Raw genomic sequence first — 576,716 nt, 5'->3', positions numbered from 1 at the left:
TAAGACCTTTTAAACCATGAGGTCAGTTTTTTTTTGCAGAAGAGGACAGTCAGCCCACACAGACTGACAGCTTGTCTAACCCAACCCCTCTTCCCCACCCTATCCTCACACATTTATCTGGGTTAATTCACCTAACCCGCATATCTTTGGCCATTAAGTGACAATTTAGCACAGCTAGTCCACCCAACAGGCAAATCTTTGGACTTGGGATGAAACCAGAGCACCCAGGTGAAACCCACACAGAGAATGTGCAAACTCCACAGTCACCTGAGGCCGGAATTGAACCTAAGTCCCTAGTGCTGTGAGGTAGTAGTGCTAACCACTGTGCTGCCCCAATTTCCAGCATGATTTAATAGCTATGCTTTTTTAATATTGAAAAGCAATGGATATCTGGTGAAATGTCATTACCCTAAAATATTTGTCTAAAAGATGCTGTCTGACCTTCTGAGTAGTTACAGGATTTTATTTCCAATTTATAAATTATTTTGATCTGATCCATGACAAAGTATTAGTCAATGGGAAAGAACAAGATAAGTTAACACAGGTTCTATAGGCACATGCTGGTTCAGCCCTTTTGACGTCAACATCGCTAAAGTTGCTTGCAGCAGTTGATCCAATGACAATGTTCCTCATCGAGGAGAGCGAGATGATCTGGGGTTATGAACTTTGCTCCCAATGATCAGCTGACAGAAGGTGTAACTCAAAGCAAAGAGGATCAGCAAGCTATCCCTCACACACCACATTAATTACACAATACATTAAGGTAGGCAGGCCTGACCCAGGTTTAGTAAGCCAAGTTCCTGTATCTTCATGGGATATGTGCACTGCTGGCAAGGTCACCAATTGTTGCCCACCCCAGATCACCTTCACTTGAGGGTTAGCATCCAAAGATCATAGAATCCTTAGTGCAGAAGGAGGCCATTCAGCCCATCAACAACAATCCCACCCAGGCCCCATCACCGTAACCCCATATGTTTATCTGCTAATCCGTCTAACCTACACATCCCAGGACACTAAGGGTTTATTTATCATGGCCGATGCACCTAACCTGCAAATCTTTGGAGTGTGGGAGGAGACCCATGAAGACACAAAGAGGATGTGCAAACTCCACACAGTGACCTGAGCCAGGAATCGAACCCAGGTCTCTGGAAGAGGCAGCAGTCGTAACCACTGTGTGTAAGTTAGGTGGATTGGCCATAGTAAATTACCCCTCAGTGTCCAAAAATGTGTAGGTTAGGTGGATTGGCCTTGCTAAATAGACCCTTAAATGTTCAAAAATGTGTAGGCTAGATGAATTACCATTTGAAATGTGTGGGGTTATAGGGATAAGGCACAAAGAGGGCCTGGGTTAGATACTCTGTCAGAGTCAGTGCTGACTCAATGAGCTGAATGGCCTCTTCCGCCATTGACCTTAAGGACCAAATGATCTTATTTCCCAGGTCACTATTGGTAGAATTGAATATGTCACTCACTAGGAAGACATCATGTTACTTCAAAAAGTTTACTTTCTGTAAAACACTTGTACTAATTCTTGCAGAGGGAGACCCATCCTGAGGTGAACTGAATGGGATCGCGGGACCCAGACCTAAAACAGAGAGCTGAAACTACAATATATGTGGTTCATTATCAGTGTTATTGAAATTGTTTGGCACATGCTGTTTTGGTCTGCCTAAACAATCCTTGCACTGTGGCCATGAAAAGCTGCCTTTTGAGTCTTAAAATGTGGTCATGTTAGCTTTAGTCAAGTTAGTTAATCCCTGCAGTCTAGCATTTAAATGCAACAGCATAGGCAGAAAGATATGATACAAAAGTCTGAGGTGATGTACTAACCGATTCAAGAACAGCTTCTTCCCTGCTGCTGTCAGACTTCTGAATGGACCTACCTTGCAATGACTTGCTCTTTCTCTACACCCCAACCATGATTAACACTACATTCTGCACACACTCCTTTCCTTCTCTATAAACGGTATGCTTTGTATAGCATGCAAGAAGCAATACTTTTCACTAAGTTAACATGTGACAATAATAAATCAAAATCAAATCTTAAAATGAAATGAAGTCTTTGCATAAATTAAGCAAACTATACAGGTGCTCAACAGTCTGAAGAGTCAAAGAACAACTGCAATTGAGTTACAGACCTTTATTTGATCACAAATGTTTTAAAAGGACATTTGCATGGAATTATTTTTTTAAACAATAAAAAGCTAACACCATACATTCCATCAGAAAACTTGTTAAGCGAATGAGCATCCCATTTACATTTGTGAAATCAAAAAAAATTACACCAGCTCACTGATATGATTTCAAAATAAAAATACTCAAATTATAAAGGTAAGTCCTGTAAACCAAGAGCTCTGAAGCTAAAGGGTGACAATCTCTAAATTGACACTGTACTCATCCTGCCCAGTTTTGTCCTAATTACATGCACCCATTCTCTGTTGGTAGTAAAGTACCTGTTATATGCCAAACTAACCTGGAGGGAAAAAGAGAGGTCTTTATCAATAATTCAAAACAGGAATTTCGTAGCCACAGCTTCTGTCTTATTTGTTCTATCTAACACTTCAACAGGAATTACAATCACTGCAAGTTACAAAGTCAGCTGGATCTGCAGCAGCCATTCTGGAGGGCACTGGCACTTCCAACTAGAGGCCTCCACCAAGAGGCCAAATCTCAGGTCTCAGCCAACATTCACACACTTGTAGCTTCCTTTGGTTCATCCACTTGGGAGAAGGGCAAAGAAAGCGACACAGCCCAACGAAGACACCACTGAACCTGTCCACAGAGAATCACGTTTACCCAAAAAGGGAAAGTTGCTTTTTTTGGGGGGTTGGGGGGGGGGGGGGGGGGGAGGGAAGTGGAGGGTGAAGTGGTAAGAGAAGAAAAAAGCTTCCCAAAATAATTAAAGGTTTTAACTTTTGCAAGTACAGGAGGGAAATCATTCTATTGACAGAATACCAATTGGAAGTGGCGATCCAAGCAGTTTTTTTTTTGGTCCTCTTGTTGAAATTTAGTTTGACAATGGAGTAAAACAGAAAAAACCCACCTAACTGAAAGTTGGGGGATGACTGGATACCCCAGTTACAAGAAACAAAATTGACAAAAGGATTATTAGATCAAAAGGGTACCACCTAAATGATGAGTTGAAAGAAGACAATTATTTTTCCCCAAATCAACTAAAAACTGGGTCAACATCTTGGAGCATTAACACGTGCCTTTCCCCCCCCCCCCCCCCCCCCACTTTCCACAGATGCCACCTTACTTGCTGGGTCTTTTCAGCATTTTTACTTTTCTTTCAGAGTTCCAACATCTGTGGTAGTTTTATTTTGATTCAGGCACATGATTCGAGGTGAATAATTAAATCTGAGCAATTAAATCCTGCAGCAAATACTCTCCTAATCGTACCCATATCCCTCCCAATACTTCACATATAATTTAAAAAGGTGGGGGGTGGGGTAGAGATGGTTCTTAAAAAAGAGCATTAATATTCCACAACAAACATTAAGCAATGGCTTTGATGAAAGACTAAAATCAGCTGAAAGCACAGCTTTAAATACCCAGAAAGAAAGCAACAAAAGAACAGAAAATCTACAGCTGCAGGTCAATCAAACGCAGCAAGAAAATACTGGAAACATTCACAGGTCATTTGTGAATAACAGATCGTTCAATTTTTTTTTTAAAAATGTGGTCAGAGCTGGAGAAGAAATTACAGGAACATAATGAATGGAAGGAAAAAGAGGGAGTATTGTGTGCATTTGCATTGTCAACTATTATATCCAAAATATTAATATGTTATATCCGTAGATGCTGCCCAACTTATTAGAATATTCTCCCTTTAAATACCCAGTTGTTTTTAAATAGCCCAACGTTGGAGAGAATTTATGATTAAGAAACTAATTGACAAGAGGCAAACTCAAGCGAGGAACTTGAAGCTTTTACCCCTGAATTGTCAGGGTGCAGCCAGGTTTCTGTGATGTAACTTCTACCCCAGTGTAAATATAGAGGAAGTAAAACCCACTAAGACTGGCCACCATAACAAAAACTAACCACGCTCAGCATAACCCCCACTCAGTTAACCAGACTCATGTAAAGCTACAGAATGACAGATGACCAGCCATGGCATACACCGTCATAGTGTTGAACAATACTTAAGGTGCCATTAAAACTCACTGTGCTTAATGTATTATCGCAGACGCTCATTAAAGTATGGAGGCTTCAAAAAGACTTAACTTGATACTTTACTCTCTTCTGCAAACGTACCGCCCTAATAGTCCAATGCACTGACCAATGATTCTTCATAAAACAAGAAAATATCAAACACAAACTGTCAAGCAGTTGGCTTTCTAAGTAGAAAATGCAGCGATATTATCAAACCATCCGTGTGAAACCCTTTCATTAAAGCCAAGTATATCCTTCCCCTTTTTTTATATAAAAAAGGTAGACACACAAAATACACATTTTTGTCCAATGAAAGTGCATCTTTATAAAGAACGTACAAAGAGGAAAAGTTTTGAAAGCAGTAATTTCCAATATTTAGTTTCCTTGGAAGGTGCTTTGCGTAGCAGCAGATGCAGCGGTGGCTGCAGCACTCCGCACCGCGGTGTTGGAGAAAACCCCATGGGAAAATTCTTCCTGTGCTCTCTGAAAACTGGCGCCTGTGCTGCGGAATATCGAATGTACCTGGAAGAGAAAACATAATTAGGATGTGTCACGGCATTTCTTGTTCATCCCCATTTTAAATCAACAGCACGGTGGCTAGCATTGCTGCCTCGCAGTGTCAGGGATCTGGGTTTGATTTGCGGCTTGGGCCACTGCCTGTGCGGAGTCCTCCCCACATCTGCGTGGGTTTTCTCCGGGAGCTCCGACTTCCTCCCACAGTCTGAGAGACGTGCCGATTAGGTGCATTGGCTGTGCTAAATTCTCCCCCAGTGTACCTGAACAGGCGCCAGTGTGTGGCAACTGAGGGATTTTCACAGCAACTTCCTCGCGGTGTTAATGTAAGCCTATTTTGTGGCATGGATAAATAAATGATTTATAGAAAAAACACTGCATTTATACAGCATTGTTTCACATAGAGAAACATCTGCTTCTGAGGCACAAGGTAAAAACTGATGTTAGAGTCAAAAAGAAAAAGCAATTGGAGGCAGTTTAGTGACCACAAGCTTTGTTAAGAGGGGAGTTTTTAAAAAGGAGTGTCTTGACAGTACGGAGTTTTAGGGATTCAATTCCAGTTCAGTGAAGGTGCAGTTTCAAATCAGGGCAGGATGCACAAAAGCACCTCATACGAATGAGGCACGGAGGAGCAGGAGGAATCCATTCTAGCTCAGAGTTTGTTCGCTCAATGGGAGCACTAGATGACTGGCATCTTAACTTCATATTATTTAATGCCCTCACTAACAAGAACCTATCAATTTCAGAATTAAGATTAATTGAGCTCACATCGACTGCTTCCTGTGGAGGAGTTCCACACTCCGACCCTAACTTGCATGAATAGTTCTTTCCCAATTTCTCTCTGAAACAGGCTCCGATTTCATAGAATCCTGAGTGCAGGAGGCCCGCCATTCGCCCCATCTAGTATGCACTGACTCTCCATCAGAGCACCCCACACAGGCCCTATCCCCATAACCCCACCCATTTACCCTGCTAATCCCCACAATATACATACCTTGGGACACTGAGGGGCAATTTAGCATGGCCAATCCACGAAATCTGCACATTTTTGGACTGTGGGAGGAAACCACAGCACACGGAGGAAATCCACGCAGATGCAGGGAGAACGTGCAAACTGCATACACAGTGACCCAAGCTGGGAACTGAACCTGGATCCCTGGCACTGTGAAGCAGCAAGGCTAACCATTGTGCCACTGTGCTGCCCTAAACTCTGCTATCAGTGGAGCGAGTTTTCATCTACTCTACAAATTCCTTACAGTACCCTCAGAATTTCAATCAAGTCAATGTGTAACCTTCTATATTCCAGCGAATACAAGCCTCAATTTAACCCTTAGGAGTTCCATTAACATTCTGGTGAATCTGTATTGCACTCCACTAGACACCAATAAATCCTTTCTAAGCTGCTGTGCTCACAACTGTTCACACAGTACTCCTGATGTATCTAACTCTGGTATTGCTGTTGTAAACCTTCCCCCCCCCCCCCCCCCCCTTTATAATGCAGCTCTTCAGATGTAAAAGGCTAATATTTGATTTGCCTTTGACCCTACACTGGATGGGCTGGAGGTTAGAGAGAGAAGGGATAGGGAGTGGCAAGATCATAAAAGGATTAAATACCAGATAAAAAAAGTTTAATTTGAGGGGCTGGGGGGGGGGGGGGGGGGGAGAAAATAGGAGCCAATATAGGCCAACAAGATAAAAGCAAATTACTGTGGATGCTGGAATCTTAAACCTAAAGAGAAAATGCTGGAAAATCTCTGCAGCTCTGGCAGCATTTGTAAGAACATAAGAACTAGGAGTAGGCCATCCGGCCCCTCAAGCCTGCTCCACCATTCAATAAGATCATGGCTGATCTGTTTGTGAATTCAGCTCCACTTGCCTGCCCGCTCACCATAACCCTTAATTCCTTTACTGTTCAAAAATCTAACTATCCTTGCCTTAAAAAACATTCAATGAGGTAGCCTCAACAGCTTCATTGGGCAGGGAATTCCACAGATTCACAACCTTTTGTGTTAAGCAGTCCTAAATATGCTCCCCCTTATTTTGAAGCTATGCTCCCTAGTTTTAGTTTCACCCGCTGGAAGTTCAACTTCCCTGTTTCTATCTTATCCATTCCCTTCATAATTTTGTGTTTCTATAAGATCTTCCCTCATTCTTCTGAATTCCACTGAGTATAGCCCCAGTCTACTTAGTCTCTCCTCACATGCCAACCCTCTCAACTCCAGAATCAACCTAGTGAATCTCCTCTGCACCCCTTCCAGTGCCAGTATACCCTTTCTCAAGGAGGTCAAAACTGTACACAGTACTCCAGGTGTGGCCTCAGCAGCACCTTATACAGCTGCAACATAACCTCACTGTTTTTAAACTCCGTCCCTCTAGCAATGAGGGACAAAATTCCATTTGCCTTCTTAATTACCTGCTGCACCTGCAAACCAACTCCTTGAGATTCCTGCACAAGGACACCCAGGTCCCTCTGCACAGCAGCATGCTGCAATTTTTCATCATTTAAATAATAGCCCATTTTGCTGTTATTCCTACCAAAATGGATGACCTCACATTTACTAACATTGTATTCCATCTGCCAGACCCTCGCCCACTCAGATTATCTATATCCCTTTGCAGACTTTCAGCGTCCTCCGCACACTTTGCTCTTCCACCCATTTTGGTGTCATCTGCAAATTTTGACACTACACTTGGTCCCCAACTCCAAATCATCTATGTAAATCGTAAACAATTGCAGTCCGAACACTGATCCGAGGCACACCATTAGTCACTGATCGCCAACCAGAAAAACACCCTTTTACCTCCACTGTTTGCTTTCTGTTGGTTAACAATCCTCCATCCACGCTAATACATTGCCCGTAACACCATGCATCTTTATCTTATGTAGCAGTCTTTGGTGTGGCATCTTGTCAAACACCTTCTGGAAATCCAGATAAACCACATCCACAGGTTCCCCATTGTCCACTGCACATGTTCTCAAAGAATTCCACCAAATTAGTCAAACATGACCTGCCCTTCATGAACCCATGCTGCGTCTTACCAAAGGGACAATTTATATCCAGGTGTCTTGCTATTTCATTCTTGATGATAGGTTCAAGCATTTTCCCTACTACAAAAGTTAAGCGAACCGGCCTATAGTTCCCTGCCTTTTGTTTACCTACTTTTTTAAATAGTGGAATCACATTTACCACTCTTTCAAACGTCAGAAAGGAGCTGATGTTTCATGTCAGCTTTGACAAAGGGTCATCTGGAATCGAAATGTCAACTTTTTTCTCTCCTTACAGATGGTGCCAGATCTGCTTCTCTTTTGGTTTTAGGTCAGCAAGGGTAAGAGGTAAGTGAGATAGAACAAAGGAAAGTACAGCATCAGAACAGTCCCTTCAGCCCTCCAAGCTCGTGCCAATTTGATGCCCTAGATAAACTAAAAAACCTTCTGCCCTTACTCGGTCTGTATTGATCTCTTCCCTCCCTATTCATGTACCCATCCAGATGGATACAAACAGCAAGTTTCTGGATTAGTTTTGATTTGATTTATTATTGTCACATGTATTAGCATACAGTGAAAAGTATTGTTTCTCATGTGCTATACAAAGCATACCATTCATAGGAGAAGGAGAGTGTGCAGAATGTAGTGTTCCAGTCACAGCTAGGATGTAGCGAAAGATCAGCTTAATGAAGAAATTGAATTAAAGCATTGTCAGAGAGTTTAAAAGAGTTAGAATTAAGTTTTAGAAGCAGAACAAGGTAAAAAAACTAGAAGGTATGCTAGGCACAAGAAGAAGTCACTTCCCTCCAGTGCCATCTTGAAAATCTTTTCATGGCTGAAGTTTACAGAAGGTAGGGGATGGAGCGCCAGCGCAGCAGCAGAATTATTAAACCAGAAGCAGCAAAGGCAAGGATGAGAGTTTCAGTAGAAGATGAGTAATGTTACAAAGAGCAAATTAGGCATTCTTACCCTCTGTATCAGCAACAAAGACAGGACTGCACACACTGTGAAGAATACTGATACCACCATCATGACCACTCCCACAGCGAGGTTTTTACCTATCCAACTCACAGCTGCAATCCAACCACTGAAACGAGAGAGGCAAATGCGTCAGGTTTGTTGCATGGTGTGAGCACGATTTTATATAATTCAAGGACCATTGTTAAAACCCAGGAGGCACCCATTCCGGTAGGGGAATCAACTAAAAAAATGCAAAACCACGGTACTTCATAAACATAATAAAAACTTGAAGGAAGGGCCTTGGAGAAATTACTGCAGTTCTACGTAACTTACAGAAGGCAAGGCAAACGGCAAGTCCTTGTCAACTGTGTAGGTCAGAGGGAAGGTGAAGGAGATTCACAGTGAGATCTTCTGAATTTGGAGCTGCCAGAGATATCTTGAGTTCCATGTGTCATCTGCTCCCTAAGCAATCTGGTCACTGTTTTTTGCCTCTCCCCCGCGGTGTGTATCCCTAGAGCAGTCAGTCAGTCCCAGGAGAGCATTTAAACTTGTGTTCTGTGTCATATATACTTGTGTACATCCCGTCAATCTCAGAGGATGGACTGAAGATGTGATGTTCTGTGCAATTTGTAAGCTGTTTTATTCCAAAATAGATACTACACCAGGGACAGAATTGGTTTAACTTCAGTTTGTATACCATTAAAAGGATGCGCATATGCAAACCAGCCCAATGGACCCTTTAACGTGAAAGGACCAGCTCACCCTAACCAGAGCCAAAATTCTCCTTTTGTAGCCTGGTGCTGCCCGTATTATTGGCATTGGCTTGAATTTTAAGGGTGGCATCATGGCTCAGTGCTTAGCACTGTTGCCTCAGTGCCAGGGCGCCGGGTTCAATTCCGGCCTTGGGTCACCGCGTGTGGAGTTTGCATATTCTCTCCGTGTCTGTGTGGGATTCCTCCGGGTGCTGTGGTTTCCTCCAACAGGAAACTGACAAAAAAAAAAGCATAGCATGGCCTTGCAGTACCGATCTCCCTCCCAAAATGCCAGGTTTACCAAAGGCCCGCTTATATCTGTTAGTGATATTCTCCCTCAACGTATGTGAACAGGTGCCGAAGCCAAGGGATTTTTCACAGTAATTTCACTGCAGTGTTAATGTAAGCCTACTTGTAACACTGATAAACAAATACACTTAAAATCGGACAATGCTAGGAAAGGTTTGTGATGTCAGAGATGCATGAAATTCAATTGTAGCATCATCTTATGCCAATGCAGAAGAATATCTGCAGTGAATCTGATCAACAAGCAATACAGCAACTGTAAGAAATGTGCTACAAGTGGGCGACAAATCACAAAGGGATCAGCCAAAGCAAGTTTGTTTTGCGATGCTTGAGCCTCGATCTTACAGAGCAGAGAACACAGATTAAGAAAATGGAGAGGTTTTTAAAAAAGCGCGCACACACAGCAAGCAATAGGAGTGGGAAAGAATTGCTCAGTATAAGAAATACGTGCCTCTCCAGTAGCTAGCATAGTCAGTAGGGAACAAGGCTTATCGGCTGCCTATACAGACTACTGGAACCTGTTGAAGAAAGGGTATAGAGAAATATGCAGAAAGCCACAGACGGTTCACAGAAGACACTAAACTCACGCTGAAGAATTAATGTTTCTTTCACTTATCACAGAACAGAGTCCTTACCTGACCCCCCAGTTGGGAATGCCAACTGCCTGAATGATATAGAGAACAATTTGACAAAAGAACACAAAGAAGAAGAAAAAGAAGTTGAATGAACTGTCGGTCCTGAAAAACAAGTTTGAGAATAAAAATCAGTAAAAACACATTTGCGTTAGGCATTTAACCACTCCCACAATTCATTCTAAAAGCAGTCCCTTCACACTTCTCGTTACATAGGGCAACCACTTCTGAAATCAATCTCCGTCCCCCAAAATAAATTATACTATTGTTGTTACACCACGTTGTCATGTGTCGTGAAGGCTGCCTTGGAGAATGCTTACCCGAAGATCAGAGGTTGAATGCCCTTGACTGCTGAAGTGTTCCCCAACAGCAAGGGAACACTCCTGCCTGGTGATTGTCGAGCTGTGTCCATTCATCCATTGTCGTAGCGTCTGTATGGTCTCCCTAATGCATCATGCCTCGGGACATCCTTTCCTGCAGGATCTCTGATCTTCAGGCAAGTGTTCTCCACTCACCTGATGAAGGAGCAGCACTCAAAGCTCATGCTACCAAATAAACTGTCGATCTTTAATCTGTTGAGAGATTTCTTATTATGCCTACCCCAGTCCAATGCCGGGGGGGATTAGCAGGGTAAATACAGGGGTTATAGGAATTGGATCTCGGTGGGATTGTGGTCAGTGGAGACTCGATGGGCTGAATGGCCTCCTTCTGTATTGTAGGGATCCTATGATAAGCACTGAAGAGGAAGCAAGTAAATATGAGACAGAAAGGAATACAAGGAAATATTGATGGGATTAGATGAAGTACATTAGAATGAGGCTTCAGCACTGACATTGAGCAGCTGGGCGAGTCACATTTTTGTTTTGTAAATTCTGTGCAATGTAAAAGGGACGTTTACCCATTTGAATTTCTAGCATCTTCTTCAAACATTATGCATTACTGATGCAGTGTTGATTTAGTCCTATAAATCATTGAGGTTATTTAAGTACCCCTATCATTCTGCAAATAAGAGCAGACTACTGTGACCCTACAAAGCCATTAGCAGTTTGACCATTGAATTGGCCCATAATATGCTGAAGAATAGCCCTAATTTTTTAAAAAATTCATTCATGGGATGTGGTGTGACTGGCTGGGCCAGCATTTAATATCAACCCCTAAATTGCCTTTGAGTGGCTTGCGAGCACCATTTCAGAGAGGAGTTGAGAGTCAACCACATTGCTGTGACTCTGGAGTCACATGTAGGCTCCAGAAGGATGGTAGATTTCCTTCCCTAAAGGGACATTAGTGAACCAGATGGGTTTTTCCAACAACTGACAATGGTTTCACAGTCATCAGTAAATTCTTAATTCCAGTTTTGTTTTTATTAATTCAAATTCCACATCTGCCATGATGGGATTCGAACCTGGGTACCCAGAAGATTAGCTGAGTCAGTAGGTTAATAATCTAGTGATAATAACACCAGGCCAGCACCTCCCCATTCAACCGTTCCTCAGATTCAGTAGCAAGAGGATGGTTCAACCCCAGTGTGAACTAAACAAAAGCCTAAAGATAATGTACTTTTCCAAGGTATCACTATCCAGTTCTTCTGATACAAGCACCTTTATATCTATCACATTAAAAATGCTATGTACGTACTTCAAAATTCCTTTGACCATATTTAAAATGGAAGCCACCTAAATAAACATGTCACACTAGTTATTCTTCTCCAGCAGAGGTAATACCAAGATGATAGCAGGATGTTTACAGGTTGTGTCTTAAATTTAATGATCTTTGGAGTCGCCTGAAGACTGGACATTTTTGTTTTAATTGTGGTGCGGAGATGCCGGTGTTGGACTGGGGTGGGTACAGTAAGAAGTCTCACAACACCAGGTTAAAGTACAGCAGGTTAATTTAGAATCATGAGCTTTCAGAGCGCTGCTGCTTCATCAGGTTGGACTTTAACCTGGTGTTGTGAGCCTTCTTGCCATGCTCAATTTTAATTGTTATTAAATTAGTAAAACAGATCAACAGAACAGTTTAGTGGTGGCGTGCCAGATTAGTTACTGGTTTTGCAGTCCAGGAACTCTTGACTCCCCACCCAACCTGCATAAAAAGCAATTTCTTTAATTTGATTTCATACATCCACTATTCAATTAAGATTCCACTGTTTTTCCTCGAGACACCGGAAGGTCTAAAATTTGGCACTGACGAAACTTGGCACTGATTCAGTCCACAGACTGCACCTTTGATGCACAGTAACCATATGACCAATTTATACAGGGAGTTTCTATAATAAAACAGACTTTAGTCCTTGATTTCTGTTTGGCTCTGATTCTGATTACCCTTTACATCAATTACATCCATGTGTGCAGATCTAATTCTGTCCTAAAATCAAAACAGTTTTTATTAGAATATTGTAGAAATGTTATCGGCAGCACAGTGGCAAGCACTGCTGCCTCAATTCCAGGGACCTGGGTTCAAATCTCAGCCTTGGGTCACTGTCTGTGTTCTCCCCGTGACTGCGTGGGTTTCCTCCGGGTGCTCCAGTTTCCTCCCAAAGTCCAAAGGTGTGCAAGTTAGGTGGATTGGCCATACTAAATTGCCCCTTAGTGTCAGGGGGACTAGATAGGATAAATGCATGGGGTTATGGGGATAGGGCCTGGGTGGGATTGTGGTGGGTGCAGACTCGATGGGCCGAATGGCCTCCTTCTGCATTGTAGGGATTCTACAATTCTATAAATCAGACTTTAGTCCTTGGTTTCTGTTTGGCTCTGATTATCTTTCACATTAAAATTACACCTGTGCATGCAGATCTTATATTATCCCAAAATCAAAATAGCTTTAGTCAGAATGTTGTAGGAATGCCGAGTTTGTTTTGGTGTATTTGCCATCAGAAGCATTCTGTAAAGGCGAGTTCCAAAAGTTCTGCTGCCAGAGCTCAGAAGCATTTTGACACCATCTCATTTATTAGCTGGGGATGCAAAGTGAAATGAAAATCACCATCGAGCCAAACTGCACTTTACCTGAAAGCCTTGTAAATTGGCCGATACCAACAGAGGAAGGCACAGGGAGTGAAGAGTAAAAACCACAAGATCGCCAAGCCAAAATCCACTCCATGACTAGCGTCAACAATAAACTCAGCTAGACAAGCCAGGAGGTTCAGGAATAGTGTGACTGCGTGAACTGTTGGAAGAAGAAACAGGATTTCAGTGATTTACATGGGCACACGTGACAAGACAATCACTCAAAAAGTACCTTTGGAACCACAGAATTTTACACCTCCATTTGAACTTCCACAGGGGTGGTGGCACAGTGGTTATTAGTACTGCTGCTTCACAGCACCAGGGTCCCAGGTTCAATTCCTGCTTGGATCACTGCCTATGCGTAGCTTGCACATTCTTCCTGTGTCTGTGTGGGTTCCCTCAGGGTGCTCCAGTTTTCTCCCACATTCTGAAAGATGTGCTGGTTAGGTGCAGGGACCCTAACAGGCGCTGGGCTGTGGCGACTAGGAGAATTTTCACAGTAACTTCATTGCAATTGTGGCCAAATGGGCCATCTAAAATGGCATTTTGTAAAGCACTCTGGGACAATTGGGCAAGAAACTAAACCGTCAAGCTGCAGTTTAAAGACAGAGACAGAGACAAACAGGCTGCAGCCCTGACAAGTGAATAAACAGGATATGGGTCAGCTCCAGGACGAAAGAAACGTTATAGTCACACTGGCTTGTTTCATCTCCAGGACAAAAAGAGACTTTCTCGTCACAGTGGGTTGCGTACCAGACATAAGGGCACCGTGACTCCCTATTTAGGAGGGAGGTATGTGACCTATGTGCCTCCAGCACCTACAGACATGGCTGTTGGGGACACACCCAGAGATCGATGTGGCAGCACCTGATTGGACTCTTATCGATCAGAGTGATCAAGTCCTGATCAATTGATTGCCAATGGCCTAAAGGGGGCCTGAAACTAAACGGGGTATAAAGGGTGCTGCACAACCAGGAATCTCTCTCTCTGACCTCATGAACGAACTACAACAATGGTGAACATTGCCTGCGACAACCAGCACGAGGAGAGCCACCACACCCAAGGAAGGAAGGAAGATCAGAGCCAGAGTGCCACATCAGACCAAAGGATCAGACTTTGCAGACGACTACCAAGACCAGTGCACAAATAAAGGCCAATATCTGTTTGGGTACTCGCCAGTCACGCAAAGTCAAGGTCTCGTATTGAACTTGAACACTAGTATTTTCTGTAAGCTAACTTATTGTTGGTCAGGTGGGTGATTATTGATTGTATAGGATTGAATAAATATTGGTTGTACTAAGACATGTACCTTGAAGTTATTTGTCTACCGCATAAGGGTTAAAACAGACTGTGCGGCAGGCAACAGTGTTACTGTAAGCCTTACTTATGACAACTAAATAAACTTCACTTATTTCTGTGAAACCTCCAAACAGCAAGAACACAACCAGAGACCCTGATCATCTGTATAATTCACTCTTGCCTTGTACAACTGAGGCATCACAAGAACTTCTAGTTATGCTGCACCTTGATTTAGTAGCTTACATCAGTGATATTATTTCCAATGTGCTCTCTATGCTGTGAATTTGCACAGTAGTTATAAAAGGTGCAAGCCGCTGAAACTGTTACCCGTAATGCTGAGCCTGTGTAAATTAGTGCAGCTGCACTGTGCACTAAAATGCACAACAAAGAAAACACTGAGGAATTATTGGTTGTAACTTACACATCCACAGGTAGTACAGCATTTTTACTGTCTTCTGGAAGCCTGATGGGATCTCAGCTGCAAAATCCTGGTAGAAGCATGGTTTGATAGGGCAGAATGGAGGGAGAGGGGGCCAATTATTCCTTTTTGCTGTTGTGAAAGAAGAAACATAAGTTTTCAGGTTTGTTAAAGGAGAAGGCATATTCTAAAACACCAGATAATTCGGAAGAGAAAGGCAATAAATTCATACTTTCAGCTGACCAGCTTTGCGAACTGTAATTCTTATTGCAGCTTAGGGACAGATGCATGACAGGGAATTCTGCTCTCTGGGGCAGCACAGTGACACACTGGTTAGGATTACTGCCTCGCAGCACTAGGGACCCAGGTTCAATTCCCAGCCTTGGGTCACTGTGTGTGCAGGCTGCACATTCTCCCTGTGCCTGCGTGGGTTTCCTCCAGGTGCTCTAGTTTCCTCCCACAGTCTGAAAGATGTGCTGGTTAGGTACACAGGCGCCAGAGTGTGGCAACTAGGGGAATTTCACAGTAACTTCGTTGCTTTGTTAATATAAGCCTTACTTGTAACTAATAAATAAACTTTAATTAATTAGTGATTCGGGACAACTGCTTCCATCATGCAACAGTTCTTCAAGGGCTCCAATCATTAATAATGTTGCAACATGAAAAATTGCAACCGACCAGGTTTCGATTCCAGCCTCGGGTCATTGTCTGTATGGAGTTTGCACATGTTCCCATGTCTGCGTGGGTTTCCTTCAGGTGCTCTGGTTTCCTCCCATAGTCCGAAAGATGCGCGGGTTAGGTGGATTGGTCATGCTAAATTGCTCCTTGGTGTCAGGGGGACTAGCTAGGGTAAGTGCATGGGGAAATACAGCCTGGGTGGGATTGTGGTCAGTGCAGACTTGATAGGCTGAATGGCCTGCTTCTGCACTATAGGATTCTATGATTAAACCACTTCTGGAAATTATCACAGTTCAAGGAGTTAAGTGTGTTTCCAGTCTTTTCTCAATGCTTTTTGCAGCAATTTACATTTATTCTTGTAATCCTTACCCAAGATTCCATAATGCTGTGCACATAACACTTCAACTGGTTGCTTTTCTTCATTAAGCCTTAATGGTTATAAGTAACTTTAATTTACATAGCAGCTTTAACATGACAAAACCAGCTTTCCTAAGTGCTGTACCAGGGCAGCAATAATAAAGGAATTAGAGTAAATATACAAAGAGATAAGCAAGCTTTTGAAGATGGTGAAAGCGGTAAACAAGGGTATGGTGGAAGAATTCCACAATATAAAAAGGCAAGTTAGGTTTTTGGGATTGGACAGAGAGAGGACATGTCCTCTTTTCTATGGCTCACGTCCAACCTTGTTGCCCGGTGATGCCTTGTCCTTATATTGTGGTTTGTTGTCATGCCTTCTGGGCCTCTTCCATTTTTTAAAATATGTTCTTACTCTTGTTAGTTTTCTCTCGTGCAGGGTGTTGATTGAGGATTGTACAATCAAGGCAGGGAAGAAAATGGACAGGAGACGAGAGGCTGAAAGGCAGAAGACTTGAGCAGGAGCGTTTGGTTAGAGGAGGTTACACAGGTAGAGAAAAAAAACAGGATGAGGATGGAGGTGTGTAGATAAGGATGCAAATTTTTAAGATAATATACTGGGGAGCAGGGAGTTAAGAGATCAGTGTGGAAAGGAGTGATAGGCAGTGAGGATTTATAAACCTGTTAGCAAATACTTACAGGGATAACTTTCATTCTTCAGTTCTTGCTCTTTACGGTCTAGTTCAGCAGCTTTCTTTTCTAGCTCTTCCTGTTGTCGAAGTAATGCCAGCTGCGCAGCTGTAGCAGTGGTCTGAATAGTATGCAAACAAAATTTAAGCAAGGGCGAAAAACCAGGAGTTTTGTAGAAAAATTGCTTGTCACTAATTTTCCAATTCCCCAGAAACTTTTCACTCTGCCAAAGCAAGTGACAACACAACTAGCAGAGACTGGCAGGGCTGCCATATTCAGCTAGCTAGCTGCTATATCATCCTAATACTGGGCTGGTCCTGCTCATTTTCAGTTCCTTCCTTCCCACCTTGAATCAAACAATACAATGTTAGAACTGGAAGTTGTGCACTGCTTTCCCCTCGCCAAACTTTGGCTTCGGCACTCAGGTCTGGTACTCAAGTCCAAATCTAACCAATGTGTTAGAAAATTTGCTCCATTTCTGCTAATGCAAAGTGCCCAATATGAAATGATAGACACTAATGCAACCCAGTACTTGGTGGATACGAACGCACAGCAAAAACAGTCAATAATTGTGTGAAATAAAGAATATTTGTGCATTAGGAGATGTTCTTCCAAGACTGGAATTGGGCTGCATCCTTAAGCCCAAGTAAGGGATGTTTTATATAGAAGGATATATTGGCCTTGGAGGGAGTGCAGAGGAGGTTCACTAGGCTGACACTGGAGATGAGGGGGTTGGACTATGAAGAGAGACTAAATAGACTGGGTCTGTACTCGGAGTTTAGAAGGATGAGGGGGGAATCTTGGAGAGACGTATAAGATAATGAAGGAGATGGATAGGGTAGAGGTAGAAAGAGGTCATTAAGGAGGAAATTGCAAAGCATCTTGAAGGGAATTGCTTGATAGAGCAGACGCAACACGGTTTCATTAAAGGGAAGTCGTGTCTGACAAATTTACTGGAGTTCTATGAGGATGTGTCTAGGGCAGTGGATAGAGGAGAGCCGGTGGATGTGGTCTTTCTGGATTTTCAGAAGGCGTTTGACAAAGTACCTCATAAGAGGTTATTGCAGAAGGTCGGGGGACATGGAGTTGGGGGTAGGGTGTTAGCGTGGATAGAGGATTAGTTGTCAAATAGGAGGCAGAGAGTGGGGGTCAACGGGTGCTATTCGGATTGGCGGATGGTGACTAGTGGAGTGCCCCAGGGGTTGGTGCTGGGGCCTCAGCTTTTTACCATTTATATAGATGATCTGGAGGAGGGAACCGAGTGTATGGTGTCGAAATTTGCTGATGACACCAAGATTGGGGGAAACGGCAAATTGTGCGGAGGGTGTGGAGAGTCTGCAGAAGGATCTAGATAGGCTGGGCGAATGGGCCAGGAAATGGCAAATGGAATTTAATGTTGGCAAGTGTGAGGTGGTCCACTTGGTAGGAAGAATGGTAGGAAGGACTATTACTTACGTGGCGAAAACTGCAGCAGGCGACGGTGCAGAGGGACCTCGGGGTCCTTGTGCACGAGTCGCAAAAACCCACCTTGCAGGTGCAGCAGGTGGTCAGGAAGGCGAATGGGATGCTGGCCTTCATAGCGAGGGGGATTGAATATAAAAGTAGGGAGGTCTTGCTGCAGCTGTATAGGGCATTGGTGAAGCCGCAGCTGGAGTACTGTGTGTAGTTTTGGGCGCCGCACCTGCGCAAAGATATGTTGGCCTTGGAGGGAGTGCAGAGGAGGTTTACTAGGCTGATACCGGAGTTGAGGGGGTTGAGCTATGAGGAGAGGCTGAATAAACTAGGCTTGTACTCGTTAGAGTTTAGAAGAATGAGGGGAGATCTCATTGAGACGTATAAGATGATGAATGGGATGGATAGGATAGAGGTGGAGAGACTCTTCCCGCTCAAAAAAGACAGTAGGACTAGGGGGCACAGCCTCAAGATAAAGAGGGGGGGGGGGGGGTTTAGAACGGAGTTCAGGAGGAACTTCTTCACTCAAAGGGTGGTAAATCTCTGGAATTCTCTGCCCGTTGAAGTGGTGGAGGCTGCCTCGCTAAATATTTTTAAGACGCGGGTTGATGGGTTTTTGATAAGAGAGGGGATTAAGGGTTATGGGGAGAGGGCGGGAAAGTGGAACTGAGCCACGACAGATCAGCCATGATCTTGTTGAATGGCGGGGCAGGCTCGAAGGGCTGGATGGCCTACTCCTGCTCCTATTTCTTATGTTCTTATGTAAGATTCTTCCTGCTTAGAAAGGATAGCAGGACTAGAGGGCACAGTCTCAAGATAAGGTGGGACAGTTTAGATCAGAGTTGAGGAGGAACTTCTTCACTCAAAGGGTGGTGAATCTCTGGAATTCTCTGCCTGTTGAAGTGGTGGAGGCTATCTTACTAAATATATTTAAGTCACAGGTAGATTGGTTTTTGATAGACAAGGGAATTAAGGGTTATGGGGAGAAAGCGGGAAAGTGGAACTGATCCACTTCAGATCAGCCATGATCTTATTGAATAGCAGGGCAGGCTCGAAGGGCTAGATGGCCTACTCCTGCTCGTATGTTTTTTATGTTTTATGTTTATATTCTTTACTTAGCATTCCATGACGTGAGAACCACTTTCAGTGCAAAATCATCACCAAAACAAAAAAACGGGTTTTTAAAAAAAATTCATTCGTGGGACAAGGGTGTCACTGGCTGGCCAGCATTTATTGCCCATTCCTATTTGTTTGGGGGCAGGTCTGATGGCAAAGGACTTGAAATGTTAACTCTGCTTTCCCGCAATGCTACTAGACCTGCTGAACTTTTTCAGCATTCTCTACTCTTGTATCAACACTTTATAAACCTCCCTTCGGCCCACGTTCTGCTCATCTCCCCCTCAAGATGAATTTACAGTTAACACTTCTGTCGTGAGGCACTTTTTTTTATTCATTCACAAAATGGGAGCCTCATTGGCTGGGCCAGCATAAATAACCCATCCCTAACCACTCTGCGTTTCAGAGGACTTTTGTGTGCAGTTTTGGGCGCTGTACTTACGCAAGGATATTTTGGCCTTGGAGGGAGTGCAGAGGAGGTTTACTAGGCTGATACTGGAGTTGAGGGGGTTGAGCTATGAGGAGAGGCTGAATAAACTAGGCTTGTACTTGTTAGAGTTTAGAAGAATGAGGGGAGATCTCATTGAGACGTATAAGATGATGAATGGGATGGATAGGATAGAGGTGGAGAGACTCTTCCCGCTCAGAAAGGATAGTAGGACTAGGGGGCACAGCCTCAAGATAAAAAGGGGGGCGGTTTAGAACGGAGTTGAGGAGGAACTTCTTCACTCAAAGGGTGGTGAATCTCTGGAATTCTCTGCCCGTTGAAGTGTACCTCGCTAAATATTTTTAAGACGCGGGTTGATGGGTTTTTGATGAGAGGGGATTAAGGGTTATGGGGAGAGGGCGGGAATGTGGAACTGAGCCACGACAGATCAGCCATGATCTTATTGAATGGCGGGGCAGGCTCGAAGGGCTAGATGGCCTACTCCTGCTCCTATTTCTTATGTTATGTTCTTATATTGCTGTGGCTCTGGAGTCACATGTCGGCCAGAGCAGGTCAAGATGGCAGATTTCCTTCCCTGAAGGATATTAGTGACCCAGATGGGTTTTTCCAACAATTGAAAATGGTTCCATGGTCAGAAGATTGTTAATTTCAGATTTTTTTTTGACTGAATTCAAATTCCACCAGCTGGCATGGTGGGATTTGAACCCAGGTCCCCAGAACATTAGCTGAGTTTCTGGATCAACAGTCTTGTGACAATCCCACTAGGCCATCAGCTCCCCCATTGGAGTCATTTTCAGATGTTTGAAATTTTAATAATCTTTCGTGAGATGGCTATTAGTGAAACAGAATGATAACCATTCTCCCATATAGGGAATCTGACATGATGTCGACAACAAATGAAAGTAACAGACTTTTCAATTCGAGAACGACGCAGTATGCACAAGAATGGGTTGGCTTATGAAGGGGCAATACCTTAGTGGTTCCTCATCTCCAGTACGTATGACCACTTGTTTAGCTGTACATATAGGATCATGAAACCAATGAAGCAGTTGGATTACATTCTCGGACTGGGATTTGAACTTGGGATTTCTGTCTTTGATACTAAGATATTTATTTTGTGCAAACCAGGTTGAAAGAGAAATGTATCTTTTTCAGCATTCTCTACTCTTGTATCAACACTTAAAAATACACAATAGTTCAATTCACACATTTCAAAATCTATCTTTCTTCAAGAAGCGTACCTGATCCTATCTTCCTTCTCACCTGGTCTTTACATTCGAAAAGATTTCCCCCTAACAACCTGCAGGTCTCTGAGTACTTGTCATTGTTAATTGGAGTAGACAATGGGCTGGATAAGGTAGTCAGAAACTTCCTGGCCTGCTGAAAGAGTAGTACCTGCAACACAAGCTAGACAATCTAACTCCATGATCGTCAATCGGTGAAAGGGCCCATCTCAAAAGTTCTCACTCAAACTGAAGTGTGCAGTCGCTGTCACAAGTTACAATCACAAAAAGTTAGTGCTGCACATTGTAAGTGCTCCAAATAGAAAAAAAAATCAGAATAATTGCTCAAAATTAAGAAAAAAAAAATCACAAGGGCCTTAATCACAGAATCCATACAATGAAAGAGGAGGCCATTTGGCTCATCGAGTCTGCACTGACCACAATCCCAGCCAGGCCCTGACCCTTACATTTATCCTAGCTAGTACCCCTGACACCAAGGGCAATTTAACATGGCCAATCCACCTAACCCACACATCTTTGGAGTATGTGAAGAAACCAGAGCACCTGGATGAAACCCACGCGGACTCCACATAGACAGTGACCTGAACTTGGGTCCCTGGCACTGTGAGGTGGCAGTGTTAAGCACCCTGCCACTGTGCTGCCCTAAATATTCCATCCCAAGTTGTGGTTAGTGGCCAATATTAAAAAAACAAATCCTCAAAAATAAGTTACAGCTGAAAGGAAGGATTCTTAAAAAAAAAGGATAATAGGTAAATAAAGCAAATCAAACCAAATATTTTAAGACACTAGTAGGTTTAAATTTGCCTAAAAATGCAAAATACACTATTTCAGGATAATCTGTCATATGGAGGTTTAAAAGGATCATAACCCTTAAAAATCAATGAAACTTTATATAAATAAGAGCATAACAACTTTTGAGACTGACTCTTGTTTTACTATCATAAATATTGATCACTGGTATTAAAAGTAACTGTAATTCTTAAATACACTTGAATAATTCTGAAATTAAACTCGACTAAATACTAACTTAAGATATAGGAATTTATTAAGTTCAGTTCAGCTGTGAAATAATTCACTATTGACGCTCAAGTGGTTTATAAATGTCACTAGATATTTCTCGATTGACTCTGTCTCTTAACGCACCCTTGCTGCTTGTTAACTGTCTGTGAAAGTTAAATTCAGAGAGTGATAATGCCCCATGCTTCTTAATTATAGGTTCAGGGGCAGGAAGTGGGTTGCAAGTTAACAAGTAAACTTCAGTATGAAAATGCAGGGATATGCAGAACTACAAAATAGGGCAAAGTTGGAAGGACCTTGTAAGACACGTTGACCAAGTAGCATTTGTGTCAGGAAGAATATTGCAATATCAGCGCTATAGATGAATCTTGCTCAACACAAAGCCAAAAGCAGAAATTCAAGTATATGCCTGCTTGGGATTAACTGGCAGCATTCCACAACCTGCGTTTCAAATTCAGTGCCTAATCCACTTCAAGGCACTAAACAGGCATGGGTTTGACACTACAATAAAATCTCAGCCATAGTAATTATCATAGAATCCCTACAGTGCAGAAGGAGGCCATTCAGCCCAATGAGCCTGCATTATGTAGAGTTTCTACATTTCCCAAATTCCTGGTTATATATGGACATCAACTAACTCAATGGTCCCAGCTTTAAAGTAAATGGCAAAGCACATCACTCGCGGCTGACCTTAGGAAGCTGCCCACAAAAGATCTAGCAATCTTAGTGACAGGACTTTTTTTATAATTTCCTGGCAGTTTACATTAGGCGCCAATGCAAGGGAATATAATCAACGTGCAGCAGTCATATTAGCACGTTGGTAAACACAGAAGCACTCACACATAGCAAACCATGAATATAACACACACACACACACTATTCTACTCCAGACAGTGAAGTGATTGGATTCAAATACAAGCCAAAACAATGAACGAAGTTGTGATTTTTTTTAAAATGTGGAGTTTATTATGGAACCACTTAACATTCCAGTCATATAAAATTAGCTTTTCAGGGTCAGTGAGACTGTTCAATAATTATCATAAAATCCCTACAGGTGGCATTCAGCCCATTGAGCCTGCACTGACAACAATCCCATCCAGGCCCTATCCCCGTAATCCTATGTAATTAACCTGCTTGTCACCCTTAGACTAAGAGGCAATTTAGCATGGGCAATCAACCTAACCTGCACATCTTTGGACTGTGGGAGGAAACCACAGTACCCGGAGAAAACCCATGCACACACAGGGAGAATGTGCAGGCTCCATACAAACAGTGACCCAATGCTGGAATTGAACTTGGGTCCCTGGCGCAGTGAGGCAACAGCACTAACCACAATATCACCATGCTGCTTGCGACAGTGGCACACCATTAAAACCCATTTGCTCCTCATTCAGGAAGGTGCAATCTTCAAGAGCTTTTACAGCAAGACTAACGGCGTTAAAGTGGAAACTCTCATTTCAGAAGGTTCCCATCGAATATAATCTGAAGTGGGAAAGTGGGAACAGCATGTCCTCTGGACAAATGTAGAATCACCACAAGCAATTTCCAAATTTCCATGTTATGTACATTTGTGCAGACTCCAGAAATGATCAGTTTCAGTGGAGTAATAAGGAGAAAAAAAAAGTTTATTTATTTGTCATAAGTAAGGCTTACATTAACATTGCAATGAAGTTACTGTGAAAAGTCCCTAGTCATCACACTCTGGCGCCTGTTTGGGTACACTGAGGGAGAATTTAGCGAGGCCAATGCACCTAATCAGCACCTGGAGGAAACCCACGTATTATATATTAAATGGAAAAAGGACCTATGAAATTGTCCCAAATCTACTCAAATATTACTTCATGGAATCTCAAATGAAAAACCTAGAATAATGAATGCAAAGTGTCTCCACAAAGTGGGTCAAGACCAAGTAATTGCACATGCAGGACAACAATGTTGCTGCAATATGCTGCATCATGAAGTGGTCAGTTAACTTGAAGGACTGTTTTCCTGCAAAGATAACATTATTGTTCTCCTTGGAGGAAGTGTCCAAGTTACAACAGACTGTTGCTACAAAGAAGTTTCTAATTATAGCTAGTCACGGGCAAAGGCATGAAAACAACTTGCCAACCCAGCCACTGGGAAATTGCAATGGCGGGCCCAGGATTAAACTATATTACTCTGAAAATTCTACACAAAATATAAAACATTGACTTCAGCAACAGTTAGTTTCCAGATTATATCAACTATGTTACGAAAATACGGTGAGGAGGGAAGGTCAAAAGTTAATCATATTTTAAATGCTTTTATTCTCTCTCTACAAAGACAATTAGAACAACATTGCACTCCTGTAGCATCATCACATCCTCAGGACATTTCACAGCATTACAATAACTAAGCTACAAACAAAACAACCAATTTGCTCACAGGAACATCCCACAAATAAGTTAACCAACAACACCAAAACCAGGTTAAGGAAGGAACATTGGATAAAAGCAAATTACTGCACACACTGGCACCTGAAACCAAAACAGCAAACACTGGAAAATCTCAGCAGGTCTGGCAGCATCTGTAAGGAGAGAAAACAGTTGATGTTTCAAGTTCAGATGGATGCGAATCCTTGCAGATGCTACCAGACAGATTTTCCAGCATCTTCTCTTTTGGTAAGGAATGAACATAGAGTTGAATCCAACTCTCAGTTCTTTAAACATGGGATCTTTCACATACATTCAGACAGACAAAAACCTTGACATATCTACCTGAAAGATGACTTGAGTGATAATACAGCATTCAACTGTCAGCCTTGGATTTTGTTCTCAAGTGACTTGAACACACAACCTACAGATGGGAGCGCTACCAATTGAATTAAGTTGAACTCTACAAGGTTTTGCATTTATTGTATTATTCCGCAGTGCTAACTGCTTACTGGATTTCTATAACTTCGATTCATCACTCCATACCTGAGGACTGGGTTCTACTGTAGTCTGCAATATTGCTGGCTGGGAAGGAGTAGTCTTCTGTCCAGCTGGCACTTTGGTGTCTGAACTAGGTGGTGTCTAAAAAAAGGCCAAGCATTAAATTGCAAATTTTGAATTAAGCAGCTACAAACATTCCCCACTTGCATGCACCAAGAATCAAACACACAAACTTATAAAACTTGCTTTTATACAATTCCTTATTATAGCTCCATATAATGAATTACTTTTAAAGCAATTACTGTTTATAATGAAATACAGTAGGCAATCTTTAATTGGCAACCCTTTACAAGCAGCTTCTGAGGCAATAACCAACGAATAAGTATTTTTATTGCTGTTAGCTAAGGGAGGAATGTTGGCTGAGGCAGCAAGCTAACATTGTTGCTGCCATGGTATGGAATGTCTAGCTGGATGAAAGGAGGAGACAGAGCCTTTACCTAATATCTCATTCAAGGTAGCATAGTATTGAAATAGGTTTGAATTCTGAATGCATTGCTGCATAAATCTGCAAACTAAATGTCAATTTCATTGCTAATTTCATTCCTGTTCATTTATTCTTAAAGAATGAGTTTATCTTTTTCTTAATTCAGATACCAGAAATGTTGGCAAATGAAAGATTTAATGCGAGGAAAGAACTAAAGGAGATCAATGTTAGTAGAGAAATGGTGCTGGGAAAATTGATGGTGGATAAATCCCGAGGGCCTGATAATCTACATCCTAGAGTACTTAAGGAAGTGGCTCCAGAAATTGTGGATGCAGTGGTGGTCATCTTCCAGGATTCTATAGACTCTGGAACAGTCCCTGCAGATTGGAGGGTAGCAAATGTCACTCCAATATTCACAAAGGGAAGTAGAGAGAAAACAGGGAATTACAGATCAGTAAGCCTAATATTGGTATTGGGGGTAATTCTCAAATCCATTATCAAGGACTTGATAGCGAAGCATTTAGAAAGCAGTGGCAGAATCAGTCAGAGTCAGCATACATTTACGAAGGGGAAAATCATGCTTGACAATCCTTTGAAGATGTAACTAGTAGAATTAACAAGGAGGAGCCAGTTGATGTGATGCATTTGGACTTTGAGAAAGCATTTAACAAAGTCCTGCATTAAAGATTACCGTGCAAGATTAAAGCACATGGGATTAGGGGAAGTGTACGAAAATGGATAGAAAACTGGTTGGCAGAGAGGAAACAGAGTAGGAACTAATGGGTGCTTTTCAAATTGGCAGGCAGAAACTAGTGGGGTGCCATAGGGTTTGGTGATGGGACCCCAGCTATTCATAATATATATTAGTGATTTAGATGAGGGAACAAAATGTAACATCTCAAAGTTTGCAGATGATACCAAATTGGGTGGGAGGGTGAACTGTGACAAGATGCAGAGATCCTTCAGCATGATCTGGACAGGTTGGATGGGTGGACAAATCAATGGCAGTTGTAGTATAATTTGGATAAATGTGAGGTTATTCACTTTGGAAGCCAAAACAAGGCAGCAGATTACTACCTGAATGGCTGCAAATTGGGAAAGGGGAGTGTGCAGCAGGACCTGGTGTTCTTGTGCACCAGTCACCGAAGGCAAGCAGGCAGTAAAGGCAGCAAATGGTATGTTGGCCCTCACTGAGAGGTTTCGAGTACAGGAGCAGGGATGTGTTGTTGCAATTATACAGGGCCTTGGTGAGGTCACATCTAGTCTATTGTGTGCAGTTTTGGTCTCCTTTTCTGAGGAAGGATGTTCTTGCTCTCCAGGGAGTGCAGCAAAGGTTTACCAGGCTGATTCTGGGGATGGCAGGATTGAGGTTGAGGAGAGATTGACTAGGTTAGGATTGTTTTCTGGGGTTCAGACAAATGAGAGGGGAACCTTATAAAATTCTAACAGCACTAGACAGGGTAAGTGCAGGGAGGATGTGCCTGATGGTGGGGGAGTCCAGAATCAGGGGTCACAGTCTGAGGATTTGGGGTCAACCATTTAGGACAGAGGTGGGGAGACTTTTCTTCACCCAAAGAGTGGTGAACCTGTGGAATTCATTATCACAAGAAGCAGTTGACGGTAAAACATTGAATGTATTCAAGAGGCAGCTGGATATAGCACTTGGGGCAAATGGGATCAAAGGTTATGGGTAGAAAGTAGGATTAGGCTATTGAATTGGACGATCAGCTATGATTGTAATGAATGGCAGAGCATTTTTGATGGGCAAAATGGCCTCCTCCTGCTCCTATATTTCTAAAGAACAAGCTGAAAGTGTTTTGGTTGTATTACTGGATCCATGATTTTTAGGTTGGTTTCAGAACAATTTTCTAACATTGTTTAATTTGGGTCAGAAATATAGCCTCATAACATTGAAGTTATCCACATATTCTTGGAATTATAGCATGCACTCAACAAAAGAAGCTCTTTTGAAGTTGTGTCGCATGGCAATTCTTCTAATTTTAAGTTTACAGTGTACCGAGTTCACCACTCTCAAACCAGAGGGATGACAAAATGCCTCAGTATCCTGAGTTAGGAAAGGAAAACGAATACATTCATTCCTGATCCTGATCCAGATACTTCCCATAGGCATTACTGGATACTAGGCAGTGACTGTGTCAGACTTAGTTGTGCTTGCTCCCCCACCTTCACGGTTATGCCTACTTAGGTGAGGTCAATGGGCGCTCATCTGTAAGCTAAGCTTGGTTCCCAGCTAATTTACAAAATCCACTTCAGCTATTTCAAAGGTATATTTTGCAACATTTCCATTATAGTATTAGACCAAACTAGACATTTAAAATGAAACTGCCCAAATCTCAGTCAAAAACAGTTGGGTGGCACGGTGGCAGTGGTTAGCACTACTGCCTCAGTGTCAGGGACTTGGGTTCAATTCCAGCCTTGGGTGACCGTGCAGACTCTGCACGGACATTCTCCCTATGTCTGTGTGGGTTTCTTCCGGGTGCCCCGGTTTCCTACCACAGTTCAAAAGATGTACAGGTTAGGTTGATTGGCCTTGCTAAATTATCCCTTTGGTGTCAGGGAAACTAGTAGGTTACTGCATGGGTTTATGGGGTTAAGGCCCCAGGTGGGATTGTTGTCCGTGCAGGCTTGATGGGCCGAATGGCCTCCTTCTGCACTGTAGGGATTCTATGATTACACAGTAACCTGTATCTTACCAACAAAATGCACAAAGTTGAATCAAAAATTTTGACATGTTAATAATTTGAACACAAAACCTTTTTATTAAAAAAAAAGGAACTTTCGGTGGATTAAGCAACCTATGCAATTTACACAACTTTGGAACAAGTACTTCCGGCTCCAATTGCCTGCTGTGTCGTGTTCAATGTCACCTCAGTTACTCATCACCCAACCACCTTGATGATGAAATGCCGTAACTTTTCTGAGTCTCTTTTGTCTACCCTGCTAAGATTGAAATCTCAATAGCATGCAGCAAAAAAAACTTACGCAGAAAACACAATCACTTTCTTCCCCAGGTTTCTGTCCACATACATCTTTGCACTACAGCCATATTAGAAATAAGGAGCACACTAAAGCACAAAAATCACAACATACAAATCAAACTTACCAATCTGGAGTTCTCAGTGAATGGGTTAAAGTCATCAATACCTTGCTGGTTGGCATTAGTCAGCTGAGTTACTGATGGATCCTGAGAAAAACAAACAATTGTGGCTGTGAGTACCAGTATTTTGCTGTATTAAAATAAGGTTCAATCTTCCACCTCCCTTGTGAGGAAGTGCAAATGAAGCTGGATTGATTAATGGGTAACTAACTTAATTCAGAGCAGGATAAGTGCCTTTGCTAAATTGTGTTCACAAGTGTTGTGATATGTTACGCACGCACTCAAAAAGGGGAGCTCTATTTAAAGTCAGATAGTGGGATATATTAACTTTGCTCCATTTCTCAGTCTGTTCCTCTGATTCCAATTTAGAGCACAGTAAGAAGTCTCACACCATCAGGTTAAAGTCCAACAGGTTTATTTGGTAGCACAAGCTTTCAGAGTGTCACTCCTTCCTCAGGTGGGTCACTCACTTCTTCAGGACTGACACTCCGAAAGCTTGTGCTGCCAAATAAACCTATTGGACTTTAACCTGGTGTTGTGAGACTTCTTAGTCCAGTCCAACGCCAGCATCTCCACATCTATTTAGAGCACAGAGGGAGCAGATATGAGAATAAAGTGCATCCACTCCAATCCCCCCACCTGTGCAGTACCAACTCACTGATATACTGATCCTTTCCTGCTGGGGCTCTTCCAGAACTTGACCCAAGGAGGCATTTTTCGTGCCAGCCTAGATAGAGATAGCAACAAATTGTTGAGGGCAGAGGGCACAATAGCGATCCAGATTTTCAGAAGGTTATTGGGGGAGTAGATGGAAATGTAGAATTTGAAATAGAGGCTGTTGTAAGGACATTTAATAGGATCTCCTGAAGACACAACACACTATTATAACAAGTATTTCATTTTTTTTTAGCCAAAATTCATGTAAATACAATTTCAGCAAACAACACTGGATAACTATCGTGAGGAGCTTGATTAAACTAATTCAATTTTAGCTCTGTCCATTTGCACTCAGATTGCCAAACTCAATCACAAGACAAATGTCTTATTCTTCTTCAACATCAGCATGCTGGTTGAACAAAGATCTTTCAGTATTCAACTGTGTATCACAAACACCAGCAGTAATTATACCCTCATTGACAAGCTGTTTGAGTCTCACAAAATGCATTAACAGCTGGCACATACAGCACTGTTGGAATGATTAAAAATAACACTAATGTTAAATTGGATCATTACTGTAAATACCAGGGAGGGAATTTTACTTTCTAACCCAAGATCAAATTAGCTCGTGATTTCAATTAATATTCTAAATAAGATTACTAATTCGATCACTGCACATTGTAAATTGAGAGAGATGGATACTCTGAGATCTTGCTGTCTTCATGCATCAGTTGCTGAAAGTAAGTGCGCAGGTAGAGCAGGCAGCAAAGAAGGCCTTCATAACAAGAGGATTTAAGTAGAGTGATAGGCATGTTTTGCTGCAATTGTTTAGGGTGTTGGTGAGGCTACACCTGGATATTGTGTGCAATCTTGATGTCCTTATTCGAGGTAGGGTAATCTTGCTATAGAGGGAGTACAGTGAAGGTTTACCAGGCTGATGATCATATGAGGAGAGACAAAGTCAGTAAGGATTGTATTCACTTGAGTCTAGAAGAGTGAGAGGGGATCTCATAGAAACTTATAAAATTCTAACAGGATTAGACTGGCTACTTTTAGAAAGAATGTTCCCAAATGGAGAAGGAGTCCAGAACTTGGGGTCATAATTTGAGAATAAAGGGTAAACCTTTTAGAATGGAAGCAAGGAGAAATTTCTTCACCCAGAAAGTGGTGAATGTGTGGAATTCACTACTACAGAAAGTAGTTGAGGATAAAATGTGAGATTTCAAGAAGAAATTACATTTAGTTCAAGGGATATGGGAAGTGGGGAGGAGGTGAGGGGGAGGCGAGATTAGGGTATTGAATTTGACGATCAGCCGTGATCAAAATGAATGGCAGAGCAGGCTCAAAAGGGCCAAATGGTATCCTCCAGCTTCTAGCTTCTAAGCTTTTATGCACTCAGTATCTGCAGTTTTAAACTTCAACATACATCTGGTGAAAAGATGTATAAGCAGGCGATCAACAGTTCAGATGAAAAAGCAGAGAACGATAGCCAGACCATATTATCTTGTAATACAAAACTAAACGATTGCAAATTGCTGATCACCCCTCTACAACCTTCCTTACTATTGGTTAGTAACTGCTTCTAACAGAACATGCTTCTGATTATTAAAGTTAGATGCATTGGAAAGTTTAACAGGTTTAGTGCAGTTCGGAGATAAGTAAATCCCAATATTCTGAATTAATTCTCTTAGCTGTTAATTGAGATCCTTCAATTTCATCTTCTCCACAACCTCTGACTAGGGCTTCAAAAAGGTAAAGCAATCGACTATGCACAAAAGAAATTAAGAAGTGAATCCCAGAAACACAGATTGAAAAGGCTGCTTGCATTATCTTGGGGTATTCATCCAGAAAGACCAGTCAACCCAACACAGCATCCATTTATATACTTTTAAATTTAATTCCTTTCCCTCTTATTCATCTCCAATTTGTGCTTGCAAATTGATCATTGTTTGTGTGAACTCCCTGAAAAGTGACCTAAATTCATCTTTCACATTCATGTTTTGGCTATCTTTAAATGCTTAGATGTACCTTTACCCGTTCCATTCACTACTTAGAATCACAGAATCCCTACAGCACAGAGAAAGGCCATTCAGCCCATTGAGTCTGCACTGACTGCAATCCCACCCAGGCCCTATTCCTGTAACCCTACATATTTACCCTGCTAATCCCCTTGACACTAGGGTCAATTTAGCATGGTCAATCAACTTAACCTGCATAGCTTTGGGCTATGGGAGGAAACTGGAGCACCCGGAGGAAATCTACACAGACACAGAAAGAATGTGCAAACTCCAAACAGACAGTGACACAAGCCAGGAATTGAACCAGGGCCTCTGGCACTGCAAGGCATCAGTGCTAATGTGCCACCCATGGTCACCCCTCAGTTGCCTCTGAGGCTGAAAGACCAGGCTCCTGCCGTCTTTTTCACACTCAATTCTTCATTATTTGGGATAAATGCCTCATGGTTTGAATACCTTTTCAGCTTATCGATTGGAATTGGACACAGTAATCAAGGTATAGTTTTACCACAGCATGATATAAAGCATTGTTTGTGAAATATAGTTAGGCATCCAATTTGCTTTACTGACTGTGCTGTGCTACAGTTCAGAGTCTCTTCCCCTTATATTATGGTACTTTGATTGCTTCAGGGACCCAGGTTCAATTCCAGCCTTGGGCGACTGTCTGTGTGGAGTTTGAATATTCTCCCTGTGTCTGTGTCAGTTTCCTTCATGTGCTCTGGTTTCCTCCCACAGCCCAAAAAACGTGCAGGTTAGGTGGATTAGCCATGCCAAATTGCCCCAAAGATGTGTAGGTTAAAGTTTACTTATTAGTATTGCAAGTAGGCTTATATTAACACTGCAGTGAAGGCACTGCAAAATCCCCTAGTTGCCATACTCTGGCACCTGTTTGGGTACACTGAGGGAGAATTTAGCAAGGTCAATGCACCTAACCAGCATGTCTTTCAGACTGTGGGACGATTCCAGAGCATTTGGCGAGAACATGCAGCCTCCACATAGACAGTGGCCCAAACCAGAAATCAAACTTGGGTCCCTGGCATTGAGGCAGCAGTGCTAACCACTGTGCCACCCTAGATGGAGTCCTGGTAAATAAGCAGAATTACAGGGATAGGGCCAGGGTCTTTGTAAAATACTCTGTCAGAGAGTCAATGCAGACTGGAGAGATCGAATGGCCTCTTTTGCACTGTAGCAAATTCTATAATTATTGGTTCTGAAATTCCTTTCTGAATGCTTAAATGGATCAAATTTTTAAAATGGACTTCAATTAATTTTTAAAACTTTTGCAGCAGTGTCAAGCTGAAGCAACAAGGCCACAAAGACATTAGGTTCAATCAGAGCCTATCCTGAGACAAAGAAATGGCCTCGGTATAACGAAAAGTCACATCAATCCAGAATGAGGAGAGGGGAAAAAAATGCAACCAAGATTCTATGAGCACACCCACAGAAAACATGCACATCAATGCTAGATGAGCACACGATCAGGTTCAACTGTAGTGTCCTCACACAGCCTTTACGTTTAAATAATCTGAAATTCAAATCATGTCTCAAATGAAACCCTCCAGCTGAAAATAATCAGGTAGTGACTTTTGAGGGACGATGACACAGTGGTTAACATTGCTCCAGGGACCTAGGTTCAATTCCAGGCTCATGTTACTGTCTGCGTAGAGTTTGCACATTCTCCTGTGTCTGCGTGGGCTTCCCCCGGGTGCTCCGGTTTCCTCCCACAGTCCAAAGATGTGTGGGTTGGGTTGATTGGCCATGCTAAATTGCCCCTTAGTGTTCCAGGATGTGTAGGTTAGAGGCATTAATGGGGTAAATATGCAGGGTTATGGGAATAGGGCCTGGGATTACTGGTTGGTGCAGACTCAATAGACCGAATGGCCTCCTTCTGCATTGTAGGGATTCAACAATTCTATGAACTACGTGGGAGCAAGAAAAATTAAGGATACATTCTCTCGCAACATAAAAACTTTCAATACCGCAGAAAGATTAAGTGAACTACTCCAATCCCTAACAGTGCAACGGTACTTCCCTTGTGTACAACGGAACACTCACATGCCCGCCACTGTACTTTGTAGATAGAAGTAACTGTTAGCTTTTGGCAGCCTGGAAGGAAGGTTTGTGAACTGCTTTACTATGAAGTGAACAACTTAAAAAAATTGTTAAAATTACTTAAAATCAAAGTGCAATATTAGCAAGAGATGTGGCAGTCAGGTTTTGTTCACCACCATCTCAGCACTGTGTGGAATCTTAATTAAAGTTCAAAGCAGGATCAAAACTATTGCATTTTTGTGATGATCCACCAATCAGAAATGATGCATAAATTTATCTCCAAATTATGTTCCATGCTTGGTGTTTTTTTTTTAAAAATGGTGGTGTAGGCATTGGTGAGTAATACTGATCCATAAGACCATTTGACCATTCAATCATGGCTGATGTGATTCTTATCCCCATTCTCCTGCCTTCTCCCTGTAACCCTTATCCCCTTATTGATCATGAACCTATCTACCTCTGTCTTTAAGAGGCTCGATGACCTGGCCTCCATAGCCTTCTGCAGCAAGGACTTCTGCAGATTCACCACTCTCTGGCTGAAGAAATTCCTCTTCATGTTAGTTTTAAAGGATCATCCTTCACTCGTGGAAACATCCTCTGCACGTGCACTCTGAGTCTCTCAGCATTCTGCAAGTTTTAATTCGATCCTTCCTCATCCTTCTAAACTCCAAGTAAAGAGCCAGACTCCTCAAATGACAAACCCTTCATTCCTGGGATCATTCTGTGAACTAACTTTGGACTTCCTCCAAGGCCAGCACATCCTTCCAACTATCCAAATGATAGTTTAAAGAAAAATGCAGTAAAGTACCAGTTGTGAATTGACAAATCCTTCAGGTTGTTTGATGTTTTTTGCCTGCTGGACTAAACAACTTGTGCTTCCTTTGCAACTCCATTTCCCAGCAATCTTTTGACAAATCCTTTTGGTCCAGAGAAGGTTGACAAGCATGATCCCAGGAATGAAGAACTTGTCATATAAGAAGCAATTGAAGAGTCTGGCTTTATACTCAATGGTTCGATGGTGTTTAGATGGATGGGGAGGGGGGGGATGTAATTGAAACTTACAGAATACTAAGAGGCCCATTTAATATTATCTTTTTACAATTTCATTGAAAAAGTTATTTTCAAATGTAAATATGTTGAGGATCCTATTGCAATATTTTGGCCCTACACTTTGGGATACTTGGCTGAAACATCCAAAGACAAGTCACACTCAAAGCAGCATTTTCATGTACAGAAAATTAGAGTCATAGAGGTTTACAGCATGGAAACAGGCCCTTTGGCCCAAGTTGTCCATACCACCCAATTGCCCACATTTGGCCCATATCCCTCTGGCCCATCTTAACCATGTAACTGTATAAATACTTATTAAAAGGACAAAATTATACCCGTCCCTACTACAACCTCTGGCACCTTGTTCCAGATACTCACCGCCCTCTGAAAAAAATTGGCCCTCTGGACTATTTTGTATCTCTCCCCTCTCACGTTAAACCTATGCCCTCTAGTTTTAGACTCCCCTACTTCTGAGAAAAGATGTTGTCTATTTACTTATCAAGTTAAGTTATAAAACAGAAGTAAGATGCTGGCAAATTAAATATACAGAAAAATAACAATAAGAGCCAGCAGAATCCCCTTTTCAGAGGGGGTTTGAGAACTACTTTCAACAAAAAGTTAATTATTGGTCCATTAAAAAAAACTTCAAAAAAATCATAAAATCATAGAACCCTACAGTGCAAAAAGAGGCCCTTTCGCCCATCGAGTCCGCACCGAATACAATCCCACCCAGGCCATACCCCGATATTATACCCACTAATCTCTCTAACCTACGCATCTCTAGACACTAAGGGGCAATTTCTTAGCATGGTCAATCAACCTAACCCACACATCTTTGGACTGTGGGATGAAACCGGAGTACCCGGAGGAAACCCACACAGACACAAGGAGAATGTGCAAACTCCACAGGCAGTGACCCGAGCCAGCAATCAAAACCTGGAGCTGTGAAGCAGCAGTGCTAACCACTGTGCTACCATGCTGCCCTTTAAGCAAGATGCCAATACCAGGGCTGAAACAAACAGTGCAATTCAGTTGGTTATTTGGACACGCATACTAGCTGCACAAAGTGACATATGTCAAGTGCAGATGGATCTCTCTCTACCAAGTATTGTAAACGTGTAATAAATGTGCTTTTTAAACTTAACTATTGATTCCCCTGCAGGCAACATTTTAAATCTTGCTTTTGAGTACATATGCATTCCAATTGCTGTTCGAGTCAGAAAGAAAAACTGATGTAAGTAAATTGGGAGGTAAAAGTGGATCAATAAAATGGAATAACTAACCGTATAAGTATCATAAATGATTTGCTTGTGTATTCAATACAATATTTTTACAACGTGGTATTATTTGTAGTGATATGATGACAAAAGTCAGTTTGAATTAAAGAGGACTCACTGTCCAATAACAACGGCATTTGAAAATTTTGCCTGAGAACAAAGTTAGCAAGGATAAGTCATCTTGCCTCCGAGGACATACTTGCAGACAGGCACATTCCAAAATTCAAGACTGCGTATTGAGGGACGCACAAAAGGTTGGGGCAGCTGCTGCAGAGGTTCAGTGAGGAAAGGTCACTGTTTAAGGTCCTTCTGAAATAGCACAGTAGACGGCATGGTGGCACAGCGGTTAGCACTGCTGCCTCACAGCACCACGAACCTGGGATCGATCCTAGCCTCAGGCCACTGTCTGTGTGGCGTTTGCACATCCTTCATGGGTTTCTTCCAGGTGCTCCAGTTTCCTCCCACAGTCCAAAGATGTGCGGGTTAAGTTGATTGACCATGCTAGATTGATCCTAGTGTCAGGAGGACTAGTAGCATAAATGTGTGGTGAAACGGGAATAGGGCTTGGGTGGGATCGTGGTTGGTTCAGACTCAATGGGCCGAATGGCCTCCTTCTGTAAATGGGATTGAGGGGAGATCTCATTGAGACGTATAAGATGATGAATGGGATGGATAGGATAGAGGTGGAGAGACTCTTCCTGCTCAGAAAGGACAGTAGGACTAGGGGGCACAGCCCCAAGATAAGGGGGGGCAGTTTAGAACAGAGTTGAGGAGGAACTTCTTCACTCAAAGGGTGGTGAATCTCTGCCCGTTGAGGTGGTGGAGGCTGCCTCGCTAAATATTTTTAAGACACAGGTTGATGGGTTTTTGATAAGCGAGGGGATTAAGGGTTATGGGGAGAGGGCGGGAATGTGGAACTGAGACACGACAGATCAGCCATGATCTTATTGAATGGCGGGGCAGGCTCAAAGGGCTGGATGGCCTACTCCTGCTCCTATTTCTTATGTTCTTATGATTCTATGATTCTAAGCATACCAAGTAAAACCACACAGGCTGTAGCAAAGAATGTTTGATGTACAACGTATAAATAAAAACCTTGTAAATATAATCTGCATTAGCAAGCATGGTGAAGCACCTTATGTACTGTATTGAGAGAAACTGATTGGAATTATGACATACTTATACAAATTTAATGAGTAATATTTTTGAAAAAAGACATTTGCTTCTCCTCATCTCCACCTTAACATACTATCTTTGAACCCAGACAGGGAAGCTCCTTAACGAAGATTTACTTGTGAATAAAAGGAGGTAGTTGTAAGTGCAAATAAAATGCCCAGTAGGGTACAATTCATGACAAAGTACTGTGTTTACTTGTTCAGTTTATTTAGGAGTCATGGCTCAGTGAGGAAATGCATCACATGGTCTGGTACGGAATCACACAACTCGAAAGGTGATAGCCTAATTTGATTCAGAACCTATCTGAGCTGGAGGCTTTATTGGGCCTGTCGGGTGTGGGAAAAGTGGGAGGAAGGAAAAGACAATAAGGAACAGAAACTTTGAACAAAAGAAATCATTAAACTTCAAGCAGTGGCAACTGGTTATCAGCAATTATCAGGCAAGAATGAAACTAGCCCTGATTAAATAGGTCACCACAATTCTCTGATTCACATGATGAATAGTCAAAAACAACATTAGTGATGCAGGAACGTAGCAGTGCTGTGATAAAAATCACACTGACAGTCTGCCCAAACAGTGTCGGCAACTAAATACTTGCTTCAGTTCTGCAGAGATTATCTTACACTGGGGCACTGCCACTAAAACTGAAAGCATATCCCAGCAGCTGGGTTCAGGTCTCCCTCCAGAATCAGAGTGCACACAAAGAAAATTTAAGGCCAACAACTCCAGTACTTTGAGACATCTGTGGTTGTGAAAACTCCAAATAAATACATGTCTTTCTTTTCCTTACATAACTGTTAGAAAAGGTAAAAAAAAGTAGAGGAAGGAATGAACACAAGCATAAAAATTAAAAATGCAAGTAGCATCACATTAAAGGTGAATCTGGTGCTAAACTAATTTCACGGAGTCACATTTTGATTATTGTTCTTTTGTAAATAATGACGCAGAACAGGATGTTCACTACAGGGGCTGAAAAGGAACCACCCATTAAAGTGGACCTAAGGTGTATGAGCGTCACTCGAGAATTTCTGAACAAAAAAGCTATCTATGCAGATTGCAACAGAGAGGGAAGGTACCAACCCTAGAACCAGTTGTGACTGTGGAATTTAACCAGTCAAACTTGTATTCTGACTAACTTGCTTGGAAAGTCAGATCGTATTACGTATTTAAAAAAGAAAACGAAATTAAGGGAAGCAAAGTTTAACAAAGCTGCCGTGGAAGAGATTGGAATTGAGAAAGGAAATAATATTCTGACTTTAAGAGTTATTCAAAATCGCTGTATTTTCACTTATTTTGTGCATTGTCAGAAATTGTCATAAATGCACACACACCTTTATGAGTTCTACATGCACTAAAGGTTAAGCAAATATACAACTAAATCCAAAAGAATTCCGTGCTCAGAATGCACAAAGAGAAGTTGACAATTTAAAAACTGCATCCATTAACATTGTTTTAGTGGGGGATCTGATTCCACAAGGATAACTTTCTAATCTGTCGCCCACCCATTTTCATTCTTGGCTGGACTATCTTTCCATTTCACTTTTGCATAACAAACCACTCAAATTCAAGTAAGTTGCCATCAACACTATCACATGTCACACCAGCCCAAGCCAGTAGTGTCAAATTGCAATTCATCACACTGCCTGGCTGACTCCCATTTACACATTTCAGCAAATTTAATTCAACCAAAACTCTGCTGCTTGTATTTTAACCTGCACCAAGTCCAGCTCAACCCTGTTCTTGCTGATCTATATTAACTCCCAGTCCAGCAACATCTTAATTTTAGAATTCCCATCCTGGTTTCCTCACCCATTTGCCTCTCCTCCAGCCCGAGAACTCTCCAAAATCTTTATGCTCCCCCCACTTTTGCCTCTTTCACATCTCTTGCCCCAACACTGGCAGCTATGCCTTCAGCTGCCGGGCTGCAGACTTGTATTCCCTTCCTAATCTCCTCCACATCTTTACCTCTCGCTTCTTCCCTTTTTTGATGGCCCTTAATGCGCAGCTCCAAGGTCCTTGAAACTGTTGATTCTGTCATACAGGTCAACCAGAACAGGGAAGTGTATTTTTTTAAAAAAGCAAACATAATCCTTGTTCAAAACAAATTTAAAATCATGCTGAAAATCAGTTTGTGGACCTTCCACATTCCAAGTGACTTCAGGGTAGGAAGCGGCCATTTGGCTCATCAAATTTACACTGACTCTCCAACGGAGCATCTTATCTAGGCCCACCCGTTCTGCTATCCCCATAACCCACACATTTACCCCGCTAATTCCCCTAACCCACACATCTTGGGATACTAAAGAGGCAATTAGCATGGCCAACTTACCGAACCTACACATCTTTGGCGTGTGGGAGGAAACTGGAGCAGCTGATGGAAACCCACACAGACACAGGGAGGACATGCAAACACTGCAGAGACAGTCACCCGAGGCTGGAATTGAACCTGGGTGCCTGGTACTGTGAGAAGCAGTGTTAATTACTGTGTCACTGTACCATCACCTGACACAGCTTTCATTTATAAAAATGCATTAATAACTTTATAATTTGACCCTCCCATGTTGAATTAGTCAATTGCCAGCAGCTCACGGTGGCTCACTCCCACCTTCTCAAGGGCAATTAGGGGTGGGAAATAAATGCTGGCCTTGCCAGCAAAATCTACACCTCATGAAAGAGTTTAAAAATTATACACAATATTTAGTTTTTTAAAAACACTGCCGGTGTTTTTCTCCAAAGCCCTAGATTTTAAACTCCGCCGACTTGAGCATGCTAGCTCCAAAGACACTTCAGGTCAATCCCTATTTCCAATCTCCACCATGCAAAACTGCACCAAACCATTCTTTCCACAAACATTATGGTGCAACAATACAGCACGATAACTTTCACACAGATCACCTATTGCTGAAAATCAGGTGGTAAATTCTTTCAATTCTGCAGGACTGAGCCAGATATTTTAGTTGATGAAAGTCAAGGAATCTGAAACGTTAACTATTTCATGTTGTGCAGATACTGCCTGACCTCCTGAGCATTTGCCTTCGATGCAAGTTTATCTTTCTCAAAGCCAAATAGAAATAATCATGGAAAAATAACTAAGAATCGCTGGCCAGAATATTCCAGGATGGATCCTTGAATTAACTGGAGACTTCAGTTACAATGTGTATCAATCTACAGCACACATCATCAATTAACCAGGTTTCCACCATATCCTATCCAAACAGGGCAATTGCTTACTTAGATGCTCAAAAGCTCAAAGCATTCAAAAGTACTTTCATAGAATCCCGACAGAAGGAAGCCATTTGGCCCACAGACTGTGCTGACAACAATCCTACCCTATTCCCGTAATCCTATGTATTACCATGCTAACCCCCTTGACATAAAGGGTCAATTTAGCATGGCTGATCAACCTAACCCACACATCTTTGGGAGGAAACTGGAGCACCAGGAGCAAACCCATACAGACATGGGGAGAACGGGCAAATTCTGTACAGACAGTGACCCAAGGCTGGAATTGAACCTGCATCCCTGGCGCTGAGAGGCAACAGTGCTAACGACTGTTCCACCATGCCATTCCAAAAAGAATACACAGCTTCAAATCACACTGGCTGCAATTAGGGTTCAAACCTGCGTTGAGAAGCCCCATTGGATGCCAAGTCTAACACCTTAACTACAAAGCCATTGCAGCTCCACCTTTTGGGAAGAAATATTGCTCCATGGCTTGACTGAACTCAAGATGTGAAGAGATCATAGAAATGAGCTCACTAATGCACAATATGAAGTGGTTGGGGGTCCACACTGTACTAAAATGTAACCTTGTCACCTTCCTATAACAGTGCCCCCAAAACGAGATTTCCATCACAACAATAATCTTCCAGTTCCCTCTGTAGTACAAATATAAGTATCAACATATTCAATTTAGAGGAGCAAAGGGATCTGGAAGTACAGTCGCCATGATTAAAATAACAATGCCATTAATGAACACAAACTAACTGGGTTCAGTTCTCAAATATCAGTGTTGAGAAGCAGGGAGGTCGTGTTAAACTCGTATGAAACCTTGGTTAGACCAAACTTAGTATCACAAACTATCCCTATATCCGTATTACAACAAGGATTTGGTGGTACTGAAGATGATGTAAAAATGATGGACAAGGATGATCATTTTAATACTGCAGTTATGTCATCAGCAAAATCTTAAACCAGACTGGGGCTCTTTTCTCCAGGAGTGACCCAATAGTCTTTAAGACTATAGCTTTGACAGGGTGGACAGAGATGTTTCACTTGGAGACAAGTCTGGAACTGGAGGCCATAAAAATGTGACTGAAAAATCCAACAAGGAATTCAGCAGAAATTTCTTTACTCAGTGTCAGGAAGGAACCCACTACCAATTGATGTGTCTAAGGCAAATGAGATAGATCAATTTCAGGGAAAGCCAGATATGCAAATAATGGAAAAAGAATGGATGGGCTCCAGACAAAGCAACATGCTTCATCAGTACCCCAAACACTAGCTGAAATATTCACTCCCTCGATCACAGGGGCACAGTGACAGTGGTGTGTACCATCTACAGAGCGCACTCAGCAACTCACCAATGCACCTTCGGAAATTCAGCACGGCGCTACGACTCAGTTTTACAGCTGCACCATAGAAAGCATCCTTTCTGGTTGTATTACAACTTGGTATGGCTCCTGCTCTGACCAAGACCACAAGAAACTGCAAAAGGTCACAAATGTAGCCCAGCCATCTCGCAAATCAATCTCCCATCCATTGGCTGTCTACACCTCCGGCTGCCTCAGAAAAGCAGCCAGCATAATTAAGGAACCCACGCCTCCCGGACACACGCTCTTCCATCTTCTTCCGTTGGGAAAAAGATACAAAAGTCTGAGATCACGTACCAACCGACACAAGAATAACTTGTTTCCTACGGCCGGCAGACTTTTGAATGGACCCACCTTATATTAAATTGATCTTTCTCTACGCCCTAGCTATGACTGTAACTCTACATTCTGCACTCTCTCATTTCCTCCTTCTCTATGTACTCTATAAACAGCATGCTTTGTAAGTATAGTATGCAAGAAACAATACTTTTCATGAATCTCAATACAGCTAATAAATCAAAAGCAACGTCCAAACCCAATGACCCCCACCATCTGGAAGGACAACAGCAGCCAAGGCACAGGTACCCCCAAGCCATACATCAGGACTTTTTTGATTTGACTTATTACTGTCACATGTATCAATTTACAGAGAAAAGCATTGTTTCTTGCGCACTATACAGACAAAGCATCCTGTTCACAGAAGGAAAGGAGAGAGCGCAGGACTCGCAATTATATCATTGTTCCAGGAAGCCAATCAGCCTGCACAAGCCTGGAACATCCTCCCTAATAGCAGTGCAAGTGCACCTATATAGATTTAAGGTGGCAGCTCACCACCTGCTCAAGAACAATTAGAGATGGGCAATAAATGCTGGTCTTGCCAGTGATACTCACAAGAACAAATAGGAAAAAAAATGATATGCTGATAAGGTTAGCTGATTAGCAGTGGGACTACCATCCCAGTGAAACCCTGGTTTCTGTTTCAGTGCTGTAAAACCCATTCATCTCCAACATGAACAAAAACTAAAGCAAGACTGGAGAAGCAAATGTGACAAATGACGTTTTTAAAATTTTACACTGGCTGGATTTAAAGTAGCAATCAAACCGCGATAACAATTATGAGCTGGGTGTGGGCAAATAGCTTGTGATGTGATGACCTTTGCTAAGGGAAGAGCTGCACCTGCCTCCAGCAGAACCCTGTACCCAACCCTGCCAGGAAAAGTCACCTGCAAAACTTGCAAATACATATTGCCTAAGTAAATAATTTAAGGGGGGGGGGGGGAAGAGAAAACGGGGGACTTTCAAACAATTATTTTCTAAAGTTTAAGCTTATTAGTGTCACAAGTAACTTCATTGCAGTGTTAATGTAATATGAAAATCCCCTTGTTGCCACACTCCTGCACCTGTTTGGGTCCAGCGAGGGAGAATTTAGCACGGCCCATCCACCTAACCAGTCTTTCAGACTGCTGGAGGAAACCTATACATACACAGGGACAACTCGCACGGGGCGGGGGGATGAATGACCCAAGCCAGGAATCAAACCTGGGTCTCTGGCGCTGCGAGGCAGTAATAATTTAAGTGGGGGAAAGTTTCAAGCAAATTATTTTCTAAATAATTTAAGTGGGGGAGAAATTTCAAACAAATACTTTCTAAATAATAAATTGCCCCCCTTAAATTATTATTTAGAAAGTATTTGTTTGAAATTTCCCCCTTAAATTATTGAGAAAGTACTTGTTTGAATTTAAAGGGGGGAATTTCAAACAAATACTTTCTAAATAATAGTTGGGGGGGGGGGGGGCAATTTCGAACAAATATTTTCTAAGTAATAGTTTAAGTGGGGAAATTTCAAACAAGTACTTTCCAGGTACTAATAATTTAAGTGTGAGGTAAGGAAAAGTGTCTCAAGTTGCTGTTGCTACATTTGACACCGACTTTCCTGACACCACTTAAGGGCGAGTAGCCTGTGCACCTGCAGCGCAACTTGATGAAACCTTCGCTTCAATCCCGCCTCCTGCTGGGCGCTGACTGGCAGAGAAGGGACGCCGCCGGCTCTCCGATTGGCGGAGCGACACGTCAATCAAGCGGCCCCAGCAAGTTCGGTTGTCTAAGGAATGCGCCTGGGCCTTGGGTGGGGGCGCAGCCAAGAAATATTTGTTTACTCTTACCCCACCCTCAACATTGTAAGGTGTTCTTTCCACTGACCTGAAAAGGATTGATATCCACCGGATCCGCGAAAGGGTTAGCGTCAAATTCCGACATACTTTTTCTCTATCTATCTTTAAATTAAAGTTTTACCAACGGCTCCCCTCACAGCCGCCCCGCCTCCTCCTCCTCCCGTCGCTTGCTCGCGCTCACTTCCTTCTGCCAACCGACCGGGAAGGTGGGTGGAAGTGCGCACGCGCGAATAACAGCTCGCCGTTGCCAGACAACCGCCCTTTGTGGCGTCATGGGAGGTGTGGAGGGGCGGGGCCGGCGTCGGCGGCACGTGCCAAGCGTGGTTGCGTCACAGCAGCTAACCTCAGAACTTGTTAGGTGGCGCAGTGGGTTAGCGCTGTTGTTCCATATCCTGAGGGTTCTGGGTTCGATCCCTAGCTTGGGGTGTGTGTGTGACTGTCTGTGCGGAGTGAGCAGAGAGTGGGTTAGTGCCTATGTGGGAGAGGGAGGTGAATGTGTGAGAGGAGTGTATGAGAGAGGTAAATGTGCATCTGTAAGAGAGTGGGGGTGTTTGAGAGGGGAGTGTGTGTGTGAGAGAGGTAATGCTCCAGTTTCCTCCCATAGTCCAAATGACGTACTGGCTAGAGGTATTGGCCATGCCAACTTCTTCCTCAGTGGACCCGACTAGGGGATTTTCACAAAAACTTCATTGATTTGTAAGCCTATTTGATTTATTATTGTCGCATGTATTAGTTTATGGTGAAAAATATTGTTTTTTGCTTGCTGGACAGACGGTTCATAGAGAAGGAAATGAGAGAGTGCGGAATGTAGTGTTATAATCATAGCTAGAGAAAGATCAACTTAATATGAGCTAGGTCCATTCAAAAGCCTAACAGCAACAGGGAAGAAGCTGTTCTTGAGTCGGTTGGTACGTGACCTCAGACCTCGGTATCTTTTTCCCGAAGAAAGAAGGAAGAGAGAATGTCCGGGGTGTGTGGGGTCCTTGGTTATGCCGGCTGCTTTGCCGAGGCAGCGGGAAGTGTAGACAGAGTCAATAAATGGGAGGCTGGTTTGCTTGATGGATTGGGCTACATTCACGACCCTTTGTAGTTTTGTTATGATACTAAGGAATAAAGCTTTTTTTGCTTTTTCTTCCAGGTTTCTTAAGATCATAAGATATAGGAGTAGAATTAGACCATTCAACCCATCAAGTCTGCTCCGCCATTCAATCATGGCTGATAAGTTTCTCAATCCCATTCTCCCATTTTTTTTCCCTTGATCCCTTTACCAATTAAAAACCTTGCACCAGCAAACTTTGAAAAAGTTTGGCGGAAAGTTTGTTGTGCCTCTCTTGATCTTCTGCTTTGTCTGTGTCAGCATCACAGACTGAGAGAGCTGTGTAGGTTAGGTGGATTGGCCATGCTAAGTTGTCCCTTAATGTCCAAAGATGTGCAGGTCAGGTGGATAACCTGCTGGACTTTAACCTGGTGTTGTGAGACTACCTACTGTCCAAAGACGTGCAGGTTGGGTGGATTGGCCATGCGAAGTTGTCCCTTAGTGTCCAAAGGTGTGCAGGTCAGTTAGATTGGCCATACTAAACTGTCCCTTGGTGTTCAAAGATGGGAGCTCTGACGAAGGATCATCCAGACTCTTTATTCTCTCTCAGCAAGAAGTCTCACAACACCAAAACCACTAGCTTTTGGAGCGCTGCTCCTTCGTCAGGTAAGTGGGAGTTATGTTCACAAATAGGGCATATAAAGACACAAAATCAATTTACAAAATAATGGTTGGAATCCAAGTCTTTACAAGTAATCAAGTCTTAAAGGTACAGACAATATGAGTGGAGAGAGGGTTAAACACAAGTCAAAGAGATGTGTATTATCTCCAGCCAGTACAGTTAGTGAGATTTTGCAAGCCCAGGAAGTTGTGGGGGTTACACATAGTGTGACATGAACCTAAGATCCTGGTTGAGGCTGTCCTCATGTTTGCGGAACTTGGCTATTAGTCTCTGCTCAATGACTCTGCGTTGTCGTGAAGGCCGCCTTAGACAACGCTTACCCGAAGATCGGAGGCCGAATGCCCACTGAAGTGTTCTCTCTCCACAGATGCTGTCAGACCTGCTGAGATTTTTCCAGCATTTTCTGTTTTTGTTTCAAGATTCCGCTATCTGCCGTATTTTGCTTTTGTCTGAAATTGGGGAGCAACAAATGCTGGCCATGCCAGTGACAGTCATCTCATTAAAAACAAAAGTTAACACTTTAGGTTGATGGTCTTTCCTCCAGATACCCATCTGGGAAGCTGGAAATGAGCTGTCTGCTTGATCATCTGCAATCTACCTACTTGCTGTCAGACTGGCTGAGAAGTTCCAACATTATCTTTTTATTATTTCAAGTGTCTAACGTCTGTAGCATTTTGCTTTTGGCTGAGGTATGGGTTGAGTTTTATTTTTGAGACATTCTACATATATCACATATAGCGTTAGCAAGGGCTGACACACGTAGCCTTATTTCTCAGCTGTGCAGATGTTTGTGGGGGACAGGCTACACTGCAGCACATAAGCATAACATAAGCACGTAACTCTCAGAAATGGCCGAGCGAGACACTCAGTTCAAGGGGTGATTAGAGATGGGTAGCATATGCCGGCGCAGCCAGTGATGCCCACATCCCATGAAAGAATAAAGAAAAAAAAAGGTGGATACAAAAACTACTAATCAGAGAAAAAAAATCGAATGTTCCAGCCAATATTTCTTCCGAGAAAAGCCTGTGGTTTCATATTTGTGGTACTTTAAGGTGCCTAGCTTGAGTATCATGTTTGCCTACCCAACAAATGTGGCAGTTCATAATTAGGTCATTGGAAGTGCAAGATGCGTTGCAAATTCACCAAAGACCTTGAGACAGCACCTTCCAAACCCTCAACCATTTCCATCTAGAAGGACAAAGGACAGCAGATACATTGGAACAACAACACTTGCAAGTTCCTCCCCAAGCCACTCAACATCTTGACTTGGAAATATTTTGCTGTTCCTTTGCAGTTGCTGGGTCAAAATCCTGCAGCACGTGGACTGCAAGGTTTCAAGAAGGCAGCTTACTGCCATCTTCTCGTGGGCAATTAATGCTGGCCAGCCAGCAACATCCATGTCCCAACTGTGTATCACTCCAGAGATAGCATCAATAGCCCCATGTATCAATTCAAAGTGCAATGACACCCTGAGCAGCAAGCCAGCACAGTGGTTAGCACTGCTGCCTCACAGCGTCAGAGATCCCAGTAAAATTCCTAGCTTGAGCCACGTCTGTGCGGAGTCTGCATGTTCTCCCTGTGTCTGCATGGGTTTTCTCCGGGTGCTCTGGTTTCCTCCCAGTCTGAAAGATCTGCTGGTTAGGGTGCATTGGCCATGCTAAATTCTCTCTCAGAGTACCCGAACAGGTGTCGGAGTGTGGCGACTCGGGGATTTTCACAGAAACTTCATTGCAGTGTTAATGTAAGCCTACTTGTAATGCTAATAAACTAACTTTATAAAAAACTAAACTTTCCTCCTCTTGAGCCTGTGCCTTCTTGTAACTGACACTGCCACTCTGGGCAAAAGCTGCTGACTATCCACTCTGCCTATGCCTCTGATAATTTTGTAGAGCTCAACCGAAATATATAAAAAATCAGGACTATCACTCCAGAGAATCTAACATAACAGCACCAACTGCCCCACATATCAGTTCAAACAGCAATGTCCACCCAAAACCAGTCCCACTTTGGATCTGGGAACTACAACTCCCGGCAGGCACCGCGGGGACGCGCACCACGTGGGGGAGACGTGTGTGGCGTTGATGACGTTTCACGTAGGGGCCGTGAGTGGCGGTAGTGATGACGCGTCGCGCAGGCGCCGTGAGTAGTAGTGGAGACGATGATGACGCGTCGCGCAGGCGCGGTGAGAGATGATGAAGACGCGTCACGCTGGCGCCCTGTCTGGTGGTGGTGATGACGCGTCGCGCAGGCGCAGAGCCAGCGGAGCGGTGGTAATGGCGGCTGGGGTGGCAGTGGAAGGTGAGGGGTGAATGTTGAATTGGATTCAAGCCGCGGGCGGTGATGACTCCCCTCCTTCCCACTCCCCCCCCACCTACTCCCTCTCATGTGGAGGTAGCCACAGGCGATGGCGGTTTATTCGGGAGGAGGGTGTGTGCTGACCTTGTACTGGTCACACTTGCCCTAGTCCAGAAGCAGCTGTAGCCCTTCGCTGTTGCAGACATGCACTCTCTGTCCTATTCACCTCTCCAGCACAGAGATTCACAAAGCACAGTATAACTAACTGGCAACTTGGGCTGAAATCTCGACTCAAGAACAGCTTCTTCCCTGCTGCTGTCAGGCCTTTTTTTTGATTTGATTTATTATTGTCACATCTATTAGTATAGAGTGAAACGTATTGTTTCTTGCAGTGTAGCTAAGGTGTAAAGAAAGATCAACTTAGTGCGAAGTACACCCATTCAAAAGTCTGACAGCAATAGGGAAGAAGCTGTTTTTGAGTTGGCTGGTACGTCTCCTCAGACTTTTGTATCTTTCTCCCGTTGGAAGAAGGTGGAAGAGAGAATGGATGGCACGATAGTACAGTGGTTAGCACTGCTGCTTCACAGCTCCAGGGACCTGGGTTTGATTCCTGGCTTGGGTCACTGTCTGTGTGGAGTTTGCACATTTTCTTAGTATCTGCATGAGTTTCCTCTGGGTGCCCCGGTTTCCTCCCACAGTCCAAAGGTGTGCGGGTTAGGTTGATTGGCCATGCTAAAAAGTTGCCCCTTAGTGCTCTGAGATGCATAGATTAGAGGGATTAGTGGGTAAATATGTAGAGATGTGGGGGTAGGACCTGGGTGGGATTGTGGTTGGTGCAGACTCAATGGGCCAAATGGCCTCTTTCTGCACTGTGGGATTTCTATGAATGTCTGGGGTGCGTGGGGCCCTTAATTATACTGAATGGACCTACCTTGTTTTAAGTTGCTCTTTCTCTACACTCTAGCTATGACTGTAACACTACATTCTGCACCCCCACCTTTCCTTCTCTATGAACGGTATGTTTTGGCTGTATAGTGTGCAGGAAACAATATTTTTCATTATGCTTATACATGTGACAATAATAAATCAGATCAAAATCCAGAGACTTGGGCACCATCTAGGCTGGCATCCTGAGTGCAGTACATCTCCATATAATCCCTCCAGTGCAGAAAGAGGTCATCTGGCCCATCAAGTCTGCATCGACTTTCCAGAAGAGCATCCCACCTAGGCCCTGCCCTCTGATATTGTTGTTTAACATCACTGCTGCTTCACAGCACCAGGGACCTGTGTTCAGTTCTGGCCTCGGGTCACTGTCTGTGTTGAGTTTGAGCATTCTTCTCGTGCTTGTGTGGGATTCCTCTGCGTGCTTCAGTTTCCTCTCACAGTCCAAAGACTGTGCGGGTTAGGTTGATTGGCCATGTTAAATTGATCTTAGTGTCAGAGAATTAACAGGGTAAATAGGTGGGGTCGTGGGAATAAGGTCCAGGTGGGATTGTGTTTGGTTCAGACTTGGTGGGCTGAATGGCCTCCTTCTGCACTGTAAGGATTTTATGCTCAATATGATACCTGGTCTGTTAGGATTTTCCTGCAGTGAAGAGGTGACCAAGATAATTAATGAGGGAAGGGCTGTGGATGTAGTTTGTATGGACTTTCGTAAGGTGTTTGACAAGGTTGCACGTGGTAGATTTCTGCAAAAACTAAAATCACATGGGATTTGGGATGGGCTGGCCAGAACTGGTTTGGCGTAGAAGACAGAATAGCGGTGTAAAGGTGTTTTTCAGAATAGAGATCTGTAGTTTGCGGTGTTCTGCAGAAATCAGTGATGGGACCTCTGTTGTTTGTAGCATGTATAAATGATCTGGAGGAAAATGTGCGTGGTCTGATTAGGAAATTTTTTGGTGACGTGAAGATTTTCAGAGTTGTTGATAGTGCTGAAAATTGTCGGAGGATGCAACAGGATATAAATAGGTTGGAGACTTTGGCACAGAAATGGCAGATGGAGTTTAATCTGGACATATGCAAGGTGATGCATTTTAGAGGATCAAATTTAGGTGTGAATCATACTGTAAATGATAGTAGGAACATTAACATATAAACATATCTGGGTGAATTAGTCCACAGTTCCCTAAAAGTGGCAATGCAGGTAGCTGAGGTTATTAAGAAGCATATGGCATGCTTGCCTTCATTGGCTGGGGTATTGAATACAAAAGTTGGCAAATCAAATTACAGCTATATATAAAACCTTGGTTAGGATGGATTTCGAGTCTTGCATGTAGTTCTATTTGCCACACTACCTGAAAGACCTGGAAGCTTTGGAGAGTGCAAAGAGGGTTCACCAGGACTGGTCTCGCAAGTGTTGACTATGAGGAGAGGTTGAATATACTAGGATTATTTTCATTGGAAAGGAAGAGGCTGAGGGGAGACCTGATAGAGGTCAACAAAATTATGAAAGGCATAGCCAGGGTAGATAGTCAGAGGCATTTTCCCAGGGTGAAAATGTCAGTTACAAGAGGACACATGCTGAAGGTGAAAAGTTTTTCACGCAGAGAATGATGGGTGCTTGGAACACACTGCCAGAGGAGGTGGTGGAAGCAGGCACATTAGTAACATTTAAGAGGAACTTGGATAAGTACATGAATGGGGAGGGAATAGAGGAATATAGTCCAATTAAAGGCAAAGGATTTTTCTTAGTTTAATTAGGGCATCATGATCGGCACAGGCTTGGAGGGCCGAAGGGTCTGTTCCTCTATACTTTTCTTTGTTCTGTCTTTGAAATTTGAGCTGGCTGGATAAAACTCGGCCATTCAATAAGATCACGGCTGATCTTTTCGTGGATTCAGCTCCACTTACCCGCCTGCTCACCATAACCCTTAATTCCTTTACTGTTTAAAAATTTATCTACCCTTGCCTTAAAAACACTCAGTGAGGTAGCCCCAACTATTTCACTGGGCAGGGAATTCCACAGATTCACAACCCTTTGGGTGAAAAAGTTCCCCCTCAACTCAGTCCTAAGTCTGCTCCCCCTTATTTTGAGGCCATGTCCCTAGTTCTAGTTTCACCCGCCAGTGGAAACAACCTCCCTGCTTCCATCTTATCTATTCCCTTCATAATCTTATACATTTCTATAAGATCTCCCCTCATTCTTCTGAATTCCAGTGAGTATTGCCCCAGTCTACTCAGTCTCTCCTCATAAGCGAACCCTCTCAACTCTGGAATCAACCTAGTGAATCTCCTCTGCACCCCCTCCAATGTCAGTATAAAAGGAACCAAAACAAAATTCAGGACTATGAAACGTTTTAAGTATTATGTCCATCATGGACAATCCTGTTGACACAGGCTGAGATACTGTTTGGAAGGTGCTCGGTTTATAATAGACTTGCTCATCAATATGAAACAATGCAGATGAATCATATTGTAGACACATGAATGAGAAAGTTGGGATTGATTCCATGAAGGTAGTCTAGCAACGGAGCTCAGATCAGATTGTTAAGTTGATATGTAACTTGGTCCAATTTCAGGTTGATAATGTGAGTGAAGGGGTCAGTTCATACCTGAACATGCAGTAAGGCTGAATAGCTTGTATTTGTTGCGACAGGAATTGGTTACCTTGTGTTCGACTGGAAATTGGATAATCTGGCCTGTAAAAGTTCGAAAAGGCGTGGGTGGCACAGTGGTTAGCACTGCTGCCTCACAGCGCCTGGGGTTAGGGTTCGATTCTGGCCTTGGATGACTGTGTGGAGTTTGCACGTTCTCCTTGTGTCTTGTGGGTTTCCTCCGGGTGCTCCAGTTTCCTCCCACACTCCGAAGATGTGCGGGTTAGGTTGATTGGCCATACTAAATTGCCCCTTGGTGTCAGGGGATTAGGAGGGTAAATATATGAGGATAAGGGCTGGTTGGGATTGTGGTCGGTGCTGGCTTGATGGGCTGAATGGCCTCCTGCATTGTAGATTCTATATGGTTTGAGAAACAAGAGGGGGGCTTGGGGGTCACCTGATTGTGGTCCTTGAAATCAAGGTGCTGATTTCTTGTGTGGGCCCAATATTAATCAGCTCCCAAAGGTACCACAGTTGAATTTGATTTGTGCCGTTGCCCGTCAGTGTGTAGTGAGTATTTGAGTAGTAACCGTGCACAAGCTCAAACATAGTGGCCCCAGTTGCTGCTTCTTCCACTAACATCAGAGGGTTCAAATTCGCTCTTGTTGATGGATCCCTGTGGGATTGTTCTCTGTGCAAGTTTGATGGGCTGAATGGCCTCATTCTGCATTGTAGGGTTCTATATTCTATGAAATTCAACCTCGCTGGTGTGACTGCAGTAACCCACTGTTCAGCTATTTGGTTTTTGATGGTGGCCTGTGACTCACAGGTAAGATTGCACTTCTGTAATCATTGCAGGGCGTGTGTCCACTTTAATTATGTTTTTGTGGCTAGTAGGGTTAATGTTACTAATATGCTTAGTGACAGATAAAGACTAATAATTGTAACAGCATTGCTGCAAAGTTCCAGCCCTAAATAATTCATAGTTTCTCACCAGGAAATTTTTTTCACCCTGTATACATTACATCGGGTCACAAGGATTGATCAAGTCACGAAGTAGTCTTCTATTTCCTGGGATTCCAGGGTTTTTACTGTTGTTTGGGGAAAGCAATGCAAACGTGTTCTCAAAAGCCTTGCAGAAAACACTCATTACCTGACCACAACCCTTCCTGCTGTTATAGAACCTAGAAGTAGGAGGAGGCCATTTGGCCCTTTTGAGCCTTCTGCCATTCATTTTAATCACGGCTGATCATTAAATTCAATATCTTGATTTCCACCTTCCCCTCCATATCCCTTTAGGCCCAAGAGCTATACCTAATTTCTTCTTGAAATCATACAATGTTTTAGCGAATTACTTTCTGTGGGAGTGAATTCCACACATTCACCACCCTCTGGATGAAGAAATTTCTCCTCGCCTCAGTTCTAAAAGGTTTGAGGATAAGGGGCAAACTATGACCCCTAGTTCTGGACTCCCCTGTCATCGGGAGTATTCTTTGAGTCTACCCTGTCTAACCCTGTTAGAATGTTATAAGTTTCTGAGATCCCCTCTCGCTCTTCTAAACTCCAATGAATATTATGCTAACTGACTTAGTTTCTCATATGACAGACCGGCCACCCCAGGATTCATAAGAACATAAGAAATAGGAGCAGGAGTAGGCCATCTAGCCCCTCGAGCCTGCCCCGCCATTCAATAAAATCATGGCTGATCTGAAGTGGCTCAGTTCCACTTTCCCGCTATCTCCCCATAACCCTTAATTCCCTTGCCTACCAAAAACATATCTACCCTCATCTTAAATATATTTAGTGAGGTAGCCTCCACCATTTCAATGGGCAGAGAATTCCAGAGATTCACCACCCTTTGAGTGAAGAAGTTCCTCCTCAACTCTAAACTGTCCCCCCGCCTTATCTTGAGGCTGTGCCCTCTAGTCCTGCTGTCCTTTCTGACCAGGAAGAACCTCTCCACCTCTACCCTATCCATCCCCTTTATCATCTTATACATCTCAATAAGATCCCCCCTCATCCTTCTAAACTCCAACGAGTACAAGCCCAGTCTATTCAGCCTCTCTTCATAGCTCAACCCCCTCAACTCCGGTATCAGCCTAGTGAACCTCCTGTGCACTACCTCCAAGGCCAAAATATCCTTGCGCAAGTGCGGCGACCAAAACTGCACGCAGTACTCCAGCTGCGGCCTCACCAGTGCCCTGTACAGTTGCATTCAGCCAGTAAATCTTAGCTGTACTGCATTTATAGCAAAATTTCAGGCAACATTTGTGTCAAGTCTGACTTTGTAAATGACTTTTAATGTTTCCCATGCAAATGAGCTTTTGCGGCAAGGCTTTAGTCATTAGGGAGCTCTGTGTCATGCATTTCTAAGACCTCTTGCCTGCCATCAACACAACCCTGGACTCTTTCAGAACATGTACTTATCGATTAAGCATGGCAGTGTTACTGGCACTTTCCTTGTGCAAGAACATTAGGATGAGAAGTGTTCTGCCCCTCTGTTAGTGCAGTCTCAGGAAGCTTCCTGATGGTTTGTCTAATGCAAATATGAACCTGGAGACTTGACAGATTAGACATAAGCGGGTGGGGCAAACTAAAATATCCTGTTTGACTTGTAAAACAATTCAAAATATGCTTTGTTATTGTTCTGTGTAGGTTTGCAGCTTTCTAATTGCATATTTGGTTGGAAAGTTAAGACTGAGTCTATACCTTTCTGCTATATGTTCCAATCCAAGTTGAAGTTACTACAGGGCAGTCTGGCTCGATAGATCATAACTTTTATTTTTTCGTTTAGAGACTTGGGTGAGCCTTGGATCAGTGTTGGGACTGCAGTTGTTTACGATTTACTTATATGATTTGGAGTTGGGGACCAAATGTAGTGTGTCACAATTCACAGATGACACGAAGATGAGTGGCAGAGCAAAGTGTGCAGAGGATGCTGAAAGTCTGCAAAGGGATAAGATAGTCTTAGTGAGTGGGCAAGGGTTTGGCAGATGGAGTACAACGTTGGTAAATGTGAAGCCATCCATTTTGGTAGGACTAACAGCAAAATGGACTATTACTTAAATGGTAAAAAATCACAGCATGCTGCTGTGCAGAGAGACTTGGATATCCTTGTGCAGGAGTTCGTTTGCAGATGCAGCAGGTAATTAAGAAGGCAAATGAAATTTTGTCCTTCATTGCTATAGGGATGGAGTTTAGAAACAGCGAGGTTATGTTGCAGCTGTATAAGGTGCTGGTGAGGCCACACCTGGAGTACTGTGTACAGTTTTGGTCTCCTTACTTAAGAAAGAATATACTGACCCTGGAGGGGGTGCAGAAGAGGTTCATTAGGTTGATTTTGGAATTGAGGGTTGGCTTATGAGAAGAGACTAAGTAGACTGGGGCTACACTCATTAGAATTCAGAAGAATGAGGGGAATCTAATAGAAACATATAAAGTTATAAAGGAAATAGATAAGGTAGAAACAGGGAAGTTGTTTCCACTGGCAGGTTAAACTAGAACTAGGGGGCATGGCCTCAAAATAAGGGGAAGCAGATTTAGGACTGAGTTGAGGAGGAACTTCTTCACACAAAGGGTTGTGAATCTGTGGAATTCCCTGCCCAGTGAAGCAGTTGAGGCTACCTCATTGAATATTTTTAAGGCAAGGATAGATAAATGTTTGAACAGTAAATGAATTGAGGATTATGGTGAGTGGGCGGTTAAGTGGAGCTGAGTCCACAAAAAGATCAGCCATGATCTTTTTGAATGGTGAAGCAGCTTGAGGGGCCAGATGGCCTACTCCTGCTCCTAGTTCTTATGGTCTTAAATTCTTATGAACAGAGTTTTCGGACTGCTAGTTAATTAAATGGAAGGATAAAACATTTATCAAACAGGAAAATATTATCTATAGTGCGATATTCCTTCTCTCCAGATTTGTCATGGTAGCACAAGTTGCAGAATAGATCGTGCGCTCTAATGTTCTCAATATGTACAGAGAGGCAAAATGTGGTCCTACGCACTATACTCTGAAAACCAAGTGACGTACCACTCAGTTCAACTTCTGTGGATTTCCATTCGATTCCCCCCAGGTGCTTGTCACACTGAGCCAACTGGTCTCATTGGATCTCTGACTTCCACGTGAGTATTTGAGAAGAACATGCTTGGAATCTTCCCCCGAACAATGCTTTCTCTCAGATGCTTTTGCCAAGAACCCGCCTCCAGGATTTCAGTCTTACCTTTTAGTATTCCCCTTCCTAGGGATTGTCATGTGATTAAAGTTTCCACACTACTGCCCAGCGATGCCAGAAGACTGCTTCATAGGCTGCATTAAGATGTCACTAAACTTCTGCTTTACCTTGGAGAACAGGCTTCTCATCATTTAAAAAAAATGTTTCAAATGTTTCTTTAACGCAAAGCCTTATTCTCCTGAACAGGACCTTGTTCAGCTTCTTGTTCTTTGTTCCTTCAACTTAACTGTCTTCCTGAAACATTCTTTTTGTCCCCACTTCCTGGTTTTTGAGACTTCTTTCGATTTTTTTTTGAGAAGTCCGCTTTCTGCAGCTCCCGAGTCCTGTCCAGCTTTTCCTAGCTCTAGCTTACAACGAATTCTGTCCTAGGGTGGCCCCTTGTTGCTAAGCAACAGCCTGGTTTTTCCTTTAAGCCCTGTTTTCTTCCATGTTGTAAAGCTCATTACAATGCATGAATCCAAACCAAATATGGAAATGCAAAATTAAACTTACTTAAAAGCTATATGCCATTTCTAATATCCACGATTATAACTTATTTAAAGCCATCTATGTTTCTGGACATAACCTGATATTTGGTGATCAAGTATCTTTAGTGCTGTGCTATTATTTGGAGACCGACCGAGATCTTCACTCTTTTGTTTCCCTAGTGTTCCCGCTAAAGTGTGTTGTGCAGCATTATGCCTGGGGGAAGATTGGCCAGGACAGCGAGGTGGCAAAACTTATTTTAGGTGATGATCCCGCCATAGCCATCGAGCAAGACAAACCCTACGCCGAGGTATTTCTATTCACTTTGCTTTACACAGACAGAATCCAGGGTGGTTGTTTTGATGGTCGGCCCACCTTTTCCTTTGACCTGGTCTCTATCCAGATCGGGAAATAAATTGATCAGAGGCTTGGAGATGTACATTAATGTGAGCCTGCTTCCCCACTCCCTCGTGATGCTGTGCTTGTAACTACCCTTACAATTATTGAGCAGTTAAAGAGCATTCGAAATAGCATCATCTGAACAGCATTTGTAGCTGTCAGAAATTTGTTTTGAGGAGTTGAGTACATAACCTAGTTTGGCACTTCAGTGTTTTTTAAGTTTATTGGCGTCACAAATAAGTTTACGTTAACACTGGTGTGGAGGTGCCGATGTTGGACTGGGGTCAGCATACTAAGAAGTCTCACAACACCAGGTTAAAGTCCAACGGGTTTATCTGGTAACACGAGCTTTCGGAATGTCGCCCCTTCAGGCGTGTGAAGAGTTGTGTTCACAAACAGGGCATCAGGGCTTGCGATCCAGCTGCCCTGACTGCTCTCGCAATGCCCGGAAGATTATGGTGCAAAGCTGTGTTTATTGGCTGTAAACGAGGCCTTCGAAACCAAAGAGAGCGCACTGTTCCCCTCAAGATTGAGGGTGTTTATTGCTGCAAAGAAACAGAATTTTACCTGGGCAAGAGATGTGCTTACGTCTACAAAGCAAGGAGCAATACTGTCACTCCTGGTGGTAAACCAAACAAGACTCGTGTCATTTGGGGTAAAGTGACCCATGCTCATGGAAACTGTGGCATGGTGCTGCCAAGTTCAGCAGTAATCTGCCCACTAAGGCTATTGGGCACAGGATTCGTGTGATGCTGTATCAATCAAGGATTTAAAGCACAGATGTACATAAATTGACAATAAATAATAAAATGATCTATAAAAAAACAGGGCATAAGTAGACACAAATTCAATTTACAAGATAATGGTTGGAATACGAGACTTTACAGGTAATCAAGTCTTTACAGGTACAGACAATGTGATTGGAGAGAGGGTTAAGCTTAGGTTAAAGAAGTACCTAACTGTCTTGGCTTGAGACAATTCACACCTCTTGAATCTGTGATTCTCCCTCTCTTCACTTGCATTTTCTGTACTTGTAAAGACCTGATTACCTGTAAAGACTTGCATTCCAACCATTATCCTGTAAATTGAGTCTGTGTCTATGTATGCCCTGTTTGTGAACACAACTGTTCACTCACTTGAAGAAGGGGCAACACTCTGAAAGCTCATGCTACCAAATAAACCTGTGGACTTTAACCTGGTCTTGTGAGATTTCTTACTGTACATTAACATTGCAAGGGGGTTACTGGGAAAATCCCCAAGTCATCTGTTCAGGTACACTGAAGGTAAAGTTAGCATGGCCAGTGCACCTAACCAGCATGTCTTTCGGACTGTGGGAGGAAACTGGAGCACCCGGAGGGAACCCACGCAGACGCGGAGAGAATGTGCAGACTCCGCACAGACAGTGGCCCAAGCCGGGATTGAACCTGGGTCCCTGGCACTGTGAGGCAGCAGCACTAATCACTGTCACCATGCGTATAGAAGGAGTACTATGCCATCTGATGTGTCTTTTGGATAAGATGTTAAACAGGCCTGTTCAAGTGGTTGTAACCTATGGATGTTCTGCTCTTCCTTATCCATATTTCTCCATGCAGCCCAAGCTAATTCTCCCTCAACTCAGAAAAGCCTAAGGTTCCCCGCAAAATACCAGCATTCCTGACATTTTTAGAGTAATCTTGCTCAGAACGAGAGCAATTGCAGGTTCCGATATTTGGCATATGTGCTTGGTTGAGGAGTCAATGGTGTGAAGCCTCCATCTGTGGGATTATGACCAAAATGTTTCTAAATCAGAATCCCACCTAAAAGGCTCTCACTTCTGAGAGCCCTGAAGATTTGTCTAATGCTAGTTCACTTAAAGTTTATTTATTGGTGTCACAAGTAGGGTTACGTTAACACTGCAATGAGGTTACAGTGAAAATCCCCTAGTCGTCACACTCCAGCGCCTGTTTGGGTGCACTGAGGGAGCATTTAGCATGGCCAATGCACCTAACCAGCACGTCGTTCGGACTGTGGGAGGAAACTGGAGACCCAGAGGAAACCCACGCAGACGTAGGGAGAACGTGCAAACTCCACACCAACAGTGACCCAAGCTGGGAATCGAACCCGGGTCTCCAGTGCTGTGAGGCAGCAGTGCTTACCACTGTGCCGCCTTATCGACAGGTACAGAAAAGCACTGAAATAAAAACAGAGTGAATGAAAAACTCATCAGGATTAGGAAAGATAAATTAAAAAGAAAATTTAAAACTCCAATAAAGAGGCATATTGGACTCAATGTTTGCTCTGTATCTCCCTCCACGGATGATGTCAACTTTATTACAGAAAACTGGAAGTTTCCAGGTTCAGCTCCCACTTCCGGCCTCAATGATCCTGGAAGGAGCATTTCATAGCGTGGAATGTCTCATTAACGGGTTGTTAATCGACCTGTTAAACCTTCCAGTGTGCCTGATGGTAGGCAGTAAGAGCAAGCAAGCTTCCTGGTCAGCTGCTGAAGGCAGAGGCAAAGCATTTGGCCAAGCATAATCATGGACCAGTCTAATGGAAAGCCATGGTTAACAATGTCTTCTTAGGGCATAGTGCCTGAAGGAGAGGTAGCTTGGAATTCCTACAGTGCCGAGGGAGGCCATTTGGCCCATTGAGTCTGCTCCAATCTACCTTTATAATCTAACCCAGGTGATATCCCCATAAAACCATGTATTTATCCCGCTAACCCACACATCTTTGTGACTGTGGGAGGAAACCCATGCAGACGTGGGGAGAATATGTAAACTGCAAACAGACAGTCACCCAAAGGGCGGCATGATGGCACAGTGGTTAGCACTGCTGCCACATAGCGCATGGATCCTGGGTTTGATTTTCGGCTTGGGTCGCTGTTTGTGTGCAGTCTGCCCATTCTCCTCGTACCTGTCTGGGTTTCTTTGGGTGCTCAGGTTTTCTCCTACAGTCCAAAGATGTGCAGGTTAGGTGGATTGGCTGTGCTAAATTGCTCCTTAGTATCAAGGGAACTAGCTACAGTAAATGTGCGGGGTTATGGGGATAGGGACTGGGTGGGAATGTGGTCGGTGCAGACTCAACAAGCCAAGTGGCCTCCTGCTGCATTTAGGATTGTATGGATCTCGCTGGAATTGAACCTGGTCCCTGGTGCTGTGAGGCAGCAGTGCTAAACACTGCCACTATGATGCCCTAAAGGAAGGGATAGAAAATAAATGACCCACTTTCTGAAACGTCAGTTGTTCATTACAGTATTCTGATGACCATTGGATAAACCACAAATAAATTGGTATTTTGGTAAATCTTATCCCTCTGCTCTGGACAGCATCGGCTCCCTTACAGTCCTGTTATGGGAGTGTTGATAAATTCAGATGGCAGCTTGGGAAAAAAAAGACTCAGAACGTACAAAATTATTTGTAACATATTGCAGTTTTAGTGGTGTTACCCGGTTAATGAGCAGCGCTGTAACACGAAAATGTGCAAAATAATTAAGGAAAACATGTTTTACAATTTGGTGACATGCAGAAGTGATTAGTTTGTTTGAGAGGTGACGCTATTCTGTTGTAATTTTCTATTAGTTATGGATGGGGGCTCATCCCAAAGGCGACGCTGCCATCTGCGACAACAGAATCCCCCAGGAGACTCTTGGGGCATGGATTGCTGAGCATCCCAACTCTTTGGGGTCAAAGGTGAAATGTACTTTCCAAGGGCAGCTACCTTTTCTATTCAAGGTGCTCTCGGTTAACATCTCGTTATCTATTCAAGCCCATCCAAACAAAGTAAGTGAAGAAATGGTCAATAACAATTTTAAAATTTTCTCGTTAACTGGAACATGTTTATGTTTACTTAGAACCTACACTTTGGCTTTGGACGTGGTTTTTTTTGTATACCCGGAATCTTACACTCTGAACAAATTCATGTTTCTAAGAGAGGGGAACTTTAGCCTGGACCTTAAATGTAATTTCAAAATGCTTTGTTCTGAAATATTTCACGTGCAAAAGCAAAACTTGTTATCCTTGACAGTGTTTTCCACATCCGACAGCAAGTTTAATTTATTAATTAACATCACAAGTAGGCTTACATTAACAATACAATAAAGTTACTGTGAAAATAACCTAGTTGCCACACTCCAGTGCCTGTTCGGGTACACTGAGGGAGAATTTAGCTTGACCAATGCATTGTTGACATACCTCAGATGCCCATGTCCTGTCTTAAAGATTGGAGCAGTTGCCCACAAGAAAATAGCTCTGTTTTTCAGAATAATATCTCACTGATGGCCGGCAGTGTAAAGAATGTGTTAGTAAGTTAATATAGAATTATCAAAACATCGTGCATTTCTGCTTAAGACAGTCTATCTGACTCCAAACTGACAGAGTTGCGGAATCATAGAATCCCTACAGTGCAGAAGAGGGCATTTAACCCATTGAGTCCGCACTGGCTCTCTGACAATGATTATCTTATCCAGGCCCTCTCCCCGCCTTATCCCCATAATGCCACATATTTACTCTGCTAATCCATCTAATCTACACATATTTGGGCACTAAGGGGCAATTTAGCATGGCCAATCCACCTAACATGCACATTTTTGGACTGTGGGAGGAAACTGGAGCCCCCGGAGGAAACCCACGCAGGCGTGGAGAATGCGCATACTCCATACAGACAAGTTTATTTATTAGTGCCACAAGTAAGCTTACATTAAAACTGCAGTGGAGTTGCGTTCAGCAGGTCAGCAATTGGGGTGTGGGGGGTTGAGACTGGCCAGTGATTGGGAGGCCAGCAGTGCAGGGTTACTGTGAGTGTGCCGATGTCCGTTCTGACAGGTTGGCGAATGCGCAGTGGCCAGCTTGGCGCTATGCTGCTGGCCTCTCCAGCGTGAGTAGGCCCTGGCCTAGATTGTCAGTGTGAATCTCGCTAGGGCATTCTGCACTGCTCACAGTGTGGGAGATTCATTTCGAAAATCCCATTTTAAAAAAAACAGAAATTACTCCAGTCTTTTTGCGAATTTGGCTCTTAGAATTTTTTGGGAGAATCCTGGCCGTTATTTCTGAAAATGCTGAAACAGTGAAAATGTACCAGTTTATCTATAGACCATGAGATATAGGAGCAGAATTAGGCCATTCAGCCCATTGCGTCTGCTGCACCATATGACAATGGCTAATACGTTTCTTAACCCCATTCTCCCACCTTTTCCCTGTAACCTTTGATCTCCTTACTAATCAAGAACCTATCTATCTCTGTTTTAAATACACTCAATGACCTCGTCTCCACAGCAACCTGTGGCAATGAATTCCACAGATTCACCACCCTTTGGCTGAAGAAATTCCTCCTCATCTCGGTTCCAAAGGTTCATCCCTTTACTCTGAGGCTGTGCCTCGGATCCGCGTCCCTCCAACTGATAGAAACATCTTCCCCACGTCCACTCTGTCCAGGCCTTTCTATATTTTGTAAGTTTCAGTGAAATCCCTCCTCTACTGATTGTAGACCCTGAGTCCTCAATTGCTCCTCTTACATCAAGCTTCTCATTCCAGGGATCATTCTTGTGAACCTCCTCTGAACCCTCTCCCAGGCCAGCACATCCTTCCTTAGATACGGGGCCCAAAATCGCTTTCAAATGTGATCGGACCAGAGCCTTATAAAGCCTTAGCAGTACATCCCTGCTTTTGTACTCTATGGTCCACATTTGTGCATTGATGCTGACTGAGTGGTGTAGAGGGTTTCCATGCCTTACAGTCACCACTGGTGCTTTTAATTCAAGCTGAAGCTGATTAGTCTTGATTGTCTTCTCCCCCTCTGTCAATTACAAGGGCTCTAAATAAACACAAGAAATAGCAGGAGTGGGCCACCAGGCCCTTCAAGGCTGCCCTGCCATTCAATACCATCATGGCTGATCTATGCCAGCCTCTGCCCACTTTCTGTGCTATTTCTTCATAGTCCTTTATTCCTCAATTTATCATATATTTATCCACCTCCACTTTAAATCCTTCTAAGGATCCATTCTCCACCATCCTTTGGGGCAGAAAATTCCAGAAATTCATCACCCTCTGCAAGAAGACAATTCTATGCACCTCAGTCTTAAATGACCAGCCCTTTATCATGCAGCTATGTCCCCTTTGTTCAAGACTCTGCAGTGAAAACATCTCACCATCTACTCTGTCAAGCCCCATTTGAATAAGGTCACCCCTCACTCTTGTCATAGAGTCCACAGTGCAGAAGGAGGCCATTCAGCCCTTCGAGCCTACACCGACCTTAATCCCACCCAGACCCTATCCCCTTAACCCCATGTATTTACCTCGCTAATCACCCTGACACTAAGGGACAAGTTAACATGGCCAATCAACCTAATCTGCACATCTTTGGAGTGTGGGAGGAAACCCACGCAGACACGGGGGGAATGTGCAAACTCCACACAGACAGTCACCCAAGGAAAGTGACTATGGGGGGAAACCAGAGCACCCGGAGGAAACTCACGCAGACACAGGGAGAATGCGTAGACTCCACGCAGGCAGTGACCCAAACTGGGAATCAAACCCAGGTCCCTGGTGCTGTGAGACAGCAGTGCTAACCACTGTGCTGCCCTGCCGCTATACTGTATTGTTATAAAACTTGTATGGTCTTTTTTCTGAATCGGTTAGAGATTAGTCAGTGCTGTGTTCCTCATGGTTTTACAAAGTTTGTCTTTTCCAGGAACTAGCTGAAAAACTTCACACTCAGTATCCAGATCGCTACCCAGATAAAAATCACAAACCAGAAATGGCCATTGCACTGACTCCATTTGAAGGGCTGTGTGGATTTAGACCAGTTAACGAAATTATTGGATTTTTGAAAAGTAAGAGAATTTCTAATGTATTGGTAAGAATGCAAGTGAATCTTGACTGTAGATTTATAAAGTTGGAAGTTTATTTCTTATTAGTCACAAATAAGGCTTACATTAACACTGTAATGAAGTTACTGTGAAATTCCCCTAGTCACCACACTCCAGCACCCGTTTGGGTCAATGCACCATAACCAGCACGTTGTTGTCGGAGGAAATCGGAGCACTTGGAGGAAACCCATGCAGACACGGGGAGAATGTACAGACTCCGCAGACAGTGATCCAAACTGGGAATCGAACCTGGGTCCCTGGCGCTGTGAAGCAGCAGCGCTAACCACTGTGCCACAATGATTCGAATGCAGAATATCTGCAGAGCTCTTACACGGGAACTCTGAAACTACCCATCATCCCAAATCAATTATAACTTGTGTTCTCGGAGGCATCGGGCTCTCTCTGATGCTATTTATGGACGTTGCACCCTGCCATAAAGAAAGAACCTAACCCGATGATTCAGACCAGTCCTGGACATCGATTACAAAAGCAGAGAGGTCCTGATGGATTTGTATAGGACTTTGGTGAGGCCACAGCTGGAGTACAGTGTGCAGTTCTGGTTGCCACATTTTCAGAAGGATGTGATTGCACTGGAGGGGGTGCAGAGGAGATTCACCAGGATGCTGCCTGGGATGGAACATTTTAAGTTATAAAGAGAGGTTGGATAGGCTTGGGTTGTTTTCTCTGATGCAGAGAAAACCGAGGGGTGACCTTATCGAGGTGTTCAAGATTGAGAGGAATGGATAGAGCGGCTAGGGAGCAGCTGTTCCCCTTAGTTGAAGAGTCAGTCTCGGGACATAGGTTCAAGATGAGGGGCAGGAGATATAGCGGGTATGAGGGGGGAAAACATTTTTACCCAGAGGGTGGTGACAGTCTGGAACGCGCTGCCACTTTATAAATAAAAGTGTGCTTTTTTTCCTTATTCTGATGTTAAGAACACAGTGAACGCTGGATAATCCCAAATACCAGAAGGAAATCTTGGAACAGTGGTCCTCAACTTGCAATTGATGTAATGCGAGAAAAAGTTTGAAATCTAGAGAATGGTATAGCAAGCGTTTTTGTGATTATTTTAAATAAAATAAATGTTTATTAAGCAAAAGAATAAACAGCAATACAGTAAATTAGAAGGGCAGTGCATTGGTTAGCACCGTTGCCTCACCATGACAGGTTCAATTCCTGGCCTTGGGTCACTGTCTATGCAGAGTCTGCATGTTCCCCCTGTATCTGCGTGGGTTTCCTCTGGGTGTTCTGATTCCTCCCACAGCCCATAAGATGTGCTGGTTAGGTGCATTGGCCATGATAAATTGACCGTTAGTGTTGAGGGACTAGCTAGGGTAAAAACATGAGGTTACGGGGATAGAGCCTGGGTGGAATTGTTGCCAGTGTAGGCTCAATGGGCTGAATGGCCTCCTTCTAGAATCCTTTAGTGCAGAAGGAGCTCATTTCACCCATCGACTCTGCACCAGCTACTATCCCACCCAGACTTATCCCCTTAACCCCATGTATTTACTCTAGTCCCCCTGACAATATAAGGAGCAATTTAGCATGGCCAATCAACCTAACTTGCACGTTTTTGGACTAGCCATACTAAATCCTCCCTCTGTACCGGAACAGGCACCGGAGTGTAGCGACTAGGTGATTTTCACAGTAACTTCATTGTAGTGTTAATGTAAGTCTACTTGTGACACTAATAAATAAATAAACTTAAACTTGACTAAGGTGATGACTATCCCAGTTCCAAATACCTTTATTTCACTCCATCCAGAGCTAATTCTCCCCAAGTGTTCCACAACATCTTATACTAAAATAAAAATCCAATAACAGTTGCCACCCCATGCAGTTAGATCACATTTGGGTTTGCTACTGAGGTAAAACAAACAATTGGCTTCTCAAGGCAGGCTTTCTTAACAGACCTGGCTTGTTAAGTGTTGACAGCTGTTCCTGTTGTGGCCGAGGTTGGAAGCAGCTACCCTTTGGTTCAACCATCTGATGTTCAATATTCCTCTTCTGATCTCCACTCATCTAAACTAATGCCTTCAGAAACTTAATCACCATTTCATGAGTCCATCTTTCTGAGCGTAAGTGCAAAGTTCACACCTTGTCTCTGCCTTTTGAATTTCTAACATCTCATTGATGCCCATTATGTTCTCTTCCCCATTGCTACCAGCTTACCTGAGGTAAACATCTCTTTGCAGTGTTGCTAGGCTCATAGAAACATAGAAAATAGGATCAGGAGGAGGCCATTCGGCCCTTTGAGCTGTTTATCACAATCATGGCTGATTGTCCAACTCAATAGCCTAATCCTTCTTTTGGAACCATAGAATCCTACGATGCAAAAGGAGGCCATTCAGCCCATTGAGTCAGCACCAACCACAATCCCACCCAGGCCCTATCCCCATAACCCAATGTATCTACTCTAGCTAGTCCCCCTGACACTAAGGGGCAATGACCAATTCACTTAATCCGCACATCTTTGGACTGTAGGAGGAAACCAGAGTACCCAGGGGGGCATCCCATTCAGACACGGGGTGAACGTGCAGACTCCACACAGACAGCGCCCCAAGCCGGGAATCGAACCCGGGTCCCTGGCGCTGTGAGGCAGCAGTGCGAACCACTGTACCACCATGCTGCCCCATCACCGGCTCATCAATATGTCAAAAGCACTAGTTCCATTAGCATAACCACATTGCCCCTGCCTTAAGCAGGTTACATTTTCCAATTTTTTTAAAGAAAATAGCCTGCAGAGAACAATCCAATTTATTGAATTCCCCCGACTATAAATATACTGTTACATTATATCTTGGAAACTTTGGAGCAGTTTCATTCCTGTTAATATCAGTATGCGTGATGTCTGAGCAATCAGTGATCAGATGGGTTCATTGACAGCTTTAGAACTGAGGCACACGTCTGGGTTAACACTTTGGCGCAGTATTCAGGGATGATTGCATTGTTAGATGTATCCCCCATTTGCCCGCTCAGGCAGCCATAAAAGCACCATATACCTCTGAATAAAAGCAAGGAGTGCTCCTGGTATCCCGGCCAATTTTCTCCAACCAATTCCAACACAATGGTGTTATCTGGGCATTCAGTTATATGCTGTGTGTCAGATATTGCTGTGTGCAATAAAAACATAAATTGCTGGATAAACTCAGCAAGTTTGGCAGCATCTGTGGAGAGAGAAACAGAGTTAATATTTCGCATGTCCATATGACTTCTCCTCCAGAATTCTTCCCAAGAATAATCATAAAGTTTATTTATTAGGGTCACAAGTAGGCTAATATTAACACTGCATTGAAGTTACTGTGAAAATTCCCTAGTCGCCATACTCTGGCGCCTGTTCGGGTACACTGAAGGAGAATTTAGCATTGCCAATCCACCTAACCTGCATGTATTTGGAGTGTGGGAAGAAACCCACACAGACATGGGGAGAACGTGCAAACTCCATACCGACAGTCACCCAAGCCAGGAATTGAACTTGGGCCTGTGGTGCTGTGAAGCAGTAGTGCTGGCCTCCATGCCACCCTGGGGACTTGAAACATTATGTTGGGGAGAATATACAGAGTCGAGGAGAATTTCTTTTGTCTTGACTGGTGTGAGTCTTTGGAACTCTCTTCTCCAGGGAGCAGTAGAGACTGTGTCATTGAATATTTCTAAGGCAGAGATAGACAGACTCCTTACTGGTGAGGGTCAGGTTGGAATTTTGATTTGAGGCCACAATCAGATTTTGATTTGATTAATTGTCATGTATTAGCGTACAGTGAAAACGATTGTTTCTTGCATGTGCTATACAGGCAAAGCATACTGTTCATGGTGAAGGAAACGAGAGTGCAGAATGTGGTGTTACAGTCATAGCTAAGGTGTAGAAAAAGATCAGCTTAATGTGAGGTAGGTCCATTCAAACGTCTGATGATAGCAGGGAAGAAGCTGTTCTTGAGTCAGTTGGTACGTGACCTCAGACTTTTGTATCTGTTTCCTGATGGAAGAAGATGGAAGAGAGAATGTCCAGGGTGCTTAATTATGCTGACCGCTTTGCTGAGGCAGCGGGAAGTGTAAACAGAGTCATTGGATGGGAGGCTGGTTTGCGTGATGGATTGGGCTACACTCATGACCTTTTGTTGTTTCTCGCAGTCTTGGGCCGAGCAGGAGCCCATACCAAGCTGTGATACAGCCAGAACTCTATTCAACAGTGGAGCAGGCTCAAGGGGCCACATAGTCTACTCCTCCTAGTCTATTTGTTTGTATTCGAATACTTTAAAGTGTTGCACACAAAGCATTAACCTGCCTCTCTCTCTCTCTGTCAGAGAGAAACTAGTTTCCAGCATTTAGCGAATGTCTGATTTGCACCTCTAATCCCTGAGACATGTCCACTTTGTTACAGATGTCCCAGAGTTCCATGCAGTGATTGGCAATGAGGCTGCTGAAATGCTTGAAAACAGCACAGGTGACCCACACCAGGTATCTGCAGCTTTGAAACAGTGCTTTACCAGAATGATGAACTGTGAGAAGAAAACCTTTGTTGATCAGCTGAACATGTTGGTGAAGAGAGTGTCGCAAGAAGGTTTGTGACATTAACAGTCAGACTGACAAACATTGTTAAACTCAAATGTAAAATAGTTTGTGTTCACTGAACGAATGTCTGTCGTGAATTGTTTAAATGAGTAAGTGTGTTGACTCATGGAGTTATTTAGTATTTCCATTTAACTAGTAAATCACAACTGTCAGAAATGTAAGTGTACAGTTCTTGTTGTGCAATATGTGTCACGGCTGTTTTACTTATGTTAAGATCTTCCCAGCTAGAGTAAGATTTTTTGTTTATTTGTTCATGGGATGTGGGCATCACTGGCAGGGCCAGCATTTGTTGCCCTTCCCTACCTACCCTTGAACTGAGTGGCTTGCTAAGCCATTTCAGAGGGCATTTAAGAAACAAACACATTGCTGTGGGTCTGGAGTCACGAGGGCCAGACCAGGTAAAGGATTTAGTGACCAAATGGGTTTTTATGACAATTGATAATGGTTTAATAGTCATCAATAGATTTTTAATGTCAGATTTTTTTTTTGCTGTGGATCTGGAGTCACATGTAGGCCAGAGCAAGTATGGCTGGTAGTTTTTTTTTTAAAGTTTAAAAGTTTGTTTATTAGTGTCATGTGTAAGGCTTACATTAACATTGCAATGATGTCACTATGAAAATCCCCTAATCGCCACACCCCAGTGCCTGTTAGGGTACACTGAGGGAGAATTTAACATGGCCAGTGTGCCTAACCGGCACGTCTTTCGGACTGTGGGAGGAAACTGGAGCACCTGGAGGAAACCCACGCAGACATGGGGAGAATGTGCAGACTCGCCCAAACAGTGACTCATTTTTAAACCGCCCCCCCCCCCGGCCTCGCTAGTGGGAAGACCTGCCTGGTTTTGATTTAAATCAATTAAATTCAATTAAATCTCCCTTTTAACCTTCTCTGCTCCAAGCAGACCAAGTCTCTGTTTCAGGTGTGGCCCCTCATTGGAGCTAATAAATGCAGCCAGCTGAAAGGGGTCTCAATTCCCCACCAATGCAAAGCCCCATTTTGGAATGGTGGTTAGCACTGCAGCCACCCCCCCCTGCCAAAGACGTGCTGGTTAGGGTGCATTGATCATGCTAATTTCTCCCTCAGTGTACCCGAATAGGTGCCAGAGTGTGGGATTTTCACATTGGAATATTAATGTAAATCTATTTGTGGCACTGATATATAAACCTACTGTCTATATGCTTGTGCCATTTTTACATTTTGGTATTTGCCTTTTCAATTTTTTTTCACTTGCTGTGGTACATTTTTACACAGCGCATGCTGCAGTTTGGAACTAACAGGTAATGTCCCATGTTCTGTAGCTGCTGCGGGAGAGGACACCACCGGAAGTAACGGTGAGCTCTTGCTACGGTTACACTGCCAGTTTCCGGGTGACGTTGGATGTTTCGTCATTTACTTTCTGAACCTGGTGCAGCTGCAGCCTGGGCAAGCCATGTTTCTGGGCGCGAATGAACCTCACGCATATCTTTACGGAGGTGAGATTTGAAGAGATAACAAGACAGCAATGGCATGTGGTACCATTAACTCAATGAAATGTAATGGTATAGCTGCTTAATGTTTGGCATTGTTACATTATAGGGTCCCCACCGCCCCACTCCTATCACTCATTTTGACAACAGTATAATTGTGATTATTTGTGTTTAAATTTAAGTTCATTTATTAGTGTCAGAAGTAAGCTTACATTAACACTGCAAAGAAGTTACTGTGAAAATTCCTCAGTCACCACACTCCCAGCAATAGAGTTTAAACTTGCATTCCCATTAATTCACTTGTATTTCAGCTTGCCTGAGCTCGCAGAGTTTGGGGTCCTGAGGTTCTGTTTATCTGCCACTAGTGAAAGTTCAAAGTTTACTTATTAATGTCATAAATAGGCTTACATTAACACTGTAATGAAGTTACTGTGAAAATCCCCTAGTCCCCACACTCCGGTGCCTGTCCGGGTACATTGAGGGAGAATTTAGCACGGCCAATGCACCCCAACCAGCACATCTTTCAGACTGTGGGAGGAAACTGGAGCACCCGGAGGAAACCCACACAGACACGGGGAGAACGTGCAGACTCCGCACAGACAGCGACTGAAGCTGGGAATTGAACCCAGGTCCCTGGCACTGCGAGGCAGCAGACCATTCTAATGGCTCTCATTCAAATGGAAAAACTGCGAAGAATAATTTTCAAAATTGTCCTTCCATGTTTGGGCCAAGTCTGGAGAGTTATTATGACTGACTTGTGTTTGAGCAATGGGAGGAATTTGAAGTAGAATTAAACATTGCACAACTTTCATGCACGTTAACTCCCATGAAATATATTTCCTGTGCTGTGTTCATATCATTGTTGGTTTAGCAATCAACAGTGCTAAATGTTGACACAAAAGCATGACCAATAATGGTGACAGCAGCAAATAATGTTTGTCGGTGATCAATTTTTAATAACCTGTACTGTTTAATATAGTTACATCTATTTCTTTATTTTCCCCTTAAATCATGTTTTAAAATGCACAGTGATAGCAGTGTGTACTGTCTATGTGATGCACTGCAGGAACTCACCAACCCTGCTTCGACAGTATCATCCAATCCCACAACCTCTACTGTCTCGAAGAGATGGCACAGTGGTTAGCACTGCTGCCTCACAGCACCAATGATCCAGGTTCGATTCCGGCTTGGATCACTGTCTGTGTGGAGTTTGCATGTTCTCCCTGTATCTGCGTGGGTTTCCTCTAGGTGCTCTGGTTTCCTCCCGCAGCCCAAAGATGTGCAGGTTAGGTTGACTGGCTGTGCTAAAGTAACCCTAGTGTCCGGGGGATTTGCAGCGTAAATATGTGGGGTTACGGGAATAGGGCTTGGATGGGATTGTGGTCGGTGCTGACTCAATGGGCCAAATGGCTTCCTGCTCTGTAGGATTCTATGAGGTGGAGATGCTGGCGTTGGGAGGATTCTATGAGCAGCAGAAGCAAACCAGTCACCATCCTGATTGGGAAATGTATCATCGTTCCTTCTCTGTCACTGGGTCAAAATTCTGGAATGCTCTCCCTAACAGCACTGAGGGTTTACCTACACCACATGGACGGCAGCAACTGGAGAGTTTGGCTCCACCACCATCTCAAGGGCAATGAGGGATGGGCAATAAATGACAGCCTTACCAGAGACACCCACATCGCTTGAAAGAATATAATAAAGAACAGGCTAGTTGGCCAAATCATGCTATAAAAATCCGCTCTTTTATTCTGGAATGGGATCCTGGTGTAACTCTGAAATGGTGTGATGTGCATCCCCAGTGGGCCGTATTGCTCCGGTGTAGTTTTAAACTGGATTTAAAGGCACTCAGGAGGTCCTTTGCACTTTTAGAAGCTTACCCAGATTTTCCTGTAATTGCTTTGAGTTTGATCCCTGCCCTGACCTCTGCCCTGATCTCTCTTACCTGTGAGTAAACGCATTTATAGAGCTGTCACCTGCGTCGCTAATGTTTGTAAGTGAGATGGCAGGAAGCCGTTTGGCCCATCGAATCTGCACCAACCGCAATCCCATCCAAGCCCTATTCCCGAAACCCCACATATTTACGCTGCGAATCCCCCAGACACTAGGGTCAATTTGGCATGGCCAATTCATCGAAACTAGAAGCAGGAATAGGCCATTCAGCCCTTTGAGCCTGCTCCACCCTTCATTTTGACCAGGGTTGATCATTGTTTTCAATATCCTGATCTCCCTCTCCTGCCAACTTCCTCCAAAATCCCTTGACCCCTTTAGCTCCAAGAGCTATATCTAATTTTTTGAAATCAGACAATATTTTGGCTTTAACTACATTCAATGTAAATCCCACACGTTCACTACCCTCTGGTTGAAGAAATTTCTCCTCATCTCAGTTTTAAAAGGTTTACCCCTTATCCTCAAACTATGACCCCTAGTTCTGGACTCCCCCCACCATCGGGAACATTCTTTCTGAATCTACCCTGTCTAACCCTGTTAGAATCCTATTAGTTTCTATTCATTTTATAGCTATCGATCTAAGGAGTTGGCTTAAACCGTAGTAACCATGTTTCATTGACGTTCATTCCACATAGGGTGGCACAGTGGTTAGCACTGCTGCCGTGCAGTGCCAGGGATCCAGGTTCAATTCTGGCCTCGAGTGATTGTCTGTATGGAGTCTGACCATTCTCCCCGTATCTGCATCGGTTTCCTCCCACATTGCAAAGATCATAGAACCATAGAACCCTACAGTGCAGAAAGATGCCCTTTGGCCCATCGAGTCTGCACCAAACACAATCCCATCCAGGTCCTACCCCCATATCCCTACATATTATACCCACTAATCCCTCTAACCTACGCATCCCTGGACACTAAGGGCCAATTTCTTAGCATGGCCAATCAACCTAACCCACACATCTTTGGACTGTGGGAGGAAACCGGAGTACCTGGAGGAAACCCACGCAGACACGAAAGATGGGTAGGTTAGGTGGATTGACCGTGCTAAGTTTACCATTGGAACATAAGAACTAGGAGCAGGAGTAAGCCATCTGGCCCCTCGAACCTGCTCCACCATTCAATAAGATCATGGCTGATCTTTTTGTGGACTCAGCTCCATTTACCCGCCCACTCACCATAATCCTTAATTCCTTTACTGTTCAAAAATCTACCCTTGCCTTAAAAACATTCAATGAAGTAGCCTCAACTGCTTCACTGGGCAGGGAATTCCACAGATTCACAACCCTTTGTGTAAAGAAGTTCCTCCTCAACTCAGTCCTAAGTGTCAGAGGGATTAGCAGGGTAAATATGTGGGGTTACAGGGATAGGGCCTGGGTGGGATTGCTGTTGTTGCAGGCTCGATGGGTTGAATAGCCTCCTTCTGCACTGTAGGGATTCTGTCCGTATGTATGGAGGGATATCTGTTTAGCCTCGTGGAGTTCATGCAAGTTTTGCAACAAACCTTTTGTTCCACCAACAAATAAATAAGCTATTTAGATTGTGGAGATATTTAAGAGATTACAGGTAATTACGAGCTTGTGCTGATTAACTTTCTTCCTTTTATCTTTTCCAGATTGTATTGAATGTATGGCATGTTCTGATAACACTGTGCGAGCTGGGCTCACTCCAAAATTCATTGATGTTCAGACTCTGTGTGAAATGCTCAATTATGTACCGGCACCAGCATGTTTGAAGATCTTCCCGTCCGTCCGAGATTCCAGTGATCCGTTCGTTTTCCTGTATGATCCCCCAGTGTCTGATTTTACAGTGATGCGGATAGAGGTATGGCACAAGATATTGGTTGGGAATTGCCGCCGCACTACTGCTGAATACTTGATCTTGTGTGGCCCTTGGCTGGGTGACCTTTGGGTGTCTCTGCGTTGCAGTGAAGCTGTTTCTGTTTCGCCGTGACACCAAAGTTCATTTGCAAAGAGATATTGTTATGAGTGACCCTGGAGAGCAGGCTGCACTGTCAAAGCTGTGGTGGAACCTTGAGCTGGTAACTTTGCACGCAAACCACACGTTGCAAACGCAGTGGTTAGCACTGCTGTCTCAGCGCCAGGGACCTCGGTTCGATTCCTGCCCTGGGTCACCGTCTGTGCAGAATCTGCACGTTCTCCCCGTGTCTGTGTGCGTTTCCTCCGGGTGCTCCAGTTTCCTCCCACAGTCCAAAAAATGTGCGGGTTAGTGCATTGGTCGTGCTAAATTCTCCCTCAGTGTACCTGAACAGGCGCTGGAGTGTGACAACTAGGAGCTTTTCACAGTAGCTTCATTGCAGTGTTAATGTAAGCCTACTTGTGACTAAATAAATTTTACTTTTACTAAATGCAGCGCACACTTCTGATGTTGGATTAGGGAAGGATTTTGTGTAACAACGGGATGATGGTGATGTGATTGTATTATCACTGAACGTGTAAACCAGAAGCCCATGATCCTAACTCTGGGGACACAGGTTCAAATCCCACCACAGCAGCTGGCGAAATTTAAATTCAATTTATTGAATTTGATTGGTGCAAAATTTTGATTGGCATGGCATGGTGGCACAGTGGTTAGCGCTGCTGCCTCACAAGGCCAGGGACCCAGATTCGATTCCCGGCTTGGGTCACTCTGTGCGGAGTCTGCACGTTCTCCCTGTGTCTGCATATGTTTCCTCTGGGGGTTCTAGTTTTCTCTCATAGTCTGAAAGACGTGCTGGTTAGGTGCATTAGCCATGCTAAATTCTCCCTTTCAGAGCATTGCTCCTTCATCAGATGAATCTCATTAAGTTTTTACTCTGAAAGCTTGTGATTCCAAGTAAAGCTGTTGGACTTTAACCTGATGTTGTGAGACTTCTTACTGTGTTAATGTAAGGCTACTTGTGACACTAATAAATAAGGTTTAAATATTAACTTTAGTTGAGCGCCTTTTCTGGTATCATCCTAGTAATTTGTAATTGCACTTTCTCCAGTACTTCTGTATTCTTTGTGCAATATGGAGATCATTAGAATGATACCAGAAGTGAAGGGTCTTAACTAAAGTTAAAGTTTATACTTTATTTATTAGTGGCACAAGTTAGCTTACATTAACACAGTAAAAAGTCTCTCAACACCAGGTTAAAGTCCAGCAGGTTTATTTGGAATCACTTTTGGAGCACAGCATAAACTGGACGAGGTCTTGTATAAGATATACAGTTGCACTGATCAGTATGCACAGAGGAAAGGACCGAATCTGTTAACTTTTGTATCATCCGGTAACGTCACGATGAAACATTACATTCTGCATTCTCCTTCCTACTCTATGAACGGTGTGCTTTGTATAGCACGCAAGAAACAATACTTTTCGCTGTATGTTAATACATGTGACAATAATAAATCAAATCAAACACAAAAATCTCTTCAACCTCAGGTTCCAAGTTCGGTGAAACGGTACACGGTTTCCTCCATCGATTCGGCAAGTATCCTGCTGGTTATTCGGGGTGAGGCCAGAGGAATCGCTCCCCCATCTGAGGTCAACGTTCGGCGAGGGTCTGTGCTGTTCATTGCCGCCGACAAGGCTGTTGACTTGTGTATTAGCTCAGTGGATGGGATGCTGCTGTTCCGGGCATGCTGCTTATTGTAACTTTTCTCGACTTCCATTCCGTATCCTTGTGATTGAATAATTCATGACACTATAGTACTGTAGGCAGCTTGTACTGGGACAATCCTATGGAAGAGATTAACCCGTAATGCATTTGTGACAGGATTCAAAGTTTACACTGTTAAAATATTTTGTCTGCTAATCCCTTTTTCCTGTTGATCTTGCTTTATTTCAGTCGAGATAACCCAGTATCTTTTGGTTCTTTGCACTGGAACAGCACTTCTGTCTTTTTGAATTGTCCAGTTCCACATCCTCCCACTCCTCTTATCCATGAATTCATGGTACGATCTAGCTGTTTGACTAAACTTTCGCCGTGACGCTCTGGAGGCTGTTTCACTTATTGATGCGCCTTGATGTCCAGCTCTTGGTGGCACAGTGGCTTGGGTCACTGTCTGTGGAATCTGCACGTTCTCCGTGTCTGTGTGCATTTGAGTGCTCTGGTTTCCTCCCACAGTCCGAAAGACATCCTGTTTAGGTGGATTGGCCATGCTAAATTGCCCCTTAGTGTCCGAAGACATGCAAGTTAGGTGAATTGGCCATGCTAAATTGTACCTTAATGTCCAAAGATTTGTACATTAGGTGGATTGACCATGCTAAATTGCCCCTTGATGTCCAAAGACATGCAGGTTAGGTGTGTTGGCCATGCTTTATTGCCCCTTAGTGTTCAAAGATGTGTAGGTTAGGGGGATCGGCCATGCTAAATTGCCCTTTACTGATCCAAGATGTGCTGGTTAGGTGCATTGACTAGGCTAAATTCTCTCTGTGTACTCGAACAGTGTGTGCTGACTAGGGGATTTTCCACAGTAACTTCATTGCAGTGTTAACATAAGCTGACTTGTAATTAATAAATGAGTAAACTGTTGATCAGAGATTGAGCACACTTTTAAACGGTGAAAGGAAATATCCAACTTGGGAGTCAGAGCCAAAGTTGTTGTAATACTGACAGTAATGACCAACGGTCTACCCTCCTGATATTGAATATCTTATTTCTGTTACACTAACTCTGTGGTTGTGTAAGGGTGGCAGCTGCCGTAAATCCTGAGGCATCCTTTCAATAGAACAGGGCATTAAGAGTCTAATGGTAAAAGTTTTAATGTGCTGGTGAGCCTTTAGATTTTGATGTTTTATGTTTAATTTATCTTTGTTTTTGTTTTGGATGGTCCCATCTTTAAGGGGCTTGTTTTATCCCTCGATCTGTTTGATTTAGTTTACTTGATTTGCCAGAAAGAAGAGTGTTCAGTGAGGATTCCTTCCCCTGTCCAGGATGGTGCACCAGATTCCTTTCAACTTTCAGAAACTCACATCTTTTGTTTCGACTCCCTATTCTCGTCTCTGACGACGTTGTTACAAATGCTCCAGGATTGACCTTTCAAACAATCCTTCAAGACGATTTCCAAATAATTCCCGAAATTTTTTTATAGTTTGTATATTTATTAGTCACAATTAAGGCTTACGTTAACACTGTAATGAAGTTAGTGAATTCCCTTTCTCGCCACACTCCAGCGCCTATCGGCTCAACTCGCCTAACCAGCACGCCTTTCAGAATGTGGGAGGAAACTGAAGCACCCAGTGGAAACCCACGCAGACGTGGGGAGAACGTGCAGTCTCAACACAGTTAGTGACCCAAGCCGGGAATCAAACCCGGGTCCCTGATGCTGTGAGGCAGCAGTGCTAACCAGTGTGCCATTGGGACTATGATTTGGAGGGCTTGTTCAAATACTTTGGACACTTGCAATTCAGAAGAAATATTGTTTTTGTTTTTAAAACTGCTGCACAAATGAGGCTATGCAAACTTTCATGTTTTTCTCTGAAGTATTATGGCAGAAACCCCTCTCTGCCAGTTGCTTTAGGAATGGGCAGTTCTTGTCAGCAGGCTTCTGGCTTGAGTTACCCACCGACCATTTACACTCCAGAAGAAAATACCTCCAGCTCTGCAACACTTCAGGCTGTGCAGTGCATGTGGGGATTGAACGCTGGCCAGTGGAGGGGCATCACAGCAAGGAGGAAGTATACCCACTCAGGTTGCAACCAGGTACTAGAATCATCTACAGAATTTCTAACCCTGTCGGGCAGGTGACTTGCCCCCAGTGTTTAAAAAAAAATTTAACTAGCATTGCTAGCTCCACACTGTGTCCGACCAGTATCCACGGATTAGCAGCAGTGCTGACATTCTATCCTTGAGAGATTGCTGCAGACACAGCTAAGCAGATGATATCAAGGCATGCTATATTGTACTACATTTGGTTATTTTAATTACACAGTGAAAGTTTACCTTAAGATCTTAAACGTTTGCTGCTGTGAATTGAAGCTCATTGTGTATTTTAGAAGCTCAGAGGAAGGGAAAACTAATATTTTAAAGAATATAGTTAGACGAGATTTTATTTATAAAGTTGAGTGAATGGCATTAAATCTTAAATTGTTGCAGGAGGTAATAAAAATTGAGACCAAAAGAGAAAATGCTGGAAAGTCTCAGCAGGTCTGGCAGCCTCTGTAAGGAAGGAAAAGAGCTGATGTTTCGAGTCCAGGCATCCCTTTGTCCAGCATTTTCTCTTTTGGTTTCAGATTCCAGCATCCACAGTAATTTGCTTTTATTAGCAAGAATACAGGGTGTGAATGACCAAACGGCAGAGAAGCTGAAATCACTGATCAATGTCAAATCAACGTCAGCTCTTTTCTCTCCTTACAGATGCTGCCAGACCTGCTGAGATTTTCCAGCATTTTCTCTTTTGGTTTCAAATTCCAGCATCTGCAGTAATTTGCTTTTATTTAATAAAAATTGAGAACGATGTCAACAGTTTGGCTGCTTCAAGAAATGATGCTGATGTTTCGCAAAGCCGAGGGGAAATGTAAATTAATCATCTGTCTTCCATGAAACAATTTGAAATGTGAAACTGTGTATTTTTTAAAATATTGGGCATAATTTAACATTAAAATGTCGTGACCTGATCTGAAGTAGTTACTGGGCAGCACAGTGGTTAGCACTGCTGCCTCTCAGCACCAGGGGTTCAATTCTTGGCTCAGATCACTGTCTGTGTGGAGTCTTCACGTTCTCCCCGTGTCTGCATGGGCTTCCTCTGGGTGCTCTGGTTTCCTCCCGTAACCCAAAAATGGGTGGGTTAGATGGCTTGGCCATGGTAAATTGACCTTAGTGTTTGGAGGTTTGGCAGGTTAAATATGAGGTGTTATGGGAATAAGGTCTGGGTGGGATTATGGTTGGCGCAGACCCGATGGGCCAAATGGCCGCCTCCTGCGCTTTAAGGATTCAATGATTCAATGAATTAGTAATATTAAGATAGGTGGGATTGTGGGTGGCACAGTGGTTGGCACTGTTGCCTCACAGCGCCAAGGACCCGGTTCAATTCCTAGCTTGGGTCACTGTCTTTGTGGAGCTTGCACGTTTTTCCCGTGGCTGCATGTTTCCCCCAGGTGCTCTGGTTTCCTCCCGCTCTGCAAAGATGTGCAGGTTAGGTTAATTGGCCATGCTAAATTGACCCTTAGTGTCAAGGGGATTAGCTGGTTACAGTGTTAGGGTCCAGATGGGATCATTGTCACTGCAGACTCGATCGGCCTCCTTCTGCACCAAAGGGATTCTATGATTACTAGAAAATAAGATAAAGAAAGATGAGGGAGTAAAGCAAAGTTGAATATTAGGTACAAGGTATGGCAAGGCGGGGAGACTCTCTGCAGAACAGACCCAGCCTAGATGCTCTAATGCAAGCCAGTGATCGAGACGTGTTGTCCTCCTCAGTTAGAGGCTGTATTTTGGGCTGCCCTCAACTGTGGTCTTGCTGAGATGCTGACATGGGGCTGGGAGATGTAATCTGCTCCCTTGTGTGTCTGCAGTTGGAGGGCAGATTATTGATATGTAAGCATCTTTTAAGGTTCAGCTGCCAGCCCACTTTTGGGGTTTACAGTTGACCCATGGCTGCTATTCACAGCTCGAGATGGTGAAAATCAAAAGGGATTTTGACTCCTAAAAAAGGGCTGGAATTTTGTACATTCATATTTGCTGTTGGAAGTACATATGAATAGGGAGGGATAGAGATCAGATTGTCTCACCATCAAGGCAGGAGGAAGTTAAGGGTTACGTGGCCTATGAACTGAGTTGCACAGAAGCAAGAAATAGTGTTACCTCGAACACAGTATTTAGACCATAAGACATAGGAGCAGAATTAGGCCATTCGGCCCATCGAGTCTACTCCGCTATTCAATCATGGCTGATACTTGCAGCATTGAAAGAGACCATACGTGTTGGCAGCACAGTGGTTAGCACTGCTGCCTCACAGCTCCAGGGACCTGGGTTCGATTCCCGGCCTCAGGTCACTGTCTGTGTGGAGTTTGCATTTTCTCCCCCGGTCTGCGTGGGTTTCCTCTGGGTGCTCCGGTTTCTTCCCACAGTGCGGGTTAGGTTGATTGGCTGTGCTAAATTCTCCCTCGGTGGCCCGGGATGCATAGTTTAGAGGGAATAGCGGGGCAAATATGTGGGATTACGGGGATGGGGAGCTGGGAGGGATTGTTGCCTGTGTAGATTCAATGGGCCGAATGGCCTCCTTTTGCACTGTAGTTATTCTATGATCCTATCTATGACTCACCTGGTCTCTGGTGTTTGTGTTCCATTTGAGCAGCTTTGCACACTTCTTCAATTCCCTCGACTCTGTTCTTCCCTTATCCATTTATGTTTAAATGCATCTGTGGTATTTGCATGTATCTTCCTTGCAGTATCGAGTTCACATTCTAAAGTTTAAAGTTTATTAGTCACAAGTAAGAGTTACATTAACATTTCAATGAAGTTACTGTGAAAATCCCCTTGTCACCGTATTCCAGCACCCGTACGTCTTTCAGACTGTGGGAGGAAACCGGAGGAAACCCACGCAGACACAGGAAGAACGTGCAAGTTCCACGCAGACAGTAACCCAAGCCAGGAATCAAACCCGGGTCCCTGGTGCTGTGAGGCAGCAGTGCTAACCATTGTCCACCCGGCTGCTCTCTAACCACTCTCTGGGACAAGATCATACAATTCCTGCAGTGCAGAAGAAGGCCATTGAGTCTACACCAACCTACCTTTTTATTTTGCCCAGGCCCTATCCCTGTAATCCCACGCATTCACCCCGCCAGTCCCCCTTAGTATCCAAAGACGTGCTGGTTAGGGTGCATTGGCTGTGCTAAATTCTCCCTCAGCGTACCCGAACAGGTGCCAGAGTGTGGCAACTAGCGGATCTTCACAGTAACTTCACTGCAGTGTTAATGTAAGCTGATTTTTAACAATAATAAATATACTTTATGACTTTAAACTTTAGTTTGTGTGATTCCAGACTCACCAGTGACTAGAAAAATACTTGGATGTAAACCACCCCACAGCAAATAGGGATGGGCAATAAATTCTGGTCTTGCCAAGGACTCTGTCACCCTGACAATGGATTAAAAAATAAAGCTTGACATCTTGAGAATGGAAGGAATGTGAGTGGGAGCAGCCATTTCTGAGGTATGCAAGCCTGTTTATCATAATAAAATCCCCAAATCTAGCCACCCAGCATGAATCGAGGCTGGTTATAAATAAATTTCCACTTTTTTAATTTACTAATGTCACAAGTAGGCTTATATTAACATTGCAATGAATCATAGAATTATACAGTGCAGCATGAGGCCATTTGGCCCATCGAGTCTGCACCAACCACAATCCCACCAGGCCCTATCCCCATAACCCTATGCATTTACCCTAGCTAGTCCCCCTAACACCAAGGGGCAATTTAGCTTGGCCACACTAACCCACACATCTTTGGACTGTGGGAGGAAACTGGAGCACCCAGAAGAAGCCCACACAGACACGGGGAGAACGTGCAAACTCCACACATACAGTGACCCAAGCCAGGTCCCTGGTGCTGCAGGCAGCAGTGCTAACCACTGTGTCACTGTGCTGCCTAAATTATTGTGAAAATCCCCATATCACCACACTCCGGTGCCTGTTTGGGTACAGTGAGGGAGAAGTTAGCATAGCCAATACACCTAACCTGCACATCTTTGGAGTGTGGGAAGAAACTGGAGCACCTGGAGGAAACCCATGCAGACATGGGGAGAATGTGCAGACTCCTCATAGACAGTGACTCAACCTGGGAATCGAACCTGGGTCCATGGTGCTATGAAGCAGGGTGCTGCCCTATACTTCATGCATGGTGTTTAAAGGGTTTAGTAAAAATGGAGAGAAGGGAACAAGATCAATATCAGAAAGACCATGGATGATGGATGGCTCACTAATTGCATCAGAAAGAATCACTTTTCCATTCAGACAAACCTTTGGTTTTATGCAAAATTTAGTGATCAACACAGTGGTATTAAATGAGTAAGAGTAGACAATGCAAAATATGTTCATTTATTTACCTGTGTTCTTAGCTGAAAATTGGGGTGAATGTTGGTGTTAGTGATCAGCATTCCTTTCACCCTGTGTTCAATGTACATGTGCAGTTTGAAATAAAATATGGGATGACTTTCTGGTGTGTCAAGAATCCACCCTTTCCTTTTTGCAATGTGAATTCTCTTGTTAACTGAATGCGTGGAATCTGAAGTGCAAACAGAAAATGTTGGAAAGGTACAAAGTCCATCAGCACTTGAAGGAGAAAAGATGATTCTGTGTAAGGGCCCTCATAAGTTTTATATTGTTTTTATTCATTTGTGAGATACGGGCATCGCTGGCTGGGCCAGCATTTATTGACCATCCTGACTTGCCCTTGAACTGAGTGGCTTACTTGGCCATTTCAGAGGGGAGTTGTATGACTCTGGAGTTCAGACCATGTAAGGCTGGCAGCTTTCTTTCCCTAAAGGATCCAAACTGGATTCCTAGTGCAGTGAGGCAGCAGTGCTAACCACTGCACCATTGTCAATGGTGGGCAGAGTTTAGAATCATAGAATCCTACAGTGCAGAAAGAGGCCCTTCGGCTCATCGAGTCTGCACCTAGAAGAAACCCACGCAGACACAAGGAGAATGTCCAAACTCCACACAAACAGTGACCCGAGCCGGGAATCGAACCCAAGTCCCTGCAGCTGTGACACAGCAGTGCCAACCACCTTGCTACCGTGCCGCCCACAGGTTTAGGGAGTCGTTCGGACCCAAATAAATAAATAAATTTTAAACTTGAGTTCTTGCAAAGAGCCAGGCCAAGCACAATGGCCTGAATGGTTGCTGGGTGTTGGTCGGGTGGGGGGGCGGCTGGGAGGTCTGATGAGTCCTCCCAGGCCCCAACTGGGGCGGGAGGTGTGATGAGTCCTCCCAGGCTCCAGGTGGGTGGGAGGTGTGATGAGTCCTCCCAGGCTCCAGGTGGGTGGGAGGTGTGGTGAGTCCTCCCAGTCTCGAGGTGGGTGGGAGGTGTGGTGAGTCCTCCCAGGCTCCAGGTGGGTGGGAGGTGTGATGAGTCCTCCCAGGCTCCAGATGGCTGGTCTAATGAGTCCTCCCAGTCTCCAAGTTGGGTGGGGGTGGGAGGTGTGGTGAGTCCTGCGAGACGCAATGGGGGAGGGAGGTCTGATGATCTACATCATGATCTTCCCAAGCACAGTAAGAATTCTCACAACACCAGGTTGTGAGAACCATTAATCCCGCCCCCCCCCAATAAATATGCCCCAAGCCCCCAACCCCAGAGCATCCCCTGGTCCTCCCGAGCTCCGGTTGGGGTGGGAGGTCTGATGAGTCCTCCCAGGCTCCAGGGGGACGCTGTCGGGATTTGAGCCGGAGGCCGAGTGCGGTGCTGCTCTTGGCGCGGCTCGCTGCTCCTCGGCAGCGCCACGGTGACCGCGGCGGCGGAGGTCACAATGGCTGAGAAGCGGGAGGGAGAGAAACCGAGCGTGGCCCGGGAGCCCGGGCGGAGGGAAGCGGGCTGAGGCAGAGGGAGGGAGAAGCCGGCCTGGGCAGCATGAGCTACCAGCCGCTACCCGACAGCGAGGAGAATGAATGGAGCGGGGAGCAGAGCGACAGCCCCTGCTGCAGAGACCCCCCAGCCGGTAAGGGGGAGTGGGGGCTGGGGGGACAGGAGGCGGGGAAGGGGTTAGGGGGGGAGAAAGGAGGAGTGGGAGGCTGGGGGCACGGTGGGAGGAGGTTATTCAGGGGTATTTGTGGGGGTGCCAGTGGGGGTCAGGGGCTGAGCTGGGGGGGGGGGTGCGTCAGAGGGCTTCAGGATGAAGGTCAGGTGTATCCAGAGATGGGTGTGGGGAGGTATCTTTGGCGGGGGGGGGTGACTGTGGAGGTTCAGGGGATGCCCTGGGGCATGTTTATTGTGGGGGGGGGAATTAATGGTTGTCAGTGGGGGTGTCACTGATGTTCAGGGGGTGATTTGGGGTGTGGATCAGTCAGGTGGTTATCCTGAGGGGGTTTTCAAGGGGGGGGGTGGGTATTGTGCAGGTATCTGTGGGGGTCAGAGGGTGAGTTAGGGATTAGAGGATTTCAGGGTGAAGATGAGGGGCGTATCCAGGGGTGGGTGTGGGGGAGGGTATTTCCAGAGTTTAGTATCCAGGGGTGGGTGCGTGGTGTCTATGGAGAGTCAGGGAGTTGTCTGGGTGTTGGGGGGGGCTGGGGCATGTCTGTGGAGGTCGGGGTCAAGGAGCAGTAATGGGTATTAGTGCTGTTCAGGGGCTGATTGGCCTGAGGCACAGAGGTGATTATGCTGGTGGTGGGAGGGGAGGGTTTCAGGGGTATTTGGGAAGGTGTTTATGTCAGGTTGGGGATGTCCTAGGGGCAGTGAGGGAGAGGGGAGTATCTGGGAGTCAGGAGATCATTGGAATGAGGGTCAGTGGGTGTCCTGAGGGATTCAGATTCTATCTCTGCGAGTGTCTATGACAGGTTGGGGGGTGAGGGGGCAGTCAGCGGGATTCAGGGGTATCTTTGGAGGGTGTCATTGATTTGATTTGACTTGTTATTGTCACATGTATTAAGATATAGTGAAAAGTATTGTTTCTTGCATGCTATACAGACAAAGCATCCCGTTCATAGAGAAGGAAAGAGAGAGTGTAGAATGTAGCGTTACAATCAGCTAGGGTGTAGAGAAAGATCAACTTAGTGCGCGGTAGGTCCATTCAAAAACGTGATGGCAGCAGGGAAGAAGCTGTTCTTGAATTGGTTGGTACACGTTCTCAGACATTTGTATCTTTTTCCCGCTGGAAGAAGGTGGAAGAGAGTATGTCCGGAGCGCGTGAGGTCTTTGTTTAAGCTGGCTGCTTTTCCAAGGCAGCAGGAAGGTGATCTAGGTGAGGGTTGTGGGATTGGGATGATCTGAGAGGGGCACGCGATAGGGCTGGATCTGAAGTTTTGGGGGGGTGGTGGGGAAGATCCAGGAGGTCATGGGAGGGGAGATTATGGTTTGGGCAGACCCTGAAGGGATCTGGGGAGAGTCAAGGTGCAGGGCTGGTGGTGGGATTCAAAGAGAGAGTCAAGAACCAGGGGTGTCTGGAGATTTTAATCGGCGGGGGGGTGGAATGGGGGGAGAGGTTGGTGTGATCAAGGAAGAGGGGGGGAGGGTTTAATGGTGACTGCAGAGCAATGGTTAGAATATTCCTCATTTAATAATGAAATGATAATGCATTTTATCATGGGCGGCACAGTGGTTAGCACTGTTGCATCACAGCACCAGGGACCTGGGTTCGATTCCTACCTCGGGTCACTGTCTGTGTGGAGTTTGCTTGTTCTCCCCATGCCTGCATGTGTTTGTTGCGGTTTCCTCCCACACACCAAAGATGTGCGGGTTGGATAGATTGGGCATGATAAATTGCCCCATTATGTCAGGGGGACTAGCTAGGGTAAATACGTAAGATTACAGGAATGGGGCCTGGGTGGGATTGTGGTGGGTGCAGACTCGATGGGCCAAATGGCCACCACCTGCACTGTAGGGGTTCTATATATAAGATTTTTAAATAAATATTTAAGAATAATTTTTCATTAACATTGAGACAGTTTAAAAACAGACAAATGTTATTTTATAATTTTTTAACACATTATTTAGTTTTATAAAGTTAAAAATCTGAACTGTGACCTAGCAAGAAAGAGTTGGTGCTTCAAACAGTGAGGTAAAACGGGCACTTTTGTACTCTGAAGTTAATTTCTTGTTCTTCTTGAATGGATCGTATATGGAATGTATGAAATTTGCTCCCCAGGTCTCCTATTGCAAGTGAGCGCTCTGTACCAGAACATGACATCTTAATTCATCTTAATTTTTCTGTTGCTCAGACCCGGAATGAGCTGGAGAAATAGTCAAACTTACTTTCTATACCGTTTACCAAGGTTGTAAATCTGAGTGTAAGGTGCCAAAATTGTGCTTTGTTTATGGAATCGCAGTGAGTCGTTGCCATTACTGATGAGTCTCACTTGACTTCTACACCTGAGCCACATCACCCACACTTGGGCATGTGATGTTTTTATGCTTTCAGTCAAGCTGCTCTGTTCTGCAAACCCATGTAGACTATTTACTTGCCTGTATTGTTGCTTTGGAGAAAGATAGTCTGTTTGTTGCAAGGTGAGGTTAATTCACCGGTGAAGAAGGAGAGTTGGCAAGTTGATCTCTCCAGTGCACAATGCAGGAATTGATGGCGCTTTTTAAGACTCAGCATGTTCACGATGGGCTGAATTTCCTGTGCTGTATCATTCTACGAAGGTACCTGAGGATTGCAATTTCAACATGCATTACAAGCTCTTGAGTAGAATTTGCAGCTCAACAACAGTGTTTTTGGCCCTTGTGCTAGTGTTTATGCTGCACATCAACCTTAAGTTAAAGTTTATTTATTAGTGTCACAAGTAGGCTTACATTAACACTGCAGTGAATTTACTGTGAAAATCCCCTAGTTGCCACACTCTGGCGTCTGTTTGGGTACACTGAGGGAAAATTTAGCATGGCCAATGCACCTAACCAGCACGTCTTTCAGACTGTGGGAGGAAACCGGAGCATACACGGAGAGAATGTGCAAACTCCACACAGACAGTGATCCAAACTGGGAATCAAACCCAGATCCCTGGCGCCAAAAGGCGTCAGTGCTAACCATTGTGCCACCGTGCCTTGTGGTTAATGCAAGAATCTCACTCGTAGACAAATATCCATGCCTCCAAATGAGCTGAGACCTTGACGTAATCCTTGACCTTTCATGATCACAGAATATTCCAAAGCAGTCTATAGCCAATGGAGTACTGTCTGGTCAGTGCTGCAGTATAAGAAGCCAGGTTACACACAGGGAACCCGTAAGCAGCAGCAGCTCTCATTTTGTGTTATTGATTGAGGCATAGATATTGGCCAGGACACTGGGGAGAACTTTCCAACTCTTCAAAGTAGTGCTGTGGGATCTTTTGTGTAAACTGAAAGGAGACGAGACCCTGCTTTCCTCATCCAAAAATGGCAGCTCCAACAATGCAATACTATTCTGGATTGTCAGCCTTGATCTTTGTGCTCAAGTCCTGGGGTCAGACTTGAACCCACAACCCTGTGTCTCATAGGTAAGGGTGCTATTAACTAAGCCATAGCTGACACAACATCAAGGATGGTATTGCACCCTTCAACAGAAAAAATATATGATTCATTTAGCATACATAGAATCCCTACAGTGCAGGAGGAGGCCATTCGGCCCATCGAGCCTGCACTGACAACAATCCAAACGTGGTCCTATCCCCATAACCCCACAAATTTACCCCGCTAATCCCTCTAACCTATGTATCCCGGGACACTAAGGGGCAATTTAGCATGGCCAATACACCTAATCCGCACATCTTTGGACTGTGGGAGGAAACAGGAGCACCCGGAGGACACCCATGCAGACATGTGCAGACTGCACAGTCCCTGACCTGAGCTGGCAATTAAACCCAGGTCCCTGGAGCTGTGAGGCAGCAGTACTAACCACTATGCCACTGTGCCACCCACTGCTACAGATCAGCTTTTTCCCTAACAGCCGCAAAACAGCCTTTCACCAGCATAAGTATCTCTGGCTAAGATGATGTGGAGGTGCTGGCATTGGACTTGGGTGGGCACAGTAAGAAGTCTCACAATACCAGGTTAAAGTCCAACAGGTTTATTTAGAATCATGAGCTTTCGGAGTCAATAAATGTACTGATGAAGGAGCAGCGCTCCGAAAGCTCGTGATTCCAAATGAACCTGTTGGACTTTAATCTGGTGTTGCAAGACTACTTACCAGGATAAGATGAACTAAGTAATTTATTGCCAAAGTGTATGATTGTATGGAAGCAGTAAAAATCAAATTTTAAACAGTTCTTGACAATAACAATTATTTTAAAACCCCTTAAACCAAACAGTTTTGTTGTCATGGGATACAGAGCAAAAGGCAGGAAAATAACATTGAGGTACAGATCAACTATGATCTAATTGAACAAAAACAGACTCAAGGGGCTGAAAGGCCTACTCCTGCTCCTATGTGAATAAGCAAAATAATTCCAGTAATTAGAGTAAGCACCCTAACTTTACAATCAAGTTCTTCAAACGATGTTGATGGTCTTGATTCAATAGTTCGATATGTGTTTTGTAAGTTGCAATGAAAATAACCTGTCGCTGCCTATCTTATCTTGCTTGATAAGTCTAAATCTGCTCGCCTTTTTTAAAAAATCAATTGCCTTTCCTCTTTCAGACAGTACTCGGGGCTGTTCAGAGTTGTTATGCAGTTGGATTCTGATCGTCCTTGCCTCTCTGTTGGTGGTCGTCACTTTTCCAATCACGGGATGGTTTGTTCTAAAGGTACGGAATCCAGAGTGGCAAACCTGACTTGTACTCTCTCCTTTTTCACATTGTGGCCCCTTCAGTGTGGAGATCCCGGTGTTGGACTGGGGTAAACACAGTTAGAAGTCTCTCAACACCAGGTTAAAGTCCAACAAGTTTATTTGGTAGCACAAGCCATTAGCTTTCGGAGTGCTGCCCCTTCCATCAGGTAGGTGCCACCGTGCCCCCACTGCTACAGATCAGCTCTTTCCCTAACAGCCTCCAAACAGCCTTTCACCAGGGAATGTAGCTCAGGCTAAGGTGATGTGGAGGTTACCTGATGGACCCACTTACCTGATGAAGGGACAGCGCTCTGAAAGCTAGTGGCTTGTGCTGCCGAATAAACCTGTTGGACTTTAATCTGGTGTTGTCAGGCCTCTTTGGTGGCAGAATCGGGAGTGTAGGAAGTCCTAGCTTACCAGTGAATTGGGCTAGATTTGGAAAAAATTCCGAGTGCTGACTCCTTTGACACCACGTAAGTGCACCATCAGGTTTGCCTATGCTACTGAAATTCTCATTAGCAGAGAAGAGTTTTCTTGAAATAGAATTATAAACGAGATAGATTCTCGATAAGCAAGGGGTGAACGGTTATTGGGGGCAGGCAGGTATGTGGCATTGAGGTTAAAATCAGATCAATCGGGATGTCGTTGAACAGTGGAGTAGGATGGAGGGGCTGAGTGGCCTACTTGTACTCCAAATGTTTTAACGTACAAGCTTGAGCACACTGCACTCAGTATGATCCCACAAACGGAACTGAAGCTTAATAAATCCTATACTGTTGGTTGCGGGAGGAATATTACTTTAGCCACTAGTGGAACTCCCTGCTCTTCGTTAATACTATGGGATCTTTTAACTTTGGCCACAACCGTTGAGTTGGGGGAGAAGGGGCTTAGCTGTAGGGATTTTTTGAGTAGTAGTGCAACATATCGCTCAAGTGCTGCAACTGGAGGGTCAGACTACATTTGAGGTCTGAAATGGGGCTTGAATGTAAACTGGAAGGCAACACTGACACTGGTAAAGTCAGCCACATGGTAGAGCCAGTCTGCCTGCCCTCCAGACAACTTTCAAAGAACAAAGAACAACACAGCACACAAAACGGGCCCTACAAGCCCGCACCACCCACTTTAACACTCAGAGTGCCTCATTCCAATCCTCCTCCTACCTCTTTTTCCTCTGCTCCAGTAACTCACCCGGCCACGTCTTCAGGAATTTGAATAACACCGGGAACTCTGGCGGCCCTTGTGACATTTTAGCTTGCAGCACGGTGGCACAGTGGTTAGCACTGCAGTCTCACAGCGCCAGGGACCCAGTTTCGATTCCGGTCTCGGGTCACCGTCTGTGCGGAGTTTGCACCTTCTCCCCGTGTCTCCGTGGGTTTCCTCCGGGTGCTCCAGTTTCCTCCTACAGTCCAAAGATGTGCAGGTTAGGTGGATTGGCCGTGCTAAATTGACACTAGTGTCGGGGGGAGGGGGTGGAAATTCCCAGGGAATAGGGCCTGGGTGGGATTGTGGCCGGTGCAGATTCATTGGGCCGAATGGCCTCCTCCTGCATTGTAGGGACTGTATGGTAGGGCCAGTCTTCCACCCTGCCTTCCTCCAGACAGCTTCCCTGTGCTCCGATAACCCACCCGGCCACATCTTCGGGTATTTAAATAACACCAGGAACTCCAGTGGCTGTTGTGACATTAGCTTGCAGAGTCTGTTGTTAATGCATTTAATTCTGCTTTGATTACGCGATAGTCCTGGGATTGAATATTGGACCCTGTGGAGCACTGCTCCACTTCCCCATGGAAAGCTCACCTCAGTGATTGAGGAAGAGTTTGAGTTGTAGGGGCTTTGCGGTGTGGGACGGAGGGGCCTGGTTCTCACTAACAGCTCACTGTTTCTGTTTGCAGTCGGTGCCCAAGTACGAGCGATTAGTCGTGTTCCGTTTAGGAAGGATCATTGGCAGCAAAGGCCCCGGAATGATCCTCTTGTTGCCTTTTGTTGATCAGTGGCAGAAGGTTGACCTCCGACCTAAAACTGTCACTACCGCACCGTTTGAGGTATGTGACCGCTTTAGCCCCGATTTCTAGAAGGTAAATCTGAGGCGTTAAGTTACGGTGGTGGCCTTAGGAAGCCACATGCCAAACATTTACTTCTGCTGGGAGTTGGGTAGAAAGAGGCCCATTGAACCTGCACCAATTACAATCCCATCCAGACCCTTTCCCCTGTAACTCCACATATTTACCCTGTTAACCCTCGCATCTTTGGACACTACGGGGCAATTTAGCATGGCCAATCCACCTAACCTGCTCATCGTTGAACTGGGAGGAAACCATGCATCTTACCCAGGCCCTCTCCTGGAACCCCACATATTTAAGCCGCTAATCTCCCTGACACTGAGGGGCAATTTAGCATGGCCAATCCACCTAACCCGCCCATCTTTGGAAGGTGGGAGGAAATTGGAGCACTCGGAGGAAACCCACGCAGGTATGGGGAGAATGTGCAGACTCCACATAGACAGTGACCCAAGCCAGGAATCGAACCTGGGTCCCTGTGAAAATAAATTGCAGAACTTTATTTTACTTGCACATTTCCACAATGGATGAAAATAAATTGCAGAACTTTATGTTGAGGCAGCAGTGCTAACAATTGTGTCACTGTGCGGAAGCTAAAATGAGGCTTTGAGTGATGCCCAAGGCTGTCTCTTGTTCTTAGGCAAGGAACTGCAGCGTGAGACATTTTTTAAAATGTGGAATTTAGCCCATTGTCCTTGTTCCCAGTGTCTTAATTTGTTTTTCTGTTGCGTGTGTGGTAAAGTTCTCTTCATTTTCTGGGTGTTTTCTTGGTGCATAGGATCAACTCTCTGGCTCTCGCCATGCTCCCACAATCTTGACCTGTGGCGACCTTGATACGAGGGTCTTGCTGCCTTACGCTGTTGTCCCTTTTTGGCTGAGGTCTGAGTGTCAGTAAGTTTGACTGCCGATGGTGCTCCTGGTGAACTGCCCAGGAGAATGGTAATCCTTGAACAAGAGTAGGATTGGCTGTGTTTTAATGCTTGGCACTGCTGAGCAGTTCCAGCTTAGAAACGCTACAATACAGAAAGAGGCCATTCAGCCCATTGAGTCTCTGCACCGTCCACAATCCCACCCAAGCCCTACCCCCATATCCACACATATTTTACCCACTAATCCTCTAACCTATGCATCTATGGTCAATTTAGCATGGCCAATCAACCTAACCCGCACATCGTTGGACTGTGGGAGGAAACTGGAGCTCACGGACAAAACCCATGCAGACATGAGGAGAATGTGCAAACTCCACACAAACAGTGACCCAAGTTGGGAATCGAACCCAGGTCCCTGGAGCTGTGAAGCAGTAGTGCTAGCTACTGTGCCGCCCTTCTAGGTGAACTTTTCATTGCTCAGTTCTTTATCAGAAACCAGCATTTTCCTGCACTGCCTCTACAACTCGGGCGATGGCATAGTGGTTAGCACTGCTGCCTCAAAGCACCAGGGGCCCGGGTTCAGTTCCCAGCTTGGGTCACTGTCTTTGTGGAGTCTGCACGTTATCCCTGTGTCTGCGTGGGTTTCCTCTGGGTGCTCCGCTTTCTTCCCGTAGTCCAAAAGAAGTGCTGGTTAGAGTGCATTGACCCGAACAGAAGTGTGGCGACTAGGGGAATTTCACAGTTACTTCACCGCAGTGTTAATGTTAGCCTTACTTGTGACTGATAAATAAATGAATAAATAATAGAGCCAATGTTTTGATCTGGATGAAAGCATCTCTCTCCACAGTTGCTGTCAGACCCACTGAGAGTTTCCAGCATTTTCTATTTTTGTTTCAGATTCCAGTATCCTCAATATTTTACTTCTGCTATAAGTAGACTTTTTGTTTTCTGTGTGCAGTTAATTATGTTCGTCACGTGTGCCTAGTTCAGATCGTATGCAAACAAGTAGCCTGGTGTGTGATAAACACCTGAACAGCAGCCCAGATATAAGTTCCCAAAGAGAGAATGCTGGAAAATCTCAGCAGGCCAGGAGAGAAAAGAGCTGACGTTTCGAGTCCAGATGACCCTTTGTCAAAGCTTTGTCAGATTTAAATTGTTTAATTTAATTTAGTTGGTCCTAACCCCACTTATTTACCCTGCTAATCTGCCTGACGCTAAGGGGCAATTTTACTATGGCCAATCAACCTAATCTTTGGACTGTGGGAGGAAACTGGAGCACCTGGAGGAAACCCATGCAGACACGGGGAGAACATGCAAACTCCACACGACAGTGATCTGAGGCCAGTATGGAACCCGGTCCCTGGTACTATGAGGGAGCAGTGCTAACCACAGTGCCACTCCAAGGAGGAGTCTTTACTCCTCTTCTGGCAGCATTGACTCATCGCCTGGGATCACAGTTTCTCGGGGACCTGGAGTGACTAAGCGTATCTTCTATGGCATTGCTGATGATAAGTCAGAGACTAAACTATTTTATAAGGAGTGAAGCATTCTAACCATCTTACAGACCGTGTTGAGAATGCCATAGAACGCTGGAAAAACTCAGCAAATCTGACAGCATTTGTAGGCAGAGAACACTTGGAGTTCATTTAACTTTCCAATGGAATTTTGCTTTAGTACTGATGCTTTTTTTGCTGTTTGATCTGTCTCTTTAAGGCCGCAAAGTTCTGTATCTCTCAGATTAATTGCAGGCACAAGGCTTCCTGAACTCAATAACAGATTGTTTGTAAACCCTTGCAGCCTTGTCCCCGAGGCCTAAAGACACCCCAAGGAAATGACTTGCTTTTTATAGAATCCCTGCAGGGCAGAAGGGGGCTGTTCCTTCTGGGTGGCACAGTGGTTAGCACTGCTGCCTCACAGTGTCAGGGAACCGGGTTCAATTCCTGGCTTGGGTTACTGTCTGTGTGGAGTCTGCATGTTTTCCCTGTGTCTGCATGGGTTTCTTCTGGGTGCTCTGGTTTCCTCCCACAGCCTGAAAGACATGCTGGTTAGGGTGCATTGGCTAAATTCTCCCTCAGTGTACCCGTGTGAAGTGCCAGAGTGTGGTGAACAGGGGATTTTCACAGTGACTTCATCGCAGCATTAATGTAAGCCTACTTGTAACACTAATAAATAAACTTTAAAACTTTAAAAACTATTTAGCCTATCAAGACTGCACCGACCACAGTCTTACCCAGGCCCCATCACAGCAACTCCATGCATTTGCCCTGTTAGTCCTCCTGACATGGGCAATTTAGCATGACCAGTCCATCTAACTTGCTCTTCTTTGGGTATGTGCGGCCTGCAATGTTGTGTTCAAGGCAAAGTGTGATAATTGGGTCAAATATTTTGCTTATGTATTGGGATGTTGCCAAATATTACTTGATATTACTTGTTATTGTTCTGTATGAAAAGGCCCATAAAACACAGCATTATTCTTCTGTCAGACTGAAGGTGTACAGCCCTTAAAGCCTCCATAGTCTAATTGCTGTTAACTAAACATAACAAATGAAATAGGAGCCAACGTGGGTGTGTGGAGTTTGCATGTTCCCCCTGTGTCTGCGTGAGTTTCCTCCGGGTGCTCGGGTTTCCGCCCACACTCCAAAAGATATGCAAGTTACGTGGATTGGCCATGCTAAATTCCCCCATAGTGTCGGGGGATTAGTGAGGTAACTAGGTGGGGTTACGGGGATATGGCCTGGGTAAAATGTTCTGTCAGAGAGTTGATGCCGCCTCGGAGGGCCGAATGGCCTCCTCCTGCACTGTAGAGATTCTATGATTCAAAGAAGACAACAGAGCCTTGTAAGCCTGCTCCACCATCCAATAAAACCATTCTTTAAATCTTTTAACTCGAGTCCAAAAATCAGCCAACTTCAGCCTTGAGTATGCTGAATGATTAGACTTCCACAGCTCTCCTGCGTGAAGACTTCCACAGCTCTCCTGGGTGAAGACTTCCACAAGCTTCCAACCAAAGAGCTTCTCCTCGCTTCTGTCCAAAATGGCTCACCTCTTACCCTTGGTCTGTGACTCCCTCATCCTGGGCAATTGAGCCAGAGGGAAACAACCTTTTAGCATTGACCCTGTCTCAACATTCTGAGAATTTTGGATGTTCAAGAGTCAACAAGTTTTGCTGTAACCCTCAGCACCATTTGCTGGAAAGTGAGATAAAAACGAGAGGCTGGTGCAGACCACGGGTGCATGGCCTTTTTCCGCACTGTAACTTTTCTATGGCAAGCACTCCTCGTTCTCCTAAATTCACGTGTTTGTGGGGCTGTTCTATTCAATCTGTTGTTAAATTAATCAATTAAAACGCTGCAAGTAGCGAATTCCTTGATAACTGCTCTTTCAAATCATAGAACCCCACAAAAGGTCGTGAACGGAGCCCAGCCCATCACACAAACCAGCCTCCCATCCATTGACTCTGTCTGCACTTCCCGCTACCTTGGAAAAACAGCCAGCATAATTAAGGACCTGCACACCCCAGACATTCTCTCTTCCATCAGAGAAAAGATACACAAATCTGAGGTCACGTACCAACCGACTTGAGAACAGTTTCTTCCCTGCTGCCATCAGACTTTTGAATGGACCTACCTTGCATTAAGTTGATCTTTCTCTACACCCTCGCTATGACTGTAACACTACATTCTTCACTCTCTCATTTCCTTACCTATGAACGGTATGCTTTGCCTGTATGGCGTGCAAGAAACAATACTTTTCACTGTATACTAATACATGTGACAATAATAAATCAAATAAAGTGCAGAAGTAGGCCATCTGGCCCATCAAGTCTGCCCTGAGCACAATCCCACTCAGGCCCCATCCCCACATCCTTACCCTATCAGCCCCTCTGACACTAAGGGGCAATTTAGCATGGCCAATCCAACTAACCCGCACATCTTTGACTGTGGGAGGAAACTGGAGCACCTGGAGGAAACCATGCAGGCATGGGGAGAATGTGCAAACTCCACGCAGACAGTGACCTGAGTCTGGAATCGAATCCGGGTCCCAGGCGCTGTGAGGCAGCAGTGCTTATCACTCTGCCAGTGGAATATGCCATTTTGAAATGTAGCAGAAATGCGTACCAGGAGAAAATTGTGTACCAGGTGAACCTTTCATTTTAATAACAAAATAGATATGGAATTGCAAATTTTTCTCATCGCTCCATAATTAGAAATAAAACCATCCAATGTCACAGTACATCTCGCGTAAGGAACGTTAAACTTTCATCTTGTTCGTACAGGCAGCAAGTAAAGATGGAGCGTTGATTGCGATGAATGCAGAGATCCGCTACCAAATCTGGAACCCGGTCCGATCTGTGGCAGTAATGGAGGATACAGACAGTGCCACAGCATTCACTGCCCAGAATATCTTGGTATACTTGCTGCAGAAGAAATCACTGGCCAAAATCCAGACAGACAAGAGTAAAATTGAACAGCAGGTCGTGGTGAGTATGGTGTCCCTTTTCGTTTAGCTGTTGTGCCAACCACTGATAACAGGGCCACCTAGGTTGCGGTCCTGCCGGTTTGCAGCTCATTCTATCACTCTGTCTACATTGTTAGAAAGTTTAAAGTTTATTTAGTGTCACAAGTAGGCTTACGTTAACACTGCAGTGAAGTTGCTGTGAAAATCCCCTAGTCGCCACACTCTAGCGCCTGTTCGGGTACGCTGAGGGAGAATTTAGCATGGCCTATGCACCTAACCAGCATGTCTTTCGGACTGTGGGAGGAAACTGGAGCACCAGGAGGAAACCCATACAGACACAAGGGAGAGCGTGCAGATCCCACATAGTCACCCAAGCCAGGAATTGGCATGATGGCACAGTGGTTAGCACTGTTGCCTCACAGTGCCAGGGACCTAGGTGTTCAGTTCCTGCCTTGGGTCACTGTCTGTGTGGAGTTCTCCCCTTCTTGCATGGGTTTTCTTCAGGTACTCTGGTTTCCTCCCACAGTCCGAAGATGTTAGGTGGATTAGCCATGCTAAAATGCCCCTTAGTGTCAGGATGATGTAACTAGGGTAAATACATGGGGTTACGGGGATAGGGCCTGGCTGGAATTGTGGTTGGTGCAGACTCGATGTGTCTAGTGGTCTCCTTCTGCACTGTATGATTCTATGAACCCCCGTCCCTTGTGCTCTGAGGCAGCAGTACTAACCATTGTGCCATGAAATGGTGATCTTTATATCCAAACAGCACAGTGGCAAAGCAATGTAAATTATAGAGCACAAAATGAGGCCCTTCAGCCCATCGTATCTGCATCTGACATCAAGCACCTATCTGATCTGATCCCATTTTCCAGCCCTTGCTTCGTAGACTTGTATGCTGTGGTGTTACAAGTGCTTGTCTTTCCCCCTCCATACCACCCTTTCAGGCAGAGTGTTCTGGCGAAATCTAAGAAATTTGAATTGGAGGAGTGTTGTGACCCTGGTGGGTTATAGGGCTGAAGGAGATTAGGGAATGCCAGCTTTAATGTACAGAACTGGGTGAACCGTCAGTTAACACAGGGTGTCATAGAATCTCTAAGATGCAGAGGGAGGCCATTCGGACCATCGAGCCTACGCTGACTCCACAGCAAAGCATCTGACTCAGGCCATATCGCCATATCACCATAACCCCATGTATTTATTTCTCTAATCTACCTAACCTGCACATCTTTGGACACTGAGGGGCAATTTAGCATGCCCAATCCACCTAACCCACACATCTTTGGATCGCGGGAAGAAACTGAAGCATGTGAAGGAAACTCAGGCAGAATGTGCAGTCTCCGCACAGACAGTGGCCTGTGACTGGAATTGAATCTGGGTCCCTGGCTGTGAGGCAGCAGTGCTAACCACTGTGCCACAAAATTGTGCTGAGGAAGATAGGAAGCGAAGGAGAAGGTAACTTAATATGGACGTGTGTTTATTGTGAGAGTCTATAAATCATGAACACCCGGGGTTTTGAATGCTGTAAGTTGATTTTGGTTTGACTCATTTTCCCGTGCAGCCTGAGGTTAACCGCAAGACCAGACACTGGGGTCTGGAAGTACAGCAGATTGACCTGATGATGCACAAGGTAATAAAACAACCAGAGAATGTTCTTCAAGTGGAATCTCCCTCTGGCAATCGGTTGAACAAGCTTCCTGCCCCGTTACGGAAGTTAGCCGCACAAATTCTGCAAAACAAAAGCCCTCAGCAACTGGACCAGCCTTCTATGCACTCTAGTGATAGTGAAGGTGAGCCAGAGTTCCGATTGGAAGTGTGTGCTTAATGCAGCTTCTCACACACACACACACACACACACACCCCACCGAGGCGTCGTGGAGCCCTGCCCAAGCTTTTGGCCTGTGCAGGCACTCCAGTAGCCAGCTACAGAATTTAAACCTCCATTCCCATTCCTTCATTTGTATTTCAGTTTGCCTGAGCTCGCAGAGTTTGGTGTCCTCATGTACTATTTACTCACCTGATGAAGGGGCAGCGCTCCGAAAGCTAGTGGCTTGTGCTACCAAATAAACCTGTTGGACTTTGATCTGGTGTTGAGACTTCTTACTGTACTATTTATCCACCAGTGACTGAAAGTTCAAACTGTATTAGTGTCACAAGCAGGCTTACATTAACACTGCAATGAAGTTACTGTGAAAATTCCCTAGTCACCACACTTCAGCGCCTGTTTGGGTATACTACGAGAGAATTTAGCACGGCCAATGCATCTAACCAGCATGTCTTTCGGACCGGGAGGAAACCCACACAGACACAGGGGAAAATGTGCAGACTCCATACAGAGTGTGACCCAAGCTGGGAACCGAACCCGGGTCCCTGGCACTGTGAGGCAGCAGTGCTAACCCACTGTGCTGCCATGCCACGCCACGATATGCAGCCCTGTCCAAGACACTACAGTTACTGAGCTCAAACAGGACAGGACAGAGAACAGTAGATGTAAGCACAAATCCTGGGCCACAGACACAAGGGTTCTAATTTAAACAAGGATATTTAAACCCCCAAAGACAATGTCCAGCCAGTGTTTCTGAGATATGGGACTGCTTCCAGCCTTGGCTAGTAAACAGGAATATAAACCTCGAACAAGTTTGCCTTTCCTGACCACTGAGGCCAGTCTTATTACCATGTCTGGCTCCTTGACTGTGGGATTTTTATTCATTCATTCATTCATTCATTCATTCATTCGTGGGACAAGGACGTCGTTGGCTGGGCCAACACCCCTAGTTGCCCCTTGAGGAGGTGGTGGTGAGCTGCCTTCTTGAATTGCTGCAGTCCATATGCTGTGGATTGACCCACAATGCCGTTAGGGAGGGACTTTCAGGGTTTTGACCCAGCAACTGCGAAGGAACGGCCGATATATTTTCACATCAGGGTGGTGGGTGGCTTGGAGGGGACCTTGTGGGTGGTGGTGTTCCCATGTGTCTGCTGCCCTTGTCCTTCTAGGTGGAAGTAGTTGTGAGTTTGGATGGTGTTGTCCAAGAAGCTTGGGATTAATTACATGGGACTAGTGCCTGTGACACCAACAGCTCTTAATTACACAGCACCTTCAGTGTAGCAGAGATTCACGGGACTGTTGATAGACAAAACATGGCAACTCATAAACCACACCAGGAGATATTGGGACTGCTGACCAGAAGCCGAGATTAGTTTTAAGAAGTGATTGAAAGGAGGTGAGAGAGGTTGAGGGAGGGAATTTTAGAGCTTGGGCTTAAGTATCTGAAAGAAAATAGTCATACAGTGCAGAAAAGGTCCTTCAGCCCATTGAGTCTGCACCGACAAGATCTATCACCTAAAGCCGTGCTAGTCTCATTTTCCTTCACTTATACCATAATCCTTGAATGTTATATTTCAAGTGCTCATACAAATTTTTATTTAAAGGTTGTAAGGTTTCTGGCTCCACTACCTTCCCAGGCAGCGTGTTCCAGATTTCCACCATCCTCTGGGTGAAAAAGTTGTTTTCTCAAATCCCCTCTGAACTTTTTGCCCCTTACCCTAAAACAAGTCCCTACTCATCCTGTCCATATCCCTCATAATCTTATCCACCTCAATCATGTCACCCCCCTCAGCCCTCTCTGCTGTAGAGAAAACAATCCAAGCCTAGCCAGTCTCTCCTTATAGATCAAATGGTCCATCCCAGGAAACATCCTGGTGAATCTCCTCTAGTGCTATTGCTAGTGAGCTGACCAGAACCCCACACAGTACTCCAGCTGTGGTCCAACCTGACCTCCTTGCTTTTAAACTCTTTTAAAGCTTTAAAGTTTATTTATTAGTGTCACAAGTAGGCTTACATTAACAGGGCAATGAAGTTACTGTGAGAATCCCCCAGTCGCCACACTCCGGTGCCTGTTCAGGTACACTGAGGGAGAGTTTAGCACGGCCAATTCACCCTAACCAGCACGCCTTTCGGGCTGTGGGAGGAAACCAAATCACCTGCAGGAAACCCACACAGACACGGGGAGAATGTGCAGACTCCACACAGACAGTGACTCAAGCCAGGAGTTGAACCCGGATCCTTGGCGCTGAGAGACAGCAGTGCTAACCGCTGTGCCACCGTAAGTTCGTAAACTCAGTGCCGCGACTGATGAAAGCAAGTGTCCCACATACTTCTTTCTATTTATTTGTGGGACATGGGTGTCGCTGGCTGACCAGCAGTTATTGCCCATTCCCTAGTTGCCCGAGGCTAGTTGAGAGTCAACCACGTTGCTGTAGCTCTGGAATCACACGTAGGCCAGACCAGGTAAGGTCGGCAGATTTCCTTCCCTAAAGGACATTAGTGAATATATTTCCTCAGCAAAGCTCCAAGAATATTGAGGATGCAGAGACCTTGGATGGGTAGGGAGCTGGGGGAGGCCCTGTGTGTGTGTCCGTGTCCGGGGGGGTGGGCACGGAGAGAATTGAACAGAAGAATTTTAAGTTGAGGCATTGCTGGACTAAAAGCCTATGTAGATCAATGAGTGAGTTCAGGGGTGAACAGGGCTTCAGAGTTAGGCTTAGGACAGCAGAGATTTGTAAATTAAATTCTCCCTTCACCAGACGGGCAATCTCTCTGAAATGCTATTGGATTTCCTTACAGATAGCAGTCAGACCTCGTCTGGGGAGACTGTGTCTGACCAGTCTGACAGCGACCATGCCAATCCAGACTGGATACTTTCCAAAGTCAGGGCCTTCCTTTCGGAGGACCTTGTGAAGCAGATTGGAGCCTGTTACCTTTTCACCGTTAACCAGAAGAATGGAGCTCAGAATTTATATTATCTGGACCTCAGCAGCGGTGAGCCCAATGTTTCTTCGTTTGTGTTGTTTAATGCGGTTTTGTGTGAAGATAATACTGTAATTGCTTTGTATTGAAAGAATGAGATTGTGTTTGTATGCACCGGTGTAATTGGAGTCACTGGTTGGAACACACCAGTAACTGCAGCTCTGCCTCTGGTTAAACTGTTAATCAGTCACTTGACAAAGTTTACATTTATTTATTAGTGCTGCAAGTCAGCTTACATTAACGCTGCAATGAAGTTACTGTGGAAATCTCCCAGTCGCCACACTCTGGTGCCTGTTTGGGTACGCTGAGGGAGAATTTAGCACCACCAATGCACCTAACCAGCACACCTTTCGGACTGTGGGAGGAAATTGGAGCACCCAGAGGAGACCCAGGTAGACACAGGAAGAACGTGCAGACTCCACACAGCTGGTGACCCAAGCCGGGAATCGAACCCGGGTCCCTGGCACTGTGAGGCAGCAGTGCTCATCACTGTGCCACAGTACCCTCCGTAACAAGCTGAATTCAGAAATGCATTCCCTTCCCTCCTGTGCTGTTGCTGTTGGGCTGCAGCTTTCTGACGACAGAATAGCTACTGTATAAAGCCTGGGATCTCAGGCCTTGTATCATATTAATTTGCATTAAATGTTTTGTCGCGAGGTGTTGCTGTAAGAAGAGATGCACTGTTGATTTTGTTTGGCACCCATCTAGACAGATACGAATCGCCGTTCACAATAGGCAGAGTCCTGACCTTACTCAACCTGCAAAACCCAGAGCATAATGTCTAACATTAGGTGAGATTTCACAGAGCCTACTCCTGCTCCTAGTTCTTACTATAGAATCCCTACAGTGCAGCAGGAGGCCATTTGGCCCTTTGAGTCTGCACCGGCCACAATCCCAACCTGGCCCTAATGCCATGCATTTACTCTTGTTAGTCCACCTGACACTAAAGATCAATTTATCATGGTCAGTCCACCTATCCTGCACATCTTTGGACTATGGGAGGAAACCCTCTCGGAAAATGTGCAGACTCCAGACAGACAGTGACCCAAGCCGGGAATCGAACCCGGGTTCCTGGCGCTGTGAGGCAGCAGTGCTAACCACTGTGCCGGCCTATCACAAGTGTTACACTAACAACCAATTTCAGTTGATCAGTCAGGCTCGCAGTGTGGTTCAGTTACCCTTGCTAGAAGCTACGTGCATCTTCCTATGCAGGGACGTGTTCTCTGCAGACGAAAGGAGCATGTCTGGTTATTGTGAATTGCTAACATTTAAAGCAGAGCGGCACTAGTTCCTGGCTGTGCTCTCCATGGCAAAGCTTGGTCCAGTCAGCATGAGGCATGAATTTGAAATTTGGTATTCTTGCATCTGTCCTGATGAGTCCCAGATTAAAAGCTTCGACAGCATATCTCAAGAATTTTGTGCTGAATTTTAGGATACGATTGTGAAGTGGTACCAATTCAGGAAGACCCACGATCAATGCTGTCGTCACCACCTGAGTTTACCTAGGGTTTTCAGCAAAAAGTAGGACCATTGCTAGATTAATCACATCCTGAAAACCATTTAAATAAAAATACAGACAATAACGTGAAACTAAACACTTTTTTGTAAGATAATTAGATTTCGGGGAACATATGACAACATGCTAGAGGATCAACTACAAGTTGAGTTAGACTTCCTTCTGAAGATTGGATCTCAGTCTGGCCTTTATATGTGAAACAGAAAGAAATCCCACAACAGCAGGTTTATTTATAGCAAAAGCTGAGAGTTCTCAGCCACCAGACAAAGGGACAGCCTATCCAGAAAGCTTGTGGGTTTTGCTACAAATAAACTTGTTTGGACTTTAAGCTGGTGTTGTGGGATTTCTTTCTGTTTTACCCCAGTCCAATGCTGGCATCTCTACATCGTGACTTTATATGTGACCAGAGGATGCCTGATACTTCCTGCTGGTCGGTGATGGCGTAGTGGTATTATCGCTAGACTATTAATCCAGAAACTCAGCTAATGTTCTGGGGACCCGGGTTCAAATCCCGCCATGGCAGGTGGTGGAATTTGAATTTGATAAAAAAAATCTGGAATTAGGAATCCAGTGATGACCATGAAACCAATGTCGATTGTTGGGAAAACCCACCTGGTTAAGTGGTTAGCACTGCTGCCTCTTCTCAGCAGGTACCTGGGTTCAATTCCCAGCTTGGGTCACTGTGGTGTGGGTCTGCACGTTCTCCCTGTGTCTGCATGGGTTTCCTCCGGGTGCTCCAGTTTCCTCCCACAGTCCGAAAGATGTGCTGGTTAGGGTGCATTGGCTGTGCTAAATTCTCCTCAGTGTACCCAAACAGGTGCCGGAGTGTGGCAACTAGGGGATTTTCACAGTAACTTCACTGCAGTGTTAATGTAAGCCTACTTGTGAGACTAGTAAATAAATTTTAAACTAACGTCCTTAAGGGAAAGAAATCTGCCGTCCTTACCTGGTCTGGCCTACATGTGACTCCAGAGTCACAGCAATGTGGTTGACTCTCAACTGCCCTCTGAAATGGCCTAGCAAACCACCTTCTCACAGACAACTACATTCAAGATAAGAGCAGGAGGAGGCCATTTGGCCCTTCGAGCCTGCTGTGCCATTCATTATGATCATGACTGATGGTCCAACTCAATCCTAATCCTGCTTTCTCCCCATAACCTTTGATCCCATTCACCCCAATGCTATATCCAGCGATCTATTGAATACATTCAATGTTTTTTCATAGACTACTTCTTGTGGTAATGAATCCTAACCTAGTCAATCTCTGCTCATACATCAGTCCCGTCATCTCCAGGATCAGCCTGGTAAACCTTTGCTACACCCCCTCAAGAGCAAGAACATCCTTCCTCAGAAAAGGAGACCAAAACTGCACACAATACTCTAGGTGGCCTCATCAAGGCCCTGTGTAATTGGGGCAACAAATGCCAGCTTAGCCAATGACAAATGAATTTTAAAATAATTCTCCAGTTTAAAGAAAAACTTTACGAAGCAAGTTGTTGAGGTTGGTTATTGGCTATGTATAATCACCTCTCGTTAACTTTCAGGTTCTGGTCAGGCAGGCTATGGGATGCCTAAACGAGACCCCGATGTCACCCTGGAGGTATCCGAAGACACCATGCAGGCCCTGTTCTCGGGGTACCTGAAACCCTTCTCTGCCTACATGAGTGGACGGATCCGCGTACAGGGCGACTTGAAACTTGCGATGAAGCTGGAGGATCTTATCAAGAAACTGAATCCATGATGCAACGGAAATGTGATCACACTCTCGCCTCAGTCACAGACCTCAGTTCCTCGTTCTGTGTTTTATTTATTTTTATTCTGTTATTTTCTCAAAGGTGCTATATTAACTTATTGTTTATAGTTTTTAATGGATTAATAATGTAGTCCTTGAAAGGGGGGAGGGTAAAAAATAATAAATTTGTAATACTAGACCACAGTGCTTTAATTCTGACTCTCAGGTACTAGACTCCAGTTAGCTTTACTGTTCTGTCCTCTGTCTCTCTCCTGTGCTTGTTATGTAGTGTTGGAAGAGTGTTGGAGGCAGGTAACTTTCAAAGGAATTGGACCTGCACTAAGAGAAGATTGGCAGGGGAGCATGGTGGGACCCATTGAATAGCTATTTGAGAGAGAGCTGACATTGGCGTGAATTGTAGTGCAATACATCAGTGTTGCAACTGGAAGTTCAGACTACGCTGTGTTTGAGAGCTGAAATGGGGCTTGAATGTAAGCCAGAAGGCCACGTGGTAGGGCCAGTTTTCCACCCTGCCTGCTCCCCAGACAGCTTCCCTGTGCTCCAATAACCCACCGGGTCACATCGTCAGGAATTTGAGTAACACCAGGAACTCCGGTGGCTGTTGTGACATTTTAGCTTGCAGCACGGTGGTTAGCACTGCTGCTTCACAGCGCCAGGGACCCAGGTTCTCCAATCAGATAGCTCTTTGAGAGAGAAAGAGAGAGCTGGCATTGGCGTGATGGGCCGAATGGCCATTTGCTGTGCTGCGTGATGCTGCTGTTCCGGCTCTAGCTATGTGTGTTGACTGTGCCGTGGGTTCGTGAATCTGGCCACTGGCTAAAGGAGCAGGTTGCAGCCTTTAAGTGCAGGGCAGCTGAGGAAGACCAGCCTGACCAGTGCAGACACAAGGTCTAATTCCCCGCTGCCCATGAAAGTGTGCACGGGCAGTGACTCAAATTTGAGGCAGGCTCGGATGAGTTGGCAGGAGAGTTTTAGTCCCTTTATTTAAAATAAGTGGGAAAATATTTTTATTGGAACAATTGTTGCCGTCGCGATACCAATGGTGGAGATGAACCAGCACCTCGAACAGATGAATATTGTCATTGCTGTTTGCCGGGGTCACCCCAATTCCTACCTTAACAGTGATTACACTTCAGAAGTAATTCATTGACTGTAAAGTGCTTTGGGATGATCGGAGGCCATTAAAGGCGCTATATAAATATAAGAAATAATCTCTTTTTAAGGCAGAAGGTTGGAATACAAGAATTTAGATTGGTGTGGGCATGCTTGGTAACTTCTAATGTTTTGAACAAGATCAGAATCTATTTAGAATTGAAGCAATGGATAGAAGGGAGTGGAATTTAGATTGAGATTGTTGTAAAAATGTAATCAAGGCTTAATTGTGATTCCTTTCTTAATTTATTTGCTGCACTTTGAACCTCCAAGATAGAAAATTTCTGTACTGAGATCAAAATAAATTGTCTCTGTTTGTATTTTGGAGTCTGTGCTGTTGTAATTAGTTCCACGCTTTCCGAATATCCAGTCTATCTTCAATATCATGGTGGCCCAGTGGTTAGCGCTGCTGCCTCACAGCGCCAGGGACCCGGGTTCGATTCCCGGCTTGGGTCACTGTCTGTGCAGAGTCTGCACCTTCTCCCCGTGCCTGCGTGGGTTTCCTTCGGGTGCTCCGGTTTCCTTCCACACCCCAAAGATGTGCAGGTTAGGTTGATTGGTCATGATAAATTGTCCCTTAGTGTCAGGGGGATTAGAAGGGTAAATATGTGAGGTTACTGGGATGGGACCTGGGTGGGATTGTTGCTGATGCAGACGCAATGGACCAAATGGCCTCCTTCTGCAATGATCACACCCATTTCCTATATTGGCCGCATTTTTTTTTCTCATTTATTATTTCATGGGATGTGGGTGCGTCAACATTTATTGACCATCCCTAAGTGCCCTGAATTGAGTGGTTTGCTAGGCTGTTACAGAGGGAAGCCAAGAGTTGACCACATCAGTCCCATGTTGTTCAGACCAGGATGGCAAATATCCTTCCCTAAAGGATGGGGTTTTATGACCAACTGAAGATACAGCGGGAGAATTTGGAGCATGTCTCCTGGGAATTAATAACATGTCTAAAAGGGGACTCAGAATCTTGGACCCTCAGCATCAAAAGTCAAACTTTCTGTTATCCAGACTCCATGATGGTTATCAATTACTTTTATTTCCACATGAATTAATAGAATGCAACAGTAGGATTTGAACCCACGTCCCCAGAGCCTTGGCCTCTGGATTACTAGTCTAATGACATTACCGCTGCATCATGATCTTAGAATCATAGAATCCCTACATTTGGCCCATCGAGCCTGCACCACCCCAATCCCACCCAGGCCCTATCCTGTATCCCCTTACATTTATCCTATTTAGTACCCCTGACACTAAGGGGCAATTTAGCATGGCCAATCCATCTAATTTACGCACCTTTGGGCACTGAGGGACAATTGAGCATAGCCAATCCACCCAGCCTCCACATTGTTGGACACTAAGGGGCAATTTTTAGCATAGCCAATCAACCTAACCCGCACATCTTTGGGCTGTGGGACGAAACTGGAGGACCCAGAGGAAACCCACGCAGACACAGGGGGAACATGCAAACTCCACACAGACAGTGACCCAAGGCAGGAATTGAACCTGGGTACCTGGCACTGTGAGGCAGCAATGCTAACCACTGTGCCACCCCAGGTCTGCCCATGTCTCTGTGGGTTCCTTCCAGGTGCTCTGGTTTCTTCCCACAGTCTAAAGATGCACTGCTTAGGTGGATTGGCCATGCTAAATTGTCCCTTAGTGTCCCAAGATGTGCAGGTAGGGTGGATTGGCCGTGCTAAATTGCCCCTGAATGTCCCAAAATGTGCAGATTAGGTGGATTGGTGATGCTAAATGCCCCTTTGTGTCCCAAGAGGTAGGGGGATTGGTGGGGTAAATGTTTGGAGTTAGGGTGAGGGAGGTGGACCTGGGTAAGCTGCTTTGTGGGGGGGTCAGTACAGACTCGATGGGCCGAATGGTCTCCTTCTGCACTGTCGGAGGTCTATGAACTCCCCTGTGAGTTAGTAGTGTGACTTGTCTCCGAGGCTGATTATGAATTGCAGTTGTGTTTTATGACACCAGATGGTGCCGTGTTGCTGGGAATTACAGAGCTGGCTGACAATGGGCAATAATTAAGTAAGGAATTGGACAGAGAACAAACCTTCAGCTTTGTAAAGAGGGTGCACTTTATTCCAACCACGGGCGCGGTGCAAAATGGATTGTCAATCGTTGTGCAAGACAACAGCTGGCCCCGGAACGTGTTTGTTACAATAATTACAGGGTCAGTATTTCATTCTGGAATAATCCTGCAATCACCCAGGGTAAATAATCCCGATTTTCAAATCAATTCTGCCGACGTGACGGTGTTTAAAACATGCTTTAATCAGACACACGATTTGCGCTTCCCAGCTGCTGCTGCCAGCCTGGCTCCGTGACCCACCCCCAGGCTGAAGCTTGTGGCTTCTCGTCCCACTTTGGGCTTCAGAGGGGAGTGTGGGGGGCTACTTTTCTGCCCCCTTCATCTCAATGTGAAAGATCCAACTCCCTGCCTCCCCCATCCCTCACCCAACAGTTCACCTGTTGCTGCCTGGAATACAGGACCAGGAATGTGTTTCTGTGCAGACAGTGACCCAAGCCGGGAATCGAACCCAGATCCCTGGCACTGTGAGGCAGCAGTGCTAACCCACCGTGCTGGCCATTACTTAAACGCCACAGCAGTTACCAGCTGGCAGATGAGGATAGTTTTTAGGCAAAAAGCAATGTTAAGTATTGATTTTTCTCCTACCTGCAATCGTACAGAATATGCATAGAATCCCTACAGTGCAGGAGAAGGCCATTCAGCCCATCGAGTCTGCATCAGTCCCTCCCAGGCACTATCCCCATAGTTTATTCATCACAAGTAAGGCTTGTATTAACACTGTAATGAAGTTACTGTAAAAATCCCCTAGTCGCTGCTCTCTGGCACCTGTTAGGGTCCACTGAGGGAGAATTTAGCACGGCCAATGCACCTAACCAGCATGTCTTTCGGACTGTGGGGGGAAACCGGAGCACCCAGAGGAAACCCATGCAGACACAGGGAGAACATGCAGTGACCTGCACCAGGAAGCGAACCCAGGTCCCTGGCGCTGTGAAGCAGCAGTGCTAACCACTGTGCCACCTCACCATGTTCAAATTATTCGGCAGTAGGCGAGATAGAATGGGTATTCAGGGGAGGGGAGAATTCCTTATACATTTGTGTTTGGATGTTAGTATTTTCAGAATTATAGAATGGATTGAAATCTGGCTTGAGACAGTTTATTGTGTTTAAATCATTGATTGCTATTCAAGATGAGAATCTTTTTTCTCAGAAGCATGTCAATACTCTGAAGGTGGTGATGGAGAAGCAATGACAATGAGACCCACTATCGTTCAAGCAGACAGCAAATTGGGTTTGTGATGAACAGGCTGTTCTTTGGAGAACAGCACACTGATTACTTCAATCCTGGCTGATAGATCTGGTTAATTGGATGGTCGGTAATCGGGGGAGAAAAAGCCACAGCTGGGGTCAAACATATGCAGGAGAGAGAAAAAAAATCATTTATATCTCACACTCGCACAATATTATACTATGGGTGGTACAGTGGCACAGTGATTAGTGCTGCTCCTTCACAGCGTCAGGGACCCGGGTTCGATTCCCGGCTTGGGTCACTCTCTTTGTGGAGTCCACATGTTCTCCCCATGTTTGTGTGCGTTTCCTCTGCCTGTGTGGGGTTACAGGGATAGGGCAGACATCTGGGCTTTGGGAGGGATTCTCTTTCAGAGAGTTGGTGCAGACTGGAGGGGCTGAGTGGTCTCCTTCTGCCCTGTAGGAATGGAAAGAATTCCAACGTGGTTAACTCTCAACTGCCCTCTGAAATGGCCTAGCAAACCACCTTCTCACGGACAACTAGGGATAGCTACATTGAAGATAGGAGCAGGAGGAGGCCATTTGGCCCCTCGAGCCTGCTTCGCCATTCATTACAATCATGACAGATGGTTCAACTCAATCCTAATCCTTCTTTCTCCCCATAACCTTTGATTCCCATTCGCCCCAAGTGCTATATCCAGCTGCCTCTTGAATACATTCAATGTTTTGGCATCAACTACTTCCTGTGGTAATGAATTCCACAGGCTCATCACTCTCTGGGTGAAGAAATGTCTCCTCATCGCCGTCCTAAATGGCCTATCCTGAATCCTCAGACTGTGACTCCTGGTTCTGGACTCCCTCCACCATCGGACAGGAAGGAATTCCATTCCTACAGTGCAGAGGAGGCCATTCAGCCCATCATATCTGCACCAACAAGGACAGGTTGTTGGTGATCTGTATACCTAAAAACTTGAAGCTCTCAACCCTTTCTACTTCGTCCCCACTGATGTAGCCAGGAGCATGTTCTCCTTTATGCTTCCTGAAGTTGATGATGATCTCCTTCGGTTTGTTGACATTGAGGGAGAGATTATTGTTGCCGCACCAGTTCACCAGATTCTGTATATCATTCCTGTACTGTGTCTCGTCATTGTTTGAGATCTGACCCGCTGTGTTGGTGTCGGATTCTATCAGTTGTATGAGTTATATGAACAATCGGAGAGCTGTTTTGAAGAGCTAGTATGGAAGTGATGGGCTGAATAGTCTCCTGTTGTGCTGGCTGATTCAATACAGTCCATTCTTAGAGACAATGAATCTGCAGTGGTAAAGTTGCCAGGCTAGTAACGTTTCAGTGTAAAGTGTGTTTGGAATTTGATCAGCTTGTTAGCATTGAGTCTAGTGGCTGTGTTATCAGAATTTTTTCATCCAATATGATTGTGTATAAGGACATTTCCTTATGGAGCTAATGGCAGAATTACTGCAGCTCTGGCTAAATGAGGAGAGATTGCATCCACTGGCAGGAGGTTCGTGACCCGGACGGTAAAGTTTAAAGTTTATTTATTAGTGTCACAAGCAGGTTTACATTAACACTGCAGTGAAGTTACTGTGAAAATTCCCTCGTCGCCACCTGTTCAGATACACTAAGGGAGAATTTAGCACCTAACCAGCACATCATTCCAACTGTGGGAGGAAACCGGAGCACCCATAGGAAACCCACGCAGGCACGGGGAGAATGTGCAGACTCTGCACAGACAGAGACCTGAGCCAGGAATCGAACCCTGGTCCCTAGTGCTGTGAGGCAGCAGTGCTAACCACTGTGCAGATAAACAAGGAACCATGGATGATATGAGGATTTGTTAATGCAGCTAGTCATTGTGAATGCACTGCCTGAAACTGTGACGGGAGCAGATGTGGGTGGCACAGTGGTTAGCACTGCTGCCTCACAACGCTAGGGACCTCGGTTCAATTCCTGACTTGGGTCACTGTCTGTGTGGAGTTTGTACATTCTCCCCGTGTCTGTGTGGGTTTCCTCCAGACGCTCCTGTTTCCTCCCACAGTCCAAAGGTGTGCGGGTTAGGTGGATTGGTCATGTTAAAGTGTGGGGTTATGGGGATAGGGCAGGGGAGAGGTACGGGGTAAGATGCCCTGTCGGAGAGTTGGTGCAGACTCGATGGGCTGAATAGCCTCCTTCTGCACTGTAAGGATTCTATGATAACCTTCAAAAGGGAATTGGATAAATAACTGGAGGGCAGTGGGCAAAAAACAGGGGCATGGGTCTAATTGGAAAGCTCTTTCAAAGAGCTGGCACAGGCATGATGGGCCGAATAACCTCGTTCTGTGCCGAAAGATTCCAGGAAAAGAGGAAGAAGGGAACAGTCGGTATGTGTGTATGTGTGTGTGTGTGTTTACAGCTGTGGTGTACATGTGGGTGCGGGTGGGGAGAGGGAGAGAGAGAGCGGAGGAGGTGTAGGGAGTGGGGGTGGGAGAGGTGGGAGAGGTAGGGGGAGGTAGGGGGAGGTGGGGGGGCAGTGGGGGTTGGTGGGAGTGGGAGTTTGAAGGGGGTGGGGGGAGTGGGGGTGTGAAGGGGGTGGGGGGTGGGGGGAGTAGGGGAAGTTCGGGGAGTGGGGAGGTGGGGGTGGGAGTGGGAGAAGTTGGAGGAGTGGAGGAGATGGAGAGGAGGGGGGGTTGGGGAGTGGTGGGAGTGGGAGTGTGAAGGGGGTGGGGGGAGTAGGAGAACATGGGGGGAGTGGGGCAAGTGGGGAGGGGGAGAGGGGGAGAGGGGGGGAGGGACAATTGATGAGGAACCGGTCAATCCCTGAGTAAGCGATGGGGCAGTTTGCCCTTTAGAAGATGGAATGGAGTAAATTCCATATTATGAATTCAGATAAAGTTATTTACATCCTTGAAGGATATCAGTATCACACGGATTACAGAGACAGCGTGCCCAGCTCTTGCCGATAGGTCTGGACAGTGAGGTCTTGCACGAAAGCCCCAGGATTTCCATCCCTGTGAAGTGAGGGAGCCTGGAGCAGAATGCTGCCAAGGTTTAGGAGCCAGTGACACTGACAGGAGCTGAACTGCGGGAGCTGGGCCAGTCGGTTCATTTGTACTTTGACTCTCTGTCAGCCTCCATCCAGCCTGCAACAGGGCGGGCTGCATTTGGACATAATTTAATCAATTGCATTTTTCACTTTAATCTGTCACAACAGAGTCAGTTTGTGTTAAAGATGCACTTGATGATTCCCAGGAAGTGGCAATTATGACAATTGAGTCAGAGTTAGTTTGTTACCTGCTCTCTGACGGACCCTTGTTAGCGGATTGTCACGGTTGTTGGCCATTCACTGAGACCCCCAACAGTGGGGGCTGGAGGGCAGCACCGTGCCATCTGATTCACTGTCCCACCCCCCCCCCCCCAGCCCTGGACTAGTACCCGACTGCAGCTCACCCTCTGGGACCCCAACCATGTCCCCATATCAGTAATCACGAGTACAAGAATTAAATCTCACACCGAGAGAGTGCTGCCCTGCCAGAGCAGCTGTCTTTCGGGTGAGACCCTCAAACAATGCTCCCACCTGCCCTCTCAGTCCTGTGGGTGCCCCAGTTTCCTGCCTCACAGCGCCAGGGATCTGGGTTCGATTCCTGCCTTGTATTGCTGTCTGTGTGGAGTCTGCATGTTCTCCCCATGTCTGCGTGGGTTTCCTCTGGGTGCTCCAATTTTCTCCCACAGTCTGGAAGACGTGATGGTTAGAGTGCATTGGCCGTGCTAAATTCTCCCTCACTGAGCCCGAACAGGCTCTAGAGTGTGGCAATTAGGGGATTTTCACTGTAACTTCATTGCAATGTTAGAACATAAGAACTAGGAGCAGGAGTGGGCCATCTGGCCCCTCGAGTCTGCTCCGCCATTCAGTAAGATCATGGCTGATCTTTTCGTGGACTCAGCTCCACTTACCCACCCGCTCACCATAAACCTTAATTCCTTTACTGCTCAAAAATCTATCTATCCTTGCCTTAAAAACATTCAATGAGGTAGCCTCAACTGCTTCACTGGGATTCCACAGATGTTGTGTTAATGTAAGCCAACTTGTGATGGCACTAATAAATAAACTTTAAACTTCGAGGTGGAGGTAAGGTAACTCATGGCACTATTTGGAAAGAGTTTGAGGTTGTTATTCCCTGGTGTTCTGTCCAATAATTACCCATCAATCCACGTTAGTGATCTGGCCAATACCATATCTCTGTTTGTGGGATCTTGCTGTGCACAAATTGAATGCAATTTCCTCCATGACACCAATGAACGCAGGTCGGGTAAGTACACATAGTTTACCCAGCAGTTCTGTTGGATGGTCTGGAGCTGGGAAAGGGGATATTGTCATTTCCAATCCTTCTTCAGCTGTGGGGCTTTCACATATTTGTCTCAAAGAAATGGACCCATTGAAATGACCACAGCACAGGCCCACCCAGCGTTCCCACCCACTCACCCCCACCCCCCCAACTCACCACTAACCCCCCCACTCACCCCCAAATCCACCCCATCCAGCGTTCCCACCCATTCACCCCCACTCCCCACTCACCCTCACCCCCCCACTCACCCTCCAAACCCACCCCACCCAGTGTTCCCACCCACTCACCGCACCCCCCCCACTCACCCTTACTGCCACTCACCCCCACCCCCCCATTCAACCTCTGCTTCCCCCTCACTCCCCAAACCCACTCCACCCAGTGTTCCCTCCCACTCACTCCCATCCACTCACTCCCAACTATCACTCATCCTCCAACCCCCTCCACCCAGTGTTCCCCCCACTCACCCTAACTCCCCACTCACCCCCACCCCCAACTCATTCACCTCCAACTTCCCCATTCATCCTACTCCAAACTCACTCCCCCACTCACCCTCAACTCCCCCACTCATCCCCAACTCCCCCACTCACCCTCCACTCATCCCCACCTCCCCACACACCCCCTACTCCCCCACTCACTCTCAACTTCCCCACTCACCCCCAACCCCCACACCCACCTCCAATTCCCACACCCACCTCCAACTCCCTCATTCACTATCCCTCCCAACTCCCCCACTCATTCACCCAACTCCCCCGCCAGCCCATCAATTTACTTTCTAAACCCCAGGGCTGGTGCGGATGTGCCCACACTGACACCTGGTTTCTTACTTATTATCCATGCACCAAGATAGAGTATCAGTGGGATATTCAACCATGAGAGCTATCACAGTTGAATACCAGGTCTACAGTGTATTTTCCTACGGGGGGACATTGAGTCGCAGTCACAGCAATATTGGCTGATTTCTTTCGTCATTACCCCGACCACTGAAGACTGTTAGTAACTCCCTAATTATTGCCCAAGGGGAGATTAGCTAACTCAGCGTTGAGGTGTTACTGATCCAGCGCCTGTGCTGAGACATTAGTGGGGCAAAGGTATACTTTTAAAGTGTTATGTTTTAACTGAATGATATTTATTCGGAGTCTTATTGCCGTGAAGAGGTTTGCACATTATCCCCGCCCCCTTGGCATTACAACCAAACGCAAAACTCCTATTAATGAACAAGTTATGTGTTTGGAAAACTTCACCCTGTGTCTCATAACATCAGTGAGTTCTTCATCAGCCCAGTTACTCTGGAGTCTTATAATTCAACAGTTCTTTCAACTCGTAAGAGCTGCTAGAATTCAGGATGGTCAGCGTCAATTAACCCTTTAACTCCTCACTCCCAAGCTCTGCAATGATATCCTTAAAAGTTTATTTATTAGTCACAAATAAGGCTTACATTAACACTGCAAAGAAGTTACTGTGAAATTCCCTTGTCGCCACATTCCGGCTCCTGTTCGGGTCAATGCGCCCTAACCAGCATGTCTTGAAGACTGTGGGAAGAAACCCACGCAGACACGGGGAGAACGTGCAGTCACCACACAGACAGTGACCCGAGGCCGGGATTCAAACCCGGGTCCCTGGCACTGTGAGGCAGCAGTGCTCACCAGTGTGCTGATTTCCTTCCCAGAATGACATTAGTGAAACAGATGGATTTTTTATGATGATTGACTATGGTTTGATGGTCATCAGTAGACTTTTAATTCCAGATTTTATTGAATTCAGATTCTACCATCTGCCGCAGTGGGATTTGAACCCAGGTCCTCAGAGCAGTACACTGGGTTGTTGGATTATTACCATGTGGACACGGGGAGAACATGTGAACCTCACAAAGACAATGACCCAAGCCGGGAATTGAACCCAGGTCCTTGGTACGGTGAGGCAGCAGTGTTAACCTCTGTGCCACTCTGCCACCCCGACAAGTCCTGAGGTCCAAATCCCACTCCAGGGCTTGAGTGCTCAAGGCTGGCACTCCAGTGCAGTATTGAGGGGCAGCTGGTGACCTCTGAATGAAATGTTAAGCTAAAGCCCCCCATCTTGAGCCACTCAGTTCAAGGGCATTTAGGGATGGGCAACAAATGCTGGCCTTGCCACATGAATGGGTGGCACGGTGATACAGAGGTTAGCACTGCTGCCTCACAGCTCCAGGGATCCAGGTTTGATTCCCATCTTGGGTCACAGTTAAGCTGAAGCCCCCTGTCTTGCCTCTCGGGTGGGATATGAAGGATCTCATGGCAGTATTATGAAGAAGAGCGGCCCCACATCACCACAAACAGAATTAAAGCAATGCAACTGGTTACGTTGGTAATTAGCTAATGGAGGCTCCATTAACATCTCCCTCCATTAGTGAGAGACAATTGATTTTAAAGCTTGAAAGGCACCTCTTCACACCAAGGCATAGAGTTGGTACAGGAATCAAACCCGTGATGCTGGCACCATCTTTAAAAAAAATCATTGAAACACTACAGTGCAGAAGGAGGCCATTCAGCCCATCGCATCTGCACTGAAAACTATCCCACCCAGGCCTCACAACACCAGGGACCTGGGTTCGACTCCTAGTTTGGGTCACTGTCTGTGTGGAGTCTGCACGTTCTCCTTGTGTCTGCGTGGGTTTCCTACAGGTGCTCTGATTTCCTCCCACAGTCCAAAGACATGCCGGTTAGGGTGCATTGACCATGCTAAATTTCCCCTCAGTATACCCAAACAGGTGCTGGAGTGTGGTGACTTGGGGATTTTCACAGTAACTTCACTGCAGTGTTAATGTAAGTCTTATCTGTGACTAATAAGTAAACTTTAAAAACTGATCATGGGGATGTCTCACGATGCTGACCAGATCTGATTCTGACCGATTTGCAATAACACTCTTGGTTTGTCCTGGGGATGTGGGTGCTGATGACTAGACTACATTTAATTGTCCACTTTTAGTTAAACTGAGAAACTTGTAGCAAAGGTCCTTCTTGATTTTTGCAATGATTATCTTACAGCTGAGGCAGTAAGTGCAGTGGGACTGGAGTTACATTATCATAGGATCATACCGTGCAGAAGGAGTCCATTTGGCCTATCGAGTCTGTACCGACCACAACCCCATCCAGGGCCCATCACCATAACCCTACCCTCCCTAGTCCCCCTGACACTAAGGGGCAATTTAGCATGGCCAATCCACCTAACCTACACATCTTTGGGGCGGTACGGTGGCACCGTGGTTAGCACTGGTGCTTCACAGCTCCAGGGACCCAGGTTCGATTCCCGGCTCGGGTCACTGTCTGTGTGGAATTTGCACATTCTCATTGTGTCTGCATGGGTTTCCTCCCACAGTCCGAAGATGTGTGGGCTAGGTTGGTTGGCCATGCTAAAATTGTCCCTTAGTGTCGTGAGATGTGTAGGTTAGAGGGATTAGTGGGTGAAGTATGTGGGGGTGGAGCCTGGGTGGGATTGTGGGTCGGTGCAGACTCGATGGGCCGAAGGGCCTCTTTCTGTACTGTGGGGATTCTATGATTTTGATTTGACCTTCAGACTGTGGGAGGAAACATGGGGGGAACATGCAGACTCCTTACAGAGAGTGACCCAAGCCAGGAATGGAACCCAGGTCCCTGGCGATGTGAGGCAGCAGTGCTAAGCCACTGTGCCACCCTCCGTTCCTGTACTGTAACAAACAGGGGTGCTGACATCTCACATTGCATTATGTGTAGATCATTGAATCACATTGCTCACTCTGCACCGACGGATTGAACCCAGTCCCCTCTCATCTTAATCTCACCCTGACCTCAAAGGCAGTGTATCTACTTCCCGCCTCCTCCCATAATGTGTGCCTGAGCGATGTTATTGGGGCAGGGACAAGAGGGAGCTTCATATCATTCCCAACCTGGGGAGTGATTCATTGCAGACTCTGCTTGGCTGCACTCAAGATCCTCACATTTGATCAGGGATGGAGGAGGGAAAGGAAACAAAATGCCTTCAGAATAAATCAAAGAAACGGCAGATTAAACATGAGGATGCACTGATGGCCTTCTGTTTTTTTTAGCAGATCACGACAGGCCTGTTCTGAAGGTTGATGAAGATTGAGAACATTTAAAAAAAAAATCTCGCTGGCAGACAAGCCTACAAGAGATGAAAGATGGAATAGCTTTATCTGAAATAGAGAGGCAGAAATGAGTAAAAACCCATTGCAACAGGAGTGTATGACAGTAATTGGAGGCCAGCACCGCATGTCTGAAGCTCGAAAGCGTGTAAACATAATTTCATTTTGTGTGTGTGTGACAGCAAGTTCAAAGTCTGTAGCCGACAGCAGGAAGAGACAAAACCCGCGACAAACCTCCTCCTCTGTTCTTCAGTTGTTTAAACCTTCCTCCTGTCTCTTTGCGTATTTCATTTGCAGGAGAGAAGTGGGACTTGTTTTGGAAGAGCTGGCAGGTGAGCTGGCATCCTTGTATATCCTCTGCAAATCTGGCGGCTAATGCGGCTGAAATTAAACTTACATTTCATTTCACCCCCCACCAACGCGGAGCAAAATAAAGCCTTTGAAAAGATGTCCCAGTGAAAGGGTGCTTCTTGTCCAGGGCAAGTTAGCAACTGAAACTCGTCGGGATCGAGGTCTGAATTACAAAATTTGTCATCACGCCGGTTCCCCACCGAGGGGAAATAATGATTCGGGCAACCGACTTATCATGAGAAGTCAAAACGAAAAATCAAATCATTTTATCGAAATGAGACAGAAGGGAATGGTGATTGAGAATTGCAAAGACCATTTTGGCTCACACTTCTCTGTCCCTTTTTTTATACAGAAAAGCAGACACAGAAAAGGCGCAGAAATTTCCCCCTTTGTCCGCCTTAGGAATTACTGTGGAACTGGTTGGGATTTTGTTTTTTTGCTGCGGTTTTTTCCCTCTCTCCCTCCCAGTTTGTTTAATGGTTGGGGTTTGAGAACACATCTTTAGCTCCCCCGCCCCCACCTCCCCGTCCCTCCCAAAGGGTCTGGGGAGCGTCCCCCTTTTACCAAATCTTCATTTTAACACGGTCCTTTCAAGCGGGCTGATTTGACACCCAGTTACAAATAAAACACAAAGAGATTTCACTGGCCACTGGCGGGGAAGCGGTTGTTGATGGTAGGAAATGTTTAGATGACTTTTTTTTGACTGGTCCCATCACACATTAAGCGGATCTTTCTCTTCGCTCTATCTGTAACTGTAACACTGTTCTGTGCCGTCTCCTTCTCCCTTATGTGCTCTATGAACGGTATGTTTTGTCTCTATAGCTCGCAAGAAATTATACTTTTCACTGTATCCCAATACATGTGACAATAATAAATCAAATCAAATAGTGTAAGCCTACTTGTGATACTAATAAATAAATTTAACTTGTTGATCTTTCTCTACACCCTATCTGTAACTGTAACACCACATTCTGCACTGCTTTCCTACTCCATGAACGGTATGCTTTTTGTCTGTACAGCGCTCAAGGAACAATACTTTTTACTGTATCCCAATAAGTGCGGCAATTAAAATCAAATCAAATAACGGAAGTCTACTTGTGATTCTAATAAATAAACTTAAATTGTTAATCTTTCTCTACACCCTAGCTATGACTGTAACATTACATTCTGCACTCCTTTTCTTCCTTATACGGTATACTTTGTATAGTGCAAGAAACAATACTTTTCATTGTATCCCAGTACATGTGACAATAATAAATCAAATAATGGAAGTCTACACTGATAAATAAATTTAAACTATTGATCTTTCTCTACACCCTAGCTATAACTGTAACACAACATTTTACATCTCTCTTTCCTTCTCCATGAACGGTATGCTGTGTCTGTATAGCGCCCAAGAAACAATACTTTCCACTGTATCCCAATATATGATAATACATCAAATCAAACAGTGTAAGCCTACTTGCGGCACTAATAAATAAAGTTAATCTTTCCCTACTATGACTAACACTACATTCTGCAGTCTCTCCTTTCCTTCTCTATCAACGGTATGCTTTGTCTGTATAGCGCACAAGAAACAATACTTTTCACTGTATCCCAATACATGTGATAATAATAAATCAAATCAAATCAAAGCACATTCCTCCCTTGCTGGCTGAGATACTCAGGTTAGTGTTAATTCCAAAAGGAAAATATTGCGGGTGCTGGAATCGGAAACGAAAACAGAAAATGCTGGAAAATCTCGGCGGGTCTGACAGCATCTGTGGAGAGAGAATAGAGCCAATGCGTGGAGTCTGGCGTTCAGATTCGAAAGGTCGGCTCTATTCTCTCTCCACGAAGGCTGTCAGACCCGCCGAGATTTTCCAGCATTTTGCACCAGTATCTGTAGAGCTAATGCAGCTACAGATCTGTGGAGCATCTGTGGAGAGAGAATAGAGCTAATGTTTCGAATGTGATTTTCCAGCATTCTCCGTTTCCGTTGTAGCTTTAACTTTAAACGGGTTCGCGGTTAAAACAGCGGACAGAGGAATCTCAAAAGTGGGCTAAATAATATCACACAATACAAGCCTTTGTGCTGTTTAATCTCCATTTCACACCTGGTACCGCCAATGCGTTTTTTTTATATACATAAAAGAACTGTTTTGCTTCCTAGGATAAAGTTTAATTTACACTGCATTTTCTTTCCATCATTTTCCTCTTGAAGGTGTTGACACAAGGGCGGACCAGATCATCATTAATCCGAGCCAGAAATTGAGAGTCACATTTCTCGCAGCGAATCGTTCTAATAATTTTAACCGGAGCTTCGATTTTAGTGTCTTGGGGGGTCATTAGAATTCGGGACAATATCTGTAACAGGAATCATGGAAAACATGCTGAATGCTTAAAGGAGAACTTTGTGCCCTTGTGGTCGGACAGATTTTCGACGCTGTTCCCCGTGAACTATGAAGAAATATCTCCAAACGCTGCCAGCCAAGGGGGTCCCGCTACCAGTTCGTTCAGAACTCGAAGGGGTTTCAATCCCCCAGTACAGTAAAACATCAAAATATATATATCCGAACACAAAACATCTGTAAACAAATTACTGTGTCAGTGTAATAAAATCTATCATTTCCGTTCGAGAATTTTCGATTTATCTCAACAAAGATAAAATGCATATAATACATTTATAAATAAAGATAAAATTTACAAAATTATAGAATTTCCCAATACTGACACAATGAACTGCACTCAGGATATCTCGCCCCTTGTGTGTGGCAATGTTAAAAGGTTCTATAAATAAAAATGTTTTTTTTTCTCTCTGGTAGGATTTAATTCTATACAACTCTGAAGAAAAGCCTGCAAAGATTTTGGGAGGTATTGGCGGAAGGAGAGGACAGATAGATAGATAGATAGATAGATAGATAGATAGATAGATGGATAGATGGACAGACAGATAGACAGGATCGACAGACAGGCAGACAGACAGGATAGACAGACAGACAGACTGGATAGACAGACAGACGGACAGACTGGATAGACAGATAGACGACACAGACAGACAGATAGGTAGGTCGGAAGGTAGATAGATAGAGAGAGAGAGATAGAGATAGATTGATAAATTGAGAGACGGAGAGACAGATAAAGAGACAGGGAGAGACTTCAGATAGACCTCAGTTAGGGTGTGGCCCGGTCTATAAAGGAACACACAGCTCCAGGTGAGACAGAGACACTGGGCTGCAGTCTGTACAAGCGCCTGTTCCACAAGCGGGGACAGTCTGTCAGGGCTACTCCCGGGCGCTATCCCCTGCACTGTGGAGTGGGCAGCAATGGCATTGTGAGGAGAGGGAGAGGCAGCAGAATTCCTGCAGGCAATTCCTGGAGGGAGTTGGGAAAAGGGGATATTGGAATCTATTATTTAGTTCCATTAAGCTGAATTTGAATTATGTCCCCTCCAATCTTAAAACATTTCGATCTGATATATGACAACATTATACTGTATGTACACACCTACATAACGGATAATAAAGGTTCTATAACATATATATTTCTATCAATGCATACATCCTTTAGGCATCTGTCTGCCTGTCTCTCTATTTGTCTATCTTTCTGTCTGTCTGTCTCTCTCTCACTATTTGTCTATCTGTTTCTCTGTCTCTCTATCTCTCTCCATTTGTCTTTCTGCCTCTCAATTTGTCTATCTATCTATCTGTCTGTCTATCTAACTGTTTGCCTGTCTATCTGTCTGTCTATCTAACTGTTTGCCTATCTATCTCTCTATCTCTGTAACACGATGCGGATTATCTATCCCATACATACCAGGTGCGGTCCCGTTCCCCTGCCTTGCTGGGTCGGTGTTTCTCGGGGTTGCCTCAGTCGCTCTCCCCAGTCCAAAGCAGGGCTGTCTATCCTTCTAGCCCCCAATCCTGGCTCCCAGTCCTGGGGCTGTCCCTCCCGCAAGCTCCTTTTTATGCCTGCAACAAGAACAACAACATGTTACTAATGGCTGTTACAAATTGTGCTTTTGATGCCGAAGGGACAGATGAGAGAAAGTGCGCAGAGCACCGCTGTCTCTGTCTAGAATTCAGAGTGGGATTTCTGTGAATCTATCCCAGGGATTGTGGTTCGGTTCACTCAGCCCCTCTCCCTCTCTCCCTCTCTCTCTCTCACATTCCCCCCCTTTCTCACACACACATACTGCTCTCACTCTCTCACACACGCTGTATCTCTCCCTTCATCTCGCACTCTTCTCTCCATCTCTCATTCTCCCTCACACTCAAACAAGCACTTGTGTTTCTCCCTCTCCCTCACTCGCTCTCTCACTCACACACACACTCTGCCCCCCCACACTTTCCCTCAGTCTTTCTCACTTTCTCTCCCTCAATAACACACTTTTATCTCTCCACAGCGCTCTCTCACATTCTCTCACAGTCTCTCTCCCTCTCACGCTTTCTCACACATACTCTTACTCTCCCACACACTCTCTCACACACTCACTCTCTCTCTCACACACACACATTCTCTCTCACACACTCACTCTTACACGCACACTCTTTCTCTCACACACACTCTTTCTCACTCCCTGCCACATACTTTCTCTCCCTCTCTCACACACACTCTCTCATACATAGACACACTTTCACACTGTCTAACGCACTCTCACATTGCCTCTCTCCCACACATTCTCACTCACACTCTCCCTCTCACTCATACACAAACACACTCTCTCACACTCATACACAAACACACTCTCACACTCATACACAAACACACTCTCTCACACTCATACACAAACACTCTCACACTCATACACAAACACACTCTCACACTCATACACAAACACACTCACACTCATACACAAACACACTCTCTCACACTCATACACAAACACTCTCTCACACTCATACACAAACACACTCTCTCACACATACACAAACACACTCTCACTCTCTCTCATATTCACACACTCTCTCACACTCTCTCCCACGCACTCACATTCTCTCCCACACACCCACACACTCTCTCTCACACCACATACACACTCTCTCTCACACACACTCTCACTCTCTCCCTCTCTCTCTGTCACACACACACACACACACACACACATCCTCTCTCTCTCACACACTCTCTCTCACATTCTCTCCCATACACCCACACGTTCTCTCTCTCGCTTTCTGTCTCAGACACATACACTCTCTCACTCTCTCCCTCTCTCTCTTTCTGTCTGTCTGTCTGTCTCTGTCTCTCACACACACACACACACTCTCTCTTCCTCTCTCTCTCTCCCTCTCTCTCTCACACTCCCTCCTTTCATCCTCCAGACTGTCATTGCAAAGGGGAGGTTCGGTACCTGGGAGAGGCTGCGCGCTCCCGGGGCTGGCGGGAGCGCGCCTTGGAGATCCCAGCCAAAACTGACAGCTCAGGCAAAGGGTGTGTGTGTGTGTGTGTGTGTGTGTCCCCTACCCCCTCGTCCGGCCACCCACCCCTTATACACACAACACCCTCTCCCCAAAACAGCCACGCTGCAGTGTGGAATTCCTGCTATAATCCAGCCTCCCCCAGGAAGATCCCAGCCCGGAGACTGAACAAGTTGCGCTGGGTGGGAGCCGCCGCTTCGCCGCTTTTACCCCGAACTGGGTAAGTGACTGGGGTGGGGTGGGGGCTCGCATTCCGACGGGCGTGTTTCTACACCGAGAGAAGCCATCAAAACTCTTGCTCCAGACGGTAAAGAGAGGTGAAATCTAACCCCCTGATCCCACCTTCCTTAATTCCAGACATCCAGATGAAACAGAAAATTTCGATAACCTTGGAGTTAAAATCGAGTTTGTGACGCGGGGAATGTGCCTGCAACAATGTCCACGGACCAGAAACATAGTACAAAGGTAAAACAAAACAAGTAGGAAGTCGGGCATCAGTAATATAACAATTTAATCGCTTTTTTTCCCCCAACCTACATGTGGTCTAATATCAAAATTCAATTTATTAGGAATCAAATAGTCTTCAAATTGGTCCAAAATTCTCTGTGATGCGTCTGAGAAAGAGAAAGAGAGACACACATACACGCTGATTATCCCCGAATTAATATTTAATTACATATATAACACCCACCCACCCTCCAAAATGAAGAATAAAGTAGCCCAGGAACGAATTCTGGGGATTGTGACCGAGAATTGGTTTAAACCCAGTGCTTAACGATTGAGAAATGATCCTGTATTATTAAGCACAATTTTTCGATTGCAATCATCTCCCCCCCCCCACACCCCACCACCTAAACAAGAAGCCTTTGATTTGCCGATAGGTTTTATAATTTGATACAGTGTCAATCTCACCCTGATAACACTCCTGCGCTCCCAGCCACCGGCGCGATTGTTAGAAATCTTGTCGCTAATTAGTAACCAAAAACAAAACTAGCTAATTCCCAAATTCTGAATTAGAGGTTAGGGGAAAAAGAATGAGCACAAAAGCTGGGATATTTGGAATTAGTCGCAATAATGCGCTGTATGCTCAGACAATTGTCCATCGCGGCAGAATTATTCAGGAGCTTCTGTCTGCTCCTTGAAACCAATCTTGTATTTCGAGTGTTTAATATTACCCTCCCCAAAATGTTCAACATGACAACTTGCGGATTTATGGCTTGGGAAATATCGAATCGCTACAGTGCACGGGAGGCCATTTGGCCCATCGAGTCTGCACCGACAATCATCCCACCCAGGCCCTATTCCCGTAACCCACCTATTTACATCTAGCTACTCCCCCTGATACTTAGGGGCAATTTAGCATGGCCAATCCACCTAACCCCCTCATGTTTACCCAGATAATTCCCCCTGACACTTAGGGGTAATTTAACACAACCAATCCACCTAACCTGTAACCCCCTCATATTTACCCTGCTGAGTCTCCCAGACACTAAGGGGCAATTTAGCATGGCCAATCAACCTAACCCCTAACCCCCTCACATTTACCCTGCTGATTCCCCCCTGACACTAAGGGGCAATTTAACACGACCAATCCGCCTAACCTGCACATCTTTTGGACTGTGGGAGGAAACCGGAGCACCCGGAAGAAACCCACACAGACATGGGGAGAATGTGCAGACTCCACACAGACAGTGACCTGAGGCCGGAATCGAACGCATGTCCCTGGTGCTGTGAGGCAGCAGTGCTAACCACTATGCCACTGTACCACTCTATATTGCTGTTTCTTTAGTGTGGGTGAAAAATCCTGAAATCCCTTTCCTAACAGCACTGTGGGTGTACCGACCCCTGGCTCTCTTTCATTTATTTTTAATAATTAGTGTCACAAGTCAGCTTACATTAACACTGCAATGAAGCAACTGTGAAAATCCTCTGATCGCCACACTCTGGCGCCTGTCCGGGTACACTGAGGGAGAATTTAGCACAGCCAATGCACCCTAACCAGCACGTCTTTCAGACTGTGGGAGGAAACCAGAGCACCCGGAGGAAACCCATGCAGACGTGGGGAGAATGTGCAGATTCCACACAGACAGTGACCCAAGCTGGGAATCGAACCCGTGTCCTGGCACTGTCAGGCATCAGTTCTAACCACTGTGCCGCCACTCTAGTGAGTCACCCACCACCTTCTCACGGGGTAATTAGGGATGGGTGATAGATGCTGGATTTAGCCAGCGATGCCCAACATCCCAAGAATACATTATAAGAAAAAACTTGCCTGCCTGTTATTTTGTCCGCTGTGGGTAGTTTACTTTTGGATAGAAAGGTTGGGTGGGGGGGGAGCGGGGGACAATGGAATTTTTAAACAATTGGCTGATCTTTCTATCCCACCTATTAGTTCAAAAAAACCCAAATCAATCCTTTTGAATTTAACATCAAATGATTTCAGCCCAGAATGCCTGAATTTGAACCAAGATTCGCATGTCTTTTTTTTTGACAGAATTTGCTTTTCAAATAATTCTCTCCTCCCCAACTCTTCATTCCAAAACTTTCAACAAATGAAATCCTGTTACCTTAACTAGTAATTATTGCCATCTCTCTCTCTCTCTCTCTGCTAAGAAGGAGACGGGGTTCTGGCACATTTGAGTGTGTGTCGATACAGAGTGTGTGCGTCGAGAGAGGACACAATTGTTGAGAAGTGGGTTAGTTGCTTCAGTCGGATATTATCGTGTGTTAATGCTGGGCTCTTGAGAACCTATTTAGAAACTGGTTTCCTGAGTATTCGGCTCTGTGGACAGACAGAGAGAGGGAGAGGGAGGGAGAAATGGGCTGGGAAGACATTGAGGGAAGTTGGAATATTATCAAAAGGCTTGGAATAGGAGTAAATAAAAGAGAAATTATTTCCCCTGTAATCAGAAGGCACCCATATTTCAGGTAGATCGTACAGTGCAGAAGGAGGCCATTCAGCCCATTGAGTCTGCACCAACCACAATCCCACCCAGGCCTTATCCCCATAACCCCATGCATTTACACTAGCTAGTCCCCCTGACACTAAGTAAAAGCAAATTACTGCGGATGCTGGAATCTGAAGCCAAAAGAAAAAACGCTGGAAAGTCTCAGCAGGTCTGGCAGCATCTGTAAGGAGAGAAAAGAGCTGACATTTTGAGTTCAGATGACCCTTTATCAAAGCATCAGGATCATCTGGACTCGAAACATAAGCTCTTTTCCCTCCTTACAGATGCTGCCAGACCTGCTGAGATTTTCCAGCATTTTCCCTTTCGACCCCTGACAAAACAGGGCAATTTATCATGGCCAATCCACCTAATTCCCACATCTTTGGGCTATGGGAGGAAACTGGAGCACCCGGAGGAAACCCACGCAGACATGGGGAGAACGTGCAGACTCTGCACAGGCAGTGACCCAAGCCGGGAACCGAACCTGGGTCCCTGGTGCTGTGAGGCAGCAATGCTAACCTACTGTACCGCCATGTAGCCTGTGATCATTCATTTTTAAGTTACAGAAGTCTGAGGTCACGTACCAACCGACTCAAGAACAGCTTCTTCCCTGCTGCTGCCAGACTTTTGAATGGACCTACCTCGCATTAAGTTGATCTTTTTCTGCACCCTAGCTATGACTGTAACACCACATTCTTCACTCTCTCCTTTCCTTCTCTATGAACGGTATGCTTTGTCTGTATAGCACGCAAGAAACAATACTTTTCACTGTGTGCTAATACATGTGACAATAATAAATCAAATCAAATTTTTATTAAATAGTGAGTAGCTGGGGTATGATGGGGTGGCGGGGGGGGTGCATGGGTGTTGAAGAAGTTTATTTTCTCTGAGGCAGAGAGTTAAGAACTGAAATCTGACATTCCTACAGGGCAGTGGAAGCAGACTCAATTTCCAAAAGGGAATTGGATGAAGTGGATCCTTTGGGAGGGGGGCTGTAGGAGAGGAAGGTAGACGGTAACACTAATTACACATTTCATTCAAAGGGAAGGTACAGGCATGATGGGCCGAATGGTCTCCTCTTGTTTATTTATTAGTCACAAGTAGGCTTACATTAACGCTGCAATGAGGTTACTGTGAAAATTCCCTAGCTGCCACGCTCCGGTGCCTGTTCAGGTACACTGAGGGAGAATTTTGCACGGCCAGTCCACCCTAACCAGCACGTCTTTCAGACTGTGGGAGGAAACTGGAGCACTCGGAGGAAACCCACTATTGTGCTATAGCAGGTTTGGGGGGGGGGGAAGGGGGCTTGGAATGGGATGAATAATATGAAAGTGTTAACCTTTGGTCTTCGATTGTCTTTCAGAGGATGAAGATGGTTCTTAAATTGCTGTGTTGTTGCCTGGCTGTTCTTGGCATTGCCCAGGCTTGCCCGGAGCCTTGTGTGTGCCAGGACAAGTACTCGCACCAGTTCGCCGACTGCGCCTACAAGAACCTGGCAGCGGTGCCCGCGGGTCTGCCCCACAATGTCACCACCCTGAGCCTCTCTGCCAACAAGATCCAGTCCCTGCTCCGGGACTCCTTCTCCGACGTGCTGCAGGTGAGTTCCCTGTGGCTGGCGCACAACGAGATTGCCAGGATCGAGGAGGGCACTCTTGCCCCTCTACTGCAGCTGAAGAACCTGGACCTGAGCCACAACCAGATCGTGGAGTTCCCCTGGGGCGACCTGGGCAACCTGACCGCCCTCCAGCTCCTCAAGATGAACAATAACCTGATGGCCAACCTCCCCAGGGACTCCTTCACCAACCTCAAGGACCTGCGCTCCCTCCGCATCAACAGCAACCGCTTCCACACCCTGCACGAGGGCACCTTTGACAGCCTCACCTCCCTGTCCCACCTGCAGATCTACAGCAACCCCTTCTCCTGCGGCTGCCGGCTGGAATGGCTGAAGGGCTGGATCCTTAAGGCCCTCATCTCCATCCCGGAGAGGCAGGATATAGTGTGCTCGGAGCCCAAGAGGCTCAACGGGACCCCGGTGGTGGAACTGCCCGAATTGCATTGCCAGGCTCCGGGGGTCTCACTCACCTGGCAGCCCAGTAACCCCAGGGCAGAGTTTGCCGAGGGGTCCAGCCTGGCCTTACACTGCAACGCAAGTGGGAACCCCGCTCCTGACATCCAATGGAAAATCCGTACAGCCAACAAGGAGATTGAGTTGAATGAGGCCAATGAGGAGGAGGGGGAGGAGGAGGAGGAGGAGGTGAGGGCCGAGAGCTTGAAGGCTAAACCGAGTGAGGATCGCTTTGTCCTTCTCAAGAACGGGACCCTCCTCATCCCCCGCTTGACCCAGTCCGCTGAGGGTCGCTACACCTGCCTCGCCACCAACTCAATGGGCAGCAACCATTCCTCCCTCAACGTTGTGGTGGCCCCTTCTTCAACAGCTCCCAAGCATGACCCCGGTTACAGCAAGGGCCCCATCCTGAGCCCCAGTGGCGGGGGCAAGCCCTACCCCAAGACGGTCAAGAACAGCGTCCTCAAGCCAGGAGGGAAGGGGAGGCCAGAGGGCACGCCGGCCGCCACCAATGTCCCGGCTGCCTCTGCCACCCCCGCTGCCCGCATCTGCTCGCAGAGCGGGGGGAGTCACTACATCTCCAATCACGCCTTCAACCAGAGCTGGCAGATGAAGCAACACACCTTCGATTTTGGTGTGATTGCCCTGGAGGTGAGCGAGACGGACGCCAGGGTGAGGTTGACCCCTTTCCTGAATTCTCCCAAGAGTAAGTTGAAGATGTTGTATCTGTGCACCCAGTCGGGGCCCCAGGGTGCAGCCCTGGTCCAGTGGTCCATGATTGAGAGCGGGGTCAATTCTTATCGCTTCCAGGATTTGAACCCGGGCTCCAATTACACCCTGTGCCTCACCTACACCGGCGCTGACTGCCAGGTCCAAGTGGTCTTCACAACCCGGAGGAAGGTCCCGTCCCTGCTCATTATGGTAGTGGTCAGCTGTTTCTTGCTAGGTTTGGCCACCATCCCCCTTCTGGGGGCAACCTGCTGTCACCTCCTGTACAAGTACCGGGGCAAGACCTACAAACTCATCATGAAAACTCAACTCCCCCGGGAGGTGGAGAGGAACCCAGGCAGCCTCTTCCAGAGCAGCCCAGCCTCCCAGAAGCTCTATCCGGCCAGTGAGGCCGGGCAGGAGGAGGAGGAGGTGGAGGAGGAGGAGGAGGAGGAGGAAGAGGAGGAGGGAGCGAGTGTGGCCGCTGAAGGCTCCATCCCCGCCTCCCAGAGCAAAGCCAACCAGGAGGAGTTTGAGGCTACCTCTGAGTACAGCGACCGGCTGCCCCTGGGAGCCGAGGCTATCAACATCAGCCAGGAGATTAATGGCAATTACCGGCGGCCCGTGCGCTGACTCACTGCCGGCGAGAGGAGGGGAAACCGTGCCCTAAACTGGAGAATGGAAAACCAGCCCCCAAAACCACCCACCTTCCAAAACAAAACCACAGAAAACAGCACCAATCCTGTGGCCCCCTAACCTCCCCCCGCCACCCAACCCCCATCATTCCAGGATTGTTGTTATTGACTCTGGGAATAAAAGAATTATTCCAGAGAAAGGGAGAGAGACCAATCCAGACATCCAGAGGGAACATTCCACAGAACCAAGTGGGGACAGATGGAAACATACAATCCTGACCAACTTTGGAGATCAGGTCCAGGAATATTTATCAAGATCTACTGGTGCTTTCTGGACAGAACCACAGCCACTTTGTTCTCTCCTTTTTTAGAGTCTCCTCCTCCATACGTCCATTCGTCCATCCATCCATCCACCCATCCATTCATTATTATCCCTGTAGATAAGCTTTCGTGAATGTCTTTTTTTCTTTCTTTCGATCTGTTTATCTTTTTTCTGTCTATCTGTCTGTCTTTCTATCTATCTATCACTCTTTATCTATCTATCTATCCATCTATCTATCTATCCATCCATCTCTCTTTATCTATCTATCTGTCTATCCACCTGTCTGCCTATCTGTCTATCTATCTGTCTATCTATCTATCTCCATCCATCTCTCTTTATCTATCTATCTGTCTATCTATCTCTCTGTGTCTGTCTATCTATCTATCTATCTATCTATCTATCTATCTATCTATCTATCTATCTATCTATCTATCTATCTATCTATCTATTAATGAACCCCACAGTTAAGCTGAAGTGATAGTGTTGTGTGTGATATCTTGGTGTTTTTACAAGTGCAATGTTGTTGAGTTACCTTCTCCCCACCGATCCTGCGGTTTCGCACTCGCTGCCGGAACTGAGTCTGTGTTGGTGTTTAAACGAGATTAGTCGATTTGATATAATGCCCAGTGATGTCTTCTTATTTGTGCCCTTGTGAGCGCAGAGTTTATTCGGTGTTAACCTGGGGGAAGGGGGGTGGTGGGAAGGGGTAACATCGCTGCTGCGATTGGGCCATCTACTTGTGGGTTCTGGTGTGTGTGTGTCTGCTTTAACCCCGATCAACTCATGCTCCTACCTTCAGTTTTGATATGAGGCTATCTCTGTAATCAATAAATTAAACTAAACAAAACAAAAAACCTCTCAGCAAACTGCAGATCCAATTCCTTATTCGGAATCGCTCCCAAATCTTCATTCCATGGAATTGATGATGTTCACTTTTCATTGGTGTAAATTCACTCCATTATTGATGGCCTTGCCTTCTTTAGATGTCCCTTGGACTCCTGTGGGACCCAGAACTCCCCATCTCCAGGGGTTGTACCCTCAGAGGTATCTTGCCCAACCACCCCCCCAGAAGGTGCCCTCCTCCCCTACCATTGAGATGCCCCAATGGTGGCACAGTGGGTGCGATTCCAGCCTTGGGTCACTGTCCGTGTGGAGTTTTCATGTTTTCCCTGTGTCTGCATGGATTTCCTCCCACAGTCCAAAGACGTGCTGGTTAGTTGGATTGGCCGAGCTAAATTGCCCCTTAGTGTCCAAAGATAATGTGGAATTGTCGGCTTTGGACTGGGGTAGGCATAGTAAGTAGTCTCACAACATCAGCTTAAACTCACCTGATGAAGGGGCAGTGCTCCGAAAGCTTGTGCTATCAAATAAACCTGTTGGATTTTAATCTGGTGTTGTGAGACTTCTTAATGTCCAAAGATGTGTTGGTTTGGTGAATTGGCCATGCTAAATTGTCCCTTAGTGTCCATAGATGTGCAGGTTAGGTGAATTGGCCATGCTAAAGTATCCCTTACTTTCTCAGAATGTGTAGGTTGGATGGATTAACCGTGGTGAAAATGCGGGGTTACAGGGATAGGATGGGGGTGGGCCTGGGCAAATCACACTGCCAGAGAGTCAGTACAAACCCGATGGGCTAAATGGCCTCTTCTGTGCGGTAAGGATCCTATCATTCTAACTCTTGGATAACTGCAGTACTGGACATCATCTCCACCCCTCTCCCACATGAACCCCCTGACTATCCTCCCAAAATAAAATGGGACACCCCCAACTACCCCTGCACCCATAGCCACCCACCAAGCCCTGCTGACTAACTTCCTAAACCGACCATCGGAACCGTCTCCCCTGATTACCCTTGAACTGCATGGTTTGATGGAACATTTCATTGGGCAACAAAGAGTCACCACATTGCTGTGGGTCTGGAGTCACATGTAGGCCAGACTGGGTGAGGACAGTAGATTTGCAACCTTTGGACACTAAGGGGCAATTTAGCCTAGACAATCCCCTAAACCTGCACATCTTTGGACTGTGGGAGGAAACCAGAGCATCCGGAGGAAACCCACATAAAGTGCAAACTACACACAGTCACCCAAAGCTGGAATCAATCCTGGGTCCCTACCACTGTGAGGCAGCAGCACTAACCACTGTACCACCTCTGTAATGGGGGAGGGAGAATTTTCTAAGACGATGGGGGGATGACTACCTCCAGGTTACAGTCCCCTCCCCCCCAGAGATGGGACATTCTGGGTCCCACAGAATTCAAGATACAGGGAGCACCTGGAGGAAACCCACGCAGACACCGGGAGAATGCGCAAACTCCACACAGACAGTGACCCAAGGCCAGGAATCGAACTCGGGTCCCTGGTGCTGTGAGGCAGCTGTGCTAACCCTCTGTGCCATCACGTCACCGACAATGAAGGAAAGGCCTATGTATTTCCAACACAAAAAACAGACCAAAGCTGGAAAATCTCAGCGTGTCTGACAGCATCTGTGGAGAGAGAATTGATCCAACATTTCAGGTCTGGATGACCCCTCACCAGTGTGCTTCTCTCGCCACAGAAAGAATCAGAGAAACCCTACAGTAGGGAAGAGGCCATTCAGTCCATCAAGACTGCACCCATCACAATCCCACCCAGGCCCTACCTCCGTATCCCTACATATTTACCCACTAATCCACACATCTCAGGACACTAAGGGGCAATTTTAGCATGGCCAATCAACCTAACCCGCACATCTTTGAACTGTGGGAGGAAACCGGAGGAAACCCACGCAGACACGAGGAGAACATACAAACTCCACACAGACAGTGACCCAAGCTGGGAATGGAACCCAGATCCCTGGAGCTGTGAAGCAGCAGTACTAACCACCGTGCTACCATGTCACCCAATACTGTCAGTCCTTCTGAGATTTTTCCAGCATTTTATTGCTTTTGTTTCAGATTTGCAGTATTTTGCGTTGATCCACATATTTCCAAGTCAGGATGGCGGGTGGCTTGGAGAAAAGCTTTCAGCTGCTGGTGTTAGCATGTATCTGCTGCCCTTTTAGATGTAGGGGCCGTGGGTTTGAGCCAACTTACAACATGTTTGTACAATGGGTGGACCTCTACAGTACAGAGTCACGTCTCTACAAGTGGCAGAATCTTCTGTTACTGACCCACTGCACGACAGGTCTACCATGTGCCAATCTACGAGTGTTAGAATGGAATTGTCCGCAGTGTATATTCTGGTCTTCACTCTGCCCTCTTTTGGAAATTGATGTTTTTTGGCTCCTGGCACCAATTTGAGGAAATATTGCCTTTAGTCACTGGGTTTGTGCAGTGAGAGCAACCTGTCATTTCCATATAAATGGATTCGCAACAAAAAAATCCGCGTGCTTTGAGATGTAGCAGGTCAGATCAATCACAGTTAAATTATTCAAGAAGGACCTTTGGGAACTGGGGCTGCCCCTCGTGGCAGGAGTAGGGGGGGAGGTAGCGGGGAGAATGTAAATGGGAAGTTTCCAATTCAACCTCAGAAACACATCTCCTTCCATTTAGATTGAAGGGATGCCTAACACTGGAGATTTAAAACTAACTCAACAGTGCAGAGTAGCTTCAAAGAATGACTTTAAGATGACATTATCAAGCCCATGAGTAACTGTATGGACATGAAATGGCTGATGTGGGCTATGACCAAGAGCAGGTACCCACCCCAATGCTATGTTCCTCTGACTGAGCTTGTGTTTTGGGATAGTTTCGCAAATCCTGGTTGCTAGGTGAGCACACACCATTAACTGTTTCCATTACAGGCTCAATAATTTACCCGAGAGTGATTTCATAGATAGTGCAGAAGGAAGCCATTTGGCCCATTGAGCTTGCACTGGCCACAATCCTGCACAGGCCCCATCCACGTAACCCTATGTATTTACCCTGACGATCCCCCGATGCACGTTGGCACAGTGGTCAGCACTGCTGCCTCACGGTGCTAGGGACCTGGGTTCGCTTCCCAGCTTGGGTCACTGTCTGTGTGGATTTTGCACATTCTCCCCATGTCTGCGTGGGTTTCCTCCCACAGTGCGAAAGATGTGCTGGTTAGGTGCATTGGCCGTGCTAAATTCTCCCTGTGTACCCAAACAGGCGCCGGAGCGTAGCAACTAGGGGATTTTCACAGTAACTTCATTGCAGTGTTAATGTAAGCCTATTTGTGACTAATAAATAAACGTTACTTTTCTAAGGGGCAATTTTGCATGGCCAATCAACCTAAACCACACATCTTTGGATTGTGGGAGGAAACCAGAGCATCCGGAGGAAACCCACACAGACTTTGATTTGATTTGACTGATTATTGTCACATGTATTGGGATACAGTGAAAAGTATTGTCTTGTGCGCTATATAGACAAAACATACTGTTCATAGAGTACATAGGGGAGAAGGAATACTTGTCACATGTATTGCTGTACAAAGTATTGTTTCTTGCGCACTAGACAAACAAAACATACCGTTCATAGAGAAGGAAGGGGGTGCAGAATGTAGTGTTAAAATCATTGCTAGGATGTATCGATAGATCAACGTTCACGGAGAGAACGTGCAAACTCCATACAGACAGCGACCCAAGCTGGGAATCGAACCCGGGTCTCTGTTACTGTGAGGCAGCAGTACTAACCACTGTGCCGCATATTTGGTAATTACCATTTACACATTACAGTTCAGTATAACGCAACTCTGTTTCCCTTCACTTTTTCATCCACTGTCTCTTCGGCAACCTTTGAGTCCTGAGCTGCAAAGTTCCTCCGTCAAACCTGTTCCTCTTCTCTCCCTTCCTCTCAAGGAAACCTTTCTACAAGAAAGTGCCCCAATGTTTCCTTTGGCTGAGTATCAATTTATTTTTTTTTGTCTCAACGATATTCCTGAGAAGCGCCTTGGGACATTTTATACTAATTTAAAAGGCCACTGTATAAATGCGAGCTGAAATTCTATCCCCCTGTGTAGAATTGTATACACAGTAAGAAGTCTCACAACACCAGGTTAAAATCTGCAGACCCCGAAAGCTAGTGGGTTTACTATCAAATAAACCTGTTGGACTCTAACCTGGTGTTGTGAGACTTCTTACTGGTGTTTACCCCAGTCCAACGCCGGCATCTCCGCATCATAGAATTGTATAAGCATAGAATCTTTGCAGTGCAGAAGGTAACTCCTGCAGTAACTTCATTGCAGTGTTAATGTAAGCCTTACTTGTGACTAATAAATAAATAAACTTTAAACAGAGGCCATTCAGCCCATCGAATCTGCACCAACCACAATCCCACTCAGGCCCTATTCCTGTAACCCCACATATTTACCCTGCCAATCCACCTAATCCGCACATCTTTAGTCTGTGGGAGGAAACTGGAGAAAACCCACGCAGACACAGACAGAACTTGGAAAACTTCACATTGACAACTTGGGTCCCTGGTGACGTGAGGCAGCTATGCTAACCACTGTGCCATCGTACTGTCCATGTCTGTTGTATAAAATCCCTATAGTGCAGAAGGAGGCCATTAGGCCCATTGAGTCTGCACCGACTACAATCCCACACAAGCCCTATTCCCGTAACCCCACATTTTTACCCTAGCTAATCTCCCTGACACTAGGGTCAATTTAGCATGGTCAATCAACCCAACCCGTACATCTTTGACTGCAGCCAGGTACAGTTACTGCCAAAGAAAAGGAACATTCAGATACCAGAAAGTGTGCAAATCACAGTAGCACAGTGGTTAGCACTGCTGCCTCACAGTGCCAGGGACCTGGTTTCCATTTCCAGCTTGGGTCACTGTCTGTGTGGAGTTTGTATGTTCTCCCTGTGTCTACATGGGTTTCCTCCAAAAGACATGCTGGTTAGGGCACATTGGCCATGCTAAATTCTCCCTCAGTGTACCCAAACAGGTGCTGGAGTTTTTTTTTCATTTGTGGGACATGGGTGTCACTGGCTGGCCAGCATTTATTGCCCATCCCTAGTTGACATTGGAGGGCAGTTGAGAATCAACCACATTGCTGTGGGTCTGGAGTCACATGTGGGCCAGACGGGGTAAGGACGGCAGATTTCCTTCCCTACAGGACATTTGTGAACCAGATGGGTTTTTTCAACATTTGACAATGGTCATCAGTGGATGCTTAATTCCAGATGTTTTAAAAATTGAATTTAAATTCCACCATGGCAGGATTTGAACCCAGGTCCCTGGATTAATAGGCTCGGGATAATAGCACTAGGCCATCGCCTCCCCCACCCCGGTGATTAGATTTTCACAGTAAGTTCATTGCAGTATTGACATAAGCCTACTTGTGACACTAATAAATGAATAAACTTAAAACTCTTGTTGGAAGTGAAAAGGGAAGTCTCCAATTAATAGAAAAATCTCAGATCTGTTTCATCGCAATGATTATATTTTATTTCCGAAACAGTGAAATTGTAACACAGCATTACAGTGGAATACATGTATTCCTCACTAATGAAAAGGGCACACATTTCATAAGGTAAAGTGATATTATGTCAGTGCGTGTATTAAAGGCACCTCGGGACATTCTGTCGCATTGGAAACAACACAGGCAAACACAACACATCGGAACAATAGAGTCCACAGTCCAGTGCCAAGACTGTAAGAAATGCAAATGTTTTTGACTGCAGGGATAAAAGCAGCAAACACCAGGACATAAGTAAAAAAGGAAACATAATTATACAAACCTTCCACATTTTTAAGACATATATTCCATGATTTATTATTGTCACATGTATTAGTATACAGTGATACGTATTGTTTCTTGCACATTATACAGACAAAGCGTACTGTTCATAGAGAAGGAAAGGAGAGGGTGCAGAATGTAGTCTTAGTCATAGCTAGGGTGCAGAGAAAGATCTTAGTGCGAGGTAGGACCATTCAAAAGTCTGATGGCAGCAGGGAAGATTTGATTTATTATTGTCATGTATTGAGATACAGTGAAAGGTATTGTTTCTTGCATGCTACACAGACAAAGCATACCATTCATAGAAAAGGACAGGGTGCAGAATGTGGTGTTACAATCATAAAAGAGCTACAGTAGAGTTTTAAAAGCAGAGGATTTAGAGTGCAGAAGGAGGCCATTCAGCCCATCGAGCCAGCACCGATAACAATCCCACCCAGGCTCTATCCCTGTAACCTAATATATGTACTGCCCTAATCCCCCGGCCCTAAGGGGCTATTTAGCACGGTCAATTCACCCAACCCACACATATTCGGACCTTGGGAGGAAACAAGGGGAGAACGGTACAAACTCAACACAGTCACCCAAGGCTGGAATTGAACCCGGGTCCCTGGTGCTGTGAGGCAGCAGTGCTAACCACTGTGTCACCATGCACCATCTGTGCATTACACTGCAGTAGCAATGATCATAAGCAATAAAGCTCTACAAAAAATCTGTGGCAAGGCTGCTGATATAAATCATGCAATATTTTTTGACAAAAAACAAAGTTTTGGAGAACGCTTTGTGACAATAAGGTGTTAAAACTTTCAATAATTCTTGGCATTTTTGAAACAGATTTCATAACTTTACATATTATTTTAACAGCTCCTAAACTAGCAAACCCAATGTATAAAATCTGAAGCAATTGCATGGAATTGAGTTTTCTTTCCTCAAATTCTTATGACCATAGGACAGAATATTTTCATTTAAATAAAAATTACCACTTGTTATGACCAACAACACTAGAATGCACACTATACCCAAGTACACAGCGCGTGATACTGTGGTTAGCACTGCTGCCTCACAGTGTCAGGGATCTGGGTTCGATTCCTGGCTTGGGTTGTTGTCTGTGTGTGGAGTCTACTCATTCTCCTTGTGTCTGCGTGGATTCCCTCCAGGTGGTCTGGTTTCCTCCCACACTCCAAAGATGTGCTAGTTAGGTGGATTGGCCAAGCTAAATTGTCCCTTAGTGCCCAAAGATGTACATTTTATGTGGATTGGCCAAGCTAAATTGCCACTTTGTGTCCATATATGTGTAGGTTGGGGGATTAGTGGGCTAATTGCATTGGATTACAGGGATAAGGCCTAGGTAAGATGTGCTGTCAGAGTTACTGCAGACTTGACGGGCCAAATGGCCTTCCTCTGCATTGTAGGGATTCTATGATTCCAACTGATATGAGGGTTAAAATGTTGCTTTCACTTTTACACGTGCCATTGTGTTATTTGCTATTTGGTAGATAGCTAACCTTGGTAAGATGCGCTATCCAAGAGTCAGTGTAGACTTGATGGGCCGAATGGCCTCCTTCTGCAATGTAGGTCTTCTCTCCATAGTGACTTGTTATCTCAGTAGCTGTTTGCAAAAACTTAACACCAGCCCACATCATCATTGGTGACAAAGTCTAGGAGTTAGGGAGGCAAGCAAAACATACTAGAAATCTCTAACCACCAAAAATGACCCTTAGTGTTGATGTAGGGTGGCACGGTGGCACAGTGGTTAGCATTGCTGCCTCACAGCACCAGGGACCCAGGTTCAATTCCAAGCTTGGGCCCCTTTCTGTGAGGGGTTTGCACATTCTCCCTGTGTCTGCGTGGGTTTCTTCTGGGTACTCCGGTTTCCTCCCACACTCCAAAGATGTGAAGGTTAGGTGGATTGGCCATGCTAAATTGCCCCTTAGCATCAGGGGGACTAGCTAGGGTAAATGCATGGGGTTATGGGGGTTGGGTTTGGGTAGGATTGTGGTTAGTGTAGACTTGATGGGCTGAATGGCCTCTTTCCGCGCTGCAGAGATTTTATGTAGGTTAGTTGGTGAACACAAACAGTTCTTTAAGTATACAGTATGGTCATAGGGCTGGGAGAAGTGTTCAGAAACTTGCCCACAGAGCTACCTACTGGCCAGAGCCTGTAACTACATCGTGACTGTTGACTTGGCAAAATCTAATGGGGAAAAAATATGACCAATCATTGCATCAGGAAGTAACATGTAGACATGCTCTGTGCAATCTTTACCAGGGGATTTATCCAGTCCCAAACTGCAAAGCAACAGATTTGACCACCCGCTGAAAACGTCATCAACAGTGAACTCCGTCTTGTAGAGGATCCTACGCCTCATCACGCAGTTCAGATTTAACAAAAATATCTGTGCTGAATTTGGAAGAATCCTTCAACTCGCCGTTCGTAATAACATGGGCCGTGGACCCCCTGCAATGGACCAACGCGGGATTGTTCAGGAGGGTGTATGCCAGGCACCATCGCGCCAGAGCACGTTTGGACTTTGTCGTCTTTGTAGGTTTCTGATCGGGTACCAGCTGAATTCCTGCTGTTAAAACAGACACACACACACAGACACACACACGTGAGTCACAATGAAGCCCTCATAGGCAATATGTCGCAAAATGTACACCAATATGGGAGTACAACGGAGGTTTACATTCTGGGGACGGCGGGGCTGATGTATGAGGAGAGATTTTCCAGGTTAGGATTGTTTTTGCTGGAGTTTGGAAGTGGGTGGCACCGTAGCACAGTGGTTAGCACTGCTGCTTCACAGCTCCAGGGACCTGGGTTCGATTCCCGGTTCGGGTCACTGTCTGTGTGGAGTTTGCGCATCCTCCTCGTGTCTGCATGGGTTTCCTCCAGGTGCTTTGGTTTCCTCCCACAGTCCAAAGATGTGCGGGTTAGGTTGATTGGCCATGCTAAATTGCCCCTTAGTGTCCTGAGGTGTGTAGGTTAGAGGGATTAGTGGGTAAAATATGTAGGGATATGGGGTGGGGCCTGGGTGGGATTGTGGTCAGTGCAGATTCGATGGGCCGAATGGCCTCTTTCTGCACTGTAGGGTTCTATGATTTCTATGAATGAGGGGGGATCCCGTAGACACTCATAAAATCCTAACAGGACCAGACAGGAAAGATGTTGCCGATGGTGGGAGATTCCAGAACCAGGGGTCACAGTCTGAGGATTCGGGGTAGATCTTTTAGGATGGAGGTGAGGAGACATTTCTTCGCCCAAAGAGTGATGAGCCTGTGGAATTCATTCCCACAGGAAGTAGTTGATGCCAAAACATGAATATATTCAAGATGCAGCTGGATATAGCACTTGGGGCGGATGGGGATTAATGGGGAGAAAGCAGGATTAGGCTATTGAGTTGGACGATCAGCAATGATCGTGATGAATGGTGGAGCAGGCTCGAAGGGCTGAATGGCCTCCTCCTGCTCCTATCTTCGATATTTCTATGTTATACTGGAAGTAGAGTTAAGTGAAGCTCAGGAGATTTCTCTACAGCAGATTGGGGCGCATGATAGCACAGTGGTTAGCACTGCTGCCCCACAGCATCAGGGACCTGGGTTCAATTCCCGGCTTGGGTCACTTTCTGCGTGGAGTTTGCACATTCTCCCCGTGTCTGCGTGGGTTTCCTCTGGGTGCTCCGGTTTCCTCCCACAGTCTGAAAGACGTGCTGGTTAGGTGGATTGGCCATGTTAAATTGACCCTTTGAGGCGGGGAGATTCACAGGGTGATTCTGGGGGTAGGGCCTGGGTGGGATTGTGGTCAGTGCAGGCTCGATGGGCCTAATGGCCTCTTTCTGCACTATAGGAATTCTATGAACAGCAGGCCAATGCAAAAACAGTGGCTCTTCAGCACCACCAGTGGTGGGAGGTTGCATTACTTGTTTGGCTGTATTATGAAGTTAAAGTTTTAAAATTTATTTATTACTGTAACAAGTAGGCTTACATTAACACTGCAACATCCTCCGGGTGCTCTGGTTTCCTCCCATAACCTGAAAGATGTGCTGGTTGGGTGCATTGGCCGTGCTAAATTCTTTCTCAGTGTGCCCGAACAGGTGCTGGAATGTGGCAACTGGGGGATTTTCACAGCAACTTCATTGCAGTGTTAATGTAAGCCTATTTATGACACTAATAAACAAACTTTAAAAGTTAACTTTAAAATGTTAGACCCTGATCTGGAAGTCTTGGTATAGGCCCCTCACTTTGATTATGTAGCAAGTCCAGTGATATACGAGACAAAGCCTGTTTCCATAGCTTCCTGGAATTAGCCTGTTGCCAGGGGCTCCATATCAAACATGACCGACCGGGGAGACTCTCCCATGCCAGCCACCGGTGTATTGGAAGGGCTGCAGGTTGACACTCAACCTGTTTGACCGCGTCCTGAATGTAACTTCCTTGGCCATCTTGTACTCATACCCTGATATTGTGGCTCAGAGACCGGGACAATGTCCACCATGCTCTTCCTTTTCTTTAAATTCATGCCGCTGGCTGGACCAGCACCTTATTGCCCATCCCTCATTAGGCCTTGAAAATGAACGGCTCGCTCAGCCATTTCAGAGGGCAGTTGAGAGTCAACCACATTGCTGTGGCTCTGGAGTCTCGTGTAGGCCAGACCGGGTAAGATTGCATTAGTGATTAGGGAACCAGATGGCTTTTTCCAACAACCGACAATGGTTTCATAGTCATCAGTAGATTTCAGATAATTTTTATTGACTTCAAATTCTGCCGTAGCAGGATTTGAACCTGGATCCCCAGAACATTAGCTGGGTTTCTGGATTAAATAGCCTAGCGATAATACCACTGGGCCATCGCCTAGTGGCACTGAGTATGACAGAAGATGAACTTTTGAAAATTAAATCTCCCAATAAGGTTTGATGTGGAGATGCTGGCGTTGGACTGGGGTAAACACAGTAAGAAGTCTCACAACACCAGGTTAAAGTCCAACAGGTTTATTTGGAAGCACGAGCTTTAGGAGTGACACCCCTTCATCAGGTGAGTACCTCTACATCGATATGCGCAATGTGCTTGGAGATCCTCTCCACTTTGAGCCGGCAGCTCAGGAGTACTCACCTGAGGAAGGAGCAGTGCTCTGAAAGCTCGTGCTACTAATTAAACCTGTTGGATGTTAACCTGGTGTTGCGAGACTACTTACTGCGCCAAAAAGGTTTGTAATGGTTTCCCTTCCACTGACCTTCTTCAATCGATCTGCCGTTGTCACTGCGTTTTCTCCCAGAATGTTGACATTGGAGAAGGAGGAAGCAAAAAGCTTTCGTTACTGGATGTGACTGACTGGCCTCCACCTCCAGGAAGCTGGAATAACAGCGATAGCCTGCAGAAAGGACAAAAGCATAGTGATTCTCAATAAAGCACTCAATGGCTTTGGCTGCTAGCAGATCCACACTATTCAATAATTCACAAAGGCACAGATTCAAGGGATTTTGTTTTATTTCATGGGATGTGGGAATCATTGGCAATACCAGCATTCGTTGCCTCTCCCTTATTGCCCTCGAACTGTGTGTCTTATTAGGGCAGTTGAGAGTCAACCACATTGCTGTGGCGCTGGACTCACATGTAGGCCAGACAGGGTAAGGATGGCAGATTTCCTTCCCGATGGGACAGTAGTGAACCAGATGGAATTTTGCAACAATTGTTTCACGGCCAGTGGCACAGTGGTTCGCACTGCTGCCTCACAGCGTCAGGGGCCCGGGTTCAATTCCAGCCTCGGATGACTGTCTGTGTAGAGTCTGCACATTCTCCCCATGTCTGCCTGAGTTTCCAAGGTTGTTCCAGTTTCCTTCCACAGTCCAAAGATGTGCAGAGTAGGTGGATTGGCCATGCTAAATTGCCCCTTAATGTTCAGGTTAGATGGATTAACTGTGCTAAATTGCCCCTTAGTGTCAGGGAGATTAACAGAGTAACAGCTTGGGTGGGATTATTGTCAGTTCAGACTCGGTGGGCCGACTGGCCTCCTTCTGCACCATAGGTGTTCTATGATTTTAATTCCCGATATTTAAATGCAATTTCACCATCTGCCGTGGTGGGATTTGAACTCGGGTCCCCAGATCATCACCCTGGGTCTCTGGATCACTATTCCAGCAACAATACCACTACACCACCTCCTTCAACCCCAACTATAAAGTCCAAATTTGGTCCTGATTATGATTTCTCTCACGCATTGTTTAAATTGCAAAAGTGTGTCGTTTGGAAACTGAGGAAGAGGGATGCTTGGAACCCAGGAGAGGAGAAGCAGGAGAGGTAAAGTTATATTCCGACAGAATAATCACAGCGATGTATTGCAAAATACGGGCAATCTAAGTACAATGTTTCATTTTTAAAAGATAGATGAAAAGCATTAGAACCATAGTGCCATTTATATCATAATTCTATATTCAATTGCAGTGGGGAAAGAAGCTAAGAAACAAGAGGTTTTGAACGATAAAGTTTACGCTTTTTGTCTGTGTTACATCAGGAATTTGACACGAATCTTTGATCAAATGGTACGCAGATAAAAGCTTCAAGACCAGTTCCGGTTGAAACAAAAGTCACAAACTTTCATGCAGAGCATTGGAAATAGACACAACACATTCACGGCACGCTCGAGAGTTACTGGTGGAGGTTAACTAAAGAATGACACCACAGATGGAGGGAGAGGTGCGAGTGAGTTTACCTGGGTCCAAAAACTCCGCCCCACGGTTTATAAGGCTGAGGTCTAATCGACAAAAGTGAATGATGTTGTACAGGGCTGTAAAGACCACTCTCCACACACCAGCAATAACCCCAATCAGGACACTGAAGTTGGATAGCAGGTAGGTGAAGATGTACAGGCTCCGTCTACAGAGGAAGAGAAAGACAACACGTTAAAGGCATGTTAGACACACACACACACACACACACACACACACACGGGCACGGTGGCGCTGCTGCCTCACAGCAGCAGGGACCTGGGTTCGATTCCCTGTTGGGTGTGGAGTTTGCACATTGGATCACTGTCAGTGTGGAGTTTGCACATTCTCCCCACATCTGCGTGGGTTTCCTCCGGATGCTCCTGTTTCCTCCCACAGTCCCAAGATGTGCAGGTTAGTTGGATTGGCAATGCTAAATTGCCCCTTAGTGTCCAAAGATGTGCAGGTTAGGTGGATTGGCCATGCTAAATTGCCCTTGATGGGCAAAGGTGTGCAGGTTAAGTGGATCACTGTCCGTGTGGACCTGCAAGTTCTCCCTGTGTGCTTGTTTCTCTGGGTGCTCCGGCTTCCTCCCACAGTCGAAACAACGTGCTAGTTAAGTGCATTGGCCGTGTTAAATTCTCCCTCAGTGTACCCAAACAGGTGCTGGAATGTGGCGACTAGGGGATTTTTACAGTAACTTCATCACAGTGTTAATTCAAGCCTACTTATAAATAAATGAACAAACTTTGAAATAGGCAACCGCATGAGGCACAGATCGTTATACCCGGGAATTTACAGAATCGTCCCGCACTTATGGAAACTTCTTGTACCTGTTAGTGATGATCAGGTGTTTCCCATCCTTCTGAAGGAACAGGAACCAAGCCAGCAAATGTTGAATCAATGCGACCAGGATCAGTGTTAACCAGAAAGGCCTTTGCGAGAGAGAGAGAGAAAGAAAAGCATTTGAAAATTTCAAAGGGATCGTTACACAGACAAAATCAATTGTCCTTAATTCAAGGCACATCCAAAACACAGCCAGAAGTGAAATGATGATGCCTGACCTGAGGATGAATGTGATGGAGTTTTATGGAGTTGATGAAATTTCAGATTAGTCGCTACTTAGAATTAGCTTCTACTGCTCTTCTGGAATCACAGTAAGAAGTCTCACAACATCAGGTTAAAGTCCAACAGGTTTATTTGGTAGCAAAACCTACAAGCTTTCGGAACGCTGTTCCTTCCTCAGGTGAGTCCTCTCCACCCAATCTCCAATGAATGTACTGCTAAATTTCCTGGCCCCCTGCTGAGCTCAGATTCCCACAACTGTACCACCAAATTCTTCACCCTCTCCTTTCCTTCTCTGCTATGTACTCTATGAATGGTATGCTTTGTCTGGTAGAGTGCGCAAGAAACAATACTTTTCACTGTATCCCAATACATGTGATAATAATAAATCAAATCAAACGGTCTATTCATATAAGTATCACAAAAGGGCATTTCAATAAACCAGACCTTCCGGCCCAGAGTTATACTGACAGCAATTAAAGGTCAGGAAACTGCGAGGGCATTGCTCAGGACACTCCCTCTCTGTGTGGACTGAAGCGTTGGATTTCCCTCTTGGGATCAAACGGTCAACACACACACACACACACACACACACACACACACACACACACACACACACACACACACACACACACAGACACACACACACCAGGGGCCAGGAATGCTGGCGGTATCCATCGCTCGAGTTAGGAAAGGTTAGGAGCAGGTCTGACAGCCTCAGAGAGCCTCAGCTTCTGGGTGGGGAGATGGGACCCTCCCCAGCAGTCAATTAATGTAAGGCAAGATTTCAGCCAGTGACAAATAGAACCATAGAACACCTACAGTACAGGAGGAGGCCATTCAGCCCATTGAACCTGTACCAACAACAATCTCACCCAGGCCCTATTCCCATAACCCTCATTTACCTTGCTAATCCCCCAAAACTAGGGTCAATTTAATATGGCCAATCAACCTAACCTGCACATCTTTGGACTGTGGGAGGAAACTGGAGCACCCGGGGGAAATCCATGCAGACACAGGGAGAATGCACACACTCCACCCAGTCACCAAAGGAGGAACCCAGAGTATCTGGAAGAAACCCACGCAGACATGGGGAGAATGTGCAGACTTCACACAGACAGTGAGCCCAGCCAGGAATTGAACCCGGGTCCCTGGCACTGTGAGCCGGCAGTGCGAACCACCGTGCCGCTCAGCATAGCAGACAATGTCAGGGGCAAATTCTAAACCCTTGGATCTGCGTGGAATTGTGTGACACGGACTCATTTAGCAGCGAGATGATGAAACCTTTCTGGATGTTTACACTCACCACATGTTCTCCAAGACCCTGAAGATGAGCAGCCTTTGCCTGTGGAGGATGGGAATGACAATAAGAAAGGAAAACAGCAGGAAACAGATGAAGAACACCAGCTGCTGAATGAGGAGGCCTAAATGGGAGAATCACAAGAAAAGCTTATCAAATCACAGAATCCATGCAGTGCAGGGGGAGGCCATTTGGCCCATCGAGTCTGCACCAACTCCGAAAGGCCTAGGCCCTATTCCCGTAACCCCAAGCACCGATTTTGGCTAATCAACCTAACCTGCACATCTTTGCACACTAAGGGGCAATTTAGCATGGCCAATCCACCCAACCCACACATCTTTGGACTGTGGGACGAAACTGGAGCACCCGGAGGAAACCCACGCAGACACGGGGAGAATGCGCAAACTCCGCACAGACACTGAACCCAGGTCCCTGCTGCTTTGAGCTAGCAGTGCTAACCGCTGTGCTGCCCTGGAAAGAATACAAACATTAAATAATATATACACAATGGTAATATATGAAGGAAGAGGAGGTGTAATAGTCTGTGACTCTGAGGGATTTCACTTCCTGAAAGAAGGTGTCATATCCAGGGTGCTAAATAAGTTTCCATCTTATCTCGATATGTGCCTCTCACTCAGAATCTCTACAGGTATATAAATGCGATGTTCAAACCCAAATCAAAAGCAGTATAAATGTTCCATCATCGGTTACCCAAACAGACGAACGCAGCCTGGTAACTGGTGAATCTCATCCAACACACGAGGGCAGATCGTGAGGGTCTGATGTGTTTCTTCAAGTTGAAGACAGTTTGCGTGTCCCCTCTACGAAGAGCCTGCAGGTTGTCCCTGTAACAGAGCAAAGGCAAAGGCAAGGTAGATCCAATAGCGTTCTGCCACAACTGGCCACAACTCTATCACCCTCCCCCCCGCCACGGAATCCGATTGGGCGACGGTCCGATAACGGAAATCTCCATTGACCTCAGCGGGAATTTCCGGTCTCGCCCGAGCGAGGCTACAAAATCCCACCCACTCTCTTCCACCTTCTTCCGCTGGGAAAAAGATACTGAGATTAAATCACGTACCAACCGACTCAAGAACAGCTTCTTCCCTGCTGCTGTCAGACTTTTGAATGGACTTATCTTGCATTAAGTTGATCTTTCTCTACACCCTAGCTATGACTGTAACATTACATTCTGCACTCTCTCCTTTCCTTTTCCTCTCTGTACTCTATGAATGGTATGCTTTGTCTGTGTAGCGCGCAAGAAACAACATTTTTCACTGTATCCCAGTACACGTGACAATAATGAATCAAATCATATAGTGTAAACCTACTTGTGACACTAATAAATAAACTTTAAGTGTTGACCTTTCTCTATCTGTGACTGTAACACTATATTCTGCACCCTCCTCTTTCCTTCTCCCCTATGTACTCTATGAACTGTATGCTCTGTCTGTGTAACTGCAAGAAACAATCCTTTTCATTCTACTCCAATGCAAGTGACAATAATAAATCAGATCAAATTAAGAAGATGCGGGTGGTGAGAGGAAAGATTCTACTTGATTACCCCAAGAATCTCCCCCAGCACAAACAGAAAATGCTGGAAAATCTCAGCGGGTCAGACAGCATCTGTGGAGAGAGAATAGAGCCAACGTCTCGAGTCTGGATGACCCTTTGTCAGAGCTCTGAGCCCTCCAGACTTGAAACGTTGGCTCTATTCTCTCCCCACAGAGGCTGTCTGACCTGCTGAGATTTTCCAGCATTTTCTGTTTTTGTTTCAGATTCCGGCATCTGCAGTATTTTGAAATTATCTCCTTCTTCAGATCCACTTACAAAGTACATTCTTTAAAGAGTTCAGTTGTGCGACATGGACGTCGCTAGCTGGCCAGCATTTATTGACCATCCAGTGAAGCAGTTGAGGCTACCTCATTGAATGTTTTTAAGGCAAGGATAGATAGATTCTTGAACAGTAAAGGAATTAATGTTTGGCGGGTGGGTAAGTGGAGCTGAGTCCACGAAAAGATCAGCCACGATCTCATTGAATGGTGGAGCAGGCTCGAGGGGCCAGATGGCCTGTTCCTGCTCCTAGTTCTTATCTCTAGTTGCCCAAGGGAAGTTGAGAGTCAACCACGTTGCTGTGGTTCTGGAATCACATGTAGGCCAGACCGGGCAAGGATGGCAGATTTCCTTCCCTAAAGTGACATTAGATGGTTTTTTCCGACAATGGTTTCATGGTCATCAGTAGATTCTTAATTCCAGATATTTTTAAATTGAATTCAAATTCCACCATCTGCCGTCATGGGATTTGAACCTGGGTCCCCCAGAACATTAGATTAACAGTCTAGCGACAATACCACTAGGCCATCGCCTCCCTGTTGGTACAGTTGCAGATGAACTGGTGTTAAAAAGTGTATCAGGCTGATTTTTTTTTGGCCAGTTGCACAAACGGGGAGGGAGTCCACATTCCCAGGTGAGACGGCAGAATCTAACATTTTTTTTGCAGTTACCTGTGTAAAACCATTGATCTTGTTAATGTGGCGAGGGTGAAGGCACAGGATATGCCCACTGCAGACACGTAACACACTGTCGGGGAGAAAATCAAAGGGATGAGATTATTTTCTCAGTCGCAGCGTTCCGATAATACACAGAGCTATCAAGAATCCCGAGAGAGAAACACGGAGTGTGATTGGATTCAATGGGCTGGATTATAAGTAACCCCCCCTTCCCCCACCCCCTGCGTTTTCTGTGTTGAGGCCTCTACAATAAATCCAGTCCACCCCCTTCTGCCCGGCCCTCAGTTCACTCACCCCCATCGCTGAGAGGAAGGTGGGCATTATGCCCACCGCATGGAAATAAATAATTACAGGTTAACGGAACTTATTAACGGACCTGTTAAATCACACACATCTGCGCCAACCCTCCAAAAGAGCATCCTACCCAGGCTCACGCCTATGCCATTACCCTCCCTATCCCTGTTACCCCACACATTGATCATAGAATCCCAACAGCACAGAAGGAGGCCATTCAACCCCTCAAGTCTGCACCCATCACAATCCCCTCCAGAACCTATACGCTACCTTACTCTGTGAATCCCCCTGACACTAAGGGGTAATTTTAGCATGGCCAATCCACCTATCCCCACATCTTTGGACTGTGGGAGGAAACCTGAGCACCCAGAGGAAACCCACACAGACACGGGGTGAATGTGCAAACTCCACACAGACAGTGACCCAAGCTTGGAATTGAACTTGGGTCCCTGGTGCTGTGAGGCAGCTGTGCTAACCAATTTGCTGCCCGCATGGCCAATCTACCTAACCTGCACATCTTTGGACACTAAGGGGGCAATTTATCATGGCCAATGTGGGGAGGGGGGGGTGGGGGGCAGCATCTATTGCCCACCCTTATTGCCCGAGGACAGTTGAGAGTCAACCACATCGCTGTGGCTCTGGGGTCACATGTAGGCCAGACCGGGTAAGGTTGGCAGATTTCCTTCCCTAAAGGGATATTAGCGAACCAGTTGGGTTTTTCCGATATGGTTTCACGGTCATCAGTAGATTCTTAATTCCAGATTTTTAAAAAATTATTGAATTCAAATTCCACCGCCTACCGTGGCGGGATTCGAACCCGGGTCCCTAGAACATTAGCTGAGTTCTTGGGTGAATAGCCTAGGGATAATATCATTATGCCATCGATTCTTCCACAGCTTTCCTGGTGTGACCAAACTATAATGCTGTGGGTTCCGCCTGACCCCAGGGAGATAATATTGGCGGGACAATAGTTGTTAAGAGGGGGAGGGGACTCCGAAGGTGGAGTGAGGTTCAGTGCGGTGGGAAGTGTTTAGGCTGCACCGACCAAGCTTCAAGTTTTTAGGAGTCCAGCTCACCAACAACCTGTCCTGGTCCCCCCCCTCCCCATGCTGACAGTATAGTTAAGAAAGCCTCAACTTTCTCAGAAGACTAAGGAAATTCGGCATGTCCACTATGACTCTCACCAACTTTTACAGATGCATTGGGCAGAGGAAACCCACTTAGACAGTGACCCAAGCCGGGAATCGAACCCAGGCTAGGGGAGGTGAATGGGAGGTTTTGGGTCCTCACTTTCTTTCCCTCGAATAAAAGCACAAACCTTCCACGACCCAAATGTAATATTTGACGATATTGAGAACTTCGCTCCTATCTTCCGAAAGATTGACACCAAATCCTTCAAGGGTGTAAGATATCTGTTCTTGGACCCCAGCTCGCATCTTCTGTAGGGTAGGAACAACGTACACCACAAGCAGGAGGGCAAACTGCAGGTAAACAGAAACATCGGTCTGGAGTATTCATTACACGTCCCAAAGAAAAGATATTTAAATATCAGCACGGAGAAATGGAGAAAACTGGATCAAATTCAAAGTTGAAAGAGAAAAACAAGCACAGGTTAAAGTTCATATTTGAATGCTTATAATATTTGAACAAGCCACAATCTTAACCGATCTCTGATGCATTGCGCGATCCCAGGAATATGTGTTCATTGCTGCATTTATTAACAAGCTCTGTTTATATAGTTCCTCTCCTGACGTAGAATCATAGACACAGACATGCAGACACGGGGAGAATGCGCAAACTCCGCACAGACAGTAACGCAAGACGGGAAATGAACCCGGGTCCCTAGTGCTGTCAGGAAGCAATGCTAACCACTGTGCCACTATACCACCCTAGGCCAGACCAGGTAAGGATGGCAGATTTCCTTCCCTAAAGGACATTAGTGAACCAGTTGGGTTTTTCCCACAATGGTTTCATGGTCATCAGCAGATTCTTAATTCTAGATTTTTTTTATTGAATTCAAATTCTACCGCCTGCTTTGGCGGGATTTGAACCCTGGTCCCCCAGAACATTAGCTGAGTTCTTGGATGAATAGTCTAGCGATAATACCATTAGGCCATCAATTCTTCCACCGCTTTCCTGGTGTCCAGATCGCCAACAACCTGTCCTGGTCCCCCCATGCTGACACTATAGTTAAGAATGCCTCTACTTCCTCAGGTCACTAAGGAAATTTGGCATGTCTGCTATGACTCTCACCAACTTTTACAGATGCACCATAAAAGCATTCTTTCTGGTTGTATCACAGCTTGGTGTGCCTCCTGTTCTGACCAAGACCGCAAAGAACTACAAAAGGTTGTGAATGTAGCCCAATCTATCACTCAAACAAGCCTCCCATCCATTGACTCTGTCTACACTTCCCACTGCCTCAGCAAAGCAGTCAACATTTTCAAGGACCCTACACACCCCAGACATTCTCTCTTCCACCTTCTTCCTTTGGGAAAAAGATACAAAAGTCTGAGGTCATGTACCAACCGACTCATGAACACTTTCTTCCCTGCGGCCGTCAGACTTTTGAATGGATTTACCTCGCATTAAATTGATCTTTCTCTACACCCTAGCTATGTCTGTACATTCTACACTCTCTTTTCCTTCTCCCCTATGTACTCTGTGAACAGTATGCTTTGTCTGTGCAGCGTGCAAGAAACAATACTTTTCACTGTATACTAATAGAAGTGACAATAATAAATCAAATTAAATCATTAGAAAACAAAATATAAAAGTGCAGTAAAAAGTAAAGTTAAAAGTCACATGTAGGTTTACATTAACACTGCAATGAAGTTACTATGAAAATCTCCTAGTCGCCACACTCCGGCGCCTGTTTGGTTACACTGAGGGAGAATTTAGCATGACCAATGCATCTAACCAGCACGTCATTGGGATTGTGGGAGGAAACCAGAGCACCCGGAGGAAACCCACGCAGAGACGGGGTGAATGTGCAAACTCCACACAGACAATGACCCAAGCCGGGAATCGAACCCGGGTCCCTGGCGAAGCAGCGGTGCTGACCACTGTGCCACCCCTAAGATTAAAAGAAATGTTGTTCACGTTGAATCGGAATTCCAGAGTAGCTCTTGTTGCATGGGAACACATGACCCCAACATTTAACACTGTGACCCAGGGGAGGGAGTCGTGACCCATGGTTAGGGAAGCCTTGAGGTGGGCAGTTGACACAAACACTTCACATTGTCCTTATAACGGCAGGAAAGACCCTTATCCTTTTGGAATATCCTCTCCTGCGGCGGGGGGACCAGATTGGGTTAGAGTCTCGTGGCAATGATTAGCCATTCCCGAAGCACACAATCAAATCGCGGCAGATAAATAGGGGCTGGGATTTTCCGAGGCAGCTTTTCCACCGACAGAGGTGGCATGCCACTGGCCGCCAGTAGGATTTTCCAGTCCTGCCGAAGCCAATAGCCATTTGTGTTGGTCATGGGGCGGGGTTAACTTTGGCGGGACTGGAAGATCCCGTCAGCGGGAAGGGCAGGAAAACCAAGCTGATGCCACAGATTCAAGATTCACTGGTGAACCAAAATTTACCTGATAAGTAGAAATGAAGGCCACAGTCAGTGATATAACCAGCGTTGTTGGAATCCGGAACCCTGTACAGGAAAGAAATAGATGGATTTAAGAGAGAAAATAGACATCGATTTCACTGGATGTAGAGTTTTTAAGTTTATTTATTAGTGTCACAAGTAGGCTTACATTAACACGGCAATGAAGTTACTGTGAAAATCCCCTAGTCACCACATTCTGGCACCTGTTCGGGTACACTGAGGGAGAATTTAGCACGGCTAATGAAGCACGTTTTTTGGACTGTGGGAACAAACCAGAGGAAACCCACGCAGACATGGGGGGAATGTACAAACTCCGCACAGTGACCCACTATGAAGCAGCAGTGCTAACCACTGTGCTGCCCATTATTGAAGAGCAGAGTATTAACTGTCCCTTATTTAAGATAATTGGCACAAGAACTACAGAGGGAGGAATTTTCATTTAGAAATGAACATACAGTTGGTTCATAGAATCCCTACAATGCAGAAAGAGGCCATTTGGCCCATCAAATCTTCATCAATCCTAATCTCCCCCATAAGCCCATTTATTTATCTTGCTTACCCACTGACACTAAGGGGCAATTTAGCATGGTCAATCCACCTGACCAGCACATCTTTGGACTGTGAATGGAAACTGGAGCACCAGGAGGAAACCCATGAAGACATGGGGAGGACATGCACAGACAATGACACAAGACTGGATTTGAACCCAGGTCCCTGGCACTGTGAGGTAGCAGTGCTAACCATTGTACCACTGTGCCACCATATTCTATCTCTGTCCTGAAGACACTCGGGAAGGGGCGCTCTCTTCCCCTGAAGTATAAATTGTTGTTCCTTTTGCGAATGTCCTGATGAGTGCAAGACGATAAGTTTCGTCATGCCTCTTTTTTATTTCAGCGATACTCAAGTTCTGGGCTTGCAAACAATTATTTATCTTACCTTCTTTTGGCATGTAGATGTATGAACGCATCAACCTCTCTATTCTGGACCAGAGGCTCCGTTGATCGGTGCTGACACTGAGCAGGGGGGAGGCGGGGAATAAAAGAGATTAGAGCTCCATATCTCCACCGTCACAAAACACCACTGCATCCAAGTCGTTATTAAATGCGGACTCCCGCAGCAGGTCAGAGGGTCAACGTTAAGTTTTTATTGAGCTGTATTGACTCATTCAGATAACTCAAAACACCATGACCTTGCAACGGGCATCAGTGCTTTTTGGCATGGACGCACAGAGAGATCCCAATGCCATGTGCTGTGCTGTGACCCTTGTTGGAGAGCGCATGAACTTGGGGGATAGGCTTGGTGGTGAAGACACCTGCAGTTGAGCAGTCAGCTGGCAATGGCCAATTGGACGGGTTGCAACTTGGACGGAATGGCAGCTATGAGTAACTTGGGGGAGAGGCGATGGCCTAGTGGTATTATTGCTAGATTAATCCAGAAACTCAGCTAATGTTCTGGGGACCCGGGTTCGAATCCCGCCACGGCAAATGGTGGAATTTGAATTCAATAAAAAATATCTGGAATTAAGAATCTACTGATGACCATGAAACCATTGTTGGAAAAACCCATGTGGTTCACTAATGTCGTTTAGGGAAGGAAATCTGCCATCCTTACCCGGTCTGGCCTACAGTTTAAAGTTGACGCAATCGTGTTGCAAGTAGGTTTACATTAACACTGCAGTGAACTTACTGTTCTCACCCTAGTTGCCACACTCCGGCTCCTGTTCGGGTACACTGAGGGAGAATTTAGCACAGCCAATGCATCTAACCAGCACGTCTTTCGGACTGTGGGAGGAAACCGGCGCACCCAGAGGAAACCCACGCAGACACGGGGAGAATGTGCAGACTCCACATAGACAGTGACCCAAGCTGGGAATCGAACAATGTGGTTCACTCTCAACCGCCACTGGGCAACTAGGGATGGGCAATAAATGCTGGCCAGCCAGCGACGCCCATGTCCCATGAATGAATAAAAACAATACAGTCTAGTGGTTCCCAATCTTTTCTATAGTATAAGAAGATTTTGAGGCACATCTCCTATCTTCTCTGAACTCCCCTTTGGCAAAAGGCTCCTCTGGGGTGATCTCCAACCCACATTCTCCTGAACCTGCTTCACTCATGGTCAGCTCTCTGAAGTTCATTCTCTAACTGAGGCTGGTTATTCTTCTGGAGTCATACAGGTTTACAGCATGGAAACAGGCCCTTCAGCTCAACTTGTCCATGCTGCCCTTTTTTTTAAACCCTTAAGCTAGTTCCAATTGCCTACATTTGGCCCATATCCCTCTATACCCATCTTACCCGTGCAACTGTCTAAATGCTTTTTAAAACACAACATTGTACCAGCCTCTACTACTACCTCTGGCAGCTTGTTCCAGACACTCACTACCCTTTACATGAAAAACATTGTCCCTCTGCACCCTTTTGTATCTCTCCCCTCTCACCTTAAATCAATGCCCTCTAGTTTTAGACTCCCCTACCTTTGGGAAAAGATATCGACTATCTGGCTGATCTACGCCTCTCATTATTTTAGAGAACTCTATAAGTTCACTCTTCAGCCTTCTACATTCCACAGAAAAAAGTCCCTCCTTAAAGCTCAAACCATCAAGTCCTGGTCGCATCCTAGTAAATCTTTTCTGCACTCTTTCTAGTTTAATAATATCCTTTCTATAATAGGGTGATCTGAGTTGTACACAGTATTCCAAGTGTGGCCTTACCAATGTCTTGTACAACTTCAACAAGACTTCCCAACTCCTGTATTCAATGTTCTGACCAATGAAACCAAGCATGCTGACTGCCTTCTTCACCACTCTGTCCAACTGTGACTCTACTTTCATAAGCTATGAACATGTACCCCTAAATCTCCTTGTTCTGTAACTCTCCCCAATGCCCATTAACTGAGTAATGGTTAATACTCTGGTTCGATCGACCAAAACGCCATCACCTCACATTTATCTAAATTAAACTCCGTCTGCCATTCGTCAGCCCACTGGCCCAATTGATCAAGATCTTAAGTTAATGGGTTCCTGGTTCGTATTTCTGTCTTCTTCCCTCAATAGGAAATTTGTTTTTAACCTCTCCCTGTCTCTTTGGCTTCTCTTGGGGTTTTTACGTCTGTTTTGAGTGTTTGCTTTTTGTGCAGAACGTGTTGGGGGGCCCCTGTCTTCAGCTCCAAGTCCCGTTGGTCAACGCACATGGGCCCGACCAATGTTAAAAATCTAATCCGTGCATGTGTGGCTCTCTCCCAGGCGGCGCACGCACGGGAGACCCGAGATACGTCACGTCTTGGAGACACTGAGCACAGAGCTGGAGACAAGGAGTTGTTTTTGTTTAGTTAGATGAATTTTACATCATTTTGAATCTTCTTTTCCCGGCGCACTCGGGGGTCTTCTCAACACAGCCGCTGTGCACTGGACGGGAACCAGCGGTCTAGAGGAACCAGAGCCAGTTAAAGTCAAGCACAGCGTAGCAGAGAGAGGTGGAAAGAATGAGAGAGGAAAGAAAAGAGAGAGAAGGGAGAAGTAAGAGTGAGAGAAACATAAACGGAGAGAAGAGGGAAGGAAAGAACGGAGGAGGAAAGAGGAGCAAAAGGAGTGAAACAAAGACACACACACGCAGAAATACGTGCACACACGCACACATTTACATGAAACTACAAACGCACAAATTTGCAGGCACACGCACGTGTACACGCATGTCCGCACACACACACACAGACCCACACATGTACACATATACACACAGACCCAAGTGTGTACACATATGCACACACACATACACACAAGTGCACTCAATTCACTAACCTGTTTCTGGCTGGTTTCTTTCTCAGTGTGAGCTTTAGGTAGTCAGTGTAATATTTATCAGCCGGACACTGGAGAGGAAAGCAGAGTTTATGTGAGGAAAACTGCCCATTGCCAACACTCACAAGAGGGGACAATATCAATCAGCAACTCCCTGATATATTGGGGTGGGGGCAATGGGGCTTTCTATGAAAAACTGCCTCAGGACAATAACAGAGCCTAAAACCAAAAGAAAAAAAACATGCATTTATATAACGCCTTTGACGCGCTGGAATTCCAGTGCGGAATCGGAGCGGGTGAGAGGCTGACAATGGAAATGCCTGCTCGGGCAAGAATTCCCATTCTCGGGTCGAGCGAGGCTGTAAAATCCCTCCCACCGCCTCTGAACTTCTCAAACTGCCAGGGAAGCACTTACTGGAGTGACACGTTGTGCACAGCAAGATCCCACAAACTGCAATGTGATAATAACCAGACAGTCTGTTTCCAGCACTGCCCGAGGGACAAGATGTCAAACAGAACACTCCCGCTTTTCTCCACAATAGAATAATCGGATCTTTCAAGTTTATTTATTAGTAGGCTTACGTTAACACCACAATGAAGTTACTGTGAAAATCCCCTAGTCGCCACACTCTGGCGCCTGTTCGGGTTATTTAGCATGGCCAATGCACACCTAACCAGCACATCTTTCGGACTGTGGGAGGAAACCGGAGCACCCGGAGGAAACCCACGCAGACACGGGGAGAACGTGCAGACTCTGCACAGATGGTGACCCAAGCCGGGAATCGAACCCTGGTCCCTGGCGCTGTGAGGCAGCAGTGCTAACCACTGCGCCACCGTGCCGCCCGCCTCAGTGTGAAGTCTATGGCCAGCCCAACATGTCTCCCATTGTTAAGTTTGACACTGACCCGATGCCAGGGCAGGTTCCGTGACGTCTTGCCATTCCGCACCAGCAACAACAGATAAACGAGGCCAAGGAACGCCAGACACAAAAGCTGGGGAAGTATTCTCAGCAGCGAATAGTATTTGTACAACTGGACGGCCAAAGAAAACAATAAGTAGCAGACGTGTTAGTGATGGAAGCTTACAGAATAGGAATGGTTACAGCACAGAGAGAGGCCATTTGACCCCTCGTCAAATCCCTACAATGCAGAACGAGGCCATTCAACCACTGAGTCTGCACTGATTCTCCAACAGAGCATCTTTCCAGGGGCAATTTAGCATGGCCTATCCCCCTCATCTGCACATCTTTGGGATGTGGGAGGAAACCGGAGCACCCAGAGGAAACCCACACAGACACGGGGAGAATGGGAGGACTCTATTCAGACAGTGACCCAATTGAACCCGGGTCCCTGGCGCTGTGAGGCAGTAGTGCAAACCACTGTGCCACCTCTCTTTGGGCATTATTAAAGACAAATTATCATTCAATTTGTAATGAGGAAGCTGCCTTTCAATTATTTAGGGAGGCAATGTGCCACAATGATGGATAGTTACCCAATGGTAGCTACCCAATGGTAGGATGTGTGTGAATGTGTGTGCGCGAGACAGCATGTGTGTACAGGACAGCGGGTGCGTGCGGGAGAGCGCGTGTGCGGGAGAGCGCGCGAGTATGTGTTTGGGTGTGTGTGTGTGAGATGGGGGAAGAGGCATATTAAAGATCATGCGATGAAACCTCTTGGTCTACACCCAATAGGAGTTGGCATCCTGTAGGCTCCTTGAGAATAAAGAGGTGTTGGAAACTATGACGAGATGGGCTGCCTCTTCCCTCAGTTAATATTTGAGAAATAGTTTGGAGGGTTTGTTTTGCAATCAGGGCCTAAGCAGATTGGGATTGAATCAGTTCCCAGGGACAGTGGGGGCTGCTTTTATCCTCCCCAGAGATATGGAGAGAAAAGGATCATTGTACTGCGTTTCCACAGATCATTCCAAGTTGCAACAATAGCAATACAGTCCATGCAGTAATTGGGAGTCAGAAGAAATCTCAGATTAAAACTTAAGACAGTTGCATAAGCAAGAAAAAAAAAGGAATAAGTAAGTACCTTGGATGATAAAGGACATTCAACTTTCTGGCACAGCAGAATGCTGAAGTGTAGCCAGGATAGGAGGGTGCCAAACAGGTAACCCAGTTTACTCCTGACTGTCGCACATGCAAGAAGGGGATAGTATAGGGCCGGATAGTAAAGTAAGGCAGTGATCTTCCAATACTCTTTTAAAACAAAGACAAAAGAGTGCAAGTTAGGTTAGAGCAAAATATTAAAACTTTTATTTATTTATTAGTATCACAAGTAGGCTTATATTAACACTGCAATGAAGTTACTGTGAGAATCCCCTTGTCGCCACACTCCAGTTCGGGTACACTGAGGGAAAATTTAGCACGGTCGATCCACCTAACCAGCACATCTTTCAGACCATGGGGGGACACCGGAGCACCCAGAGGAAACCCATGCAGACACGGGGAGAATGTGCAAACTCCACACAGACAGTGACCCAAGCCGGGAATCGAACCTGTGAGGCTGCAGTGCTAACCACTGTGCCACCCGAATATGCAATAGATCTAAATGCTCCTCCATGTATTATCGATAACATTTACCACCCATACAGGCCACAGATTTTGATCTTTTTAAAGTTAACATGGTAATAAACCTGCCTCCAGCAAAAACATCCAGTATTCATGTGTAATGATACTGTGCCTTTAAGGAATGTATTTGTGTCATGTTTCTTCTGCAGAATTTTCTTAGCGGGCAGTTCTAAGTATTAGTGCCGCCAGGCAGTGGCACGGTAGCACAGTGGTTAGCACTGCTGCCTCACAGCACCAAGGACCCTGGTTCGATTCTGGCCTTGGGTCACTTCCCAATCTCATAAAACCACAGAATCCCTACAGTGCAGAAGGAGACCATTCGGCCCTTTGGGTCTGCACTGACTCTCCAAAAGAGCATCCTACCCAGGCCCTATCCCTGAAACCTCACGTATTTACCCCACTAATTGCCCTAACCCACAATCCTTGCACGCTTTAGCACGGCCAGTCCACCTAACCTCCACATCTTTGGATGCTAAGGGGCAACTTGGCATGGCCAATCTCCTAACCTTCACTTCTTTTAGCATGGCAGTACGTTGGCACAATGATTAGCACTGCAGCCTCACAGCGCCAGCGACCCGGGTTCGATTCCCAGCTTGGGTCACTGTCTGTGTGGAGCTTGCACATTCTCCCCGTGTCTGTATAGGTTTCCTCTGGGTGCTCCAGATCCCCCCCACAGTCCAAAGATGTGCAGATTAGGTGGATTGGCCGTGCTAAGTTGCCCCCTATTGTCAGGGGAACTAGTTAGGGTAAATGATTATGGAGATGGGGCCTGGTTGGGATTGTGGTTGGTGCAGACTCGATAGGCCGAATGGCCTCCTTCTGCACTGTAGGATTCTATGATTTTATAGTCTTAACATCTTTGGACACAAATCCACCTAACCTTAAACCAAAAGAGAAAACGCTGGAAAATCTCAGCAGGTCTGACCATCTAACCTGAACATCTTTGGACTGTGGGAGGAAACCGGAGCACCTGGAGGAAACCCACGCAGACACGGGGAGAATGTGCAGACTCCACACAGACAGTGACCCGAGGCCGGAATTGAACCCGGGTCCCTGGCGCTGTGCGGAGGAATGCTAAGCACTGTGCCACTCTTCAGTGGCAAATGTTCTGTGTCAAATGGCCACTTGCAAGTGACCTACAGACCTTTCTCGAGCACGAGGCACAGCGCCATGTTCTCGAGGACAGTTAGGGATGGCGATATGTGCAAGGCCTAGCCAGCAATGTCCACATTCCCGTGAGAGAGAGAGAGAGAGAGAGGTGTTAAAAATTGAGGCAAGATTAATGACTTTCCTGCATTTTCTACCTTGACACTGAAATCACAGAATGGGAAGAGTCCCATTAATGTCCCGGGGCAATCAATCTCCAGTCTTAGCCTGATGTGTCCTCGCGGTGGTGGGTTGCGGGGGCCGGGGAGGGGGGCACTCACTGAGGATGCGAGCAATAGTCTCCAGTTACCTTTGGTCTCCTTTGGGGATTGTGTGATGAAAGGTAAAGGGTCATCATCCAGGACCACCACGCACAGGGAACAAAACAGCACTCCAAACACGGCCGCAGCAATCCCTCGATGATAATCGTGCTCGAGGAAACCAACTGGACTGTAAATACGGAGCAAAATATTCACGTTAAAGCAGAATGCTTCAGGGAAATCATTCATGAACGTGGCTTTGAGTTGCATCTCACAGTGCAGGAGGCGGCCACGGGGCCCATCGCGTCCGCACCGTAAACAATCCCACCCAGTTCCCATCCCCGTAACCCTACCTATTTACCCTGATAGTTCCCCATAACCCTCTCCCGCACCCCCCCCCCCCCAAAACAGGGCAAGTTTAAAGGCACCTACCTAACTCTTGGAGTGTGGGAGGAAACCAGAGCACCCGGAGGAAACCCACGCAGACACGGGGAGACCATGCAGACTCCACACAGACAGTGACCCAAGCTGGGAATCGAACTTGGGTTCCTGACGCTGTGAGGCAGCAGCGCTAACCACTTCTAATAAAAAAACAGGGGTAAGGGATATGGGGTGGAGAGGTGGGTTTGAGACCAGGGAGCGATCAGCCATGATCCGATTGAGTGGCGGAGCAGGCTCGAAGAGCTGAATTTGCCAATCCCTGCTCCTAATTCCAATTTTTTTTTACTCATTCATGGGATATGGGTGTCGCTGGCTAGGACAGCATTTATTGCCCATCCCTAGTTGCCCTTGGAGGGCAGTTGAGAGTCAACCACATCGCTGTGGCTCTGGAGTCACATGTAGGCCAGACCGGGTAAGGACAGCAGATTTCCTTCCCTAAAGGACATTAGTGAACCGATGGGTTTTTCCGACAATGGTTTCATGGTCATCAGTAGATGCTTAATTCCAGAATTTTTTTTATTGAATTCAAATTCCACCATCTGCCGTGATGGGATTCGAACCCCGGTCTCCAGGACAGAGTTCCTAGATTAATAGTCGAGCAATAATACCACTAGGCCATCACATCCCTATGTTGCTATGCTTTAAAATATCCAGATCAATTAATTTGCTACTAGTATGACACTAAGGAAGAGAATGTTTGCTGACACGGGGATATAAATAGGAGGGAGGGTGTTACAGGGAGAGAGAATGAATAGTGATCTATTCACAGCTAATTTGGGATGGCACAGTGGCTAGCACTGCTGCCTCATGGCACTGGGGACCCAGGTTTGACTCCAGCATCAGGTTAGCTGGATTGACCATACTAAATTGTCCCTCCGAGACAGGGGGATTAGCAGGGTTACCGGGAAAGGGCCTGGGTGGGATTGTTGTTGGTGTAGGCTCGATGGGCTGAATGGCCTCTATCTGCAGGGGTTCTATGAACGCCCAACTTTTCCTGTTCTATTGACAATACCGAGAGTTTTACTCTCTGGGCACTTGGTTGAAAGGATTAGCAATGGCTATTTCTCCCCACAGAAGCTAGCCTGAGTATCCCAGCGTCCTGGAGTCCTCCAGATTGGGAGCAATGGGATGAGATAACATCGCAAACTTAACAGTCCTGTTGAGGGAAAAAGTTGGCGACATGCACACGTACTCAGTGTTCTATCCCAATGGAGGTTGGTGCGGGCAGAATTCCACACTTTAAGCATTTATAGTGAATCATAGAATCCGACAGTGCAGAAGGAGGCCATTTGGCCCATCGAGTCTGTACCGACCACAATGCCACCCAACCCCTATCCCCATTTGGTCATACACCTGACACTAAGGGGTAATTTAGCATGGCCAATCCACCTAACCTGCACATCTCTGGACTGTGGGAGGAAACCGGAGCACCTGGAGGAAACCCACACAGACACAGGGAGAATGTGAAAATTCCATACAGACAGTGACCCAAGGCTGGGAATTGAACCCAGGTCCCCTCCGGCACTGTGAGGCAGCAGTGCTAACCCACTGTGCCACCGTGCTGCTGTGAGGTCAGATTGTTTGCCCAAAGTGCCCAGGTACACATCAACCCCACCTCAAACCCAGTTTACAAAACAGCTCTGACCCCGGACAGGACTGGCCCACACAGCGAGTCACACCCCAGATTCAGCCTGGCACAGGGATTAATGCACCGAGTTGGATTCCGCAGCTTTACAAACAGCAGGAACTCTTAATGCGGGTTTAGTTGCGGGGATCAGTACAGAATATCGTGTTACACATGCAGAAAGTGGGGATTAGCCTAGTTTCTGCTTGGAGATCCAGGAAAGTTGCAAATCCCAATTTAATGAGCACTTACTGGCTGCAAAACCCCCAGTGAGACACAGGGCATTTCAGGGAAGGACAGAGATCGGAGAGAAAGTCAGTTCACGATTCAGACATTTATTATTTTCACAAGCGTTAGTATACAGTGAAAAGTATAGTTTCTTGCGCGTTATACAGACAAAGCATACCATTCGTAGAGAAGGAAAGAGAGTATAGGGGAAGGGGGGGAGCGGGGGAAGGGGGGGTGTGGGGGAAGGGGGGGCAGAGCAGAGCATGGGGGTGGGGGGGCAGAGCACAGTGTGGCGGGGGGGGCACAGCACAGTGCGGGGGGGAGGAGAGAGCGGGGGAGGAGAGAGCGGTGGGTGGAGGATCGGACAGAATAAGGACAAGAACACGTCAATCCAATGCCTTAGGGGGAGGTAAACCTGTGGAAATTTGTACAGTTTTGCAGTGAAGAGTGGATGAGCTAAGGCAGGTTCAGAAACAAAACTCTGGTGCTTGTATTCAGGAACTCCATGTCCCAGTTCTGAGGCTGCCTGGTAACCAGCTCTGTTACAGAGCAGCAGTAGCCAGAGTGAGAGCTGGAACAGGGCACAGACACACACACAGATACCTGAATAAACATTACTAAATAGGTGTGCTTTCAATACTCCCAGCGCACTTAATGCACTGACACCCAACCTCACAGTTTGACCTGAAGAAGGCCGAGTTTGGTTCATCCAAGGTTCAAGCACTGGGGAGGGGGAGGGGGGGTGGAACTGATCGAGAGCAGACACTTAACTGCAACAAACCAGGGGCTCCGCCGCAGCAACCCTTCCACAACCGTCTCCGCTTCACCTGGAAGGAGAGGATCACCAGCACGGCAAACTGCAAGAGAAAGAGGGAGAACTCACACACACACACACTGTCTCCCGGCCCAGCCTCTCACTGTCTCCTCACAGCCATTGCCTGAACGGGAGCTGCCTATTTAACCCCCTGACCCTTCCCCACCGTTCCACCGAGCTCAGAGAATCCCTACAACACAGCAAGAGGCCATTTGGCCCATCGAGCCTGCACTGACTACAATCCCACCCAGTCCCTGTAACCCCACGCATTTAATCCCTCTGACACAAAGCAGCAACTTAGCATGGCCAATCCACCTAAACCACAAGGAGACAGAACAGAATCAGTGCAGAACGAGGCCATTCGGCCCATTGAGTCTGCACTGTCAACAATCCCACCCAGGCCCTATCCCTGTAACCCCACATATTTACCCTGTTGACCCTCACACTAAGGGGCAATTTAGCATGGTCAAGCTATAAACCTTTGTCCAGAGGGGCAATTTTTTCACACAGAGGGTGGTGAGTGTCTGGAACGAGCCGCCAGGGGCAGTAGCAGAGGCGGGTACAGTTTTGTCCTTTAAAAAGCATTTAGACAGTTACTGACATTGTGGAGTTTGCACATCCTCCCTGTGTCTGCGTGGGTTTCCTCTGGGTGCTCCGGTTCGCTCCCACAGTCCAAAGATGTGCCGGTTAGGTTGATTGGCCGTGCTAAATTGCCCCTTAGTGTCAGGGGGACCAGCAGGGTAAATATGTGGTTTTACGGGGATGGGACCTGGGTGGGATTGTTGTCGGTGCAGACTCGATGGGCCGAATAGCCTCCTTCTAGATTCAATGACTTTCTCGCTGTGTCTGCGTGGGGTTTCCTCCGGGTGCTCCGGTTTCCTCCCACAGTCCGAAAGACATAATGGGTTAGGTGCATTGGCCGTGCTAAATTCTCCCTCAGTGTACCCGAACTGGAGTGTGGCGACTGGGAGATTTTCTTAGTAACTGCATTGCTGTGTTAATGTAAGCCGACTCGTGACACTAATAATTGGACTTAAAACAAAAACCCATCAGGGATTGCTCCACTGCAAATGGTGGAAAAAAGTTTACCGTGGACATAGCTGTAAATTAAGGGGTGGTAATTATAGGACGGATGTCAGAGGTAGGTTCTTTACTCAGAGGGTAGTAAGGGCGTGGAATGCCCTGCCTGCAGCAGTTGTGGACTCGCCAACTTTAAAGGCGTTCAAATGGTCAGTGGATAGACATATGGACAACATTGGAATAGTTTAGGTTAGAGGGTCATAAGATTGGTTCCACTGGTCGGCGCAACATCGAGGGCCGAAGGGCCTGTACTGCGCTGGAATGTTCAAATGGCTTGGAGGTTTCACCTCACTCTGAATCCCCGGCTCGCTTCAGGCCACACAGCTGACCTCAAAGGCATTAAACCGAAAGCTGAATCAAGTAAAAAAAGGCAGCAAACTTACGGATATACCTGCCGCACACATGTGATACAAATCAGCTGGGATGGTGGGGTCACAGGACGTTACGCTGCAGGACAAAGCACAACACAAAGTCATGAATCCAGATCACACAACTTGAGGGACAAAAACCGAAGTTAAGAGCAGAATCAAAATGAAAAACGCACTCTTCAGGAGGGGAGGTGGGCTCCAACCGATCATCGATGTACCAGTCAGTATAATCCAAAAAGTCGCGGTCGTCAATGTCCAGGGATTCATTGTGGGAATCCATTCTCCGCACTCGGTCAACAATTGTTGCTGTGATCCTCGGACTGTGGCTGCCTTACTGCTCAAAGTGCCTTGCACAGGAGGTCTGGATTAATGAGCTGAGCTGTAGGCTGCACAAGCTCGCACTGATGAATGGACCTCTCTCTCTCTCTCTCTCTCTCCTTCTCTTCCAAGTTGTGTTTAACACTTCTGGGACCAACTTCAAACAGAAATCATGCTGGGACACACACAGAGTTAAAGAGACAAACTTCATCATCCAAGTGAGTGGAACTGCAGAAATAAAGGTTTCTCTCTCTCACACACACTTTCACAAACACACACACACAAACATATTTCTACATACAAATACACACTCAAACGCACACACACACACACACACACACACACACACATGCGTTCTCACACACTTATGTTCTTATGTACTCACAAACGCATACACACACGTACACACACACACACACACGCATACACATACTCACAAACATATCCTATTAACAAACAAACACATACGTCCCACACATGAACTAGTTCAATAGGATTTCCTTCTCTGCTTAATGCTTCCCCAAATTTAAACGCAGAACAAGACAGAAATGCATCAATAAAATGCCACAAACAAGCCAATGAGACTGAGCTTGCAAGTGTACAAGGATTGTTACTCTGAAGGGATTCACACGGAAATGATTCAGCAATCAGTCAATATTTTAAGATTGGTGAATTAGTTCAGTAATTATATATTAGATAGCTTAGCTGTTTCAGTATCATCATAGAAGCCCTACAGTACAGGGGGCCATTCAGCCCATCAAGCTTGCACCGATCACTGGCCACGGTAAATTTCCCCTTAGCGTCCAAAGATGCGCAGGTTAGGACTGCTGCCTCACAGCGCCAGGGACCCGGGTTCGATTCGCAGCTTGGGTCACTGTCTGTGTGGAGCTTGCAAATTCCCCCTGTACCTGTGTGGGTTTCCTCTGGTTGCTCCGGTTTTCTCCCACACTCCAAAAGACGCGCTGCGTAGTGTCCCTCAGTGTACCCGAACAGGAATGTGGCGACTAGGAGATTTTCACAGTAACTTCATTGCAATGTTAATGTAAACTTACTTGTAACTAACAAATGAACTTAACTGGTTGAGTTTGTGGGTGAGTTAGCCAGGCTAAAATAGAGGGATTGCGGGGATAGCAGTGAGGGTGGGGTGTTGCCTGGGTGTAATGCTCTTTTGGAGAGTTGGTACAGACTCGAACGGGCCGAACATCCTCCTCCTGTGCTGCAGGGATTCTATTCCTTATTTTATAAGTGGCTTCGCTTCAACCGGGCTGCAAAGAACTTATTTTTTTGGTTTACATCCAGTTCAATCCAATCAAATTCCAATTCAAAGTCTCAGCAAGTTGAGACATTCCCGATCCAAGCTGACACGACAGGGCGCTCAACCTCCTGTCCTGGGCCTGATCTCCGTGATCCAAGCTGATTGGGACAAGCATTGACCCTTCTCCAAGGCTTGATCTCATTTGCATCTTCGCCAAAAGGCCGAGACGCCGCTTTAGAAAATTGGTTCAAATGAAACCTCAAGAATTCAACCAAGTGCAGGATGTCGACACTTGATCTTGGCCAAAAGGCCGAGAAGTGATATGCAATGGTCACAAGAGGCTCTACATAAATGCAATTTCCTCCTGTTTCCGTTGGCACCTTGTGAACATTTTTGGTGAGGATGTGTAGACGCAAGCACCAAGCTTTGGGCAACGCAAGTGCAGCAGCAGCAGTATAACTCCGCGCTGCTAACTCACCCACAAACTCAACCAGTTAAGTTCATTTGTTAGTTACAGGTAAGCTTACATTCACACTGCAACAAAGTTACTGTGAAAATATCCGAGTCGCCACACTCCTGTTCGGGTGCACCGAGGGATCCTCACCACCACGTCTTTTGGACTGTGGGAGGAAACCGGAGCACCCGGAGGAAACCCACGCAGACACGGGGAGAATGTGCAAACTCCACACAAACAGTGACCCGAGCCGGGAATCGAACCTGGGTCCCTGGCACTGTGAGGCAGCAGTGCCCTTGGTGTTAATAGCAGTAGTGTACAAAACAAGGAAGTCTTTTGATCTGACTGATTGAGAGAATGCCTGGAGGATGAAGACCGTAGATAAAAACCCTGCTTTATATACGATTGACAAGTCATAGGTAACTGTAGGACAGAGCGGGATAAAACCGTCTGTGTTCAACAAAGGGAGAGGAATTGGCCTTTCAGGATTGCTGGCCTCATACTTGGTCAAATGTGAAACTAATTGGCCTGTTTAACAAGGGGGAGAGATGTTGTTCTGAGTACTGATTTCATCTGCTTAACCAATTAAGTAAAAAAGACCAACAATTATACATTGCAGGAAGGCAAACAGGCCATTCATCCCAAATCATCTATTCACACTCCATGTGAGCCACCTTCTACACAGTAAGAAGTCTCACAACACCAGGTTAAAGTCCAACAGGTTTATTTGGCAGCACAAGCTTTCGGAACGCAGCCCCTTCATCGGGTAAGTGACTCACCTGATGAAGGCACTGATGGCAGTGGGGAAGAAGTTATTCTTGAGTCGGTCGATACCTGACCTCAGACTTTTGTATCCTTCTCCCGGACTGGGTGCCTCTACGTGAATGCCTCACCTGATGAAGGAGCAGTGCTCTGAAAGCTCGTGCTACTAAATAAACCTGTTGGACTTTAATCTGGTGTTGTGAGACTTCTTACTGTGCCCACCCCAGTCCAGCGCCAGCATCTCCACATCATGGCTATCTTTTACACCATTAGCCCCTCTTTCTGGACCGTTCTCCTGCATGTAATGCCCCTGCAGATTGGCACACAAAATTCTCGGTCAACATTCTGGTGTCGCACTATTGTTAATGTCACAAGTAAGGCTTACATTAACACAGCAATGAAGTTACTGTGAAAATCCCCTAGTCGCCACACTCTGGCGCCTGTTCGGGTACACTGAGGGAGAATTTAGCATGGCCAACGCATTTAACCAGCACATCTTTCGGACCGTGAGAGGAAACCCATGCAGACACGGGGAGAACATGCAGACCCCACACAGTCAGTGACCCAAGCTGGTAAATTGAACCTGGGTCCCTGGCACTGTGAGGCAGTGGTGCTAACCACTGTGCCACCATACTGCCCTACCTAGTTCCACGCGGGTAGCGATGTGAAGAGTGAGGCAGTGTCTGTCCTCTCAGGCGAATGCATTAAAAGCCCCCCCGCTTTGATGAAGCCTGGCAGCTAGCATCAACTAACCTTTACAGATGCAGTAAGAAATGACACAACACCAAGTTAATGTCTAACAGGTTTATTTGGAATCACAAGCTTTTGGAGCACTGACCCTTCATCAGGTGATACATCATACAGGTGTACCATAGAAAGCATTCTTTCTGGTTGTATCACAGCTTGGTCTGGGCTCCTGCTCTGCCCAAGACCGCAAGGAACTACAAAGGGTTGTGAAAGTAGCCCAATCCATTATGCACACCATCCATTGACTCTGTCTACACGTCCCGCTGCCTCGGCAAAGCAGCCAACATAATTAAGGATCCCACGCACCCCGGACATTCTCTCTTCCACCTTCAGGAAAAAGATAAAAAGTCTGAGGTTACGTACCAACTGACAGACAAACAGCTTCTTCCCTGCTGCCATCAGACTCTTGAATGGACCTACCTCGCATTAAGTTGATCTTTCTCCACACTCTAGCTATGACTGTAACACTACATTCTGCACTCTCTCCTTTCCTTCTCTATGAATGGTACACTTTGTCTGTATAGCGCGCAAGAAACAATACTTTTCACTGTATGTTAATACATGTGACAATAATAAATCAAATCAAAAATCACCAAAAAACAGATTAATCCACAGTTGTCATGATTTGTCAATTATTTAGTGTACAGAAAGGGAGGCGGCAGCATAGTGGTATTGCCGCTGGATTGATAATCCAGAGACGCAGGGCAAGTTCTGGGGACCCGGGTTCGAATCTTGCAATGGCAGACGGAGAGATTTGAATTCAATACATTATCAGGAATTAGAAATCTGATCCTGGGGCGTTATGATGGCACAGTGGTTAGCACTGCTGCCTCACAGCACCAACCATCCAGATCTGAAACCAGGTCCCCAGAAAGGGAGGAAGTGGCATTGCCACTGGATTAATAAGCCAGAGACCCAGGGGAAGATCTGGGGACCCGGGTTCGAATCTGGCAATGGCAGATGGTGAGATGTGAATTGAATAAATATCTGGAACTAAAAGTCTAATCTTGGGGCAGCATGGTGACACAGTGGTTAGCACTGCTGCCTCACAGCGCCAGTGACCCAGGTTTGACTCCCGGCTTGGGTCACTGTCTGTGTGGAATTTGCACATTCTCCCTGTGTCTGCATGGGTTTCCTCCAGGTGCTCCGGTTCCCCCCCACAGTACGAAGAGACGTGCTGGTTAGGATGCATTGGCTGTGCTAAATTCTCCCTCAGCGTACCCAGACAGGCGACTAGGGGATTTTCACAGTAACTTCATTGCAGTGTTAATGCAATCCTAATTGTGACACTAACAAATAAACTTTAAAACACTTTGAGACATCCCGGGCTTGAGAAAGGCACTAGTGGTTGGTGCAGACTTGATGAGCTGAAGAGTCTCACTCTGTTCTGCGTGATCCAATGACCCTACCGGGGCAGCACGGTGGCACAGTGGTTGGCATTGTTGCCTCACAGCGCCAGGGACCTGGATTCGATTCCTGCCTTTGACAACTGGCTGTGTGGAATTTGCACATTCTCTCTGTGTCTGTGTGGGTTTCCTCTGGGTGCTCCGGTTTCCTCCCACAGTCTGAAAGACATGCTGGTTAGATGCACTGGCCATGCTAAATTCTCCCTCAGTGTACCCGAACAGGCACCGGAGTGTGGCGACTAGGGAAAATTTTTTTTTTTTTATTTGATTCGATTTATTATTGTCACATGCATTAACGTACAGTGAAAAGTACTGTTTCTTGCATGCTATACAGACAAAGCATACCGTTTATAGAGAAGGAAAGGAGAGAGTGCAGAATGTGGTGTTACAGTCATAGTGAGGGTGTAGAGAAAGATCAACTTAATGCGAGGTAGGTCCATTCAAAAGTCTGATGGCAGCAGGGAAGAAGCTGTTCTTGGTATGTGACCTCAGGCTTTTGTATCTTTTTCCCGACGGAAGAAGGTGGAAGAGAGAGTGTCTGATTTCACAGTAACTTCATTGCAGTGTTAATGTGGGCCTAGTAAATAAACTTTAAACTGCAATTCTTTGTAGCCAGACTACGCCGTTTCTTTCTCTCTCACTCCTCCTCTGAACGATCCTGAAACAATAAATATCTTGTCACCAAAGACAAATGGTGTGTCTTTGAAGGCAAGCTGAGATCCTTGTGTAAATATTTGCATTGGACTCCAATTGCACACACTGACTGAAAAGGAGACAAACCCGGGTACAAACTGTTTCAATTCCCCTGTGGAGAGAGATTAATCATCACCTGCCCCATTGCTTTATGGCTAATCCTTGCCAAGGACCAGTTGCCTCTCCCCCTTCTTAAAATGGCAAGTAACAAACACACTGCAGAACTTTTCTCTTTTGTGAAAATTGTTACTAAAACCCAGAGGGGATTACGATGCCGGAGATGTTTTCATTACTGCAACCTCCGATGATCAAAGACGCTGAGTGCTTTTTGTTCCCGAATGTGCATAACCTTAAGAATTAGCACCCAGACAAAGGTTCACAAACACTTGCTGTTCTGACACATCAGCTCCGGCTAATGGATTAACCATGCAGAACTCGACTGGTTAGTAAATCAGCATTCCAGGCAAGGTCATCAGCCCACTGCAGATTTTCTTGGACAAATTTCCATCAATTTCACTAATTTCCTCTCACTGACTTTTGTAAACTAAGTTTGAGTTTATTTATTAGCGTCGCTAGGAAGGGAGGCGATGGCCTCGTGGTATTATAGTGATAAAGGTTTACAGCACAGAAACAGGCCCTTCAGCCCAACTTGTCCGTGCTGCCCAGTTTTTTAAACCACTCTGCTAGTCCCAATTGCCTGTGTTTGGCCCATATGCCTCTTTCCATTAAGAAGTCTCACAACACCAGGTTAAATGTCCAACAGGTTTATTTGGAATCACGAGCTTTCGGAGTCTTGCTCCTTCCTCGGGCGAGACTCACCTGAGGAAGGAGCAGTCTATCCAGCCTCTCCTTATAACTCAAACCATCAAGTCCCAGTAGCATCCTAGTAAATCTTTTCTGCACTCTTTCTAGTTTAATAATATCCTTTCTATAATAGGGTGACCAGAACTGTACACGATATTCCAAGTATGTGAGACTCATCCGATGAAGGAGCAGCACTCCGAAAGCTCGTGATTTCAAATAAATCTGTTGAACTTTAACCTGATTTTGTGAGACTTCTTACAGTGTCCACCCCAGTCCAACACTGGCATCTCCATGTCATCTTACCCATGTAACTGTCTAAACGCTTTTTAAAAGCCAAAATTGTACCATCTCTACTACCACCTCTGACAGCTTGTTCCAGACACTCATCACCCTCTGTGTGAAAAAATTGCCCCTCTGGACACTTTTGTATCTCTCCCCTCTCATTTTAAAGCTATGCCCTCTAGTTTTAGACTCCCCTACCTTTGGGAAAAGATATTGACTATCTAGCTGATCTATGCCCCTCATTGTTGTGTAGATCTCTATAAGGTCACCCCTCAGCCTCCTACGCTCCAGAGAAACAAGTCCCAGTCTATCCAGCCTCTCCTTATAACTCAAACCATCAAGTCCTGGTAGCATCCCAGTAAATCTTTTCTGCACTCTTTCTAGTTTAATAATATCCTTTCTATAATAGGGTGACCTGAGCTGTACACAGTATTCCAAGTGTGGCCTTACCAATGTCTTGCACAACTTCAACAAGACTTCCCAACTCCTGTATTCAATGTTCTGACCAATGAAACCAAGCATGCTGACTGCCTTCTTCATCACCCTGTCCATCCGTGACTCCACTTTTAAGCAGTTATGAACCTGGAAGTATTGCTAGACTATTAAACCAGAAACTCAACTCATGATCTGGGGACCCGGGTTCGAATCCCGCCACGGCAGATGATGGAATTTGAACTCAATAAAAAATTTCTGGAATTAAAAATCTACAGATGACCATGAAAGCATTGTCGGAAAAACCCATCTGGTCTGTAATGTCCTTTAGGGAAAGAAATCTGCCGTCCTTACCCAGTCTGGCCTACATGTGACTCCAGAGACACAGCAATGTGGTTGACTCTCAACTGCCCTTGGTCAACTAGGAATGGACAATAAATGCTGGCCCAGCCAGCAATGGCCATGTCCCACAAATGAATAATATATGAAAAAAAAGTAGGCTTACATTAACACTGCAATGAAGCTATTGTGAAAATCTCCTAGTTGCCACACTCTGGCGCCTGTTCGGGTACAATGAGGGAGAATTTACCATGGCCAATGCACTCAACCAGCACGTCTTTTGTAAACTGGGCCACCCAGTGGAAACAGACACGGGGAGAATGTGCGAACTCCACACTGACAGAGACCTAAGCCGGGAACTGAACCTGGGTCCCTGGCGCCAGAAGGCAGCAGTGCTAACCACTGTGCCATCCCCAAACACAGTTTACACCCATCTGATTTTTGTTTTAATGTCCCTAACCATCATTATTTCTCCCTAATGCTCAGTTTGGAGACAGGAGATCTTCTGGTAGCATTCCCAACTCGAGACCGCACATTCAGAGTTCCAGTCCCACGCCAGAACGTGTTGGCTGGGGAAGGAGCTGTGGTGACAAGGTTCAATGAGCTGGTGGTCCTTCTATCACCTTCTTACTGCTCTCCAGAAGGAGAGAAAAAGTGTGCGCGTATGAAGATACGCTTAAAAAAAACATTTACAGAACAGAACAGTTATCAGAATCCCAACTCAACATGATTCAAGAATTAAACTTGGGGATTATTGGTCTGTTTGGGGAGGGGAGGGGGTCACACTACAGCTGATGGTCTCTAGTGCAGTGCTGCCTAGTAGATGATAGAAACCCAATTTAGCACGATGGCACAGTGTGACTGAACTGATTCACATGTAAAGCAAGGGCAAGTGAAGTGAGTGGGTGCTAATTGCTCACAACATTGACTGTGAGAGTTGTGCGCTCCCTCTGTGTCCAAAGCGTCAATATTTCTTTCGTTTTTACCATTTGAAGTTGGTCACAGCTCTATTAATATATGGGATGGCGTGGTGGCATAGTGGTTAGCACTGCTGCCTCACAGTGCCAGGGACCCAGAGTCAATTCCTGGCTTGGGTCACTGTCTGTGTGGAGTTTGCACATTCTCCCCGTGTCTGTGTGGGCTTCCTCCGAGTTCTCTGATTTCCTCCCACACTCCAAGAGATGTACGGGTTAGGTGATTGGCCATGCTAAAATTGCACCTTAGGATAACTACATGGGGTTATGGGAATAGGGCCTAGGTGCAGGCTCGGTGGGCCGAGGGGCCTCCTTCTGCACTGTAGGGATTCTGTCGCTATAAATGATGAGGCATTTTCTATAACTCGTTATGAAATATTTGGTGTATATTTAATCTTATTCACGGGGTCACGGTTAGTGAACAAACCCGATTATGATCTCATGACCCACTGAGATGAAGGCAGCCCCCTCACTGGCCAAGATTGCCCATCACTGCGCTATACAAAGAAACCTTTCTCAATACCACTGTTGGAAGGTCAGACTCTAACTTTCAAGCATTGTCCCGCGTTGTAAATATACCCTCTGGTAACAGGCACCCACCCAATGGAAACAGTTTCTCTTTATCTAACTTAACCGTTCCCTCGAATAACCTGGAAATCAAATCGCCCCAAAATCTTTCAAATTCATAGAAATCACAGAATCCCTACCGTGCAGGAGGCCATTCTGCCCCTCGTGTCTGCACCAACCCAGGCCCTCTCCCCGCAACCCCACACATTTACTCCGCTAATCTCTCTAACCTACACATCCCAGGACACTAAAGGGGGAACTTAGCACAGCCAATCCCCCCTAACCCGCACATCTTTGGGCACTAAGGGGCAATTTAGCACGGCCAATCAGCCTAACCTACACATCTTTGGACTGCGGGAGGAAACTGGAGCACCCAGAGAAAACCCCACACAGACACAGGGAGAACATGCAAACTTCACACAGACAGTGACCCAAGCTGGGAATCGAACCAGCGACCCAAGCTGGGAACCTGGCGCTGGGAGGCAGCAGTGCTAACCACTGTGCCACCCCAAATTCTGGGAAATAAAAGCCTAGTTTGTGTAACTGCTGACTGTGGGCAATGGTTACAGTTTTAGCCACGTGGCACTTGAGTAGAAATCACTGCTAGTGCTCGAAAAATAGGATATTTGTTCTTTGCCTGTGGACACTGGGTGATATACTTACACCACCCCCACCCTGCCCTCAATCAGTAACAGGACATAACAAAGACTCTGCTTTCCATCTTAGCTTTTTACAAGCAGTCACACGAAAAGGTTAGAGTTCACACACTGTGTGAATAAGGACAGATCAGACACTCAATAGCAGTCTATTACTCACTCTGTTTACAGATTGGTGGGGCCACATCTGGTTCCCCCATTAGCCGCATGTGGTTAATGTCCTGCACGACACCAGCTTACAGCCACCAGGTCACGAGGGCCACCAATGTCTTCCTCCCTTGATTTATGCTGTTGCTTCGCTGCTCGCGGGACCCCCAGCTTTAGCCCACCCTTGCCCCCTGGGTTAGAAGGTTGGGAGTTGAGAGGCCCACTCCCACCACTTTGATTTGCTCTCCCGCTTTCGGCTGACACCTGGGGGGAGGGGGGTGGACATTGGTGTCAAATAGGAAGAGGGGGTGCGGTGGGGGGGGGTTGTTGGGGGGGAGGTGGGTCACAACCCCTCAGTGTATGGGAAGCAGTCACCTGGCACAGGGTGGCATGGTGACACTGTAGTTAGCACTGCTGCCTCACAGTGCCAGGGACCTGGGTTCAGTTCTGGCCTTAGGTGTGAGTTTGCATGTTCTCCCTGTGTCTGCGTGGGTTTCCTCTGGGTGCTCCGGTTTCCTCCCACAGTCCAAAGATGTGTGGGTTAGGCTGATTGGCCATGTTAAATTGCCCCTTAGTGTCCAAAGATGTGTAGGTTAGGTGGATTGGCCATGCTAAATTGCCCCTTAGTGTCAGGGGGATTAACAGGGTAAATGCATGGTGTTATGGGGATAGGGCCTGGATGGGATTGTTGCCAGTGCAGACTCGATGGGCCAAATGGCCTCTTTCTGCCCTGTAGGGATTCTATGGTGTCCTTTTGGCAAATCAAATAAACCAAATTAAATGAACTGAGGGACCAAGTAAAAGGGGCAGCCCCCCCACCTTAAACAGGGGAATGGGGAAATCGCTCAAAGCAAAACAATCCAAAGTGTAATGGGAACCGAAAATCAAAATGTGATTAAGAGGATCAACAATTCACCCCAGCCCCTGCCGTGCCCAGTGGGTACGGAAAGCCTCGATGGTACCCGCATGCTCCCTCTCCAAGGGCACCCGACCACAAATGCAGCCATGTAGAGGGGCAGACAGTCGGTCAGATGGCCCCCCTCAGTCGCCCACAGCCTGGACCTGTTTATGGTGAGTCTGGCCAGGTCCAGGAACAGGTTCACGAGGAGGTAACACACACACGGAGACAGTGACTGCCACTGTCCTGGGCCAATTAGTTTCCAGAGGTTGCTCTTACCAGCTTAGTAAGGATGGACTCTGGAAGTTGGAGGGTGGGGGGGGGGGGGGGGGGGGTGGATCTGAACTGCCGTTCACGCCACCTTCCCACTGCAGCAAGGTTGGAGAATCTGATGGCCAGCAAAATCTCCTGTTCACTGCGGCAGGATGGGGAAAATCCCACCGGTGTGAACGGCAGGCGGTGAGATCCCAGCCAGAGAGAGGACGCCACTTAGTAAAGTTTTTAATTTGGTTTGTCTTCAGCTGTTGGGCCCCCCTAGTGTGAGCTGGATACCTGCACTCCCCTCTCCCAACCCCACCCACCCCCTGCCACACACACAGACACACACACCCACACCCACACACACAGACAAAGCCGCAGGGTGGCTTGTAACCTCAGCTGAGGCCAGATAGCTGAAGGCCTCCTGCAGATAACCAGCCAAATTCTTGACACCTTGTGGTGGGTGTGGGTGTGTGGGTGAGACCATTTGGCTCCCTAGCACTTGTGGGGCAGGCAGTCTTAACAACTCTGATCCTGCCTCAGGCCCACCTGTCGGACTGGTCCAACAAATAGGCCCAGCCCTGGTTTTTGGCCCTGCCTGCCTCCATAATCTTTCCCACCCCCCCTCCCACGGGGATCGAGAGTCCAGCCTTGGCGTAACACTCTGTGTGCGAGGGCTGCATCGATTAATTCAAAGCCCGCCCACTAAATGGCAACTGACGTCTGGGAGGAAGGATAGAGATTGTCCCACGTGGTTTGGCTGCTTCCTCGTGTCTCAGAAGCAAACACATTTCCTCCGCAACTCCCCCCACAATCTCATTTGCCTCTTTGCAAGAAGCCCCTTAAGTTCTTCCTGGGACCTGGTTGCCTGTCCTGATATCTTTGGTGGCAAATATTGTTTGAAAAAGCTCAGTGAAGTACCTTGGGATGTATTACTGTATATATACAAGCACATGGTCATGCGTGTGCATGCACATGTACAGACATGCATGTGCACACATACCCATGCATGTGCACACACACCCATGCACACACACCTTTCCCAATTCTGGTTTTGCTACCTCGGATATTGAGGTCACCAATTATAATCAGCTTGTCTGATTTTCAAATTGAGGTATACAAGATGATAAAAGGTCTGGATAAAGTAGACGTGGAGCGGATGCTTCCTCTTGTGGGACATTCTAGGATGAGAGGTCACAGTCTTAGAATAAGGGGCAGCAAATTTAAAACAGAACTGGGAGAAGTAGTTTCTCCTCCAAAGGATTGTGAATCTGTGGAATTCACTGTCCCAAAGAGCGGTGGATGCCGGGACAGTGAGTAAATTTAAGGAGGAGCGAGACAGATTTTTAATTGGAGAATGGGGTTGAAGGGTTATGGGGAGAAGGCAGGAAAATGGGGCTGAGGAGCATATCAGCCATGATCGAATGGCAGAGTGGACTCGATGGGCCGAATGGTCTAACTGTGCTCCTGTATCTGATGAAGTTTGGTGTTGCTGTTTCAGGGAGTGGAGATCTTCATAGAATCCCTCTTTGATGACTTCAGGATTGGACACAGTGAGTCTGTAGGGGGGGTATTGATGATGTAGCTTTGCTTCTTGCCTGCCTGTGGGTATCTCAAGTGGTCAGTTTGATCCTTCAGAAGACTGGTCAGCTAGTTCGCCAGTTCATGTCTGACCGTGGGGCCCAGACCAGCCTGGCGTCCGTCCTCTCTGGCTGGCCAGAAGAATGCGTATTTGCCCCCATTTCCCCAGGGGGTTAACCTTCCTCTGCGAGGGGCTGGGTGCAGCAATGCGGACTTCGTAACGGGCTAAAAGAGAAAAAGCTGGAAAATCTCAGCGGGTCTGGCAGCATCTGTAAGGAGAGAAGAGAGCTGACGTTTCAAGTCCAGATGACCCTTTGTCAAAGCTTCAACAAAGGAGCTCTTTTCTCTCCTTACAGATGCTGCCAGACCCGCTGAGATTTTCCAGCATTTTCTCTTTTGGTTTCAGATTCCAGCATCCGCAGTCATTTGTTTCTATTTGTGTCGTCTAGCCGTCTGCGCACCCCCCCCCCCGGGCAGTTCCCTGTTCTGGTCTCTCCACCTGGTCACGAGAGGGCAACACATTCCGTGGCACAGGTGAGATGCGTCACATTTGCTTTCTTACTCTTTTTGGCGTTGCTGCTGCTAAAGCCACGGCTGCCGGCCCCGGTAAGATGGTCAGGTGTTTGGTGAAGCAGGCAATGTCGAGGACACCCTTTTTTTTGGCCATTTCCTCAGACGATGGAGGTGAGCAGTGGGGTCCTGTAAGGGGCTACTCGGTTGCTAAGGTGGCTGCCAGTTTTCACTGCTGCTCCGGTTCAGTGACCACTCTTTAGCTAGTTGCCCTGTGTGCAGGTCTGCGCACACCCCCCCCCACATCCTCCACACTCCCCCTCACCCACAACTCCCTCCCCCACCCCACCGCCCCATAACCCCCCCCACATTCCCCATCCCCAACCCCCCACAAGGCCCCTATCACCCTCACCACACCCCCAGCCCCAAACACCCCCCCCTCTCCAACCCCAACCCAACACCCCCCCCTCTCCAACCCCAACCCCAACACCCCCCCCTCTCCAACCCCAACCCAAACACCCCCCCTCTCCAACCCCAACCCAAACACCCCCCCCTCTCCAACCCCAACAACACCCCCCCCCCTCCAACCCCAACCCAAACACCCCCCCCCTCCAACCCCAACCCCAAACACCCCCCCCCTCCACCCCAACCCAAACACCCCCCCCTCTCCAACCCCAACCCCAACACCCCCCCCTCTCCAACCCCAACCCAAACACCCCCCCCTCTCCAACCCCAACCCAAACCCCCCCCCCTCTCCAACCCCAACCCAAACACCACCCCCTCACCAACCCCAACCCAAACACCGCCCCCTCTCCAACCAGACGGCTGGACAGAGCACAGTGGATGACCAGGACACCTTCAGCGTCTGGTCTTGCTCCCCGTGTTCTTGTGGAGTGTCATGGCAGGGGTTAGTATCGCTGTCAGGGGAACACATTCTGCTCCTGTCAGAGCAGTTCGCCTACACTGGGACCCCACCTGACACTCAACTCTGCTCCGTGCTCCAAGTAGCCGTTTGTATGTGACGGTGGCACCCAACCTTCAAACTGCCTCACCGGGCTGGCTGAGCCAGGGGAGCCTGTCTGATAGGCCGGAGCTCTCGGTGAGACACGGCTGGCTTGGCAAGTGTGGCGGATGGTGAAGCAGAAACCACTCAGCAGGTTCAACAGGCACATACATACACACGCAGATGCACACAGAGATGTGCATGCGGAAATACACGGGTGCAGATACGCACATTAATGTATGCAGATGCACAGACATGCAGGTACACAAATGCGCTGATACACACATGCATGCATTCCAGGCACACGCCTGCAGGCGCACACACGCGCAGACACGTGTGCAGGCGCACACATGCATATGTGCATATACATACATGCAGATGCACATGTGCAGAAACACATGCATGCAGATGCACACATGTGCAGGTACACATAAATACATACATGCTGGTATGTCCAGATACACACACACACACACGTAGTTATTTTTGGAATCTGACCATTTTCACCCATATTTCTGACTAAACTTCACAAAATAATCAATCAAATGTGAAGTGAGAGACATCTGAGGTTTAATAAAACATTATATAAAAACTGAGTGAAACTTAACTGAAATATCTGGATGGATTTCTCTCTGTACTCGCTCCACACTCACAGTGATAATAACCTCTCTCTGCACTGGCTGGAAGGGCCCCAGAATTAAGTGAGTTGGCAGCCCCAACCCATCATTTCATTGGCACTGTATAAATACACATAATTTGGTTGCAACATCTTGAATTTAAACAACAGCCCTATTGTCATGGAAAAATTTCCTGGAAAATAATCAGACAATCACATGAGGAGTACGGGTGATCAAACATCTGGTCAGAGAGGGAGGCTTTAAGGAGTATCTAAAAATGACAGAGAGAGATGTGGAGAGATTTCGGGAGAGATTTCCAGAGTTTAGCAGCTGAAGGCACTACTGCCGATGGTGGAACAATATGGATAGTACAGTGACACAGTGGTTAGCACTACTGCCTCACAGCGCCAGGGATCTGGGTTCGATTCCTGGCTTGGGTCACTGTCTATGTGGAGTTTGCACATCCTCTTTGTGTCTGCGTGGGTTTCCTCGGAGTGCTCCGGTTTCCTCCCACACCTCAAAGAAATCGGGTTGGCCATGCTGAATTGTTCCCGGGACATGTAAGTTAGAGGGATTAGCAGGGTAAATATGTGGGGTTCTGGGAATAGGCTCTGGGTGGGATTGTTGCAGGTGCAGACTTGATGGGCTGAATGGCCTTCTACTGCACTGTGAGGATTCTATAAATTGTATATTGATTTTTGGCTCAGATTAGGCCCAAGACGGGGGTGCAATGTCTTATCCTGTCAACTTTGGTCTTGTTTGTCTCTATGGGAACCTGGAATTAAATTCAATTTGGGTTTGGTTTTCGGAGAAAGCAAGGAACGGATTTGGGTTTGCTCAGTCCATTCTGAGCACTGGCTTCTCAGAAGGAACTCTCAGAAGGAACTCGCATTTCTATAGCAACTGTCACAGCCGCAGGCAGTCTCAAAAATTCTTTGCAGCCAATGAGGTGCCTCATGAGGCGAAATCAAAGCAAAATACTGCAGATGCTGGAATCTAAAGCAAAAATAGAAAAGTGCTGGAAAACCCCAGCAGGTCTGACAGCATCTGTGGGGAGAGGATAGAGCCAACGTTGAGAGTCTGGGTGACCCTTCCAGAGAGCTGCAAGTGTAGAGTGTGCGAGCTGGAGTCACCGTTATAATGTAGTAAGCAGCCAATTTACACACAGCAAGATCCCAACCCAACAAGGAGGTGATCAGTTTTCTGCTGCTGAGGGATAAATATCACAAAGAACATCAGGTAGAACTCCCATGGCTTTATCTTTGAAATGCTGCCATGGGATCTTTTGCACACCACCTGTGTGTAAGCAGAATGCACCTCAGCATTGCACCTAAAGGATGGTACCTACAACAATCCCACACTCCCTCAGTACTGCATTGGGTGGGTGAGCCTAGACCAGCCTTTTGGGTTGTATCACAGCTCGGTATGGTACCTGCTCTGCCCAAGACTGCAAGAAACTACAAAGAATCGTGAATGAAGCCCAGTCCATCACACAAACCAGCCTCCCATCCATTGGCTCCGTCGACACTCCTTGGAAAAGTAGACAGCATAATCAAGCACCCCGGACATTCTCTCTTCCACCTTCTTCCATCGGGAAAAAGATACAAAAGTCTGAGGTCACGCACCAACCGACTCAAGAACAGCTTCTTCCCTGGACAGGTCTCTAGTGTGAGATGTGAAAACACAACCTTCTATCTCTGGAGGAGGGAGTTCCACACACCAATTTGATAGATAAGTTGTTGTGTGCAGTCTATAAACTTGAGAGTCCCAGGTACATTCAATTTGATTTATTGTCGGATGTATTAGTATACAGTGAAAGGTATTGTTTCTCGCGCGCTATACAAGCAAAGCATACCATTCATAGAGAATATTTTATTCATTCACGTCACATGAGTGTCGCTGGCTGGACCAGCATTTATTGCCCATCCCTAATTGCCCTTAAACAGAATGTCTCACTTGGCCATTTCACAGGGCAGTTAGAGTCAACCACATTGCTGTGGCTCTGAAGTCACATGTAGGCCAGACCGGGTAAGGATGGCAGATTTCCTTCCCTAAAGGGACCAGATGGGTTTTTCCCAACAATCAGGAATGGTTTCATGGTCATCAGTAGATTCTTAATTCCAGATTTTTTTTATTGAACTCAAATTCCACCATCTGTTGTGGTGGGATTCGAACCCGGGTCCCCAGAACATTAGCTCAGTTTCTGGATTAACAGTCTAGCAATAATACCTCTAGGCCATCGCCTTCCCACAGAGAAGGAAAGGAGAAAGTGCAGAGTGTAGTGATACAGTCATAGCTAGGGTGTAGAGAAAAATCAACCTACAGGTAGGTCCATTCAAAAGTCTGACAGCAGCAGGGAAGAAACTGTTCTTGAGTCAGTTGGTACGTGTCCTCAGACTTTTGTAAAATTTTTCCCAATGGAAGAAGGTGGAAGAGAGAGCGTCTGGGATGCGTGGGGTCCTTGATTATGCTGGCTGCTCTTCCGAGGCAGCGGGAAGCGTAGACAGAGACAATGGGTGGGAGGCTGGGTTTGCGTGATGGACTGGGGTTTGTTCATGACTTTTTGTAGTTCCTTGCGGTCTTGGGCAGAGCAGGAGCCAGACCAAGCTGTGATACAACTGGAAAAGATGCTTTCTGTGGTGCATTTTAAAAAGTTGGTGAGAGTTGTGGTGGACATACCAAGTTTCCTTAATCTTCTGAGAAAGTAGAGGCGTTGATAGGCTTTCTTAACTATAGTGTCATATTGGGGGGAAGGAAGGGAGATACCAGGACACTTTTGGCCATTTCTACATCGTTCTTACTGACGTAGACAGGGACACATCCAATACTACACTTCCTGAAGTCGATGACTAATGCCTTCATTCATATATCGTTCATGGTGCGAAGTAAGACTGAACCATGAAATCAAACAGGTTCCTTGACTTTGTAGACATTAGTCAATTAATAACTACATTTGAAACTTTGGCACAGTATTTTTGAAAGTATTCCATGATAAATATTGCAGGGCACAGAACAGGACAGGGAGGTGGACTGATGCCAGAGTCATGGTACAAATCAATAGCACATGATGCTGTATTGTGCATTAGCTCACTATCTAAACTGATACTAAAACACTGGAGAAGATACAAAAAAAACAGAACTGAGAGGTCACAACATCCAGGAAAGATTCTCTTTTGCACTCAAAAACAGAAGGGTGACCCTGCAATGGTTAGCACTGCTGCCTCACAGCGCCAGGACCTGGGTTCAATTCCTGGCTTGACTCCTGTGTCTGTGTGGATTTCCTCCTGTTTCCTCCCACAGTCCGAAAAACATGCTGGTTAGACACATTGTCCGTGCTAAATTCTCCCTCAGTGTACCCGAACAGGCGCCGGAGTGTAGCATTTAGGAGATTTTCACAGTAACTTTGCAGTGTTATCTTAAGCCTACTTGTGACACTAATAAATAAAAATGTGATACCTTACATGTGTGGGATTTCTCAGGCGGAGAAGATTTTAAGAGGTTGTATCAAACACCAAATGAAATTAACAGCAAATAATCAAACACCAACTCCCATTCCATTCCATCCCTCCCAACCCCCTACCACAAGACTCCAAATCAGGACATATTTCCCGTCCGGTTTACCAACACGCCTGTAGAATACCAGAACACAGAGTGTGATTTTAAATGATCAGATTCGCAGTCTGGGAGGGAGGGAAAGAAAGTGCAACCTACATTAAACACAGGATCCCCATTGAATCCTTCCAATGTAGCTATCTCCATTCCAGCCTCCTCCCAATGTCCAGAGTTTAATCTCCAACCACCCCACCCAATCTCCGAATTTAGCATTTAATGCGAGACCCGAGATAAAGATTTATTCCAAGGAAAATCCGAGGGTGACCAAACAGGGGCAGATTCAAAAAAAAATGTATACACAAACTTTACCAAGAGACAGGAGTTTGTTCACTTTATATACATGCACACAAAACTTTATCCTGCTTAGACAGACCTGACTCAATCCTATCAAACCCTACACGTAGCAAATTGTGAATTCAATTCTTATTTAAATTAGCAATGATTTACTTACCTGTCCGCGCCGAGAGATAGTCAGCTCTCTAACCCCTGCTCCTTTTGGGATATATCCGAAGCAAGGTCTTAAAGGAAAAATCCATGCAAGTACAAACCGCTCTCTTTTGTTACATAGTTGTCTCCAAGAGAAGGACCCCTTTAACACGAACGTGCTACTTCGCCCAGGCTGCTGGGGAGGGGTCGGTCGTGGTATAGGTGTCTGTACCTACATTCCTTCCCCCCCTCTTCCTCCCTACCCATTGACACAAAGCAGTTTGTTTTGTCTCAGTAGACAATAAGACAAACATTGTTACCCTAATGTTATGAAGATCTTCAAGCGAGCAGTTGTGACTTGCTGCAGATTTGAGGTAGAGAGGGAAAAGCCGGGGCTCACTTCACTTGTCTCGCTTCTTAAATTTAAAAAGAAACCACAGTTGGCTCGGGTGCTTTTGTTAGTGAGAGTATGGGTCATTTAAATCTCTCTCTCTCACACACACACACACACATTTCTCTTACCTCCTGTTCCCAGCTCAATCCTCCAGCCGGCTCTCGGAGTTAAAAGTTACAAACTTAGCTGGTTCCAGTAACTTAATTCCCTCTCCCCGACGAGATGTCGAAATCCTGGCTGCCTGTGTGGGCAGAGCCCAGCTGCTGGCTTCTGCTGCCATCTCTGCCCTCTCAGGCTGTCTGGCACCTCTTGCCCAAATGACCCTGGGGAAGAGAACATCAGAGAAGTTGGGGGGGGGGAGAGTGAGGGTGGGGTTGGGGAGTGTAGGGTGGGGGTGGGGTTGGTGGGGGTGGGGTTGGGGAGTGTAGGGTGGGGGTGGGGTTGGTGGGGGTGGGGTTGGGGAGTGTAGGGTGGGGGTGGGGTTGGTGGGGGTGGGGTTGGGGAGTGTAGGGTGGGGGTGGGGTTGGTGGGGGTGGGGTTGGGGAGAGTGGGGGAGAGTTGGGTTGGGGGGAGTTGAGGTGGAGAGGGGGTGGGGTTGGGGAAAGTGGGAGGGGTGGGGGGTGTGAGGGGAGATTTGGGGGAGAGTGGGGGGTTGTTGGGTGGAGGTGGGGGGGGTGTTGGGGTTTGAGGAGTTGCAGGGTTGGGGAGGTTGAGGGGTGAGAGGTTTGGGGAGTTGCAGGGATGGGGGGGTTTGGGGAGTTGCGGGGGGTGGGGGGGTTTGGGGAGTTGCGGGGGGTGGGGGGGTTTGGGGAGTTGCGGGGGGTGGGGGGGTTTGGGGAGTTGCGGGGGGTGGGGGGGTTTGGGGAGTTGCGGGGGTGGGGGGGTTTGGGGAGTTGCAGGGTTGGGTGAGTTTGGGGAGTGGGGGTTGGGGGAGTTGCAGGGTTGGGTGAGTTTGGGGGGTGGGGGTTGGGGGAGTTGCAGGGTTGGGTGAGTTTGGGGGGTGGGGGTTTGGGGAGTTGCAGGGTTGGGTGAGTTTGGGGGGTGGGGGTTGGGGGAGTTGCAGGGTTGGGTGAGTTTGGGGGGTGGGGGTTTGGGGAGTTGCAGGGTTGGGTGAGTTTGGGGAGTGGGGGTTGGGGGAGTTGCAGGGTTGGGTGAGTTTGGGGGGTGGGGGTTTGGGGAGTTGCAGGGTTGGGTGAGTTTGGGGAGTGGGGGTTGGGGGAGTTGCAGGGTTGGGTGAGTTTGGGGGGTGGGGGTTGGGGGAGTTGCAGGGTTGGGTGAGTTTGGGGGGTGGGGGTTGGGGGAGTTGCAGGGTTGGGTGAGTTTGGGGGGTGGGGGTTGGGGGAGTTGCAGGGTTGGGTGAGTTGGGGGGTGGGGGTTGGGTGAGTTGGGGGTTGGGGGAGTTGCAGGGTTGGGTGAGTTTGGGGAGTGGGGGTTGGGGGAGTTGCAGGGTTGGGTGAGTTGGGGGGTGGGGGTTGGGGGAGTTGCAGGGTTGGGTGAGTTGGGGGGTGGGGGAGGGGGTTTGGGGTTGGGAAGAGTGGGGGACATTGTGCAGAGAGGAGGGGATGTTAGGGGGTTGGGGTTGGTGTGACCTGATTGAAGTGTACACATTTATGGAGGGGCATGGATAGGGTGGACTGGAAGAAACTTATACCCCCTTAGTAACAGCATCAATAACCAGGAGGCAGAGATTTATAGGGGATTTGATTTATTATTGTCATGTATGTACATACAAAGCATACCATTCATAGAGTGCAGGGGGAAAAGGAAAGGAGAGGGTACAGAATGTTGTGTTATGGTCAGAGCTCGGGTGTAGAGAAAGGTCAACGTAATATAGGGTAGAATCCCTACAGTTCAGAAGGAGGCCATTCGGCCTATTGAGCCTGCACAGATTACAATCCCACCCAGACCCTATCCCCATGTATTTACCCTAACTAATCCTCCTGACACCAAGGGCAATTTAGCATGGCCAACGCACCTAACCCGCACATCTTTGGACTGTGGGAGGAAACCGGAGTGCCTGGAGGAAACCCACGCAGACACGGGGAGAATGTACAAACACCACGTGGTCACCCGAGGCTGGAATCGAACCTGGGACCCTGGCGCTGTGAGGTAGCAGTGCTAACCATCAGGTGCTCTACAGCCCCCGAACTCAACACTGACACCAACAACATCAGACCATGCACTTTTGATTCCTTTCCCCCAAGCGCTGGTTTAACATAGAAACATAGAAGACAGGAGCAGGAGGAGGCCATTTGGCCCCTCAAGCCTGCTTCACCATTCATTACGATCATGACTGATGGTTCAACTCAATAGCCTAATCCTGCTTTCTCCCCATAAGCTTTGATCCCGTTCACCCCAAGTGCTATATCCAGCTGCCTCTTGAATACATCCAATGTTTTGGCATCAACTACTTCTTGTGATAATGAATTCCACAGGCTCACCACTCTTTGGGTGAAGAAATGTCTCCTCACCTCCGTCCTAAATAGTCCACCCTGAATCCTCAGAGTGTGAGCCCGGTTCTGGATTCCCCCTCCAACGGGAACATTCTCCCTGTATCTATCCTGTCTACTCCTGTGAGAACATTATAAATCTCTATGATATCACCCTTCATTTGTCTGAACTCCAACGAAAACATTCCTAACCTAGTCAAGCTGTCTTTGTACATCAGTCCCGCCGTCCCTTGTAAACCTTTGATATCTTGTACCTCGGTTTCTGTGGTTATGACTCACCTTCCATTCCCACATCCTGCAGTATAATTATCTCCCACTTTCTACGCCCTTTAACTTTGACAAAGGGTCATCTGGACTTGAAACACCAGCTCTTTTCTCTCCTTACAGATACCGGCTTTGATAGCCTGTACCTTGTTTTCACATTTTTCTTTAGGATCGGATTCACTTTTATTCCACTATTAACACCTGCTCAGTCCCAATGCTTTGTTTCTTTACTGCTGCCATTCACTCTCCCTTTGCCCTTTGTTCCGTTTCATATTCAGTATTTACTCACCCCCCCCTCGCACCCTCTAACCTTTGCCTGAAGTACCCCTTTGTTCCATCGGACCCTCTCCCCATTTTCCAAGGCACGAAACCCATCACGTTTTTATGATGGCACGGTGGCACAGCAGGGGCACTGCTGCCTCACAGCACCAGGGGCCTGGGTTCGATTCCTGTCTTGGGTCACGGTCTGTGCACATTCTCCCCGTGTCTGCGTGGGTTTCCTCCGGGTGCTCCGGTTTCCTCCCACAGTCTGAAAGATGTGCTGGTTAGGGTGCATTGGCCGTGCTAAATTCTCCCTCAGTGTAACCCAAGCAGGTGCTGAAGTGTGACGACTAAGGGATTTTCACAGTAACTTCATTGCAGTGTTAATGTAAGCAGACTTGTGACACCAATGAATAAACTTTTAAAAAAACTTGTTTTCAGCCCTGATGAAGAGTCAGATTGTTGTGAAGCTCACCTGGTGAAGGAGCAGTGCTCTGAAAGCTCGTGATTCCAAATAAACCTGTTGGACTTTAACCTGGTGTCATGAGATCTCTTACTGTGCCCACCCCAGTCCATCTCCACATCAAGGTTAAAGCGATCCTGTTGGACTTTAACTTGGTGTTGTGAGACCTCTAACTGGTACCCACCCCAGTCCAACATTGGCACCTCCACATAAGGTTAAAGAGGTTCTGTTGGACTTTAACCTGGTGTTGTGAGACTTCTTACTGCTACATTAAAGGTGCTATATAAATGCAGATGCCAGTCAACTCAAAGGAACAGATGCAGGGCTTGCTGCATTGAATGAGGTTTGGAAGTGAATGATATAAAGATTAAATCATTTGAAGGCGATTTTAAGATCATAGAAAGAGTTATTGAAGTTTTGTGCGTCTCTAGTTTATCTTTGTCAGTTCTAAGCGTTGATGCTTGTGGAACCCGCCACCTTGCCTGTTCGAAGGTACACAGAACCCATTGACTTTGAAGTGCGCTGTGTTTGTTTTATCCAGCACATTGATTGGCCTGTGGTTGCTGCCTAGATTTGTGACAACAAAGTGAGCAGGTTGCCTGAATCGAACTCCCACAGCCGAGGGGGGGGAGAACAAGGGCTGCCTGTTGGACGGGAGCACAAAGTACCTGTTCATTGTCCTATGAGAAACTGAGTGTTGCTACAGCCAGGGCCCAGGTAACGTGATGCCTCTGTGAACCCTCCTGTTGCCGTCCTGACAGACAATGGATCTGTGGCAACCATTCATAATCTGTGACCTGGGAAGGTTATTCCTTTGACGACACAGTGCGGTTTTAAACTCTCGTCTCCCATTGCAAGTGGCATTTCAATCTGGCAATATCTTCTTGGCCCGCAGTGGGGGTGGGGGGGTTGCTCAGAGGAGGGGGGGCGGGTACGGCACGAGCCACCTTTGCAAGGAACATGCACAGGTCGCGACTAAAAATCGAAGATAAGGAACTAGACTTTGAGTTTGAGATCGTCAACGTGCAGTTCAACGAAGTGGGGCAGTACGGCTTGAGACTGACGGTGGAGAACCCACTCCTCGAGGGGTCGGGGGTGGGTGTGAGGCTGCGGGTGAACAATGGCGATGTCTTGTGCACCAACACCGGAAGCACCGATATCGTCGCCCAGACAAACATCAACGAAATCCACACGGTCCTCAAGAAGAAATTTGTCTTCCGTCTTCCTAAAGGTAACAACACTTTCAGGGTTAAAATGGAAAGTATCCTGCAGAGTGCTAAGTTAATGTGGAGATGCCGGCATTGGACTGGGGTGGGCATGCTAAGAAATCCCACAACACCAGGTTAAAGTCCAACATGTTTATTGGGTATCACGAGCTTTCGGAGCACCGCCCCTTCATCAGGCAAGTCCTTGGGGGGAGGGGGAGGGGCCTTGGAGGGAGTGCAGAGGAGGTTCACTAGGCTGATACCGGAGATGAGGGGGTTGGACTATGAAGAGAGACTAAATGGACTGGGTCTGTACTCGTTGGAGTTTAGAAGGATGAGGGGGGATCTTATAGAGACGTATAAGATGATGAATGGGATGGATAGGATGGAGGTGGAGAGATTCTTCCCGCTCAGAAAGGACAACAGGACCAGGGGGCACAGCCTCAAGATAAGGGGGGGCGGTTTAGAACGGAGTTGAGGAGGAACTTCTTCACTCAAAGGGTGGTGAATCTCTGGAATTCTCTGCCCGTTGAAGTGGTGGAGGCTGCCTCGCTGAATATATTTAATTCACGGGTGGATAGGTTTCTGATAGACAAGGGAATGAAGGGTTATGGGGAGAAAGCGGGAAAGTGGAACTGAGCCACTTCAGATCAGCCATGATCCTATTGAATGGCGGGGCAGGCTCGAGGGGCTAGATGGCCTACTCCAGCTCCTATTTCTTATGCTCTTATGTCAATTTATTACAAGTAGGCCCCCGTTAAAAGCAAGTTGCTGCGGATGCTGGAATCTGAAACCAAAAGAAAAAACGCTGGAATATCTCAGCAGGTCTGGCAGCATCTGTTAAGGAGAGGACAGAGCTGATATTTCGAGTCCAGACGACCCTTTGTCAAAGATCACCTTAACACTGTAATGAAGTTACTGTGAAAATCCCCTAGTTGCCACACCCCAGCGCCTGTTTGGGTACACTGAGGGAGAATTTAGCACGGCAAGTGCATCTAACCAGCACAACTTTCGCCTTTCGCACTCGTTGGGCACCGCAGGGGATGGAGTGCATTATTGACCTGAATAATCACATTTTAATTTGATGTGTCTAAAGTTTCCTTTGTACTTTTGTTTTTGTTCAGGCCATTCCCCTTCCTTTTGGGGAGCTGCCCCATTTACTTTGTCCTAATTTAATTTGAGTTTGTTTATTTGGTTTGACGTTTAAAAGAGGACCAGCGCGTCTTTCGGAATGTGGGAGGAAACCGGAGCACTGAAACGGAACCTGGTGGCACAGTGGTTAACGCTGCTGCCTCACAGCGCCAGGGACCTGGGGTTCGATCCTGGCCTTGGGTCACTGTCTGTGTAGAGTGTGCACGTTCTCCCCATGTCTGCGTGGGTTTCCTCCGGGTTCTCCGGTTTCCTCCCACAGTCCAATGTAGGTTAGGTGGACTGGCCATGCTGAATTAGCCCTTGATGTCAGAGGGATTAGGAAGGCAAATATATGGGGTTACAGGGATAGGGTCTGGGTGGGACTGTGGTCGGTGCAGACACGATGGGCCAAATGGCCTCCTTCTGCACTGCAGGATCCTAAGATTCACCTGGACGAAACCCACGCAGACATGGGGAGAACGTGCTAGCTCCACATAGACAGTGCTGGGAATCGAACCTGGGTCCCTGGTGTTGTGGGGCAGCAGTGCTACCCACTGTGCCACCGTGCCAGCCCTCGTCATAGAGTCGTGGGGTGGATTGTCAGGTTGCGGTTGTTGCAAGATCGGAATGTCCCGCCTGAGGTCAATGGACCTTTGTACGTAACCCCACCACCCTCTCCCACGATTCCCGGGGCAGGCGGGATAGGAAGGTTCTGCCCATGGTGTCATACAGTGCAGAAAAGGCCCTTCGGCCCATCGAGTCCGCAGCGCTAAAGACCCACTAATCTAGTTTTCCTGCACTTGTCCCAGATCCCCAGGACATTACAATATTTCAATTATTCCGGTTGAAAAAAATGCAGTACAATTTCAAGTTAAACCCCAGCAGATGCAGATGTTGGGGGCGGGAAGCAGGAATTATAGTTTTGTACCTGATTCTGAAGGGCTGTAATATCTTGAGTGGGCTCAATGTTGCTGCAAAGTGGTAATACTGGAACTCTGACCAAACGGTGCTGTGGGAGTCCCTCCAACTCACACAAGACTGTAGTGGTTCTGGAGGAAGGCCCACCTTCTCAAGGGGCAGCGGGGTTGGGTTTTAATCGCCCGCCTTACCAATGATGTCTGCCTGAATGTGAACTTTTAAAAACCCGTGAATGTCTTCCAGTACAGTAATAGATACTTCCCAGCCTGTGATGTACATATTAAAGATTTAAGTGTGTGCCCCTTAGTGTCCAAAGATGTTAGGTGGATTGGCCATGCCAAACTGCCCCTTAATGTCCAAAGATGTGTAGGTTAGGCAGATTGGCCATGCTAAATTGCCCCTTAGTGTCCAAAGATGTGCAGGTTAGGTGGATTGGCCATGCTAAATTGCCCCTTAGTGTCCAAAGATGTGTAGGTTAGGTGGATTGGCTGTGCTAAATTGCCCCTTAGTGTCCAAAGATGTGTAGGTTAGGTGGATTGGCCATGCTAAATTGCCCCTTAGTGTCCAAAGATGTGCAGGTTAGGTGGATTGGCCATGCTGAATTGCCCCTTAGTGTTAATAGAACTAGCAAAGTAAATACATGGGGTCACGGTGACAGGGTCTGGGTGTGATTGTTGTCAGTGTAGGCTCAATGGGCTGAAAGGCCTCCTGTAGGGAATCTATGAATATGTCCCACTCACTCCTGAGACACAGAACCTCGCCTGACACCCCAGTGTAGTACTGAGGGAGTGCTGCACTGTCAGAGGTGCTGACTTTCCAATGAGATGTCAAACTAATGTCGTGTCTGTCCTCTCGTCTACGAAGAAGATCTGGTGACAGGAAGTAAAGTTCTCACTGGTGTCTCAGTCAATATTTATGCTCCAACCAGCAGCTGAGCTATTTATATTGTTCTTTATGGGTCCGGACCGATGCCATTTGGCTGCCAACACTGTGAAGGACTTTTCGATGTCCCAAGGGTGGCTCAGTAAAATGCGAAACTTGCTTTATTTTCACAGGCTACTGTCAAAATGATAAAAATCATGATGTCCGACTGCGCATCGAAGCCTTTCGTGTAACTGGCTCAGCCCCCAAGAGTGTCAAGAAGGAGGGCGAGGCGTTCTTTGCCATCTACCCCCGCACCAACGCGCCCAGGATCAATGTTTTTGCCAAGGAGCACGAGGACTTTTACTGTTACAGCATCACGGTGGCCCTGCTGCGTGTGCAGGGTGACGAGCTCTCAATGCATTGTGGGAGGATGGCTTGTAACGTTTCCTTCCACGAGGTGCGGGTCCCGAAGCAGGCGGCGCCCCGGGGCAGCAAGGAAGGGGGGTACCCTCATCTCCTTACCCCAGGCCCAACGCTGGAAATGCCATCGCCCTTCCCAACATCGTCACAACAATGGACAACACCACATTCACCCAACCCTCAGGTAAGAGCTGATTAGACTGACTGCAGTTTTAACTGGACTGTTCTGAGATGTATCTTCAGTGGTGAGGTGTTGTGAATCTAGATGTGGAATATCAAAGTCCATAAGACAGAGTATCATGTGAGTGTACCTTTAAGAAAGTTTTTTTTATAAATCAGGCAGTTTACAACTTCAGTGATGTCATTGGGGGTGGAGCTATGATATGGCAGTCAGGTGATAGGGTTTTTTTCCTTTGGGCTTTTAGTTACATTTTGGGGGCTGTGTTGGAAGTAGTTTAGCAGCAAGCCAAGAAGCAGTTTCTCTCTCTCTTTCTCTTTCTCTTTCTCTCTCTCTTCCCCACCCCTGTTCTTTGTTTGGTTCTGGAACTATTTTCAGTTAGCTGAAGGATTGCCACCTTGCCTTAAAGAAGCTGTGTTTTGGGAAACAGATTTGACTACAACCTCTTCTGAGTTTCTTCACAAGGGATTTTCAATACTCAAGCCAGGAGGCTGGATTCTTATAACAAGTGGGTATTAGACTATGCTGTATTGTGTTTATTTGGAGGGTTTTCTGTGTTGGATGCTGACTTTGGTTTCAAGTAAAGTTTGTTTATTAGTCACAAGTAAGGCTCATGTTAACACTGCAATGAAGTTACTGTGAAATTCCCCTAGTCACCACATTCCGGCATTTGTTCAGATACTCTGAGGGAGAATTTAGCATAGCTGATGCACCTAAACAGCACATCTTTCAGACTGTGGGAGGAAATTTGTCATTTGGAGGAAACACACAGATGTGGCAAGAATGTGCAGACTGAACACAGACAGTGACTTAAGCCAGGAATTGAACCTGGGTCCCTGGCGCTGTGAGGGAGCAGTGCTAACCCACTGTGTCACCCCCCTTTGGTTGGAACACATTAGAGATATTTCCTTAAGAGTTACACATTATCGTGGTGGTTGTGTTTCTTGTTTGTAATGGTTAAAAGTACGATACATATCTACAATATTCTTAATTAAACTTTGTATTTGATAGAAGCTCCTCGTAGATCATTTGAATCGTAACTGGAGTGAAACCTCACATGCTCATCCTAACCAAACTCCAATGTGAAAAAAATTACAGGTCAGGCAAGCTTCATGGAACACCTTAAGGTATCGAACCTGACTTGTAACAATAGGAGTAGAATTAGGCCACACAGCCTATCGAGTCTGCCCCACCATTCAATCATGGCTGATAAGTTTCTCATCCCCATTCTCCTGCCTTTTTCCCCGTAACCCCCTTATTAATCAAGAACCTGTCTATCTCTGTCTGAAAAACATCAATGACCCGGCCTCCACAGCCTTCTGCGGCAAAGAGTTCCACAAATTCCCCACTCTCTGGCTGAAGAAATTCCTCCTCATCTCTGTTTTAAAGGAGTGTACCTTCACTCTGAGGCTGTGCCCTCAGATTCTAGTCTCTCCCACTAATGGAAACATCCTCTCCACGTCCACTCTATCCAGGGCCTCGCAGTATCCTGTAAGTTTCAATTAGATCCTCCGCCTCATCCTTCTAAACCCCATCGAGTACAGACCCTGACTCCTCAACCACTTCTCATGTGACAAACCCTTGCTTCCTGGGATCATTCTTGTGAACCTCCTCTGGACCCTTTCCAAGGCCAGCACATCCTTCCTTAGGTCTGGGCCCCAAAACTGCTCACAATACTCCAAATGGGGTCTGACCAGAGCCTTATACAGCCTCAGAAGTACATCCCTGTTGTAGTACTGTAGCCCCCTCGACATGAATGCTCACATTACATTTGCCTTTCTAAGTGCCGACTAAACTTGCATGTTCACCTTAAGAGAGTCTTGAACAAGGACTCCCGAGTCCCTTTGTGTTTCTGATTTCCGAAGCCTGTCCCCATTTAGAAACTAGTTTATACCTCCATTCTTCCTTCCAAAGTGCGTGACCTCACACTTTTCCACGTTGTACTCCATCTGCCCACTCCCCTAACCTGCCCCATTCCTTCTGCAGCCTCCGTACCTCCCCACATAAAGTCCTGTTATGTGTAATAAAACAACAGGAGTAGATCTTTCAGCCCTTCCAGAACGTTCCGACGCCACTTGATTGGATCAACGATGATATTTATAAATTGCAAAGAAACTCTACAGTGCAGAAAGAGGCCATTTGGCCCATCGAGTCTGCACCAACCACAGGCTCTATTCCCGTTACCCCACACATTTACCCTGCTAACTCTCCTGACACTAAGGGGTCAATTTATCATGGCCAATCAACTTAATCCACACATCTTTGGATTGTGGGAGGAAACCGGAGCACCCGGAGGGAACTCTCTCAGACACAGGGGGAACATGGAGACTCCGCGTAGACAGTGACCCGAGCCGGAAATTGAACCCGGATCCCTGGCGCTGAGAGGCAGCAGTGCTAACCACTGTGCCACATCTTGGTTCTGTAACCCTTAAGTCTAACAAAAATACATCAGTGGTGGTTTTGAGGTTCTCAATTTGCCCCCAGCCTTCTGGGACGAGAGTTCCAGAATTCTGCTCCCCATCGGGTCAAATTAACTGGCTGTTTGGTTGTCATAAAAACCCAACTGGTTCACTAACACCCTTCAGAAGGTGACAACAACATGGAAAAGGCATCATTAATATTGGAGAGACCCCATCCATCTATCAGGAAACCTACCATCCTTATCACACTGGTGGGCAGTATGTGGCACAGTGGTTAGCACTGCTGCCTCTCAGCGCCAGGGACCCGGGTTCGATTCCCGGCTTGGGTTACTGTCTGTGTGGAGTCTGCACGTTCTCCCCGTGTCTGCGTGGGTTTCCTCCGGGTGCTCTGGTTTCCTTCCACAGTCTGAAAGACGTGCTGGTTAGGGTGCATTGGCCGTGCTAAATTCTCCCTCAGTGTAACCTGAGCAGGCGCTGGAGTGTGGCGATGAGGGGATTTTCACAGTAACTTCATTGCAGTGTTAATGTAAGCCTACTTGTGACACTAATAAATTTCAAATAACGTATAGGCTTTTGGATTGTCTCTCCTGTGGCCTGATGCAATTTGGCCTTTGAAGGTTTTCCTTTTTCAGGAGAGGATTGATGATGTGACCTGAATATTGTTATAACAATATCAGAAAAAACATCATGCCATTGGCCAGGGAACACCAATAAACTACTCATCTAACAGGGCACTGGTTCCTCTGAGTACAGGGGCAGCACAGTGGTTAGCGCTGCTGCCTTACAGCTCCAGGGACATGAGTTCGATTCCCACCCTTGGGTCACTGTCTGTGTGGAGACTGCACATTCTCCCAGAGTCTGTGTGGGTTTCCTCCGGGTGCTCCAGTTTCCTCCCAAAGTCCAAAGATGTGCAGGTTATGTGGATTGGCCGTGCTAAATTGCTCTTTTGTGTCAGGGGCACTAGCTAGGGTAAATGTGTGGGGTTCCGGGGATAGGGCTGGGCGGGATTGTGGTTGGTACAGACTCGATGGGCTGAATGGACTCCTGCACTGTAGGGATTCTGAGTTTTGGTCTATGTGCGTCCTTATTGCTGCCTATGGCTTCCACAGGCTTTTGATTGATATTTGTTCATGCATTGTGGGTGTCACTGGCTAGGCCAGTATTTATTGCCCATTCCTAATGTGCTGGTGAGCTGCCATCTTGTACTGCTGCGTTCCCTGTTGTGTAGGCACACCCACAGTCTTGTTAGGGAGGGAGTTCCAAGAATTTGACCATGTAGGGTGGTGATACTGGTTTGGGTCACTGCCTGTGTGGAGTTTACACATTCTCCTTGTCTCTGCATGAATTTCCTCTTGATGCTTTGTTTTCCTCTGACAGTTCAAAGATGTGCAGGTTGGGTTGATTGGCCATGCTAAATTGCCTCGTAGTGTCCAAAGATGTGTATGTTAGGGGGATTGGCTGTGCTAAATTGCCCCTTAGTGTCCAAAGATGTGTAGGTTAGGGGGATTAGTGGGGTAAATATGTAGGGTTACAGGCTTGGTAAGATGCTCTATTGGAGAAACAGTGCAGACTCGATGGGCTGAATGGCCTCCTTCTGCAAAGTAGGGATTCTATGATTCAAAGTTGATGGTTTTATATATTTTGTCTTGCCTGCAGAATGAAAGTGTGGAAGACACCAATCCGGATCCTTCTCCAGAGCCACCTGAAGACAGTCCACCTCCTAGTTTGGTGGAGGAACGTATCATCCATCAACGGTTGCCTAGCGATTGCAGCTTCCATCTTTCCTCTGCTGAGCAGACTCCCACGGGGACCCCTATAGCACTTCCTCACACCCACGTAAGTACGATGGGTCAGGCAGAGCTGGTCGAGATGAGTAAGGTGTTAAAATGACCTGATGGGTTTGGCCAAAACTATTTCCTCTGGTGGGGGAACTTCAAGAACGAAACGCAAAAAGTTGGTTTGTAGGTGCAGCAGGTAATTAAGAAGGCAAATGGCATTTTGTCCTTCATTGCCTGAGGGATGGAGTTTAAAAACAGTGAGGTTATGTTGCAGTTGTATAAGGTGCTGGTGAGGCTACACCAGGAGTACTGTGTACAGTTTTGGTCTCCTTACTTGAGAAAGGATATACTGGCACTGGAGAGGGTGCAGAGGAGATTCACTAGGTTGATTCTGGAGTTGAGAGGGTTGGCTTATGAGGAGAGACCGAGTAGACTGGGGCTACACTCATTGGAATTCAGAAGAATGAGGGGAGATCTTATAGAAATGTACAAGATAATGAAGAAATTATATAAGATAGAAGCAGGGAAGTTGTTTCCACTGGCGGGTGAAACTAGAACTAAAAAGTGGTTAGTCAAGTTTATTTTAGTCAAAAATAAGGCTTAGATTAACACTGCAATGAAGTTACTGTGAAAATCCCCTGGTCGCCATAGTCCGGCAGTTGTTCAGGTCAATGCACCCTACCCAGCATGACTTTCGGAATGTGGGGTATAACCGGAACACCTGGGGAAAACCCATGCAGACACGGGGAGAATGTGCAAACTCCACACAGACAGTGACCCAAGCCGGGAATCGAACCCGGGTCCCTGGTGCTGTGAAGCAGAAGTGCTAACCGCTGTGCCGCTTAGCAGGGATTTTGTGGATTTGTGGAACTCGCTGCCCCGTAGCGCGGTGGACTCTGAATCATTAAATGGTTTCAAGAAGATAATAGATGTATTTCTAATTTAAAAAAAACAGATTCAAGGGGAATGGGGAACATTATTTTATTTATTAGTGTCACTAGTAGACTCGTGAAGTTACGGTGAAAATCCCCTAGTGATAGGGACAGGGTAGAACTAGGGGGGGCATGGCCTCAAAACAAGGAGCAGATTTAGGACTGAGTTGAGGGGGAACTTCTTCACACAAAGGGTTGTGAATCTGTGGAATTCCCTGCCCAGTGAAGCAGTTGAGGCTCCCTCGTTGAATATTTTTAAGGCAAGGATAGACATTTGAACGGTAAAGAAATTAAGGGTTACGGTGAGCGGGCGGATAAATGGAGCTGAGTCCACAAAAAGATCAGCCATGATCTTATTGAATGGTGGAGCAGGCTCGAGGGGCCAGATGGCCGACTCCTGCTCCTAGTTCTTATGGTCTTAAGGGACATGATTTAACATTTGCAGCTGGGTCAAACACATTGTAATTGAGAAACTCTTATTTTCACACACAACCTGTTAGAAATCTGGAACTCACTTCCCCAACAGGCTGGGAATACGGGTCTCATGAGTGAGATGGAATATTTTCCTCGGCTGCTTTCCCACATTCTATTATCTGTAAACTTCACTCATTTGGTATGTCCGCCATGACTCTCCAACTTTTACAGATGCATCACAGAAAGCATTCTTTCCAGTTGTATCACAGCTTGGTATGGGCTCCTGCTCTGCCCAAGATCGCAAGAAACTACAAAAAGTTGTGCATGTAGCCCAATCCGTCACGCAAACCAGCCTCCCATCCATTGACTCTGTCTACACTTCCTGCTGCCTTGGGAAAGCAGCCAGCATAATTAGGGACCCCACGCACCTCTCTTCCACCTTCTTCCATTGGGAAAATGATACAAAAGTCGGAGGCCGCGTACCAACCGACTCAAGAACAGCTTCTTCCCTGCTGCCAGCAGACTTCTGAATGGGCCTACCATATATTAAACTGATTTTTCTTTTCGTCTTGTTTGTGATTGCAATACTATATTCTACATAGCACGGTGGCATTGCTGCCTCACAGCGCCAGGAACCCGGGTTCAATCCTAGCCTCGGGTCACTGTGCGGAGTCTGCATGTTCTCCCCGTGTCTGCATGGGTTTCCTCCGGGTGCTCCGATTTCCTTCCACGGCCCAAAAGACCTGCTGGTTAGGGTGCAGTGGCCATGGGATGCTCTGTATCCAATCAGTGGCCAATGTGTACACCCACTATCCAGCTGATGGTGCTGAGCTCCAGAGTCCAAAACAAGCTGTCCCAGCACTGACAGAACGTTAGTTCCACCATCAGAGCGGGGTGTTACTAACACGGATACAAGAGAGAGGGATAGGGGGAAATGGGAAAGAGGTAGGGATGTGGATTTGAGACCAGCCATGTATTATTGAAGGGCTGAATTTGCTTCCTCCTATTTCTAATCCCATGTTCCTCAAGATGGGGGCCTTCTGAAGAAATAAGGTACCAAAATTTAAAGCCAAACCCCCCCGCGCCATCCGTTAACTGGGTTGTGGGCCTGGAAATTCTCAACTGGCACAGGATGAATGCACCACTTTATAGGTGCTTCGACTGAATTAAATAGATGCCACCTCCTGCGTAAGAATGGGTCGCCTTCATCTCTCCGCTACCCTCCCCAACAATGCCTGGGCATCTTCTCCCAAAATGGCCTGGAGGTGGGGAAACCTTGGCATTTATTGCAAAGGGACTGGGGTATAAAAGTAGACAAGTGTTGTTGCAATTGTCTCGAGTGTCGGTGAGACCACGTCTGGAGTATTGTGTCCAGTTTTGGCCCCCTTACTTTGAGGAAGGATGTGGTGGCATTGGAGACACTTCAGAGAAGATTCACCAGATTGATTCTGGGGATGAAGGGGTTGAGGAGAGATTAGACAGTTTGGACTTGTACTCGCTGGAGTTTAGAAGGATGAGCGAGGATCTGATCGAGGGATATAAAAGGGATGGATAGAGTAAATGTGGACCAATGTGGAACAAGAGGTCACAGGTACAGGTTGAGAGGCAGTAGATTTAACACTCAGATGAGGAGGAATTACTTCTCACAGAGGGGGAATGGATTTGTGGAACTCACTGTAGTGCAGTGGAGTCAGAATCATTAAATGGTTTCAAGAAGGCAATAGATATATTTCTAATGGAAAAAAAGCAGATTAAAGGGCTATGGGGAATATTATTGTTGTCACAAGTTGGCTTACATTAACACTGTAATGAAGTTACTGTGAAAATCCCCTACTTGCTACACTCTGTTTGGGTACACTGAGGGAGAATGCACCCTAACCAACACATCTTTCGGAATCTGGGAGGAAGCCAGAGCACCTGGAGGAAACCCAGGCAGACACGGGGAGAATGTGCAGATTCCCCACAGGCAGTGACCCAAGCCGGGAATTGAATCCAGATCCCTGGCGCTGTGAGGTAGCAGTGCTAACCAGAGCACCAGAGCAGGTGGGGAGGTGGATTTGAGACCAGGGAGAGATCAGCAATGATCTGATTGAATGGTGGGGTGGGCTCGAAGGGGCTGAATTTGGGGGATTAGTGGGGTAAAGATGTGGGTTACGGGGATAGGGGCCTGGTTGGGATTGTGGTCGGTGCAGGATTGATGGGCCAAATGGCCTCCTTCTGCACTGTGGGGATTGTATGATTCTGTGCTATGAATTGCCTATTTCTGCTGCTGGTTCCCCTGTAAATGTTGGCAAAACTGGCACGATGGCTAATGGCATGACGATGTGAACTTGCCATCCACCCTCCCCCCAACACAACTGCATTGAAAATTGTGTTCGATGTTTGCTGAATCCTTGTGGCCAGAACAAGTAATTAGTTAGCTTACATCCGTAGCTTTGTACCTCCGTCCCCAGTAATTTAATACTATGTGATTATCGTGTGTTTAAGGGAGATGGCGTCTCTGCCAATTTAATGCTCCATTATCCTCCTCTGTGGCCCGGAGACCCCCGGGGAGGCGAGCAAGGATATTGGCAAAACAAATTATTAATTTTTAATTCATTAGAGCGCAGATATTTTTAGAAGCTTCATAAATGGTGAGACGCGGATGGGGGAACTGGGGAATGGTGACGGTTGTCTCCCTCATTGTGCGTGAAGGCAAGATACCATAGTGTCGGTAAATCAGAGAGCATGATTAAACAGAGCGGCACTGTGGTTAGCACTGCTGCCTCACAATTCCAGGGACCCAGGTTCGATTCCCGGCTCAGGTGACTGTCTGCTTGGACGTTCTTCCCGTGCGTGCGTGGGTTTTCTCCGGGTGCTCCGGTTTCCTCCCACAGTCGGAAAGATGTGCAGGCTAGGTGGATTGGCTGTGCTGAATTGCTCCTTGTGTGTCAGAGAGGACTAGCTAGGGTAAATGCATAGGGTTATGGGGAAAGGGCCTGAGTGGGATTGTGTAGACTCGATGGGCCGAATGGCCTCCTTTCACACAGTAGGGTTCTATGAAACTGGAGCACACGGAGGAAACCCACGCAGAGAACGTGCAGACTCCGCATATACAGTGACACAAGCCGGGAATCGAACCCGGATCCCTGGTGCTGTGAGGCAGCTGTGCTAACCACTGTGCCCACCCATACCTGGAATGGACGCTTTGTCTTATGAGGAAACTTTGGATGGGCTAGGCTTGTATCATTTAAGTTCAGTTTATTTATTAGCGTCACAGGTAGGCTTACATTAACGCTGCAATGAAGTTACTATGCAAATCCCCTAGTCCCCACACTCCGGTAGCCCGTTTGGGTACACCGAGGGAGAATTTAGCATCTAACCAGCACGTCTTTCGGACTGTGGGAGGAAACCCACACGGACGTGGGGAGAATGTGCAAACTCTGCACAGACAGTAACCCAAGCCAGGAATCGAACCCGGGTCCCTGGCGCTGTGAGGCAGCGGTGCTAATCCGCTGTGCTGCTCATCTGCTGAGGTTAGAAGAATAAGAGGTGACTTAGCTAAAACATGTCATTTCTTAGTGGGTATTGACAGAGTGGACGTGAATAGGATGTTTCAGAGAATCAAAGAATCACACAACCGTACAGAGCCCATCGAGTTCTCACTAACGCATTAGAAACACCCTAAACCCCCATCTAACCCCGTCTGCCAGCACTAGGCCCGTAGCCCTGCATGTGCCAAGTGCTCACCCAGACCCAGGAATCCTGCTTTCACCAACCTCCCAGGAAGCACATTCCAGACCCTCACCACCCTCTGGGTAAAAAAAGGTTTTTCCTCACATCCCCCCCCTCCCCCCCTCCCCCAAACCTCCTGCCCCTCACCTTGAACCTATATCCCCTCGTGACTGACCCTCCACTTCCCTCCACCCCGTGGGAGAATCTAGTGATTCAAGAAGGCAGCTCGCCACCACCATCTCAAAGGAGGCACGGTGACACAGGGATGTCTCTCAGCGCCAGGGATCCAGGTTCAATTCTAGCCTCGGGTCACCATCTGTGCGGACTTTGCACATTCTCCCTGTGTCTGCGTGGGTTTCCTCTGGGTGCTCCTGTTTCTTCCCACAGCCCAAAGATGTGCAGGCTAGGTTAATTGGCCATGTTAAAATTAACCCTAGTGTCAGGGAGATTAACAGGGTAAATGTGTGGGCTTACGGGGAATAGGGCCTGGGTGGGATTGTGGTTGGTGTGGACACGATGGGCTGAATGGCCTCCTTCTGCACTGTAGGGATTCTGAGGACTCTGGGATTCTATGAACTTGGAATGGGCAATAAATGCTGGCCGAGCCAGCGATGTCCATATCCCACAAACTGTGATGACTTCAGCCAGGCCAATGAGGTTGGCTTGCTAGAGTATGAACTACCTGATGAGTCCTAATTGGTTAAACCAGGGAGCCTCATGCTCCCTATTTAAAGCAGGTCTGTCAGACTCTCTGCCTGCATTCAGCAACTGGAGAGCTGGCTGTGTACTGGTGTATGGTGTTAATAAAGTAACTTGGTGACGGGACTTTCAGCTCCGTGGAATTATTACAGAATGAATAAAAAGAAAAATCTCTTTGGGCTGGTGCTGAGGTTACGAAAGGCACTATACAAATGCAATCCTTTCTTTCTTATTGTGAGGACTGTCATTACTTTGCTTTGTGCTGATTTGATTTGAGTAAGAATGTGCCAGAGACCTGTTGAAGCTATCATTCCATGTGTAGTCCAGGTCTAGTGATTAACCCCGATCAGTGTGTGTGTGTCTCTTGTGTAGGAATCCCACTCGCTCCTCTGGCTGAAGATGAGAAAAAGGCCAGAGCCACAATCTCTCTCTCTCTGTCTCATTTGCCACCATGCCCCAAGGCAGCGTAGGCGACCATGTTACATTCATTCAATTTAAGACTTTATTGAATGATGCAACTGAAGATGGAGACAGTGTGTCCCGGAAAGAGCTACCTAAAGTATGTTTGGCTAGAATAACAGTTTGAAAGAATCCATTGTTCTCCCAGCTCCTGGGAAACCCTTGAACCTATTCCATTTTCTTATGGATACCTATGTACGAAAGCTCATTGCACCTGATTGTATACCAGCACTGCCCGTGTCGCTGAGAGTGCTTTATACTTTGCTGTTCTTCAAGATGAAAAGCAGCCTCGTTAGTGATTCTTGGTAGTTCTGAACTTTCAAATTATCGAGGGCTGTCACGTAACCATAACGATCGTAAAGAATTGGGCAAAATTGTGCTGTTTCAGCATTACACTCTGATACGTTAATGCATTAGAAGGCACTGGGTAAGTGTTAATGTGGAGATGCCGGCGTTGGGACTGGGATGAACACTAAGAAATCTCACAACACCAGGTTAAAGTCCAACAAGTTTATCTGGTAGCAAAAGCCACTCTGTAGAAACTTGATGTCTGTGTAATCTTATTGGGGATCCTCTCCACTTGGAGCTGGCAGTTTGCGGTGTCGACGGTAGTTGTGATGTGGAGGTGCTGGCGTTAGATTTGGGTAAACACAGTGAGAAGTCTCTCAACACCGGGTTAAAGTCCAACAGGTTTATTTGGTAGCAAAAGTCAATGCATCAGGCTTTTGCTGCCAGATAAACCTGTTGGGCTTTAACCTGGTGTTGTGAGACTTCTCTCTGGGTAAGTATTGGCCAAAGTACAAAACATTGACCTTTTAACCGTGCCATCGTTGCCACAGAGAACCTTTCCCTCAATGAGTTCATAGTCAAGGAGCTTTTTCCCAAAGTTTTTTATTTATTACATTAACACGATGTGGAGTTGGACTGGGGTGGGCACAGTAAGAAGTCTCACTTCCCGCTGCCTCGGCAAATCAAGGACCCCGCACACCCCGGACATTCTCTCTTCCTGCTTCTTTCTTTGGGAAAAAGATACAAAAGTCTGAGGTCACGCACCAACCGACTCAAGAACAGCTTCTTCCCTGCTGCCGTCAGAGTTTTGAATGGACCTACCTTGCATTAAGTTGATCTTTCTTGACACTCCAGCTATGACTGTAACACTACATTCTGCACTCTCTCCTTTCCTTCTCTATGAATGGTATGCTTTGTCTGTACAGCGAGCAAGAAATAATACTTTTCTCTGTATGCTAATACATGGGATAAATTAAATCAAAGTCTAACAGGTTTATTTGGCTTCACAAGCTTTCGGGGCACTGCTCCTTCATCAGGTGAGTGTGTATGTACGATCTTCTTCACCCTCTCATTCATAAATCTTATAACTAACTCCGTTCTGTATAAGAAAGAAGACTCACCTAATGAAGTGCTCCGAAAGCTTATGATTCCAAATAACCCTGTTGGACTTTAACCTGCTGTTGAGATTTCTTACATTAATACTGCAGTGAAATTATTGTGAAAATCCTGTAGTTGCTACACTCCGGCGCCTGTTCGGGTACACTGAGGGAGAATTTAGCATGGCCAATCAACCTAACCAGCGCGTCTTATAAGATGATGAATGGGATGGATAGGATAGAGGTGGAAAGACTCTTCCCGCTCAAAAAAGACAATAGGACTAGGGGGCACAGCCTCAAGATAAAGGGGGGGCGGTTTAGAACGGAGTTGAGGAGGAACTTCTTCACTCAAAGGGTGGTGAATCTCTGGAATTCTCTGCCCGTTGAAGTGGTGGAGGCTGCCTCGCTAAATATTTTTAAGACGCGGGTTGATGGGTTTTTGATAGGAGAGGGGATTAAGGGTTATGGGGAGAGGGCGGGAAAGTGGAACTGAGCAGCGACAGATCAGCCATGATCTTATTGAATGGCGGGGCAGGCTCAAAGGGCTGGATGGCCTACTCCTGCTCCTATTTCTTATGTTCTTATGTCTTTCGGACTGTGGGAGGAAACTGGAGCACCCGGAGGAAATTCATGCAGACACAGGAAGAACGTGCAAACTCCACATAGACAGTCAACCAATCTGGGAATCAAACCTGGGTCCCTGGTGCTGTGAGGCAGCAGTGCTAACCATTGTGCTACCCACTAAAACCGCACTTTCCAGGTTGTAGGGGTGAGATTCTCTGGCTTCCCAGCTGCGTGTATCCTGCTGGCAGAAGGCGGTGCGGTGTTTACTAATGGTGGGATTCTCCAGTCCCGCCTCTGTGAATGGGAATTCCCATTGATGCCACCCCATGCTGGTGGGAAACCTGCAGGAGGTGGGGGTTCTGCAGTGGGGGCACTGCAGGCAGGACTGGAGAATCCCTCTGGCATGAGTGGCCAGAGAATGTATGAGGGAGAAGAGCTTTGGTGGGGTGAAGTGAAGGAAGGTGGGTGGAGGCTTATGAGGAGCATAGAAACCAGCATTAACGGGTTGGGCTGAATGGCCTACATTTGATGTAAGAAGGCACCCAGCACTTGAGGACTCCAGAAAGAGTAGGAGATAGATCGGGGAGGGGATGGAGCCCATTCATTGTTACCCTGCTTTAAGGACTGCATTCACCGGTGAGGTGATGACAGATGTGGCGTCTGTTTGTTTGCACAATGCTTTAGTGTTTTCAATTAAAAATGTGGCCTTGAAATGTTCTTTTCTGTGCGAGAGGTATTCTGTAAATCTCTGCCAAAGAGGAGGTAGCTCTTGGATATGCATTGAAATAGCTTAGTCGCGTCTAATTTACTGGCTAAATTGTAATCAATGAACCTTGTGACAGTCACTTACAAAATAATTGGATTTATGGGTTTGTTTTTTTTTTCATCTCCCACGTGCCTGACTTTCCTTTCTAATGGAGAGGGAAGCTGGAGAATTGTGCTTTCTTTGAATTCTTTATTCTGGGCCTCGTTGGCAAGGCCAGCATTTAGTCCCTGCTTAATTCCTTGACTGTCACCGTATGCAGGCTGACTACAGTTGTGGTCTGTATCCCATCAGACATCAGCTGTTCCAGTTATTTTTTTCTCTCTGGATCAAATGTCAATTTTATCCAAGGCTGGAATTTATATTTAGAAACTGCCTGTGTGGAGTTTGCACATTCTCCCCGTGTCTGTGTGGGTTTCCTCCGGGTGCTCCAGTTTCTTCTCACAGTCCAAAGATGTGCAGGTAAGGGGATTGGCCATGCTAAATTGCCCCTAGTGTCCAAAGATGTGCAGCTTAGATGGATTGACCATGTTAAATTGCCCCTTAGAATCAGGGGGACTAGTAGGGTAAATATGTGGAGTTATGGGGATAGGGCCTGGGTGAGATTGTGGTCGGCGCAGGCTCAATGGGCAGAATGGCCTCCTTCTGCATTGTAGGGATTCTATGAAGTTGGGAGGGCCACATCCCCCGCCCGCCCCTCCCCCCCCAAAATCACACCCCACCTCCCCACTTCCCCCACCCGTCTGTGTGAATTTAAAATCAGGGTGTGATGAAGTTGTTTCGGGGAGGTAGGGGCTCAGTAGTTTTACCGCTTGGCTATTAACCCAGAAACTCGGCTAATGTTCCATTTATTTACAAGTTGGCTTACGTTAACACTGCAGTGAAGTTACTGTGAAAATCCCCTGGCCACCACACTCTGGCACCTGTTTGGATAATCTGCCATCCTCGCCCATTCTGGCCTACACGTGACTCCAGTCCCACAGCAATGTAGTTGACTCTTAAATGCCGTCTGAACTGGCCCAGCATGAGACTCAGCTCAAGAGGCAATTAAGGATAAGCGGTATGGTGGCACAGTGGTTAGCACTGCTGCCTCACGGCGCCCGAGACCCGGGTTCGATTCCCGGCCTCGGGTCACTGTCTGTGTGGAGTTTGCACATTCTCCTCGTGTCTGCGTGGGTTTCCTCCGGGCGCTCCTGTTTCCTCCCACAGTCTGTAAGACCATGCTGGTTAGGTGGATTGGCCGTGCTGAATTGCCCCTTAGTGTCCCAGGATGTGTGGGTTAGGGGGATTGGCGGGGTAAATATGTGGGGCGAGATCCTGTGGCCTACCAGCTGCGTGTTCCCCGCTGCGGGAGGTGGTGTGTTGCTTGCTGGCGGGCGGCATTCCCTGTTCCCGACACCGTCAATGGGAATTCCCACTGATGTCACCCTACATCAGCAGGAAACCCGCAGGTGGGCCGGCAGGACTGGAGAATTCCCGCCGGCCCGAACTGCTGGAGAATTCCGGCCACGGAGGAATGGGGATAGGGCCTGGGTAAGATGCTCTGTTGGATAGTCGGTGCAGAGTTGATGGGCTGAATGGCCTCCCTCGGCACTGCAGGGATTCTATGAAGTGCAGGCAAAGCCCAGGAAGGAATATCGGAAGCTGGTCTGAGAGAAACGTACAGACAGAAATATGTAAGCGATCGATGTCATTCAATCTTTGGATAAACTGGCTTAATGTAAATAAGATCCAGGTTCAACCTCTGACTCAAAGACTCACATTTAGACAAGGTGCCTCATCAAATCTGAAAGAGCAGCGCAGTGTGATCACTTTGAAGTCCAGTGACTTTGATTGTGAGAGTCAATATGCTGAGTGATCACTGCCCAGACTGTAAATACACCAGGGTTATCGGGATCTGATTACCTCTGCCGGCTGTTCAAACATCCAGGGTTAAATTTTGTTCCGTGCAGTAGGCAGCACAGTGATTAGTGCCGCTGCGCCTCAGCGCCAGGGACACAGGTTCACTTCCGGCCTCGGGTCACCGTCTGCATGGAGTTTGCACATCCTCCCTGTGTCTGCGTGGGCTTCCCCTGGGTGCTCCGGTTTCCTCCCACGGGACAAAGAAATGCGGGTTAAAGAGCGAAGAAAATTACAGCACGGCCCCTCCAAGCCTGTGCCGACCATGCTACCCGACTGAATTAAAACCCCCCTACCCTTCCGGGGATCATATCCCTCTGTTCCCATCCTATTTGTGTATTTGTCAAGATGCCCCTTGAAAGTCAAGATCATATCCGCTTCCGTTACCTCTCCCAGCAGCGAGTTCCAGGCACCCACCATCCTCTGTGTAAAAAAACAACCTGCCTCGTACATCTCCTTTAAACCTTGCCCCTCGCCCCTTAAACCTGTGCCCCTTAATAATTGACTCTTCCACACTGGGGAAAAAGCTTCTGACTATCCACTCTGTCCAGGCCCCTCGTGATCTTGTAAACGTCTATCAGGTCACACCTCAACCCCCATCACTCCAGTGAGAACAAACCAAGTTTCTCCAACCTTTTCTCATAGCTAATGCCTTCCATACCAGGCAACATCCTGGTAAATCTTTTCTGTATCCTCTCAAAGCCTCCACATAGTGGAGTAGTAGTAGTGTGGTGACCAGAATTGAACACTATTCCAAGTGTGGCCTAACTAAGGTCCTATAAAGCTGCAACATGACTTGCCAATTTTTAAACTCAGTGCCCCGGCCGATGAAGGCAAGCATGCCGTATGTCTTCTTGGTTACCTTCTCCACCTGCATTGCCACTTTCAGTGATACGTGTACTTGGACACCCAGATCCCTCTGCCTATCAATACTCTTAGCAGTTCTGCCATTTACTGTATATTTCCCATTTGTATTAGACCCAGATTGATTAGGTTGATTGGCCGTGATAAATTGTCCCTTAGTGTCAAGGAGATTAGGAGGGTTCATATGTGGGGTTATGGGGATGGGAACTGTGTGGGAATGTTGTCAGTGTAGGCTCGATGGGCCAAATGGCCCCCTGCATTGTGAATTCTATGATTCTGTGAAGCAGATTCAAAGGGAACATTAGGTGCCTAATTGAAGAATTGTAAGACCGTGGGGAAAGAGGGTTGGATAGTTCTTCCGAAGAGCCGGCAGAGAAATGATGGGAAGAATGGCCGCCTCCTCTGTTGCGAGATTTTATGACTCACTCAACATGGAGTGAGGTAGGTTGGGTTAGCGTTTCAGGGTGATGACCTTTTGTCAGAATCAAGGTCTCCCAAGATTTTATTAAGTGCAATCCTGTGTCCTCAAATACTGAAGCAGGCTGTGTCCATATGCAGCAAGACTTGGACAACATTCAGGCTTGTGCTAGTAAATGGCAAATAACATTCATACCACCCAAGTGTCAGGCATTGATCATCACCAGAAAGAGAATCCAACTCTCTCCCCTTGACAGCCAATGGCATTGCCATCGCTGAATCCCCCGTTACAACATTCTGGGGGGTTACAACTGACCAGAATTTGAACTGGGCCGGCCATAGCCTCAGAAAAGCATAATCAAAGACCCCCACACACCCCCGACATTCTCTCTTCCACCTTCTTCCGTTGGGAGAAAGATACAAAAGTCTGAGGTCACGTACCAACTGACTCAAGAACAACTTCTTCCCTGCTGCCGACAGACTTTTGAATGGGCCTACCCTCGCATTAAGTTAATCTTTTTCTACACCCTAGCTATGATTGTAACAGTACATTCTGCACTCTCTCCTTCTCTATGAACAGTATGCTTTGTCTGTATAGGGAACAAGAGACAATACATTTCACTGCATACCAATACATGTAACAGTAAATCAAATCAAATCTAAGTTAATCTTTCTCTACACCCTAGCTATGACTGTAACACTACATTCCGCACCCTCTCCTTCCCTTCTCTATGTACGATACGCTTTGTCTATATAGCATGCAGGAAACAATACTTTTCACTGTGTCCTAATACATGTGGCAATAACAAATCAATCCAGTATAAATACCTTGACTACAGGAGTAGTTCACAACCTGGAAAATCTACAATAAGTAACTCATCTCTTCATTTCCCAAGCCTATCCACCGTCTACAAGGCACAAGTCAGGAGTATGAGGGAATGCTCTCCACTTGCCTGGATGGGTGCAGCTCCAACAACACTCATGAAACTCGACACCATCCAGGGCAAAGCAGCCCACTTGATCCATCCAGCATATCTTCAACATTCACTCCCTCCATCATCGACACTCAGCAACATCTGTACCTACAAGGTGCACAGCACCAAGGCTCCTTCGACAGCACCTTCCAAACCAACGACCTTCACCACCTAGAAGGACAAAAAGTCTCACAACACCAGGTTAAAGTCCAATAGGTTTATTTGGAATCATGAGTTTTTGGAGTGCTGCGCCTCCATCAGGTGAGTGATGAAGGAGCAGCACTCTGAAAGCTCGTGACTCCGAATAAATCCGTTGGACTTTAACCTGGTTTTGAGAGATGTCTCACTGTGCCCACCCCAGTCCAATGCCAGCATCATAGAAGGACAAGGGTAGCAGGTGTACGGGGAACACCACCACCCGCAAGCTCCCCATCCAAGCCGCTCACCAGCCTGACTTGGAAATATATTGGAAGTTCCTTTTGCAGTCGTTGGGTGAAAATCCTGGAACTCCCTCCCTGAAAGCTCTGTGGGTGTAACCTACATCTCAGGGACTGCAGCAATTCGAGAAGGCAGCTCACCACCACCACCTCAAGGGGCAATTAGGGGATGGGTAACAAATGCTGGCCTAGGCAGCGACAAACCACATCCTCTGAAAGAACAAATAAAATTCCAACAACAAGGGGAAAGGAGCCGGAAAGCTGTGTTTCTGGTTTGTACGAGAATCCTGCAGGCAAAGTTCAAACTCAAGGCTCAAAGGTTATTTATAAATCACTAATGCTTTACATTCTTGGTTTTATGATCTTGTACAAAACACCTTTTAACGTCTGCCCATTATCCGTAATTATCGGCAGAATTAAGCCTTGTGACAGCTGAAATGTTAAAAGATTGCTTCGTTTTACACTCAGTGAGGGCACCAAAACAGTACTTAACAGGCGCAGCTATGGAAACACTGAGAGTGCTTACTGTATTATTGACTTGTATCTGCAGCACACGGAGAGGTGAGAGCCAGGGTGGAGAGAAATGCATTCAAACTCTTCACAAACGGGGAAAATTAAACCTTGATGCCTGTCGTGGAACTGAACCATATCAACTGTTCCCGCGAGAAAGCCTTGAATTTCTCACGCAATTCCGAAGCATCTCCCGCTCCATGGAGTATTTTCCAAGAGTTGTAATGTAGGATTTGCACCAGGCAACATGTGCTGGACTCTTAACTGTCCTCTGAAGTGGCTTAGCAAGCCACGCAAGCCTGCTACAAATGGAATAATACTGGACGGACACCCACCATCGACCTAGGCATCAGGAATAACATGTCGGCCCCACAAAGTCCTCCTTACTAACGGCATGGTGGCGCTGTGGTTAGCACCAGGGAAATTTGGCATGTCAGCTACGACTCTCATCAAACTTTATCATGGAAAGCATTCTTTCTGGTTGTATCACCTCTTGGTATGGGCTCCTGCTCTGCCCAAGACTGCAAGGAACTACAAAAGTACAACTACAAATGTAGCCCAATCCATCTCTCAAAGCAGTCTCCCATCCATTGACTCTGTCTACACTTCCTGCTGCCTCGGCAAAGCAGCCAGCATAATTAAGGACCCCCCACACCCCGGATATTCTCTCTTCCACCTTCTTCCGTCGGGAAAAAGATACAAAAGTCTGAGGTCATGTACAAACCGACTCAAGAACAGCTTCTTTGCTGCTGCTGTCAGACTTTTGAATGAACCTACCTCGCATTAAGTTGATCTTTCTCTACACCCTAGCTATGACTGTAACACTACATTCTGCACCCTCTCCTTCCCTTCTCAATGAATGATGTTTTGGCTGTTTCTAGTGCACAAGAAACAATAATTATCACTATGTTAATACATGTGACAATAATAAATCAAACTACCACCTCACAGCGCCAGGAATCTGGGTTCAGTTCCCGGCTTAGGTCACTCTGTGCTGAGTCTGCACGTTCTCCCCGTGTCTGTGTGGGTTTCCTCTGGGTGCTCTAGCTTCCTCCCAAAGACGTGTTGGTTCGGTGCATTGGCTACATTCTCCCTCCATGTACCCAAACAGATGTCGGAGTGTGGCGACTAGGGATATTTCACAGTAGCTACATAGAACATAGAACACTACAGCACAAACAGGCCCTTCAGCCCACGAGTTGCGCCGATCACATCAACACCTACCTATCTATAACCCCCAATCCCATTAAACCCCATATACTCATCCAGAAGTCTTTTAAAAGACCCCAGCGAGTTTGCCTCCACCACCACTGACGGCAGCCGATTCCACTCACTCACCACCCTCTGAGTGAAAAACTTACCCCTAACATCACTTCTGTACTTTCCTCCCCGCACCTTAAATCTGTGTCCTCTCATAGCGACCATTTCAACCCGGGGAAATAGCCTCTGAGAATCCACCCTATCCATTCCTCTCAACATTTTATAAACTTCTATCAGGTCGTCTCTCCAGGGAGAAGAGACCTAGCTCCCTCAACCTAACTTCATAAGGCATGCCTCCCAGTCCAGGCAACATCCTTGTAAATCTCCTCTGTACCCTTTCAATAGCTTCTACGTCTTTCCTATAGTGAGGCTTCATTGCGGTGTTAATGCAAGCCTACTTGTGACACTAAGAGATAAACTTGAAACCTCCTTTCACTGCCTCTGCACTCTGTGAATGGTATGTTTTTACTTTTAGAGAAAAAAAACTTGGGGGCTTGTGCCAAGGTTGAGAGAGCTGTCTCACAGGCGAGTCAAAAAAAAAGCCTTGCATACATACTTATTATTGTCATAAGTAGGCTTATATTAACACTGCAATGAAGGTACTCAACAGACTGAAGTGAGAGTGACTGCCCTTGACATGAAGGCGACGTTTGACTAACTGTGACATTAAGGAGTGTGTAGTTATGAGTATTCAAGTTCCTCGATTTCGGGGACTTTTTTTTTTGTTTTTAAACCTTGACTCATTTCCAAAACGGCTAGGATTCTGGATACCAGGAAGATAGCTGATCTTGTCATGTGTTTCTGCTGAGATTGTAACATCAGCAAACTCCCCACCCCGCCATGTGATAATATCCAGGTCATTTTGCTTCTGTGATGTTTGATTTGATTTATCACGTGTATACAGTGAAGAGTATTGTTTCTTGTGCGCTTATACAGACAAAGCATACCCTTCATAGAGAAAGAAACGAGAGAGTGCAGAATGTAGTGTTACAATCATAGGTAGTGATGTGGAGATGCCGGTGTTGGATTGGGGTGGGCGCAGTAAGTCGTCTCACAACACCAGGGTAAAGTCCAACAGGGTTATTTGGAATCACGAGCTTTCAGAGTGCTGCTCCTTCATCAGGTGAGTGGCTCTCACCTGGACTGGGGTGGGCACAGTAAGAAGTCTCAACATTGAATTAAAGTCCAACAGGTTTATGTTATGTCCCTGGCTTGAGAGACAATTCGCACCTCTTTAACCTGTGATTATCCCTCTCTTCACTTTCACTGTCTCCACCTATAAAGATTTGATTACCTGTAAAGACTCTCATTCCAACCATTATCTTGCAATTGTGCCTCTGTCTATATATGCTGTGTTTGTGAACCCACCTCTCCACTCACCTGATGAAGGAGCAGCGCTCCGGAAGCTCATGATTCCAAATAAACCTGTTGGACTTTACCCTGGTGTTGTGAGACTTCTTACTGAGTCGCAGCTAGGGTATGAAGAGAGAGAGAGAGCAACTTATTGTGAGATGGGTCCATTCCAAAAGTCTGATGGTAGCAGGGAAGATGATGTTCTTGAGTCGGTTGGTACGTGGCCTCAGACTTTTCTATCTTTTACCTGATGGAAGAAGGTGGAAGAGAGAATGTCTGGGGTGCGTGGGGTCCTTGATTATGCTGGCTGCTTTGCTGAGGCAGCAGGAAGTGTAGACAGAGTCAATGGATGGGAGGCTGGTTTGAGTGATGGACTGGGCTTCATTCATGACCCTTTGTAGTTTCTTGTGATCTTGGACAGAGCAGGCGCCATACCAAGCTGTGATATACCATAGATAACATTCTTTCAGACTGTATCTGTAAAAGTTGGTGCGAGTCGTAGCGGACATGCCAAATTTCCTTAGTCTTCTGAGAAAGTAGAGGCATTGGTGGGCTTTTTCAACCATAGTGTTGGCATGGGGGATCTAGGACAGGTTGGTGATCTGGACACCTAATAAGCTAACGCTCTCAACCACTTTTACTTTATCCCCCATTGATGTAGACAGGGACATGTTCTCCTTTACGCTCCCTGAAGTCGATGACAATCTCCTTTGTTTTGTTGACATTGAGGGAAAGATTATTGTTGCCGCACCAGTTCACCAGATTCTCTATCTCATTCCTGTGCTCTGTCTCATCATTGTTTGATATTGGCTGAGGGTTAAACATTGAGCAGGATACCAGGGAGAAGTGACCCACTATCTTCAGAATAGTCCCAACCAATCTTATACCTTCTCCTGGGAGGGCGGAGGGGGTCCCAGTTTGAACTTCTCAACCGAGGGAGGGATTCCTCTGACAATGCAGCACCTCTGACATGCTGGTTAGGTATATTGGCCGTGCTAAATTCTCCCTCAATGTACCAGAACAGCCGAGTAGGGGATTTTCACAGTAACTTCATTACTTTAAGGCACATTCTTCCCATGTCTGTGTGGGTTTCCTCTGGTTTTCGCCCCTCAGTACAAAGATGGGCAGGTTAGATGGATTGGCCATCAAAGTGTGGCGACTAAGAGATTGTCACAGTAATTTCATTGCAGTGTTAATGTAAGCCTATTTATTCACCTCTCCTGCGTACCTTTGGAGAGTAAGGGGCAATTTGGCATGGCTAATCCACTGAACTTGCACAACTGGGGACACTAAGGGCGGAATTTTACCAGCACATCCGCCCGAGGTTCCTACGATCTGGAATTGGGGTGGGCGTGCTGGTAAAATACGGGCCTAAGGGGCAATTTAGAACAGCCAATCCACCTAACCTGCCCACCTTTTGTACCGACAGAGGAAACTGGAGGAAACCCACACAGACACGGGGAGAATGTGTCTTAAAGCAATGAAGTTACTGCGAAAATCCCCTAGTCGCCACATCTTGGGTAGGCTGAGGGAGAATTTAGCGCGGCCAATCCACCTAAGCAACACCATCGGAGGTGCAGCATCGTCAGAGGCACCCCGCGCTGGGATAAAAGGTTCAAACTGGGGCTAGGGTTTTGGATTCCAAAAAAAGAAAGCTGATTGTAAATTCAGCAAGGACGCCCCCCCCCCCCGCATCTCCATCTGAGGGCCCTCTGCCCTCCCCAGGAGAAGGTATAACGTACTTAAATAAACTAAAAGAAACTCCCTCAGCCAGCGCTGCGCTGCAGTGTGAGCACTCAGTGATCTGATTTGGTCTCGGCAGTGGGGTTTGCAGCCATGTGAAGCGCTTCTATTCATGAGTCTGTCGGAAGGCCGGTATTCCACTGGGAATGTCCACAGCTGTCAGGTGGAGATTGAATGTGGTTATTAGTGAAGATGAATATTGATGCGTTCAGGTCCGTGCGAAGACAAACGAGATCTCGTTTGCTCTCCCTCGCCATCCGAAGCATTGGATTTAATTACAGTTTACCCTAAACAGAGACAGGAACAGGTTGCCTTGGCCGTGCGAGTGGAATGGGAGGGTGATGTATAAGCTGCACCACAGAGTCTTTCCTTCACATCATCGTTGCAGAGGTCAGTGGAGGTAAAGAGACGTGTCTTTGACAATGGATAGCGGTAGGGCCTTGGGCCGTTAGGGAAGGTTAGAGATTGACATCGATGCAGTTTGGGAAGATTTTCCCTTCCCTGTGGCACTGATCCGTCAGATTGGGAACCCTGAACTACAGCTCGGAGACATTATATGATTGTAGGGGGTGTATGAATAGGTATGAAATGTTATGAATCAAAGTTCCCTCTAACTTTGATTCTTTTCATAGAATCCCTACAGGAGAAGGCCATTCAGCCCATCAAGTCTGCACCAAACACAATCCCACCCAGGCCCTATCCCCGTAACTCCACATATTTACCCTGTTAATCTCCCTGACACTAAGGGGCAATTTAGCATGGCCGATCCACCTAACCCGCACTTCTTTTGGACTGTGGAAGGAAAGTGGAGCACCCGGAGGAAACCCACGCAGGCACTAGGAGAATGTGCAAACTCCACACAGACAGTGACCCGAGGCCGGAATTGAATCCGGGTCCCTGGCGCTGTGAAGCAGCAGTGCTAACTGGCACAGCGCCAGGGATTCCCAGCCTTGGAGAGTCTGCACATTCTCCCCATGTCTGCATGGGTTTTCTCTGGGTACTCCAGTTTCTTCTCACAGTCCAAAGATGTGCAGGTTAGGTGGATTGGCCATGCTAAATTGCCCCTTAGTGTCCAAAGATGTGCAGGTTAGGTGGATTGGCTAAATTGCCCCTTAATGTCCAAAGATGTGCAGGTTAGGTGGATTGGCCATGCTAAATTGCCCCTTAGTGTCCAAAGATGTGCAGGTTGGATGGATTGGCTATTTTAAATGTGTAGGGTTACTGGGTTAGGGTGGAGGGGACCACCTGGGTGCAATGCTCTTTCCAAGAGTCGGTACAGTCTCGGTGGGCCAAATGGCCTCCTTCCGCATTGTTGGGATTTCCTGATACTCTGAAGACAGCGTTATGTAACTGTTGTTTGACATCTGTGCGATGTGCCAACATCACATTTGACAACCCGGAAACTGTGAGGATAAATAAGGGTTTTTCGAGGTTAGCAAGCTAAAAATGCCTGCCTGACGCCTTTAACTTTCTCAGCTAACTTAATGGATGCATAAACTAATTTAAAATAAATGGCATAAATCTCTATTAAAACTAACATTCGGAACAACATGCAAACACATTAAGCATCGTCGCACATTAATATCACACGAGGTAATTTTGAGGATAATGTCTCCATAATTCCATTCTGCCAGAATGCTTTGTAATACAATTCTTCAGGAGAAGTACATTAAAAGATATAACTGCCTGTTATAGCTCACGTGAGCAATAAGAAAATAATGTGCACTGTTTATCTTTCAGCTATTTTTACAGGGAATGCGTGTAACGTTTATTCTTTAACAATCTAATTGAATCTGTTTCTGAATCTGAGACTTTTAGATAAGTACGTGGAACTTAGAGATTACTAGGCTTACCTATAACCCTCTAAGGTAGGGACATGTTTGTGGGCCAAAGGGCCTGTATTGTGCTGTAGTTTTTCTGTGTTTGAACTGATCATTCTGCTAAAGTGAAGGCCTAATTTATCAGTGTTGACAGCAACTCAACAGGGACTGAATCCAATGCTGTTCACCAGGCCACTGGTCATCAGAGCAGCATGGATTACGTGCCTTAGGGCTTCGGCCCATTGTATTTTCACGTGTTAGGGCAAGGGGGGGTCAGTCAAGGGTTTGAGCATCGCAGCTGGTATCTGGGACTGAGGTTACAAGATGGCTTGAACCCTTTCAGTCGCAGCCTAGAGGAATGCACTGTTCTGCTCCTGCGGAAGGATATATTGGCCTTGGAGGGACTGCAGAGGAGGTTCACTAGGCTGATACCGGGGATGAAGGGGTTAGACTATGAAGAGAGACTGAATAGACTGGGTCTGTACTCGTTGGAGTTTAGAAGGATGAGGGGGGATCTTATAGAGACGTATAAGATAATGAAGGGGATGGGTAGGGTAGAGGTAGAGAGATTCTTCCCACTCAGAAAGGACAGCAGGATTAGAGGGCACAGCCTCAAGATGGGGGGGGGGGGCAGTTTAGATCAGAGTTGAGGAGGAACTTCTTCATTCAAAGGGTGGTGAATCTCTGGAATTCTCTGCCTGTTGAAGTAGTGGAGGCTACCTCACTGAATATATTTAAGTCACGGGTAGATAGGTTTCTGATAGACAAGGGAATTAAGGGTTATGGGGAGAAAGCGGGAAAGCGGAACTGATCCACTTCAGATCAGCCATGATCATATTGAATGGCGGGGCAGGCTCGAAGGGCTAGATGGCCTACTCCTGCTCCTGTTTCTTATGTTCTTATGCTCTGTGTCATTACTAGCACAGAGGTGGACGCACTGGGCCAAAGGAATTAGGAGCTAGAAGTAGGCAAACTCAGGCCTTCGAGCCTACTCCGCCATTCAGTCAGATCAAGGCTGATGTGTCCCTGATCTCAAATCCACCTTTTTTTTTGGTGTTTTGATGGTTTTGTGTTTTCCGGAATATTCTCCGTTGATTCTTCTTTCTTTGCTATCTAGATGGAGCTTTGAGCTGTGGTAGTTGCTTTCTGCTTTTGTCCCACTGCCCTCTTTTTTTTATACCTGTGATGACATATCAACAATATTTCCCACAATAGGATTGGTCCTAAGTTGTCAAAACCATCAGATTTAAATTTAATTGGCTCTTGATATCTCAGTGCCTAATTCAAATTGATGGTCTGAATTCAAAAAATTCAAAAGCCTGTTGCCTTGGTAACACTGCTGATTGGCCTTTTGACACAAATATTTCATTCTGGGTACTCTAAGTAGTTGTGATCTTTTTCTCTCAAAACATAAGAAAAACACCACTTTTTTAAAGGGATGGTGCAATGCTTTCTCCCTAGGATTTTCCAATTTTACAAGCACCAATTTAAAATTACTCTACCCAGCTTCGCAACAGTAAGTACGTGGGAAGGAGGAAGGGATAGAAGGGTAAATCAACATGGCCATGCATGTTATTACACACCAAAAGAAAAAACGCTGGAAAATCTCAGCAGGTCTGGCAGTATCTGCAAGGAGAGAAAAGAGCTGATTTTTGAATCCAGATGACACTAGACAGTTACATGGTGAAGATGGGTATAGAGGGATATGGGCCAAATGCAAGCAATTGGGATTAGCTTAGTGGTTTTAAAAAAAAAGATGGCATGGATTAGTTGGGCTGAAGGGCCTATTTCCATGCCGTAAAACCTCTATGACTCTACTTTCCAGAATTCTATCTTCTGAATGCTGATTCCAGCATCTGCAGTAATTTGCTTTTATATGGTTAAGCAATTGTGCCAAGGGGTTGGAGATTTCCATTCCACAGATTTACTGTGATGCTGGCTGTGAGGAGGGACATGTCCAGTGTAAACACTGGTACAGACTTTGGGGCCGAATGGCCTGTTTCGGGGACCTGGAAACGCCCCAGCCCGGGGCGAGGTTAGAGAATCCTGTCCATCTTCTCCATGCTTACCAGATCAAACCGCTTCCTCATTTCAGAGACCCCTCTCTGCTCACCATTTTTCAATGTTAGAGTAGAATCCCTATAGTATAGAAGGAGACCATTCAGCCCATCGTGTGTGTGCCAATTCTCTGACAGAGCATCATACCCAGGCCCTCCCCTCAGTCATATCCCTGTAGCCCTGCGTACTTACCATGGCCATTCCATCTAACCACATCTAAATTGCCCCTTGATGTTCAAAGATGTGCAGGTTAGGCGGATTGACCATGCTAAATTGCACCTTAGTATCCAAAGCACGGCCAATTCACCTAACCTGTAGATCTTTGGTCATGGAAGGGCAATTTAGCGTGGTCAATCCACATAACCTGCACATCTTTGGACACAAAGGTGCAATTTAGAATGACCAACACCCCAAACCTACACACCTTTGGACATTAAGGGGGAATTGTCCACATAACCTGTGCATTTTTGCACACTAAGGGGCAATTTAGAATGGCCAATCCAACTGACCTGTACATCTTTGGAGTGTGGGAAGAAACTGGAGCACCCGGAGGAAACCCACCCAGACACAGGGAGAACGTGCAAACTCCACTCAGACAGTGAACCAAATTGGGAATTGAACCCGGGTCCCTGGCGCTGTGAGGCAGCAGTGCTAACCACTGTGCCACCCTGATAGCTATAGCATCTCAAGTCAGATCCCTCCTTTAATCTTCTGATTCAGCATTGATCCTTTCTCAATGTGGATATTAGTTCATCTTCTCAGTTACTGACGAGCAACTCTGCAAAATATTTGACACAGGCACAGGAAATGAAACTTGCCTTAAATAATGTACCAGGCTAATATTTCCTGTGAGGTTTAAGATGAGATGTGAGTTATTACTTCAGTCATTCAGATAGTGACTTTTGGACTCTGTTACCGATGAAATTTATTCTGCAAATTGCTTCTGAAATCTCAGTGATAATCTAAACTGGCGCCCTGAAGGGATTATTAGATTTTTTTTTTGGCCGTTTATTTCTCAATTTCTACATTGGCACAGGCTGTTATAAAAGAATGTTGGATGTCTTGGTAGCACATTCCAGAAATGTAATTCTCCTCGGGAACTTTGAGCAACAGGAGGATAATGATTTGCGTGGAAAAATATTGAGGCACAAAGTGTATGCCACCTCCTGTCAAGGAAGCAAGAGGGAATCTGCATTTATATAGTGCCTTTCCTGTCCTCAGGACATTTTAGAGTGCTTTGGGATGTCATTGTAGGGAATGTAACAGCCAGTTGCACACACAGCAAGATCCCACAAGCAGTAACCTGTTAACAACCTGTTGGTACCATGGCTTTGTTGGTTAAAGCACCAGTCTAATAAACAGGTCCAAATCTCGCTGGGGGCTTGTTGGTTTTAGTCAATATATCTCCTGACATCAAAACAGTCCAGAAATGGTTAGGGTTGTCATGGTGACACTGCTGCCTCACAGTGCCAGGGACCTGGGTTCGATTCATGGCTTGGGTCACTGTCTGTGTGGAGTTTGCACAAACTCCCTGTGTCTGTGGGTTTCCTCTGGGTGCTCCGGTTTCCTCCCTCAGTCCAAAGATGTGCAGGTTAGGTGGATTGACCATGCTAAATTGCCCCTTGGTGTCAGGGGGACTAGCTAGGGTACATGCATGGGGTTATGGGATAGGGCCTGGTGCAGACTTGTTGGGCCAAATGGCCTCCTGCACTGTAGGGGTTGTATGAACCCAATAATAATGGGTTTTCTTTGTGGTTACGCTGGCTGAGGCTTAGTTATTGGTCAAGTCATGGGGACAAATTGTTCTTCTAGATAACCACATGTGGCACCCCACACACATGGGATGACACGCACACGGATGCTCCTGCACACACCTTGAATCCAGGATCTTCAGAATCAATGCAACTCAATAAGCCACTGGTTTGATGATGGCACAGAGGAAATGTCACTGATTCAGTAATCCAGAGGCCAGTGCTCTGCGGATGTGGTTTCACGTCCTGTCACAGCTATTGTTGGGTTTGAATTCCGTTAATAAATCTGGAATTGAACTTTAGGTTCAGGAATGGTGACCATGAAACTATGGTTGATTGTCCTAAAAACCCATCTGGTTCACTAATGCCCGTTTAAATCATAAAATCCCCACAGTGCAGAAGAAGGGCGTTCGGCCCATTGAGTCTGTACTGACCACAATCATCCAGGCACTATCCCCCTAACCCCACATATTTACCCTGCTAAGCCCCCTAACACTAAAGGGCAGTTTAGCACGGTCAATCAACCTAACCTGCACATCTTTGGACTGTGGGAGGAAACTGGGGCACCCGGAGGAAACCCACGTAGACACGGGGAGAACATGCAGACTCCACACAGGCAGTGACCCGAGCCGGGATTTGAACCCGGGTCCCTGGTGCTGTGAGGCGGCAGTGCTAACCACTGTGCCGCCTTGTGGTGGGATTCAAACCTGACTCTCCAGGAGATGAGTTGTGACCAAAAAACCCATCTGGTTCACTAATGTTCCTTTAGGGAAGGAAATCCTTACCCGATCTGGCCTACATGTGACTCCAGAGCCCCAGCAATGTGGGTGACTCTTTCTTAACTGCCCTTTGGAAGGTTCAGTTTGAGGGCGATTAGGGATGGGTAGGGATGTCTCTCCCCTCAGGAAAGGATAGAGAAAGAAAACCGAATGGAGGAAGATGTTCAGAAGTGTTCATTTGATTACAGGACGCTCTCCATGTGACACACAGGTTATCTCATCCGCCCTGATCAGGTTGAAGGCCGATGATGATGCACCATCTTTACAGTGCAATCCTCCCTCTGTGGGCAGAGGTGCCAATTAAAAGGAAATTGTCACTCTCGGCACTGAGATGCATGGCATGATGCACCATAATGTCACTTGGGACAAAGCCTTTCTGGAGGGACTCATTCCCAGTGTGAATCATTGCTGTCTTTGGTCTTGTCCACTATGACATTTGCCAATTTGAAACTTATCTTATTGTTTGATTTGATTTACTATTGTTACATGTACAGGGATACAGTGAAAAGTATTGTTTCTTGTCAGCTATACAGACAAAGCATGCCATTCATAGAGAAGGAAAGGAGAAAGTGCAGAATGTAGTGTTACAGTCATAGCTAGGGTGTAGAGAAAGATCAACTTAATATAAGGTAGGTCCATTCAAAAGTCTGACAGCAGCAGGGAAGAAGCTGTTCTTGAGTCGGTTGGTACGTGACCTCAGACTTTTGTATCTTTTTCCTGATGGAAGAAGGCGGAAGAGAGAATGTCCGGGGAGGGTGGGGTCCTTGATTATGCTGGCTGCTTTTCCGAGGCAGCAGGAAGTGTAGACAGAGTCAATGGATGGGAGGCTGGTTTGAGTGATGGATTGGGCTACATTTTCGGACTTGGTCGGAGCAGAGCGATGAGGGTGGGTTGGACCTGGGTAAGATGCTGTTTTGGTGCATACTCAATGGGCCAAATGGCCTCCCCCTGAACTGATTTCTGATTTATTATTGTCACATGTATTGGTAAACAGTGAAAAGCGTTGTTTCTTGTGCGCTATATAAAGCATATCATTCCTGATAGGAGGAGGTAGAAGATAGTATATCCGGGGGGTGCGTGGGATCCTTGATTATGCTGGATACTTTCCCGAGGCAGCGGGACATGTAGCTGGAGTCAATGGATGGTTTGCGTGATGGATTGGGCTGCATTCATGGTACTTTGTAGTTTCTTGCGGTCTTGGGCAGAACAGGAGCCCATACCAAGCTGTGGTGCATTTGGAAAGGATGCTTTCTATGGTGCATCTGTAAAAATTGGTGAGAGTCGTGGTGGACATGTCAAATTTCCTTAGCCTCTGGAGAAAGCAGAACTGTAGAGATAGTCTTATGGTCCCAATTAGGAAAAGAGATCTTCCTGAGATGTGGAGAGAATATGGTTTATTCGGTGGCAGTGAGCTGCACTATTTGCAGGGTGTATATAAGCTCTCTGGGGCTTGTGTTTAAGATTTTGGCCGTTTATGGAGTTGGCCTGATAAACTTGTTTCGCGCTGTTAATTGGTGGTAACCTTTGCCAAGTCTCTCGTGCGTGTAAAACATTCTGGCTTCACGCTGAGGCTCCAGCATTTCCTCGTCTCATTGTTATCACCAGCTAATGTTTAACTAGCCTCTCGATTGTTGCTTGCATGTTACAATGCCAGCACCATCAGTTGTTGTGTTGTGTTCAATTAAGGGAAGAAATATTGAGCCCAATTCCATCTCCTTGTGAACATCAGAGTCACAAAATTATGCCGGTCTCCCATTTAATAACTGGACCCAACTAAATAATTGGAATAGGCTAGACATATTACTTATCTTCTTGGTGCAAGGTCAGACCCTGTCAAAGCTTTAACAATTCGATTCAGGGGCTACTGAACAACAGGGGACATAGAATTCCAATATCCCCTCTCTGGAGTTTATCCTGGATACGAGGAGTCAGTGAAAAGGCATTATTCTGTCGAGTGCTTTGACCCAACGGAGAAGAATCCAAGCTCGTTCACTTTATTGATTGATATGTAGAATTCCGGCAGTGCGGAAGGAGGCCATTCGGCCCATCCAGCCTGCACCAACCACAATCCCACCCAACCCTATCACCCCATAAAGTTAAAAGTTTATTATTAGTCGCAAGTAAGGCTTACGTTAATCGCAACGAAGTTACTGCGAAAATCCCCTAGTTAGCCCACTCTGGCGCCTGTTTGGGTCAATGTGCCTCTCCAGAATGTCTTTCGGACTGTGGGAGGAAACCCACACAGACATGGGGAGAATGTGCAGACTCCACACAGACAGTGACCCAAGCCGGGAATCGAACCCTATTCCTGGTGCTATGAAGCAGCAGTGTTAACCATTGTGCTGCCCCTGCATATTTACCCTTCCTATCTCTCTGACACTAAGGGGCAAATACTATATCCAGCCGCCTCTTGAATACAATATCTGGAGGTATCCTTCTGCTGATTTGAGTGGAATTGGAGAGACATTTATTTTTAATGCATCCTTTCAGCATTCTGCTGCTTTTGGGAGGACAGAGATTCTCTTGCTGTGGGCAGGAATATGAAGGTGATTGATTTCCCCACGTATTACGAACCATGTCTCCTTCACTGGGCCAGAGTGTAATCAGATTTAAGCCGCATTATACATTTCACACACGGGATTAAGCTCTGTATGTGTCACTTCACTGCTCTGATAAAGGAATACAACCGTCTCCGCTCTCCCCCCCCCCGGTCACACATTCTCATTTATAGATTAACAATGACTTTATTTATATGCAGTTGGACAGATATGTGAGTGTATATGTCACACGCTGTTAGATCAGGGTTAGAGAATGCCATTGAATGCACTTGGTTGCACGAACTTGATCCCCGCTCTGCAGAGAGTGAAGGAATGGATTCAGGGTATTGCTAGCCCCACACACGCTCATGTCCACTTCTCTGCCTTCCATTCCGCATTAATCATTTTGTCAATCTCTCACTGATTTGCCAGTGACCACTGCACGGTGCTGGTGGAGACAAAGTCCCATCTTCACGTTCAGCTTCAATTTATTTATCAGCGTCGGCTTACATTAATTAATTACTTTTAATGCAATGAAGTTACTGTGAAAATCCCGCCACACTCCTGTTCGGGTTACACTGAGGGAGAACTTAGCATGGCCGATGCACCCTAACCAGTACGTCTTTCGGACGGTGGGAGGAAACCGGAGCACCCGGAGGAAACCCACGCAGACATGGGGAGAATGTGCAAACTCCGCACAGGCAGTGACCCGAGCCGGGAATTGAACCCGAGTCCCTGATGCAGCAGTGTTAACCACTGTACAGCCCCAATTGAGGGCACCCCCCCCCTTCCCCCATGTTATGTGACACTAAAACTGTGCTAAAGACTTTATATTTCGAATAGATCTCGCTGGGGTCCATGAGGCACTGTGGGCCATCTGTAACCTCGTGGTCTGGCATATCCCCCACTCTGCCGTTACCACCAGGGGATTAACCCTGGCTCAATGGAGAGGCGCGGGAGGGCAATCGTCTCAGTCCAGGGACACCACGGCAGGAGTCCCTCAGGGTAATGTCTTAGACCCAACCACCTTCAGCTGCTTCATCAATGACCTGCCTCCATCGTAAGGTCAGACGTTTGCTGATTGCGCAATGTTCAGCACCATTCCTCAGATACTGAAGCAGTTCGTGTTCAAATGCAGCAAAACCTGGACAATATCCAGGAGCAGAAAGTAACATTCTCCAACAAGAAAGAATTTGGTGCATTCCCATTGCTGAATCCTCCACTATCAACGTCCTGGGAGTTCCCAGAGATTGAACTGAACTTACTGCGGCTGCAAGAGCAGATTCGAAGCTGGGATTTCGATAGACATTAAATCCTGACTCTCCAAAGCCTCTCTGCATTCTACAAGGTCAAGATCGTAATGGAATACTCTCCCTGGATGAGTGCAGCTCTAGCAACACTCAAGTTCAACCTGATCCAGGGCAAAGCAGCCCATTTGATTAGTAACCCATTCACTCCTTCCGTCACCAATCCACTGTGATAACCGTGTACCACCCACAAGATGCACTGCCACAACTCCCAACATTCCTTAGACAGCACCTTCCAATCCCACAACCTCATTCACCTACAAGGACAAGGTCAGCAGATACATGGGAGCACCGTAACCCGGAGGTTCCCTTCATCATCTTGACTTGGAAATGTATCAGCCATTCCTTCACTGTTCCTGGGTCAAAATCCTGGAACGCTCTCCCTGACAGCACTGTGGGTGTACCTACACCTCAGGGACTGCAGCGGGTTCAAGAAGGCAGCTCACCCACCATCCTGAGGGCAATTAGGGATGGGCAATAAATGTTAGTGATGCTCGACCTCGTACATTCCCGTTTCTCATCACTCCAGCTTTGGTAGCTTGGAGGCCTGGATACCAACCTCTGGAATTCCACAGCCAACCTCCGGCCCCGCTACTTCTGACTCCCACCCCTTCCACCCCCAACCTCCACTCCACCACCTACAACCCACCCACCTCCAATTTGCTCCACTTCCAGCCCACTCCACCTCCCAACCTCTCCAGCTCTCTCCCTCTCTTCATTTCTCTTTAAGTTCCTGCTTAAAACCGAACCCCCCCCCCCCCCCCACAACCCCCATCCTAAAACCTCCTCCCCTCTGCCCCTGTGTCAAACCTGACCTCGTAATAGTCCCTGTTGAGCGCCCTATGGGATGTGATTCTGGGTTAAAGGCGGGGGGGGGGGGCTACGTATATGGAACCTGTTAACATCGTAACTGTTATTCGGACATCTGGGCGAGCTGAGGGGAATCAGAGATGACGTTTTCGCACAGCAACTGCACTGCCCGTTGCTGCATCAGAATCCTGGAATTGCGATTTCCCGCTTTCCCACAGGGACCGACTCCAAACCTTTCATGTCGAAGATTCGGAAAGTTTCTCTGATGTTCTGTGGGGGGGGGGCGGTGCTTGGTAATAGCTTTTTAACGTGTCGGGAGAGTCGAGACGGCAGGAATCCAGAGCACGTAAGTGGGCTGGCGAATCTCTGAAGGATGGTGATGGACGGGAGGCAAGTGGCACTTTGTGGGGCCGCACACAGTTAGTTAAACCCTCAGGAATTCCATCAATGCACTTTGAATAACTACTGAGCAGAGTGTCTTATCTACCCGAGCGCACCTGATAAGTCCCATAATTCCGACCACTTACTTTTGCTTAAAGTGAAATACGTTGTCATTCCTGTCCATGCAACCTTGGACTGACAGATAAATCTTGCTTTTTAATAAAAAGCCCCTTTTATCCTGCCTTGTGATAAATCGCTTCAGGTTAATTTGATAGATAACAGGCCGGCTTTACCACCTCAGCGTTGCCTGATGAGGACAGGTTTAAATCGTTTGAGCTTTTGACCCAGTGGAGATGAGTGGGGGGGGTGAAAACTGCAGGATTTTGAGGGGTAGATCCTCAGAGGATGTTGCCCCTAGTGGGGGGCATTTCAGGGGGCTCCCTTTCAGAATAAAGGGGTCTCCCATTTGAGATGAGGAGGGATTTCTTCTCTCAAGGGTTGAGAGCTTCAAGTTTCTAGGTGTCCAGATCACCAACAAGCTCTCCACACCAATGCCATGGTTAAGAAAACCCACCAACGCCTCTACTTTCTCAGGAGGTTAAGGAAATTTGGCCTGTCCACTACGATTCTCACCAACTTTTACAGATGCATTATAGGACAGCACGATGGTTAGCACTCTTGTCTCTCAGTGCCAGGCACCCAGGTTCGATTCCCGTTTGGGTCACTCTCTGTGTGGAGTCTGCATGTTCTCTCCGTGTCGGCGTGGGTTTCCTCCGGGTGCTCCAGTTTCCTCCCACAATCCAAAAGATATGCTGATCAGGGTGCATTGGCCGTGCTAAATTCTCCTTCAGTGTACCCAAACGGGTGCCGGAGTGTTGCGACTAGGGGATTTTCAGTAATTTCACTGCCGTGTTAATGTAAGCTGATTTGTGACACTAATAAATAAACTTTAAACTTTTAGAAAACATCCTTTCCAGGTGTATCACAGCTTGGTGTGGTTCCTGCTTTGCCCAAGATCACTAGAAACTACAAAAGGTTGTGAATGAAGCCCAATCCATCACACAAACCAGCCTCCCATCCATTGACTCTGTCTATACTTCCCGCTGCCTCAGGAAAGCTTATTTTTATTTTTCTAAAGAGTATCAATTGGGATGTTGCACCTTCCAGGTTTATCTAGTGTATAATTGAACCCACACCAATATTTATGATTGGCACGGTGGTTATCAGTGCTGCCTCAGAGCGCCAGGGACCCAGGTTCAATTCCTGGCTTGGGTCACTTTCAATCTTGATTTTTACGCTCGTGTGGGACTTGAACCCGGAACCTTCTGTCTCCGAGGCCAGAGGCATGAGGGTGGGTTTAGTGACAGCACATTTTAGTAAATTGACCCAGGGTGGGACTTACTCAGTTAATGATGGGGTGTTGGGAAGAGTTACTGAATAAAGAGATCTAGGGATACAGGTTCATCGCTCCTTGAAAGTGGAGTCGCAGGTGGACAGAGTGGTGAAGAAGGCAGTCAGCATGCTTGGTTTCATGGGTCAGAACATTGAATACGAGAGTTGGGACGTCTTGTTGAAATTGTACAAGACATTGGTAAGGCCACACTTGGAATACTGTGTACAGTTCTGGTCGCCCTATTATAGAAAGGATATTATTAAATTAGAAAGAGTGCAGAAGAGATTTACTGGGATGCTACTGGGACTTGATGGTTTGAGTTATAAGGAGACACAGGAACTTTTTTCCCTGGAGCATAGGAGGTTTAGGAATGACCTTACAGAGGTCTATAAAATAGTGAGGAGCATCGATAAGGTAGATATTCAACATCTTTTCCCAAAGGTTGGGGAGTCTAAAACTAGAGGGCATAGGTTTAAGGTGAGAGGGGAGAGATACAAAAGTGTCCAGAGGGACAATTTTTCCAATGTCTGGAACAAGCTGCCAGAGGTGGTAGTAGAGGTGGGTACAATGTTGTCTTTAGACAGTTACATGGTACGATGGGTACAGAGAGATATGGGCCAAATGTGGGCAACTGGGGCTAGCTTAATGGAAAATAAATGGGCAACATGGACAAGTTGGGCCGAAGGGCCTGTTTCTATGCTGTAAACCTCTGACTCTATGATGGATAGAACATGACGTGGAGTTGCTGGCGTTGGACTGGGGTGGGCATGGTAAGAAGTCTCTCAATTCCAGGTCAAAGTCCAACAGTTTTATTTGGTAGCACAAGCCACAAGCTCTGAGTGCTGCTCCTTCATCACCTGATGCTTGGGCAGAGCTCTGAAAGCTAGTGGCTCGTGCTACCAAATTAACCTGTTGGACTTTAACCTGGTGTTATGAGACTTCTTACCACGGATAGAGCACACACGACATCACCTCGGCATCCAATAAGCCTCCGGTTCGATTCCTAACCCTTGCTGAATTGGCTGATCATAGCTGAGGCATTGGCACTGCCCCCCCCCCCCCCAGTGCCAGGCCGAGATGAAACATTCCTGCAGCTTGTTGCTGTCTACACGCTGCCATTAGAAGCCAAAATTGGTTCAGGAAAATTGTTGAGAATACTAGTGGAGCCGCGATGTCTTCGACAGCTCCAAGCTCTCTGTTTGTAGGGAGAGAACGCTGAGAGGAGAGAAACAGTACAAATCATCTCCAACCGTGTTACATTATCACCTCTAGGGCAGATCAACAGTGTTACATCACAGCGTCCTACATCCAGCCTTTATCTCACCCCAGATTTGGAAACTCATCCTAACGCATGCTGGGCTGTGGACAGAGCCCCAATTGAGACGTTAAGGTGAGGTTGGCACCTTGCATAACCCATCCGAGAATGCATCAAAACTAATTCATAAATAATCGTTCCCTGACAAAACTGAGTCACCTTTGCATTTGAGGAAATGGCGATGGCACGGTGACACAGCATTGCTGTCTCAGCGCTAGGGACCTGGGTTCAACTCCCAGCTTGGGTCACTGTGGAGCCTGCATGTTCTCCCCGTGTCTGCGTGGGTTTCCTCTGGTTTCCTTCCACAGTCCGAAAGATGAGCTGGTTAAGGTGCATTGGCCGTGCTAAATTCTCCCTCAGTGTACCCGAACAGGTGCTGGAGTGTGGCAACTAGGAGATTTTCACAGTAACTTCATTGCAGTGTTAATGTAAGCCTTACTTGTGACTAATAAATAATTGTCTTAAAGTATTGTAATCCTGTTCCTCTGTATTTGTATTTTCCTTAATTTAGTAAATTGTTTTTAGTAGTTGTTACATGTAGTCTCACAACATCAGATCAAAGTCCAACAGGTTGATTTGGAATCACGAGCTTTCAGAGCATTGCTCCTTCATCAGTGAGTGGAGGGGTACACGGTGTATATCAGCCAAGGTACAATTGCAAGATAATGATTGGGGTGCCCAGTACACAGACTGTAACCTGGTGTTGTGAGACTTCTTACTGAACCCACCCCAGTCCAACCCCGGCATCTCCACATCGTTATTGGTTAGTATCACGTGACTCCTCCCACCATTCCAAAAACAACGCTGTGCGCCACCACATTCCAAACTTTCAGGTTGGGAACACCCTCGCGGGTAACATCAACATGGTCCGTGACAGGGTCGTCTGAAAGATAGCACCGTGCTGCAGTCCCTCGGCGCTGCATTGGGACGGTGAGCCCAGATGCTGTGCCCAACGCCAAACTCTCACTGGCGTTTACACCACGGGATCTTACAGTCCCGCCGATTAGTGCAACCCTCCCGGTGGTGAGGTGTGCATTCAACTGGAAACCCTGCCGGCAACGGCTGGACCGTAACGTCCCACTGCCAGCGAGTGGCGCACTGCCACCCATTTTTTTATTATTCCTTCTGGGGACATGGGCATCATTGGCTAGCCAGCATTTATTGCCCATCCTTAGTTGCCTGGGGACAAAGATCAAAGCAAAGTACAGCACAGGAATGGGCCCTCCTAGGACACTGACCATGCTGCCTGACTGAACTAAAACCCCCTGCCCATCTGGGCACCATATCCCTCTATTCCCACCCTATTCATATATTTGTCAAGACGCCCCTTAAAACTCACTATCGTATCTGCTTCCACTACCTTCCCCGGCAGCGAGTTCCACGCACTCACCACCCTCTGTGTAAAAAAAAAACCTTCCTAGTACATCTCCTTTAAACCTTGCCCCTCGCACCTTAACCCCTCTAGTTAGTAACTGTTCCACTCTGGGGAAAATCCACTCTGTCCATGCCCCTCATAAATTTCTATCAGGTCACCCACCCCTCAACCTCCGTCGTTCCAGTGAGAACAAACTAAGTTTCTCCGACCCCCTCCTCATTATTACTGCCCTCTGTACCAGGCAACATCCTGGTAAATCTTTTCTGTGGTGAGTTGAGAGTCAACCACGTTGCTGTGGCTCTGGAGTCACATGTAGGCCAGACCGGGGTAAGGACGGCAGATTTCCTTCCCTGAAGGACGTTAGTGAACCAGATGGATTTTTCCAGCAATGCTTCCATGGTCATCAGTAGATTGTTAATTCCAGATTTTTTTTTTTATTAAATTCAAATTCCACCATCTGTCGCAGTGGGATTCGAACCCGGGTTTGACCATTAGCTGAGTTTTTGGATTAATAGCCTAGCGATTAATACCACCAGGCCATCGCCTTCCCACTGCATGAGGGGGTGAATCCTGCTCCAAGCAGGTTGGGTTGGGTCTTGGATTCACAACCTCCTGAAGCGAGAGTGTTATTCACTGAGGTACGACTGATGGTGTGACGGAGCTGCCAGGGAGGGCTGTTGAGTGAGGAACACTGAGCCTGTTGAAGAAGTATCGCAATTCTGTTGCATGGTGGGTCAGATGGGCTGACTGTGTGTGATTATTACTGTTCTTTTTCTCTTTGGCTGCCGATAAATAAGGCAATCAGTGGGAAAATCACACTCCCATATGTCCTTAATCTCAGCCTGTCAGCTCCAACCTGTCACCCAGAGCGTGCGAGGGCCTCTGAATTGCGAGACATTTCAGATTGTTAGTCACAAGCCATTGCCTTTGACATGTCCGGAGCTGTTATTAAGACTTACTGCTAGCAGGAGGACAATGCTCGATTGAATAGTCAAGAGGCCAGGAATACAACAGCCATAACGAGGTGCTTAGGGAGCAACAACCAACATCTAAAAAGGGTCATTTCACATTGATGACAAACAAGATCTGAGAAAGAAAAGAAAGTGTTTGGCGTTTTAAAACGGCGATCAATTTATCAGGCTTTGTAAGCAGCACGGTGGTTAGCACTGCTGCCTCACAGCGCCAGGGACCCGGGTTCGATTCCCAGTTTGGGTCACTGTCCGTGTGGAGTTTGCACGTTCTCCCCCGTGTCAGCGTGCGTTTCCTCTGGGTGCTCCAGTTCCCTCCCACGGTCCGAAAGACGTGCTGGTTGGATGCGTTGTTCATACTAAATTCTCCCTCGGTGTACCCGAGCAGGCGCCGGAGTGTGGCGACTAGGGGATTTTCACAGTAACTTCATTGCAGTGTTAATGTAAGCCTACTTGTGACTAATAAATAAACTTTAAAACAAAGGGAAATGGTTCAAAGATGAGTAAATGATAGGTAAATCAAATATTCTAGGTCCCAGCTGGTGGTTGTGTTAGAGATGTTAACATGTTAATCCTATGTACAAAGTTCCACACTCTGCAATGTTCCATCTTAAGAGTTCCACACTCAATATACAAAATTCCACACTTGATATCGAGCTCACACTCAAAGAATCATAGAATCTCCACAGTGCAGAAGGAGGCCATTCAGCCCATCGAATCTGCACCCTAGACAATCCCACTCGGGCCCTATCCCCATAACCTGATGCATTTACCCCAGCTAGTCTCCCTGACACTAAGGGGTGATTTAGTATGGCCAGTTCGCCTAACCTGTACATCTTTGGACTGAGAGGAAACCAGAGCACCTGGAGGAAACCCATGCAGACACAGAGAATCTGCAAACTCCACACACACAGTCGCCCAAGCTGCAAATCAAACCCGAATTTCTGGTGCTGTGAGGCAGCAGTGTTAACCACTGCCACCGTGCTGCCCCATGGTAGAGTTCCCCAATCGATTTACAGAGTTCCGCACAATATACAGCTCTGTTTCAGATACTGAGATGTGGAGATGCCGGCGTTGGACTGGGGTAAACACAGTAAGAAGTCTCACAACACTGGGTTAAAGTCCAACAGGTTTATTTGGTAGCAAACACCACTAGCTTTTGGAGCGCTTGCTGTTCCTCTGTCAGGTGAGTGAGGGATCGTATACTGAGGTTCACACTTGGCGTACAGTCCATCATTGACATACAGAATTCTATGCTTCATATACAGAGCTTCACACCCGATATACAGAGCTCTAGGTTTCATATGCCAAGCTCCACACTCAGTATGCAGAGCTCCAAAAGTGACCGAGGGTGCCACGGTGGCACAGTGGCAAGCACTGCTGCTCACAGGGTCAGGGACCCAGATTCGATTCCCAGCCTCGGATCACCGTCTGTGCTGAGTTTGCCCCCATGTCTGCCTGGGTTTCCTCCTACAGTCTGAAAGACGTGCGGGTTAGGTGGATTGGCCATGCTCAGTTACCCTTCAGTGTCAGGGGGACTAGCTACGGTTAATGCATGAGTGTTGTGGGAATGGGGCTGGGGCAGACTCGATGGGCTGAATGGTCTCCTGCTGCGCTGTAGGGATTCGATGATTCTACAGAGGTCATCAAGTCAGATCCACAAAGCTCCTGGTACGGTTGCAAATTCCATTTATGATGAAGGCTTCATGCATGTTTTAGGAGCTGCATTACTTTACTCAAAGTCTCCCTCGGCTTTGTTTATCTGGTTTATTGATCGGAGGAATTGGAAATTCTTGCGGGACGGTTTCACATCCCTCCTGTTCCTGAGAGTCATTATTCCTGTGTCCTTTTATCTTCCTTTGTTGGCGTTCAGGCCCAGAGAAAATGACTTTTCAAACGGCATTGAAAAGAACGGGCTGAGGGTTTCAGCTCAGCGCATCTGAAGGTGATTTGATGTCTGTTCGCAAAGAGTGCTGATGAATAGACAAGTCAGCAATCGATCCACTGCTCTGAATAGAAACCATTCAATGTATTTGTTTCGAGATTATTTTCGGAAATCTAAGAAGCTCAGGGTGCTGAGCTAAATCAATAGCGTCTGCGGATAATATTGTGACAATTCAATTTGGGGCTTCATAGCCGCTTAGAAATAAGGTTACACTTGATGAAAGATTGACTCCAACTTGGTTTTTGTAGCGGCCCTCGTAACGGTTAATTGTCAAAATTGTCGTCTTCATCTTTCCTGTGTGTGTTGGCTGTGAGGATTCTATTTGCGACCACATCAGTGACCAAATCTATTGGCCGAGGCACCAAGCTGAATTGGCACACTTGCTCAGGCCATCGTATCACCACCTTTCGCTTGTTAGCCTTTCCAGATAGGTCTGAGTACCACGCCGGAGACTTGAGGGCGGTAAGGTGGCATAGTGGTTAGCATCGCTGCCTCGCAGCGCCAGGGACCCAGCTTCAATTCCGCCCAGCATCACTGTGTGGAGTTTGCACGTTCTCCCCATCCCTGCATGCCACCGTGCTACCTCGTGGCAGTGTGTGGGAGCTTGCTGTGTCTGAACTGGCTGATCTGCTTTCTGCATTGTAACAATTCGAGCAGCACCTCATTGGCTGCAAGGTGCCTGGAGATCCCCCGATACTGTGGTGGGCGCTACAGCAATGAATTCTGACCAACGGAACCAAGCATACTGAATGCATTCTTCACCACCCTGGGGTGACACAGCAGCACAATGGTTAGCACTGCTGCCTCGTAGCGCCAGGGACCCAGTTTCAATTCCAGCCTGGGGTCACTATCTGTGTGGTTCGCATGTTCTCTCCGTGTCTGCGTGGGTTTCCTCCAAGTGCTCCAGTTTCCTCCTACAGTCCGAAGATGTGCAGGTTAGGGGGATTGGCCATGCTAAATTGCCCCTTGGTATCAGGGGGACTAGCAGGGTAAATATGTGGAGCTATGAGGACAGAGTCTGTGTGGGATTGTGGTTGGTGCAGATATAATGGGCTGAATGGCCTCTTTCCGCACTGTAGGGATTCTATGGTTCTAAAGCTTTCTTTCTCTCTCTAACGTTGCTGAGACAGATACAGGTCGGCCAACATTAAGGTAACCCTGGGCAGTTAGTGCAAGCATAGATAGTGCTGAGCTAACATTTTGGCTCAAAGTAATGAGAGATAACATGGGGAATGGGTGCTTTCTGACTAATTGTTGCACACAGGAAGAGTACACTTACCCCACTTGTAGTCTCAGTAAGCGTGAAGGAGGTACATCTTATCCCTGACACTTGCCTGATGGGGAAGGCTTGTGTTGAATATTTGATGGTCATGTCCCCAGAGGAGACCGGAACCGGGGGGGGGGGGGGGGGGGGGAGGTGTTGTTTGCCTTGTTATTGATTTCAATTTCAAGGATGCAGGTGGATATTCCTGAGGATGAATGATTTTTGTGCAAACAACAAGGAATGAGGCTGTTTATTGAGCACTGCCCTCCCGGGAAGCCACCACTCACCTCGGAGCACGGATTTCCATTATTAATGGGAGGCCTGCGAGGGGACACATTGCCGTATAACTCTGGATTTGAGTTGATTTATTATTTTCACATGGATTGGGATACGGTGAAAAGTATTGTTTCTCGTGCGCTATGCAGTCGAAGCATACTGTTCATAGAGTATTTTGTTTATTTAATTATTAGTGTCACAAGTCGGCTTACATTAACATTGCAATGAAGTTCCTGTGAAAATCCCTTAGTCGCCACACTCCGGCACCTGTTCGGGTACACTGAGGGAGAATTTAGCATGGCCAATGCACCCTAACCAGCACGTCTTTCGGACTGTGGGAGGAAACCAGAGCACCTGGAGGAAACCCACACAGACATGGGGGGAACATGCAAACAGACTGTAACCCAAGCTGCGTATGGAACCCAGGTCCCTGGCGCTGTGAGGCAGCAATGCTAACCCACTGTGCCACCTTTGTCCTCCTAGGTAGTAGGGGTTGTGGGATTGGAAGGTGTTGCCAAAGGAGCCTTGGTGAGTTCTTGCGTCGTGTAGATGGTACACACTGCTGGCATGATAGGGTGGCAGTGAGAGAGGGAGGGGAGGGTATCTGAGTTGGAAATGGGGTTATACTATGACCTTTTTTGCAATAACCTAGACTGGAAACCATTCTGCTTTACCCAGCACCATTTTAACATACGGCGGCACACTTCACAGAAACATTGACCAGACAGACAACATCTACATCAGGCCAGAGAGAGAAGATATTATCACAGGGGACCAAGATGAAAGGGGTGGCTTTGAATGAGTATTTTAAAAGAAAAGCGAGATAGAGGGGAGAAGATTGAGCGGGGAATTTTAAAGTGGGCGGCATAGTCGTTGGCACGGCTGCCTCACAGCACCAGGGATTGGGGGGTGGGGGGGGGGGTGGTGGGTTCCATTCCCAGCTTGGGTTCACTGTCTGTGTGGAGTTTGCACATTCTTCTCGTGTCTGCATGGGTTTCCTCCCACTGTCCGAAAGATGTGCTGGTTCGGTGGATTGGCCGTGCTAAATTGACACTTTAAATTGATACTTAGTGCCGGGGATTGGGGGGGGGAATGGGGTTAGCTGGGGTAAACGTGCGGGGTTACGGGAACAGGGCCTGGGTGGGATTGTGGTCGGTACAGACTCGATGGGCGGAGTGGCCTCCTTCTGCGCCGTTGGGATTCTATGACTCTGTGAAAATTGTGGCTAACTCTCAGCCCTTAAAGGGGAAGCGAAGATCCAAAATACGGTTTGAATTGTGGTTAAATTGAAAAGATCTTGTGTCAGCAGCTCGATTCTGTCCTGACCTGGGTGGGGGTGGGGGGATGGGGCGGGGGAACTAAAGAACAGCAGCTGCCATTTTGTGATTCCAATTACAGTAATTCTGTGTTTGCCTTTTCTCTCTGGGTTACCGTCACCGCAGCCGTGATGGTATTTGTCAGGGTAAATTGGATTGATTTGGTTAAAGTCACGAAACAAATAGGCCGCAAGTGCAACCAATTGATAAAATATTAAGACAGCGGGAATCGGGATGACCCTGTGAGCCGTGGCCTACTTCGTGCCCCTTTATAAAGGGGGTGCGGCGGTTTGCAAACAAGATGCAAATACATTCCCTGCTCGGGGGGTGGATATGGAATACACACCGGGCAGGTTCCCCTGCTTTCTCCGCTGGAAGGAGACTATGCCCTTACTGGGGGGGGGGGGGATCCATATTCATCCATTTAAGGACCCCTCGTGCATGAGAATCGGAATCCCAGTTTGCTGCGTCCCACCAACACAGAGGAAAACTACCCTCTCGTCTGTTTCCTTCATTAAAAATCACTCTCTTCGCCACTTTATTTTGCCACTTTGTCTCCCCCCCCTCCCCGTCTCTGTCCTGTGTGCTCACTTTCTCCCTCTCTCTCTTGTCCCCGCTTTCTCCCTCTGTCCTTGCTTTCTCTCTCTCTCCCCCTCTTTCTCTCCCTATCTTGTGCGCACTCTCTCTCTCTCCCTCTCGCTCTCTCTTTCTCTCTCTCTCTTTCTCCCTGAAGTGCTAACCCCTCACTGGAGAACTCTGCCATGTTTTTCAAAGTCCCAAGTTTTGTCGAAGTGGCCCTTTCAGTGAGCAGCAGCAGGGCTGGTCGGCTGCAGAGGGCTTCACTGCATACACACACACACACACACACACACACACACACACACACACACACACACACACACACACACACACACACACACACACTCGCAGCCACGTGCATTTAAACATTGACAAACATTGACACGTATAAACAGGCTGGCAAACAAACAGATACATGCAGAGACACACATGCATATGCTTAAATACACACACGTATACATGTGCATATACACACACACACACACACACACACACACACACACACACACACACACACACACACACAATTACCTCTGTACACAAACATAGAGTTGCAATCTTTTTGATAGGAGGAACTTCTTCCCACAAAGGGTTGTGAATCTGTGGAATTCACTGCCCAGTGAAGCAGTTGAGGCTACCTCGTTGAATGTTTTTAAGGCAACGATAGATTTTTGAACAGTAAAGGAATTAAGGGTTATGGTGAGCGGGCGGGTAAGTGGAGCTGAGTCCATGAAAAGATCAGCCATGATCTTATTGAATGGTGGAGCAGGTTCGAGGGGCCGGGGGGACCTGTTCCTGCTCCTAGTTCTTATATACAGAAAAGTGTATTCAGACTTGGAGAAACATGTATTCCTGCACATTCACACAAACATACACAGCACACACACACACGCACAGTCACCCCTACACGTTATTTGGCACACACACATGCACATATTAACACACGCACGTACACAAACACGTGCGCACACACACACAGTCACCCTTACAAGCGCACACGTGCACATATACAGACACATGCATGCACACAAGCACGCGCACACATACAGACATACACAGTCACCCTTACATGTGCACACACGCATACACAGTCACTCTTACATGCAGGCATACACACAGATGTATGTACACACACACGCACGCACGCACTCTCTCACACATGTGCATACACACATACTCACACACATGCACACACACCTCTCTCTCTCTCTCTCACACACGTAGTCACTCTTACACTTACACACACACACATGTACACACACACACACTATTTGGGGGGTTTGTAAATTTGCAATCAGAAACAAGGATCCTGGCCCATTGTAACCCAGTGTGACTGAGCCAATTGCAGCACTGGTGTACACCTGGATAATTAGCGCAGTGTTTAATAGGGTTGTACAAATTGGACGGATATTTCCTCGGCCTTTGCGTTCATGTGGAGAGTGAGGCAGGTCTGAACACACGATGAGGAAGTAGCGGCAGGGTGAAAATGGAATCTCCCTAAGACACCAGTTTGGATTTACTCCATCTGTTGATAGTGTTCAGTCAGCCCTGAGCAATCAGCAGATAGACAGCACCATCTGACTAGCTAATTTGCCACAGTGCACTTCAATCTTTGTTTCATTAACACTTGGACAGATTGTATTTTCACTCAGATGTCCTTGGAGAAATGCTTTCTTGCTGTGCAGAGAGTTAAGAGCCTGTGTGTGTACAATGTGCCAAGTGTTGCGATAGATGCATGTACTAATGATTACTAATAATGAGAGGGAGAAGAGTGATGCTCAGAACACAATTGTATTTGATGGTGAAGTTTCAGATTCATTAGTAAAGCAGGAGTAAAGGCCTGGCTGGAGAGTTAAGGACAATATTTAATGGGGATTATGATCAAGAGAATAGAAAAAATCTTGAGGTTTAGCAACAGACAGATATGAGAATACTCACAGAAACTCGCAACTAAATTACATCACTCAGAATGCAGAACGTTCCAAAGTTCTTCAGAAAAATATTGTCAAATACTCGGAGAAAGCAAGCTACAAAGAGAGAACCACAAACTTCAGTCAGGATGTTATGAAATGCCATAAGAGGGGAGAGAGAGGTAGCAAGGTTAAGGGAGGGAATTCTAGTGGTGATGATAGGGGCAGCACAATGGCACAGTGGTTAGCACTGCTGCCTCACAGCGCCAGGGACCCGGGTTCGATTCCCAGCTTGGGTCACTGTCTGCGTGCGTTCTGCACATTCTGTGTCTGCGTGAGTTTCCTCTGGGTGCTCCGGTTCCCTCCCACAGTCCAAAGACATGCTGGTTAAGTGCAAAGGTGACTCTGCCTACACTTCCCACTGCCTGGGCAAAGCAGCCAGTATAATCAAAGACCCCATGTACTGTGGACATTCTCTTTTCCATCTTCTTCCATCATCAAAAAAATACAAAAGTCTGAGGTCATGTACCAACCGACTCGAGAACAGCTTCTTCCCTGCTGCCGTCAGACTTTTGAATGGGCCTACCTTACATTAAGCTGACCTTTCTCTACACCCTAAAGTTTAAAGTTTATTTATTAGTCACAAGGAAGGCTTACATTAACATTGCAATGAAGTTATTGTGAAATTCCCCTAGATCCCCTAATCTTTCTCTGCACTCTCGCTCTGACTGTAACACTATATTCTACACCCTCTCCTTTCCTTCTCCCCTATGTAATCTATGAACTCTTTTTTTGTCTGTGTAGCATTCTCTCTTTTCTCCTTTCCACTGTGTACACTATAAATGGTATGCTTTGTCTGTGTAGCGCACAAGGATCAATACCTTTCCCTATATCCCAATATATGTGACAATAATAAATCAAAGCAAGTCAAAGATTTCGGAAATGTTGGGTACAATGACAGGCTGAGGACCCACATGTCTTGGCACTTTGCTGAAGCCCCCAGTGAAGGAGCACTGAGGAATGGGACGTATGAGCTACTTGCCTTATGAGCCATGCTTTATTGCGCTGTGGATTTATAAGGAATCTATCGGGAAGGCACTTGGAACGTACGGCAATGGATTATGAGTCAGCAGAAAAGGTTTCAGAATGCATCGTAAAGTGTGGGAGTGAAGCTTTAGTAGGTCTTCCATGTGGAGCTATACATTGGATTACAACCAGTAACACTCTGCCATAATGCTCACTTCTCAACATCCTTTACACCGCCACACAGCCGCACTGTGACTTGAATCGCGATCTAGGACCTTAACATAAAAGCAACTGAATTTAGATGACGAATTGTCAAGGAATTAATTGCAACATGTGTGGAATATCTGGGGCTGCGCAGTGGTTAGCACTGCAGCTTCCCAGTGCCAGGGACCCCAGTTCGATTCCCATCCAGGCCCTATCCTCGTAACACCATGCATTTACCCAAGCTAGTCCCCCTGACACTAAGGGTCAATTTAACATGGCCAGTCCACATAACCAGGACATCTTTGGACTGTGGGAGGAAACCGGAGCACCCGGAAGAAACCCTTGCAGATACGGGGAGACTGTGCAGACTCCGCACAGACAGTGATGCGGGTGCCCCAGTTTCCTCCAGAGTCCCTGAAGGATGTGCTGTTAGATGAATTGATTGTGTTAAATTCTCCCTCAGTGTATCCAAATGTGGTGTGGTGACTAGACAATTTTCACAGTAACTTCATTGCAGTGTTAATGTAACCCGACTTGTGGAGAGGTTGGCTCCACGGCATATATCGGCCAAGATACAATTGCAAGATAATAGTTGGAATGCAAGTATTTACAGGTAATCAAGTCTCTACAATGTCTGTATCTGTTATGTTCGTGAACCCATCTCTCTGCGTACCTGACAAAGGAGCAGTGCTGTGTGATTCCAAATAAACTTGTTGGACTTCCACCCGGATGTTGCGAGACTTCTTGCTGTGCCCACCCCAGTCCAACGCTGGCTTCTCCACAGCGTACGGTTCCAGTTACTGGAGGATTATTGTGTTTGTATAGGCAGCCAGCCATTGCAGATGTTCCCCTCAGTCCCTGGGGTGCAACAGTGTTCTCACAGGAAGATTAACAATTGGTACAGGAGAGTGAGTGAGAAATTATTCATAGCTGACATTTATGTCCACTAAATCTGCCTGGAATTATTACTGCTCTTGATTGCGAAACTTCAAGCTGCTTCATGTGTTTAACAAAATACAGTGGGTGATACGCTCACGTGATGTGTTACAGGTCTTTGGAAGTTTTTAGCTTTCTTCCATGATAGCTGTGGGCTCCACTTGAATTATTCAGAAGGCATGGTGTGGAAATCCCACATGACCCTGAATATATTTTCCTTTTGGTTGGATTCCACTGATGAATATTCCACTTGCGTGTGTAATTGTTTCAGTGGCCCCAGGGCGATGACCTCAGTCACTGCTACTTAAAATTCCAAGCAAGGGTCCAAACATCTCACAAGCATAAATGTCATCAAACTCTGGGAGCCGTGACGGAATCGATCCAAAAGTGGGACAGGACTCGGAAAGCAATGAGTTAGAGGGGAGTAGTAAGCTCTGTGTTTAGCGACCGTTTGCATTGATAAACGCAATGCACAGTTGTCAGAGCCGTTAGCTCTCTCCCGGATATTAGCTTTAGTAAGAAGCTGGGGGTGGCACAGTGGTTGGCACTGCTGCCTCACACTGCCAGGGATCTGGGTTCGATTCCCAGCCTTGGGTCACCATCTGTGCGGGGTCTGCACATTCTCCCCGTGTCTGCATGGGTTTCCTCCGGGTGCTACCGGTTTCCTCCCGCATTCCGAAAGACGTGCTGGTTAGGTGCATTGACCGAACTAAATTCTTCCTCAGTGTACCCGAAACAGGTGTCGGAGTGTGGCAACTGGGGGATTTTCACAGTAACTTGATTGCAATCTAAGCCTTACTTGTGACTAATAAATAAACAAACTTGAAACTTATTTGATCTGTCTGTCTCTCTTTTATATCCATCTGTCTGTCTCTCTTTTACATCTATCTGTCTGTCTCTCTTTTACATCTATCTGTCTGTCTGTCTGTCTCTTATTTTTATATCCCTGTCTACCTATCATCTATCTATTTTCACAGTAACTTAATTGCAGTGTTAATGTAAACCTACATTAAAATGTCCCATAAAAAATTATGTTAATCATGCCACCTCTGACTGTGACTTTACAATTCTAATACTTTTTGAAGACTGCCATTGGAAAGGTGGCGTTACAGTGGTATTGCCACTGGGCTAGTAATCCAGAATAATGTTCTGGGAACTCAGGTTTGAATCCCACCGTGGATGATGGTGAAATTGAAATTCAATAAAATTCTGGAATTCAAGGCCTATTGATGACACTTTCATTCATGGGTGTGGTTGACTGGCCAGCATTTACTGCCCATCTCTCGTGGCCTGAGGGCAGTTGAGAGTCAACCACATTGTGGCTCTAGAGGCAGATTTCCTTCCCTAAATGGACATTAGTGAACCAGATGGGTTCTCCTGATGATCGACAATGGTTTCATGGTCATCGGTAGATTCTTTAATTCCAGATTTTTTTTTTGTTGAATTCAAATTCCACCATCTGCTGTGGCAGGATTCGAACCCAGACCATGAAACCACTATCATTTTGGAATCCTTACAGCACAGGAAGAGGCTACTCAGCCCATTGAGCCTGCATCAACAACAATCCCATCCTATCCCCACATATTTACATTGCTAATCCCTCTGAGATTAGGGGCAATTTAGCATGGCCAATCAACCTAACCCACACACATTTGGACTGTGCCACCATACTGCTCCCAGCCACCCCCAGGAGGGTAGATTGTAACATGGTGGTTAGCACTACTGCCTGTCGATTGTTAGAAAAACCCATCTGGTTCACTAATGTCCTTTAGGGAAGGAAATCTGCCGTCCTTACCTGGTCTGGCCTACATGTGACTCCAGAGCCACAGCAATGTGGTTGGCCTTTGAGACAGGCTAACAAGTTCGGGAGCAATGAGAGATGGGCAATAGATGCTGGTGCAGCCAGCGACAAATGTATGAATAAATGGATTTTTTTTTTGCTTCTCCTATCCTTACTCTTCATAGGGCAGCTCCATAGGAAGGGGTTGGAAAAGGAAGGACTTGCATTTATATAGCGCCTTTGACACCCTCAGGACGAGCACAGCATTTCCCAGCCAATTGTGTCCTGCCAATTTATAATATGGGAAATGCATACCACCGCTGCCTCCCCCCCCCAACCCCATGGCCAACTAGAAGGTGGATTGTATCACAGTGGTTAGCATTGCTCCCTCACAGTGCCAGGGACCTGGGTTCAATTCCCGGGTTGGGTCACTATCTGTGTGGAGTTTGCACGTTCTCCCCATGTCTGCCTGGGTTTCCCCCGGGTGCTCCAGTTTCCTCCCACAGTCCAAAGATGTGCAAGTTAGTTGGGTTGGCCGTGCTAAATGCTTGGGTTGCAGGGATGGGGTGGATGGGAGGGCCCAGGTGGGATGTTCCTTGGGAGAGTCGGAGCAGACTCAATAGAGTGAACGGCCTCTTTCTGCACTGTAGGGATTCTGTGGGGAAGGGCGATGTGATATGGGTGGCACCGTGGTGAGCACTGCTGCCTCGCTGCACCAGGGATCCAGGTTCGATTCCAACCTCTGCTGACTGTGTGGGGTTTGCATATTCACCCCGTGTCTGTGGGGGTTTCCTCCCACACTCCAAAGATGTGCAGGTTAGGTGGATTGGCCGTGCTAAATTGCCCCTTGGTGTCAGGGGAATATGTGGGGTAGTGGGGAGAGGGCCTGGGTGGGATTGTGGTCGGTGCAGACTCGATGGGCCGAATGGCCTTGTTCCGCTGTCAGGATTTTATGATGAATAAATAATCTATTTTTCTGACGTTGGCCACAACACTGGGGTGTGAAGTCCTTTGCTCTTCTGTAAAATAGAAAGAAGTCTCTCAACACCAGGTTAAAGTCCAGTAGGTTTATTTGGAATCACGAGCTTTCAGAGCACTGCCCCTTCATCAGGTGAGTGGAGAGATGGGTTCACAGACGGGGCATGTGTAGGCCAAGACATGATTGCAAGATAATGGTTGGAATGCGAGTCTTTACAGGCATCAAGTCTTTACAGGTACGACAGTGTGAGTGGAGAGGGGGATAATCACAGGTAAAAGAGATGAGAATTGTCTCAAGCCGGGGACAGTTTGTGAGAGTTTTGCAAGCCCAGGCCAAATGCACAATAGCACCTTGTGCCTCTTATGTCCATCCTGGCCTTGATTTAACACCACATCTGAAAGAGGGTGCCGCTGGCAGTGCGGCAGCCCCTCAGTATTGCAGTGGAGTGTGAGCCTAGATTCTCTACTCCAGGTTCTGGAGCGGGAGCTCACCTTTCTGAGACAAGAGGTGGAAGCCGCAGCCGAAACGCTCAGGGGGGGGGGCAGAAAGTCCACCTCGTAATTTACATTTGGCACGGGGTCAAGGACAGGGGAAAACAAAGATCACTTTTATTCAAAGAGGTTTGGAGAAAGTTACGTCAAGCAACGAGTCGGGGCTTTGCGGACGTTTTGACTGGAATGCGAGCACTGCTAATCGGATCAGAAATCTTGTGTAAGCTTAATCCACCTAACCCAGTAATAAATAATGACAACAATAACGAGACCACTTGCGAAAGAAAGATGTCTTTATCTCTGAGTATACTGTTAAATTAAACTCCTGTAAGATAGGGTGGCTGGTTTTTTTTTTAAATGGTTTTATCAAATTAAATATAAACCAGTTTTTTAAAATTAATTTGTGGGACGTGGGTGTCACTGGTTGGGCCAGCATTTATTGCCCATCCCTAGTTGCCCGCGGGCAATTGAGTCAACCACGTTGCTGTGGCTCTGGAGTCACCTGTAGGCCAGACCGGGTAAGGGACAGCAGATTTCCTTCCCTAAAGGGACATTAGTGAACCGGATGGGTTTTTCCGACATGGTTTCACGGTCATCAGTAGATTCTTTAATTCCAGATATTTTTGTTTTTATTTCACTCAAAGGGTGGTGAATCTCCGGAATTCTCTGCCCGCCAAAGCGGTGGAGGCTACCTCGCTAAATATATTTAAACCACGGGTAGATAGGTTTCTGATAGACAAGGGAATTAAGGGTTATGGGGAGAAAGCGGGAAAGTGGAACTTATCCACTTCATATCATCCATGATCTTATTGAGTGGCGGGGCAGGCTCGAAGGGCTAGATGGCCCACTCCTGCTCCTATTTCTTATGTTCTTAATCGAATTCAAATTCCACCATCTGCCGTGGTGGGATTCGAACCCTGGTCCCCAGAACATTAGTTGAGTTTCTGGATTGAAAGTCCAGCGATAATACCACCAGGCCATCACCTCATTAAATTGGAAATTTTAACAAGATATCGTAGCACAATTTGTTACACTTGGTATGAACCTTGGTCAGATTCACGCTGTAATAATGGTTATCAAGTGATATTGTCGGAATGTTTTTTGTTGTCTATATTGCTTTGCATCTTATAGACGTGTGCCTACAACTCCTTTCTTTCCGTTGTGACATTTTGTGTGCCAACTGTTCTTCATGCCCGATGATAGAAGATTTGTTGGGTTGGGTTGATTGGCCATGCTCAATTGCCCCTTAGTGTCAGGGGGGAATTAGCTAGGGTAAATACCTGGGGTTACAGGGATAGGGCCTGGGTGGGATTGTTGTTGGTGCAGACTCGATGGGCCGAATGGCTTGTGTTCTTATAATGAAATTGCATTGAGTGTCTTAAAAAGTTTGACTCGCCTGATGAAGGAGCAACTCTGCGAAAGCTCGTGCTACCAAATTAACCTGTTAGACTTTAACCTGGTGTTGTGAGACTTCTTACTGTGCCCACCCCAGTCCAACACCGGCATCTCCACATCGTAAAAAGGTTGAATCTTTTTGCTGACTTTGGGTCACGCAACAACTTGTCCAAGCAGAAAAGGATGCATTATTTGTGCGACGTTTGCAAAGATACAAATTTGAATTTCTGATTAAAACATTTCAAAATCCCTTCGCCAATTAGTTCCAGGTCTTTAACATAGCAGGAGTTACTGGACTGTGAAAATAATGAACATCCTCTAAAATATACGCCAGGGACAATATTTTCTCTGAAGCCAAGTTCGATGTGCTCCGATCCACGCGTCGGTATTTTGGGAAGATTGTCAAACAGGAAAAGATTCCCTGGCCTGTTCGGCCCGCGAATTGTCACTTGCACGCTCCCCCAACCCCCCTCTGTGTGAGGGCAGGTGAAGACAGGTTAAAAATTGAGGGGCAATTTTGGGGGCAAAGGGGTGAAAATCTGGAGGGGAGGGGATTCCTCTTCAGGCAATCAAAGCTAGTCTTTGGTGATTGCTTTGGCCATGAGAATTCTACGCTCTACCTCAGACAAGCATCTGGAAGGGAATTTGGAATAGAAGCACCTCCAAATATCTCACCTAGACCTAGCCTTGTGCAACCTCAAATTGTGACCCCACTGAGCGCCCCAACCCCCAAAATCCCACATCAATTTATTTGGAACAGAGTCTCTGGCAAGCGCTCACGTTTCTCTAGCCGTGTCCTCTCATACATCTGTTGTTGCAGTTGGAGTTTTCTCTAATCGCGCTGGCAAGGAGCTGACCTTGACGTGCTATTGTGCACGTGAATGTGGGTTATTATTTTGTTTGCCTGCGCGCTCGCTCGGTAGTAACATGTTTCTGTAGATGAAGGTTATTATTAAGTGGGTTGAGTCATAATTGAGACCGTCTCCAGGCATTTTAATGCATTCATCAGCGAGGCCTTTATTTCAGTGAATAATCGAAGCATTGGAGTCTGCGGTGTGTTTGGAATTTAAACAGGAAGCTTTGAAATTTTCGGGGACGAATCTGGCTTGGAATGGATGGACGTCCCTGATGTGGTTTTAACAGATCAGTGATCTGTATTGAAATGGTTTACAGCAACACTGCACATGAGAGGAGGTTGTTTTTCCCTTTCCCAGCCCATGGCACAGTGGCAGAGTCCTGCCTTATAGCAAGGAGTCTCTCAACGCCAGGTTAAAGTCCAACAGGTTTTAGCACAAGCCTGTGTTGGACTTGAACCTGGCGTCGTGAGACTTCTTAGTACGTTTACCCCAGCCCAACGCCGTCATCTCCACATCTTGCCTCTCAGCGCCGGGGATCCGGGTTCGATTACCCACCTCGGGTCACTGTCTGTCTGCACATTCTCCCCGTGTCTGTGTGGGTTTCCTCCGGGTGCTCCGGTTTCTTCCCAGAGTCCAAAGACGTACTGGACAGATGCATTGGCCATGCTAAATTGCCCCTTAGTGTCACGGGACTACCTAGGGTAACTATGTAGTGTTACGGGGGTAGAGCCTGGGTGGGATTGTTGTTGGTGCAGACTCGATGGGCTGAATGGCCTCCTCCTGCACTACAGGTTCCGTGACTCTGCTCTAGCCAGAGGTTTACAGAATGGATGCAGGCTCTTCAGCCCAATTTGCCCATGCTGCCCCTTTTTTTCAAACCCCTAAGCTAGTCCCAATTGCCTGTGTTTGGCCCATATCCCCCTATATCCATCTTACCCATGTAACTGTCTAAATACTTTTTAGAAGACAAAATTGTCCCTGCCTCTATTACTACCTCTGGCAGCTTGTTCAACTCACCATCCCCTGTGAAAAAACTTGTCCCTCTGGACACTTTTGTATCTCTCCCCTCTCACCTTAAACCTATGCCCTCTAGTTTTAGACTCTTCTACCTTTGGGAAAAGATATTGACTATTTAGCTGATCTGTGCCCCTCATTATTTTATAGACCTCTATAAGATCATCCCTCAGCCTCCTATGCACCAGAGAAAAAAGTTCCAATCTATCCAGCCTCTCCTTATAACTCAAACCATCAAGTCCCAGAAGCATGCTAATCCGTGTGGAGTTTGCATGTTCTCCCCGTGTCTGCATGGGTTTCTTCCTACAGTCCAATGATGTGCAGGTTAGATCAATTGGCCATGCTAAATTGCCCCTCAGTGTCAGGGGGCTTAACAGGGTAAATACGTAGGATTATAGACATTGGGTGTGAGTGGATTTGTTGTCAGTACAGGCTCGATGGGCTGAATGGACTCTTTCTGCACTGTAGGGTTCTATGATTTTCCTGGGCTGTTGATCTTTCCTCCTTCTTCCCAGCCTCAGGAACTGGACACTGACCAACTGTAACAGTCTTGTGCTTGAAGTGAAGACTCTGCCACAGAGTCCCTACAGTGGAGAAAGAGGCCATTCGGCCCATCAAGTCTGCACCGACCACAATCCCACCCAGGCCATACCCTTGTAACCCCACGTATTTACCCTGTTAATGCCCCTGACACTGAGGGTCAAATTTAGCCTGGCCAATCAACCCAACCCGCACATCTTTGGAGTGTGGGGGGAAACCGGAGGAAACCCACGCAGACACGGGGAGAATGTGCAGACTCCACACAGACAGTGACCCACGCTGGGAATCGAACCCGGGTCCCTGGCGCTGTGAGGCAGCAGTGCTAACCCACAGTGCCACCTTTTCATAATAAGCTATAGAAAATGCTTAATCATTTATCTATATATTATTAGAACTTGAAACAGTTTTAAAAAACTGAAATATTTGCGTTTGATTGGAGCACGGCTCTCACAGTCAGTGTTGTGAGCAATCAGTACCCACCTCACTTCCCTCTCCCTCGCTTTACATGTGAATGACTTCAGTCACACAGGTAGGAAAAAACTACATGGGCGGGAATCAGCGGAATGAGTCATAAAGATTTACAGCAAGAAAACAGGCCCTTCAGCCCAACTTGTCCCTTTTATTAACACTAAGCTAATCCCAATTGCCCACGTTTGGCCCATATCCCTCTATACCCATCTTACCCATGTAACTGTCTCAGTGGTTTTTAAAAGACAAAATTGTACCCCCCTCTACGACTACCTAAGTTCTAAAAGAGATAGCTGAGGAAATTGTGGGGGGATTGGTGGTGATCTTTCAGGAATCGCTGCAGGGTCCCAGAGGACGGGAAGGTATCCCATCTAACACCGCTGTTTAAGAAGTGGAGGGGGAGGCAGCAGACGGGAAATTATAGGCCGGTTAGCCTGACTTCAGTCATTGGCAAGATTTTAGAGTCCGTTATTAAAATGAGACCGTGGAGTACTTGGAAGTAAGTACTGGCTCTTGTTCAAATGGTGTCTGTTTTTTGCCACCGGATCAAGGCAGGGAAAAGGCTCAGGTTGGAGAAGCTGGGGATGTTGTCCTTGGAGCGAAGAAAGCTGAGGGGAGATTTGATTGGATGGGTGGCACAGTGGTTAGCATTGCTGCCTCGCAGCACGAGGGAGCCGGGTTTGATTCCTGGCTTGGGTCACTGTCTGTGTGGAGTCTGCACGTTCTCCCTGTGTCTGCATGGGTTTCCTCCGGGGTGCTCCGGTTTCCTCCCGCAGTCCGAATGAGGTGTATTGGCCGTGCTAAATTCTCCCTTGGTGTACCCAGACAGGCGCTGGAGTGTGGAGACTAGGAGACTTTCACAGTAACTTCATTGCAGTGTTAATGTAAGCCGACTTGTGATACTAATAAATAAACTTAAAGGAGGTGGACAAGATTGTGACAAGTTTTAACAAGGTGGACAAAGAAATGTTGCTCCCGTTGGCTGATGGGATGAGGAGTCGGGGGGCTGGGGGGGGTGGTGGTCTGCGGCAGGGGAGGGACAGTCACAGGTTTAAGATTTTGGAATAGAGCTATGGGTGAATTCTGAGGAAGGTCTTAATCTTACAGCAAGTGTATAACTGGAACTCAGTGTCAACATGGGTGGTGGAACAGAAGAATTGTTTTAGAAAGGACAGAGGTTGAAGGAAATGAACTTTTCACGCACTGGGAGAGATTGGGGGGAGGGGGAGCGATTGGATTAACTGGATTTCTCCACTGAGAGCTAGCATGGATTCGCTAGGCTGAATGGCCTGCTGATGTGGTGATGACTTAGCCAGAGGGGGGTAGTAATGGTTTAAGTTTATTTATTAGAGTCTCAAGTTGGCTTACATTAACACTGCAATGAAGTTACTGTAAAAATCCCCTAGTTGCCACACTCTGGTGCCTGTTCGGGTACACTGAGGGAGAACTTAGTATGGTCAATTCACCCTAACCAGCACGTCTTTTCGGACTGAGAGGAAACTGGAGCAACTGGAGGCACAGGGAGAATGTCTACACAGACAGTGACCCAAGCTGGGAATCGAACCCGGGTCCCTGGCCCTGTGAGGCAGCAGTGCTAACCCACTGTGGCTTCCTTGGTTGCCCAACCCTGCCGAGAGGTGGGGGGATTGAGAGGGTGAGTGTCTAATTCCTAACGCTTTTCTGATTTTTGGTCCAGGTACAGGAGACACCTCCTGGAAAGGCTGAACCCACGCTCACATCTCCAACCAATGATGAGCATGTATCGAGACCTGGCAAGGAGTCTATTAGCGTAATCCTGCACGGTGCGATAGACCTCCCGGCCCTCAGCGACGGTTCTGTGCCGCAATCCTTCGTGACAGCGTGAGTACCGAGCTCCGGTGTCGCGGGAAGGAGTGACATAGCGAGGGGGATTGAATATAAAAGTAGGGAGGTCTTGCTGCGGCTGTATAGGGCATTGGTGAGGCCGCAGCTGGAGTACTGTGTGCAGTTTTGGTCGCCGCACTTACGCAAGGATATTTTGGCCTTGGAGGGAGTGCAGAGGAGGTTTACTAGGCTGATACCGGAGTTGAGGGGCTTGAGCTATGAGGAGAGGCTGAATAAACTAGGCTTGTACTCGTTAGAGTTTAGAAGAATGAGGGGAGATCTCATTGAGACGTATAAGATGATGAATGGGATGGATAGGATAGAGGTGGAGAGACTCTTCCCGCTCAGAAAGGACAGTAGGACTAGGGGGCACAGCCTCAAGATAAAGGGGGGGCGGTTTAGAACGGAGTTGAGGAGGAACTTCTTCACTCAAAGGGTGGTGAATCTCTGGAATTCTCTGCCCGTTGAAGTGGTGGAGGCTGCCTCGCTAAATATTTTTAAGACGCGGGTTGATGGGTTTTTGATAAGAGAGGGGATTAAGGGTTATGGGGAGAGGGCGGGAACGTGGAACTGAGCCACGACAGATCAGCCATGATCTTATTGAATGGCGGGGCAGGCTCGAAGGGCTACATGGCCGACTCCTGCTCCTATTTCTTATGTTCTTGTGACAGAGAATGAATGATTTTCAGTCGTGAAGCACGTTGGGTCATGGAGATACGGTGAATGGGCTCAGGCCGTCTTAGACTGGCTTCTGTGCAACGAGAAAGGAATCTTTGCCAATCTAGCTGTGCAGCGTCTGAGCGACCACAACATTTTTTACCAAGATGAAGAGTGAAATAGTTGATTCAGAGACCGAATCTTAATAAAGGAAACTATGAAGCGTGAGTTGGCCTTGGGGAGAGTTACTTAAAAGGCTGACAGTGGATAAGCGATGGCAAACATTCAAGGAACGCATGGGGGAACTGCAGCAATGGTCTGGCACAAAATGGGTAAGAGGGCCAATCCATAGCTTACAAAGGAAATTAGAGAGAAGAAGAAGCAAACAGACTGGCCAAGAAAAATAATAGGTCTGAGGATTGGGAGCAGCTTAAAATTCAACAAAAAAGGACCAAGGTTTTGACTGGTTGGCAGAGAGGAAACAAAGAGTAGGAATTAATGGGTGCTTTTCAAATTGGCAGGCAGCAACTAGTGGGGTGCCATAGGGTTCGGTGCTGGGACCCCAGCTATTCATAATATATATTAGTGATTTAGATGAGGGAACAAAATGTAACATCTCAAAGTTTGCAGATGATACCAAATTGGGTGGGAGGGTGAACTGTGTCGAGATGCAGAGATCCTTCAGCATGATCTGGACAGATTGGGTGGGTGGACAAGTCAATGGCAGATGCAGGATAATTTGGATAAATGTGAGGTAAGCCTAGGGTAGATCGAAGCCCCGAAAGGATGATGGAAGAACCAGAAAGGGGAATTGGGATGGGGGTCAGGCTGACTGGTAGGACGCTGAAGGTTCACGGAGAGAGAAGGCAGCAGGACAAAGCCGGACACTCCTGCTGAGGTCTCTGCTGAGGAGATGAGGTTCCGACGAGGATGGCAATTGGAGCAACTCTGCGAATAATTGTTTCTCGCTGGCTCTCACTTGAGCGTTTATACAGTTCAGGTGCTGGAGGAATGAAGGAACTATGTTGGGTGGCATAGTGGTTGGCACTGCGGCCTCACAGCGCCAGGGATCCGGGTTTGATTCGGCTTGGATTACTGTTTGTGTGGAGTCTGCGCGTTCTTTCTGTGTCTGCGTGGGTTTCCTGAGTGCTCCAGTTTCTTCCCACAGCCCAAAGATGTGCTGGTTAGGGGAATTAGTGGGATAAATATGTGGGGTTACGGGGATAGGACCTGGGTAAGATGCTCTGTCGGAGAGTCAGTGCAGACTTCTGTCTGTATATATGCACATGACTGCGTGTGTGTGTGTATATGCACGCACGACTGTGTGTGTGTGTGTGTACGTGTGTGCGTGTGTGTGTGTACGCGAGTTTGTATACAAGTGTGTGTGTGTGCGTGTGTGCGCGCGTGTGTATACACACAAGTCTATGAATGTGTGCACGAAAGTATCTGTACACGACTGTATGTGTATATAAGTGTGTGTGTGTGTGCATATGTGTGCACGAGCATGCACATGTATGTCTTGTGCATTGTGTCACAGATGTAAAGCAGTCTTGCAAAGGCGAAAGGAAGGATGTTACTGAGTTGCAGCCTGAAATGTAGAAGCCATTACAATTGATCCTGTGTTAAACTCCGTCAACTGCTGATTAGTTGGGTTTGCCAATTTACAGCAATAGTCTTTTAAGTATGGGGCAGCAAGCAGACATCACGTCCGTGCTCCTAATTCGAGACAGCTCACGGGCAACTCCAGTATTGTAAATATAGAATCCTACAGGAAGGAAAGGTTTGGATTCTAGATGATATCCATCAGCAAATTTTACCCTCTCGCCCCCCTCAGCCTGCAGTGTAAAACGTGAGGCCCGTTCTCAGATTCAGTTTCCTTTTGAACTTTGAAAAGCTGCCCCACCCCGACATAGATCCTTCTAAACCAGAATGCTGTGTGCCTGTAATGAAAAGGAGTGCATTGTGCTCGAGGTTCCTGTTACTCTGGCACTCACCCCCGATCTCCACATGATAGGACACCGTTTATAAACTCCAGTGAAATGCAGCCATTCATAAATCAGACGTCAGCATTCGTATGCAGCTCGAAGCCTTGTATTGTGGTCTCGGATTGGGTCAAACAATATTGGCCCTTGAGTTATTAAAACGGCTGGCATCTCTCCACGTTTCTTCAGAGTGTCCCTGATACGAGGGTTTGTGAGGAGTTATTCTGCATTAGAGAGGAAAGCTTGCATTTCCTGTTTTTATTCCATTAACCGGAAGGTTGGTTACTTTGAAACCCTGACAATGTCCCCAAGATATAGAGGCAGAATTAGGGCCATTCGGCCCATTGAGTTTGATTGTGGCTGATATGTTTCCCAACTCCGCTCTCCCGCTTTTTCCCTGTAACCTTTGACCTCCTTACCAGTCAAGGGTCAATGTCAGGATCTTGCTGTAAATTCTGTTCTTACTTGCCAACTTTAACAGGACAGAGTAAGAGCCAAAAGCGTGGGAGTCACCAGCAGAACGTGTGAAACAATTGGGGTCTTTATATACATCCCGGTGGTACCCCACTAGTCACTGCCTGCCAATCGGAAGAAGACCTATTTTATTCCAACTCTTTGCTTCTTGTTGCCAACCAACTTTCTGTCCATCTCAAGATAGCCTCAATCCCACACGCTTTAATTTTACGTAAAGAGCACAGAAAACTACAGCATAGATATAGGAACAGGGCCTTTAGGCCTTCCAAGCCTGCACTGACCATGCTACCCAACTGAACTAAAATCCCCTATCCTTCCGGAGATCATATCCCTCTATTCCCATCCTACTCATGGATTTGTCAAGATGCCCCTTTAAAAGTCACCATTGTATCTGCTTCCACAACCTCCCCAGGCAGTGAGTTCCAGGCACCCGCTACCCTCTCTATAAAAAAATCTGCCTTGTACATCTCCTTTTAAACCTTGCCCCTTGCACTTTAAACCCATGCCCCCTTGTAATTGACTCTTCCACCCTGGGTAAAAGCTTCTGACTATCCACTCTGTCCATGCTTCTCCTCACCTTGTAGACTTCTATCAGGTCGCCCCTCAACCTCCATCGCTCCAGTGAGAACAAACCAAGTTTCTTCAACCTCTCCTCACAGCTAGTGTCCTGAATACCAGGCAACATCCTAGTAAATCTTTTCTGTATCCTCTCCAAAGCCTCCACGTCCTTCTAGTAGTGTGGCCACCAGAATTGAACATGGTATTCCAAGTGCGGCCTAATTAAGGTTCTATGAAGCTGCAACATGACTTGCCAATTTTTAAACTCAATACCCCGGTCGCTGAAGGCAAGCATGCCGCCTGGACTAACTTCTCCATCTGCATTGCCACTTTCAGTGACCTGTGTGCCTGTACACAGAGATCCCCCTGTCTTTCAATACAGAGGAAAAAGCCTCTGACTATCCACCCTATCTGTGCCTCTCATCATTTTGGGTCTCCCCCTCAGTCTCCATCTCTCCAGTGAAAACAAGCCGAGTTTATCCGACCTTTCCTTGTACCTAAAGCCCTCCAGACCAGGCGACATCCTGGTCAACCTTCCTTGCATCTTCTCCAAAGCATCCACATCCTTCTGGTAGCGTGGCAACCAGAACTGCATACGATACAAATGCGGCCTACCTAAAGTTTTACACAGCTGTAACTGAATTTGCCATCTATCACAGCGCTGTTTGTGGTAAGTCTCTGTGCATGAACTTTGATGACAGTATTGAGGGGGAGCTACATTGCCAGTGATGTCTTTTTTTTTGAGTTGCAGTGATAAATTCTCTCTCTACCTATCCTGGTGGGTCAGGTGGACAGTCAAAATTTCCTTCATAGTTTTTTTTTTAAGGGATTCCTTCCTCAAACTGCACTAATTGAGGTTTATGGCATCGTGATTTGATTTATTATTGTTAGTATACAGTGAAAAGCATTGTTTCTTTTGCACTACACAGACAAAGCATACCGTTCATAGAGAAGGAAAGGAGAGAGAGTGCAGAATGTAGTGTTACAGTCATAGCTACAGTGTAGAGAAAGATCAACTTAATGCAAGGTAAGCTCATTCAAAAGTCTGACAACAGCAGGGAAGAAGCTGTTCTTGAGTCGGTTGATACGTGACCTCAGACTTTTGTATCTTTTTCCTGACGGAAGTAGGTGGAAGAGAGAATGTCCGGGGTGCGAGGGGTCCTTGATTATGCTGGCTGCTTTGCTGAGGCAGCGGGGAGTGTAGACAGAGTCAATGGATGGGAGGCTGGTTTGCGTGATGGACTGGGATTTGTTCACAACCTTTTGTAGTTTCTTGCAGTCTTGGACAGAGCAGGAGCCATACCAAGCTGTGATACAACCAGACTTTGCTGTGTGCAGAAATGGTGGCCCTGTCTTCCTCTATACTGAAGTTCATTAAAGCATCAAGCAGATTGGAGTAATTCAGAGAGTCTAAATTTATTTATTTAGTGTCACAAGTAGTGCAATGAAGTTACTGTGAAAATCCCCTGGTCACTGCACTCCAGTGTCTATTTGGGTACACTGGGAGAATTTGGTATGGCCAATCCACCTAACCTACACATCTTTAGACACTAAGGGGCAATTTAGCATGGCCAATCCACCTAACCTACACATCTTTAGACACTAAGGGGCAATTTAGCATGGCCAATCCACCTAACCTACACACTTTTGGTAAAGAGAGACAGATAGATAGGTAAAGAGAGACAGATAGATAAAGAGAAACATGTAGCTAGAAAGAATATGTTTCAAGTTTATTTATTAGCATCACAAGTAGGCTTGTATTAACATTGCAGTGAAGTTACTGTGAAAATCTCCTAGTCGCCACACTCTGGCGCCTGCTGGGCTACGCTGAGGGAGAATTTAGCACAGCCAATGCATCTAACAAGCATGTATTTCGGACTGTAGGAGGAAACCGGAGCACCGGGAGGAAACCCCACGCGGACACAGGTAAACTCCACACCAACAGTGGCCCAAGCTGGGAATCGAACCCGGGTGCCTGGCATTAACCACTGTGCCACTGGATGCTGCGTTTAAACGCAGGGCCAGCCTTTCCAGCGAGGATAATCTCATATTGGCCCGTACCCCTAATTAAAAGAACTAACCCGTCATTTCAGCAGTGGGCGTAATTTGGAGAAGATGCGAGTGAAGGTTTTTTTCCCCCCCCTTTGGTTGGGTTAATTTGAGAGGTTTGCTCTGGGAAAGTGGAGAGCCGCCCCTGGGTTGGAATTTGATGAAATCGGCGCTTTGATGCAGCTTGCTGCCGATCATGAATTTTTAACAATGCACAAACTCTCATAAATCTTTCAGCGGTGTGGCTCTTTTTCTGAATGCAATCATTGCTTTCTCGAAACAGGTGCCAGAAAACATTACAAATCGCAGCCCCAGGGGGCAGCTTAGAAAGAAAGGAAAGAGATAAATCCTTCTGAGGCACACTCAAGTGAAATTTAATTGAACCAAGTAGTCTTTTTTTTAATATAAAGCACACACACACATATATAAAATATATATATATACATATATATAGATGTGTGTGTGTGTGTGTGTGTGTGTGTGTGTGTGTGAGTGAGACAGGGTAGTGGGCTGCTGTGTACAAGGTCACGAGGAGACGAGGACATCCATTATTCATCCCGTGTAGGGAGAGGACTTGGAATCACCGAATGGATTTGTTATGGTAATTCCTGCTCCGTCGACAAACGCCTCGTGCATCCCTCGCAACAGCAGGTCTCACCGTCTCGTGATAATTAAATGGCGGACGGGAAGTTTGATGCTCAAGGAAAGAACAAAGCCTCGACAGAGGCCGGAAGGATGGTTCCCGGGGATGGGAGACCCAGTTGGCTTTTTTAAGGGACATCTTTCAGTTGGTTTAGTGCTCGCACCAGGTGGAATTCAACCTTTTTTTTTAATTGAAATGTCCGTCTGAATGTTGGCTTCCTGCGACCCGAGTTAAATTCTGATTGTTTAAGTGTTTGACACCGTTCCAGTAAAGTATTTCTTTCCAGTAGCCGGAGTAAAACTTGGAGCGAATCCAATTAGCAACGACTCAACAAGCCTTAGTCAATGAGTCTGTCTTTGTGGAATCATCATCGTGTAATCGTAGAATCCCTCCAGTGCAGAAAGAGGCCATTTAAAATTAAAGCTGACTTCCAGTTTATTTATTCGCGTCACAAGTAAGGCTTACATTAACACTACAATAAAGTTGCTGTGAAATTCCCCTAGTCGCCACACTCCGGCGCCTGTCCAGAACATCTTTCGGACTGTGTATGAGGAAACCGGAGCACCCGGAGGAAGCCCCCGCAGATACAGGGAGAATCATTACAATCCCTACAGTGCAGGAGGAAGCCAATCAGTCCACATAGACCACAGTCCCCATAATCCTACTTATTTACCCTACTAACCACCTGACACTAGGGTCAATTTACCATGGCCAATCCATCTAACTTGCACATCTTTGTACACTAAGGGGCAATTTAGCATGGCCAATCCACCTGACTTGCACATTTTTGGACACTAAGGGATAATTTAGCTTGGCCAATCCACCTAACCTGCACATCTTTGGATTTGAAGAACAATTTAACATGGCCAATCTCCCTAACCTGCACATCTTTGTACACTAAGGGGCAATTTAGCATGGCCAATCCACCTAACCTACACATGTTTGTGTGCTAACACAGGGAGAATGTGCAGACTCCACACAGACAGTCACCCAAGGCAAGAATTGAACCAGCGTCCCTGGTGCTATGAGGCAGTAGTACTAACCACTGTGCCACTGCACCTCCCTCCAGTCTTCAGCCTCTCAAGACAGAGGTCATATTTTTCTTGAAGGATGGTTACAGGTTACTTTGAACATGAAAGTAAAATTAATCAGAGCGGCTTCAATCCAATTTTAAATGTCATCGAGACTTGTAATGCCAGATGCATCATTAACTTGTGAACTGAAATCTTCTGCAACACAAACACACTGGCCTCATTCCCATTCAGCACCACATTTTATATTCGCAATGTCGCACTTGAGTGCCCCCTTTTTAAATCCTATTATGCAGCCTTAGGCTTGGTGTAACTTGCTGGGAATTATGTTTGCAATATGTTGTGAGTCTGTTTTTAAAGAACTGAAAAATTGCCTGTTATTCTGTGTCTGTTCCGATGGAGCTAATACATAGAGAGCAAGGTTGTTTGAGTTTATTGATTAGTATCACAAGTAGGCTTACATTAACACTGCAATGAAGTTACTGTGAAAATCCCCCAGTTGCCACACTGCGGCACCTGTTCAGGGTACACTAAGGGAGAATTCAGCATGGTCAATGCACCTAACCAGCACGTCTTTCAGACTGTGGGAGGAAACTGGAGCACGTGGAGGAAACCCACGCAGACATGGGCAGAACATGCAGACTCTGCACAATCAGTGACCCAAACTGGGAATTGAAACCCAGGTCCCTGGCACTGAGAGGCAGCAGTGCTAACCACTGTGCCACCTTGTCAGCCCAAGATAGGGGGCCAGCTCTGACAAAGGGTCACCCGGACTAAAAATTGGCTGTTTCTCTCTCCACAGATGCTGTCAGACCTGCTGAGATTTTAGAGCGTTTTCTGCTTTTGTTTCAGATTCCAGCATTAAGATAAGGAAACTGGTTCCTTGACCTGTCTTCAGGGGCCAGTGTTACCCAGTCCTCAGATATTGGTTTGATTTATTACTATCACATGTATTGGTATACAATGAATTTCTTGCACGCCATACAGACAAAGCATTCCGTTCATAGAATACATCAGGGAGAAGGAAAGGAGAGCAGAATGTAGTGTTACAGTCATAGAACAAAGAAAATTACAGCACAGGAACAGACCCTTCGGCCCTCCAAACCTGCACCAACCATGCTGCCCGTCTGAATTAAAACCCCCTACCCTTCCGGGGACCATATCCATCTATTCCCATCTCATTCATGTGTTTGTCCAGATGCCCCTTAAAAATCACTATCGAATCCGCTTCCACCAACTCCCCTGGCAACGAGTTCCAGGCACCCACCACCCTCTGTGTAAAAAAAATTGCCTCGTACATCATCTTTCAACCTTGCCCCTCACCCCTTAAACCTATGCCCCTAGTAATTGACTCTTCCACCCTGGGCAAAAGCTTCTGACTATCGTCTCTGCCCCTGCCTCTCATAATCTTTTAGACTTCTATCAGGTCGCCCCTCAACCTCTGTCACTCCAGTGAGAACAAACCAAATTTCTCCAACCTCTCCTCATAGCTAATGCCCTCCATACCAGGCAGCATCCCGGTATCCCCTCCAAAGTCTCCACATCCTTCTGGTAGTGTGGCGACCTGAATTGAACACTATATTCCAAGTGTGGCCTCACTAAGGTTCTACAAAGCTGCAACATGGCCAGGGTGTAGAGAAAGATCAAGTTAATATAAGATAGGTCCTTTCAAAAGTCTGATGGCAGCAGGGAAGAAGCTGCTCTTGAATTGGTTGGTACGTGACCTCAGTGCTATCTTATTCCCGACGGAAGAAGGTGGAAGAGAGAATGGCACAAACTGGGGCCCTGATTTACAAAGTTGTGGGTTCAAGACCCCAGTCCCACCCTTGACGGGATTACTGATGCCTCTATGCAGTGCTGAGGGAGTGCAGCACTGTCAGTGATGTTGCACCTTAAAAGAAGCTCTCAACTCCCTTCTGTGCTCTCGGCAGGAGAATTTCTATTCCAAAGAGGAGCGGGGGAAGTTCTCCCCAGTTTCCAACCCAAATCGCCATCCCTCAGCTAACATCACTAAATACAGATTATTCTGGCTGCTATTGCATTGCGGTAACCACCTCCTACCTTACACACTGACTGTACTTCATAAGTGCCAGATTGACGATGGAACATTTTGGGATGTCAGAGGATGCAAAATGAACTTTAGGAATTGTGGATCTTTGGCCTTGTCTACCATATAGGTGCTTTATGTTGGAGTTTATCCAAAACTGAGATCGAGAGAGTTTTGACCTCTCGGGAATCAGTGGGTACAGGGAGTGGATTGGGACAGTGAGAGAGATGGTGGCATAATGGGAACATTATTGGACTAGAAATTCGGAGACTCAGGAACTCTGGGGACGTGGGTTCAAATTGTCCCAACACAGCTAGTGGAATTGGAATTAGGACCATTGAATCCCAACAGTGCAGAAGGAGGCTGTCCAGCACCGTGGACTCTGCACCATCTCTCCAACAGAGCATCTTGCCTTGGCCCAAACCCCCACCCTGTTCCCATAACTCTGTATATTTAACATGGCCGACCCACCTAACCTGCACATCTTTGGACACTAAGAGGCAATTTAACATGGCCAATCCACCTAACCTGCACATCATTGGACACTAAGAGGCAATTTGACATAGTCAATCCACCTAACCTGCACATCTTTGGCGTGTGGGAAGAAACCAGAGCACGCGGAAGAAACCCACGCAGATATGGGGAGAACATGCAGACTCCACACAGACGGTCACCGAAGACAGGAATTGAACCTGGTGTGATTTCAGATCAGTATGTGTGATTCTTAATTACTCTGTGAAATGGCCATGCAAACCACCCAGTTCAAGGGGCAATTAGAGATGGGCAACAAATATTGGCCCTGCCAGCGATGCCCACATCCTGTGGAAGAATTAATATTAAACAATGTGCAGCTGGGGTAGAAATGGGGCAGGTTCGAGGGGCCGAATGGTCTATCCTTCCTGCTATTCCTAATCACTAACTATCAGTCAAACCAGTCTCCCATCCATCGATTCCGTCTACACCTCCTGCTGCCTCAGAAAACAGGCAGTATAATTAAGGACCCCAAACGCCCCGGATGTTCTTCTTTCGTGGGCAGCATGGCGGTTGCCACTTCTGTCTCAGTGTTCGATTCCCGGCTTGGGTCATTGTCTGGCTGGAGTCGCACGTTCTCCCCGTGTCTGCATGGGTTTCCTCCGAGTGCTCCAGTTTCCTCCCACAGTCCGAAAGATGTGCAAGTTAGGCCGATTGGCCGTGCTAAACTGATCCTAGTGTTACCCAGGGTAAATATATGGGGTTACAGGGATCAAGTCAGGGTGGGATCAATGTCAATGCATGTTCAATGGGCTGAATGGCCTCCTGCATATAGGGATTTTATGATTCTATTATTCTGTCGGGAAAAAGATACAAAAGTCTGAGGTCACATACCAACCGACTCAAGAACAGCTTCTTCCCTGCTGCTGTCAGACTTTTGAATGGACTTACCTTGCGCTAAGTTGATCTTTCTCTACACCCTAGCTATGACTGTAACACTACATTCTGCACCCTCTCCTTTCCTTCTCCCCTATGTAATCTATGAATGGTATGCTTTGTCTGTATAGCGTACAAGAAACAATACTTTTCATTGTATCCCAGGAGCTGCGACAATAATAAATCAAATCAAAATAATGCTGTTATATACAGTCGGGAATAAAGATCTGTTTCCTGATCTGTTTTGCCCAATGCGTGTGTGTTCCTCGCTTGGCCAAGAACATGGAATTCCCCATGGAATTTCTTACTGCGGATTTATTCCAGTTTCTCTGGTGATCTAATGCTTTGGTCAGATGATTTAACCAGGGTGGGTAACGTTCACAAAGTGGATGAGGCAGAAATAACTTCTGGGGTGCACCTTCCAGCAAAGTGATGACTCAAACGCAACTCAGAAGTCACATGAACAATTAGATCATCCTCTTAGCTCATTCATCCAGTATTTTCCACCCCCACCACCGCCTGTCCCAACCCAGCATTGAATTTAGAATCCTTACAGTGCAGAAGGAGGCCATTTGGCCCATCACTGACCACAATCCCACCCAGACCCTATCCCCATAACAGCGTATGGCTCTTTCTCATCGTTTCTAGCCCTGTGGAGGCGAATGCGCTCTAAAGATGCTCATTGTGTGGCTCACAAAGGAATGCAACTAATGTAAGCACAGTTTGCCCCTCAAGCCTCTTCATTGTTCAGTCCGATCATTGACTCATAGAATTCTTATAGTGCAAGAGGCCATTGGGTCTACACCGACTCTCTGGCAGAGTATCTTATCCAAGCCCCCTCCCCTGCCCTATCCCTGCAACCCCACACATTTCCCCCCATGGCTATTCCATCTAACCTACACTAAGGGCCAAGTTAGCATGGCCAATGTCCCACTATACACATCTTTGGCCATGGTAAGCTGCCCCTTGGTGTCCAAAGTTGTGTATATTGGGGCGTTGGCCATACTAAATTGCCCCTTGGTGTCCAAAGTTGTGTATATTGGGGCGTTGGCCATACTAAATTGCCCCTTGGTGTCCAAAGTTGTGCAGGTTAGGTGAATTGTCCATGTTACAATTGCCCCTTAATGCCCAAAGATGGGTAGATTGGGCTGATTGGCCATGGCAAGCTGCCCCCATGGTGAGGATGGATTGGAGAGGTTGGGACTGTTCTCCTTGGAGAGAGAGAAGGCTGAAAGGACACTTGATCGAGACATTCAAAATTGTGAAGAGAGTTTGGACAGAGTAGAGAGGGAGAAACTGTTCCCATTTGTGGAAGGATTGGGAACAGAGGGGCACAGAGTTCAAGTGATTCGCAAAAGAGGTAATGTGAGAAAAATCTTTATCACGCGGCAAGTGGTTGGGGTCTGGAATGAGCTGCCTGGGAGTGTGGTGGAGGCATTTAAAAGGACATTGGATGATTATTTGAATAGAAACAAAGTGCAGGGATACGGGGGAAAGGCAGGAGAATGGAGGTAAGTCATGATGCTGGTTTGAGAGCTGGTGCGGCCCCAGTGGGCAGTTTTTCCAGCCTCGCTCGAGCGAGACCAGAAATTCCTGCCCGAGGTCAACGAAGGTTACCATTGTCCGCCCCTCACCTGCTCCGATTCCATGGTGGACGGGGTGATAGAATTGCAGAGGATGGGCCAAATGTCCCCCTTGTGCACCGTAACAATTCTGAGATACTGTGTTAGGTGGATTGGCCGTGCTAAATGACCAAGGGCAGCACAGTGGTTAACACTGCTGCCTCAAGGCACCAGGGAGCCAGGTTCGATTCCGGCCTCGGGTCACTGTCTGCGTGGAGTCTGCACATTCTCCCCATGTCTGCGTGGGTTTCCACACATTGTCTGTACCTTTAAGACTTGATTAGCTCTAAAGACTCGCACTCCAATTATTATTCATGTGAATTGAGTTTGTGCCTTTATATGCCCTGTTTGTGATCAGAACTCCCACCCACCTGACGAAGGAACAGCCAGTTCCAAAAGCTAGTGGCATTTGTTACAAATAAACCTGTTGGACTTGAACTTGGTGTTAACTTCTTACTGGGTTTCCTTCCACAGTCCAAAGATTAGGTTGATTGTCCATGGTAAGTTGTCCTTTCGTGTCGGGGGGGGCGCGCGCGCAGGGTAAATATGTGGGGTTATGGAAATAGGGCCTGGGTGGGGTGGTTGGCAGTGCAGGCTTGAGGGGCCAAATGGCCTGTAGGGATTCTATGCTTCTCTTGGATGTTGAATGGTATGGGGGTGACAGTCCATCGGCAATCATTCCTTTAACCTATCCCCTCAAACCCACCTCGTTGGCCAAGCTTTCAGTTGCGTGTTCTAAATATCTCGGTGTGTAGCTTGGTGCCACACTCTGTCTGGTAATGCTCCACTGAAGTGCCTTCGGGGCAGTTTATTAGATTAGGGTACTCTCAATGCAAGTGGCTGTCATTGTCAGATCCTGTTTAATTGTGGCTTTACGCCAGTCAATCTCTCTTGGATGAAAGGCACGGAGAGGTTGCGAATGCATGGGGTGACATTTGGAGTACGTTCGTGCACTGTTGCCTCAACCCAGCAGAGAGATGTGTTTAAATGAGGCTTTGGAGAGGGGAGATGAGAACAGGACGTGACATATTTATCGCACTCTTTCACCATTCCTTAAGAGGAAAACAATATTTATTACTTGAGGCTGAATGCTTTGCCGTTACGTCCTCTGACAGTAGGTGCTGGAAGCTCATTCGAATCCAGTTCTGTGGTGTGGGGTCTCGATGTGCCGTTTACATTGTCTAGTTGTGTCCCTCCCTCCTCCTCACACTCTGGCCAAGGGATGTGTGAGTTTCTGATAGAATCTGTTCAAGGATCATGAGTGGTATGTTATTTTTGCAGAGTACTGGAGTTTGACTGTCAGCCCCCATTCCGTTCAATGTCCAGAAGAGAAACATAGAATCCCTATAGTGAAGAAGGAGGCATTTGGCATTTCCCATCAAGGTCCTATTCACATAACCCCACATATTTACCCTGCCGGCCTCCCCGACACTAGGGGGGCAATTGAGAATCATACGATCCCTAAAGTGCAGGAGGAGGCTATTCAGCCCATCGAGCCTGCACTGACAACAATCCCACCCAGGCCCTATCCCCCTAACCCTGCCTATTTACTCTGCTAATCCCTCCTCACTAAGGGACAACTTACAATGGTCAATCAACCTAATCTTTGGACTGTGGGAGGAAACCGGAGCACCTGGAGGAAACCCACGCAGACATGGGGAGAATGTGCAGACAGTGACCCAAGCGGGGAATTGAACCCGGATCCCTGCTGCTGTGAGGCAGCAGTGCTAACCCACTCAGCCATTCAAAGTAACATTGGCAAAGACGCATGGGGAGAATGTTCCCATTCCACTCACCATGGGGGTGGGGGCAGTTGTTGTGGGCGGAGGGGGAGGGGGCAGACCGTACAAAGGGATTTTCCGGTTATGAAGCAAGCGTGGCTGGAAAATTCCACCCATTATCACTATACCATCACCTTCCTTTCATCCTGGGGGCCAAGTCTTCACACGTGAATTCTGATGCAATCTTGTCTCTCTCCCACAGTAAAAGCGGAACGGATGTCGAGAAACAGCAGAGAGCTCAGGGTGTTACCCACGCCAGCGTGCTGCCGACACACTCACCATCCTGGGAAGAGAAGGTAACCGTGGAGATAGATGAGGAGAAGGCCAGGGATGAAGGTGAGATTCCCAGCCCTCGGATTAGCTCCTTGCACATTGCTTCCACATCTTATAAATCGGAATCTTTATTCTAAACCCATCTTAGCTCCTGATTTTGATGGTTCGGGTCTCCCGAGAGTCCGGCACCCCCTCAGTCACCAGGGAATTAGCTTTGTAGAAGCCTTTGCCCAGCCCTCTGACTGGGGCTCCCATCACGTCTTCCAATGGTCTCTGAGCAGAAGGAGTGATTTCATTTGATTTATTATTGTCCCGTGTATTAGTATACAGTGAAAGGTATTGTTTCTTGCACACTATACAGACAAAGCAGAGAAGGAAAGGTGAGGTGCAGAATGTAGTGTTACAGTCAGCTAGAGTGTAGAGAAAGATCAACTTAATGCGAGGTAAGTCCATTCAAAAGTCTGATACCATAAGGAGCCTCACAGCACCAGTTTAGAATCCAACATGTTTAGTTGGAATCACGAGTTTCTGAAGCACTGCTCCTTCTTCAGGTGAGTGGAGAGGCAGGTTTCGCAAACACTGTACATATAGACAAAGATACAATTACAAGATAATGTTTGGAAATTGAGACTTTAAGGTAAAGTCTGTTGGCACCAGGGAAGGAGCTGTTCTTTTTACTCTGATGGAAGAGAGAATGTCCCCGGGTATGTTGGGTCCTTGATTGTGCTGGCTGCTTTGCCGAGGCAGCAGGAAGTGTAGATGGAGTCGGGAGGCTGGTTTGCCTGATGGACTGGGCTTTATTCACAACCTTTTGTAGTTTCTTGCGGTCTTGGTCAGAGCAGGAGCCCATACCAAGCTGCGATACATCTGGAAAGGATGCTTTCTTTGGTGGATCTGTAAAAATTGGTGAGGGTTGGAGTGGACATGCCAAATTTCCTTAACCTCCTGAGGTGGGCTTTCGCAACTATAGTGTCGGTGTGACAGAGGATGCTGTAGAGTTATGTAATTGGGGGAAAAAAGCCACAAAGAAATAGAAATAGGATCATGTGGGTTGGATTTAAATTGTACGATAAATCCCAGTAAGCCGTTCACTAGTTTGCAGAGGAATGTTGCGATTAGGCTTCTGAATGAATAACTAATTTGTCTCATTAATACATTAAGAAGTCTGACAACACCAGGTTTAAGTCCAACCGATTTATTTGATAGTAAACTCACAAGTTTTCGAGGTTTGCCCCTTCGAAAGCTTGCGAGTTTACTATCAAATAAATCGGTTGGACTTAAACCTGGTGTTGTCAGACTTCTTACTGTGTTTACCCCAGTCCAACACCGGCATCTCCACATCATTAATACATACCATGAAATCAGGAGCTTATTATTTTACAAAGCACTAAATAAAAAACTTTTGGATTTTTCACAACCTCAGGATGGCCACATGGTAAGAAATTTGAGAATTGTGTAGATGTACAAAGAGACCTGGCTTTCCTTCTCTGTTAGTCACTGATGGTGAGCCTGAAGGTGCGGTTAGCTATTCGGAAGGCTAATGGAATGTTAGCCTTTATTGTAAGCGGATTTGAGTATAGGAGCAGTGAGGTCTTGCTTCAAGGAAGGCGATGGCCTGGTGGTATTATCACTAGACTATTAATCCAGAAACTCAGCTAATGTCCTGGGGACCTGGGTTCGAATCCCACCACGGGGGCAGATGGTGGAATTTGAATTCAATAAAAACTAGCTGGAATTAAGAATCACCTGATGACCATGAAACCATTGTCAGAAAAACAAATCTGATTCAGTAATGTCTTTTAGGGAAGGAAATCTACCGTCCTTACCTGCTCTGACCTACCTGTGACTCCAGACCTATAGGCTACTTGTGACACTGATTTAAAAAAACGTTAAACTTTAGGGTGATGAAAATAAAGGAAGGTGTCAGGATGGTATTGGATCAGTGACACACCTTGACTGAAAAACACACTTTACAAATCTGCTAGTGCCTATCAAGCTGAAAATATTTTTTGCAAGGAACAGATTCCCCTGAAGCACGTGAGAGATCATGAAACGGGGCTGTGGCTTGGAGCAGGGCAAGAGCCTAGTGGCAGCCCTGGGCTGGGGCCTACTGGCAAGGTTGGGGCCTAGTGGCAGGGGCAAGGGCTAGGACCCCGTGGCTGGGCTGGAGCCTGGGGAGGCAGAGCTGGGCTGGGGTCTAGTGGCAGGGTTGGAGCCTCATAGCAGGGCTGGGCTGGGACCAGGTGGCAGGGCTGGAACCTATTGCCAAGGCAGAGCCTGTTGGCAGAACTGGAGGTAGGGCCTAGTGGCGGGGCTGGGGGTAGGGCCTGGCGGCGGGGCTGGGGGTAGGGCCTAGCGGCGGGGCTGGGGGTAGGGCCTGGCGGCGGGGCTGGGGGTAGGGCCTGGCGGCGGGGCTGGGGGTTGGGCCTGGCGGCGGGGCTGGGGGTAGGGCCTGGCGGCGGGGCTGGGGGTTGGGCCGGGGGTTGGGCCTGGCGGCGGGGCTGGGGGTTGGGCCTGGCGGCGGGGCCGGGGGTTGGGCCTGGTGGCAGGGCTGGAGTTGGGCCTAGCGGCGGGGCTGGGGGTAGGGCCGGGGGTTGGGCCTGGCGGCGGGGCTGGGGGTTGGGCCTGGCGGCGGGGCTGGGGGTTGGGCCTGGCGGCGGGGCTGGGGTTGGGCCTAGCGGCAGGGCTGGAGTTGGGCCTGGCGGCCGGGCTGGGGATGTTATTTAGGTGAACGTATTGTCGGTTTATAATTTCCATCTGGATGTGATGGCCGTATACCTGGCAATGTGCCGATTCTGTTGGATAGAATGTCACCGAGAAGCAGAGTTAGACCTCGCGCTGATGCATCATTGATGTGTATTGATCGTCTGCTTGTCTCAAAGGCAGATATTGATGGCTCAGCTCACTCCCCGATTGGTTTACTCGAGCGACTGGGGCCCACAATTTCTAATTACCCCAAATTCTTTCCATTCAACCCGTTAAACAGCTGACTGGAATTTAAATGACCCTTGAATGCTTCTTTTGAAGAATTTAATTTTCTAACATTAGATCTGTCATTATTATCTCTGTGTTTTCTCAAATGTATTTGTCATCTCTCTCTCTCTCTATTTCAATTCCAAATTTATCCCAATGTTCTTCAGCCACACCTTTCCTTCACTTCTCTTTTTTTTCGTTCATTCAGGGGATGTGGGCCAGAATTTATTGCCCTTCCCTAATTGCCCTTGAACTGAGTGAGCTTGCAAAACATTTTAGAGGGCTTTTTTTTTAAATGAGTTACCCACGTTGCGGCATGGTGGCCCAGTGGTTAGCACTGCTGCCTCGCTGTGCTAGGGTCCCAGGTTCGATTCCCGGCTTGGGTCACTGTGTGGAGTCTGCACCTTCTCGCCGTGTCTGCGTGGGTTTCCTCCAGGTGCTCCAGTCCCCCCACCAAAAATGTGCGGTTTAGGTTGATTGGTCATGATAAATTGCCCCTATCTGTCAGGGGGATTCGAAGGGTAAATATGTGAGGTTACTGGGATGGGACTGGTCCGGCCTACATGTGACTCCAAGGTCACGGTGGCACAGTGGTTAGCACTGCTGCCTCACTGCGCTAGGGACCTGGGTTCAGTTCCAGCCTCGGGTCACTGTCTGTGTTGGGTTTGCACATTCTCCCTGTGTCTGTGTGGGTTTCCTCCCACACTCCAAAGATGTGCGGGTTAGGTGGATCGGCCGTGCTAAATTACCAGAGCGTCGGGGAGATTAGTTGGGTAAATATATGGGGTTATGGGGATAGGGCCTTGGTAGGATTGTTGTAGGTGCAGGCTCGATGGGCTGAATGGCCGTTCCTGTACTGTGAGGGATTCTTTTGAGTGAATAGGTGGTGAATGGGGTGCTCAGCAGGCGAAAGGGCAGCGAATTTCAAAGCGCACACTAGAGTTATTTTGAGGACTCATAGCTTCTAAATCAACAAATGCTATCCTGATATTTAAACAGAAAGACTGAGGGATGAATGTACAGCGATGCTGGAGCTTATTTCCAATTGTATGATACCACTCAGGCGTCATTTTAAACAAAGACCGTTGCCCAGACGTACTATAAAGGAGTGCGCTGTGCAATCATTGTGTATTCAGAGAGCACTCCCACTTCTCAAAGCAATCGATTCACTTGCATTACAGCCAGCAGTCAGAAGGCACAGTTTGACACCTCATTCCCCAGCCCACATACTCACTCACAAATTTCCAGACCCTTGGTGCCAGGGACAGTGGGATGATCTGGATGCAGAGAGTGAGACCAGCCGGATAAATCTCGCACGAGCAGGTCAGAGGTTGGGGAAATCCTGCGGCCAGTAACCCATCTCCTGACCGTCCCCCCCCACCACCACCACCACCCTGCCAAAGTCCGTCCACCATCAACAAGGCACGAGTCAAGAGTGTGATGGAATGTCCCCCGCTTGCCTGGATGGGAGCAGCTCCAATGATACAGGAGGAGCTCGATGCCACCCAGGACTCATGATTGGCACTCCACCGCCAACATCCGCTCCCTCCAGTGCTGATGACACTGTGTGTACCTTTTGACACTGCAGCAACTCAAAGGCTCCATTGAACCTACGCAGCCTTCTTGAGCAATATTAGAGATGGGCAATGCATTCTGACTTTGACAGAATGGTCCTATCCCAAGAGTGAATTTTTAAAAAATGGGAAGGTCCACTCAGAAGGAGTACAGGACGTGGGAAACCCCGGCTGAGATATTCTGTATGAGTTTGAAGCAATGCAGGAGTGGGTAGAAAGGTTGTTCCTGTGCCTGGTTTACCATTCAAACATTGCACCAACGCATCGAAGCAGCAGAAATACGTGTCACAAAGTGAATCTGGGCCACAGGATTTTTCAAGAAACAGGAGCAGGAGTGGGACATTCAGCCCATCGAGCTTGTTCTGCCTTTCAATAATATCATGGCTTCGATTCCATTTATCCATTAGCTCCCCATATCTCTCAATTAGAGGCTAGATGGATTGGCCATGCTAAATTGCCCCTTGGTGTCCAAAGATATGTAGGATAGGTGGATAGGCCATGCTAAGTAACCCCTTAATGTCCAAAGTTGTGCTGGTTAGGTGGATTGGTCATTAGTGTCCCAAGATGTGTAGGTTAGGTAGATTGGCCATGCTAAATTGCCCCTTAGTATCCAAAGATGTGCGGGTTAGGTGGATTGGCCGTGCTAAGTTGCCCCTTAGTGTCCCAAGATGTGCAGGTTAGGTGGATTGGCCATGCTAAATTGCCCCTTAGTTTCAGGGGGATTAGCAGGGTAAGTACATGGAGTTATGGGGATAGGGCCTGTGTGGGATTGTTGTCAGTACAGGCTTGATAGGCCGAATGGCCTCCTCCTGTGCACTGTAGCGATTCTAATGAAAGTGTGAGCCTCAGTGTAGGTGTGGGGAGGGTGTCACTCGTTGATGCAGCTTTTTCCATGTTTGGAAATTGGTGACGTTGTGGGGGGAGGGGTGGTGTGTGTGTTGGGGGGGGGGGTGTTGAGATCGGCACTGTCACTGACTCCCATCACAATCAGCGCATTATGCAACTGTCTGTACAACATGATGGGGGCACTTAACGTCCGACAGCTGATTGCAGCTAAATACATTAGTTCTTGTGAAAGTGCTCCAATTTGCGAGCAGGGGGGAGGGGAGGGTGGTTGCGGGGGGGTTGGGGGGGGGGTGCGGTGGGGGGATATGGAACGGTTTTGTCATCTGGCTGCTAATTACGAGAGGAGGAAAGGTGAGATTGGCAGTGTGATTATAGGCTGCTCTGTAACAGGACCGGCACATCTGGATGCTAATGAGAGTGAGAGTGAAGTAGGGGATGGCTGCCTCTCTGTGCATGGTTATTGAGAGGGGGGAGGGGGTGGGGGGTGGGGGGAGAGTATCAACACTTCACCATCAACAGCTCTATTCTGACGCTGGCTGCCACACAGCTCTCTCACACGGGAGGATATTAAGGTTACAAAACCCATTAAAGGTCAGCTTGCACAGGCCGTGTGTTGTACGATAAATAACATTCTGCTGTTGCAGAAACCTATCAGGTGTTTAATGCCAGCTGATACTCTGCTCCAGGTCTCTATCTACAGAAAATGCAAGATAAAGACCCGAGCTCCTTTGGTACGGTGGCACAGTGGTTAGCACTGCTGCCTCACAGAGCCAGGGACCCAGGTTCGATTCCCGGCTTGGGTCACTGTGCGGAATCTATCCTCCTTATGCCTGCGTGGGTTTCCTCTGGGTGCTCTGGTTTCTGCCCACAATCCAAAGATGTGTGGGTTAGGTGGATTGGCAATGCTAAATTGCCCCTTAGTGTCCAAAGGTGTGGGGGTTGGATGGATTGGCCATGCTAAATTGCCCCTTAGTGTCCCAGGATGTGCAGATTAGGGGGATTTGCTCTGGGAAATACATTGTCCTTTCCCTACTTTTGACATTAAGGTTAGGGAGTAGGTTTGACTGCACACTCTAGATATGAAACTGCCCCCTTCCCTGCCCCCACCCCTCACCCCTGCACAATGAGGCAGGTAAGTGGAAGTGGAGGAGTCTTCCATTCACTAAGTTAAAGAGATTGGAGTGTGTGAGTCCACTTTTAATCTTCCCCTGGTGTGCCTGGTGAATAGGTTTAGATCGGTGCCTTGGGGGAAATTTTAACCTCCTGGGGCTCATTTGGAGATTGGTGAGATTAGTTGTGGTGCTCGTTTTACTGATGGGGTTTATACTGGGAGAATGAAAAATCAGTGTTGCACCAGTATCTGTGGACTTTGCTTATCACAATACATTTAATCCTTGTCATTGTCATAGAGTCATCGAGGTTTGTATTTGCTTTCAGACAGCATTGATCGATTTCTTCCATTAACACACTCTGCTACTTTGCCTTCAGACAGTGCTGACCTTTATTCAACCATTAACACATTCTGCTATTTCGCTTTCAGACAGTGCTGACCTTTATTCTGCTATTAACACCTACTCTGAACTATAAAGCTTTAACCTTTAATATTATCAATCCCACTCCATTTGCCTTGTGTTCCACGATATCTTTGTTTTTAATCATTCCTGACCCCAACTGAACCCTGACATTCTACTTTTCAACAGCATAAAACCTTTCACATTTCTATCTCTCTTTAGCTCTGAAGAAGAGTTACAGAAACTCAAAATGTTCTCTCTCTCTCTCCCCCTCACGACAGATGCAGCCAAACCTGTTGAGTTTTCCGGTATCTTCTGTTTTTATTTCACATTGAACAACATTTTTCTTCCCAAATTGTGGGTCTTACTGTAATGGGGAGGTGAAATTCATGGCGTTGGAACAGGAAGAGGCCATTCAGCCCATCAGGCTTGCTTCCCCATTCAATATGATCAGAGCTGATTGGTCACCTCAATGCCTTTTATACCCATTATCCCTGTAACCCTTCACTTTATAGTGAATCAGAAACCTGTCAATCTCTGCCTCAAACACACTCGGTGACTGGGGTGGAGCTTTCCACAGGCTCACAACCCTCTGTGTCAAGAAATCTCTCCTCATCTCAGTCCTAAGACTCCCTTTATTTCCAAATTGTGTCCCCTGGTTCGAGACTCCCCAACCAAGCGAAACATCTCTAACAAAAGATTCATTGTGAAAAAAAGTTGGAAGTTTAGTGTCACAAGTTGGCTTACATTACCACTGCAGTTAAGTTACTGTGAAAATCCCCTAGCCACCACACTCCGGTGACTGAGGGAGAATTTAGCACGGCCAATGCACCTAACCAGCACGTCTTTCAGACTGAGAGGAAACCAGAGCACCCGGAGGAAACCCACGCAGACACGGGGAGAATGTGCTGAGCCTGCACAGACAGTGACCCAAGCCAGGAATCGAACCCGACTCCCTGGTGCTGTGAGGCAGCAAAGTTTAAAATTTATTAGTGCCACAAGTAGGCTTACATTAACATTGCAATGAAGTTGCTGTGAAATCGCCCTAGTCACCACATTCCGGCGCCTGTTCAGGTACACAGAGGGAGAATTTAGCACGGCCAATGCACCCTAACCAGCACGTGTTTCAGACTGTGGGAGGAAACTGGAGCATCCGGAGGAAACCCACGCAGACATGGGGAGAATGTGCAAACTCCACACAGACAGTGACCCAAGCCGGGAATCGAACCCGGGCCCCTGGTGCTGTGTGACAGCAGTGCTAACCACCGTGCGGCATCCAAAATCTTCTGTCGCTCGCTGGAGGCTGAGCCTCTATCTGTGGCGTGTGCACTGATGCAGACTGATGAAGGATAACTCAAAATGTTGGGAAAAAACAGATAGCAGCCCCCGCGATACCTCCCACACAAGAGGATAGAGAGTTGAGCTTTTGGCTACTTCTCAGTCACTGAGATGCCCTGTTAATCTCAGCTGATCCTTTCCCTCCTGTGTCGGACCAGCTGTTGCTTAAATTTTCCCTTTCAGCGTGGCTGATTGTGACGATGAGTTAATTGCTGTTTTTACTGCTCCCCCCCTCAGCACCCCCCCCACCCCACACATCATCATCACCCCCTTACCCAACAGCTGTAGAGCCTTGGAGCAACCTGAACATTTGTATCATTAGACATCTTGTCTAATCTGCGCACTTTCAAAGCTGCTACATCTTGTTCCTTTCATCGTTCTCTTTGCAATTTGACTCACAAATGTGAAGCTGGTACAGGGGGACCATTTGTAATGCCAGCCCCTCCCTCACCTCCAGTTCGAGCAAAACCCCACACAATATAAGGGTTGTCTCATCCCCCCCCCTCACCTTCCCCTCCCCTTCCCTCCTCTCCCTCCTCACCTTCCCTCCTCTCCCTCCTCACCTCCTCCTCACCTTCCCCTCCCCTCCCCTCCCCTCCTCTCCCTCCTCACCTTCCCCTCCTCACCTTCCCCTCCCCTCCCCTCCCTCCTCACCTTCCCCTCCTCACCTTCCCCTCCCCTCCCTCCTCACCTTCCCCTCCCCTCCCTCCTCACCTTCCCCTCCCCTCCCTCCTCACCTTCCCCTCCTCACCTTCCCCTCCCCTCCTCTCCCTCCTCACCTTCCCCTCCCCTCCCCTCCTCTCCTCTCCCTCCTCACCTTCCCCTCCCCTCCTCTCCTCTCCCTCCTCACCTTCCCCTCCCCTCCCCTCCCCTCCCTTCCCCCGGTTCCGGCTGTTTCACATTCCAGGGACTAACAGCTCCCTATTTAGTGACCTGAACTATATGGGTATCCTATCGTAACACAGGCAATCATTCATTATAAGACCATAAGACATTGGATTAGATTTAGGCCACTCGGCCCATCGAGTCTGCTCTGCCATTCAATCATGGCTGATATTTTTCTCATTTCCGTTCTCCTGCCTTTTCCCCATGACCCCTGACCCCCTTATTAATCCAGAACCTATCTATCTCTGTCTTAAATACACTCAATGACCTGGCTTCCTGCGGCAATGAATTCCATGGATTCACCACCCTCTGGCTGAAGAAACTCCTCCTCATCTTGGTTCTAAAGGGTCATCACTTTACTCTGAGGCTGTGTCCTTGGATCCCAGTCTCTCCCACTAACGGAAACATCTTCCCCACATCCGCTCTATCCAGGCCTTTCAGTATTCTGTAAGTTTCAATGATATCCCCCCCTTATCCTTCTAAACCCCATTGAGTACAGACCGATCTAGACAGAGAGTTGGAGTGAGGCTGTCACTCCGGTGTAGTACTGAGGAAATGCTGCGCTCTCTTTCAGACAGGATGTTAAAAAGAGGCCCCATCTGCTCTCAAAGGAACGTGTGAAAGATCCCACCACAATGGAAGAGAAGGGAAGTTCTCCCTGATACCCGACTTAGTATTTATTCCACAACCCACACCACCAAAGGGAATGGTCTACTTGCCATCACATTGCTGTTCATGGGAGTTTGCCACGTAAACAAATTGTCCATCTTGTTCCCAATATTACAACAGTAAAGAAAGACACTTCAAAACTACGTCATTGACTGCAAAACCCTTTTGGACTCGCTGAAATTTCCTTTGTTTTTTAATTCATTCGTGGGACATGGCCGTCGCTGGCTGGATCAGCATATATTGCCCATCCCTAGTTGCCCTTGGAGGGCAATTAACAGCCACATTGCTGTGCCTCTGGGGTCACATGTAGGCCAGACCGGGTAAGGACGGCAGATTTCCTTCCTTAACGGACATTAATGAACCAGATGGTTTTTCCGACAACGGTTTCATGGTCATCAGCAGATCCCTAATTCCAGATTTTTATTTATTGAATTCAAATTCCACCATCTGCCGTGGCAGGATTCGAACCCGCATCCACCAGAAAACTAGCTGAGTTTCTGGATTTCTAGTTCAGCATCAATACCACTAGGCCATCTTCTCCCCTTATTATTAGGGTGGCACAGTGGTTAGCACTGCTGCCTCACAGTGCCAGAGACCCAGCCTCAGGTAGCAGTTAGTGTGGTGTTTGCAAGTTCTCCCCTTGTCTGCGTGGGTTTTGTTTGGGTGCTCTGGTTTCCTCCCACACTCCAAAGATGTGTGGGTTAGTTTGACTAGCCATGCTAAATTGCTCTTTAGTTGTCTAAAGACGTGCAGGTCAGGTGGATTGGCCGTGCTAAATTGCCCCTTAGTGTCTAAAGATATGTAGGTTAGGTGGATTGGCCATGCTAAATTGCCCCTCGTGTCAGGGGGATTAAGATTGTAAATACTTGGGGTTGCCAGGATAGTTCCTGGGTGGGATTGTTGTCAGTGTAGACTCGATGGGCCAAATGGCCTCCTTCCACACTATATGGATTCTATGATTAAAGTCTTTGACAGGGAGATGTTCTTGTCTCTCCCTCTCCCTCTCAGCGGCCCCCATATTTAGCAGCTGTTGTGATGGGAGACTCTGTCAGATTAGCCACAAATATGGCGCCAGTTACAGGCAAGATTAACCAGCAGATTGTCCTGGTGTTTCCATGAAGAAATGGAAGAGTACAGGTCGACTGTTCCTCGTGGGCTTGGCGTCCTGCCTTGAAATGAACGATGATCTTTGTTGTTTGGTCAAGATGAGTTCTGGCGGTTTTCCATTTTCCTCCCTGGGCTGACGCTGAAAGGTTGAGCGTAAAATGATGTGAAGCAGCCTTGTCTGCTTTGATTAGTTTGGTTCTTGTCCGGCCTCTGAGCTGAACGATCAACCTTGGCTGACGTTTAGTGATTTGCTAATTGCCAAGGTCCACTCCATCCAATTGGTAACCACGTCCCAGCATCCCACCTCGTTTGAGTGCGGAATGGACGCGTTGGTCAGGATTTTACAAGCTTGCTGAGGCGAGGCTTGTAAAATCCAGCCCCGGGGTGGGGGGGGGGGGGAGGTGGTGCTGTTTTGAGGCACCATTTGACAGCAATAGCTGTCCCCATGGCAAATCCCCTCCCCCACCCTGACCAACCCTAAACCCTTCCCTTGCCAGGGCCCACACAAGCTGCCACGGTGACCCTGAACCCCACTGACTTTGTTCTGAGCTCCCACCCCCTGCTTCTCCCACCTGGTGAGTTAATTGCCAATGGATGATTCCGTTCTCTGAGCCTCGCCCGCCCCGATTCCGGGGAGAGTGAGGCACTAAAATTCCCGTCATTGGCCAGTATTTTACTGGGGCCTGACGGAGCAGGGTGGGAGTCAGCAGGGAGCGCCACGGTGCCACAGTGGTTAGCGCTGCTGCCTCACCGCGCCAGGGACCCAGGTTCGATTCCAGCCTCAGGTGATAGTCTGTGTGAAGTTTGCACATTCTCCCCGTGTCTGCGTGGGTTTCCCCCGGGTGCTCCGGTTTCCTCCCACAGTCCAAAGATGTGGGGGTTAGGTTAATTGGCCAGGCTAAATTGCCCCTTAGTGTCAGGGAGATTTGTAGGTTAGATAAGTGGGGTTATGGGAATAGGGCCTGGGTGGGATTATGGGCAGTGCAGACGCGATGAGCCGAATGGTCTCCTTTTTGCATTGTAGGATTCGATGATTGATCCAGTGATATTATCCTTACACCACTGTACCCTCCTTGCGTCGATCTGGATTCAATTCCCGGCTTGGGTCACTGTCTGTGTGGAGTCTGCACATTCTCCTCGTCTCTGCAAGGGTTTCCTCCGGGTGCTCCGGTTTCCTCCCACAGTCTGAAAGACGTGCTGGTTAGGGTGCATTGGCTGTGCTAAATTATCCCTCAGTGTACCCAAACAGGCGCTGGAGTGTGGCGACGAGGGGATTTTCACAGTAATTTCATTGCAGCGTTAATGTAAGCCTATTTGTGACGCTAATAAATAAACTTTTTTTTTACTTTTAAAAGTTGGCGGGGAAGGCGCAGGATTGGCACACTCCAGGCACCAGTGCTTTACGTTTCAAATTATTTAAATTTATTTCTTAGTGCCGTCCTTACCTGGTCTAGCCTACGTGTGATTCCGGAGCCTCTTAAATGATCTTTGAAATCATAGAATCCTTATGAGGCAGAAGGAGGCCATTCAGCCCATCGAGTCTGCACCGACAACAATCCCATCCAGGCTCTAGCCCCATAATCCCACGTATTTACCCTACCTAATCCACCTGACACTAATGGGCAATTTAACGTGGCCGATCCCCTTAACCCGCGTATCCGTGGACTGTGGGAGGGAACAGGAGGAAACCCACATGTAGCCAAGCAAGATGTCAGCTCAAGGGCAATTAGGGACGGGCAATAAATGTTGGCCCAGTCGGTGATGTCCCCATCCCCTGAACAAATAACAAAAAATGGAGTTGTTTCAGGGACAGAATTTCAGAATATTACAGTGCAGAAGAGGCCCTTCGGCCCATTGAGTCTGCAAGGATGCATGAAATGCCCTGACCTGCCCACCTAACCCCACTTGCCAGCACTTGGCCCACGGCCTTGAATGCTATGACGTGCCAAGTGCTCGCCCAACAACATTTGGACTCCTAACCAGTTTCCTTCTGCACTGATGACCACCTTTGTGTCGTGAGGTACGGAGACAAGATTGTGCAGGAAGGTGGGGGAATGACAAGTGCAATTGGGGTCAGACAGGCCTCTTAACAAGTTCCTTGAGGAGCTAAAGGGGGCTGTTATTTGGAGGCGAAAGTGTTATCTACTCTCACTGCCAACCCCCCACCCCCGAAACTCAGTCACCGCGATCCTCAAATTCGCACCGACTCCGCAGCACTTTGACAATTCCAGGATTCCTGCCCGCGGTTTCTCGGGAAGCAGCGTGCAGCGCTCACTCCCCCCCTGCCCCCCTCCAGCGTTCCGAATGTGTGGCAAGTTAGCCTGAAGGTCAGACACAGCAATTTAACAACCTTGGTGAAAGTGATGCCTTTGTGAGGATCTCTGAGGCTTACTTGACCTATATCCGACTCGCTCAAAGGTAAAAAAAAAGTCTTCAGCGTTACAGGAAAATAATCTTTGTTGTCGACTAAACATCGAGGACACCCAAACAACGAGGGTAAAGGAATAGAATAGAAACCCTATGTTTAGGCTTCTGTGAGAGTGGAATATATTTTACGATAACCCCATTCTCTATCTGTTATAAAACAACTGGAAATAGTCTTAAGATTCAAATTAAGCTGATTTTAAAAAAGAAGCAAATCCAGAAGAAAATCCTTTGCAGAAAGGATATGAACTCGCTGACCCGGCAAGCGTAACAGACTGGTGTGGACTCAGTCCTCACTCCGGGGAATTAGGCTTGTTGGACTTCTTGGCTAGGGTTTTCAGGCTGTGCTCGCCACAAGTCCATAATATCCCACCCAGGGGTCAATGGGCCTTTGCACGATCTGCCCCATCGCCCCGTCTGCTACGATTCCTGCGACAGACGGGTAGGACGAGAAAAGTAGCCCCCCCCTGCTCCAGGTGTCTTGAGGTGGACAAGGCGTCATGGAGGCTGTGATAAGTCTGGCAATGGTGCAGCACAGTGGTTAGCACTGCTGCCCTCACAGCACCAGGGGCCAGGGTTCAATTCCAGGCTCGGGTCACTGTCTGCATGGAGTCTGCATGTTCTCCCCGTGTCTGCGTGGGTTTCCTCTGACCGTGGTAAATTGCCCCTTAGCGTCAGGGGGATTAGCAGGGTAAATACGTGGGGTTGTGGGGATAGGTCCTGGGTGAGATTGTTGTCCGTGCAGACTTGATGGGCCGAATGGCCTCATTCTGCACTGCAGGGATTCTATGATTCTAAGCTTACGCCGGCTGTCTATGGCTAGTTCTCCTGAGAACAGGGTCACGGAGCTGAAGCCAGGGGTTATGTTGAGGAGAGATTGAACAGTTTAGGTCTATACTCTCTGGAGTGAGAGGAGATCTAAATTCCAAGGATCTACTGCCCATATCTTGCACTGAATGAAGTTCACCCAATGCTTGGTTGACCTACACTGGATCCCAGTCTGGCAACACTTCAATTTTAAGGCTCTCATCTCGTTTCCCATTTCCTCCGTTGCCTCACCCCTCCCTTGTAGGATCGGCCTCCATATTTACTCCAATTCCCCGTGATCCCTTCACCCCGCCCAATACTAGCCCCTTCCAGATCCATCATTGTAAGCACTCCATCATTGGATGTCGTGTTTCTAGCTCCCAATCTTTCGAATCCCCTCTTTAAACTCCAAGGCTCCAAGGTACCCTGGAATGTGACAATTTCTTGCAAGCTGTGCCCAGCATACCTCCTAATTCCAACTTTTACTCTCATTCTCTGCTTCTAAAACTTTGTTCTGACTCTTATAAAATGACTGTAGCATTCTATACCCTCTCATTTCCTTCTCCATGAACGGTATGTTTTGTCAGTATAGCACGCAAAAAACAGTGCTTTTCACTGGATACCGATACATGTGACAATAATAAATCAAATCAAATCGAATTAAACCTCCCTACATCTCCCTCCCTCTCTCGCTGCTCCTTCAAGACACTTCTCTTTGGTCACTTGTGTGAATGAAGCCCATTCCATCACGCAAACCAACCTCCCATCCATTGACTCCGTCTACACTTCCCGCTGCCTCAGAAAAGCAGCCAGCATAATTAAGGATCCTGTGCATCCCGGACATTCTCTCTTCCACCTTTTCCCATCGAGAAAAGATACGAAAGTCTGAGGTCACGTACCAACCAACTCAAGAACAGCTTCTTCCCTGCTGCCGTCAGACTTTTGAATGGACCTGCCATATATTTGATTTGATTTACTATTGTCACATGTATTGATATACAGTGAAAAGTATTGTTCCTTGTGTGCTATACAGACAAAGCATACTGGTTCATAGAGAAGGAAAGTGAGAGCGCAGAATGTAGTGTTACAGTCATAGCTAGGGTGTAGAGAAAGATCAACTTAATGCGAGAGAAGTCCATTCAAAAGTCTGAGGGCAGCAGAGAAGAGGCTGTTCTTGAGTCAATTGGTACGTGACCTCAGACTTTTGTACCTTTTTCCTGAGGGAAGAAAATGGAAGAGAATGTCCAGGGTGCCTGGGGTCCTTAATTATGCTGGCTGCTTTGCTGAGGCAGTGGGAAGTGTAGACAGAGTCAGTGGATGGGAGGCTCGTTCGTGTGATGGATTTGTCTGCATTCTCGACCTTTTGTAGTTCCTTGTGGTCTTGGGCAGAGCAGGAGCCCATACCGAGCTGCGATACAGCCAGAAAGGATGCTTTCTATGGTGCATCTGTAAAAGTTGGTGAGAGTCGTAGCCAACATGCCAAATTTCCTTAGTCTCCTGAGAAAGTAGAGCCATTGGTGGGTGAGCTCTCTTGACTATAGTGTCAGCATGTTTATTGTTGAATTTGTTACAGGGCCCAAGGAAGTCACTCATTCTTCAAAAAAGATATAAATGCTGATATTATATTTAAATATAACAGCAACCAGGACAGGTTGTTGGCGATCTGAACACCTTATATTAAGCTGATCTTTCTCTGCACCCTAGCTATGACTGTAACACTACATTCTGCACCCTCTCCGTTCCTTCTCCACTGTGTATTGTACGAACAGGATGTATTGTCTGTATAGTGCGCAGGAGACAATAATTTTCACTGTATCCTGGTACTTGTGACAATAATGAATCAAACCAAATCAAATCAAATCAAATAACCTCCTTCCGTGGCTCGGAGTTGAATTTTGATTGCTTCCCCTCCCTGTGAAATGCCGAGAGAGATGATGAGAAAAGTACTGGAGAAATATTAACTGTTAATAATTTGCTGCCTTGTAAACACTTGTTTGTTCTTGCTTTGATTCGTTCCTTGAAAGATTCATTTTCAAGTCGCCTTCTGCCTCCCCTGCTGTGCCACTGATATTGGCCCTGTATTGCTATCTGCATGTGTTAGAGATTTGTTTCTGCGGACATTCAGCATGGCGTCAAAAGATAATTTGCTCAGGAGGGAGGGGATTAGGTGTCTGCGCTGGCGAGTGCTCTGGCTCTGTGTGATTCAGGTTTGCTTATCTCCATTGTAGAGAATTTGTTGAATTTGTTACAGGCTCAAGGAAGTCCCTTATCCTTCAAGGAAAACGTATATCAGAATGAATTGAATAACAGAGTAACGGTTAGAATTTCACGCTCATTTAAAGTTTATTTATTAGTGTCACATAGGCTTATATTAACACTGCAATGAAGTTACTGTGAAAATCCCCTAGTCACCACACTCCTGTTCGGGTACACTGGGGGAGAATTTAACATGGCCAATGTACCTAACCTGTACACCTTTCGGAATGATGTGGAGATGCCGGCGTTGGACTGGGGTGGGCACAGTAAGAAGTCTCACAACACCAGGTTAAAGTCCAACAGGTTTACTTGGTAGCACGAGCTTTTGGAGTGTCGCTCCTTCATCGGGTGAGTGCAGGATTTGTTTCACGGGCAGGGCACATACAGACCCAAACTCAATTACGAGATAATGGTTGGAATGCGAGCCTTTACAGGTGCAGACAGTGTGAGCGGAGAGAGGGTTAAGCACAGGTTAACCACGTTCTTTCAGAATGTGGGAGGAAACCCACGCAGACATGGGAAGAACGTGCAAACTCTGCACAGACAGTGACCCGGCGCCCTGGCACAACAAACACAATTTTCAGGACCCCACCCCCCCCCCACACCCCCGTGGTGTGTTTTCTGGCATTGGAAACACCTTGCCACTGATTGCTGTGTGGGATCTTCCGGTACTGCCGAGGCCAGTGTGCGTCGTTCTCCAGCTGGACCTTCGGGGGTCTCACTGCAGTGGGCTACCATTAACAGGACTGGAAAACTTCACGGGTGGGAAGGGCTGGAAAATTCAGTTTTACAGAGGGATGGGACTGGATGCTTAATTAATGCATTGCCAGGTTTGGTAGTTAAAGCCTGTGTGGAGTGTAAAGGTTTGACTTGGTTTATTATTGTCACATGTGTTGCGATACAATGAAAAGTATTGTTTCTTGCGCACTATACAGATAAAGATCATAGAGTACGTAGGACAGAAGGAAAGGAGAGAGTGCAGAATGTAGTGTTACAGTTATAGCTAGGGTATAGAGAAAGATCAGCTTAATATAAGGTAAGTCCATTCAAAAGTCCAATCAATAGCATGGTTAAGATGGGCTGAATGGTCTCTTTCTGCATTGTAAATGCTGTCACTCCTTAATCTGATCTAATTGACCCTGGAAGGTGTAAATGATGGGTGTCTTAGCCACTGGCTGGCAATCTGGCAGGGTTCTTCAGGGAGGGCCAACCAATGACCTTGACCTCAGGTACTTTGATAGGTTGGCAGCAAGCCTTCCATTGGGATTAAGGGCCCCTGCCAACCTCCTGCCCGCAAGAGCTGCCATCCCAATGAATGGCAGCTCCAGCAGGGAGGTGTGATACCCACCTATTCTATTCATCCATGGGACAGGGGCATTGTTGGCTGGGCCAGCGTTTATTGCCCATCCCTAGTTGCCTGAGGGCAGTTGAGAGTCAACCACATTGCTGTGGCTCTGGAGTCACATGTAGGCCAGACCGGGTAAGGACGGCAGATTTCCCTCCCTAAAGGACATTAGTGAACCAGATGGGTTTTTCCGACAATGGTTTCATGGTCATCAGTAGATTCTTTAATTCCAGATATTTTTTATTGAATTCAAATTCCACCATCTGTGGGATTTGAACCCGGGTCCCCCAGAACATTACCTGAGTTTCTGGATTAATAGTCTAGTGATAATACCACTAGGCCATCGCCTCCCCAAGGTCTTGGACTGTTAGCTGCCACCAAAGGTGGGTGATGGTGGTGGGAGAAAGGGGACAGCCGTTGGGTATGGGGAGGGGGTTGGCAGCAAGGATAACCCAACGCTGGGTCCCCCGATTGCACGATTAGTGCATTTGAACCTGGGATTGCCCAGGACCTCGCAAACAGCTCCGACAGGGCTTCGCTTTTTGTATTTCCGTGCATGGCAAACCCTTGTGAGCTCGCCACCCGATGCTGGGTAGATACCAGCAATGGTGAGATGAGGCTCTTCAGGGGACACTAAATAAGAACATAAGAAATAGGAGCAGGAGTAGGCCATCTAGCCCTTCGAGCCTGCCCCGCCATTCAATAAGATCATGGTTGATCTGAAGTGAATCAGTTCCACTTTCCTGCTTTCTCCCCATAACCCTTAATTCCCCTGTCTATCAGAAACCTATCTACCCGTGTCTTAAATATATTTAGCGAGGCAGCCTCCACCACTTCAACGGGCAGAGAATTCCCGAGACTCACCACCCTTTGAGTGAAGAAGTTCCTCCTCAACTCCATTCTAAACTGCACCCCCCCCTCCTTATTTTGAGGCTGTGCCCTCTAGTTCTGGTTTCCTTTCTAAGCGGGAAGAACCTCTCTACCTCTACCCTATCCATCCCCTTCATTATCTTGTATGTCTCTATAAGATCCTCCCTCATCCTTCTAAACTCGAACTCCTTCTAAATACCCCCCTTAGGGGCAGAGGACAGGGAAGGTCACAGCCTTTTTGCTGCAGGGTTGGGGGCAGGAGACCCCATCCCCCAGCTGATCAAACACTACCAATTCTGTGACGTGAGCAACTGCGGATAAAATCCTACAATAATTTCTATACAGAGGTCACAGGCAGCCTGATTCTGTGCCAGGTCATATACTGTTCACAGATTATGCTATCTTTTAACTAGCCATAATAATACATTGTATAACTAGCTAACCCCAAACACCAGTCTCTTTGTCTTGGGACAAAGAGAGAGAGAGGGAGAAAGAGAGAAAGAACTGTTTGGAATTTCTTGACAGTTGGCAAAATCTTGTGCAAAGTTCATCAAAGTAGCGTGAGATAGAGTTCAAAATATAGATAAATGGGACTCAAAAGTCGCGTTTTTTTATCCATTCATTCACTAATTCATCCTTTAGGGAAGGAAATCTGCTGTCCTTACCCGGTCTGGCCTACATGTGACTCTCAATTGCTCTCCAAGGGCAACTAGGGATGGGCAATAAATGCTGGCCCAGCCAGCGAAGCCCGTGTCCCATGAATGAATAAAAAATAATAATCTGGGTAATATCACCGTGCGGTTTGTGGGGAGAATGTTTCAATGCTCCCCTCTGTCATCATCCCTAACCCACCGCCCCCCCACTTCTTTTTCTCCATTTCACAAGGCATTTAGAGATGAGGGAGGCCATTCAGCCCATCCATCTAGTAGGGACAGTTTAAAGTTTATTTATGAGTCACAAATAGGCTTACATTAACACTGCAATGAAGTTACTGTCCGGGTACACCGAGGGAGAATTTAGCACGGCCAATGCACCCTAACCAGCACATCTTTTGGGCTATATGGAGGAAACTGGAGCACCCGGAGGAAACCCATGCAGACTCCACACAGACAGTGACCCAAGCTGGGAATTGAACCCAGATCTATGGTGCTATGAAGTAGCAGTGCTCACCACTGTGCCACTCTTGTAGTATCCCACTGGTTTTGGTCCTCGTTGTTCTAGTAGGAGGGTCAGGGAAGGACAATAAATGTGATGTCCATGTCCCATGAATGAATAAAGCAAAAGTCATCTTGGTTGATAGTGAATAGTTATCTGCCCACCTTCCTCTGAGCCTCGCACTTTTGTGAATGTAAACCCAGCCTGTTTTCTTGTCTTTTTCTCTTTGTCCCACAGTGGTGGTCCTGGACGTTGCAGATAGCAGAACCAGGGAAGTGTTGGCCAGTTTCCGTGTACCTGTCACCTACCTGCAGATGTTCCATCATTACCACATCGAGCTGATACAGGTAGAATCAGAAGGAGGCCATTTGGCCCATCGCGTCTGCACCGACCACCTACCCCCATAACCCCACGTTAATCTCCTTGACACTAGGGTCAATTTAGCATGGCCAATCCTTCTAACTCAGACATCTTTAGACTGTGGGAGGAGACCAGAGCACCTGGAGGAAACCCACGCAGAGACGGAGAATGTGCGAAGTCCACACAGACAGTGACCCCAATCCAGGAATTGAACCTGGGTCCCTGGTTCTAACCACTGTGCCACCATATTGCCCCTAGACAGTTGGATGTGGAAATTCCCACTGCATTGTTGGAGGGGGCACAGAGGCACGCCCTCTGGTGTTCCATTCCGAAAATCAGAAGATCCAGCCACTTACCTGGCTTTGGTTTGTGGGAGCTTGCTGTGCATAATGTGGCTCAAACATTTCCAACATCACAACAGTTCCATCACTTCTAAAGTATGTGCTATGGGTGGTACGGTGGCACAGTGGTTAACACAGCTGTCTCACAGCGCAAGGGACTCAGGTTTGATTCCTGGCTTGGGTCTCTGCCTGTGTGGAGTTTGCACATTCTCCCTGTGTCTGCATGGGTTTCCTCCCACAGTCTGAAAGACGTGCTGGTTGGGGTGTATTGGCCATGCTAAATTCTCCCTCAATGTACCCGAACAGGCGCTGGAGCGTGGCAACTAGGGGATTTTCACAGTTAACTTCATTGCAGTGTTAATGTCAGCCTAACCACCTTCCAGCATCTGTTTGGGTACACTGAGGGAGAATTTAGCATGGCCATGCACCCTAACCGGCACGCCTTTCGATCAGTGGGAGGAAACCGGAACACTCAGAGGAAACCCATAGGGACGAGGGGAGAACTTAGAATCATAGAAATCCTACAGGGCAGCAGGAGGCCATTCAGCCCATCCAGACTGCACCAACCACAATCCCATCCAGGCCTTATTCCTATAATCCTTCAGATTTACCCTAGCTAACCCCTCTGACACTAAGGGACAATTTAACATGGCCAGTCAACCTAACCTGCACATCTTTGGATTGAAGGAGGAAACTGGAGCACCCGGAGGAAACCCACACAGACACGAGGAGAATGTCTCACAGACCAGTGAGCCAAGTGACCAGAATTGAACCCGGGTCCTGGGCACCGTGAGGCAGCAGTGCTAACCACCGTGCCACCCCTCAGTCTAGCAATAATACAACTAGACCATTGGCGCCCTATCCTGGATTGTCAATAAAACAAGGACTGATTGGAACTGGGGCTGGGATTAACTCCTGTCTGCACTGGTGTCTGATGTTCCGTGTTTGTCTCTCTCTCTCTCCCTCTACTCCCCACCCATCTCCAGTCTCACCCCAGTGTCCCGTCCGGTATTCGGCTGCTCGTCACCCTGGTTCGCAAAGGCTGTACCATCCCACGTCAAGAAGGCTTCGCTTTCACCGGCTTTGAGGTGGGGCCTGGACCATAAAAAACCCTCCAAATCCTTTAAAACAAAATGATTGCGATGTGTAGCATTCTGATATAAATCAGTGGGGGTGGAAAAGGGTCTCCTGGGGTTATCTGTGTTGCTCCATTAGTGCGTAATAACATGCATTTAAAAAAAAAGACCTTCCATCCTGATACAATGACACTAAACGCGCACTTAGAAATCTGAAGAGGGCTTCTGTCACTCAAAGGATATTAATATTAATGTATGGAGATCAAAAATTTTCAGGGGAAGGCTAATTGCTCTGGTGCTCAAAGGGCAATTATTTTAACTATGTTGCCTTCGCTTTCCCGTTTCAGCGGACGTTCTTCTGAGTTCAAATATTGGATTAGTGGCTGAAGATGCAGTAGAGGAAACATTCTGCCTTATGGGGGTGTGTGTGTGTGTACACAGTGTCATTTCATCCCTACCTCCTTCACCAACCATCCGAGCCCCCCCCAGCTCCCCACCAATGCCTGCTAACTTCTCCAGTGCCATGGCAACGGTGATGTTCAGAGCATTGCAGATGCAATTGCAAAATCGCTCTCGGCTGAATGCCCGAAGGTGGTCGGCACTGTCTCTTTTTGTATGCCCGTCTGATGGAGGGAGTTGAGTGGGGGGGTGGGGGGGGGAGACCTGTTGAGACTGGCGATGGCAGACTCTGAACCCTCGATGCCCGTGGCTCTGTGCCATCGGCTTCAGTCATGGCCGGACTAGGATGGGCGCAGGCGGGAAGCTTTGACCGTCAACCATTCCGCCAACCCAGCAATCCGAGGATTGATCCCAACGCCATTCCCAACTGCTTGGCTGGCGGGAAAGAGACAAGGGGCGGAGTTTTCCCATCCAGCCCGCCGCGGGAATCTGAGCGGGCGAGACACGGATCCTGCCAACGTCCGTTGATCTCTGGTGGGATTTTCTGGCCCTGTGGTGAGCATAGTCGGATAATCCCACCCAAAATGTTCCAGTTTTAATCACTCCACCACTGGTGGCCATACCTTCAGTTGACTAGGCCCCGACCCCTGGCACTCCCTCCTTGCACCTCTCCACCTCACTGTTGAAGGTAAAACCAATGTCTTTCGTGGAATCATAGTATCCTTACAGTGTAGATGAGGCCATTTGGCCCATTGACTCTGCCCTGGCTCCCTGACAGAGTATCTTACCCAGGACCTCTCCCCCATCCAATCCCTGTTACCCTATACCATGGCCAATCCACCTAACCTGCACATCTTTGGATACTAAGGGGCAATTTAGCATAGCCAATCCTCTTAACCTACACATTGTGGGACACTAAGGGGCAATTTAGCACGGCCAATCCACCTAACCCGCACATCTTTGGACTGTGGAAGGAAACCAGAGCACCTGGAGGAAACCCACGCAGACACAGGGAGAATGTGCAAACTCCACACAGACAGTGACCCAAGCCGGGAATCGAACCTGGGTCCCTGTGAGGCAACAGTGCTAACCACTGTGCCACCGTGCCGCCTCTCAATCTATATCTTTGACCTCTTGTTCTAGATTTCCCCACGAGAGGAAACATTTGTCTACATTTGGTCATTTTATCAATCCCTGTTTAAAATTTTATAAACCTCGACCAGATTCCCCCCTCGTCCTTCTAAACTCGAGTGACTACAAGCCCAAACAGTTTAATCTCTCCTCATACATCAACCTTTTCGTCCCAGGAATCAAGCTCCAATAGAATTCACAACGCAGACACAGGCCATTTGGCCCAATGCTCTGCGCCCGTGTTTATGCTCCACACGAGTCTCCCCTCTCCCTCTCTTGCCGCTCTATCACCATATCCAATATTCCTTTCTCGTTCATGTGCTCACTTAGCTTCCTTTCAGAGAGAGACACGTCTGATGGATTGGGCGAGAGAATATTAACCAATATCTCATGTTAATGATGTTAGGGTGAAACTCCAGCACTTTGTGACAATCTCGGAGGTGAATGGTATTCTGGAGTCCACGTTAGATGGAAGGATTGAAGGGCTGTTGCGTTCACTGGGTAAATGTTAGTAAACGGTCTCATGTTGCTTTCAGGTTCTGCTCCGAGCAGTGGAGCATCCATTGAAGGACCCCATAGGCCCCCTCCTTGCGGTGGCTAGGATAGTGCCTGATTATGAATCTTACAAGTAAGTGCTTACGTTACAATATTTTCGATTTTACATGATCAAATCTGACTGTAGCATTCAAAAATGGGTGGATTGCACACTCTGGAAAGTGTTGTAGTGCTCATTCCAATTTGAGGTGGCACAGTGGTTAGCCCTGCTGCCTCTCAGTGCCAGCACCTGGGTTCAATTTCCCCCTCGGGTCACTGTCTGTGTGGAGTCTGCGCATTCTCCCCATGTCTGCATGGGTTTCCTCTGGGTGCTCCGGTTTCATCCCACAGTCCACGGATGTGTACATTGGGTGGATTGGCCATGCTAAATTGTCTCTTGGAGTCCAATGATGTGTAGGTTAAGTGGATGGGCCATACTAAATTGTCCCTTCGTGTCCAAAGATGCGCAGGTTAGAGGGACTGGCCACTCTAGATTGCCCCTTCTTATCAGAGGTGTGTAGGTTAAATAGATTGGTCATGCTAAATTGTTCCTTCATGTCCAAAGATTATTTATTTTAGTGTCACAAGTAGGCTTACATTAGCACTGTAATGAAGTTACTGTAAAAATCCCCTATTCGCCACACTCCGGCGCCTGTTCAGGTGCACTGAGGCAGAATTTAACACGGCCAATACACCTAACCAGCATGTTTTTCAGAAAGTGGGTGGAAACTGGAGCACCTAGAGGAAACCCATGCAGACACGGGGAGAACATGCAGACTTTGCACAGACAGTGACCCAAGCTGGGAATCGAACTCAGGTCCCTGGGGTTGGTGAGACAGCAGTGCTAACCACTGTGCCACCATGAAGATGTGTAGGTTAGAAGGATTGGCCGTGTTAAATTGCTCCTTCGTGTCTGCCTGTAGGTTAGGTGAAATCTGGAGAATGACCTGGCTGAAATTCCAGCTCGGTCTCTCTCTCTGGATTTCCCTCTTCCTCTGTTTCACTTTCTCTCTCTCTCTCTCTCTCTCTCTCTGTTTCACTTCCTCTCTCTCTCTCTGTTTCTCTTTCTCACTCTACCTTCTTTCTATCTCTCTCTGCTTCTCTTTCTCTATCTGTAGCACTCTCTATTCCTTTCCCTCTCTCCTTCTGTTTTTCTTCCTCTCTCTCTATTCTTTTCTCTCTCTCCCACTCCTACTGTTTCTCTTTCTCTCTCCATCTGTCTCTCCCTCTTTTCTCTTTCTCTCTCTCTTTCTCTTCCTCTGGTTGCCTTCCTCGTGTGTGTGTGTGTGTGTGTGTGTGTGTGTGTGTGTGTGTGTGTGTGTGTGTGTGTGTGTGTGTGTGTGTGTGTGTGTGTGTGTGTGTGTGTGTGTATTTATAGACCTTAATAATGGGGCTTAAATTGGGAACCTGCCATGAGGTGAACACCAGGCAAGGATCCAAACTGTTCCATCATGATTTATTAATCGATCCCAAGTGCTTTGTTAGTCTCTACGTCTTTGATAGGGTCTTAGCCCTTCACCCCGGTTTTGCAATTAAAATCAATGGATGCCGCGGAACCTGCCTTGCGAAGCGCCGTTATATTATTCATGATGTCTTCTCGGGATTTGATGTGCATTAATTGAGGAAGCTCGGTGAGGATCCAGAGCCCATCAAAGGCGAGTGGACAGGGGGGAAACTGCAGAGTTGGTCAATAAGTGATGAAGGCACAGCTTGCTGGTCTCCGGCCTGAATGTAAACCCAGGTATCGGGAGAGGCAAACTCTCCCCCCGTAAAGAAATGGAAGAAAATTGGGGGTGAGTTAGTGAGGGTTGATGTCTGGGAGTGGTGAGCTGGATGGTGAAGTGTGAACCACGAAGGAGGAACTCACAGGATGGTTAACAATGGGGCATTTAATCTCGAAGATATTTTTTATTTGTTCACGGGACATTGGCATCACTGACTGGGGCAGCATTTATTGCCCATCCCTGATTACCCGTGAACTGAATGTCTCGCTAGGCCATTTCAGAGGGCAGTTGAGAGTCAACCACGTTGCTGTGGCTCTGGAGTCGCATGTAGGCCAGACCGGGTAAGGACAGCAGGTTTCCTTCCCTAAAGGACATTTATTTTTTATTCACTCATGGGACATGGGTGTCGCTGGCTGGCCAGGATTTATTGCCCATCCCTAGTTGCCTGAGGGCAGTTGAGAATCAACCCCATTGCCATGGCTCTGGAGCCACATGTAGGCCAGACCGGGTAAAGATGGCAGATTTCCTTTTCTAAAGGACGTTAGTGAACCAGACGGGTTTTTCCGATGATCGACAATGGTTTCGTGGTCATCAGTAATTTCAGATTTTTTTATTGAATTCAAATTCCACCATCTGCTGTGGCGGGATTCGAACCCAGGTTCCCAGAACATTAGCTGTGATGCTGGATTAATGGTCTAGCGATAAAACCGTCGCCTCACCTAACGGACATTAGTCAACCAGATGGGCTTTTCTGGCAATCGACAATGGTTTCATGGTCATCAGTAGATGTTTAATTTCAGATACGGTAAATGTAAAGGTATTAATGTTTCTATATATTCTTCAAACAGGGATACAGTATTGATGAAGACTCCCTGGTTGGCTGGCATTAATGCCACCACAATAAATTACCCGAGCCTGCGCCAGTCCCTTTTTGATGTTCTTCATCACACCAGCCAAGGTCACCCACAGGTAAGACTCAGGTCACGAGTGGGCTGGGACTGGTGTTGAGATGTGAAGGGGCCTCTACTGTGACAGGATAACCTCAGAAATTTCCCACCTCTCTTTGCATTGATACAAACACAATCGTCTCACCTACCCGAGGGAGTTCTGGACACGCTGGAGAATCCGAGGTTTCGCAGGGAATTTGGGAGAACGCAATGAAAATTCTCCCCCAAGTATCTTCATTTTGATGACTGCCTTGCTCCTTCGTTGAAGCAACTGGAGACTAAGCTCTGAAATTCCATCCCTGCACCTTTCTATCTCACGCTGTCTTTGAGCAGCACCGTAACACAGTGGTTAACACTGCTGCGTCAGAGCACCAGGGAACCAGGTTCAATTCCTGGGTCGTTTGTGTGGAGTCTGCACATTCTCCCTGTGTCTGTGTGGGTTTCGCCGTGTGCCCCGGTTCCCTCCCACAGTCTGAAAGACATGCTGGTTAGGTGCGTTGGTCATACTAAATTCTCCCTCAGTGTACCCGAACAGGCGCCGGAGTGTGGCGACTAGGGGATTTTCACAGTAACTTCATTGCAGTGTTAATGTAAGCCTACTTGTGACACTAATAAATAAAGTTTGAAACTATTTTAACGCAGACGTCAGAGGGATGTATTTTGCACAGAGGGTGGTGGGGGCCTGGAATGCGCTGCCAAGCAAGGTGGTAGAGGCGGACACACTGGGATCATTTAAGACTTATCTGGATAGTCACATGAACAGACTCGGAATAGAGGGATACAAACGAATAATCTAGTTGGAAGCATGAGCGGTGCAGGCTTGGAGGGCCGAAGGGCTTGTTTCCTGTGCTGTATTGTTCTTTGTTCTGCTGGATAAAAGCAAATGACTGCGGATGCTGGAATCTGAAACCAAAAGGGAAAATGCTGGAAAATCTCAGCAGGTCGGCAGCATCTGTAAATACCTCCCACTTTCAAAGCCTTTCAGCTTTGACAAAGGGTCATCTGGACTCGAAACGTCTGTTCTTTTCTCTTCTTACAGATGCGGCCAAACCTGCTGAGATTTTTCCAGCCCTCTCTCTTTTGGTTTGACACTATGACTTAACAGTGAGGTCTCTAAACTGTCGACCGTGTGATGAGTCTTATTAACCCTTCAGGATGCGCGTGGATGGCTGGCTTGTTGTTCGGTGCGCAGGGGGGAGGGAGAAGGTGAGAGAACGTTGCAACCACAGCCAGTTCTGTTCGGCGCTCCTAATGGCCGCATTCCGGGGAGATGTAATCCCCTGTTCGCTTCCCGTCACTACATGAGAGGCAGGCAGTCAGGAAAGAGGCCTGGAAAAGCCAAGGGACTCCCGGCAACAAATTATTCATTAAAAAAAAACAAGGTAGCTAAGCCTTTTATGTCTCGGGAGCGGATCTTGTTTTTACTGCCAGGGTTAGCTGGTGTTCTGAATTACACACACAGCTCGAGAGGCCAGTGGTAATGATTGTTAGGCGAAGACTAATTTCTGCCTCCCTCGTGCTAGTTCAGGTTGCTTGTCTTGCTGGCACGCCATTTGTTTTCCAAAATGAATATTCCGCTTATTATTTCAGGTTCACACACTTCAAGGAATTCCGTTATCAGAATGTTACCAAACAGGAGTGTTGTTGACGGAGTTGGGGATGTAAGACAGGGTAGATGCGAGAGGGATGTTCCTGATGATGGGGGTGCCCAGAATCAGGGGTCACAGTCTGAGGATGTACAGTAGGCTGTTTAGGACAGAAAAGGGGAGAAATTTCTTCACCCAGAGACTGGTCAGGGCTGTGGAATTTGCTACCACAGGAAGAGGTCGAGGTCAAAATGTTTTCAAGTTAGATAGATCTTGAGGTGAAAAGAATCAAAGAATATGGCCCAGTGGTTAACACTGTTGCCTCAAAGTGCCAGGGACCTGGCTTCAATTCCCAGTTTGGGTCACTGTCTGTGCGCAGTCTGCACCTTCTCCCCGTGTCTTCATGGGTTTCCTCTGTGTGCTCCGGTTTCCTCCCACAGTCCGAAAGACGTGCTGGTTAGGGTGCATTGGCCGTGCTAAATTCTCCCTCAGTGTACCCGAACAGGCATCAGAGTGTGATGTCCAGAGGATTTTTACAGTAACTTCATTGCAGTGTTAATGTAAGCCTTTGTGACTAATAAATAACCTTTACTTTTAAGGTGGGATCAGGCCATTGAGTTGGATGATCAGCCATGATCATAATGAATGGTGGAGCAGGCTCGAAGTAGACTTTGTAGCGATTGATACAACTCAGTGTCTTGCTAGGCCATTTCAGAGGGCAGTGGAGAGTCAACCACATTACTGTGGCTCTGGAATCACATGTAGGCCAGACCGGGTAAGGACGGCAGATTTCCTTCCCTAAAGGACATTAGTGAACCAGATGGGTTTTTCCGACAATGGTTTCATGGTCATCAGTAGATTCCTAATTCCAGATTTTTTTTATTGAATTCAAATTCCACCATCTGCCGTGGCGGGATTCGAACCCGGGTCCCCCAGAACATTATCTGGCTTTCTGGATTAATAGTCAAGCGATAATACCACTGGGCCATCGCTGAATGGCCTGTTCCTGCTCTTATTTTCAGTGTTTCAATGTCCCATTGGTGCTGTAGAGAGAACGTTTCTGAGGTTGGGGATCACGCTGTTTTGTATTCAGCACTGTTTTACTACCCTGAGTCTCATTAGCAGTACCAGGGTGTGGATATTTTGGCGTTGGACTGGGGTGGGTACAGCAAGAAGTCTCTCAACACCAGGTGAAAGTCCAACAGGTTTATTTAGAATCACGAGCTTTCGGAGCACTGCTCCTTCATCAGGTGAGTGGAGAGTTGGGTTCACAAACAGGGCGTATAAACTCAATTTACAAGATAATGATTGGAAAGCGAATCCATTATTTTGTAAATTGAGTTTGTGTCTATATACGCCCTGTTTGTGAACCCAACTCTCCACTCACCTGATGAAGGAGCAGTGCTCCGAAAGCTCGTGATTCTAAATAAACCTGTTGGACTTTAACCTGGTGTTGTGAGACTTCTTACTAAGAATACCAGAACAGGAGACAGCCATTCAGCCCCTCAAGTCTGTTCCAACCATGCAATGAGTCCCTGGCTTACCTGTGGCTTGACTCCAGCTGTGCCAAATATCCATCAGTATCTTTGGTTAACAAATATTCATCAATCTCATTTTAACATGAATAATTAATAATAATGTCAACATAGGAGCAGGAGGAGGCCATTCAGCCCCCCTGGGCCTGTTCTGCCTCTAAATTAGATCAGAGCTGATCTGTATCGGAACTCCATCTACCCACCATGCCTGGTATCAGAAGCACAGTGGCACAGTGGTTAGCACTGCTGCCTCACAGTGCCAGGAACCCGATTCCAGCCTTGGGTGACTGCCTGTGTGGCGTTTTCATATTCTCCCCATGTCAACATCCTTCTGGGTGCCTTGGTTTCCTGCTACTATCCAAAAATGTGCAGGTTAGATGGGTTAGCCATGCTAAATTGTCCCTTAGAATGCAAAGATGGGCAGGTTGGGGTGGATTGGCCATGCTAAATTGTCCCTTAGTGTCCGAAGATGTGGAGGTTGGGTGGATTGGCCATGCTAAGTTGTCCCTTGGTGTCCAAAGATGTGTGGGTTAGGTGGATTGGCCATGCTAAATTGTCCCTTAGTGTCCAAAGATGTGGAGGTTGGGTGGATTGGCCATGCTAAATTGTCATTTATTATTCAAAGATGGTTAGGTGGATTGGCCATGTTAAATTACCCCTTAGTGTCCTAAAATATGTAGGTTGGGGGGATTGACCATGCTAAATGCACAATATTATGGGGATAGTGCGTGAGGGTGGGCCTGGATAAGATTCTCTTTCAGAGAGACAGAGCAGACTCGATGGGCCAAATGGCCTCTCTCTGCACCATGGGTATTCTATGGATCCTATCTAGGACTGAGACTCACTCGATTTTACCTTGAATCGAGACCCATTTCCAGAGCTGTCTGGGGCCCGGGAGTGAGAGGAAAGTCCTCCACTGTGTCCTCTGAAATTTATCAGACTTGCTTTCAAAGGAATTAATAATTTGTGAGTCTTGTAAAACTCCACAGCTCCCTGGTTGTGTTATAAAGGGTGATTGGTGAGATAGTGATAGATGCTGTCAGTAAATAAAGGATTTCCCCACAGAGTCTTTCCCAGAGATTGTGATAGAGGCTCGTTCACTAACAAAGTGACATTTATGGTACTTTGGAGGGTAGAAGCACAAATCTATCACTTTGAATCAGTACATTGAGCGAGTTAATCTTGCCCTGGGTGCAGTAAAACTGAAGCAGGCAAAGCAATAAGGAGACAATGTTGAACAATCCCATCCTGAGGTCAATTAGAGGGTATTTTTCGCTGAGATTGACAGCTGTAGTTCCACTTCCCAAAAAAACCCATCAATCCACCATCCCAGAATCCCTACACTGCAGAAAGAAACCATTCGGCCCATTGAATCTGCACTGACATCAATCCTACCCAGTCCCTATCCTCATAGCCCCACATATTTACCCCACTAATCCTCCTATCCAACCATATCTTTGGACAGTAAGATGCAATTTAGCATGGGCAATCCCCATAACCTGCACATCTTTGGATACTAAGATGCAATTTAACATGGCCAATCTACCTAACCTGCACATCTTTGGATATTAAGATGCAATTTAGCATGGCCAATCCCCCTAACCTGCACATCTTTGGATATTAAGATGCAATTTAACATGGGCAATCCCCCTAACCTGCACATCTTTGGATATTAAGATGCAATTTAACATGGCCAATCCCCCTAACCTGCACATCTTTGGACCCTAAGGGGCAATTTAGCATGGCCAATCCACCTAACCTACACATCTTCGGACTGTGGAAGGAAACCGGGGCACCTGGAGAAAACCCACGCAGACGCAGGGAGAATGTGCAGACTCCACACATCGCCTGAGGCTGGAATCGAACCTGGGTTCCTGGTACTATGAGGCAGCAGTGCTAACCGCTATGCTGCTGTACTGTTCATAACATGGCTATAGACAATGATTAAAATATAGTGTAACAAAAGAGTTGCAGCCTTCAATATGTGAGGTGCTTTTGCAATGATTAAACAGGATAGATTCAGAAAGAATATCCCTGATGGTGGGGGGAGTCCAGACCTGGGGGTCAGAGTTTGAGGACAGGAGGTAAATGTTTTAGAACTGAGATGAGGAGAAATTTCTTCATCCAGTGGGTGGTTAATGTGTGGAATTCACTCCCACAGAAAGTAGCTGAGGCCAAAACATTGTGTACTTTCAAGAAGAAATGAGATATAGCTCTTGGGGCTAAAGGGATCGAGGGATATGAGAGGGACAAGGGGGGAATCAGGGTATTGAATTTGATGATCAGCCATGATCAAAGTGCTTGGCGGAGCAGGCTGGAAGGGCTGAACGGCCTCATGTTGTTTCTAGTTTCTTTGTATGTTTGGCGATGGGGGTTGGAATAGTTTCTCCTTTTTCCATCTGTTTGTACATTCTGAGATGAATTATACGTGAAAATAACAATGCACCATCCCACCTTGGGTCAACTGAGAATGGTCCAAATCTGTTCCCAAACAATAGTTTGGTAATAGAGAGGGAAGTGGCGTAGTGATATTGTCACTGGACTAGTCGTCAAGAGACCCAGGGGAATGCTCTGGGGACCCGGGGTTCGAATCCCATCACAGCAGATGGTGGAATTTGAATTCAATAAAAAATCTGGAATTAAGAATCTACTGATGACCATGAAACCATTGTCGGAAAAACCCACCTGGTTCACTAATGTCCCTTAGGGAAGGGAATCTGCCATCCTTGCCCTGTCTGGCCTGCATGTGACTCCACAGCAATGTGGCCCTCTGAAATGGCCTGGTGAGCCTCTCAGTTGATGGGCAATAAATGCTGGCCCAGCCAGTGATGTTCACACCCCCTGAATGAGTTAGAAGTCTCTCTGTGGAATTTCATGGCTTCGCTCATCCCAAAACTGTAAAATCCCACCCGAAGTGGGTGTTCAAATGGTCAGTGGACAGGCATATGGATAACATTGGAATAGTTTAGGTTAGAGGGTCATTAGATTGGCTCCACTGGTCGGCGCAACATCGAGGGCTGAAGGGCCTGTACTGCGCTGTAATGTTCTATGAAGTCATTCCCATTGTCCACCCCTCGACTGCTCCAATTCCTGTGGTACGTGAGGTGGTAAAATTCCAGCGTCCGTGTGTAGAAGCCCCACCCAGCTGATGGGGAAACGATCCTGGGTTTCCTGACTTTGGGACTTGGAAAGACAGAGATGAAGGGAGGTGTTGACTCTCGGAGCATCGTGAGTCTTTGGGACTCTCTTCCTTGGAAGGCGGCGGAAGATCTAGCTGTTCCCGCCAGTGGGATCTTCCTGGTCCCGTCGATGGCGACCACCATCGCGGATTCCCCGGTGGCGAAGGGTATGAATAAGGGGAAGACTCAGAGACAATGGTGGGACCAAACATTCCACCGCTGGCCAATGGTTGGTCACTTCCACTGACATAAAACATGCCACAAGGGGGCGGCGATGGATCTTTGAACCTCTTTAAGGCTGAGCTAAGTTTTGTTTTATTTGTCAGTATCAGAAGTAGGCTTACGTTGACACAGCAATGAAGTTATTGTGAAAATCCCCTAGTTGCCACTCTCCGGTGCCTGTTCGGGTACACTGAGGGAGAATTTAGCCTGGCCTAAACAATTGACCAGCACTAGATGGAGCTTAGGCACAGTGGTTAGCACTGCTGCCTCACGGCGCAAGGGACCTGGGTTCGATTCCCGGCTTGGGTCACTGTCTGTGTGGAGTCTGTACATACTCCCCGTGTAGGTTTCCTCCGGGTGCTCCAGTTTCCTCCCACAGTCCGAAAGAGTTAAAGTTTATTTATTAATTGCAACATAGGCTTCCGTTAACACTTCAATGAAGTTACTGTGAATTTCCCTCCTTGTGAAATGTCTGTGAAAAAAGTGCTGGTTGGGTGCATTGGCCCTGCTAAATTCTAGTGTGGCGACTGGGGGATTTTCACAGTAACTTCATTGCAGTGTTAACCTGCTGGTGACACGAATAAATAAATTAATAATTAGATTGCGTTTTGATCAGCTAGGAGGTGAAAGGTGATGGTGGGGGCGTGTGTGTGTGTGGGGTGGTGGGGGTGGGTGTGAGAGCTGGGAATGTTGATTGGGGGGGCAGTTTGATCAGACATGACCTGGCAGAGCAGGCTTGGGGGGCGGGGGGGGAGGCGGCGGCCAATGGCCCACTCCTGCTCCTAATCCATCGGCCCATATATTTAATGCCCTCAGTTATACGCTTGTAGCTGATAGATTTTGGCATGTCACTCATCACTCCCTGAGACGGGAGGGGGGCACCGGGACTGTCAGCCAACAGCTCTGCATTCCAGGCATCTGGGAGAGAGATCCCACAAGGCAGTTTGATGAATAAGGTCAGCAGTGACAACCCTGAACTGCTCCTCGGTGAATACATTGATTTGTTTTTTTTGTTTAGTTTGCTCTGATTATTGTAGAATCACACTTAAAAGCTCTTTCAAAATCATTCTTATAATTTTTAACGGGGCAGTGATTGTTTGAAAAAGAAGAATCCTTTCATCAAACTCAATATCGTTGTCTGGAATTGTGGACTACTGTTGAATTTCTGGTGCAAACTAGGGACATAATTTGCTCTTTAATGGCCCAGAGGTTCTACTGATTCAATTACTGATTCTAGAACTGTACTGATTACTGATTCCCTATGTCCATTCACAGGGAGAATATATAGACTCCACACATGATGTGGATGTGCCGGCGTTGGACTGGGGTAAACACAGTAAAAAGTCTGACAACACCAGGTTTTAGTCCAACCGATTTATTTGATAGTAAACTCACAAGCTTTCAAGGGGACTCCCTCTTCGTCAGGTGAATGGAACTCTCCATTCACCTGACAAAGAGGGAGTCCCCTCGAAAGCTTGTGAGTTTACTATCAAATAAATCGGTTGGACTAAAACCTGGTGTTGTCAGATGTTTTACTGTGTAGACTCCACACAGACAGAGACCCAAGCTGGGAATGGAACCCAGGTCCCTGGTGCTGTGAGGCAGCAATGCTCACCACTGTGCCTGGCTCTATCTAGCACTGGTTAAGTGCATTGGCTAAATTCTCCCTCAGTGTGGAACTGGAGTGAGGAGACATCTTGCAGGCTGTCCCCAGCATAGCCTCTCATTCTATCTTTTACCCTCATTCTATTCTTTAAAAACTGTTTCTCTACACCCTTAGCTATGACTGTAACACTACATTCTGCACTCTCTCCTTTCCTTCTCTATGAAAGGAATGCTTTGTCTGTATAGCGTGCAAGAAACAATACTTCTCACTGTGTCCCAATACATATGACAATAATAAATCAAATCAAAATAAACCTCCCTACATCTCTGTCTCTCCTCCTTCAGGACACTTCTCTTTGGCCACCAGTGTGAATGAAGCCTGGTCCATCACGCAAACCCGCCTCCCATCCATTGACTCTGTCTACACTTCCCACTGCCTTGGAAATGCAGGCAACATAATTAAGGACCCCACGCACCCCGGACATTCTCTCTTCCCCCTCCTTCCATCGGGAAAAAGATACAAAAGCCTGAGGTCACGTACCAACCGACTCAAGAACAGCTTCTTCCCTACTGCTGTCAGACTTTTGAATGGACCTACCTTATATGAATCTGATCTCTTTCTACACCCTAGCTATGTCTGTAACACTGCATTCTGCGCTCTCTCTTTTCCTTCTTTATGAACGGTATGCTTTGTCTGTATTATGCGCAAGAAACACTAGAATATAGAACATTACAGCGCAGTACAGGCCCTTCGGCCCTCGATGTTGCGCCGGCCTGTGAAACCAATCTAAAGCCCACCTAACCTACACTATTCCAATATCATCCATATGATTATCCAATGACCATTTAAATGCCCTTAACGTTGGCGTACTTTTCACTGGGTACCAATACGCGTGACAATAATAAATCAAATCAAAAAGTACAAGACCATAAATGGGCTGGTTAAAAATGAAATGCAGAAAATGCTCCAAATTAAACTCTGAGCATAGATCTGTTGTGTTCTGTGTCATGGAGATATGCAGAGATGACACCTGTTTCAACGTCTGAACAGGAATTTTATTAAATGCTTTTGTCTGGAGCACAAGCTTCCAGCTCACGCTCGGAGTGGGATTTTCACAGTGTGCTCACCTCAAGACTGGAAAATCCCACCCGAGGTCAACGAATCTTAGTATTGTCTGTGTCCTGCTTGCTAGGGTGCCGGTGGAAAATTCTGCCCATGGTTTAGTTATTCCGTTTCAGTAACCACACTCAGAATTGACCAATAGCCCACAAGAGGGAAGGGTCAGTGAGACGCAAATAATCAAACACTGAATCATTGAACACCACACCAACAGACAAACAAAAGTTCAGACCAGTAAAGGCAACCTCAGGACTGGATTTAGGAAGAGTGATCAACAACTCGAGTGGCCCCACTCAGAGTAGTGAGGTTAAAATCCCCAGTTGTTAAAAAAACAATTGGATGCAGTAATGGGGGGAGGGACGTGGGGGAGAACTTCATTCTGGATGGACAATGGAACTTGGCAGAATTCTGTTCCTTATCCATAGATATCCGATGATTTTATTCCAGTATGTGATTCACCAACATCGAGAAATAATCTATGTGGTCACCGGCACGGTGGCACAGCGGTTAGCACTGTTGCCTCGCAGCATCAGGGATTCGGGTTTGATTCCAGCCTTGGGTCACTAACTGTGTGGAGTTTGCACATTCTCCCTGTGTCTGCATGGGTTTCCTCCAGGTGCTCCAGTTTCCTCCCACAGTCCAAACATGTGCAGGTTACGTGGATTGGCCATGCTAAATTGCCCCTTAGTGTCTAAAGATGTGTGGGTTCGATGGATTGGCCATGCTAAACTGCCCCCTAGTGTCAGGAGGATTAGTGGGTTAAATACGTAGGGTTATAGGGATGGAGGCCTAGGTGGGTTTGTTGTTGGTGCCTGCGCGATGGGCCAAATGGCCTCCTTCTGCATTGTAGCGACGCTATGATTCTACAATCTGTTTGCTGCTTGCAGGAGCTTACTATGCGGCAATTGGTTGCCATATTTCCTACACTGCATTGGAAAAAAGCACTTTATTTGCCTGTGAGGTTGTGAAAGGGCGCTACTTAAATGCAAATTCTTTAATTTCTTTCTATGGTGATCAATGTGCCTTATTTGTTTGTTTTTAAGGTGTCTCATGCTGGAGTTCCTCAGGAGCAACCAATCTGGGACTATTCCTTCCTGTTCCAGGGCAGGGACTGTGCAACCCTCTTCACTGCTGGAGCTGCACTTGTTCTCGAATATTATCCCATCACAAATGGTATGTGTCCTGCGTTGTCCAACATTAGTTGTGAACGGTAACACTGTCCTTACAGAGGGAGTTTGCAACTTTCAACCTCAGTTGGTACACAGGTTTAAGTCAATTTATTTATTAGTGTCACAAGTAGGCTTAACATTGCAATGAAGTTACTGTGAAAATCACCTAGTTGCCACACTCTGGTGCCTATTTGGGTACACAGAGAGAGAATTTAGCTTGATCAATCCATCTACTTAGCACGTCTTTGTGGGAGGAAACCAGAGTACCTGGAGGAAACCCACGCAGACATGGGGAGAATGTGCAAACTCCACACAGACAGTGACCCAAGCCAGGATTCGAACCTGGTGTCTCTAGTGCTGTGAGGCAGCAGTGCTAACCACTGTACCAACATGCTGCCCACTGTTCAGTGATCTTTTATCTTTTATGTTTGAGTCTCTGGGGAAGGGAGGTTGGAGGCATTTCCTTTTGCGTCCCACCTTTTACCATCATTGTGAAAACTGTGTCTGAAATGTGTGACACTCCCTCTTCATCATGTACCTCAGAGCCAGACAATGAGTCCAGTCACTAATTCAACCATGGCAATGTTATTGGATATCACACTCTGTGACATCACCATCAGATAAGAGGATGATGTCAAAGGTTCAGTGATGTCACGATGATGCTGCGCATCTGTGATGTCATCAATTGGGCGGAGTGCTTCACGGATAGGGTCATGATATGGTTCAGGTCAGAAACTCCAAAGTGTTTTATGGACCTGCCTGAATCATAAGTTTTGCACCTTGAATTTGGCTAGGATAAGCATGATACCTTTCATCTCAGTATGATTCAAATGACCCACTAAGGAGCTTTTATTAAACAAAGTTTATTGAAGAGTATAGTTAACATGTATAGTAAGAAAATTAGCAAGAACTTTTATCAATTATAAACAAGGCAACCACTATAATATATAATCTTTAACAAAATATATCTCAGATGTTCCAATCAAATAAAAATGTCCCCTAGACAAAACCCTTCCTCGGGTTTAACACGGCAAAGACTAATGCTCACTGGAACTAAGTCCTTTGGATGGATGCTGAAGTTCTCTTGCTACACTCAGAACAGTGTGACGTCAGAACAGCTTCCCAAAACACCAGGGAGAGGCTCCAGTCAAGCCACCAACAGCGGATTTTCTATTGCAGGAAGGCAAGAAGCTTTCAGCTAATCAACAGAATTTCCAAAACCCAGGGAGAAAGAGAGAGAGACTGCATTCAGCCTGATGTCCACTTCTTTCTAAACTAAATACTGCTGCCAGCCAAAACAGAAACTGAAATTTTGAATTCCCTGGGAAGAAAACAAAACCTGACCCAAACCCATCATCTTCCTCTTAACAATGCAAGGCCATAAAACAACCCAGACTAAAAACAAACAACCCCCATTTAAACCACAGAGAGTAATAAAAGGGCTTCTCTCGACAACTCGACAGCAATGAGAGCTTAGAGCTACAGAGAACATGATTTAAACAAAAGCATCTCTCAAAGGTACATACACATCACAACCACAACATCACGCTGTCACTAGAACATTGTCATGCTGTGAAATTTCTATTGCCAAGTGGACTATTTTGAGTGGAAATGATTTTTTTAGGCGTATGACAATATCCCAGGGACATCATGAGCACCCGCAATTGACACTTCCTATTTGCAGTGTCACTGGGACACTATCACTGACAATGTCAATGGACCATGTCACCACAACGGCTTCATTGAACGATGACATCACAGTGCTGTCACCATTGGCATGACATCACAATGCTGTCACCATGGTGTGGCATCACAATGACATAATTGAATGATGACATCACAGTGCTGTCACCATGATATGACATCACAATGACGTAATTGGATGGTGGCATCATGATGATGTCACCACAGTATGACATCACAATGGCACCGTTGAATAACGATGCCACGATGATGTCGCCACAATGATGTCACCACAATGTCGCAATGACATTGTTAAAGTGACGTCACCATGATATAGTTAAAACATGATGCCTCAACGATGTCCCTAGCGTGACATCCCTGCGATCCATGGGATGGCACTGTGGATAGAGCTGCTGCCTCACAGCACCAGAGACCCAGGTTCGATTCCCAACTTGGCTCACAGTCTGTGCGGAGTTTGCATGTTCTCCCCATGTCTGCATGGGTTTCCTCTGAGTGCTCCGGTTTCCTCCCACTGTTTAAAGACGTGCTGGTTAGGTACATTGGCCATGTCAAATTACCCCTTAGTGTCAGGGGGATTAGTAGGATAAATGCATGGAGTTTTGGGGATAGTGCCTGGGTGGGATTGTTGTTGGTGCAGGCTCAATGGGCCGAATGGTCTCTCTTGCACTGTATGGGTTCTATGATTCTATCTCACCATGTGACAAAGGGGAATCTCATGCAAATATTCTCGTTTGTATGCCCAATATCACTTCACATAAACTTGTGGCTGTGCTATTTTACCTAACCTGTTTATTTGAGCATTGAAATAATTGTACTAAAATGGAACAAATCTGTGTCCCTTGTCCTTGAAGCTCCCAGCTGTGTGTGTCTGTCACTGTGGTGTGTGGGGTTGCCAGGTTTAGGGATGCTGGAGCTGCCTCACAATTCCTGGTTTGAGGAGATCTGAGAGGAGCTGAGTGGTGTCTGTGAGTCACTCACTTCATTGAAACTCTTAGACAGAAGCCATTAGCCCGGAGACAGAACCGTCTCCATTCCCCAGGTAATGAGGTTAGCATCACTGAGTAATCGCATGCGCGCGTGTTTGTGTTTGTGTTTGTGATATGAGGAGAGACAAAGTTGGTTAGGATTATATTCACTGGAGTTTAGAAGAGTGAGAGGGAATCTCATAGAAACTTATAAAATTCTAACAGGGTTAGAGAAGGTAGATTCAGAAAGAATGTTGCCGATGGCGAGGCGGGTGGGGTGGGGGGCAGCCCAGAATTAGGATAATTTGAGGATAAAGGGTAAATCTTTTAGAACTGAGGTGAGGAGAAATTTCTTCACCCAGAGGGTGGTGAATGCGTGGAATTCACTCCCACTGAAAGTAGGTGAGGCCAAAATGTGTAATTTCAAGAAGAAATTAGATATAGCTCTTGGGGCTAAAGGGCTCAAGGGATATGGGAGGAAGCGGGGTCAGGATATTGAATTCGATGATCAGCCGTGATCACAATGAATGGTGGAGCAGGCTCGAAGGGCTGAATGGCCTCCTTCTACATTACTGTGAAGGGCTTCCTGATGACTTTCTGTTTCAGAGATGCCCGTACAAATGTGAGTTTGTTATTGAACGACCTGTGGTTGTTGCTGTGGTTATGATCTTTGTGCTAGAGGTTATTGCAGAAGGTCAGGGGACATGGAGTTGGGGGTAGGGTGTTAGCGTGGATAGAGGACTGGTTGTCAAATAGGAGGCAGAGAGTGGGGGTCAATGGGTGCTATTCGGATTGGCGGATGGTGACTAGTGGGGTGCCCCAGGGGTCGGTGCCTCAGCTTTTTACCATTTATATAGATGATCTGGAGGAGGGAACCAAGTGTAGGGTGTTGAAATTTGCTGATGACACCAAGATTGGGGGAACGGCAAATTGTGCAGAGGGTGTGGAGAGTCTGCAGAAGGATCTAGATATGCTGGGCGAATGGGCCAGGAACTGGCAAATGGAATTTAATGTTGGCAAGTGTGAGGTGGTCCACTTTGGTAGGAATAATGGTAGGAAGGACTATTACTTACGTGGAGAAAAACTGCAGCAGGCGACGGTGCAGAGGGACCTCGGGGTCCTTGTGCATGAGTCGCAAAAACCCAGCTTGCAGGTGCAGCAGGTGGTCAGGAAGGCGAATGGGATGCTGGCCTTCATAGCGAGGGGGATTGAATATAAAAATAGGGAGGTCTTGCTGCAGCTGTATAGGGCATTGTTGAGGCCGCAGCTGGAGTACTGTGTGCAGTTTTGGGCGCCGCACCTGCGCAAAGATATTTTGGCCTTGGAGGGAGTGCAGAGGAGGTTTACTAGGCTGATACCGGAGTTGAGGGGGTTGAGCTATGAGGAGAGGCTGAATAAACTAGGCTTGTACTCGTTAGAGTTTAGAAGAATGAGGGGAGATCTCATTGAGACGTATAAGATGATGAATGGGATGGATAGGATAGAGGTGGAGAGACTCTTCCCGCTCAAAAAAGACAGTAGGACTAGGGGGCACAGCCTCAAGATAAAGGGGGGGGGGCGGTTTAGAACGGAGTTGAGGAGGAACTTCTTCACTCAAAGGGTGGTGAATCTCTGGAATTCTCTGCCCGTTGAAGTGGTGGAGGCTACCTCGCTAAATATTTTTAAGACGCGGGTTGATGGGTTTTTGATAAGAGAGGGGATTAAGGGTTATGGGGAGAGGGCGGGAATGTGGAACTGAGCCACTACAGATCAGCCATGATCTTATTGAATGGCGGGGCAGGCTCGAAGGGCTAGATGGCCTACTCCTGCTTCTATTTCTTATGTTCTCATTTCTTATGTTCTTATGTTTTTTTTTGCACGGTTCCCACTTACAGTGATGAATACTGTCAGCTGGTACATCCGCAGCCCATTGGGGTTCTCGCTGGTGCCCCTAGCCCAGGGCGCCTTCCACAGGTTAATGGCGGAGAGCGGAGGCCCTGGACTGCGGGTCGATGGTTTACCTGTGCAGGTGAGTGTTATTCCCCCTTGGATCTCAATGGAACACATTGGAAAAAGTGGAACAGTGTTAAAGAAAGACAAGCTAGGTATCTATTGTCGTTTGTGACACACATGTCCAAAGATGTATGGATTAGCTGGATTGGCCAAGCTAAATGGCCCCTTAGTATCCTGGGATGCATATGTGAGAGGGATTAGTGAATATGTGGGGTGACAGGGCCTGTGTGGGATTGTAGGTCGGTGCAGACTCCAGGGGCCGAATACCCTCCTGCACTGTAGAGATTTTTATGGTAGGACCCCCCCAGAAAAGGCCAGTTAGGGAATGGACAATCTCATCTCTGCTGACCTCCATGGACAAATAGCCCATCGGTCCTTATTTCTGCTCTGGGATATGAGGGATGTCTTCTTGGGCTGACTGATGGGGAGGTTGTATTCCAGCCGCTTTGGGAGGGTGCAGGGGTGTTGTTACAATGTAGCCAATGGTAACGCACTGACCCAGTGGACAGTATGACCAATGGCAACATGATCAGCTGACCCTGTATAAATAGGAAGCAGATGGGGATTGAGGGGAGCTTTTGTGTCCCAGGCATGGCCCAAGTGGTCGTGTAAAATTTCCTTATTAAATCTTTGCTTTGACCTGCTTTGGAAAGTTAAGGTTGTTTTATTGCTTCCGTACTGCCGGATGAATGGAAAAGATTGGACGCCCTGGTGTCATGGTGACATAATGGTTAGCACTGCTGCCTCACAGTGCAAGGGTTCGATTCCTGACTTGGGTCACTGTCTGTGCGGAGTCTGCACATTCTCCCAGTGTCTGTGTGGGTTTCCTCCGGATGCTCCAGTTTCCTCCCACAGCCTGAAAGACGGGTTAGTTAGGTGCATGGGCCATGCTAAATTCTCCCTCAGTGTACCCGAACAGATGTCACAGTGTGGCAACTAGTTGATTTTCATAGTAACTTCATTGCAGTGTTAATGTAAGCTGACTTGTGACACTAATAAATAAACTTTACTTTTAGAGTGTGGGTGGGGAGAAGGCCTATTTTTTAAAGAAAGGGAATTAGGAGGCAAGCGTCATATATACTTACCACATCTCTCGGACTCTCTCTTTATAACCAATAGGAGATTCAGTGACCTAGTCGCTTGATGGTACAGAATTTGAGTATTACTGGCAAATGAGACATGCTGTTGAAGCTTTTTATTTTGCACTCATCAGGAGAGATACAAGAAGTCCAAATTTCAAAGGGAACAACAATTCTTACTGCATGAGAAACCAATCAGCACCATGGTTGATCCCTTTGAAATTTGGCATTCTTGCATCTGTCCTGATGAATGCAAGATTAAAAGCTTCAACAGTTTGCATCTAATTGTTCGGTTTCAGCCGAATCCATGCCCTGTCTAAACTTTCCTGGTAAAATGTTTATCCAAGCCCTGAATCCAGGTATAAAGTATAGATGAGTGGGGCTTTCTCATTAGAGTTGTAGTAGATGTCACCTTTTCCTTCATTGTCTAGTTTTCTCTTGTAACTAAGGCCCTTCCCTTACCAGTCACTCTCAGTGCATATTCTCTATAGCTGATATATTTTATTTATTCATTCATGGGATGTGGGTGTCTCTGACTGGCCAGCATTTATTGCCCATCCATAGTTGTCCTTGGAGGGCAGTTGAGAGTCAGCCACATTGCTGTGGCTCTGGAGTCACATGTAGGCCAGGCTGGGTAAGGACGGCAGATTTCGTTCCCTGAAGGACATTAGTGAACCAGATGGGTTTTTCCAACAATGGATTCATGGTCATCAGTAGATTCTTAATTCCAGATATTTTTTATTGAATTCAAATTCCACCATCTGTTGTGGCAGGATTTGAACCCGGGTCCCCAGGATGTTAGTGGTGTTTCTGGATTATTGGTCGAGCGATAATACCACTAGGCAATTAATTCCCATGGGTAAGGAGTTCTTCCTGGTGTCCAAGCTATTCCCTCCACCCTCAATAAACCCACATCCAGAATATATAAACCGAACATTCATCTCATTATTTTTTTGTGGCCCTTACTGTAGCGTATTGAAAATTGCAATATGCATTTTGTCCACGTGAGGCTACCATACACACATGTACCAGCAGAGGGAGACTGCTCAGATGAGATGATAAAAAAAATCCATGTTTAACTGTGCAGTTCTAATTCTCTGGCTAAACATCAAACTGTATTAATCCTAAGAACTTCACAATTACTACATAGTAATCACCACTTTTCAAAGAAATTCAAGTGTTTCAATGATAAAGATGAGTTAGAGGCACAAATATTTTTCTCATGCCTGTTCTGAGTTATTCTGCAAGCAGATGAGGGGTTTAATTCACAGACAGCGTTGATTAGATGTTCAGGTTAGGTGGATTGGCCATGTTGAATTGCCCCTTAGTATCAGGTGGTTTAGTGGGGTAAATACATGGGTTATGGGGATAGACCTGGGTGGGATTGTTGTCAGTACAGGCTTGATGGGCCAAATGGCCTCTTTCTGAACTGTAGGGATTCTATGTTTCCAGATCTAGACTCAAGAATTTTCATCGCTACACCCAGTGATCACAACCAACCACTGAAACCCAGGATTGTGGAATTCCTTTTTAACCTTCCACCCCACATCTGACCAGATGTTTATCCAGCTCCTTTTTATTTTAGAAAAAAGAGTTAATCAAACACTGTGCCTATTCCTTTTTATTGGGAAGTTACTCACTACTTTATGTATCATGAAGAAGTTTCACATCACCAGGTTAAAGTCCACCAGGTTTATTTGGAATCATGAGCTTTCGGAGCGCTGCTCCTTCATCAGGTGAGTTATATTACAGGCAATGCAAAATCTCATTATATATCTTTTTTGTCTCTCTGTAGGGCAACAAACTGAGGACAACATCTGACACCAATCCCACTGTGGGCCTCCTTCTCCGTCTAATTGGCTCTGAGGTAATTTTGAATGAGAATTAATTTGTGGATGTTAGGATCACTACATTTGATTGGGTCCCTGATTCTAATAGCCCCACCAATGGTGGCCAACTCCTCAACGGTCAGGTCCCTAAGCTCCAGAGTTAGGGGTGACAGGGTGGCACAGTGGTTAACACTGCTGCCTCACAGCGCCAGGGACCCAGATTCGACTCCAACCTTGGATCACTGTCTGTTTGGAGTTTGCACATTCTCCCCGTGTCTGCGTGGGTTTCCTCCGGGTGCTCTAGTTTCCTCCCACAGTCCAACGATGTGTGGGTTAGAATGGATTGGCTGTGATCAATTGACCCTTAGTATCAGGAAGGTTAGCAGGTTGAATACATGGGGTTCCGGGGGTAGAAACTGATTGGGATTGTGGGTGGTGCAGACTCGATGGGCTGAATGGCCTCCTTCTACTTAGTAGTGATTAGAATAAAATCATAGAATCTCTGCAGTGCGGGTTAGGTGGATTGGCCACGCTAATCCCCCTGATCTAAGGAACAACTTAGCATGGCCAATCCACCTAACCTGCAATCTTTGGGACTGTGCATATGCTGACAAATGCTTGTCTGTTATTACTGAATATTTTGCTATATTACATCACATGGGAGCAGTTGTTTCTTATCACAAGTGTTTCAGAAATATGCTTTTACTGCCTGTGCCAGTTACTCTGACACAGTTACCCGAATATAGGTTCTTTTGTGAGTCGCTGCGGAACTATCATAAGGACAGCAAATCATTTCATGGCAGGGCAACCTCTGGCTGAAGCATTCATCCTTGTTCAATGCAGGATGATTACTAAGATCTGAGACACACAAAAGGTTGAAATATAGCTGAAGATGCTGTATGTTTCACCGGTATCTTTATTTTTCTCCTGGGGAGAAACTGGTTAGTGCTGCTGCCTCACAGAGCCAGGGAACTGGGATCAATTCTGGCCTCGGGTCACTGTCTGTGCGGAGTTTGCACATTCTCCCCGTGACTGCGTGGGTTTCCTCCAGCCGCTTCAGTTACCTCCCACAGTCCAAACATGTGCAGGTTAGGTGGATTGGCCATGCTAAATTAATGTCCCAAGATGTGTAGGTTAGGGGGATTAGTGGGGTAAATACGTGGGGTTGCGGGGAATTGGTCTGGGTGGAATTACCCCTCAGTGTTAGGGGGATTAAGTGGGGTTACAGGGATAGGGCCTGGGTGGGATTGTTGTTGGGCAACTCGATGGGCCAAATGGCCTCCTTCTGCACCGTAGGGATTGTATGAATTCTGCAAATGGATAGTTTGAGGATGAAGGCAAGAGCAGTGCCGATGGAGTGCTGCACTGTCTGAGGCGGATGAGATGTAACCTCCCCAGGTTCAGATAAAAGACCCTACAGTGCTAATTTGAGATACCAGTCTGAGGCAGGTACCTGCTTGCACCAGATGCTAGTTATACTGTCCACCAATCAGTCCAAAAGTCTGTGCTGGTTGTGTGGATTAACCATGCTAAATTCTCCCTCAGTGTACCCGAACAAGCACTGGAGTGTGGCGACTCTGGGGGAAAAAGCTTCTGACTATCCACCCATAATTTTGTAGACTTCTATCAGGTAGCCCCCTCAACCTCCATCATTCCAGTGAGAACAAACTGAGTGTCTCCAACCTCTCCTCATCGCTATTGCCCGCCAGGCCAGAGGAAGCTAAAATAATTGCGTTGAAGCATTGTATTTCAGGCTTTATACACACTCAGTCAACACCGTTAAGCCCTAAATTTGTACCCGATGCACAATCTGCTATTTGCTCCTCGCGAGGTAGAGAGAGAGAGATGGGCAAAGTGTTTGCAACACATCGGGCGAGGAGTTATTTCAGCTTTTAATGGAAAATTCTCCTGCCGAACTCCATTTCACTTCAGCGTGTCCTTGTGGTAAAGAGGCTGTGTATTATAATCCGAGTTGGAATAAGGCATAATGATATGGAGATTTTATTGATATTCTGAGAGTGCCTTGGGGGTTGGTTGCTGAGGCGTCCACATTGGCGGCACTTATGACTAATAGCCCATGGGTCATATAGAAAGGCTGTGCGTGTGATACATTATTCACAAGGGTACAACTTAGTGCCGAATTAATTCATTTTATTACAGCTGCTTGCCAAAGTAAATTAACAGTTTCAGCCAAGCACTAAACTACCGAGGTATTTATTTTTGGATGATTGTTGTGACACTGTTTTATGGGACAGTAATTTGTATCCTTTATGATCAGACTGTGTAATTTATATATGCAGTGGCCAGTGTTTCAAATCCTTTTATTAAATCCTGATCCCATCAGCATAGCTGTCCCTGGCCAATTTTCCTCCGCACCAACGTATCACAAATTCCCCCTCGGACAGAGAGCCCAAGGAATATTAGTTTACCAGATAGTCCGATGAGCTGATAATGGAGTTACTTTTACCTATTAAACCAGCCTCCCACCCACTGACTCTGTCTACACTTCCTGCTGCCTTGGAAAAAGCAGCCAGCATAATCGAGGACCCCACGCACCCTGGACATCCACCTTCACGAAAAAGATACAAAAGTCTGAGATCACGAACCAACCGACTCAGAAACAGTTTCTTCCCTGCCTTCAGATTTTTGAATGGACCTACTGTATGTTAAGCACATCTTTCTCTACACCCTAGCTGTGACTGTAATGAGTGTTTTTGAAGTGTTGTCACTGTTATGATGCTGGAACGAGGGCACCTAACAAACGGTAATGGTCTAAAATGCTGATATTTCAGTGTTGCTAATTGGGGGATTTATATCAATCCAGGTTATGATGCGTAGGTTAGGGGGACAAGTGGAGTACATGTGTGGGATGATGGGGATAGGGCAATGGGTGAGCCTAGGTAAAATGCTCTGACAGAGAGTCAGTGCTGATTCGATGGGCCGAATAGCCCCCTTTTGCACTGTTGGGATTCTGTGGTGGAGTTACCATGCATCTTCTGCCTTTGTCCTGCTAACTAGAAGGTCAGATTTTCAATGGACAGCTGTGACCTCAGGAAACTAATCACGCCACCTAGATTTGGAAAAGAAGAAATGAAATTATGAGATAATGGAGGTACAATGAGATAGAACAATATTCTACGCAAGGTTAATTTTAGAGGAGTTTAATTAAGATGAAAGGAGCCTAATTTGGAAATCAAACTCCAGCAGTGACCATTTGGGCTGAAGGGCCTCTCTCTGTGTTCTAAATACTGCATGGTAGCACAGTAGTTAGCACTGCTGCCTCGCAGCGCCAGGGATCTGGGTCCGATTCCCGGCTTGCGTCACTGTCTGTGTGGAGTTTGCATGTTCTCCCCGTGTCTGCGTGGGTATCCTCTGGGTGCTCCCGTTTTCTCTCACATCTGAAAGACATGCTCAGCCATGCTAAATTCTCCCTCCGTGTACCCAAACAGGTGCCGGAGTGTGGTGACTAGGGAATCTTAACAGTAACTTCATTGCAGTGAGGGAGCGACCTGTTGGAAGTCTACAAGATTGTGAAGGGGTCGTGGACAGAGTGGGTAGTCAGAAGCTTTTTCTCTGGGTGGGAGAGTCACTTACTAGGGGGCAGAGGATTAAGATGCAAGGGGCAGAGTTTAAAGGAGATGTAGGAAGCAAGTTTTTTTACACAGAGTGATGGGTGCCTGTAACTTGCTGCCGTGGGAGGTAGTGGAAACGGATACAATAGTGAGTTTTAAGGGGCATCTTGACAAATACATGAATAGGATGTGAATAGAGGGATATGGTCCCCGGAAGGGTAGGGGGTTTTAGTTCAGACAGGCAGCATGGTTGGTACAGGCGTGGAGGGCCGAAGGGCCTGTTCCTGTGCTGTAATTTTCTTTGTTCTTTGTTAATGTAAGCCTTCTCATGATACTAATAAACAAACTTTAAAACTGTACTATCTTAGCAACAGCCCAGGTTGATCACAAACCTAGACATTGCAAACGTGGGGAAAGATGTTTGGATGAAAATTAATCTTCCCAGGCAGAAGCTGGAATGTCATTTTTCAAATCAAGACATTTCGAGTGTGCAGATTATCAATGGGAGGTTACCACTTATCACCGCGAGAGCGATCTTCCTTAGCAGCAGTTGTTCGACTAATTAGATATCTTTCAAAATTTGTTCCATCTCTTCAAAATTCAATGTAATATATGTGGGGTGGTTCTTAAGCATCAGTACCTCAGATCTATCCTCAGAGAGTGGCTTTGAAGGGATGTCTCATGTACCAGTACAGATGACACTCTGGAAATTCATTATTGAGTGTCAGCCCAGCTCAGTGCATTACCAATATGTGAGCTTTGATCTTTCCTTATTCAGATAATCCCCTTGGAGCTAGTTACCCATCCTATCCATCTATCTAGATCCCTAATGCCTCATGACAACTAAGGCATCTTAGTCCCTGACGTACTAAGCAGCAAAGGGCCTCCCATCCATTGACTCTGTCTACACTTCCCGCTGTTTTGGAAAAGCAGCCAGCATAATTAAGGATCCCACGCATCCCGGACATTCTCTCTTCCACCTTCTTCCACTGGGAAAAAGATACAAAAGTCTGAGGTCACATACCAACCGACTCAAGAACAGCTTCTTCCCTGCTACTGTCAGACTTTTGAATGGACCTACCTCGCATTAAGTTGATCTTTCTCTACACTCTAGCTATGACTGTAACACTACATTCTGCACTCTCTCCTTTCCTTCGCTATGTATGGTATGCTTTGTCTGTATAGCGTGCAAGAAACAATTTCCACTGTATGTTAATACAGTGACAATAATAAATCAAATCAAATCAAATCCTAGCTGTCCCCTCATGACTCATGGTATGATCTGCTTCAGATCATCCAATCCCAAGAGTTCTTTCACTTCCAGACACAGTTCTGCAAAGAAAACAGCAAAATCTGAGTTTCACAGCTTAGCCAGCACCCTCCTTGTTAAATGTTCATTATGTACTGCGAAGGAAAGGAGTTTCCCTCATTGCATCTGTTCAATTTAACACAAAAAATACATTTCACAAAAGCTCCCAATTGGTTTTCTTGGGGATCCTCAGGAAACAAAACTGGACTGACGATGTGGGGTGGGGTGGGGGGGGAGGTGGTGGTTAGATTTGGGCAGCACTGTTAGCACTGCCGCCTCACAGTGCCTGGGACCCAAGTTCAATTCCGGCCTTGGGTCACTATCTGTGTGGAGTTTGCACGGTCTTGCTGCACCTGCGTGGGTTTCATCTGGGTGCTCCAGTTTCCTCCCACAGTCTGAAAGACTAGCTAGGGGGATTGGCCGTGTTAAATTGCCCCTTGGTGTCTAAATTTGTGTAGGTTAGGTGGATTGACCTGGCTAAATTGCCCCTTAGCATCCAAAGACAGGTAAGTTAGATAGGATTAGCCATCAGAAATGTGTGGCATTACAGAGATAGTACAGGGGAGAGGGCCTGGGTGGGACACTCTATTGGAGAATTGGTGCACACTCAAAGGATCAAATGGTCTCTTCTGTACATGAGGGATTCTACAATTCCTGGAGCTTTGCAAAGGGAAATCATGTACATGTTCTTTCTGAGTGCATTTTACTGCCTCTACACATAGCAATAAAGACATTAAGGACAATTTAGATAAAAGCAAAATACTACAGATGCTTGAATCTGAAACAAAAACAGAAAATGCTGGAAAATCTCAGCAGGTCTGACAGCATCTGTGGGGAGAGAATAGAGCCAACATTTCAATCCAGACTTTAAACATTGGCTCCATTCTCTCTCCAAGAGACAGTTTTTCATGACCAATCCACCTAATCAGCACCTGGAGGAAACCCACACAGACACAGGGAGAACGTGCAGACTCCACACAGATGGTGACCCGAGCCTGGAATCGAACCCGGGTCCCTAGCGCTGTGAGGCAATAGAATCATAGAATCCTACAGTGCAGAAAGAGGCCATTTGGCCCATCAAGTCAACCACAATCCCACCCAGGCCCTATCCCCATATCCCTACGTATTTTACCCGCTAATCCCTCTAACCTATGCTTCCCAGGACACTGATGGGCAATTTAGAATGGCCAATTAACCTAGCCCGCACATCTTTGGACTGTGGGAGGAAACTGGTGCACCCAGAGGAAACACACGCAGACACAGGGAAAATGTGTAAACTCCATACAGACAGTGACCCAAGCTGGGGTTTGAGCCCAGATTCCTGGAGCTGTGAAGCAGCAGTGCTACCCACTGCGCTACTGTTCCACCCTCCTCCATCTTTGATGCAATCCTCTCAATATCTAATAAAATAAATATTCTAGCTTTTATGTCTTACTATTTCGTTTTGACTATAATCCAAAGATGTGCAGGTGAGGTGGATTGCTCATGCTAAATTGCCCCTTAGTGTCAGGGGGTAAATGCATGGGATTATGGGGATAGGATCTGCGTGGGATTGTGGTCGGTGCAGATGGGCCGAATGGCCTCCTTCTGCACTGTAGGGATTCTCTGATCCTACAGTGGAATTGACGTTTAAACAGCGGAGAGACATTCACTCCAGTATTGCGAACGCCAGTGTAACGAGGCTTTACGACTAGCGAGTTGGATACATTGGGGCGCGGGGAAAAATTAATGTCTTTAGCTGAGCATGATTTGTCAGCCTTCTCTACACACATCCCCACAGGGGCACTCCTGGACAAGGTCTAATTGAATAGAAGTGTGTGAGCGGGTCTGCCTTGCACATGTCTGTATTGTAGTTCAGGGATAGATGCTCGTTGATAAACCGGCTCAAAAGCAGTTGCACATTCAGCACCATGGCCAGCAGCTGCGTTAACCACACGTGTAATCGCAGGCAGCTGATAAACTGTTGCATTTTGCATGAACCCTGCCTCTTGAGACTATTGCAGGGGCGAGGCTGCACTCAGATCGCCCAGGTCTCATTCTCCTTTGTCGGAAAGAGAGGATTGCTGTGTCTTTTTTTCTGTCGCAGACGCTTGCATTGCACTAATGAAATGTAGAATAAGTTCCCCCGGCATTAATGAGATACAAAAGGTCGCAGGAGCAAAGAAAAGCGGTAGCTTTTTAAGCTGTATTTTTCACAGAGCTGAAGTGGCTGGGGAATTGGGCAATGAAAGGCATTGAGGCAGCAGAACTTAGTGTCTTCCCTAACAGGGCAAATTATGTGTGCTTAAGAGAATGAGTGGTTTGTTAGAATGTCGAGCTGACATTTTGAAGGAAATTGCAGTCAATTTTGAGACATTACAAACCATTTCCAGGTAAAAGTGAAATATTTTTCTTTTACTAAAGTGGTTACGGCATCTGATTCAAAAGTCAATACCCTGCATTCCCTCAGTACTGACCCCCGCCCCGCAATGCTGCACTCTCTCAGTACTGAACCCGCAATGCTGCACTCTCTCAGTACTGAACCCGCAATGCTGCACTCTCTCAGTGCTGAACCCGCAATGCTGCACTCTCTCAGTACTGAACCCGCAATGCTGCACTCTCTCAGTACTGACCCCTCAATGCTGCACTCTCCCAGTACTGACCCCTCAATGCTGCACTCTCTCAGTGCTGAACCCGCAATGCTGCACTCTCTCAGTACTGACCCCTCAATGCTGCACTCTCTCAGTACTGACCCCTCAATGCTGTACTCCCTCAGTACTGACCCCTCAATGCTGTACTCTCTCAGTACTGACCCCCCAAATGCTGCACTCTCTCAGTACTGACCCCTCAATGCCGCACTCTCTCAGTACTGACCCCTCAATGCTGTACTCTCTCAGTACTGACCCCTCAATGCTGTACTCTCTCAGTACTGACCCCCCAAATGCTGCACTCTCTCAGTACTGACCCCTCAATGCCGCACTCTCTCAGTACTGACCCCTCAATGCTGTACTCCCTCAGTACTGACCCCTCAATGCTGTACTCTCTCAGTACTGACCCCCCAAATGCTGCACTCTCTCAGTACTGACCCCTCAATGCCGCACTCTCTCAGTACTGACCCCTCAATGCCGCACTCTCTCAGTACTGACCCCTCAATGCTGCACTCTCTCAGTACTGACCCCTCAATGCTGCACTCTCTCAGTACTGACCCCTCAATGCTGCACTCTCTCAGTACTGACCCCCCAAATGCTGCACTCTCTCAGTACTGACCCCTCAATGCCGCACTCTCTCAGTACTGACCCCTCAATGCTGCACTCTCTCAGTACTGACCCCCCAAATGCTGCACTCTCTCAGTACTGACCCCTCAATGCTGCACTCTCTCAGTACTGACCCCTCAATGCCGCACTCTCTCAGTACTGACCCCTCAATGCTGCACTCTCTCAGTACTGACCCCCCAAATGCTGCACTCTCTCAGTACTGACCCCTCAATGCTGCACTCTCTCAGTGCTGACCCCGCAATGCCGCACTCCCTCAGTACTGACCCCCGCCCCGCAATGCTGCATTCTCTCAGTGCTGAACCCGCAATGCTGCACTCTCTCAGTGCTGAACCCGCAATGCTGCACTCTCTCAGTGCTGAACCCTCAATGCCGCACTCTCTCAGTACTGACCCCTCAATGCTGCACTCTCTCAGTACTGACCCCTCAATGCTGCACTCTCTCAGTACTGACCCCTCAATGCTGCACTCTATCAGTACTGACCCCTCAATGCTGCACTCTCTCAGTACTGACCCCTCAATGCTGCACTCTCTCAGTACTGACCCCTCAATGCTGCACTCTATCAGTACTGACCCCTCAATGCTGCACTCTATCAGTACTGACCCCTCAATGCTGCACTCTCTCAGTACTGACCCCTCAATGCTGCACTCTCTCAGTACTGACCCCTCAATGCTGCACTCTATCAGTACTGACCCCTCAATGCTGCACTCTATCAGTACTGACCCCTCAATGCTGCACTCTCTCAGTACTGACCCCTCAATGCTGCACTCTCTCAGTACTGACCCCTCAAATGCTGCACTCTCTCAGTACTGACCCCTCAATGCTGCACTCTCTCAGTACTGACCCCTCAATGCTGCACTCTCTCAGTACTGACCCCTCAATGCTGCACTCTCTCAGTACTGACCCCTCAAATGCTGCCCTCTCTCAGTACTGACCCCCCAAATGCTGCACTCTCTCAGTACTGACCCCCCAATGCTGCACTCTATCAGTACTGCACTCTGAATACAACACTCTCTCAATACACCATTGTCTATCCAGCACTCTCTTAGTGTACCATTCTCAATGGGCGTTGGCCTGGTGCTATTATCACTAGACTATTCATCTAGATACTCATTCTGAGGATCCTTGTAAGACTAAGAAATAAACTTAAAACTTCAATTTTCTGGGGACCCGGGTTTGAATCCTGCCATGGTAGATACTGGAATTTAAATTCAATTAAAAAATCATGAATTAAGAATCTACTCATGGCCATGAAACCATTGTCGATTGTTGGAAAGATCCATCTGATTCACTAATGTCCTTTAAGGAAGGAAATCTGCCGTCCTTACCTGGTCTGGTCTACTTGGGCCTCCAGAGCCACAGCAATGTGGTTGACACTTAACTGCCCTCTGAAATGGCCTAACAAATCACCCAGTTTCAAGGGCAACTAGGGATGGGCAACAAATGCTGGCCATATCCCATGAATAATAATAAAAAAAGCTACAGCAATCTCTCAGTGCTTCTGTCTCAGTGCTGCATGCTTTCAGGACTGCAGTAGGCTGCTAACTTGTATTAGAAGCTGGAGCCCCAGAGGAATGGGCAACTTCCTCAGACTTTTCACCCACCCTGCAGTTGTGAGATTGACGGAAGCGCAGCAGAAGGGTACTTGTTCACACAGCAGCTGCGGGAGTTACAGAGGCGCAGAGGGGAAAAGGTACTAAGTAAATTTAACACCCTCTCCCCCTTCCGTTCCCCCGGGAGAGGATCTCGTATCTAAAACCTTCTGGGGTGAGAATCGTAACTGATCCAATCTGTCAATTCTTCCAACCGATCCTTTACAAAGATAAATCATACTTGTGTCAGCTATTAACCCAGTGACTTGACTGTCCTATACTCTTGTGAAAACATAAATAAAGTTACAATAACTGAGATCGGGCTTGTCTTAGTACAACTTAAACCGGTAAACTCAATCCTAATTAAAAGCAACACTTTTGTTTAATTCTGCCTTAATTTGAAAAGTTTTCTCAAACAATACATTACCAGCAGAAAATTCCACTGGGCTTCTGGATTGCTGAGCCAGTCAGTACTGGGGTGCAGATTTCCTTCCCTAAAGGGGCATTATTGGGCCAGATAGGTTTTTAATGACAATCGACAATGGTTTCATAGTCATCAGTAGGTGGTTAGCGTTAGGGACCCAGGTTCAATTCCTGGTTTGGGTCACTGTCTGTATGGAGTTTGCACGTTCTCCCCGTGTCTGCGTGGGTTTCCTCCAGGTGCTCCGGTTTCCTCCCACAGTCCAAAGATGTGTGGGTTAGGTTGATCAGCCGTGCTAAATTGCCCCTTAGTGTCAGTGGGATTAGGAGGGTAAATATGTGGGGTTATGGGGATAGAGCCAGGGTGGGATTGTTATCAGTGTGGGCCTGGTGGGCCAATGGGCCTCTTTCTGCACTGTAGGTTCTATGAATATCCTCCACCTGTTTATTGTTAATCTCAATATTACAATTACCTAACCAGCACGTCTTTTGGACTGTGGGAGGAAACCGGAGCACCCAGAGAAAACTCATGCGTACACGGGAGAACATGCAGACTCTGCGCGGACAGTGACCCAAGCAGAGAATCTGCAGGTCCCTGTTAACCACACCTGAACACCCATCTACCAACACTTGGCCCATGGCCTTGAATGTTATGACGTGCCAAGTTCTTTGATTTATTGTCACGTGTATTGGGATACAGTGAAAAGTATTGTTTCCTGTGCTCTATAAAGACAAAGCATGCTGTTCATAGAGTACACAGGAGAGAAGGAAAGGAGAGAGTGCAGAATATAGTGTTACAGTCATAGCTATGGTGTAGTGAAAGGTCAGCTTAGTATATGATAGGGCAATCCAAAAGTCTGATAGCTGCAGGGAAGAAGCTGTTTTTGAGTCCGATGGTACGTGATCTCAGACTTTTGTATCTTTTTCTCGATGGAGGAAGGCAGAAGAGAGAATGCCCGGTGTGCATGGGGTCCTTGATTATGCTGGCTGCTTTGCAAAGGCAGTGGGAAGTGTAGACAGAGTCAATGGATAGGAGGCTGGTTTGCGTGATGGACTGGGGCTACATTCATGACCCTTTGTAGTTTCTTGCGGTCTTGGTCAGAGCAGGAGCCGTACCAAGCTGTGAGACATCTGGAAAGGCTGCTTTCTGTGGATTTCAGACACACTTATAAATAAATCCTGAGCTAAAAGCAGAGAGGCTGCGCAGACTGTCCTTTTCTCAGCTGCCCCCTTTAGAAAGTTGGATATTTGCACAACTCACAACAATTTGATTAGAGATTGTGCAAAGAAATGGAACTATGCCTCTCTGGTGGGAAATGATGGGACGAAATTTCATTAATGTATTGGCCAAGCTGGTCTCTGGTTTCCTTTGAGGGGATGCACAGAAGGAACATTACTTGAGCCTCTAAAATCAATTATTCCCCGCAAAGATCTCTTTGGCCACAGGTATGGATCGAAAGGGACATTGATATCTTTTCAGCATCGAGATTGCTTCCCCTCGCTGGATTGGGTTCTCACTAACTCACCATCTGTTGAGATAGATGCAAAATGGTGAAGGCGATCACTTATTTTCATTACTGAGAGAGCACCACACTGTCAGAGGGTCGGTACTGAGAGAGCACCACACTGTCAGAGGGTCAGTGCTGAGAGAGTGCCGCACTGTCAGAGGGTCGGTGCTGAGGGAGTGCCGCACAGTCAGAGGGTCGGTGCTGAGGGAGTGCTGCACTGTCAGAGGGTCAGTGCTGAGGGAGTGTCGCACTGTCAGAGGGTCGGTGCTGACGGAGCGCCGCACTGTCAGAGGGTCAGTGCTGAGGGAGTGTCGCACTGTCAGAGGGTCGGTGCTGACGGAGCGCCGCACTGTCAGAAGGTCAGTGCTGAGGGAGTGTCGCACTGTCAGAGGGTCGGTGCTGAGGGAGTGCCGCACTGTCAGAGGGTCGGTGCTGAGGGAGTGCCGCACTGTCAGAGGGTCAGTGCTGAGGGAGTGCCGCACTGTCAGAGGGTCAGTGCTGAGGGAGTGCCGCACCGTCAGAGGGTCGGTGCTGAGGGAGTGTATGTGTCTCAGTGTGTATGTGTGTGTCTGTATCTGTATGTATGTGTGTGTTTCTGTGTGTGGGTGTATGTATGTGTCTGTGTGCATGTGTGTGCATTGATTTGATTTATTATTGTCACATGTATTAGGATACAGTGAAAAGTATTGTTTCTTGCATGCTATACAGACAAAGCATACCATTCATAGAGAGGGAAATGGGAGAGTGCAGAATGTAGTATTACAGTCATAGCTAGAATGTAGAGAAAGATCAACTTAATGCAAAATAGATCCATTCAAAAGTCTGACAGCAGATGTTCTTGAGTCGGTTGGTACGTGACTTCAGGCTTTTGTATCTTTTTCCTGTTGGAAGAATGTGGAAGAGAGAATGTCTGGGGTGTGTGGGATCCTTAATTATGCTGGCTGCTTTTCCGAGGCAGTGGGAAGTGTAGACAGAGTCAATGGATGGGAGGCTGGTTTGAGTGATGGATTGGGCTACATTCACAACCTTTTTGTAGTTCCTTGCGGTCTTGGGCAGAGCAGGAGCCCAGACCAAGCTGTGATACAACCAGAAAGAATGCTTCCTATGGTGCATCTGTAAAAGTTGGTGAGACTCGTAGCTGACATGCCAAATTTCCTTAGTCTTCTGAGGAAGTAGAGTTTTGCTGTGTGTGTGTGTGTGTGTGTGTGTATATACTCTCATTCAGCTGTGAAAATAACTCCCCAAAGGAGCAATCAAAATTTTTCTTTTTATATTTCAGCGACCGGATTCGATTCTTGCCTCGCCTGATCCCCAGCATTTATCGACCCTGGGCCCCCAATCGCTGAGTAGCTCTCACCTGCAGATCACAACTGCCATCAATCCGGAAATATCTAATCTGGAAGAATGGGCCCAGTTGTCCACCATGGATGGAGCTGTAGAGTTACCGTCAGCACCTAATGGAAAGGTACACCAGAAATAACTGTTTTGAAAGAGATGAGAATTTGAGCAAGCTATATCCACCTTTTTGGAAAATGTGTCAGTTAAAGGAACAAATCACAACCTATTTAAGATAATCAGTTGAGAAGCAACATACATTTAGACACAGCAACCTACCCACTGCAAACAAGAGGAATAAGTCCAAGCTTTGTGTTTTTTCGGATTGCCTGGAAGCTATAGTGCCCTGTTATTTTCTCCATGGCAACACTGCACCCAGAGTCCACTTGTTAACCAACCCTTTTATCCTGCAGTGTAAATTGTTGTGATTTGAAATTTGATATTCTTGCATTTGTTCTGATGAGGGCATGTTGAAAAACTTCAGCAGCATGGAACTCTGTTCAGCAATCTCCCTCCTTTCTTGAATATCAGCATTATTTCATTTGTGTTTTTCCAATGTTTTGGGACTTCTCCACATTTGAGGGAACTTTGAAAGATAAAATCAGTGCGCTCACTATCTTTGCGGAACTACTTCCCTTTTCTGTTTATTTGTTGAACCTCTCGATTCACCAGCTCTCTGTACTAACAGCATGTGTACACACATGCATACACACAGACACGCACACACATGCACACAAACATGCATGCACACATACACAAATGTACACACGTGGTACATGCACACACAAGTACATGCACACGTGTGCACGTGGACACACACATGCACACGTGCACACATGCACACGCGCATAGATGCATGCACGTACACACACAGGCACACGCATACGCACATGCACACACCCGCATGCAGACACGCAGACACATACGCACACACACATACATGCACACGCATACTGACGGACACACATACACACACGCACATATGCGCAGACCCACACGCACACACAAACATGCACACATGCACATACACACACTCAGACACGTACACGCACACAAGCACACACACACACACACACATATGGAAACACAAATACAGACATGCGCACATACATAGGTGTATAATTTCTAAGCTTATGACTTAAATAGTTCTGTGTCTGAACTTCCCTGGGCCTAACCTATCACCATGGTATCCATCCAAACCAGGCTGACTCCAGCCGTTCAGACTCCACTGGATTTCTGATATGGAGTTACAGAGAGTTTACAGCACAGGCCCCAGCCTGACTAACCCAGGCCAGTGTTAATCCTCCTCCCACGTCTCCTCATCCTCTCTGTCCAGTGACACTCGGGGAGAGAAAGATGTGCGTGTTAGGTGGATTGGCCAAGCTGAATTGCCCCTCAGACCCCAAGTGTGGGTTAGGGGGATTAGCGGGGTGAAAATGTGGGGCTACGGGGATTGCACCTGAGCGTGTTGCTCTGTCAGAGATTTGGTGCAGACTCGATGGTCCAAATAGCCTTGTTTTGCACTGTAGGGAATTCTATAAAACTATGACCCGCCCCTCATGAACAGAAACAAATTTTTGTGCACCCACCCTGTCGCACCCCCGCTCCTCCCCCTCCCCCCATATGGCTGGAAATCTCCGACCTCGCATGCCCCACCCCTGCTGCCAGCAAGAATGGAGAATCTGGCGCTCAGCTAAGTCCCCATTCACTGCAGCGGGACTGGAGAATCCCTGCAGCGGGCGGGGTCAGAGAATTCCGGCCTAAAATGTTCTACTAAGATCACCTCCCGTTCGTCTGAACTCCGGTGAATATCAGTCCTCAACCTTTCCGAATGGGTGGACTGCTTCATTAAGGGAATAGCAGATGGAAGGGCGGGGGGGTGGGGGAAGGTATAAAGGGCCACATGTGACAGTATTAAGTGCTTGTTGGTAAATGTCGGCACTGTAACCTCTTGGTAACAGCTTATTAATTTGCACTTGAGCTTTGAGGCATCTGTCGCTGGTTAAACAAGAAGCAAGTTCAGCCCCCGTGGAGAGCCACCCAGTGGTAGCATGAATTCTTTGCAAGCTGCAGTGAGAAATAAATCGTGTGTTAAACTGAGGGGCGTGGGGTTTCTGATGTGCAAGCCCTGCCCCACAGCCCTGAATTTGTAATTAGCACTCAATAAGTAGAATGAAGAAAATTACAGCACAGGAACAGGCCCTTCGGCCCTCCAAGCCTGCACCGACCATGCTGCCTGTCTGAACTAAGACCCCCTTCCCTTCCGGGGACCATATCCCTCTATTCCCATCCTATTCATGTATTTGTCCAGACACCCCTCAAAAGTCACCATTGTATCTGCTACCTCCCCCAGCAGCGAGTTCCAGGCACCTACCCACCCTCAATGTAAAAAACTTGCCACATACATCTCCTTTAAACCATGCCACTCACACATTAAACCCATGCCACTTGGTAATTGGCTCTTCCACCCTGGGAAAAAGCTTCTGACTATCCACTCTGCCCATGCCTCTCATAATCTTGTAGACTTCTATCAGGTCGCCCTCAACTGCTGTCATTCCAGTGAGAACAAACCAAGTTTCACCAACCTCTCCTCATAGCTAATGCCCTCCATACCAGGCAACATCCTGGTAAATCTTTTCTGTACCCTCTCCAAAGCCTCCACATCCTTCTGGTAGTGTGGAGACCAGAATTGAACACTATATTCAGAGTGTGGCATAACTAAGGTTCTATAAAGCTGCAACATGACTTGCCAATTTTTAAACTCAATGCCCTGGTCGATGAAGGCAAGCATGCCGTATGCCTTCTTGACTACCTTCTCCCCCTGTGTTGCCACTTTCGGTGATCTGTGTATCTGTACACCCAGATCCCTCTGCCTATCAATCTTCTTAAGGGTTCTGCCATTTACTATATATTTCCTATCTGTATTAGACATTCCAAAATGCATCACCTCACATTTGTCTGGATTAAACTCCATCTCTCCACCCACGTCTCCAACGATATATATCCTGCTGTATCATCTGATGATCCTCATCGCTATCTGGAAATCCACCAACCTTTGTGTCGTCCGCAAGCTTACTAATTAAACCAATTACATTTTCCTCCAGATCATTGATATATATTACAAACAGCAAAGGTCCCAATACTGATCCCTGAGGAACACCACTTGTCACAGCCCTCCATTCAGAAACGCACCCTTCCATTGCTATCCTCTGTCTTTGACTGAGCCAGTTTTGTATCCACCTTGCTAGCTCACCTCTGATCCCATACGACTTCATCTTCTGCACCAGTCTGCCATGAGGGACCTTGTCAAAGGCTTTACTGAAGTCCATGTAGACAACATCCACTGCCCTACCCGCAATCAATCATCATCATCACTTCCTTGAAAAACTCGATCAAATTAGTGAGGCATGGCCTCCCCTTCACAAAACCATGTTGTCTCTCACTAATATGTCCACTTATTTCCAAGTGGGAGTAAATCCTGTCTCGAAGAATCCTCTCCGATAATTTTCCGAAGTAGCTAGCTTCTCCTGTTCTTGATGGTTGTTGAGATGCATGTCTGTGTAAATTGGTTAGGATTATATTTACTGGAGTTTAGAAGAGAGAGAGGTGGCACAGTGGTTAGCACTGCTGCCTCACAGCTCCAGGGACCTGCGTTCAATTCCCAGCTTGGGTCATTGTCTGCGTTTGCACATTCTCCCTGTGTCTGTGTGGGTTTCCTCTGGATGCTCTGGTTTCCTACCACAGTCTGAAAAATGTGCAGATTAGGTGCCTTGACCATGCTAAATTGCCCCTTAGTGTGCTGGGATGCATAGGTTAGAGGGATTAATGGCGTAAATATGTGGGGTTATGGGGATAGGGTCTGGGTGGGATTGTTGTCGGTGTAGACTCGATGGCCTGAATGGCCTCCTTCTGCACTGTAGGGATTCTATGATCCCATCGACACTTATAAAATTCTAACAGGGTTAGATAGGGTAGATTCAGAAAGAATGTTCCCGATGGTGGGGGAGTCCAAAACTAGGGGTCATAGTTTGAGGATAAGGGGTAAACTTTTTAGAACTGAGGTGAGGAGAAATTCCTTCACCCAGAGGGTGGTGAATGTGTGGAATTCACTCCCACAGAAAGTAGCTGAGGCCAAAACATTGTGTGATTTTGAGAGGAAAAATTAGGTATTGCTCTTGGGGCTAAAGGGATCAAGGGATATGGGGGGAAAAGGGGGGGATCAGGATATTGAACTTGATGATCAAAATGAATGGGGGAGCAGGCTCGAAGGGCTGAATGGCCTCATCCTGCTTCTAGTTTCTATGTTTCTAAAGCCATTGATGCATGTTGACTGGGGAGACAGCCGTGTGGTGGTACTGTCACTGCACTTGCAATCTAAAGGTCCCAGCGAATAGCCAAGGGACATGTTTTCAAATCCCACCAGGGGGCTGACTTGAGCATTTGATTAATAAATCTGGAATATAAAGTTACTTTCAGTAATGGTGATCATGAAAACATCATGAATTGACATAAAAATCCCTTTTGCAAAGTGTAATAAACATGGATCAAAGTAACAAAGGATTTATTGCCACCAATAAGTAGGCATTTGCAACAAAGGGTCAGTTGGAATTAACTCTGTGACTGCACCACTCTCCACCCTGGCTCCAACTGAGGATCCTCCCCTACCCGGGATACACACCCTTGCTCCCGATTGGCTCAGCTTGCTGCCTCGGCACTCCATAGGGTCTGCCCTGATCACATGACCCTCAGGGCTCGCCCACTTTTAGGGGCCACGTTACCACAAGGAGGAAATCTACCATCCTTACCCGGCCTGGCCTACACGTGACTCCAGAGCCACAGCAATGAGGTTGACTCTGAACTGCCCTCTGAAATGGCCTTAAAGGCTGCTCAGTTCAAGGGGCAGTTAATCACGGGCAAAAATTGCTGGCCTTGACAGCGATGCCCATTTCTCATGAAAGCACAGTGGTTAGCACTGCTGCCTTGCAGCGCCAGGGACCCCGGTTTAATTCTGGCCTTGGGTCACTCTCTGTGAGGAGTTTGCACATTCTCCCTGTGTCTGTGAGGGTTTTTTCTGGGTGCTCTGGTTTCCTCCCACAGTTCAACAATGTGCTGGTTAGGTGGATTGGCCATGCTAAATTGTCCTTTATTGTCCAAAGATGCGCAGGTTAGATATATTGGCCATGCTAAATTGCCCCTTAGTGTCCAAAGATGTGTAGGTTAGTAGGGTTGGCCATGCTAAATTGCCCCTTAGTGTCCAAAGATGTGTAGGTTAGTAGGGTTGGCCATGCTAAATTGCCCCTTAGTGTCCAAAGATGTGTAGGTTAGTAGGGTTGGCCATGCTAAATTGCCCCTTAGTGTCCAAAGATGTGCAGGTTAGATATATTGGCCATGCTAAATTGCCCCTTAGTGTCCAAAGATGTGTAGGTTAGTAGGGTTGGCCATGCTAAATTGCCCCTTAGTGATCCAAGATGTGTAGATTTGTTGGATTGGTGGGGTAAATATGTGTGGTTAACAGGATAGGGCCTGGGTATGTTGCTCTATTGGAGAGTCAGTGCAGAATCGATGGGCTGAATGGTTCCCTGTGGGGATTCAATGATATTTGCAATTATTTCTGAACAAGTCTGCAGCAATGGAGGGGGGCGGGGGGGGATGGTGGTGGTGGTGCAGGCTCATTCGCAGTGTTGGCAGATTCTCACAATCAGCACTGCGGACAGCTCCCACTTCTACATTACAGACATCACGTTATTGCTTGACACAAAGCTTCGGGTGGCTTCCAAATCCACCCAAGCATACAGTTTGTCAAAATGTATATTTTTCTTCTCCCTCAGTGGTTCAATCACTTTCCCTCCGTTCACTGACGCTCGAACACAAGGAGTGTGAAATGCCCGAGGCACTTTCCCTCTCAAATAACAAAGGATCAAGAATTGGTGAGAGAGGGGTGGCAGGAGGGGGAATCTTAATAACTACCGCTATAGCCTACAGGCAGCCTCGCAAATAACAAAAAAGAGAGAGATAAAAATAAGAGAGCTGCTCACAGTCTCTTAGCAACGAAGAGAACTCCAATGTCTGACTGATGTTGAAAGGCTCAATTGTTCCAGGGGCTGGTTTTCGGTGTCTCGCCTTCAGCAAGAGTCGAGTCGTCTAACAACACGCGCTCCGAGAGTTTGTATTGAAACCGCTCCCCCCCCCCGCCCCCCCCCCCCTTTGCTGGTCTCCCTTGGCGTTGCTCAGATTTGTAGGAAGGGCGATAACCTGCATTTAGATAGCGCCTCTGACATAGCACAACACTTCACCCAAGAGCTTCACCAACCAAATTTTGGCAAGAGAGGCAGTGGCGTAATGGTATTGTCGCTGGATTACTAGTCCAGCGACACCCACCGCACCCCCCCCCCCCCAAGGAGTAGTGGCCCCAGGTTCGAAAGCCACCACAGCAGATAGTGAAATTTGAATTCAATAAAAATCTGGAATTTAAAGTGACCATTGTTTTATTTATTAGTGTCGCAAGTAGACTTACATTAACACTGCAGTGAAGTTACTGTGAAAATCCCCCAGTCGCCACATTCCAGCACCTGTTCGGGTACACTGAGGGAGAATTTAACACGGCCAATGCATCTAACCAGCGCGTCTTTCATACTGTGGGAGGAAACTGGAGCATCCGAAGGAAACTCACGGGAACACGGTGCCTTTTAACATGTCGGTTGTCATAAAACCTCATCTGGCTCACTAATGTCCTTTAGGGAAGGAAATCTGCCCTTCTTATCCAGTCTGCCCTGTGAGTGACTCCAATGGGGCGGTGCAGTGGTTAGCACTGCTGCTTCACAGTGCCTGGGACCTGGGTTTGATTCCTGGCTTGGGTCACTGTCTGTGTGGAGCTTGCACGTTCTTCCCGTATCAGCGTGGGTTTCCTCCGGGTGCTCCGGTTTCCTCCCACAGTCTGAAAGACGTGCTGGTTAGGTGCATTGGTCATGCTAAATTCTCCCTCAGTGTACACAAATAGACACCAGTGTGACGACTAGGGGATTTTCACAGTAACTTCACTGCAGTGTTAATGTAAGTTTTCTTGTGACGCTAATAAATAAACTTTAAAACTGTAAACTCTGGGGACCTGGCTGTGAATCCTGCCCAGGCAGATATCTGGGATTAAGAATCTACTGATGACCATGAAACCACGCTCTGGCGAAGGGTCATCCAGACTCAAAACGTTGGCTCTATTCTCTCTCCAGATGCTGTCAGACTTGTTGAGATTTTCCAGCATTTCCTGTTTTTGATTCAGGTTCCAGCATTGAATCTTAGAATAGAACCGTAGACTCCTACAGTGCAGAAGGAGGCCATTCGGTCCATCTGCACCAACTACAGTCCCACCCAATCCCTAACCCCTTACCCCCCACATATCTACCCTGCTAATCCGTTGACACTAGGGCCAATTCAGCATGGCCAATTCACCTAACCCGCACACCTTTGGACTGTGGGAAGAAACAGGAGCACCCGGAGGAAACCCACGCAGACACGTCGAGAATGTGTAAACTCCACACAGACAGTGACCCAAAGCCGGAATTGAACCCAGGTTCCTGGCTCTGTGAGGCAGCTGTGCTAACCGCTGTGCCATCGTGCCACCCCTATGCGTAGTATTTTGCTTTTGTGAAACCATTGTTGTGAAAACCCACCTGGTTAACTAGCGCCCTTTAGGGAAGGAAATCTGCTGTCCTGACCCGGTCTGGCCTACATGTGACTCCAGAGCCACAGCAATGTGGTTGACTCTCAACTGCCCTCTGAAATGGTCCTTGCAAGCTACTCAATTCAAGGGCAATTTAGGGATGGACAATAAATGCTGGCCCAGCCAGTGACACCCATGTCCCACAAATTAAGGAAAAAGTGAAGGACTTTGAGATGTTTTCATGAGATGTGATCAGGAGTCGCAGAAGTTTATTTATTAGTCACAAGTAAGGCTTACATTAACACTGCAATGAAGTTGCTGTAAAATTCGCCACGCTCTGGCACCTGCTCAGGTCAATACACCTAACCAGCACGTCATTCAGACTGTGGAAGGAAACCCATGCAGACACTGGGAGAATGTGCAGACTCCACACAGACAGTGACCCAAGCCGTGAATCGAACCCGGGTCCCTGTGAGGCAGCAGTGCTCACCACTGTGCCACATAATGCAGCAAGCATACAACTGTTTATTCCTGAGCATTTTCTGTGTCTGTATTAGAGTGACATTCTGCGATGAGTACAAGGTGTCAGGCACAACCAGTACTCCTGCGGAAGCATCGGGGTAAACAACACGGTATCATTAGTATCTAAATTGCTGCTATTATCCTTATCTCGCGGTAACAGGAAGAGATAAAGATGGAATAAGCCCTATTAAACGCGTTAACCATGATCTAATTCGGATGTATCCTTCTCTAATCTGGACATTGTGAATTTGCAGTTAAATGTGTGTATCAGCATTGAGCAGCTGGGCTTGGAGCAGGTCCCAGCCAAACCTCAATGGATTGCAAACATTGATCTTGCTCCTCCATCACGTGGCGTCTTTAGGACCTCAGCTTAACTACTTCCCGATAAAGCGTTGAAGGGAGTAATTGATTTGTCCACCGTGGTTCTGGTTAGAAAGGGAGCTGTACAAAAACCTGCAGAGAGCAGCTCAGAGCACGTGTAGCTAATCAGCTAAGGAACCTGTTTGATGTGGAACGTGTCGTCAATTCTGGCAAGGTACCTAACATGGGGCAAGGATTATTTGTCGGGAACCCCTTAGAATATTTAAATTGAGAGATGTGCAGTGCTTAACCAAGTTATTTCTTTATTTATTAGTCTCACAAGTAGGCTTACATTAACACTGCAATGGAGTTACTGTGAAAATCCCCTAGTTGCCACACTCCGGTGCCTGTTCGGGTACAATGAGGGAGAATTTAGCATGGTCAATGCACCCTAACCAGCACGTCTTTCAGACTAATACTTATGTAATATTTACTTCCAAGTCATAGGATTTCTACAGAGCAAAAGGAGGCCATTCAGCCCATTGACCACCCCAATGTGGCTGTAAAATGTATAAGAAATGTTAAAGGATGGCGGCACGGTGGCACAGTGGTTAGCACTGCTGCCTCACAGTGCCAGGGACCCAGGTTCGATTCCCAGCTTGGGTCACTGTCCATGTGGAGTCTGCATGTTCTCCCCGTGTCTGCATGGGTTTCCTCCGGGTGCTCTGGTTTCCTCCCACTGTCCGAAAGATGTGCTGGTTAGGTGCATTGGCCGTGCTAAATTGCCCATTAGTATCAGGGGGACTGGCTTGGGTAAGTACATGGGGTTTTGGGGATAGGGCCTGGGTGGGATCGTGGTTGGTGCAGACTCGATGGGCTGGGTGGCCACTGTAGGGATTCTATGATCAAATTTTGTCCACTTTTTAGGAATTCTTCCATATCAGTAAATGTGTCGCGAGCACCACAGAATGACCCAGATGACGCAAAACTGATGCCTTCCTCCAAGGAATCTTCTGCGCTGTTAGGGGCAGCTTCTTGAATATTGTTGGAGCTGCACTCATCCAGACAAGTGGGGAGTATCCCATCACACTCCTGACTTGTGCCTTGTAGATGGTGGACAGGCTTTGGGGAGTCAGGAGGTGAGTTAGTCGCTGCAGAATTCCCAGCCTCTGACCTGGTCTTGTCGCTGCAGTGTGGCTGGTCTAGTTCAGTTTCTGGTCAATGGTAATATCAGCGATGTTAAACGTCAATGGCAGATGGTTAGATTCTCTGCTTGGAGATGGTCATTGGCACTTGGTGCAGTGTGAATGTTACTCTTGTGTCTGCTAACCCTCATTAGTGATGTAGCAATGGAAGAGATGTTGATCCTTATTCATTTGTATCAGCGAATGAATTAATCCGCACTGACTTGTATAGAGACCATCTTTAGATATAATTGAAGGGCTATCTATATAGGAGATTACATTATAAATTCCAGTGAGCTAATGAAATCCCTGTGGAGATATCCTTATAATTTCTGTCACAGCCTCTGGCCCAATTGACTGATCTTGCGGGTAGATCAGAAACCTAACTCAATATTTCAGAATCAAATCACTGAATTCAACAGAGGCAGGCACAGTGGTTAGGGACAGCACAGTTTCTCCCAGTCCCCTCACTCCCTCCCAGTTCCCGCTCTGCCTCCCAATCCTTTCTCCCAATCCCCTCACTCCCTCCCAGTTCCCGCTCTGCCTCCCAATCCTTTCTCCCAATCCCCTCTCTCCCTCCTGATGCTCTCCCCTTTCCGGATCTCATCCTGTCTTGCAGACCCCCACCCTTTGCCACCTGATGCCTTCGCTGCCTCCTAGTCCGTACTCTCCCTCTCAGTATCCTCTCCCTCTCCCATTCCCGATCCCTTCACTCCCTTCCAACACCCTTCTCCCTACTGACTGCCTCCCAGTGAACCCAACACCAAGGGCCTTGTTCTAATGGGGAGGAACACATCGCAACTTTGACTTTGTGGAATTAAATCACTTCCAGGAGTTCTCAGTATATTGTCGGTAGCGGATATTGTAACCTAACACCGTCTCCATTCTGACTCCTCCATGATCCCCACTCCCCCCATGTGCACATGCACACACGTGCACGTGTGTACTCGCACACAGGCGCGCGCGCACACACACAGACACATACACACCATGGAATTGAAGAATCCCTACAGTGCAGAAAGAGGCCATTCAACCCATTAAGTCTACACTGACTCTCCAACAGAGCAAATTATCCAGTTCCACCCATTGCCTGTGTATTTACCTCATTAATCACCAAAACCTAAACATCTTTGGACACTAAGGGACAATTTAGCATGGCCAATCCACCTAACCTGCATATCTTTGGACAGTAAGGGGCAATTTGGCATGGCCAATCCACCTAACCCACACATCTTGGGACTGTAGGAGGAAATTGGAGCACCCAGAGGAAACCCACACAGAGACGGGGAGAATGTGCAAACTCCACATAGACACTGACCTGAGGCCAGAATTGAACCTGGGTCCATGGCGCTGTGAGGCAGCAGTGCTAACCACTGTGCCACCCTATTATAGAAACACACACATGTAGATGTGTAAACACAGAAAAACATTTTGTCAGGAAATTTTGGTTTGTCATCCAAAAGGAACGACACTTTTTTCAGCGCAGAGTTCAGGGCAGCTAATTGGTTCTTTGTTTAAAAAAAACTCAACCTCCAAGTCGAATTACATTGTTTGATTACATCTTTTTTTTGTATTTAATTATTCCAAATGTTTCACAGCTGTTTGTTATTTCCTCTGGTTAGGATAATCTAGGCTCATTCAGCAATTGGGGTTGCCATGACATTTTTATCCCTCTTTAAGCAATACAGGCAAATGATGAAATTGTTCTTTGCTAATTCTATCGTAATGTCTGGCCTGTGAGACGGTGCTCACTTAACTGGCACTGAGTTAATGTTTGAGTGGCAGGATTAGCACATGAATGCGAGTCTGGAGTAGCAATTACCGGCTGGTTTTTCACAGTAATCTTAGTGTCTAAGAAAGAAATATGATGGGTGGCACAGTGGTTAGCACTGCTGCCTCAGGGATCCGGGTTCAACTCCGACCTTGGAACATTGGTTTCAGTGTTCTTCCCGTGTCTGTGTGGGTTTCCTTCTACAGTCTGAAAGACGTACTGGTTAGATGAATTGTCCATGCTAAACTCTCCCCCAGTGTACCCGAACAGGAGTGTGACGACTAGAGGATTTTCACAATAACTTCATTGAAGTGTTAATGTAAGCCTACTTGCCACTAAGTGGCTTACTCTTAATACTTTAGTTTTAAAGTATAAAACCAGTGAATATTTTTATACTTTAAAAAAAACACATTAACAGACAAAACAACAAACTGGAAGCTTCAAAAATGAAACGAAAGAACAGAAGTGAAATCTTCCCTCTGGAGTAAACGCAAAAACCCATTTCATTTTCTACCCCTGAGGACTGCACAACATGCGATGGCTTTGAAGAGGAATTGAGTAAGCTGCTCTTTCAACCAGTTTCAGATAAAGACGTCCAATTTTATTTTGGTCGCGTTTAAGAATAACAATATCCCCCACTGGAAAGCAGGAAGGTTTTAAACATCGGGAAGTTAAAGAAGAAGATTAAATCCGGAACATTTGGTGGGTGACAATCCCAGGACTGATGGGAATTAAAATGTGCTGAAGAGTTGAGAGAAGCTTCTGATGTATCGGGCAATGGGCCAGCTCTCCATGAGGTTGAGCAATGAGAGAGGAACATGTTGGGAGGATTGTGGGCCAGGCTAGGGTGCTGAGTCAGTGCAGACTTGAAGAGCAGCTTGGCTTCCTTCTGCACTGTACACATTCTATGATGCTATGATCTCAAAGGTTTTAATTCCCCACGGCCAATTCATAAACTAATGTTCACTTTCCTTCCACTTGGGAGTGAAGCCGTGCCCTCTCCAAGGCTACTAAACATCCCTTGATGTCCAAAGATGTGTAGATTAGGTAGACTGGCCATGCTGAATTGCCTCTTAGTGTCCAAGGAAATGCAGGTTTGTGGGATTGGCCATGCTAAATTGTCCTTTAGTTTCCCAGGATGTGCAGGTTAGGTGGATTGGCCATGCTAAATTGCCCCTCAGTGTTCCAAGATGTGTTGGTTATGAAGATTGGCCATGCTAAATTGCCCCTTAGTGTTCTAAGATGTTCAGGTTGTGGGGATTGACCATGCTAAATTGCCCCTTAGCATCCAAAGATGCGTAGGTTAGGCAGATTGGCCATGCTAAATTGCCCCTTAGTGTTGGGGGGTTAGCAGAGTAAATCTGTGGGGTTACGGGAATAGGGTCTGGGTGGGATTGTTGTCAGTGCAGACTCGATGGGCTGAATAGGCACCTTCTGCACTGTAGGGATTCTATGGTGCTAAATGTTTCCTGCATGTCAAGTATCAGAGAAGGGGAAAGAAAACAGTAAAACTTGGGAAATGCCTGGAACTGCTCTGAACTGGAGTTTCATTGTACAAGACCAGTTTGGACCAGTACCAGCTAGTTTCCAAGTTTGACTGGATGTTTCTGATGGTGACTGTAACACAGTTTAGATAAGTTCATAAGATATAGGAGCAGAATGAGGTCATTCGGCCCATTGAGTCTGCTGCACTATTCGATCATGGCTGATGTGTTCCTCATCCCCATTTTCCTGCCTTCTCCCCATAACCCTTCAACCCCATTCCCAATTAAAAATCTGTCTAACTCCTCCTTAAATTCACTCACTGTCCCAGCATCCACCGCACTTTGGGACAGTGAATTCCACAGATTCACAACCCTTTGGGAGAAGTAGTTTCTCCTCAACTCTGTTTTAAATTTGCTGCCCCTTATCCTAAGAGTGTGACCTCTCGTCCCAGAATGTCCCACAAGAGGAAGCATCCGCTCCACGCCTACTTTATCCAGACCTTTTATCATCTTGTAAACCTCAATTCGATCTCCCCTCATTCTTCTAAATTCCAGAGAGTATTAGCCTAAAGGTGGCACAGTGGTTAGCTGCCCCACAACATCAGGGACCCGGGTTTAATTCCAGCCTCCAATCACTGTCTGTGTGGAGTTTGCACATTCTCCCTGTATCAGCATGGGTTTCCTCCGGGTGCTCCAGTTTCCTCCCATAGTCTGAAAGACATGCTGGTTAGGTGCATTGGCTGTGCTAAATTCTCCATCAGTGTACCTCAATGGGTGCCGGAGTATGGCGACTAGGGGAATTTCACAGTAAATTCATTGCAGTGTTAATGTAAGCCTACTTGCAAAACTAATGAATAAATAATAAAATTCTAACTCCTGCTACCTTGAGGTTATTTAACAATCTATTAACTCGCATGTAAACTCAACCCTGTTCTCAATTCAACATTCCTACATTCCGTGGCAATTTCAAAATGATCTACACTGGGAAGTGTGGGTGGCATGGTGACACAGTGGTTTGCACATTCTCCCCGTGTCAGTGTGAGTTTCCTCTGGGTGCTCCGGTTTCCTCCCAGTCTGAAAGATGTGCGGGTTAGGGCGCATTGGCCGTGCTAAATTGCCTCTCAGTGCCAGGGGGATTAGCGAGGGTAACTATGTAAGGTTATGGGGATAGGCCCTGGGTGGGATTGTAGTCGGTGCAGACTCGATGGGCCAAATGGTCACTGTAGGGACTCTATGAATCCACAAACTGTTGAATCTCTCTTCATACGACAAACTCCCCATCTCTGGAACCAATCGAGTGAACCTCCTCCGAACTGCCTCCAATGTCACTACATCTTTTCTCAAATAAGGGGACCAAAACTGCGCACAGTGCTCTGTAAATGTGCACGGACCTCTGTCCTTGATAGACAGATGGACGATGCGCCATTTGCTCACAGACTGCTGACATGCTTTAATTAAGATTCTGCTTTGACCAGTCGGGTCCCTTAGGGGAGGCTCGTGATTATATTAGCATGAATCACTACCTCGGTATTTTAGGGATTCGAAGGACAGAAATTCATTTAAAACATGTTATTATATTTAAACTTAATTTAAACATATGAACATTTCAGGACAGACTGAGTTGCAATTACCCTAATCCAGTGCAGTGTGCTCTGTCATTCATTATATAAAAATAAATTTCAGAATAAACTGCGCGATTGGAAGTGACATAATGCATGTGAGGAGGAGACAGCAGGGATGAAATTCACCTTCTGCTTTCTGCATAAGGGTTTATTAAACAACAAGCAATAATCGAAAGCTGATGTAATCCCTTGGCAGAGTAAATTTTTTTTTATTCGTTCATGGGACTTGGACATCACTGACCAGGCCAGCATTTATTGCCCACCCCTAGTTGCCCTTGAGAAGGTGGTGGTGAGCTGCCTTCTTGAATCGCTGCGGTCCTCGTGCTGTGGGTTGACGTCAGGGTGGGATTTCCAGGATTTTGTCCCAGCGACTGCGAAGGAACGGCTGAGATATTTCCAAGTCAGGACGGCGAGTGGCTTGGAGGGGACTTGCAGGTGGTGCTGTTCCCATGTATCTGCTGCCCTTGTCCTTCTAGATGGAAGTGGTTGAGGGTTTGGCAGGTGCTGTCTAAGGATTTTTGGCGAATTTTTACAGTGCCTTTTGTAAATACTACACACTGATGCTACTGAGCGTCGGTGGTGGAGGGAGAGGATGTTTGTAGATGTGGATGGCACAGTGGTTAGCACTGCTGACTCACAGCGGCAGGGACCCGGGTTTAATTCCTGCCTCAGTTGACTGTGCGGAGTTTGCACATTCTCCCTGTGTCTGTGTGGGTTTTCTCCAGGTGTTCCAATTTCCTCCCATAGTCCAAAGATGTGCGGGTTAGGTTGATTGGTCATGCTAAATTAACCCTAGTGTCAGGGGGATTACAGTAAATATGTGAGGTTACGGGAATAGGGCCTGGGTGGGATTATAGTCGGTGCAGACACGATGGGTCACATGTATTGGGATACAGTGAAAAGTATTGTTTCTTGCGTGGCATACCGTTCACAGAGAAGGAAAGGGGAGAGAGAGTGCAGAATGTAGTTGTTACATTCATAGCTAGGGTGTAGAGAAAGATCAACTTAATGCGAGGTAGGTCCATTCAAAAGTCTGATACAGCAAGAAGTCTCACAGCACCAGATTAAAGTCCAAGGTAGGTCCATTCTGGAACAAGCTGCCAGAGGTGGTAGTAGAGGCTGGTGCAATTCTGTCTTTTAAAAAGCATTTAGACAGATAGATGGGTATAAAGGGGTATGGGCCAAATGTGGGCAATTGGGACTAGCTTAGGTGTTTAAAAATAAAGGCAGCAAGGACAAGTTGGGCCGAAGGGCCTGTTTCCATGCTGTAAACCTCTCTGACTCTATTCAAAAGACAGCAGCAGAGAAGAAGCTGTTCTTGAGTTGGTTGGTGCACGACCTCAGACTTTTGTATCTTTTTCCTGATGGAAGAGAGAATGTCTGGGGTGTGTAGGACCCTTGATTATTCTGGCTGCTTTCCCGAGGCAGCGGGAAGTGTAGACAGTCAATGGACTACAATCTTGGCAGAATCCTTTTGATTGAATGGCCCCACCCCCCCAGTCATCAATGCCCTAGTCATCGGTCACGCTTGTTAGCTGTGTTTACACGCCCCGGCAGTTACCAGCCAGCCCTGGCCTTCTCCAGCAACATGTCACTGTACCTGGCTGGCACCGAGGGTTGTGGAGTGGCCGTTGGTGACGTCTGTCTCTCAACAGGCTAACATATTGGAGCAACAGATGCTGAAGCCGCAGGGGGACCTAACCTCCGGTGCCAAGATCTTCCTTCACACCGCTCCCTGCTCTCTGCCTCCTTCCAATATCCCTGTCCTTTATTTCATTCAATCACAGAATCCCTACGGTGCAACAGGAGGCCATTCGGCCCATTGAGTCTGCACTGACCACAATCCCACCCAGCCCCTATCCTCGTAACCCCACATATTTACTCTGCTAATCCCCCTAACACTCAGGGTGAATCTAGAATGGCCAATCCACCTAACCCACACATCTTTGGACTGTGGGAGGAAACCGGAGCATCATCAGAGAATTATAGAATCTCTACACTGCAGAAGGAGGCCATTTGGCCACAATCCCACCCAGTCCCTATTCCTGTAAACCCCTAGCTAGTTCCCCCGACACTAAGGGGCAATTTAGCATGGTCAATTCAACCTAACCTGCACATCTTTGGACTGTGGGAGGAAACCAGAGCACCCGGAGGAAACCCACGCAGACACAGGGAGAATGCGCAGACTCCACACAGACAGTGATCCAAGCCGGGAATCGAACCTGGGTCCCTGGCACTGTGAGACAGCAGTGCTAACTCACTGTGTCACCGTGCTGTTTATGACCACGACTGTGTGTCATCCACAATGCTGACTTTCCATCACGTTTCGCTTTCCTGGGAATTGTGAGAAAGGTGCCATCAACGACATCCAATGGACAATCAATTCCTCTGCCGTGGTTTCAGTCATCATGGACCATAAGACCATGCCTGGAATTTTAATGGGAATATTTCAGAAGGTTTGGGCCCAACCTCTGGAAAATAAGTTGCATGGCAATGTTTAGCCGATCCTTTTCCTGCTATGTCTCTCGTGGACACGGGAAAAATGGTACAGTGGTTAGCACTGCTGCCTCACAACTCCAGGGACCTGGGTTCGATTCCCAGCTTGGGTCACTGTGCGAAGTCTGCACATTCTCCCCGTGTCTGCATCGGTTTCCTCCCACAGTCTGAAAGACGTGCTGGTTAAGTGGATTAACCATGCTAAATTGCCCCACAGATGCGCAGCTTAGATGGGATTAGCCATGGTAAATATGTGGGGTTAAGGGGTTAGAGGGAAGAGGGCCTGTGGTAAAATACCCTGTTGGAGAGTCAGTGTAGACTTGATGGGCCAAATGGCCTCTGTTGCACTGCAGAGATTCTATGATTCCATAATTTAATACAGGAAATTCACCTCAAAATAACCACTGTGCCACTCCTAAGGTTAATAGTTAAGGTTTGGTTATAGTTAAGGGTCAGTAGTGCTGATTTGTGGTTAATAGTCAAGGTTTGGTTCTGTTAAAGGATGATGCTGCAGTGGTTAATAGTCAAGGTTTGGTTCTGGTTAAGGGACATTGGAGTCGATTGATGGTTAGTAGGTAATGGTTAAGGGATGATGATGTAAATCGATGGTTAATAGTTAAGGTTTAGTACTGGTTAAGGCACGGTGGTGTAGATTGATGGTTAATAGTTAGGGTTTGTTCATGGTTAAGGGATGATGCTGCAGATTGATGGTTAGTAGTTAAGGTTTGGCTATGGTTAAGGGACAATGGAATCGATTGATGGTTAGTAGTTAGGGTTTAGTTATGGTTGAGGGACAGTGGTGCAGATCGGAAGTTAGTATTAGATACCAACAATTGACAACACCTGTATGACTGCATTAATTATTGACTGGCAAATCGGCCACGCCAATCTCCCTGACTGATCCTTCGATCCAAACCTGACGTTAATTAGCCAGTAAGTCATACCAACCTGTGAATTAGGAACAGGAGTAGGCCACTCGGCTCTTTCAACCTGCTACTAAGATTGTAGCTGATCTGCTTGTGACTTCCCCCTTTGCCCACAAAGTCAGATACTTCCAGCCATGTGGTTAGAAAATCGTTTAGACGTCAGGAAAGAGATTTGACATTGGCAAAGCTGCAGTTTAAAAAAAGTACAGCGAATTATGTGTTTAAAGCAAGTTTAAATTGAATGTATTTGCATTATAATCCAATTCATTGTCAGAGTAGCATTGATGATGACAGCGGTTAGCATTTGGCAGTCAATTAATTCTCCAGCGAGGTTGCTGTATTAAAACGAGGTATTTATTTAGTTTCTTCCAAAGGTCGACATTCCAGCTAATCTGTTACATTTTTATAACAACTATTTTGTCTCTGAGTTCAGCTCCCAGTTGAGTCTGACCCAGTTTCTGATATCTCGTGTGGCAGACACTCTCCCGGTCGTTACAGGATTTTTTACTTGCTCTTTCGAGGGGTGTGGGTGACACTGGCTAGGTCAACATTTATTGCCCACCCCTACTTGCACCTGGGAAGGTGGTGGTGAGCTGGCCTCTTCAACCACTGCACTCCAGTGCTGTTAAGGGTTACTCTGGGGTTATAATATGGGGATAGAATATTAGAAGCTCCACAGTGCAGAATGAGGCCTTTCAGCCCACTGAGTTTGCACCGACTCTCTGTCAGAGTACTTTATTTACCCAGACCCTATCCTTTTTAACCCATGTATTTACCCCGCTAATCCACATAACCTGCACACCTTTGGACACTAAGGGACAATTTAGCATGGCTAATCCACATAACCTGCACACCTTTGGACACTAAGGGACAATTTAGCATGGCTAATCCACATAACCTGCACACCTTTGGACACTAAGGGACAATTTAGCACGGCCAATCCACATAACCCACACATCTTTGGACACTAAGGGACAATTTAGCATGGCTAATCCACATAACCTGCACACCTTTGGACACTAAGGGACAATTTAGCATGGCTAATCCACATAACCTGCACACCTTTGGACACTAAGGGACAATTTAGCATGGCTAATCCACATAACCCACACATCTTTGGATGCTAAGGGACAATTTAGCATGGCCAATCCACATAACCCACACATCTTTGGACACTAAGGGACAATTTAGCACGGCCAATCCACCTAATCTGCATATCTTTGGACACTAAAGGGCAATTTAGCATGGCCAATCCACCCTAACCTACACAGTTTTGGAGTGTGGGAGAAAACTCACACAGACATGGGGAGAATGTGCAAACTCCACACAGACAGTGATGTGAAGCCAGAATTGAACTCAGGACCCTGGCGCTGTGTGGCAGCAGTGCTAAGCTGTGTAGGGATGGTAGCTAAAAATAAATGAAAGCACATTGCCATTTATGAATGAGAATTACAAGATCAGAAAGGACTGGGACTATGCTCAGTAATTGCTAACATCCTGCTCGTGTCATGTGGCTGATAGATAAGGGAGAGTGAGAGAGCTGTATGTTAATCTTTATACAGTAAATGCGGAACCCATCAGGGACTGGCGTTGCTCAGAGTTATTAGTCTGTTAATCATTTATGTAAACAGATTATTTTACAGTCATAAATGAGCAGGCACATGATTAGGAGATCATTGCAGAGGTGCAATTACTATCCAGCATCAAAGATGTAATGAAATCTGGTGGTACAGTGGTTAGCACTGCTGCCTCATACCACAGGAAGGATGTCTGTGTCGATATGCGCAATCTTCTTGGAGATCCTCTCCACTTGGAGCCAGCAATTTGAGGTGTCGATGGTAGCCATGATGCCAGCATCTCCACATCATGCCTCACAGCGCCAGGGACCGGGGATCAATTCCAACCTTGGGTCACTGTCTGTGTGGAGTTTGCACATTCTCCCCACGTCTGTGTGAGTTTCTTCTGGGAGCTTTGATTTCCTCACACAGTCCGAAAGACGTGCTGGTTAGTTGGATTGGTCATGTTCAACTGCCCCTTAGTGTCCAAAGATGTGTGGGTTAAGTGGATTGGCTGTGCTAAATTGCCCCTCAGTGTCCAAAGATATGTAGGTTAGGTGGATTGGCCATGCTAAATTGTCCTTTAGTGTCCAAAGATGTACAGAATAGTTGTGTTGGCCATGCTAAATTGCCCCTTAGCATCCAAAGATGTGCAGACTAGGTGGGTGGGATATGCTAAATTTCTCCTTAATATCCAAAGGTGTACAGGTTAGGGTGATTGGCCATGTTAAATTGTCCCTTAGCATCAGGGAGAGTAGTAAGGTAAATATATGAGGCTACGGGGGTAGGGTCTGAGTGGGATTGATGTCGGCCTCCTTCATGTAGGTGCAGCAGGTATTTATGAAGGCAAATGGAATTTTGTCCTTCATTGCTAGAGGGATGGAGTTTAAAAACAGCGAGGTTATGTTGCAGCTGTATAAGGTGCTAGTGAGGCCACACCTGGAGCACTGTGTACAGTTTTAGTCTCTTTACTTGAGAAAGGATATACTGGCACTGGAGGGGCTGCAGAGAAGATTCACTAGGTTGATTCTGGAGTTGAGAGTGTTCGCTTACGAGGACAGACTGAGTAGACTGGGGCTATACTCATTGGAATTCAGAAGAATGAGGGGAGATTTTATAGAAACATATAAGATTATGAAGGGAATAAATAAGATAGAAGCAGGGAAGTTGTTTCCATTGGTGGGTGAGACTAGAACTAGGGGGTGTGGCCTCAAAATAAGGGGAAGCAGATGTAGGACTGAGTTGAGGAGGAACTTCTTCACCCGAAGGGTTGTGAATCTGTGGAATTCCCTGCCCAGTGAGGTTACCTCATTGAGTGTTTTTAAGCAAAGAATAGATTTTTGAGCAGTAAAGGAATTAAGGGTTATGGTGAGCGGGCGGGTAAGTGGAGCTGAGTCCATGAAAAGATCAGCCATGATCTTATTGAATGGTGGAGCAGGTTCGAGGGGCCGGGGGGGCCTGTTCCTGCTCCTAGTCCTTTATGTTCACCTGCACTGTAGGGATTCTATGATAAAAGGGCTGAATGGTGAGTTGAGACCCATTGCCAGATCCTGGAAGATTCGGCAGCCGTTTTCCAGTTGGAACCAGACTTGATCAAATTTCTGGCAGTTTCTGTTGTTCCTGCAGAATAATGGCTTTTAACAATGTTAACTGCTAAAGAAGTGATTGATCAATGAAGGCAATAAGAGTGTGTTCTGAGCTGCGGTCTGGCCTGCCTGTCTGTCTCCTATGCAGATAAGCAGCGACCTATCCGCCTCTCCCCTCCTCCCCCGCTCCATCCATCCATTAACCCACTGATTTACCATCTCCCCAGCCCTCCACAGGGGCAGCAAGGCCCCAGGGAGGAACTAATTACACCTCCCTGCTCCGTGAGCTCGCTTGCGTATCGCTTAACCTGGGAGAAGACAGCCAGGCATCGATCGCAGCCATGTGTGGTGTGAGATGAATTCCTATAAGGCCGGAAAGGGAGCCTGCGGCTCTCCCTCGTCGCAGCCCAGGCTGGGAGTGGTGTCAGTCGGAGAGGGGAAGGCAGCGGGAGATCGGCACTCCTGATAACCGCAAGAGTGGAAATGGGCTGACATCAGATACACCGTTGTCGTTGCCAGTGGGATTATGTTGCTGATCAGATACAAGCTGGAGCGACTGTGTACAGATAAACACAGGATCCATCTAAAGGCATTTAGTGTCCACTCTGCAGAACTTGGCTCACTGCAGCCCGCCCCAAACAGCTATCATTGCCTCTCATCGTCCGTCTGAATCAAAAACAAATTGACATCTTATTCTGTTTAGGCGCAATTAAGAGATACCAGTGCGTGGAATTAGCGAAGGCTGCTTTCAACAATAACCCTCTTAATGCATTTTACTGTTTTAGTGAAGGACATTGGCTGAAAATAGTTTCGAGTTCATAGTTCATGGAATCTACAATGCAGATGTAGGCCATTTGGCCCATCGAGCCTGCACCGACAACAATCCTACCCCGGCCCTGTCCTAATCCTGTAACCCCAAATACTAAGCCTCCTAACCTCCCTGACGTTAAGGGGCAATTTAGCATGGGCAATCCACCTAACCCGCACATCTTTGGACTGTGGGAGGAAACCGGAGCACCCGGAGGAAACCCACACAGACATGGGGAGAACGTGCAGACTCCACACAGACAGTGGCCCGAGCTGGGAATCGAACCCAGGTCACTGTGAGGCAGCAGTGCTAACCCACTGTGCATGATAAGATCTTTGTATAGCATGCAAGAAACAATACTTTTCACTGTGTGTTAATACACCTGACAGTAATAAATCAAATCAAATCAAAGTATACCTTTCATAGAGAAGGAAAGGAGAGAGTGCAGAATGTAGTGTTAAAGCCAAAGTTAGGGTATAGAGAAAGATCAACTTAATGCGAGGTAGGTCCACTCAAAAGTCTGGTAGCCGCAGGGAAGAAACTGTTCTTGAGTCTGTTGGTACATGACCTCAGACATTTGTATCTTTTTCTAGATGGAAGAAGCTGGAAGAGAGAATGTCCGGGGTGCAAGGGGTCCTTAATTATGTTGGCTGCTTTGCCAAGGCAGCGGGAAGTGTAAACAGAGTCATTGGATGGTCAGAATAAAAATAAATTCCCACAAGTAACAGATTATTATTGAAGTGTCCCATGGTACAGGATGAGAATGAGACTCAGCCTATAATTATCCAGCAACCAACCCTCCCAAAACTGATTAATTGATCACATTGCTCATTGTGGGATCTTGCCATGTACAAAATGGCTACTGCCAATCACTTAACATAATATAGTAATTCCAGGAGTCGGCTGTAAAGGAACAGGGCTGTATTGCACAAAAAAAAGTCAAGCATAACCACAAGCCTGTGGTGAACACAAACAGGTCCCAACCAGGACAGTGCAATAATGGACCCGCTCAGGGTCTTGCTTTATAAAGGACTCAGTATACGAGCTCCACCTGGTGAGGTAATTACCAATCACCAGGGAGCTCGTATTCTATAGGGAGGTTGATCAGGGAATCCCCCTGCCAGTTATGGGGGTTATCAAATGTAACAACACAGGCTAAACCGCGAATGAAATTTCACAGCTGTGAAAATCTACAGGACATCCTGCGGGAGCAAGTGTTGTGAACATATCCCAGTCCATCACGCAAACCAGCCTCCCATCCAGTGACTCTGTCTACACTCCCACTACCTCAGGAAAAGCAGCCAGCAGAATTAAGGGCCCCACGCACCCCGGACATTCTCTCTTCCACCTTCTTCCGTTGGAATAGAAAGATACAAAAGTCTGAGGTCACGTATCAACCAACCCCAGAACAGCTTCTTCCCTGCTGCCATCAGACTTTTGAATGGACTTACCGCGCACTAAGCTGAATAAAAGCAAATTATGGTGGATGCTGGAATCTGAAACCAAAAGAGAAAATGCTGGAAAATCTCAGCAGGTCTGGCAGCATCTGTAAGGAGAGAAAAGAGCTGACGTTTCGAGTCCAGATGACCCTTTGAAAAAGGGTCAAACCTTCTGCGTTTTTCCAGCATTTTCTCTTTTGGTTATATTAAGTTAATCTTTCTCTATACCCTAGCTATAACTGTAAAACTAGATTCTGCACCCTCTCCCTTGTGTACTCTATGAACAGTATGCTTTGTCTGTATAGGGCGCAAGAAACAATACTTTTCACTGCTTACCGACACATGTGACAATAATAAATCAAAATCAAATCAGTGTTGGTTTCCAGGGGTTGATTTTTGGGGGGGGGGGGGTGACTAAGAGGATCAGAGACGAATTCTCTCCACCGTTTTTCCTCCAAACCTGACGTGCCGATTGGTTGGCAAGTCGTCTCTGATTGGCTTGAGGGGTTGCCATGGAGAAAGCAAGCGGGAAACTGTAGTCTCCTCCCCCCCCCAGGCTCCGGGGCAATTCAAAAAAGATACAAGTGTTGGACATATTCCTCTTGTTTGCAGCGATCGGATGTCACCCAGTTCTCTTGAACTGAAGCTTCTGAATCTGGGGGGCTCGGGGGAACCTACGGTGATAGGTTAGCAAAAATATGTCGTAACAATAAGTACGAAGCATGTCCTCTTTAGATCTTTAATTGTTTTTCATCCAAATATATGATTTAAAACATTGCATTTTCTTCATATTTTGAGAAGTGCGTCTTTTTCTTGAAGTAAGAGGCCATTTCCCCCCCCACTTCCCCCCCACCTGCCAATCAAACGAGTTTGCTCCCATGGTAACTTTCTTACTCCCTTCCCCCACCTCCCCAGGCTCAGCCAGTGTGTTGTGAGCGGTTGCTAAGGAAAGGCTGTGTTGTGGCGACCAAAAACTCTGTACATTGTCTTCCACCAGAACGGAGATGAATGTGGCCTGGGCCCAAAGCATTAGGTGGGTGGGGTTAGGAGTCTGGGAGTTGGGGGGGGTGGGTTGGGGTGCAGTGTCTGTTCAAGCGCACCTCACTAGCACTACGGTGCCGACACCGTGTGCCAAGGAGCAGTTTCTTGGCGCCTTCTGAATGAGAACAAATCAAAATTTGATCTCAATGGTAACTCGGTAGAAGCGACTTAGCAACCTTCTGAAGGGAGGCTGCGGAAGTGACTCGGGCACCCAATCAGGTTTGCTACTGGGTACTTTGTGTGCTCAGTGCACAGGGAAAGGGAACAGTTGAGGCCCGCCTTCTCGGTGGATGTTTTAAGTTTGGAGGAGGCCGGTTTATACTCAGAATGCGTCAAATGGGGGCTTACTACAGGCCCCTCACAGCAACTGTGAGTATTTGAACAAGAACTTAAGTCTGACCAATATACTACATACTCTTTTAAGAAGTTTGTTGACTCGTTTTCAGGCCGCCCTTGTGTTTTGGTGCCGAATCGTGGCATAATTTTGTATCAACATTGCTGGGGTGGCACGGTGGTTAGCACTGCTGCCTCACAGTGCCAGGGACCCGGGTTCGATTCCCGGCCTCGGGTCACTGTCTATGTGGAGTTTGTACTTTCTCCCTGTATCTGTGTGGGTTTCCTCCGGGTACTCTGGTTCCCCCCACAGTCCAAGGATGTGCAGGTTAGATGGATTGGCCATGCTAAATTGCTCTTAGTAGCCAAAGATGTACAGATTAGATGGATTAGCAATGCTAAATTGTCTATTAATGTGCAAGGATGTGCAGGTTAGGTGGATTGGCCACGCTAAATTGTCCCTTTGTGTCCGAGGATTAGTAGGTAAAGGCATGGGGTTATGGGGATAGGGGCTGAGTGGGATTGTTGTTGTTGCAGGAATGATGGGCTGAATGGCCTCCTTCTGCACCGTAGGAATTTGGTGATTCTGTTCTAACCCACAGAATGGACGTATAAACTAAATTCCATTCAGATAAAAATGAGATGATGCATTTTAAGAATAAGAATAAGGTTGGGGGGAGGGGCCTCATGTTCTCTTTGGAAAATTAAGATGCTAAATGAGCGAGGGGATCAAGAGATATGGATTCAGGAATGATTATCAGTTGCAACAGAAGCAAAATATTGCCACAGATCTGAAATTAAAAACGGAAAAAGCTGGGGATATTCAATTGGTCTGACAGTGTCCGTGGAGAGGGAAGCAGAGCGGTGGGGGTTTCTGCCCACTGTGTGGTGTATTTGCCCATCGGAGGTGGCTCGCTGTTGGTGGATGGTGGGATCTTCCAGTCCCGCCGATGCCTATGGGGATTTGTGCGCTCCACTACTGGAGAAAGTGCAGTGAGGGGGAGTATTCGTTCACCATTGGCGAGAAGGGCATGAAGGCTCATCTCAGCCGTTCCCGAGGGCATTTCAGAGTTAAAGTGGGTCTGGAGCCAGACCAGTTACGGAGGCAGATTTCCTTCCCTAAAGAGGCGTTAATAAACCAGATGGTTAATTTTAAACAGCAGATCTCAAATTGTACATTTATTAGTTGAATTTGAATTGCATTAGTGACTTTTGATTTGATTTATTATTGTCAGATGTATTGATATACAGTGAAAAGTATTGTTTCTTCCACTCTATATAGACAAAGCATACTGTTCATGGAGAAGGATGATGCTGGCGTTGGATTGGGGTAGGCACAGTAAGAAGTCTCACAACACCAGGTTAAAGTCCAACAGGTTTATTTCGTATCATGAGCTTTCGGAGCGCTGCCCCTTCATCAGGTATGTGACTCACCCAATGAAGGAGCAGCGCTCCAGAAGCTCATGATTCCAAATAAACCCATTGGACTTTAACCTGGTGTTGTGAGACTTCTTACTAGAGAGAAGGAAAGGAAAGGGTGCAGAATGTAGTGTTACAGTCATAGCTAGGGTGTAGAGAAAGATCAACTTAATGCGAGGTAGGTCCATTCAAAAGTCTGGCGGCAGCAGGGAAGAAGCTATTCTTGAATTGGTTGGTACGTGACCTCAGACTTTTGTGTCTTTTTCCTGACGGAAGTAGGTGGAAGAGAGAATGTCCGGGGTGCGTGGCTACGGGCTGCTTTTCCAAGGCAGTGGGAACAGAGTCAATGGATGGGAGAATGGTTTGAGAGATGGACTGGGCTTCGTTCATGACCGTTTGTAATTTTTTATCATCTTGGGCAGAGCAGGAGTCATACCAAGCAGCAGGAAGTATAGATGGAGTCAATGGATAGGGGGCATTCTGTGATTCTACGATTCTATTCTGTTCCTAGCTCCAGAATGGATGTGTAATTTGGCAAATTAAATTCCATTCCCTCTGGTAAGACTTGAAGCCATATTCCCAAAGCATTACCCTGGCTCCTGGATTATGAGACCAGTGACGATACCACGATTCCACTATCTTCCTCTTTATCTGCCTTGTAATCAATTTAAATGAAACATTACTGATTGGTAGATGTTAATTTATCTCATATCTTTTAGGGTTATCCCAAAGGAAGGTGCTGTCTAATGGGTAACAATCAAGTGAGCTGCTTTGTCCTGGATGGTGTTGAGCTTCTTGAGTGTTGTTGGAACATAAGAACTAGGAGCAGGAGTGGGTCATCTGGCCCCTTGAGCCTGCCCCGTCATTCAATAAGATCATGGCTGATCTTTTTGTGGACTCAGCTCCACTTACCCGCTCGTTCACCATAACCCTTAATCTTCTGCTTTTAAAAAAAATCTATCTATCTTTGCCTTAAAAACATTCAGTGAGGTAGCCTCAACTACTGGGAGGGAATTCCACAGATTCACAACCCTTTGGGTGAAGTTCCTCCTCAACTCAGTTCTAAATCTCCCCATTATTTTAAGGCTATGCCCCTTAGTTCTAGTTGGAGGTGCAGTCATCCAGACAAGTGGAGAATATTCCATCTCGCTCCTGAATTGTGCCTTTTTGATGGTGGACTGACTTTGGGAAGCTATTCACTGCAAGATTCCTAGCCTTTGACCTTCTCTGGTAGCTATTGTACTTATATGGCTAGTCTGGTTCAGTGTTTGGTCAATGGTAACCCCTCGGATGTTGATAGTGGGGGATTCAGCGATGGTAATGCCATTGAATGTCAAGGAGCGATGGTTAGATCCTCTCTTGTTAGAGATGGTAAATGCCTGGCACTTACTTGGCGTGAATATTACTTGCCACTTCTCAGTCCATACTAAGTATTGTCCCAGTCTTGTTGCATTTGGACATGGGCTGCTCCAGTATTTCAGGAGCTGTGATTGATATTGAACATTGTGTAGTCATTAGCGACCATCCCCTTACGATGTAACGATGGAAGGAAGGTCATTGATGAAGCTGAAGATGGTTGGGCCTGGGACATACCCTGGGGTACTCCTGTCGAGATATCCTGGACAACAAGATGAAGAAGATGATATTATTTGTGCACAGTTATCTGGTATTCCTTTGTATTCCGTGGAACAGCGCACACATGCGGGGGAGCAAAAGTTTGGTTAGCTTTATGGCACATGCGGAGGAGTGGGACAAGTACTAGGATAACTCTTTCAAAGAAGTAGGCAGGGACCCAATGGACTGAATGGCCTTTTATCCTTTAAGATTTCATGACATTCATGCATTTCACTGAGTACAGGAGTTGAGATGGCTTGTTGAAGTTGTACAAGACATCAGGAAGGCCACACTCGGAATACTGTGTACAGTTCGGTCACAGAAAGGCTATTATTAAACTAGAAAGAGGGCAGAAAAGATGCTACTGGGACTTGATGGTTTGGGTTATAAGGAGAGGCTGAATAGACTGGGGCTTTTTTCTCTGGAGCATAGGAGGCTGAGGGGTGACCTTATAGAGATCTACACAATGATGAGGGGCATAGATCAGCTAGATAGTCAACATCTTTTTCCAAAGGTTGGGGAGCCTAAAATTAGAGGGCTTAGGATTAAGGTGAGAGGGAAGAGGTACAAAAGGGTCCAGAGGGGCAATTGTTTCACTCAGAAGGTGGTGAGTGTTTGGAACAAGCTGCCAGAGGTAGTATTAGAGGCGGGTACAATTTTGTCTTTTAAAAAGCATTTGGACAGTTCCATGGGTACAGAGGGATATGGGCCAAATGTGGGCAATTGGAATTAGATTAGTGGTTAAAAAAGGGTGGCATGGACAAGTTGGGCCAAAAGGCCTGTTTCCATGGAGCGGCACCGTGGTGAGCACTGCTGCCTCACAGCACCAGGGACCTGGGTTCGATTCCCAGCTTGGGTCACCGTCTGCGCGGAGTCTGCACATTCTCCCTGTGTCTGCGTGGGTTTCCTCTGGGTTCTCCGGTTTCCTCCCACAGTGCATTGACCTGAACAGGTGCCAGAATGTGGCAACTAGGGGAATTTCACAGTAACTTTATTGCAGTGTTAATGTAAGCCTTACTTATGACACGAATAAATAAACTTTTACTTAAGCTGTAAAACCTCTATGACTTTATAAGTTTTAACAAGGAAAATAGCAGGGGATAAAATATAAAAAAAAATATTGAAAAGATTCTTTGCAGTTTATCCAGAAATGTCCTTCCTCTGACATTTTTCACATCGCTGTTTCTGGTTATGAGATTAGAACAGTATAACTTTGTTGTTTCATTGCATGGAAACTGTGCCTCAGATACAGTGGAACATCAAACCCATGTTATTGCCTTCATCTTATGCTTGTGAACAAATCTGAGAGGAAAAGACGGGACTGAGAAATGTTCGACTTGAAAGTACCAAAAAGCTGCAAATTAGAGATTACCCTCTTGAAAGAAAACCTTTTGTTTTCAAATTTGCATATCAGAAGATATATCATTGGCAAAAGCACCAGCATATGATGAGGAGTAATTTCTTTATGCAACAAGTTGTTACAGTCTGGAATATATTGCATATTAAAGTCTAGAAGCAGTTAGTAGTGTGGAGTGTATGGAATAGGAGCAGAAGTCGGCCATTCGGCCCCTCGAGGCTGTTCTGCTATTCGAGAAGATCTGTTTCTGTTTCAATTCTCACATTCCCATCTACTCTTTGCTTCCTTTGCCCGACAGGAATCTTGGCACGGTGGGTAGCACTGCTGCCTCACAGCGTCAGGGAGCAGGGTTCGATTCCTGGCTTGGGTCTGTTCTGTCTGTGCCCAGTTCTCCCAGTTCCTGGATTCCTCCCACAGTCTGAAAGACGTGCTGGTTATCGGCCATGCTAAATTCTCCCTCAGTGTACCCGAACAGGCCCCAGTGTTGGGGGAAAGCCCCACCCCCTAGCCGCGAAAGTGGCTGATTGGTGCATAATGCGGAGAGCCCTCCCCTTTTGGATGAGACGCGGGACTCTCATTGGCTCTCCAGTTGGCAGCCAAGACTCTCGCCCTCTGGATTAAATTCTATGCTCAGTAACTATCAAAAAGAGAATTGGATTAATTTGTGAAGGAGAAAATTTTACACAATATAGAAAGTAGAAGAACATCAGCCATTTGGCCCTTTGAGCCTGTCATTCATTTTGATCATGGCCGATCGTCAAATTCAATAAGATCAAAGCAAAATGCTGCAGAAGCTGCAATCTGAAACAAAAACCGAAAATGCTGGAAAATCTCAGCAGGTCTGACAGCATTTGTGGAGAGAGAATAGAGTCAATGTTTCGAGTCCGGGTGACACTGGCTTCATCAGACTATGATCTGTTAGTATCGTCCAGACTCGGAACGTTGGCTCTATTCTCTCTCCACAGATACTGCCAGACCTGCTGAGATTTTCCAGCATTTTCTGTTTTTGCATCAACAGGGTGGCACAGTGGTTAGCGCTGCTGCTTCACAGCTCCAGGGACCTGGGTTCGATTCCCAGCTTGGGTCACTGCCTGTGTGGAGTCTGCACGTTCTCCCCGTGTCTGCGTGGGTTTCCTCCGGATGCTCCGGTTTCCTCCCGCAGTCCGTAAGACGTGCTGGTTAGATGCATTGGCTGTGCTAAATTCTCCCTCAATGTACCCAAACAGGCGCTGTAGTGTAACTACTAGGGGATTTTCACAGTAACTTCATTGCAGTGTTAATGTAAGCCTACTTGTGACACTAATTTAAAAAAAATTCCCTTTCTCTGTGCCCATGGTATCTTTGTCAAGTCTCTCCTGCTTAATAGATAATTTAGTATTCTGTACTCTGCAGCACCTGAAGGAGTTTTCAGTGTGTTAGAGAAAGGCAGAATGGTTCAAGTTAAAACAAAACATGTCCATTATTTTCAAGTCAAAATATTTTTAACCGTAATTGTACTAAAACTTCACGAATGATTCCTCCAGAGTCCACTCTCAGTTTGCCTGTGTCAGGTACACATCCAGAGTTGTTGAAGTTTAATAGTGTACAAGGGCTTTATTATAATTGTCTTTCGTGTCCTTAGGATGTCCCAAGTCACTTTGCAATTAGTGATGAAGGCATGGCAGTGTAAGAACTGCAGGAGCCAATTTTATGAGCGACATATAAGAACATAAGAACTAGGAGCAGGAGTCGGCCATCTGGCCCCTCGAGCCTGCTCCGAATTCAATAAGATCACGGCTGATCTTTTTGTGGACTCAGCTCCACTCACCGACCCACTCACCATAATCCTTAATTCCTTTAGTGTTCAAAAATCTATCTATCTTTGCCTTAAAACATTCAATGAGGTAGCCTCAACTGCTTCACTGGGCAGGGAATTCCACAGACTCACAACCCTTTGGGTGAAGAAGTTCCTCCACAACTCAGTCCTAAATCTGCTCCCCCTTATTTTGAGGCCATGCCCCTAGTTCTAGTCTCACCCACCAGTGGAAACAACTTCCCTGTTTCTATCTTATCTATTCCCTTCGTAATCTTGTATGTTTCTATAAGATCTCCTCTCATTCTTCTGAATTCCAATGAGTATAGCCCCAGTCTACTAATAAGCCAACTTTTTCAACTCCGGAATCGACCGAGTGAATGTCCTTTGCGCCCACTCCAGTTCTCAAGTAAAGAGACCAAAACTGTACACAGTACTCCAGGTGTGGCCTCACCAGCACCTTATACAGCTGCAACATAACCTCACTGTTTTTTAATTCCATCCCTCTAGCAATGAAGGACAAAATTCCATTCGCCTTCTTCATTACCACAGTGGTTAGCACTGCTGCCTCGCAATACCAGGGACCCGGGTTCAATTCCAGCTGGGGTGACTGTCTGTGTGGAGCTCCCCCCAACTTAAAAACTACCTCTTTGACCAAGTCTTTGGTCATCTGATCCAATCAATGTAATTTTCTCTACATTCATATTGGCATCGATCCCCCTGCTGTGTGTTCCCCAGCGGTGGAGGGTGGAGTGGGGGGGGGCTGCGGGGTGTTGTTGCAAACAATGGGAAATCCCTTTGGCAGCAACGGGACCAGAAGATCCCACTGACGGCCAATGGCGGACCTTCTCCAGCTCCACGGAACACGCCATGGGGTGGGGTGGGAGGAGATGTGGAAAATGTGGCCTTTACTGAGATAGCACTTAGGGCAAAGGGGGTCCAAGGTTATGGGGAAAAAGCAGGATTAGGCTATTGAGTTGGATGATCAACCATGATTGTAATGAATGGCAGAGCAGGCTCGAAGGGCCAAATGGCCTTCTCTTGCTATCTTCTATGTGGCTGGTAGCATATTTTGTTATACAACAATATATAATTGTGACATTGTGGGGCACTTTGGAACGTTTTATAACGTTGTGATGTTAGTATCCCTTTAAGAAAGTTTTTTTTCTAAATCATGCTCACAGTCTTAGGTGATATTATGGGAGGAGAAAAAACTGTCAGTTGACAAGGGTTGTTTTTTGTTTTGTTTTGGCTGCAGTGTTAGAGGCAGTCTTAGAAGCAAGCTGGAAAAAAGAGTATCTTTCTCCTTCTGTTTTGCTTTGAAGGTTTTACCAGTTAGCTGAAAGAAAGTCTTGTTGCCATGGTGCAGTAAGGGTTCAGTGTTTTGGGGATGACAAGCTGCTCTGAGTTTTCAAGATCATTTGAACTCAGCATTCAATCCAGGGAACTAGATTCCAGAATTAAGTGAGCTTTAGCCTGTGCAGTGATAAATCTGTTTAGAGGGTTTTGCTTATTGGAAATTGGTTTTAAATGCAATTTCTGATAATATATTTGTTCAAGGTTATACATTATTGTGGTTGTTTTGCTTTCGCTTATAATTGATCTAAGTTATTGCTAATTTTCTTACTATACATGTTAACTATATTCTTAAATAAACTTTGTTGATAAAAGCTCCCTAGTGGGTCACTTGAATCATTCCTGAAATGGAACATGTCGTGCTTATCCTAACCAAATTCAAAATGCAAAACATATGATTCAGGCGGGCTTCATAAAACACTTTGGCGGTTTACCAGGCCGATTCCGGGCATGTATGAGGAGAGACTGACTAGGTTAGGATGGTTTTTACTGGAGTCCAGATGAATAAAGGAGAGGAGATCTCATAGAGACTTATAGAATTCTCTAGACAGGGTGGATGCAGGGAGGATGTTCATGATGGTGGGGGAGTCCAGAACCAGGGGTCACAGTCTGAGGATTCAGGGTAGACCATTTAGGACAGAAATGAGACATTTCTTCACCCAGAGAGTGGTAAGCCTGTGGAATTCATTACCACAGGAAGTAGTTGATGCCAAAACATGGAATGTGTTCAAGAGGCGGCTGGATATAGCACGTGGGGTGAAGGGGATCAAAGGTTATGGGGAGAAAGCAGGATTGAGTTGGACGATCAGCCATGATTGTGATGAAGGGCTGAATGGCCTCCTCCTGCTCCTATCTTCTATATTTCTATATATTTCTAACCTGAACCATAACAACGTTAAGACACTATTAAGGATACTGTGTAAACATCGATTGTTGTGAAGTTAATGCTTTATTTGCTTTACTATATCCCTTTATTCCTTTCACAGCTACGGCAGGACAGAGTTAGTCTCCCGCCCTACGATGCCCTGGCACAGATACTTCCCGAATACGACTACCTTTTCCGCAGTCCTCGTCCGCAGGAGAGAGAGACGCAGCAGCAGGAGCCAGTCGGAGCTCCCAGTCCCCTCCAGACCCAACCAGCTGCTGTTCCCGCTCAGAGAAGGTAGAGTTTCCCTTTAGCCAGTCTCCAGCCCACGTAGGTTGTGTAATCCGGACTGACCAGTGACTTGTGAGGTGCTGGCTAACCAGAGTGTCAGTACGTGATGCCGATGCAGTATGATTTGGATAAATGTTATCCACTTTGATAGCAAAAAGACAGATTACTATCTGAATGGCCATAACTTAGGAGAGAAGAATGTGCAATGGGACCTGGGTGTCCTTGTATAGCAATCACTGAAGGCGCAGCAGGCGATAAAAAAGGCAAATGGTATGTTGGCCTTCATAGCAAGAGGATTCATGGGAAGGAGATGTCTTAATGCAATTACACAGGGCCTTGGAGCAGCCACACCTTGAGTATTGTGAGCCGTTCTGGCCTCCTTATCTGAGGAAGGATGTCCTTGCTAAGGAGGGAGTGCAGAGAAGGTTTACCAGGCTGATTCCTGGGATGGCGGGACTGACGCACGGGGAGAGATTGTGTCGGTTAGGATTGTGTTCGCTGGAGTTTGGAAGAATCGGGTGGGGGGATTCTCACAGAAACCTGTAAACCTCTAACAGGACTGGACAGGGTAATTGCGAGAAGGATGTTCCTGAAGATGGGGAAGTACAGAACTAGGGGGTCACGGTCTGAGGAAACAGTGTAGGACAGAGATGAGGAGAAATGACCTCACCCAGAGAGTGGGCAGCCTGTGGGATTCGCTCCAACGGAAAGTAACTGAGGCCAAAACATTGGATGTTTTCAAGAAGCAGTTAGATATAGCTGTTGATGCGAGGGGGATCAAAGGATACTGGGGGGAAGGTGGGATCAGGCTATTGAGTTAGATGATCAGCCATGATCATACTCCCACAGTCCAAAGATGTGCGGGTTAGGTTGATTGGCTGTGCTGAAATTGCCCCGGGATGCATAGGTTAGAGGGATTAGAGTAAATGTGTAGGGATATGGGGGCAGGGCCTGGGTGGGATTGTGTTCGGTGCAGACTCGATGGGCTGAAGGGCCTCTTTCTGCACCGTAGGGTTTCTATGATATATATTTCTATGATTTGTATGATTGGCGGAGCAGCCTCGAAGGGCTGAATGGTCTCCTCCTGCTCCTATTCTCTGGGTTTCAGAAGGGAAAGATAATTGTATAAAGCCTTTCGCCGCCTCAGGGCAGCTCAGAAGGAAGTAATTGTGAATTGTTGTAATGAAGGAAACACAACAGCCAATGTACACACAGTAAACTCCCACAAACAGCATCACGGTGACAAGTGGATTATCTGATGTTGTTGAGTGATGTTTATTGACCTGGGCCCTCTCCTTCTTTTAAAAATAGTGCCACGGGATCTTTTACATCCATCTGGTTCACTAATGTCCTTCAGGGAAGAAAATCTGCCGTCCTTACCCGGTCTGGCCTACATGTAGCTCCAGAGTCACAGCAATGTGGTTGACTCTCAATTGTCCTCAGGCAGCTAAGGATGACAAATAAATGCTGCCCAGCCAGCGTCCCAGTTGGCACCTCAGCTGGATATTCTACCTGGAAGATCCAACACCACAAGATGCTCAGCCATTGGGTGTCCAGCCTGGAGGGTGTTCTGATCTTTGGAGCTCAACTTAAACTCAGAACATTTTGGCTCAGAGAAGCATGACCTTCCCACTGAGCCATAGTTAACAGCTGTGTCTAAGCCATCACCCTGGGGCCACACGCTACCTTTGGGGCCTTGGCTCCTAGTCCTTGAATCAACTCAGAATTATAGAATCCCTACAGTGCAGAAGGACGCCATTCAGCCCATCGTGTCTGCACTGACCACAATCCCATCCAGACCTATCCCTGTAACCCCTTGCATTTACCCTAGCTCATGCCCCTGACACTAAGGTTCAATTTAGCATGGCCAATCCACCTAATCTGCACATCATTGGACTCTAAGAGGCAATTTAGCATGGCTAATCCTAACCTATACACCTTTGGACATTAAGGGGTAATTTGGCATGGCCAATTGCACATTTTTGGACTGTGGGAGGAAACTCACGCAGACACGGGGAGAATGTGCACACTGCACACAGACAGTGACCTGAGGCCGGAATCGAACCCTGGTCCCTGGCGCTGTGAGGCAGCGGTGCTAACCATTGTGTCAGTGTGTTGCCCATCCTGTCCCATGGTCAGTGGGGGGTGGGGGTGGGGGTGGTGGTGGTGAGGGGGTGGTGGGGGGGGTGTGGGGCAGTCGTGTCAAATCTCTGACTTTGCCTGTGGTGCACAAATTTTATTCTAGTGGCTTCTGCTGCCCATTATCCAAATTAAACGTGAAATACAATCCGTATCTAAGCCTGTCCACATGATCAAACAAACCAACCCTTGCAAGCTTTGCTTCTGCTTTCTGAGGCTGATCAGTTGGAAGCTATTTGCAGCCTATAGGCTGGTGGGTAAATATTCCCCATAATTGGAATCAGAACCCACACACAAATCCCCAGTTTAGATATATCGGGAAAAATGATTTTGCCTTTCTCCCACTCTGAAGTCACTGGTATATTTATTAAGGTTATGTCCACATCAATATTGTGAGGAGGCTGCAGCTGGAAATGTGAAGTCTGAACGTATTAAATCTCACTGTATTACTGGAGGAATAAGGTACGGTGCGACAGATAAACCTGTGGCTCAGGTGATCACCTAGCACAGGCTCAGAGAAGAATATTCCAGGTTATTTTTCTTGCTTTAGCCATTGGCAGCAAGCCTTCGCCTGTCTAAGCCCAAACCTCCGGAATTCCCTACCCAAACCTAGGCCGGTACGGTGGCGCAGTGGATAGCATTGCGGCCTCACAGCATCAGGGACGCAGGTTCAATTCCCGGCCTTGGGTCACTGTCTGTGCAGAGTCTGCACATTCTCCCCGTGTCTGCGTGGGTTTCCTCTGGGTGCTCTGGTTTGCCCCCCACAGCCCCAAAGACATGCTGGTTAGTTGCGTTGGCTGTGCAAAATTCTCCTTCAGTGTACCTGAACAGGCACTGGAATGGGGCGACTCGGGGATTTTCACAGTAGCTTCATTGCAGCGTTAATGTAAGCCTACTCATGACACTAATGAATAAACTTTAACTTTAAACAAACATCCCCACCTTTTCAACTCTCCTCACGACTCTCTGCCAAGTCGATATTTGGAATCATAGAATCCCTACAAGGCAGAAGGAGGCCATTCAGCCCAGCGAGTCAGCACTGACTCTCTCTCTGAGACTGAGTCCCTTATCAGGGCCTTATCCCGTCCCCTATCTCTCTAACTCCAAATATTTACCATGGCCAATCCACATAATAAGAAGTCTCACAGCACCAGGTTAAAGTCCAATAGGTTTATTTGGTAGCAGAAGCCACCAGCTTTCGGAACACAAGTGGGAGTTGTGTTCACAAACAGGGTATATAAAGACACAAACTCAATTTACAAAATAATGGTTGGAATGCGAGTCTTTACAAGTAATCATGTCTTAAAGGTACAGACAATGTGAGTGGAGAAAGGGTTAAACACGGTTTAAAGAAATGTGTTGTCTCCAGGCAGGACAGTTAGTGAGATTTTGCAAACCCAGGCAAGTCATGGGGGTTAAAGATAACGTGACATGAACCCAAGATCCCAGTTGAGGCCGTCCTCATGTTATCTACCTGCTAAGCGTTGGACTGGGGTAACTTATGGACTGGACAACATTGTCTACCTGATACGCTGCAGGAAAGGATGTCCCGAGGCATGGTACACTGGGGAGACCAGGCAGACACTACGACAACGAATGAATGAACACCGCTTGACAATCACCAGGCAAGACTGTTCTCTTCCTTTTGGGGAACACTTCAGCGGTCACGGGCATTCGGCCTCTGATCTTTGGGTAAGCGTTCTCCAAGGCAGCCTTCAGACACACGACAGCGCAGAGTCGCTGAGCAGAGACCGATAGCCAAGTTCCGCACACATGAGGACAGCCTCAACCAGGATCTTGGGTTCATGTCGCACTATCTGTAGACCCCATGACTTGCCTGGGCTTGCAAAATCTCACTTACTGTCCTGCCTGGAGACAATACACGTCTCTTTAAACTGTGTTTAACCCTCTCTCCACTCACATTATCTGTACCTTTAAGACATGGTTACCTGTAAAGACTCACATTCCAACCATTATTTTGTAAATTGAGTTTGTGTTTTTATATGCCCTGTTTGAGAACAGAACTCCCACTTACCTGATGAAGGAGCAGCGCTCCAAAAGCTGGTGGCTTTTGCTACCAAATAAACCTGTTGGACTTTAACCTGGGTGTTGTCAGACTTCTTACAGAGAGAATAGAGCCAACATTTGGACTCAGGATGCTTTTTTCATTCATTTGTGGGACGTGGGTGCCGCTGGCTGGCCCGGCATTTATTGCCCATCCCTAGTTGCCCTTGGGGAGCTATTGAGAATCAACCCCATTGCTGTGGCTCTGGAGTCATATGTAGGCCAGACGGGGTAAGGACAGCAGATTTCCTTCCCTAAAGGAACCAGATGGGTTTTTCCGACAATGGTTTCATGGTCATCGGTAGATTCTTAATTCCAGATATTTTTAATTGAATTCAAATTCTGCTCGGCAGGATTTGAACCCGGGTCCCCAGAAACCTGGTCATAAGGAACATTTAAGTTATGAAGAGGGGTTGGATAGGCTTGGGATGTTTTCTCTGGAGCAGAGAAGACCAAGGGGTGACCTGATGGAGGTGGTCAAGATTATGAGGAGCATTGACAGGATGAATAGTTGAAGGGTCAGTTACGAGGAGACACGTTAAAGTGAGGGGTGGGGGGTTTAGGGGGGATTTGAGGAAAACCTTTTCGCCCAAAGGGTTGTGAGGGTCTGGAATGCGCTGCCTGGGAGGGTGGTGGAGGTGGGATACCTCACACCCTTTAGAAAGTACCTGGATGAGTACTTGGCACGTCAAAACATTCAAGACTATGGGCCAAGTGCTATTAGGTGGGCATTTCATGTGTTGGTGCAGACTTGATGGGCTGAATGGCCTCTTCTGTAGGATTCTGTGATTCTGATCCTGACTCTCTCCATATAAATTCAAATTCTTGTTGTATTTCTTTGGGCAAGATTTTGGCCAGGACAAGCTAGAAATCATCGAATCCCTACAGTGCAGAAGAAGGCTATTCGGCCCATCAAGTTTGCACTGGCCACAATCCCACCCAGGCCCTATCCCCGTAACCCCACATATTTACCCCGCTAATCCCTCTAACCTACGCATCCCAGGACACAAAGGGGCATTTAGCATGGCTGATACGTCTAGCCCGAGCATCTTTCGAACTGTGGCAGGAAACCAGAGCACGTAGAGGAAACCCACGCAGACACGGGGAGAATGTGCAGTCTCCACACACACACACTGACCCGAGCCGGGAATCGAACCCGGGTCCCTGGCGCTGTGAGGCAGCAGTGCTAACCCGCTGTGCCACTGCGCTCTCCCTTCTCCTGCTTCCCTCCCACTCCGTGCAATGTCCTTTGATATTGTATGTGACAGATAAGCTGTTGTAGACATAACTGGAACCCAGATTTATCGGTGAGCATCTTTTGTTTTGCACGCAGAGAGCCGCCTATTGAGGACCAGCCCGTCAATCAGGCAGTCACACGTCACGAGACAGAGGTAAGTACGAAGGAGACTGACAGCAGCTTTGTACAGATTCCCGGTGCCTTGCTGGGTTAAGTAGCAATCTCTCAGCGGGGAGAGCTTCCTTTGTCCTTTTAGTAATCATTCGCGCATCGATGCACAATTGCCATTTCCTTAATGTATAAATCACGTGTCGATGCTGGCATGTCTCGGCTGGTTGTGCTGTCAGCTCTGAGGCGGAACGCTCTGGCTTTAAGCCCTGTCTCTCTCAGACTTGAGCACACAATCTAGGCTGAGGTTCCTGGGCCAGTTCCCTTGGAGTGTTCTTTTACCCACTGTCCCAGCCACTGTCGCTATCAGCTTTGACAAAGTGTCGTCTGGACTCGAAACGTCAGCTCTTTTCCCTCCTTACAGACGCTGCCAGACCTGCTGAGACTTTCCAGCAGTTTACACACTCTTGGTTTCAGATTCCAGCACCTCTGTACCCCAGCAATGACTGGAACACCACATTCTGCACTCCCTCCTTTCCTTCTCTCCTGTGTACTCTATGAATGGTATGCTTTTAAACAATAGTATCTTGTCGTTTGGGAGCTTGCTTGCGGCGCATTGGTCGCCACAATATTTGGCACGGTGGCGCAGTGGCTAGCACTGCTGCCTCACAGGGTACAGGGTTCAATTCCTGGCTTGGGTCACTCTGTGCAGTTTGCACGTTCTCCCCATGTCTATGTGGGTTTCCTCTGGGTGCTTCGGTTTCCTCCCACAGTTCGAAAGACGTGCTGGTTAGGGTGCATTGGCCGTGCTAAATTCTCCCTCAGTGTACCCGAACAGGTGCCGGAGTGTGGCGACTAGGAGATTTTCACAGTAACTTCATTGCAGTGTTAATGTAAGCCTATTTGTGACTAATAAATAAAACTTATTATGAAGTGACTACACTTCAAGAGTAATTCATCGGCTGGAAAGAGTGTCCTGAGCTTGTGAAGGGTGCTATAGAAATGCAAGTCTTTCTTATTTATTCCGTGCGTGCGGGTATTAGATTCTAAACACATCAAACACAACATGGCATTTAAAGTTTATTATTTATTAGTGTTACAAGTAGGCTTACATTAACATTGCAATGAAGTTACTGTGAAAATCCCCTAGTTGCCACACTTTGGCGCCTGCTTGGGTACACAGAGAGAGAACTTAGCACGGCCAATGTACCTAACCTGCATGTATCTCGGACTGTGGGAGGAAACCCATGCAGACATGGGGAGAATGTGCAGATTCCACACAGACAGTGACCCAAGCCGGGAATCGAACCCGGGTCCCTGGCGCTGTGAGGCAGCAGTGCTAACCACTGTGCCACCCATTGGTGTTGTTTTGGATCAGTTAGCTCTGTAACTGCGAAGATTTGGACACTGGATGTTTTAATGTTCCAGCTGTTGCCTTACTGTCCCTCTTTTTTTCCCAAATCCAGTTAATTTTTAAAATTGTGTCACAAATCTAATGTGTTGACCCCTGAACTTTGCCTCACCATGTGCGACGCTCAGGGAGCAGTGACTGACTGATTAGCTTCCGCCTAGCATGGCTGCTCTGTGAACTTGTGGGTGGGGGTTCATCCAAAATGGCACTGAACATAGAAAAACTACAGCACAAATAGGCCCTTTGGCCCACAAGTTGCGCCGATCATATCTCTACCTACTAGGCTTACCTATAACCCTCAATCCTACTAAGTCCCACTGGGTTCGATTCCCGGCTCGGGTCACTGTCTGTGTGGAGTTTGCACATTCTCCTCGTGTCTGCGTGGGTTTCCTCTGGGTACTCCGGTTTCCTCCCACAGTCCAAAGATGTGTGGGTTAGGTTATTGGTTGTGCTAAGAAATTGGCCCTTAGTGTCCAGGGATGCGTAGGTGAGAGGGATTAGTGGGTATAATATGTAGGGATATGGGGTAGGGCCTGGGTGGGATTGTGTTCGGTGCAGACTCGATGGGCCGAAGGGCCTCTTTTGGCACAGTAGGGTTCTATGATTCTACTCATCCAGAAGTCTCTTAAAAGACCCCATCGAATTTGCCTCCACCACCACTGACGGCAGCCGATTCCACTCACTCACCACCCTCTGAGTGAAAATCTTACCCCTGACATCTCCCCTGTACCTGCTCCCCAGCACCTTAAACCTGTGCCCTCTTGTGGCACTGCTCATGTCTTAACACACAGTGACTCCTGTTTCCCCGGTAATCCCAGCACTCGCTAACGAACGTTGGCTCATGGTCAAACAATGTCTTTATTTTAACATTTCCACCTCTCTCTCTTTATCCCTCTGTGGCCTCTCTTCAACTCCAGAGCCACAATAATGCGATTGACTCTTAAAAATGCCCTCAGGGATGGGCAATAAATGGTGGCCCACCCAGTGTCACCCATATCCCATGATTAAAAATAACATAAGTCTGAGGTCACGGACCAACCGACTCAAGAACAGCTTCTTCCCTTCTGCCATTGGGCTTTTGAATGGACCTACCTCGCACTAAATTGATCTTTCTCTACACCCTAGCTATGAGTGTAACACTACCTCCTGCACTCTCTCCTTTCCTTCTCCCCTATGCACTCTATGAACGGTATGCTTTGTCTGTATAGCGCGCAAGAAACAATACTTTCCACTGTATGTTAATACATGTAACAATAATAAATCAACTCAATCAATCCTCCACACATGAGCTAAGAGGGGGTGGCACGGTGGTTAGCACTGCTGCCTCACAGCGCCAGGGCCCCGGGCTCGATTCTGGCCTCGGTCGCTGTCTATGTGGAGACTGTACGTTCTCCCTGTGTCTGCATGGGTTTCCTCCAGGTTCCCCGGTTTCCTCCCACGGTTCAGACATGTTTAGGTTATGATTGGCCGTGCTAAGTTGCCCCTTAGTATCCAAAGATGTGTGGATTAGATGGATTGGCCATGTGAAATTGACCCTTAGTGTCCAAAGATGTGTGGGTTAAATTAACCCTAGTGTTAGGGGGAATATCAGGGTAAATGCATGGGGTTATGGGGATAGGGCCTGGTCGATGCAGACTCGATGGGCTGAATGGCCTCCTTCTGCGTTGTAGGGATTGTATGATTCTAAATGAGAATGAGCAACACTTTACAGGCAGAGGCTGAGAGCATACGAGTCCCCTGTTTCTGATACAAATGAGTGACAAGATTTATCTTCTTCCTATCCAAGGTTTAATTAGTTTCATTAATTAATTTCAGTGTAAACTTAATTCGATTGCCAGCTTTGGAAAGTGAAATCTGTGGCAAGTGGCGCACTCCGCTAGCTGTCTGTACATTCAGGGGATTATTTAAATAGCTGCTCTATTTGATGAGAGAGTGGGGTTATTTAAGAGGCATTTCAATGTCGTAATTTGTTCAAAGCTTCTTTTGTCTCACTCCCAATCAATTTTACTGACACTCCAGCACGGTGACATGGGTGGTTAGAGCTGCTGGCTCACAGTGCCAGCGACCCAGGTTCGACCCTGGCCTCGGGTCACTGTCTGTGTGGAGTCTGCACATTCTTCCCGTGTCTGCAAGGGTTTCCTCCGGGTGCTCCGGTTTCCTCCCACAGTTTGAAATGTGCTGGTTAGGGTGTGTTGGCCGTGCTAAATTCCCCCTCAGTGTAACAGGCGCTGGATTGTGGTGACGTCATTGTAGTGTTAATGTAAGCTTTATCTGTGACTAATAAACTTTAACTTCACAGCACTGACTTGCATTAATATAGCGTCCTCAATGCCAGAAGGTAGATCGCTGGCCGATAGTTTCGTTCAGCTCTCTGCCACTGTCTCAGAATGAAATTGCATCAAACAACTTTGGATGGCACAGTGATTGGCACTGCTGCCTTACAGTGCCAGTGCGTGGGTTTCCTCATAGAATCATAGATCACTACAATGCAGAAAGAGGCCATTTGGCCCATCAAGCACCGAGAACTATCCCACCCAAGCCTTATTCCCATTACCCCGTGTATTTACCCTGCTAATCCCTCTGGACTAAGGGGCAATTGAGCATGGCCAATCCACATAATTGGTACATCTTTGGACACTAAGGGGCAATTGAGCATGGCCAATCCACCTAACCTGCACATGGTTGGACTATGGGAGGAAAGCAAAGCACCCAGAGGAAGCCCATGCAGACATGAGGAGAATGTGCAAACGCCATACAGATAATTACCCGAGGCTGGAATCGAACCCGAGTCCCTGGTGCTGTGAGGCACCAGTGCTGACCACTGTGCCACCGTGCCAACCCCTGATCAGCTGCTCTAATAACCGCAGTAGCCTTGCCCCAGCTGAGACCACGAAATGGCCAATTAATGGCCGCCTGAGGGTCACTTCCCATCCAGTCCTGACCTGGAGTGGGAAGACTGAAGCTTGGTGAGGGACGCCCGAGATACAACTCAGTTACCCCTTGTGCTGGGGTCTCCATCAGAAGCCCCATTCTGAAGTCATGCACTTCACCACCGCCACCCCCCCCCCCCCCCCATTTAATGTTCAGTGGTGTCTAAAAGTCCGTCCCGCCTGGCCTCTCCCGCGAGACCTTGATCGCGCCTCTTGTGCACCCCCCCCCCCACCCCCACACTGAACCACCCCACCACCACCGTCGCCCCACCCTGCCCCCAAGGCCTTCCCTACCCTCCCTCCAACCCCGGGAACACTGAACGTAACCTGGGCCTCTGACGTCTCGAACGCCCTCTTCCAGCCAGTGCGGCACGTCGCTGCCGGGCCTGGAGAACCGCCAGGCAACCGTGTGGTCAGCGGTCCCCTCGGGGGCGGGATCGCCTCGATCCCGAGTGAGGAGCGGAATTCTCGTCGCCTGCAGTCACTTCATTGGAGTGTAAAGTGGAGGCGGGGCAGGGACGGAGGGGGGGGGGGGGGGTGGTGGAGAGTGCCCAGAATTGGTGGTTAAAAAAAAGACTCCATCATCCCAAGAATTCAGATCCATCAATTTATTCCGATTCCCCATCGAGCAAGTTGTCCTTTGTTCCTGTCAAAGCAAATCGGGGCCTACTGACATCAGAGGGAAAAGAAATCACGTTTTGTATTATAAATGTGTGAGGAAGGAGAGAGAATGAGGAAGCTTTTCAATAAATAAAAAGGGACTCAGTGAAAAGGAGCATTGAAGGTTGCAGCTGCCCTCTGCCATCCTGTGTGCGATATTAGAGATACCTTTACACCCAGAAAGAACCTCCATTCCAATCCCCGATACAACCTCCTCCTGCTGTGTGGCGATCGCTGGGGTGGGCCTCGCTGAGCCGTGGCTGGTCGCAAACGTGTGTTCTTTGCCTTTCAGCAACGGGAAGAGACTTTCTCACTCGATCAAACTTACAGGCTGGAAACCCGACCTTGGGATTTAAATTTTTTCACGGAGACTTGGGGCGCGTCACCAGCAGGGCCAATGTTTGTTGCCCATCGCTAACAGCCCCCTTGAACTGAGTGACTTGCTGGGCCGTTTGGGGGCGGCACAGTGGCACATTGTTTAACGTTGCTGCACTGCTGCCTCACAGCGTCAGGGACCCGGGTTCAATTCCCAGCTTGGGTGACAGTCTGTGTGGAGTTCTCCCTGTGTTTGCGTGGGTTTCCTCCGGATGCTCTGGTTTCCTCCCACAGCCCAGAGACGTGGAGGTTAGGTGGATGGGCCATGCTAAATTGCCCCTTAGTGTCCAAAGATGTACCAATTCTGTGGATTGACCATGCTAATTGCCCTTTACTATCTAGAGATGTGTAGCTTAGGTGGATGGGCCATGCTAAATTGCCCTTAGAGTCAGGGGGATTAGCAGGGTAAATACATGTGGTTGTGGGGCAGGGCCTGGATGGGATTGTGGTCAGTGCAGACTCAATGGGCCAACAGCCTCCTTTGCACTGTAGGGATTCTATGATTTCAGAGGGCAGTTGAGAGTTAACCACATTGCTGTGGCTCTGGAGTCACATGTAGGCCAGACCAGGTAAGGATGGCAGATTTCCTTCCCTAAAGGATATCAGTGAACCAGATGGGTTTTTTCGACGATTGACAATGGTTTCACAGCCATCAGCAGATCCTTAATTCCAGATTTTTTTTATTGAATTCAAATTCCACCAGCTGCTGGGGTGGGATCCGAACCCAGTTCCCCAGAAACCTGATCAGCCATGTCACAAAACATTGGCTCTATTCTCTCTCTACATAAATTCAGATTCTTGTTTTTCCTTTGAGCAAGTTTTTGACTTGTGAAAGCTCGGGGTCAGGTTCAAATTCCACCATCTGCTGTGACGGGATTCGAACCCCAGTCCCCAGAACATTAGCTGAGTTTCTGGATTAATAATCTATCGATAAAACCACTAGGCCATCACCCCCTTGTGTCGCCTGCCATGTTTTCCTCCGTTCCCTTCAAAAAAAATGGCTTCAGGATGGCCTGAGGTGACGAGGGCCTTATCTCAATGATAAGGGGGGAGATTTTCTCTCAACACAAGGAAGCCCGTGAGTCTCCTGCGTTACTGTGGCTTCACTTCATTAGTTCAATGGTTTAGTGCGCATTGAAGCATTTTTGATATGACAGTGATGTGTGATAATATCTTGTAGCTCATTCATGGATCTGTGTATCAATTTAATGCCTGTCTTGCTGCCAGTTTAGGTAGTTTCCTACCTATGGTGGGGAGGGTATTGTCGGTGAAAGAGAGGGGGTGGGGATTTGCTGGGAGGTGGTAGTTGCTAGGAGATGGTGTTCAGGGGTAATGGTTGCTAGGAGATGGTGTTCAGGGGTAATGGTTGCTAGGAGATGGTGTTCAGGGGTAGTGGTTGCTAGGAGATTGTGTTCAGGGGTAATGGTTGCTAGGAGATGGTGTTCAGGGGTAGTGGTTGCTAGGAGATTGTGTTCAGGGGTAATGGTTGCTAGGAGATGGTGTTCAGGGGTAATGGTTGCTAGGAGATGGTGTTCAGGGGTAATGGTTGCTAGGAGATGGTGTTCAGGGGTAATGGTTGCTAGGAGATGGTGTTCAGGGGTAGTGGTTGCTAGGAGATTGTGTTCAGGGGTAATGGTTGCTAGGAGATGGTGTTCAGGGGTAGTGGTTGCTAGGAGATTGTGTTCAGGGGTAATGGTTGCTAGGAGATGGTGTTCAGGGGTAATGGTTGCTAGGAGATGGTGTTCAGGGGTAATGGTTGCTAGGAGATTGTGTTCAGGGGTTGGGGGTAATTTAGCATGGTCAATCCACCTAAACTTGCACATTTTGGGACACTAACCGGTGGCACAGTGGTGAGCACTGCTGCCCCACAGCGTCAGGGACCCGGGTTCAACTCTGGCCTCGTGTCACTGTCTGCGTGGAGTTTGCACATTCTCCCCATGTCTGTGTGGGTTTCCTCTGGGTGCTCCGGTTTCTTCCCACAATCCAATAATGTGCGGGTTAGGTTGATTGGCCATGTTAAATTGCCCCTTGGTGTCGGGGGATTAGGAAGGATGTTATGGGGTGGGATTGTTGTCAGTGCCAGCTCGATGGGCCAAATAGCCTCCTTCTGCACTGTAGATTCTATAATCCTCTAATTTAACATGGCCAATGCACCTAATGTGCACATCTTTGGAGAGTGGCAAGAAACCTGAGCACCTGGAAGAAACCCACGCAGACATGGGGAGAATGTACAAACTCTATATAGACAGTGACCCAAGGCCGGAGTTGAACCCGGGTTCCTGGTGCTGTGTGGCAGCTGTGCTAACCAATGTGCCACCCTAAAGCGGAGTGAACATTTGGGATGGGCTGAGGGCTGGCGGTAGATTCACTGGATCCTTTCAAAGGCCAATTGGATTGGAACCTGAGGGGAGTTTTTTTTTAACCCGGCGAGTTATTGTGATCTGGAAAGTGTGCTGCCTGAAAGGTTATAGAAAGGCCTTTGAGGAGGACACGGGGGAGAACTACATAGAACATTACAGCGCAGTACAGGCCCTTTGGCCCTTGATGTTGCGCCGACCAGTGGAACCAATCTAATGACCCTCGAACCTAAACTATTCCAATGTTATCCATATGTCTATCCACTGACCATTTGAACGCCTTTAAAGTTGGCGAGTCCACAACTGCTGCAGGCAGGGCATTCCACGCCCTTACTACCCTCTGAGTAAAGAACCTACCTCTGACATCCATTCGATAATTACCACCACTTAATTTAAAGCTATGTCCCCTTGTGTTAGTCATCACCATCTGAGGAAAAAGGCTCTCACTGTCCACCCTATCTAACCCTCTGATCATCTTGGCTGCCTCAATAAGGTCACCTCGTAACCTTCTGCTCTCTAACAAAAATAACCTTGAGTCCCTCAGCCTTTCCTCATAAGGCCTTCCCACCATACCAGGCAACATCCTGGTAAACCTCCTCTGCACCCTTTCCAATGCCTCCACATCTTTCTTATAATGTGGCGACCAGAACTGTACGCAATACTCCAAGTGTGGCCGCACCAGAGTTTTGTACAGTTGCAACATGACCTCACGGCTCCGAAATTCAATCCCTCTACCAATAAAAGCTAACACACCGTACGCCTTCTTAACAACCTTATCAACCTGGGTGCCAACTTTCAGGGAGCTACTCTCCTGATAATCTGTGGCACCTATCTGGACCGCGACGGTTGGACCATACAACTCACTCACAGAGACTCTCTCTCTGATGGTGCTCTCACCTTATCTGTTCGAGCTGTGACTCTGTCATCACACAGTGAGATGGACTCACTCACCACACAGTGAAACAAGACTTGTTTCCACGACAGGCAGAGCCAATATACTATCCGGACACCAGTATGATCACAGGAAACATAAAGCTTGCACATAATGTAACAGGAACTGATTGCTTTAAGCGAATTTAAAGCCCTAATCTAATCTAGCAGTTCTGATGATATTGGTAAAGCAAGGAGACTTTGCTGTTTGTGATTTAAGTTGTCATTTGACCCCCTTCATTAGATTATCAACTCATAATTCATTTTAAGAGATCCACTGGGGAAAAGAGTCTTTTCCTGTCTGTGTTTTTTTAAGAGCTGTCTGATTTTCCTTGACATTGCTCATGTGTAACCTGGTGTCTAAGGGCACAGCCGCCGTGTTTGGGTGCTCACAGATATTTCTCATTCATTCACAGGGTGTGGGCGTCAGTGGCTGGGCCGTCCCTAATTGCCCCTTGAGAAGGTGGTGGTGAGTCGCCTTCTTGAACCGCTGCAGCCCATGTGGTGTAGGCAGACCCACAGTGCTGTTAGGGAGGGAGTTCCAGGAATCTGCCCCAGTGACATTGAAGGAATGGCCAATGTATTTCCAAGTCGGGATGGCGCTGTGGCACAGTGGGTAGCACTGCTGCCTCACAGCGCCAGGGACCCAGGTTCGATTCCTGGGTCACTGTCTGTGTGGAGTTTGCACATTCCCCCCGTGTCTGCATGGGTTTCCTCCGGTTTCCTCCTGCTGTCCAAAGTTGTGCACGTTTACAGTAAATAATCTGAAATATATTACAGGAGCCCCATTTTGCAATAACATACAGTAGTCAGTCAGACTAAACGATTTAGCAATGAGTGCTGGATTTGGATTTTTGGATTGGCCATGCTAAATTTCCCCTCAGTGTCAGGGGGATTAGCTTGGGTAAATACATGGGGTTATGGGGATACGGCCTGGGTGGGATTGTGGTCGGTGTAGATGGAACGAATAGCCTCCTTCTGCACTGTAAGGATTCTATGAAGTCAGGATGGTGTGTGGGTTGCAGCTGGGGGGAGCTTTTGGGTGGTGGTGTTCCCAGGTATCAGATGCCCTTGTCCTCTAAGTAGTAGAGGTCACGGGTTTGGAAGGTGCTGTCTAAGGAGCTTTGGTGAGTTGCTGGAGCGCATCTTGTACATGGTACGCGGCTGTCACTGTGCGTCGGTGATGGAGGGAGTGGGTGTTTAAGGTGGTGGGCAGTGCCAATGAAACGGGCTGCTTTGTCCTGTCGAGCTTCTTGAGTGTTGTTGGAGCTCCCCATGTCCCAAGAATGAATGAAAAAAGACCTTTCTTCAGATTCGAACTCATTTTGCCAGTTAGTTATGTCAGGCCTGTGGGTTACTACCCCATTAACTGCTGAGGTATGCTTAATCTGAAATCCCCTTTCAGGAGGCTCTCCCTAGGCACCCCCCCCGTGGGGAGGGGTTGCAACTAAAGCAAACTCCAGGTCACTCAGAGATTAATTGCCGCGAGAGGTCTCAGCAGTTTGGCTGATGCTTGTAAATCCCCAGCCCCTGCCCCTTGGGAGAGGGTCGGTCAACAAGATTATAGAAAGCAGCAAGGAAAAATTTTTTTTATTCAAAGCTTTTGTCTGAAGCACTTGGGAGATTTTACATGAAGTTGGTTAAATTTATGGTGGCTATCAGGCTGGGATTAGGAGGAAGCTGTGGTGGAGGGGATTGGGGGTGGCGGTGTGGAAGGAACAAAGGGATTTGAGTCCCTTGATGGCTTCAAAGAAACTGTAAAGTTTCCTTCACAATGACAGCTGGAGAAGATCAAATGCAAAATATTATTTTTCAAGGACAGAGAGCCATCAAAAGCAGCTTGGCAATGTTGGTGTTTTTATATCAGGGAGCTCTGAGCCTCAGGGATATTCCAATCTGAAGAGTGCTTCATAATCCATCGCGCAACAGAGGGGTTTGGAGGCCATTTGGCCCATTGGGGGTGTGCTGGTCCTTTGCTTCTTCCTCTGTTCTCTGGTTGAAGGTAGGTCTGACCTACAGTGCTGCACCCTCCACCACTGATAGGACAAGGGGAACAGGCCACTGTAGACAGAGAAAGAATGGCTACGACTGTGATTTCAACCACAATAACGTCAATAGTAGCTTTAAAAAACAATGGCGAGTGAGAGTGAATAATACTGGGATCTTTAGTCAAGACATTATTAAGAGCGGATGCAGTTTGCAGAGTTACTGTGAGCCATGACCTAGTCTGTGACCTGAAGCATCCTGTTTTGGGGAGTTGTTTACCTGGAGCTAGACTCAATGACACTAAGGTTAACCTATAGGCTACATTCTAGATCAACAAAGCACTATGGAATCGTTTACAAGTAATCCCTTTGGCTGTTTGAACAATGTGATCGGTTTCCGGCTACACCGTTGGCTGGATGATGCAGAACTTTCTGGAAGGTTAGGAGATTTTTGAGGATTAAAAACAACTATACAGTCCTTTATCTCCAGTGAGAACTTGAGAATAACCATTGCGCCCTGAAGAGCACCTTCAGATATGGACCACGAGGGCAGATTCTACATCGGAAACAGATCTGGCCATTTCGTTCTTAACTGGGTAGTATCTATTTTCAGTTAAAGAGTTAAAGTGTTGCAACTGTTCATAGAGTCATAGAAGTTTACAGCATGGAAACAGGCCCTTCAGCCCAACTTATCCATGCTGCCCAGTTTTTATCACTAAGCTAATCCCAATTGCCCTCATTTGGCCCATGTCCCTCTATGCCCATCTTACCAATGTAACTGTCTAAATGCTTTTTAAAAGACTACTACCTCCGGCAGCTTGTTCCAAACTTGACTGAAAAAATTGGACCCATTTGGATCTCTCCCCTCTCACCTTAAACCTATGTCCTCTAGTTTTAGACTCCCCTACCTTAGGGACTCTTTCTAGTTTAATAATATCCTTTCTATAATAGGGTGACCAGAACTGTACACAGTATTCCAAGTGTGGCCTTACTAATGTTTTGTACAACTTCAACAAGACGTCCCAACTCTTGTATTCAATGTTCTGACCAACCGTTGTGAGTTTGAGTTTGGTAACTGAAGTGTTAAATAAAGGGGAGATTGGTAAGAGAATTAAGAGTCAACTCTTGTCACGTTAAGCTGGAATGATTGGAGAGGGTTTAAATTAGTAGCTGAATAATATCGTGGATCCAGACCAGTGGGATTGGGGATCGAGCCCCATGCTGTTGATGTCAATCTGGTCCACACCAACCTTCGCATCACTTGCCACTATTGCCTCAGGTGAGCTCAGTGTCAAGTCTTATTCGGTAGTTCTCGGGTGAAGTGCCTGGGGGCTTTTTTTTACCATGTAAAGGCGCACCATAAATGCAAGTTGTTGTTATTTCCTCCCAGCCTGCGGGCCTCAAGCTCCCAGCCGCACTCCAATGTGCTAAAACCCTTCAATGTGAATACAGACGAGCTGATGCCAAGTAGGTGAGGTCTGTATGGGTGATGACCGTGCCCTTCATTTAGTCCAATCTAACAGCAACTCAAGAGGATGATGATCCAACCAAGCACTGAATGAGTGAACTCCCCCCCCAACAACCCAACAGGTCACATCGCCACAGTCCCAGAAGCCAATAGACTTCTCCCTCCTTTGAGAGGGAGAGCTGACTTTCTTTTTACTTACTCGTGGGACATGGCCATCGCTGGCTGGGCCAGCATTTATTGCCCATCTCTAGTTGCCCTTAGAAAGCAGTTGAGAGTCAACCACATTGCTGTGGCTCTGGAATCACATGTAGGCCAGACCGGGTAAAGACAGCAGATTTCCTTCCCTAAATGACATTAGTGAACCAGATGGGTTTTTTCCGACAGTCGACAATGGTTTCATTCTTGAATCCAGATTTTTTTATTCAATTCAAATTCCATCTGGTGGGATTCGAATGTCCCCAGGATATTACAAAAGCAGAAAATGCTGGGAAATCTCAGTGGGTCTGGCAGCATTGGTGGAGAGAGAATAGACCCAACGTTTCGAGTCTCGATGACCCTTTGTCCTGAGGGATCATCCAAACTCGAAACATTGGCTCTATTCTCTCCCCTCAGATGCTGTCAGACCTGCTGAGATTTTCCAGCATTTTCAGTTTTTGTTTCAGATTCCAGCATCTGCAGTATTTGGCTAGTTTGCCCCGAACATTAGTTGAGTTTCTGGATTAATAGTCTAGCGATAATATCACTAGGCCATCACCTCCCCTAAATGATGGCAATTTAACCTGAAGATCACCACACTTCAGGCGAGGGGCAAGGTTGAGAAGGTGGGGACTTCATGAATAACCTTAGGGAATTGAACCCACGCTGTTGGCATCGCTCTGCATCACTAACCAGCTGTCCAACCAACTGAGCTAAACCCAAGATGAAGGGGCATGGCCTCAGAATAAAGAGGAGCAGATTTAGGACTGAGTTGAGAAGGAACTTACTCACACAAAGGGTTGTGGATCTGTGGAATTCCCTACCCAATGAAGCAGGTGAGGCTCCCTCATTGAATGTTTTTAAGGCAAGGATAGATAGATTTTTGAACAGTAAAGGAATTAAGGATTATGGTGAGCGGGTGGGTAAGTGAAGCTGAGTCCACAAAAAGATCAGCCATGATCTTATTGAATGGCGGAGCAGGCTCGAGGGGCCGGGGGGCCTACTCCTGCTCCTAGCTCTTATGTTCAACCCCCCCAACAGCAGGGCATTAGAGGCCAGGTCACAATTATGAGGAGAGGTTGGAAGAGTGTTCCTCTTGAGGGCCTAAGAAGAAGAAGAGGTTTCAAAGACGATGAGAGGCTGTCATAGAATCATCGAATCCCTACAGTGCTGAAGGAGGCCATTCGGCCCATCGTGGGCTGCGGCGACAACACTCCCTGCCGGAGCGGATGGAGAAAACTTCCCCTCCCTCCCTCCCCCCCCCTTGTCCCGGTCAGGCGAATGAGTGGCAAACAAACTCGAGGGTCGTCAGGAACTGGAAGGCTCCACGCGAAAGGTTGGTGGATGTGGGTTCCGCAAATGATGTTAAAAGCGGGCGACAGGTACTTGAGTTTGAGAAGCGTGGAGGACTATAGGTTGAGCGAACTGGACGTGGGAGGAAGCATGACCACCCCGTCCCCCCCCAATCCCCCGCCCCGCTTTCGTCTGCTGAATGGCCTCGTTCTGTAAGCTCCTACCATTTAATGTGTGACGGGTGGAGTGGGGGGGAGGAGGCGGAGGGGGTGGGGGTGGGGGGGGGTGAGATGCAGCAATGTAAACAAGAGCCTTAAAGGGACAGGCGGAGGCGGCTAAATTAAGCAGCAAGCTGAACGTGCGGGGTGAAGCCTAACAAAAGGTACATCTAGGGGTTAATGCGTAAACAACGGAAGAGACTTTCAGCGGAGAACAGGGACCATTGAGGGAACACCTGGCCCTCTTGGCGGGGGGGGGAGAAGCTGTTACAGTCCTTTGTACCGGGCAAATTAGCGGGAGCCGGCCTGCCTCACTGGCTGGGATTTGTCGAGAGGAAAATTGCAGCCAATTACTCAGCGATGAGGCCAGCCAGGACGAAAGCCGGGGTGAGTTCGGATCGTGGCGACATTAGCCCATCGTTGCCGAGGTAAACCCTCTCTCGCCCAACGAGAGGTGGAAGATTGGTTGGCTCGCAGCGACAGGGACAAATATATTTGTAATCAGAACATTTGCATTTAAATTGTACCTTATTGAAACGCCTGACAATGAATTTCTCTGCGACTGTTACGCAGGTAAACCACACAGGGAGGGTATAATGTTCATCCCTTTTCATGGCCTGTGCAATGCAAATTCTGCTTTCAGTGTGAGCCATTTCTCATCTCTGTGGTGAACTAGCTCCTCCTACTGGATTGCAGTGAATAACACAGTTCGGGCAGAACAGTATGATTGATTCCTTCAGCGATGCACAAGAGATGGCTACTTACCGACCAATCAACCTTCCTGGAGATGCACAGGTTTAAAGTCATTGGCATCTCTCTTGCATTATCGCTGCAGGATTCCCACATGGGGCGGGGGAAGGCACGGTGGCACAGTGGTGAGCATTGCTGCCTCACAGTGCCAGGGACCCGGGTTCAGTTTCGGCCTCGGCTGAACTCGGTGTGGAGCTTGCATGTTCTCCCTGTGTTTGCATAGGCTTCCTCCGGGTGCTCTGATTTCCTCCCATACTCCAAAGATGTGCAGGTTAGGTGGATTGGCCAAGGTAAATCACCCCTTAGTATCCAAAGATGTGCAGGTTAGGTGGATTGGCCATGCTAAATTGCCCCTTAGTGTCCAAAGATGTGCAGGTTAGGTGGATAGGCCATGGTAAGTTGCCTCTTAGTGTCCAAAGATGTGTAGGTTAGGTGGATTGGCCATGCTAAATTGCCCCTTAGTATTCAAAGATGTGCAGGTTAGGCGGATTGGCCATGCTAAATTGCCCCTTAGTGTCCAAAGATGTGCAGGTTAGGCGGATTGGCCATGCTATATTGCCTCTTAGTGTCCAAAGATGTGCAGGTTAGGTGGATTGGCCACGCTAAGTTGTCCCTTAGTGTCCAAAAATGTGCAGATTAGGTGTGCTAAATTGCCCCTTAGTGTACAAAACCGTGCAGGTTGGGTTGATTGACCATGATAAATTGCCTCTTAGTGGTAGGATAAATATGTGGGGTTACGGAGATAGGGATTGTTGTTGGTGTAGGCTCGATGGGCCGAATGACCTGCTCCTGCACTGTGTGGGGGGGGGGTTCGATGATTCTGTGAGCACGGATCCAATGTTGTACTCTGTCCTGTTTAACCTGATATCAAACTGATCTGGTCTATTATTCCAATCGACATGTTGCAGTGTGTTCGCCAGTTGTTCTATATTCACTGGTAGACGAGGGAAGCCACGCTGTTGTGTCTCCGGCAGCGCAGAAGCCTGATGTTTTTTTTATCAGCGTTTAAAATTCAAGGCAATCAGGCCACTGCCTGATTTGTGACCCATGTGATGGCTGTTATTTCAGCTTCATCATGAGCTAACCGCGCGGGAGCTGGCTATTTGATTGAGCTTCTATCTCTTGTGTAATCATGAATCTTCCCCGCGAACGTTTCAATTAGAAATGCAATTTTGCTTCAGAGACCCAGGGGAGGCTCCGCACCAACCTTCAATCAAACAGCGAGAATCACCCGAGCTGTCAGCTCACCGCCTGTAATACCCTAAAGATATGGGGGACCCTGCCTTTCCCGCAGCTCTGAGGCTGAACTTGGTCTCCGTACGAAAGGGACCTCTTTGTGCAAATCCGTTTTATAAAAATCTGAAATAAAGATGTTGGAAATAAGTATTTATCATTGAATCCCTACATTGCAGCTCAGGCCATTCAGCCCTTTGATTCTGCACCAACTCCCTGGGTGGAATTTTCCCATGGCGGGCGGGACATGAACCATTGCAAAGGTCATACAGAATCTCGGAATCCCTACAGTGCAGAAGGAGGCCATTCAGCCCATCGAGTCTGCACCGACAACAATCCCACCCAGGCCCTATTCCCGTAACCCCACACATTTACCCCACTAATCCCCCTGACATTTAGGGGCAATTTAAAAAGGCCACTCAACCTAGCCTGCACATCTTTGGAGTGTGGGAAGAAACTGGAGCACCCGGAGGAAACCCACACAGACACGGGGAGAATGTGCAAATTCTATACAGACCCGAGCCAGGAATTGAACCTGGGTCCTTGGTGCTGTGAGGCAGCAGTGCTAACCACTGTGCCACCCTATAATTCTGTTCCTCTTTCTTGTCGAGAGTGTAAACTCTTCGAGTAATGGAAAGTTGGGCCATTGCCTTCTCTCTCTTTCTGTATTTCCAGCAATCTTCGCTTTCCCAGTTCAAAGTTAGAACAAGCTTATCGGTATTGTATATTGACCAAGTCTTTTGAGGGGGTTTCATATTGAGTGCAGGGGAGGAGGGTTGCGGGTATAGGCATGTTTCCAGATGTGGGCTTTGACAAGTAGGTCATCTGGGCTGCTCTATGCTTGAGATAAAGAAGCCCAGAATATCGAGGCAATTTTCTGTGTGTGCATGTTTTTGTGCGTGTGTATGTGTGTTTGTGTGTGTGTATGTGTGTGTATGCATGTGTGCGTGTGTGTATGCATGTGTGCGTGTGTGTATGCATGTGTGTATGTGTGTGTGCATATGTGTGTGTGCATGTGTGTGTGTGCGCATGTGTGTGTGTGCACGTGTGTGTGTGTGTGTGTGCGCACGTGTGTGTGTGTGTGTGTGTATGTATGTATGTGTGCATGTGTCTCTAAGCACAAAGACCAGGGCGATTCCCACCACAATCCGTGTTGTGTGTTGGGACCTCGCAAAAGTGCGAAAGCAGGGATACATTCGATTTCAGATCATTGTAAATGGGAGGGACGAGGGGCTGATTTTTGACAAATCTTTTTGCTTAAACAAGAGCAACATCCTTCTCATTTCAAATTAAAATAACCCGAATGTAAAACAACAATTGCAAAGGGTGGGATTGAGACACACTTCAATTGACACATGCTAAATTTGTGCGTGTTCTGAACCTGTGCTCTCCAACTTAGATTCCTCACACTTGAATAATCAGATCATGAAATTCCGTTTAAAATCTACTGATTGAGTAGACTCCTGGCCCTTTATGTGGCGCGCTATTTTGCATATTCTCTCAACTCCTTCCTTGATATGATGTGGAGATGCCAGCGTTGGACTGGGGTGGGCACAGTAAGAACTCTCACAACACCAGGTTAAAGTCCAACAGGTTTATCTGGAATCACAAGCTTTTGGAGCGCTGCCCCTTCATCAGATGAGTGGACAGGTTAGACAGATTCTGCTTTTCTTCCTAATTGAGCTAGTTTAATTTTCTGGGCAGCGTGGCGGCACAGTAGTTAGCACTGCTGCCTCACAGTGCCAGGGACCCGGGATCGATTCCCGGCTTGGGTCACTGTCTGAGTTTGCACATTCTCCCTGTGTCTGCGTGGGTTTCCTCCGGGTGCTCCAGCTTCCTCCCACAGTCCAGAGATGTGCAGGTTAGGTGGATTGGCCATGCTAAATTGCCTCTTAGTGTCCAAAGATGTGCAGGTTAGGTGGATTGGCCATGCTAAATTGCCTCTTAGTGTCCAAAGATGTGCAGGTTAGGGGGATTGGCCATGCTAAATTGCCCTTTAATGTCCAAAGATGTGCAGGTTAGGGAGATTGGCCAGGCTAAATTGCCCCTTAGTGTCCAAAGATGTGCCAGTTAGATGCATTGGCTGTGCTAAATTCTCCTTCGGTATACCCGAACAGGTGCCGGAGTGTGGCGATTGGGGGATTTTTGGAGTAACTTCATTGCAGTGTTAATGTAAGCCGACTTGTGACACTAATAAATAAATAAACTTTAAATAAATGAAACAAGTGTTTATACAACCATGTGCACAGGGTGTGAAATCCCTGTTGAGGCTTGGTGAAAATGAGCAGATGCAGAATTTGTTCCTGACTATAGCTCAGTCCAGCTGTTTTGTGAAGGTCTCCTTATCTCTCAATGTCCAACCTATGCTTACCCCAAGGCTGAGTTCCGAATGAGTCATATACTTTTGACAGCTTTTCCTAACAGACCTTGAAGTGCTAAGATTACAAAGGCCTTCACATTCCCAATGGCCGCACTTGGATCCGAGAACATTTATCCCAGGTAGCTGGTGATTTACAGAGAACGCTTCTCCTCGATTGTCTCTTGCTGATACAATTCTGTCCGGCCACATTCCTCCCACACCTTCCCCTCCCCGTTTGAGATAATCTCACGTTCTCTTGGAGGGGGGGGGGGGGACACTAGGTTTGCTCTACATTTTCCAATTGGCTGCTCCCCAATAGGGTCATTGCAGCCAAGCCCAGTCCCAGCAATATCCAAGATGCACCAACACTGAGAAAAGGAAACAAAAGCTCTTGCATTTATATAGCGCCTTTCACTGTGGCAGGAAGCCCCAAATTTCTACAGCCAATGAAACACTTTCTTCAAGTCTTTCATTGGTGGCATGGCGGCACAGTGGTTAGCGCTGCTACCTCCCAGCACTGGGGACCCCCAGTTCAATTATGGTCTGTGTGGAGTTTGCACATTCTCCCTGTGTCTGTGTGGGTTTTTATCCGGGTGCTCCGGTTTCCTCCCACAGACCAAAGATGTGTGGGTTAGGTTGATTGGCCATGCTAAGTTTCCCCTTAGCGTCAGAGGAATTAGCTAAGGTAAATACGTGGGATTATAGGAATAGGGCCTGGGTGGGATTGTGGTCAATGTAGACTCGATGGGCTGATTGGCCCCCACCCCTCCCTCTGCAGTGTAGGGACAGTCACTGTCAGCGTAAAATTGTGAGAATATTGCAAATAATTTTGGGCTCCATATCTAAGGAAGGATGTGTTGGCCTTGGAGACCGTCCAAAGGAGGTTCACGAGAATGATCCCGGGAATGAAAGGCTTAACGTATGAGGAACATTTGAGGACTTGATGGAGTTTAGAAGGATGAGGGGGGGGGTGGATGTCATTGAAACTTACAGAATACTGAAAGGCCTGGATAGAGTGGATGTGGGAAAGATGTTTCCATTATTCGGAGAGACCGGGGATCCGAGGACACAGCCTCAGAGTAAAGGGACGACCCTTTAGATCTGAGATGAGGAGGAATTTCTTCAGCCAGAGGGCGGTGAATCTGTGGAATTCGTTGCCACAGAGGAGGCCGGGTCATTGAGTGATTATAAGACAGAGTTAGATGGGTTCTTGATTGACAAGGGGATCAAAGGTTATGGAGAAAAGGCAGGAGAATGGGGTTGAGAAACACAGCCACGATCGAATGGCAGAGCAGACTCGATGGGCTGAATGGCCTAATCCTGCTCCGATATTTCATCATCTCCTGAAAACCTGGCAGCCAAGATGCTAAAGGGTAGAAGTGGAGTGGATGATTCCCCTTGTTGGATGGGAACGAGAGGTCATAATTTTAGGCTGAGGGGAGGCAGATTTAAAACAGAAATGAAGAGGAATTATTTTCATTCCGAGTCTGTGGAATTCTCTACCCCAGACACTGGAACACTAAACAAATGTCCTTTGCGTCAGGCGGATTGGCAGGGTAAATATGTGGGGTTACTGGGGTAGGGCCGGGGTGGGATTGTGGTTGGTGCAGACTTGATGGGCTGAATGGCCTCCTCTGTGATTCTATGGAGGTTTAAAGGGAGCAGCAGGAAGGGGGAGATCAGGCAGAGACATGGCCAGCTTTGATTGTATTGGCTATGGAGCAGGCTCAAGGGACTACTCTTGCTCCCAGTTCTTATGTGATCTTCCGTGGTATGGTTTGGACACAGCAGGATCCCACAAGCCAGGACCGGATGGGATGTACCCCAGGTTACTGTGGGAGGTGAGGGAAGTGATTGCAGAGCCCCTGGCGATGATCTTTGCATCGTTGATGGGGACGGGAGAGGTTCCGGAGGATTGGAGGATTGCGGATGTGGTTCCTATTTTCAAGAAAGGGAACAGGGATAGCCCGGGAAATTACCGACAGCTGAGTCTGACCTCAGTGGTTGGTAAGTTGGTGGAGAGGATTCTGAGGGACAAGATTTATGAGCATTTAGAGAAGTTTAGAATGATCAGGAATAGCCAGCACGGCTTTGTCAAGGGCAGGTCTTGACTTACGAGCCTAGTTGAGTTCTTTGAAAATGTGACTGAACACATTGACGTGGTTTACATGGACTTCAGCAAGGCGTTTGATAAGGTTGTCCATGCAAGACTTCTTGAGAAGGTGAGAGGGCATGGGATCCAGGGGGCTTTGGCCTTGTGGATCCAGAACTGGTTTGCCTACAGAAGGCAGAGAGTGGTTGTGGATGGGTCTTTTTCTGCATGGAGGTTGGTCACCAGTGGAGTGCCCCAGGCACTGTTCTAGGACCACTCCACTGTTCTCGGACCCTTGCAGTCTGTCATTTTCATAAATGACCTGGATGAGGAAGTGGAGGGATGGGTTAGTAAGTTCGCCGACGACACGAAGGTTGATGGTGTTGTGGATAGTCTGGAGGGATGTCAGAAGTTGCAGCGAGACATAGATAGGATGCAAGACTGGGCGGAGAAGTGGCAGATGGACTTCAACGCGGATAAATGTGTAGTGGTCCATTTTGGCAGGACCAACAGGATGAAGGAGTACAATATCAAGGGCAGGAGTCTTAGCTGTGTTGAAGAGCAGAAGGATCTTGGGGTCCGGGTCCATAGGACTCTTAAATCGGCCTTGCAGGTGGAGGATGTGGTCAAGAAGGCGTATGGTGTACTGGCCTTCATTAATCGAGGGATTGGGTTTAGGAGTCGGGAGGTAATGCTGCAACTTTATAGGACCCTTGTCAGACCCCACTTGGAGTACTGTGCGCAGTTCTGGTCGCCTCACTACAGGAAGGATGTGGAAGCTATTGAGAGGGAGCAGAGGAGATTTACAAGGATGTTGCCTGGGTTGGGAGGCATTCCTTATGAGGATAGGTTGAGGGAGCTCGGTCTCTTCCCCCTGGAGAGACGAAGGTTGAGAGGCGACCTGATAGAGGTTTATAAGATGTTGAGAGGAATAGATAGGGTGGATTCTCGGAGGCTATTTCCCAGGGCTGAAATGGTTGCTACGAGAGGACACAGGTTTAAGGTGCTGGGGAGCAAGTACAGAGGAGATGTTAGGGGTAAGTTTTTCACTCAGAGGGTGGTGAGTGAGTGGAATCGGCGGTGGTGGTAGAGGCGAACTCGCTGGGGTCTTTTAAAAGATTTCTGGATGAGTATATGGGATCTAATGGCATTGGAAGTTACAGATAGTTCTATGGCTTGGTAGGTTTAGATGTGATCGGTGCAACTTGTGGGCTGAAGGGCCTGTTTGTGCTGTAGTGTTCTATGTTTAAGCATAAATAAGCTGTGTTTGAGGAAACAGCGTAGACAAGGACACCAGAACAAACTGCCCCAGCCCTCTTCAAAATAGTGCCTAAAGACACAGGGCCTTGCTTTATGATCTCATCCAAATGGCGGCACCTCTGACAGTGCGGCACTCCCTCAGCGCTGACCCTCTGACAGTGTGGCACTCCCTCAGCACTGACCCTCTGACAGTGCGGCGCTCCCTCAGCACTGACCCTCTGACAGTGCGGCACTCCCTCAGCACTGACCCTCTGACAGTGCGGCGCTCCCTCAGCACTGACCCTCTGACAGTGCGGCGCTCCCTCAGCACTGACCCTCTGACAGTGCGGCACTCCCTCAGCACTGACCCTCTGACAGTGCGGCACTCCCTCAGCACTGACCCTCTGACAGTGCGGCACTCCCTCAGCACTGACCCTCTGACAGTGCGGCGCTCCCTCAGCACTGACCCTCTGACAGTGCGGCGCTCCCTCAGCACTGACCCTCTGACAGTGCGGCACTCCCTCAGCACTGACCCTCTGACAGTGCGGCACTCCCTCAGCACTGACCCTCTGACAGTGCGGCACTCCCTCAGCACTGACCCTCTGACAGTGCGGCACTCCCACAGCACTGACCCTCTGACAGTGCGGCACTCCCTCAGCACTGACCCTCTGACAGTGCGGCACTCCCTCAGCACTGACCCTCTGACAGTGCGGCACAGGAAGGAAGATATGGGAGGATGGAAGATTCTAAGAAGATTTAAGGAACCCAGCTGTTTATAAAATTATCTTATTTCACCAATGTGTCTTTTGGTCAAACACACAATGGAACAAGAGATAAGAGATAATCAAATCGCTTCAGTTACAAATTAAGAAATGGAAACAGGTACAAGGCCATTCGGCCCAGGAAGCCTGCTTTGCCATTCAGTAAGATCATGGTTGATCTGTCTATGACTTTAACTCCTCCTTCCTGCTTGCCCCCCGACCATCCTCAGCTGCCTTGTCAATCAGGAACCTGTCTAACTCCTCCTTGAATATATTCAATGACGCAGTCTTCTCTGCTCTCTGGGAGAGTGAAGTTTTGATGGCACAGTGGTTAGCACGGCTGCCTCACAGCGCCAGGGACCTGGGTTCGATTCCTGGCTTGGGTCACTGTCTGTGTGGAGTTTGCACGTTCTCCCTGTGTCTGCATGGGTTTCCTCCGGGTGCTCCAGTTTCCTCCCACACCCCAAAGATATGCGGATTAGGTTGATTGGCCGTGCTGAATTGCCTCTTAGTGTCGGGGATTAGCTAGGATAAATACGTGGGGATGGGTGGGATTATTGAGGGTGCCGGCTCAATGGGCCGAATGGCCTCCTTCTGAACTGTAGAGATTCTGTGAACGTAGATTCAATGTTACACTCTGATCTGAATAACTTGACATCATTTTGATATGGCTTGTTATTACTCCATGCTGGGTGGGATTGTTGTCAGTGCAGTCTAGGTGGGCTGAATGGCCTTCTACTGCACCTTAGGGATACTATGACCAATGACCCTGTGAGGGAAGAAATTCCTAAGTGTGAGGCCTCTTACTTAACCTGTGACTGCTCATTCTAGATTTCCTTGTAAGAAGGTACACCTTCTCAGCCTTCACCCTGTCATCAAGCCCTCTCAGAACTTTTGGTTTCAACAAGATTGACAAGTTCAGCATCAATTCTTTCCCCTTTAGAAACAATCTTGGCCTACTCTATAGTTAAGGAAGCCCACCAACGCCTCTACTTTCTCAGGAGGCTAAAGAAATTTGGCACATCGACTGTATCTCACTAATTTTTACAAGTGCACCATAGAAAGCATTCTTTCTGGTTGTATCACAGCTCGGTATGGCTCCTGCTCTGACCAAGATCGCAAGAGGTCTCACGACACCAGGTTAAAAAGACTTTAATCTGGTGTTGTGAGGCCTCTTACTGTGTTTATCCCAGCCCAACGCCGGCATCTCCACATCATGACTGACCAAGACTGCCAGAAACAACAAAATGTAGCCCAATCCATCACTCAAACCAGCCTCCCATCCGTTGACTCTGTCTACACTTCCCACTGTCTCGGAAAAGCAGCCAGCATAATTAAGGACCCCACATACCCCGGGCATTCTCTCTTCCGCCTTCTTCTGTCGGGAAAAAGATACAAAAGTCTGAGATCACGTACCAACTGACTCAAGAGCAGTTCCTTCCCTGCTGCTGTCAGACTTTTGAATTAAGCTGATCTTTCTCTGCACCCTAGCTCTGACATTGTATTCTGCACCCTCTCCTTTTCTTCTCCCCATGTACTCTATGAACAGTATGCTTTGTCTCTATAGCATGCAAGATAAAATACTTTTTACTGTACCTCAATACACGTGACAATAATGAGTCAAATCTAATCAAAGTCCAAATATTACACCAATGTAGAGAGTAGACACTACGGTTAGCATTGCTACCTCACAGTGTCAGGGACTCAGGTTCGATTTCGGCTTGGGTCACTGACGGTGCGGAGTTTGCACGTTCTCCCTGTGTCTGAGTGGGTTTCCCCTGGGTGCTCCGGTTTCCTCCCACAGTCCAAAAGATGTGCCAGTTATTGGTCCTGCTAAATTCTCCCTCAGTGTACCTGAATAGGCGCTGGAGTGTGGCGACAAGGGGATTTTCACAGTAACTTCATTGCAGTGTTAATGTAAGCCTACTCGTTACACAGGTAAATAAATGAACTTTTAAAACAATTGAAAAAGAAAAGGTTCCAAAGCCTGTTTCCTTTCTCCAAACTCCTAAAAACAATACACATCGTCCAAATAACAGCCAGTAAAACAATTTGGAGTGGAAACTTCTCCAGATGTACAGACAGCAATGCTGCGCAGTTTAAGAAGGGTCAGGTATTTTCAGAACCAGCCTTTGTTGTAACAATTAGAATTCTTGATTGCACAGAAACTAATCTCTTTCCGCAAATGGGAGACTGACCTTGTCTTCAAGCGTTACAATTTGTTTTGTTTTAGAGGAGAACTTTTCACTGTCATTTCGCTCCTCCAGATAAGCGAGCTGACCTTGGGATTCAAGTTTTCGTGTCAGGTTACCTCATCGAAGCTTAGAAAATTCGAGCAGAGTTAGACGGGGTGGATTCAGAAAGAACGTTCCCGATGGTGGGGGAGGTTTAAATTTTCAGTTTATTTGTTAGTGTCGCAAGTAAGGCACTAAATTAACACTGCAATGAAGTTACTGTGATTATCCCTGAGTTGCCACACTCCGGTTTGGGTACACTGAGGGAGAATTTAGCACGGCCAATACACCTTTTCATTTCCCCAGGTGGCGCCGGAGTGAAGCAATTTCTTGCAAGCTGTGCCCTGCATACCTTTTAATTCTATCTTTCACTCTCGTATACTTCTAAAACTTCATTCTAACTCTTTTAAACTCTGTAACAATGCTTTAATTGAATCATTAGGTTGATCGTTCTCTAGCTATGACTGTAACACTACATTCTTCACTCGCTCCTTTCCTTCTCTATGAACGGTATGCTCTGTCTGTATAACGTGCAAGAAACAATACTTTTCACTGTGAGGCAGCAGTGCTAACCACTGTATGACCATGCCGGACCAGATATTCCATTGCTGGACCCATCTTCTTCATCCTTCCGCGCAGCTCCCCCTCCGCGCAGCTCCCCCTCACCGCAGCTCCCCCTCCGCACAATTCTTATATCAGATGATAACATTAGAAAGCATAAAATCCCAATACGAGAGATTCAGATTGGCAGGAGCAAACGTTCTGATTATCATCCTGGTTATGATACTGTTTAATTGCAACAACGTGATTGAAATCTTGGCAGAAAGAACACTGAGAGCTTCATTCAAGTAGGAGCTCAATGTCGCACATTGCAAAGAGATTACATTTACCAAGGACGTGGATTTAATTGTGTATCTCTCTGCCTCTGTGTTACTGTGTTGCTGTTTGCTTTTCACTCTCACAATCTTTTTTTTCAGGATGATGGGGTTCGCGCAATGGTTCAAGTTTATTTATTAGTGTCACAAGTAGGCTTACATTCATAGGAACGTAGAACATTACAGCACAGTACAGGCCCTTGGGCCCTCGATGTTGTGCCGAGCTATGTCCAAATCCAAGATCAAGCTATCCCCTCCCTATCATCCAGCTGTCCTCTATGTGCCTATCCAATAAACCGCTTGAAAGTTCCTAAAGTCTCCGACTCCACTATCACAGCAGGCAGTCCATTCCACACCCCAACCACTCTGAGTGAAGAATCTACCTCGGACATCCCTCCTATATCTCCCACCATGAACCTTATAGTTATGCCCCCTAGTAACAGCTACACCCATCCAAGGAAATAGTCTCTGCTCGTCCACTCTATCTATCCCCCTCATCATCTTATAAACCTCTATTAAGTTGCCTCTCATCCTCCTTCGCTCTAAACAGAAAAGCCCCAGCTTCCTCAACCTTTCCTCATAAGACCTACCCTCCAAACCAGGCAGCATCCTGGTAAATCTCCTCTGCACTCTCTCCAATGCTTCCACACTCTTCTTATAATGAGGTGACCAGAACTGAACACAATATTCCAAATGTGGTCTCACCAAGATTCTATATAGTTGTAGCATAACCCCAGGACTCTTAAACTCAAGCCTCCTGTTAATAAACGCTAACACACTGTAAGCCTTCTTCATGGCTCTATCCACTTGAGTGGCAACCTTCAGAAATTTGTGAATATGAACCCCAAGATCTCTTTGTTTCTCCACATTACTCAGAACGCTGCCATTGACCCTGTAATCCGCATTCAGGTTTGTCCTACCAAAATGAATCACCTCACACTTAGCAGGTTTAAACTCCATCTGCCACTTTTTGGGCCAGCTCTGCGTCCTATCAGTGTCTCTTTGCAGCCTACAAGAGCCCTCCACCTCATCCACTACTTCACCAATCTTGGTGTCATCACACTCAATGAAGTTAATGTCGAAATCCCCCAGTCGCCACACTCTGGTGCCTGTTCGGGACACAAAGGGAGAATTTGACACAGCCAATGCACCATAACCAGCACATCTTTCAGAGGTGGGGAGACATGGATGGCATGATGGCACAGTGATTTGCAGTGCTGTCTTAGAGCCAGGGATCCAGGTTTGCTTGGGTCACTGTCTGTGGGGAGTCTGCATGTTCTCCCCGTGTCTGTGTGGGTTTCCTCCAGGTGCCGCTGTTTCCTCCCACAGACTGAAAGACGTGCTGGTTAGGGTGCATCAGCTGTGCTAAATTCTCCCTCAGTGTACCCAGATAGGTGCCAGAATGTGGCGACTAGGGGATTTTCACAGTAACCTCATTGTGGTATTAATATAAGCATACTTGTGACACTAATAAAATTTTAATGCAATCTTTGATGAAACTTCTTAAGGTCATTAAAGGCAATATACACACAAATCTTAATTTTCTTTCTTTCACAGTAAGTCTTTGTTGTTTGATGCTTATAATAAAGTGTGTGGATTGATTTCCTTTACTTCTGGGGTCAGTTATTTTGCTGCCAGGCACTCAGAGGGAGTATGCTGAAAGCATGCATTGTCCTGTTGTTAATGTTTGGTGATGGTAAAAATTAATGGTTGCGACATTCTCACTGCGAATGCATCCTGTAATCACCCACCTCCGATTCCCAGGGGAAAAGGACAATCCTTGTTTTATTGTAAATCCCATAATTTTCAATTAACTTCCTTGTCTGCTGTTTGCTTGTGGAAGCTAAATCATTGCAAATGTTTCTGGCAGGTGTATTGTGCAGCTGTACCTGGCACAGTGGTTCGCGCTGCTGCCTCACAGCGCCAGGAGCCCGGGTTCGATTCCCGGCTTGGGTCACTGTCTGTGCGGAGTTTGCACGTTCTCCCTGTGTCTGTTTCCTCCGGGTGCTCCGGTTTCCTCCCACAGTCCGAAAGACGTGCTGGCTAGGTGCATTGTCCGTGCTAAATTCTCCCTCAGTGTACCCAAAAAGACGGCGGAGTGTGGCGACTAGGGGATTTCCACAGTAACTTCATTGCAGTGTGAATGTAAGCCAAATTGTGACACTAATAAATGAACTTTAGCTTTTTACCAGAGGGAAAATTAGTTTGTTGTTCATGTGGTAGAAATTGCACGAATTACAATGTACTGTAACAAATAGAATCTTACAGCCAGAAAGAGGCCATTCAGCCCATCAAACCCTGCTGGCTTTTTTTCAAAGAGCGATCGAGCGCGGGCAATGGGGGCTAGCTTAGGGGTTTAAAAAAAGGGTGGCATGGATAAGTTGAGCCGAAGGATCTGTTTCCATGCTGTAAACCTCTCTGTGTCTACGATCTAATTAGCTTCTCATTCTTTCCCCGTGACCATGAGTATTTCCCTGTTGATGTGTAATATCCAATTTGTGATTGTGAAATGGCCCTATTAATAAATTAATATTTAGCAGAGTTGTACAAAATGGGCCTGTACTGGGCTGTACTGTTCTGTTCCCGGTGGCAGAGGGGTAGAATCATGGCTGTGAATCTGTGGAATTCGCGACCCCAAAGCGCTGTGGATGCTGGGACAGCGAGTAAATTTAAGGAGGAGTTAGACAGACTTTGAATGGGGTTGAAGGGTTATGGGGAGAAGACAGGAAAATGGAGATGAGGAGCATATCAGCCATGATCGAATGGCGGAGCGGACTCGATGGGCCGAATGGCCTCATTCTGCTCCTATATCTTATGAACTTTACGAACATGGAGTGCTGTGGTTCAAGAAGGTGGCTCACCACCTCCTTCTCATGGGGCAATTAGGGATGGGCGATAAATGTTGGACCCAGCCAGAGACACCCACATCCCACGGACGAATTGGCAAGGAATCGAAGAGAAGCCTGTCCTCGTTGTTTTAGTGGGGAGGATTCGCTGGCTGGTGGCCAACATGGCAAAGCAGGATTTGGGGAAATCGAATTGGTTCCAATTTTTCACTCCTTTGTGTGTCCGCTGACAGGAACTGGAGAGTTACCGCAAAGCCATGCACAAGATGGCCGATGACATCATCAACCTGAGGAAAGACATCGGGAGGCTGGAGACGGAGAACAGCAAATTGCGGAGTGAACTGAGCTCGCACCAGGACCTGGGACGCATGCTGCTGGACGACACCGACATCGATGTAATGACAAAGGCAGAAATAGCCGACAGAATAGGTTTGGTTCAAGACATTTCTCATTGTGCATAAAACTGTGATGGAGGAAAAAAAATGATCTTGTCCCAGATCTATCTTGGTGTAACTTCTCATTTTCCCTGGGGAGGTGGTGGGATTGTCATTGCGTTCAGTAATCCAGAGACAACGGGGATGGGATTCTCCGGCCGCACTCATCCCAAGGCTGGAAAATCCCACCCGAGGTCAATGGTCCTTTGTATGGTTCATTACCCCCACCTGTCCGCTACGATTCCCGTGAATCCATCCCTGATTGATAAAGGCGAGTGTGCCTTATGCCTTTTTCACCACCCTATTAACCTGCTGTTCCACCTTCAGAGATCCATGGACGGACAAGCCAAGGTCCCTTTGTTCTAGTGTCAGGCCTCTCATAGTGTACTTCCTTGTCAAATTTCTCCTTCCAAAGTGCATCACCTCACACTTTTCAGGGTTAAATTCCATCTGCCACTCATCCGCCCATTAGACCATCTCGTCTATACCCTCCTGTAACACAAGACACACAATCGCACTGTTAACCACCCGGCCAATTGATGACATTGTGCTTGTTCTACACAACAAAATGGTCTGAGGCCATACTAACGTTCCACACCTTAAGCATTGTAATGGATCTTGATCTATGCTTCATGTTGCTGTATCTCCTGCCAAAGAAGATGGGTGCTGATGCCTGACTGCGCGCTGGTACGTGTGTGCATAAAACCCGCCTGGGTCCAGGGTCAGAGAAGTAATTGGCTTTGGCAGTGGTCCCGAAGGAGATGAGGTCCAGGTTGCAATGGTTCTCAGGTTGTCAGGTCTTCCTGTGTGGCCTTCATAGTTTGGTCAGAGCAGGGTTCGGAATAGAAACCTTCCATTCAAGAAGAAGGGATGAATGGGTAGAGGGAGTGGGAAAGCTCAGGTGGACCCCTGGGCTTTATATCGGGTGGGGTGGGGCAGCACAGTGGTTAGCACTGCTACCTCATAGCGCCAGGGATCTGGATTCGATTCTTAGCTTGGGTCACTGTCTGTGTGGAGCCTGCACATTCTCCCCGTGTCTGCATGGGTTTCCTCCAGGTGCTCAAGTTTCCTCCCACAGTCCAAAAGACGTGCTGGTTAGATGCATTGGCCATGCTAAATTCTCCCTCAGTGTACCTGAACAGGACCAGAGTGTGGCGACTAGGGGATTTTCACAGTAACTTCATTGCGGTGTTAATGTAAACCAACTTGTGACACTAATAAATGAAGTTTAAACGTTAGGAAGGGTCTGGGAAAGACCGTGATATTAAAGTCACGGCTGGAGGAATGAGCTTGGTGAGGAATTCTAGAGACTGTCAAATTACTGCACCATTTCTCCTGACCATGCTTCTAAACACAGTCCAGAATAAAACACTAGGGTACGATCCTACTGGACGTTCACGCCATGTTCCCATTGTAGCAAAGTCGGAGAATTTGGCACCAAGATAAACCTCTGTTCAGTGCAGCGGGTTGGGAAAATCCGACTGGCACGAAGGTCGGAAAATTCTGGCCTCGGTCTGCACGTTACAAAGGGTTGTGAAGATAGCCCAATCCACGATGCAAACCGGCTCCCCATCCATTGACTCTGTCTACACTTCCTGCTGCCTTGATAAAGCAGCCAGTATAATCAGGCATCCCGGGGGGACTGGCTGGAACTCTATCACCTTGCCCGTCTCAAAGTCGGCGCGGGATCACCAATGGGAACCTCCGTTGACTTTGGGCAGAAATTTCCGGTCTCAGGCTGTAAAATCCTGATTCCTCTCTCCCACATTCTTCCATCGGGAAAATGATACAAAAGTCTGAGGTCATGTACCAACCAACTCAGGAACAGCTTCTTCCCTGCTGCCAACAGATTTTTGAATGGACCTACACTATATTGAGTTAATCTTTCTCTACACCCTAGCTACGACTACATTTTGCACCCTCTCCTTTCCCTCTCCCCTGTGTGCTCTATGATCGGTATGCTTTGTCTGTGTAGTGCACAAATTGAATCAAAATATTTAAGCTTCGGTCATTGACTGTAAAGAGACCAGTTCACCCTGGCTTCGACTGATTAATAAAACCACACTCCTGATTTCTGTCTAATACAGGATCACGTAAACCGGGATGGGACTGATGTCTTAACTTTCTCTCCTTTGTGTCTTCTCTTGTTTGGCTTCCAGTTTTATTAAGACAGAAACTGGCCTCCGAAACTGCTGAGGTTCTAAGTTGCAAAGATAAAGTACAGCAGCTGCAGAACGAGTTAATTCGGGTGAGTGGAAAGATTATCGTGTGGTTGACGGTGGCACAACAGTTAGCTTATTTTTACACTTTGGTTGTTTTCTTTAATGTTTATTTACTTATTGGTCACAAGTAAGGCTTACATTAACACTGCAATGAAGTTACTGTGAAAATCCCCTAGCCGCCACACTCCTTGGGTACACTGAGGGAGCATTTAGCACGGCCGATGCACCCTAACCAGCACGTCTTGCGGAAGAAACCCACGCAGACATGGGGAGAATGTGCGAACTCCACACAGACAGTGACCCAAGCTGGGGATTGAACCCGGGTCCCTGGCACTGTGGAGCGGCTGTGCTAACCACTGTGCCACCGTGCCGCCCCTCTGGCAGCTCATTCCAGACACTCACCACCTTCTGTGTGAAAGGATTGCCCCCCTCTGGACTCTTGTATCTTCCCCCAGTCAAAAACTTAAGAGACAATTTGGGACAGAGTGTTATTCAGGGGATGTGGTGAGGGGTCTGGTTTGATCTTATGGAAATTTGCTGGGTGTAATGTGTTTGTTATGTTCCGAGTGTAAGATTTAGCATCCCTGAGACATTAAGTTGTCGATGTTGTGTGTTCCAGAAGAATGATTGTGAGGTGGAACTATTGCGGGTTCAGAAAGCCCATCAGCAGCAGCAAGCAGTGTTACAGAAATACCAGGAAAAAATGCACAAATCAAAGATTCTTGAAGACACCATTCGCCAACAAGAGAAGGTAATGCCGCCTTTCTAAAACATGAGAGAGATAATTAGAGGTAAAATCCGAATGTTGCACTTGCTACGTGAAGGTGGCACGGTGGTTAGCACTGCTGCCTCACAGCGCCAGGGACCCGGGTTCGATTCCTGGCCTCGGGTCACTGTCTGTGTGGAGTCTGCATGTTCTCCACGTGTCTGTGTGGGTTTCCTCCGGGTGCTCTGGTTTCCTCCCACAGTCTGAAAGGGCAGCACGGTAGCACAGTGGTTAGCACTACTGCTTCACAGCTCCAGGGACCTGGGTTCAGTTCCAGCCTTGGGTGACTGTCTGTGTGGAGTTTGCACATTCTCCTCATGTCTGCGTGGGTTTCCTCCGGGTGCTCCGGTTTCCTCCCACAGTCTGAAAGGGCAGCACGGTAGCACAGTGGTTAGCACTACTGCTTCACAGCTTCAGGGACCTGGGTTCAGTTCCAGCCTTGGGTGACTGTCTGTGTGGAGTTTGCACATTCTCCTCATGTCTGCGTGGGTTTCCTCCGGGTGCTCCGGTTTCCTCCCACAGTCTGAAGATGTGCGGGTTAGGTTGATTGGCCTTGTTAAAATTGCCCTTGGTGTCCTGAGATGTGTAGGTTAGAGGGATGAGCAGGTAAATATGTAAGGATATGGGGGTAGGGCCTGGGTAGGATTGTGGTCGATGCAGCTTGATGGGCCGCATGGCGTCTTTCTGTACTGTAGGGATTCTGGAGATTATAGAAAGATGTGCTGGTTAGGGTGCATTGGCCGTGCTAAATTCTCCCTCACTGTACCCAAGCAGGCACTGGAGTGTGGCGACTAGGGGATTTTCACAGTAACTTCATTGCAGTGTTAATGTAAAGAGAAAACACTGGAAATTCTCAGCACCTCACTGTACCGCAAGCCCACAGACAACCTCACAACACTCCACTTCTCCAGCTTCCACCCTAAACATGTTAAAGAAGCCATCCCCTACGGACAAGCCCTCCGTATACACAGGATCTGCTCAGATGAGGAGGATCATGACAGACACCTCCAGACCCTGAAAGATGCCCTCATAAGAACAGGATATGGTGCTGAACTCACCGATTAACAGTTTTGACATGCCACAGCGAAAAACCGCACAGACCTCCTCAGAAGACAAACACAGGACACGGTGGACAGAGTACCCTTCATCGTCCAGTACTTCCCCGGAGCGGAGAGGCTACGACATCTTCTCTGGAGTCTTCAACATATCACTGATGAAGACGAACATCTCGCCAGGGCCATCCCCACACCCCCACTTCTTGCCTTCAAACAACCGCACAACCTCAAACAGACCATTGTTCGCAGCAAACTACCCAGCCTTCAGGAGAACAGTGACCACAATACCACACAACCCTGCCACAGCAACCTCTGCAAGACATGCTGGATCATCGACATGGATACCATCATCACACGTGAGAATACCTTCCACCAGGTACATGGTAAATACTCTTGCAACTCGGCCAACATTGTCTACCTGATACGCTGCAGGAAAAGATGTCCTGAAGCATGGTACATTGGGGAGACCATGCAGATGCTACGACAACAGATGAATGAACACCACTCGACAATCACCAGGCAGGAGTGTTCCCTTCCCGTTGGGGGACACTTCAGTGGTCACAGGCATTCGGCCTCTGATCTTCGGGTAAGCGTTCTCCAAGGCGGCCTTCATGACACACGACAGCGCAGAGTCGCTGAGCAGAGACTGATAGCCAAGTTCCGCACACATGAGGACGGCCTCAACCGGGATCTTGGGTTCATGTTGCACTGCCTGTAACCCCCATGACTTGCCTGGGTTTGCAACATCTCACTTACTGCCCCGCCTGGAGACAGTACACATCTCTTTAACCCATACTAATGCTATCTCCACTCACATTGTCTGCACCTTTAAGACTTGAATAGCAGCTTGGCTGTAAAGACTTGCATCCGAATCAGTATTCTGTAAACTGCGTGTGACTTGATCTGCCCTTCTCTGATCAGAACCTTCCACACACCTGATGAAGGAACACCGTTTCCGAAAACTTGAGATTACTGTCAAATAAACTGGTTGGACTCGAACCTGGTGTTGTGAGACTTCTTACTGTGTTTACCCCAGTCCAGTGCCGGCATCGCCACGTCATATCCAAATAATTGCAGGTTAGGTGGATTGGCCATATTAAATTGCCCCTTAGTGTCAGCGGAATTAGCAGGGTAAATATGTGGGATTATGGGGATTGGGTGGGGTTGTTGACAGGACAGGCTAGCTGTTCTTGAGTTGGTTGGTTCGTGACCTCAGACTTTTGTATCTTTTTCCCGACAGAAGAAGGTGGAAGAGAGAATGTCCGGTGTGCATGGGGTACTTAATTATGCTGGCTGCTTTTCCGAGGCAGCGGGGAGTGTAGACAGAGTCAGTGGATGGGAGGCTGGTTGGTGTGATGGATTGGGCTACATTCATGCCCCTTTGTAGTTTCTCGCGGTCTTGGGCAGAGCAGGACCCATACCAAGCTGTGATACATCTGGAAAGGATGCTTCCTATGGTGCTTCTGTAAGAGTTGATCGGTTTCACACTCTGGCAGGGTTGGGTAGAGCCGGGTTATATTCCCAGTTAAACGACATTGATTCTGTATGGTTAGTATCTAACCCATTTGTTTAATGCTGCTTTAATGCAGGTTATAGAAAGAATGGAGAGCCTTTTGGACAAAAAGTTGAAAGAAATACCAAGAGAGAAGCTTGACGTATCTAAAAAACGTGCAGGTAAGTTCATTGACTGGAGAACTAAGAAAAACTTAGGCCATTTGGCCCCTTGAGCCTGCTCTACCGTTCAACAAGATTATGACTGATCTTCTGTCTGGACTCCACTGCCTCACCCTAACCCCTGCCTTACCTCCCCAAAACCCACCTTGAACATGTTCAGTTATTGCCCCTCCATCAAGGGGTTTCTTCCTCCATACCCTATCCATCTCAGCCTTGTATGTGTTTAGTTACTGAACAATCTGGGGTTGAGAAGTTCCACAAGTGACTGATTTGGAGAATTGTGATAGGCCACAGTGAGAGAGCTGTGTGCGGTTCTGGTCGCCACACTATAGGAAGGGTGTGATTGCAAACAAAGGGGATGTTGCCTGGGCTGTAACATTTCAGTAATGAAGAGAGGCTGGTTAGTCTGGAGTTATTCTCCTTACAGCAGAGAAAGCACAAAGAATTCTACAGCGCTGAAGGAGACCACTTGGTCGATTGAGTCTGCACCGACCACAATCCCACCCATCTGTATAACCCCATGCATTTACACCAGCTATTCCCCTTGACTCTGAGGGTCAATTTAGCATGGCCAATCCATGTAACCTGCACATCTTTTGGACTTGGGAGGAAACCGGAGCACCCAGAGGAAACCCACGCAGACACGGAGAGAATGTGCAAACTCCGCACAGACAGTGTTAAATACACTCAATGACCCGGCCTCCTCTGTGGCAACGAATTCCACAGATTCACCCAGCCTCTGGCTGAAGAAATTCCTTCTCAGTTCCAAGGAATCGTCCCTTTTACTCTGAGGCTTTGACCTCGGATCCTGGTCTCTCCGACTAATGGAAACATCTTCCCCACGTCCACTCCATCCAGGCCTTTCAGTATCCCGTAAGTTTCATTGAGATGGGGAGGATAGGAAGGAACTTCTCCCCTTAGTAGAGGGGTCAATAACTAAGTGGTGTAGATTTAAGTGAAGGGGCAGGAGATTTGGAGGAGATTGGAGGAAAAGCTTTTTGACCCAGAGGGCAGTGGGAGACTGGAACTCACTGCCTGAAAGGGTGGCAGAGGTGGGAACCCTCACATTGAAGAAGCATTTAGGTGAGCACTTGTAACGCTGTAGCATACAAGGTGAGGGATCAAGCGCTGGAAAGTAGGATTAGAATAGATAAGTGCTTGATGGCCGGAGCAGACACAATGGGCCGAAGGGCCTCTTTTTGTGCTATGAAATTCTATGGGCAAAGTTTCCCATTCTGCTCACCATGGGAATCGGAGTGAGCGGAATGGGAAAAATCAGTTGACCTTGGGCAGGATTTTCTGGTTTTGGGGAGAGCGTGGATGGAAAGTCCATCCTATGGGTGTCATCTTACCTGCTGTTCATGCCATGTTCCCGTTGCAATGAGGTTGGAGAATCTGGTGTCCAGCCAAATCTTCCTTCACTGCAGTGGGATGGGAGTATCCGATGTATGACTTTATTATTCTTTCACACCACAGTGCTAAATTGATGATTCCTGTATTCCGGGAATCCGACCCCAGAGTTGCAGACTGTCCAGCTAGGTCCAAATAGCTTATTAGCATCAAGTGATTGCATCTGAATATTTACATGATGCACTTTCAAATTGTGTCAGTATTTGTTTGCATTATTTATTGATTGATTTGATTTATTATTGCCACATCTAGTAGTGAAAAGTATTGTTTCTTGCACGCTGTACAGACGAAGCATACCGTTCATAGAGAAGGAAAAGACAAAGTGCAGAATGTAGTGTTACAGTCATAGTTAGGATGTAGAGAAAGATCAACTTAAAATGACGTAATTTAATTTGATTTGTTATTGTCACATGTATTAGTATATAGTGAAAAGTCTTGTTTCTTGCGCGCTATGTAGACAAATCATATTGTTCATGGAGAAGGAAAGGAGAGGGTGCAGAATATAGTGTTACAGTCACAGCCAGGATGCAGAGAAAGATCAACTTAATGCGAGGTAAGTCCATTCAAAAGTCTGATGGCAGCAGGGAAGAAGCTGTTCTTGAGTCATTTGGTACGTGACCTCAGAATTTTGTATCTTTTTCCCAACAGAAGAGGCTGGAAGAGAGAATGTTCGGGGAGCATGGGGTCCTTAATTATGCCGGCTGCTTTGCGAGAAGTGTAGACAGAGTCAATGGATGGGAGATTGGTTTGAGTAATGGACTGGGCTACATTTATGACCCTTCATACTTTATTGCAGTCTTGGGTAGAGCAGGAGACATTCCAAGCTGTGATATAACCAGGAAGAATGTTTTCTATGGTGCGTCTGTAAAAATTGGTGAGATCGGAGCAGACATGCCAAATTTCCTTATTATGGATATTTGAACCATGACATGAATTAATCTTTGTTGAGAATCCAATGAAAGGAAGCGAGTTGATTTTTTGATGTAAATGGATGAGAATGTAGGTTATGCTATGGAAAGTTATTGTGCATCATGGTTATTGTGTGGTTGCATGTATCTGAATAGGGGTTACTGATAACAGTGTAAGGAAAGAGGTGGAGTCCATTCTGCTGGCAGAGAACGCTCGGCTGAGAGATGAAATCGGGAAGTTACGACACCAGCCTGTGCCCATCATTCTCCAACAACCAGCCAAGGTATGGTTCATGTCAAGCAAGATTTGATTTGTATTTAAACATAGACCCGGCAACACAATGGCTAGCACTGCTGCCTCACAGTGCCAGGGACCCGGGTTCGATTCCCGGCATAGATCACTGTCTTTATCTGTCATTCTCCCCGTGTCTGCGTGGGTTTCCTCCGGGTGCTCCAGTTTCCTTCCACAGCCTGAAAGGTGTGCTGGTTAGGGTGCATTGGCCGTGCTAAATTCTCCCTCAGTGTAACCGAACAGGCGCTAGACTGTGGCGACTGGGGGATTTTCACAGTTACTTCATTGCAGTGTTAATGCAAGCCTACTTGTGACGTTAATAAATGAACTTTAAACTTTTAGAATCCCTACAGTGCAGAAGGAGACCATTTGGCCCATTGGGCCTGCGCCAACCACAATCCCAGTTAGGCCCTATCCCCATAACGCGTTTACCCTGCTATTCCCCCTGACACTAACGGGGCACTCATCTGATGAAGGAGCAGTGCTCTGAAAGCTCGAGATTCCAAATAAACCCATTTAACTTTCACCTGGTGTTGTGAGACTTCTGACTTTTGGGGCAATTTAGCACGGCCAATCCGTCTAAGCTGCACATCTTTGGAGTGTGGGAGGAAACCCAGGCAGACTCGAGGAGAATGTGCAAACTCCGCACAGGCAGTGACCCGAGGCCGGAATCGAACCCGGGTCCCTGGCGCTGTGAGGCTGCAGTGCTAACCCGCTGTGCCACCCAAATCACGTGGACTGGCTGGATTCTTTGCTACTTTAATTGAGTGGAGCAGAAGGGCTTCTGATTTCAGTCAGAGTTCGCCGCCAGGTTGGAAAACCGTGGATTTGGATCCCACACACGGATTTGAACTCTTAGGGCGGGGATTTTCCAGCTGATCTTGCCCAGAAACTGGAAGACCCCATCCGAGAGGAACAGACCTTTGCATGGTCTACACACCACCGCCCCCCCCCCCCCCCAACACTCCCACCTACCGCCCGCTCCAGTTCCCATGGCGGACGAGACAGGAACCTCTCCCCTATAATCTAAAAGATGGGCTTTGTTCCTTCACTGGGAGCCACGCCGACTGCCACCCAGTCTATATACACTTCCCGTGTTTGTTCAGCCTTTCCAGCATTTTAGCCGCCCTGATAAACCCTTGCTGTTTGCGATGACCTTTCACTGCTCTCCTTCCTTTCAGGAGTCTCTTCCCGACGCGGAGAAACTGGGCTTACTCGCAAAGCTGGAAAAGGCACAGAGCCGCATACAAACGCTGGAGACTCTGGTGGGTAGACTTTGGAAAGTGTTTTCAGAAAGCATCTCTCTGCACTCGTTAAGCCTCCGATCACCACTGATCCAACATTCCACGGTGACACATGACTGAGGATATTACAGAGGGACTGGACTGTGGGTAACTGTAGAGTTGCCAGCAGCCACAGTAAGATCCAGTTTGTCTACATCTCTGCTGCTGCTATGGAAGTCTGTGCTGGAATTAAACTGTCTCAAGCCGCATGGCTTGTGTGGTACAGTGGTTAGCACTGCTGTCTCACAGCACCAAGGTCCCGGGTTCGATTCCTGGCTTGGGTCACCGTCTGTGCGGAGTTTGTACATTCTCCTCATGTCTGAGTGGGTTTCCTTCAGGTGTTTCCTCCTACTGTCTGAAAGACATTGCTGGTTAGGTGCTAAACACTCCCTCGGTGTAGCCAAACAGGTGTTGCAGTGTGGTGACTAGGGGATTTTCACAGTAACTTCACTGCAGCGTTAATGTACAGTAAGAAGTCTCACAACACCAAGTTAAAGTCCAACAAGTTTATTTGGTAGCACGAGCTTTCGGAGCGCTGCTCCTTCATCAGGTGAGTACTACCAAATAAAGCTGTTGAATTTTAACCTGGTGTTGTGAGACTACTTACTGTGCTTACCCCAGTCCAAGCTGGCAACTCCACATCAGTGTTGGTGTAACATAGAAAAACTACAGCACAATACAGGCCCTTCGGCCCACAAAATTGTCCCTACCTTAGAGATTACTAGGCTCACCTATAACCCTCTATCTTACTAAGTTCCATGTACTTATCTAAAAGTCTCTTAAAAGACCCTATCGAATCCGCCTCCACCACCGTTGCTCGCAGCCCATTCCTCGCACCCACCACTCTCTGAGTGAAAAACCTACCCCTGACATCTCCTCTGTACCCAGTCCCTGTGGAAGTCTACCTGTGACACTCATTAAAAAATAAAATTTGTTGAAATTTCGTTTTTCAAATGCTGGAATCCAATGTGTAACACAGTCTTTTGCTGCAAGGTTAGGTGGATTGGCCACGCTAAATTGACCCTAGTGTCAGGGGGATTAGCAGGGTAAATATATGGGGTCACAGGGATAGGGCCTAGGTGGGATTGTGGTCGGCGCAGAGTGAATGGGAGTGTAGGGACTTCTGCAGTGTAGGGATTCTGTGATTAACAAATTGGGCTCAGGAATTTCACAGACAAGAGGCGAGATTCTCTAGCCTCTCAGCCACGTGGTTCCAGATGACAGAAGGTGGCGCGTTGTTTGCTAGCGGTGGGATTCTCCAGTCCTGCCGCTATCAGTAGGAATTCCAACTGGTGTAACCCCACTCCTGTGTAAAGCCTGCAGACAGGGGTGCGCTGCCAGAAGGACTGGAAAATCCCACCAGCCTGAACAGACGGAGAGTTCCAGCCATTATCTCCAAGTAATGTAGCACCAATCATAGGGTATGAGGCTTCAAGTCTTCACTGGGGCACCAATGGGCATAAAGAGCTAACAGCTACAGTAATGAGTTCAAAATCCTGGTTCCAGTGCAATGCCGAGGTGAATGAAAAAGACATCCTCCGATGCTGGACTTTCCTCGCATTCTGTTTGGGGAAATACCTTTGGACACACTGGCTTGCCATAAGACTACAAAGACATGTGATCTGAGAGTAGGAATAGGGATGTTTTGGTGCAATTGTGTACAGCGTTGGTGAGGCTACACTTGGAATATTGTGAGCAGTTTTGGTGTCCTTATCTGAGGAAAGATGTCCTTGCTATAGAGGGAGCACAATGAAGGTTTACCAGACTGATTCCTGGGATGGCAGGTCTGTCATATGAGAGGAATAGGTTAGGATTGTATTCACTGGAGTTTAGAAGAGCGAGAGGGGACCTCATAGGAACTTATAAAATTCTAACAGGGTTAGACAGGGTAGATCCGGAAAGAATGTTCCCGATGGTGGGGGAGTCCAGGACTTTGGGGGGGTCATAGTTTGAAGATAAGGGGTAAACCTTTTAGAACTGAGGTGAGGAGGAATCTCTTTACCCAGAGGGTGGTGAGTGTGTGGAATTCGCTCCCACAGAAAGTAGTTGAGGCCAAAAAGTTGTGATTTTGAGAAGAACTGATATATAGCTCTTGGGGCTAAAGGGATCGAGGGATACGAGGGGGAAGAGGGGATCAGGATATTGAATTTGACGATCAAAATGAATGGTGAAGCAGGCTCGAAGGGCTGAATGGCCTCCTCCTGCTTCTAGTTTTGATGTCCACCTCCCCCTCTGATGTTTGGGGTTTGGGGGGAGGGGGACATTAATTTCTCCTTTAATTCCTCCATCTCTGTGACGTAAAGTGAATCAGGCTGTCACCTGAGAGGGAAGAATGTGCCGGGACACGGAGAGAATGGAACTAAGCAAAATGCTCGTTCAGAGAGCCAGCATGGATGCAATGGGCCGAACGGCCTCTTTCTGTGCTGGAACATTTCTGTAATTCTCTGAACATTCCCAATGAAAGATCTGGTAATTCCATTTGTTCCAACTTTTAAACAATATTTCACTCTTTATGGGATCCCACACTGAAGAAGGAGGCCATTTGGCCCATCGAGTCTGCGCCAACCACAAATCCACCAAGATCCTATCCCCATTTACCCTAGCTAGTCCCCATGAAGCTCAGGAGCAATTTAGCACAGCCAATCCATCTAACCTGCACATCTTTTGGACCGTGGGAGGAAACCGGAGCACCCGGAGGAAACCCACACAGACACGAGGAGAATGTGCGAACTCCACACAGACAGTGACCCCAGCCAGGAATCAAACCTGGGTCCTTGGCACTGATGTGAGGCAGCAGTGCTAACCACTGTGCCATCATGCTGCCCTTGGACTCCTGGACAAGCTATAGCCATGCAGAATGCAGAGCAGTAGCTGAGAGATGGGAAATAAACAGCAAAAGCTGAATATCTGATTGAGAAATAGCTGGAAAGAGAGAGAGAGACACCTCTTAACAGGAATGCAGCCAGATGTTGAGTACTGATAAGGTTCTGGTTTAATTAGCTGTGGAGTGTTTGATATATCTGACTGCAAAATTGTCTCATTAGTACAAAGAAAATGTCTAAAGTTTAGTTCCTTTATTAAATGTTTATTTATTAATTTGGGACACCACGGTGGCACAGTGGTTAGCACTGCTGCCTCACGTCGCCAGGGACCTGGGTTCGATTCCATCCTTGGGTCACTATCTGTGTGGAGTCTGCACATTCTCCCCGTGTCTGTATGGGTTTCCTCCAGGTGCTCCAGTTTCCTCCCACAGTCTGAAAGCCATGCTGGTTACAGGCATTGATCCGAACAGATGCCAGAGTGTGGCAACTAGAGAAATCTCGCAGTAACTTGATTGCAGTGTTAATGTAAGCTGACTTGTGATTAATAAATAAACTTTATTAATGTCGCAAGTAGGGTTATGTTAACTCTGCAATGAAGTTACTGTGAAAATCCCCCAGTCGCCACACTCTGGTGCCTGTTCAGGTACAATGAGTGAGAATTTATCCTAGCTAGTACCCATGACGCTAAGGGGCAATTTAGCATGGCCAATGCACCCTAACCAGCACATCTTTGGACTGGGGGAGGAAACCAGAGCACCCGGAGGAAACCCTCACAGACACAGGGAGAATGCAGACTTTGCACAGACAATGACCCAAATCGGGAATCGAACCTGGGTCCCTGGCACTGCGAGGCAGCACGCTTTTGTTTTATTATTCATTCGTGGGATATGGGCCTCACTGGCTGGCCAGAATTTATTACCCATCCCTAGTTGCCCTTGGAGGGCAGTTGAGAGACAACCACATTGCTGTGGCTCTGGAGTCACATGTAGGCCAGACCGGGTAATGTTGGCAGATTTCCTTCCCTAAAGGATATTAATGAACCAGATGGATTTTTCCGACAATGGTTTCATGGTCATCAGTTGATTCTTAATTTTAGATATTTTTTATTGAATTCGAATTCCACCATCTGCCGTGGTGGGATTTGAACCCAGATCCTCAGCTGAGTTTCTGGATTGAGTTTCTGGACTAGCAATAATACCACTGGGCCAACGCCCCTCCGGCTAATCGTTGTGCCACCAGAGTGCGATGTAGTGTCTCATTGTGAAACATGACAGTTATTACCAACTCAATCACGCACTGAGGGATTCATTTTATTCCCGTTTGTCTTCTACCGGAAATAGTGGATTTTCATGCCTCTCCGCTCTTTTTTTGTTAGCTGGAGGAGAACTCTCGGAAATGGGGGAGGCAGAAACAGGAGATGCTGACCAGGCTGTCTGAATATGAACATGGTTTCAGCAGAACATCCACTATAGTGCTACACGACTTTCCCCTGGTGAGTGAGGTTCCTCCTCGCGCCCTGTCCATCTGCCACAAATATCCGAGGAAAAACCCCCTCCGACCTTGCCCGCGGCTGGGATTCTCCAGCCCCGCTGCAGTGGATGGAGTTTTGGCCGAACGCCAAATTCTCCATTCTCGCTGGCACTGGGATGGGACTGGATGAGATCAGAGAATCCCACTCAATGTTTTTTTTAAGAGGTGATTTTTTTTTTCAACTGAGCAACTTGGAAAGGGGGCCAAAGGATGGGGGGGAGGGGGGAGGGGTCGATAAAATGAGGAGATCATAGAATTATTGAATCCTACAGTGCAGGAGGCCATTCGGCCCATTGAGTCTGCACCGACTCTCTGATAGGGTATCTTACCCAGACCCATTCCTCTGCCCAATCCCCAAAACCCTAAGTTCTCCCTCAGTGTTCGTGAACACATGCCGGAGTGTGGCGACTAGGGGATTTTCACAGTAACTTCATTGCAATGTTAATGTAAGCCGACTTGTAACTAATAAATAAACTTTACTTTTACTTTATAAGATGTGTCGGTTAGATGGTACATATCTTGGGTTTAGAATGACTTAAAATGCCTACAGCACAGGAAGAGGCCATTCGGCTCCTCGAGTCTGCACTGACCACAATCCCACCCACACCCTAGCCCCTTATTCCTATACATTTATCCACTAACCCCTCTAACCTACGTATCTCAGGACACTAAGGGCAATTTTAGCATAGCCAATCAACCTAACCCACACATCTTTGGACTGTGGGAGGAAATCAGAGCACCCAGAGGAAACACATGCAGACGCGGGGACAATGTGCAAACTCCACACAGACAGTGACCCAAGCCGGGAGTTTAACCCAGGCCTCTGGGCTGTGAGGCAGCAGTGCTAACCACTGTGCCACCCCTAAAGGACACTATGGGTCAATTTAGCGTGGCCAATCCACCTAATCTGCACATCTTTGGACTGTGGGAAGAAGCTGGAGCACCCGGAGGAAACCCATGCAGACACAGGGAGAATGTGCAGCCTCCACACAAACAGTAACCTAAGGCCAGAATTGAACCCAGGTCCCTGGCAGTGTGAGGCAGCCGTGCTAACCACTGTGCCACCGTGCCTTTGGAAGCTATGGCTACACGCTATTGAACTGGGGTGTCAAAAGGTCGTAGGAGGGAAGGAACACTGGTGGCAATAAGATTTACCACAGTTCTGGAAGAAAAGGGTGTGTAACCTTTACTGAACAGCAAAGAGGTCATTCAGCCAAAGTGACCCGTGCGTGCACTTAACCTCCTGCTTCCTTGAACCCTCTCAGGCTCCCTTCTCCTTTAAGTATTAATAAAACCTCCCCTCCAGTGTGTCTGGGCATTTCACCTCAGCCGCTCCATGTGGTAGCGAGTTCCACATTCTAACCACATTGGAGGCGGTTCAGGGGACTGACACTCGGAGTGGGTGGATTGGCTTAGGAGGAAAGGCTGGACAGGCTGGGCTTGTTTCCACTGGAGGTTAGAAGAGTGAGGGGTGACCTGATTGAAGTATGCAAGACCATAAGACATCAGAGCAGAATTAGGCCACTCGGCCCATCGAGTCTGCTCCGCCATTCAATCATGGCTGATATTTTCTCATCCCCATTCTCCTGCCTTTTCCCCACAACCCCTGATCCCGTTATTAATCAAGAACCTATCTATCTCCACCTTAAAGACACTCAATGACCCAGCCTCCACAGCCTTCTGCGGCAAAGATTTCCACAGATTCACCACTCTCTGGCTGAAGAAATTCCTCCTCATCTCTGTTTTAAAGGATCGTCCCTTTAGCCTGAGGTTGTGCCCTCTGGTTCTAGTTTTTCCTACTAGTGGAAACATCCTCTCCACGTCCACTCTATCTGGGCCTCGCAGTTTCCTGTAAATTTCAATAAGATCCCCGCTCATCCTTCTAAACTCCAACGAGTACAGACCCTGAGTACTCAACCATTCCTCATACAGCAAGCTCTTCATCCAGGATCAAGATCCTGAACGGTTTCGACGAGGTGGATGTGGAAAGGATGTTTCCTCTTGTGGGTGAGTCCAGAACCAGGGGGCACTCCTTTAAAATTAGGGGCTCACTCTTTGAGGAGAGATGTGAGGAGAATTTTTTTTCTCAGAGGGTTGTACGAGTTTGGAACTCACTGCCTCAGGAAGCTGGGTCATTAAGTATTCTCTTTAAGGCAGAGGGAGGTAGATTCTAAGTTAGGCAAGGGATTCGAAGGTAATCGGGGAGTTGGCGGGAATGTGGAATCTGAAGCACAAACAGAACAGCCACACTTTTACTGAATGACGGAGCAGGCGCAAGGAGCTGAATGGCCTCCTCCTGCCCCTCATTAGTATGCAGTTTCTAGGTAAAGAGATTTCATAGAAATATAGAAGTTAGGAGCAGGAGGAGGCCATTTGGCCCTTCGAGCCTGCTCCACCATTCATTACAATCGTGGCTGATCGTCCAACTCAACAGTCTAATCCTGCTTTCTCCCCATAACCTTCGATCCCATTCGCCCCAAGTGCTATATCCAACCACCTCTTGAATACATTCAGTGTTTTGGCATCAACTACTTCCCGTGGTAATGAATTCCACAGGCTCACCACTCTCTGGGTGAAGAAATGTCTCCTCACCTTTGTCCTAAATGGTCCACCCCGAATCCTCAGACTTCTTGGATTTGTTAATGACCGTTGTCCTCACAAAGCCTGGTCTTTGACTACTCGGGGCTATTTCCTAGTCCTCGGTTACAAAACAGCATTTACGGGTCAGAGTTGGGTTAGGACCGTGCACTGCCCTTGTGACTGATAATAGTTCCTCTCCCCATTCCAACAGAAGAATGCGTCAGATTCCATCTTGATCAGAAATAGACACGGAATGCTCGACCCTTTGGCCTGAATGTTAAAGGAAGAGTTTACACGCGCAGCTTATTGAGGAGAATGTTTGATTTGAGTATCAAATTGAAAATGTAACTGTGGCGAAATAGGAACTGGTCCTATTTATCTATAGCAAAGTGAGATTCTGCTTACTCCTGAAAGATTCTGGCTAGTTTTCCCGCTAGTAGTCATGATGTGGGTATGCCGGCGTTGGACTGGCATAAACACAGTAAAAAGTCTGACAACACCAGGTTTTAGGTTGGACTAAAACCTGGTGTTGTCAGACTTTTTACTCGTTTTCCCGCATCAAACTTGAATATGGAAATGTTGAATGTAAAGAAATGTAATTATTTTCACAAGCCGTTAATGTTTTGTATGAATTAATATGTACGCTTTTTATCAACAATGATTTATAGATTGAGCATAAAGCTTCTAATCATTGTTTTTATGTGCAATAAAATGCTATCCAATAAAGATATCTATTGTTGTGCTGTTTTATTTCATAGCACTTCATTAGGATGCTACAAAAGCTCATGAATGTAGCCCGATCCATCACGCAAACCAGCCTCCCATCCATTGACTCTGTCTGCACAAAATACAGACACAGACACGGCTGTAGTTATATTCCATGTTCTCTGAAGCACTCAAGGACATTACACTGCATTTACCAAACAAACACAAGAACCAGAATTGAACGCACTCTCTCAAGACGAAATTTCACCGAGGGGAAATTCAACATGTCAGCTATGACTGTCACCAACTTTTACAGATACACCATAGAAAGCATTCTTTCTGGTTATATCAGAGCTTGGTATGGCTCCTGCTCTGCCTAAGATCCGCAAGGAACTACAAAATGTCGTGAATGTAGCCCAATCCATCACGCAACCCAGCCTACCACCCATTGACTCTGTCTACACTTCCCACTGCCTTGGCAAAGCAGCCAGCATAATTAGGGACCCCATGCACCCCGGACATTCTCTCTTCCACCTTCTTCCATCAGGAAAAAGATACAAAAATCTGAGGTCACGTAACAACCGACTCAAGAGCAGCTTCTTCCCTGCTGCCGTCAGACTTTCAAATGCTCCTACTTGCATTAAGTTGATCTTTCTCTACTTCCTAGCTATGACTGTAACACTGTATTCTGCAGTGTCTCCTCTATGAATGGTATGCTTTGTCTGAATAGCATGCAAGAAACAATACTTTTCACTGTATAGTAATACATGTGACAATAATGTTGGCACAGTGGTTAGCACTGCTGCCTCACAGCATTAGGGACCCAGGTTCAATTCCAGCCTCGGTCATGTCTGTGTGGAGTTTGCACATTCTCCTCGTGTCTGCATGGGTTTCCGCCAGGTGCTCTGGTTTCCTCCCACAGACCAAAGATGTGCGGGTTAGGTTGATTGGCCATGCTAAAATTGCCACTTAGTGTCCTGAGATGCGTAGGTTAGAGGATTAGCGGATAAATGTGTAGGGATATAAGGGTAGGGCCTGAGTCGCATTGTGATTGGTGCAGACTTGATGGGCCGAAGGGCCTCTTTCTGCACTGTAGGGTTCTATGATTCTATGATACTGTGTGGGTTAGGTTGATTGGCTGTGATAAATTGCCCCTTAGTGTCAGGGGGACTAGCAGGATAAATGGCTATGGGAATAGGGTTTGGGTGGGATTGGTGCAGATTCGATGGGCCGAATGCCTTCTGCACTGTAGGGATTCTACGATGTGACAATAATAAATCAATCCAGATCAAACCATCCAATAAAGATATCCATTGTGGTGCTGTTTTATTTTGTAGCACTTCATTAGAAAGCATTGATGTTGTATCCAATATTTTAGCCACAATAAATGTTCCTTGGAGTGAGTGGAATTGCAGAGATCATAAGAACAACATTTCAATGTCACAGGAATACTCAGGCTCCTGCCAAGTAGGCCATGGTGACCTTCTCTCTTACGTAGCATACAGTCAAAGAATCCTACAGAGGTCACTCGGCCCATCGAGCCTACACCGACCACAATCCCACCCTGTAACCCCCATGCATTTACCCTAGCTGGTTCCCCCTGACACTAGGGGGCAATTTAGCATAGCCAATCCACCTCACCAGCACGTCTTTCAGAATATGGGAAGAAACCAGAGGGAACCCACGCAGACATGGGGAGAATGTGCAGATTCCACACAGACATGTGACCCAAGCTGGGAATCGAACCCAGGTCCCTGGCACTGTGAGGTGGCAATGCTAACCACTGTGCCACCTGACAGTGCGACAATGTTTTTGCTTGTAAGGCGAACAAATTTGTCACATAACAAGGAACCAGTAGGTGTTGTAGTGGTGCAAGAAATATATTGAAGGGCGTTGTAACTAACTGTACAGTGTTCAAACTGGGGGGTGATTTAGACCTCGCCGCCCTGGTACAGATCCTGGAAATTAGTCCGTGGGCCTAAAAATTAGCTTCACGCCCAGCGCCAGTTTGTAACCTTAAGCAGTCTGGACTTTTCCAATTAGTCCCACTGAACTGCCCCTTTCCATTGGCCCTGCAATTGTTTGCTCAATCACTCTGAGTGTCACTCACAAGGCAAGCATTTATTGCCCATCAGAAGGTGGTGGTGAGCTGTCTTCCTTGAGCCTCTGCATGTCCAGGTGGTGTAGTTATACCCACACTGCTTTCAACGACAGACGGCGCGGTGGCACAATGGTTAGCGCTGCTGCCTCACAGCGCCAGGGACCCGGGTTCGATTCCCAGCTTGGGTCACTGTCTGTGTGGAGTCTGCACATTCTCCCCATGTCTGTGTGGGTTTCCTCTATGTGCTCCAGTTTCTTCCCACAGTCCAAGAGACATGCTGGTTAGGGTGCATTGGCCGTGCTAAACTCTGCCTCACGCAAACAGGTGCCTGCTCTGCCCAAGTCCGCGAGGAACTACAAAAGGTTGTGAAAGTAGCCCAATCCATTATGCAAACCATCCATTGACCCTGTCTACACTTCCTGCTGCCTCGGCAAAGCAACCAGCGTAATTAAGGACCCCACACACCCCGAACGTTCTCTCTTCCATCAGGAAAAAGATACAAAAGTCTGAGGTCATGTACCAACTGACTCAAGAACAGCTTCTTCCCTGCTGCCATCAGACTTTTGAATGGACCTACCTCGCATTAAGTTGATCTTTCTCTGCACTCTAGCTATGGCTGTAACACTACATTTTGCACTCTCTCCTTTCCTTCTCTATGAATGGTATGTTTTGTCTGTGTAGCGCGCAAGAAACAATACTTTTCACTATATGTTAATACATGTGAAAATAATAAATCAAATCAAATCCACAGTGAATCATTGGCATTCAGTTTATTCGTCCATTTTGAAGACAAGAATACTGCTTTTAACACGAGGGTGGAAAAGATGGAAAAACACACAGATATATGCAATTTATATCAGTTTGCATGTTTGCCACATTGCTGATCGCTTCGGAGTTTCTGCTCGCTCCTTGTCTGGAATTCTACCATGCTGCCCACCAGGGTAATCGGAGTGGGCGAGGGGATGGTGTGATGACTTCAGCCAGGCTAATGAGGCTGTCTTGCTGGAGTATGACCTGCCTGCTGGGTCCTAATTGATGGTTAAATCAGGGGGCCTCATGCTCCCTATTTAAAGCAGGTGTGTCAGACTCTCTGCCTGCATTCAGCAAATGGAGAGCTGGCTGTGTATAGGTGTATGGTGTAAATAAAGTAACTTGGTGATGGGACTTTCACCTCTCTGGAGTTTTTACAGGCAGATATTAGAAAGGTCTGTTGACCTTGGGTGGGATTTTACGGTTTCGGAATGAGCGAAGCCATAAAATCCTGCCCCTCGTCTCCAACGAGGATAAGGCACGTTTTGTATTTTGCCACTTAGCACAATAAATCTAATTGGAGTGATTGCGTTTATGATTTCATGGTACAAAGCACGAGGAAATAATTTAACTTTTAAAGATTTCTTTATCAGTCCCAAGTAGGCTTACATTAACACCACAATGAAGTCACTGTGAAAATCCCCCAGTCGCCACACTCCGGCACCTGTTCAGGTACACTGAGGGAAAATTTAGCATGGCCAATGCACCTACCCAGCACGTCATTCGGACTGCGGGAGGGAACCGGAGCACCTGGAGGAGACCCACGCGGACACGGGGAGAATGTGCACACTCCGCAGAGGCAGTGACCCAAGGCCGGGAATCGAACCCGGGTCCCTGTCGCTGCGAGGCAGCGGTGCTAACCACTGTGCCCAAACTCAAATCAATACCGGCAGCGGTAGTTCACTCCACGGGCCAGTTTGTCCGGCCGCTGGTGTTTCCCGCCGGTCGGAGGTGGCGAGTCGATCGCTGCCGGTGGGATTCCCTGGTCTTGCCGCTGTCAGTGGGAATTCCCATTGATCTCACCCCACACTGATGGGCAACAGCCGGAGAATTCTGACCCATGTGTTCAAAGCAGCACTCTGGGGGTACAGTAGGGTGAGAGGGGGGAGCGGAATGCCAATAAAACTTTCCTTGTGTAATTTGGTTCTAATCTTGATCCATTGGTTTTGTTTTATGCTCCACCTCTTCCCACCATGAAAATTGGTCACTGCGCCATTCAAATTTTGAGTTGTCCAGTTGCGTGGAGATAAATATGAACAATGTGTAGATAAATTTACCACCAGTATGAATCCATTACCAATCACTGAACACGTACACTCCTCAAGCTGACTCATGAATTAATCCCCAGCCTTAACATCGAAACAGAACACCAAAGGGATCCTCCAAAATGTGCCCTCGTTCCCTCCTTCATTTAATGGGCTTTAAGATTAACATGATGGGGTTCTCTGGAATAAGGATGAGGTCAAAAGTTGTCCGCACTTCAACCAGCCGATTTGTCTCAATTTTAAAGTTCTGCAGCATCTGATGAGGAACAGCAGAGGCGTTAAGTCAAGGATGGCAGGCTCACCGAGGTGTGTCACATCAACATCAGAATGTTCAATCAACAGCAAATACTTTGCCCATTCCCTGCCCCACGTCGCTGCTTAGCTCATTCCAAAGGAGTACTATTGTTCCTTAACACCTCCCGCTCACCCCCCAGCGAGCGGCTGATGCCAACGTTGCTTAATTCTCCAGAACATCCACAGCAATGTCCCCAAATGCCTCATTCTGTTGGAAGGGTCCATTAAGACCATATGATGTAGCAGCAGAGGTAAGCCATTCAACCTGTCAAACATGCTCCACCATTCAGATAAAGACAAAATATTTTGGCTCTATTCTCTCTCCTGCTGAGTTTTTCCAATAAGTTCTGATTCTGCTCCGCCATTCAATGAGATCATGGCTGACCTGATGTGATAACCTCCACTTTCCCGCCTTATCCCCATAATCCTTGATTCCCCTACAGGTTGAAAATCTGTCTACCTCAGCGTTCAACATACTTAACGACTCAGCCTCTACAGCACTCTGCAGTAAAGACTTCCATAGATTCACTATCCTCTGAGAGAAGAAATTCCTCCTTACCTCTGTCTTCAACAACACAATGGTTAGCCCTGTTGCCCTTCAGGGTCAGGGACCCGGGTTTAATTCCGGCCATGGGTGACTGTCTGTGTGGAGTCTGCATGTTCTCCCCATGTCTGCATGGGTTTCCTCCAGTTTCCTCCCACACTCCAAAGAGGTGCAGGTTAAATGGATTGGCCATGTTAAATTGCTCCTTAGCGTCCAAAGATGTGCAGGATAGGTGGATTGGCCATTCCAAATTGCCCCTTAGGGTCCAAAGATGTGCAGGTTAGGTGAATTGGCCATTCTAAAGGGGGATTGAATATAAAAGTAGGGAGGTCTTGCTGCGGCTATATAGGGCATTGGTGAGGCCACAGCTGGAGTACTGTGTGCAGTTTTGGGCACCGTACTTACGCAAGTATATTTTGGCCTTGGAGGGAGTGCAGAGGAGGTTTACTAGGCTGATGCCAGAGTTGAGGGGGTTGAGCTATGAGGAGAGGCTGAATAAACTAGGCTTGTACTCATTAGAGTTTAGAAGAATGAGGGGAGATCTCATTGAGACGTATAAGATGATGAATGGGATGGATAGGATAGAGGTGGAGAGACTCTTCCCACTCAGAAAGGACAGTAGGACTAGGGGGCACAGCCTCAAGATAAAGGGGGGGGCGGTTTAGAATGGAGTTGAGGAAGAACTTCTTCACTCAAAGGGTGGTGAATCTCTGGAATTCTTTGCCCGTTGAAGTGGTGGAGGCTACCTCGCTAAATATTTTTAAGAAGCGGGTTGATGGGTTTTTGATAAGAGAGGGGATTAAGGGTTACGGGGAGAGGGCGGGAATGTGGAACTGAGCCACGACAGATCAGCCATGATCTTATTGAATGGCGGGGCAGGCTCGAAGGGCCAGATGGCCTACTCCTGCTCCTATTTCTTATGTTCTTATGTTCTAAATTGCCCCTTAGTGTCCAAAGATACACAGGTTAGGTGGATTGGCCATGCTAAATTACCCCTTAGTGTCCAAAGATGTGCAGGTTAGGTGGATTGGCCATGCTAAATTGCTCCTTAGTGTCCAAAGATGTGCAGGTTAGGTGGATTGGCCATACTAAATTGCCCCTTAGTGTCCAAAGATGCACAGGTTAGGTGGATTGGCCATGCTAAATTGCCCCTTATTGTCCAAAGATGCACAGGTTAAGTGGATTGGCCATACTAAATTGCCCCTTAGTGTCCAAAAATGTACAGGTTAGGTGGATTGGCCATGCTAAATTGCCCCTTAGTGTCCAAAGATGTGTAGATTAGGGGGGTTAGCAGGGTAAATATTTGGGGTTATGGGGCTAGGGCCTGGGTAGGATGCTCCGTCGAAGAGTTGGTGCAGACGTGATGGGCCAAATGGCCTCTTCCTGCACTGTAGGGATTCTATGAAATGTTCGATCTCTTACTTTGAGATCATGCCCTCTGGTCCTAGACTCTCTCAGAAGGGGAAACTACCTCTCAGCATCTAACCTGTCCGTCAAGCCCCCTATCTCAATATGATTAAACTCAGGAACAATACCAGCTTACGTGAAAGAGAAACAGCAGCATCTCTGTCTCAGCGATCCTGCGTCCAATGCACTGCCGAGGTCCAAATCCGAAGCCCAGGTTTTTGAAGTAATTACTTTCATGGTTCAGCCACCGTTCCGGGTTGTACCTCTTGGGCTTAGAAAATATCTCTGCGTTCCTTCCCATTGCGTACAATCCCACCTGAACCAGAGTCTGCAGGAGGAAGAAAGTGGGTGCTACGTTACTGACCTTACATCTGTGTAGTTGAAACTTCAGTTCACCAGCCGCAAAGGGCACTGGGAATCCACAGTGGTTAGTACTGCTGCCTCACAGCACCAGGGACCTGGGTTCGATTCCCGGCTTGGGTCACTGTCTGTGCGGAGTTTGCACATTCTCCCCGTGTCTGCGTGGGTTTCCTCTGTGTGCTCCCGGTTTCCTCCCACATTCCAGAGATTTGTGGGTTAGGTTGATTGGCCGTGCTAAATAGTGTCGGGGGATTAGCAAGGTAAATATGGGGGGTTGTGGGAACAGGGTCTTCAAAATCATTGAATCCCTGGAATGCAGAAGGAGGCCATTCAGCCCATCGAGTCTGCACCAACCACAATCCCCACCAAGCCCCATCCTCATAACCACAAACATTTACATTGTTAATCCCCCTAACCTATGCATCCTGGGACACCAAGGGGCAATTTAGCATGGCCAATGCACCTAACCTGCACATCTTTGGACTGCAGGAGGAAACCCATGCAGACACGGGGAGAACATGCAAACTAGACACAGACAGTGACCCAAGCCAGGAGTCGAACCCGGATCCCTGGAGCTGTGAGGCAGCAGTGCTAACCACTGTGTCACCTTGCCATCCATTGGCGCAGATTCAATGGGCCAAATGGCCTTCTGCTTTACTGTATGGATTCTTTGGATTCTATGAATCCAGCTATTGCCAATTCCATTTTTTCACTATTGAGAACACTGAGAAATGGACTTGTGTCACTCTGATCTCAAACACTGACGTTCACATCCTGAAATGCATGAGCATTTTAGCCTTCTTGTGTGTGAACGTCAGTATTTGAGATGACAAAGATGATTGCACAATGTTCAGTGTTATTCGCGACTCCTCAGGTACTGAAGCAGTCCAGGTTCAAATGCGGCAAGACCTGGACAATATCCAGGCTTGGGTTAACAAGTGACAAGTAACATTCTATCTCCAATAAGAGTCAATCAAACCACCACCCCTTGAGATTCAATGGTGTTACCATCACTGAATCCCCCACTGTCAACTTCCTTGGGGTCACCATTGACCAGAAACTCTACTGGACTCACCACATCACACAGTGGATGCAAAAGCAGGTCAGAAGCTAGGAATACTGTGGCGAGTAACTCAACTCCTGAGTTCCCAAAACCTTTTCACCGTCTACAAGGCACAAATCAGAAGTGTGATGGAATACTCCCTACTTGCCTGGATGGGTGCAGCTCCAACAACAATACAAAAAATTTTTATTTAGAGAAAAGCAGAGCGGGTAAGTGTTGTTTGCTGGTTGTGATTGCTTTAAAACCTGGATGCTGATAGGTGACTGATGTTGCTTTATAAATATACATGTTAAATACATTTATCCATATCCTATGAGTGAATCGTAGAAGAATCATAGAATCCCTATAGGGCAGAAGAAGGCTATTTGGCCCATCGAGTCTGCACCACCCCTCCAAAAGAGCATCTTACCCAGGCCCTATTCCCCCCTAACCCCACATTTTTATCCTGCTAATTCCTTAACCTGCACATCTTTGCACACTAGGAGGCAATTTAGCATGGTCATTCCACTTAAACTACACATCTTTGGACACTAAGGGGCAATTTAGCACAGCCAATCAATCTAACCCGCACACCTTGGGGCACTAAAGGGAAATTTAACATGGTCAATCCATTTAACCTGCACATCTTTGGAAACTAAGGGGCAATTTAGCACAGCCAGTTTGCCTAACCGGCACATCCTTAGACACTAAGGGGTAACTTAATACAGCCAATCCATCTAACCTGCGCACCTTGCGTCACTAAAGAGCAACTTACCATGGCCAATCTGCCTAACCTGCACATCTTTGGACACTAAGGATCAATTTAGCATGGCCAATCCACCTAACCTGCACATCTTTTGAGTGTGGAAGGAAACCACAGAGCATCCAGAGGAAACCCACACAGACACAGGGAGAATATACAAACTCCACACAGACAGTCGCCCTAAGCTGGAATGGGACCTGGATTCCTGGCACTCTGAAGCAGCCGTCCTAATAATAGGTACCATAAAATCTATGCTCAATATGCAGGAAAGTTATGTTGGTACAGGTGTTACCTAATTTAGTCACTCCAACTCTTCCTAATAATTTAATTGCAATCTCTTCCCCTGTATCAGTGATTAGAATAGTGATATATTGGAAAATATGGGTTCCACTAGCAATGTTCAGACTTTATAAATATCACAGATAGAAACTATACGTGATAAATAATGGGGAGTGGTCCAAGGCTCGGTCAGTAATCACAGTGGCTCTGTGCTGCAGAGTGTTACACACTCAGAGCTCAAAACTGAGCCACACTTCAATGCTGAGTAAGGTGATCTGATCCACGAAGTCATTGCCTATCACAGCTGATATCGATGTCTCTGAATGAGGGGCTGGTGGGCAGAAATAATCCAGGATTTTGGTCTCCATTGCTCTTAGTTATCAGATGAGATCTCAATTGGCTTAACCCCAATAAAATCATAGAATCCCTATAGTGCAGAAGGAGGCCATTTGGCCCATCGAGTCTGCACCCACTCTCTGAGGTAGGTTATGGGGTGAGATAGGTTATGGGGATGGGGTGAGGAAGAGGGCCTGAGTAAGATGGTAACATTTCCCATCGTTAATCCATCTAACTTACACATCTTTGGACACTAAGGGGCAATTTAACATGGCTAATCCACCTAACCTGCATATCCTTGGACTGTGGAAGGAAACCAGAGTACCCGGAGGAAACCCACACAGACACGGGGAGAATGTGAAAACTCTGCACAGACACTGACCAGAGGCTGGAATCGAACCCAGGTCCCTGGCATTGTGAGGCAGCAGTGCTAACCAGCATGCTACTCACAAAATGTGTAGGTTAAGTGGTTTAGCCATGTTAAATAGATGCAGTTATAGGGGTAGGACAGGGTTGGGGGGGGTGGTGGGTGGGCCTGGGTAAGATACTCTTTCAGAGAGTCAGTGCGGACTCGATGGGCCAAATGGCCTACTTCAACACTATAGAGATTCTGAGGTAAAATCAATATTTCTTCCACAAGAAGAAATATTTGCAGCTATGTGATACCTTTTATGACCTCATCCTGGGTAGACGATGGCCTAGTGGTATTATCGTTAGACTATTAATCCAGGAACTCAGCTAATGTTCTGGGGACCCAGGTTCAAATCCCGTCTCGGCAGATGGTGGACTTTGAATTCAGTAATAAATATCTCAAATTAAGAATCTACTGATGACCATGAAACCATTGTGGGAAAAACCCATCTGGTTCACTAATGTCCTTTAGGGAAGGAAATCTGCCGTCCTTACCTGGTCTGGCCTACATGTGACTCCAGACCCACAGCAATGTGGTCCACTCTCAACTGCCCTCGGGCAACTAAGGATGGGCAATAAATACTGGCCAGCCAGTGATGCCCATGTCCCATGAATGAATAAAAAGACAATGATGCTTTATAGTCAATGGAATACTTCTTAGGTACAGTCACTGTTGTAATACAACAGCCAATTTGCACACAGGAAGGTGCCTGGAACAGTGTTACAATAATGAGCAGAAATTCTGTTTGTTTTAAATAATATCACTCGAGGGAAAACTTTGGCCAGGACCCCAGGAAAATCAATGGTGCAGTGGGCGTCAACAACATTTTCCCTCCCCGTCCGCCATGGGAATCATAGCAGGCAGGATATGGACTATGCAAAGGTGCGTTGTCCTCAGGCAGGATTTTCCAGCTATGGGGGAGCATGGCTGGAAAATCCCGCATAATCCCTCTATATCTGGTGGAAGGTAAAGTGTCTGGTTGCTTGTATCTTACCCCAAAAGGTATGTGATAATTTTGCAACGCAATGTCCTCATTTGTGTATCGCTGCAATGTTACAGCCACTGGGTGAAGCCTGCGGATACAAATAGGTTACGTTAGTAAAGAGACATGGTACAGAAGGACAGTAAACAAGTGACTAAAACTTTGTGGATTGAGTATCCAAAAATGAGACACAGCACTTTGGGCATTGAGTCTCTTCCTCCTGAGGCTGTTCATCTAAGTGAATCAGGACAATGAAACTCCACAGCAAATGACTTGAGATGGTATCAAACTCGGCAGCACAGTGGTTAGCACTGCGGCCTCACAGCGACAGGGACCCGGGTTCGATTCCCACCTTGGGTCACCATCTGTGTGTAGTCTGCACATTCTCCCCATGTCCTAGTGGGTTTCCTTCAGGTGCTCTGGTTTCCTCCCACAGCCTGAAAGACCTGCCGGTTAGGTGTGCATTGGCCATGCTAAATTCTCCCTCAGTGTATCTGAACAGGGACCGGAGTGTGGCGACTGGGGGGGATTTTCACAGTAAATTCAATGCAGTGTTAATGTAAGCCTACTTGTGACACTAATAAATAAATATATCAGGCAGCTATCCTGATCCCATTTTTGTCCGTATCCCAGGTTCCAGCATCTGCAGTAATGTACTTTTATCCTTACAGGTTGTGGCATTACAAGTGCTCATCTAAATGTTTCTTAAACACTGCTATGTTATATTCTTTATATTGTTGGTTTTCGAAAATCATCCGGTTCAATAAGATAGAAGCAAATTACTGCGGATGATGTAACCTGAAACAACAAATAAGCTTGGATGGCATAGTGATTAGCACTGCTGCCTCACAGCGCCAGTGACCTGGGTTCGATTCCCAGCTTGGGTCACCGTCTGTGTAAAGTTTGCACATTCTCCCCGTGTCTGCATGGGTTTCCTCCGGGTGCTCCAGTTTCTCCCCACAGTCTGAGAGGTGCATTGGCCGCGCTAAATTCTCCCTCAGTGTACCCGAACAGGCACCGGAGTGAGGCGACTAGGGGATTTTCACAATAACTTCATTGCAGTGTTAATATAAGCCTACTTGTGGCACTGACAAATAAATTTAAACTCATGTGTGTCCACCTGAGAGAGCAAATGGGTTTCATACCTCTGACAGCGCGGCGCTCCCTCACTACAGCACTGGAGTGTCAGCATTATTGCTATTACCCCTCGGTTATTTTCATCACCTACCTGAGGAGTTTGAGAACCGACACCAGGCGGTCTTACCTCAGTGTTTCCTTCAGCGAAGCTCTGAGTAGTGGCACTGATTTCAATATCTGTAATAGATCACCCTCCGTTTTCTGATTGGCTTCCAGAATTTCATTTCGTAAACGCTCCTGCACATTGGGGTATTTGGCAAGCTCATACATTGTCCATAATAGAGTCATAGATGTCTGTTTCGTGACAAAAATGAGATGGTGAGATGTTTTTAAAAGTTCGTATTGACAGAGCGGTATAAGACTTGTATAAGGATAACATATATATCAAATACATAGTTTGTATAAGGCTCTGGTCAGACCACATTTGGAATATTGTGAGCAGTTTTGGGCCCCTTTTTCTAAGAAAGGATGTGCTGGCCTTGGAAAGGGTCCAGAGGAGGCTCACAAGAATGATCCCTGGAATGAAGAGCTTCTCGTATGAGGAACAGTTGAGGACTCTGGGTCTGTACTCATTGGAGTTTAGAAGGATGAGGGGGCAATCTTATTGAAACTTACAGGATACTGCAAGGCCTGGATAGAGAGGACGTTTCCACAACTCTGAAAAACTAGGGCACAACCTCAAACTAAAGGGACGATCCTTTAAAACAGAGATGAGGAGGAATTTCTTCAGCCAGAGAGTGCTGAATCTGTGGAACTCTTTGCCGTAGAAGGCTGTGGAGGCCGGGTCACTGAGTGTCTTTAAGGCAGAGATAGATAGGTTCTTGATGAATAAGGGGATCAGGGGTTATGGGGGAATGACAGGGGAATGGGGATAAGAAAAATATCACCATGATTGAATGGTGGAGCAGACTCGATGGGCCAAGTGGCCTAATTCTGCTCCTATGTTTTATGGTCTTATCAGAGTATAAAGATGGATGCACACTCATATTTGTTCACATTTAACACAATTTCCCAAATATGAGGTTGACTGCAACTCAAATATAAAGTGTTTTATTTATTTTCTCACTTTTACTTTGTCTTTTTTCTTGCTTGTTTAAAATTTATATTCTTTCATGGGACATGGGTGTCGCTGGCTGGGCCAACATTTATTGCACTTCCCTAGTTGCCCTTGGAGGGCAGTTGGAGTCAACCACATCGCTGTGGCTCTGGAATCACATATAGGCCAGACCAGGTAAGGACAGCAGATTTCCTTTCCTAAAGGGACATTAGTGAACCAGATGGATTTTTCTGACAATCAACAATGGTTGCATTGGTTTGACAAAGAGTCATCTGGACTCGAAATGTCAGCTCTTTTCTCTCCTTACAGATGCTTCCAGACCTGCTGAGATTTTCCAGCATTTTCTCTTTTGGTTTCAGATTCTAGCATCCGCAGTAATTTTGCTTTTATTTATTAATGGTTTCATGGTCATCAGTAGATTCTTAATTCCAGATTTTTACTGATGGAATTCAAATTCCACCATCTGCCCTGTGGAGGGATTGGAACCTGGGTCCCTAGAACATTAGTTGAGTTAGGTGAGGTGTTAAAGAGAATGCCACACAGCAGATAATTGGATAAATAACTGTATTGGAATTACTCAACACCTCTTTCACTTGAAGTTAATTGACCCACAACGCAGGTAGGTTAAGGTTAAACAGTCTGCCTGGAACTGCAGTTTTAAGTCCAACGGTCCCTCTTAAGTTCCTGATGAGTGAAAGGAATGAAATGAGTCATAGAGTCGTAGAGGTTTACAGCATGGAAACAGGCCCTTTGGCCCAACTTGTCCATGCTGTCCCTCTTTTTAAACCCCTAAGCTAATCCCAATTGCCCGTATTTGGCCCATATCCCTCTATACCCATCGTACCCATGTAAATATCTAAACGCTTTTTAAAAGATAAAATTGTACCCACCTCTACTACTACCTCTGGCAGCTTGTTCCAAACACTCACCACCCTCAGTGTGAAAAGTACCCCTCTGGACACTTTTGTATCTCTCCCCTCTCACCTTAAACCTATGCTGTCTAGTTTTAGACTCCCCTACCCTTGGGAAAAGATATTGACTATATACCTTGTCTATGCCCCTCATTATTGTGTAGATCTCTATAGGGTCACCCCTCAGCCTCCTACGCTCCTGGGAAAAAAAGTCCCAGTCTATTCAGCCTCTCCAATTAACTCAATCCCCCATCAAGTCCTGGTAGCATCCTAGTAAATCTTTTCTGCACTCTTTCTAGTTTAATAATGTCCTTTCTATAATAGGGTGACCAGAATTGCACACAGTATTCCAAGTGTGGCCTTACCGACTTCAACAACTCCTGTATTCAGTTGACTTGTACTGACTGTATTCAATGGACTGCAACTTGCCCCACCCACTGAAACACTTTCCTCTGCTGTTGGAAGCAAAACCCACAAACGAGACCGTTTCGCATCAATGCCAACATAAACAGCAATAAATGCCAAGGTTATCTCACATGCTAACAGTATTTGTACCATAACTAAAAGATCCTACCATCCAACTGTGAACCCATCAGTGCTTTCTTCATGAGTGTCACATTGGGTCAAGTGAAATGCATACGTTGCAGATTTTTCAAGTACTGGCACAGTGGCACAGTGTTTAGCACTGCTGCCTCACAGTGCCTCGGACCCAGGTTCGATTCCGGGCTTGGGTCACTGTCTTTGTGCAGCCTACACGTTCTCCCTGTGTCTACATGGGTTTCCTCCCCCCCCTTCCAAAGATATGCGGGTTAGCTGCACTGACCATGCTTAATTACTCCTTAGTGTCCCATGATGCATAGGTTAGAGGGATTAGCTGGAGATAGAGCCTAGGTAGGGTTGTTATTGGTCCAGACTCAATGGGTTGAACGGATTCCTTCTGCATTGTAGGGATTCTATGATTACAGGATCAGACACCAGGGTTCGATCCCTGGCTTGGGTCACTGTCTTGTGGAGTCTGCACATTCTCCACGTATCTACATGGGTTTCCTCTGGATGATCCGGTTTCCTCCCACAGTCCAGAAGCCGTGCTGGTTAGGGTGGATTGGCCGTGCTAAATTCTCCCTCAGTGTACCCGAACAGGCGCCGGAGTGTGGCGACTAGCGGATTTTCACAGTAACTTCATTGCAGTGTTAATGTAACTACTTGTGACACTAATAAAATAAACAATCTCTCTACGATACTCTTTTGTCCAATTATCCGGATTTCTGACTGTTTATCAGATTCTCTTTCACAGTTCATTCGCTCTCAATCTTACGCCACTTTCTGTGTTTGTCCTTCTTCCTTATCGTATTTTGACTGCTTTCTAAGTGAATTCCAACGCCTTGGCACCTCCACAGACTTTGAGGTGAAGGAAAAAAGGATGGAATTTCGCACTCATTCCCAGCTGTAAATTTAAAAGAACACCTCTAACTGGTTTGAGGTCCCAGTTAACGATGTGAAAACTCGTAGTTATTTAGTCTTGCCAGCTGTCCACAATTATTTAGTCAAGGAATTATATTTAATTTGAAGAGTTGCTTGAAAAGGTATTCTCCTCGTGTCTGCGTGGGTTTCCTCCGGGTGCTCCTGTTTCCTCCCACAGTCCAAAGATGTGCGGGTTAGGTTGATAAGTCATGTTAAATTGCCCTCTGGTGTCCCGGGATGCGTAGGTTTAAGGGATTAGCGGGGTACGTATGGGGGGTGATGGGGATAGAGCCTGGATGGGATTGTTGTCAGTGCAGACTCGATGGGCTGAATGGCCTCCCTCTGCACTGTAGGATTTCTGTAAGAGGGCACAGGTTTAAGGTGAGAGGGGGCAGGTTTAGAGGAGAAGTGCGGGTAAATATTTTCACACACAGGGTGGTGGGTGCCTGGAATGCAGTGGCAGTGGAAGCAGGCACAATAGCGATGCTCAAAGTGCATCTTGATAGACACATGAACAGAAGGCGAACAGAGGGATAGAAACCATGTATGGGCGCAAGCTTGGTGGGCCGAAGGGCCTGTTCCTGTGCTGTGTTGTTCTTTGTGCATTCTTCTTTGTGCTCAGAAGCTTGAACATTATACTGAAATAATAAATATAAGTTGGATTATTGATATTGGAACAGAAAATGACAAAATTACTCAGCCGGTCTGGCAGCATCTCTGGAGCAAGAACGTTCATGTTGATGACCTTTCACCCTGAATATACTCCGGATATAAGGGACAATTTAACTTGGACAATCCAACTAACCCAGACACCTTTGGAATGGTGGGGCTGCTGGCAATACAAAGCAATCTGATTGGCCCTACTGCCTGCTCAACCATGTCACTGTCCCTAATTGGACTGGGGGCTGCTGGGAACAGCCTGGTAATTGGCTACCTCCAGAAAGATGGCGCAGTTGGGTGGGGCGTAGACACCACTGCCATCGGGATCCGCTTCAGGACTGGAGTATAAAAGCAGAGGAGTGCAATTGTAGAGGGTGTTGGTGAGACCACATCTGGAGCCTACTGTCCAGCTTTGGTCTCCTTACTTGAGGAAGAAATGTGGTGGCGTTGGAGGCAGTTCAGAGGAGGGTCACCAGATTGATTCCGGGGACGAAAAGGTTGAGGAGAGATTAAACAGTTTGGGCTTATACTCGCTGGGGTTTAGAAGGATGAGGGGGGGGATCTGATTAAATATTAAAAGGGATTGGTAAAGTAAATGTAGATCAAATCTTTCCTCTTATGGGGCAATCTCGAGTAAGAGGTCACGGGTATAGGTTGAGAGGACGTAGATTTAAAACTGAAATGGGGAGGAACTACTTCTCACAGAGGGGGGTGAGTTTGTGGAACTTGCTGCCCCATAGTGCGATGGAGGCTGAATCATTGAATGGTTTCATAAGGGAGATAGATATATTTCTAATAAAAAAAAGGATAAAGGGATACGGGGGACAGGTGGGGAGGTGGATTTGAGAACAGGGAGAGAACAGCCATGATCGGATTGAATGGTGGAGGAGGCTTGAAGGGCTGAGTTTGCCGACTTCTGCTCCTAATTCCAATGTTCCTATGTACTGTTCCTGACATCAGAGTCACAAGTAGGCTTACGTTAACACTACAATGAAGTTACTGTGTGTGAAAATCCCCTAGTCGCCACACTCCGGTGCTTGTTCGGATACACTGAGGGAGAATTCAGTAAGTCCAAGGCACCTAAGTCTTTCGGACTGTGGGAGGAAACTGGAGCACCTGGAGGAAACCCAAGCAGATAGGAGGGAGAATGTGCAAACTCTGCACAAAGTGACCCAAGGTGGGAATCGAACCCGGGACCTTGGCGCTGTGAGGCAGCAGCGCTAACCACTGTGCCACCCTAAGGAACAGTGCTTTTATGAAAATAAACAATAATCACAAGCCTGTGGTGAACACAACAGGTCCCAGCTGGGACTAAATGGACCCTCTCAGGGTCTTGCTTTATACAGGGCTCGATATACAAGCTCTACCTGGTTGGCTAATTACCAATCCCCAGGGAGCTCGTATTCAACGAGTCCAATTGGGACGTCAAATAGTGATTCGCCATGCAGATCATAGTCAGGTGATAAAATAACTTCCTCTTACTGTGTCAACTCCACCTGCCATTAGCTCGGTAATGCTGGCTTTGACATCTTCCAGTGGGAGACTGCCTTGCAAAAGCAGATCTGCCAGAACTCCAGAATATCCTTTGTTGTTTTTGGATCCCTGGTGGAACTGCTTGTATGTTTCTTGTATGAAGGTGTTTGCTACGAACGAGAAACAGAAAGGATTCATCAAAGAGCAACTATTTCATAGAATCCCTACAGTTCAGAAGGAGGCCATTCGGCCCATCAAGTCTTCACCAACTACAATCCCACCCTATCCCCACAACCACATGCATTTACCCTAGCTAGTTCCCCTGACACTAAGAGTCGATTTAGCATGAACAATCCACCCAACCTGCACATCTTTGGACAGTGGGAGGAAATTGAAGTACCCGGAGGAAACCCACACAGACACAGGGGAGAATCCATGCAGACGGGGTGAATTTCATTGCTAGACAGGAGTTTTGAAATTAATTAACAGCCTAATCATCACTAATCATATTTTATACTCTTTACATTGAATAATTCAATCACTTGTTCCTCATGAGGCACTGCTTATTAGCTGTGTTGAACCTGATTGATAAAAGCCTTGGCCGTGATCTTCTAGGTGGCAAGGTGGCACAGTGGTTAGCACCACTGCCTCAAAGCACCAGGGACCCAGGTTCGATTCCCAGCTTGGGTCACTGTCACAGTTCGCACATTCTCCTTGCATGGGTTAAGAGTCAACCACATTGCCGTGGCTCTGGGGTCACTTGTAAGCCAGACTGGGTAAGGAGAGCAGATTTCCTTCCTTAAGGGGACATCAGTGAACCAGGTGGGTTTTTCAAAAAATCGCCAATGGTTTCATCAGTAGATGGGTGGCACAGTAACACAGTGGTTAGCACTGCTGCTTCACAGTGCCAGGGACCTGGGTTTGATTCCGAGCTCTCTCTGGGTCACTGCTTCTGTGGAGTTTGCACATTCTCCCCATGTCTGTGTGGGTTTCCTCCGGGTGCTCTGGTTTCCTCCCATAGTCCAAAAGATGTGCAGGTTTGATGGATTGGCCATGCTAAACTGCCCCTTAGTGTCAGGGGGACTAGCTAGGGTGAGTGCATGGGGTTATTGGGGAAAGGGCCTGGGTGGGATTATAGTCAGTGCAGACTCGATGGGCCAAATGGCCTCCTTCTGCACTGTAGGATTCTATGAAGGTTAGGTTGATTGGCTGTGCTAAATTGTTCCTTAGTGTCCTGGGATGCATATGTTAGAGGGATTAGCCGGGTAAATGTGTGGGGTTAGGGGGATAGAGTCTGGGTGAGATTGTGGTCGGTGCAGACGCGATGGACCGAATGTTGCATGGGATTGAAATAGGGACCCCACAGCATTTCCCTGGGTCTCTGGATAACTAGTGATAGAATCATAGAATCCCTACAGATCGGTGAGAGTACTTTGAGATCAGTAGAAAGAAAAACAATGGTTTAAATGCAGAAGGGCAGAGGAACAGCTCAAGGTCCAATTCTTAGTGGCACAGGATTTAATCCCTGGCTTGGGTCACTGTCTGTGCGGAGTCTGCATGTTCTCCCCGCGTCTGCGTGGGTTTCCTCCCACAATCTGAAAGACGTGCTGGTTAGGTGCATTGGCCGTGCTAAATTCTCCCTCAGTGTACCCAAACAAGTGCCAGAGTGTGACAACTAGGGGATTTTTCACAGTAATTTCATTGCAGTGTTAATGCAAGCTTACTAGTGACTAATAAATAAACTTTAAGAGTTGCCAAACATATACAAAAAAAATTTGTGTCCTGGCCTGTCTTGCTTCCCCCAACTGAAAAGGTAGCACAAACACGATGGAAGGAGAAAACCAAATGGAAAATAGAAATAACCAAGCAAAATGTGACGGGAAATAGGGATTCAGTGATCGAATTCACAGATTGCTCTTGTTAATTTATATTTTAACAACAATGCGTCCCAATTTTCTCACCATGTGCGAAAATGGTATCCCACGCTGTGATGTGATCATTCCAGATCTTCGATTTGATTGATTTCAGAACTCCAGGCGGAATAAAAAGCATTGGTGACGTGGAGCTGAACATCAATGTCACCGAGTCGATGAATTTTTGCGATGCTGGGTTTTGGTGACCTTGCAGTAAACCAAGACGCTGTCCATATAAAATATGGCAAACGGCTGTAAGTACAAAAGTAAAGTCTATTTATTAGTGTCACAAGTCGGCTTACATTAACACTGCAATGAAGAAACTGTGAAACTCTCCTAATCGCCACGCTCCGGCGCCTGTTCGGGTACACTGAGGGAGAATTTAGCACGGTCAATGCACCCTAGGCAGCACATCTTTCGAACTGTGGGAGGAAACCAGAGCACCCGGAGGAAACCCACACAGACACGGGGAGAATGTGCAAACTCCACACAGACAGTGACCCAAACTGGAATCAAACCCGGCTCCCTGGCACTGTGAGGCAGCAGTGCTAACCGCTGTGCCACCGTGCTGCACCACAAAGATGTGGACAATGGAGATATTGTACTGGTTCTTAATGAACCAGTGTGACATTGGGGATGTTTGGTGATTGAAGATTGCTGGTAATTCAGTTTTAATGACATTAGGAAAGGTGCAATGGGCTCGATTTTCAACCTCAGACTAAAGGGACAATCCTTTAAAACAGAGATGGGGGGAGATTTCTTCAGCCAGAGGATGGTGAATCTGTGGAACTTTTTGCCGCAGAAGTCTGTGGAGGCCAGGTCATTGAGTGTCTTTGAGACAGAGACAGATAGGTTCTTGATTAATAAGGGGATCAGGGTTATGGGGAAAAGGGCAGGAGAATGGGGATGAGAAAAATATCAGCCGTGATTGAATGGTGGAGCAGACTCGATGGGCCGAGTGGCCTAATTCTGCTCCTTTGTCTTACGGTCTTGTGGATTTTCAAGGGGGAAGAATGGTTCCCTCTAAAATGGATAGACAATGCAGCAAGATTGGTTGTACCCTGCTGTGCAAAAACCAGGTCAAAAGCAAACATTGATGCACATGTGTATCTGAACATTGGACTCGTTTAAATGCTGGAAAGCTCAACAGGTCCGGCAACATCTGTGGAGAGAGAAACAGAGTCCATGTAACTCTTCGTTCGGAATTAAAGAGAGTTAGCGATGTGATAGATTTTACAGTGTTTGGGGGGGTGGGGTGCACACTGAGCACTGGCCTTTGTTCCCCTATTAACACATTCTGCTATCTTTTCTCTATGCTGCTATTAGCATCCTCTTTAGTCCTTAACACTGCCATTAATAGTCCCTTTATTCTGTGCTCTAAGCATCTTTGTGCAGGTACATAGTTCCTTGAAAATAGCCTCACAGGGCTAGCACACTAAGAAGTATCACATCACCAGGTTAAAGTCCAACAGGTTTATTTGGTAGCACGAGCTTTCGGGCTTTCGCTCCTCCTTCAGATGAAGAAAGAGCAAGACTCCGAAAGCTTGTGCTATCCAATGAACCTGTTGGACTTTAACCTGGTGATGTGATACTTCTTGCTGTGCCCACCCCAGTCCAATGCTGGCATCTCCACATCATGGTGACAGGGTTAGACAGGGTGGTGAAGAAGGCGTTTGTCACGCCTGCCTTCATTGGTCAGGTGAATAGCTAAGGACTTTTCCCTAGGGTAGGGGAGTCCAAAATGAGAGGGCACAGATTTAAGGTGAGAGGGGAAAGGTTTAATAGGGACCCGAGGGACAACTTTTTCACAGAAAGGTGAGTGTGTGTATGGAATGAGCTGCCAGAGGAGATGGTAGTGGTGGCTACAGTGACAATATTTAAAGGATATTTGAATACAGGAGTTGGGACGTTAAGTTACAACTGTACAAGACATTGGTGAGGCCACATTTGGAGTTCTGTATACAATTCCGGTCATTCTGTTAGAGGAAGGATGTTATTAAACTGGAAAGGAGGCAAACAAGATTTACAAGGATGTTACCAGGACTGCAAGGTTTGAATTATAAGGAGAGGCTGGATAGGCTGGGACTTTTTTCCCTGGAGTGTAGGAGGATGAAGAATGATCTTATGGAGGTTTACAAAATCATGAGGAGCATCAATAAGGTGAAGAGTCAACGTCTTTTCCCCAAGGTAGGGGAGTCCAAATCTAGAGGGCACAGCTTTAAGATGAGATGAGAAAAATTTAAAAGGGACCTGAGGGGCAATTTTTCACACAGAGGGTGGTGCGTGTGTGGAATGAGCTGCCAGAGGTGGTGGTAGAGGCAGGTACGATAGCAAATTTAAAAGACATTTAGACAGGTACATGGGTGGGAAAGGTTTAGAGGGCTGGGGGCCAAACACAGGCAAATGGGACTAGTTCAATTTGGGACTCTGGTCAGCATGGATGAGCTGAGCTAAGGGGCCTGTTTCCAATCTGTTTAGCTCTGTGTTTTCAGTATGACTCTTGCGCAATCTCTCCTAGCTCCCAACCTATCACTAACTATTTTGCGCCAAATGTTCCAAGCCCTCTTAAAGAGTGTAAAATCCATCACATTTTTAAAAATTTATTCATTCGGGAGACATGGGCGTCACTGGCTGGGCCAGCATTTATTGCCCATCCCTAGTTGCCCTTGGAGAGCAGTTGAATATCAACCACGTTGCTGTGACTCTGGACTCATGTGTCGATGACAGATTTCCTTCCCTAAAAGACATTAGTGAACCAGATGAGTTTATGGTCATCAGTAGATTCTTAATTCCAGATTTTTTTTATTGAATTCAAATTCCACCATCTACCCTGGTGGGATTCAAACCTGGGTTCCAGGATGTTAACTGAGTTTCCGGATTGATAGCCTCACAATAATGCCACTAGACCATCACCTCTCCCTCTCTTTAACTCTGAAGAAGAATCATATGGACCTGACGTGTTGACTGTTTCTCTCTCCACAAACGCTGCCAAACCTGCTGAGCTTTCCCAGCATTTCCTGATTTTATTTCAGGTTTCCGGCATCTGCAATATTTTGGTTTAATTTCATTTAAGTAGAACCGGTGCTCTCCAAATGGGTATTCTTGTTGGAGCTCGCCAGATGCAGACGAGTGCAACATTGAGTGCTGACTGCTCTGCAGCAAGGTCCTCTGGAGGTTTGTGGTGTGCTGATGTGGTCTCGATTGTGAGGCTGTCTGGGGTGGCATGTTGAGGCATGGTTACGCTGCCAGAAAAATAGGCTCAGGTGTGCTTTACTGAAGCTTCATCAGCCGGACGGTATACAGTCCCACTCTCAAGTAGCCAATGACATTTGGTGCATGTCAAAGAAGTTCGATTTGCCTGTTAAAGCGGGTGGCATGCTGCCTTACAGCGCCAGGGACACAGGTTCGATTCCTGCTTGGATCACTGTCTGTGTGGAATTTGCACGTTCTCCCCATGTCTGCGTGGGGTTCCTCCGGGTGATCCAGTTTCCTCCCACAGTCAAACGATCACGGATTCAGTGGATTGGCCATGCTAAATTGCCCCCTAGTGTCCAAAGATGTGCAGGTTAGGTAGATTGGCCACGCTAAATTGCTCCTTAGTGTCCAAAGATGTGCAGGTTAGGTGGATTGGCCATGGTAAATTGTCCCTTAGTGTCCAAAGATGTGCAGGTTAGGTGGATTGGCCATGGTAAATTGTCCCTTAGTGTCCAAACATGTTCAGGTTAGCTGGGTTAGCCATGCTAAATTGCCCCTTAGTGTCCCAGGATGTGTAGGTTAGGTGGACTGGCCATATGAAATGTATGGGGGAGAAGGCCTGGGTAAGACACTCCGTCAGAGAATCGGTGCAGACTCGATGGGCCGAATGGCCTATTCTGCACTCTAGGGATTCAATGACTGCCTGAAAGAGTCTGCACATTCTTCCCATGTCTGCGTGGGTTTCCTTGGGTCCTCCAGTTTCCTCCCACAGTCCAAAAGATATGCTGGTTAGGCGCATTCGCCATGCTAAATTCTCCCTCAGTGTATCCGAACAGGCGCTGGAGTGTGGCAACTTGGGGATTTTCATCGCAACTTCATTGCAGTGTTAATCTAAGTCTTACTTGTGACACTAATAAATAAACTTTTCATTACTTGACAAGAGTGGGACATCGAGTGGGGACCACAGACAGAGTTTACAGATAAAAGCAAAATACTGCGGATGCTGGTTAGGTGCTAGATTCTCCCTCAGTGTACCTGAACAGGCACCGGAGTGTGGTGACTAGGGGATTTTAACAGCAATTTCACTGCAGTGTTAATGTCAGCCAACATGTCACACTAATAAATAAATAAACAAATAAACACTGATCTCTTAAAATGTCGTTCTCAATGAAAGTTGCAGCATGGTAATTTAGATCGACATAACTGAATATTGTTGAATTGCTCTGAAGGCTACAATAGGCAGAGAAAGTGAGGAATAACGAAACTAAAGAATGAATCCTTACATTCCAGAGCAAATTTGAAGAGGTCATTTGAAAGGTCTGCTGTCCAGTTACCCCTCCCACTCTTCTCAATCTGTTTGTAAACCAGGCACACAAAATCCAATGCCACCTCGTTGAGAAGCGGCACAAACTTCTGGACAATCTGGGGTGAAATCAGTGCTTTATTTAAAACCAGTCGATCTCTTCTCCATTCCTCCCCACTTCTGTAAAACAGCCACAATACAAAGAAGGGTCATCAATAGGACATCAGAAGTAGTATGTTACATGTCTGCAATAATAAGAATCATAGGATAGATAGGTGGCACGGTAGTTAGCACTGATGCCTCGCAGCGCCAGGGACCCGGGTTCGACTCTCGGCTTGGGTCACTGTCTGTGTGGAGTCTGCATGTTCTCCCCGTGTCTGAGCGGGTTTCATCTGGGTGCTCCAGTTTCCTCCCATAGTCCGAAAGACGTGCTGGTTAGGCGCATTGGCCATGCTAAATTCTCCTTCAGTGTACCCGAACAGGCATCAGATTGTGGCGACTAAGGGATTTTCACTGTAACTTCATTGCAATGTTAATGTAAGCCTGCTTTTGACTAATAAATAAACTGTAAACTTTATTCGAAGAAGAAAGAGGAATTATGTTCTGGCCAATGCCCACATCTAAGACAGATTATCTGGCCATTCCCTCATTGCTGTTTGAGGGAGCCTGCTATACACAAATTGGCAACCTCATTTCATACATTACAGCAGGGATTACAGTTCAATAATACTCGACTGGCTCCAAGTTCTATGGGGTGTCCTGACATTCTGAAAGGTACCATGTCAATTCTATTTCTATTCTATTACACTTCCCTCAGTTGCACCCTTTACAAATCATAACTCATTGGAAATTCCATTGCCCATTTATGCATCTCCCTGGCTGCTATCTCAATCTGCCTATGCAACAAGTTCAAAATCCTTTTTCTCCTTCACAGATTTCTTCCTGGCCTTGACCATAAGATGTGGAAGCAAGATTAGGCCATTCGGCCCATCATGTCTGCACTGCTGTTCAATGAAGTCATAGTAAGGTGGATTGGCCATGCTAAATTGCCACATCATGCATACTAAAAAGTCTTACAATGCTAGGTTTAAGTCCAACAGGGTTATTTGGAATCACGAGCTTTCGGAGCGCTGCTCCTTCATCAGGTAAGTGGACACTAAGGGGCAATTTAGTACCTGATGAAGGAGCGGCGCTCCTAAAGCTCGTGATTCCAAATAACCCTGTTGGACTTTAACCTGGCGTGGTAAGATTTTTTAGTATGTATGATGGGGAGTAACACCTCACAAGCTGTTGGAGCTTCAGGTGGCAAACTAGCAACCTGTTCCAAAATAACTAACAATGAAAACAGATGAAATTTGTGCAGGAAGAGAATTGGAATCTAGCTTTTAAAGATTTAAGCAAATATTTGTATCATATATTTAAGCTAACAAGATCTCTGTTTTCAAACGTGGAAGCAACTAGTTTGCCAAAAGTTCAAACTTACTTCAATAGAACTCCGTATTTTTCTTTTCTGTGGTCCCTGTAAGCCATCCATGGAGTTACTTTCAACCTCTCTGGGAAAGGGCCCTCAGATTTAAACAGAATCGCGGCATCCTCAGGGTTAATGATGTTGACACTATTTTGGTAACCGATCTTTTCCCTGCAAATGAACAGGAAGTGCACGAGATAAAAGTTTCAGTAGCAGATTTCATAAAATGGATTGAACATAAACAAGGTTCAAAACGAGTATTTTATCATTTCATCTCATGCCAGATGGATGACAAAATTCACTTCCATCAGGCAGCACGTGTCTCAGTGATCCAATTGGAGTTGGCAGCTGGATTTCACCGCCTCGCTCCTTGCAAAACTTGTAAAATCCCACCTGGGGTTAACAGACCATCCCAATGTCCGCCCACTCTGACTCCCATGGCTGGCAACCTCACTAAACTTTATCTCTCCATCTCAACTTATAATATAATGTCAGGGAGACTAGCTAGGGTAAAATGCCTGGAGTCATGGGGATAGGGCCTGGGTTGGATTGAGGCGCAGACTCCTTCTGCACTGTAAGGATTCTATGATCTATGATTAAAGATCAACTTAATATGAGGTAGGTCTATTCAACAGTCTGATGGCAGCAGGAAAGAAGACATTCATTCATGGGATATGAACATCGCTGGTTGGCCAGCATTTATCACCCATCCCTAGTTACCCTTGGAGGGCAATTGAGAGTCAACCACATTGCTATGGCTCTGGAGTCATATGTAGGACGGACCAGACAAGAATGGCAGATAGCAGGGAACTAGGTAGGTAGCACGTTTAGGGAGATGGCCACACCGCAGGGTAAGAGTGTGTAGGTGGAAAAGGAATGGGTGACCACCAGGCAGTCTAAGATACCCAGGCAAGTAAAGCAGGAGTCCCCTGAGTCTATCTTGCTTGCTAATCGGTTTTCCGTTTTGGATACTGGTGAGGCTGATGGCTACGCAATGGAGCACAGCCAGGGGCAAGTCTATGACACCGTGTGTGTGGCAATCCCAGAATCTGGGATGAAGAAGAATGGGACAGCAATAGTGAGAAGGGATTCCATAGTCAGGAGATCTGACAATTTCTGGAACAGGAAATCAAACTTTTGAATGGACCTACCTCATATTAAGGGGAAGTGATGCGTTAGTGGTATTATCACTAGGCCATTAATGTGAAACTCGACCCCTGGACCCGGGTTCGAATCCCGCCACGGCAGATGGTGGAATTTGAATTCAATAAAAAATAGCTGGAATTTAGAATCTATTGATGAAACCATTGTCGGATAAACCCATCTGGCTCACTAATGTCCTTTAGGGATGGAAATCTGCCGTCCTTACCTGGTCTGGTCTACATATGACTCCAGAGCCACTGCAATAGGGTTGACTCTCAACTGTCCTCCAAGGGGCAACTAGGGATGGGCAACAAATATTGGCCAGCCAGCGACGCCCCATGAATTAATTTTTCATGGATCCGGAGTGATGTGTTGCCTCCCTGGTGGCAGGGTCAAGGATGACACAGAGCAGCTGCATGACATCTTTCTGGGGGCAGATGAATGTGGTCCACAATTGTGAGCAATTTTGAGCCCCGTATCTAAGGAAGGATGTGCTGCCTTGGAGAGAGTCCAGAGGAGGTTCACAAGAGTGATGCTTGGGATGAAAGGCTTGATGTATGAGAAGTGTTTAGGACTCTGGGTCTGTACTCATTGGAGTTTAGAAGGATGAGGGGAGATCTCGTTGAAATTTACAGAATACTGAAAGACCGGGATAGAGTGGACGTGGGAAGATGTTTCCATTAGTTTAGTTTCGTTAGTTTATTTATTAGTGTCATAACAAGGCACTAACACTGCAATGAAGTCACTGTGACAATCCCCTAGTTGCCACACTCCGGCGCCTGTTTGGGTACACTGAGGGAGATTTACGCATGGCCAATGCACCTGACCAGCACGTCTTTCAGACTATGGGAGGAAACCGGAGCACCCGGAGGAAACCCACGCAAACACGGGGAGAACACGTAGACTCCACACAGTTAATAACCCAAGCCGGGAATAGAACCCGAATCCCTGGCGCCGTGAGGCAGCAATGCTAACCATTGTGCCACTGTGCTATATTAGTAGGAGAGACTAGGATCTGAAGGTGCAGCCTCAGAGTAATGGGATGATCCTTTAAAACCAATAGGGTGGTGAATCTGTGGAGTTTGAGTGATTTAATTCAGAGGTAGCTAGGTTCTTGATTGCTAAGGGGATCAAAGGTTACTGGCGAAAGGCGGGAGAATGGGGTTGAGAAACATATCAGCCATGAATGAATGGTGGAACAGATTTGATGGGCTGAATGGCCTAATTCTGCTCCTATATCTTACAGTCTTATGGTACCAATAGCATAGGCAGGAAGAGCAATAAGTTCCTGACAGGGATTTTAGGGAATTAGGAAGGAATAATGAGGGAGGATCTCAAGAGCATTGATCCCTAGATTATTCCCAAAGCCATATCCTAGTGAGTGTTGGAATAGGAGGATTAACTGCAGCTGGATAATTGGTGTAGGACAGAAGACATCAGATTTCTGAGCTTTGGGACTGGTTCTGGGCAGGTGGGATCTGTACAAGCCAGATGGGTAACACCGTAACAGGGCTGGGACTAATATCCTCGCAGGGAGAGTTGCTAGTGTGGTTGGGGGTGGTTTAAATTAGTTAGTCGGGGAGGTGGGAACCTGAGGGGTACCTCAGAGAATAGTAAATTAATCGGAGGAGTTTGAACAAGGCAGAAAATAATGAAGTCTACAATGGTTGCACTGCAGACATGTGAATGCATGAAGATTGGTGGTCTATTAAGCTGATCTGTCTCTACGCCTTAGCTATGACTGCAATGCTACATTCTCCCACACGCTCCCTCCTCCTCCGCTGCTTATGCAATGAATGGTATGCTTTCCCTGTATAGTGTAGAAGAAACAATACTTTTCACTGTATACCACCAATACAGGGGACAGTAATAAATCAAATCAAATCCAAGGACCCGGGTTCGATTCCTGGCTTGGGTCACTGTCTGTGTGGATATTGCACATGCTTCCTGTGTCTGCGTGGGTTTCCTCTGGGTCCTCCAGTTTCCTCCCACAATCCAAAGATGTATGGGTTAGGTGGATTGGCCATGTTAAATTGCCCCTTAGTGTCAGCGGACTAGCTAGGGTAAATGCATGGGGTTATGGGGATAGGGCCTGGTGGAATTAAAGTTGAAGTTTATTTCTTAGTCACAAGTGAGGCTTATGTTCTCACTGCAACACAGTTACTGTGAAATTCCTCTAGTTGCCATACTCTGGCGCCTGTATGGGTCAATGCTCCCTAACCATTGGGGTCAGTGCTGACTTGATGGGCCGAATGACCTCCATCTGCACTGTAGGATTCTATGATTCAAATCAAATCAAATCAGAATGGATCTATGCCAGGTAGACTTGTACCAAAGATTGCTGGAAATCTGTAGCAAACAATGAGCTGACCTCAAAAAAGTAATGGCTCAGATACAGTCAAAGAATATTTCTTAAAAGGACAAAGTTTGGGCAAACAAATCCTTGCATGTTAAAGGAAATCACGATAAAGAAGAAAAAGTGCGCTTTTGAGAGGAGTTAGGTAGAAAATACAATTGAGAACCAGGCTGAGTACAGAAGGGTGAAAAGTACATCAGTGAAGAAAGAGGGATTATGAGGAAAGACTGGCAGCCAATGTAAACAGGAACTCCAAAGTCTTCTAGAGTCACAAATAATGAGTAATAAAAAGTGGGTAAGAGGAAGAGTAGGGCTGATTGGAGATCAGGGGTGGTGCTTACACAAGGAGGCAGGGAACATGACTCAGCTGTTAACGAATACTTTGCATCTGTCCTTATCAAGGAAGCAGATGCTATTCAGGTCGTGGTGACAAATAAAGAAACTGTGTCACCAGAAGCGGTTAAAATTGATAAAGAGGAGGTATTGGATAAACTGTTGGTTTTTGAACTTGAAAAGGCACTGGGACTGGATGAGATCCAAACCCGAGGACGACAGAAGGAAATGAGAGTGGAATTTGCAGAGGCACTGACTAAAACATTTCAGTCTTCCCGAGACTCAGGGGAGGTGTCACATAGAATCCCTACAATACAAATGGCAGCCATTTGGCCCATTGAGTCTGTACTGATTACAATCCCACCCAGGCCCTTTTCCCATAACCCCAAACATTTACCCAGCTAGTCCCCCTGACACCAAGTGACAATTTAGCATGGCCCAACTACCTAACCTGCACATCTTTGGACTGTGGGAGGAAACCGGAGGAAACCCACACAGACACAGGGAGAATGTGTAAACTCAACACAGACAGTGACCCGAGGCTGGAATTGAACCTGGGTCCCTGGCGCTGTGAGGCACTAGTGCTAACCCCTGCGCCACTGTGCCATCACAGGGATTGGGGAACTGTAAACATTATGCTCTTGCTCAAAAAAGGTTGTAAGGATAAGGTGAGCATACAGAAGAGAGCATAGAGAATCCTACAGTGCAGAAAGAGGCCCTTCAGCCCATTGAGTCTGCACCGACCGCAACTGCAAGGCAGCCAGTTAAAATTCCATGGTGGGAAGTTTCTAAATATAATTATTTGGAGGCAGTCCAGAGAAGGTTCACTAGGTTGATCCCAGGTATGGCGGGACTATCTTATGAGGAGAGATTAAGTAGGTTGGTCTGTACTCACTGGAGTTTAGAAGAGTGACAGACCACCTTATTGAGGCATGTATGGTGGAATTTTCCAGCTGTGCTCACCCCCAAGGACCTTTGCATGGTCTGCCCCTGCCAACTATGATACCCGTGGCGGAAGGGACAGGAAAATTCCCCCCCCCCCACCCCAGGGTTCGCAGGAGGCTTTGATGGGGTAGATCCTGAGAGGTTGTTTCATAAGAACATAAGAAAAAGGAGCAGGAGTAGGCCACCTGGCCCCTCGAGCCTGCCCCGCCATTCAACAAGATCACGGCTGATCTGTCGTGGCTCAGCTCCACATTCCCGCCCTCTCCCCACAACCCTTAATCCCCTCTCTTATCAAAAACCCATCAACCCGCGTCTTAAAAATATTTAGCGAGGTAGCCTCCACCACTTCAACGGGCAGAGAATTCCAAAGATTCACCACCCTTTGAGTGAAGAAGTTCTTCCTCAACTCCGTTCTAAACCGCACCCCCTTTATCTTGAGGCTGTGCCCCCTAGTCCTACTGTCCTTTCTGAGCGGGAAGAGTCTCTCCACCTCTATCCTATCCATCCCATTCATCATCTTATATGTCTCAATGAGATCTCCCCTCATTCTTCTAAACTCTAACGAGTACAAGCCTAGTTTATTCAGCCTCTCCTCATAGCTCAACCCCCTCAACTCCGGCATCAGCCTAGTAAACCTCCTCTGCACTCCCTCCAAGGCCAAAATATTCTTGCGTAAGTACGGTGCCCAAAACTGCACACAGTACTCCAGCTGCGGCCTCACCAATGCCCTATACAGCTGCAGCAAGACCTCCCTACTTTTATATTCAATCCCCCTCGCTATGAAGGCCAGCATCCCATTCGCCTTCCTGACCACCTGCTGCACCTGCAGGCTGGGTTTTTGCGACTCATGCACAAGGACCCCGAGGTCCCTCTGCACCGTCGCCTGCTGCAGTTTTTCTCCACGTAAGTAATAATCCTTCCTACCATTATTCCTACCAAAGTGGACAACCTCGCACTTGCCAACATTAAATTCCATTTGCCAGTTCCTGGCCCATTCGTCCAGCCTATCTAGATCCTTCTGCAGACTCTCCATACCCTCTGCGCAATTTGCTGTTCCACCAATCTTGGTGTCATCAGCAAATTTCGACATCATACACTAGGTTCCCTCCTCCAGATCATCTATATAAATGGTAAATAGCTGAGGCCCCAGCACTGACCCCTGAGGCACTCCACTAGTCACCAACCGCCAATCCGAATAGCACCCATTGACCCCCACTCTCTGCCTCCTATTTGACAACCAGTCCTCTATCCACGCTAACACCCTACCCCCAACTCCATGTCCCCTGACCTTCTGCAATAACCTCTTGTGAGGTACCTTGTCAAACGCCTTCTGAAAATCCAGAAAGACCACATCCACCGGCTCTCCTCTATCCACCGCCCTTGACACATCCTCATAGAACTCCAGTAAATTTGTCAGACAACTCCAGCAAATTTCCCCTTGTGGAACAGTCTAGGACCAGAGGACATCATCCCAGAGTAAGAGATTTAAGCAGAGATGAGGAGGAATTTCTTCTCTCAGAAGGCAATGAATCTGTGGAATACTTTACCGCAGGGGGCTGTAGATGGTGGGTCATTAAGTATGTTCAAGGCTGAGATAGATTGAGTTTTAATCAGTAAGGGAATGAGGTATCATGGAGATAAGGTGGGAAAGTGGAGTTGAGGATTATCACATCAGATCAGTCATGATCTCATTGGATAGTAGAGCAGACTTGATGGGCTGAATGGCCTACTGCTCTAAAGTCTTACAGTTTAATTGATCAATGCATCAAAAAAATAATTTTTCAGAGACCCATGCACAGTGGTCAGCATTTGCTGCCTCACAGTGCCAGGGACCCGAGTTCGATTCCTGGCTCGGGTCTGTGCGGAGTTTGCACATTCACCCTGTGTCTGCGTGGGTTTCCTCTGGGTGCTCCAGTTTCCTCCCACAGTTCCAAAAGCCGGGCTGATTAGGTGCACTGGCCATGCTATATTCTCCCTCAGTGTTTCCGAACAGGTGCTGGAGTGTGGTGACCAGGAGATTTTCACTTCCTTGCAGTTTTAATGTAAGCTTACTAATAAATAAACATTAACAGTTTATTCTGTATACAGCCATGATATGGAGTTGCCGGCGTTGGACTGGGGTAAGTAAGTATCCTCACAATGCCAGGTTAAAGTCCATAAGGTTTATCTGGTAGCAGGAGCTTTCAGAGCACTGCTCCTTCATGAGTGAAGGGCCAACACTCCGAAAGCTGGTGCTGCCAAATAAACCTATTGGACTTTAACCTGGTGTGGTGAGACTTTTTACTATTCTGTACAGCATTAGGTAGTTTCAACACTGGTGGAAAGATAGGGTTAAGATCCACCAGTTGACAAAATATTGGTACTGCCAAATATCAGCCAGAATCTCTCCTGTCCTCTGGGGCAGTATTTTCCCCCCGCAGTCGCTTGGAAGCAGAGGGCTCAGCAAGTACACTCTACACAGCCTCCCCTCGCAATGTCCAGATGACAGAAGTTTATTTTCAAAGTTCTGCGCATAAATTGAAATCGATGTACAATCCACAATCCTACACAACAAATGTGCCATATTTAACAGTGTAATTTAGTCTTTACAAAAATTATTCATGCCTTGTACCTGTCCGGTACAAATGTGTCCCATTGCTAGTCACCTACCTGTAAATCGGACCATACTTATTAAAATTCTTCAGCATGAGATTGTGCATGTTCTTGATCCCTCCGTTCTTCCAGAAGTTGTAGGCGCTGACCCAGTTATTCCTCCAGTCTCCGGGTAAGGCATCGTAGGACTTGAGGGTCTGGTCTGAGGAGACGTGGGGTTCATTGGTCCCCAGGTGATTTCTGCGGATTTGCCACATGTTGGAGAAGGGAGTCCAGCGACCGTGAAGCCTGCAAGATACACCGAGCCTAATCATCCTGGCACTGGCTGCCTGGGGAGGTCCAACTGCCTTCCACTATCCTTTCTTTATAACCCTCCTCAGACACCTCACTCTACAACGGCGTCAGCCAATGTTCGGGTCTTTCCTGCGTTGCTCCGAAAAAAAAAGGTCTTGACGCAATATCACTAGGTGATAGGTTACAAGTCTTTGATTTACATTTCTCACCAGAGGGTAATATATACTGAGCAACATCATAAGTGGTCAAAGGCAGTTAACTATGTAGCACTTTCCCACAGATTTTAAATGTCACTATTCCACATTTTAAATGTGATCTTACAACTTTATGAATAAGATATGGCATTTCCATATAATCAAATTTATTTGCAATTTTTTTAAAAAAAGCTGTTCTTGGGATGTGGATGTCATTGGTTAGGTCAACATTTATTACCCATCCTGGCACGGTGGCACAGTGGTTAGCATTGCTGCCTCACAGCGCCAAGGACCCGGGTTCGATTCCTGGCTTGGGTCACTGTCTGTCTGGAGACTGCACGTTCTTCCCTGTGTTGGATTCCTTCGGGTGCTCCCGTTTCTTTCCGAAAGATGCGCTGGCTAGGAGCGTTGGCCGTGCTAAATTCTCCCTTACTGTACCCGAACAGGCACTGGAGCATGGTGACTAGGGAATTTTCACAGTAACTTCATTGCAATGTCAATGTAGGTCTACTTGTAACACTAATAAATAAACGTTAAACAGTTGCCCTTGAGAAGGTGGTGGGTGAGGTTCTAGAGTGTAAGGGCATGGCTGTATTTGGGTGTTTACAGATATTTGTTATTCATTCACAGGATGTGGGTGTCATTGGCTGGGCCATTCCTAATTGCCCCTTGAGAAGATGGTGGTGAACTGCTGTCTTGAAGTGTTGCAGTCCATGTCATGTTGGTACATCCACAGTGCTGTTAGGGAGGGATTTGCAGAATTTTGACCCAGCGACAATGAAGGAATAGTGATATATTTCCAAGTCACAATAGTGGATGGCTTGGCAGGAATCTTCTACGGAGTGGTATTCCCATATACCTGCTGCCCCTTCTCTTCTAAATGGTAGAAGTCGTGGGTTTGGAAGTCGCTATCGAAGAAACCTTGGTGAGTTTCTGCAATGCATCTTGTAGATGGCATACACGCTGTTGCCACTTGATTATGATTATCCTAAACCAATGAAATCAAATCACATATTCATCCTTTAAGCCTATACACCATCTACAAGGCACAAGTCAGGAGTCCAAAAAAACACTCCAACAACACTCATCCAGGACGAAGCAGCCCACTTGAATGGCACCACATCCACAAGCATCCATTCCCTCCATCACCGACGCTCAGTAGCAGGAGTGTACCATCTACATGATGCACAAGAATCTACAAAGATCCTTGGACAGCACCTTCCAACCCCATGGCCACTTCCATCTAGAAGGACAAAGGCAGCAGATACATGGGAACACCACCACCTGCAAACTTCCCTCCAGATCATTCACCATTCTGACTTGGAAATATATTGCCATTCCTTCATAGTCGCTGGGTCAAAATCCTGGAATTCCCTCCCTAATGGCATTGTGGGTCAACCCACAGCACATGGACTGCAGCAATTCAAGAAGGCAGCTCACCCACCATCTTCTCAAGGGAAACTAGGGACGGGCAATAAATGCTGGCCAGCCAGCAACGCCTATGTCCCAGAAATGAATAAAAGAAGAGTATTGCTATCAGACCTACAGTCAGCAGGCTTAAAGAGTTGAATGGCCTCCTTCTGCTTCTATTTTCTATGTTTCTATTTTCTATGCTATCACCATATTACAATAATGTCTTAGAGCTTCTGAATTTGAACCTGCCCACTCCCCTGTTCCCCTCACCCTGTTGTGATGCCTCATGCACTTTGAACTGTGATCCCCAAGCTCCATCCTGATCTCAAGCTTTCTACCGTGGAGATGGAACTGGGAGGTCTCAGATTCAAGCTTTCACTGATAGCATCTGTCCTATAATCAGAGACAGGTAAATGAGTGGATAAACTCAACTGTGCCACAACAACAAGGCTGTGGAGGCCAGGTCATTGGGTGTATTTGAGACAGAGACAGATAGGTTGGTGATTGGTAAAGATATTATTAACTAGAAAGAATGCAGAAAAGATTTACCAGGATGTTACCAGGACTTGATGGTTTTGTTGTAGTGGAACTTTTTCCTGCTTCTTGACTGTGATAGAGAGACTCAACAAAGTTTGTTCTAACAAAACAACTTACCTTTATTTCTGAAAGACTGCATGCAGTATATGGCAGAATCTTGGAAACAGAGAGCAGTCCCTACAAACTGCTGATTCTATCCCAAGACCGCGCCAACTACATGAATCAGTTCAATAGTTATACCTTTTTCCTTAGAAAGATGGAGAATGAGGGGAGATCGAATAGAGGTGTATAAGATTATGAAGGGTATAGATAGAGTAAATAGTGGTAAGCTTTTTCCTAGATTGGAAACAAATATTACGAGGGGCCATGGGCTTAGGGTGAGGGGGGTGAGGTATAATTCGGATGTTAGAGGAAAGTTTTTCACACAGAGGGTTGTGGGGATACGGAATGCACTGCCAAGTAAAGTGGCGGAGGCAGGCACGCTGGAGTTGTTTGAGGGATACTTAGATAGGCACATGAGCGGGATGGAGATGGAGGGATATAGGAGATTGTTTTAAATAAGGATCAAGAGCCTTGGGATGTCCCTGGGAATCAATTGATTCCTATGGACCTTCCAACATATTTTCTGGCTCACTTGTTTTACTTTTGAGCTTCTGGGGATTCCCTTGAATGTTTGCATAAGATGTGCATGTTATTGATGTTTTCCTCTTTTAATCCACAGGTGCTTCCGTCCTCCTTGTTGTCCAACAAGGGGCATACACGCTGTGGGTCGTGCGAGGGCTGCTCTTGGATGTTTCGAGAGTAGCCTAGTGCGTCACGTCATTAGTGTACTCTTAAGCTGGACCAGCTGATGGGCAACACAACAGCTCAGTGACTATCACTGTTTGCTGTTCAGATACATGGATTTGGGCCAGTGTCTGTGGGAGTTTGCGCATTCTCCCCGTGCTTGCGTGGGTTTTCTCTGGGTGCTCCGGTTTCCTCCCACACCCCAAAGACGTGCCCTTAGGCTGACCGGTTTAACAAATTGTCCCTAAATTATTCTCCCCTCAATCTGGTTTCCAATGTGGAGTGCCATAAGCGTAGACAAGGGTCATGGGTGGAAGAGGGGACTCACAATGTCGAAATGGTGGCGCCGGCTCGTTGGGCCGAAGGGCCTGTTTCCTGTGCTGTGTTCTTCTTTGTTCTTTGTTCTTTGCTTACATGACCTCAGGAGTTCAATTAGTAATACAAGCAGTAGTACATCATTAATTGTATTATGATCCGGTGACTTCCGAGACCCCTCTGTCTCATCAATAATATCATTATCTTGTCCTTTGAAGGAACAGAAAGGTTCCGTGATCTCTGACCATACCTTGTTTTCTGACGTAATGGTTCTGTGACTCTGACCTTATCTCACCTCTCTCCTCCAGCCCTACGTTATGTGGAGTCAGCGTTATCAGGTCTTGACCTTGCGTGGTCTTATTCATGTCTTAGGTTTTGTGGAGTCAGTGTTCCTTTTTTTTTACCAAATACTTGACCAATTTTCCCATCATGTCACAACTTCAGTTTGAGTTATAAGGAAAGGCTGGATTGGCTGGGACTTTTTTCTCTGGAGCGTAGGAGGCTTAGGGGTGATCTTATAGAGGTCTATAAAATAATGGGGGGTGTGGATCAGTTAGATAGTCAATATCATTTCCCAAAGGTTGGGGAGTCTAAAAATAGAGGGCATAGGTTTAAGGTGAGAGGGGAGAGATAGCAAAGGTCCAGAGGGACAATTTTTTCACAGGGTGGTGAGTGTCTAGAACAAGCTGCCAGAGGTAATAGTAGGGGCAGGTACAATTTTGTCTTTTAAAAAGCATTTAGACAGTTACATGGGTAAGATGGGTATAGAGGGATATGGGCCAAACACAGGCAATTGGGATTAGCTTCGGGGTTAAAAAATGGGATGGCATGGACAAGTTGGGCCAAAGGGCTGTTTCTATGCTGTAAACCTCTATGACTCTATGGATTAGACGTTATGGGGAGAAGGTGGGAGAATGAGGTTGAGAAACTTATCAACCATGAATGAATGATGGAGCAGGCTCGATGGGCTAAATGGCCTAATACTGCTTCTTTATCTGATGGTCTTATAGTCTTGTGACAGAAAAAAATGGCAGATAGGGGTGACTACCCAGGGAAAGAGTTATATTGAGAGGAAGCATTCTTAAAGCAACTTTCGGAATAGCAAGGGGAACAGATAAATGGGAAAGTACACACTTTGATTACCTCAGTCACACTGAGTGTAAAATTATATGACACTAAAATGCAACAATTACAAAAATGAATGTTACTTTAGTTAACAATCTGATACGTAAATCAAGCTTGTTCAGCATCAATCTTTCTGCAACTACATTATTGTTGACAGAACTTACTAAGAAGGAGATTTTATTTTGTTTGTTGTTCACTGCAATCATTCACCTTCAATGTTTGAAGGGTCTCTTTCTACACAGAACAAGTGTCCAAATATTTCTCCAGAGGAGGTCAACTTCTTGTCAGTAACAATAAACAGTCTCACTGCACTGCCCCAGGCACTCTCTGTTTCCACCTCCTGCTATTCCCTCTCAACTCCCCCTCTTCCTTCACGTGTACTCTCTGTGTGGAATTTGCACATTCTCCCCATATCTGCATGGGCTTTCTCCGGATGTTCCAGTTTTCTCCTGCACTCCAAAGCTGTGCAGCCAAAAGAGAAAATGCTGGAAAATCTCAGCAGGTCTGGCAGTATCTGTAAGAAGAGACAAGAGCTGACATTTTGAGTCCAGATGACCCTTTGTCAAAGTTTTGATGACCCTTTGTCAAAGTTTTGACAAAGGGTCATCTAGACTCAAAACGTGAGCTCTCTTCTCTCTTACGGATGCTGCCAGGCCTGCTGAGATTTTCCAGCATTTTCTCTTTTGGTTTCAGGTTCCAGAATCCCCAGTAATTTGCTTTTATCCAAAGATGTGCAGGGTTAGGTTGATTGGCCATGCGAAATTAACCTTCAAGGGGGATTAGCAGGTAAATATGAGGGGTTACGGGAATAGGGCTTGAGTGGGACGTGGTTGGTGTAGACTCAAAGGGCCAAATGGCCTCCTTCTGCACTGTCGGGATCCAGTGTGCAACCAATGAAATGTGACAAAAATTGGTTGCCACTTCTCGAGTTGACAAAGGTAGCAATGAAAAGAATTGTTTTTGATTTAATTTGATTTGTTATTGTCACATGTATTAACATATGGTCTTGCGCGCTGTACAGACAAAACATACTGTTCATAGACAAGGAAATGAGACAGTGTAGAATTTTGTGTTACAATCGTAGCTAGGGTGTAGAGAAAGGTCAACTGAGTGCAAGGTTGGTATATTCAAAAGGCTGACAACAGCAGGGAAGAAGCTGTGCTTGAGTCAGTTGGTACATGACCTCAGACTCTTGTATCTTTTTCCCAACTGGTAAAGATGCGATAGGCTTAATGATTCATTTTTGCAAATCCAAAACTCCAGTGCTTTCATAGTTGATTTTCTGAGTAGCTGAGAAAACTTGGCCTGTTGCAGAATTAGCCGGGGAATTATTCCTCAGCTCTCACTTCCACCTTCAACTTTTCAAATTTAAAGTTTATTTATTATTGTCACAAATAGGCTTACATTAACACTGCAATGAAATTCCTATGAAAATCCACTAGTTGCCACACTCCGGATCCTGTTCGGGTACACTGAGGGAGAATTTAGTGTGACCAATGCACTTAACCAGCATGTCTTTTGGGACTTTGGGATGAAACTGGAGTAACAAGAATATGTGCAAGATGTTGTATGTAATACTTCAAATGACACTTTGTATGAGATCTAAGATGATGGGGCAGAGGTGACAAAACATTTTGTACGTGGATGAGTGTCCAAAGATGTGCAGGTTAGGTGGGTTGGACATGCTAAATTGCCCCTTAGTGTCCAAAGTGGTGTAGGTTACATGGATTGGTCATGTTAAATTGCCCCTTAGTGTCCAAAGAGCCATATTAGGTGGATTGGCTATGCTAAATCGCCCCTTAGTGTCCAAAGATGTATAGGTTAGGGGGATTGGCCATGCTAAATTGCTCCTTAGTGTCCAAAAATATGTAGGTTAGATGGATTAGTCATGCTAAATCGCCATTTAGTGTCCCAAGATGTACAGGTTAAGTGGATTGGCCATGCTAAATTGCTCCTTAGTGTCCAAAGATGTATAGGTTAGGCGGATTGGCCATGCTAAATTGTCCCTTTGTGCCCAAGGATTTAGAGGTTAGGTGGATTGGACATGCTAAATTGTCCCTTTGTGCCCAAGGATTTAGAGGTTAGGTGGATTGGACATGCTAAATTGCCCCTTTGTGTCCAAAGATGTGCAGGTTAAGTGGATTGACTGTGGTAAGATGTTATGGCAGGGGGCTGGATAAGATGCTCTTTCAGGAGTCAGTGCAGGCTCGATGGGACAAGTGGCCTCCTTCGGCACTTTGGTTGGAAATATGTAGTCAGTGAAGGTCTTTTTTGTGGGGCGAGGTGGGGAAATCAATCATTAACTGCTGAGCAATTGCTGGACCAGTTGCCACCTACCCGCCCCTCCCCCACGTGAGCAGGTGCGCCCCGGAGAAGAACCGTTAAACGGCACCACACAGTAGCTCGCGGCTGAAGAACGGTTGGGTCGCGGCGCGCATGCTCCGACCGACGCCTGCCGAGCAGGAAACCATTGCAGAGTGACGCGCATGCTCCGGCCGACACCGGCCGAGCGGGAAACCATTGGAGAGCGACGCGCATGCTCCGGCCGACACCTGGCGGGCGGGAACTGTTGGGGCGCGACGCGCATGATCCGGCTTGCGGACCAATTGGCTGCTGCCTTTCCCCCCTCGTCACGTGTCTGGCGGCGCGCCCCGGGAAACTGCGCATGCGTTCAGGGCCGGCGACCGGCCGGCCAGGAGTGGGACGGAGTGCTGTGTGTCATTTTGTGGCTGGGAACCATTGCCATTTCCTTATAACTTAGTTCAGTTTAAAGACGCGGGGCAAAAAAAATTGAACATGTAAGAGTAGTTCATAGGAAAGGGAGATGCATTTTGCACTCTAATGAATTTAAAGCAAAGCTTTTCAAAAATTTAAGTGGGCATCTTCTTGCGCAGACTGTCTGCACAGATGCTAACTCACCTGCAGAATGGTTGCAACATTCTCTCTTTATTACCTTGGAAAATCTGGTTGCATTTGCCTTATAATGATATTTAATGTGCAATTAGCAGTGGGGGGGGGGGGGTGTTATCATTTATTTGTTTATCAGTGTCACAAGTTGGCTTACATTTACACTGCAACAAAGTTACTGTGAAAATCCCCTAGTCGCCACACTCCGGCGCCTGTTTGGGTACACTGAGGGAGAATTTAGCACGGCCAATACACCCTAACCAGCACGTCAGACTGTGGGAGGAAACTGGACCACCCAGAAGAAAGACGTGGAGTGAACGTAGAGACTCCACAAGTTGACCCAAGCTGGGAGTCGAACCCAGGTCCCTGGCGCTGTGAGGCAGCAATGCTAACCACTGTGGTGCTGCTATCACTTATTTAATGATTGCAATTATGGTGAACTGTATTATTGCACTGCATTTTTTTATTGCCATCCATAATTTTGCTTTCTTCCCCAAGAGCAATTTTCTTCTGAGCTTTTTCAAATATTGAGTGATATTCAGATTCAAGCATTGTAGGCACAGAAACATAGTTAATAGGTGCAGGAGTAGGCCATTCAGCGCTTCATGCCTATACCCCTATTCAATATGAACATGGCAGGTCATGCACTTTGTCTCCATATTCCTTGATCTCTTTTGCTGCATCCAGCTTCCTCTTGAACATATCTAACAAATTGGCCCCAACAGCTTTCTGTGGTAGAGAATTCCACAAGATCACAATTCTCTTGAGTGAAGAAGTTCTTCCTCGTCTCAGTCCTGACTGGCTTAACCCTTTTTCTTAGGTTTGTGACCCCTAGTTCCAGACTTCCCCAAAATCACAAACGTTCTGCACCTAGCCTGTTGAATCCCATTAGGATTTTATATATTTCTGTGGTGTGTAAGCCGTAAAAAAAGGGAGGAAGATGGGGTAAGGGGAGGTGATGATACAAAGTGGTGCATTAATCTCAAGCAAGTCCTGCCAGACTTGGAAAGAAAAAAATTTCTATTGTACCTTTCCAACCTGCAATATGTCCTGCTGTAGTTTGCAGCCAGTTGAGTACTTTTAGAAGGGTATTCACTGTTATAATGCAGGAAACACAGCAGTCAGTTTGCAGACAGCAAGCTCCCAGAGGCGGTAATGTGATAATGTCCAGATAATCTGTGTTTATGTCATTTGAAGAATAAATATTGACCTGAAGTTCTTTACTTCTCTTTGAAATTGTGCTGTGGGATCACTGGCATGGATTGGATATAACTCCTCCAATAGATGGTACCTTGGAAGGTGCAGCAGTCCCTCAGTATTGCAGCGTAAGAGTAATACAGCTTTACAGCATAGAAGGGGGCTCTTTAGTCCATCACGTCAGTGCAGGTCATCAAGTACTTATTCTAATCCCATTTTCCAGCACTTGATTTATAGCCTTGTATCCTATGGCATTTCAAGTGTTCATCTGAATGCTTTTTAAATGTTGTGAGGATTCCTTTGTGAGCCTTGACTTTTATGCTGAAATCATAAAGTGGCATCATGATTTTTAAAGTTCATTTATGGGACCTGGGTATTGCTGGCTAGGCCAGCATTTATCGCCCATCTCTAGTTGTCTTTCAGAAGCTGAAGGTGAGCTGCTTTCTTGAACACTGCGGTCCCTGACAACGCTACTGACTGAGCCACTGCTGACACTTAAAATTAACACAAGGAGACATGATGGTGAAATGAGCGTTGAAATAAGCAATTACGGTTTTACATTATCTCTAACTTACGAACGTATGTGTGCATGTAACCGTAAAGGAGATGAAATGAATTTGAAGCATCCAATTATGTCCAAACTTTGACATAAAGCAGTTATGGGCAATTTCCTTGTCTATTCTTCATGTGTGGATTATATGACGTTAAAGCAACCTTTTAGTAGATCTTATGCAATAACACAGCGAATTTGATATGGGTCAAATTTCCAGTTGTATCTGGTTTATCCATTATTTAAATGCATGTTTAAGAAAGGATAGCTCAATTATCCGATCGATGGATAAATTCTAGTTTAGAATGCCAAGACCTGTTAGAATCATAAAATCCCTACAGGGCAGACAGAGGCCATTTGGCCCATTGAGCCTGCACTGGCAACTATCCAACCCAGGTCCCATCCCCATAACCCCACGTATTTACCCTGCTAATTCCCCCAACACCAATGGGCAAATTAGCACAGCCAGTCAACTTAACCCGCACATTTCTGGGAGGAAAGCGGAGCACTCGGAGGAAACCCACACAGACACAGGGAGAACATGCAAATTCCACACAGACAGTCTGTTACCTGAGGCTAGAATTGAATCTGGGCCCCTGGCGCAGTGAGGCAGCAGTGCTAACCACTGTGCCACTATAGTTTGTATACAAAATGAAAATGAAAGTTTGTTTATACCTGGCCCAACGGGTTTAATAGCATGTATTTAAGTAACATAAAAGATTAAAAGCTTGAGTATTCTTGATCCCATGTGACAATTATTCTACTGTACATTTTAAGAATTAACTTAGTTTTATGATTTAGAATATTGAGATTTTACCTTTTCACCATTATGCTACATAATTTTGCAACACTAATGGTTTCTTTGTAAAATATTGAAAGCTTCCTTTTTCCTTTATTTCAGCAACAAGTTAGAGACTTTAAATTAAAATGCACAAGAACAAAAAGGCTTGGTTTTCTCAAAGTGTAAGCAGGCACATCTGTGATTTTTGGGGTATGTACGTACTGTGCTTTTTGTTTGAAATTGATTTTTATTCGATTAGCTTCTGATATATCCAGATTTGGAAATTTTCTTTCTTGGTGGATGATCAGTTTTCTACAATCTACTTGCCTGAGGGTCAATCTCCATTTGGTATCGATGATATTTGGACAAAAAGTCAGATAAAATTGTACTTTAGAGGCAGATAATGAGTACCTGCGCCACAAACAGTAATGAACATAAGGAAAACAGAAAATGCTGGAAAATCCTATCTTATATAAAGTTAGGAATTAATATCCCAGGAAGAGACAGGTATAACTTGGACCCATGCCCCACCTTTTATTTGGAGGAAGTGAGACAGGTTAAAAGTAGTAATTGTTGAATACGCCATAGAAAGCATTCTTTCTGGTTGTATCACAGCTTGGTATGGCTCCTGCTCTGCCCAAGACCACAAGAAACTACAAAATGTCGTGAATGTAGCCCAGCCCTTTTACGCAAATCAGCCTCCCATCCATTCACTCTACCTACACTTCCCACTGCCTTGGCAAAGCAGCCTGCAAAATCAAGGACCCCACGCACCTGGACATTATCTCTTCCACCTTCTTCTGTCAGGAAAAAGATACAAAAGTCTGAGGTCACGTACTAACTGACTCAAGAACAGCTTCTTCCCTGCTGCCATCAGACTTTTGAATGATCTACCTCGCATTAAGTTGATCTTTCTCTACACCCTAGCTATGACTGTAACACTACCATTCTCTATGAATGGTATGCTTTGTATAGCGCACAAGAGACAATGCTTTTCACTGTGTGCTAATATATGCGACAATAACAAATCAAATCAAAATCATTCTTGTGCTATGACTGTGACACATATTCTGCACTCTTTCCTTCTACCCTATCTGCTCTGTGTACGGTATGTTTTGTCTGTATAGCGCACAAGAAACAATACTTTTCACAGTATACCAATACATGTGACAATAATAATTTAAATCAAATCTCAGCAGGTCTGATAGCATATGTGGAGAGAGAACAGAGCTAATGAACCCAAGCCATTCTTATGGTCAAATAATGGGACAGATTTGGGGATGAGTAATCCCCAAGTGTTCACAAACATGATAATTTCTGTAATTTGAAAGGTAGGACAACAGCAATCTGTAAGGATTGATGAAATATTTTAATGGATATAAATACATATTAAAATATATTTATTTGGCATGAAGTTAAGCACAAGCTCTTGTTTGTGGTACACTAAGATATGTCATAGAATCTTTATAGTGCACAAGGAAACCATTCGGTTCCCTGCACTGTCTGCACTGACAACAATCCCACCCAGGTTCTAGGGCCTTAACCCCATGTATTTATCCTGCTAATAATCCTCCTGACACTAAGGGCAATTCAACATGGCTAACCAACCTAATTTGTGCATCTTTGAAGTGTGGGAGGAAACTAGAGCACTAGGAGGAAACCCATGCAGACATGGGGAGAATGTGCAAATTCCACACAGTCAGTCACACAAGACTGAAATTGAACTGTGTGGCGCTGTGAAGCAGCAGTGCTAACCACTGTGCTTCTGTGCTCCCCCATGTCAGTTGATGGGGTTGGGGGGAGGGGTGTGGTGGAACAATTGCATCATGCATTTACATTGTCCTAAAAGGTGATTTGGCTGTTCTCACCATATTATCCTCACCCATTGCCAAACCCACCTGATGTGATGGGGAGCGGAAAATTCCGGCCAAGGTCTTTGGGCATATGGCCATCATCCATCCAATGAATGTGGCTGAGCAGATGTTGTTGCCTTTAGACAGAGTGGGTAGAGAGAAACGGTTCCCATAGACTGAAGGGTGGAGAACCAGGAGGCACAGATTTCAGGTAAATGACAAGGGAAGAGCATTTTTCATACTGTGAATGGTTAGGGTATGGAATTTGGGTGGCACTATCTGAAAGTGTGCCGGATTCAATCAGAAAAACTTGAAAAGGAATATTCTGTAGGATTATGGGGAGTGAGCAGGGAATTGGATGAATTGCTCTTGCAAAAAGTTGACATGGGCTGAATGGCCTCCTTCTTTGCTGCAATGGTGCTGTAATAAGGAGTCTGTCATTTAGAACTGTGGTACGGAGAAATTTCTTCACACAAATGATTGTGAATCTTTGAAATTTTCTAGCCCAGATGCTCAGGCATTGATTGTATTCAAGTTTTCTGAACACTAGTGGAGTCAAAGGATGTGGAGACAGAGTGGGTAACTGGAGTTAATGTAGAAGTTCATGATATTGAATGTTAGAGCAGGCTCGGGGCCGGTATGACCCACTCTTGCTCTGACTTCTCTTCCGTTATGTTCCTGGACCTGTACAAAATTCACTCTGTGATTTCATGCTTTACCAGTGCAAAGTAATACTGTAACCAGAAATTTAAAATTTGCTGTACAAATCAGGCTTTAAGTAGTCCGAATGTTGCTAAATCAAAGCACAAGGGTGGGACAGTGGTTAGCACTGCTGTCTCAAAGCGTCAGGTTCAATTCCCAGTCTGGATCACTGTCTGTGTGGAGTCTGCACATTCTCCCCGTGTCTGCTTGCGTTTCCTCTCACAGTCCAAAAGATGTGCTGGTTAGGTGCATTGGCTGTGCTAAATTCTTCCTCAGTGTACTCAAACAGGTGCCAGAGTGTGGTGGCTAGGGGTTTTCACAGTAACTTCATTACAATGTTAATATAAGCCTATTTGTGACACTAATAAATAATTTTTGAAAAACCGTAATTAGAGTTATCTGAAATGCCTGTATTCTTCGTTGAGACATTAATCTTGATGGCTGTGAGTTTGTATTTGGTGAATAAGGTTTGAACGTGTTTCAAGTGCTGTTGGATAAAGAGTTTGCATTTGTTGCAGTGATGATAGAATATACTGTAACCATTTAAAGCTGGTGATTTTAATACATGGCTTCTGTACTTTTTTCCTGCAGTCACTGAAGGTGGGATTATTACAAACTGGTCTTCAGCTGATTTCCTATTCAGCAACGATGCAGCTCATCCTGATACACAGAGGTATAGTGCTATAGAAATGGATGCTATAATTACAGATTAATAGTCACACTCTTATAGGAAATAATGAAATATTAGTGAAGGCTATGACAGCTGCAATTCATGCCTAAGACATTGCCACTAAGATCAATTGCAGGGAAGGTGCAGGAAGTGCAAGGCCCAGACCAGTAGGAATGGAAACGATTGCAAGAAGCCAAAAATGGGTTTTGTAGTGTCATAAAACCAGTTTGCCATTCTGCCCTCCAGCCATCAGTGCCACGCTGTGTTTCCTACCACGGCACTTTGGGATTGTCATTTCAATGTTTTTGCATGTCATTATAATGTCTCCTCACCAGAATCATCCTCTATCAGTGTTTCATCCAGGCATGTTGGCGTACACTTAGAACAATGATCTAGAAGCAATGTGTACCTGGAGATCTGCTCTTTTTTCCTCACTTTGAGATGAGTTGGCCCACGTTGCATTGTGCAGCACTTGCATGATTCGACAGCAGGCCTCACAGGCAGCACATTCGGCCCATCGAGCCTGCACTGACAACAGTCTCACTCAGGCCCTATCCCCATAACCCCATGTATTTACCCTGCTAATCCGCCTAACATGGAGGAGTAACTTAGTATGGTCAATCCACCTAACCAGCACGTCTTTCAGACTGTGAGAGGAAACTGACGTAGACAGGGGGAGAACATGCAAACTCTACTCAGTCACCCAAGGCTGGAATTGAACCTTGGTCCCTGGGGCTGTGAGGCAGCAGTGCTACCCACTGTGCCACCCCAGTAGGTCATAGAATCCGGATATCTTTAAGGGACCACACAGGATCCAGGGCTGGGTCCTTAATGACAAAAGGTAACCGTAAAGAAGGTGGCTGATAATGTTGGTGAGGTAGCCGCAGACTCCTGCAGAGAGAATGCACAATGAGGCTCATGCTGCTAGCTATGTATTGGCAGAACTCACCATAGGTATTTCAAAGATGCAAGTCTGATGCCCGGATAAATCTGGTAGAACACTCCAATACATTTCCCAGAGAATGCCAGGAATCATTCTGGCTTACTATGGCACTGCAAAATGGGAAGAGCCTGCTAGCCAATGAGATGGAGAAACTGCATGTCTCCTCTGATGAGGAGGGCCTCAAGGGGGATGCGGGTGATGAGATTGCAGGGGAAGAGGCCATGGCGAAGGCCAGATGAGGCAGGTGTATCAGTGAGGCCCTGATAGCCACCAAATTCCACCAGGAAGATGGACAGTGCTGTCCATCATGGGGTCGGCATGTGCACCAGCATTTCTATTCCCCTCGTTTCACCCATGCACTTCAGTATTTGAGTCAATAGTTACACATCTGGCCCACATTGTCCTGATCCTTTGAAGGATGATGAACCCTCAGGAGCATGTGTCCTGAGATAAGGTACTAACTGGAGAATGGAATAGTGGCATCAGACATTAGAAGGTGCTGCCTGTTCAAAGCATCTCTACAGCATAAGCATCATGAGCCAGGAGCTGTCGGGTGATCTTCAATGGTCTCATAGCTGTACACCTTCAATGTAAGAAGTCTCACAACACCACCATACTGTGTTTATCCCAGTCCAACGCTGGCATCTCCACATCACCTTCAATGTGGCAGGGGTCCTCAAGGAGATCTATCTCAAGCAAGAGAACTAGGTGCTCTGTGTAATATTGCTGATGAATCAGATAAGCCACATTTGGAACAAGGCAGCCAGTTCTGCTGCTGTGAATCCATTTAGAGGTAACCCCGATGTTTATCGTGTATTTTTCCAATTCACCCTGACAACCACCGTTCTCAGCTAGGGAACCTGGGCTGCATTTATCCTCAGTTTAATATGGATGAGGACCACCTGAGCATGATGATGTCAAACACTTGCCTGCCACATGTTAAAATGTCTCCGGCTGGTGAATGTGGGCCATGGCTAATAAAGAGCACACTCAGCTTCAGTACACCCTCACTGCTATCCCATTGCTCCCCTCCGCATTGTCTAAAGCAACCATGTGCATCTCTAGAGCATGTTGAAAGCTTCCAATGGCTGCCAGAATTTTTAAATTCATTTTTGGGATATGGGCATTGCTGGCTGGCCAGCATTTATTGCCCATCCCCTAGTTACAGTAAGAAGCCTCTCAACACCAGGTTAAAGTCCAACAGATTAAACTTGTTGGACTTTAACCTGGTGTTTTGGGATTTCTGACTACACCCCCTCCAGTCCAACGCTGGCATCTCCACATCATCGCCTAGTTACCCTTGGAGGCAGTTGGGAGTCAACTACATTGCAGTGGTTCCGAAGTCACATGTAGGCCAGACCAGATAAGGATATCAGATTTCCTTCCCAAAAGGATATTAGTGAACTAGATGGATTTTTCCAACAATCGACAATAGTTTCATGGTCATCAGTAGATTCTTAATTCCAGATTTTTTTAAATTGAATTCAAATTCGACCATCTGCCGTGGCGGGATTTGAACCTGGGTCCCCAGAACATTAGCTGAGTTTCTAGATTAATAGTCTAGCAATTATTTGGCTTCCCAAATCACCATTTATAATTTAGTATCAGCGACCTTGGCAGATGCTCAGGTGAAGGGAGGCATAGCGCTGTATAATGGGAGGCTTGTCCATGCAAGAGACATGATTGCAAGGTGAGAGAGGCTCAAGCTTGGATGTTTGAGCGCCAGTTCAGTAATGTGGGTGAAAGGGGCCAGAGTTTTGTCACTTTGAAGTAGTAAAGTGCCCCCACTTATTGGTGAGCTTGGCAGATACACACTCTGAAAATGGAAAATGTGGGTGACTGACAGCAGCACGCACAAACTCTCGAGTACAGATTCATAGCATGGAGTGCCCCAGGGGTCGGTGCTGGGGCCTCAGCTATTTACCATTTATATAGATGATCTGGAGGAGGGAACCGAGTGTATGGTGTCGAAATTTGCTGATGACACCAAGATTGGTGGAACGGCAAATTGTGCGGAGGGTGTGGAGAGTCTGCGAGGGATCTAGATAGGCTGGGCGAATGGGCCAGGAACTGGCAAATGGAATTTAATGTTGGCAAGTGCGAGGTTGTCCACTTTGGTAGGAATAATGGTAGGAAGGACTATTACTTACGTGGCGAAAAACTGCAGCAGGTGACGGTGCAGAGGGACCTCGGGGTCCTTGTGCATGAGTCGCAAAAACCCAGCCTGCAGGTGCAGCAGGTGGTCAGGAAGGCCAATGGGATGCTGGCCTTCATAGCGAGGGGGATTGAATATAAAAGTAGGGAGGTCTTGCTGCAGCTGTATAGGGCATTGGTGAGGCCGCAGCTGGAGTAGTGTGTGCAGTTTTGGTCGCCGCACTTACGCAAGGATATTTTGGCCTTGGAGGGAGTGCAGAGGAGGTTTACTAGGCTGATGCCAGAGTTGAGGGGGTTGAGCTATGAGGAGAGGCTGAATAAACTAGGCTTGTACTTGTTAGAGTTTAGAAGAATGAGGGGAGATCTCATTGAGACGTATAAGATGATGAATGGGATGGATAGGATAGAGGTGGAGAGACTCTTCCCGCTCAGAAAGGACAGTAGGACTAGGGGGCACAGCCTCAAGATAAAGGGGGTGCGGTTTAGAACGGAGTTGAGGAGGAACTTCTTCACCCAAAGGGTGGTGAATCTCTGGAATTCTCTGCCCGTTGAAGTGGTGGAGGCTGCCTCGCTAAATATTTTTAAGACGTGGGTTGATGGGTTTTTGATAAGCGAGGGGATTAAGGGTTATGGGGAGAGGGCGGGAATGTGGAACTGAGCAGCGACAGATCAGCCATGATCTTATTGAATGGCGGGGCAGGCTCGAAGGGCTAGATGGCCTACTCCTGCTCCTATTTCTTATGTTCTAAACCCTGCTGAGAAACAAAGAGCCCATGGAGTAGCACAGTATCTGTAGGTGCTTCATGCATGAACGCATATCTCCTTGAACACTGCACCTTCGCCTTTCAAGAGTGCAGACGAGATAAGAGAGCATCTCTGCCTCAATCTTACACAGCCAAAACTAAAAGTGATATGGTTCTGTTAAGCATGTGAATGAGATGCGCTGTGCAAGACACTTAACAGTTAACCAGAGGGTTCAGTGATAAGGAGAATGATCTAGCAAAGAGCCTCACACACTGGTGATATGGAAGGACACTGCACAGATGAGAGGCCCATGATAGTGATATCTGTGGTGAGTGGGGGTGGGGATCGTGGTCTCTCACAATTGACAGCAACATGGATTATAAGGAGGCATGTACAAGAGGTATGAAATGCATGCAATTTCATTTACATATGTGTACATTTATACATTTTGTGATCACCCATGCCACTGTAATGCTTCTAATTCTTTATTAACTTTCCTAACCCTACCACTATTACCCTACCAGGCAGCAGGGTGGCACAGTGGTTAGCATTACTGCCTTGCAACACCAGGGACCTAGGTTCAATTCCAGCCTCAGGTCACTGTCTGTGTGGAGTTTGCATGTTTCCCTCGTGTCTGTGTAGGTTTCCTCCGGGTGCTCCGGTTTCTTCACACAGTCCAAAGATGTGTGGGTTGGGTTGATTGGCTGTGCTAAATTGTTGGGAGATTAGTAGGGTAAATGTGTGGGGTTACGGGAATGAGGCCTGTGTGGGATTGTGATTGGTACAGGTTCAGTGGGCCAAGTGGCCTCCTTCTGTACTGTCAGGATTCTATGATACTTCTTGGTGCTTCCTTGACATCCACAGCAGAGGTAGAGGTAGACTGCTAACTGCCCTGTTGTCTCAGTACGTGTCCTCTGGCAGACAAATACCTGGAGGGCCCAGGCCTACTTTGGGTGATCTGCTGTGGGTCAGGCGCACTCTCCTCATCCTGTGGAGCTGGAGGTGAGGGGGTCACAGGAATAGGGGATTTGGATTGGTTGGAGAATCCCTGATCAACAGGCTGGATGACCCCAAGGTGTCCAGTTGCTGGCCCTGCCCTTCTGTGGTTGCCTGAGGATCCCTGGTTGATTTCTTGCGATGGAGGGGCAACAGGGGTAAGATTGACATAGCATCCCCACTAATGGATGCTAACAAGGGCTACAGCATTGCAGTGTTGCAAGATGAATGTCTTGGATCAAAGTTGCCACGGTGGCTACCAACCTGCTGTGTTGACCTTCGTGCCTTGACATGCCAGTGTGATATCACCTCAGACTGAAGACGGACAGTCTTCTTCATCACGTGTTGCAATCTGAGAAATTCAGCTGAAAACCCTTCCTGATGTTCCCTTGATTGTCGTTGCAGCTTCTGCAACTGGAGGACCGTGGCGCGGGAGCTCGTCATCTAACTTGGACTTCGGCAATCGTAGCCTCCAGCAGTCCTCCCAAGGACTGGCGACCTCAGATCTCCCTGCCTGAGCACACTGTGGCCACCAGATCGTGAACCTGCTGATGCAGGGGGTGGCTTCAGACAAGGGGGTGTAAAAATCCAGATCCATTTTTGTAAACTTACCTCAGTGCTTCTATCTCTGGTATAAATAAATCACAGTTGGTGTCAAGATGCAAGAAACTTATTGCCATGCCCTTAACTTGGAGGGACATAACCAGAAAATCTAATGCTGGTATATAGACATCTAATATTAATATTATTTAAGTTTTGTAGACAATCCATTAATTTCACAACTGAGAAACTTGTTGATGCCTTATTGAGCTTAAGAATTTGATTAAGTAGTTTTAAGTTGTGAATAGTAGAATGAGAATATTTAAATATAATTAGTCACTTCTTTGGCTTAAGTATAAGTTTAATTGCTGATGAATATTTTCATTGTTTTATCATTTCAGAATCTTTGAGAGTTTGGACTTTGTGGAGGACAAGGCTACAGTTTTTCATGCTAGTTATCTGTCGGCATGTGAAGAGTCTGGACTCAAGGACAGCATAGCTATGGGTCATTTTCTGCTTCCTCCATCCTGTCTTCATGAAGGTCAGTGCTCAGCTGTTAAGTGAGCTGATTAATATTATAGACATTAATCTCATCAGGCATCACGGAATTTGAACTTGAGTTTAACTGGAGGAATTCTTGGGAAGTAAGCAATAAAGGCAAGGCTGATAATATAGGGCATGACTGCTTTAGGCAATAATAATGGCTAGGGCATATTTTTAGAGTGATAGATTTATATTTTTAACTGAAATGCAAAGGGGTTGAAGGCCGCTTGTATATGGTAAACTTTGATTTATTATTGTCGTGTATTAGTATACAGTGAAACACATTGGTTCTGGCATGCTATACACTCAAAGCATGCTGTGCATGGAGAGGAAACAATAGAGTGCAGAATGTAGTGGTACAGTCATAGCTAGGGTGTAGAGAAACATAGAAACACACATAGAAATATACCCTACAGTAAAGAAAGAGGCCATTCGGCCCATCAAGACTGCATCATTCTACTATTCACAACTTAAAACTACTTAATCGAATTCTTAAGCTCAATAAGGCATCAACAAGTTTCTCAGTTGTGAAATTAATGGATTGTCTACAAAACTTAAATAATATTAATATTAGATGTCTATATACCAGCATTAGATTTTCTGGTTATGTCCCCCCAAGTTAAGGGCATGGCAATAAGTTTCTTGCATCTTGAAGCCAACTGTGATTTATTTATACCAGAGATAGAAGCACTGAGGTAAGTTTACAAAAATGGATCTGGATTTTTACACCCCCAGCCCAGGCCCTATCCCTACAACCCCATCCATTTACCCTGCTTATCCCTCGAACCTATACACCCTGAATACTACGGGAAAATTTAGCATGTCCAGTGCACCTAACTTGCAATCTTTGGACTGTGGGAGGAAACCCGCACAGACTCGGGGAGAATGTGCAAACTTTGCACAAATGGTGACTCAAGCTAGGAATGGAACCCAGGTCCCTGGAGCTGCGAGGCAGCAGTGCTAACCACTATGCCACGGTACCACCCCAATGATCAACTCAATACGAGGTAGGTCCATTCAAAAGTCTGACAGCGTCAGAGAAGAAGCTGTTCTTGAGTTGATTGGTACATATCCTCAGACTTTTGTATCTTTTTCCCGATGGAAGAAGGTGGAAGTGAGTATGTCTGGGCTGTATAAGATTCTTGATTACGCTGGCTGCTTTTCTGAGGCAACCGAAGTGTATATAGAGTCAGTGGGCAGGAAGTTAGCTTGCGTGATGGACTGGGTTTCATTTACAACCCTTTCTAGTTTCTTGCAGTCAACTGACACATTAGCAGGGAATAAATGTTATTACTAACTTAGAACTCCCTCTCACCTGACGAAGGAGCAGCAAGCGCTCTGAACGCTAGTGGCTTTTGCTACCAAATAAACCTGTTGGACTTTAACCTGGTGCTGTGAGACTTCTTACTGTGTTTACCCCAGTCCAACGCTGGCATCTCCACATCATCCTATCCACATCCCTCCTTTAATGATCCCTATATTTTCGGCTTCAAAAAGTCTCAACTCGACCTTATCTGTTAATATTACTGGGATCCTTAACACCATTCCTAGCGCAGTCCCTGGGGTTCCTCTACAACTATCGTTAGACCAGACCTTGATCAGTTGCCGTAATTGGCAGTTAATGACATTAGGGTGTCTTCTTCCCCCATACAGGTGTTCAATCTGTTCATTATTGATCCAGGACAGAACTTTCCCCTGCTAACCTGGTTGAGATTTTCTCTTAACTGCTCGACCATCCATTTCCCATAAATGCTACATAGAGTTCAGTTCTGTTGCCTGGCATCACCTTCCACCCTCTCTCTCTGATTAATAATTTGGGCATGTTATTCTAGTACAGTAACCATAAGGCTACTAGTCCTATTCTCAGCCAGATCTCCCTCAAACATTTTCATTTAAACTGTCCAAGATTTGTTGGGTTAGGACTCTGAGCTTATTATCTAAATCAGCCAGATCCAGTGCATTAATGATAGATACTCCTGCTCCGTATGCAGTCGCCAGATCATTCAGATTTCCCTCTTCTTGCACCCCTTTGACCTGGGCGTCTCTTCCCCTGTGTGTGTCTCAGTCTTTCGGCTTAGCAGCCTCTGGGTTAAGTGGAGGTACAATTTTCTAAGTGGGGAAGGACACCAGCCTGGTAATTGTGTTCCAGCTAAATCTACCACTACTGGTACCAATTCATAGTGTGTGCGCTGAATAATATTTTTCCTGTATGTTTCAGTATCAACCCATTTTGGTGCCCTGGGGTGGTTTCAGGACAAGTGGGGTTGGGTGTGCTAACAGTTGGTCTTAACCCATTCTTAATTTCATAGTATATGTACTCGTTCTGAATAACCTTACCAGGGCATTTCTTTCCTAACTTCAGTCCTTTTTCTGGGCCATGCTCCATGCACCCATGGTTAGTGTACGTCCATCAGTGAGGATCATCCTTAGGAAGAAGTAATCAGAGCTCCCATTATCTTTCCTGTGCACCACTCTTTGGTTGTTACACCCGTAGGTGATACTCTTATTGGGGTGTACCCATAGGAAGTCATCCCCACGTTTCCCTGCATCTGGTGGGGTGAACCACATATATCCGGGCTATCATAGGCTGATCTTCTGGCCTTCGGTTATTGTGGTGTCTGTGGTTCAGTCTGAGATGAGGACTCCCATGTAGCAGAGGAGTGTGTAGTTCATTCTGGGGGAGATCAAAGTAGCACCTGTTAGTTCTTATTAATTCCTAACTCTCTTTTCCTTTTTTTTAACTAGAATGATGTATGACTCCCCTCTTCTTAAAAAAAAGCAATAAGTAAATGAATAATAAAGGCCCAATAGTGTCATACAAAGGGTTGTTTGGCAATCAGTGTTTAATGGAGTTGAGTGGGGTAAGGAATTTGCAGAGAGCAATGTATTCTTCATTCCACACCAAACTGTGGTGTGTTAGAATATTATGGCACAGTATAATGTGGGCAGATAAGAAGCCCTTTTCAATTAGGTGATGGGTGGAATGGACGGATAAAGCTATTTACAGTTTGGATTGTGATGTCCTGATTTTTTTCTCAGAGGAGGGAACCTACATAGGTGGGCTTTGGCTGCCGGGTACCCACTGCATTACCACCTCTGGTAGTGAGTGCTGAGTTAAATGAGTCTGGGAGTTCTGGTACCGGGGCGTCATAAGTAAAGTTGTGGGTGCCCCATCTTTTTGTTGTGGTCCCCTGGGCTAAGGTTTTATTCCTGAAGTCCTATAAATTGACGCGGGAACCGAGGATTCGTGTGCTGATCCTGGGGATACAGCGTGGGGGTTATAGCTGCTTGTCGGGCTGATCCTTCGAGGGGCCTGGGTTGTTTTCCGTCATCGGGGAAACCGCTGAGATGGTTGTGTGGGGTAGTTGCGCGGTGCCCTACTGTCCCAGGCGAAATAGTTGGGTTGCCTGCAGATATAACACTGTGCTTGTGGGGATGGGCCTCTGGGCTCAGCTCTGTATTGTTCTCAGTGTCGGAGTTGGACCAATGTCCTGTGTGGCCTTGTGGTTCCCTGTGTTGGTGATCAGCAATAGGGTATGGGTTTTTGGAGTTTGCTGGTCCCCTGAAATTTGGTGGTGCCCTACAGTCCCAGGCAAAATGGTTGGGTTGCCTGCAGTTGTGACACTGTGCTTGTGGGGGTGGGTATCTGGGATTGATTTTATCTTATTCCCTGTACCTGGGTTTGGGAAATATACCGGGGTCTGAGCGGGGCTGCAGCCTTCTGTATCAATGATTGGCAGGGGTATATGGGGGTGAGTGCCCTGAGTTTCCCAGTCCCCTGTTTCCACCTCCCTCCTCATTAGACCAAATCGAGGCTGGGTCTGTGTGGATTGGGTTCATCTTTCCATGCTTTGTGAACTTGGGGGGTATCTATCTGTTTGACTTCCCGTTCCCACACGCAAGTCATTTTGCGGATGGCCCAGGCTTCTATATGTGTATTATCATCAGAGTCAAAATCCTGACAGGCTGTCCGACTCCACTCGGTGGCATGTGCTATCAGGGTCCGGATCCACGTGGACCGGTGATGTGCATTTAATTGGATTGGATTTAATTGGATGAAAACCACAACAAATTGGTTCCATAGTCGACCAGCAGATGTTGTCAGGTATTCCCCTCAGTTTTGTTGGCAGTTGTTTAAGCCTTGGGCTGGGTCATTCCTATTGTAGCCTATGGCGGCCAGAAAAGCTGCCTTCATTTCTGGTAGGGTTCCCCTGGCCATGTTCTGGGGTTCGGGTAGGGCAGGATGGATGGCAGAACTTAAACATAGCAAAATAAGTTTAACCTCTTCTGCCTTGTTTCGGCTGTTTAAAATACAATATTGGGTGACCTGGTTAAAGAGAGCATGTGGATCCCCGGACTGTTACTCCAATTACTTTAGCTATGCCAGTGAGCTGGGTCATGGTGTACGGAGTTACATAAGTCACATTGTCTGTCCTGTTGTTGGGTGGTGACCAGATTCATCGGTATGGGAACCAGATTAGTGACTGAAATTCTCGGGATGGGAATAGGACTAAGGGCTGAGACTGAGTGTTCTGAGTTGATGGCTGGGTTAGGTGGTTCCATTACCAGGAATGGAGTTGGGTGTCCCCAGCAGTGGTGCTAGCTGTTGCAGAATGGCAGGCATCCTCTTCTGAATCCCTCCCCCACTCTACCCCTGGGTCACTGTCCCCTGTTTCAATGGGGTATGCGCACATTACATCCTTTTTATGGCTAGTTGTGATTTTAAATCTTCAGTCTCGCGCAGGCATTTGGAGTGGTCTGTTTTGCGGATTGTATTTGCTTTTCCTGCTTGGTGCAAAACTTTTGCACCAGGTCGCTGCATTTATGTTTAATTTCCTCTACCTGTTGCAGCACAGCCTGTCTCTCACTAACAGCACGCTGTGCCTTTTGGTAAGCTTTATCACACTGAGCCTGGAATTGGATCATGTGTTTTATATTAATCTGGTTCCTTTTCTCTCATGAGTCTACCTCCGCTTCCAATTGTTGTATGCACTTGGTAACACTCATTAAATTCTGCTTTAATTGGGTTATCTGGGCTTCTCTGTCCCGTTTAACTTGGATAATCTCTGCTTCTCTACCAAGGAGCTGTTCGAGACAACTAGCAATCGCAATTGCCTTCCTAAGCTTGGGAGCCCTTTTGCCCACTTCCTTATGGGCACGATTCTCTCCCTTGGATCCCAGATCCGGTTTGAGGGTGTCACCCCACTGCACCCATTTGGGCCATGTATGGTTCAGATATATATGGAGGACTTCCTCCCATTCGGCATGATTGGCCGTAATTATTTCCTTTTAGTATTTGTCACGTGGGTATGGGTAAGGGGTCCGGTTTTCACTAAATTCCCTCCGGTAGATTTTACCCAAATTCCCTTGACTGTTCTAATTCTAATTAGACAGTTTGTTCCACCTTGTGTTACAGACAACAGGTTTATGGTCCAATTTACTGGTTGAATCTGTATTAGTCCTGCACTCGTTTAAGACTGGCTGTGACATGGGGCAACCTGCCCTCTTAATTCAGGCTCAGACGGTGTGTTGGAGAATACCGGGTTGAAGGTTTGACTTTGGAGCAATGTATCACTTTTATCGAAGGACCGCCTGGGGTGCCAAATGTTGTACCTGTTAATTCTCAGATACTTTCGACCAGTTTGCTTACTCCAAGGTTTTACCCCAGTGCCCTTACTTGCAAAATTGACAAAGGTCAAACACAAGTAAAGGTTCAACAAGTTTATTAATAATAACACTATCAACCCTTAAATTACCCACATAAAACAAGAGAATACCCCAGATTCAAGTATACTACCAGCAAAGATGGTTGGTTAAACTGCAGGCTCGATTCTCTGAGTCCCTCTGGTCCATTGTCACGAAGGTGAGTCTCAATAGCAGCTTCCTTCTTCCTTCCTTCCTTCCTTCTCCAGCCATCTTCGGGATGGTCAAGGTTGCCTCGCTCGTTGAGTCTTCACTACTGCTGTATCTGAGGTGTGTACCTTTATCCACTTGCCTGTTTGCCTGCCTTTCCAGAAACTTCTCTGGCTTCCGGCCAATGAGGTCCCAGGAGGGGGTTCTTGATGTCTCCCTGACAGGACACCAGGGTCCACCCCCAGGGGTCCATCTCCATGCTGTTGCTTACATGTAACCCGTTGTCAGGTAAGGTAACTGCAGTAACACTCAGTGACAGAAAGCCTGGCCTGATCTGGGCTTCTAATAATAGGCAGCTGCATTTCAATTGGGTCCAGTGATCTCTTGCTGAGTATCAGTCAAGTGCAAAGACCTTTGATGGGTGATTGATGGGTCAGGCCCAGACACGTTTGTGTATTTGTATAATTGGCCTGTCCGAGGTTTGACTGTGTTTGATTTTGATATGCCAAATTCTTTAATTTAGGATATCCAATTTAATCAGCCTTAAAAATAGGCCCTGATTATATTACCACAATAGTTCTTTCAGAGTTTTACATTTTCTCTTAAGGAATATGCATCTGCAGCCCTCCAGCATCTCTTGCCATTTTGCCTGGGCTCAACTGAGCAACATTAGAGTGGTTCGGCAAGTAGGCACTGAATATTGGATGGGATTTGGTGTAACTTGAACAAAGGGCATCCGGATGAATTCTGCAATTTTGATTACTTGCATTCAGGACCAAGGAGTGTTCCAGGTGTTGAATGAGTGATAGAGTCAATTGCAATTGGTCTGTGAAAGGGCCAAGTAGCTCTTTTGTCTTCAGTCCTTTTATATATTTATAACAAAGTAATGTTTATATTTGGAATATTTCACATTTGTGTCCTGTTCTTAACTATTTAAGAAATCAGAGCAGCAGTTGGAAACTTCATTTGGGAGCAAGAAAATCTTTTGCGGCCTCAGCAGGTGAGGGGATTTACTTCTATTTTGTATTTTGTTCCTCAGGTACTCTGAAAACTACTTGATGTATTTAAATAGACTTACATGGCATTCAAAATGAAATGCAGTAAAGAGCCTCAGTGTAACCTTGAGAGACGTGTAGACCAGTGTAACATTAGCTTGAATTGGGCATGGGGTCAAAGATGGATCTACAATGCCTTGACAGTAATTTTCTGAATCATGTGTTCACTGAGTGAAACTCTATGTTGGATGACTGAATTAAGTCACTGCTGTATTATTCTGGCAGGTCCATCATTCTGTTTGCTCTCCACATTGCCTTCATATTAAAAATACGAGCTCTGCAAGGTCCCTTTCAAATTCTCCATATGCCTATTCTCTCCCCTTCATCGTAGAACAGTTTCTCATTCTTCCTGCTGATATGCAGTTGTAGAGGTTTACAGCATGGGAACAGGACCTTTGGCCCAATTTGTCCATGCTATCCCTTTTTTAACCACTAAGCTAGTCTCAGTTGTCTGCGTTTGGCCCCTATCTCTCTCTAGCCATCTTACCCATGTAACTGTCTATTTGTATTTGCTGGAGTTAAATACATTTGTCATATATACACCTAATTGCATCACATTCCTCTTGTAAAACTGGCTTCCTCTGCATTCTTTATTTTAGAATCATAGAATCCCTACAATGCAGATGGAGGCCCATCGAACCTGCACCAACAACAATCCTGCCCAGACCCTATCCCCGTAACCCCATGTATTTATCCTGTTAGTCCCCCGACACTAGAGAAATTTTGCATGGCCAATCAACCTAACCCACATATCTTTGGACTGTGGGAGGAAATGGAAGTGGAAGCACCCAGAGGAAACCCACACAGATATGTGCAAACTCCACTGAGTCATCCAAGATTGGAATTGAAACTTGGGCCCTTGGCACTGCGATGCAGCAGTACTAACCACTGTGCTACCATGCTGCCCCAGTGTCAGATATTGTCATTCTGTTCAGATACCAGATCAGAAACTCCCAGGTATATAATGAAGCCAAACCAGCCCACAGCTATTTGTTATTTTGGCAATAATGTGAAGATAAGATGTTTTACTCCAGGCACGATTCTTCTGACAAACCAGGAAGCTTTTATCAAAACAAATTTTATTTAATTATAACAGATGAATTAGTTTAGCTTTTAACACTTGAACATGATAAGACACAATTCTTAACTGCTAACTTATCACTATTGAGTTCCAATCAAGCAATATTTCTCTTATAGACTTAGACCTCTCTTTATAATTAAAAACACAGGCATACTTTCCTTCATTTAGGCTGCCAGGTTTGGAACTTTCAGAAATCCTTTAAGAGAGAGGCAGAGAGATACTGCTTTTTTTCAGGCAGCCCAGGACACAATTTCTTGTATTTTAAAATGAAACTGGGACTCTTTCTTTCATGTAAGCTTACATCCTCCCATTACCACATGACTCTGTCTCTGTCAATCAACCTAATTAAAACTCCATTCCAAAACCCCAGGGAGAACCTAAGTAAACTTAAATGCATTAGCTCTGCTTAAGCAAACACACCAGGCAGGAATTTACGGCCTTGCTCGTCCTGAAACCTAAAATCCCGCCCAAGGTCAGTGGACCTCCCCGTGTTCTGCCCCTTGCCCGCTCCGATTCCCGGGGTGGACGGGCCAGTAAAATTCAAGCCACCATATCTATAATGAGTACTTGTTTTCCCAGCTACTAAGTTGAAGGTTTTCCTAGGTAAGCCATCATTCTGCAAAACAGTTGAATTTCAAACGTACCCCTTACGAGAAACATGATACCAAAAATTTCTTAAAGGCACAGTATCATCACACTCAATTAGTAATCTATAGACCTAGGGTAATGCTGTGGGAGTCCAGGTTCAAATCCCGTAAAGATAGTTGGTGAAATTTGGATTCAATAAAAAGCTGGAATTAGAAGTGTGAATGATGACCATGAAATCATTATCGCTTGTCATTAAAACCCGTCTGGTTCACTGCTGTCCTTTAGGGAAGGAAATCCTTAGGAATCCTTACCCGGTCTCTTACGTGCGACTCCAGATCCACAACAATGGGGCTGATTCTTAAATGCTCTCTGAAGTGGCCTAGCAAGCAATGCAGTTCAAGGGCAATTAGGGATGGGCAATAAATGCTGGTCCAGTCAGTGACTCCACATCCAAAAAAAGGGCTAAAATTAGCTAAACATAAATGTATATGTGCCAACGGGCCCTGTCTAACTCTGCAGACAGGTAGACAGAATTTACAGGCAATAAAAAATGTCAGGCATTAGTTTTATATCAGTTGTTATGCAGATACTATTACTGTAGGATTATAACTTCCTATTGCTTTAAATTTTAACACAAGCCAAATGAGAGAGGAGATATTTCAAAAGAGAAGAAAGTTGGAATCTGTCACAGCCCAGAAATGCGAAGAATGGACCAGGATGTTCCAAACAACGGATACAGGTTTGTTCTGTTGTTTGTGAAAAATTTTATACAAATGCTTCAACCAGTTTATTACATTTATCTCAGGTGCCTTTATTTTATGAGACGGATAAAGGACTGTGGTTCAAAGTTAGCTTTATTAAAATACTCATAGATTAAAGAACTAATTCTTAGACAATAAGTTAACTTTAAAGAAACAATCCTTATGCAATAGTTTAAGTTAACTTTCCCCAAATTAGGCTAATTACCTGAAAAATAGATATTACTCAGTCTGATGAAATCGATTTGGGCTGTTGAATTCATGGTGGCAGATGAACTCAGGGTTTTCTTAGCACAAATCTGGATCTCGCCTTCTTGCATCATCCCAGGTCACGGTCGGTTTGATGGCATCTTTGCTGGAGTTTGTCTTGAAAAATGGCTGCTTTTGTCCTTCTCCTACCTTCTTCAGATGTTTGCTGGTTTTTGTCCAATGGGGTAATGAGTGGGGGGTATCGCAACACCTAATGAGGTTAGGCCAGATCGTCCTAGTTGTACCATATCCCTTTAATAGCAGGGAGCGTGACTAAATGCACAAATATAATGCCTTCTAGCTGATCACCTCATTTCAGGACATAATGGCTATTCCATTGTAAAGTTTGAGCCTCTCTATTCAATATGTAAAAGGTCTGGGTTCTGGTTTCAGGTCATGATGACTATTGTTAAGATGAAGCACCCCTGTTCATCATGTGAGACAGTTCTGGTAGGTATCCCTGTTGGCTTTTGATCTGTGGTAATCTCATAGAAGTAGCTTTTAGCTGTATTAGTTTAAAGTGTCTAAGTTTTATGTTGGGCCTAATTTCTCAGGCCTTGTCCATTTGACCACAGTTCTTTCAATTTACACTATCTTCATTTAAGGCACTCTTGTTTCTTTAAGACACAAAAGGTACAATAATTTACATCATTATTACTGCATTTTTTCTGTGGTACTTCGTTGGCTATCAAACATCTGGTAATAAAAATAAAATTAAAGGCAAGCCTTTATCTCTTTTAAAATTCAGAAATAAAACTCCTAACACTTGTGCTCAACAAAATAATATGTGAAAACATACATTATATATCATTGACAGCTTTAACTCAATGACGTCTGTCTTTATAATTAATAGATAAGTAAAGCAAAGTTTATTTATTAGTCACAAGCAAGTCTTACATTAACACTGCAATGAAGTTACTGTGAAATTCCCCTAGTAGCCACAGTCCAACACTGGTTTGGACCAATGCACCGAGCCTGCCGCTCAGTCTGAGGGAAGAAACCCGAGTGCCCACACAAACACGGGAAGAATGTGCAGACTCTGCACAGACAGTGATCCAAGCCAGAAATCGAACCCGAGTCCCTGGCGCTGTGAAGCAGCAGTGCTAACTACTGTGCCACCGTGCTGCCCCATACACAGACATATAAATATACAGACTTTAATTTTTTGCAACACATAATTAGGTGGATTGGCCATACTAAATTGCCCCTTAGTGTCAGGGGGATTAGTGGGGTAAATGCATGGGTTTGTAGGGATAGGGCCTGGGTGGGATTGTGGTTGGTGCAGACTCGATGGGCTGAATGGCCTACTTCAGCACTGTAGGGATTCTATGATTCCTCTATCAAACACATTTGTCCTTAATTTTGAATTGTCCTTTCAGTGTATGCATATGTGATGACTGCTGGAAATTTTGGTTGTGCCACATTACCAGATATTCTCATTTATATTTTCTAATTACATTTCTAGGCTTTTGAATTAATCCTTTATTTAAAATTGAGTTGTGGGTTATTAGAAAAGGCCATTCTGACTGTTGTTGTGGAATAATGCCTGAAAAGTATCTTTTAAATCCAGTTTTCTTAAAAGAAATTCATTCTCCCTGGCCGCACTTCAAAATTGCCTTTCAACACTTCAATGTCAGAATCCTTTTATTCTGCATTTAATTGATAAAATGGACATTGTCATGCTTAAATTTCAAGTAATTTATTATAATCTAGTATTGGATACACGAGAGTGTTGTCCCATCTTGTTTCATAGATAGTCATTAAAGACTTGCTGATTGAAAGTAGTGTTGTTTATGGATGACCTAGTTCCTGAATGTTTATTTGGTAATGTGGCCTGTCCCTTAAAGTCAACATTAAGGCATTGCCTGCGGGACAGTGATTGGAATACAATCAAAGAATCCTACAGTGCAGAAGGAGGCCATTTGGTCCATCGAGTCTGCACTGACACAATCCCACCCAGGCACTATGCCCATAATGTCATGCATTTACCTTGACTAGTACCCCTAACACTAAGGAGCAATTTAGCATGGCAGTCCAACTAACCCGCACATCTTTGGACGGTGGGAGGAAACTGAAGCACCTGGAGGAAACCCACGCAGACACGGGGAGAATGTCCAAACTCCACACAGACAGTGACCAAGCAGGGAATTGAACCCAGGTCCCTGGTGCTGTGAGGCAGCAGTGCTAACCACTGCGCTGCCCTGCACTACCATGCTGCCCTAGGTGTATTTAAAGGTAATTTGTTAGTTAATTGATGTGGAATTTCTTCTGGATTGGTAGCTGCGTTGGGAAGAGACCAGGTTCCCTCAGGATTATGACACCTGGCAGAAATAAGTGATCCTCATGTGACAGTGACAGCAGAAACTCATTTTTGTACAGCATGGTAAAGCATCAAAAGCACTTCACAGGAATATCATAAAATGAAATATAGGATCGTGACACACAAGTTAATATTAGATCAAATGACCAAACATTTGGTCAAAGATGTAGGTTTTAAGGATTATCTTAAAGGGTGGAAGTGAAGGAGAGAGATAATGAAATGTAGGCTGGAAATTAGGCAACTGAAGGCATGACCACCAGTGATGGAGAGGTTAAGATTGGGGATGCTCATGAGACTGGAGCACTGAGATCTTGGAGGGTTGGGGACTGGAGGAGCTAGGGAGGTGCAGGACCGAGTCAGTGGGCACAGATGTGACAGATGGTTGGATTTTTAAGTGGGGATTGAAAACAACGACTTTACTTTCTCCATATTTAATTATAGGAAATTTCTGCTCATCCAGCGTTGGATGTCGGATCAGCAATCTGACAGTGGAGCAACATTGGAGGAGTTGAGAGAGGTGGTTTAATATCTTTTCCTGGTACGACATGGGTGGCATGGTAGCACAATGATTGGCACTGCTGCCATGCAGTGCCAGGAATCCTGGCACATGTGGAGTTTACATATTCTCCCCTCGTCTGCGTGAGTTTCCTCTGGGTGCTCCGGTTTCCTCCCACAATCTAAAGATGTGTGGGTTAGGTTGATTAGCCATGCTAAATTGACCCTAGATTGGCAGGGTAAATGTGTGGGATTACGGGAAGAGGGCTAGATGGGATTGTGATTGGTGCCGGCTCGATGGGCTGAATGGTCTCCTTCTGCACTGTAAGGATTCTATGATTATTCCATGATATGCAGAAAATGGCAAAGCATTAAGAAAACAGTATCTATCAAATCCAAGTGCAGAAAGAAGCCATTCAGCCCATTGAGTCTGCACTGATTCTCCGAAAGAGCCTCTTAACCAGGCCCACCCCCCACTCTATCCTTGTAACCTTGTGCATTTACCATTGTTAAACCACCTAACATACACATCTTTGGAGTGTGGGAGGAAACTGGAGCACCTGGAGGAAACCCATGCAGTCACTTGGAAAATGTGCAAACGCCACACAGACAGTTACCCTTGGCCGGAATCGAACTGGGTTCCCTGGTGCTTCATGGCAGCAATGCTTACCACTATGCCACCCCTCTTCCATGTGACCTAGTTTGAAATTAGGCTCTCGGTCACTTCCGAGTCTGATTGTGACCCACTAGACTCGGTCCTCCATCAGTAGGCTGGAGTTGCAAAGACAAGCTCGTGAACATTAGGAAGGGACTACAGTGTGGGAGGAAACTGGAGCACCCGGAGGAAACTCACGCAAACACAGGGAGAATGTGCAAATTCCACACTGACAGTGACCTGAGGCTGGAATTGAACCCGGGTTCCTGACACTATGAGGCATCAGTGCTAACCAGTGTGCCACCGTGCCATCCGGCACAAGTTATGACATTTCTGATTGATAAAATCAAAGAGGCTGATGCACTCTGCAAAATTAATGCCAGCTTCCCATGTTATTGGTTGCCTGTATTGTGACTAATGTGTTTATCAAGTCCCATTGTGGATTTGGGATCAGCTGTTGCTCCTCAAATTGCAACACAAAATATAGGAGTCCATCTGCCTTCAGTCTGAGGTGAAAGTTAATGCACCAAGGTCGCGAATCTCTAGAACTCTCTCCGTCAAGGCAGTGGAAGCAGAGTCTTCGAACGTTTTTAAGCCATGGCCAGATAGATTCTTGATTAACAAGGGAGAAAAAAGTTAATGATAGGCAGGAATGTGGGGTTGAAGTTACAAGCAGTTCAGCCATGATTGTATTGAATGGCAGAGCAGAATTGAGGGGCCGAGTGGTCTAATCCTGTTCCTAATTCATATTGGTATGAATGTTCATATGTAACATTGGTAGGATGACGGCCATCGTGGAGGCCTTGATACGAGGCATCGGTCTTGCACTGCTGCATGAACTGCACTCCATTGCTATGCATGGTGGCACAGTGGTTAGCACTGCTGCCTCACAGTGCCAGGAACCTGGGTTCGACTCCAGGCTTGGGTCACTGTCTGTGTGGAGTCTGCACGTTCTCCCCTGTGTCTGTGTGGGTTTCCTCCGGGTGCTCCAGTTTCCTCCCACAGTCCAAAGACATGCTGGTTTGGTGCATTGACCTGAACATGCACTGGATTTGGCAACCAGGGGAATTTCACAGTAACTTCATTGCAGTGTTAATCCTACTTGTGACTGACAAATAAATTTTAACTTTAACCTTATCTCTTGGTGGCAACTCCACACAGTCACCCAAGGCCAGAATTGAACCCAGGTCCCTGGCAACCGAGGTAACCACAATATCAGGGCAGTCAACCAGTGAAGGCTACTGGACCACTTACTTAACCCATTGATGGACATATCATTGGGGGGGGGGGTGTGGGGAGGGGTGGTCTGAGGAATACTGGGGAGGAGGAAAGGATGACATTTTCTACAGGCGAGGACCCCCATAATTAAAATTTATCCCACCTGAGGGCTACCCCTGAAAATGCTTTCCAAATGGACATTTTGCATTTAAGCTCCCGCCAAGATTCATAATGCACTATCTGTGGCAGTGTGTGCAGACTCCTCGCGGTACAGTCGATGTCAATCCCACAATGGGATTTGATAAACACATTAGTCACAATACCGGCAACCAATAACATAGGAAGCTGGCACTAATTTTGCAGAGTGCATCAGCCTCTTTGATTTCATCAATCAGAAATGTCATTACTTGGGCTGGGTGGCACGGTGGCACACTGGTTAGCGCTGCTGCCTCATAGTGTCAGGAACCCGGGTTCAATTCCAGCCTCAGGTCACTGTCAGTGTGGAGTTTGCACATTCTCCCCGTGTTTGCGTGGGTTTCCTCCGGGTGCTCCAGTTTCCTCCCACACTCCAGAGATGTGTGGGCTAGGTTGATTGGCCATGCTAAATGGCCTCTTAGTGTTAGGGGAGCTAGCAGGGTAAAATGAATGGGATCATGGGGATAGGGTCCAGGTGGGATTGTTGCCAGTGCAAGGCTCGATGGACTAAATGGCTTCCTTCTACATGGAGGGATTTGCTGATTCTGTAATTCTATGGCTTAGTATCTCACGGATGAGCACAAGTATTTGGACGTTGGTCCTGAAATGTTGCTGTATGTTATTTTCAAAACAGAAACCAGAGTTTAGTCATTGAAACACCATCATTTGAAGCTTCAACCTGTCATGTCCAACAGATGTACCCTGTGAACAACATGGTTACAGGTAAGAATCAGATTGGATTTCTCATTCATCAATGCTGGCAAAGAATTTTGATTGTAGTTACATTTATAATGTAAGCTTGGTAACCCTGATTTGTGATGAGGTACATGGTGTTGGGTTCAAGCCCCATTATCCAACTTCAGCGTGTAATCTGTTGTGATGGTTCAGAGCACTACTGCAAGAGTGTTGTATGTTTGGATACATCATTAAATTGAAATCCCATCCCTGTGTTTAGTGGATGCAAAGGATCTCATTGCATGATTGCAAGAAGAGAAGGGAAGGGGCTTCATGTCAATGGCTTCATTAGAGGCAATGAGTTGGTAAAGTTGCACAGAAACACGTGACAGGGTGAGGCACTAAATGGTCATCCAACTGAAACGTTACTTTCAAAATGAGGACGCAGCCACAGCTATGACAGGTTAGCAGTCAGCTGTATCTGCAAGGAAAATGGTATCGGGGGACCATTTTGTTTTAATTGTAGTAATTTGTTTTGTTACTTCTGGTTAGGTTTTATCTCTATTGACGAGCTGAAGAAGTACTCGGGAAATTTGTGCGACTTCATTCCAGGCTGTGCAGGTTATTCAGTGTGTCGTGTCCAGAGAGAAAAAATGTTCTCGGTTTTGAAAAGCAAAAGCAGGAACCGTACCTTTATTCATACAAATTAAATAGGGCTGAAATAATTTTCAGTTGAAAGAATCTACTTATTAGTGGGCGTGACAAACTTTGGTGCAGCCTGTCGTGTTTCCCTCCCTGGCAGAAATGCAGAGATTAAAGCACATCTTTGTTTACTATGTGAACTGTTTTGCTGTAATTTAATATTTTCATTAATAAACCTAATGTTGTTAAAATACAGGTGTTACCGTATCAGATCAAATGCAAAACCTTTAAGTTTTTACATAGAGTCATAGAGGTTGACAGCATGGAAACAGGCCCTCTGGCCCAACTTGTCCATGCCGCCCAGTTTTTACCCCTAAGCTAGTCCCAATTCCCTGCATTTGGCCCATATCCATCTTACCTATGTAACTGTCTAAATGCTTTTTAAAAGACAAAATTGTACCTGCCTTTACTACTACCTCTGACAGCTTGTTCCAGACACTCACCACTCTGTGTGAAAAAATTGCCCCTCTGGACCCTTTTGTATCTCTTCCCTCTCACCTTAAACCTATGCCCTCTATTTTTAGACTCCTCTACCGTTGTGAAAAGGTGTTGACTATCTACCTTATTTATGTCCCTCATTATTTTATAGACCTCTAGATGATTACCCCTAAGCCTCCTATGCTGCAGGGAAAAAAGCCCCAGTCTATCCAACCTCTCCTTATAACTCAAACTATCAAGTCCTGGTAGCATCCTAAATAGACTCTCAAAAATTAGCTCATCAGAATTCAACCCCTCATTTGTTTCCAGGGTCAGAATGGATTTAAAATACAGTTTGGAGAGGATTGTGGTACCTGGTTATTGTCTTTGCAAAGTCATCATAGAAGTCTGTACGCTACCTAATCACGTATTGAGGGCCTCATGAGGCTTGTTTGTATTATGTTCTCCATTCAACTTTTTTTAAAGGAGTGGGTATGCAGTAGCTAAAGGACGTCACTTGACAACGAGTGTAGTATTTTAACATGTCGTGATATGGACAAGGATCTCATCAATCAGCTGGAATATTGTTTGAATGAAGAAATAAAACTAAACTGCAGATGTATGTGCCATTAAAATTAGAGATCATTGTACAAATAAGCTGTTCTCTTTATCACACTTTACTACGGTCACTTTGATGTTAAATACTAATGCTTAGTAACACAGAACTTGAGTATTGCTGACAAAAAAAGAGACATGCTGTAAGCTTTTCAACTTTCACTCATCAGTACGTGTTTGCAAAATACCAAATCTCAAAGGAAACAACAGTACATTTTGCATAAGAGGGTGATGATTGGTTAATAAGTGGACTGTAATTGGTCAAGGCATTGCCCTGGGGAATGAACCAGGAAATGGCCTCCTCCAAGCTTTCGTTTGGTTGAGAAAGGTGCATTGCATAGACACGTTCTTTCTGTTTGCCAAGGACAGGGCTGTGTGCGAATATATGTAGCTTCTAACATGTGCAAGTGAACCATATTGCGAACCTGAGTGATAATCTTAAATTGGTTGTCAGTGTAATTCTTGCCACAATCAGGATTATTTCGTAAATGTTGTTTCATCACAGAATCACAATGAGTGTTGAACACAAAATTCTACTTTTATTAGCATGGGCTGGTTGAGGACAGTTATAGAGTCATAGAGGTTTATAGCATGGAAACAGGCCCTTCGGCCCAACCTGTCCATGCCACCCTTTTGTTTAAAACCCTTTAGCTAGTTCCAATTACCTGCATTTGGCCCATATCCCTCTATACACAACTTACCCATGTAACTGTCTAAACACTTTTTAAAAGACAAAATTGTACCTGCCTCTACCTCTAGCAGCTTGTTGCAGACAATCACCACCCTCTGTGTGAAAACATTGTCCCTCTGACCCTTTTGTATCTCTCCTCTGTCACCTTAAACCTATGCTTTCTAGTTTTAGACTCCCCTACCTTTGAGAAAAGATATTGACTATCTAGCTGCTCTATGCCCTCATTATTTTATAGACCTCTAGAAGATCACCCCCTCAGCCTTCTACGCTTCAGAGAAAAGAGTCCTAGTCTATCCAACCTCTCCTTATAACTCAAACCATCAAGAGCCGGTAGCATCCTAGTAAATCTCTTCTGTGCTCTTTCTAATTTAATAATATCCTTTCTATAATAGGATGACCAGAACTATACACAGTATTCCAAGTGTGGCCTTACCAATGTCTTGTACAACTTCAACAAGACGTCCCAGCTCCAGTATTCAATGTTAGTACTTTACCTGTTGTGAACAGCAGAAGGGCTGGACTATTTGATATGACCCTTGGAACGTATGACATACTTACCTGGCATCACACTGGCACTGAAATTCATACACCAAATTATTCATTTGTGTGGTCGGCAGAAGGCCTTTTTGGCTTGTCGGCAGCATCCTGGGAGAATACCATTCATTTTGCTACCCCGTAATAGCAACGTGAAAGGGCTAGATTCAACTGCTGCTTAAATTTCTGAGACATCCACGCAAGGCTCATCCCTTCAGGATTAACATGTGGAGTTGCTTACGACCTCCAGGGCATCCCTTGTTCAAAGGCCCTCAGTGACGGATCGAGGTAACCCACCCTCAGGCAAAGGTGGCCTGCTGACCCTTCCCGTTTTCCACGTGATACCTCCAGACATCACTCACCCATGGCCTCGGTGACAACAGCAGTGTTGACGGAGAAAAAGATGGTGCTTCAGTAAAGGCAACTAACATGACCAGAATGGAGAAAAGTTTTTTTATAAAGTTTATTTAGTAGTGTCATAAGTAGACTTACATTAACAGTGCAATGAAGTTACTGTGAAAATCCCCTGGTCGCTGCATTCTGGCACCTGTTCTGGTGCACTGAGGGAGAATTTAGCGTGGCCAATGCATGTAACCAGCATGTCTTTCAGACTATGGGAGGAAACTGGAGCACCCAGAGGAAACCCATGCAGACATGGGGAAAGCGTGCAGACTCTGCACAGACATTGACCCATGCTGAGAATCAAACCCGTGTTCTTGGAGCTGTGAGGCAGCAGTGCTCACCACTGTGCTGCCCATCGTGAGGTTACAGGAATAGGGCCTGGGTGGGATTGTGGTCGGTGCAGGCTTGATGGGCCACATGGCCTCCTTCTGCCCTTTAGGGATTCTATGGAATCTTTTCTTTGGTGTTTAACTTGCACAGGAGAAGTAATCCTGAACCCACATGGCTGCTCTTTTTCCAAACCTACACTGTGCTATCTCTTCATAATTTGGAAAAGCTCTTATCAAATCATCAAATTTTTTGTAACAAAATCAGTCTCAATGTTCATATCTTTTTCATAATGCCCTCAGATACCAGGCAGTATTCTAGTAAATCTGTGCTGTGTTCTTATCATTGCCTTGACATCTTTTCTATAATTTGGAGAGCCCAAAACTTCACCATAAAACGTCAGGGTGCACAGGAATTGCTTGGTATATCTCGCCTTTCATTTTCTTTATCACTTCCTTAGAAACTGAGTTTCCTTTTTTTTAATGACCTTACTGATAACAAGGTCATTCTTGACGCAGTGGCATGCTTACTCTCTTGAGTCAGAAGGTTGTGGTTCTAATCCCCCTCTGTGCTGAGAGTTCAGCACAGTACTGAATTACCATTTTGAGGAGCAGGACTGTTCCTTCCTGTGACTGTCCTTTCCTGTGACTGTCTTAACAGTTATCTCTCAAACCAGTGTTAAGAAAACAGATTAATTGGTTGTTTTGCCATCGCTGTTTGTGGGACCGTAGTGTGCATAAATTGGCTGCTAACAGTGGCACAGCGGTTAGCACTGCTGCCTCACAGCACCAGGGACCCAGGTTCAATTCTGGCCTTGTCTCTGTCACCGTGTGGAGTCTGCACTTTCTCCTTGTGTCTACATGGGTTTCCTCTGGGTGGTCTGGTTTCCTCCCGCAGTCCAAAGATGTGCGGGTTAGGCCACGCTAAATTGCCCTTTAGTGTCCGAAGATGTGTGGGTTAGGTTAATGGGCCATGCTAAATTGACCCTAGTGTCAGGGAGATTAGCAGGGTAAATGCTATGGGAATAGGGCCTGGGTGGAATGTGGTCAGTACAGATTCGATGGGCCAAATGGCCTCCTTCTGTACTGTAGATTCTATGATTCTACCCTTAATTACTTGATTATGATTGTTCTGGGACATTCTGCAAGGTGCAAATAAATCATAGAATCCCAAATGGAAGAAGGCTATTCGACCCATCAAGTCAACACTGACAACAATACCACCTAGGCCCCATCCCCGTAATCCTACATATTTACCTTAACTGGCTCCCCCTGACAATACGGGGAAGTTTAGCATGGCCAATCCACCTGACCTGCACATCTTTGGACTGTGGGAGGAAACCGGAGCACCTGGAGGAAACCCACACAGACACACAGAGAATATACAAACTCCTTACAGGCAGTGACCCAAGGCTGGAATTGAACCCAGGTCCTTGGTGCTGTGAGGCAGCAGTACTATCCACTGTGCCACATGCCATCCGTACACTCCAGGCTCAAAATATTGGTTCGATTCTCTCTCCACAGATGCTGTCCGACCTGCTGAGATTTTCCAGCACTCTCTGTTTTAATAATGGGACACTTCCTAGCTTGCTCATGATGCGTAGAAAATAGAAGCAGGGGGCGGCCATTCGGCCGTTTGAGCCTACTCCACCATGCATCATGATAAACCCAATGTATTTACCCTGCTAATCCCCCTGACACAAAGGAGCAATTTAGCATGGCAAATCTTTGGAGTGTGGGAGGAAACCGGAGCACCTGGAGGAAACCCACGTAGACACAGGGAGAATGACCTGAGACTGGAATTGAAACCAGGTCCCTGGCGGTGTGAGGCAGCAATGTTAACCACTGTCACCGTGCCGTCCCTGACTATCCATGAATATTTCTTAATTCTCCAAGACACAATGAATGTTTTGTGAATCTGAGCTCCCAAATCTACATTGTCCATTAGAAGTATAGTAATTTGGATACAAAATATACTATTTAATATTTAGTGGCATAACAACGTTTTGTCTATTCCACCATTTTATAATATCCCCTGCAGCTATTATTTCTCCTTATAATTATGCGTTATGCCTTTTATTTAACCATGATCAACAAAGTTGGACAGTACTCCATCCAGCCTTATGTTGGAACCATTGAAATATACAGTGAACTGACATAACTCCAAAAATGAATCCTGCGGGAAATCCTACGTTTAAAGCACTCTGAGAAGCTTTAATGTTGATGTTCTGTTTCAAACCAGTTTTTAATTCAATTTGTTACCCTCACCCCATGCTGACACTACAGTTAAGAAAGCCCACCAACGTCTCTACTTTCTCAGAAGACTAAGGAAATTCGGCATGTCAGCAACGACTCTCACCAACTTTTACAGACACACACTATAGAAAGCATTTTTCTGGTTGTATCACAACTTGGTGTGGCTTCTGTGCCCAAGACTGCAAGGAACTACAAAACATTGTGAATGTAGCCCAATCCATCACACAAACAAGCTTCCCCCCATTAACTTTGTCTACACTTCTCGCTGCCTCAGCAAAGCAGCCAGCATAATTAAGGACCCCGCGAACTCTGGACATTCTCTTCCACTTTCTTCCATCAGGAAAAAGATACAAAAGTCTGAGGTCGCATACCAACTGTCTCGAACAGCTTCTTCCCTGCTGCTGTAAGACTTTTGAATGGACCTATCCTCACTCGCATTAAGCTGATCTTTCACTATGCCTTAGCTATGACTGTAACACTACATTCTGCACTCTCTCGTTTACTTCTCTATGAACAGTATGCTTTGTCTGTATAGCGCGCAGGAAACAATATCAATTAATGTACGTTAATAAATGTGACAACACTAAGCCAAATCAAATCAAAATTCAAGTTTCATGTTTTTGAATTTTCTCAAATAACCTTGTATCAAAAAAGCTTTCTGAGAGTTCTTGTATACCACATTCATTTCATTTTCTTATCTTCCCTGCCACCACTTCTGGTTTGTTGAACACAGTCTTGTTTTCTGAAATTTGGGTTGGCGGCTCCTGATAATGCTTCCTCCAACTTGATTTATTTATTAATTAAACTTACTTACTTATGTATGGAGGGGTGGGGGAGCGTGGGGGTGGGGGCGGTGGCGCTGTGGTTAGCACTGTTGCCTCACAGAGCCAGCACAGGTTCGATTCTGGCCTTGGGTGACTATCCATGTGCAGTTTGCACATTCTCCCAATACCTCTGAGTTTCCTCCAGATGGTCTGGTTTCCCCCCACAGTCCAAAGGTGTGCGGGTTAGGTGGATTGGCCGTGCAAATTGCCCCTTGGTGTCCATAGGTGTGCAGGTTTGGTGGATTTTCCATGCTAAGTTGTCCCAAGATGTGTAGGTTGGGGAGATTAGCGGGATATGTGCTGTAAACAGATAGAGTCTGGGTAACATACAAAAAAGGGTTGGTGCTCGATGGACTGAATGGCCTCTGTCTGCAATGTAGGGATTCTATGATTAAAGTTTAAAAGTTTGTTTATTAGTGTCACAAGTAGTCCTACACTAACACTGCAATGAAGTTACTCTGAAAATCCCCTAGGTGCCACACTCTGCCGCTTGTTCAAGTGCGCTGAAGGAGAATTTAGCATGGCCAGTACACCTAACCAGCACATCTTTTGGACTGTGAAAGGAAACTGGAGCACCCAGACGAAATCCACACAGACGCGGGGAGAATGTGCAGACTTCTCACAGACAGTGCCCAAGCCAGGACTTGAATCCGGGTCCCTGACGCTGTGAGGTAGCAGTGCTAACCACTGTGTCACCGTGAGTCCTGATGAAGGAGCACGTTCTGAAAGCTTGTGCTACCAAATGAACTTTTTGGACTTTAACCTAGTGTTGCGAGACTACTTACTGGTCCATTTTAAAAATGGATTATAACGTGACCAACCTCCCAATTCTTTGTCATAGCATCGTAGAATCCTAGTGCAGAAGGAGATCATTCGGCCCATTGAGCCTGTTATGGATTTGCTCTCAGCAGAGCCCTGGAATGTAATCTCCATTAATAAACAAACCCACCCAGTGAGGAGGACTGATTTACACCCTGCCTAATTTAGCAGTCCTTTGCTGTTCCTCAAACCATGGGATTGTTTATGTTCATCTGAGAGTGCAAATAGTGCCTCAACTTAGCATCTCATTCAAAGGAGAATACTGCAGCACAGTATTGCACTGAAGTGTCAGTCTGGACCTCTGAGGCATCTCAGCATCATAGAGAAATGAAAGAAACTGCCATGTGAGGGCAGTGTGAGACTGTTTGGTCAACTATGCATTTTTTTCCCATAAAAAGTCAATAATGAACATGCAGAGTTGACTAGTGTGAGTGAACTTTATTCCTGTAGAATAGAATCCCTACTGTGCAGAAGGAGGTCATTCAGCCTATCTAGTCTGCACCGACCACGATCCCACCCAGACCCTCTTTCCGTAATCCCACATACTTACCGTGCTAAATCCCTGACACTTTGGTCAATTTAGATTGGTCAATCCACCTAACCTGCACGTCTTTGAAGTGTGGGAGAAAACTGGAGTACCCAGAGGAAACCCATGCAGACACGGGGAGAACGTGCAAATTCCACACAGACAGTGATACAAGGCCAGAATTGAACCCGGATCCCTGGTGCTGTGAGGCAGCAGTGCTAACCACTGTACGAGGGTAGCAAACTCAAGAAAACCATTGTTAGTGATGCAGAGAGTGACAAGTGTCACAGTTACAAGCATGCACAAAATCTAAAAGTTTAAGTTGATATATTAGTGTCGCAAGTAGGCTTACATTAACACTGCAATGAAGTTACTGTGAAAATTTCCTAGTTGCCACACTCCGGTGCCTGTTCGGGTACACTGAGGGAGAATTTAGCATGGCCAACGCACCTAATCAGCACATCTTTTGGACCGTAGGAGGAAACTGGAGCACTTGGGGGAAACCCACGCAGACACGAGGAGAATGTGCAAACTCCACACAGACAGTGACCTAAGCCGGGAAATCAGCAGTACTAACCACTGTGCCACCCTTGTGCTTTGATTTGGCAACATTTGCACTATTTAAAGCCCAATTTGTATAGTAAAGTTTAAATTTTTGTTTACTGTATTACTTTGCACCAGTAAAACATGAAACCACAGAGCAAATTTTGTACAGGTCCGGGGCACCGAGAGGAAACCCACGCAGACACTGGGAGAACTGGCAGACTCCACACAGTGACCCAGGCTGGCGTTTCTCTGTGACGTTTCTGGACTGCTGCACTGCTGAAGTCATAACTTGCGGATGAGGTATTGTATAGAGCATGTGGCTGGTCAGAAAAGGTCCACTGGCACCATTCAAAAAAGAGCGGGGTGAGAGGAGGAGGGGAAAGGGGGGTTCTCCTCGGTTTCCCGACTGATACTTCAACCAACATCAAAGACTTATCTGGTCATGTTCATATTGCTGTTCTTCTGAATGGCCTTCTAGGTTGTGGAAGCAAAGCCCATCTTCTGATTTTTGTAAGCACTTTTGGATCCTGCGTACTACTGATGGTGATAATAGCCAGCGGTTTAACATACACTGAGGAATGTGAAATAAACATGTTAAGTCCTCACTTACTGATATTGTCAGCAGCAACTCCACACAATATTTTTCGTTTTCTTTCTACTTTTGGTGATGTTTATCTAAAAAAAACAAGAAATCTGAAGGGATCCCTAGATGTTCCTATTTCATCAACCACTGCACAACAGTGGTTCAACATTCGTGTGGCTAAGTGTGTCTTTGCCCATCTTTGTACATGCAGGAGGAAACTCACGCAGTTATGGGGAGAATGTGCAGACTCCGCACAGACAGTGACCCAAGTGGTATTTCTCCATGACACTGAGGCAGCACTCCCTCAGAGTCATGGAGAAATGCAGCCCGGGTCACTGCCTGTGTGGAATTTGCATGTTCTCCCTGTGTCTGCGTGGGTTTCCTCCACATGGTCCGGTTTCTTCCACAGTCCGAAAGACGTGCTGGTTAGGTGCATTGGCCATTACATTCACTAAGTGTACCGAAACAGGTGCCAGAGTGTGGCAACTAGGGGATTTTCACAGTAACTTCATTACGGTGTTAATGTAAGCCTACTTGTGACACTGATAAATACACCTTAAACTTTAAAGACTTTGAACATATAAGCGAGGGCAGCATGCTGGCACAGTGGTTAGCACTGCTGCCTCACAACACCAGGGACCTGAGTTCGATTCCCGGCTTGAGTCACTGTCTGTGCAGAGTCTGCATGTTCTCCCCATGTCTGTGTGGGTTTCCTCTGAGTGCTCTGGTTTCCTCCCAAAGTCCGAAAGATGTGCTGGTTGGGTGCTTTGGCCATGATAAATTCTTCCTCAGTGTACCAGAACAGGCCCTACAGACTAGGATTTTCACAGTAACCTCACTGCAGTGTTCATGTAAGTCTACTTGTGACACTAATAAAGTTAAACTTAAAGCTTTAAAAGCTGTCTGCATGGTGATTGTCTGTTTCTCTTGTCAGTACAGACTGCCTCTTCCTCTGTATAGCTCTCTGAAAACTTGCATGTTATTGGGAGCTTGAGCAAGACTAATCGTGAGAAAGTAGGTGAATAGGAAAAGTTTGGCAAAGGAAAGATGTGAAAGGGGGGGAATAAAAATAATCAAATAAAATGTAGGAGAAACTATTCCCTGCCACAAAATAAAGGCATAATGATACTGAGTGCCACCAGGAAATTAGATGCAAGTGTCCTTGAATAATTTTGAGAGCTTGCCTTAACTTCCTTGATTAAAATCTCCAGAGCTGCACCCAGAATTATATGAGTTCTGAGTGGTACGTTATGCACCTGATGCCTGATGTTGTTTGCATAAGGATGGAAACTGATCATTGTAAAGCAATTACAGAGTTTTATGGTCAGGCATCTTAATGGGGTAATGTTCTTTGAATTGTGAAAAGATTTTTATAATTATGCTGTCTTTTTGTTTGGTGCTAATACTTTTCCTTTCAAATCCTGCCATGGATATCAATAAAAAAAAAATGATCTGGAATTAAGAACCTACTGATGACAATGAAACCATCTGGTTCACTAATGTTCTTTACGGAAGGAAATCTGCTGTCCTTACCTGGTCTGGCCTATATGTGACTCCACAGCCACAGCAATGTGGTTGACTCTCAACTGCCCTCGGGCAACTAGCGATGAGCAATAAATGTTGGCTAACCAGTGCCGCCCATGTCCCACGAATGAACTAAAAAAAAGGATATTTACATTTTAAAAAAATTATATAGAATAACATGCAATCTGCAATATTTCACAAACTGTTCCATGCATTATAGACAGAAATTGTGTTTCTGATCATCTGTGATCAGTATGTTTTCTATGAGGTGCATGTGTCTTCTTATGCTCAAAGTAATTGTCTCAAGTTAATAATTCCAGTAGCAAACTTGTGAGTTTTAAAATAGCATCATAGAATCTACAGTGTAGAGGGAGGCCATTCTGCCCATTGAGTCTGCACCAACCACAATCGCACCCAGGCCCCATTCCCGTAATCCCTCATACTTACCCTGCTGATCCCCCGATATTAAGGTTAATTTAGTATGGCCAGTTAACCTAACCCGCACACCTTTGGTCTGTGGAAAGAAACCGGAGTGCCTGGAGGAAACCCGCGCCGACGGGGGGAGAATGTGCAAACTCCACACGACAGTCACCCGAGGCTAAAATTGGACCCCGGATCCCTGGCACTGTAAGGCAGTAGTGCTTACCACTATGCCACCATGCTGCCCCGCCTTGGGGTGGCACGATTATTTATTTACAGTTTACATTTTAAGTTCCTTATTATTCACACTTGCCCTGGAGGTTTACAAATGCAAGTCTCACTCATTCAACTCTCACACTCTGTCACCAACACAAAGATTAAATTCTGATGGAAAAAAAATACAATTACAATGTATAATTGTCTCCACCTCTCTTTCATAGCAGAGCAGTAGTTTCTTAGATGAGTTGATTGTGTTTGTCAATTGACCTTGGTATATTTACTCAGTCTAGTTCTGGAGGAGGGACTATCATAGTACAGTGGGAGATGGATGAGAACCCATTAACATGAAGCACATATTGAACTTTGATGTGTCTAGTGTGCATGATGAACGAGAAAATGAATTAGTTTGATTGCTGTGGTCCTTCTTCGATGTTCTATCCTTAAACAAAGGGACGTGCGAATTTGCCGGATAGCTGCAACCGGCTAAAGTTCATTTATTAGTGTCATTAACACTGCAATGAAGTTACTGCGAAAATCCCCTAATTGCCATGCTCCAGCGCCTGTTTGGGGTCACTGAGGGGGAATTTAGCTTGGCCGATGCTCCTGACCAGTATGTCTTTCGGACTGTGGGAGGAAACTCATGCAGACACGGAGAACATGCAGACTCCGCACGGTTACACACCTGAGGTGTCTGAAACTCATTTCATTTAGAAACTCCCGCTGAAAAATACAGCGTGATTTTCTCCTGATTTTACGCGAATTTGGCACTTGGAATTTTTTTACGGAGAATGCCCCCCTCCCCCCCACATAGTTTGATCTGATTTTGATTTATTGCCACATGTATTAGCATACAGTGAAAAGTGTTGTTTCTTGCGCACACTACAGACAGAGCACAGCATTCATAGAGAAGGAAACAAAAGAGTGTCCCTCCAATTAATTTACTATTCCCTGAGCTACCCCTCAGGTTCCCACCTCCCAGACTAACTAGTTTAAACCATCCCTAAAACACACTATTCAATTTGATTTGGTTTGATTTATTATTGTCACATATATTGGAATACAGTGAAAAGTACTGTTTCTTGTGCGCTATACAGACAAAGCATACTGTTCATAGAGAAGAAAAAGAGATAGTGCAGAATGTCGTGTTACACTCATAGCTAGGGTATAGAGAAAGATCAACTTAATGAAATTAGGCCCATTCAAAAGTCTGATAGCAGCAGGGAAGAAGCTGTTCTTGAGTCAGTTAGTACGTGACCTCAGACTTTTGTATCGTTTTCCCGATGGAAGAAGGTAGAAGAGAAAATGCCTAGGGTGTTTGGGGTCATTAATGATGCTGGATGCTTTGCTGAGGCAGCGGGGAAGTGTAGACAGAGTCGGTGGATGGGAGATTGGTTTTCGTGACGGATTGGGCTAGATTCAGACCTTTTGTATTTTCTTGCGGTCTTGGGCAGAGCAGGAGCCATACCAAGCTGTGATACAATCAGAAAGAATACTTTCTATGGTGCATCTGCAAAAGTTGGTGAGAGTTGCAGCTGACATGCCAAATTTCCTTAGTCTTCTGAGATAGTGGGTGAAATTGCCTACATTTTAAAAGGTCTGAAACATGTTCAACAGTTTGGTCCGATGCCAGAGAAATCCTACCAAATCAGCCATGCATTTTTTGCTATTATTTGATAATATCATTTCGCCTCTTAAACACTGCAACAGCTCATTTGGCTAATCCATCAAACTTAGCAAATAATGTAAAACTCTTATCTTGTGTTTGTTTTGACTGCTGCTGGATCAATGAAATAAAGCATACCTGTTTTACGTTGCCCTTCCTCCAAGACATTGACCACTGATCAAGGCTGACATTTCAGTGCAGCATTGTGGGAGTGCTGCATTGAAGGAGGTTCGTCATCAATGTTTTCCCTCACCCAACATCACTTAAAGATTTTGATTTGATTTATTATTGTCACATGTATTAGTATACAATGAAAAGTATTGTTTCTTATACAGACAAAGCATACCGTACACAGAGAAGGAAACGAAAGGCTGTAGAATATAGTGTTACAGTCACAGCTAGGGTGCAGAGAAAGATCAAGTTAGTGCGAGGTAGGTCCATACAAGGCTCTGATGGCAGCAGGGAAGGAACTGTTCTTGAGTCACTTGGTACGTGACCTCTGACTTTTGTATCTCTTTCCTGACAGAAGAAGGTGGAAAAGGATATGTCTGGGCTGCTTGGGGTCCTTTGTTATGCTGGTTGTTTTTCCAAGGCAGCAGGAAGTGTAGACAGAGTCAATGGATGGGAGGCGTGATGGAGTGGGCTACCTTTTGTACCTTTTATGGGCCGGCATGGTGGCAGAGTGGTTAGCACTGCTGCCTCACAGCGCCGGGGCCACAGGTTCGATTCCCAGCTTGGGTCACTGTCTGTGTGAAGTTTGCACAGTCTGCCCGTGTCTGCGTGGGTTTCCTCCAGGTGCTCCAGTTTCCTCCCACAATCTGAAAGATATGCTGGTTAGGTACATTGGCTGTGCTAAATTCTCCCTCAGTGTACCCGAGCAGGTGCCGGGGTGTGACAAATAGGGGATTTTCACAGTAACTTCATTGCAGTGTGAATGTAAGCCTACTTGTGACACCAATAAATACATTTTACTTTAGTTTCTTGTGGTCTTGGACAGAGCAGGAGCCATACCAATTTGTGATACAACTGGAAAGAATGTTTTATTATGGTGCACCTGTAAAATAAGGTGGAGTTTCTGGCCAGTACAGCATTGCTGTTTGTGAGTGTTTGCTGTGTGAACACTGCCTGTCGCGTTCCTCACTTTACCAAGCACTTTGTGATGCCCTACGTCCTCTCATATTGCTCAACTCTTCCCCATATCAGCTCATCTGCTGCTGGAACTGTTATCTATGTCTTTGTTATCTCTAGACTTTATTATTTCAATACACCCCCAGCTAGTCTTCCCCATTCTAACCTCCCTAAACTTGAGCTCATCAAAATCCCGTCCTCTATGTCTTAACTTGCACCAACCGCTACAGTTTGTCTACGACTGCAACAGGTCCATAGCAGATGTCATTTCCCTGGCCCTGCACTCAACCCTGGAACACCTAGATAACAAGCACACCTATGTCAGACTCCTATTTATTGGCTACAGCTCTGCCTTCAACACTATTATTCCCACAAAACTCATCTCCAAACTCTGTGGCCTGGGCCTCGGCACTTCCCTCTGTGACTAGATTCTGAACTTTCTAACTCACAGACCACAATCAGTAAGGATAGGCAACAACACCTCCTCCATGATCATCCTCAACATTGGTGCCCCACAAGGCTGTGCTCTCAACCCCCTATTATACTCCTTATACACCTATGACTATGCAGCCAAGTTCCCCTCCAATTTGATTTTCAAGTTTGCTGACGACACCACCGTAGTGGGCCGGATCTCAAACACGAGGAGACAGAGCACAGGAATGAGATAGAGAATCTGGTGAACTGGTGCAGCAACAATAATCTCTCCCTCAATGTCAACAGAATGAAGAAGATTGTTATCGACTTCAGGAAGTGTTAAGGAGAACATGCTCCTGTCTACTTCAATGGGGATGAAGTAGAAAGGGTTGAGATCTTCAAGTTTTTAGGTGTCCAGATTACCAACAACCTGTCCTGGGGTCCCCTGCTGACCCTATAGTTAAGAAAGCCCATTAATGCTCTACTTTCTCAGAAGACTAAGGTAATTTGGCATGTCTGCCATGACTCTCACTAACCTTTACAGATGCACCATAGAAAGCATTCTTTCTGGTTGTACCACAACTTGGTATGACTCCTGCTCTATCCAAGACTGCAAGGAACTACAAAAGGTCGTGAATGTAGCCCAATCCTTCATTCGAACCAGCTTCCCATCCATTGACTCTATCTACACTTCCCGCTGCCTTGACAAAGCAGCCAACATAATTAAGGACCCCACACATCCCAGACGTTCTCTCTTCCACCTTCTTCCTTTGAGAAGAAGATACAAAAGTCTGAGTCACATACCAACCGACTCAAGAATAGCTTCTTCCCTGCTGCTGTCAGACTTTTGAATGGACTTACCTTGCATTAAGTTGAGCTTTCTCTACACCCTAGCTATGAGTGTAACACTACATTCTGCACTCTTTTGTTTCCTTCTTTATGAATGGTATGCTTTGTTTGTATTAGCCCAGTGGGCACTGCCAGTGTGACGGCTGGCAGTGCTAGGGTGCCCGGTGGCCAGTGTCAGGGTGCCTACCACCGCCAAAGGCCACTCCCTGCCTCTGACCTCCCAGGGGGGTCTTTGTGGCCCCCAGTTCTGCTGGCGAGGCCTTCACGTCTGGTCCCTGTTGATGGGGGACCAGACGTGATCCTCGCTGTAGAGAACCTTCTCCGACGAGGCCATGGTGGCAAATGAGCCTGGATGATTCCGTCCCAGGCCCGCTAGTTCTGTTTCAATGAACATTTAAATGTATTTAAATAATATATGCAGCCTTGTGCTGGATATCCAGTGCCAGTAAGATCGCGAGAGGCGAGGTACTTTGGCTCTCTTGCGATCTTACTGGCTCGACCTGCCACCGGCCAGTGAGGCGCAATGTAAATTTCGCCAACCTCTTGATCACCCTTACTTTCAAATCGAGCCGTGGCCTCCCCCTTCTGTACTCTCTTCCTGCCTCTCAAACCTCTGACATATCTGTCCTCTTCTAATTGTGGTCTCTTCAGCATGCCCGATTTTAACCAAAGAACGGGTCCTTCGGCCCACCAATCCTGTGCTGACACAGATGCCTCTCTAATCTAATATTTTCTTGCCTCTACATTGACCATATCTCTCTATTCCCTGCCCATTCATGTGCCTATCCAGGTGCCTCTTGAATGTTGTTATTAGAAACTGCTTCCATCACCACCTCCGGCAGAGCATTCCAGGCATTCACCACCCTCTGCGCAAAAGACTTGCCCCTTGCATCTCTTTTAGACTTCCCCCTCTCACTCCTGACATGTGCTTCTTGAATAATTGAACCTTTGACCCTGGGAAAAAGAAATGCATCAAGTGCTTCATTATTGTTGACCATTCACTGGAACCTGGAGTTCTTCAATTCTCTCCCTACACCGCTGCTTTGCTTTCCTACCTTTGGACTGTCCTTAAACCTATCTCTTTGACCAAGCTTTTAATCATCTGGTATAATATTTCCTTTTGTGACTCAGTGTCATATTTGGTTTCATAATGCTAATTTGAAATGTCTAGAGATGTTTTATTAGGATTACGGCAATGTGCAAGTCCAGATTATTGTCCTGAGATTGTGATGGAGCTATAAAAATACAAGCCCTTTTTTGCAATGAAGTTACTACAGGTACAATTTTGTCATTTAAAAAGCATTTAAACAGTTACATGGGTAAGATGGGCATAGAGGGATATGGGCCAAATGCGGGCAATTGGGGTTAGCTTAGTGGTTTTAAAAAAAAGGACGGTGTGAACAAGTTGGGTCGAAGGGCCTGTTCCCATGCTGTAAACTTCTATGACTGTGAAAATCACATAGTTGCCACACTCCGGTGCCTGTTTGGGTACATTGAGGGAGAACTTAGCATGGCCAATATGCCTAATCAACATTTATTTCGGACTGTGGGAGGAAACTGGAACACTTGGAGGAAGCACACGCAGACATGGGGAGAATGTGCAAACTTTGCACAGTGACCCAAACCGGGAATCAAACCTGGATCCCTGGCACCACTGTGCCACCTGTGTTAATTGCAGTGTTAATGTAAACCTACTTGTGACACTAACAAATAAACTCAACTAAACTTTGTGTGAACAGTTAAAATCACCTAGTTCAAGTAGATGTTGAAATTCTTCCATAACTACTTGAAGAACAGAAGGGATTTCAATCTGGTACCCTGAATGATACTTAACTCTTTTGCCCTAAGCTATCCCCTTCCTCTGAAACAAAGGAATAGGTCTCCTTGTCACTCCTGTTTGTTCAGTGTTGGGGAGCGGGGAGAATTGGAGGGAGATTTCCTATCTATGCAAAGCAATTGCCTTGTTTGCCTTCAATTTAAATGTCACTGCTGTTCTTTGAAATGAGTCTGAATGCCTGACTGCATCTCTGTATAAGGAAGTCTTTCTTTTCGGCCAGGCTGTGATCACATTTAATTGGAGGCAATTGCTCGATAACTCGTTTGCTAACACAATTGCTCAATGTCGCATTCTGTTTTTACAATGGAATTATAGATCCGGTATAAATATTTCTTGAAAAAATCCAGAGCAGTGATATAAGCAAGTTCTTTGTTCAAACTAATGATCTACTTTGCCCTCCATGACCCGAGCTAAGTAAGGTTTAACTATTGACACTGAATCATCTTCCTCTTGTGAATAACTTCTGTCTTCCCGAGGAGCAGGAAGAATAGGCACCAGCCCTGTGCAGTGAGTGAGAGACCCCCCCCACCCCGCCCCAAGGTCAAAGCGGCAGGTTGGAAATTTGGAAACTCCGTGAATAGACAGCATTCATTCCCAGGATTCTCCAGTGACAATGACGTGCACGACTAATGAACCAGCCGAATCATTTCTGTTCGTGGACTGCCCAACTCACTGTGACGACCCTGCGAACCACAGTCGAGCTGCCGTACCGTAAAGCCTTGGCTATCCCCAGTACCTTAGATCTGAGAAAACGCGGTTGTGCAATAATGCAGACAAAGGGATCCTTTTACATCCCGTCGACTTGGTTTCAATATAATTCACCTGTTAGATCCTGGTTAACTCTTTGCTGTACCCCATTATCTTTCTGAATCCTCACTGCCTCCTTGAACTTGTAGACATAAGATTTTGGAGTGGAATTTATGAAATTATTGTGAAAATCCCCCAGTCGCCACACTCCGGTGCCTGTTCGGGTACACTGAGGGAGAATTTAGCATGGCCGACGCATCTAACCATCTTTCGAACTGTGGGAGGAAACTGGAGCACCCGGAGGAAACCCGTGCAGACACGTGGAGAATGTGCAAACTCCACACAGGCAGTGACCCAAGCCAAGAATTCAGCCCATCGAGTCTGCGCCGTCATTCAATCATGGCTGATATGATTCTCATTCCCATTCTCCTGCCTTCCCCCGTAATCCTTGATCCCCTTATTGATCAAGAACCTATCCATCTCTGTCTTAAAAATATTTGGCACAATGGCCCAGTGGTTAGCAGTGCTGCCTCACAGCTCCAGGGACCTGGGTTTAATTCCTAGCTTGGGTCACTGTCTGTGTGCAGTCTGCACATTCTTCTGGTGTCTGCGTGGGTTTCCTCTAGGTGCTCTGGTTTTCTCCCACAGCCTGAAAGACGTGCTGGTTAGGCGCATTGGCCGTGCTAAATTCTCCCTTAGTGCACCTGAACAGGCTCCCAAGTGTGGCGACTGGGGGATTTTCACAGTAACTGTATTGCAGTGTGAATGTAAGCCTACTCATGACACTAATAAATACAGTTTAAAAATCTCCCACCTAATCCCATTTACCAACCCATAGCATTGAATGTTATGATGTGCCAAGTGCTCATCCAGGTACTTTTTAAAGGATGTAAGGCATCCCGCCTCCACTACCCTCCCAGGCAGACTGTCACCATCCTCTGGATAAAAAACTTTTTCCTCACATCCCCTCTAAAGCTCCTGCCCCTCACCTTGACCCTATGTCCCCTCGTGACTGACCTTCAACTAAAGGGAACAGCTGCTCCTTGTCCACTCTGTCCATGCCCCTCATAATCTTGAACACCTTGATCAGGTCTCTCCTCAGTCGTCTCTGGTCTGATGAAAACAACCCAAACCTGTCCAACCTCTCTCTGTAACTTAAATGTTCCATCTCAGTCCCCTCTGCACCCCCTCCAATCACATCCTTCTTATAATGTGGTGACCAGAACTGCACGCAGCATTCCAGCTGTGACCTCACCAAAGTTAGAATCACAGAATCAATACAGTGCAGAAAGAGGCCATTGCCCATTGAACCTACACTGACAACAATCCCACCCAGGCCCCATCACCATGACCCCTGTTAATCCCCCGATACTGAGGGGCAATGTAGCATGGCCAATCCACTTAACCCGCACATTTTGGAGTGTGAGAGGAAACTGGAGGAAACCCAGACAGACATGGAGAGAACATGCAAACTCCATACAGACGGTGACCCAAGCCAGGATCCCTGGAGCTGTGAGGCAGCAATGCTAATCACTGTGTTCTACGCAATTCTACATGACTGCCCTGCTTTTGTAAACTATGCCTTGCTTGATAAAGGCAACTGTCCTGGTTGGATAGGCTTGCGTTGTTGTCTTTGGAGCAGAGAAGACTGAGAAGTGACCTGTTTGAAGTGTACAAGAGATGATTGGGGGCGGGGGTGCACGGAATCTCATGGAGGCTTATAAACTTCTAACAGGACTAGACAGGGTAGATGCCAGGAGGATGTTCCCAATGATGGGGGAGTCCAGAACTAGGGGCTACAGTCTGAAGGTCTGGAGTAGACCATTTAGGACAGGGGTGTGGAGACATTGCTTCACCCAAAGAGTGGTGAGCCTGTGGAATTCATTACCACAGGAAATAGTTGACGCCAAAGCATTGAATGTATTCAAGAGAGTGGCTGGATATAGCACTTGGGGCGAATGAGATCAAAGGTTATGGGGAGAAAGCAGGATTGGACTATTGAGTTAGGCAATCTGCTGAGGGAGATTACTGAGGGAGACAAGAAGTGAAATTACTGGGCCTCTAACAGAAATCTTTGTTTCTTCATTGGACACAGGTGAGGTCCCAGAGGATTGGAGGATAGCAAAATATGATCCCGTTATTTAAGAAGGGTAACAAGGATATCCGGGTAATTATAGACCAGTGAGCTTGACATCCATGGTAGGGAAATTGTTGCAGAAGATCCTTAGAAATAGGATGTATACACATTTAGAACTGAATAGTGTCATTAGCAATAAACAACATGGTTTTGTACGAGGGAGGTCATGCCTCCCAAATTTGGTTGAATCTTTTGAGGAGGTGGTAAAAATGATTGACGAGGGAAGGGCCATGGATGTCGTCTACATGGATTGTAGTAAAGCATTTGATAAGGTCCCTCGTGGCAGGCTGATGCAAAAGGTTAAGTCTCACGGGATCAAAGGTGAACTAGCTAGATGGGTACAGAACTGGCTTGGCCATAGAAGACAGAGGGTAGCAATGGAGGGGTCTTTTTTATGATTGGAGGTCTGTGACTGGTGGTGTTCCACAGGGCTCTGCACTGGGACCCTCTGCTGTTTGTGATATATATAAATGATCTGGAAGAAGATGTAGCTGGTCTGATTAGTAAGTTTGCGGACAACACAAAGATTGCTGGAGTTGCGGATAGTGATGAACATTGTCAGAGAATTCAGCAGGATATAGATAGGCTGGAAAATTGGGCAGAGAAGTGGCAGATTGAATTTAAACCAGATAAATGTGAAGTGATGCTATACAATAAATGGCAGAACCATCAGGAGTATAGACACACAGAGGGATCTGGGTGTGCAAGTCCACAGATCCTTAAAGGTGGCAACACAGGTGGAAAAGGTGGTGAAGAAGGCATATGGCATACTTGCCTTTATTGGATGGGGCATAGAGTATAAAAGTTGGCATATAATGTTGCAGTTATATAGAACGTTGGTTAGGCCACATTTGGAATACTGCATCCAGTTCTGGTCGCCACGCTATCAAAAGGACGTGGAGGCTTTGGAGAGAGTGCAGAAAAGGTTTACCAGGATGTTGCCTGTTATGGAGGGACTTAGCTATGAAGTGAGATTGAGTAAACTAGGTTTGTTCTCCTTGGAAAGATGGAAGTTGAGGGGCGACCTAATAGAAGTTTGTAAAATTATGAAGGGCATAGATAGAGTGAACAGTTGGAAGCCTTTTCCCCAGGTCGGAAATGACAAACACAAGGGCTCACAAATTCAAGGTAAGGGGGGGGGGCAAGATTCAATACAGATATGCGGGGGACATATTTTACAGAGAGAATGATGAGGGCATGGAATGCACTGCCAAGCAAGGTGGTTGAGACAGACACGCTAGGATCATTTAAGACATATCTCGATAGCCACATGAGCAGACTGGGAATAGAGGAATACAAATGGATAGTTTAGTTAGGAACACATGATCGGTGCAGGCTTGGAGGGCCGAAGGGCCTGTTCTTGTGCTGTATTGCTCTTTGTTCTTTTGTTTTTTTTGATCAGCCATGATCGTAATGAATGGTGGAGCAGACTTGAAGAGCCGAATAGCCTCCTTCTGCTCCTACCTTGTATGTTTCTATGTTCTGCCTCATCCAGCTTGACATTTTTAACCCTCTCACTACCACTCCCCTCCTTAGCTGCAAGGTATTTTCCTTCTACTTCCTTTACCAAAATCAGTTGGGACTGCATTAAGAGCTTGGGCCCAGCCAGTATGACTCACTGGGATATCATGTCACATATCCACCCCTTGTGTTATGCAATAACTTCATAAGGAGATTATGTTATTTGATATTCTGTAAACAGTTGATTTGATTTTGGCTTCCTTATGCGTAATAATGACTCGATGTGTCATCAGTTAAGTACCACTGACAGGCTTAGTGAAATCAAAAGATTTACTGGATGTGATTGGTTAATTAGCATAATGTGCTCAATGCGGTTCTTAATTTTTCATCAATGCACATTTGTTTGGTAAACTGTATGAGAAGTAACCCTGCCAACGGTGGCTGGGCTGTGGTCATGAACAGCTACAGATGGGAAACTCCATTATGTCATCGGAATGCTTTTACAGGGGTGGAACAGTGGTTAGCGCTGTTGCCCCTCAGCGCCAGGGAACCAGGTTCAATTCCTGGCCTTTGGTCACTGTCTGTGTGGAGTTTGCACATTCTCCCTGTGTCTGCTTGGGTTTCCTCTGGGTGCTCCAGATTCCTCCCACAGTCCACAGATGTGCAGGTTAGGTGGATTGGCCATGCTAAATTGCCCCTTAGTGTCTAAAGATGTGTAGCTTAGATTAATTGACCATGCTGAATTGCCACTTTGTGCCAGGGGGACTAGATAGGGTAAATTCATGGGGTCATGGGGATAGGGCCTGGGTGGGACTATGGTTTTCTTATGCACTGTAGAATTCTATTAAAAATGTGAAGAAGGGAGAGTGGAAGTTAGAGAGTGAAACTTATTTCAGGTTTAAGCATATTTGCAGAAGGGAAGGTGTAAACCTTAATCAAGATTGAAGGAATTTAGGTAGGAGCCCAAAGGTGTGGTTGGAGAGATTTTGACTGCAAAGGAAGGGAATTGGAGCGTGCAGGGCAAACAGTGTTGAGGTTTCTGGCTGAGCCCAGCACCCTGTGGTATGGTGGAATTTTGGGCATGCCAAATCTCAGGTTTGTCTCTTGATGGTGTAAATTGTAGAATCCCAAATCCTGCACGGGGGGGGAGACAATAGAATATTACAGCGCAGTACAGGCCCTTCAGCCCTCGATGTTGCGCCGACCAGTGGAACGAATCTAATGACTTTCTAACCTAAACTATTCCAATGTTATCCATATGTCTATCCACTGACCATTTGAACGCCCTTAAAAGTTGGCGAGTCCACAACTGCTGCAGGCAGGGCATTCCACGCCCTTACTACCCTCTGAGTAAAGAACCTACCTCTGACATCCATCCTATAATTATCACCCCTCAATTTAAAGCTATGTCCCCTCGTGTTAGTCATCACCATTCGAGGAAAAAGGCTCTCACTGTCCACCCTATCTAATCCTCTGATCATCTTGTATGCCTCAATTAGGTCACCTCTTAACCTTCTTCTCTCTAACGAAAACAACCTCAAGTCCCTCAGCCTTTCCTTATAAGACCTTCCCACCATACCAGGCAACATCCTGGTAAACCTCCTCTGCACCCTTTCCAGTGCTTCCACATCTTTCTTATAATGTGGCGACCAGAACTGTATGCAATACTCCAAGTGCAGCCGCACCAGAGTTTTGTACAGTTGCGACATGATCTCATGGCTCCGAAATTCAATCCCTCTACCAATAAAAGCTAACACACCGTACGCCTTCTTAACAACCTTATCAACCTGGGTGCCAACTTTCAGGGATCTATGCACATGTACACCGAGATATCTCTGCTCGTCGACACTACCAAGAGTCCTTCCATTAGCCCTATATTCTGTAATCCTGTTACTCTTTCCAAAGTGAATCACCTCACACTTTTCCGCATTAAACTCCATTTGTCACCTCTCAGCCCAGCTCTGCAGCTTATCTATGTCCCTCTGCAAACTGTAACATCCATCCTCACTGTCTACAACTCCTCCAACTTTGGTGTCGTCCGCAAATTTACTAACCCATCCTTCTACACCCTCATCTAGGTCATTTATAAAAATGACAAACAGCAGTGGCCCCAAAACGGATCCCTGTGGTACACCACTAGTACTGAACTCCAGGTTGAATATTTCCCATTGTGTCTGCACCGACAACAATCTCACCTAGGTCCTATCCCTGTACCCCCACATATTTACCCTGCTAGACCCCCTGGGCAGCAGGGTGGCACAGTGGTTAGCACTGCTGCCTCACAGTGCCAAGGATCCGGGTTCGATTCCCGGCTGTGTGGAGTCTGCACGTTCTCCCCGTCTCTGCATGAGTTTCCTCCCACAATCCTAAAGACATGCTGGTTAGGTGCATTGGCCATGCTAAATTCTCCCTCAGAATACCTGAACAGGTACTGGAGTGCGGCAACCACAGGATTTTCACAGTAACTTCATTGCAGTGTTAATGTAAGCCTATTTGTGACACTAATAAATAAACTTTAAAACAGGCACTAAGGGGCAATTTTGCATGGCCAATCCTCCAAACTTGCACATCTTTGGACTGTGGGAGGAAACCGTAGCACCCGGAGGAAACCCATGCAGAACGAAGAGAACATGCAGACAGTGACTCAAGCTGAGAATTGAATCCCGGTCCCTGGCACTCTGAGGCAGTAGTGCTAAGCACCGTGATGCCCACATGCTGGTGTTTCTTGTGAACGACAACCTGTCATAGAATAAGCAACAGGGATGGACAGTATGCCGATGGCTGTTTGTATTTCATGTCTCAATCTGGACACAGTCAGTAGCACTCTCATCACTGTAGCTGGAAGGTTATAGGTTCAAGTCCCTCAGCAGAGGTCCGAGGGAGTGCTGCACTGTAGAGGTTGCCATCTTTTGGATGAGAAAAAGCCACGTGTGAACGTAAAACGATCCCTTGGCGCTTTCCTTGAAGAAGTGCCTATCACAGGATCATAGAACCCTGGCAGTGCAGAAGGAGTGATGTGGAGATGCCGGCGTTGGACTGGGGTGAACACAGTAAGCAGTCTGACAACACCAGGTTCGAGTCCAAACGATTTATTCGATAGTAAACTCACAAGCTTTCGCGGGTTTCCCTCTTCATCAGGTCAATGGAGAGCACTGGCCTCAGACAGTGCATCCAATAGCACAGACAGTTTACAGATTACTGATTAGAATGCAAATCTTTACACCTAACCTGCTATTCAAGTCTTAAAGTGGCCGACAATGTGAGTGGAAGGAGCACCGAGCACAGGTTAAAGAGATGTGTATTTTGCAAAACCTCACTTACTGCACTGTCTGGAGACAATACACATCTCTTTAACCTGTGCTCGGTGCTCCTTCCACTCACATTGTTGGCCACTTCAAGACTTGAATAGCAGGTTAGGTGTAAAGATTTGCATTCTAATCAGTAATCTGTAAACTGTCTGTGCTATTGGATGCACTGTCTGAGGCCAGTGCTCTCCATTGACCTGATGAAGAGGGAAACCCGCGAAAGCTTGTGAGTTTACTATCGAATAAATCGTTTGGACTCGAACCTGGTGTTGTCAGACTTCTTAATGAGTGCAGAAGGAGGCCATTCAGCCCATTGAGCCTGCACCAACAACAATCCCATCCAGGCCCTATCCCTGTAATCCTACTAGTTCCCCCCGACACAAAGGGGCAATTCAGCATGGCCAATCAACCTAACCCATGCCTGTGGGTTCTGCCCAGGGAGAGTGCCAGGGACCTGGGTTCAATTCCCGGCTTGGGTAACTGTCTGTGCGGAGTTTGCCCAAGTCTGTATGGGTTTCCTCCGCGTGCTCTGGTTTCCTTCCACAGTCCGAAAGACATGCTGGTTAGGTGCATTGGCCATGCTAAATTCTTCCTCAGTGTACCCGAACAGGCACTGGACCGTGGTGACTTGGCAAATTTCACAGTAACGTCATGTTGCAGTGTTAATGTAAGCCTACTTGTGACACTGATAAATAAACTTAACACTTTAAACTTTATGCAGAAATAACAAACCTAGATTGACCATTCCCTATGGTGAACGGATCAGGGTCCTACAGAAGGAAACCAGTAAAAGAAAGCTTGGATTTATGGTAACATTTCGCATGACGCTAAACAGGATTGTTATAGAATACATTTTGGTACAGAGGCACGTTGAAGAAGGAATTAGAAAAAACAAACAAAACTTGGAGCATAAAATTAGGTTTCAAGGAGTCTCTTCAAGGAGACAGACATTGATGGTTAAGGAGGGAATTCCAGAGCTTTAGGTCCAGGCAAAACAAAATGGGGTCGGAATAGAGGAAATCGTAGAGATCATAGAATCTCTACAGTGCAGAAGGAGTTCATTCGGCCCATTGAATCCGCACCAATCTGCTAATCCCCTTGACCCTAAGGGGCAATTGAGCACAGCCAATCAACCTAACCCGCCCATCTTTGGATTGTGGGAGGAAACTGGAGCACCCGGAGGAAACCCACGCAGACACAGGGAGAACATGCAGACTCCGCACAGTCACCCGAGGCTGGAATTGAACCCTGGTTCCTGGTGCTGTGAGGTAGCAGTGCTACCACTGTGCCATCGTGCTTCTCAGACTTCTGAGAGTCAAATTGCTGGAGGAGATTACAGAGGTAGCGAGGGGCACCAGGGAAGGATATGCGAATGTGGATGAGAATTTTGTGAAAGATGCTCCACCTGTGTGAGTCAAATGATGATGTGGCAATCAGACCCACTTATTGAATGTTTGGTGGCATTGGATGCAGTTTATGTGTTAGCGGGTGCAATGTGGAGTCAGTGGGAGAAGACTTCCATAAACATTGCAGGGATTGGTCATTGGTCAGTTCTAGTGCCCCGAGGTCAATTCCAGTCTTGGGTCACTGTCTGTGTGGAGTCTGTACGTTCTCCCCATGTCAGAGTGGGTTTCCTCTGGATGCTCCGGTTTTCTCCCACAGTCCAAAGATGTGCGGCTTAGGTGGATTGTCCATGCTAAGTTACCTCTTAGCACCCCAAGATGTGTAGATTAGGTGGATTGACCATGCTAAATTGCCCTTTAGTGCCCAAAGATAGGCTGATTAGGTGGATTGATCATGTTAAATTGCCCCTTGGTGTCCCAAGATGTCTAGTTAGGTGGATTGGCCATGTTAAATTGCCTCTTAATGTCCAAAGATATGTAGGTTAGTTAGATTGGCCATGCTAAATTGCCCCTTAGTGTTGAAAGATGGGCAGGTAAGGGGGATTAATGGGGTAAAGGTGTGAGGCTGCAGAGGATAGGGCCTGGGTGGGATGCTCTATTGGAGAGTCAGTACAGATTCAGTAGGCCAAATGACCTCCTCCTGCACTGTAGGGATTCTGTGATTTTAATCTGATGTAATTTTTTTCTCACTATTTGACTGTTGTTGCTTTCTCCCTGGGGAAAATCCCAACCTGTAACCAAAGTTGCTGCAGACGTGAAGCAAATATTTTTTACATTTGAAAACACCAGTTTCGGATGTCCACGAGGAACGCGCAGATCTGGAACAGGCTGCCTGACTGTGTGAAACATGTTTGCCTTGTGGCTATTTTACAGATGTCAATTCCGATTTCCGGAAAAAAAGTCACAACTAGTACTTGCCAAAGCTTCCCAATCGCATGTGACAAAGGATTTGTGTAACAGTTGTACTTTTCTGGAAAATGTGACACCGGCACAGTGACTCAATGCTGGCTGCCTCGGGTCTGAAGACATGCCAGGTTTCGGACCTTGTTTGATTTGAGCTGGGCGGTTCAGGTCAAGAGACACTGGGAGTGTGGGACTGGATCATTGTGCAAGGTGCAAAAGATATAATTAGAAAGTGACACCACCTTGTGCCAAAAACAATGCCAAGACAAATTGTCCAGGAAGTCATTTTTTAAAATTTAATTTAATTAAAACTATGTGTAGTGGTTGGCAATGCTGCCTCCCAGCACCAGGGACTGAGGCTCAATTCCATCCTCGGGTGGCTGTCTGTCTGGAGTTTGCACATTCTCCCCGTGTTTCCTTCCAGTGCTCTGGTTTCCTCCCACACTCCAAGGATGTGTAGGTTGGTGGATTGGACATGGTAATATTATCCCTTAGTGTCCAAAGATGTTCAGGTTAGGTGGATTGGCCAAGCTAAATTGCCCCTTTGTGTCCAAAGATATGCAGATCAGGTGGATTGACCATGCTAAATTGCCCCTAAGTATCCAAAAATGTGTAGGTTAGGTGGATTGCCCATGCTAAATTGCCCCTTAATATCCAAAGGTGTGTTGATTGGGTGGATTGGCCATGTTAAATTGCTCCTTAGTGACCAAAGATGTGTCCAATTCAAACTGACTTTCGAAGTGACTTTCCCTTTAGCTTGTCAAAGAACAATTCACCAGTGAACAGAGTGGGTTATTTTACATAGGAATACATAGGGTTCGAATCCTGGCTTGGGCCAGTATCTGTGCAGAATCTGCATGTGCTCCTTGTGTCTGCATGGGTTTCCTCTGGATGCTGGTTAGGTGCACTGGCCATGCTAAATTCTCCCTCAGCGTACCCGAACAGGCGCCGGAGTGTGGCAACCAGGGGATTTTCACAGTAACTTCATTGCAGTATTAATGTAAGCCTCCTTGTGACTAACAAATAAACTTTACTTCACTTTGCTTAGACAGAAGTAAAGCACAAGAGAAAACTAATTACAGGCAAAGAACTGGCAACTAAGAGGAGCAGGGAGCAATTGAAGATTCCTACAAGGGGAATGGTGTCGTGGCATTGTCACTGGACTAGTAACCCAGAGAACCAGGCTAATGCTCTGGGGATGCGAGTTCAAATCCCGCCACGCTGCTGGTGAAATTTGAATTGAATTAAAAAATCAATAGTCCATTCTGCGATGACCATGAAACCATTGTTGTAAAAACCTAGCTGGTTTACTAATGCCCTTGAGGGAAGGAAATCTGCCACCCTTACCTGGTCTGGCCTACATGTGACTCCAGAACCACAGCAATGTGATTAACCTTTAACTGTCGCCTCAAAGGCAATAAATGCTGGCCCAGCCAGCAATGCCATGAATGAAAAAGGAAAAAGTAGCAGCAAGAATGAGAATTAAGTTTTCAGTCATGAAGCAGAGAGTTTCAGTTTAAATTTCCTCTTGGAAGGCAATCTGAACTTGCATTCACCCACCAGCCAATCAAACAGATCATAACAGCACCTGCCTAGTAATCAAGCAAAAACCCTTTATCGTAAAAGGACTGATTACTTTCAGTAAAATATGAAGAAATTTGATGTGAAGTTTCAGAACGCTACCATCGATGTGCATTAACATTGTGAAACCCAATGTCACAACACAAGTGACTGTTGTAAAAAAAATTTGTTTTATGACATAAACTGATTATTAAATTGCTCTTCTTTGTAGTTGATCAGGTTGTCCCATCACAACTTATTCAATCACCACCCTGTGTGACCTCCCTGACGTACACTGGCTTCCAATTAAGCAACGTCACCATTTGCAAATTCTCATTTTTGGTTTCAAAAGCCTCCGTGGCATTTATAGGGAAGGAATTTTTTTTATTATTCATTTGTGAGACATGGGCATTGCTGGCTGGCGAGTTTTTGTTGTTGCCCGAGTTGATTCAATTTGATTTTGATTTGATTTATTATTGTGATACGTATTAGTATACAGTATTATTTCTTGTGAACTATGCAGATGAAGCTTACTGTCCACAGAGAAGGAAAGGAGAGGGTGCAGAATGTAGTATTACAGTCATAGCTAGGGTGTAGAGAAAGGTTAACTTAAGTTGAATGAAGGAGCAGGTTTGAAGGGCTGAATGGCCTACTCCTGCTCCTGTTTTTTATGAAATAGATACAGACATGAAATCAGAATCAGTAGGGCGGTACAGTGGTTAGCACTGTTGCCTCACAGTACCATTGCTATGGCTCTGGAGTCACATGTAGGCCAGACTGGGTAAGGACAGCAGGTTTTCTTCCCTAAAGCTCATCAGTGAACCAGATGGGTTTTTCCAAAAAGTGACAATGCATGGTCATCAGTAACTTCTTAATTCCAAATTTTTTTTTTGCAAATTCAAATTCCACCATCTGCTGTGGCGGGATTCGAACTCAAGCCCCAAGAATATTAGTTGAGTTTCTGGATTAATAGTCTAGCTATAATACCACTTGGTGTAGGGGAGAGAAAAAAGAGGAGTGGGACTAATTGGATAGCTTTTTCAAAGAACCAGTAACAAGGGCAATGGACCGAGTGGTCTCCTGTGCAGTATTCTTTTGTCAGGCTAAATATATTTTCTAATAAGAAATGTAAAAATGGAAGATCAGTGAATTTTACCTACTAAATTGCAAGTGCAGGACCAACTGCTGTAAAACTGTAGCCATGATTTACAATAGTCCAAAGATGTGCAGGTTAGCTGAATTGGTCATGATAAATTGACCCTTCATGTCAGAGGGATTAGCACGGGTAAATATGTAGGGTTATAGGAATAGATCTTGAGTGAGATTGTGGTCAGTGCAGACTCATTTGACCGAATGGCATCTTCCTGCACTGTAGGGATTCCATGTTTCTATAATGCATAAGCCCAGATTTCTTTGTAATATGTCATATGGGGAGGCGATGGCCTTGTGGTATTATTGCTAGACTATTAATCCAGAAACTCAGCTAATGTTCCAGGAACCCGGGTTCGAATCCCACCATGGCAGTTGGTGGAATTTGAATTACAAAATTATTGCAATTACGAATCTACCAATGACTATGAAACCATTGTGAATTGTTGGAAAAATCCATCTGGTTTGCTAATGTCCTTTAGGGAAGGAAATCTGCCATCCTTACCTGGTCTGGCCTACATGTGACTCCAGAGCCATGTGTTTGACTCTCAACTGCCCTCCAAGGGCAACCATGGATGGACAATAAATGCTGGCCAGCCAGCGATGCCCATGTTCCATGGATGTCCATGTTTTCTTCAGCATGCATGCACATGACATGTTATCAGCATGTGCTCAACTGATGAGCATGAAGTACTTTGGAAGCTTTTGGCAACCTCAATACCAAAGGAATGCTATATGCACATTATAAGGAAGTCTGACCACAAGTGTGCCATTCTGCCTTATTATTTTAAGGCTGTAGCTACATGTTCAATAGGGGTGGCACAGTGGTTAGCACTGCTGCCTCACAGTGCCAGGGACCGGGGATCGGTTCCTGGCTTGGGGCACTGTCTGTGCGGAATCTGCACACCCTGCCCATGTCTGCGTGTGTTTCCTCCAGGTGCTCCGGTTTCCTCCCTTAGCCCGAAAGATGTGCTGGTTAGAGTGCATTGCCAAATTCTCCCTTAGTGTACCGGAACAGTGCTAGAGTGTGGCGACTGGGGGATTTTCACAGTAACTTCATTGCCGTGTTAATGTAAGCCTTTAAAAACAATACGACTGCTTCCTGATGATCTTTCCTGGGGAAGAGACTTGTATTGTGAAACAAGAATTCTTTAGCCACCCTTCAACAATCGGCTGATACTGCCTCATATAGCAAATCCTCGAAGGCTACCGTGCCACACAAGCAGAGGTCATTGCATTGCCTTTTCTTGGAATTTGTTTTATGCTACCTGGAACCAGCGACCTTTGCACCCTCAGTTATTAACCCCTGATGAGTTGTAATGAAAAAGCAACAGCCACATTGCCATCAGAGACTTTGCTGCTTGCAGCTATTTTTGAGTTGATATATAAATGGACATCCCAGTGGTTGATCCTCCCATCCTGCTGTGCCATGTAGCGCAGTGGGCCGGGAGACTCTAGTAGAGGCCATTTTGTGGGCTCCCTGCTGGGTGCCATGGCCCCCAAGTGTCTCCCAATGTCAGATTTGCGGCGCACAGCTGAATAATTTACACAAAATTTTAATACTATTTAATATCTTTTGCAGGCCCAGAACTGAAGTCTCCAGGTCCACTAGCCTCTCCCCCACCACCAGGAGTATTTCACTCCAGTGGGGTTTACTGCAGATCCCCACTTGCGGGGATGACAATTGAGGCCCCCAAGAGGGTCAGGAACCGGGGGGTGCCTCCTGGGCATTGGCACCTTGGCACTGCCAGCTGGCTTCTTGGCACTGCCCAAGGGGCTAAGTGCCAATGCCCTGGGGTCACCTTGGCACTGCCCACTTGGGCACTGGGTTCTGCCCAGGGGGCAGGGGCTAATGGGAACAGGGCCTGGTGGGGGCGATCGATGGGGATTCCTGCCACTACTCTGCACTTCGGACTGAGTGACAGAGGGAGGGAGGCCAGCGATGGGGCTGACCATCAGGGTGGGGGGGTGGAGGGGAAGGGGAAGTCAGCCTGTTGGGGGGCCAACACCATGAGAGGTTCGGAACTGCCGGTGGGGAGAGAGGGGGAGTCAGGAGAGAGGGGGTGGTCTGGACTGCTGTTGGTGATGGGAAGGGGGGAATCAGGAGGGGCAGAACATTGGGTCTGTCAGTGGGAGGGCAGGGTGGGGCAGGAGATCGAGGTGGGCTGGAAGTGGATGGCAGTTCTGGCCAGGGCATGTTTGGAGTAGAGTGGAGTGGGTCAGGCCATGGGGAATGTGGGGGGGGTTGCCAGCCTCCCAGTTGCTGGCCAGCTTTGCAACCCCTCCCCCGCAGCTGCTGTCTCAACCCTGCCGGAGTGAAGGGGGAATAATTGAGGCCATCCAAGAGGATCGGGAGCCAGGTTGGGTGCCTTCTGGGCATTGCCACCTTGGCATTGCCTGAGAGGCTAAGTGCCTTGGGGCCACGCTGACACTGTCCACTTGGGCACCGGGCAGTGCCAAGTGGCGGGGCCTAATGGGGACAGGGCCTGATTTGAGGGGGGGGGGGGTGGGGTTGCTGGGCCTCTGAGGGTAATTGTGATGGGGTGGGCGTTGGGCGGGGGCTGGCCGGCGATTGGGAGACCGACAGTGCGGGGCTACACACATGCACTGACCTCGGCACTGACAGATCGGTGTATGCGCAGTGACGCACTCGGTGCTATGCTGCTGGCCTCTCCAGTGGAAATAGGCCCTGTTCACTGAATTTCTGGAGTGATTCACCCTGAGGCGCTCTGCAGAGCACAGAGTGTGGGAGATTCATTTTGAAAGTCTCACAGAAAAGAATCAGTGGGAATTACTCGAGTTTTTTCGCAAATTCGACACTTGGAATTCTTTTGGGAGATTCGCCCCAAGGGCAAAAAAAGGGCAATTTCTCTCAGAGGGCGGTGCTAACCACTGTGCCACCATATTGAATGCAAACTCCCTAATGGTGGCACAGTGGTTAGCGCTGCTGCCTCACAGTGTCAGGGACCCGGGTTTGATTCCCAACTTGAGTCACTGTCTGTGTGGAGTCTGCATGTTTTCCCGTGTCTGTGTGGGTTTCCTCTGGGTGCTCCAGTTTCCTCCCACAGTCCAAAAGACTGGTTAATGCTGTTTAGGTGCATTGGCTATGCCAAATTCTCTCTCAGTGTACCTGAACAGACGCCAAAATGTGGCGACAAAGGGATGTTCACAGTAACTTCATTGCAGAGTTAATGTAAGCCGACTTGTGACACTAATAAATAAGCATTAAAACAATACAATCAGTGATGAGATCATGGGTGGAATTTTCTCAAAAAAACTCTGTGTGTGAAGAAATGGCAGGTTTTGTCACCCATTTTTCCAGCAAGGTAGGTGATGGGAACTCACAGCACTCTCTGTAACCTTGTTGAGTCCTTGTAAACTCTGCAATCTTCCAAATCTAGCCTTCTCTGCCTCCCCAGCATCCACTATTGACACCATAGAGTCACAGAGGTTTACAGAATGGAAACAGGCCCTTCTGCCCAACTTGTCCATGCCATCCTTTTTTTTCGAACCTAGTCCCAATTGTCTGCGTGCGGCCCAAATCCCTCTATACCCATCTTACCCATGTAACTGTCTAAATGCTTTTTAAACCATGCCTGGTTGTTCCCTCTCCAAACATCTTTGCCTCTCTCTCTGCCTTAGAGACCCTTCTCTAAACCTACCTCCTCGGCCAAGCTTTTGGGCGCCTACCCTAAAACCTCTTTCTTTGCCTCAGCTCTCAATCTCTCTCTGATAACACTCCTGTGATTCATCTTGGGGTATTTTATTACCTGAAGCCTTCTCTAAAAGTTGTTATTGGTACACCCTCAAGGTTATATTTTTATGAGCATTTATTGGTACGATTCCAAATCACGAAATAATAAATTATACCTTCAGTATAAGTGTAATTTCTGTTCCTATCAGCTTGGAGGACGTGACAACTAGGGTATTGTCACAGTAATGTTAATGTAAGCCAACTTGTAAACACTAACAAAATAAACTTTAAACTTTAAAAATAGCACGACTGTTTCTGAATGTTCTTTCCTGAGTAAGAAGCTGTATTGCAAAACAAGAATTCTACATTTTTAGCCTTCCTTTAATCATCGGCTGATATACCTTCATACCGCCCTGTTCACTGCCGGTGGGGAGAGAGGGGGAATCGGGAGAGAGGGGGTGGTCTGGACTGCTGTTGGTGATGGGAGGGGGGGAATCAGGAGGGGCAGAACATTGGGTCTGTCAGTGGGAGGGCAGGGTGGGGCAGGAGATCGAGGTGGGCTGGAAGTGGATGGCAGTTCTGGCCAGGGCATGTTTGGAGTAGAGTGGAGTGGGTCAGGCCATGGGGAATGTGGGGGAGTTGCTGGCCTCCCAATTGCTGGCCAGCTCTGCAACCCCTCCCCCCCAGCTGCTGTCTCAACCCTGCCGGAGTGAAGGGGGAATAATTGAGGCCATCCAAGAGGATCGGGAGCCAGGTTGGGTGCCTTCTGGGCATTGCCACCTTGGCATTGCCTGAGAGGCTAAGTGCCAATTCTCCAACAGAGCATCGTACCCAGGCTTGATCCCCATAACCCCAGCCATTTACCCCGCTAACTGACACATTTTGTGACAATAAGGGGCAATTCAGCATTAAACGCAATTAATTGTCGGCAAAATCTGTGATGGAGCAAATGGTGTGGGCTGGTTGGATGGACAGACCCATCACATCAATCTTTCTCGCCTTCAAGGGTTGAGGAAGGAATTGCAGGTGCGGTATGAGGGTGTATCAGCTGATGATTAAAGGGAAGCTAAAAAATGTAGAATTCTTGTTTTGCAATACAGCCTCTTTCTAAGGAAGGAATATTAGGAAACAGTCGTGTTATTTTTAAACTTTAAAGTTTATTTTATTAGTGTCGCAAGTCGGCTTACATTAACACTACAGTGAAGTTACTGTGACAATCCCCTAGTTGTCACACTCTGCCACCTGTTTGGGTACATAAGGGAGAATTTAGTGTGGTCAATGCACCTAACCAGCATGCTTTTTGGACTGTGGGAATCGAACCTGGGTCCCTGGTGCTGTGAAACAACAGTGCTGACCACCCTGGAGCTTAAAGTTAAAAGGACTTAAAGTTTATTTATTGTTGTCACAAGTTGGCTTACAATAACACTCCAATGAAGTTGCTGTGAAAATCCCCTAGTCGCCCACACTCCAGCCCCTGTTCGGATGCACTGAGGGAGAATTTAGCACGCCAGTGCACCTAACCAACACGTCTTTTGGACTGTAGGAGGAAACCAGAGCATCTGAAGGAAACCCACTCTGACACGGGGAGAATGTGCCCAGACAGTGACCTGAGGCGGGAATCGAACTCTGGTTCCTGGTGTCGTGAGGCAACAGCACTAACCACTGTGCCACCATGCTGCTTGGAGAATGTTTTTCTGTCTGAACTTTGACAGAGGCTCCAACTCATTTCTAAGTGGTTGGCAGTGTGAATTCTGTGCCTTATATCAGTCCATTGTTAAAGCATCATTACTGTTCCATGCGGCAACAGTATCAATCATCGAGAGGTGAAGGCTGAACAAATTTACCGAGAGAGAGAGAGAGAAATACTCCCACTGTTGGCCTTTCTTTGCTGAAGTTTTGTTGACTTGTTTCAGTTTATACTCACAAGAGCAATTCATCCATTCAGACGCTTGCTAATACATTGCTTAATTACTTAATTTAAAAATGTGGTAGACGTTGCACTTTTTTTTCTTCATTGGTTGGACATGGGTGTCACTGGCTGGGCCAGCATTTATTGCCCATCCCTTGTTGCCCCTTGAAAAGGTGGTGGTGAGCTGCCTTCTTGAATCGCTGCAGTCCATATCCACTCGCCTGATGAAGGAGCGGCGCTCTGAAAGCTCGTGAGTCCACATAAACCTGTTGGACTTCAACTTGGGGTTGTGAGACTTCTTACTGTGCCCACCCCAGTCCAACACCAGCATCTCCACATCATGAGCTGTGGGTTGACCCACGATGCTGTTAGGGAGGGAATCCCTTGATTTTGACCCAACAACTGTGAATGCCCCATGTATTCACCCTGCTAATCTTCCTGACACTAAGGGGCAATTTAGCATGCCAATATGTTTCCAAGTCAGGATGGTGAGTGACTTGTAGGGGAGCTTGCAGGTGGTGGTGTTCCCGTGTATTTGCTATCCTTGTCCTTCTAGATGGAAGTGGTTGTGTGTTTGGAAGATGCTGTCTAAGGATCTTTGGCGAATCATTGCAGTACATCTTGTGGATAGTACAAACTGCTGCTACTGAGCGTTGGTGATGGAGAGATTGAATGTTTCTATGTGTGGTGCCATTTGAGCAGGCTGCTTTGTCCTGGATGGTGTAGATTTTCTTGAGTGTTGTTGGAGCAGCACCTATACAGGCAAGTAAAAAAAATTCCATTACACTCCTGATTTGTGCCTTGTAGATGGTGGACAGGCTTTGGGGAGTCGGGGGGCAGGGGGGAGTTACCACAGTACTCTGAGCCTCTGACCTATTCTTGTAGCCACTGTGTTTATGTGGCAGGTCCAGTTGAGTTTCACACCTGCACTCATCAACTGAATATCTTCAGTATAAGTGTAATTTCTGTTCCTATCAGCTTGGAGGATATCACTTATCTCTTTTTGTCTCTCTTCCTACCTTGCTTTTATTATTAGGCAACTGATTGTCAAAGCAATCTGGCTATTTACCATTTTACTCATTTTCCTGTGTGTGCCTTGGTTTCCTCCCATACTCCAAAGATGGACAGATTAGCTGGTCTGTTCATGCTAAATTGCCCCTTAGTGTCCCAAGATGTATGGGTTAAATGGATTAGCCACGGTAAATATATGGGGTTACAAGGTATCATGGAATCCCGACAGTGCAGAAATAGGCCATTTGGCCCCTTGAGTCTGTACTGACAGCAATCTCATCCAGGTCTTATCCATGTAACCCTACATATTCACCCTGCTAATCTCCCTGACACTAAGGGTCAATTTAGCGTGGCCAATCCACCTAACCTGCACATCTTTGGAGTGTGGGAGGAAACTGGAGCACTCGGATAATGTGCAAGTTCCACACAGACATTGGCACGGGGATAATGTGCAAGTTCTGCACAGACGTTGACCCGAGGCCAGAATTGAACCCTGGTCCCTGGCACTGTGAGGCAGCAGTGCTAATCACTGTGCCACCATGCTTCCCAATGTTTAGGGCAGGGGAGAGGCCTTGGCTAAGATCCTCAATCAGAGAGTTGGTGTGGATTTGATGGGTTGAGTGGCACTGTAGGGATCCTATGATTATAGACAATGAGGAGGGAATATCTTGCTTGTGTATATCTTGGGTAAGCGCATATTACCACATGTGCTCACGGCGCAACCCCTGTATCACTGAAGTGAAACAATGGGCACGGAGGGATTGAGAGGGACCAGCACAGTTGAGACCAATCCTTGAGACCTTCTGGCATCCACACACTGTCAACACCCATTGGCTATCAGATGATGGGGTTCAGTGGAGGCACAGTGGTCAGCACTGCTGACTCACAGCACCAGGGACTCGGGTTCAGTTCCGGCCTTGGGTCACTCTGTGTGGAGTTTGCGCATTCTCTCTGTGTCTGCATGGGTTTCCTCCGGGTGCTCCGATTTCCTCCCCCAGTCCAAAATATAGGCCATGCTAAATTATTCCTTAGTCAGGGGGATTAGCAGGGCAAATACGTGGGGTTACAGGGATAGGGCCTGGATGGGATTGTGGTCGGTGCACGCTCAATGGGCCAAATGGCCTCTTTCTGTAGGGTTTCTATGTTTGAAAAGGGAGGATATTGAGTTTCTTAAGACTGGTGGAAAGGCAGACATTTTGACGAGGGATATCCAGATTAGGGGGAGGGGGCGGGCGGCTATGGGAGTATCACAGTGAGGAGAGGCAGGATATGGCGATGGGTAGGGTAGGGGAGGCAATGGCCTAGTGGTATTATCGCTAGACTATTAATCTGGAAGCTCAGCTAATGTTCTGGGGACCTGGTTCAAATCTTGCCATGGCAGATGGTGCAATTTGAATTCAATAAAAAATCGAATCTGGAATTAAGAATCTACTGATGACCGTGAAGCCATTGTCAATTGTCGGAAAAACCCGTCTGATTCACTTGCGTCGTTTAGGAAAGGAAATCTGCTGTCCTTACCTGGCTTGGTCTGCATGTGACTCCAGAGCCACAGCTCTCAACTGCCCTCAGGCATCTAGGGATGGGCAATAAATGCTGGCCCAGTCAGCAACGCCCGCACCCCACAAATGAATAAAAAAAGAGTACTGCCAATTTCATTTTTTGCTGAGTTCATTAATTCGGTATTTGTGTGTGCCTGGTATTTGCTTTCTGTTTACCATGCGTGATTAATTAAACCTGGGTGGGAAAAGAAGAAGCAGAACTATAAGCCAGCAGCAGTAGACACGAATGCTGACATCTCAAACTACCCTGAATAAATCTCCTGCACATATAGAAACTGGTGCATCATTTCTGCATATCTCCAAAGCACAGTGGCACAGTGGTTAGCATTCCCGGCTTGGGTCACTGTTGGTGCAGAGTCTGCGCGTTCTCCCCGTGTCTGCGTGGGTTTCCTCCAGGTGCTTCGGTTTCCTCCCACCGTCCCAAAGATGTGCGGATTGGGTTGCTTGGCCATCCTAAAGTGCCACTCAGTGTCCCGGGATGTGTTAGAGGGATGAGTGGTGTAAATATGTGGGGTTGTGAGGATAGTGCCTGGAGTGAGTTTGTCGTCGGCGCAGACTCAATGGGCCAAATAGCCTCCTCCTGCACTGTAGGGATTCTATGATTCTATAAAATACAATGGCAATGGCAGCCAGAGCAGGTGGGCTGGTATTGGGTGGACCAGACAGGAACATTACTGGAATAGGGTTTTCATTTTTTGGTTTGATTTGATTTATTATTGTCACATATATTAATATACAGTGAAAAGTATTGTTTCTTGTGCGCTATACAGACAAAACATACTGTTCATAGAGTACATAGGGGAGAAGGAAAAGAGAGGCTGCATAATGTACTGGAACAGACATAGCTAGGGTGTAGAGAAATATCAACTTAATATAAGGTAGGACCATTCAAAAGTCCGATGGCAGCAGGGAAGAAGCTGTTCTTATCACAGAATCCATAGAATCCCTACAGTACAGAAGAAAGCCATTTGGCCCATCGAATCTGCATCAACCACAATCCCACCCAGGCCCTATTCCCATAACCCTCATTTACCCTGTTAATCCTCTGACACTATGGGTCAATTTAACATGGCCAATCAGCTTAAGCCGCACATCTTTGGAGTGTAGGAGGAAACCCACACAGAGTCGGGGAGAACGTGCAGACTTCACACAGACAGCAACCCCAGGCTGGAATTGAACCCGGGGTTCTGTGAAGCAGCAATGCTAACCACTGCACCACCGTGCCCTAATTGAGTTGGTTGGTACATGATCTCAGATTTTGTATCTTTTTCTCGATGGAAAAAGGTGGAATAGAGAATGTCCGGGGTGGATGGAGTCCTTAATTATGCTGGCTGCTTTGCTGAGGCAGAGGGAAGTGTAGTCAGAATCAATGGGTGGGAGGCTGGTTTGCGTGATGGACTGGGCTACATTCACAACCCTTTGTAGTTTCTTGGGGTTTTGGGCAGAGCAGGAGCCATACCAAGCTGTGACACATCTGGATAGGTGACAGATTGAGGGTGAACTGATGCCGTGGTGAAATTTAGAAGGTGAGGAAGAGATTCCCAGTGGATGGAGGAAATTCCCAAGAAGTTCCCAGGAAGGGATCATACAGAGAAAGAAAGTCTATCAGTGGGCTCAGCACGGTCACAAGCCTTGTAAGTTTCCCCTGCTTTGTCTCTCCAGCCTTGCCTGGTCCCCAGCTGCAGCTTTCAAAGGCTTGTTATGAAAAGAATTTGATTTCAAAAAGACAGGGCGACAAGAAGCGATGAAGCCACAAAAGCAGATCTTAACTGGAAAAGAAAACTGCATTCTTTTAGCAGGGGAATCTGCTAATCCCAGAGTCCGCATTCTGATGAAAGTCCCTTTCTCTCAAAGTGCTCTCAGGTTCCCCTCGCATTGGTAATAAAGACAAATCCTGGGGTTTCATTTCCACCTTGTGCGATTGTTTGAAACAAGTCACTCAGGATGAATTGTCGCTAATTGCACTTAGAAGTGATTATGTGTGATTCTTAGATATTTCTATGGGCAACGGACCGGGTGCTCATCTTGCAGTGGGGTGGGGGATTGGGGGGAGGATGGAGGGGTGGAAGGGATGGTTCTTCCCATGTGTGCATGGATTTCCTCCGGGTGCATTGTTTTCCCCCATACTGTAAAGATGTGCGGGGTTAGGTGGATTTGTCAAGCTAAGTTACCCCTTAGTGCCCAAAGATGTGCAGGTTTGATGGATTGGCCATGCTGAATTGCCCTTTAATGTCCAAAGATATACAGATTAGGTGGATTAGCCATGTTGAATTGCCCCTTGGTGTCCAAAGATGTACAGATTAGGTGGATTGGCCACGCTAAACTGCCCCTTAGTATCCAAAGATGTGTAGGTTAGGTGGATTGACCATACTAGATTGCCCCTTAGTATCCAAAAATGTGTAGGTTAGGTGGATTGGCCATGCTAAATTGCTCCTTAGTGTCCACAGATGTTCAGGTTAGGAGGAGCAACCATGATAAATGTGCAGGATTATTGGAATAGGATGGGATAGTGTCCTGGATGAGATGCTCTATCAGAAAGTAAGTGCACTTTCGATGGGCCAAGTGGCCTCCTTCTATACTGTAGGGATTCTATGTTTCAATGAAGTGTAAATTTTTTTTGTTTTTAACCACTTGAAGTTGATAATAGTTATATCATTATATAAATGTTTGCGCATTTTCTATAACTTAAGACTTATTGCATGTTAATGTAAGCCTCTGTATGATGCTAATAAATAAACTTTAAATTTTTTGCTAGCACACCACCGCCCCGCCCCCCCCGCAACACTAAGGGACAAGTTAGCATGGCCAGTCCAGTTAACCTACACATCTTTAGAGTGTGGGAGGGAGCACCTGGAGGAAACCCACAGTGTGACGACCCGGGGACTTTCACAGTAACTTCATTGCAGTGTTAATGTAAGCTGACTTGTGAGACTGATAAATAAACATAAAACTGCTGTGACAACAGATCAGTTCTGCTTTTAGCTACAACTGAAGTGTTTATATCTATTTGTGTACCAGTCGATGCCCCAAATTTGACGCAAAGGTTTTTGTATAAACAGTGAGCAACATGCAATGGAACTGCACCAGAATTACTCTTCACTCCCCTTGTACGCACATTTGAAATGGGAACAAGTGGACGAAGGAACCCATAAATTGTGCATTTTCTTGCTGTCTTAACTTTACAGTACACGTATTCTGGTTGCCTCCATTTGTTGCATAGTTCTGAAGCATTTATTTTCCAGATAATTTGATATTGTGAACTCTATTCAATATTTAACTTTGTGCTCTTGTGATGTGAGGGTAGTTGGCAAGGATATCTTGCCCTGTGGTGGAGATTACACAACTAAGTGCTCCCTTCCAAACAAAGCTGAACACACTCAATCAATCAAGCTGCGTGAAGGAAGGTACAGGGAGATCTTTGACATAAGAACGAAGTCTTGTTGGTAGCAATGCATAACTTGTAAGTAGGGTTTTGCGTGCTGCTTGTTGTTGACTTAGGCATGTTGCTCAATCCTGGAATGGCCCAATCATTAGATGGCGGAGCTGTTTCAAATTGTAAAATCCAAAGCAAGAGGTCAAGGCCTGTAATGATATGGCCCGCTTCAGGAGAGTAGGAGGGAAGACAATGCATGATCAAGCAGTGTTGAATGCGAGGGACGAAACCTGTGGGACTTTATCTGTGGGAGTTTATTTATTAGTCACAAGTAGGCTTACATTAACATTGCAATGAAGTTACTGTGAAAATCCCCTAGTTGCCACACTCCGGCACCTGTTCGGTTACACTGAGGGAGAATTTAGCATGGCCAGTGCACCCTAACCAGCACATCTTTCAGACTGTGGGAGGAAACTGGAGCACTTTGAACAGATATGGGGAATACGCCCTATGTGGGATTATGGTCTGTGTAAACTCCGCGCAGTGACCCAAGCCAGGAATTGAACCCAGTTCCCTGGCGTTGTAAAGGAGGACTTGTGACATTGGAAACTGCCTGACACTAGGGAGGGACAATCTTGGTGAGGCAGGAGAGTGGTAGGTTTACTAACCCGCAGAGTTCATCGCTTGAGGTTTGATCGGAGCAATCTGTAATTTGCCTGTCGAAAAATAAAACAGAACTTATCATAGAATCCCTACAAAGCAGGAGGAGGTCAATCGGCCCATTGAGCCTGTGTCAACCACAATCCCATCCAGACCCTATTCCCATAACCCCTCACATTTATCCTTCTAATCCCCCTGACACTAAGGGGCAATTTAGCATAACCAATCAACCTAACCTGCCCACCTTTGGACTGTGGGAGGAAACCAGAGGAAACCCACGCAGACACGGGGAGAATGTGCAAATTCAACACAGACAGTGACCCAAGCTGGGAATCGAACCTGCCTCCCTTGCGCAATGAGGCAGCAGTGCTAACTGCTAACCACTGTGGATGAGTATTTGCCAGAGCACTGAAGACAGCTCCAAAGGCCCTTCTTAGACTACTGCTATGAGGCTTTCTTTACCTGCATGTGTACAGGCAGACAGGGCTTTGATTGAGGGTGTGAACTTTGACAGCAACTCCTGACAGTGCTGCGCTCCCTCAGTACGTGGAGATGCCAGTGTTGGACTGGGGTAACACAGTAAAAAGTCTCATAACACCAGGTTAAAGTCCAACCAGTTTATTTGATAGTAAACCCACAAGTTTTTGGGAACACTGTTCCTTCGTCAGATTTGTGGAAGGTTCTGATCAGAGAAGGGCATATAGAGGCACACACTTCTATTCCTTCTGACGAAGGAACAGTGTTTCCGAAAGCTGGTGGGTTTACTATCAAATAAACTGGTTGGACTTCAACCTGGTTTTGTGAGACTTTTTACTGTGTCTCCCTCAGTACTGCACTGGAATATCAACCTAGATTCTATGGTTGCAATTTGTTTTCATTTATTAAAGTTTATTTATTAGTGTCACAAGTAAGGGTTACATTAACACTGCAATGAAGTTACTGTGAAAATCCCCTAGTTGCCACACTCCGCCATCTGAGGGACACTGAGGGAGAATTTAGCATGGACAATGCACCTTTCAGTCTATGGGAGGAAACCGGAGCACCTGGAGGAAACCCATGCAGACACAGGGGGAATGTGCAGACTCCACATAGACAGTGACCCAAGGCCGGAATCGAACCCGGGTCCGTGGTACTGTGAGGCGGCAGTGCTAACCATTTTGTCACCGTGCTGCCCTTTATCACCACCACATTACAGTACTGAAGTATGGAACCTGACGTCTCATGTATATTCTGTCCTTTCATGCCACCTGAATGTATTTAGGTGAGATTTATTAATTACTTGTGAGCTCCAAATGGACTGAGGTAATTTATGTCACGTGCCAGACACTGCGACGACAAACATTGGCCTGGATTTTGTGCACCTGGTGGTATCAGGTTCGGCGAGTACGGGACAATCAAGTGGGAAGGAGTGCACGAGTGAGCTCCTTTGTTCTGTTCATTGTCGAGAAGCAGGTGGAGTCACTCACGAGTCCTGTTCTCTCAACCTGATTATTAGGCCTTTCCCTTCCCAGGTAATGGAATACGTCCCTGTCACAGAACAAAGGAAATTTGTTCTTGGGTCTGAGGAATGTGATATAATAATAGCTTTGTGTGTTGCAAAATTTGCTGAAGGTACAAAAACCTAGTTTGTTGATTGATGTGTCAGTGTTTGCCGGAATGCGTGGATGAGTTCCCCCCATCTCTGAAGAGTGCTGCTGTGTTCTTCGTATCCTCCTGAGAGAACAGACAGGAGTCTGAGTTTAATATTTCGTCTGGAAGATGGTGCCCCTAACTGTGCAGTTTTTGATGTTGCATCTACAAGACAGCCCCTGTCAACAGTTGTGCTCAGGGTTACCCTAAGCCTGCCTCATCTGGAAACTTGCCCACGCTTGCTGTTTAGCAGTCCCAGGTGGACGCACGGGTGTCAGATGCTAGGCTGGTGCCCGTACCCGCAAGGAAAGAACGCGAGGGGAAAACAAATTGGAAGAGTGTTAAGAATGTGGAACATGCTACCGCAGGAATGTGAATATTGTAGAATCCTTACAATGCAAAAAAGATGCCATTTGGCCTATTGAGTCTGCACTGACCACAATCCCACTCAGGTCCTATCCCCATGCATTCATCCTAGCTAGTCCCCCAACACTAAGGGACAATTTATCATGGCCAATCAACCTGACCTTTGGACTGTGGGAGGAAACTGGAGCAAACCCACACAAACACAAGGAGAACACGCAAACTCCCCACAGACAGTGGTCCGAAGCTAGGAATCGAACCCAAGTCCCTGGTGCCGTGAGACAGCAGTGCTAAACACTGTGCCACCATGCCGCCCAGTGAAGCCAGTAGGATAGATTTGATTTATTATTGACACATCATTTTTAATTTATTTGTGGGGCATGGGTGTTGCTGCCTAGCCAGCATTTATTGCCCATCCCTGGTTGCCTGAAGGTAGTTGAGGGTTTGGCTTACATGACTCCAGAGTCACAGTGCATTGTGACTGATCTTTCAACTAAGGGGAACAGAGACTAGGTAAAGACAGCTGAACGCCTTTGTGAACCAGGTAGGTTTTTCTGAGAATGGTTTCATGGTTGTCAGTAGATTCTTAATTCCAGATATTTTTCAATAAATTCAAATTCCACCATCTGCCATGGCAGGATTTGAACCCGGGTACCCAGAACATTAGCTGAGTTTTTGGATTAATAGTCTAGCGATAATACCACTAGGCCATCGCCTCCCCATGTATACAGTGAAAAGTATTGTTTCTTGCACGTGATACAGACAATGCCAACGTTAAGGATGATATTGGAATAGTGTAGGTTAGATGCGCTTTAGATTGATTTCACAGGTCGGTGCAATATCGAGGGCCGAAGGGCCTGTACTGCGCTGTAATGTTCTATGTTCTAAAGTGTACCATACATAGGGAAGGAAAGGAGAGGTGCAGTCACAGCTAGGATGTAGAGAAGGATCAACTGAATGTGAGGTAGGTCCATTCAAAAGTCTGATGGCAGCAGAGAAGAAGCTGTTCTTGAGGTGGTCGGTGCGTGACCTCAGACTTTTGTATCTTTTTCCTGACAGAAGAAAGTGGAGGAGAAAATGTCCGGGGTGCGTGGGGTCCTTGATTATGCTGGCTGCTTTGCCGAGGAAATGGGAAGCGTAGGTGGAGTTGATGGATGGGAGGCTAGTTTGCGTGATAGACTGGATCCTTTGTATTTACGGAGGAAGGTAGACAAGGCAGAACAAGATTGTGAGGGACATGGACAGAGTGGGTAAAGAGCATGTGTTCGCCTTATTTGAAGGGTCACTCACGAGGGGGCACAAGTTCAAGGTGAGGAGGCTTGGGGGGAATGTGAGGGAAAAATTTTTTGACCCAGGTTGTGGTAACAGTCTGGACTGCACTGCCTGAGAGGGTGGGGGAGGCGGGTTGCCTCACATCATAGAGAATCATCGAGTCCCTACAGTGGGGAAGGATGCCGTTGAGTCTGCACTGACCACAATCCCAACCAGGCCCTTTCTCTGGAACATCACATATTTACCCTGATACACCCCCTGAGATTAAGGGGCAATTTAACATGGTCAATCATACTAACCCGCAACTCTTAGGACTGTGGGTGGAAACCCACGCAGACACAGGGAGAATGTACAAATTCCACACATCCTTTAAAGAGTACCTGGATGAGCACTTGGCACCTCATAACAAGTGCTGGTAAATGGGATTAGGTGGGAGGTCAGGTATTGCTAGTGTGTCAGTACAGACTCGATGGGCTGAAGGGCCTGTGCTGCACTGGATGATTCTATGTAAATGTGCAGGAAAGGAGTAGCGGTTGCGATGGCATATTTAGATGAGGATAGATGGGATTCCGATGGATTGGATGTGCAGCATATCCGATGTAGTTCTATGCACAAATCATTTTTCTCCTTTTCATGCACTACTAATCATTTCTGTGAGTTTGCTTTTGCTACGCACCTAGTTTGACTTGTACAGTTTTTTGTGTACTTCACCCCTAATGTTTGTTTAGTGTCTTTCATGCAATCTGTGTATTTATACTGGAGAAATGATGGCTGATTTAAGGCATTATGGTTCATATCTCAATTTAATTACGACTCTTCAAAGGGCTGTTAATGCCCAGGGTTGGAAAATGTAAACCTCAGTCGTTTTTAAGCTCATGTCAAGTTTTTAAGTTAAATTTACTTTTTATTGTCACAAGTAATGTGACAATAAAATGGGCATGGAGGGATACAAACGAATAGTTGGAAGTATGAGCGGCGCAGGATTGGAAGGCCGAAGGGCCTGTTTCCTGTGCTGTATTGTTCTTTGTTCTTCGTAAGTCTTACATTAACACTGCGATGAAGTTACTGTGAAAATTCCCTAGACTCCACACTCCTGCGCCTGCTCGCTGTGATAGGTGATGAAATTTGAATTCAATAAAAAATATCTGGAATTATTAGTGTCAGAGGTAGGCTTACATTAACACTGCAGTGAAGTTACTGTGAATATCTCCTAGTCGTCACACTCCAGCGCCTGTGCGGGTACACTGAGAGAGAATTTAACATGGCCAATGTACCCTAACCAACACGTCTTTTGGACTGTGGGAGGAAACTGGAGCCCCCAGAGGAAACCCATGCAGACACGTGGAGAATGTACAGACTCCACACAGTAAAAAGTCTGACAACACCAGGTTTTAGTCCAACCTATTTATTTGATAATATTCTCACAAGCTTTCGAGGGGTTACCCTCTTCGTCAGGTGAATGGAGAGTTCTGGCCTCAGACAGAGCATATAAAGCTGTGTTTACGCCAGTCCAACGCCGGCATACCCACATCAAGACTCCACACAGACAGTGACCAGAGCCGGGAATTGAAACCTGTTCCCTGGCGCTGTGAGGCAGCAGTGCTAACCATTGTGTCACCGTGCCACCCAGAATCTACAATTACGAATCTATTGATGACCGTGAAACCATTATCGACTGTCGGAAAACTCCATCTGGTTCACTGATGTCCTTTAGGGAAGGAAATCTGCCATCCTTACCTGGTCTGGCCTATTGGGGGAGTCAAGATGGAGGGGAAAGTTCACAATGTAAAGTTGCTGAACTCAATGTTGGGCCCGCAAGGCTGTGACATGCCTAATTGGAAGATGAGGACCTGTTAAATTGGTGGTTGGTGTAGCTAAGAGCACACGTAGTGTTTGTCAGCAATCTTTAATCTTTAACGCAATGCCTTGCTGCACAGTTGTACAACTTGGAAGTTGAGTGACTGCCTTGTGGCAACTAACCTAAAGTAAAAAGTTAAAAGTTTATTTATTAGTCACATGTTGGCTTACATTCACACTGCAATTAAGTTACTGTGGAAATCCCTGAGTCTCCACACTCCGGCGCCTGTTTAAGTGCAGTGAGGAAGAATTTAGCATGGCCAATGCATCTAACCAGCACGTTTTTCGGAGTGTGGGAGGAAACCCATGCAGACACAGGGAGAATGTGCAGACTCCGCACAGACAGTGACCCAAGTTGGGAATTGAACCCAGGCCCCTGGTGCTGTGAGGCAGCAGTGCTAACCACTGCACCACCCTGCTGCCCATATTTCTACCATACCACAGGATTCCCTTAGTTGATACAAATGTCTGTCTCATACATTAATCACGCATTACAGATTACACCATTTGAGGCAGCAGTGCTAACCACTGTGCCACAGTGCCATCCCACGTGGTATGGTACCCACAGGAGGAGGAGAAGTAATTAAGACAAGAAGAAGGAATGCATTTAAGGGGAAGTACTTCCAATCCAACAACTGCAGTTTCCTATATATACATGAGCATACATGAAAATCCCCAATTAATATCCACCATCTGAATATAATTATAACACAAATGATGTACAATTAGCACCCAATTCCATTCTGATTTTGTCCCTTTCATGACTCTGGGTATCATAGAATCCTAAGTGCAGAAGGAGGCCATTTGCTTCATCAAGTCTGCACCGACCACACTCCCACCTAGACCCTATTCTCATAACCCCAAATATTTACCCTAGCTAGCCCCCCTGACGTTAAGGGGCAATTTAGCAAAGCCAATCCACCTAACCCGCACATCTCTGAACTGCAGGAGGAAACCGGAACACCTGGAGGAAACCCACGCAGACATGGCGAGAACGTGCAACCTCCACACAGCCAGTATCCCAAGTCGGGAATCGAACCTGGGTTTCTGGTCCTGTGAGGCAGCAGTGCAAACCACCGTGCCGCTCCTATTGTTCCCATTGTCGTGTGTCAATTAACTTGAGACCAGCGAACTCAGAACAGGCCAAGACAGAATCAGGATCAGTGGCATACTTTGCTTTCATTTGTTCCGCGCCACATTTGTGTCATTCTCCTAGTTATACAGTAGATAATGTAATCATTGGCAGCATGACGGAAGCATGGTATTTTCAAAATCTTGGTAAACATTTGGCCAACTAATGCAAAGTAGGTTAGGCAACGCTTGGTTGCAGTCAGTCTTTCAACAACTCCCTGGTCTCCTGTATCTATCAATCTTTGACACTGGATTATTTGAAGCCAGGCCTTAGCTAGTCTGCAAAATTAAATGTGTCCCATGAAAGACCCCCACAATTAACTCTTTGCCCTTGTCTTGTCCTGCCTAAGAGTCCGGACAATGCCTGACTGTAGTTTAGACAACTCGTTCACACTTATTTTGTCCGAGGTAATTTTGTTTTTGGAGTAAAAGCAAATTGCTGCAGATGCTGGAATCTGAAACCCAAAGAGAAAATGCTGGAGAATCACAGCGGGTCTGTCAGCATCTGTCAGGAGGGAAAAGAGCTGACATTTTGAGTCCAGGTGACCCTTTGTCAAATTTGCTTTTGGATTCGGCAACAGTGAACAGTACCCGGAGGAAACCCATGCAGACACGGGGAGAATGTGCAGGCAGCGACCCAAGCCGGGAATCGAATCCGGGTCTCTGGACCTGTTTAAAGCTTACTTAATAGTGTCACAAGTGGGGTTACATTAACAATGCAGTGAAGATATTGTGAAAATCCCCTAGTCGCCATGCTCTGACGCATTGAGGGAGAATTTTTTGTATTTTCAAAAGTCTACTCTGGCATTTTGAATCTCTTGTACTTCTTGTTGGAAGTGCATAAAGCTCAGCGGTTTAGAACGGAGTTGAGGAGGAGCTTCTTCACTCTAAGGGTGGTGAATCTCTGGAATTCTCTGCCCGTTGAAGTGATGGAGGCTGCCTCGCTAAATATATTAAAGACGCTGGTTGACAGGTTTTTGATAGGCAAGGGGATTAAGGGTTATGGGGAGAGGGCAGGAATGTGGAACTGAGACACGACAGATCAGCCATGATCTTATTGAATGGCGGGGCAGGCTCGAGGGGCTAGATGGCCTACTCCTGCTCCTATTTCTTATGTTCTTATGTTCTGATTCTCTTATCGTTTGACTTCACTGTACTGACTAGGACTTTATATCACTGTCTTCCATGGATGAGAGACGCCAAAAACACTTTACGTCTACTGCAACTTTGAAAGAACAACTGTAAGCCAATGGGGCAGCACGATGGCACAGTGGTTAGCACTGCTGCCTCATAGCGCCAGGGACCCAGTTCAATTCCTGGCATGGGTCACTGTTACTGTGGAGTCCCACACTCCCAAAACTTTCTGTCTCTTTCTACCTCTCATTCTTTAAGACTTTCCTGAAAGCCGACTTCTTCAGCCAATCTTTTGATCTGATTTATTAGCACTGTTGCATCCCAGCTTGGGTCACTGTTTATGTGGAGTCTGCACATTCTCCCCATGTCTGTGTGGGTTTCCTCTGGGTGCTCCGGTTTCCTCCCACAGTCCTAAAGCCATTCTGGGTTAGCTGCGTTGACCCGAATGGGTGCCAGAGTGTGGCGACTCGGGAATTTTCACAGTAACTTCATTACAGTGTTAATATAAGCCTACTTATGTAACTAATAAATAAACTTTAAACAATGCCTGGGACCTGGGTTTGTTTCCCGGCTTGGGTCACTGTCTGTGTGGAGTTTGCATGTTCTCCCTGTGTCTGCGTGGGTTTTCTCTGGGTGATCCGGTTTCCTCCCACAGTCCGAAAGACATGCTGGTTGATAGCATTGGCCATGCTAAATTCTCCCTCGGTGTACTCGAACAGGCGCCGGAGTGTGGCGACTCAGGAAATTTTCACGGTAACTTTATTGCCGTGTTAATGTAAGCCTACTTGTGACTTTAATAAATAAACTTAAATCCAAGAGAGAATTTAGGAGGAACTTCTTTGCGCAAACAATGGTTAGAACATGGAACTCATTAACAGCACTGGTGCACTTAGAGAGAAGCTTGAGCAACATGTGAGTGAGAATGAAATGGAAGGATATCTTGATAGGTTGGGAGACGTTCTTATGGAGCATCAAAGCCAGGGTGGAGCTATTGTGCCAAATGACTTGTTCCTCTCCTGCACATTCAATATAACATCAGCCTAGAAGGAAAGTCTTGCATTTATAAACCGTTTTCACAGAATCATAGAATCCCTCCAGTAGAATAGGAGACCATTCAGCCCATCGTGCCTCCACCAACAACAATCCCACCCAAGCCCTATCCCCACATATTTACCCTCCTAACCCCCCTGACACTATGGGCAATTTAGCATGGCCAATCAACTTAACCCGCCCATCTTAGGAGTGTGGGAGGAAACCGAAGCACCTGGAGGAAACCCATGCAGACACGGGGAGAATGAGCAAACTCCACACAGACTGTGATCCAAGGCCGGAATTGAACCTGGATCCCTGGCTCTGTAAGGCAGCGGTGCTAACCACTTTGCTTCCCCATTACAGTACAACAGAAAATATGCTTCTACTACACTTCATTGGCAGTGAAGAATTTTAAGACTTCCTGAGGTTGCAAAATGAGCCAAGTACTTTGATCTTACTTCCATCTTCTAATGCAGAATTTAAATGTTGAAAAAGAGACGTTGCCAAAGTTTTTTGTCTTGCACTCACTAGGACACCTAGAACACCAAATTTCAAACAATCACAGCTTAATCTACAGGAAAAATACAGGTGCTGATTTATGGGTAAGTCGACTCCAATTGTTCAGATGTTGACATGGAGAAAACAACACAGAGCTATAGGCTCCCCAAGTATCCTGATAATTCAAAAAAGGCGAAATGAAATTTTGTTTGGAGAGAACCGAGAAGTTGTGCATGAATGTATGTTGCTTCCAATAGGCCAAAATGAGCCATAATACAACATCTCAAATCAAAGCGAAATACTGCAGATGCTGGAAATCTGAAATAAACACGGAAAATGCTAGGACACAGATATGGAGGCGCAGTGGTTAGCATCGCTGCCTCACAGCACCAGGGACCTGGATTCAATTCCCGACTTGGGTCACTGTCTGTGTGGAATTTGCATGTTCTCCCCGTGTCTGCGTGGGTTTTCTTCGGGCACTGCCATTTCCTCGCACACGCCAAAGATGTGCAGGTTAGGTGGATTGGCTGTGCTAAATTGCCCCTGAGTGTCAGGGGGACTAACTAGGGTAAATGGATGTGGTTATGGAGATAGGGTTTTGGGTGCAATTGTGCCGAATGGCCTCCTTCTGCACTGTAGGATTCTATGCTGGATAAACCCAGCAGGTCTGAAACAGAGATAACATTTTGAGTCCTTTTGACCCTTCTACAGAACTGAAAAAGGGGAGGCACTGGCCTAGTGGTATTATCACTAGATTATTAATCTAGAAACTTAGCCAAATTCTGGGGACCCAGGTTTGAATCCCCGCCACAGCAGATGGTGGAATTTGAATTCAATAAAAAAAAATCTATAATGACCTTTGTCGATTGTCCGAAAAACCCATCTGGTTCACTAATGTCCCTTGAGGGAAGGAAATTTGCCGTCCTTACCCGTTCTGGCCTATTGGGGAGCTGAGATGGAGGGGAAATTTCCATGTAAAGTTGTTGAACTCAATGTTGAGTCCAGAAGGCTGTGACGTGCCTAATTGGAAGATGAAGACCTTGATAATGTTAAATTGGTTGTTGATGTAGCTAGGAGCATATGTAGTGTTTGTCAGCAATCTTTTATCTTCAGTGCAATGCCCTACTGCACAGTTGTATTACTTGGAAGTTGAGTGACTGCCTTGTGGCAACTGACCTCCCACAAAGTAGTAATTTGATGAATAACAACCAGGGAGCCCAAAATACTTGCATTTACAGAACACTTTTAATTTAATAAGCTCATGCCAAGGCGCTTTGCAGGAGTGCTATCAGATGAAATTTGGCATTGAACCGCATTGTGGAGATTAAAGCAAATGGCTAAAAGATTTTAACAAAGAACAAAGAAAATTACAGCCCTCCAAATCTGCATCAACCATGCTGTCCGACTTAACTAAAACCCCCTACCCTTCTGGGGACCATATCCCTTTATTCCCATCCTATTCATGTATTTGTCAAGACGCCCCTTAAAAATCACTATCGTATCCGCTTCCACTACCTCCCCCGGCAATGAGTTCCAGGTATCCACCAGCCCCTGTGTAAAAAACTTGCCTCGTACATCTCCTTTAAACCTTGCCCCTTGCATCTTAAACCCGTGCCCTCTAGTAATTGACTCTTCCACCCTGAGAAAAAGCTTCTGATTATCCACTCTGTCCATGCTTGTCATAATCTTGTAGACTTCTATCAAGTTGCCCCTCAATTTCCGTTGTTCCAGTGAGAACAAACCAAGTTTCTCCAACCTCTCCTCATAGCTGATGCTGTCCATACCAGGCAACATCTTGGTGAATCTTTTCTGTACCCTCTCCAAAGCCTCCACATCCTTCTAGTAGTGTGGCAGCTAGAATTGAACACTATATTCCAGGTTAGACCTAACTAAGGTATTATAAAGCTGCAACATGACTTGCCAATTTTTAAACTCAACACCCCAGCTGATGAAGGCATGCCATGCCATATGCCTTCTTGAGTACGTGAATGTAGCCCAATCCATCATGCAAACTAACCTCCCATCCATTGACTCTTCCATCGACACTTCCCACTGCTTCAGAAAAGCAGCCAGCATAATCAAGCACCCACGCATCCCGGACAGTCTCTCTTCCACTTTCTTATGTCGGGAAAAAGATACAGAAGTCCGAGGTCGCATAGCAACAGACTCAAGAACAGCTTCTTCCCTGCTGCCGTCAGACTTTTGAATGGACCTACCTTATATTAAGCTGATCTTTCTCTTCGCCCTGTTGGTAATTGTAACACTACATTCTGCGCTCTTTCCTTTCCTTTTCCCCTATATACTCTATGAATGGTATGTTTTCTCTATATAGCGCACAAGAAGCAATACTTTTTGCTGTGTCCGATTTGATTTGATTTGATTTATTATTATCACATGTTAATAAACAGTGAAAAGTATTGTTGCACCATACAAAGCATACCATTCATAGAGAAGGAAAGGAGAGACCGCAGAAAGTAATGTTACAGTCATGGCTAGGGTGTAGAGAAAGATCAATTTAATGTGAGGTAGGGCCATTCAAAAGTCTGATGGCAGCAGGGAAGAAGCTGTTCTTGAGTTGGTTGGTACATAAGCTCAGACTTTTGTGTGTTTTTTCCGATGGAAGGAAGTCCAATACATGTGACAAGAATAAAGTTTTAAACTTAAAGTTTTTAAAATTTGAAGTTTTTAAACTTTATTAGTGTCACAAGTAAGACTTACATTAACACTGCAATGAAGTTACTATGAAAATCCCCTCGTCGCCATACTCTGGGGCCTGCTCGAGTACACTGAGGGAGAATTTAGCATGGCCAATGCACGCTAACCAGCACATCTTTCGGACTGTGGGGGAAAATCGGAGCACCCAGACACAGGGAGAACGTGCAGACTCAGCAACAGACAGTGACCCAAGCTGGGATGCAACAGTGCAAATAAATCAAAAGATTGGCCGATGAAGTAGGTTTTAAGGAAAGTCTTAAAGAATGAGGGGTAAAAAGAGACGGTAAGTTTTGTTGAAGACAAAGAAAATCAGTTGACCGCCGATGGACAGCAGTTTAAATGAACATTGCAGTCAAAAGACTGCACCTCTCACAATGCAGCACTCTTCACAATGTCATGACGCAATCAAGACCTGGAGTGAGCCTTGGTTCTATGACCTTTTGGGTTGAAGGCTACCCACTCAGCTAAGCCAGCAGTGATAGGAGATGGAAGATTAGAAATTCACAGTTCACGTCCCCTCAGAGGCTTTTCTGGGGATGTAAGGAAGAGGAAATTCAAGCGCGAAGCAAAAGCCCCCAGTGGAGTCCAAGTGGAGATACAGCCATCCATAAGGCATTCCATTATTAATCAGGGTTATCGGAAACAGTGGAGAATTGAAGCGCTCCATTTTAACCTTGCCACTCCATTCCTGCTCCCTGTCTCCCAAACTCAACCCCCAGCCCTGGAGTTAACCGGGACCTGCCAAATATAAAATGTCAGCCTGGCAGTGATTTGGCGCCTGCGGGTCCTTGGCTGCTGTTTTATGCTGCCGATTTCACTGGGAGAGTTTGATGACTGGTGCGAGAGGAGCCCAGTCACATTTTACAGCAACATAAACGCGGGACAGAGTGGATTCAGAAAGAATGTTCCCGATGGTGATTGGAGCGAAGGGAGGTGATGGCCTCATGGTGCTATCGCTAGACTATTAACACAGAGACTAAGCTAATGTTCTGGGGACCCAGGTTCAAATCGTGCCATGGCAGATGATGGAATTTGAATTCAATTTTTAAAAATAACTGGAATTAAGAATCGACTGATGACCATGAAACCATTGTCGGAAAAATCCATCTGGTTCACTAATTTTCAGTAAGTAGTCTCACAACAGCATGAGCTTTTGGAGCGCTGCTCCTTCCTCAGGTGAGGGGCACTGATGAAGGGGCAGCGCTCCGAAAGCTCGTGCTACTAAATAAACCTGTTGGATTTTAACCTGGAGTTGCGAGACTACTTACTGTGTCCACCCTAGTCCAATGCCGGCATCTCCACGTCATCACTAATGCCCTTTAGAGAAGAAAATCTGCTGTCTTTACCTGGTCTGGTTTACATGTGACTCCAGAGCCACAGCAATGTGGTTGACCCTCAACTCTCGTCCAAGGACAACTAAGGATGGGCAATAAATGCTGGCCAGCCAGCAACGCCCATGCCACACAAATGAATAAACAAAAGTTTGAGGAAAGAGGGTAAACCTTTTAGAACTGAGGCAAGGAGAAATTTTCTCACCCAGAGGGTGGTGAATGTGTGGAATTCACTACCACAGAAAGTAGTTGAGGCCAAAATGTTGTGTGATTTCAAGAAGAAATTAGGCATAGCTCTTGGGGCTAAAGAGATTTTGGGGAGGTGGGGGGAGATCAGATATTGAATTTGATGATCAGCCATGATCAAGATGAATGGCAGAGCAGGCTCGGAGGGCCACATGGCCTCCTGCTGCTTTTAGTTTTGATTTATTATTGTCACCTGTGTTGGGATACAGTGAAAAGTATTGTTTCTTACACATTATACAGACAAAGCATATCGTACACAGAGAAGGAAACGAGAGAGCACGGAATGCAGTATTACATTTACAGCTAGAGTGTAGCGAAAGATCATTTAATGCAAGGTGGGTCCATTCAAAAGTCTGACAGTTAGCAGGGAAGAAGCTATTCTTGAGTCAGTTGGTAAGTGTGCTCATTCCTTTGTATCTTTCCCAGGTGGATCAAATTTGTTCAGCATGACCTTTCTCTGATGAAGCCATGCTGACTATCCCTGATCAAGCTTTGCCTGACCAAGGGGCATAGTGGTTAGCACTGCTGCCTCACAGTGCCAGGGACCCAGCGCCAATTCCAGCCTCGGATCATTGTCTGTGTGGAATTTGCACGTTCTCCTCGTGTCTGCATGGGTTTCCTCCGGGTGCTCTGGTTTCCTCCCACAGTCCAAAGATGTGTGGGTTAGGTGGATTGGCCGTGCTAAATTGCCCCTTAATGCCTGGGGGAGTAGCTCGAGTAAATGCATGGGGTTAGGGGCATAGGGCCTGGGTGGGATTGTGGTCGGTGCAGACTCTATGGGCCGAAAGACCTCCTTCTGCACTGTAGGAATTCTTCTACGTGCTAAGTGGAGACAGATGCTCTCCTTGCGTGGGGTGCTTGATTATGCTGGCTGCTTTCCTGAGGGCAGCGGGAAGTGTAGATGGAATTGATGGCTGGGAGGCTGGTTTGCTTGATGGACTGGGCTGCGTTCACGACCCTTTGTAGTTTCTCACAGTCTTGTCAGGGCAGGAGGTATACCAAGCTGTGATGCACTGGGAAAGGATGCTTCCTATGGTGCATCTGTCAAAATGTGGGATGATGTGTGGAAATAAAACAAATTTGAACAACTGATTTACTCTATTTGTCCAAAGATAGACTTTGTTCCGCTAAATGAGAGGGCGATGGGGAGCTGAGATAGCTACTCAGCTTTGCCTGAAGGACAGCAGGGAGATAAAAAAAGGCCTTTGAACTCAGTTAAGTTTTGAGTAAAAACTTAATTCCGGTGGATAGCATCTGCTTTAGGCTCAAGAGACTTGAGATGGCAACACAAGAGAACCTATCGGCTGTGGTGCACTCCCCTGGAGATCTGCGGCTGGTAATCTGTAGTTTCTTGTGATTTTATTTTGTGTACTATGGGGAAGATCATGCCTAGCCCTGACTGACATGTTCGTTCCTTTCTAAACTCTTGTGGTGAATATGTCAGAGTAGTGAAATTTGAAGGCTACCTATCTAATTTCTTCTGCCTGTTTTGCAATCGTGGAAACCATTCCAAGTTGTCACCTTGCCAGTCGAGTGAAGGGAAACAAGAGCAGAAGATACTGGTAAAGCGCAGCAGGTCAGACAGCATCTGTGGAGAGAGAATAGAGGCAACATTTTGGGTGTGGGTGACCCTTTGTCGAAGCTGAATGAAGGGTTATCCAGACTTGAAATGTTGGCTGTACTCCCTCCCCACACATATCGTCAAACCTGCTGAGATTTTCCAGCATTTTCTGGTGTTATTTCAGATTCCAGCATCTGCAGTGATTTGCTTTTATCTGAGTGAAGGGAAGGTGCTTTAATGTACATGAGGGAGCAGAAATCAGGATATACCCAATCACAGGAATCTGGGCACCCATTGTACGCACCTATATTAGCGTGGTCCCAGCTGTACAAAGAAACTTATGAAAATAGAACCTCATGAAAACTTGTAAAATTCCAGCAGGGTAGATTCAGAAAGAATGTTCCCTCTGGTGAGGGGAGTCCAGAACTAGGGGGTCATAGTTTGAAGATAAGAGGTAAACCTTTTAGAACTGAGGCAAGGAGAAATTTTCTCACCCAGAGGGTGGTGAATGTGTGGCATTCGCTCCCACAGAAGCAGCTAAGGCCAAAACATTGTGTGATTTCAAGAAGAAGTTAGAAATAGCTCTTGGGGCTAAAGGGATCCAGGGATATGGGGGAGGGAGGATCAGGATATTGAATTTGATCAACGGTGTAGCAGGCTCAAAGGGCTGAATAGCCTGCTCCTGCTTCTTGGACCTAAAGGGATATGGGGGGGAAGAAGGGAGGATCAGGATACTGAGTTTGATGATCAGTCATGATTAAAATGAATGGTGAAGCAGGCTCGAAGGGCCGAATGGCCTCCTCAAGCTTCTAGTTTCTATGTACAGCCAGTGTTGCCTGTGTTATTTATTGACCATGCATCTGTTTGACAGGGTATGCTGAGCTACTATTGAGGGTACCTCATGTGACAGCAAAGGACAAACTGTCTGCAGCCCCCTAACATGTTTGAATGAGAATGGTGCTAATATTGTGTGGGAGCTGTGGGGAAGTGAGGGTTGCAGTAATAAAGAGCAATACAGCAGAGGAACAGGCCCTTCAGCCCATCAAACCTGCACCCATACATGGTTTCTATCCCTCTGTTCACCTCACGTTCATGTGTCTATCAAGATGTACCTTAAACGTTGCTAACTTGCCTACTTCCACCGTCTCCACTGGCAGTGTGTTCCAGGTGCCTACCACCCCCTTTGTGAAGAACTTTCTCTGCAATTCTCCCCTAAACTGCTCACCTGAAACCTGTACCCTTTTATAGCCAAGCTTTTCACCCTGGTTGTCTATCCAACCTATCGGTGCCTCTCACAATTTTGTAGGCATCTATCAGGTCTCCCCTCAGCCTCCGTCTTTCCAGTGAAAACAATCCAAGTTTATCCAACCTTTCCTCATACCTAAAAGCCTCCAGACCGCAACACCCTGGTCAACCTTCTTTGCACCCTCTCCAAAGCATCCATATTCTTCTAGTAGTGTGGCGACAAGAACACAGCAATTCAAAAAGGCAGCTCATCACCACCTTCTGAAGGGCAGCTAGAGATGGGCAATAAATGCTGGCCAGCCAGCGATGCCCATGTCCCACGAATGAATAAAAAAAACTGCACACAATATTCCAAATACGGCCTCACTAAACTTGAATACAGCTGTATATTTGCCAACTTTTGTACTCAGTGCCCTGGCCGATGAAGGTAAGCATCTGTATGCCTTCTTGACCACCTTATCCACCTGCATTGCCATTTGCAAGGACCTGTACACCCACTTCCCTCTGTGTGTCAATGTTCCAAAGGGTTCTGCCATATACTGTAAAATTTGCACCTGAATTTAATCTTCCAAAATGCATCCCCTCGCATTTGTCCGGATTAAACTCCATCTGCTATTTCTCTGCCCAAGTCCGCAATCTATCTATATTCTGTTGCATCTTTTGACAATCCTCCCCACTATCTGCAACTCCACCAATTTTCATCTGCAAACTTACCAATTGGATCACTGACATTTCCTCCAGATCATTTAAATACGATAAAAGTGGGGAGTGCAAAATGTGTATAAAATAAAGCTTATCTATTAGTCACAAGTAAGGTTTACATTAATACTGCAAGTTACTGTGAAATTCCCCTAGTCGCCACATTCCGGTGCCTGTTCGGGTCAATGCACCTAACCAGCAGTGTTTCAGACTGTGGAAAGGAACCAGAGCACCCGGAGGAAACCCACACAGACACAGGGAGAATGTGCAAACTCCACACATAGTGACCCCAGCTGTGAATCAAACCCGGATCCGTGGCGCTGTGAGGCAGCAGTGCTAACCGCTGTGCTACCATGCCACCCATTTGCATGTGGTTCACCTAGTAGTGTGTTAAAATGTGAATAGAGGCCTCTTGTACATCATGGTTCCTGGATTTGCATGCACACAGAGCACCAGAAGAAAGATATGGACACCATTAAAGTGAAGGGGGCATGTACCATTCCCCTGCCCCCATCCAGTTGAATCAGGAGACTTCAGAACGTCCCACAGGGGCTCATTTAACAGAGTGGTTTCAGCAGGAAACACGTTTATCGTATTCAATGAGTGTGATTTTGGAAGTCAGGTTGCAGCAAACTTGGTTAGGCTGCATTTGGGGCACCTCGTGCAGTTCTGGTCATCACATTACCAGAAGGATGTGAAAGCTTTGGAGAGAGTGTGAAGAAGGCTCACCGGAGTGTTGCCTGGTGTTGAGGGCATTGGCTATGGGGAGAGGTTGAATAAACTAAGACTGTTTTCACTGGAAAGATGGAGGCTGAGGGGAGACCTGATAGAGGTCTACAAAATCATGAGAGGCATAGACAGGGTGGACTGTCAGAGGCTTTTTCCTAGGGTAGAAGTGTTACTTACAAGAGGGCACAGATTCAAGGTGAAAAGAGGAAAGTTTAAGGGAGATGTGCGGGATACATTTTTCATGCAGAGTAGTGAGTGCCTAGAACGTGCTGCCAGAGGAGGTGATGGAAGCAGAGACATTAGCAACATTTAAGAGGCATCTGATAGGTATATGAATAGGGAGGGAATAGACGGATACAGACCGAGTAAGGGCAGAGGGTTTTTTTTAGTTTCCCCAAGGCATCACAATCGGCATGGGCTTGGAGGTTTGAAGGGCCTGTTCCTATGCTGTATTTTTCTTTGTTCTATGTTCTATAACAGAGTACATCTCCGTGAGTTATAAATCACTGCCTTTGTAAACCTCCTGTATGTCAATTTGAGGTCAGGCCAAAGCTCCCTCAAGCAAATAACACTCGCAAAAGATTATTGGTTCATTTAGTCCATATCTTTGTGTGCAGTTATTCAATGGATTTGTTTGCTGTGTTGCTCCTCCCAATGGCGCTACTTTCTATCAATCCAACAATCAGAGATATTTCCCCTAGTGAAGGAAGAGTTCATTCAGCTGGGTGTTGTTAAGAGTTGAAGGAAAGTCACGTTGCAAAGTGATGTTTCAGGGAGTTTCTATTTTCAATAGCTATGACATTGAATGATGGCCAGTTGAAATGTTTACTCTCAAGGTGCGGGGGTAGAATTTCTGCTGTAGGTCCCTCATTTTTTTTAGTTTACTTATTAGTTTCTTTTTAATTCATTTGTAGGACATGTAGGACATTTCTGGCTGGCCAAGATTTATTGCCCATGCCTGGGTTGCCCAAGGGCAGCTGAGAGTCAACCACATTGCTGTGACTCAGGAGTTATATGTAGGCCAGACCAGGTAAGGATGGTAGATTTCCTTCCCTAAAGGACATTAGTTATCCAGGTGGGTTTTTCCAACAATTGACTAAGGTTTCATGGTCGTCAGTAGATTCTTATTTCTGATGTATTTTATTGAATTCAAATTCCACCAGCTGACATGGTGGGATTCGAACCCAGGTCCCCACAACATTAGCTGAGTTTCTGGATTGTTAGTCTAGCGATAATATCACTAGGCCATCGCTTTCCCCTAGTGTCACAAGTAGGCTTATATTAACACTGCAAATGAAGTTACTGTGAAAATCCCTGAGCCACCACACTCTGGCACCTGTTCAGGTACATTGAGGGAGAATTTAGCACAGCCAATGCACCCTAACCACCCCGTCTTTTAGACTGTGGGAGGAAACCGGAGCACCCAGAGGAAACCCACGCAGACGCGGGGAGAACATGCAGACAGTGGACCCAAGCCAGGAATCGAACCTGGGTCCTTGGTGCTGTGATGCAGCAGTGCTAAGCCACTGTGTTATAACTTTATGGAAGACAACATCTTGCATTTATATAGTGCCTTTAACACAGTAAAGAAACTCCAAGGTTCCTTGCAGAAGAGTTATCAAACCAAAAGTTTAAAATTTAGATTTAGATTTAAAAATTTGAATTCAATTAATAAATCTGTGATATAAAGTTAGTCTCAGTAATCATGATGTGGAGTTGCTGGGCACAGTAAGTCGTCTCACAACACCAGGTTAAAGTCCAACAAGTTTATTTGGTGGCACAAACTTTTGAAGCAGTGCTCCAAAAGCTCGTGCTACCAAATAAGCCTGTTGGATTTTAACCTGGCGTTGTGAGACTACTTGCAGTCTCAGTAATGGTGATCATGAAACAAGCACCAATTGTTGTAAAAATGTAAAAACCCATCTGGTTCACTAATGCCCTTTAGGGAAGGAAATCTGCCATCCTTACCCAGTCTAGCCTACATGTGACTCCAGAGCCACAGCAATGTGGTTGACTCTTAACTGCCTTCTACCTGAGGGCAGTCGAAGATGAACAAGAAATGCTGGCTTTGCCAGTGAAGCCCACATTTCATGAAAGAAGAGAGAACAACAAAAAGGAAGGTGACCAAAGGCTTGGTTTGGAGTAGGGTCTTAAATGGGGAGAGAGAGATTCGGAGATTAGGACCTGGCTGGGTGGAAGTTTCATTGGCAGTGGTGGAGCGATTAAAATTGGGGATGTGCGGTTGGTCAGAATTGGAGGAGTGAAGAGACCTCAGAGGAAATTAGGAAGTACCCTCTCCTTTCCGTCTCCCCTATGTATCGTAGAATTTGTACATATATAATGAACAAGAGGGTCGCCAGGGAGAGCATTAGCCACTCAAGGAGAAGGAGGGAATCCATGCGTGGGCGAAGTATTAAATGAGTATTGTGCGTCAGTATTCACCAAAGAGAAGGACTTGGTGGATGATGAGTCTGGGGAAGGGTGTGTAGATAGTTTGGGTCATGTTGAGATCAAAACATGATGAAGCCGCATTTGGGGCACCAAGTTCTGGTCATCACATTACCAGAACGATGTGAAAGCTTTGGAGAGAGTATGAAGAAGACTCACTAGGGTGTTGCCTGGCCTCGAGGGCATTGGCTGTGAAGAGAGGTTGAATAAACTAAGACTGTTTTCACTGGAAAGATGGAGGCTGAGGGGAGACCTGATAGAGGTCTACAAAATCATGAGAGGCATAGACAGGGTGAACTGTCAGAGGCTTTTTCCCAGGATAGAAGTGTTAATTACAAGGGGCACAGATTCAAGGTGAGAGGGGGAAAGTTTAAGGGAGATGTGCGGGAGATGTTTTTCACCTAGAGTAGTGAGTGCTTAGAACAGTCTTAGTTTATTCGGGAAAAAGATACACAAATCTGAGGTCACGTACCAGCCGACTCAAGAACATCTTCCTCCGTGCAGCCATCAGACTTTTTAATGGATCTATCATATATTACACTGATCTTTCTCTACTGCCTAACTATGAGTATAACACTACGTTCTGTACTCCTTTCTTCTCCCCTAAGCACTCTATGAACGGTATGTTCTGTCTGTATAGTGTGCAAGAAACAATACTTCGCATTGTATCCCAATACATGTGACAATAATAAATCAAATCAAAAGGGGAGACCAAAGAATGGTTTGAAGGCAAGGATGGGGATTTTTTAAACTGAAGTGTGCCCATGTTGGGAGCTGGTGGCCAGTGTAGGTTGGTGAGCACAGAGAACGGTGTGACTAACGTTAAAAAAGGTGTTTAGCATTATATCTTTCAAATGTTCGCTGAAGTTACAGAGATTGTCTGGTGGCCACCTCAAATACAACACTGGAATCAGAGGCACCAATGAGAAGTTGATAGAACCATGGAAAAGTTACAGCACAGAAGAAGGTTATTCAGCCCATCTTGTCCATGCCAGCCCAAGGACACTCAGGTGCCCTTTCTGATCCCATTCTCCTACACCCCACCCAGAGCTTACAGCAATTAAGCTGCAGGTCCAGGTGTTTTGTTAAAGGATTTTAGGGCCTCTGCCTCCACCACCAAGTTCCAAGTCTGTCACTCAGCAGAAAACTCCATCATCAGAACTCTCCATTCACCTGACGAAGAGGGAAACCTCGAAAGCTTGTGAGTTTACTATCAAATAAATCGGTTGGACTTAAACCTGGTGTTATCAGACTTCTTACTGTACTCACCAGAAAAGGCAGAGATCTGGGGATAGCCACCCTTTAGCCATTGGATAATGCTGTCCTGTTGACCTGTGCCACCGTATTCCAGGACATTGCCACACTAGAACAGACAGCAGTTCCAGCCACGCTGTGACTCACCCACAGCAAATCCAATTGTTGTGCCTTTGAGGTAAGCCTTTCCACTCCTTATTTCCAGTCTGGGATGGTTTTTAAAATTTCAGTTGATAGAAACTTAGAAACTGAAAGAAGTAGGAGGCTATTTGGCCTTCAAGCTTGCTCTGCCATTCATTATGATCATGGCTGATCATCAAATTTAATATCCTGACCCCACCACCCCCCCCTTTCCCCTCATGTCCCTTGATCCCTTTAGCCCCAAGAGCCAAATCTAATTTCTTCTTGAAATCACGCAACGTTTTGGCCTCAACTATTTCTGTGGTAGTGTAGAAAACAGATGTTCGAGAGGCACAGCAAACTTTCATATAGAATCCCTACAGTGCAGAAGGAGGTTGTTCGGCCCATTGGGTCTGCACCAATACCATTCCCTACCAAGGCCCTATCCCCATAACCTCACATATTTGCCCTGCTAATCCCACCGACTCTAAGGGGCAGTTTAGCTTGGCCATTCCATTTAGCCCACAGTTCTTGGGACACTAAGGGATGGTTCAGCATGGCTAATCCACCTAACCTGCACATCTTTGTACACTAACTGGCATTTAGCATGGCTAATCTACCTAAGCTACACATCTTTGGACATTAAGGAGCAATTTGGCGTGGCTATGATTGCAACACTACATTCTGCACCCTCTCCTTTCCTTCTCCCTTATGTACGCTAACCTGCACATCTTTGGACACTAAGGGGAATTTAACATGGCCAATCCACCTAACCTGTACATCTTTGGACTGTGGGAGGAAACCAGAGCAGCCGGAGGAAACCCATGCAGATCTGGGGAGAAAGTGCAGACTCCGTATAGACAGTCAGCCGAGACCAGAATTGCAGCTGAGTGCCTGGCGCTGCGAGGCAAACCACAGATACCTGATTGTCTTGGCATCACATCATGTCACACGAGATTCTGAACTAGCTTGTGGCGTTCGGAAGATCGCAGTGAAGGGAGTGGAGGAGTGTTAAGGCCGTGAGTCACAGCTATATCAGGATCCAAATGTAGGACGGGGAAAACCTTACCTGTGCAGCATGAGGAAGTCACACTGAGAATTTCTGACACCAGAACAATTGATTTGGAAACTTCAGATTTACAAAGGAAAGAGGCAGATTGCAAAATATCTCAAGGTTGAAAAACAGTAGATGCACTTTGCTTAATGGGCATCAGGTGCAATAAACAATGCTGCACCCTTCTGTCTAAATTTCCAAACCAGCCAAGATCACTTAGGTGAAACCGCCTTCAATCTTCTCAGTTTACTTAATGTCCCCAACCTTTTCCCTTACCCTCCCCAGCATGCCTGTGTTTAGTTAACTTCATCCATGCCAAATACTGCTGATTGTTTGGCCTAGAATTGGGTGATTGTAAGTGACGTGGCTCAGAAGCACCCTTTGTGGGCCAGCTTTAGTGAATAAAAGTTCAGCCACTTTGTCCAACACCAAGATCGCCATTAAACGTTGGCCGAATACGGGTGCCGTGTGCATGGCAAGTGCTTTGGCTACACATTTCTGAAGTCGCTTTGCAAAACCTGGGTGGCACAGTGGGTTAGCACTGCTGTCTCACTGTGCCAGAGACCTAGGTTCAATTCCTGGCTTGGGTGACTTTTTTTCAATATAATTGTTCATGGAATGTGGGTGTGACTGACTGAACCAGCATTTATTGCCCATCTCTGAGGGCATTTAAGAGGCAACCACATTGCTGTGGCTTTGGCATCACATATAGGCCAGACCAGGTAAGGATGTCAGATTTCCTTTCCAAATAGTTTTTTTCTGACAATTGACAACAGTTTCATGGTCATCAGTAGACTTTTAATTCTAGATTTTATTGAATTCAAATTTCACAATCTGCCATGGCAGGATTGGACCCGGGACCCCAGAGCATTACCATGAGTTTCTGGATTACAAGTCCAGTGATAATACCACTACACCACTGCCTCCTTTTCATGTCTGTGTGGAGTCTGCACATTCTCCCCGTGTCTGTGTGGGTTTCCTCCAGGTGCTCCGGTTTCCTTCCACATTCCAAAGATGTGTGGTTTAGTTGGATTGACCATGCTAAATTGCCCCTTAGTGTCAGGGAGACTAGCTAGAGTAAATGCATGTGGTGATGGGGATAGGCCTGGGGTGGGATTGTGGTCGGTGGAGACTCGATGGACCGAATGGCTCTTTTCTGCTTTGTAGGGATTCTGTGATATCCATGATAACCAGTGATGGCACTAATTCCAGGAAAGGCCCACAATGCATTTCTGCTGCTGATTGCTTGCTGGTTTTGACCACGATTAGAGAGATAAGGTGGGGGGGTGGGGGAGGGGTGGGGTAAGGCTGTGATGGGCTTGAAAGCAAGGGAGGAGAATGTTCAAAATCAAGGAATTGCTTGACAGAGAGACAATCTATCTGTGTGAGTACAGGGAGTGGGACTTTGTACCTGTTTGGACAGAGCTAGCAGAGCTTTGGATGAGCTCAGGTTTACAGGAGGTTAGAATGTGGGAGACCAGCCAGGACAACTTTAGACAGATCATTAGATAGACATGTAGAGTCTAGGCGTACATTCCCAGTCTTGTGCTGATAATGTGCGCCAAACAATGCTGTCTTCCTCAACAGTGCCAGTTCAGAGCAGGTCAATGTTTCTGTGACACACTTGGAATCGATTAAGAAGTCTCACAACACCAGGTTAAAGTCCAACAGGGTTGTTTGGTGTCATGAGATTTCGGAGTGCTGCTCTTTCATCAGGCGACTCACTGATGAAGGGGCAACACTCCAAAAGCTCATGACACCAAATAAACCAGTTGGACTTTAATCTGGAGTTGAGAGGCTTTTTACTGTGCCCATCCCCGTCCAGTGCTGGTATCTCCACATCACACTTGGAATCATCATGAAAACAAAAATTGGCACAATTGCAGACAGTGACAAGGATTGTCAAAGGATACAGCAGGATATTGATAGATTGCAGACTTGGGCAGTGAAGTGATAAATGGAGTTTAATCCAGACAAATGTGAAGTGATGCATTTTGGATGATCAAATTCACACGTGAGTTATACAGTAAATGGCAGAACCCCTAGTTTCATTGACATACAGAGGGATCTGGGCGTACGGGTCCACAGATCCCTGGAAGTGGCAATACAGGTGGATAAGGTAGACAAGAAGCATGCGGCATGCTTGCTTTTATTGGCTGGGGCAAAGAAATTAGCGCAGCAGGATGGAAGGGAGAATTGTCTATTGTTTCTTCGCGCTATACTGAAAGTAGAGAAGAAGAGGAGAGGGTGCAGAATGTAGTGTAACAGTCATAGCTAGGGTGTGCAGAATGATCAGCTTAATGTAAGGTAGGTCCATCCAGAAGTCTGACAGCAGCAGGGAAGAAGCTGTTCTTGAGTCGGTTGATATTTGACGTCAGACTTTTGTATCTTTTTCCCGAAGGAAGAAGGTGGAAGGGAGAATGTCCGGGGTGCTGGGGTCCTTAATTGTGCTGGCTGCCTTCCCGAAGCAACAGGTAGTATGCTGTAGTGTAGTCAGTGGATGGGAGGCTGGTTTGAGTGATGGACTGGACTTCGTTCACAACCCTTTGTAGTATCTTTGCAATCTTGGACAGAGCAGGAGCCATACAAAGCTGTAAAAAATCCAGTAAGAATGCTTTCTTCAGTGCATCTGTAAACGTTGATGAGAATTATAATGGATATGCCAAATTTCCTTAGTCTCCTGAGAAAGTAAAGGCATTGGTGGGCTTTCTTAACTATAGTGTTGGCATGGAGGGACCAGAACAGATTATTGGTGATCTAGACATCTAAAAACTTGAAGCTGTCGACCATTTCCACTTCTTCACCATTGATGTGGACGGGGATAGAAAGCAAGACTGGCAACTATTACAGATATGTTGCAAAGTATGTCACAGCCAGCAAGTGGAGTCACTGTGATAATGTAGAAAACACAACAACATGATAATGGCCAGACAGTGTGATGTTGCTAGAAGAATAAATGTTGCTTATCCCCTCCTGTTTGTGGAAACAAAGCCGTGGGATTTTCATTAGAATCCCTACAGTGTAGAAGGAGGCCATTCAGCCTATCGAGTCTGCACCGACCACAATCCCAGCCAGGCCCTGTCCCCGTAACCCCATGTATTTACCCTAGCTATTTGCCTTGACCCTTAGGGGCAATTTAGCATGGCTAATCCATCTAACCCACACATCACTAAAGTATGGGAGGAAACTGGAACACCTGGAGGAAACCCACGCAGACACGGGGAGAACATGCAAACTCCACACAGACAGTGACCCAAGCCGCGAATTGAACCCAGGTCTTTAACGCTGTGAGGCAGCAGTGCTAACCACTGTGCCGCCCCTTCTGTGCTCGTCTGAATGGGCAGACAATATCTCATCTGAAAAATGGAAGCTTTGACAATCCCTTACTGTTGTCAGTATTACACAGGGAATGTCAACCTAGATATAGGCTGGAATTTTACTACCGTGCCTGCCACGGGGATCGGAGTGGGCGAGAGGCGGACAGTGGAAATGTCTATGTAATAAGTCCTCAGAGGCAGAAGTCCCTTCTTCAAAACCCCACTACTTACAAGTCTGAAGACAGCATAAATGGTGCTTTCAGTGAGTGGTCTACACTAAATACAAAGCATTTTTACAAAGTGGTTAAATACAAAGCAAGAGGCTCCCTAATTTCACCCTTAGTCTGGAAGTTCATATTCTAAGAGGCCCACCTGAATTGCTTGATTAAAGTCATTACACTCCGTTGACTTCAGGCGGGATTTTACGGTTTCAGGATGAGTGAGGCCGTAAAATCCCACCCCTATTGTCAAGCCCCTGGAGTGGGGCTTGATTGAACCCAGGACCCTTCTGATACAGAGGTGAGCATGTTACCAACAAGTGTTGACATCTCTGTAATCCAGGCAGTAGAATTGTGATGGATAAAGGCAAAATACTGCAGATGCTGGAGTCTAAAACAAAGACAGAAAATGCTGGAAAATCTCAACAGGTCCAACAGCATCTGTGGAGAGAGAATAGAGCCAACATTTCGAGTCAGAGCTGAAGACAAGCAAAATCTGACAAGCCTTACACTGTGAGAGTGAGGGTGGGGGTTGGGGTAAGAATAGCATAGACAAAAAAGGCAAAGGGAATGTAAATGGTGGTGATAAAGGCTGAGAATGGTGCTAATAGCATCCATAAAGAGGTCAGAATGTGCAAATGGCAGGACACAATGGCAGTTGGCCCTAGTGGGGTGGGGGGAAGGGGGGAAATGAGATGGAAAGCGAGATTTAAGAAGGGCAAAAATAAAAATAAGAATATATAAAAAAACTCACTGTCCTGACGTCGAACTATATTGGCCGTTCCTTCACAGTCCTTTAAATTCTGGAATTCATAGGATCTATTTTACAATGAAGAAGGATACAGACCCTATTCCCGTAACACCACATATTTACTCTGTTAATTCCACCCCCCCCCCGACAATATAGAATTCCAGCAGTGCAGAAGGAGGCCATTTGGCCCATCGAGTCTGCACTAACAATAATCCCACACAGACCCTATTCCTGTAACCCCACATATTTACCCTGCTAACCCTCCTCCCCGACACTAGAGTCAATTTACCATGGTCAATCAACCTAACCCGCACATTTTTGGAGCTCTGTCCCTAACAGTATTGTGGGTTAACCCACAGCATTTGGACTGCAGCGATTCAAGAAGGCAACTCACCCCCACCTTCTCAAGGGCAACTAGGGATGGGCAATAAATGCTGACCAGGCAGCAATGCCCATGTCCAATGAATGAATAAAATAAATGTATGAATAAGACAGAAAGAAGAAATGAAGTAAAATGGGATGAAGGTGGAGGAGAGGGTTATACTCTGAAGTTGTTGAACTCAACGTTCAGTCCGAAAGGCTGTAAAGTGTCCAGTTGAAAGATGACGTACTGTTCCTCCAGTTTGCAATATTTAACAATACGGTGTCTAATACAGTGAAGAAGGATTCTTTCTTTCTCAAATACGTTTCTTCTCCTCCCTTAGGAGAAACGACCAATCCCAGAACCAAGTCGGAATGGTGAGTGTTGTTATTCCTTTCTATCCAAGGTTCCGCAACTCAGCATTAAATTCTACATTAAAGTTTAAAGTTTATTTATCAGTGTCACAAGTCGGCTTACACTAACACTTCAGTAAAATGAAAATCCCCTAGAACACTCCGGCACCTGTTCTGATACACTGAGGGAGAATTTAGCAAGGCCAACTCTTCCTATTATAAAAGGGATATTATTAAACTAGAAACAGCGCAGAAAACATTTATTAAGATGCTACCAGGACTTGATGGTTTGAGTTATAAGGAGAGGTTGGATAGACTGGGGCTTTTTTCCCTGGAATGTAGGAGACCTAGAGGTGATCTTATAGAGGTCTATAAAATAATGAGGGACATAGATCAGCTAGGTAGTCAACATCTTTTCCCAAAGGTAGGAGAATTTAAAACTAGAGGTCATAGGTTTAAGGTGAGAAGGGAGAGATACAAAAGGATCCAGAGGGACATTTTTTTCACACAGAGGGTGGTGAGTGTCTGGAATGAGCTGCCACAGGTAGTAATAGTGGAGGTGAGTACAATTTTGTCTTTTAAAAAGCATTTAGATAGTTACATGGGTAAGATGGGTATAGAGGGATATGGGTCAAATGCAGACAAATTGGGACTAGCTAGGGGTTAAAAAAAAAAGGGCGGCAAGGACAAGTTTCCATGTTGTCAACCTCTATGACTCTAATGCTCCTAACCAGCATGTCTTTTGGGCTGTGGGAGGAATCCAGAGCATCTGGAGAAAACCCATGCAGACACAGGGAGAATGTACAGACTCCACACAGACAGTGACCTTAGCCGGGAATCGAACCTGGGTCCCTGGCGCTGTGAGCCACCATGCTCTCCCTACGTTTCGGGTGCAATACCATTAATCTTTAAGTAATAAAATAATTTTAATCTGTTTTATTTTTATTGTTTTATTTAGGGTGGCACTGTGACACAGTGGTTAGGACTGCTGCCTCACAGGCCAGGGACCCTGGGTTCGATTCCCAGCTTGAATCACTGTCTGTGTGGAGTTTGCATGTTTTCCCTGTGTCTGCGTGGGTTTCCTCCAGGTTCTCTGGTTTCCTCCCACAGTCCAAAAGATGTGCAAGTTAGTTGCATTGACCTGAACAGGCACCAGAGTGTGGTGACTAGGAGAATTTCATGGTAACTTCATTGCAGTGTTAATGTAAGCCTTACTTGTGACTAATAACTTTTTAACTTTAATTTTGAGATTTAGAAGTCAAACTCTTTATCATTTTCATAATGTGCACAAATGTCATAAAAATGATACACAGGATTCATAATTGATAATTTCATGGAATCATAAAATGGTTTTAGAAGGAGACCATTTGGCCCTTTATATCTGTGCCGACTCTTTCGCAGTGGACATACTATTAGTCTCAGCCACTTGCTAATTTGCCGAAGCCCTCCAAGCTTTCCTTTTCAAATATTTATTTATTCATTTCTCTTTGGCAAGTGATTGTTGAATCTGCTTCTCCCCCCCTCACTGTGGCAAAGCAGTTCACCTTGATTCAGGGTGCAGGACTGGAGTCAGGCCGGTGTTCACGCACACACACGATTTACAAAAGCAGCTTCCACTATTGAAGTGGGATTTTGTGTAAGAGCAACCATGTGGAATCTGGAGTGTGCAGATCAGAATAGGTAAGAGGAGGTCTGAACTTGGCAAATTCACATGGAAAACCAAAGTACCCTTTCGATAGAGTTCTGGGACACCGTTGAGAAATGTAGCGTGTCCTTTGGGATTGTTAAAACTGGTCATGATTGTGCATCTTTCATGCACCAACCCATTGCAACTGTAGAAGAGGAAGCCAATGGTCAAAGGAATGCGAAGGAGATGTCCAGCCTCCAAGGAAATGTCCAAAAATTGTCCAACTGTCTAGGAAATGCCCAGCTATAAATTGTCAAAGCTACCCAGGCAGTGTTGATGCTGATCAGGAACTGCCAAAGGATACTAATTGAATTGGCCTAGAATGGTAGGTAAGAATGAAAGGTGGTGGAGGGTCATAAATTGGCATGCATTGGCACTACTTGGCATAGGGCTGGATAGAGGGGCATTAAGTTGGCATACAGGAAGTTCTATATACTTCTATATAGAGTGTATATAGAAGAGCACTAAGTTGATTTGATTTATTACTGTCACATGTATTGGGATACAGTAAAATGTATTTGTCTATACAGCAGTGCTAACCACTGAGTCACTGTGCCAGAAATGTGGTTGACTCTCAACTGCCCTCGGGAAACTAGGGATGGGCAATAAATTCGGGCCTGCCAGCAACACCCAAGTCCCACGAATAAAAACCTGTGGTCCTTTTGCCAGTATCTATTAACCCTTTTGCTACCGAGCCCAGAAGCAGTTTCTCCTTTCATATTCTGTTTCCTTCTCTATGAGTCGTATGCTTTGTATCCAAAAGAGAAAATCTTTTGGATTGGTCTGGCAGCATCTGTAAGGAGAGAAAAGAGCTGATGTTTCGAGTCCAGATGACCCATTGCCAAAGCTAAAAGGCATAGAAAGTGGGAGATATTTGTACTGCAGGGTGAACGAATGAATAGTGAGTCATAGCCACAAAAACCAGGGGAAAAGACTACTAATAGATGTCTATTAACTAATACACTAACTAACATAATATGCTTTGCATAGCGCGCAAGAAACAGTACTTTTCACTGTGAGCTAATACATATGACAATAATAAATCGACTCAAATCAAATCGAATCTGGCAAAAGTCTTCATGTTTAAAAGTAAGATAGGGTGTGCCTCTAGGGTATTAACAATGGAAACTGGTGATACAGTAAGGTTTGCAGTTTCTTTTTCCAGCCCTGGGAAGAATGGAATGCAGTGTTGTAAGACTCCTGTTATTGTGACACACAATTGGGTAATATTTCCTGAAGGAAGGGTCAGGCACTTGGATCATTGCACTGATGGAAAGTTTCTGGAAACTCCAAGAATGTAGAAACTTTAGACTAAAACAAAAAGATGGTTAGTAAATCTTTCCTTGTTTCAACCAGCATTCTTGCAAGTTGTCGACTGATGAGGCAACTCATGTTAAGCTGCTAAATGTGCAGATATCCCAAATCCCGGAAGGGAAATTTGGAACGCCAGATCTTAGCTTTCTATTTTGCAATTTTACATCATGTGAGGCAAGTTTAAATTCATTTATTAGTGTCACAAGTCAGCTGGCGTTAACACTGCAGTGAAGTCACTGTGAAAGTCTCCCAGTCGCCACACTCCGGCACCTGTTTGGGTACACTGACGGAGAATTTAGCACAGCAAATGCACACCTAACCAGCACATCTTTCAGACTGTGGGAGGAAACCGGAGCACCCGGATGAAACCCACACAGACAGAGTGAGAAAGTGCAAACTCCACACAGTGACCCAAGCCAGGAATTTAACCCAGGTCCCTGGTGCTGTTAAAGTTTAAGTTTATTTATTAGTGTCGCAAGTCGGCTGACATTAAAACTGTAATGAAGTTACTGTGAAAATCCCCTAATCGCCACACTCCTGTGCCTGTTTGGGTACACTGAAGGCGAATTTAGCGTGGCCAATGCAGCTAACCAGCAAGTCTTTCAGACTGTGGGAGGAACCTGGAGGAAACCCACACAGACACGGTGAGAACGTGCAAGCTCCGCGCAGACAGTGACCCATGCCAGGAATCGAACCTGGGTCCCTGGCGCTGTGAGGCAGCACTGCTAACCACTGTGCCTGGAATGGCAGGTCTGTCATATGAAGAGAGACTATGTTAGGATTATATTCATTGGAGTTTAGAAGAGTGAGAGGTAATCTTATAGAAACTTATAAAATTCTAACAGGGTTAGAGAGGATTCTTTCAAAACGAATGGTGGGGAGAGTCCAGAGCTAGGGTCATAGTTTGAGGATAAGGGGTAAACCTTTTAGAACTGAGGCAGGGAGAAATTTCTTCACCCAGAGGGTGGTGAATGTGTGGAATTCAGTCCCACAGAAAGTAAATCTGATTTCAAGAAGAAATTAGATACGGCTGTTGGGGCTAAAGGGATTGAGAGATATGGAGAGAAGGGAGATTCAGGAAATTGAATTTGATGATCAGCCACAATCAGAATAAATGGCAGAGCAGGCTCAAAGGGCCAAAGTGCCTACTCCTGCTTCTAGGTTCCATGTTTCTATGTGCCACCATTCCATCCTAAAAACATGCCTCTAAGGTTTCTTGGGATGTTTTATCATAGAATCCCAACAGTGCAGAAGGAGGCTATTCGTCCCATCGAGTCTGCACCAACCACAATCCCAACCATGCCCTATTCCCTTAACCCCACATATTTACCCTGCTAATCCCCTAACACTAGGGGCAATGTAGCATGGCTAATCCACCCAAGCAGCACGTCTTTTGGACTGTGGGAGGAAACTGGAGGAAACCCACACGGACATGGGGAGAAAGTGCAAACTCCATACAGACAGTGACCTGAGGCTGGAATTGAACCCTGAGCCCTGGCGCTGTGAGGCAGTAGTGCTAACCACCGTGCCCCCGTGCTGCCCAGTTACTGTAATAAAGGCTTTATGCATAGCCAGGTGTTTGACGTTGGAATAAACTCCTCTTGAAAACTAATTGTATTGGGTAGTTTGAATGGATTAAAAAGCTGCAGGAGGTGGAAAGTAACCAGAATATAGAGGCTTGCTAGGCCCAATAACTTATATTATTATTTGTGTGGTGTTCCAGAGAACTTCAGTTTCTCAAGTAATCTGTACCAAATAAATCGAAGAGTGAAGGAAGCTGACATTCCTGGATCTCTCCCAGGTGTCATTGAGGTATTCTGTCCAAAGGTTTAAATTCCCAAGTTTTTCCTTCCCTGCCATGCTATCAGAGGTGCTTCTGCAGATGAGTGCCGTTGGGATCTGTGGATCGGACGTCCATTATTGGCAACACGGAAAATTAGGAGACTTCCTCATGCGAAAGCCCATGGTGCTGGGGCATGAAGGCTCAGGGACTGTGGTTAAAGTGGGATCGGACGTGCGACATCTCAAAGCAGGTCAGTAACTGGGATAACAGAAGAGAATTTTTATTCATGAAACCTTCGTTTTAAGTAAAATAATGTCCCCGATCCTTGTCCACATTTTCTCAATACGTGTGGGGGGTGAGGGGAGGGGAGAGAGAGGAACAATGAATAAGTGTCACCCAAGTTGCTGGAAGTTTTGATAAACTGTATTCAGGGACGGTGGCACAGTGGTTAGCACAGCTGCCTCACAGTGCCAGGGATTGTCCCTCAATGAAAAGGCCTTCAGTCTAATTTTATGACCGTCACCTTGGGGCAGCATGTTAGCACAGTGGTTAGCACTGCTACCCGGATTCAATTTCAGCCTTGAGTCACAATCTGTGCACAGTCTGCATGTTCTCCCCGTATCTGCATGGGTTTCCTCCCACAGTCCAAAGACTACTATTTTAATCCATTTAAACCACCCAATACAATTACTTTTCAAAGGGAGTTTATTCCAGTGTCAAACGCCTGGATATGTATGGTGCCTTTAACGTAGTAAAGGGGCAGCAAGGTGGCACAGTGGTTAGCACCGCTGCCTCGCAGTGCTGGGGATCTGGGTTCGATTCCCAGCTTGGGTCATTGTCTGTGTAGAGTCTGCATATTCTCCCCATGTCTGCATGGGTTTCCTCCGGTTTCATCCCACAGACTACTTGTGACTAATAAATAAACTTAATTCCCCCAGTTGCAAAAATTCAGAATAAGTTTATTTATTAGTGTCTCAAGTTGGCTTACATTAACAATGCAATGAAGTTACTGTGGAAATCCCTGCCGCACCCCAGCGCCTGTTCAGGTACACTGAAGGAGAATTTAGCACGGCCAATGCACCCTAACCAGCACATTTTTCAGACTGTGGGAGGAAACCGGAGCACCCAGAGGAACTCACACAGATACGGGGAGAACATGCAGACTCTGCACAGTCACCCAAGCTGGGAATTGAACTTGGGTAGCAGTACTAACTGCTGTGCTAATGTGTTGCCCCATGGTGACCGAGTCACAAAATTAGTGTGAAGCCCTTTTCAATGAGGAATGATTCATAAAGCATTTTTCCATAGAGAGGGTTGTGGTACTGATTTGATTTGTTCTAGTCATTGTATTGGGAAACAGTGAAAAGTATTGTTTCTTGTGCGTTATACAGACAAAGCATACTGTACGTAGAGAAGGAAAGGAGAGAGTGCAGAATGTAGTGTTACAGTCATAGCTAGGGTATAGAGAAATATCAACTTAATGCGAGGTAGATCCATTCAAAAGTCTGGTGGCAGCAGGGAAGAAGCTATTTTTGAGTCGGTTGCTACGTGACCTCAGAATTTTGTATCTTTTTCCCAATGGAAGAAGGTGGAAGAGAGAATGTCTGGGGTGCGTGGGGTCCTTAATTATGCTGGCTGCTTTGCCAAGGCTGCGGGAAGTGTAGATGGAATCAATAGATGGGAGGTTGGTTTGCGTGATGGATTGGGTTACATTCACAATCCTTTGTGGTTTCTTGCGGTCTTGGACAGAGGAGGAGATATACCAAGTTATGATATATTTGGAAAGGAATCTGGGTTGCAATATTGGAGCTTTCAAGATATAGATGGAGAGTTTTTTTAAGATATGAATTTCAATGGATATAAGCCCATTGCCCCCACTCCCTCCCTACCTCCATCTCCCTTCCTCCCGACTGCTGTTGACCCTTGCAGGAATGCCTTTATTAAAGAGTTGTACCTATCCCCTTTCTCATAGGTGACAGGGTTGCCATTGAGCCTGCTTACCCCCTTCAAAACGATGACTTCTGCAAATCAGGACGCTACAACCTGTCGCCAAGAATGTTCTGCTGTGCGACCCCACCCTACGATGGCCACCTGTCCCGATACTATGCCCACAATGCCAACTACTGCTTCAAGTGAGTTCTGCGAGGGTTCCTGTCTCAATGATTCCTCATCACCGTCCACCGTTGGAAAGTTTCACAATCAAGAGGCTCAGAAGAGCCTAGCTTCAGTTCACCAACAGCGCAGCAACTAACTCTTAATTCACTCTAAAGCCCTGGTCTAACCACGACTTGAATGCTTTTCCATACATGATGTGGTATTTTAACATGCTAGCCTGTGATGAGCTTTGGCTGGCTGACATACTGCATTGTACCACCCCGTGGGCATTGTCACACATGGGAAGAACGTGCAGACTCCATACAGAAAGTGACCCAAGCCGGGAATTGAACCCAGGACCCTGGCACTGTGAGGCACTCTGCCACTGTTAGCTATAGATAGTCGGTTGTTAGAAATGTCCAAATGTATTGCCACTGGTGATTTAACACATCAATGAAATGTTAGGGTAAGCCAGGCCAGTCTCACATGATTCTGACCAAGATACCTGTTGCTGTTCCGGATTCAACATCGCTGTGTGTGATTGAAAAGGAACCCAGACCAAAAGTAAATAGTGTCCAAGTAAACTATTTGCATAATTTCAATGCCAGTGCCAGTAAATCATGAATGCAATGGAGTAACAAAGACTTTCCTCAGATTATCCATTTTACCATTTCCCTGTGGAATTGCAGAGAATGACAGCACAGAAACCGGCTGATGCATGTTGGCATTTGTGCTTCACATGAATCTATCTCCTCCCACCTACTTCCTCTCACTCATCATATTTCTTTCTCCTTTACAGATTCATTTAGTTTCCCATCAACTGCATCTAGGCTTTGAGTCCCCACTGTTCCTTGTGGCAGTGAGTTCCACATTGTACTAAGATCCAGGCCAGAAGCTCCAAAGTGTTTTGTGAAGATAGCCTAGGCCTTAATGGTGGGATTTTCCAACCATGTTCACCCCAAATGCAGAAAATCCCGCCCCAGGTCAACAGACATTTGCATAGTCCAGGGGAACACCAACAACCTTTTAGAAAAGAGGTGTATCTTCCTCCCCAACCGCTCCCCGTTCCCCCCCCACCCCACTGCTAACCCACTGTGCCACTGTGCCGTTTCATAATAAGCTATAGAAAATGCTTAATCATTTATCTATATGTTATTAGAACTTGAAACAGTTAAAAAAAAAGAAATATTTGCATTTGATTGGAGCACGGCTCTCACAGTCAGTGTTGTGAGCAATCAGTACCCACCTCACTTCCCTCTCCCTCGCTTTACATGTGAATGACTTCAGTCACACTGGTAGGAAAAAACTACATGGGCAGGAATCAGCGGAATGAGTCATAAAGATTTACAAGAAAACAGGCCCTTCAGCCCAACTTGTCCCTTTTATTAACACTAAGCTAATCCCAATTGCCCACATTTGGCCCATATCCCTCTATACCCATCTTACCCATGTAACTGTCTCAATGGTTTTTAAAAGACAAAATTGTACTCCCCTCTACGACTACCTAAGTTCTAAAAGAGATAGCTGAGGAAATTGTGGGGGGATTGGTGGTGATCTTTCAGGAATCGCTGCAGGGTCCCAAAGGACTGGAAAGTAGCTAATCTAGCACCATTGTTTAAGAAGATGGGGAGGCAACAGCCAGGAAGTTATAGGCTGGTTAGCCTGACTTCAGTCATTGGCAAGATTTTACAGTCCATTATTAAAGATGAGATTATGGAGTACTTGGAAGTGCATGGTAAAATAGGAGTGAGTCAACACAGCTTTGCCCAGGGTAGGTCATGTCTGACAAATCTGTTAGAGTTCTTTGTGGAGGCAGCAAGGAATAAGGAGAATCAGTGGGTGTGATTTATTTGGATTTCCAGAAGGCCTTTGACAAGGTGCCGCATAGGAGGCTGTTAAATAAGTTAAGTGCCCATGGTGTTTATGGTATGATCCTGGCATGGATAGAGGATTGGCTGATTGGCAGAAGGCAGAGAGTGGGGATAAAGAGGTCCTTCTCAGGATGGCAGCCGGTGACTAGTGGTGCGCCTCAGGGGTCGGTGCTGGGACCACAGCTTTTCAGAATATACATTAATGATTTGGAGGAAGGAACTGAAGGCACTGTTGCTAAGTTTGTAGATGATAAGATATGTAGAGGGGCGGGTAATATTGAGGAAGCGGGGGGCTGCTGAAGGACTTGGACAGGCTAGGAGAGTGGGCAAAGAAGTGGCAGGTGGAATACAATGTGAAAACGCGTGAGATTATGTACTTTTGAAGAAGGAGTGGAGGCATAGACTATTTTTTAAATGAGGGAATGCTTAGGAAATCAGAAGCACAAAGGGATTTGGGAGGCCTTGTTCAAGATTCCCTTAAGGTTAACGTGCAGGTTCAGTAGGCAGTTAGGAAGGGAAATGTAATGTGAGCATTCATGTCAAGAGGGGTCAAATACAAGAGCAGGGACGTACTTTTGAGGCTGTATAAGGCTCAGGCCAGACCCATTGGAGTACTGTGAGCAGTTTTGGGCCCCATATCTAAGGAAGGATGTGTTGGCCTTGGAAAGGGTCCAGAGGAGGTTCACAAAAATGATCCCTGGAATGAAGAGCTTGTGGTATGAGGAACAGTTAAGGACTCTGGGTCTGTACTTGTTGGAGTTTAGAAGGATAAGGGAGGATCTTATTGAAACTTACAGGATACTGCAAGGCCTGGATAGAGTGCACGTAGAGAGGATGTTTCCACTAGTAGGAGAAACTAGAACCAGCGGGCACAACCTCAGGGTAAAGGGACGATCCTTTAAAACAGAGATGAGGAGGAATTTCTTCAGCCAGAGAGTGGTTAATCTGTGGAACTCTTTGCCCCAGAAGGCTGTGGAGACCAGGACATTGAATGTCTTTAAGACAGAGATAGATAGGTTCTTGGCTAACAAGGAGATTGGCGATTATGGGGAAAAGGCAGGACAATGGGGATGAGAAAAATATCAGCATGATTGAATGGCAGAGCAAACTTGATGGGCTGAGTGGCTCCTATGTCTTATGGTCTAAATGGCTACTGGACCTACTTAAATATGCCCTTTGGCACCCAAAACACCAGGCTAGGGTGTCATTGCTAAGGGGAAGGGCACTGTTGGCATTGCCAAGGTGTAGGAACGCTGAAGGGAAACTGAGTTGGGGGAGGGTATGAGGGGGGAAGGGGGGCTGAGGGGGGAGGGTCGGGGTTGGGTCACCCTCATCCCTGAGTGGTGTGTATAGGGGGAGTGGTTAGGCAGGAGGATGTGCCTCGGATGGGACTTTCTGGCTTTGGGGTGAACACAGTCGGCCAATCCAGCCCTTAGGGCCTAGGCTATCTTCACAAAACACCTTGGAGCTTCTGGCCTGGGTCTTAACACAATGTGGGACTCACTGCCGCAGGGAACAGTGGGGACTCAAAGCCTAGGTGCAGTTGACGGGAAACTAAATGAACCCGTAAAGGAGAAAGAAATACGATGATGCAGTGAAAGGAAGTAAGGTGGGAGGAGATAGATTCATGTGAAGCTCAAATGTCAGCATGCATCTGCCAGTTTCTCTGTTGTCCATTCTCTGCAATTCCACTGGGAAATGGTAAAATGGATACTCTGAGGAAACTCTTTGTCACTCCATTGCATTCTGAATTACTGGCACTGGCATTGCAATTATGCAAGTAGTTTGCTTGGACACTATTTAGCTTTGATCTGGGTTCCTTTCCAAATCTTACACAGCGATATTGAAACCGGAACAGCAACAGGTATCTAGGTCAGAGCTATGTGAAAGGTAACTGGCTTGATTTACCCTAATATTTCATTGATGTGTTAAGTCAGCAGTGACAGTAGGTTTGGACATTTCTGACAACCATCTATAACCAATATGGCAGAGTGGTTAGCATTGCTGTCTCACAACGCCAGGGACCCATGTTCGATTCCTGGCTTGGGTTATTGTCTGTGTGGAGTTTGCACATTCTTCCCGTGCCTGCATGGATTTCCTCTGGTTGCTCCGGTTTCTTCCCACAGTCCAACAACACACGGGTTAGGTTGGATTGGCCATGATAAATTGCCCCTTGGTGTCAGGGGGACTAGTTAGGATAAACGCATGGTGTTATGGGGATAGGGTCTGGGTGGGATTGTGTTTGGTACAGACTCGATGGGCTAAATGGCTTCCTTCTGCACTGGAGTGGTTCTATAAACAGCAGCTTGTCATGGCCACAGGTGCAAGGTCTCAACCTGCTTTTGCAGGTAGACTCACCTGATGAAGGAGCGGCGCTCAGAAATTTTGGTGTGTGTTGTGAGACTTCTCACTTTTGAGACAGAGACAGCATATACCAAACAATTTCAATATGAGATAAGGGTTAATATACGTAGCTGGCAGTTTGTGACCTGCTCAGTTATGTTTTGCGTTCTTTGACCAGCACAGGACTGGCTTTTGCCAGTGTCTGCATTTTGCAGGATTTTTACACAGAGAGTAGTGGGTGCCTGGAACTCACTGCCAGGGGAAGTAGTGGAAGCAGATACAATAGTGACTTTTAAGGGGTGTCTGGACAAATAAATGAATAGGATGGGAATAGAGGGATATGGTCCCCAGGAGAGTAAGGGGTTTTAGTTTAGTCAGGCAGCGTGGTCAGTGCAGGCTTGGAGGGCTGAAGGGTCTGTTCGTGTGTTGTAATTTTCTTTGTTCTTTGTTCTCTCTGGGGTGGCATGGTGGCACAGTGATTAGCACTGTTGTCTCACAGTGCCAGGGATCTGGGTTTGATTCCTGGCTTGGGTCACTGTCTGTATGGAGTTTTCACATTCTCCACATGTCTGCGTGGGTTTCCAACGGGTGCTCTAGTTTCTTCCCACATTCTGAAAGAAGTGCTGGTTAGGTGCATTGACCTGAGCAGGTGCCGGAGTGTGGCAATTAGGGGAATTTCACAGTAACTTCATTACAGTGTTAATATAAGCCTTGTGACTAATAAATAAACTTTAACTTTTTCTCTCTCCTAGTAATTCTTTTCAGTTCACTTTCTGCAGTGTTTGAATTTTAAATTCTGCTCAATAAAAGACATTGATCATAGCAGTGCCGTCTCCGTCTGTTTTGCGGAATGAACGGACTCCACAGGATGATACTAACATTTATTTACTGAAGGAACATACAGTCAGAGTTGTTCTTTTGTTGCAGGCTTCCCGAGTGTGTGAGCTCTGAAGAAGGTGCTTTCATTGAACCCCTTTCAGTTGCGATTCACGCTTGTCGCAGGGGACGAGTAAAACTGGGAAGTAAAATCTTAATCTGTGGAGCAGGTAAACATCTGGATTGGTTGTTACAAATGTCATCCGCCATTGAATTGTTTTGAAGATCGCATGGTAACCATTTAGGTGACTTGTATCCAGCGTAACAGCAAAGCAACAACATCCTTCCCCACCTCACCTTTGTTTTCATTTTATTTAATTTTGTACTGTTCTCTATCTTTTATTTCTTTATTGTCTTCCTTCATTTTTTTCCCCTCCCCCACTCTTTCGCCCTACTTTATCCCCCTTTCCTTTTTCTCCCCCTTTGCTTCCGCTTTCCCCCTTTTTCTACATTGTTTCTTCTCCCACTCATCTTTCCCTCCCCCCCTCCCACATCTTCATCTGTCACAGCTTACCCTCTGATTTCAGCTTCTCTGCTGTTTAGCCATTCACACCTTCTATTCTCTCTATGGACTGCCATTAGCAGCCTTTCCCCTTGGTTTTGTGACTATGACTCATCTTTCATTCCCTCACCCTGCAGTGTAAATATCTCCCATTTTCTATACATTTAGCTTTGACAAGGGGTCATCTGGACTCAAAACACCAGCTCTTTTTTCTCCTTATAGATGGTGCCAGACCTGCTGAGATTTTCCAGCATTTTACCTTTTGGTTTCAGATTCCAGCATCCGCGCTAATTTGCCTTTATCCTTCCTTAATTATTCAGGACCCATTGGACTTCTGAATCTGCTGGTTGCCAAGGCAATGGGGGCAGCTCAGGTTGTGATCTGCGGTAAGCCTTATTTTGTGTTGGTCTCAGTCAGTTCTCTTGCAGTCGAAGATTTCCATGTGTCCTTGTTTTGTTCAGAACCTTGTAAAGCAACCCCACTTTTTTTTTCATGCAAATCTCAGCCGGTCTGACAGCATCTGACGAAGGGTCATCCAGACTCAAAACATTGGCTGTATTCCCTCCCCACGGGCACTGTCAGACTTGCTGAGACTTTTTCAGCACTTTCTGTTTTTGTTTCAGATTCCAGCATCAGCAATATTTTGCTTTTACCACTTTTTAAAAATTCATTCGTGGAGCATGGGCATCGCTGGTTGGCCAGTATTTATTGCCCATCCCTAGTTGCCCTTGGCGGGCAGTTGAGAGTCAACCACATTGCTGTGGCTCTGGAGTCACATGTAGGCCAGACCGGGTAAGGACGGCAGATTTTCTATCCTAAAGGACATTAGTGAACCAGATGGGCTTTTCCAACAATTGACAATGATTTCATGGTTATCAGTAGATTCTTAAAGAACAAAGAACAGTACAGCACAGGATCAGGCCCTTCGGTTCACAGAGTCTGTGCCGACACAGATGCCTCTTTAATCTAATATTTTCTTGCCTCTACGTGATCCATGTCCTTCTATTCCCTACCTGTCCATGTGTCTATCCAGATGCCTCTTGAACATTGTTATAGAATCTGCTTCCACCACGTCCTCTGGTAGCACGTTCCAGGCATTCACCACCCTCTCTGTGAAAAACGTACCCCTCGCATCTCTTTTAAACTTCTCCCCCTCTCACTTTAAACCTATACCCCTTCAACCCTGGGAAAAAGATACTGACTTATCCATGCCAGTCATAACCTTGTAAACCTCTATCAGGTCCCCCAATTCCAGATTTTTTATATTGAATTCAAATTCCACCATCTGCCGTGGCGGGATTCGAACCCGGGTCCCACGGAACATTAGTTGAGGTTCTGGAGTAATAATCAAGTGATAATACTACTAGGCCATTGCCACCCACTGCCTCATACCTGGGCATGAACCTACCTCCCTTTGATGAAAATGGCAAAGCGATTACTAGTTTAGACAAAAAATGTTCGGCTTACTTACAAATTTTGGGATTTTGGAGTCCTTCCTGATTAATGGCAGATCAGATACTCCGATTCGGTTCCCCTTGTTGACTTCTCTGTAATGGGATGTCACGATGGCACAGTGGTTAGCACTACTGCCTCACAGCTCCAGGGATAAGGGTTTGATTCCCAACTTGGGTCACCATCTGTGTGGAGTTTGCACGTCCTCCCCCATGTCTGCGTGGGTTTCCTTTGGGTGCATCGGTTTCCGCCCACAGTCCAAAGATATGTGGGTTAGGTGTATTGGCCATGCTAAATTGCCCCTCAGTGTCCTGGGATGTGTTAGAGGGGATTACCGCAGTAAATATGTGGCGTTACAGGGATAAGGCCCAGGTAGAACTGTTGTCAGTGTAGACGCGATGGGCCAAAAGGCCTCCTTCTGCATTATCGGGATTCTATGCTTTCAAAGCGTGGATCAGATTGGTGCCCTTTCTGGCGTTGGATTCATGACCTGCCTCTTTGCCCTACCAGTGGTGGTTGTCGTGATGCTCTGGGTCAGTCCTGTCTTGTGGCAGCGAACTAAAGGACAACCTTTTTATGCCAAACAAGCACCTCAGTTATACAAAAAAGAAAATGCATTATGAACGAGTCTGCCATTCAACCCATAGACACAAAACAACTATTCATAATATGAAAGCCTGGCATAAAAATAGCATGTCACTGCAACAGCTGCTCACATCTCTTATACATTGTGCTTTTGAACTTCCTGTATTCTCCAGCAATACATGAAACTGAGATACCAATGAGCAGAAGTGAGAAGCTATAAGTGAACCATGTATGGAATTACCAAATCTCCTTTATCTTTGGCAATTGCTTTTGAATTCTCTGCCCGGAAATATCTCTATTTACAATAATGGGGAACTTAACTAATTAAACCAAAGTATCGTTCATAGAGTCCCCATCGCGCAGAAGGAGGTCATTCGATCCATCGAGTCTACACTGACTCTCCAACAGAGTGTCCCACCCAGGCCGTAACCCCTGCAGGCGGCATGGTGGCACAGTGATTAGCACTGCTGCCTCACAGTGCCAGGGACGCGGGTTTGATTCCTGACTGAAGTGTTGGGCCATGACATGAATAACAAGGTGTCCAATCCTGAATTACTGAGGCAACTTGCTCACAGCGTCAGGGACCCGGGTTCAGTTCCGGCCTCAAGTCACTGCCTTTGTGGAGTTTGCACGTTCTCCCCATGTCTGCGAGTTCTCCGGTTTCCTCCCACAGTCCAAAGATGTGCGGGTTAGGTGGACTGGCCGTGCTAAATTAACCTACGGTCAGGGGGATTAGCAGGGCAAATGTGTGGGGTTACGGGAATAGGGCCTGGGATTGCGGTCGGTGCAGACTCAGTGGGCCAACTGGCCTCCTGAACTGAAGGGATTCTATGATAACCCCATGTATTTACCCTACTAAACAAGTTACACATTTCCTGATGTTGGCCTGCCTTGTGTTAATTGCATTGTTAATTAAAAATAAGGATCTACGGATTAAGGGCATTCATTAAAGGATTATTTCAGCACATATAAAGAGAGCCTATTTTGGTTTAATTAGCTAAGTTTCCTTTCCGGTTTTGTTTTAGTTACAGTGGCGACTCGGGGATTTTTACAGTAACTTCATTGCAGCATTAATGTAAGCCTACTTGTGACACTAATAAATAAACTTTAACTTTAAACTTTAAAAGCTAAACCAGTAATCAGTAAATTAACACCCCAGAGACCAGCTTCATATTGTAACCAGACCAGGAAAGAAGGACTGTTTCTAGTGACGTGTTTGCAATTTTCTAGATTTTGTTTTAATCATGGGACCTAAAGTGCATTTCCTTTCCTTTCTATGCATTTTTGCAATATAAGTATGATATGCTAAAAATTGAAAACCTTCTCCTTATTTTCAAAGTTTATTATTTATTAGTCACAAATAGGCTTACATTAACACCACAGTGAAGTTACTGTGAAAATCCCCTAGTCGCCACACTCTGGCGCATGTTCAGGTACACTGAGGGAGAATTTAGCACGACCAATGTACCTAACCAGCATGTGTTTCGGAGTGTGGGAGGAAACCGGAGCACCTGGAGGAAACCCACATAGACACGGGGAGAATGTGCAGACTCCACACAGACAGTGAACCGAGGCTGGGAGTTGAACCCGGGCCCCTGGCACTGTGAGGCAGCAGTGCTAACCACTGTGTCACAGTGTTGCATGACTCCGTAAATTTGTATGAACGATGGCTGAATTTGTTGAAGGTTTAATTTTCATATTGATGTGAATTCAGTCTTTTCGATGGATTACAATTATTTTACACTGATTTACTTCCATTTCACAGTTGGTTGAATACGAATGAAATTCCCAGGAAATTTGAATGTAACTTAACATTGGCAGAATGAGTAAAATTTCAGAATTAAATTCTCAGCTACGATCATGGAGGAAAATCCGGTCTTGGTGTTTTGACTCTTAAAGCAAGGACTTTGACCGACAAAACTAATAGGTGGACATAATTGTACATACGTGACAACGTCTACCTCATTACCCCTCTTAAGCTTGCATTGTTCAGTGACTTTAATGACACCCTAGGGCATTCTGTAGCACTTTACTGCCATTGAAGTACCTCCCCATTTCTGACCGTCTCCATTTTGCAACCTGTTCACTGTCTAGGTGATTCATTCAGAGTGCGAACCACTGTGCCGCGCTAACCTTCTACCTGTCTCACTCTCGTCTTCCTTCTCTCTGTCTCACTCTCTCCTCTTCCTTCTCCATTTCTCTCTCGCTGCTTTTCTGTCTCTCCACTCGTTTTCTTGACTCCGTCGCTCTGAGCTAATCTAATTCTTTGTCTGACCTCGCTCCCTCCTGTTGTCCTTAGAAGAAAATCACAGTCTCTGAAAGCGCAACTATCACTAAACACCTTTAACGTGGCAAAATTTTCCCAGTGTCTTCAGGCTGGGAGGAGTGATAGGAGGAGGTAGAGGTAGAGGGGTGGGGTGAGCTGGAGTTAGGCAAATTATTAATCATATTGCCAGAGGCAGTGTGGTGACAGCACTAACTTCAGCACAAGGCAATAATACTGATTTATTGCAATCTGTCTTGGTCTGTACTGGTTATACAAAGTGTTCATTGTTCCATGGTTTTACCAAAGCAGTGAAACGGATAAATAAGGAAGTTTTCCATTAATGCCCGCAGTTACAGCTCCACCAAGCTCAACATTGTCTACCGCCTCGGAAGGAGAGGGTGACAAGTGGCACAACGGTTAGCACTGCTGCCTTGCAGCGCCAGGGACTTGGGTTCGATTCCCAGCTTGGGTCACTATCTGTGCAGATTTTGCACTTTCCTCCGGGTGCTCCAGTTTCCTCTCACAGTCCAAGAGAGTTGTGCTCATTAGGGTGCATTGGCCGTACTAAATTCTCCCTCAGTGTACCCGAACAGGCACTGGAATGTGGTGACTAGGGGATTTTCACAATAACTTCACTGCAGTGTGAATGTAAGCTGTCTTGTGATGCAAGTAAATAAACTTTCACTAGTCTCCTTCATTTGCAAATTCAACCAGATTTCCTGCAGCAATGACCAAAAAAGGGCTTTATCTTTCATAGGATTATTTCTCCTTAGGGTTTCCATTTTGTGTAATGCTTTTTTTTCATGAAAATGTTTAAAGTTTATTTATTCATCACAAGTAGCCTTACATTAACATCTCAATGAGGTTACTGTCTAAATTCCCCAGTCGCCACATTCCCAGCACCTGTTCGGGTACGCTGAGGGAGAATTAGCAAGGCCAATCCACCTAACCTGCACACCGTTGCACTGTGGGAGGAAACTTGAGCACCCAGAGGAAATCCTTACAGACACGTGGAGAGCATGCAGACTCCGCACAGACAGTGACCCAAGCCAGGAATCCAGCCTGGGTCCCTGGCGCTGTGAGGCAGCAGTGCTAACCACTGTGCTTCCCTTATGTGAGCTTACGTCAAAACATACTGATGTTTGCACTTTGTTGCAGGAATAGAGGTTAGAAAAGAATCAGCGTGAATGAGGGAGGGTCCGTGAATGTGTGTTGAGACTTAGTGAGAACGGAGGGAATCACTCTCAGTGATACAAGACAAGTGAGTGTGGTGGAACCACAAGAACCGGTGAGAGTGGCCCCGTTCTGTTTATTGCACACTTAGCTTTGCTAAAGCATCAAGGGTAAAGCAAAATCATTCTTGTTTGCTCTGAACCGAGATAAAACTTTGGGATTGTGTCTCGTGAATTGGAGGTGGGTTTCTTTTCTTAGATTTGTCAAGTGCCCGATTGGAGAAGGCAAAGGAGTTGGGGGCTGATTTTACAATAATGGTTCTGGAGGAGACACCCCAGGATCTGGCCCAGAAAGTGGAGGAGCTTCTGGGCTGCATGCCCGATTCAACTATCGAGTGCACGGGTGCAGAGTTCTGTGTCCATACTGGCATCTACGTAAGTACTGGCTTAGAGGGAATTAACATCCTTTTAATATCATCAGGTACGTAACCCAGGTACACAGTATGGGAGATACGTTTCCTCTGGTGAGGTCAACCTTGATGTCAGCACAGTGGCACAGTGGTTAGCACTGATGCCTCACAGCGCCAGAGACCCGGGTTCGATTCCTGGCTCAGGTCACTATCCTAGAAAGAATCATAGAATCGTACAGAGCAGGTCATTCTGCCCATCAAGTCTGCACCAATCACAATCCCACTCAGACCCTATCCCTATAATCCCACGCATTTGCCGTAGCTAGTTCCCTTGACACTAAGGGGCAATTTAGCATGGCCAGTCCAACTAACCTGCACGTCTTTGGACTGTGGGAGGAAACTGGAACACCCAGAGGAAAACCACGCAGACACGGGGAGAACGTGCAAACTCCCCACAGACAGTAATCCAAGGCCAGGAATCGAACCCGGGTCTCTGGCACAATGAGGCAGCAGTGCTAACCACTGTGCCACCATGCCACCCTGTCTGTTTGGAGGGGCTAAAGGGGCCAAGAGATATGGGGGGAAGCGGAGGATCAGGATACTGAATTTGATGATCAGCCATGAGCAAAATGAATAGCGGAGCTGGCTCAAAGGGCCAAGTGGCTTACTTCTAGTTTTAATGCTACATTTATGGGGAAGCTAGATAGACACATAAGGGAGAAAGCAGTATGAGGTTATGTTGATAGGGTCTGGTGAAGAAGACTGTGAGGAGGTTTGTATGGAGCATAAACTCCAGCATGGACCAGTTGCCTGGAATGGCCTGTCTTTGTGATGTAGTAGAAAAGATAGGAGCCATCAAGTAGCCCACATGAGAATGAGAAAAGACAAGTTAGACCAATAAATTGGAATAGCAATAATACCAAAGGTGTGCAGGTTAGGTTGATTGGCCATGCTAACTTGACCCTAGTGTCAGGGGATTAGCAAAAGTTTATTCATTTATTAGTCACCAGTAGGCTTCAATTAACACTGCAATGAAGTTACTGTGAAAATCCCCTAGTTGCCACACTCCGGCACCTGTTTGGGGGCACTGAGGGAGAATTTAGCATGGGCAATGCACGTAACCTGTACATCTTTGCACTGTGGGAGGAAAGCCGGAGGAACCCCTTGCAGACACGGGAAGTGCCGGAAGATTGGAAAACGGCTAATGTTACGCCGTTGTTTAAGAAGGGTGCCAGGCAAAAGGCGGGGAATTATAGGCCGGTTAGTTTAACGTCTGTGGTAGGTAAAATGTTAGAATCCGTCATTAAGGAGGAAATTGCGAGGCATCTTGAAGGGAATTGCTTGATAGGGCGGACGCAACACGGTTTCATTAAAGGGAAGTCGTGTCTGACAAATTTACTGGAGTTCTATGAGGATGTGTCTAGGGCAGTGGATAGAGGAGAGCCGGTGGATGTGGTCTTTCTGGATTTTCAGAAGGCGTCTGACAAGGTACCTCACAAGAGGTTATTGCAGAAGGTCAGGGGACATGGAGTTGGGGGTAGGGTGTTAGCGTGGATAGAGGATTGGTTGTCAAATAGGAGGCAGAGAGTGGGGGTCAATGGGTGCTATTCGGATTGGCGGTTGGTGACTAGTGGGGTGCCCCAGGGGTCGGTGCTGGGGCCTCAGCTATTTACCATTTATATAGATGATCTGGAGGAGGGAACCGAGTGCAGGGTGTCGAAATTTGCTGATGACACCAAGATTGGGGGAAAGGCAAATTGTGCGGAGGGTGTGGAGAGTCTGCAGAAGGATCTAGATAGGCTGGGCGAATGGGCCAGGAAATGGCAAATGGAATTTAATGTTGGCAAGTGTGAGGTGGTCCACTTTGGTAGGAAGAATGGTAGGAAGGACTATTACTTACGTGGCGAAAAACTGCAGCAGGCGACGGTGCAGAGGGACCTCGGGGTCCTTGTGCATGAGTCGCAAAAACCCAGCTTGCAGGTGCAGCAGGTGGTCAGGAAGGCGAATGGGATGCTGGCCTTCATAGCGAGGGGGATTGAATATAAAAGTAGGGAGGTCTTGCTGCAGCTGTATAGGGCATTGGTGAGGCCGCAGCTGGAGTACTGTGTGCAGTTTTGGGCGCCGCACCTGCGCAAGGATATTTTGGCCCTGGAGGGAGTGCAGAGGAGGTTTACTAGGCTGATACCGGAGTTGAGGGGATTGAGCTATGAGGAGAGGCTGAATAAACTAGGCTTGTACTCGTTAGAGTTTAGAAGAATGAGGGGAGATCTCATTGAGACGTATAAGATGATGAATGGGATGGATAGGATAGAGGTGGAGAGACTCTTCCCGCTCAAAAAAGACAGTGGGACTAGGGGGCACAGCCTCAAGATAAAGGGGAGGCGGTTTAGAACGGAGTTGAGGAGGAACTTCTTCACTCAGAGGGTGGTGAATCTCTGGAATTCTCTGCCCGTTGAAGTGGTGGAGGCTGCCTCGCTAAATATTTTTAAGAAGCGGGTTGATGGGTTCTTGATAAGAGAGGGGATTAGGGGTTATGGGGAGAGGGCGGGAAAGTGGAACTGAGCCACAACAGATCAGCCATGATCTTATTGAATGGCGGGGCAGGCTCGAAGGGCTAGATGGCCTACTCCTGCTCCTATTTCTTATGTTCTTATGTTCAGACACGGGGAGAATGTGCTGACTCCGCACAGACAGTGACCCAAGGCGGGAATCGAACCCAGGTTCCTGGCGCTGTGAGGCAGCAATGCTAACCAGTGTGCCATTGTGCTGCCCCAGTCATGTAGATAGGTTGGAAAAGCTGGGCACGGTAGCAGCATAAATATGTGAGGTCATAGGAATGGGGTCTGGATGAGATTGTAGTCAGTGCAGACTCAATGGGCTGAATGGCTTCTTTCTGCACTGTAGGGATTCTAGTGCTTCTAGTTCCAGTGCTAGTGTGGAATTTCATGTGGGGTAAAAAATTGTGAAAATATACATGAAATGTGTAAAGATAACTCATGAAAATTCACAAAGGACAAAACTGAAAGACGAGCCACTGGAGGAGTTGTTCTCAGACGCAATAGATGTGACAGGGTACCTGACAACAATGTGGCATCACCAAAGTGTGGGGAAATGAATAAAAATGTGACTCTTAGGTTTTCCTGGATATTTTGACAATATCTATTCACTTCTGAGATGCTTTGCCAATCTGTAATCCTGCGTTGTTGTGAACGGCTGTTTAGAATCGAGCTGTGTTGCTTTTCCCTCCCTCTTAGCTCACATGTCTGATATCTCTCCTAGTCTACTCGCTCCGGAGGGACTGTCCTCCTTGTGGGTCATGGCCCAGCTTTGGTGAGTGTTCCCCTGCTAAATGCAGCGATCCGAGAGGTGGATATCCGAGGAATGTTCAGATACTGTAACACGTAAGTACCAACAATTCCTCATTCCTGCGACAAATTCAACACTTCAATCCTTGCTTTTTAACATTAACTTGTGTGGAGATGGTGACGTAGGAGATGGGGGCAGCACGGTGGCACACTGCTGAGCGTTGCTGCCTTACAGTGGCAGGGAGCCAGGTTCGATTCCTGGCTTGGGTCACTGTCCATATGGAGTTTGCATGTTCTTCCTGAGTCTGCGTGGGTTTCTTCGGGTGCTCCAGTTTGCTCCTACAGTCCAAAGATGTGCAGGTTAGGTTAATTGGCCATGCTAAATTGACCTTGGTGTTAGGGGGATTAGCAGGCTAAATGAGGGTTATGGGAATAGGGCCTGGGTAGGATTGTGGTTGGTATGGACTTGATGGGCTGAATGTCTTCTCTGTACTGTAGTGCTTCTGTGATTCTCGTGGTATTGTCACTGCGCTAGTAATCCAGAGACCAAGGGTTATACTCTGGGAACACGGGTTCAAATCCCACCAGGGCAGCCTTTTAAATTTAAATTCAATTAATCAGTGTGGAATAAGAAGTTAGACTCAATAATACTGCTCATAAAGCTATCACCAATTGTCATAAAAGCCCACATTGATTCTGTCTACACTTCCTACTGCCTTGAAAAAGCAGCCAGCATAATTAAGGACTCCACACACCTGGCCATTCTCTCTTACACCTTCTTCCGCCGGGAAAAAGATACAGAAGTCTCAGGTGACGTGCCAACCAACTCAAGAACAGCTTCTTCCCTGCTGCCATCGGACTTTGGAATTGACGTAGCTTGTATTAACCAGATCTTTCTCTACACCCTAGCTATGAATGTAACATTACATTCTGCACTCTCTCCTTTCCCTCTCCCATATGTACTCCATGAACGGTATGCTTTGCCTATATAGCACACAAGAAGCAATACTTTTCACCTTATGTTAATATATGTGACAATAATAAGTCAAATCAAATCAAACTTTAGTATCCAAAGATGTGCGGATTAGGTGAATTGGCCATGCTAAATTGCCCCTTAGTGTCAGGGGAGTAAATGCATGGGGTTATGGGCATAGGGCCTGGGTGGGATTGTGGTCAGTGCAGACCTGATGGGCCAAATGGCCTCCTTCTGCACTGTAGGATTCTATGATTCTATGATTACCGGGTCTGGCCTACATGTGACTCGGAGAGTTGCTCTTGTGAAGACTCCCTTCTTTACCTGATTGGATGGTTACTGGCTGTCAATCAAAGTCTTTCAATTCCCCAATTTCAAAACCTTCTGCAAAATCGAAATACTGCAGATGCTGGAAATCTGAAACAAAAACAGAAAATGCTGGATAGACTCGGCAAGTCTGGCAGCGTCCATGAGGAGAGAAGCAAAAGTTAACGTTTTTGATTTCATTTCATTTATTATTGTCAGTGTATTGGGATACAGTGAAAAGTATCATGTCTTGCGTGCTATACAGATAAGGCATACCATTCATAGAGCACATAGGGGATAAGGAAAGGAGAAGGTGCAGAAAGTAGTGTTATGGTCATAGATAGGGTGTGGAGGAAGATCAACTTAATATAAGGTAGCCATGATGTGGAGATGCCGCCATTGGACTGGGGCGAGCTCAGTAAGAAGTTCCACAACACCAAGTTAAAGTCCAACAGGTTTATTTGCAACCATGAGCTTTCAGAGTGCTACTCCTTCATCACTTACCTGGTGAAGGAGCAGCGCTCCAAAAGCTTGTGATTCCAAATAAACTTGTTGGACTTTAACTTGGTGTTGCGAGATTAATATCCACTCAAAAGTCTGATGGCAGCAGGGAAGAAGCTGTTCTTGAGTTGGTTGGTAGGTGACCTGAGACATTCATATCTTTTTCTCAACGGCAAAAGGTGGGAAGAGAGAATGTCTGGGCTGTGTGGGGTCCTTGATTATGCTGGCTGCTTTTCCAGTGGGAAGTGTAGACGGAGTCAATGGATGGGAGGCTGGTTTGTGTGATGGGACTGGGCTTCGTTCAGAGCTCTTTGTAGTTGCTTACAGTCTTGGGCAGAGCAGGAGCCATACCAAGCTGTGATACAACTAGAAAGAATGCTTTCTATGGTGCATCTGTAAAAATTGATGAGAGACGTAGCGGATATACCAAATTTCCTTAGTCTCCTGAGAAAGTAGAGGCATTGGTGGGCTTTCTTAACTATCGTGTCAGTGTGGAGAAGGACCAGGACAGGTTGTTGGTGATTTGGTGCACATGACCTTTCTTAAATATCTTTTCGAACTAGAAAGACAAAATTGCTCAGACTTCTCCCAGGTTACACCTCATGTGCAATTAATTTTTAATTACTGGAGGTTACTGGCCAGTCTGGAGGATTGACAACACCCTGCAGATTTGATGGGTGGCCAGTGATAGGAAGGAGGTGGATCAAGGATCAGTATTCATTACATGTAGAACTCTTCTAAATGCTGTTGGCTTGATTTTAGAATAATTATCTATAAGAGATTAAAGGCCGCAACTTGGCACATATCTGTGCCAAGCTCCACAAGGCGCAATGGCTTGTGGAAGATAAACTTAAAAAGTACCTGGTTACAAACATTACCTATTTTGCTCCTCAAATTAATTAATTTTCAAACCCCAAAATCTATATCAGCAAACACCTTAGTCCACCTCAGACTTAATGACTCAGATGTCAGCAGGATTATGGGAGACACAGTGATTAGCACTGCTGTCTCACAGAGCCAGGGACCCAGGTTTGATTCCCGGCTTGGGTCACTGTCTGAGTAGAGTTTGCACATTTTCCCCGTGTCTACGTGGGTTTCCTCTGGGTGCTCTGGTTTCCTCCCACAGTGTGAAAGATGTGCTGATTAGGGTACATTGGCCATGCTAAGTTCTCTCTCAGTGTACCCGAACAGGCGTTGGAGTGTGGTGGCTACAGGATTTTCAGAGTAACTTCATTGCAGTGTTAATGTGAGCCGAATTGTCTCAGTAATAGATAAAAGGATTTGGTTACAGTCTGGTTTCTGCCGTCAGTCTCGGGTATTAAAGTTTATTTATTAGTGTCACAAGTAGGCTTACATTAACACTGCAATGAAGTTACTATAAAAATCCCCTAGTCACTACGCTGTAGCACCTGATACACTGAGGGAGAATTTAGCATGGCCATTGGACCTAACCAGCATGTCTTTCGGTTTGTGGGAGGAACTGGAGCACCCTGAGGAAACCCACAGAGACACAGGGAGAAGGTGCAAACTCCACACAAACAGTCACCCAAGCCAGGAATCGAACACGGATCCCTGGCACTGTGAGACAGCCATGCTAACCACTGTGCCACCATGCCACTCCCACATGATAGGTTCCAAGTCAGAGTCTCAGGGAACTGTACACAGAATTGTTCCCAAACTGAATATGATCCAAGTGTATCATCTCTCTCTTTCTGCGTTCTGAAAGAACTGTTCCCTTTCTGGTTCAACTCCTCCCCTGCACTCTAATTCCAATTGGCCTTCTCCTGACACCTTCCCGTGCAAACACAAGATCTGAGATACCAACCCTTCACCTACTCCCATAGATTTATATACTGAGCCTCCAACACCCACTCGCTCAGTGTGAGATAGCAGTTTTCACATAGTTCCTGTAATTAAGTAAGCCGTTCACTCTTCAGTTTTCCAACCTCGCTCACCCCAAAACCAGAGAATCCCGCCCGAGGTGATTTGGAATGTCCACCACGACTCTCAGCAATTGTTACAGATGCACCATAGAAAACATTCCTTCCGGATGTACCACAGCTTGGTATGGCTCCTGCTCTACCCAAGACCACAAGCAACTACAAAGGGTCGTGAACGAAGTCCAGTCCATCACGTGTATCAGCCTCCCACCCAGTGACACTGCTTACACTTCCCATTGCCTCAGAAAAGCAACCAGCATAATCAAGGACCCCACGCACCCCGGACATTCTTTCTTCCACCTTCTTCCATTAGGAAAAAGATGCAAAAGTCTGGGGTCACATACCAACCAACTCAAGAACAGCTCTCTGCTGCCTTCAGACTTTTGCATGGACCTACCTCACATTAAGTTGATCTTTCTCTACACCCTAGTTATGACTGTAACACTACATTAACATAAGAACATAAGAAGTAGGTGCAGGAGTCGGCCATCTAGCCCTTCGCACCTGCCCCGCCATTCAATAAGATTATGGCTGATCTGAAGTGGCTCAGTTCCACTTTCCCACTTTCTCCCCATAACCCTTAATTCCCTTGCCTACCAAAAACCTATCTACCTGTGTCTTAAATATACTTAGTGAGGTAGCCTCCACCACTTCAACGGACAGAGAATTCCAGAGATTCACCACCCTTTGAGTGAAGAAGTTCCTCCTAAACTCCGTCCCCCTTATCTTGAGGCTGTGCCCTCTAGTCCTGTTGTCCTTTCTGAGCGGGAAGAATCTCTCCACCTGTACCCTATCCATCCCCTTCATTATCTTATACGTCTCTATAAGATCCCCCCTCATCCTTCTAAACTCCAACGAGTACAGACCCAGTCTATTTAGTCTCTCTTCATAGTCCAACCCCCTCGTCCCCAGTATCAGCCTAGTGAACCTCCCCTGCACTCCCTTCAAGGCCAAAATATCCTTGCGCAAGTGCGGCAACCAAAACTGCACACAGTACTCCAGTTGCGGCCTCACCAGTGCCCTGTACAGTTGCAGCAAGACCTCCCTGCTTTTATATTCTATCCCCCTCGCTATAAAGGCCAGCATCCCATTCGCCTTCTTGATCACCTGCTGCACCTGCAGACTGGGTTTTTGCGACTCATGCACAAGAACCCCCAGGTCCCTCTGCACCGTAGCATGCTGCAGCTTTTCGCCCTTTAAATAGTAATCCCTCCTATTATTTCTGCCAAAGTGGATAACCTCACACTTGCTAACATTGTACTCCATCTGCCAGGTCCTTGCCCACTCACTCAGCCTGTCTAGATCTCTCTGCAGACTTTCCACACCCTCCGCACAATTTGATTTTCCACTCATCTTTGTGTCATCAGCAAATTTCGACACCCTACACTCAGCCCCCTCCTCCAGATCATCTATATAAATGGTAAATAGTTGAGGCCCCAGCACTGATCCCTGCGGCACTCCACTAGTTACCAACCGCCAATCAGAATAGCACCCATTGATACCAACTCTCTGCCTCCTATTAGACAACCAATCCTCTATCCACGCTAACACCTTACCCCCAACTCCATGCCCCCTAACCTTCTGAAGCAACCTTTTGTGCGGCACCTTATCAAACGCCTTTTGAAAATCGAGAAACACCACATCCACCGGTTCCCCTCTGTCTACCGCACTAGTCACATCCTCGTAGAATTCCAATAAATTTGTCAAACCCAACTTCCCCTTAACGAATCCATGCTGCGTCTGCTCTATCAAACAATTCTTCTCTAGGTGCCTTGCTATTCCTTCTTTGATGACGGATTCAAGCATTTTTCCAACAACAGACGTTAAACTAACCGGCCTATAATTCCCTGCCTTTTGCCTGCTACCTTTTTTAAACAGCGGTGTAACATTAGCCATTTTCCAGTCTTCCGGCACTTCCCCGGAATCCAGCGAAGTTTGGTAAATAATCACCAACGCGTCTACTATCACCTCTGCCATTTCCTTCAGAACCCTGGGATGCATTCCATCCGGTCCTGGGGACTTGTCCACCATCAGTCCCGCTAGTCGATCAAGCACTACCTCTCCAGTGACAGTAATCGCATTCACATCCTGCACCCTCTCCTTTCCTTCTTTATGAATGGTGTGCTTTGTCTGTATAATGCGCAAGAAACAATACTTTTTACTGTAAATACATGTGACAATAATAAATCAAATCAAATCAAAAAAGGTTAATGGACCTTTGCATAGTTCAGAGGGCAGTTAAGAGTCAACCACATTGCTGTGGCTCTGGAGTCACATATAGACCAGACTGGGTAAGGACGGCAGATTTCCTTCCCTAAAGGATATTAGTGAACCAGATGAGTTTTTCCAACAATCAACAATGGTTTCATGGTCATCCGTAGATTCTTAATTCCAATTATCATTTTATTGAATTCAAATTCCACCATCTGTAATGGTGGGATTCAAATCCGGATCCCCAGAACATTAGCTGAGTTTCTGGATTAATAGTCTACACATCTTTGGATAGGAGGAAAGTGGAGCACCCAGGGGAAACCCACACGGATATGGGGAGAACATGCAGACTCCACACTGAGAGTTAACCAAAGCTGGAATTGAACCTGGGTTGCTGGCACATGATTAGCAGAATAAAACAGGAAAAGTTACCATCCTGTTCAGTGACTGCCAATGGAGATATAACACTCCTTACTGGTCCTAACTGGGCAAAAGGATTGGTGTGTTTGTTTTGAAGGGGTATGGGTGAAGGGGCATGGGTGAAAGGGTATGGGTGCAAGGATTGAGGAATCATGGCGAGAATATGAAAAGAGAAACTGCTTCCAGGCTCAGTAGCCAAAGGAAATTGGCAAAAGGACCACAGGCTTTTTTCATTCATTTGTGAGACATGAGCATCACTGACTGGGCCAGCATTTATTGTCCATCCCTAGTTACACTTGTTTAGAGGGCAGTTGAGAGTCAACCACATTGCTGCAGCTCTGGAGTCACATGTTGGCCAGACCTGGTAAGGAAGGTAGATTTCCTTCCTTAAAGGAACCAGATGGATCTTTCCATCAGTTGACAATGGTTTAATGGTCATCAGTAGATTCTTAATTCCAGATTTTTTTTTATTGAATTCAAACTTTACCATCTGCCGTGGCAGGATTTGAACCCCGGTCCCCAGCTGAGTTTCTGGATTAAAAGCCTAGTTATAATACCACTAGGCCATCGCCTCCCCCTGGTGTGGTCCAAGTTAGTCCATAAGTTGTTGGATTCATCAGAGGGTCAGTTAAAGATTACCTGGCTTTGCACTTTACTTGCTGCTTCCAGGAGCTCCTTGTGCTGGTGTGAGTGCTGAACCTTTTCATGGCACCTTCCAGCCTCACCAACGCTCATTGTCAAGGCAGCAGACCCCAACGTGGCTGCCACCTTCCCTTGCTGCTGGTGGCAAGCAGGCAGCTCATCCTACCTGGAGGCACACAGTGTTTCTTTCCCTACCACCTTCAGCCTACCAAAGGGGGCGGGCTGGGAGAGACCGCTGTCTACAGAGTGATGATTGGTAACAGAAATGCCCATTTTGGCTGATGTAAGAGTTAGAAAAACTGACAGAAGACTGGTCCCAGCCCCTTTCTCATTGCCCCAGCGTTACCTGACGAGGGGGGAGCAGAGCTGGGTTTGATGCACAATCATCGCAAGCTTAATTCCAGAGAAGGCTATGTCCTACAAGGGAGAGAGTCCATCTGCAGAGGGATATGTCCACGATCTCAGACAGGAAACCTCACCATTAGGTAAGAGCGGTGGACTTCTTTGGAATTACACTGGACTTATTGGTCTCTGCAATATACCATAGAATCACAGAGCCCCTACAGTGCAAAAGAAAACAAAGAACAAAGAAACTTCCAGCACAGGAACAGGCCCTCCAAGCCTGCACCGACCATGTTGCCCGTCTGAACTAAAACCTCTCCACTTCCAGGGACCATATCCCTCTATTCATATATTTGTCAAGTCGGCCTTTAAAAGTCACTATCATATCTGCTTCCACTACCTTACCCTGCAGCGAGTTCCAGGCACCCACTTTGTGCAAAAAACTTGCCTCATACGTCTCCTTTAAACCTTGCCCCGCAGGCCTTAAACGTTTCCACCCTGGGAAGAAGCTTCTAACTATCCACTCTGTCCATGCCCTTCATAACCTTAGGGGTCCGTTCAGTCCATCGAGCTTGCACTGACAACAATCCCACCCAGACTCTGTGCCCGTAACCCCACAATTTTACCTTTGCTAGTCCCCCTGACACTAAGGGGCAATTTAGCACGGCCAATCCACTAAACCCGCAGCACATCTTTGGCGTGTGGGAAGAACAGTAAAAAGTCTGACAACACCAGGTTTTAGTCCAACCTATTTATTTGATAATATTCTCACTAGCTTTCGAGGGGACAGCCTCTTCGTCAGGTGAATGGAGAGTTCTGGCCTCAGACAGAGCATATAAAGCGCACACATAAAGAAACCAGAGCACCCAGAGGAAACTCACGCAGACATGGGGAGAACATGCAGACTCCGCACAGTCACCTGAAGTTGGAATCAAACCCAGCTTCCTGGCGCTGTGAGGCAGCAGTGCTAACCACTGTGCCACCATGCTGTCCATAGCAGAGGCTCTTAGAAGCAGATTCCTTGAAAGATGTTCAAACCACTTACTTATGTCATGCATGAAGGCAGCTCATTATGTGACATAAGTAAAATGCACGAGAGCTGATAAATTAATGGAAAGAACACTAGGTGCCTTACACAATTCATTCATGTCCTAGAACTTAATTCAATGACTAACGCTGTTGTTATTTTATCAATAATTCTTTGACATCTTCCTAGATCCATTACTTAATTACAGTGAGCCAAGAAATTTCTTGGGCGTGTTCCACCTATTTGCAGAGATCCTGACAGCACGAGATAGTTCTTAAAAAGATCTTTGTTGAGTAATTTGGCATTTGGAACCTGAGGTTTGGCCACTTTCCTATTTGCTATTGTCCTTCCTGGTAATCTCTTAATTTACACGCGTTGAAACCTTGTGGTAAATTAGCGTATAGAAAATCCCAAAGTATTTATTGCACTGTGCATGAGTATGAGCGTATGTGGAGGGTAGAATATTCTATTTATTATTATGACAAATAGGTTGACATTAACAAAGTTACTGTGAAAATCCCGTAGTCGCCATACTGCAGCGCCTGTCCATGTAGAATCTTAGAAAACCTACAGTTTGAAGGCAGCCATCGAGCCTACACCGACAACAATCCCACTCACGCTCTATCCCTGCAACTTCAGGTATTTATTCGACTAATCCCCCTAATAAACACATCTTAAGACACTAAGGGGCAATTTAGCATGGCCAGTCAACCTAACCTGCACCTCTTTGGACGGTGGGAGGAAACCGGAGCACCCAGGGGAAACCCACGCAGACATGGGGAGAACATGCAAACTCCACACAGACAGTGACCCAAGCCAGGAATTGAACCCCAGTTTGAACCCCAGTCCCTGGTGCTGTGAGGTAGCAGTGCTAATCACCGGGGTGCCCTTAATATGAACGTATATTGAGGGTGGATAATTCTAGAAGGTTTTCTTTGAGCTTGTGTCGCTCATTTATGTTAAAATTTCTCCTGTCTTATGGAGAATCCATTGACTCTGTCTGCACTTTCTGCTGCCTCAGAAAAGCAGCCAGCATAATTAAGGATCCCATGCACCCTGGACATTCTCACTTCCACCTTGTTCTGTTGGGATAAACATAGAAAAGTCTAAGATCATGTACCAAATTCAAGGATATGGGACAAGTGCGTGATTAGCATTCCTTCAGTGGTAGTTATTGTCAGTGCAGACTTGATGGGCCAAAAGACCTTTTCTGCATTGTTTGACTCTGTAACTCCCCTGTACCTCTGTCACCACTCAAGAGCAGCTTCTCCCCTGCTGTCATCAGAATTTTGAATGGACCCACCTTATGCTAAGTTGATCTTTCTCAGTACCCTGGCTATGACTGTAACACTACATTCTGCACCTTCTCCTTTTCCTCTCCCCTATGTACCCTATGAATGGTATGCTTTGTCTGTATAGCGCACAAGAAACAATACTTTTCGCTGTATGTTTCAATGAGATCACCTCTTGTTCTTCTTTATTCCAATGGGTAGAGTCCCGACCTGTTTAACCTCTCATAAGACAATCCTTTGATTTTTATTTCCAAATGGGAGCATATGTTTAATTGGGTGCTGAAATGTCATTGCTCTATTATCCCGCTCTTAATTTGTCACCAATTGAATGGCGAGGCAATTCCCCACCCCTTCACCCATACCCCTTCACCCATGCCCCTTTAGCCCTGCCCCTTCACCCATACCCCTTCAAAACAAACACACCAATCCTTCTGCCCAGTTAGGACCAGTAAGGGTATTATATCTCCATTGGCAGTCATTGAACAGGACGGTAACTCTTCCTGTTCTATTCTGCTGATGATATGCCAACAAACCGGGTTCAATTCCAGCCTCGATTAACTCTCAGTAAGGAGCCTGCACCTTCTCACCGTGCCTGCGCGGGTTTCTTCCGCATCCTCCCACAGTCCGAAAGACGTGCTGAGTTCTCCCTCTGTGTAACAGGGGGCAGAGTGGGGCGACTAGGGGATTTTCACAATAACTTCATTGCAGTGTTAATGTAAGCCGACTTGTGACACTAATAGTAAATAATATTAATAAATAAACGTGTGCAGGCAAGAATCATCTCCAACTGGCAGTGATGAGGGGCAGATGTCTTTCAGAATAGAACAGGCAAGAGATGAGAAGGCAAACAGTATATACATGCATTCATGCAATCAGTTGGAAAGTATTTTGCTGTGTGTGAATCACCCTATTTTCCTTGTTACTTTTATTCATCAGCCACATCACTGCTTTCCGCATTGAACTCAGCAACTCAACGCTTAGTTCAGCTCCCAGTCTCCACCTTGAGCTAAATACCCTCTCTAGGCAACCTTCCCACACCTCTGATCTCAGCACAAAAGCAGCAACATGTTCCAGAGGCATCAGAAGGCAGTGGGAAGGCGATGGCCTAGTGGTGTTATCGTTAGACTGTTTATCCAGAAACTCAGCTAATGTTCTGGGGACCCGGGTTCAAATCTCGCCATGGCAGATGGTGGAATTTGAATTCAATTAAAAAATATCGAGAATTACATATCCTCTGATGGCCATGAAATCATTGTCAATTGTCGGAAAAACCCATCTGGTTCACTAACGTCCTTTAGGAAAGGAAATCTGCCGTCCTTACCCGGTCTGGCCCACGTGTGACTCCAGAGCCACAGCAATGTGGTTGACTCTCAACTGCCCTCGGGCAACTAAGAATGGACAATAAATACTGGCTAGCCAGCGACGCCCGTGTCCCATGAATGAATAAAAACAACTGACACAAAGGGTGGGATTGTATGGCTTCGCTCAAGCAAGACCGGAAATTCCCGCCTCAGGTCAACGGATACTTCCATTGTTGGATGCATTTCCGCACCAATTTTTTTCACATGTAGGCCAGACCAGCTAAAGATGGCAGATTTCATTCCCTGAAGGACATTAGTGAACCAGATGGGTTTTCACAACAATCGACAATGGTTTCACAGTCATCAGTGGATTCTTAATTCCAGATTTTTTTTAATTGAATTGAAATTCCACCATCTGCCATGGCGAGATTCGAACTCGGGTCCCCAGAACATTAGCTGAGTTTCTGATTTGATTTGATTTATTATTGTCACATGTATACAGTGAAAAGAATTGTTTCTTGCGCACTCTACAGACAAAACATACTGATCATAGAGAACATGGTGTTACAGTCATAGCTAGGTTGTAGAGGAAGATCAACTTAATGCAAGGTAGGTCCATTCAAAAGCCTGATGGCAGCATGGAAGAAGCTGTTCTTAAGTTTGTTGGTACGTGACCTCAGACTTTTGTATCTTTTTCCCAATGGAAGAAGGTGGAAGAGAGAATGTCCGGGGTGGGTGGGGTCCTTAATTATGCTGGCTGCTTTGCCGAGGCAGCGGGAAGTGTAGATAGGGTCGGTGGATGGGAGGCTGTTTTGCCTGATAGGCTGGGCTATGTTCACAACCTTTTGTAGTTTCCTGTGGTCTTGGGCAGAGCAGGAGCCAGACCAAACTGTGATACAACCAGAAATTAATAGTCTAGATTAATAGTCTAGAGATAATAACACTAGGCCATGGCCTCCATGGCGGGCAAGGTGATTGAATTCCGGCCATTGTTTGGGAGTTCTATTCTCAACTTGTGCCCACACTGGGCCTCATCCCCACAGGGACTTTGCGGGTCAAACCACTAGAGTTTGAGAAAATAACTGAGGAACCAGCAGGTACAATGTGAAGGTCAGGTGTTGGGTTCCAGGAAATATGAGAAACATGTTTTTGCAATGTGTTGGGCAACACTTGTCAATAACATCTAGTGGGGATGGCGTAACTGAGCCAACCTCCTGTCCTACATTACTTTCTTCAAAGTGTTTTCCTTCCTGTGGTTATATTTACTTAGTCATTAAACTGTGGAGATTCTAGACAAAGCACACAGTTGATTCGGTGCAGATGAATTGTTTTATGTGGAGGACATGAGTACTTAATATGCTTTGGTGGCCTGAATTTTATTACTATTCTCGGATAGCAGAGTATGAATCGAGTAATTAAATTTGATGACATTGTACGGTGCAGTTTTGGCAAGGCCAGCTCTATCAATGGGACATTCAAAAGTGCGCCAAGTGCTTCAAAAAACATTCACTTTAAGAAAAACCTTTTTTGCAAATATCGCTTGTCAGCATTTGTTGACCTCATAGAATCCCTACAATGCAGAAGAAGACCATTTGGCCCATCGAGTCTGTACAGAACACAGCCCCACCATCCCCACAACCCCAAACATTTAACCTACTAGTCCCCCCAACACTAAGGGGCAATTTAGCACAGCCAATCCATCTCATCCGCACATCTTTGAAGTGTTCAGGTACACTGAGGGAGAGTTTAGCACGGCCAATGTACCTAACCTGCACATCTATCGGAGGAAACCCATACAGACACGGGGAGAACTCCACACAGACAGTGACCCAAGCCAGGAATTGAACCCAGGTCCCTGGCACTGTGAGGCAGCAGTGCTAACCATTGCACTGCCCACTTATGGACATGTTGTTATTTGTGTCATGGCTCAGTGCTTCACACAGGAGGAATGGGCAAGGTGTCATGGCCACATGGAGCAGTGTCTGTTCATGCCTTTCCAAGGGCTTTACAGACTGACAGAAGGTAAACTTGGTCTGTGTCAGTATTGTGTAAAAAATTCATAATGCAGCCCATAGCTTCAACTGGATGTGTTCATAGAATCAGCCCACTGCGTCTGCACTGATTCTGTGACAGAACATCCTACCCAGGGCCTCTCCTCCACCCTTTCCCTGGAAACCCACACATTTACCATAGCCAATCTACCTAACCTACACATCTTTGGACACTAAGGGGCAATTTAGCATGGCCAATCCATCCAACCTGCACATCTTTGGATACTGAGGGGCAATTTATTAGGCCAATCCCCCTAACCTGCACATCTTTGGACACTAAGGGGTCAATTTAATATGGCCAATCCACTGTGCCTTTAGCTGCCAAGACACCGAGCCTTGGAATTCCATCCCAAAATCTTTTTCTTTGTCTAGCTCCTCCTTCTTCTAGACGCATAGAAGAGAATACTCATAGAGTGCAAGGGGAGATTTTTTTTCTCTCAGGGGGTCGTTCATCTGTGGAATTCTCTACCATTGCAAGCTGGATCATTGAATATATCAAAGCTGAGTTATATAGAGTTTTGATGAACAGGTGAGTCAAGCTTATGGGCGAGGCGCGGGCGGAGGTGGAGGAGGAGGAGAGACAGGAAAGTGGAGTTGGTGCCTCAGTCAGATCAGCCATTGAATGGTGGGCCAGGCTCAAAGGATTGGCCAACCCCTGGCTTCTAATGCTTGTGTCCCCTCTCCATTTTCCAAACCAGGTACCCCATGGCGATTGCTATGTTGGCTTCAAAGAAAGTGGATGTAAAGCCCCTGATCACCCATCGCTTCCCTCTGGAGCGGGCAATTGAGGCCTTTGAAACCACAAAGAAAAGGCTGGGAATTAAAGTGATGCTGAAGTGTGACTAAGTGTGACTTCTCGAGAAGCTCCTTCCACGTGTGAACCTTAGGGAAGCTTACTCCCCCAGAGCTGCCTTAAGCACTGGGGCAGTGCATTAACAACTGAAAGTGGCTCGCCTGGCTAATAGCCTATCACTATTAAAAGATTATCTCGGGGAAATCCTGCATTCTCCTGTTTCTTTTGGCATCCTAAATTCAAGGTTAGCTGGCAGATCCCACCGACATCCTTTGTCTCTTCCTTCAATGGCTCTTGCGAATCTATTGAAACAAAGTTTATTTATTAATCACAAGTAGGCTTACATTAACACTGCAATAACATTACTGTGAAAATCCCTTAG

At 46.3% G+C, this 576,716-nt stretch overlaps 9 protein-coding genes and 1 pseudogene across 14 annotated transcripts; 7 read left to right on the top strand and 3 right to left on the bottom strand.

Annotated features, from left to right (window-relative positions):
- Window positions 1–3,229: 3,229 nt before the first annotated feature.
- Window positions 3,230–43,701, bottom strand: scamp2 (secretory carrier membrane protein 2). The gene is made up of 9 exons (XM_080216306.1): window positions 43,537–43,701; window positions 28,525–28,605; window positions 24,962–25,057; window positions 16,755–16,866; window positions 15,027–15,155; window positions 13,307–13,466; window positions 10,308–10,409; window positions 8,624–8,741; window positions 3,230–4,677 (listed from the first exon to the last, which is right to left on the bottom strand). The coding sequence occupies exons 1-9, from the start codon at window positions 43,591–43,593 to the stop codon at window positions 4,531–4,533; spliced, it is 1,002 nt and encodes a 333-aa protein (XP_080072432.1). The 5' UTR covers window positions 43,594–43,701; the 3' UTR covers window positions 3,230–4,530.
- A 3,776-nt stretch (window positions 43,702–47,477) lies between these two features.
- On the top strand, window positions 47,478–78,594 carry mpi (mannose phosphate isomerase). Of its 2 annotated transcripts, none has more exons than XM_080216047.1 (8): window positions 47,478–47,524; window positions 55,931–56,058; window positions 59,711–59,911; window positions 62,817–62,958; window positions 67,373–67,552; window positions 68,862–69,035; window positions 72,589–72,797; window positions 74,400–78,594. In XM_080216047.1, exons 1-8 carry the CDS (start codon window positions 47,500–47,502, stop codon window positions 74,610–74,612), a joined length of 1,272 nt encoding a protein of 423 aa, XP_080072173.1. In that variant the 5' UTR covers window positions 47,478–47,499; the 3' UTR covers window positions 74,613–78,594. The 2 variants fall into 2 exon arrangements, with proteins under 2 accessions (XP_080072173.1, XP_080072174.1); XM_080216048.1 differs by lacking the exon at window positions 47,478–47,524 and adding an exon at window positions 51,788–51,883.
- Window positions 56,589–56,953, top strand: LOC145360727 (large ribosomal subunit protein eL33 pseudogene; annotated as a pseudogene).
- A 3,780-nt stretch (window positions 78,595–82,374) lies between the features above and the next one.
- Window positions 82,375–104,283, top strand: stoml1 (stomatin (EPB72)-like 1). 2 transcript variants are annotated; one of them, XM_080216199.1, is made up of 7 exons: window positions 82,391–82,616; window positions 87,225–87,331; window positions 89,247–89,396; window positions 94,557–94,760; window positions 96,297–96,525; window positions 99,360–99,554; window positions 102,603–104,283. In XM_080216199.1, exons 1-7 carry the CDS (start codon window positions 82,529–82,531, stop codon window positions 102,797–102,799), a joined length of 1,170 nt encoding a protein of 389 aa, XP_080072325.1. In that variant the 5' UTR covers window positions 82,391–82,528; the 3' UTR covers window positions 102,800–104,283. The 2 variants fall into 2 exon arrangements, with proteins under 2 accessions (XP_080072326.1, XP_080072325.1); XM_080216200.1 differs by lacking the exon at window positions 89,247–89,396 and having other exon boundaries at window positions 82,375–82,616.
- Window positions 104,284–121,588: 17,305 nt separating this feature from the next.
- islr2 (immunoglobulin superfamily containing leucine-rich repeat 2) lies at window positions 121,589–128,913 on the top strand. Its single transcript, XM_080216051.1, has 3 exons — window positions 121,589–121,674; window positions 121,812–121,919; window positions 125,766–128,913. The coding sequence occupies exons 2-3, from the start codon at window positions 121,890–121,892 to the stop codon at window positions 127,806–127,808; spliced, it is 2,073 nt and encodes a 690-aa protein (XP_080072177.1). The 5' UTR covers window positions 121,589–121,674; window positions 121,812–121,889; the 3' UTR covers window positions 127,809–128,913.
- Window positions 128,914–134,509: 5,596 nt separating this feature from the next.
- Window positions 134,510–181,984, bottom strand: stra6 (signaling receptor and transporter of retinol STRA6). 4 transcript variants are annotated; one of them, XM_080216138.1, is made up of 18 exons: window positions 181,892–181,984; window positions 162,805–163,121; window positions 162,644–162,707; window positions 161,138–161,223; window positions 158,124–158,263; window positions 156,129–156,295; window positions 154,998–155,123; window positions 154,096–154,163; window positions 151,236–151,312; window positions 150,283–150,344; window positions 148,007–148,169; window positions 146,389–146,464; window positions 144,596–144,729; window positions 143,891–144,008; window positions 142,353–142,454; window positions 141,525–141,688; window positions 140,049–140,186; window positions 134,510–137,394 (listed from the first exon to the last, which is right to left on the bottom strand). In XM_080216138.1, the coding sequence occupies exons 2-18, from the start codon at window positions 162,906–162,908 to the stop codon at window positions 137,180–137,182; spliced, it is 2,004 nt and encodes a 667-aa protein (XP_080072264.1). In that variant the 5' UTR covers window positions 162,909–163,121; window positions 181,892–181,984; the 3' UTR covers window positions 134,510–137,179. The 4 variants fall into 4 exon arrangements, with proteins under 4 accessions (XP_080072264.1, XP_080072261.1, XP_080072263.1 ...); XM_080216135.1 differs by having other exon boundaries at window positions 134,510–137,397; window positions 181,892–181,983; XM_080216137.1 differs by lacking the exon at window positions 181,892–181,984 and adding an exon at window positions 181,690–181,707 and having other exon boundaries at window positions 134,510–137,397.
- Window positions 181,985–186,161: 4,177 nt separating this feature from the next.
- Window positions 186,162–404,456, top strand: ccdc33 (coiled-coil domain containing 33). The gene is made up of 23 exons (XM_080216251.1): window positions 186,162–186,432; window positions 189,511–189,923; window positions 193,994–194,173; window positions 247,673–247,836; window positions 262,293–262,426; window positions 282,361–282,470; window positions 283,811–283,912; window positions 285,967–286,058; window positions 288,537–288,657; window positions 298,926–299,055; window positions 303,595–303,728; window positions 306,587–306,658; window positions 319,552–319,737; window positions 352,854–353,029; window positions 358,560–358,617; window positions 387,016–387,211; window positions 389,376–389,464; window positions 390,058–390,189; window positions 392,849–392,933; window positions 395,408–395,535; window positions 396,725–396,808; window positions 401,024–401,140; window positions 403,970–404,456. The coding sequence occupies exons 1-23, from the start codon at window positions 186,162–186,164 to the stop codon at window positions 404,030–404,032; spliced, it is 3,237 nt and encodes a 1,078-aa protein (XP_080072377.1). The 3' UTR covers window positions 404,033–404,456.
- A 4,325-nt stretch (window positions 404,457–408,781) lies between these two features.
- Window positions 408,782–437,250, bottom strand: LOC145360801 (cholesterol side-chain cleavage enzyme, mitochondrial-like). The gene is made up of 9 exons (XM_080216252.1): window positions 437,063–437,250; window positions 429,652–429,807; window positions 428,149–428,348; window positions 423,719–423,922; window positions 421,767–421,927; window positions 416,323–416,489; window positions 415,071–415,149; window positions 411,021–411,212; window positions 408,782–408,895 (listed from the first exon to the last, which is right to left on the bottom strand). Exons 1-9 carry the CDS (start codon window positions 437,110–437,112, stop codon window positions 408,782–408,784), a joined length of 1,323 nt encoding a protein of 440 aa, XP_080072378.1. The 5' UTR covers window positions 437,113–437,250.
- A 10,000-nt stretch (window positions 437,251–447,250) lies between these two features.
- Window positions 447,251–472,101, top strand: terb2 (telomere repeat binding bouquet formation protein 2). Its single transcript, XM_080215974.1, has 7 exons — window positions 447,251–447,314; window positions 450,251–450,332; window positions 456,108–456,247; window positions 463,041–463,102; window positions 465,465–465,565; window positions 471,351–471,439; window positions 471,944–472,101. Exons 1-7 carry the CDS (start codon window positions 447,251–447,253, stop codon window positions 472,099–472,101), a joined length of 696 nt encoding a protein of 231 aa, XP_080072100.1.
- Window positions 472,102–489,315: 17,214 nt separating this feature from the next.
- LOC145360665 (sorbitol dehydrogenase-like) lies at window positions 489,316–576,387 on the top strand. The gene is made up of 11 exons (XM_080216014.1): window positions 489,316–489,418; window positions 533,042–533,119; window positions 537,183–537,259; window positions 540,866–540,899; window positions 545,745–545,909; window positions 547,632–547,791; window positions 552,895–553,013; window positions 553,666–553,731; window positions 559,080–559,255; window positions 562,510–562,631; window positions 576,240–576,387. The coding sequence occupies exons 1-11, from the start codon at window positions 489,316–489,318 to the stop codon at window positions 576,385–576,387; spliced, it is 1,248 nt and encodes a 415-aa protein (XP_080072140.1).
- Window positions 576,388–576,716: the final 329 nt, after the last annotated feature.

This window comes from Carcharhinus amblyrhynchos, chromosome 32 (genome assembly GCF_965287045.1).
Source record: "Carcharhinus amblyrhynchos chromosome 32, sCarAmb.v2.hapA, whole genome shotgun sequence".
Taxonomy (NCBI): Eukaryota; Metazoa; Chordata; class Chondrichthyes; order Carcharhiniformes; family Carcharhinidae; genus Carcharhinus; species Carcharhinus amblyrhynchos.
This window is presented reverse-complemented; position numbering and strand designations above follow the sequence as displayed.

What these genes read in the sequence shown, in the direction of transcription:
- scamp2 (XM_080216306.1), bottom strand. Translation starts at nt 43,593, where the DNA reads ATGTCGGAATTTGACGCTAACCCTTTCGCGGATCCGGTGGATATCAAT. An exon ending in CAGTAGAACCCAGTCCTCAG is followed by an intron (nt 16,867 to 24,961) that starts GTATGGAGTGAT and finishes CATACTATTCAG; the next exon opens with ACCACTGCTACAGCTGCGCA. An exon ending in ATTCCCAACTGGGGGGTCAG is followed by an intron (nt 8,742 to 10,307) that starts GTAAGGACTCTG and finishes CTCTCGTTTCAG; the next exon opens with TGGTTGGATTGCAGCTGTGA.
- mpi (XM_080216047.1), top strand. Translation starts at nt 47,500, where the DNA reads ATGGCGGCTGGGGTGGCAGTGGAAG. An exon ending in TTCAAGCCCATCCAAACAAA is followed by an intron (nt 59,912 to 62,816) that starts GTAAGTGAAGAA and finishes TGTCTTTTCCAG; the next exon opens with GAACTAGCTGAAAAACTTCA. An exon ending in TCACGCATATCTTTACGGAG is followed by an intron (nt 69,036 to 72,588) that starts GTGAGATTTGAA and finishes TATCTTTTCCAG; the next exon opens with ATTGTATTGAATGTATGGCA.
- stoml1 (XM_080216199.1), top strand. Translation starts at nt 82,529, where the DNA reads ATGAGCTACCAGCCGCTACCCGACAGCGAGGAGAATGAATGGAGCGGG. An exon ending in CGGGATGGTTTGTTCTAAAG is followed by an intron (nt 87,332 to 89,246) that starts GTACGGAATCCA and finishes TTCTGTTTGCAG; the next exon opens with TCGGTGCCCAAGTACGAGCG. An exon ending in AAATTGAACAGCAGGTCGTG is followed by an intron (nt 94,761 to 96,296) that starts GTGAGTATGGTG and finishes TTTCCCGTGCAG; the next exon opens with CCTGAGGTTAACCGCAAGAC.
- islr2 (XM_080216051.1), top strand. Translation starts at nt 121,890, where the DNA reads ATGTCCACGGACCAGAAACATAGTACAAAG. An exon ending in ACCAGAAACATAGTACAAAG is followed by an intron (nt 121,920 to 125,765) that starts GTAAAACAAAAC and finishes ATTGTCTTTCAG; the next exon opens with AGGATGAAGATGGTTCTTAA.
- stra6 (XM_080216135.1), bottom strand. Translation starts at nt 162,908, where the DNA reads ATGGATTCCCACAATGAATCCCTGGACATTGACGACCGCGACTTTTTG. An exon ending in CCCACCTCCCCTCCTGAAGA is followed by an intron (nt 162,708 to 162,804) that starts GTGCGTTTTTCA and finishes TTTGTCCTGCAG; the next exon opens with CGTAACGTCCTGTGACCCCA. An exon ending in GGAACCTGCCCTGGCATCGG is followed by an intron (nt 154,164 to 154,997) that starts GTCAGTGTCAAA and finishes TTTCCTCTCCAG; the next exon opens with TGTCCGGCTGATAAATATTA.
- ccdc33 (XM_080216251.1), top strand. Translation starts at nt 186,162, where the DNA reads ATGCACAGGTCGCGACTAAAAATCGAAGATAAGGAACTAGACTTTGAG. An exon ending in TCGATGGTTTACCTGTGCAG is followed by an intron (nt 303,729 to 306,586) that starts GTGAGTGTTATT and finishes GTCTCTCTGTAG; the next exon opens with GGCAACAAACTGAGGACAAC. An exon ending in TGCAGAACGAGTTAATTCGG is followed by an intron (nt 389,465 to 390,057) that starts GTGAGTGGAAAG and finishes TGTGTGTTCCAG; the next exon opens with AAGAATGATTGTGAGGTGGA.
- LOC145360801 (XM_080216252.1), bottom strand. Translation starts at nt 437,112, where the DNA reads ATGCACAATCTCATGCTGAAGAATTTTAATAAGTATGGTCCGATTTAC. An exon ending in CTTCAAATTTGCTCTGGAAT is followed by an intron (nt 423,923 to 428,148) that starts GTAAGGATTCAT and finishes TTGTACTTACAG; the next exon opens with CCGTTTGCCATATTTTATAT. An exon ending in TCGCTGAAGGAAACACTGAG is followed by an intron (nt 415,150 to 416,322) that starts GTAAGACCGCCT and finishes TTGTATCCGCAG; the next exon opens with GCTTCACCCAGTGGCTGTAA.
- terb2 (XM_080215974.1), top strand. Translation starts at nt 447,251, where the DNA reads ATGCACAAGAACAAAAAGGCTTGGTTTTCTCAAAGTGTAAGCAGGCAC. An exon ending in TCCATCCTGTCTTCATGAAG is followed by an intron (nt 456,248 to 463,040) that starts GTCAGTGCTCAG and finishes TAACTATTTAAG; the next exon opens with AAATCAGAGCAGCAGTTGGA. An exon ending in TGTGAACAACATGGTTACAG is followed by an intron (nt 471,440 to 471,943) that starts GTAAGAATCAGA and finishes ACTTCTGGTTAG; the next exon opens with GTTTTATCTCTATTGACGAG.
- LOC145360665 (XM_080216014.1), top strand. Translation starts at nt 489,316, where the DNA reads ATGAACCAGCCGAATCATTTCTGTTCGTGGACTGCCCAACTCACTGTG. An exon ending in CGTGCGACATCTCAAAGCAG is followed by an intron (nt 545,910 to 547,631) that starts GTCAGTAACTGG and finishes CCTTTCTCATAG; the next exon opens with GTGACAGGGTTGCCATTGAG. An exon ending in GTGTCCATACTGGCATCTAC is followed by an intron (nt 559,256 to 562,509) that starts GTAAGTACTGGC and finishes TATCTCTCCTAG; the next exon opens with TCTACTCGCTCCGGAGGGAC.